Source organism: Leucoraja erinacea, chromosome 1 (assembly GCF_028641065.1).
Source record: "Leucoraja erinacea ecotype New England chromosome 1, Leri_hhj_1, whole genome shotgun sequence".
NCBI lineage: Eukaryota > Metazoa > Chordata > Chondrichthyes > Rajiformes > Rajidae > Leucoraja > Leucoraja erinaceus.
In genome coordinates, this window is record NC_073377.1 from 40,657,481 (window position 1) to 41,234,196 (window position 576,716).

At 42.1% G+C, this 576,716-nt stretch overlaps 1 protein-coding gene across 2 annotated transcripts; it reads left to right on the top strand.

The window, feature by feature from the left end:
- Positions 1 to 171,287: 171,287 nt before the first annotated feature.
- Positions 171,288 to 431,437, top strand: setbp1 (SET binding protein 1). Of its 2 annotated transcripts, none has more exons than XM_055633329.1 (5): positions 171,288 to 171,856; positions 172,720 to 173,279; positions 368,112 to 371,658; positions 419,454 to 419,615; positions 428,876 to 431,437. In XM_055633329.1, exons 2-5 carry the CDS (start codon positions 172,830 to 172,832, stop codon positions 429,442 to 429,444), a joined length of 4,728 nt encoding a protein of 1,575 aa, XP_055489304.1. In that variant the 5' UTR covers positions 171,288 to 171,856; positions 172,720 to 172,829; the 3' UTR covers positions 429,445 to 431,437. The 2 variants fall into 2 exon arrangements, with proteins under 2 accessions (XP_055489304.1, XP_055489296.1); XM_055633321.1 differs by having other exon boundaries at positions 171,289 to 172,219.
- Positions 431,438 to 576,716: the final 145,279 nt, after the last annotated feature.

A 576,716-nucleotide genomic window follows, 5' to 3' on the forward strand; every position in this document is an offset into this window, starting at 1 on the left:
CCCTTTTGCAGAGCCCAGTCAATTTTTCAGATTAGGGAACCTTCTTCAGACATGTCACCACTTCTAGGATGCCTGATTAATTAGCACCAAAGCTCTAAACCAGCATTCTCATTATTCACAAATTAATTGGGAAGGTAACTATTCCCAAAGTGCTGAAACAACAGGGCTCTGCTACCTATTTTCAAGATGTTATTTATTTATAATATTTATATCAATGAAAATGCCACCACAAATAATACCGGTTAGAAAAAGAGGGGATTTGTAATATACAGAGAGTATTGGTGTTTAGATTAAGGGGAAGATTACACCTGTGATAAAAGCAGGCCAACATTACATCCAATAAACTATCAATTACAGTTAACAGAAATGATTGTCTTAGAATCTCCCTCTCAGAAAATTCATGGTGAAATACATAATCCAGTTGCACGTATTCTTCAATGGTGTTGGCCGTGTTTATTTGACATCATCACTCTGCTACTTTTGTTTAAAATATACTTTTAATCAATTAGTTTGATTATGATTTGAAGTGACCCAGAAACAAAAGAAGGGACAGAGGTTTTGGGGTAGAAATACTAGCTCTATCTTCCTTAGAGCAGTCGAAGGAAAATAAATCATAGACACTGTAAGAAATTGTAAAAGCAAATTCTCTACTGATTGGAATGATATTGATATGATTATAATAAAAAACGCTATTGAAGAAATTGCCGAAACATTAACTCATACCAGTAACTTGTCTTTTCAATCTGATACATTTCCGAACAAAATGAAAATAGCAAAAGTAATACCATTATATAAAACTGGCGCTAGACACCATTTCACGACTTACAGGCCTGTTTCTTTACTCTCCCAATTCTCCAAGATCCTTGAAAAACTTTTTACAGAAAGACTTGACAATTTCATTAAAAAACATAAGCTTTTGGTCGACAGTCAATATGGATTCCCAACAGACAGATCAACATCTATGGCACTAATGGAACTAATCAAGGAAATCACAAATTGCATAGATAATAAAAAGCTTGCAGGGGGAATATTCATAGACTTAAAAAAACATTTGATACTGTAAATAACGACATTTACTCATGAAACTTGATAGGTATGGCATCAGAGGGGTTGGATTGGATTGGGTGAGAAGCTATTTAAGAAACAGGCAACAATTTGTAGAAATAGGCGAAAATAAATCAACTTACATGAACATAACTTGTGGAGTACCTCAAGGGTCTGTGTTAGGTCCAAAGCTTTTCATAATATACATTAACGACATATGCAAAGTATCAAATATGCTGAAATTGATTATATTTGCCGATGATACGAATATTTTTTGTTCCGGTGACAATTTGAAGCAGCTTTTGGAGGTCATCACATTAGAAATGAATAAATTAAAACAGTGGTTTGATGTTAACAAATTGTCTAAATTTAAGCAAAACAAAGATTATGCTATTTGGAAAACATAAAACAAACCCTCAAGTACAATTGATAATAGATAACATAAGTATAGAAAGAGTATATGAAAATACATTTCTTGGTGTGATTTTAGACCCCAAAATCTGCTGGAAAACACATATAGACCACGTCAAAGCAAAACTGGCAGTCTATAGCAATATTGGGAAAATCAAGACATATTCTGGACCACAAATTATTACATACTCTGTACAATACACACATATTGCCATATCTGAGTTACTGTGTGGAGATATGGGGTAACGCCTACAAAAGCAACCTACAGCCGTTGTGCACATTACAAAAAGAGCAATAAGAATTATCAATAACGTTGGATATCTTGAACATACCAATTTATTATTCTTAAAATCACATACACTGAAGTTCACCGATCTGGTTAAATTTAAGACTGCACAAATCATGTACAAAGCAAGAAATAATTTACTTCCGGGAAATATATAAAAACTGTTAATGGAAAGACAGGGCGGGTATAATTTGAGCCTGCACCGCCATTCAATAAAATCAATGGCGGATCACAACTCTTAAAAGTATGTGCATAACAATCTGTGGGGTGAATTTGTGGAGTGGTTTGGAACAGGAGATAAAATTTAGCACAAACATAATTCAGTTTAAAATATAGCCAATGAACTGGCCTCAACTACCCTCTGTGGCAGAGAGTTCCAGAGATTCACCACTCTCTGAGTGGGAAAGTTCTTCTCATCTCGGTTTTAAAGGATTTCCCCTTTATCCTTAAGCTGTTACCCCTTGTCCTGGACTTCCCTAACATCGGGAACAATCTTCCTTCATCTAGCCTGTCCAACCCCTTATGAATTTTGTAAGTTTCTATAAGATCCCCTCTCAATCTTCTAAATTCTAGAGAGTATAAACCAAGTCTATCCAGTCTTTCTTCATTTGACAGTCCTGACATCCCAGGAATCAGTCTGGTGAACCGTCTCTGCACTCCCTCTATGGCAATAATGTCCTTCCTATTTTGGAGACCAAAACTGTACGCTTTATACTCCAGGTGTGGTCTCACCAAGACCCTGTTTGTGTGCAGTAGAATCTCTGCTCCTTTTCAAATCCTTTTGCAATGAAAAATAAATACCATTATATTATTATTAATTTACTTCCGGGTAATATAGTAAAAAGTGTTAATAGGAAAGTAGGGCGGGTATAATTTGAGAGGGGAACTTACTTTAAAATTCAAATTCAGAACAGACTCTCCAAAGTATGTGCATAACTGGGTCTGCGGGGGGTGAATTTGAATCAGATAAATTTTTAGCACAACATAATTCAGTTTAAAAAGATGTACAAAGGGGGTTGGCCAAAAGGATATGGGATGAGGACAACACTTTTTGAGTGGGGTATCTGTTATACTGATTGTATTGGGACTGGGTGTTATAGGGTGACTCCTATTAAAAATATGACTGAGAGATACTGTAGAGTGCAATATGGTAGGGGTTTCCCTTTTTTCTTTTTCTCTCTTTTTTTGTATGGCTTTGCAAATATTTGATTAGTGTATAAATGTAAATAATTTGCTGTAAATATGGAAATAGGTGTTTATAGCTGCTAAATTTGTATAAGATAATTATAAGCAGGGGTGGGAATTAATAAGCTTTGGCTTCTTCCTGCTCCTTTTCGGACACATACGATTCATTTATTTATAAATATTGTTTATGACACTTTATAAATATTCTTGTTTTGTCTGTTTTTTGTGTGCTATTTCATACATGCTTTTATTTTTTAGTCTGTTTGATATAAAGGATTTATTATTATTATTATTATTATTATTATTATTATTATTATTATTATTATTATTATTATTATTATTTGTAATTATGTTCCTTTGCATTGGTTGCCATACTAGTTTATGATTCAAATTTGCAGATTGGTCCAGTTTATTTTCTCTTACTGGGTGATGCCGGGTAAGTGGTGAATCAGATGAATTTTTAGCTGAGCAAGCTGGTGACTGCAATGACAGAGAGAAAGGGGGTTGGCCACAATATATCCTAATTACAAGAACACTTTTATAAATCTGGTAATTTACTACTGCATATTTTTACTGATGGTGTGAAATGTTTCACTCCTATTGTGGAAAATGGGCTGACAGCAAACCAATAGCCAATATGGCACCATCCCTGGTTTTCTTTTTAAACGGGAAGATAATCATTTGCAGCATGAGATAGATTGCAGCTATTCTAATGGACTGGTTTGGCACTTTTGGCATTGACCTGCTTCATCCCCAATGTATTATTCTGCTGAAAACATGGACCTGCCCCATTTAAGATGATTAGGCATATTTTTTATATTTTTACAATCAATACTTAGGTCAGTTTGAGGTCACTCTTTCTTTCTTGTGATTTTTCTGAGTGTAATTGCTAAGGTCAAACCACAGACCAGGCACAATTTAATTGCTTTTAGACTAGAAAGCTTTGAAAATTAAATATCCTCTTGGTCTTGCATTCCAATTTTGCGAGTATCCAACTTATGATTGAAGTGCTCCGATCGCTGGCCCGCGGACTATAAAATCTTGAAGCCGCAGTCTGCGGAGCTTCTAGCCGCGGGTGCGTTGTGGACTTTCCATCGCGGAGTCTGGGGATCACCGGAGAACAGCTCCGATCGCCGGCCTGCGGCCTATTACATTGTGAAGCCGCGGTCTCCGGCAGGAAGCGGATGATTCTGGACCTCCAAGCCGTGGTGTGTCCGTCTGTCCTGACATCGGAGTTTCGAGCATCCCGACTTCAGGGCCTGTACATTGGGCCATCCGTAGCGGTGACTGCGGAGGGTTCATGGCCCTGACCACGAATGAACATAGGAGGAGGACTGACTGAACGTTATTGCCTTCCACCACAGTGAAGTATGTTGATTCCACTGTGGTGGATGTTCATGTTGTATCCTATTGTGTATTGTTATATTCTATTATGTATTTTTATTGATTGTGTGGCTGTATGGTAAATCAAATTCCACTGTACCTCAATTGGTGCATGTGGCAATAAATGTGAACTTGTTGAAATTTCTTCGGCGACAGTGGCGCTAATTTTTGCTGTCATAGGTTGTCGCCAGCGGTCGTAGGTGAATTCCATTAAAACTTGGCCCTGGCAGTCGCCTAAAGAGTCGCCTAAATGGGACAGGCCCTCACTTCCTTTCTAAAAGAGCACCCGTTAATTCTGAGGCTTTGACCTCTTGCCCTAGACTCTCCCACTAGAATGGAATCCCCATGAAATTGCTCCTTCTGGTTGGCCTGATGAAACTGCCCTGGGGGTCTGTGAGTGGAGGTAAGGAACCCAATCGGGACCTGCCATTGTGTGTTCTCCCCCAACCTCCAACATTCACCCCATGAACCACCAACAATCAAACCCATCATAATCAATGTTGACACTCAAAATGGCCACAATGTATGCAGTTTTTAGCCACCCACGAATGACTGCAGCTGAACAGGGTGCATTCCTCTGTGCTACATTCGCAGTCCAATATATAGCATGGGTGGCAACTGATATAAGTTACCTGATGTGAACTGGGCTTAACCCAACATCCCTCAGAAAAGTCAGGAGCAGAAAATAATGACACCCACTCTACAAACATATTTTTTTTAGAACTGGTCTCACAGAGTTTTAAAGTAGGATATAAGAATAAAAAGATAGGCCATCTGCTTTTGATTTTCAAAACCAAGCCTTTTTACTATATTCACTTTTGGTGGTCAGTGGAAAGTCATTTTCTCTGGGGTAATGCAGCTTGAAAGAAAGAGACAATCTTGCAGTTCAGTGGTGCTTTCACAGCCTGTGCCTCCTTAATTAAAAAACATAGTCAAGATTTGTGTGCTCACAAATTGACATGCAGGCAAAGTAAAGTAAAGTAACTGCATTATTCTTGAGACGGCAAGCATTTTACAGAGTGCTTTGTTTGCTGCTTCACATTCAGAGGCACACCCAAGAGCTCTTGGGACATTGGAAACAAACAAACTCCTGGTGAGCTCACTGACCACTGCAATATTATTTACTTAGTTAGGTCATAGATTTCTGTACACTTAGAACATTGCAAAGAACTTTGCATGTAATAAAGTCACTGTGGTAATCTGGAAAACAACAAAAATGTGCACGGTGTACCACAAACAACATTATGATGGCAGGCTACTTCAGTGATTCTAAATGGGAAATCAATAGTGTGGAGTACAAGAGAGTAATTCTGAGGGGAAAGAGCCACCTGCTATTCGTTTATGAAGTTTCTGAACAAGTTCCAGGCTGGCTTTTCTGTGAGTATGGAGGGAGCATAATATTTTTGGAGATGCTTTTTGAATATGATGTTAAAATCGGAGCCCATGAAAAAGAGTTGTAGAAAATCCCTTATCAGAATATCAAGCTACTTACCACAGCCATTGCCTGATTTGTTAGTAGGAAAGAACTGCAGATGCTGGTTTAAACTGAAAATAGACACAAAAAGCTGGAGTAACTCAGCAGGACAGAAACATAGAAACATAGAAAAATAGGTGCAGGAGTAGGCCATTCGGCCCTTCGAGCCTGCACCGCCATTCAATATGATCATGGCTGATCATCCAACTCAGTATCCTGTACCTGCCTTCTCTCCATACCCCCTGATCCCTTTAGCCACAAGGGCCACATCTAACTCCCTCTAAAATATAGCCAATGAACTGGCCTCAACTACCTTCTGTGGCAGAGAATTCCACAGATTCACCACTCTCTGTGTAAAAAATGATTTTCTCATCTCGGTCCTAAAAGACTTCCCCCTTATCCTTAAACTGTGACCCCTTGTTCTGGACTTCCCCAACATCGGGAATAATCTTCCTGCATCTAGCCTGTCCAACCCCTTAAGAATTTTGTAAGTAACTATAAGATCCCCCCTCAATCTTCTAAATTCTAGCGAGTACAAACCGAGTCTATCCAATCTTTCTTCATATGAAAGTCCTGCCATCCCAGGAATCAGTCTGGTGAACCTTCTCTTGAGATGGCAAGCATTTTACAGAGTGCTTTGTTTGTTGCTTCACATTCAGAGGCATTCGACAGGCGGCATCTCTGGAGAGAAGGAATGGGTGATGTTTCGGGTCGAGACCCTTCTTCTGATTTGTGGGTGTCTTCTACTCTGTTCAGCCATCAACAGCCACTGAAGAATGGTTGATTTTTGAAGTTTCCAAAGTTGACAGGCTGACTCCTAAACATCTGCTGATTTTCATTTAGATAATCTAGTTTACATTATTATACAAGTAATTTATTAATAGAACGTGTATTATAGAAATAAGTTTCTCACTGGTGAATTGATTCATCATTGGTAATGAATTTACATTGGTAATAAATACCCTCCAATGGTTTCTGGTTTGTGGTAAAAGTAAGTAATTACAACACATATTTATCAAAAAAAAAACATTGTGGCTCCAATAAGAAAAATATTGACACATTTTGAAACATATATTAACCCAGTCCAATGTTGATATCATATTTCCACACTGCAGGGTGGTTGGCCGCTCAATGAGAAGTGTAATGAACAGATATATTTGTAATGTATCATGTATCGGATTAAGCGTTAAAGAAAGCAGACTGTAAGCACTATGTCATAAAAAAAAACTATTAAAAATAATGCAGTTTGACTTTCTTTATTTTGGATGAAATAGTTATACAAAAGATATAAAGCAGCCTTTCTTTTCTCGTCAGTTCCCTCCTTTTCTCCTGTTAACATCTCTTGTGCCATTCCAGCCAATGTATTATCTAAATAGTATATTTTCAGGGTGGAATTAAACATAGGATCTATCATCATGCTTGTTGAATGTTGAACCCATTGCAGTCTAAACAAATCTCGAATTTACAAATCCATATGAATTTTCATATTTATTTCTGAAACAGAACTATGCAATTACAAAACAAGTGTACAAAATCATGAGAGAAATAGATCGGGTAAATGCACAGAGTCTTTTGCCCAGTGTGGGGGAAACGAGGACCAGAGGTCATAGGTTCAAGGTGAAGGGGAAAAAATTTTAATAGGAATCCGAGGGGTAACCATTTCACACAAAGGGTGGTGGGTGTATGGAACAAGCTGCCAGAGGAGGTAGTTGAGGCTGGGACAATCTCATCGTTAAAGAAAAAGTTAGACAGGTACATGGATAGGACAGGTTTGGAGGAATATGGACCAAGCACAGGCAAGTGGGACGAGTGTAGCTGGAACATTGTTGGCCAGTGTGGGCAAGTTGGGCAGAAGGGCCTGTTTCCACACTGTATCATTCTATGACTATGATTCTAAGATGTAAAATACCATTGCTTCGATTTAATTGTTATATCCTTTAAGAACTGCTCCTGAAGTCCTCTCAAGATGAATATTAAAATGTTTTTCTAGCAGCATTTAAAGACTATTTGGATAATGATAGCTGGAAATATTTGCTATTACTTTGAATCTAGTGATGGGTAGCAGTTGAAGTGAGTTAATACCTAGCACAGTGGGTGATGTTTGAGATTTTAAAAAAGGCAGCTAATTTAACATCAAACAGTTTTGTTGTAGTCATATTTCAAGTCTAGAATATTTATGTTTTATTGGTAGATAACATTTACAGCTGCAGTATTTCATTTGGGTATAAAATGCATCTCTTTTTCTGTAAAAGATGAGTTAAGATCAACATGCAATCAACTATGTGTGTGAGTGTAAGCCTATTAATCAAATCACTTCTTGAAAGGACAATTTGTTATCATTAAACTGAAATGAAATATTTCATGCGTATCTAGCCTATTTAGTACCAGTAATATTGATTCATGGTTTATCAGTAAGGACATTTTAGGACTTTTCTTGTCCTGCATGGCTCATAATAAAACTGAAAATGGCCAGACGTAAAGCCATTACTGTTGATTAACCCATGAAACATGATATTGTTGCTATCCCGGAGACATAGTTGGAAGATGGGCAGGACTGACAACTCAGCATTCCAGGAAAAAGTATCCCAGCATTTCAGGTGAGTAGGAGTCAATTAACAGAGGAGGCAACATTGCAAATCGTTCAAGGTATCATTGGTATCATTTAAAAATAAATTGGATAGGCATATGGATGAGAAGGGAATGGAGGGTTATGGTATGAGTGCAGGCAGGTGGGACTAAGGCAAAAAAAGTTGTGTCGGTACGGACTTGTAGGGCCGAGATGGCCTGTTTCCGTGCTGTAATTGTTATTTGGTTGTATGGTTATAAGGTGTTCATTTCTGCAATAAGGAGGTAGATATCCTGGAGACATGAGCAACTACAGATGCTGGAATCTTGAACAAAGTGCAGGAGGAGCTTGGCAGGTCAGGCAGCACTCTGTGGAGGGAATGAATGGTTGACATTCCAGGTCGCTTCTCCAGACTGGTTGGTTAGATATTCCATATAACCATATAACCATATCACAATTACAGCACGGAAACAGGCCATCTCGGCCCTACAAGTCCGTGCCAAACAATTATTTTTCCCTAGTCCCATCTACCTGCACTCAGACCATAACCCTCCATTCCTTTCCCATCCATATACCTATCCAATTTATTTTTAAATGATAAAATCGAACCTGCCTCCACCACTTCCACTGGAAGCTCATTCCACACAGCTACCACTCTCTGAGTAAAGAAGTTCCCCCTCATGTTACCCCTAAACTTCTGTCCCTTCCAGGAGGTTATGCCACAACGGTGAAAACTAAAGTAAAAAATTCCCATTAATCCTGGGCCTCAAGGAACATTGAGGGATTGATAAAGATATAGGTTGCATCAGTGAATTGAAAACAGGCGTGGAATTGTGTAAGAGGATACATGGAAAAGTAATTAAGAAGCTGAAGAAGAGGCAGGAAATGAAAGGTTTATCTGCCGTTGTCTACCCATCTGCCAATCAAACCACGCTCACCTGCATCCACCCATCATCATCGGCTTGGCTTTGTCCCACCCGCACCTCCTTCAAGCGTTGTCCCCCCGCTCTCCCCTCACTACAATCAGTCTGAAGAAGAGAGCCGACACAAAATCTCACCCATCCATTCCTTCCACAGATGCAGCCTGACTCATTGCGTTATTCCAGCACTTTGTGTTTTTGGACAAACTTGGAGGTTATTATTTATCAAGTCAACAAGTCATGTAGTATTTACCAGTATTTACAAGTATGGTGAGGTATGGGCATAATGTGAAATCTTCCTCATAGCAAAATCATGGAGATGTAGACTCAGATAAACACATAAAAACAAATAATACATCAATTACACTTCAAATTTCTAAAAGAAAGAAGAACACACAAAAATAAACCCTGGAATTAGTGCAAACACATGATTGGAAAAAATACTATTAAGCCCAGGTTACTGCATTGTTCCATAGTTGAGGTGGAATTAGATTGTGCAGGTTTTCAAGAGCCTGATGATTTTAGAAAAGTAGCCTTTTTCCAAATCTGGTGTTGTGGGACTTCAGTTTTCTGTACCTCCAGTCTGATGGTAGTAGTTAGAAGAGAGCATGGTCCAGATAGTGGGGATCCTTGATGATAGATGCCATCTTCTTGAGGCTATGCCTGTGATAGATGGCATTGAGTCCACCAAGCTCAGCAGCCTCTTGCATTCCTATGTGCTGGAATTGCCATATTAAGCCATAATGCAACGTCAGGATACATTCGACAGAATATCTGTAAAAAATTGTTAAAACATTTAATGACATACTGAATCTCTTTAAACTTCTAAGAAAGTAGAGGCACAGGCACACCTTCAACTCGAGGATCTCAATCTCCAGATTACTCCCAGTGCCTTGTGCAAGTGAAGGCAAGAACAGGACAGGTGCATGCATGGCTCAGGAGTTGGTGCAGGAATTATTCGACTTGTAATAACCATCTTGCAAGGGCTTGTTCTACCCCGCAGGAAGAAATGGGTGGCCAGACAATGCATCATACCAGGAAGACGTAGGGAAACAAAGTGAAGTATATCCCAAATGAATACAGGACTGCATCCTCATCTGGATTTCCAGCGCCAGGTTCAAATAACTACCCTCTCTCTCCACTCGCTGAGCCATCTTGAAGTCTGCTGTTATGTTTCAATCAGCACACCAGTTTGAGCATAGTGCATATATTTGTCCTTGAAGATTGCACTTAATTACTGCAGGAGTTCATTTCAGCAACCTCGGGCAACCTCAAATTAGGACAATTGGTACTTTTAGGACCAAAATTCCAATATCTCGTTTAGTGTCTACTTTGACTCTTTGTTCCAAATAACTCTCTTTCTGTCTAAAAGCCTGATTTTGGCTGTATCTAAAGATTCTGAAGATGATATACTTCAAAGGCAGTATTATGATATCTTGCAATGGATGCCTCTGCTCACTGCACACTGCCACTGTCATGGATATCACATAATCTAAAAGAAACAAGGAAGTCGTAGATGGCTTCTTTACTTAAGTTCCAGCGTAGCAAAGTACTTTTCAATACAAATTTGATTAATATCAAGTTCAATTGCCTCGCTGCACGAAAAGTAAGATATATGATAAGGCTAATTGCCAGTACATTATTGGTTGCAATTTTTAATGAGTCCAAAGCACTTGTTAACCCACAGGATGTCACTCACATCCTGTGTAACTTTCCTGTCATTAATAATTTTATTTTTGATTAAGAATGGTCATGGTCAATTGAAGATAACTTTATAAGTTTTTGTTTTAAACAATGAATTTATTGACAGAAGTTGGAAATCTGGAACTCCACGACACCTAGCAAAAATTCAAATTGAAGCTCATGAAAGAAAAATAATCTGTGCTGCAGAATGTGAAATTTGTGAGAGAAATCAAAATGGGCGGTGTTTCTTTCTTGTGAGCTCATGTTTTTCTCTTCCGCTCATCACACGGGTTTTTATGTGCTTGTTGATTATAGCGACTTTTCTTTTGCATTACATTGCATAAGGAATGTATAATACATTGAACGTCTGTTATATGGTATCCCCATTCACTGATCAACTAGGAGAAACCAATCTCCAGAGTACAACTGCAGCATGCATCTTCATTACATACAGGCACCTGCTTTTGTGATATAGGCCTCCAAAATCCCTGAGTATTGGCACAGTGTCACAGCACATTTACTTTGCCATAATGTTACCAAAATGCAAGCACAGAAGGTTCAACTGGAAACATATGCTCAGCATAGCAAGTAGCAATCAGTCAGTGTGCACATGCTTAGCTATATAACGTATAATGTTTCAAAGATAATTTGGTTGAAGGACTTTCAAATTCACACAATTGAATATATTTGCATTTCATCTTTATGACACACAGCATAACCCCAGCAAAGCAGGAGCATTTCATAACAACAAGACATCACACAAGATCCACCATGAGAATGGCTTACCTGTATGATTGATTTTACTGTGAAGGATTCAGTACTGCTGTCTGTCGAAATAACAATGTTAATGTCTTTTCTTATTATTCATATGTCCTTAATTTCTCTTTTTTTTTGGAACAAAACACAAAGTGTGGAGTAATTCAGCAGGTTAGGTTCTGCATCTGTGGAGGGAATAGTTAGGTGACGTTTTGGGTCGGACTGAATGTAGTAGAGGGGAGAAAGATGGAAAAGAGGCAGGGGTGGAACAAAGTCTGGCAAGTGATAGGTAGATTCAACTAAGGGGAGTTTGATTAGCAGATGGGTGGAGAAAGTGACAAAGGCTGGAGGTGAAAAGACGATAAAAGGGTGTTGGTTAAGGAGACAAGATGAGAAATGTAAAGCCAGAGTGAGGGATTTAGGTGTGGTAGGAGTGGGGGGGAAGAGGGGCAGGATAGTGGGAAAAATGGGTGCAGACCAGAGGGGGAGACAAAAAAGAGAGAGACATCAATGTCCATACCATTGACTTTACAATATAACTGAACAGATATTAACATTTATCATGAGTATCAACTTCATTTTGGTTATTACATGCTTTTTTTCTGTAATAACAATGCAATGCAAGCAACTGTCAAATATATTAATTTCTCTGCATCTTATGATACTTGGATAATTGAAATGCAAACAATACAAATATAGTTCTGATGAAAGGTTATCAATCACAGGTGTTTGATCAGTTTCTCTCTCCACAAAAGCTGCCTGACCTGCTGAATATTTCTAGTATTTGCCCTTTTTTATTCACAATTCACCAGTGCCTCATCCCTGGCTGCCTTCACTGAGAAGTTCATGTCGTAGGAGCAGACTTAGTTCATTTGGCACATCAATACTCCACCATTCAATCATGGATGATCTATCTCTCACTCCTAACCCCATTCTCCTGCCTACTTCCCATAATCCCTGACACCCATACTAATCAGGACCCGTACTATCTCTGCCTTAAAATTATCCATTGACTCCACAACCTCCACAGCCTTCTGTGGCAATGAATTCCACAGATTCACCACCCTCTGACTAAAGAAATTCCTCCTCATCTCCTTCCTATAGGAACATCCTTTAATTCTGAGGCTCTGACCTCAGTTCCTAGACTCTCCCACTAATGGAAACAACCTCTCTGCATCCACTCTATCCACTCCTCTCTGTGCAACCTGAGCAGGCTAAAGCTTGCAATGAAGAATGTTGTTTGGCAGACTATTCCTGCTCCTGCAGATAAAAAATGTAGCCCATGGTCACGTATCTGCACCTGCAAGGTCACGGGACTTGCTAGCGCCCGCCGGGGGCTTTGACTTTGACTTTGACATCGGGAGAAGAATGGAGAGCAGGGGAGAGACAAGACTTTGCCTTCCATCACAGTGAGGAGGAGATTCACTGTGATGGATGTTTGTGTAAATTGTGTTGGTGTGTGTCTTGGTTCTCTTCTTGTATGACGGCAGAAACCAAATTTTGTTTGAACTTCATGTGAGGTTCAAATGACAAATAAACGATATTGTGTTGTAAGGAGGTAATTTGCTCGTGGTTGACAATTCTCTGTCCATGCAGGGGAGCAATCTGCTGATGTGCAACGTCTCTCTTCTCATGGAGAACAGTTGGTTACTCCTGTGTATTATCTCTGGCTTCCTGTTGGACCACAGGTAGAAATCGGCGCGCGTTTAGAATTTCAGTGCTCAATGAGGATTGAGCAGAGGTCAGAGCTTCAGTGGGATCACCGTGGAGTTGCATAGCAACAAAAGGACGTTGCACAGCTATTTGCCTCCACAATTTTCGTCACAAAAACAGAGGATGCGGCCTGATAGGATTGTCGTCGATCCCCAGGAAAATGCATGCAATCTCCAGAGTGAAGCTCATGATCTTCCTACTTTGCACTACTCTGAGTAAGGCCGGCCAACTTTGGGGGCAGCTTAGTGGGGCAGCGGGAGAGTTGCTGCCAAACAGTGCCAGAGACCCCGGCTCGATCCTGGCTATGGGTGCTGCCTGTGCAGAGTTTGTACCTTCTCCCTGTGACCACGTGGGTTTTCTCCAGTTTCCTCCCATATGCCAAAGACAGGTTTGCATGTTAATTGGCTTCAATAACATTGTTCAATTGTCCCTAGTGTGGAGGATAGTGTTAGTGTACTGCGGGATTGCTGATCAGTGCAGACACGGTGGACCGAACTGTATCTCCATAGTCTATAGTCTAACTTACTAGTCTGTAGCAATGTTACAAAATTTTGAGATTTAAAAAATCAAGTCTTTAATTTATCCCATCAGATAAAGCATAAAAAGAAGTTTAATTTGACTTGTGGGACAGGCCTTTAAGTGTTTTGCAATGTTGCTTCATCATATGGGACTCTAACTCTAGTAGGAAACCTTTTCAAGCCGTCTTCTACTTGGGTCTTCTGTTAGTGGCCCTGTCAGTTCTCCTGTTGCCTTAGCTCAGAAGACCTCCCTCCATATAAATGTTTCATAACTAGGACTCCTGACGTGCAGTAAATGTCTCCCTCATCAGCCTCTTGCTGCCCCTTTTTTTCCTATGGCAGACAGATAATGTGTTGTTTTTGTCTGATTGCATTTGAGGACAGAATCTTCAGGCATTGGCATCTTTCTCCTACTGCTGTTCAATAAATTGGCGGTGACGGCACAGACATTGCTAGGCACGCGGGTACTATTATAGCTTACGTTCCTTGTGTACAGCACTTAAAAATTTATTTCGCCATGCCATTATATTTGACTGGGAAGTTAAATGGGTGCCAGTGCAAAATCAAATGATGGGTTAGTAAATCAACCTTGGCTGAAACCATTTTGAAGCAGTAACTTCATTAGATCGTCAATCGCTGCAAAAGCAAAAAAAAAGTAATTGGAAGCTAAAGGATTCCTTTGGAGGTTCAATCAGAATTGTTGCATTAGCCCTGCTGTGACTCTGATTAAACCTTTCTCTGCATATCCCCACCCCCTATCTGAGACTATACTTTCAGCAATGCCAACTACATCCAGATCTTCCTGAGCTTTTGAGTGCATCCTGACAAGAGAATATAATTAGGATCACTGCTACCGTTCCCATCAGCACTTGAGTTGGGTGGCACAGAGACACAGCTGATAGAGCCGTTGCCTCACAGCAGCCAGACCCAGGTTTGATCCTGACCTAGGGTGCTGTCTGTGTGGGGTTTGCACATTCTAAGTGTAGCATCTAAGTAACTGCCTCTCACCACTACAGACCATGGTTCAATCCTGACCTCAGATGCTGTCTATGTGGAGTGTGCACGTTCTCCCTGTGACCACATGAGTTTCCTCCGGGTGCTCGGATTTCCTCCCATATCCTAAAGACGTGCAGTTTGTAGGTTAATTGGCTCAGAACATTGCTCCTATTGTGTGGGGAGTGGATGCGCAAGTGTGATAACATATAACTAGTGTGAACGGGTGATCGCTGGTCGATATGGACACGTTAGGCAGAAGGGCCTGTTTCAATGCTATATGTTTCAATTCAATTCAAAGTATTTTCATTGTTTTATTATGGGCCCAAGATCCAAGTAGAAGTCACTACTATGACCACTGTTCAGAAGCTTGTTTCGCCTGGTCTGACTGTTTCTTTGCTGCCAGTTTTACACCAGGTCACAGTGATAAGCAAATTTCTAGCCATCACAGCACCACCAGCTCCTGTAATCACAATCCCATTGCCAGATTTTAAAAGGCAATTAAACATACACTTTTAGATACCTCAGATGCCTAATGAAACATTCCCAAGGCTTGGCTTATCTGAGACCTTATCCAATTAGCCCTTTCCAGCACCAGAAGTCTGAGCTTTTCAATACCTCTGTTCATTTCATTGCTTAGCTGGAAAAAATCATTTGAAACAGCAGATCATTTGAAACAGTGATGCTATAATTATGTTGGAGAATTTAAAAATAAGCCTTAATGTCATAGCATTGCTATGGTTTGTTAGTAAGAGCTCTCAACTGCTCTGATGAGTAGCCAGTCGACTCGTTAGGCCAAAGGGCCTGTTTCCATGCTGTATCTCTAAACTAATGTGACAGTTCCACAGGCCCAAAAGCCACATAGAATATCCAAAGTGGCTCACATAATTGGATTATCGCTGGCAGTTAATGTGCTTAATTGGTGTTTCCCATCCAATTTGTTCTGTCACCTATTTCTGGTGTCAGTAACTGGTGATGGAAACTTTTAACCTTGCCTTCCACAGAACATTTCCAATTTTCACATCCATCTCACATAAATGTCAGTATGAAATAATTTACCCTGGGGGTGTCATCCAATACTTTCCTCAACTTAACAGCAACGATGGAAAGTTCTGTGCAGAGGCCACAAAATCAAAATATTAGCTCAGACAATGGCAAAATTGTCATGAAATAATTCTCATTACCTTTATGTAAACACAGACTCTATCTTGTTGGTGGAACTGTTGACAGGCTTGACCCAAACATAATCAACCACTCCACTGTTCACTCCTCTCTATAAAATCTGTAGGTTATCTGCTTTAACATAAGCAGAAAACCTCAAATAAAATGAAACCAGATAGTTTAAAAAGCAATATCCAAGCCAAGCAAAGTATATTAAAAATCGATTATTGCTGACCTGATGTCATCGATACACAATAAAATCAACTCTAGTTGAGGAGACATATTCGCACAACTAGATCTATTCACATAACTTTCTGTCATTTTAAATAATTGTTCATTAAATCTGGTTCCTTTTGAACCCTGCTTGATTGACAGCTGGTATGGTTAGCAAATTCTGAAGTGTCATTATCTTCCACTGAATTCAATACAAATCTAAAGTAATTAAATATCCAGAAAAATATCAGTTGTATCTAATTGAGCAAATTATAATAGATGGGCCTGAGGTTACAATAGTAACAGATAAAACACATTCTCCAATTAAAGCAATTATGTCTGCAAATTTCATCATGCGTTTGATATTTGTTATTCATTTGTTCATTCATTTGCATTTATTGATATAAAATTTATATGATGTTTATGTCAGTACAATACTCTGATGTTCCATGTGCATTTAAATTAAGCAACATATTTTTCATATTTTTTATTGCAGCAATGTAATAACTTGAATTGCAATCCGTCTGGAAATAGCATCACGGACAATTGTTTATTGGATGAGCAAAGAATACACTAAAATATGTTTATCAGTATACACTTCCAGTAGTTACACATTCACCAGCACACTTACCAAAGATTATATTTTCGTTTGAAATTATGCTTGAATGTTCTAAAGCTCACTTTATAGATGGTGGCTTTCTCAGAAATGGCACCAATTTGTGCCCATGCTCTCAAGAATAAATTATATTATTGTAGTGTCATTATTTTGGTTAATCTCCCGTTATAGCCATGTGTCAACATCATCAAGAAAGCTAATGCTTATATCACAAATTATAACTTGAATCAGGAGTACAATCCTAATTCTCCAATCTCTATTCGATCGGAATGATGCAAGTGATTTCCACTTCCTTCAATGCTTATGGCATAAAAACATGAGAACTTAGAAACATGAATAAGCATAAATCTTTAGGTTTAGGTTGAGGTTGATTATTATTGCCCCAAGCACTGCAGTAAAGTGAAAAGCTTCGTTTTGCATGCTATTTAAACAAATCAGATATACTATACATAAATACAATCAAGAACATTAAGTACCTTAAGTACATTAAGTACATTAAATAGATCAAAGGGGAAGATAAAGAATGCAAAATATAGTTCTTAGTTTTGTAACGCGTGTGCGGACGTGGCATCGAAGGACGAAAAGTTGAAGCAAAGAAGTGGAAGCCAAATAATTAAATGGAAACAAAGCCGAAACGCCAACTAACAGAAAGGGTGGGGCGCCTAAATGCAAACTTAATGAAAAAGCGGAACGCCTAAAAGCCAACTAACCGAAAGGCTGCTCAGCCGAAAAGTCAAATAACAGACATTACGTCACTGGTGGTGGGGGGGGGGGGGGGGTGCAGGACTTGTCAGCGATTGGTCCAGACCCCCTCGTCCATCACATCACTGGCCAATGGAGACAGGAGGGTGGGGGTAATTTTCCCACACAAGCCATAGGTGACTGTATAGTGGCCATTTAGCTTATTTTGTCTGTCATTAATTATGGCATGTGTCTTTAAATTTTAGGCTGCCCGTTATTATGTGGGCGGGATTTATTACGTATTCTAGCGTGTGTTTGGCGCAAGGTTTCTTGCGCAGAAGCTTAGTTTTTAGTTTAGTTTTGAACTTACATGGGGAAGGTTTACTCTTCGACCATGTGACATTTAACCGAGACACAAGGAGTTTTCTAATGTTTAAGCGATATGCTGGAGTTTGACGAAGAATAAAGTGCACGAGTCGGAGTATAATGTTGGATGGACCGTATTAATTTTTTTCAACAATTAAGAAACTATTGATCTAAAGACTGTGTTATGAAGATTTATCTGTGGAGAAGCTTTGATGGTCTCACGGAGAGCCCACATGCGTATTAAGACATTCTCCTTTAACCATGTAATTTCCTTAGTGGCTAGAGGGCGTAATCTCTTGAACGATATAAAAATCTGCCGTGACATAAAGTCGAAGAATACATCTGACAGGAGGTGAGAGCACGTCACAGAGAGTGGGACAGAAGAAAGGCAAGGATCTTGAAAGAGGTTTTAGCCAGAAGACCGGTTCCAGCTGGGAACTGAAGACAATAGATCTCGGCCAGAGATGGCCTAGAAGTTCATCGACAGCGACATGACTTATCTGAAGTTCTGAAGACATTATCAAGATATCGTGAGTAGATATCGGCTATTATTTCTTTGAATTTTGAAGCTGCAAAGCTTTAATTTTAAATGGCATCAGTAAAGGAGAGCCAGATAAATGAATGCGAGCCACTTGCTTGGAAGATAGCCAAGAGAGTGTTTTTCCACTGTCTGGAGAAATCCAGCCAGTCCGACCTTGGATTGTTTTGAAGTTGGTTGTTTTAGATGCTCGGGACAAACCAATAGCGGGCCATGTTTTTCCGAGGCCTGGTCACAGGTTCGAGCAGGCCATTTTGAGTCATAGTGGCCTGCCTATCATCCGTTGGAGCCAAGCCAAGATGTACAGGATGGATTATTGGCTTTGGTAAATAGGCAAGCTGAATTCAACCAGATCATAGCTCGACAAAATACCTCTCTCACTCCAGCAGAAATTCCTACATACAATGGAGATCCTTTGCAGTATGATGCTTTTATAATGGCATTAGAAGAAGTATTAGAAACAAAAATAATGGATGAAAAGGAGCGCATACAATTTCTGGTGAAGTACACGTGGAAGTGTTAAGGTACTTGTCGACAGTGGTCAGAATGAGCCTGACAGCCAAGGCTATAAAGAGGCAAGAAGGTTACTTAAAGAACGTTATGGTAATGAACAGAGGATTGCTAATGCATACATGGAGAAGGCCCATGCTTGGAAAGATATCAAGCCAGAAGATGTGGATGCATTGAGTAATTATTCAGTATTTCTTAGAGGTTGTTGCAGCTCGATGAAAAATCTCGGCTACATGGAGGAAATGAATCTTGCAAATAATACTAGAGTCATCATTAGCAAGTTGCCCAGAAGACTGAGAGAAAGGTGGAGATATGAAACAGGCGGAATATTGGATGAGAGGAAGCAAGTAGCGGTGTCTAATTTGAGCATTCTAGCTGTTCTTTTGTTACCTCATCTGCTCCATCGATGGAGCTGGAAGCCTCCTGGGATTATCGTGAACCCCACCGCGGGGCGTGGACTTAACATCGGAGCTGATCCCTTGCCTGGGATCACTCCCACCACGACCACCGTAGACTTACCATCAAGGGCTCGCAGTCTTCTGGAGAGGCTAGTCGGGAAGCTCCAACGTCACGTAAGGTTCAACCAGCCCCGACGCGAGATTCGATCGCCCAGCGCGGGGGAGCTGACATTCCCCCCGATGCAGGAGCAGATCACCTCGACGCGGAGGGCCCTAACGCCGCCGACTACCGAAGTGAAGATTGCTGCATCAACGGGGGCTCGAGGCCCACGACCGCGGAAGAACTAGGGGAAGGATCTGAACTTTATTTCGCCTTCCATCACAGTGAGGAATGTGTAGAAGTCACGGTGGTGGATGTTCATGTTAAAATGTGTTTTTGAGTCTGTTACTTTTAATTGTATGACTGACCTGGACAATGAAATTCCTCGTATGTTACAAAACATACTTGGCGAATAAAGTGTGATTCTGTTTCTGATTCTGATTCTGAAAAATGCTTTCTCTAAATTTAGAGTGTCTGATATTAGATATATGATTGAAACAGGGTGGCAAAGACCTTCTGGTGGTTTAAGAAGGAAATATTCTTTAATGTTTTGCTGCAGTGGAGATTATGTCAGTGTTATGGCTATTGAATTTTACAGTCAATGCAGAGAGATGTGGATAATATGGCTATTTCTATAGTCTCCACCAGACTGCTAATGATAAATTGGGTCCATTTGCACCCTGCATTTTTATATCAGTATAAGACCCACAGATCAGCTGCGCCATAAATCGTCACATGACCTCACCATGGAAGAAGATGTGACAATCTTGGTATATTCATGGAAATAAGTTCCAAACTAGTTGATTTCCTGGTGCACTCCATCCAGATGTATGATGATTCCAGGATGGCCAAGGGCTTCGAAATTATTTTGCATAGTTAAAAAAAATGTACTCAAAATCTCATGAGTAAAATATGATCAGTTATTATCTATACATATCCCATCAATGTCACGGTGGCGCAGCGGTAGAGTTGCTGCCTTACAGCGAATGCAGCGCCAGGAACCCAGGTTCGATCCCGATTACGGATGCTGTCTGCACAGAGTTTGTACGTTCTCCCCGTGACCTGCGTGGGTTTTCTCCGCAAACTTCACTTTCCTCCCACATTCCAAAGACGTACAGGTTTGTAGGTTAATTTGCTTGGTAAATGTAAAAATTGTCCCTAGTGGGTGTAGGATAGTGTTAATGTGCGGGGATCATTGTTCGGTGCGGACCCGGTGGGCCGAAAGGCCTGTTGCCGTGCTGTATCTCTAAACTTTAAATGTGCTTCTGCAACCTTTGAACATTTGCTTAAACATGGAAGATCATGAATATGTGCAATGACTTCAAGCAACATCCATGCATATTTTGACGAGTCTTTCAGAAAATACATTTGTATCTGCAAGGTGAGGATTTTTTATCTTAATTTATAATGACATAGAAGGATGCCATTCATCCCATCAAGACCATGCCAGCTTCTGTAAGAGCAATCCAACTATTCCTCTTCTCCTTATTTTTTCTGTATCCCTGTAAATTAGATTAGATTAGATTAGATTCCTTTATTTGTCATTAAGACCTATCGGTCTGAATGAAATTTCGTTGCCTACAGTCATACATATAATAATAAATAACATAGCACACAATAAACACAAATTAACATCCACCGCAGTGAGTTCACCAGGCACCTCCTCACTGTGATGGAGGCAAAAGTATTAAAGTCACTGTCTCTTCCCCTCCTTATTCTCCCTCTGCGCTGAGGCGATCCCGGCCTCCGATGTTGTTACCCCACCGGGCGATGGTAAGTCAGTCCCGCGGCTCACCGAGCTCCGCGAACGGGCCGGTTCAAGCTCCGCGGCCCGGAGTGGCCGAAGCTGCCGAAGCTGCCGCCCTCCAGTCCAATTTATTCTCTTACACACATGCACATTGATTGTCTTTTGAATTATGCAATATAAAAGTTCTTAACCTGCTGCCTCACAGCACCAGGGACCCAGGTTCGATCCTAACCTCGGGATTAGGAGGTGCTGGCTGTGTGGAGTTACCGCATGGGTTTTCTCCGGTTGCTCCTGTTTCCTTATGCCCCTGTCCCACTTAGGAAACCTGAATGTAAACCTCTGGAGACTTTGCACCCCACCCAAGGTTTCCGTGCGGTTCCCGGAGATTGCAGGTGGTTGCCGGAGGTTGCAGGTAGTGGAAGCAGGTAGGGAGACTAACAAAAACCTCCAGGAACCTACGGGAACCGCACGGAATCTTTGGGTGGGGTGCAAAGTCTCCAGAGGTTTACGTTCAGGTTTCCTAAGTGGAACAGGGGCATTAGTCCCAAAGGTGCAGATTTGTAGGTTAATTAGCCTCTGTAAATTGCCCCGTTTGTTGGGAGTGGAAGCAGAAGTGAGATACCATAGAACTAGTGTGAACAGGTGATCAATGGTCAGCATGGTCGCGATAGGCTGAAAGGCCTGTTTCAATGCTGTATCTTTAAAAGAATTCAATGTCTTAACATAAAAAAAGTTTTAAAAAGAAATGAAATAAAACATTCTCACATTTATGCTATTGTAATCCACAAGCTTGTTAACCTTTAATTTCCACTATTTGACACAAGAAGAATTTCCTCATTGAGGGTAATTAATGATAGGCTGAAAGGTCATGCCTTCACCAGTGTGATGACCATCTGACAACCAGTCATGAAGCCTCGCATGATCAGATCAACTGGCAAGTATTCTAACATTTCTGTCACTCTGATGATCAATGGTATATTTTAAATAAATCATAGCCAACAATTGAGCTCCATTCTTCATCTGATTCATAAGAAAAGCTGGTTGCATTTGTTCAGAAGATGAATTTTCATTTAAACATGGATAACCTTGTATAAATTTGTGGATTTGGTAAGTATTAGGGGGGAAATTTCAAATTATTCCTCATGGCAGGAATGCAGCCATCAATTAGATGAAATTGAATGTTGTGCCCCTTTCCTTCCCCAATCCCATTCAACCCTTTGGAGACACAAGGAACTGCAGATACCGAAATGTTTAGTAAAACGCAGAGTGTTGGATTAACTCAGCAGGTCAGGCAACATCTGTGGAGGAAATAAATAGGCGATGTTTCAGGTTGGGTCCTTTCTTCAGACTGGTTGGACTGATTCCACAGGTTACGCATATTAACACCATCATAGAAATTACAGTGGTACTTAGTCAAGGCATCATATGTTAATGTTAATTGGGTCTTACAGGTCATGTTGGGGGGAGTTCCCACCGCCACGGGTACCATGTCATTCCGTGCTACCTGCTCCATTGTCGGATAGTCAGCAACTAAACCATCTCCCCCACCTGGTTTTCCAGATGAGTAAGGTGCTGCGGACCCCCAGCAGGACCAATAACGAGACCTGTCAAAGGGTGGATGAGCTCCTAGCGAGCCAACGTCCATCCGCACTTCAGTAGAAGTTGCGATCACTGTCATACATAGCTTTGTAAGGCACCGTGCCTGTTAATGTTTTCACCAATGATGATGATGTAACATCAATATTATGCTGAGGATGTGTTAACTTTGTTCTAGAAAAGGGGAAGACACGGCTGTGGGTCGCCAGAAGGGAGTGCTCCGATCACTGGCCCGCGGCAGCCTAAAGCCGCGGACTGCGGCGCTTCTTGCCGCGGGCATGGACTGCGAAGCTTCCAGCTGGTGTGGCGTCCGGAGCCTGGGATCCCTCACCGGGACCTCGGAAGAGAAGAGCTCCGACAGCCGGCCCGCGGCCTACAACAACTTGAAGCTGCGGTCTGCGTTGCTTCTTGCCACGGGCGCGGCGGGGACTTACTTACTTACCATCCGGAGTGGGATCCCTCACTGGGAATCCCTGGATAAGAGCTCCGACCGGCGGCCTGCAGCCTACGTCATCTTCAAGCCGTGGTCTCCGGTAGGGAAGCAGCGATTCGGGACTTACCTTGCCTGTACATCTTGCCGCCCGCAGCGGCGACGTCAGAGGTTTATTGTCCCGACCATGGAGAAAAATGTAGAATGCCTGAACTTTGTGCCTTCCACCACAGTGATGAATGCTGTGGCGGATGTTTTGTGTTCAATTTTTATTGTGTATTGTGTATTGTGTGTTCTTTTTATATTGTACCGCTGCTGGCAAGTTCATTTCATTTCAGTTCAATGTGTATGTGACGAATAAATCTGACTATTAACTATTGATGTTTGTCACCTGTTTGTGCAAAAGATTACCAGCAACAAGTGGATTTGGTTTGAAAATTACATATCCTTGCCCTGAAATTTATCCCAAGTTCAACTCACACTCTGTTCTATTCAAAACATCACTCAGAACGAAAACCTTTCTCCTTGCTTTAACAAAATAGCGCACAAATATTTTTTCCATAATTAATAATCCATCAGCAAAATTTAATTTGCAAGTGGAATGCTTTCAAAACCATATCAGAGAGAACATGCAAACTAGACACAGGCAGTACCAGAGTCTAGGTTTAAACCCAGTTGCAAGAAACAAACATGCATTTTCTCAATTTTTACCTAGAGGATTGGTTCCTAATGGGCCTGCCCCACTTGCGCGATTTTTTCTACAACTGCCGGTACCCGTCATAGGTCATTGCAGGTCGCCGAAAATGTTCAACATGTTGAAAATCCAGTAGCGACCAGAAAGATGCTATGACTCTTTGGGCGACTGAGGAGACTGCTCACGACCATACAGGCGATACCCCGGTTACATGTCACAGGATGGAGCCTGTGTAATTATGCTCGTAAAGCTTACCCCCCTTAGTCTAGTTCAGTAAAACACTGAGTCAAGTACTGGGCCAGAAAACTTTATTTTATAAAACAGCAACAAACTCCCAATACAATGCCTAACCACCGCGGGCGTGATTCTTGTCTCTGCTCATTCAAGCCCTTCAGCCTCGTGCAAGCAGACACCTCCAAAAGGTTATGCAGTCCCAAGCACCCTTCCAACGAAGCTCAGCAAGGGGATCACCTTTTATAGGTCATCGGACCCTGTGGGGCAGAACTACATTGGGGTGGCAACCCCTACAAGCCAATCACACATATCCATCACATTATACTGTTAGTGACAGTTCCCCAATCCAATTACAATGTTTCTACAGAAGCTTCTGGAAATAAGTCAGTAAATAACTAAGTAATGCAACATTTCCCCTGGCAGTATAAACAATTCAACCAAGGCATCACCCTTCAGCCAATCATCAAACAGCAGTACAAACACCTTGCAACATTATTAACAGTATTTACAACCCTTCTGCAGCTGGCCAATCCTGATTATGCATCTGCAACACTTCTGAGCTTCCCTGCTGTGTCTTCAGACATTTTAACAATGGAGTGGACATCTGGACCTCACCTGTTAAAGAGGGAACTGCAGATGCTGGAGAATCGAAGGTTACACAGAAAAGCTGGAGAAACTCAGCGGGTGCAGCAGCATCTATGGAGCGAAGGAAATAGGCAACGTTTCGGGCCGAAACCCTTCTCCTTCTCCCTAAAATCCACAAACCAGATTGTCCCGGAAGACCCATTGTCTCCGCCTGTTCGTGCCCCACCGAACTCATTTCCAAATACCTTGACTCCATCCTATCACCCTTGGTTAAATCCCTCCCTACCTATGTCCAAGACACCTCAGACACTCTCCGTCGTCTCCGCGCATTCAATTCTCTAGGCCCTCACCCCCTCATCTTCACCATGGACGTCCAATCACTATACACCTCCATCCCCCACCACGATGGTCTCACAGCCCTCCGGTTCTTCCTCGACCAGAGAAGCAACCCATACCCAGCCACTGACACTCTCCTCCGCCTAGCGGAGCTGGTCCTTACCCTCAATAACTTCGAGTTCGACTCCTCCCACTTCCTCCAAATACAAGGCGTAGCTATGGGCACACGCATGGGCCCCAGCTATGCCTGCCTATTTGTAGGTTACGTCGAACAATCCTTGTTCCATACATACCAGGGCCCCATCCCCAACCTCTACCTCCGCTACATCGACGACTGCTTTGGTGCCACCTCCTGCACCCGCACACAACTGACTGACTTCATCCACTTCACCACTAATTTCCACCCGGCACTGAAATACACCTGGACCATCTCCGACACTTCCCTACCATTCCTTGACCTCACTATCTCCATTGCAGGTGATAGACTTCTAACCGACATACACTATAAACCCACTGACTCCCATGGCTATCTGGACTACACTTCTTCCCACCCTGCTTCCTGTAAGGACTCCATCCCCTACTCCCAATTCCTCCGTCTACGCCGTATCTGCTCCACGGATGAGGCGTTCCACACCAGGACATCTGAAATGTCCTCACTATTCAGGGAACGGGGGTTCCCCTCCTCCACCATAAATGAGGCTCGCACCAGGGTCTCTTCCATACCCCGCAACACTGCTCTCTCTCCCCATCCCCGCACTCGCAACAAGGGCCGAGTCCCCCTAGTCCTCACCTTTCACCCCACCAGCCATCACATACAAAAAATAATCCTCCGTCAGTTTCGCCACCTCCAACGTGACCCCACTACTGGCCACATCTTCCCATCTCCCCCCATATCTGCCTTCCGCAAAGACCGCTCCCTCCATAACTCCCTTGTCAATTCTTCCCTTCCCTCTCGGTCCACCCCCTCCCCGGGCACTTTCCCTTGCGGCCGCAGCAGATGCAACACTTGTCCCTTTACCTCCCCCCTCAACTCCTTTCAGGGACCCAAGCAATCGTTCCAGGTGCGACAGAGGTTTACCTGCATCTCTTCCAACCTCATCTATTGCGTCCGCTGCTCTAGATGTCAGCAGATCTATATCGGTGAGACCAAGCGGAGGTTGGGCGATCGTTTCGCCGAACACCTCCGCTCGGTCCGCAATAACCTAGCTGACCTCCCGGTGGCTCAGCACTTCAACTCCCCCTCCCACTCCGTCTCCGACCTCTCTGTCCTGGGTCTCCTCCATGGCCACAGCGAGCAGCACCGGAAATTGGAGGAACAGCACCTCACCTCATATTCCGTTTGGGGAGTCTGCACCCCGGGGGCATGAACATCGACTTCTCCCAATTCTGTTAGTCCTTGCTGTCTCCTCCCCTTCCTCAGCTCCCCTGCTGTCTCCTCCCACCCTCCAGCCTTCCGGCTACTCCTCCTTTTCCCTTTCTTGTCCCCACCCACCCCCACCCCTGATCAGTCTGAAGAAGGGTTTCGGCCCGAAACGTTGCCTATTTCCTTCGCTCCATAGATGCTGCTGCACCCGCTGAGTTTCTCCAGCTTTTCTGTGTAACCTCTGGACCTCACCTTATCTGACATATCAATTTAGGACCTAGACTTCCTGGCACTGGCTTGCAGCTTGTAGCTTTACACAGAAAAAGACCAAGCAGGCCTTGCAAATGCATAGATCCTCCATTTTGTAATAACTATAATTTGGCCAGTATTAACACTTGTATGGTCGTGAGTAGTCACCCAAAGAGTCGTACCTTGTTCTGGTCGCTGCTGGATTTTCACCATGTTGAACATTTTCGGCAACCTGCAATGACCTATGACGGGTGCCGGCATAGCCGAAAAAGTCGCATAAGAGGGACAGGCCCATAGCTCTCCTTTCAAAGAAGACGAGAGGCCATGGTATCAGGGATAAGATACTAGCATAGATAGTAGGTTGGCTGGATGGCAGAAGGGAGTGAGTGGCAATAAAGGGGGCTTTGTCTGATTAGCTGCCAGTAACTAGTGGAGTTTTGCTGGAGTCGGTGCCCGTGCTGGGGCCACTATGCTTCACGGTGTACATAAATGATAGGTGTATATAAATGAATTGGATGAGGGAATTGAAGGCTTAGTGGCCAAGTTTGCAGATGATACGAAGATATGTGGAGGGGCAGGTAGTGCAGAGAAACCAAGGATTGCAAAAGGACTTGGACAGGTTGGGAGAGTGGGCTGAGAAATGGCAGATGGAATATAAAAGTGTGGAGCCATGCATTTTGTGGTATGAAAAGTATGACAAGAGAGACAGAGTTCAGGCTGATGATCTGTTATCTTGCCTGCCTTCTTACTTCCCTTTATTTTCCTCTCTGCTCATTTACTAATCATCAGTGTAAAATCTCTCATGATAACACAGTTGGCTAGGTTATAAAATATTCATTTTTGCTTAAAGTAATATTTACTGGTGTATTTAAAAATGAAAATTTAGTGAAATTTGATGAATACAGTTAAACAACGGATTTAACATAAAAAAATAATATTTTAAATATCAACATCAACTATCTTTAGACTATCCGCGGATAGATCTACATCTCTGAATACAGATTTGAAAAATTCTCTTTTAAGGGGCTTTCTCTTCTATTTCTACTTTCCACTTTTTCTTTTTCTTTTTTATATACACCCTTCATGTTTTTCTACTCTCTACCATCTATTTTTCCACTTTTTCCTCTTTCTATTGTTTTCTTTTTCTTGTCTTGCTTACTTCCTTCTCATAACATAAAACTAGAGGTTGTACATAGAATGGATTACGGTATTACATAGTTGGCACCTAAAATTAGGTTCCACTGTACTGTTTTGTACTGTATTAACTTCTAATAAAATAAACAAAACAAAAAAAAAAACTATCTTTAGACTGTAGGTAAAACCATTATCACAGAATCCGTCGAACATGAGAGAAGGCCTACAGCCCATTAAGACCACATGTGGCTGAAGTAGGGTCTCGACCCAAAACGTCGCCCATACCTTCTCTCCAGAGATGCTGCCTGTCCCGCTGAATTACTCCAGCATCTTGTATCTATTGAAACTATATCCATTCTATGCAAGAGCAAACCGACTCTCCCCGTAGACATGCATTGTTTTGCATTTCAAATACTTCTCCAGTGTCTTTTGAATTAATCGTTCTCAGCTCATATCCTGGTGGTGCATCGTAGACACTAACCATTTGCTATGTAAAAAAATATATTTTCCTTGTATATGTTTAAGAAGGATGCTGGAAAATCGAAGGTACACAAAAACGCTGGAGAAACTAAGCGGGTGCAGCAGCATCTATGGAGCAAAGGAAATAGGCAAGGTTTCGGGCCAAAACCCTTCTTCAGACTGAGCTTCATACACTTTCATTGTATGTCCACTGGTTCATGGTCTTTCTGCTAATTGGAATAGCTTCCTCTATTTAATCAGCCTCTATCAGATTTCTTTTCATAAAGCTTTATAGAACTTCCTTCATCCTGTCTGCTCTGGCTCCATGTTTAAATCCCAGGATATTTATTTCACATTGTTTTCAATCTGCCCTGCCACTTTCAATGAACTATGCACAAATACCTCAAGATCGTCATGCTTTACTACTTGTCCAAGTTTTATGTCATCTTCAAATCTAGAGATTGTAACCTGTATACCCACCTCCATATCATGAATATATATGAAGAGAAGCAGAACCTAGTACTGATCCCAGAGGACACCACTGTATGTTTCACTCCAATCTGAAAAACAACATTTTACTATTGCTGTCTGCTTTGCGTTACTTTAATTGATTGTCTATCTTCCTTTGACCCTTTTGTTCCTTGCCCTTCAATTTTTATGACAAGCTATTATATGGTATTTTATCATATGCCATTTGGAAGTCTATGTGTACAGGAACTAAATTTCCCTCATCAAACCTCCTTGTAATTCTGTCAAGAAAAATCAATGCTAGCTTTCAGTCATCATCAAAGAGAGATGAGGGAATGCTGTGTGCTCTGTATCACAGAGACCTGGCTCTCCAGGCTCAGCCCCCGGCTCTCCAGTCTCAGCCCGAAAGTTTCTCCATTCATCGCATGGGATAAATGGAGGTATCAAGGAAAGGGAAAAACAGTGGGGTGGGTTCATGGTGCTAAGACGTTGCAATCCTGTCCAACTCCTGCTCACCACACCAGCAACACCTGGCAGTGAAGTGCTGTCTCTTCAACCTTCTGAGGGAATTCACCTCCATCCTTATGACTCTGGTATACATCCTTCCCCAGGTAGATGTTCACCTTGCACTGGGGGAGCTGCATGCCATGGTCAACAAACACCATACGGCGTAACCCAACACTTCCGATCATAGCCAGGGAGTTCAACAAGGCCAGTTTGAAGACGTCACTGCCAACCTACACCAGCATGTGTCCTGCAGTACCAGCGGATCAAAGAAACCTCGACAACTGCTATTCCACTATCAAAGATTCAGATTCACATTCACATTCACATTTATTGTCACATGCACCAATTAAGGTACAGTGATATTTGAGTTACCATGCAGCCATACAATTAAAAGAACACAACACAATTAAAAAGAACGATAGAACTTAACATAAACATCCACCACAGTGATCACTGTGATGGAAGGCAATAAAGTTCAGTCAGTCTTCCTCCTTTTGTTCACCCGTGTTTGGGGCCTTGACCCTCCACAGTTGCCACTACAGACAGCCCGATTGTACAAGCCCTCTCATCGGGATGATCGAAGCTCTGACTTCGGGACAGATGGAACAGACTTCGCGGCTTGGTGTGCCCGAATCAGCACTTTCTTACCAGAGACCGCTGCTTCTCGATGTTATAGGCCGCAGCCAGGTCAGTGGTCGGAGCTCTTCTCCACCGATCCCCAACAAGGGATCTTTGGCTCCGGGATGGTAAAGTCCACTCCACGCCTGCTGCTAGAAGCTCTGCAGACCGCGGTTTCACGATGTTAAAGTTAGAAAGCCGGCGGTCGGACCCTTTCTTCTGGCTCCGTGATGGAAGTCCACTCCGTGCCTGCTGCTGAAGCTCTGGGCCGTCTCTGGGAAAAGGCCGCTCCAATCCAAGTTGTTAGGTCGCGGAGGAGGGCGAAAATGTGACTAGGAGAAAGGTCGTGTCTCTGCTGAGGCAAGTGGCTGGAAACGGTTTCCCCCTCCCCCCCACCACCCCCACTTAAAAACATACCTGGAGCCATACATTTAAACATACTAAAAAAAAATAAAAAGTCAAAATGACAGACAAACTGCTGGCGAGGCTGCCATGCGCGGCACCACCCGACGACGGTGATTCATCCCTCACCCTAACTTTGATGAAATCAGACAACATGGCTGTGCTCCTACCACCTGCATGTAGGTAGTGACTGAAGAGCACATTCCCAGCAATGAGGACTGCACAGAGCTGGTCTGGGAGGCAGTGAAATGACTCGCCAGTTGAATCAGTAGTGAAATTAGTAGTCTGGGGTTCTGGAAGTTAATTCCCTCAGGGTCCTCTGATGTTCAAAGACTCGGCAACAAACCTGAACAAATACACACCGGTTGTTACTGATTTCATAAGGAAATATGTTCCCACCAAAACAATCCAAGTGTTCCCCAACCAGAAGCCTTGGATGAAAGAGGATGAACAAGGTCCATAATCTTCTGAAGACCAGATCTTGGGCATTCAAGTCTGATGATGCAATTTTGTATAAGCAGTTTAGATAAGACCTCGATAAGGCCATCAAGAAGGCTAAAAAACTTTTGTTCTAAATTGGAGGATGAGATGGACATTCAGCAGCTGTGGCAGGGCCTGCATGTCATCCCTTCCTACAAGGCCAAACCAAGTAGCAGCTAAAGAGACAGCGAGGCATCACTCCTGAATGAGTTCAATGCGTCTACGCACATCTCGCTAGGGATAACACCGATGTGCCTTTTTGCACCCCCATAGTCCCTAATGATATTGTAATCTCAGTCACTGAGGCTGGCATCAGATGGTCCTTCATGAGGGTAAACCCGTGGAAAGCATCTGAACCTGATGGTGTACCTGGTTACATTCTCAATATGGACCAACTGGCTGGAGGTTTCTGTAGACATCTTCACTAACATCCATGGTAATAAAGCACATTGGCATACTGTATATAAGCATAAGGTGTAAAACTATTTTTTCAAAATTCAGGATTGGGATGTGGCGCACAGCTTCTTCAGTGAATTTTGGAAACTCGATCAATACCATTCAAGAAGCACTTACTGCCTCCGTTGTACCTTATAAACTCAGCAGTGAGCACAATTACAGAAATTCATAATTTTAATTATTTCTTTTAGGAGGGATTACCAGTTCAATTAATGAGATCATCATCAAGCACATGATTATTGAAACTAGCTGAAAAGATCACAGAGATTCAATTTGGACTCAATGGGATTTGTGTCTAAAATCACAAATAATATCGTGGATTGTAATCAGGTCTTTAGCAATTAATTTTATACGGTCCAATCATTAAAATATCCAGAAACATAAAATATTCTTACCAATATTTACTGTTAATTTAGAATGAATGTCTATACGAACTCTTAGTCTATTGCCAGCCCAATCGCTTTAGTGTCGTCTTGCAGTCATTTATCAACGTTGAGATGGATTTGCCTTCATAACTGGAAACCCCATGCATTATATATTCTGTCTTGGAAGGTAGTCTGGAAGGAAGTTGATCCATGATTGTTGTCAAGCTCTTCTCCTCTACACCTGAAAGGAACAGTCCATTTAGTGGCACCGCAAGTTGCAGAGGAATAACCGATGAAGTGGATGAGAGTAGAAGCTGCTTTTAAACGGCACCCAAGACAATAATTTGCCTGAGAGGTTTTAATGGGATTAGAGACCCAACAACCATCAAACTTGGACTCACTTTTTAAAAGACTAAGAAATTGACGGCACAGCACAAATTCTTCTTAGCTTTTAATGATGCTTCATAAAGCAATGATTTTGTTTATGTGCTTCTGCCGTGTGTGGCGTGCCATGTAATGTAGCATTGATATAATCCGTGGATTAACAAATTCGATGTGATCAAAACGAAACTGTGATCAAAAAGAAAAATGGCTGAGGCTACAATGATGGTCCTTGGCAACACCAATTGAATTAATTAACATTGAATTGCACACTAACGGCTATTGTCATCAATTGATGATCAATTTGTCATTAGCTCCTTTGGCTACATATTTCTGTAAAGTTAGCTTTTTCCTGAATGACAAAAAAAAAATACAATAAACTCCACTCATTTGAATTTGTTACATGCGTCCAAAAAGGTTTCCTGAAACAGTATGTGGATGTTCCGACTTGGGGAGGGACCATACAGGATCGTTGTATTGGGAAAAAAGCCTGGCCAAGCGACTGTTGGTGTGGTCGAAGAACAATTTGGGGATAGTGATTACAACTCCAAAATTTTTGAAAAGGGACACATGGGATGTTGGGGGAATGTACTTAATTGGGGCAGGGCAAATTACAATGTCATTAGGTAGGAGCTAAAATTGTGATCAGTTGTTAATGGATGTCCACAGAGGACATGTGGGAGTTGTTTAGAGGCAAGTTGATCAAAGTGCACAATCAGCATATTCCAGTAAGGAGGTGGGATAAGGACGCAAGGTAATGGAACCATGGATGACTAAGCAGGTTGTAAACTTGACCAGGCAGTAAAAGGTGGATGACACGTTTAAGAAGTTGGCATCAGACGGGGTTTATGAGGAATATACAGCGAGTTGGAAAGAATTCAAACAGGCAAAAAGAAGGGCCAGAAGGGGTAATAAAATGTCATTGGCAAGGAACAAGAAACAAGATATATTTATTGTCACATGCACCAATTGGTACAGTGAAATTTGTGGTCACCCATACAGCCATTAAAATAAAGAACACAGAATACGATAGTCTATGACATAAACATCCCCACACAGCAGTATCAAAGTTTCCCACGGTGAGGGAAGGCACCAAAGTTCAGTCATTCTCCTCTTTGATGTTCTTTGATGTTCTTTGATGTTCACCCGTGGTCGGGGCCTTCCGAGCCCGCAGTCACCGCTACGGGCAGCCCGATGTTCAGGCCCTCTCGCCGGGATGATGGAACTCCAATGTTGGAACTGAAGAACATCCTCAGCGACTTGGACTTCCGAATAGGCCACTTCCCACCGGAGACCGCAGCTCCCGAAGTCCGCAGGCCTAGCAGGGTGGAGATTCAACGCTGGCGACCCCCGGCAAAGGATCCCAAGACTCTACGATGTTGGTCAGCGCCGGCAGCTCTGGAACCACAGCTCCGCGATGTTGAAGCAGCAGGCCCAACACTCCGGAGCTTCAAAAGACAATCCCAGGTAAGGCATCGCCCGCTTCGCGATGTATCCAGCGCTACGCCGCTGCTGAAGCTCTGGTCCTGCCCCCAGCAGGAAAGGCCGTGCCATTCCAGTTGGTAGGCCAAGAGGAGGGGGCGAGGACGCGACTCGGAGAATAGTCGCATCTTTGCCAGGAAATGACTGGGAAACAGTTTCCCCCTTACCCTACCCCACTCCCCACATAGAAATACCAAAATAAATCCTCCAAAACATACTTTTAAACAAACTAAAAATAAAAAAAAATAGAAAAACAGACAGACTGTAGGCAGAGGCTGCCATCAAGTGGCGCCCCTAGTGGACAAGTCGGATTAAGGAAAATCCCAAGGATTTTCATACATACGTTAAAAATAAGAGGTGGTACCAGGGAGAAGATAGGACCATGCAAAGATAAAGAAGGGAATCTATGATTGGAGTAGAAGGATCTAGGTGAAGTATTAACTGAGTACTTTATTCACCGAGGTCAGTATGGAGAATACAAATATGCTAAGGCAGTTTGAGATCGAGAAGGAGGTCTCTTCAAGAACATTAAGGTGGATGAGTCCCCAGGGCCTGATGAGATCTATCCCAGGTTATTGAGGGAGATGAGAGGAGATTGTGGGAGCCTTGATGAGGATCTTTATTTGTTCTCTAGCCACAGGCAAAGTTCGGGAGGACTGGAAAATAACCGATGTTATTCCATTATTTAAGAAAGGAAGTAGAGAGAATCCGGGGAACTATGTGCCGATGAGCCTCATGTCAGTGGTAGGGAAACTATTGGAGAGAATTCTTTGTGATAGGATTTTGGGAAGATAATAATTGTTTAATTATGGATAGCCAGTATGGCTTTGGATGCGGCAGGTCATGTCTTACTAATTTGATTGCATTTTTTGAGGAGGTGTGAAAGGAGATTGGTGTACATAGGGTGGTGTATGTTATACTGATGCATTTTAGTTTGGCTTTATGGAGTAATCCAGAAGGTTAAGGTACATGGGATTTACGATGATTTGGACGTATGGATTCAGAACTATCTTATTCATAGAAGACACGGGGTTGTGCTGGAAGGTAGCTGGAATATCTAAATCTAAGTATAGATGGGTTGGTGAGTAGGTTTGATGACTACACCAAAATTGGAAGAGTTGGAAGGCTGTCAGAAGGTACAGTGGGATATAGACCAGCTGCAGAAATGGGTGGAGAAATGGTAGTTGGAGTTTAACCTGAGCAAGTGTGACGTATTGTACTTTGGGAGGTTGAATGTAAGGAGAGAGTATGCAGTTAATGGCAAGACTCTTAGCAACATTGATGTGCAGAGAGATCTTGGAATCCAAGTTCATAGCTCACTAAAGGTGGCAACACAAATAGATCAGGTGGTAAAGAAGGCATATGATATGCTTGCCTTCATTGCTAGGGGCATTGAATACAAGAGTCAGAAATTCATGATGTAGCTCTTTAGGACTTTGGTTAGGCCACCTTTGGAATGTTGCATGCAGTTCTTGTCGCCCCATTGCAGGAGAGATGTGGACGTTTTGGAGAGGGTGCAGGGAATGTTTATCGGAATGCTGCCTGTAATAGTGGGTTTCAGCTACAGGGGGACTTGGATTGATTTCTCGGGAACATCAGAGGTTGAGGAGAGATGATGGAAGTACATTGAATTATGCGAGGCATAGATAGCGTGCACAGTCCAAACCTTTGTCCCAGGGTGGAAATGTCCAACACTAGAGAGCTTAGCTGCAAAGTGAGATGGGGATAGTTTAATGGAGATGTGCGGGGCAAGTTTTTTTCGCAGAGGGTAGTGGAGGCCTGGAATGCATTGCCAGGGATGGTGGTGGAGGAAGATATGATAATGGCATATGAGGGTTTTGGATAGGCACATGAAAGTGAATAGAGAGATATGGATCATGTGCCGGAAAATGAGATCAGTTCAGCTGATAACTGATGTAATCCAGATACAATCAAGTCAATCTCCAGTACAATAGGTAAAGCAAAGGGGAAGATACAGTTCAGAATATAGTTCTCAGCATTGTGGTGCATCAGTTTCATAGTCAAAGTCCTAGGTCTGTAATGGGGTGAATCAGACAGTGCCCTAGCTTATGGAAGGACCATTCAGAAGCCTGATAACAGAGGGGAAGAAGCTGTTCCTGAGTCTGGTGTTGTGTGCTTTCAAGCTTCTATACCTTCTGCTGAATAGCAGGGAGATGAAGGAATAAAACCGAGAAGTAAGAATTTAACAGCAAGTATTGTTCCATTACTGGTATCTATCTATCTATCTATCTATCTATCTATCTATCTATCTATCTATCTATCTATCTATCTATCTATCTATCTATCTATCTATCTATCTATCTATCTCTCTGATCTTGTGCTCTTCCGGTTTGCGTGGTTTTTCTATTTGCACAAAAATGGTACATGATAGCGCTATTATTTTTCACCAGTTTACTCGCCGTTTCTCCTGTGCTGCAAGTGCAATAAGTTTCGTTCCGATCGATAGTATATTGTAAAAGTTATTAAGGTTTAATAATCATAAAAACCACGCATGCGCAGATTACTGTGAGTCACCGCAACGCAGATTGTTCTCCTCTCATGTCAGTCAGGAAAGGGCGTCGCAGGGACGGTACATGGGCTCCAGTCCAGTGCAGCAGCATCGCCGCACTGATTGGATGCGTCCACTGTCAATCGGCTGGAAGTCGCCATGGTGAAGGACTGGCGCCGCCGCCGCACAATACCTGGTGGGGAGGGTAGTGCCACGGGCTGAGCCCGGGGACTGGGCCTGGGCTGGAACCAAGGACGAGACTGGATCCGGGGTCAGGGACGAGCCCAGAGATGAAGTCGGGGCCTGGATTGGAGCCCAGGTGGTGGCCGAGCTGAGGGCTGGAGTCGTGCCCAAGCCTGTGGCCTGGGGCCTGGGGCCTGGGGCCTGGGTCAAGATGTGCCAGCGCCTCGGGGACCGCCCGACGGCCCAGCCACTGCCATCCTGCTGCACAGCCTCCACTTCCTGCTCTGTGGGCGGCTCTGGCTTGGTCACCTGCCACCCTCACCCCGCCACCAACACAGCGATCCTAGCTCTGTCAAAGCCCAAGTCCATGAGTGCTTCAGCCGCATACAGGCAGGGCCGGGCCGAGTGCAAGAACCAGGCCAAGTTCCAGGCCCTGTCACTGCTCTACAACCTGTGTAGGTGCTGGGGCATGGAATGGGGAGGGAGGGGAGGAGGATGAGGGAAATGGGAAGGAGGTAGATGGGGTGGTAGAGGGAGATGGGGGGGGGGGGGGCAGCGATGAGCCCCGCTGTCTACCCACTGGCGAGGGACACTGCGGGTCCCGGGACAGGCAGTACTGCAGCGGCTCCTGCTTGCGGGCGTGGACACCGGGAGCAGCCCTAACGCACCATTCCGTTACGCGGAGAGAGGGAACACTGCAGCCTACAGCACAGGGGGGGGGGGGGGGGTGAGAGAAGCTGGGGGGAGGGTGGAGGGAGTGAGGAGGGAGAGGAAGGAGAGGGATGAGGAAGGAGTGGGATGAGCTGAGGGAGGGAGGGAGGGGGGAGAGGGGGATGGGGGGGAGGGGGATGAGGGAGAGAGGGATGAGGGAGGAGGGGGAGAGAGGGGATGAGGGGGATGAGGGATGAGGGAGAGAGGGAGGGAGGGAGGGGGGGGGAGTGAGTGGGATGAGAGAGGGAGGGAGGGTGTGAGAGGGGGAGGGAGGGAGGAGGAGAGAGGGCGGAAGGGGAGGGGAAAGAGAGGGAGGGGAGTGGGGTAGAGGGGGTGGGTGGAGTGCAGGGGGGGAAGAAGGAGGAGGAGGGTGATGGGCAATATGGGATAGAGGGGGGAGTAGAGAGAGAGGGGGACAGGGACGGGTGGATTTGATGGGAAGGGGATAGGCGTGAGTAGCGGAATATTGCATTGGGGGATGAGTTGCGTTGAGGGACCAGGCCTCCCGTTTGACAGGGACCCAACGGGTCCCACTTAGTCTAGTGACAATTAATCTCTCTTGACTCTTGAACCAAGTCTTTGGAGCATGACAGCTTGCGCTGATAGCAAAGCTCTCTGGTCCCAACAACTTTGGAAAGTACACCTCCTCAACTCTTTCTTCAAAAATTCCTTTGCAATATTGCTAAATCTTGGCATCTGCTTTCACTCACGCTGTGCCATTATTTCCCATGCAAAATTACTTCCTCATTGACTTCTACCATATACCATATAATGCACGTTTTGTTTAAGAGTCACAAGAGGGCTTTAGGTAACTCAGACTAGTTTTAAGTGTTGCTTGTCACTTACAATAATAGCCTCATGCTGAGGCGTGCAACCAATTAACAGGATGGTTCACAAGGTTGGTGTCTTGCTGCTTTGAATGCAACAAGCCAGTGTTTAGCATGTGATAGTCCTCATGCCTCTTTTCAGGTCTACATGCCTATGTCTTATGAATTCTTGGTGCATATGTTTTTGAGACATAATGGTTTTGCAATACCTTTATCAAAATTGGGTTGAAGTTGTACTGTGCAGCTATTGTAATTGAACAATATCTTTGTTAAGAAAATGGACAACTGAATTAACAAGAACCAATGAGTACCTTTATGGATAATAATTTGCAATGCAAGTTGTCGTTTGGTAAAAATAAATTATTCAAACATAATGTTTATTTTATTGTCAATGTATCGCAATATGGGGTTTATGGGATTGGTTCAGTCCTTCAACATGGTTTATCTAGTGCTTCAATGAATTTCATAACTATATTCAATTGTGATTAATATGTTTCAATGAAGTATTAAAATTTAAATGAGATGTTTGCTTTTGGCTTTAAGCTTTTGTATAGACATAGTTCAGATCTGTCTGTTCTGTAACACTGCTCCTTGAATATCTGTAGAAATTAAGCTCTAAGCACATACAGTGGCTTAAGGGTGAACATTTATTTAAATCTGAATGCCCTATTCAATCACCTGTCACTATGTCTCAGGCATCCATCCATTTGATTGGCAAACGGGAAAGCTTACATTGCAGTTCATACCGTGCATGTCAATACCTCAAACAAAGGGGAAATAATGAAAAGAAAATGTGCAACTCTTTGCAAAGAAAACATGCTCTGAGCCCTTAAGAAAAACAACCAATTGTAAATAAACGGCATTACTTTAAAAAAAAAAGAAACAGGAAAACAAAAATCAATCAAGCAAACCCTGAGAACACTCAGCTAACAATTAATTTTATTTATCAGACAACAACTGAGCATAAATCATAAATTTATGTGAAGAAACATGGTGGCAAGTGTACATAGAATAATTGTATTGAAGGTCAGCATTAGGCAAACTTTCCTTCAAAGCAAAACAACGAAATTGCTGCCTGTACATAGTGAACTTGTTCATTCAAACATGCTCATAAAAATAAAGATTAATGGTACTGGAAATGCAGTAATTCTTTAAATAACAAGCACACATGAATTGTTCTTGCTTTGTGAATATTAGGATATATTTTATAATTCCATTTGGCTGGTGCAAAACTTTGCAAGAGAGGAATAGAAACTGAAATGCTGAAATAATTCCATTGATCAGGCAGCATTTGTAGAACAAGAAGCAGAATTAATATTTCTGCCTGCACAATGGCATAAGGGGCAGCACAATGACACAGCTAGTACAGCTACTACTTCACAATGCTAGAGACCAGATCCTGACCTCTGGTTCCAGCAATGTAGAGTTTGCATAGTCTCTCAGCAACTGTGTGGGTTTCCTCTGGGTGCTCTGGTTTTCCCCCATATCCCAAATAAGTGGGGGTTGGCAGGTTAGTGGGCCCCTTGTGTATAGATGAGAGGTAGAATTTGGGGGAATTAAAGACAATATGGAGGGAATAAACTTGGATTTGATCAGTGTTGGATTGGTGTAAATGGTTGGTTGATCCTCAGCATCAACCAACCTGGGCCAAAGGGCCTGTTTCCATGCTGGATCTCTCTATTTTAGATTAAAGTTCAACTCTAGATTAAAGTTTTGTTTTCCACAGATGCTGCATAACTTTAGAGTGTTCCCAAAAGTTTCTGGTTTGATTTATTTTGGATTTGTAAAATCTCAATTCTTGATGTTTAGTTGCTTGAATGGAACCCATATCCGAATGCCAGGGACTGGGACCTGCAAACCCAAATAGATATTCCTTCTCATTATAGACGGGAACATTTTTGGGTTGGCTGAACTCCATGCCTACCATCCTGATCTACATTCCCATCACTTGAAGAACCCAATAGAAAGAAATACATCATGGTGTACTTCTTACAAAATCTGATTTACTGTAATTTATATGTGTTGGTCTCTCTCTTGCCATATCTGGTTTGGTTCATGAACACGAGATCTCTCTCTTTTTGGCTCCGTGTCAACTCTGACTCACTCTCGCTTCTGAGCCAGAAGGTTGTGAAATTGCATTTTATGCTCACATACATAAGCATAAAATTCGAGGTTGCATTCCTGTTAAGATGATGACCTTTTGATTAGATGCTAAATCAAGGCTCTGCCTTTCCTTTGAATTGGATGTAGAAGATTCCTATCGGCCATTAAAAAGTCAAGCAGTGTTATGTCTAATATCATGGCCAATATTAAATGTCACTAATACAGATTAACTGGCCACTACTAAGCTGCTGTACATGGGACTGGTTGCCACATGCCCTACTTGAGAACAGAGAACACACTCAAAAAACTACCTCGGGATGTAGACATAAGGAAATGCAGATGAAGAATCTTGAGCTAAAAAGCACAAAGTGCTGGAGTAAATCAGTGAGTCAGCATCTCCGGAGCATGAATAGATGACGTTTCAGCTTGGGTCTCTACTCCAGCTTGATAGTAGTGGGGGGAGAAAACTAGAAGAAAGGTGGGGGCAAAACAAAACCAGGTAAGTGACAGGTGATTACATGTTGGTGAGGAGAGGGGGAGGGGGGATGAAGAAAAGAGTCTCTGTGTCCATCCATCTGCCAATCAACTCCCCTCAACTGTATCCACCTATCCATTGCCTGGTTTGTGCTGCCCCCACTTATTTAACTCCGGCTACTGTATATTATCCCCACCACAATCAGTTTGAAGAAGTGTAAAGGCCTGAAATGTCACCTATCCATGTTCTCCAGAGATGCTGCCTGCCACTGAGCTATTCCAGCATTTGGGTTTTTTTGTTCAAATACTTCAGGATGACTGGGTTCATTAAAAAAAAAAACATGTAAATAAGATTTTCCTTCTTTGGTTGATGAAAAACAAATCAAACCTACGGTCAAAATCAAATAATTTACCCACACTCATTTCACTTGGAGACAAAATAAACTGCAGATGCTGAGATCTTGAGCATGATACAAACAAATGGAATAACTCAGCGGGTCTGGTACCATCCATGCATGGAAATGGGCAGATGATGTCTTGGATCTGGGCCCTTCTACAGACCAAAGAAAGGCCATGACCCAAAATACCTTCACTCCATTTCTCTCATTTTATTTGTTTAATCTGGTTCATATCACACAGCAATGCATGAATTAACAAATCAATAGACAATAGACAATAGACAATAGGTGCAGGAGTAGACCATTCGGTCCTTTGAGCCAGCACCGCCATTCAATATGATCATGGCTGATCATCCCCAATCAGGACCCCATTCCTGTCTTCTCGCCATACCGCCTGAGAGCTATATTTAAGAGCCCTATCAAACTCTCTCTTGAAAGCATCCAGAGAATTGGCCTCCTCTGCCTTCTGAGGCATAGAATTCCACAGATTCACAACTCTCTGGGTGAAATCTTTCCTCATCTCCTTTCTAAATGGCCAAACCCTAATTCTTAAACTGTGGCCGCCTAGTTATGGATTCCCCCAACATCGGGAACATATTTTGTGCCTCTAGCATATCCAATCCCTGAAAAATCTGATATGTGTCAATAAGATCCACTCATCCTTCTAAATTCCAGAGTATACAAGCCCAGCTGCTCCATTCTATCAACATATGACAGTCCCACCTTCACAGAATTTAACCTTGAAAACCTATGCTGCACTCCCTCAATAGCAAGAATGTCCTTCCTCAAAGACCAAAACTGCACACAATACTCCAGGTGTGGTCTCACTAGGGCCCTGTACAACTGCAGAAGGACCTCTTTGCTCCTATATTCAACTTTGTTATGAAGGCTAACATTGCATTAGCTTCCTTCACTGCCTGCTGTACCTGCATGCTTACTTTCAGTGACTGATGAACAAGGACCCCCAGATCTCTTTGTACTTCCCCTTCTCCCAAATCTCACATTTATCCACATTAAACTTCATCTGCCATGCATCTGCCCATTCACCCAACCTGTCCAAGTCACCCTGCATCCTCATAGCATCCTCCTCACAGTTCACACTGCCACCCAGCTTTGTGTCATCTGCAAATTTGCTAACGTTACTTTTAATCCCTTCATCTAAATCATTAATGTATATTGTAAATAGCGGTGGTCCCAGCAATGAGCCTTGCGGTACCCCACTAGTCACTGCCTGCCATTCTGATAGGGACCCATTAATCCCTACTCTGCCATCCAATTTTCTATCCATGTCAGTACCCTAGCCCCAATACCATGTGCTCTAATTTTGCCACTAATCTCCAATGTGGGACCTCATCAAATGCTTTCTGAAAGTCCAGGTACACTACATCCACTTGTTCATTTTCCTAGTTGTTCATTTTCCTCTCTTGTTCATTTTCCTAGTTACGTCCTCAAAAAATTCCAGAAGCTTAGTCAAGCTTGATATCCCCTTCGTAAATCCATGCAGACTCGGACCGATCCTGTTAAGGGGCTGTCCCACTTTGGCGACCTAATCCGTTTAGAAGAGTTTGCTCTGGACTCAAACTCGCAGCATGGTCGACACGAGGTCCTAGGTGGTCCTATGCAGTCGCTGGAACTCTCCTTCATGCTCGAGGGAAGTTCCCGCCTACTCGTGGCCTCAGGAAGGTCGCAGAATTTTTTTTTAGGATATTGAAAAAATTTTTGCGAGTAAAATTTGGTCATCATGGGTCTTTTTAACTCGTAGTGCAGTGTAGTGGGCTCTCTATGTACCTACAGGCAGTCGAGGGCAGCCGTAGGCATCTCCTTCGCTGAACAGGCATTTTGATTAGCTCATTGGAGTTTTCAGGATCTAGGAAGACCTACCGGTAGGTAAAATGCCCGCTAAACTTTATTAAACTTCTTAAAAATGTCTCCATTCCTTCTCTCCCACCCACCTTTCTTCTTCCCCCCCCCCCCCCCCTTCTTCCCCCCCCCTTCTCCCCCCCTTCTTCCTCCCCCATCTTCTTTCTTTCCCCCCCCCCTTCTCTTCCCTCCCCTTCTTCCCTTCCCCCCTTTCTTCTCCCCCCCCCTTCTTCTCCCCCCCCCCTCTCCCCCCCCCCCCCCCTTCTTCCCCCCCCCCTCTTCTTCCCCCTCCTTCTTCCCCCCCCCCCCTTCTTCCCCCCCCCCTTCTTCCCCCCCCCCCCCCCCCTTCTTCCCCCCCCTTCTCCCCCCTTCTTTCCAACTTTGACCAGCTCCTCCCTCATGCCACCATTGTCCACTTTGCTCAATTGTAATACTGACACTTCCAATTTTCCTCTCTCCCTCTCAAACTGTGATTTTGTTTTCAAAACAGCTATAAGGTTGTTTTTGGCAGCTTTTGCAACAGAACTGTATGTTTAAAATAATGAGATGCCCTCTATATTAGACAGTAAGGAAGCTTATCCAAGTTTACTACAAGATCCAGAGCAATTAGGAAGGTGGGCTTGTGAATGGCAAATGGAATTTAACACTGATAAGTGTGAGGTGCTGTGTTATGGTATGTCAAACCGGAACAGGACTCAACGAGTAAATGTAGACGTTTGTTACATTGATACTCCAATGTAGTAGAGCACTGAGGAGTGTTGCAGAACATTGAGTTCTGGGAGTACAGGTGCATGGTTCACTAAAAATGGCGAATCAGGGTGACAGTGTGGTGAAGAAGGCATTTGGCATGCTTGCCTTCATATGGAAAGGTAGTGAGTGCAAATGCTGGGACATTATGATGCAGCTGTATAAGTCATTGGTGAGACCGCACTTAGAGCACTGTGTTCAGTTCTGGGTGCTCGGCTACAGGAAGGATGTCATTAAGCTGGAAAGGGTGTAAAATAGATTCACCAAGCTATTACCCGAGTCTGTGGCTTGTTAAAGGGAGAGGTTGAATAAAATGGGATTTTATCTTTTGCAATTCTGAGGGGTGACCTTAGTGAGCCGTACCAGATAAAGAATGCCATGGTCAAGATGAACAGTCACCAAATGGGAAGGCACTTGGCCAATATGCCAACTTGGTTGGTATGGACAATGTTGTCAGAAGGGCCTGTTTCCATGCTGTACAGCTCGATGACTATTATTTTGTTTTTGAACAGGTTTTCAGTTATCATTAGCTGGAAACCAAACCATCCAGCGGGATTCACATTTGCCAACAAGTAATGACGAGGAATTTTACATCTACAGGTGAAAATGTTATTACATCAACATTGCAATTGGGGTGAAAACTGACTCAAACGTTTAAGGTGATCTCAAGAAAAGCTTTTTTGTATTAGTTACATAAAGGAGAATAGAAGGAAATGGTCTATTGAACTGTGAAAATATTAATAGCAGAGGACATTGAATAGACAAGCAATGATGTAATTAATTTAGAATTGAATATAGAATATATGTTGATGCAAAAAAAAATATATAATACAATGAATGCAGAAAATGGAGGATCAATTAAATACTTTTCATGTCCTGAAAATATGGCAACTTAACTGTTCCAACATCTCGGTTCCTTGCAACAAGGCAGATATGATTATGACATAATAAATTCTAGATACACACAAACATACAGTGACAAGACCATATTGTATATCCTAATGCAATTTGGCCAGGCACAATTAGCACAGCAGGTTGTCTTTCTGGTCAATCTGCTCCCTGCATTATATCAAGCCCAGCAGGCTTATTTATCACAGCTTCAGAATATTGATGCTTAGTGGGGGCATGAGGCCAGGCCAGGCTGTAAAGCCCATGTATTGACATAGACAGTTGATTTGCCACCTATGTTGTTATTTACTTTTGTAAGCAGGCTCGGGTATGTGGAATAAATATGTGAATTTTGATTCATTCTAAGAAATTCTACATGCAGTTATACAATGAATGCAGCTCCAAACCTGTGCATTCCTACTTTCTTGGCATTGCCGTTAGCTAATGAACTTGCAAATTATGGAAGAACAAATATTTGAAACATGGAATTAGCCAAGTAAGCAGACAAAGAATTATCTTTCATGCACTCACAACTTAACACCCAAATCATGAACATATCTCGAAGTAGAGTACATCTTGCTTAAAATGTCTAGCTTTGTGAATAACTAATACAAAGAAAGCTCTACTTGAGATTTGTTTGCCCAAAATGGTTGATTCATTTCCCACCATTTGCAGTCCCAGCTGCAATAACTTATTTTATCTGCATATTTTTTAAGGATATTTATTATTTTATTTATAACAATGACGGATATTAGCTCATTAGTGAGAATTAAAACTATATTAATCTTTGAAGTGACAGATTTTCATATCGTTCAAGGAATGTTTCCTCTAGCCACTATGATTGAAGACAGAGGTTTAGGAGATGAATCAATATGCATTTACGAGCTCTCCATGAGACATTCAATGCCGTCCAAAGATAAAATGAAAAAATACAGTCTCTTGATTAATAGTTTCTTTATTGTCGTAGTAAAAAGAGTAAGATATTCATCCAAACATCTTCTTGTTTAAGTACAATCCACGTGCCGTCATTAATACTTGTTCAAAACATAATTACATTTACTGAGGAATGTAGATCGATGCATTGCTGACACATTGAGAATTTCTTAAAACTCACCATCATGATTGAGGGCTTCTTCTTGGTAACCTTTTTGGTCTGCAGCAGGTTAGTCATTCAATTTACCTACCAACCCACGTTGTGTCTCTCGGTCTTTCGCTCTCCCTCCCTCTCTCTCTCTCTCTCTCTCTCTCTCTCTCTCCCACTCCCCATCTCGTCTCTCTCCAGCTCTCTCGGCATTCCCGTAATAAGTGACGTTTTGCGGTAGACAAAAATGCTGGAGAAACTCAGCGGGTGAGGCAGCATCTATGGAGCAAAGGAAATGGGCAACGTTTAACCCTTCTTCAGACCCGGCCTGAAAGGTTGGCTATTTCCTTCACTCCATAGATGCTGCCTCACCCGCTGAGTTTCTCGAGCATTTTTGTCTACCTTCGATTTTCCAGCATCTGCAGTTCCTTCTTAGACGTTTTGCAGTGATGGCTGCATCTGCGGTTCCTATCTGTTGGGGGGGGGGGGGGAGAGTCCTGGCCCGTGGCAGCTCCTGATAAGTAATATGTTCCCTCCGCGAGTGCTGCCTTGCCCGCTGAGTTCCTCCAGCACTCTGTGTTTTTTGTTTGACAATCACCGACGAGAGTTCAGTTTGGTCTGAAGAAGGGTCTTCTCTCTAGAGTCGCTGCGCTGCCTGTCCTGCTGAGCTACTCCAGCTTGTGTCTATCTTCAATTTTCAGAGTTAGATAAAATTTCTCATGGGGGGCTTATAGCATCTACCCCCTCCCCCCCCCCACCCCTTCCTTCCCAACCTCAGCCTCACGGATCTTAGCGTACCCCTAGTTCCTAAAACCCATTTCCATCACTGATTGCAATATATATGTAACACCACATTGCAGGTTGTACAGATATTTTGATTATATTGAATGGATGTTTCTAGATTAATTTATGGGAATTAAACATTAAATTCCTTCCATCTGGCATATAAGTTCATGACAGTGAGATTTAAAAATCATGTTATATTGTGAATTCTTGTGTGAATGGGATTAGTTTGTAATTTGGATACTTAGGCTATTTTTAAAAATTATCCTTTTCGTAAGAAATGGAATCCACAGGACATTCTTAATGGGAAAGTAGTGGGCAGAAAGGCATGTCATGCGTAGTTTGAAGAGCAAAAACTTGTAGTTTACAATGCCAAAATTGAAAAGTTGAGGAAGTGAAAAGTGGATGCAGGTGTGTGTGGGGGGTTTGATAGGTAGATCGGTGGACTAAGGCCAGAGATAAAATGACAAAAAGTGTGAGATCAGCATTAGCATTTCTTGCAGGAGAGACAGGTTTACGCTCAAGATACAAGATACAAGATACATTTATTTGTCACATGTGCCAAATGGCACAGTGAAATGTGATCACCATACAGCCATACAGTAGAAATAAAGAACACAACACACGATAGAATTCAACATAAAAACATCCCCACACAGCAGAATCAAAGTTTCCCACTGTGAGGGAAGGCACCAAAGTCAGTCTCTTCCTCTAATGTTCCCCAAAGTTCACCCATGGTCGGGGCCTCCCCGATCCCTCCGCAGTCGCCACTACGGGCGGCCCGATGTTCAGGCCCGCTCGCCGGGGTGATGTAAGTCCGACGTCGGGGCTGGAGGACATCCTCAGTGGCCTGGACATCAGAGTCAGCCCCTTCTTACCGGAGTCTGCGGCTCCCAAAGTCCGCAGGCCGCGCTGGGCGGAGATGCAACACTAGCGGCCCTCGGCAAAGGGACCTAGGACTCCACAAAGTTGTTCAGCGCCGCCCACGTTGGAAGCTCCGTGAACCACAGCTCAGTGATGTTGGAGCAGCGGCCCAACGCTCCAGAGCTCCAAACGGCGATCCAGGTAGGCATCGCCCGCTCCGTGGTGAATCCAGCACTACGCCGCCGCTGTTGCAGCTCTGGTCCGATTCCCAGTCCCTGGCAGGAAAGGCCGCTCTGATCCAGGTCGTAGGCCGCGAGGAGGGGGGGCAAGGTCGCGACTCGGAGAAACAGTCGCCTCCGCGCCAAGAAGCAACTGGGAAACAGTTTCCCCCTTATCGTTCCCCCACATAGACAAGTTAAAGTTTCCCCCAAAAACAGACTTTGAACTAACTAAATATTTTTTAAAAGATTGAAAGGCCAAACAGGCTGTAGGCAGAGGCTGCCGTCAGTACAGCGCCCCTGTCCCTAACCATGCCTACTGCATTAGGTGTTCCCCATGTGGCCTCCTTTACTTCGGCGAGACCAAGCATAGACTAGCCGACTATTTCACTGAACACTTGTGCTCAGTCGCCAAGGCCTGCTGGATCTCTCAGTTGCTAACAATTTTAACTCCTCTCCCCATTCCCATACTGATCCTTCTGTCCTGGGCCTCCTCCATTGCCAGAGTGAAACCGTGCAAAATCTAGGGACAGAACCTCATATTCCACAATTATTTAAACTTTAACTACTTAGCCAAGTTGCCTTTACATTACAACTTCAGTACTACTCATGAATAAAAGAACAAAATAGATTTATTCTCTCTGCAGAGAAGTTAGCCAATCAAACAATAAAGGGTTAACAACAGTCCCTTGTCGGCATGTGTTCAGAAGTATTTGCCATTGTTGTCAAGGCACCCTCTACTCAACAACTGACTGGTCTGCCATCTGTATTTGCATTCAAAAGGGATGAAGGAAGTAGTTTGCTGGTGGAGCATGATCTGTGGTGTGTGATTAATGGGAATGGTTATTGAAGATTTGGAGAGAACATTTTATTTATAAAATTGGCAGTTTTTTAATGACTTTTGCTTCCGCAGAATTAGAATTAACAATGATTAAGGAGGTTACGCTATCTCACGCTTGAAATTTTTCCTCAATCAAGTCATGCCAAGTCAAGATTATTGTCATATGCACAAGTAAGGTGAAGTACAGATAAAATCCATTGCAACATCACAGGCCCATAGACTCAGACAACATGCAAAAATATACATTGGATGTAAATTACATGTACATTCTACAACAGTGAAAAGAAAATGGTCTTGGAAAATGGTGGACAGTGTGCATTAGTGCAAAATACAAGTTCATGATGGTGTAAGAGGTGATCCACGGTGTTCTGTTTGTTGAGGTAGGATTAGGGTTGTCAGGTCAGTTCAAGAAACTGATTGTTGTAGGAAAGTGTCTGTTCCTGAACCTGGTGGTATGAATTTCAGGCTTCAATATATTCAGCCCGCTGCGCTGTGGGAAAACGGCATGGCCTGATGGTGGGAATGCTTGTTGATAGAACTTTCAATGGTGGGGAGGGCTGTGGTCACAATGGGTTTTGCTGTCTAACACTCGCTGCAGCCCAAAGGCCCTGTCCCACTTTCCTGAGTTACTCACGAACTCTCCCGAGTTTTCCCCTTGATTCGAACTCGGGGAATGTCGGGTAATGTCAAAGCAGGTCCGTAGGAGCCCGTAGGAGTCCATAGATATTTTGTAGCGGCTCGTAATGTCAGCTGTAGGAACTCGGGGCATCAGGTAAGTCGGACATGTTGAAAAATGTCCACAAGATAAACGAGGAACAGCTTCTTCCCGGCGACTGTCACTCTACTCAACAACGTACCTCGGTGACTGCCAATCACCACCCACCCCCGGACACTTATTATTATTTATTCAAATCATTTGCTATGTCGCTCTTCCAGGGAGATGCTAAATGCATTTCGTTGTCTCTGTACTGTACACTGACAATGACAATTAAAATTGAATCTGAATCTGAATCTGAATCTGAAAATAGCCCTGAGTACCTACGAACGGCTATTACAGTAATTCTCCGAGTTTGAATCCAGGGGAAAACTCGGGAGAGTTCGTGAGTAACTCGGGAAAGTGGGACAGGGCCTTTAAGTTTGTGTGTATTAGAATTACCACATCATCCCATGATGTAACCAGTCAGAATATTTTCTGCATAACACATTGTAATTTCTGAAAATATTTGGTGACACGCCAAACGTCTTTAAATTAAAGAAAGTAGAGGCACTAGCATGCCTTCTTCATGATTACAACGATGTGCTTGCCTCACGGTAGAGGGCTGTCCCACTGCGGGGACCTAATTCGCGAGTTTAGAAGAGTTTGCCCTCAACTCATACTCGCAGCATGGTCGACACGAGGTCCTGGGAGGTCTTTGTAACTCTCCTTCTTGCTCAAGAGTAGTCCCCGCGTACACGAGGCCTCAGCTAGGTCGCTGCGTTTTTTTCAACATGCTGAAAAATGCCCGCGAGTAAAAAAAGGTCACCGTGGAAAAAAAATCGATATTTCTTTACTCGTAGGTTTAGTCGAGGTAGGTCGTAGTAGGTTATAATGTTATTGTAGGTAGTCGAAGGCAATCAAAGGTAATCAAAGGTAGTCAAAGGTAAAGCTCGTTGAGAAAAATAAGGTATGTAAATTGACCAGTAATGTTAAATGCCCGCTAACCTTTATTAAAAGTTGTCTGGCTTCTTAAAAGTGTCTCTGCTCCTCTCCCCCCTTCTCTCACCTTCTCTCCCCTTCTCACCCCTTCTCTCCTCCTCTCTCTCCTTCTCTCTCCCTTCTCTCCCCTCTCTCCCCCCCCCCCCCTCCCCCCCCCCCCCTCCCCCCCCCCCCCCCCCCCCCCGGCTCTCTCGAAAGGACTTATCGTAACTGTGCCAGCCATCTTTTACCTTTCTCTTCATCGTGGGTGTGACTTTCAGACAGTGCTCCCACACTTTCCCTGGCCCCCGCCTTTGCGATGTGTTTGTGTGTGTGCAGTCGGTCGATCCGGCTCGCGGTTTCATTGCTGACGTTCGATCCAGCTGGAGGTTTTTCAGGCGAGTGCCCTCGAGCTTGAAGGTCGAAGACAGTCGCTGAAAAGTCACGTTAGGTCATCAGAAATGTTAACACCTAGGGATTTGAAGTTGCTAATTCCCTACTCAGCCACTTTGTTAATCTCTGTAAATCTTATTTTATCATTTTTACTGCTTTTCTATGTCAACTTTTCTCATGCATACCAAGTTTTTTTGATTGAAAATAGGATGACACTGGATGTTAAGCTGTGGTGCATTCTTTCGCAAGATTAGGACAAAGGACAAAGGACATTTGTTGCCACATACACCATTTCTGGTGGAGTGAAATTTGAGTTGCCATTTGCAGCACATCAATAAAAGTAAGGTACCACATTAAAAAAGACTTGACCATAAAACATAAAAATATCCCCCTACAATGGTTCCCACTGTGAGGGAAGGTACAAAGTCCAGACCTCTTCCCCTTGTTCACCCATGGTCGGGCCTATTGAGGCCTCCGCAGTCGCCGCAACGGCGGCCTGATGTTCAGGCCCTCTCGCTGGATGATGGGGCTTCGGCGTTGGGACAACACTTCAGCGGCTTGGAACGTCTGGAACGGCCGCTTGCTGCCAGAGACCGCAGCTCCCGAAGTCCACAGGCCGCGCTGGTCGGAGCTCCGACACTGGCTAATCTTGGCAAGAGATTCCAAGCTCCGCGCTGTTCAAAGTCAGCGCCGCCGCGGCTGGAAGCTCCGCAACGACAGCTCCGTGATGTTGGGAGTCGACGGTCTCAGCACTCCGGAGCTTACCACACGGCGACCCGGGCAAGGCATCTGCCGCTCCGCAATGGCGCCCCAGCGCTGCGCCCCCGCCGAAGCCGAAGTTTTGGCCGGTCCCAGCGGGAAACGCCGCTCCAGTCCCGGTGGTAGGCCGCGAGGAAGGGGCAAAGATACGGCCCGGAGAAAAGCCGCATCTCCGACCGGTAGGGACTGAGAAAAATAGTTTCCCCCTTTCCCCACCCCACTCCACCCCCCACATAAAAAGGATTAGACCTCCACACAAACTCCTAACATACTAAAAGATTAAAAAAGGGTGAAAGGATGGACAGCTGCAGGCTGAGCAGCCATACTCGATGACGCCCCCTCCCTCGTTTATCAGTGTGTCTGCCATTTGCAAACACATTTTACTGACCATTTTGCTTATAAATATGGTGCTTCAATAATGAACCTGTTTAATATTATTTAAAAATCTGGCAATAATGTTAGGGGCTTTAAAAAATATATATAAGCATGGGAATGAAGGTCCAAAAGCCTATTTCAGATTTAGTTAGATCAGCTAGTCTTGGCCAGAATCCAAAGAATCTGAATAACAAACCTCAGTCAGTTAACTTGTCCTCAGCAGTAACAGTATTTATAGTTCGCTCTGAGGAGAATGGAAAATTCCAATCCCGTATTATTGTTGGACAAGTTGCAAACATGATCCTGCAGTCTTCAAAGAACTGCATTACAATATCCAGCAGATTATAACTTGTTATGTTTGTCATTACATTGTGGGAGATAAATAAGTCTAGGTGGAGAGGCAGAAAGATAAAACAAATATCAGTTTTAGAATTAAAAAAAAAACATATGAAAAGGCTTTCTCCTGATGCCACGCAAAGTTTAAATTGAATCGTTGCTTGAATCTTTGTAAAACTCATGCTGAAAATGATGATAATTCTCCTTCCTTTTTTCCTATACGCATGAAGAATCATGTCCTGTGGGTGTTGAATGTTTTTGTGATCTCAGAATCCAAGCACAAGATCTCTTCAGCTGATAACTCACAACAGTCATTTATCCACGGGAAGGAGAATGATGAAGATGAATACTGTGTGATTACAGTACTCCATTTTATTCCCATTTTAACTTCAAACTACTCTGCTAATTCCATTTTAGTTCCACACAGTTTACCAATTATTAAGTTATGCAGGTAGTCGCACATTGTTTAAATTCAGTTATTTTGCCATCTAAGGATCCTCCAAATAATAACCAAAGATACATGACAAGTTGGTTTGGCAGATATCTTCCATTTGAAACAAAATATGTATACACCTCCCAAAGCCAGGAGGCTCCATAAACACAGATCCTGCGTCTCTTCAGTGATCAGATACATGTGCATTACTGACGTGCCTCCTGAAATTAGAAACAGTTTAATGAGGTATGTAAACAGCAAGAACAGCATGTAATAGACTAAGCTAAGCAATCCCACAGATCAAAATTCTGCAATCCTGCCACGTGTACCTGTGAAGTAAACAGATACTGAGACTAGGTTGTTCAATGAATAATCCCATCCTCAACAATAGCTGAAGCATTTGCAACCGTTCAGCCATAAGTGAGTTTTGAAATCCTCCAGAAATGTTCCAGAGATCCTACCTTCACAGAAACTGTTCATCAGTCAGTTCAATTCATTCCTTGATGAGAGCACTGAATACAGCAAAGCTGTAGTACAGAAGACCTGCAAACCCTGATACCCCTAATATTGACATCAACCCTCAAAATAGGGGAAAGGCCAGGTATTTTCTATCCACAAAACACATGACAAATGCAATTTGGCTAATTATTGTTCAGGTAGCCTAATTCCAATGATCACATAAGTAAGATGGAAGAAGTTCTTCACTGACCTTTCCAGTGGCCTCTGATATCTGGTCACTGAAGCTCAACTTGCCTTTCACCAGGACCATTCAATTCTAGACCTCTTCATGCCCACATTGAAGCAGATGAAGTAAAACTACTCTTGACATCAAGACAACATTTGAACAAGTGACACATCATGAAACTCTGGTAGAAATGAAGCTAAAAGGACATAAATACAATGGCTACCGCAGCAAATCAGAACCTTATATCGCTCCATAACCAACATTTCCTAACACCATGAAGAATTTAGGAACGTAATGAATTTATATGCTTGGAAAAATAAAGTTTTAATGATTTTAAAGAAGCGATATATCCAGGAGGGAGTAGCATGCCACCCACCACCATAAACATTAATTCTATCCACCAGAGCAATGGGTCTGCATTCTGTTTCATCTACAAAGTACATTACCATCATTCACCAAGGCTCCCAAACAGCTTCTCCCAAACACACTGTTTCTAACGCCGAGAACAAGGGTAGCAGGTGTATGAATCATCACCGCCTGCAATTTCCCCTCCAGGTCACATGTCACATTGATTTTTATGTTACTGCTCCTGCAATGCTGCTGATTTAAAGCCTATAACCCACACCCTTCAGCTCTGTAAAAGCACATTCATCAAAGTTTGAGGAGAGCCATTCATAACCACAATTTCATGGGCAATTAGGGATATTTTACAAAAAGTATTGCCAATGATATCCACATCCTGTAAAAGACTTACTATGATCTAGGTTCTCTGACACTGTTAATTGAAATCCCATCATGGAAGTCACAAAACTGAATTCAAAAGCAATTAACAAAGCAGTTTGATTTTTATAAAAGCTTAACCTTTTATCAATGAAAAGATCAGGCACCTCTGCTTTGTGCATGCCACATGCAAGTTCCAGCCATTTCCACATATGTACTTGACCATTATAGAAATTGGAAATGGCCAATTGAATTAAATGTAACCATATACATCTCAGGCACAAATAATGAAACAAAGGTTAATGTTAATTGCTATTCTTTCAAAATTTGCAGTAATTTGGCCTTCTAGGATTCATACTAGATTATCAGATGGCATCACTAAATATTAATGATAATAACGGATAGAATGCTTCACCATAGATACAGGTAAGTGTAAATGAATCACTTAGTTTAGTTTCCCACAAAATCATTTTGGCTATTGCAGTTACTTATTGCCACAAATAATTGATGCACAGGTTTGCACTCATGGATTGAAAAAGGACAGTGGACATGTGAATAACGAGTCTGCCTGGTACTGAAGTAGATGTCTAAATGGAGTATTAGTGGAGTGCCATACCTGAAATTATATTTTAATTATTAAGTTTTGCAGTCAAATCCAAATACAAATTATAGATATAAAATCAAATACAAGTTTTTGAGCTCAAAATGGGATAGTTATTTCTTCTTGCTTACACTTCTTAAAGAGAAAATAATGACATGTGTCTTCGTAGCAAAAATACTATTCCATAAGTTAGTGCACCATACACCGTGATTAACATCAGAAGTCAATGGGGAATCTTGGTTTGTTTGCCCACCAACTCCCCATGATTATAATTCCTGATTTTAATTTACTACTGCTAGGGAGAAAAGAAATCATGTTGTATTTGTTTTTTTCTGATTTCAAGCTGTTTTCATCGAGGTAAAATTTCACTTGTGGCTCACCACTGAGTACTTGTAAATAGAGGCCTGATGTAAATCAGAGTGGTGTTCAGGGAACACAAGGCTGATACAGCCAGCCAGCCAGTGAGTCAGCTGCAGAATGCACTCTTGGCTCTCACTGCGACTGACAGCAGCTTTGTGTTTATAACTTCTGCAAGCCAGACATCCAGTTAAGAAATGTTTGAAATCAGTTCAAGCTGAAAAAATACATTCAAATCTCAAAATCAAGCAAAGCAATTTTAATTAAAAACTTATTTTCCACAGAAGAGCGGAGCACTTAACAAGTCAAGCTGCAACAAAACACATAAGTGCAAGCTGAAGCTCACATTGGAAAAGTCAATCATACACATATCTTCATAAAAAGTCCTGGCTTTGTGCATGTGGTATTATTTAGGGAATGGCTTGTTTTTTTCCCAAGCCAGCTAATGATGCTAACCAATAAACAAACAGTAAAACAAAATTGCATTAAACAACATAGTTTATATTTTGGTGGAACAGTTTGGGTTTACAGGCATGGAAAGGGACAAGGCACTGCACCAAGCCATCAGTGGAATGCAAGTGCAGTGTGACTACACCGGAGAAGGGACCCCAGTGAAATCTGCTGCTCTCAGAAGAACAAACAGGCCTCTTCTGAAGGTAAAATTCCCACTGGAATCAATTACCTTTCCCCAATAAAGTTCAGGGGTCTTTTCTTTGCTGCACTCAGTTGGACTCATGCCAGTATTCAGCAAATTATGAATAATAACAACTGTCTCTTTGCACACAAATGTCAAAACCACCAGGCCTACATATCTACATGAAGTGTGGGAAAGCATACATTTCTTTGGAGTGGCTTGTTACAACCAAGGCTGTTAAAGAGAACATGCATTAAATAACCATTTTTTTGGAGTAAAACATTTTACACCAAGTTACATTATGATATATTAAGTCTGAAAAGGGTAAGTCTTAAAAATGTTCCACAGGGGTGGAGGGAGCCAGAGAAGATTTTGAAGACATTTCCAAAATTTAGGGCCTCCACACATGGTGGTGCCAATGGTGATGGATATTTCTCTTATTTCTTAAAGTCACTGTGTTGGTTTGCTTTTGAGGGAACCAGAGGGGATATTAGCAGCTTGGCCTATGTGGAAGCTGCAGAGAAAACTGATCAAACAACCTCAGCTCAGTTACAAAGGAGTCCATGAGCTCTTTGCACTTGTTGGTAGTGAAGATAGAGGGGGAAAGGAAGCAGGATGTAAGAAACTAGTTTGTAACAGGAAAACATAATTTTTGCATCAGTAATGAGAAATGTTGGTAATTGGTACAAGGGCCTAATATGTTTTATTGGATGGAAAATGTACACAGCTGGGGATAGGTCACTTGCGGATATGATTTAACCATCCATCTACCAGGTATCCGACAGGCCACATTGTTGGTGCATCATCCCCAAGGAGCTAATGGATCGCAAATCTTTATAACTCAACAGATTTACTCATGACATCCACACTGTCAGCATTGGGAGGACGAGTTAAAAGGCAAGAACATTGGCAAGATTAACCCTCAGTGTCTATGTGTCATGTTATAATAATAATAATAATAATAATAATAATAATAATGTTATAATAATAATAATAATAATAAACTTTATTACAGACTCGAGGTCCAGACAAGGGGCAACATTACATTAAAATGCATTGCATATTAAAAATATATCATAAAGTACATATAAAATGTTAGTATATCACATAAAAGCATCATAAATTATATTTTAAAAAACACATGAGTTAAAACTCCAGTTAAAAGAATGATCAATGTCCTACAATGAAACAACGATACCTGTGTCTCCACAGCTGGGATTCGTAGCGTGTGGTGCTAACACTTATGTTTGACAAGGCCACAATAATTACATTTTTAGAGTCATTTATCCTGCAAATGAATTTATACATGTGATTTCTTAGGATAGCTTCTAAAGTACTGACTCCTGCAGCCACAAACATATTACTGGCACTATGCCATCTATGTTTCCTTAGCAGTGTTCTCATGGCATCATTATATGCTACCTTTAGTCTCTGCAAACTTATCCTTCCATTGTTCGACCACAGGTGCGCAGTGTAGAGTGGTGTGCAGTATGCTCTAAATAGCGACATCTTCACCACATCTGTACACGCACCAAATTTACGCAAGAGAATATTCGCCTGTACATAAAGCATGCGTCGTTGCCTATAAATATCCTCATCATCTGTCATTTGTTCTGTATTAAAATGCCCTAGATATTTTACCTTATTACAGACACTAAGATTATTATCAGACAATTTAAAATCAGGAAATTTTACACATTTATCCTCTGGTTCTACAGGTCATAACAGAAGAGTAAAATGGAGCAATTGGATTTGTATAGAGTTTCTTAAGCATTTCAAACGATGTCAAGGGAGGCACTGAAAAAAGGTGTGGGCTTATCTCAGAGATAAAATGATCTGGGATGATGGTGTAAGAGTAGATGGGTAAGAAATACCGAATGGATAGCTGGGCACATAGAGACATCGGCACCCAAAGGGGAAAATTGAAAAGAAGAAGAAAAACAAATTAAAATAAAAAGATTAGTGGAATAAAATTGATGTAAATTGGGTTGAAAGCACAAGCAGCATTATACTTCATTAGTTTAGAGTTAGATTTAGAATTGAGTGAAGTGCACAGATTCAGAGTGAGCATGGGTTTTAATCCTAAACAATTGTTAAGACTCAGAAAGAATGAGCTCAGAGAAAACATCGGCCTGATTTTACACACACACACACGTATGGATAGTGACTAAAAAATAAGGGACATCACATTGAAAGAAAAGGTGGACAATGCTGTGAAACTTAGCGACAGGTAACAAGAATAGCATATTTATAGAAGACAAAGGATGACAAAAAAAATTGGAGAAGTAGACTTTAGGAGGAAGTTAGGAAATTACATTAAAACAAACAAAAAGAGAATCTATAAATATAAGAGAGTAAGTAAAGGTTACATAGATACATGGATATATAGACAATAGGTGCAGGAGTAGGCCATTCGGCACTTTGAGCCAGTGTGATCATGGCTGATCATCCACAATCCTGCCTTCTCCCCATATCCCTTGATTCTGCTCGCCCTAAGAGCTCTATCTAACTCTCTCTTGAAAACATTCAGTGAATCGGCCTCCACTGCCTTATGAGGCAGAGAATTCCACATATTCACAACTCTCTGTGTGAAATTGTTTTTCCTCAGCTCAGTTCTAAATAGCCTTATTCTTAAAACTGTGGCCCCTGATTCTGAACTGCCTCAACATCGGGAACATGTTTCCTGCATCTAGCATGTCCAAACTATTAATAATTTTATATGTTTCTTTAAGATCCGCTCTCATCCTTCTAAATTCCAGTGAACACAAGCCCAGTCGCTCCATTCTTTCATCATATGACAGTGCCGCCATCCCGGGAATTAACCTTGTGAACCTACACTGCACTCCCTCAATAGCAAGAATGTCCTTTCTCGAATTAGGAGACCAAAACTGCACACAATACTCCCGGTATGGTCTCACCAGGGCCCTGTACAACTGCAGAAGGACTTATTTGCTCCTAGACTCAATTCCTATCTTTATGAAGGCCAACATGCTATTAGCTTTCTTCATTGCCTGTTGTACCTGTATGCTTACTTTCAGTGACTGATGTACTAGGACACCCAGGCCTCGTTGTACTACCCCTTTTCCTAACCTGACACCACTGAGATAATCTGCCTTTCCGTTTTACCTCACATTTATCCACAGTATATTTATTATACTGCATCTGCCGTGCATCTGCCCACTCATCCAAACTGTCAGTCACTCTGCATTCTCATAGCATCTTCTTCATAATTCACACAGTTCTTTGTTTCCTGTCTGCCAACCAATTTTCAAACCATGTCAATACCCTACCACCAATACCATGTGCTCTAATTTTGCCACCAATCTCCTGTGTGGGACCTTATCAAAGGCTTTCTGAAAGTCCAGGTACATTACATCCACTGGCTCTCCCTTGTCCATTTTACTTGTTACATCCTCAAAAAATTCCAGAAGATTTGTCAGGCATGATTTCCCATTCGTAAATCCATGCTGACTTGGACTGATCCTGTTACTGCTAATCCTGTTAATCCCTAACAGGCACACTCATGGTAACCACCAAAATTCCCAAGATTTTGGGGAGGTCTCAGAGAACTGAGAAACTATGAATTTAATACCATTCAAGGACAGGAAGACAGAAAGGACAAATCTGTAGACCAATAGAATAACATCCGTCATGGGAAAAATGCTTGAATCCATTATTAAGGTGATAATTAAGATGAGAACCATGACAGACAAGCAGAGTTTATACATTTTACGAAGGATCAACTGTGTTTGACAAATCTGTGCATGTATTTATCAGGGTGATTAAAGCAGAACTGCTATTTGGAATTCTATTTGATAAAGTGTCACAGAAAATGTCAAGAACACATAGGTTTCGAGGATGTAACTAGTAGCGTGGATAGGGGAGAACCAGTGGATGTGGTGTATCTGGACTTCCAGAAGGCTTTCGACAAGGTCCCACATAAGAGATTACTATACAAACTTAAAGCACACGGCATTGGGGGTTCAGTATTGATGTGGATAGAGAACTGGCTGGCAAACAGGAAGCAAAGAGTAGGAGTAAACGGGTCCTTTTCACAATGGCAGGCAGTGACTAGTGGGGCACCGCAAGGCTCAGTGCTGGGACCCCAGCTATTTACAATATATATTAATGATCTGGATGAGGGAATTGAAGGCAATATCTCCAAGTTTGCGGATGACACTAAGCTGGGGGGCAGTGTTAGGTGTGAGGAGGATGCTAGGAGACTGCAAGGTGACTTGGGTAGGCTGGGTGAGTGGGCAAATATTTGGTAGATGCAGTATAATGTGGATAAATGTGAGGTTATCCATTTTGGTGGCAAAAACGGGAAAGCAGACTATTATCTAAATGGTGGCCGATTGGGAAAGGGGGAGATGCAGCGAGACCTGGGTGTCATGGTACACCAGTCATTGAAGGTAGGCATGCAGGTGCAGCAGGCAGTAAAGAAAGCAAATTAGCTTTCATTGCAAAAGGATTTGAGTATAGGAGCAGGGAGGTTCTGCTGCAGTTGTACAGGGTCTTGGTGAGACCACACCTGGAGTATTGCGTACAGTTTTGGTCTCCAAATCTGAGGAAGGACATTATTGCCATAGAGGGAGTGCAGAGACGGTTCACCAGACTGATTCCTGGGATGTCAGGACTGTCTTATGAAGAAAGACTGGATAGACTTGGTTTATACTCTCTAGAATTTAGGAGATTGAGAGGGGATCTTATAGAAACTTACAAAATTCTTAAGGGGTTGGACAGGCTAGATGCAGGAAGATTGTTCCCGATGTTAGGGAAGTCCAGGACAAGGGGTCACAGCTTAAGGATAAGGGGGAAATCCTTTAAAACCGAGATGAGAAGAAACTTTTTTCACACAGAGAGTGGTGAATCTCTGGAACTCTCTGCCACAGAGGGTAGTTGAGGCCAGTTCATTGGCTATATTTAAGAGGGAGTTAGATGTGGCCCTTGTGGCTAAGGGGATCAGGGGGTATGGAGAGAAGGCAGGTACGGGATACTGAGTTGGATGATCAGCCATGATCATATTGAATGGCGGTGCAGGCTCGAAGGGCCGAATGGCCTACTCCTGCACCTAATTTCTATGCTTCTATGTTTCTATGTTTGGTGTAATATACAGGTGTGGATATGGGAGAGGCTACTGAACAAACAGATAGTCGCAACATTGAAACATTTCAGATTCTGAGGGTAATAGACACCAGGTGCGGGAGCAGGCCAATTCGGCCCTTCTCTTAATAATCTTATATGTTTCAATAAAATCCCCTCTCACTCTTCTAAATTCCAGAGCATACAAGCCCAGCGGATACATTCTGTCAACATATAACAGTCCCGCCATCCCGTGAATTAACCTCCTGAACTTACACTGCACTCCCTCAATAGCAAGAATGTCCTTCCTCAATTTGGAGACCAAAATTGCACACAATACTACAGGTGTGGTCTCACTAGGGTCCTGTACAACTGCAGAAGGACCACTTTGCTCCTATACTCAACTCCTCTTGTTATGAAGGCCAACGTGCCATTCGCTTTCTTCACTGCCTGCTGTACCTGCCTCATTGATGAATGCTAGAAGGATATTTTCTCCAGGAAGATTTCTAGAAAGAGGGAGCACAGTGTAAGAATAAGGGGTGATTGATTTAGATTTAGTGAGTGGGGAAATGGTGTTGAGGTCAAGAATGGATCAGCCAGGTAGACACAAAATGCCGGAGTAACTCAGTGGATGAGGCAGCATCCATGGCGAGAAGCCCATTCCTTCTCTCCATAGATGCTGCCTCAACCGCTGAGTTACTCCAGCATTTTGTGTCTACCTTCGATTTTACCAGCATCTGCAGTTCTTTCTTACACACTGGATCAGCCACAATCTTATTGAATGGAAGAGCAGGCACTACCTGACCCACATCTATCTGCCCCTGCATCTGTGATTGTTGTATATCTTCCAATGTTGAAGGAAGTGCCAAATTTAAGTCCAACAGTTTCAACACAATTTTTCACAGGAAATAGGTTTGGCAGGTAAGTGGAACCCTGAGCTTTTTATAATTCATGGCATCAAAGGGCAAGCTGATGGAGGCCATGAATTGTGCATGAAGCAAAGGCAAATTTAGAGATTACCAGAAGATTCAGACCATGGCAGGCACTTTGTTAACCTTCCCTGCTGTGTGAGACTTTATTTGCCATATTGCTCAAGCCATTTTTACTGTTTTTCCCCACTGTTACAATATGTGAGAAATGCATTTAAAATCAGAAAAGAATCATTAGATGTCCAGTCGCATGGTGCTGCTATTTAGTACCTGTTTTCTTCAGTCGTACTGAGATATAAAATAAGTGAAGACCACTATACTTGAAAGTATGGATGTTTCTCTCACAAGGTAAATGAGTAACATGTGTGCTTCCGACACTGGAGTCAAAATGGTAATTCAGAACAGCAATAGAAAATCGTTCTTAGATTCTCTATTCTGATTGATGCAACACTCAAAGTGAAGGAAAAATACAGCATGTCTGGATTATAGCCCAGCAGGGGTGGAATCGTGTCCAATCTATTTCTCTCAACATCACCAGGTGATATGGATTTTCATAATTTGGCAGCATTTAAATATCTTGTGAATAGGCATTCATTAATTTAGTTTTATAATGCTGGACTTACAAAACCAAATTAATGAATTTTTGAGACTTTGAAAGAGTTGAGAATCTGGCAAAGTGATTAGAAACATCATTAGGTCTCATCAATAGAACAATCTGAGGAGTTTTGTTTTATCCAAACTAAGCAGCTCATCTTTCACATTTGGTTTATTTCAAGCATTTGAAAGACTGGAGAGGACGGAGGTTGTTCCATGTCATCTGCTCACTTTGGCTTTAAAGAGATTTTTTTTTCTTGGATGACTTGGAAGGCCAAATGTCCTTACAAAGTGGAATTACTCACTGAATTACAATCTATAAACATTCAAAATATCTGAAGATGGCTTTAGAAATTCCCTTAATGTTTGAAGGGGAGGTTTAGAACAATGATAATCAAATGTTTATGTGATATGTTCAGAACATGTTATAATCATTCAGATACTTTGCTGGCATTTGGTAAATTTAGTTTAGTTTAGTTTAGCTTAGTTTAGAGATACAGCATGGAAATCAACCTACCGAGTCTGTGCCAACCATACTCACTTGCACACTAGTTCTATCCCTAGGAATAAGTTCACACACTAGGAATAATTTACAGAAGCTAATTAACCTACAAACCTGCATGTCTTTGAAATGTGGGAGGAAACCCTCACAGTGACAGGAATAATGTACAAACTCCGTACAGATAGCACCCATAGTCAGGATCTCTGGTACTGCAAGGTGGTAAATCTATCACTGCGCTACTGTGCTGCCCACTTACAAATATTGACACATTCCAGAAAAAGGATGTAAATATTGAACACACTATTAACAATCTCTTAAGAATGCAATATCATGACTGGTACTGACTTATCTACATTTATCTTGCAATAAAGACATTCCATTAGCATTCCTAATGATTTGCTGTACTTGCATGCTAACACGTTGTGCTTCACATACACTCACAGATCTCCTTCTAGTGCAACATCTGTAGTCTTTCTATTTAAATTATATTTTGTTTTAATTTTCATTTTTCCATTTAAGGGGGACAACCTCACATTTTTCTGCATTTCACTGCCTACTACTTGCCAACTCAGCTAACCTATCTCTATCCCTTTGCAGGATTTTTGCCTTCTCCTAACAGCTTGCTAACTTACTTGCTCTATAATATCAGCAAATCTAGAAACAAAATGCTTAGTTCCATTATTCCATCATTAGATTATAAATAGCCAAGGCTCCAGCATTGATCATTGTGACATCCCACTAGTTATTGCTTATTAATCTAAAGATATAATATTTTTCCCAACTCTATAAATTCTGTTAATTTGCCACTCACCTACCTTTGCCAATATGGGTGTCAGAGGTTATGGGGAGAAGGCAGGAGAATGGGGTTAGGAGAAATAGATGATTGAATGATTTACTGGCGGAGTAGACTTGATGGGCCGAATGAGCTCATTTTACTCCTATCACTTATGATCTTATGATATAGTAACTCCAACTCCACATGGTCCTATCTAGTGCAGTGATAGGGCACCTTTCAACTACTTTGTGGAAATCCAAATACACTACATCTACTAGTTTTCCCTCATCCACCCCGTTTGTTGCCGTGTGTGGACAGGACGTCGAAGGAAGAGAGGCCGAAGCGACGAGGTGGAAGCCAAGATACCGAATGGAAACAACGCCGGAAAGCCAAATAACCGAACGGATACGACGCCTCAAAGCCAAATAACTGACAGGGCACAACGCCTAAAGGCCAAGCAACCGAAAGGGCACGATGCCGAAAGGATAAAAACCAAATGGATTCCATGCCGAAAGGACAATATGTAGAACAGACATGACGCCGAAAAGCTGCCGAACGTCTCCGGGGACGGTATTTGTCCAAGATCTTGTCAGCGATTGGTCCAGACCCCCGCGTCCATCTCATCACTGGCCGGGGGAGATGGGAGGTTGGGCGGGATTTTTAATTTTCCTTCGCCGCTTATGGACTTTCCTGAAACTCAGCCGGACAGGCAGCGACTGAAGAGAAGGAATGGGTGATGTTTCGGCCTCCCACGTCCACAGTGAAAGTGGCGATGCCGGATCACAACGCCCGGAATGGCCCCTCGTAAACTCTGCAAAGGCGAGTGTTGGGCATCCCTGCGGATAAAGACATAGGCACTTTTTGCAAAACCGCCAGCACATGCACCGCAGGTGAACCATTCCGGGAAGTGGGAACGGAGACCAATGTGCTCACCCGCTCCTGGAGGCTCGCCAGCAATGCCGGGGCTGAACCTGCCTGGCCGCGGGCGGTGGGGAGAAAATCCCTGAGCACCCGCTGGGCTGAACCGTACACCAGCTCGGCGGAGGAAGCAGCCAAATCTTCCTTCGGGGCGGTGCAGATGCCGAGGAGGACCGACGGCAGCTGGTCCACCCAGTCCGGGCCCGTGAGCCGAGCATTCAGCGTCGATTTGAGGTGCCGATGGAAACGTTCGACCAGCCCGTTAGCCTGCGGGTGGTGGGCAGTTGTCTGATGCAACCGGGTGCCGTAGAGCTGGGCCAGGGAAGACCACAAGGTAGAGGTGAACTGGGCCCCCCGGTCGGTGGAAATGTCAGCCGGCACCTCGAACCAGGCAAACCAGTCGGTTGCAAAGGCCCGGGTGCAAGCCGCGGCGGAGGTATCTGCGAGCGGGATCCACTCCAGCTACTGTGTAAAACGGTCCACTATGGTGAGCAGGTGCTCGCGGTGGCGTTGGAACCGTGTCCGAAGGTGAGCAACGTGCTCGTCCTGCGAGGGGCTGGCGACCAGGATGTTGTCCAGATAAATAAAACACAAAAGGCAGGCCCCGCCCGACCTGGTCCATAAGCCGCTGGAATGCCTGCGCGGCATTTTTTTTAACCCGATAGGCATACTGAGCCACTCAAACAGGCCGAACGGGGTGATTATCGCGGTTTTCGGGACGTCGTCAGGGTGCACGGGGATCTGGTTGTAATCCCAGATGAGGTTGACTTTCGAAAAGAAAGCGGTGCCCTCGAGATGTGCGGAGAAGTCCTGAATATGGGGCACCGGGTAGCGGTCTGCCGTGGTCATGACGTTCAGATGCCGGTAATCCCCACAAGGTCTCCCCCCCCCAGATGCTTTTGGGACCATATGTAGTGGGGAGACCCACGGACTGTCCGACCGCAGGATGATCCCCATGTCCTCCATTAGTTGAAACTCGTCCCGCGTGACGTGCAGCTTGTCTGGCGGGAGACAGCGCGACCGGGCATGTACTGGAGGGCCCACTGTGGGGATGTGGTGAACGACCCCATGTTTAGCTGAAACGGGGTGTGAGGAGCTCAGGAACATCAGAGAGCAGGGAAGCATATGGACCATCGACCTCGGCGATGACGCTGAGCTGTGTGTCTGGAGGGGGCGGGGGCTGCAGAGCGGTGGAGCCGATAGCCGGTCGCGGAGTCATGCGCCTGCCCCGTACATCCCTGAAGAGGGAAAACGCATGCAAGAAATCAGCCCCCAAGAGCGGGTGAGCGACGTCCGCCACGATGAACGTCCACTCGTATGGGCGGGAGTCGAAGGTGAGTGAGAGGGGCCTTGTACCGTAAGTGCAGATGGCGCTCCCATTGACGGCTGTGAGCACAGGACCCCGTTAACCAGCATGAGTGTCGCACCCGGTCGACGGGAGGATGCTGACAATGGCACCGGAGTCTACGAGAAAGCGTCAGCCAGAGTGGCGGCCGCGGACGTAGAGGCGGTTGTTTGGGCCGATCGTGATCACCTCTACAGATGATTGGCAGAGGCATTTCCCTGAAACGTACAGGGTTGCCGGCAGCGTCGGGCCTCAGCGCGCCATCGGAGGTGATAAAAACACCATCGGTGCCTACTGCGGGTCCCGGATCACTGCAGCGGCGCCGCGTTGGAACTTGTGGGCGGGGCTTCATTATGGTCACTCTGGGGCAAAGGGCGTGCTGGCGCTGACACATGATTAATGGCTCCGCCATCTTGGTGCATCGCCAGCCAAAGTTCTTCGGCCTGTTCGGCGAGTGGCAGAGGGTCGGCGAAATCGGCACCCACGAGCATGAGGAGGACGTCGTCCGGCATCTGTTCTAAAAGGCTTGCTCGAAAAGCAGGCGTGGACAGTGGCCATCCATGAGAGCAAACATCTCGGCCATGAGCAAGGATGGCTTGCGATCGCCCAAACTGTCCATGTGCAGAAGGAGGGCAGCGCGATCCCAGCGGCTGAGCCCGAAAGTGTGCAGGGGGAGGGCCTTGAGGCCATCGTACTGGACGGTTGCGAGCGGGTTCTGCAGGAAAGGCAGCTATCAGGAAGTTATCTCCTGCGTAAGTGCCCCTATGACGTGAAAGTACTTAGTCTCATCCACCACTGTATGGCGCTGATGGAACTGTGCTTCCACGTGTGCGAACCACACTTGAGACTGTTCGGGCCAGAACACCGGCAGCTTGAGGCTGACGGTGCACTGATGAGCATCGGGAATGGCGTCGGGAACTGCGGCATCCTGCATGTCAGCGTCCAATATCAATTGGGCGCGTCGGGGTCACCAGTTTAGCGGAGTTGGGCAGGGATTACGAAAGTTAAACGAAAACGATGGTGGTCTTAAGACAGCTAAATAACAGTGTCGCTACCACAACGGTGGTGAACAGAAACAATGGGTTTGCCTAGAAAAGCGCGCGAAAACCCCTCCCCGCGGTCACGTGTCTGAGGTAGCCAACCAAAGGGTTTGACTACCCCAAGGCACCAGCAGGTGCCGCTACAATGCTTTCTTTTGCCCTCTGGTAATCTACAGCAAACGAAATCCCGGAAATTAATTACATCATAATCATAATCACAATCATACTCTATTGCTTTAATCTGATTTCCAACATTAAAATATTAATAATTTTATTTCTTTCATTTTTCTCAATAGGTTAATTACATTTCAATTTCATAACTTGGCTAATTTAAAACATTATGGGGAGATTTTGAAAGTTTCTGAATGTCAGGAAAATTCATAGGCATCCACAGAGTGATACAGTGTGGAAACAGGCCCTTTGGCCCAACTTGCCCACACCGGCCAACATGTCGCAGCTACAATAGTACCACCTGCCTGTGCTTGGTCCATATCCCTCCAAACTTGTCCTATCCATGTACTTGTCTATCTGTTTCTTAAATGTTGGGTTAGTCCCAGCCTCAACTACCTCTTCTGGCATCTTGTTCCATACACCCACCACCCTTTGTGCAAAAAAGTTGCCCCTCAGATTCCTATTAAATCTTTTCCCCTTCACCTTGAACCTATGTCCTCTGGTCCTCAATTCTCCTACTCTGGGCTAGAGATTCTGTGCATCTACCCAATCTATTCCTCTCATGATTTTATACACCTCTATAAGATCACACCTCATCCTCATGCGCTCCATGGAATAGAGACCCAGCCTACTCAACCTCTCCTTATACCTCAGACCCTCTAGTCCTGCCAATATCCTCTTAAATCTTCCCTGAACCCTTTCAAGCTTGACAACATATTTCCTATAACTTGGTGCCCAGAACTGAACACAATTTGCTAAATGTGGCCTCACCAATGTCTTATACATCTGCAACATGACCTCCCAATGTCTATACTCAATACTTTGACTGAAGAAGGCCTATGTGCCAAAAGCCTTTTTGACCACTTTATTTACCTGCGACTTGACTTTCACGGAACCATGCACCTGCACTCCAAGTTCCCTCTGCACTACAACACTCCCCAGAGGCTTACAATTCACTGTGTAGTTCCTGCCCTTGTTAGACGTCCCAAAATGCAACACCTCACACCTCCTACTGCAATTGTATAGGGCCCTGGTGAAACCACAGCTGTAGTATTGTGTGCAGTTTTGGTCTCCTAATTTGAGGAAGAACATTTTTGCTTTTGAGGGATTGCAGCATAGGTTCACCAGGTTAATACCAGGGATGGCGGGACTGACATATGATGAAAGAATAGGTTGACGGGGCTTGTATTCACTAGAATTTAGAAGGATGAGAGGTATCTTATAGAAACATATAAAATTCTTAAGGGATTGGACAGGCGAGACGCAGGGAAAATGTTCCCGATGTTGAGGGAGTCCAGAACCAGGGATCACAGTTTAAGTATAAGGGAAAGGCCATTTAGGACTGAGATGAGGGAAAAAAATGTCACCCAGAAAGTTGTGAATCTGTGGAATTCTCTGCCACAGAAGGCAGTGGAGGCCGATTCACTGGAGGTTTTCAAGAGAGTTAAATATAGGTCTTTGGGCTAATGGAATCAAGGGATATGAGGAAAAAGCAGAATGGGGTACTAATTTTGGATTATCAACCATGATCATATTGAATGGCAGTGCTGGCTCGAAGGGCAGAATGGCCTTCTCCTGCACCTATTTTCTATGTTTCTACTCAGGATGGAGCCATTTAGTTTCCACAGGTCGTTGTTGAGCAAAGGAATCTCCGTTACTGCTGGACCAGTGACACATTCCATGAAGTTGGTGCAGTTATTGAAGTAAGCCAAGGGCCTGAAGTACACACGGTCACACTCCAGAGACCCTTTACAGACATTGACTCATTCCATTTACCTGCTGCCGTGACACATTAAAATGTAGCAGGGATGTAATGATTTCACAGACACACACCACTATCCTGTTATGTGCATTCATACACTCCATTTATTTAATATATGCATTGACACAGACCAGGGTCCCGATGCAAACATTGGAAAATCAAATTAACTGAAGCACACATAGACTTAGCTCAGCTATCTGGAGCATTTATTGACACACTCCAATTACCTAAGGATATTAGTTCATAAACATAAGTTAACTGGGATATATACTGCACAAACTAATTGCCTGAACCATGTGCAGCCACATTTGGATTATCCAAGATAGTTTCAATACAGATATTACAAATACCGGAAATATGCATTACCACATTTTAAGAATTTTAAGCATCGACAGGCACAGTTCAGTTATCTGAAGGATGCATTCACATGGTCTCAAGACGTATCGACACTTTCCATTTTGCTGAAACATGCATTGACCTGAAGCAGTTCAATGAGGCATAAATGGACACACTCAGATTCCTTGAGGCACGTATAGACAAACTGCAGTTATCTGAAGCATGTATTGACAGATTGTGCCAAATGAAGCATGCATGAAATCAGTTCAGTTATCTGAGGCATACATTGTGATGCTCCAGTTTCATGTAGAATATACTGACATTCCAATTACCTGAAACATATATTGCCACATACTAAATACACGAAGCACATACTGCCACACTTCAGTGACCTGAAGCAGGCTTTGACTAACGTAGCACCTGAAGCATAAATTTCCATGCTCCATTTATCTGAAACATATACACAACATTTTTTTTTTTGCCCTAAAGCATGTATCATCACAGCCAGTAGCTTGATACATGTATTGCAGTTACCTGAAGTATGCAATGACACACTCCAGAAATCTTAAGCCAATATTGTTAAATGTCAATCAGATGAACTATTTATAATCACATTCAGGTTACCCAAAGCTACTATTGACATAATACAGTGGAGCAATACATGCACATAGCACTCCTGTTGCAGCATAGCTCTATGCTCCAGTTACCCCTGATATATTTATTTAACATTCAGGTTACAAGCATTGACATACTCTGGCTATTTAAAGGAGCCATTGACAAACAAACAAGCATATATAAGTGAGTTTGGTATTCCGACTGCGCATGCCCAGGTCAAAGGTCACTATGCATAAGCATTGCTGGAAACCAGTGGAGCTGTGTACAAAGAGACCTTAATTTCTTCCGTTTTTTCAGCTTTGATTCTTCTAGGTAAGAAAATACTGCTTTCAAACTATGATTTAGTTGTATTTATTGTTCCTTTGTTAAAAGCTAACCTAAGATTATTTTGTAGTCGGGCCGAGGTTTCCGAGGTTTCCGGCACTGCGGGCGCTTTGGGTTTGACTACCCCAAGGCACCAGTCCGGGGGCAGGGCAGGGACCGTCGACTGCGCCTCTCACCTTGTTCAGTGGCTGTCATTTGGCCCCCTCGGTGTCGGCAAGGGCCGAGTGCAGGTCATCGGCGGGGATGCACACGGGGTGATATGGTGGCTTGGCGGGCCAGGCTTAGTTGACCTGGGTTTGGCACTTCTTCTCCACTCCAGCTGTGGACCTGGGGCCACTGTTGTTGTCGGTCCGGGGCTGTCGGTTGGCCCAGCGCGGCAGGCGGAGAAGTGGAGTTGGCGCTTCTTCTCCGCGCTGGCTGTGGGCCTGGGGCCGCTGTGGTCGTCAGTCCAGGGTCGCCCCCCCCGGGCGGGTATGGGACACTCAGGGGGGACGGGGGACAGAGTGGTACAGTGGTGGTTCGGCAACACTTGCGATGCCGGGGATCCGGGTTCGATCCTGGCTGCGGATGAGGCGTGGGTCTGTGTGCGGGCTCTCCCCTGTCTCCCACATTGCATCTGCCCCCTATCTCTCACTGTAACACCCTGCTCTCCCACTACCTGTTCCTTTGAGGGGATGAGGAGTTGACCATTTATGGGAGTCTCTCTGCAATTGAGAATTTCATTGCTAATTCATATTCATAGATGAGGCTGAATAATTCCATTGCCTTGAAATTTGCAGAATGGTGAAATTTGACTCAGAAACTATCATCGTTGTGTTCAAGGCTGGAATACATAAATTTTCCCATAATGTAACCCCATGGCACCCCTGTTCCTCAGATTAAATATATTTTTACACATAAATTATGAATAAAGATAAGAATTTATACACAGTTACTTCAGCCACCGTTTTGTTCGCTTTTTCTTTATGGTGAATGACCTTTTACAAATCCCATGATTCCTTGGGGAAAGGGGGAAAAGTGGAAAAGGGGAAAAGGGGAAGTATAACGGGATCTGGGGGTCCTTGTACATCAGTCTATGAAAGTAAGCATGCAGCTACAGCAGGCAATGAAGAAAGCAAATGGCATGTTGACCTTTATAACAAGAGGAATCGAATATAGGAGCAAAGAGGTCCTTCTGCAGTTGTACAGAGCCCTAGTGAGACCACACCTGGAGTATTGTATGCAGTTTTGGTCCCCTAATTTGAGGAAGGACATTCTTACTATTGAGGGAGTGCAGCGTAGGTTCACAAGGTTAATTCCCGGGATGGCAGGACTATCATATGCTGAGAGAACGGAGCAGCTGGGCTTGTGTACTCTGGAGGATGAGAGGATATCTCATTGAAACATATAAGATTGTTAAGGGCTTGGACACGCTAGAGGCAGGAAACATGTTTCTGATGTTAGGGGAGTCCAGAACCAGAGTCCACAGTTTAAGAATAAAGAGTAAGCCATTTAGAACTGTGATGAGGAAACACTTTTTCTCACAGAGAGTAGTGAGTCTGCGGAATTCGCTGCCTCAGAGGGCGGTGGAGGCAGGTTCTCTGGATGCTTTCAAGAAAGAGCTAGACAGGGCTCTTAAAAATAGCGGAGTCAAGGGATATGGGGAGAAGGCAGGAACGGGGTACTGATAGGTGATGATCAGCCATGATCACATTGAATGGCAGTGCTGGCTCGAAGGTCCGAATGGCCTACTCCTGCACCTATTGTCTATTGTCCATTATCTATTGTCTATTGTCTTGCGTTTTTCGGAATAACAAATTTGCTTTTTGCCACACTGCAGTTACCCAAAATATTGATTGATATTGCAATTACCCGAGACATCCAATGATATTATAAAGTTACTTGTTAATTCTATGGAGACAGTTAAAGTGCCTGTCTCAGTTAGGCTATTTTTAGGTGATTGCAGGCGACTGCCATAGTCGTAGCAGGTTGCTGAAAAACCGGCAAATGGACCCCCTTTGACATAAAATTTGAAATAGAATCATTAGTTTAACAACAAATAAACCGAAGTCAGCACCGGGCGACAATCTACGTTAACCTGGCGACAACTACGACAGCACCTAGGTCAGGAGAAGCCAAGCTACGCTCCTTGGCGTCAAACCCACTGTCACCGACTGGCTCCATAAATCTTTCAACATGTTGAAATTCCAGCGGCGACCAGAAAAACGCTACAACTCTTTGGGCGACTGAGGAGACGACTCACGACCATACAGGCGACACCCCGGTGACCATGTGGTGACAGCCTAGTCGCCTGTAGTTGCCTAAGTGGGACAAGTGATTATATATAAGATAAAGGGAATAACATTTAGTGCAAGATAAAGTCCTGCTAAGTCCGATTGAAGATAGAATTAACACACTGGAGTTATCACACTGGAGTTAGCATTGATTAATATACTCAAGAGACCTGAAGTGTGCATTGCCACATTCCTGATACCAATAGCATGCATTGACACACTCCAAGAACCTGATCTATATATTGGGTTTATTTACGTATTTATCCAGTTACGTGAACCTTACATTGACATATTCCAGTCTGCTGAAGATCACATTGTCACGCTGTGATTACCTGAAATATTTATAATAACACACTCTTGGGACTGCTGCCACACTGACACATTTCAGTTATCAGAAAGCAGACATTGAAACACTTCAATAATCTAGTGCATGTATTAGCAAACTCCAGGGACCTGCTGCAATGTTGACACACTCAGTTAGCTAAAGTAGGTATTGACATATACCCGGGATCTCTGCAAGCACAGATAGTATTGGCGACCATATCCATCTGACTTATTTCTGTCCCTTTATTGAAGCTGTTTTAATTCATGTGATCACGTGCAGTAACTGTTCCTTGCACAAAATTTAAATATTTACTGCACAGCTGCTGATTCGTGAAACAACCACCAACCCCATCCACACTCTCTCCCTCTCCCCACCCTCAGGCCTGGTGCAGGCTGAGGACTGGCCTACATGAACAAATTATATAGAGAAAGCAGCAGCTACTATCATTGTGCAACACTGGACATATTCAGAGTTGACTTTTTAGTTTAGTTTAGAGATACAGCGTGAAAACAGGCCGTCGGCACACCGAGTCCTCACCGACCAGCGATCCCCGCTGATTACAGGGCTGCCAACTCTCACGCTTTGAGTGTGAGACTCACGCCCTCAAGCAAACTCTCACGCCCTCACGCTGATCAGAAATTTCTCACGCTCAGTGGTGAGAAATTTTGTGATCAACGAAAATTTCAAAACTCGGATAAACTGCATGGTCCGCGGGTGTTGGAGAGCCGGGGCTGCGGGAGGGATGGGAGCAGAACCAGCGGCGGGAACAGATGCTGGGAACCGGGACTTGCGAGTATTTGTGGCGCTGTCGAGTGTTTGCGGGGCTGACGCTGCAGCTCCGGCCATGGAGCACTCCGGACAGTGCAAGTGTCCCGGGCAGTGGAGCCGCCGGAAACGTCGCTGACGCGAGAGTCTCTGTGCTGAAGGGACAGACTCTCAAAGGGAGGTGGAGAGAGAGAGAGAGAGAGAGGGGAAGGAGACAGTGAGAGTGGGGAGAGACAGAGGGAGCGTGAATGGAGAGAGAGAAGGGAGAGGGGGGGAGAGAGGTGGGGGGGGGGAGAGTGAGGTGGGAGAGGGGGGAAGAGAGAGAGGGATGAGAGGGTAGTAAGAGGGAAGATAGAGGGGGTGGAGAGGGAGGAGAGGGTAGGAGAGAATGGGAGAGAGATTGGGAAGGGAGAGGGGTGGTAAAAGAGAGAGGGAGAGAGGGGGAGAGAGAGAGAGAGGGGGGAGAGTGAGGGGGATAGAGAGGCAGGGCTGCCAACTCCCATGCATTGAGCGTGAGAATCACGCATTTCACCAAATTCTCACGCTGATCACAAATTTCTCTCGCTCTGTTGTGAGAAATTCTGTGATCAACGAAAATTTCAAAACTCATATAAACTGCATGGGCCGTGGATGTTGGAAGCGGAAGCAGCGGCGGGAACAGATGCGGACAGGGAGCGGGGCTGGCGACTTCCGGGCTGGCAAGTCGCTCACTACAGCTCCGGCCATGGAGCAGCCTCAGTGCAAGAGTCCCGGGCCGTCGGAGGCGTCGAAGCGTTGTGCCGCTGCCGTGAGAGTCTCTGTGCTGAATTCACCCAGGTGACCGGCATGGATCAGGCTGCGGCTCGGTGCATCCTGGAGTTCAACCAGTGGCTGCTGGAAGTCAGTACCAAGCACTGGGTAGATACGGTGGAAGATAGTGGACTTCAAATGGGGGTGGTTGGTGAAAGCATCCTGCTTGCCTGCTAGATGTTCACTTACTGTAACTGCAGGAAAAATGTTCCCGATGTTGGGGGCGTTCAGAACCATGGGTCACAGTTTAAGAATAAAGGGGGGGGGGGGGGGGCCAGTTAGGACTGAGATGAGAACAAACTTTCTTCACGCAGAGAGTTGTGAATCTGTGGAATTCTCTGCCATAGAAGGCAGTGCAGGCCAATTCACTGGATGTTTTCAAGAGAGAGTTACATTTAGTTCTTGGGGCTAACAACATCAAGAGATATGGGGAAAAAACAGGAAAGAGGTACATATGGTCGCTCACTACAGCATCAAGAGTATATGACAATAACTCGATCACTTGATTTTGAAGCATTCATGCATGGTGGAGGTATAATGTAGTCATAGAGTGATACAGTGTGAAAACAGGCTCTTCGGCGCAACTTGCCCGCACCCACCAACATGTCCCAGCTACGTCACCTGCTTTTGGTCCATATCTCCAAACCTGTCCTATCCATGTATCAGTCTAACTTTTTCTTAAATGTTGGGATGGTCCTTGCATCAACTACCTCCTGTGGCAGCTTGTTCCATACACCCATCACCCTTTGTTTGGATAAAGTTACCCCTTAAAAAGTTACCTCTTAAAAATACTTCATACAAAAAACATTGAAATCATACTTCTACAGTGCACTAAAACATGATTTTAATACTTCAAATTTGAAATAGTTCCTACCCTGGGAGGGGGGACCCCCTTTTTCTACACCCTCTCCCCACTCGGTTGCTCCACTCCCTCACCAGGTACCCCCAAGGCCAGTGATCAGTGATTGCACAGCCTCCCCCCTTTCAAAAACGCTCCAATCCAATTTAAAGCATATATATTGCATTCAAGTGTAAGTTAAAAGACTTGCTACAGTATGCACCATATTGCACAATTTCAAGCTGAAAAATGCAAACGTTCCGTAATAATGGGAAGGGAACACCCCCCTCTCCCCCCCCCCCCCCCCCCCCCCCCCGGTCGCTATGCTCCCTCGGGCTTGGTCTCTCGCAATTTCTCACTCCCAACTCTCACCCAATGTTGGCAGCCCTGTGATTAAATAGCCCTACACACTAGGAACTTTTTTTTAATTTATACCAAGCCAATTAACCTACAAACCTGTATATCTTTGGAGTGTAGGAGGAAACCGGAGATCCTGGAGACAACCCACGCAGGTCACGGGAAAAACGTACAAACTCTGTACAGACAGCACCCGTAGTCGGGATCAATCCCTGGCGCTGTGCCACCATGCCGCTCTAGATGCCTACAAGAGTTGCACACTCAAAGTTATTTGCACCAGTCTTTCAATAATTGATTAAATTGATCAACTCTACTTCAGCAATGCAGTACTATGGACCACCTTATGCGCTGCCACAGAGTTGTTCACAAATTGGGTTTTTGCAGTGTTAATTCAATGCACTTTGCCTCAAAGTAAGTGGCTTGCATTTTTGCAGTCTACCTTTCACTGCCTTGGACAACCTTCGTGTAATTTATATTTATGTGTGTTTGTCTGAGTCCATGTACTCCAATGCAACCGCATTGCATTTATCGCGGTACCTCACCGTAGTTGTGCATTTAACAATAAATCATTGCCTTGAACTTGATGTGATTCTAATGCATGAAAGAATAATAGAACGAGGTCAAGTTTTACTTTGGTATTTTATTTGGAAGGTAACATTTTATACTTTATTATATGATTGAAAGAAAACTTTCAAGGTCATAATTTCATCAGACCCAGAGCAATTATTTGTTGGTCATTCACAGATAGAAAATAGAATGTTGAACAGTGTACAATGAAACCTTTTTTTGTAAAGAGTACAGTGAAAGGATTTGTTATCATATTATCCAATCTGATCAGACAATAATATACATAAATCCAATCAAGCCAAATTCAAGTACAATAGGTAAAGCAAAGGGGAACATACAGGGTGCAAAATATAGTTCTCAGCATTGTAATGTATGGGTTCCATAGACAAAAGCTAATGTCTGCAATGGGATAGAGGTGACTCAGACAGCTTATGGAAAAGCATTTCAGAAGCTTGTTAACAGTGGTTCAATGGTTCAATAATGCTTTTATTGTCACATGTGCAAAACGCTAACACAATGAAATTATCTTTCTTACAGGCAGTAGTGGCCATTTGGCCTGTTTTGCATGTCATTGAGGATGGCATGTGCCTTTAAATTTTAGTCTGCCCGTTACAGAGACACGAGGAGATTTCTAATGTCTAAAGTAATAAGCTGGAGTTTGGAGAAGATTGTAATAACGAGTCAGTAGAAATTTGGATGTATCTTACTGTTTTCCACAATAAAACCCGATTTGGATGGGTTATCTATGGTTCCTTGAAAAGGAACCACAAAATCAGAAATCAGAAGAACTGTCCTTCCATTGCTGTTAATCAAATGTCTACTGATGAATTAGAAAAGCCGGTGATGAAGCCATACAATCATAACTCTAATGAAAGTACCAGCAAGGAATCTGAAGAGATGTTGAATGAAGAGTTGAAGTTCATGGATATTATGAACTACTCAGTGGAAACTGACAGACACTATTGTGGGGACTTACCTTTCAACCAAGAAAGTGTTAATCTGCCAAATAATCATAGTATGGCAGAGCAACGTACCCAGACTTTGAAACGCAAGTTTGGCGAGAAGAGTAAATTTCATGAATTAAGAATCTCTTTGAAGAATAATTTCTATGATTGCTTAAAATCTATGTCTACTGAGCAGGAAACAATTTTACCAGTAAAACATCTGACTTCTCTTTGCAATAAGGGAGGATTTATACTTTCGAAGTGGACAATTGTCAGCGACAATTGTGAAAGCATTCCACTAGATGACAGAGCCAAAGAAACCAGAGAGTTGGATTTGGACAGAGACGATCTGCCAATGGAAAGAGCATTGGGAGTTACTATTGTGGTGCAATTGAAGTATGCTAACACGGAAGAAAATTCTGTGAATGAAGTTTCCAGAGAACTGTCAGTGAACCGCTTCTTAGGCGAGAAGAAATGGATCAATGAACTAAAATCTCTCTGCAAGCCAGACAGAGAATGGCCAAAACTTGAGCTGGGAATTGAAATCTCTGCTAATGACTCGGACATTAAATCAAAACTTAACGGTGAACTTTATTGTTAAAGATCCTGTTATTCTTTTGAAGGATTTTCATACTTCAACATTGCTGTTACAACACATCCATGGGTTGATCGGACATAGAGAAAGAAGTCTCATGCTGTCAAAGCTTTGGACTATTATCTTTTGGACTATATACTGAGTATTGTGCCTGTTATTAAGGGTTTGGTATGCTTGATACGACTTTGAATTAAACCACTGTTGTAATAAGATTAATAACCAAGTTGGGCTTGCTTCTAGAAGGCGAAAGTGAAGATGGAAGAATCAATGAAAAATTGTGATGGCAGATATATAGTGCATGCTATTTTTTCCTCGTTAGTATAGTGGTTTAGTATCCCTGCCTGTCACGCAGTAGAGCGGGATTTAATTTCTCGACGAGGAGCCACAGGGTTTTATTCACTGACCTTTTGCTTTTGATATATGTTAAGCCTTTATGGACACTTTTTTAATATTTATTTGTAATTGCCTCATTATATACTCGGAACAATTAGGGGACGGTATGTAGTGGCCATTTGGCCTGTTTTGCATGTCATTGATGATGGCATGTGCCTTTAAATTTTAGGCTGCCCGTTATATTCTGGGTGGGATTTATGACATGTTTTTGGGCATCTTTGGAGCTTAGATGCTTGCGCAGAAGTTTAGTTTTTATTAGTTTGGAGAGACGATGGGGAAGGTTAACCCTTCTACCATGTGGGATCATGCGGGCCATGCGGGCCACATGCGAGATCTTGCCAGTGTTACGGAGACACGAGGAGTTTTCTAATGTCTAAAGTAATTAGCTGGAGTTCAAAGAAGATTGCAGTAACAAGTCGGAAGAAATTTGGATGTATCTTACTGTTTTCTATCCACAATAAAACATTTATTCATCAAAAGACTGTGTATTGAAGCCATATCTCAGAAGAAGCTCTGAAGGTCTCTGTGAGTGAGCTCGCATGCGTTTAGAAGACACCCGCTTCAACCATTCTCATCCAAATAGCGGCTAGGGTGCTAATTACCTGAAAGATATGAAAACGTGCCGCTACACAGACTACTAGAGAATTGCCATAGCCCCCAAACCTCAATTTGTAGCCGTACAGAAATAGTCTACTGAGCCTGCATGTTCTGTCTCCATTTTCAAAGTCCACATTACACTTCTTATGAGCGGTGCCTGTTCCAGGCAAGTCCAGGCTGATGCGGGCCTCACACTATCTCCCCCCCCCTGGACGCCAACAGACAGGAAGAAGCCATTTCTGAGACTGGTGATATACTATTCTGCCATTAAGGAGCAGGAAAAAGAACCCATGCTTGGGGTGGGACAAGTTTTTGATTAAGTTGGCTGCTTTTCGAGGTATTATGAAGTGCAGATGAAGTCAACGGTAGGAAGTCTGGTCTGTCTGATGGACTGGGTTACATCTACAACTCTCTTCAATTTCCTACTGTTTTGGGCAGAGCTGTTCCCAAACCAAGCTGTGATGCCACCCAACTATGCTTTTTTATGGTGCATCTGTAGAAGTTTGTCAGGGTCATTGGAGACATGCCAAATGTTCTCATTCTCCTCTGGAAGCAGTCATTGGCTGTTGGCTGTTGCACATCGATGTGATTGGTTTCAGATTTACGATGAGAGGAGAGAGATTTAAAAGGATCCTGAGGATTTGGTATGTGGAATGAGCTGTGGAATGCAGAAGGTGTAGACATGGGTACAATTGCACCATTTAAAAGACATTTGGATGGGTACATGAATAGAAAAGGTTCAGAGGGATACGGGCCAATTGCAAGCAATTAGGACAAGTTCAAATGGACATGTTGGTTGACATGGATAAGTTGAGCCAAAAGGCCTGTTTCCATTCTTTATGTCATGATTAAAAATTTATAAAAAAGGGAAATAGAGAGCTGTTTGTTCAGATTTGCAGATGACATGAATTGGGCAGGGAAAGTGAGTGATGGAAGTAGGACGTTGCAAAGTAACACATTTTGATTACGAGGGTAAAACAATGTAAACTGAGTCTGATGTTTAACAGAATGGGGTCATTCACTTCAGAAATAAGAAATCAAAATATGTTTGGAATAAAGTGCAGCAAGTATGAGGAAGTAAACAGCAAAGAGCAAGTCACTAAAGCCTACTAACAGCAGAAGATATTGGAATACTGCCCTGTACTTCACAACAATGAAATATAATGAAGATCTAGCTCAGTTGTTTGGAGCTGATATCGTTTGGACACAGCAGCTCAATACAATATGGACCATCTCTGATGGTTGCCACCTTGTTGTGGTAGAGAAGCTTGCATGTGCCCATGACACTGAGACCTAAACCATCTGGAGCTAAGCTTCTGGCAGGCTCACCCATGGTGGGCAAAGCAAGAGGGAAGAGAATGTCAAAGCTTGGCCCAAGAGTAAGAACACAATGGTGAAACAAGCAACCAATGGTAGATGGCCAGTAGATCGAGCACCACAACAACTGAGAAGGTGGAAGACGGCTGCAGCAGAGAGAGACTTCCAACTGTCCCAACCATCATTGAGTCTATTTACTTGGACCCAGGTCTGTCTGTGTCAAAGATGTCGTGCACAGAAGTCCACCACGAGGTGTTTACCATCTGCACATCCCTGAGTCTGTGGACCCAAGATTGGCCACTTCAGCCATCTCAAGACTGACCAAATGGGCAATCATCCTCAACTTCGTGATCGCCAATGATGATGTTAATGTGAATGAATCAGAGGACACCAGGGATTAAAGGAGAATTTTCATACATTACAAGGATGCATTTCACAAAGTTGGGTTGCATCCCTTTGGTGTTTAAAGATTAAAAGACTGATCTAATTGGGTTTCAAATGATGAAAGAATCGCAATTGCGTAGTCAGAGATATAAATAGCCATAAATTCAGACCACCCTAAAGTAAGGCCTGAGGTGAAGACGACTATTTGATTATTGTCCCAGTGAACCCTAATTGGTTTGGTGTCCAGGCCCAATGTTCAATTGGCAAATAAACAGGTTGCATATTTTTGTTTACCTCCTAGTCCTCCTCTTGCTAGGCCAGGCTCTGCAATCAGCCATGACCTTGGGTATATGCACCAGCATCAGCAGCTCTGCATCTTTCTGGGGAGTGGGCCGACATACCAAGACTGTGTGGGACAAGACAGGGAAAATCTCACCAACATCTGGGAGATAGGGAGCTGAGATATGCCCAACATTTGGGGAATTGGGAATTTACTGAGATCAGAAGAGCTTGCAGAGGTACTGGAAGAGGGAGTCTGAGGAAAGTCTGCACCGTGGTGATAGGGGGGGGGAGGGGGGGGGGGGAGAATGGGGACAGGTGCAACATCAAGAAATCAGTGGAGGTGTGTCAGGTGACGGCAATGGAAAATGATCACCAATGCATTCACAATCTTTAGAGCCACTTCCTTAAGTATCCTTGGGATGCAGACCATCAGGCCCTGTGGGTTTATCAGCCTTCAGTCCCATCAGTCTACCCAACACCATTTCCTGCCTATAGTGGATTTCCTTTAGTTCCACCATCACCCCAGATCCTCTAGCCACAACTATATCAGGAATATTGTTTGTGTCCTCTTTAGTGAAGATGGATCCAAAGTACGTGTCCATTTTCCTGCTTGAGCCCAGCAAAGGTTAACTGTGCTGAATCAATTTTCAAGGACATGGCATTGAAAAATACCATGTTCTGTAATCCAGTTTCCTGGCAATTATCGGAATGCAACAGAATCAAGAACCTTTTACAGCAATTATTCCAAGACAATGATACCCAAACAAATTGCTTCATGTTTGATATCTGCTAATAACCTGATAACACAGAAAATCCTACAATTCAAGAACTAATGAACTATCTGGGTCATAAAACATAGAATATAGAACAGTGCAACACAGGAACAGGCCCTACAGCCCACAATATCTGTATAGCACATGATGCCAAGCGCACATCTCTTTTAAATGGTGCCCCCTCACCTTGAAGCTATGCCCTCTGGTATTTGATATTTACATCCTGGGAAAATGGTTCTGATTGTTAATGCTATCTATGCCTTTCCTCTATTTTACTAAAAGTCTGACCTTGACCACTTCCTGTTTTTCTGTTTCATGATTTTAGGAAAAAAACCCTGCCACTATTGGTTGTGATTTTTGGCCATCTTACTCAGAGTCCCCCTCTGCTACACAGGACAAGAGGATTTTTCCCATCAATGAAAAATAAAAGAGTTATTAATGTTTTAAAAATGTTGAGATTCTCTCTGCTGCCCCTGCTGGTGGGGGGAGGGGGGGGGACTATAAAACCCAGACGTGTTGTGCCTCAGTCAGTCTCCGCAAGTTGGGGGAAGTGAGAAGGGTCATGTCTCTCAGTCTGAGCTGTGAATAACACTGAACACATGTCTACCAAACTGTGAGTGTGGTTTTACTAACCTTGAGTGCCCTTAATGTGGTTTGAAAATGAAAATGTGGTTGGGTTGAAGTAAAAGCACTGCAAATGGTTGGTGGGGGTTTGGGTTGAAGTAAAAGTACTGCAAATGGTTGGTGGGGGTTTGGGTTGAAGTAAACGCACTGCAAATGGTTGGTGGGGGTTTGGGTTGAAGTAAAATGATTGGAAGTCTAAACTTGACAACTTCTTGTTTGCACTGTATATTGATTTTAGATAAAATGCTACCACTTACAGCTGTGATTTTTATCCATCTCACTCAGTCCCCCTCCGCTCATCATGTGCAGAGAATTCTTCCCATCAATGAAAAATAAAAGTGTTATTTGGGTTTAAAAAATGTTGAGAATCTCTCTCATGTCAATCACGCCATGAAGGCCACACCTTTTCCGGTGGGAGGGGGGAGGGATTATAAAACCTGGAAGTGTTGGTGTGGCTCAGCCTCTGCATGATGGGGGAGGGAGAGGTCATGACTCTGTCTGAGCTGTGAATCAACTGAACACACTGAATGTCTACTGAACTGTGAGTGTGGTGTTTTGGTGGTTTTATGGTGCTTTTATGGTGGTTTCACCCTGCTTGAAATGGTATGAAACTGCATTTGAATGTGGTGGCCTTGCACCCTGCTGGAAGTGGTATGAAACTGCACACTTGAATTTGGTGACCTTGCACTCTGCTTGAAGTGTATGAAACTGCATGAGTTTGGTGGACTTGGATTCTGCTTGAAGTGGTATGAAACTGCACTTGAATTTGGTGGCCTTGCACCCTGCTTGAAATGGAATTTCAAGGAATAGCCGTGAGTCAACTGTCAGCCCACCAGCACATCAGGCTTGAGGGACTGAGCTGCCACCCCAAGAATCCATTTGGCCCACAATGTCCATACTAGCCCTCTGGAGACCAGTCCCTTCAGCCCACAACACCCATACCAGTGTTCCAGAACCCCCCCCCCCCCACCTCACTGGCCACCAATATTGTAATTGGTGGAGAGGTGGAATATTGTGTTTAGGGACCAGCCCTCCCATGTATATATCTATCAGCCTAGTCTCTCATCAATCTCTGTAATTCCAAGGAAAACATTCTAAGTCTGTCCAATCTCTCATTGGAGCTTATACCTCCTATTCCAGGTATTATTCTGGTAAACCTCCTCTGGAACATTTCCAATGTCTCCACATTCTTTCTGTAGAGGGGTGACCAGAACTGCATGCAAAACTTCAAATACAGCGTAACCAAAGTCCTATAATGCCATATCACAACTCAACTATACTTCGGTACACATCACAATAAACTAAACTAAACTGAACTATATTCAATGCCCCAATCAATGCTTGTCTATCTGCAAACCTTCTAACCATCTAGGTTTACAGCAAAGCCATTTATATATATCAAAGATATCAGAGGTCACAACACAGATTCATGCAGAATTCCACTGGTCAGAGACCTCCAGCCTACATATTATCCTTCCACCACTGCCCTCTGTGTTCTATCAGTAAGCCAGTTAAAAATCCATTTGATCAAGTCACTATTAATCCCATGTATCTTACTCTTCTGAATCACCCTACCATAGGGGACTTTATCAAAAGCCTTACTCAAATTCATACGGACAAATTCCACTGCTCTACCCTTATCGATCACCATAAAATAAAATCATGAAAGGATTAGATCGGGAAGGCGCAGTATCTTGGGGGAATCGAGAACCAGAGGGCATAGGTTAAAGGTGAAGGGCAACAGATTTTATAGAAATCTGAGTGGTAACTTTTTCACGCAATGTTGGTGGGTGCATGGAATGAGCTGCCAGAGGAGATAGTTGAGGCAGGGACCATCACAACATTTAAGAAGAAATTAGACAGTTAGCCCCACCCAAGGTTTCCGTGCGGTTCCCGGAAGTTCCCGGAGGTTTTTGTCAGTCTCCCTAATGGTCAAAAGTGGTTTCCGCTTCTTCTATGTTCCGACAATTATTTCAAAAAATTCAAAACCGGCCTGACTAAAAATAGGTTGCCGTTTTTAAATTCGTTAATTTTTTAGTCGAAGCCAGTTGCGATGCTAGTTGAAGGTGGTTGCCGGAGGTTGCAGGTAGTGGAAGGTAAGACCTTCCACTACCTGCAACCTAAGGCAACCACCTTGAAGATACTCCATCTACGCCGCATCTGCACCCAAGATGTGTTCCATACCAGGACATCCGATATGTCCTCGTTCTTTAGGGAACGGGGGTTCCCCTCTCCCATCATAGATGAGACTCTCACTCATGTCTCCTCGGTACCCCGCAGTTCTGCCCATGCAGTTCTCTCCCTAGTCACAACAGAGACATAGTCCCATACCTTCCACCGCATCAGCCGTGGCATACAACACATAATCCTCCAAAATCTTTGCCACCTCCAACGGGATCCCAAAACTAGTTGCATCTTCGCGTCTCCAGCCCTTTCCGCCTTCCGCAGAGACCGTTCCCTCTGCAACTCCCTGATTGACTCATACCAACCTACCCCCTCCTCACGTACTTCCCCTGCAACTGCAGAAGGTGCAACACCTGTCCCTATACCTCCTCCCTGTCCAGGTGAGGCAGAGGTTCACTTGTACCTCCTCCAATCTCATCTACTGTATCCGTTGTTCAAGATGTGGACTCACATACATCGGCGAGATCAAACGTAGACTGGGGGATCGTTTCGCTGAACACCTTCGCTCAGTCCGCCTGACCCTACCTGATCTCTCAGTTGCTGGACACTTTAATTCTCCTTCCCATTCCCACACTGACCTTTCTGTCACAGGTCTCCTCCAATATCAGAGTGAGGCTAAGCGCAAATTGGAGGAATAGCATCTCATATTCCGCTTGGGCAGCTTACAGCCCAGTGATATCAATATTGATTTATCTAACTTCAAGTAACCCCAGCATTCTCTATCTCTCTATACCCTCCCCAACCCAAGTCACACCAGCTTCTCAATTTCACCCAACAAACAGCTAACAATGGCCTGGTTCCTTTATCATAGTACCAGGAGATGCTGCCAGGTACTGTTAACAATACCTTGTTCAGTTATTCCATTATTGGATTTTAAATCTGTTGTACTACTCAGATTTTGCACTGCCATTTTAGATCATTCACCTGTTTTACACTTGTTGTTATATTTATATTTATATTCATCATTACTGTATGTATACTATTTTCTCTGCAAGCTTCATGTGAACAAGGATTTTAGTTGCACCCTGGTGTATATGACAACAGATTCATCTAATGTAATCAACAGGAGTCTGTTAATACTTGGGGGCATTAGGTACTAGCATAAAGGATAAAAAATAAGGAAGCAGCAGAAAACAACATAGACCCTTATTATGAACCCTATAACTGCAAAAACAGAACTAAATGTATCAGTAAACAATGTTGGTCTAATACTTTACCATTCTTTATATATTAATCCTCCATGAGCAAAAAAGAAAAATATAATTGTGTGTCAATATCATCTTAAAGATTACAGACCAGTTTCAGCAAAATAATTTTATTCAAAAAATCAAATAGCAACCATAGAATTTCCAGGCACACACAATTGAATAACTGGAATAATCTAGTCTATGCTTTCATTTTTTAAACAGTTAAATATTTATTTATTTAGCAATATCAGAATTAATTTACATTTCAAAAGTAGCTCAATGTCTAAGGTGGAATTTCTATAACGTTTGAAATGTAGACTGCTCTGTGTGTGCAAAATTTAACTTAACATAAGAACTCCGTTAAAGGTTAAACTCGACAAGTCATGCTAGATTTCCACATTGTATCCATGTCTATAGAAATAAAAAAATCTAAAGAAACTGAATGTGGCAAAGACATTTAAGGGTTGGCAAGGTTATGGGAAAGGAATCTTATTGAACTGGGATGCCAACAACAATGAGGACCCAGCACAATGGAAGACTTTCTAAGTTGTGCAACTTCAATAGGTTTCCGCAGCCAAAATAGTGGTTCATGTGTTTTAGCTGATGCTGCTGCACCCTTATTAGGCACTGACCACATTGTTGCAATAGCAGTCCAGCAATTAGTGAAGGTTGCTGGCCTAGACGCAAGGAAATTACAATAGTTTTTTTTATGTTAATATTTCAGGTTCAAAATAAAAATAGAAAATGCAGACAGCATTTTTGCAGCGAGAACATTGATGCTTTCATCCTAACGGGCTCATCTCCTAATGCCTAACCTATGCCCCCTCCAGAAAATTGGAGACTGCATAGTGGAGCAAGAGCTAAGGCTGAGTCTGGACAGAATTCCCATTTAATGCCCAGAAACAACATTTTGAAGCTCCTAAGCTATGATCGTTTACTAGAATAACTATCATCTTTTTAATTTTCTAACAATTCACTAACGCAGCCCAATTGATAACACCATTATCTCTTAGTCAGAAGTTTGTGGCTTCATATGCCATGATAAATCTGAGCAAATATCCTGGCAATACAAGTCAATGCAGGACCGATGAAGTGGCTGACTTTCAGGTGATAATACTTAAGGAAACCTTGAGTTCTGAAAATGCTAGACATATTATTCAGAGTAAAGAGTAAGAATCATTCAAGGGTTAAAACTTGGCTTCACTTACCCATGGAAAGAGTATATCTTCTATCCGGATAATTATGCCTGCAGTAGAATTCCGTTCATAATGTACTTGTTGTTCCAAAGATTGCATTGAAAGGTTAGTAAGTCAAAATAGCATCGCCTGCTTATTAACACAAAAGCTATCTGGATCTTGAACCAAGTAGATTCAATAAAAAACTAAAAATATATTTTGTGATTAGACAGCTTGGAAAGCCAACAGATGTTACAAATAGAGTAAAATGTATTTAACCTCTTTGAATGATCAATTTACCATTATACACAGCAGTTTCTTTACATAGATAAATATAGGTTTGATGTACTTTTCAAATGAAAGCAATACAAAATAAAGTGAAAGTCTTTTATTCTGAATTTGCTTTCATTTCTTTCATAGTCTTTTCCAGAACATTCTTGTAAAAACTACAGTTTCCTCCATTTGTTGATCCTAAATTTAGTAAATTTGCTGAAATAAATGTCATATTCAGCGACTAAATGTATTTTAAGTCAAAAGTGCAATTGTTAATATTCCTCTTGTAAATATGAACTCCCATAATCTTTTAATGTAACCCTTCTCATGGTGTATGTTTTTGTATCAAAAACAAAGCAGCTTTTATGATAGTTGTGCAAGAACAGATATGAATCTCTTTTATTAGTAAGCTATGCACTGAGTACTTTGGCAATTCATCAAGAATGTTTATTGATTAATACACATGATTCTAACAATTATAATAGAATTGTGAATTTATTAGGCTGGCTGAATGTTGCATTTTTTACTGGTAGCTTAATTTAAATATTCAACAATTAAAAAAAAGGAAATGTAATGGAATAAGATCCAGTACAGGTGCAATAAATATTAATGTATTTAATGCAAGTTAGTCTGGCATGAACTATGATACTAATATGCATTGATGGGGAAAAAAAGGGGGCAACATAAATTACAAAGAAATAAACATGCAGCTCACATGCAGCTGTGCGTATTCTAGAATAATGTGTGTTGCCACGTACTCTTGCTTCTAGAGTCATAGAGTCATACATCGGCCCAACTTGCCCCACCGACCGATCTGCACTGGTCCCCCTGCCTGCATTTAGCCCATATCCCTCTAAACCAATCCTATCCATGTACCAGTCTAAATGTTTCTTAAACGTTGATATAGTACCTGCCCCAACTACCTCCTCCGGCAACTGATCCCATATATCTACCTCCCTTTGTATAGAGTATCCTAATTCTACCTCATTTGCTTATATGATTATTGCACTTTAATATTTTTTGCATTGTTGTATTAATTGTTGTGTCTATCACTGTAATGTACAGTGTTCATTCTATGAGCTTCATGCGAACTAGGAATTTCATTGCGCCCTGGTGTATTTTCAGAACCTTGTTCATTGGTATCTTTTCTGTTGGATTTGAGCTCTGCTTGACTAAGTTTTAATAATGATTTGACATATGCACCAGGAATATTTTGGCCTTGTAACAACATGGGGTGAGGTACTATCATTTCCTTTCAATAAAAGCTATTTTGTAAAGTAAATTCACAAACCACTCCAAAATTCTAAACTGAATTCAGGCTTCACAGTGCAAAATGGAATTTCATTGGCATTCTAGAGCAAAGAATTGGAGGGAAATGTGTTTTCAGTCACAAGAACCACGAGTACCAGCTGGCAGTTCTTTCCACCTCTTCATATCCGGATCCATCAACTCTGAATGTGTGGAAGTGACTACAACGGATGGCTAACACTTTCATCTTTATTAAGCAAACTTGGACTGAAATAAATGACTCCCCAGAATTACAAGCACACAGAAAATAAGTCTTAATGTCACAAAGGATCTTATGTTGTATTCCCAGTATTGGTTGAAATCAATATAGTACCCTCCATAATGTTTGGGACAAAGACCCATTGTTTATTTACTAGCCTCTGTACTCCACAATTTGAGATTTGTAATAGGAAAAATCACATGTGGCTAAAGTGCAGATTGTCAAATTTTAATAAAGGCCATTTTTATACATTTTGGTTTCAACATGTAGAAATTACAGCAGCGTTTATACATAGTTTTCACCATTTCAGGGCACCATAATGTTTGGGACACAGCAATGTAATGTAAATGAAAGTATTTATGTTTAGTATTTTATTGCATATCCTTTGCATGCAATGACTGCTTGAAGTCTGTGATTTTTGGACGTCACCAGTTGCTGGGTGTTTTTTTCTGGTGAAGCTCTGCAAGGCCTGTATTGCAGCCATCTTTAGCTTATGCTTGTTATGGGGGCTAGTCCCCTTCAGTTTTCTCTTCAGCATATAAAAGGCATGCTCAATTGGGTTCAGATCGAGTGATTGGCTTAGCCATTCAAGAATTGACAATTTTTTAGCTTTGAAAAACTCCTTTGTTGCTTTAGCAGTATGTTTGGGATCATTGTCTTGCTCTAGAATGAACCGCCAGCCAATGAGTTTTGAGGCATTTGTTTGAACTTGAGAAGATATGATGTGTCCGTACACTTCAGAATTCATTATGCTATTACCATCAGCAGTTGTATCATCAACGAAGATAAGTAAGCCAGTACCTTCAGCAGCCATACATGCCCAGGCCATAACACCCCCACCACAGTGTTTCACAGATGAGGTGGTATGTTTTGGATCTTGGGCTGTTCCTCTCTCCTCCATATTTTGCTCTTGCCATCACTCTGATATAAGTTAATCTTCATCACATCTGTCCACAAGACCTATTTCCAGAACTGTGGTTGCTCTTTTATGTACTTCTTGGCAAACTGTAACCTGGCCATCCTATTTTTGCGGCTAACCAGTGGTTTGCATCTTGCAGTGTCGCCTCTGTATTTCTGTTCATGAAGTCTTCTACAGACAGTGGTCATTGACAAATCCACACCTGACTCCTTTAGAGTGTTTCTGATCTGTCGGGCAGGTGTTTGGGGATTGTTCTTTATTAGAGAGCATTCTTCTGTCATCAGCTGTGGAGGTCTTCCTTGGCCTGCCAGTCGCTTTGCGATTAGTAAGCTCACCAGTGCCCTCTTTTTTCGTAATGATGTTCCAAACAGTTGATTTTGATAAGCCTGAGGTTCAGCTGATGTCTCTTAACAGTTTTATTCTTCTTTGACTTTCATTGGCACAACTTTGGTCCTCATATTGATAAACAGCAATAAAAGTTTCCAAAGGTGATGGAAAGACTGGGTGCTGAGAGCTCTCTTATACCTGCATTAAGGAGGCATTAAACACACCTGAGCAATTACAAACACCTGCGAAGCCATGTGTCCCAAACATTATGGTGCCCTGTAATGGGGGGACTATGTACAAACACAGCTGTAATTTCTACATGGTGAAATCAAAATGTATAAAAATGGCCTTTAATAACCTGACAATGTGCATTTTAACCACGTCTTTTTTTTCTATACAAATCACAAATTGTGGAGTACAGAGGCAAATAAATAAATGATGGGTCTTTGTCCCAAACATTATGGAGGGCACTGTATGTTGTTAAAACATGTTTAATGCGTTATAGAAATGCATGTTGTCTCATCCTGGCACATACTATTTCAATATCTTTGTTGAGGTGGGCATTTGCAACATTAACAAAACTGGCATTTATTACTCATCACCTTCTAGCCCGAGTAAAAAAGGAAGAAATTGGCATTTTATTTGACCAACAGATTGACAAATGTGTGGTTTGCTGAGCACTGCAAGTTGGTATGCAACTGGTGCACATTTTAGCTAAAACAGGTTTGGTTTATTTCTTTCAGGAATCGTACTGAAGTAGTTGGGTTTATGAATCATTAATACCTTTACTGATTAGCAGATTTTATCTTCAACATTTTAAACGATACAAATTTGCATAAGATTCTGACCTTGTATTCTCTTTGCTATTAATACAATTCCTAGTTCTGTAACTTAGCCACATCGTATGTATTCAATCTCTTATACATGAAAATAAATGATTAACATTTAAACATGATAATAGACATGACATAGACATGATTGACATGATATAACAACATTTTAAAGACATTTGGACAAGTATATGGGTGGGAAAATTTTAGAGGGATATGGGCCAAATGCAGGCAGTTGGAACTAATGTAGATGGGGCATCTTGGTCAGCAAGTTGAGCTGAAGGGCCAGTTTCCATGCTGTATGCCTCTAGGACCTTATGACTGTCAAAGAAAACAGAAAATGTTGGAAACACTCAGCAAATTGGGCTGCATGTATAATAATGGTAAATTATTTTTTTTTTATGATTGAAGTCCCTATCAGAAATAATAAAGTAGGAAAAAAAATGTCCTCTCCCAGTAAAGTTGAATGCGTGAACAAGGAGCTGATGCATGGAGGGGGTGGGGTCTTCAGGCACATGGGTTATTGGGCTCTCTTCCAGGACAGAAAGAATCTGTACAAGGACAGGTTGCAACAAAACTGGAGCACCAATATTCTTGCAGGAATGTCTGCTATTGCTACTCAGGATGCATTAAATGGCAGTGGTGTGTGAAACAGAGTAGTAGATCAGCAAGTGGTGGTGTTGGGGAAGGTTTGGGGGGCATTGAGGGGAAAGGAGAGATTAGGTCAAGTAAGTCTGAACAGAATGATCAGGTGAGGCGGTGGTGTATATATTCATGCTGGAGGAAATCATCGCTTTGGGCTTCTCCAGAGAACACGAAGAGGTGACTTTTCAGGTCGGGATCCTTCTTCAGACTGGCAACTGTGAGCTAAGCAGCACACGACCTGTGCTTAAGGCAATGCTTCCCCCCTAACGCTAAGGTCTCCTCCAGAAACAGGTAGCAACAAACCCCACACTTCCATGGCATATAATATAACCATATAACAATTACAGCACAGAAACAGGCCATCTCGACCCTTCTAGTCCGTGCCGAACACGTATTCTCCCCTAGTCCCATACACCTGCGTTCAGACCATAACCCTCCATTCCTTTCCCGTCCTTATAACTATCCAATTGATTTTGAAATGATAAAAACGAACCGGCCTCCACCACCTTCACTGGAAGCTCATTCCACACAGCCACCACTCTCTGAGTAAAGAAGTTCCCCCTCATGTTACCCCTAAACTTCTGTCCCTTAATTCTCAAGTCATGTCCCCTTGTTTGAATCTTCCCTACTCTCAGTGGGAAAAGCTTATCCATGTCAACTCTGTCTATCCCTCTCATCAATTTAAAGACCTCTATCAAGTCCCCCCTTAACCTTCTGCGCTCCAAAGAATAAAGCCCTAACTTGTTCAACCTTTCTCTGTAACTTAGCTGCTGAAACCCAGGCAACATTCTAGTAAATCTCCTCTGTACTCTCTCTATTTTGTTGACTAACTCTCTCTATTTTGTTGACATTAAATGTGTTTAGGACAAATATCCTAATTTATACTGATTCCTCAAAAAATAAATAAACCTAGAAGCAGTGTGTTTCATAAACTTTTTGGATGATGAGCGTGATTTAACGTTTTACTCAAATGGATTCCAATCACATGCACCATTGTTAATGGCAAATAATCCATAATTCGCAGCATCTGAAATTAAGTTCTTGCCTAGAATTCCACTTTAAATGTGAACACACCTTTCTCTTTCAGCTGCCACTTGGTTAAATCATCTGCAAATGGGAACTCATGCTCAGCTCTGGCCTCTCCACCACCTCTGTCAAACCCAACACTGCCTATGTTCTGCCTCATCGCTTTGTAGATACTTGTTGTCAATCCTGATGTGATGGGGGGACATTTAATGTCAGGGGTATCTTCTTTTGAATGACATGCTAAACCAAGGTCTTAGGTGAACATAAAGGATCCTTTGGTAACTACTGGGAAATAAAATAGGGTAACTATCCTTGAGATCTGGGCTAATATAAATAACAACAGCTAACTGAGAAGAGAAAACACAAAGTGATGGAGTAACTCAATGGGTCGGGCAGCATCTCTGGAGGACATGGATAGGTGGCGTTCAGGTCAGAACCCTTCTTCAGTCATGACCCAAACCATCACCTATCCATAGAAACATAGAAACATAGAAATTAGGTGCAGGAGTAGGCCATTCGGCCCTTCGAGTCTGCACCGCCATTCAATATGATCATGGCTGATCATCCAACTCAGTATCCCGTACCTGCCTTCTCTCCATACCCCGTGATCCCCTTAGCCACAAGGGCCACATCTAACTCCCTCTTAAACATATCCATGTTCGCCAGAGATGCTTCCTGACCAACTAAGTTACTCCAGTACATTGTGTCTGTTTTTGAAAACCTGTATCTGCAGTTTCTTGTAACTAGCAGCTAACCTGTGACTACCTGTACCAACTTATAGCTAATGAACGCTAGTTTTGCAAAATTGCTCCATTTGTTTAGATGACAATAGTGCATATGGTTCAGAAGAAATTCTGCTTTACAACCATTGTTTTATCTCTCCCTCCAAATTCTTTTTTCATCTGACTCTATTGTTAGTTGCGCCATCACTCCCCGAGTCCAATATAGTGCATTCAGGAGTCCAAATATCATGCATAGAATTCTATTTTGCTTATAACATATTTTTCCAAATTCTTAATTAAAAATGTCAGTTTTAAGGATACTTTCGGTCACCTAATCAAGGAACTATTACTTTAGCTCATCCTTCATTATTTTTGTGTATACTTCTGCAATAAACTCAGAATCATTTTAGTTTTAAGTTATTCCACAATTGCAAGTTGCTGCTACAACCTCATGGGATAAATGGTCCATGCACACAATGACTTTATAATAAAATTCAGCCGAATCATAATCAATGAAATACAATTACACTCAGTAACACTGAGTACCATGTTTACATATATGTTGTGCTGCCGTAAGTAAGAATTTCATTGTTCCGTTTCCGGACATAGAAACATAGAAATTAGGTGCAGGAGTAGGCCATTCGGCCCTTCGAGCCTGCACCGCCATTCAATATGATCATGGCTGATCATCCAACTCAGTATCCCGTACCTGCCTTCTCTCCATACCCCCTGATCCCCTTAGCCACAAGGGCCACATCTAACTCCCTCTTAAATATAGCCAATGAACTGGCCTCAACTACACTCTGTGGCAGAGAGTTCCAGAGATTCACCACTCTCTGCGTGAAAAAAGTTCTTCTCATCTCGGTTTTAAAGGATTTCCCCTTTATCCTTAAGCTGACCCCTTGTCCTGGACTTCCCTAACATCGGGAACAATCTTCCTGCATCTAGCCTGTCCAACCCCTTAAGAATTCTGTACGTTTCTATAAGATCCCCTCTCAATCTTCTAAATTCTAGAGAGTATAAAAAGTCTATCCAGTCTTTCTTCATAAGACAGTCCTGACAATCCAGGAATCAGTCTGGTGAACCGTCTCTGCACTCCCTCTATGGCAATAATGTCCTTCCTCAGATTTGGAGACCAAAACTGTACGCAATACTCCAGGTGTGGTCTCACCAAGACCCTGTACAACTGCAGTAGAACCTCTCTGCTCCTATACTCAAATCCTTTTGCAATGAAAGCTAACATACCATTCGCTTTCTTTACTGCCTGCTGCACCTGCATGCCTACCTTCAATGACTGGTGTACCATGACACCCAAGTCTCGCTGCATCTCCCCCTTTCCCAATCGGCCACCACATATGACAATAAAACACTCTTGACGCTTGAACCAAGAATTTATTAGATAAAAACAATAATAGCAGCCCCTTTTTGAGCAACTAAAACTACAATAACCACTGTCTGAAATAAAAATGGAATTTGCGTTTATTGTCTAAAATTGTTGAACTCAGTATTGAATCCAAGTGTTTTAGTTGCTTGAAATGGTGCTGTTGCTTGAAATCATATTGTTAGTTATTGGAACAGTGTAGAATAGAAAGGTTAGAGTAGGTGAGGACAAAGAGGTAAAGTAACCTGTAAAAGTACTAGCAATTTGCTTTTATATCTTTTCTGGCAATGAATGTATTGTGTGAAAAAGGAAGGGGTACTGATGGAAACTGAAGAATAGGCCAAGGTGTTGAAAAAGCACTGGTCTCTTAAGAATGCTGAAAGTGATCAACGGGGAATGGAGGGTGGAGAGATCATATATTTTGGTTATGGCATCGAAAAGGCATCAAAAATAGCAGAAGCTGCCTCAGTTGTGAGATCATTCTCATTCTATGAGTTCTATCATTGCTAATTTGCCTTGCCCACACATATTTCGTACCATTCAAGGGGTGGAGAAAGAATTCGACCATGGCAGAAGTGAATTAGAGGAGTAACAAGATAAAGTGGCAGATCTCCCCATCGACAGGTGACGGGTCATGTCTTAAAGAGCACGGGGTTAAAGGCTGGAGGTTGTATTCAATGGCCCTAGGTGAGCCAGCAGACCACTGACTGAATAATTCGAAAACCTGTTAGAAAGAAGGTATGTCCAGCAGTGAGAGTCATCCAATGAACATTTGGCAGAGGGCCGGATGGTGGTAAAGGGAGTGAGTCAAGTTTGGAAGGATATGGACTAAGCGCAGGCAATGGGACTAGTGTAGCTGAGACATGTTGGCCGTTGTGGGCAAGTTGGGATGAAGGGCCTGTTTCCACACTGTATCACTCTGTGAGTATAGGACTCTAAATCAGAAATGGATCAGGCATGCTCAAGGACCTTGTCAAATGCATTGGAAGGGAATATGTGTTTAAGGAAAAGGAAAAATATACAGTATTTGTTCTTCTAATTACAAGAAGGTGGCATCATCTAAATAAATGTGCTAGAGATGTATAACATTTATTATGTTAATACTGGGATGAATTATCAGTCAATATTCATAAGGATTGCTTCCTACCATCACTCTAATATAAACTTGAATACTTGGAAAATAAACTATAACAGTTTAAGAGGCAACAGAAGCAAATTGAACTTGTCAGAGAATCAATACAAATCCACGTAATATTGCTTTGTGGTTAAAATAAATAGCTTGCTGATAGAGTAACATATTTTTCATGAGCATTTCAGAAGAAGGTGTATCTTGTTTCATGATGCCATGTCTACAGGTGTATAAAAGGATTTGAGGACCTCGGTTCATTCATTCAGAGCAAAAATGGCAAGTGTTTCTAGGAATAATACAGAAGGTGCAGGATCAGTTCATTCCTAGGAGGAAGAAAGAATCCAAGGGGAGAAAGGGACGACCATGGCTGACAAGGGACGTCAGGGACAGTATAAAAATTAAAGCGAAGAAGTACAATGTAGCAAAGATGAGCGGGAAGCAAGAGGATTGGGTAATGTTTAAAGAACAACAGAAGATAACTAAAAAGACAATACGGGAAGAAAATATGAGGTACGAAGGTAAGCTAGCCAAGAATATAAAGCAGGATAGTAAAAGCGTCTTTAGGTATGTGAAGAGGAAAAATTAGTTAAGACCAAAGTTGGACCCTTGAATACCGAATAAGGTGAATTTATTATGGGGAACAAGGAAATGGCAGCTGAGTTGAACAGGTACTTTGGATCTGTCTTCACTAAGGAGGACACAAACAATCTTCCTGATATAGTAGTTGCCAGAGGATCTGGGGTGATGGAGGAACTGAAGGAAATCCACATTAGGCATGAAATGGTGATGGATAGACTGATGGGACTGAAGGCTGATAAATCCCCAGGGCCTGATGGTCTGCATCCCAGGGTACTTAAGGAAGTGGCTCTAGAAATCGTGGATGCATTGGTGATAATTTCCCAATGTTCTATAGACTCAGGATCCATTCCTATGGATTGGAGGGGAGCTAATGTTATCCCACATTTTAAGAAAGGCGGGAGAGAGAAAACAGGAAATTATAGACCAGAGGCAGGAAACATGTTCCCGATGTTGGGGGAGTCCAGAACCAAGGGCCACAGTTTAAGAATAAGGAGTAAGCCATTTAGAACGGAGACAACGAAAACACTTTTTCTCACAGAGAGTGGTGAGTCTGTGGAATTCTCTGCCTCAGGTGGAGGCAGGTTCTCTGGATGCTTTCAAGAGAGAGCTAGATAGGGCTCTAAAAAATAGCGGAGTCAGGGGATATGGGGAGAAGGCAAGAACGGGGTACTGATTGGGGATGATCAGCCATGATCACATTGAATGGCGGTGCTGGCTCGAAGGGCCAAATGGCCTACTCCTGCACCTATTGTCTATTGTCTACAGTCTAACAGACTGAAAATCGAACATAGCCCTGGACTTGACAGTATGTGACCCTTTACAGTCATTTGTCATTGCAGGAGGATATTTTTCTTTATTATAAGTCTTACAAGACAATCCCAACTCCAATCTAATAATGACGTTCTGATCAATACAGTATTATCAGCCTACAGGTATTTCCCAATGGTTTCCGACTGAGCTTAATATTCACATCATTTTTTAAGGTCACATAACTCATGGAATCAAATGGGACAATACATCTAGTGCATCACCCTTTTTATTTTAATTATTAACGCTACATCTAAACATAGGCTGATGTTCATAAAAATATGCTTTATCGGTTTAGGTCTTAGGAGTAATTCCCAGAAATATGGTTTGAGAAACAGGTCAGTTATATTTCTTGAGGGTGACATTTATTTGTTCACTTGCCAAGGGTTTTCTTAACTCACCCATCAGCCAAGATGAATGTTATTGTTGGATTCAGATCAAAACATGTTTTCACGTATGGTCTGCTCTATTGAAGTTAAACTAAATGGTATTTTCTTTGGTATCTTTGAGGTTCCTTCCATAGATTCACTGAAATATTGCCCTCATGGGGATTTTGCTGCGATATTCAGTGTAGCGACATAATTACTGTAAAATTTAATCTGGATTTATTTTAACATGCGTGAAGCAAACTGAGTGAGATTCAAATGGTTGTGAATAAATGCTTTTAAATAGTATTAACATTCATATTAGTTATTCTAATTATTCTAGTTATTATTCACTTTGAATCAAATTTCAGTTTCTACTGTGTGGATTAACACAGTGATGAAACACACTTAACTCATGGTAAGCAGAGTTGAAGCTTAGGTCTGAATCTTCAATGATGTTCAGAGCAGGGAATCCAGCTTTAGGGGATGTTTCAATCAAAAACTGTTCTGTGCAACTACTAGAAAGTTGAATTCATGGAGAGAATTATCACAAGAAATATTGATTTCTCATACCAAGGCATAATATTAAAGAGACATTGTGTTTGAGAAGAAAAATGTTTGACAATTCATTTCCTATGTATGCGGAGAGCAGACAAATGGCAGCTGTTATGGTGCACTCTTTCCTGAATTCAGTGTGGGTGGAAAGTGTCCACTTCAAATAGCTCCCACACCAGAAAGGTTATAACCATGAAGGAGATATTCGCAGGCCAGGGTCTTCCTCATCCTCAGTTATTGTCCGCATTATAATAGATATACCAGGCCAGTATTCCATGAACCATTTGGGATCCAAAACTGAGTTGAGATTTAACTTCCTGAATATAAAATATTTTTAATTTTATGTTTTGTGTGTTTCAGTGGAGGGAAAGCACCAAAAGCTTCCTAAATAGAGGTATCTCCACCAGGACTCCTTGCCTCCATCAATTGGAGTCAACTTATTCTGGGGTCAAAGGCCATGTTCCAGAGAGAAAGGGAAAATATAATTGCATATTTTTGGCATAACATTTTTTTTTTTAAATATGGAGTGGATTTTTCTTTGACAAACCAACTTCCATTCCATTTACTCCATTTACACCTCATGCTGCCATGGCAAGGCCAGCAGCATCATCAAGTACAAGTTGCACACTGGCCTCTCCTTCTTTTCCTCTCTCCCATTGGCCAAAATTCAGGGACAGTTTCTTTCCAGCTGTTATCAGGCAACTGAACCATCCTACCAACAACTAGAGAGCAGTTCTGAACTAATATTCACCTCATTGGAGACCCTCGGACACGCTTTGATCGGACTTTACTGGCTTTATCTTGCACTAAAAGTTATTCATGTTATTCCCTTTATCAAATATCTGAAAACTGAGGATGGCACGACTGTAATCATGTATTGTCTTTCCACTGACTGGTTAGCACGCAACAAAATCTTTTCATTTTACCTTGTGACAATGAGCTAAACTAAAAAAAAATAAACTGACAGCAACACCACTACATTTTCTTCAAGTAATTTGGTAATCAAGTCAGGTACTTGTACTTCCGGTGGCGCTGGTGCCAGCAGCCTCCACCTACAGCCCGGTATCTTTTTGTTTTTTTGTTTATTTAGTTATGTTAAAGTGTATTTTTTTGTGTTTTTTTGGTGTTTTTTATGTGGGGGAAGAGGGCACGGTGCGGGGGATACCGTACTTCAGCCGCTTCCTGGTGAGGACGCGACTATTATTCGAGTCGCGTCTCCCCCCCCCCCCCCACAGCGGCCTACCTACCTGGATTGGCGCGGCCTTTCCTGCCAGGATCGACCGGAGCTCCAGCAGCGGCGGGACAGCGCTGAAACATCGCGGGGCTGGCGATGCCTTACCGGGGGTCGCCGTCTGGAGCCCGGAGTGCCGGACCTGCTGCCGACATCATGGAGCTGCGGTTTGCAGAGCTCCCAACGCGGGCGGCGCTGACTAACAACGCGGGGTCCTGTGACTCTGCCCGGCTCGACCTGTGGACTCAGGAGCTGCAGACTCCGGCAGCGGGAGGCGGCTGATCAGGAGGTCCGGGCCGCTGAGGAGGAGGCTGCTCACCGTCGGGGTTCGGCGTCGGCGTTCCACCAGCCCGGCGTGAGGGCCTGAACATCGGGCCACCCGGGGCGGCGACTGCGGGTGCTCGGAAGGCCCCGACCACGGATGAACACGGAGGGGAGGCTGGCTGGACTATGGTGCCTTCCTCACCTGGGTGCCATTTATGTTATGTTGTGGACTTTATGTGTTTGTGCTTTTTTTAAATTTTTAATTCAATTTCAATTTTATTTTTAATATGTTTTATTATTTATTTATTATTTATTTTTATTATTTTTCTTGTGATTTTTTTTAACGATACTGCCTGTAAGGGAAATTCATTTTGTTGTCTCAAATTGAGACAATGACAATAAATTTGAATACAATACAATACAAAAGTCAATGCTGGAGTGGCAGCCTCGGAGCCCAGTGTTAGCCTCCCTTTCTTTGAACAAAACTGATGTGAATAGTGTTCTATTTATGAATTTAGTACAGCATTAGGGTGGGGCAAAGCACAGCTTCAGGTACCACTCTACCAGAGGAAAAGCTCAAGAAGCGAAGTCTTAATTTATCCAACGTAAATATTGACAGTACTCTGTTCATCCTGTAGGATTGAGGTGCATTTTTTGAGACCTCTGGATTTCATTGACGGTGTCTTGGAATTAATCAGTGGGACTGCATCTCCTGAGTACAGCAAGGCTATTTCTGCAGGAAAATACAGTCTTTGAGGGTTAATCGCATCATATAACTTGTGAGTAAAATCAATCCCAGTGCATTACAGCAGTGTTTTAATGGGCAACATCATCTAACCATCTCCATCTGGTCATGTTATTGGGAGCCAGGAAATGCTGTCTAGAGCACCAGGAAATCATCTTGAGTTGTTGCTGACATGAAAATTTAAATCTGATGCCTGGAAAACCCAATGTCAAGAGTCAAGAGTCAAGTCAAGAGTGTTTTACTGTCATATGTCTCAGATAGAACAATGAAATGCTTACTTGCTGCAGCACAACAGAATACTGTAAACAATATGATAAATGAGAGAGAAAAACAAGATCAATGTGGATATATACATACACTCACAAGTACACACATGTATGTGTACATATATATATATATATATATATACACATATATCTACATACACACACACATATGTACACACAAAAAACACACAATAGTATGCAAAAATAACAATAATAATGATAATAGTCTATAATAGTCACCAACCTGGACACACTGCAGCAGAGCCACTGTCGTGCCGCTGCTGATCGGAATGCCTGTTGATGTTTAGTAGAGTGTTAATTTGTTCATGATATATGTATTTTTATTTCTATTTATTTTTAATGCACACTGAATGGACACTGGTTGAGCAACGTTTTTTTGTTTCCTCTGGGTATGTGAATACTCAGGAAATGACAATAAAGATATACAATACAATACAATATTCTAGTTCAGAGCTTATTTGAGGTTGTAGTACTTAATAGCCTGATGGCTGTGGGGAAGAAGCTGTTCATGAACCTGCACGTTACAGTTTTCAGGCTCCTGTACCTTCTTCCTGATGGCAGGAGTGAAATGAATGTGTGGCCAGGATGGTGTGGGCCTCTGATGATGCTGGCTGGCTTTTTGAGGCAGCGATTCCGATAAATCCCTTTGATGGTGCGGAGGTCAGAGCCGGTGATGGACTGGCCAGTGTTCACAGCATTTTGCAGTCTTTTTCGCTCCTGGGCGTTCAAGATGTCAAACCAGGCCACGATGCAACCTTTCAATATGCTCTCTACTATGCACCTGGAGAAGTTCAAGAGAATCATCTCTGACGTATCGAATCTCCGTAATTTTCTCAGGAAAGAGACGTTGATGTGCTTTACTTATAATTGCATCAGTGGACTTGGTCCAGGAAAGATCTTTGGAAATACGCACGCCCCGGAATTTGAAGTTTTTGATTCTCTCCACCATCGTCCCATTGATATAAATAGAATTGTTGGTCCTCATCCTTCCTCTTCCAAAGTCCACAATCAGTTCATTGGTTTTACTGATATTGAGAGCCAGGCTGTTGTGCTGGCACCATTTGGTCAATCAGTCGATCTCACTTCTATCACATTCTGTAATTCGTCCAACAACATTGTTGGCAAACTTGAAGATGGAGTTCACACTATGTACAGCCTACACAGTCGTGAGTAAAGAGTGAGTAGAGCAGGGAGCTGAACACGCAGCCTTGAGGTGCTCCCGTACTGATTATTAATGAGGAAAAGGGTTTCTGCCAATTCGAACAGACTGTTCTGTGGATGAGGGAGTTGAGGATCCAATTGTAAGGGATGCCCAGAGACCCAGTTCCGTGAGCATCGCTCTGCAATTTTAATGAACAATTTACAGAAAACACACCCAAAAATACAAACAGAACTGAGCATTCCCTCAGCTCCCTTTGATAAAGCAGCCTTGACCTCCACTTTACTTTCCAATAAGAATCCTACTAGCCAATGTTGTCGCTATCAAACCATGGGGGGACACAATTTCTTGGTGGCCACGTGGCACCGACAGACGAGAAGCCGAAGCAAAGAAGTGGAAGCCAAATAACCGAATGGAAACAAAGCCGAAACGCCAAATAACCAAATGGAAACTAAACCAAAATGCCAGCTAACCTAAAGGGTGGGACACCTAAATGCAAACTAACCGAAAGGGCGGGATGCCTAAAAGCCAATTAACCGACAGACTGCGTCACCTAAAAGCAAACTCACCGAATGACCGCTCTGCCGAAACGCCACCTACCCAAAAGGCGGCATCGCCTACAAGTCAACGAACCGAATGCCACTCAACAGAAAAGTCAAACAACGGGCATGACGTTGCCAGGAAGCGGGACGTCAGTGATTGGTCCAGTCCCCCCACGTCCATCACATCACTGTGGAAGGATGAACATTGTCCCACACCTCTGCTCCACCCGACCCACAGCCTGCAGAGGGTGACCGTGGGAGAGTGGGGGCTGTCCTGAGGGATGCGCACCATGGCCGCCCTCCGCCTCATCTCCCCCATGCGGCCGCACTGTGACGGGCAGTGGGTCGGGTGGAGCAGAGGTGTGGGACAGGCTGGTCCCTCCGCCCACCCAGAGTCACTGACCGTGATGCACTGCCATCGGACCCCAACCACCACACCAGGGCGATTTCCCCCCCCAATCCCCGGACTCTGACACCCACACCAGGTGATTCACCCCCACCCCGGCCACAGGGGCAGATGGCTCGGGGCATAGTAAATCTCTTTTAAAACATGGGGGGGGGACACATTCCCCGGCGAGCCGATGACAAGTGTGCATGACTACGAACAATTTTATCTCCTCCCCCCCCCCCCAGGGGTTGCACTCCTTCGACTGCATTCAACTTGGTGCTTGGGTTCAGATTGCCCAGTCACCTATGGCTATAGTTTGCATTTAGGCGTCCCACCCTTTCGGTTAGTTGGCGTTTCGGCTTTGTTTCCATTCGGTTATTTGGCGTTTTGGCTTCCACTTCTTTGCTTTGGCTTTGGCTACTCATCCGTTGCCGTCACGTCCGGGTACCGTGCGTACACACACACACAACCGAGGCTTAGGAGGCTTCGGCAGTGGGCCCTGTGGACGGTAGCATTGGGAGCTGACCTGGTTGGTGACCGACTCCGAGCTCCAGCCGCAGCAGGTGTGTCCGCCCCAAATCATGGGGCTCGAATCGGGCCGTTTGTAGGGCTTTTCATTGCTCGCCACTGCTTAAAATCAGCCGCGGGATCTTCCATTGCCCGGAGGGGTCTTCAACATCGGGAGCCTCGATTCCCTCGACGCAGCTGTTTGACTGTCTGACCGCGCGGGGGGATGGAAGATCCTGTGGCTGATTTTAAGCTGCACCGGGCAATAAAAGGCCCCACAAACGGGCATTCATCCCTTAGAAACCGTCTGATACCCGCTTGAATCTTTCAAAAGCTACAAGGTGATAAATAACACTTAAACAAATATAACTGAAGCAAATAAAGGCAAACGGAAGAACCAACCTTGGAGGGGGTAGAGCGAGAGAGGGAGAGATGAGAAAAAAATCTAAATAATGTGAGTGAACGTGAATGAGGGACTGACCTGCAAGCCAGCCAGGAAACCCGTTCAACCGGGGCCCTTAATAACCTGACCCGTTTAAATCCGATACCCGTTTAAATCTTCCCATCCACCAATACAGCCAATTAGTTCAAATGGTAATTGTACCCGCATCAGACAGTTTTATGAAATTCTCCATTCTCCATCTTCAGTAATACTTGAAGGTCAAAACACAATTGGTGACACATCATGTTAATACGATGTTAATAGTTACATTCAACAAGCGTTTAAAAGTGACACCCCCACTGTCTCATGGAAAGTGGAGATTTTAATAGATTTTTTTCCACCGAATTACAAAATCTGGATTACAAAACATGGGAGGGAATGCTCTACCCCCTACCCCCCCCCCCCCCCCCCCCCCCCCCCCCCCCCCCGGATTTCTGCCCATGAGATGGCAGGGGGAGGTGGTCATAGTCCCCTGCACTTCAGCCTGAAGTGTTGGCCTGTCCGCCGGCCACGTTTCTGGACACCATGGAGGCCTCCCCGGTGTTTCCAGGTACAGTACTTACTGTTCCTGCGATCCTCCGCCAGGTCGGGGATTTCCCTGCAATCGGGAATTACCTTACAGTCGGCAGATCTGTTGCTGCCAGTTGATCACAATAGTGTTAATGCGTTTAAATGCATTAGCAGCTGGTCAGTTACAGTTCTGGTTTCTGCTGTTTCTTTTATACAGGAAAGATGAGAACCACTATTTTTGATGATTATCAGTTGTGCTGCTGGCAACATGTTGCCACAGACAGGCTCCATCTTGGACACAGCCGGGCTACCCAGTAATTAATCCATTAGCAACTATCTGGCTGGCCCATGGCTTACTGACCCCATGCTCAGGGCCCAATAAAAGAGATTGACCAACCCAATGAAACTACTGTTCATTCATCTGGCTCGTGGAATGCCACCAGTGGTTCTAAAAACATTGTTATCTGAGTGGTTATAGATTGGGAAAAGGTAAGGTGGAAAGAGCCCTGGGTGTCCAGTCCATGTACATAGGGTTGCCAACTGTCCCATATTAGCCGGGACATCCGTATATTGGGCTAGATTGGTTTGTCCCTTACGGGACCGCTCTTGTCCCGTATTTGACTGCTACTAGCAGGTGCTCCTCAACATATGATGGGGTTGCGTTCCGATAAACCTATCGTAAAATGAAAATATCGTAAGTCGAAAATGCATTTAATACACCTTATTGCCTACAGGCCAAAGGACCGACTGTCGTTCAACAGAAACGTCCAATAACAGACTTGACGTTGCTGGGGGGGCGGGACTTGTCAGCGATTTCTCCAGACCCCCGCATCCATCACATCACTGTGAAGGCATGAACATTGTCCCAAACCTCCGCTCCACCCGACCCGCAGCCCGCGGAGCGTGGCCGTGGGAGAGTGGCACCTGTCCCGAGCGATGCACACCTTTGGCCACTTTCAACTTGGTGCTTGGGTTCAGATTGCCCAGTCACCTATGGCTTGTGTGGGAAAATGAACCCCACGCTCCAGTCTCCCCCTTCCCTCCTCTCTCTCTCTCTCTCCTCTCCTTCTCTCTCCTCTCTCTCCCTTCTCTCTCTCCCTTCTCTCTCTCTCTCTCTTCTCTCTCTCCCTTCTCTCTCTCTCCTTCTCTCTCCCCCTCTCTCTCCCCTCTCTCTCCTTTCCCTCTCCTCTCTCTCCCCCTCCCCTCCCCCCCTCCTCTCTCTCCCCCCCCCTCTCTCTCCCCCCCCCTCCCCCCCCACGCCCCTCTCTCTATCCCCTTCTCTCTCTCTCCTCTCTCTCTCCCCTCCTTCCCTCTCTCTCTCCCCTTCTCTCTCTCCTTCGTCTCCACCTGCAGGAGCGTCCCACAGTCACTGACCACGATGCACCACCATCGGACACCAACTTCCACACAAGGGTGATTCCCCCCTCCGACCCCCAGACTTTGACACCCACACCGGGTGATTCACCCCGGCCGCGGGGACAGATGTTTTATTTATTACCGTCTCGGTGCTTGCGGAATGCACCCAAGCTCCCACACACAAAACTGGCAGCATTTCTGCAGTGAAAGAATGGGTGACGTTTCGTGCCGAGACCATTCTTCAGAGTGTGTTTGAAAGGTCTCGACCCGAAACGCCACCCATTCCTTCTCTCCAGAGATGCTGCCCGGTGAGGCTGCTGTCACACAGTGACCCAGCCGGTGAGACCGCTATCACAGTGACCCAACCGGTGAGATCGCTGTCACACAGTGACCCAACCAGTGAGAGCGCTGTTACACAGTGACCCAACCATTGAGGCTGCTGTCACACAGTGACCCAGCCATTGAGGCTGCTGTCACACAGTGACCCAACCGGTGAGAGCGCTGTCACACAGTGACCCAGCCAGTGGGACAATGTTCATGCCTTTACAGTGATGTGATGGACCTGGGGGTCTGGACCAATCGCTGACAAGTCCCGCCCCCCGGCAACGTCATGTCCGTTATTGGACGTTTCTGTTGAGCAGCAGTCAGTCCTTTGGCCTGTAGGCCACGCCGCCTTTCGGGTAGGTGGCATTTCAACAGAGCGGCTTTTAGGCGTCCCGCCCTTTCGGTTAGTTTGCACTTAGGCATCCCATCCTTTCGGTTAGTTGCCGTTTTGCCTTCGGACTCTTTCTGTTTATTGCCGTTTTGGCCTTGTTTCCATTCAGTTCTTTTGCTTCGGCTTCTTTGCTTCGGCTTCTTGTCTGTCGGGGCCACGTCCGGGTACCTGGGATTTTTCCTCTTTAATCTGCCATTCTGCTCTCTGTTTCTGTCACAAACAAAAAAGAATTATGGGCATTTAAGATTAATCTACACATCGATCAAGCATACAGAAGAAGATCATAATGAAAACGATGCTAATGCAAGAGGAAAGTTCCTCAACGTACCTTTCGGATGTATGCTCTGTTTTTACACTAAGGTGGGGAAGCCATGTCTGATAATTGGCAAAGTGCACTCCCATTGACCATGTCAGATCACCTACTAAACACTCTGCAAGTGCAAATCCCAAGTGAAAGAGGGTTAAACTGATGGGAACAAAGTGGAAATGCTAATAGTTCATCTCTTCTCCGAAGGTGTGCCTTAAAATGATCCAAGCGACCTTTGAATGCCTCAGAATGAGAGATTTGACTTTGTTGTCACTCTACCTATGTGCATGTGACAATAATGTACCATTGAACTATTGACCATTGAATTACAAAGTTTAGGTCTGATGTTAGATGGACAGATGTGCTGCTCAGTAATGCCAACTTTTAGGCCACAGGAATACATAAAGAGCTGCTAGTTCATCAGTGTTATATTCTGGACAGTAGAATGAACAATAACTTGCACGCAGGCTGGCTGGATCACAAGAGAGTTTTATTACCTAACATTCCCTACTTATATACAAGATCAACTCATTAGCATATAATGAATATGCATGAATACATTACACTGCTCTCCTTTTTTAAGTATTAAATCTACGTACACAGTTACAATTTTCTTGTTATGATACTTGATTTAAACCAGTTTTCATTCAATTTTAAATGATAACACAATATATTTATTTTACATATTTACACATTTTCATTCTACCTAGACAGTGAGTTACTTAACTTAAAAACCTAATCTGACTACTGGTTTACGGATCCTGCCTGATCGTCTAACAGTGTAACAGGTTTAGGTGTTGACTCAATTGCCGACTTGTTTGGCTCTGTTTTAGTACTCTGACTTTGACCAGAGGAATCTGTTTCTTTGTCTGTACTAACTGAACCTTGTGTTTCAATCACAGTTGGCTCTTCCAACTCACTTTCTGATAAAGACTCAGGGATTAGGACTTCATGTTCAGTTTTTGGTTCATCTTTGGCTGGAATCATTTGATCAACATGAACACTTTTGATCCTATCTCCAACTTCAACTAAGTATCTTTTTGTTCCACACACTTCCACTATTTTCCCAATGTCCCATTTGTCTCTACTGGACTTGTTGGGAGGACTGAGAACACGAACCTGCTCATCTGGCTTGAAGTACCTCTCCTTTTTGTGGGAGTCGAAGTGACGTTTTTGACTTAATTGTTTTTGTTCAACTCTCAAAGCCAAATTGGGTTGAACTAGACTTAGGCGTATTCTTAGCCTTCTCTTCATCAACAGTTCTGCAGGTGAGTAACCTGTTGTTGTGTGTGGTGTGGTTCTGTACTTCAGCAAGAAACTAGCCAAACGATGTTTCATGCTGAGCTTTGAACTACCCTGCAAAACCTGTTTCTTTAGAGCGTCTTTGACAACTCTAACAGACCTTTCCGCCACCCCGTTAGAGGCTGGACGGTATGGGGGAACAAGTGTGTGTTTTACACCATTCCGCTGCATGAACTCTTTGAACTGTTCTGAACGAAACTGAGGCCCGTTGTCAGAAACAAGTTCTTCAGGTAAACCATGGCATGCAAAAATTGATCTCAACTCATCTATGGTACGCTCAGTAGTAGTGCTTGACCTCATATGTTTAACCTCAATCCATTTGGAATGACTATCTACCAGCACCAGAAAGTGATCATCACCCTTTTCGCAAAAATCTAAATGAACTCTCTGAAAAGGTCTACTTGGCCATGACCAGGGTTGCAGTGGTGTTTTTGGTGGTTTACTCCGGCAATTTTGGCAGACGCTACATTTGCTCACCAGTGACTCAATGTCACTGTCAATACCAGGCCAATACACAAAACTTCTGGCAATTGATTTCATGCTTACTATGCCAGGATGTTCGGCATGAAGTTCGTTCATAATTTTGTTTCTCAAAGACTCTGGTACAACCACTCTGTAACCCCATTTAACGCATCCCTGCTCACATGATAATTCATGGCGTCGATTATGGAAAGGCTTCAGCTCTGAGTTCAGAACTGAGTTCAATCCACTATCGATTTCAGTCCAACCATTCAATGTCTGTTCATAAACCCACTTCAGCACATTGTCTTTCTTTGTTTCTGCTGCAATTTCTGTTGCAGTCACTGGAAAGTCTTCATCTACCACTTGCATTGTGTAGATTGAGTTCTCGCTTCCCACGTCAGAGTTCTCATGGGGCAACCGGGACAACGCATCTGCAACTGCGTTGCACTTGGAGCTCCTGTACTCCACCTTGTAGTCATACTGGGACAGCAAAATTGCCCAGCGCTGCATCCTTGATGCCGCCATGGAAGGTATAGCTGACTTGGGACCCAGTATCACTAATAGTGGCTTGTGATCAGTCACCAGGGTGAATGGTCTGCCGAGAAGAAACTGATGGAATTTCTTGATTCCGAACACGATGCTGAGTGCTTCCTTTTCTATCTGCGCATAGTTGCGTTCACTCGATGACAGGGTGCGGGATGCAAAAGCAATAGGCTTTTCCTGTCCGTCATTCATTACGTGGGAGATCACTGCACCTACACCATAACTTGAAGCATCACAAGCAAGTTTCATCTCACGTGTCGTATCATAGTGAACAAGAAGTTTGTCACTTGTCAAGTTTTCCTTGCAGATGTCAAATGCATGTTGCTGTTCCTTTCCCCACGTCCATTTCACGTCTTTTTGTAGCAGATGATGTAGTGGCTTTAGCACAGTTGCTAAATCTGGAAGGAATCGTGCATAGAACTGCACCATCCCAAGGAATGATCGTAGCTCTGACACATTGTTGGGTTTTGGAGCATTCACTATTGCTTCAACTTTCGCTTTCACTGGGCGAAGTCCGTTGGCGTCTACCTTGAGTCCAAGGTAGACCACCTCTGACTGCAAATGCACATTTACTTTGTCGCAGTTTGACATTGTGGCAGTTCAGTCTTATGAGAATTTGCTCTAGGATTTCCAGATGTTCTACCATGCCTTCCGTGAATATCAATAGGTCATCCTGGTTGCACACACAGTGCGGAATGCCTTGTAATATTTGATCCATGACAGACTGAAAAATGTTTGGGGATGATTTCACACCATAGGGCAGCTTTGTATATGAATACAAGCCCTTACGTGTGTTGATAGTCAAGTACTGCTGACTTTCCTTGTCAACATTGAGTTGGGCGTAAGCGTGAGACAAATCCAGTTTAGTGAAGACTCTTGCTCCGCTAGGTTCTGCGTACAGATCTTGTGAAGTTGGTAACGGATATTGTTCGTCATCAACGGCTTGGTTGATTGTGACTTTGTAATCACCACATAGTCGAACAGTTTTATCAGCCTTGGGTACGGCCACAATTGGTGTTGCCCAGTTACTCTGGTCTGTCTTCACGAGTACTCCATTCCGTTCTAATCTGTCAAGTTCTTCCTCCACTTGTTGCTTTAGTGCATATGGTACAGGTCTTGGTCGACAATACACAGGCCTCACATCTTCCTTAAGTCGAATGTGTGCAGAGTACCCTGTTATTCCCGTGTCACTGTCAGCAAAAATGTTTGCATGTTTGCTTATGACTTTTTCAAGATGTGATTTGGACAAATTGACGCTGAAAATGTTCTACCAGTCTAATTCTATTCTACTCAGCCAATCCTTTCCAAGGAGGGTTGGTTTATTTCTGTAACTGGCCACTATGATGGGCAGTGTTACTGACTGACCATTATGCTGAACTTTACAGTTCATTTGTCCACAAGTCTCCAAAACTTCGCCCGAGTAGGTTCTCAGCTTGACCTTACTCTCAAACAATGGTATCTCTGGGAACTTTGTTTCGTACAGGTCTTTGCTCATGACCGAACAATCTGCTGCCGTGTCAATACACATATCGATTAACTGTTTATTAATCAATAGTTTAGTTCGAAAGTCCTTGCCTTGGCTGGTTGTAGGCTTATCGATGTTGGTTGCATAAATGGTGTACAACCCAAGTTCATTTCCATCTGGGTTCACCTCCAAGTTGTGAACTCCTCTTCGGTGTTGTTGCTTGATTCCCGCAGATTGTTGGTTTCCTGTTTTATGCTTGGCCCGACATGCTGAGGCGATATGGCCTTTCTTCTGGCAGTTATAGCACTTGGCCATTTTGAACTGACAAAATTGGGATGAGTGATTACCGTTGCAACGATAACAACTGGCTAAACTTGGCTCCCCGCCATACTTTGGTTTTGGTTTAGCGCCTCTTGGTTTGGCCATAGGCACTGCCTTGTGACTGTAAACGGCCACTGCAGTCCGTGGTGGACGAAACTCCCGAGCATTCTTTGATGCCATCTCTATTGTGGTAGCAATCTTGCATGCTTTCTCGAATGTGAGATCTGGAGTGTTCATCAGTTTGGACTGAATTCGTTCATCCACTAGACCACAAACAAATCTGTCTCGTAGTGCTCGTCCAAGAAATGTTCCAAAGTTACAGTGTAAACTTAAGTTTTTCAAGGCAACAATGTACTCATTGATTGACTCCTTCTGCTTCTGGTTTCTAGTGCCAAATTTATAGCTTTCTGCAATTTCCAGAGGCTTTGGGTTGAAGTGCTCCTCCAACCTATTTATAATGTCATTGAATGGCACGTCTTTTGCCTTTAAGGGTGCAAGGAGATTCACGAGTGTGCCGTACACTTCAGGACCGATCTCCGTGAGCAGAATTGCTTTCATGCGTTCGCAAACGGCCTTATTTGTTTCAGTCACTATCTCTCCTTCACCACTAATCTCTAATATATTGTTTGCCGTGAAAAACATGTTTGCTCTCTCCATATAGGAGCTAAATGGCTCTCTACATTTGTCAAAGGTTCCAAGGTTCCCAATGTAGTCTGTGGACGCTGCCATCGTGTCGTTCTCCTTTTTTTTTAAATTAAATAAAAGGGTAATAGCAACCTTATGGTTAAACAATGCTAAAATACACAGTTATAAACTCTAAGAATAGAATGCACAGCAGCATTGTGATAAACTGGATATAACCATATAACCATATAACAATTACAGCACGGAAACAGGCCATCTCGACCCTTCTAGTCCATGCCGAACACATAATCTCCCCTAGTCCCATATACCTGCGCTCAGACCATAACCCTCCATTCCCTTCCCGGCCATATAACTATCCAATTTATTTTTAAATGATAAAAACGAACCTGCCTCCACCACCTTCACTGGAAGCTCATTCCACACAGCTACCACTCTCTGAGATACTAGGCTTCCCAAGCTAGGATAAACCTTTCCACAAGGCCCGTCAGATATTGGATCACTGACCCCATGATGGGTTTGCCAAAGAACACATATTGATGTCAAAAACAGTCTGAAGAAATGTCTCGACCAAAAACGTCACCTTTTCCTTCGCTCCAGATGCTGCCTCACCTGCTGAGCTTCTCCAGCATTTTTATCTAACTTTGATTTTTCCAACATCTGCAGTTCCTTCTTAAACATATTGATGTGTATTTCTTTGGTGAGGGTTATATACAGTTTGGTGCATTGATAGAATAATAGCACCTGCCCATGAGTCTATAGTTATCCCAAGGCTTTCACAGATTTTCCTGAAAATTGCCTTTCAACGAGTGAGATTGGGAGCAGTGGTGATGACAAACAAAATTCGCATTAGTTCTTTCTGCTGTTCATGCTTGTTTGTTTACACACGTCTTTTTTTTCTCATTAAAATTAACATCCAGAAAAAAAATAGCTCCTCAATGGTAAGGAAACACATTAGGATGAAATTGTTGATGATAGATTATTGCAGCAAATGGGGAAACTCACATTACTGAGGAAGCAATCCAACTAGTGACAGCAATGTAATGTAAGAACAAGTGATGGCAAAAATATACATAGAAAGTATGTGCAGGAGGAGGCCATTCGGCCCTTCGAGCCAGCACCGCCATTCATTGTGATCATGGCTGATCGTCCCCCTATTAATATCGTGACTGCCTTCTCCCCATATCCCTTAACTCCACTAGCCCCTAGAGCTCTATCTAACTCTCTCTTAAATCCATCCAGTGACTTGGCCTCCACTGCCCTCTGTGGCAGGGAATTCCATAAATTCACAACTCTCTGGGTGAAAACGTTTTTTCTTAAATGACCTCCCCTTTATTCTAAGACTGTGGCCCCTGGTTCTGGTCTCGCCCAACATTGGGAACATTTTTCCTGCATCTAGCTTGTCCAGTCCTTTTATGTGAGGTTATGTGCTGTACCTGGAAGCCAACTTTCAGTGAACAGTGTACAAGGACGCCCAGGTCTCGCTGTACCTCCCCCTTACCTGACCTAACCCCATTGAGATAATAATCTGCCCCCTTGTTTTTGCCGCCAAAGTGGATAACCTCACATTTACAGTATCTATATTATACTGCATCTGCCACGCATATGCCATACAGTGGATCTTCCTTTACCTGTCTTGAATATTTAAGTCAATTCAACTCAAGTGGATTTATTATTATATGCACAAGGACAGCCAGGTTTGAGTACAAGGAATATCTTGCTTGCAGCAGCATCAAAGACACATAACTCAGACAAACAAAGAAAAACGAATTATGCATAAACTATGTATGTATTACAGATAATAATCCTAAATGAAATAAGACTGTGCAAAAAACAAGACATCAATGCAAAATAAGTTCATAGTTGTGCAATAGATGAACTGTGGTGTACCATTGTGAGGTACATTTAGGGTTTTGCAGGTCGGTTCAAGAAGTTGATAGTTTTAGGAAAGTTAATTATGTATATTATTTTATATATTATTTCATTGATAGAGACACAAGGAACTGCAGATGCTGGTTTCCCAAAAGGTCACGTCTCTGGAGAATATTGGGACCTTTTGGGTTGGGACCCTTCTTCAGACTGATTGGGGTGAAGGGGGGGGAAGGGGGGGGGGGGGGGGGGGGGGGGGGGGGGACAAAGCTGCAATAGAGGTGAGGGCAGGATAAAGTCATTGTCAAAGAGCAGGAAAGCAGCAGGAATCACAGACGGCGAGCAGTGAGAGAGGGTGTTGCAGAACTCCTATCAGGGAGAAGATAAGTTCTTCAAAGAAGGTACACCTTGAGGAAATGTTGCAGTGGAGCAGTAAAAAGAAGGAAAAGAACACAAGGAACTGCAGATGCTGGATTTCCAAAAAAGACACAAAGTGGTGGAGTAACTCAACAGATCGGGTAGCATTTCCGGAGAACATGGATAACGTACTGAGTCGGGATCCTTCTTTAGACTGAGTGGGGATGTACAATAGATGAACTGGGAGGAGGGGGAGCAACAGGGCCAAATTTTCAAATGCCTGCCAGTTTTTTCAATGTCCATTAGATTCTCATTGATGTCTCAGAAGCAGTCTAACCTTATACTATACAAGATCAGGGCAATATTTTTACATCATCTAAACAATATTACAATTGCAGTTAGCTACTCTTAACATTTAATGTCACTACTGTTGTTCAATCCTCACTTTCTAAGGAGCTCCCGTGATCAGAAACTTAACTATTCATTACCGTGAGTAAATAAGTGCTCTAGAAAAGTGTATATTCCCAAATAGAAGAAGGCATTGAAGAATGGTCTTGATCCAAAATATCATCTATCCATATTGTCCAGAGGTTCTGTCTGACAGATGCTGAGTTACTCCAGCATTTGTGTCCTTATGTTCACAGCAAATAAACAACTTCCAAGGACCAAGGAGCTCATTGTAGACTTCAGGAAGTCCAGAGGCGGCACGCATACCCCCATCCACATTAACGGGACGGAGGTGGAACGTGTTTCTAGCTTCAGGTTCCTGGGAGTCAACATCTCCGATGACCTCTCTTGGACCCACATACCTCTACTCTGATCAAGAAGGCTCATCAGCGTCTCTTCTTCCTGAGGAGACTGAAGAAGATCCATCTGTCTCCTCAGATCCTGGTGAACTTCTACCGCTGCACCATCGAGAGCATCCTTACCAACTGCATCACAGTATGGTATGGCAACTGCTCTGTCTCCGACCGGAAGGCATTGCAGAGGGTGGTGAAAATTGCCCAACGCATCACTGGTTCCACGCTCCCCTCCATTGAGTCTGTCCAAAGCAAGCGCTGTCTGTGGAAGGCGCTCAGCATCGCCAAGGACTGCTCTCACCCCAACCATGGACTGTTTACCCTCCTACCATCTGGGAGGCGCTACAGGTCTCTCCGTTGCCGAACCAGCAGGTCGAGGAACAGCTTCTTTCCGGCGGCTGTCACTCTACTAAACAACGTACCTCGGTGACTGCCCCCCCCCCCCCCCCCCCCCCCCCCCCCCCCCCCCCCCCCCCCCCCCCCCCCCCCCCCCCCCCCCCCCCCCCCCCCCCCCCCCCCCCCCCCCCCCCCCCCCCCCCCCCCCCCCCCCCCCCCCCCCCCGGACACTTATTTTTTTTTTTAAATTCAATTCGTTTGCTATGTCGCTCTTCAAGGGAGATGCTAAATGCATTTCGTTGTCTCTGTACTGTACACTGACAATGACAATTAAATTGAATCTGAATCTGAATCTGAATCTGAATCTGGATTCATTATTACCCACCATCAAGAAAGGCAAGAATAGTAATTCTGTATGAACTGCAAACGCTTTATCATTGTAACTTTGATGTATTCTATCATTCAAGTCAAGTCGTCACATTTATTTATATAGCACATTTAAAAAACAACTCTCGTTGGCCAAAGTGCTTTACATTTGTTATAGGAATAGCACAACAAAACAAACTACATACATATATACATGTAGCCCTCACTCAGAGGACGTCAGGAAAGGCTTGGGAGTATAGATAAGTCTTTAGTCTTGACTTAAAAGAGTCGATGGAGGGGGCAGTTCTGATGGGAAAGGGGATGCTGTTCCACAGTCTAGGGGTTGCAAACGCAAAGGCGCGGTCGCCCCTGAGCTTATGCCTAGACCGTGGGATATTCAGCAACCCCAAGTCGGCCGATCTGAGGGGCCTGGAGGTGGAGTGGGTGGGTGAGAAGACTTTTTATGTAGGTGTGTAGCAAGCCCATTGATGGCTTTGTAGATATGGAGGAGAATCTTGAAGTTTATACGGAACCGCACAGGGAGCCAATGGAGAGAGGCCAGGATCGGGGTGATGTGGTCCCTTTTTCGGGTGCCCGTCAGGAGTCTCGCTGCGGCGTTTTGGACCAGTTGCAGGCGGGACAGGGAAGATTGGCTGATGCCAGTGTAAAGGGAGTTGCAGTAATCTAGGCGGGAGGAGATAAATGTGTGGATGATCTTTTCCAGGTCATCAAACTGGAGGAATTGTTTTATTTTAGCTATCGTCCGAAGCTGAAAGAAGCTAGCTTTTACCACGGCATTGACTTGTTTGTCAAATTTCAGTGCTGAGTCAAATATCACGCCAAGGTTTTTGACGTGAGGTTTGAGTAGTGGGGTAAGGCTTCCAAGGCTGCCTGCTATCATTTTGATTGAGTCCGAGGGGCCGAGAAGGATGACCTCAGACTTACTCTCGTTTAGTTGGAGGAAGTTCTGGGCCATCCAACACTTTATATCCTCGAGGCAGTGGGTAAGGTTAAACAGATTTGATTGGTTTTTGGGCTTCAGGGGGAGATAGAGTTGGGTATCGTCTGCGTAGCAATGGAAGGAAATGCTGTGCCTTTCAATGACTTGGCCTAAGGGGAGCATATACAGGGAGAAGAGAATGGGGCCAAGGATGGAACCTTGTGGAACCCCACAGCAGAGATTAGCTGGGGAGGAGAATGAGTTGCCTATGTTAGTCGAGAAACTCCTACCTTTGAGGTAGGAGATGAACCAGCTCAAGGCAGTGCCATCAATACCAACCCCGTACCGGAGACGGTCAATTAGGATGATGTGGTCGACAGTGTCAAATGCTGCACTGAGGTCAAGAAGGAGCAGAATTGCACAGTCGCTGGAGTCAACGGTGAGCAGTAGGTCATTATGTACCTTCAACAAGGCAATCTCTGTGCTGTGGTGAGCCCTGAAACCTGATTGGAAAGTTTCCAAGATAGTGTTTTGGTGAAGGTAAGGTATAAGTTGACTTAAAATTACCTTTTCAAGGGCTTTTGAGAGGAAAGGCAGGTTAGGAATGGGTCTGTAGTTGCCTGGCAAGGCGGGGTCGAGGTTAGGTTTTTTCAGGAGTGGTTGGACCACCGCATGCTTGAAGCAGGTAGGTACAGTGCCAGTGGCCAGAGAGCTGTTGAAGATGGCGAGGATGCTGGGACCAGCTGTTGTAATGACGTCCTTTAGGAGGGCAGTGGGGACAGTGTCGAGGGGGCAGGTAGTAGGTTTCATGGTGGTGATCAGTTTTACAAGGGAGGGTAAAGTAACGGGTTGGAAACATTCACAATTATTCACAATCACCTGCATTTGCTACCTAATACCATCTTGGAGCACTATCACCTGAAGAGCTGGAAGGAAAGTTTCCACAATTTTCTTATCATGGTAAATAGGAATGTGCAGCAGATGTTGTCTTACCAGCACCTCTCACCCCAACATAATAGTTAACACATTTTATATAAAATATTGCAACATTCAGTACCCTGTTCCTGCTTTTTCCTCATATCCCTTAATTTCTTTAGCCCTAAGAGCTAAATCTAACTCTCTCTTGAACACATCCAGTGAATTGGCCTGCACTGCCTTCTGTGGCAGAGAATTCCACAGATTCACAACTCTCTGGGTGAAGAAGCTTTTCCTCATCTCTGTCCTAAATGGCCTACCCCTTATTCTTAAATTGTGACCACTGGTTCTGGATTCCCCTAACATCGGGAATTTTTTTCCTGCGTCTAGCCTGTCCAACCCTTTAAGAATTTTATACGTTTCTATTAGATTCCCTCTCATCCCTCTAAATTCCAGTGAATACAAGCCCAGTCGACACATTCATTCATCTTGGCTTCTTGATTTAAGCTTGCAAGAGGATAAGCCTAACACAGAATGCACTCAAGAAATAAGTATTTTACTAACCTGCCTCCATTATACAACTAAACCCTCTGAAAAGAAGTCCTCAGGTAACATACAACATTTCCCAAATCTCAGAAGCCACCCTTCAATGATCCCAGACAATGATTATGAATTTCATTATTTCATATTTCACTATTGCTCTGAAGGCATTAGCATTTCTTCAACTGAATGAAGAAAATGTATTTAAGGATGAAGACCTCAAACCCAACCCTTGGTCTATTGGGCAGCAGTAATATCCAGCCTCTTACAAACCTCAGCCTTGAACTACTAACTTTTGTAAATTTTCGTCGTTGTATGTATTTTGAACGCAACATTGGGACTTGGATATTCAATCACTGAAACCCAACAAATGGCAACATGGCACATGAACAGTTTGAGCTACGTAAAGCATCATGGATTGCAATCACATTACTGATACTGAATAGAATCTCTAACAACCCACTACTGGAAATATCGGAACAGACTTTTGGTGAGCACTGGACTACACCTTTACTTCTAGAAAACACCTTCGAAGACCGGGTGAGTTTGTTCCAATTTGTTATTCTGTCATCTTGTAGGTCTACAGCAATGGAAGGGAGAATCCTGACTAAAATTAATTTAAGACCAATGACTTGTACTTTTGTAATTAACATGCTTGCTGGAGACGTAGCATTAAACCCGGCCCTTACCAAGCCAAATGCACGTGGATGGTGTGCAGCAAAGCAGCAAAGTATGGTCAACAAACAATAAAATGTGACTCATGGTTTCACAGAAACTGTATTGGCATGAATGAACACATTTATAACGTACTTGTCGAGCATCCGTCGTACTCATGGGTGTGCTGCAACTGTGGACTCCCCAATTTTGATTTTTCATTTTTTAGCCACGCAAACATTAAGTTGGCAAACAGCTTAGAATATCTCAACATATCTGAAGACTCTGACATCGTACCTCGTCTTGACTCAGCTTCACCTATCTCTAGGACATCTAGTCTGATAGTAGGTTGTGATCAGCACAAGTCTGAGAAAAGCAAAAAGTATGGTAATATAAACTCCGGGGCCAAGTCAAAGCCTAAGAGGATGAGTTTGGTCATAGTAAACAAGAAACTTTAAAAATTCTTAATCTCAATTGCCAGAGCATTAGAGCAAAGAAGCCAGAATTCCAGGCTCTTATAAACCAGGAAAACTCAGATATAACAATTGGTACAGAATCTTGGTTGAACAAAGACATTTCCACAGGTGAAAATTTTCCAACATTCTACCAGGTGTTTAGAAAAGACAGGGAAAGGGACTCTCATGGGGATGTATTCATCGCTATTAGGAACTTGTATATTGTTACTCAAGAAAAAGATCTTGATGCAAACTGCAAGGTGCTGTGCATTAGCATTCAAGTAAAGGGGCTAAAGCCTACATACATCAGGGCATTTTACCGCCCACCATCATCAGGACAGGAACATTTAACTTGTCAGCCATCCCTCCTCTGTAGAAAGTTGTGATGTGACATCAGGCATAAGCGACCATGATGCTGTTATTGTCCAAGCCAAGATGACAGCCAAAGCAGTTAGACCAATGAGAAGGAAGGTTTTCCTCTACAAAAAGGCAGATTTCTCTTCCATAGATGAAATCATATCAGAATTTAATGAGAAATTAACAGGAGATCATGTGGCAGCAACAGACATAAACACGCTGCGGTTAAATTTTAAACAAATTCCTGTTTTATTCCATCAAAAATGGGTTCCACCAGATATAACTTACCATGGGTAAATTCATCAATTAGGCGTGCAATTAGGAAAAAACAAAGGCTTTATAACAGAGCAAGAAAATCTGGGTCAACCTCCGCATGGATAGATTTTAAGAAATGTTGGCGGACAATTGACAGACAAATCAAGAAAGCGCATCAAGAACACATCCATGATGTGATAGGGGAAAGTTTAAAATCAGAAGATACAAAGCTTTTCTGGAATTACATCAAGAAAATGAGCCAGGAAGTATTTGGAATCTCAAGCCTTAAGGGGCTGTCCCACTGCGGCGACCTAATTGGTGAGTTTAGAAGAGTTTGCCCTCGACTCATACTCGCAGCGTGGTCGACACGAGGTTCTAGGAGGTCTTTGTAACTCTCCTTCATGCTCGACAGTAGTCCCCGCGTACACGAGGCCTCAGCTAGGTCGTGGCATATTTTTCAACATGCTGAAAAATGCCCGCGAGTAAAAAAAGGTCGCAATGGAAAAAAAATCGATATTTATTTTACTCGTAGGTTTAGTCAAAGTAGGCCGTAGTAGATCGGCATGTTATTCGTAGGTAATCGAGGGTAGTTAAAGGTAAGCGAAGGTAGTCGAATAGACGGCAACCTCTTAAAATGGATTGAGATATTTTTGACAAGGAGACACCAGTGAGTTCTCGTGGAGGGAGAGACGTCTATTGAAACTTCTGTGACATCAGGTGTGCCACAGGGGACTGTTGTGGGTCCATTGCTCTTCCTACTGTATATCAATGACATTCCAAATGTAGTTTCGTCCAGAGTTCGACTCTTCGCAGATGATGCCATAATTTACAGAGCGATTAAAATACCAGAAGACAGCTTGTCCTTACAGAAGGATCTGGATGCTCTCTGTGAGTGGGGAAAAACCTGGCAGTTGTCATTCAATACAACCAAATGTCATACCATGCATGTCTCACACACGATTAAACCGCTTTTATCAGAATACAACGGGTAGTCAAACATTGCTTGCTGTCGGCCATCACCCACATCTAGGAGTTGAATTGAGGCAAGATTTAAGTTGGGAGACGCATATTAGTCAAGTGTCCAACAAAGCAATTAGAACTCTCGGCCTACTCAAAAGAAATGTTCATGCATGTAGTACATCCGTCAAAGAGAATGCCTACAAGTCCTTGGTCAGGCCCAAATAGGAGTATTGTGGAGCCGTATGGGATCCTTTCACAGCAACAACAAGATCACCCTGGAGAAAGTACAACGCCGAGCAGCCCGCTTTGTATGTAATGACTACAAGCGCAAATCAAACGTGAATAATATGCTGGCTTTTCTCGGATGGGATAGCCTAGAGCTCCGCAGAATCAGGCTAAGACTTATTGCAATTTACAAGGAGATTCGCCAAATCATGCCGTCAAATCTCCCGTCATCCCAGAGCACCAACTGTCATGAAATGAGACAAAATAACATTCCCTACATCATCAACTCGCTAAATTTCAATAAACTTTGCAACCAATATTTCCTTTACCCAAGGATGATAAGGGAATGGAAAAGGTTCCCACCCAACACACGTGCTGCTCCCATTGTTAAGTCATTTAAAAGGGGGATTGAGCAACTAGATCTCCTCAACTTGGTCAAAAAGGCCCACTTCAAAATGTAATCACTACTCTACTCACTTCGACCTGCGCGAGATAACCACTGATGAGGTGTTTGCACAGTAATCAACCAGAACCAGAACCAGAACTATAGCAGGCACTTCTAGACACTTCAGCAAAATTCTTCAAATCTAGGAGTTGAAGACAGACCAATGACTGCACCCTTTCCCAGGCTAAGGTTCACGGCATCAAGACACTCATTACATGGTCAGCTCCATAGAGCATGCCTGGCAATGCAAACAAACACACTATCCTGAGCTCTAACACATGAATAAATTGGCACAGTAGTATTGTAGATGCCAATAAAAACCTTTAATCTATGTAACTGGAGCACAAGGAAGCCCAGAGTAAACAAGAAAATACCACATCCACTCACCAATCACCCATGCTCTGGGGCTGTCAGACATCTCTTACCCTATATGCGCCAGACCTTGAAGACCCTGCATTGGCCTTATTGCTTACCTCAGTAACCAACAATGGAAAAAGTTACCACAAAGAGCAACTTAAGAGGGGCAGAGTAGACTAAAACAAAGCTATAATAGTCATTGTAATTGCATCTAATCGCTATTCCACTAGTTTAGCAATGCAGTTTCATATTATAGAGGATCCAAGGATATCTTCCCTGTTTTCTCTGTTCTTCAAAATTCTCATGGAGTCTTTTATAATTTATCGAAAATGACAAAGCTTTGGTTCAATGTCTCACTCTAAAGATAGCATCTCTGACAGCAGAGCACTCGAGTGGGACTTGAACTCACTTGAGTGCAAAGAGTATCCCCCAAAAAATTAAGAATGATTACATTTATATTCATCTGCAAATAATGTGCATGTAGATGTCAACTTCATGTACGTTTTTTGGTAGAATGATGAGTCTAAAAGCAATATTTTTAGAATGTCTGAAGAAGGGTTTCGGCCCGAAACGTTGCCTATTTCCTTCGCTCCATAGATGCTGCTGCACCCGCTGAGTTTCTCCAGCTTTTTTGTGTACCTTCGATTCTCCAGCATCTGCAGTTCCTTCTTAAACAATATTTTTAGAATGATTGTTAACATTTTAAATCCTTTCCTAACAATATATACAGAAATTGCACGGTGGTGCAGTGGTAGAGTTGCTGCCTTACAATGCTTGTAGAGCCCGATTACGGGTGCTGACTGTACGGAGTTTGTACATTCTCTCTGTGACCACGTGGGTTTTCTCCAAGATCTTCGATTTCCTCCCACATTCCAAAGATGTACAGGTATGTAGGTTAATTGGCTTGGTGTATGGGTGAATTGTCCCTAGTGTGTGTAGAAGAGTGTTAATGGGGGTGATCGATGGTCGGCACGGACTCGGTGGGCCGCAGGGCCTGTTTCCACACTGTATCTAAACTAAACTAAACTAAATTAAGCATAGTCCATTTACCTTTATTTGAAAATGTTTCCTCCTAAAATTTGTGCATGAGTACACTGTCCATACATACATGTGGCTAATCAACAATTTCCATAGACAACCGTGAAATATTGAATTTCTTGACATTTCTTGAATGAATAGTTTCCTTTCTGTTGCACAATGTCCAGAACACCACAGAATCATTTTTATCTTACCAACATGTTATTTTTAAATTGTGTTAAATTTGTCAAAGATTCTACAATAGCCGACATTGATTTTTTTCCTGTGACTGCTTGATCTTGCTTCTGTTAGGAACCCATCCAGACATCTGCTACTGTCAATCCTTTACACTTGTGACAAGTGCTAGTTGGTGAAATGGGCTTCTAATGTTTGGCATGAATCCATTTTTCACAAAAGCTGCTGACTTTGTAATCAATATTTAAACTGTTTAAAGGGCTTATTACGTTCTTCCAAAATGTTAGTAGTTCATTGTTGCAGGTGCATGCATTTACTGTGAGTCATAAATTTCCACAAAACAATCATCTTTGCTGTTTTCCCTCGAGGAAAACTGTACCCAGCCTTTATTCTTTAAATCTCTCTTTTTGTTTGGAATAAATATGATGTGAACAAATTCATCAATAAGATCAAAGAAATACATCAATACAGCGGAACATACAGTCGTTTGATGGAATATTATAATTAAACAAAGGTTGTCTATAAGTGATGGTCCGACATTCCTCTTGCTCCAGAAATCAGTTAGACCTTGTTAGCTGAACTCAGCAAGGGTGCATGATTGAAAGTAGCAGCTCACTCGAATAATGAAGCTGGTAGAGCTGCTGCCACATAGCTTCAGAGAGCCAGGTTTGATCCTGACCTCTGGAGCTGTCTGTGTGGGGTTTGTGACCGCTCGGGTTTCCTCTGGGTGCTCTGATTTCCTCCCACAATCCAAGACGCGTAGGTTTGTAAGTTAATTAACCTCTGTAAATTGTTCTTTGTGTGCAGGGAATGGATGCAAACGCGGGATAACAGATAACTAATGTGAACGGGTGATCAATGGTCAGCATGGACTCAATGGGCAGAAGGGCCTGTTTCCATGTTGTATCTCTAACTTAACCTAAATGAAAAAGAGTTGGAGGATGAAATTCTGATGTCCTTTGGGCCATTCCATTGCTGCTTGCCTTTGGTGCATGCTGCTGGATTGCACCTGATTTCAAACATTAATGAATTTGGATCCTAGCTATTTTAGTCCATGTCCTCAGGTGAAAGAGTTAAGACAGGTAGAAGCTGTTTCATTTCATGCACTATTTTACAATAGTTTATTTGTGTTCTTCTTTTCATGTTGCTCTTCTCATTAAGCAAATGGGAAGGATATTAAGGACTAGGGCGTTTCTAAAATAAATTCCTACAAAAAAGCTCCTACAAAATCTGCAACTGGCAGAAAAACAAAATGGAATATGCACCCACTGAGGGCCAGGTGATCTAACCAATACCTTCAATTTTGAAATCTCTCTTTTCCATCTACAAATACTTAATATTTAGATGTGTAGTAAGTAACTCCAATAACACTGGGATAAGTGATGTGGAACATTCAGCTGCACATTACCTGCTGTTAGTTATAATATGTTTCTAAAGTCCCATCTATTTCAGATAAAAGCTTTCGAGCCACGCTGCCAATCCCAGCTGTAAATTCACCAGTGCAAACATTGGACAGGGTTCAGGTTAGAATGACCTTTACTGTAGTGTTCTATTATATTTCATCTGCAACCAGTCTCAAAATATCCTGATTAAGTTAGTGCCTTTCTGGAATAAAATATATGCTTGACCGATAAAGTATTTTTTTGCCTGAACAAACCAAAAATATTTGTACAGATTATTTTCTGACCAATACTAAGTAGCATTAGCTACCAGTGAGTGACAGAACACCTTGTTCTGCTTCTTTCTCAGCATGTGATTACCTTGCCCTTTACTTTACAAAGACTGCATTGTTCTTGCATGAACCTTTAGTGACACATCCTGTTACATGTACCTGTTCTTTACTCAAGTTTCATCAGGTTCCTTTCTCTAAGAATGGAATAAATATGTAAATACCAGCAACTGACCTTTCACACTACACAAAAATGTAATGCCTTGATTAAAAGTCTCTTTTAAAATAATTCTTAAAGAGGAAGTGCTGAAGCCTCTTTTCACTATATTGTGAACTTTTCTGATCTTTTAAAAAATAATTATTTCTTTGCAATTCCTTGCACATGCCAAGTGTGATTGTATACTTGCAAATTAAGAAGCAGCTGACTGCTACAACTAGAGGTCTGCCAAATAAACAATCTTGTCTTCAGTGGCAAGAGTCGTTCCCTTAAAGGGAGCTTGCAAACCTTGAATTCACTGATTTTAGGTAACTTACCTACAAACAATCCCCCCATACACCCTTCTATTTCCCACCTATTTTCCCGATGCCCCACTTGAATTTGCACCAATTTTCCCCTCCCCCCTCCACCTATAGTCCTTCCTCTGGCTTCACAATTTGTACCTCTTCTATCCTTACCTCATACTTTTTGTCTTTTCCCCTCTGGCCTTTATCCAACCATCTGCCAATCAAACCCCTCTCCCCCCCCCCCCCCCCCCCCCCCCCCCCCCCCCCCACCAACCACCCCCCCCCCCCCCCCCCCCCCCCCAACCCCCTCATGCACTCACCTATGTCCACTTATCACTTGCCAGATTTTGTCCTACTCCCACCTCACTTCCAGCTTTCTGCATCCCACCACATTCAGTCTGACAAAGAGTCCCAAACCAAAATATCACTCATCCATGTTCGTCAGAGATGCTCTCCAACACACTGAGTTACCCCAGCATTTTATTCTCTCTGCATAGGTTTTAATAAAAGCTTTGTGGTTCACCTAATACTTTATCATGGTTTGATTATAAAACAATGTCCTCTTTTGTAAACCAGAATATGCAGTTTCTTGTGTCAACATTCCCAGAAGTAGTCTGAGCATCTAAATTATCATGGGATGATTCACACTTCCCCATGTCTCTTTGCAGTGAAGCAAACAAGGAACTTGCCATCAGCATTGGAGATCTGTATCTCTTCCAGAATCCCCTTCAGCCCCTTCCAAACAGGCGTTTGGTGTCATGAGGCTTGCAAGAAATCATGAGGCTGCATTATTTGAATAAGCAGAGGACTAGAACACCTACGGTGATCCAATTCACTTCAGCCATTGGAACAAATTTGGGTCAATGTTAACCCACCCATCTTTAGAAAACGGGGTTGGCTTCTGAGCTTTCCAAAGCAGGCAACACTGTCAAGACAAAAATATTACTCTATTTCATTTTGACCACATTCTTACTTAGCACTGCATCACAGTGACTTAGCAGGTAGGTGGCGCGACTCTCGTCAGCAGCGGCCTCTGCAGCCCGTCCGCGTTTTTATTATTTTTTGTCTATGTTTATATGTAGTTTTTGTTATTTTTTGTTGGGGTGTGTGTGTGTGGGGGGGGGGGGGTGGTGGTTCCTCCAGGGGGGGGGCAACTTTTAAATCTCTCCCTGCACAGGAGACCTGACCTTTTCTTGTCGGGTCTCCGTTGTCGTTGGGGCTGCAACGAGGAGCGGCCTCCAACAGGAAGAGACCGGGGACTCTGGTGCCGACGCAACTCACCTCACCGTCGCGGGGCTGGCCGAGTCCGGAGCGGGTGGAGCGGTGGAGGAGCGCTGCTGCTGCTGCTGCTGCTGCTGCTGCTGCTGATGCGGAGGCTGCAACTGCGGGTCTGCGGACGGCAGCACCGGGAGCCCGCGGGTCCCTGGTGGGAGACCGCTTTTCAGGGCTCCTGCAACGGCGACTTCTCCCGCCCGAGCTGCGGGGTCGAAGAGCTCCTGGAGCGGGGCCTAACATCACCGCCCCGCGCGGCTTGGAATGGCCGTGGGACTCTGCGAGCGCACGCCGGGGGCTCTAACACCAAGAAGACCTCGCACCACCCGGCGTGGCTTTAATGGCCGCGGGACAATCGCCATCGCCAGCCGGGGGCTTTGACTTTGAATCTGACATCGGGGGGGGGGGAGAGTGCAGTGGAGAGATAAGTTTTTTTTGGCCTTCCATCACAGCAATGTGATGGATGTTTATGTAAAATGTAAATTATGTTGTGTCTGGGGTCTATTTGTTTGTAATGTATGGCTGCAGAAACGGCATTTCGTTTGGACCTCAAGGGGTCCAAATGACAATTAAATTGACTCTTGACTCTTGACTCTTGAGCAGGTGGTGTAGTGCCTCAGCTCGTACAACTGCCTTACATTTCCTGAGACCCAGTTTCAATCCTAACTTTAGGTGCTGTGTGCGAGTGTGGGGGGTAGGATAAATGGGAGTGGGAGCTTGTGAGTTCCTCCAGTGATCACATGGACTTTCTCTAGGTTCCTTGGGTTTCCTTCACACCCTAAAGACGTGCAGTATGATGGGTTATAACCATATAACCATATAACAATTATAGCACGGAAACAGGCCATCTCGACCCTTCTAGTCCGTGCCGAACACGTATTCGCCCCTAGTCCCATACACCTGCGCTCAGAAAATTTGTTAATTTGGTTAAATTGTCATTGTATATTACTGCTAGTGTGCAGATGTGTGGTAGAATCTTGGTCGTGGGGGGGGGGGGGGGTAATCTGATTAGAATGTGGGGAAAAAAATGGGATTTTAGTAGGTTTAGTGTAAGTCAGTAAGTGTCCTCCAAAGGTCAGTTTCCGTGTTGCATGACTGCGACTAAGCGCACACTCTAAGCCAGTCACAGAAGTTGCATTGCGATTAAAATAAGAAAATTATGGAAAAGGAGCACCAGGCGGCAGCTGGAACACAAAATTGTGATAATTAATGCAGAGTCACTGAGAATGCAAAACAATTCAGGAAATCACACAGAGAATGGGAAAAGTCTGGAAACCACAAATACAGTTTAGGAAATATATGTGGCCTTCTTAGAAAAGGAATGAAGGAGAAGGAAAGTTTTGGAAGCCAGCCTGTCAGTCCATGGTCAACATTCAAGGTAAATGATAAAAGCAACTGTCAATGTACTGGGAAATAAATTAGTGCACATGACGCATGAAGAAGGAGTTACTCACTTCCTGAAAAAAAAAAAAAAAACCTTCACCTGAGCCATGCTGAGACGACCTGTTTTTCATGATAATGTTTGACTTTATGCTATATATTTGAACTATAAACCAGATGTGCATTCCCCATTATAATGCACCATTGTGGTCTGCAACCACTTCAATTTTCATTACCATCCTCTATTACTCTATATCCAGACCTTCCTCCTGAAATGTGCATCTGCTCTGAATTATTGAAGAACTAAATTTCCCAACGCAGTAATAATGATGTGAAAGTACCACACAGATACTTGGTGTAATGTAAAATTTGAGAGAAGAACCATATGGAAATGCACTAAATATAACATAGGTCTGAAGACCTGCATCTCCTGTAGAGTTAATGATACTCAATGGTATATCCTTATATCCTTTACGTATTCTGTATATACAATATGCAAGAAAACAAAATGGTGTTTAACTATACAGTCTTGGTGTGATCTTAAAAACATCTTGACATTTTTATGTGGATAAAATAAAGCACTTGTAACTTAGGACTGACATATGGAGTTTGGCTGCAGCATGTAGAACTTGAAAAAAAAATTGGAATACATCCAAAGAACAAGCATACAAAGGTGAAGATGAAGTAATGTGTCTAATGTTTACTTACTTGCCTGTTTGTCCAGTGTGTACTCAGCTATTTGACAGATAAGGGCTCCTTTAACTTACGTTGGATACATTTTGTCCTCAAACTGAGGGAAATAGAGGAGCACAGAAAAGAATCATAGCATATTCCTAGCATTTTTTAGAGACAAGTTTGAGAATTATTATATCATATCTACAAACGATATTCTAAGATATATTATTCATGGTCTTTTTTTACTGTGGTCTGAGCCTATCATAACTTTCCAGAATGTTTTAACCAAGAACCAATACCTTCAACTGAGACATGTAAAATAAGACAAGCTCAAGGAACAACAGCTTATTGACAATCTATGCATTCTGCATCCTTTGGAGATCAGTGCCAGTTCAGTAATTTTAGTCTCCCAGCCTTTCCACTTTGTGTCAGAACTGGCAGTTCGGGTGTAAGCAGGGATTTCCAGGGTAGTTTAGCATATCAGGTGACATCTGTGGTGAAGAAGTTAGGTTCGTTTCTCAGGTCAATGACCAATCATGTTAGGAAGTTGTCAATCTGGCAGTGAGCCCTGTTTCTCTCTCCATGGGTGATACTTGGTCTGCTAAACAGTTCCAAAATTTCTGTTTCTGATCCAGATTTCAAGCATTTGCAGCTGTTCTCTTTCTGTTTCAGGCCAATACTGATCACTCTCTCACAGTTGCTGTCTGACTTGTTGGGTTTACCCGCTATCCCCCTTCATTTCATATTTCCAGTAACTGTGGTGCGTTATATATCACAGTTCCAACATTTCATATTATTACTCTCTATCCATCTACATGAGACATTGCCACAAGACGGCAGCATCTATCATCAGGTATTCCCCACCATCCACTCCATGCCTCCATCTCATTGCTATTGTTGAGCAGGATATACAGACACCTGAAGGCCCACAACACCAGAGACTGCAGATGCTGGAATCTAAAGCAGAAATAGGGGAGCTGCTGGACAAACACAGTAGGTCCGGCAACATCTGTGGAGGGAAATAAACAATCAATATCAATCATTGTCCATTTCCCTCTATTGATGCTGCTTAACCAGCTGTGTTCCTTTAGCAGATCTATTGTAAAGTATTAGCTATGAGGGTAGATTGGATACATTTGGATTGGCTTGGCTGGAGTGTCGGACGCTGAGGGTCGACCTCATAGATGTATATCAAGTTATGAGAGTGAAGAAGCAGATGTGATGGCAATGTTGAAATGACATTCTGGCAGGTGGGGAATGGAGGGACATCGACCATGTGCAGGCATCTGAAATTATCATGATGTTTGTTTGAAATGTGTGGGCCGAAGGGCCTGTTCCTCTACTATGTTCTAATGGCAGGACCTGGAAAATGGCAAAGGCTAATCAGAAGCACAAGTCCTTTCTTCATAGATGTATAGGCAATAGCCATTTCCAAATTTGCCTCCAATTCCATTGGCCATTGCTTCAGCTGACAATCTCCTATGAAGTACTTTAGCAAGTGGTTCTGGAATGCTATCCTCTGCCCACCACTTCAATCGTCTTTTCAAAATAATTAATCGGGCATGTCCCACCCTTTGGAAATTCATGCCAGCTTTTTCTGATCTGAAAATATTCAAGATGTTTAGTTATTTATGATGCAAATAATTTTAATCAAAAATCAAACAAAGTATGTTTACTAAAAAATCCTCAAAAGAGTAGACAACATCATTGTGGAAAGCAACAGCTTCATGATGATATCTTTCCATTGGCACCGTGGTAGAACTGCTGCCTCATAGCACCAGAGTCCCAGGTCCGCTTTCGATCTTGGGCACTGTCTGTGTGGAGTTTGCACATTCTCCATGTGACCATAGTGCTCCGGTTTTCTCTCATATCATAAAAAGACATGCAGTTTTGTAGGTATATTTGGCCTCTGTTAATGTCGAATGTGGATGAGATAGTGAGATAACATAGAACTAATGTGACCAGATAATTGATGGTCAGCATGGACCTGGTGGGCTCAGGGGCCTGTTTTCATGCTGTATCATTAAACTAAACTAAACTTTCCATTTGATTTTTTAATTGTGATTAATTATGAGGTTTATCTTAACTTAAATTTTTCTAATTGTATTAGAGAATGAGTTGAAGGCAGAGATGAGACAGGCTGGTAGAAAATGATACATTTTACCAGAATTGTTTGATAAATGTAATTTAGATATTGAAATAATATTTTTAAAAGGCACAGCCAATTAAGAGAAAAAAAGTTTTTTCAGGAATATATTAAGATAAAGATGGATTGCTTAAATGCATCAGAATGTAGGACCCATGCGACTGGCTGAGAAGTTTTGTTCTCCATATGACTGCATTGATTTGTCGATTATGAGTCAACTCGTGAGCTTTTCCTAGTGCATATGTAACAAATCTCTTTTTATGTTAAAGATAAGACACAAAATGCTGGTCAGGCCTCATCCCTGGAGAACATTTCAGGTGACATCTCAGGTCGGAACCCTTCTTCGGACTGACCCACAAATTTTCTCCAGCATTTTGTGTTTATCTTTGGTATAAACCAGCATCTGCAGTTCCGTGTTAATTGCTCTATTTATGTTTCTTTATAATCATCCATTAAAATGTGCAATTTCTTTTTGGTATTTCATGATCATCATTGTTCAAGATACTTTGAAAATCTTTGATCGTATAGACATTCGTTTGTGCTTTCTAAACCCGAGTAGAAATGTACAAAATATTCCAGATGTCAAATGGAAACTCTCTCAAGGTATTTGTTCCACACTGAAGAATAATCGTTACAGCTGACAGTGAACTGAAGGCTTCCAAAATTATTTTGCAAACCTCCACATAAAAGGCCCAAGAGTTATAATATATGTCCAAAGAATATTGCATAAACTGTTGAATAATACAACAATGAGTCAATCTAACTTCGAGTAATCTCACATGAGATTACTCATGTTCATTAGACTTACTCAATCAATCATATTGGTGCTTTACTTGTTTTGATTGGCATTGTTTGTGACACATACTAATTATTTTTATTACTTGAGTAGACCAATCAATGGCCTGTGGGTCCTGTTTATACCATACATATAATTATATTCATAATTAATCATAAGAATTAGAAGCAGGAATAGGTCACTCAGTCCTTCAAGCATGTTCTACCATTATAAAGGATCAAGACTGATCCCAAATCAATATTCACATTTACTGAAGAATATTTTGTACCTTTTTTTATCCAGGATCTATCTATTTCTATCTTTAAAATATTCATGGACACTGCTTCCACTGTTTTTTTGTGAAAGAGAGTTCCAAAATCTCAGTTGTCAGAGAAACAACTTTATCTCATCCCTTCCTCCATGGGTGACCTCTTTTGTTGAAAGTGACGGTCATGAGATTCTCCTACAAGAGGAAACATCCTCTCCACATCCTTGCTGTTATGATCAGTCATGTTTCAATACAGTCCCCTCTCACTCTTCTCAACTCCAGGAGCTGTAATCATAACCTCTCTAACCTTTCCTCATAGGACAGCCATGAATTAGTTCACCAAAACATCTTTGAACTGTTTCCAGTGCAGAAACTTCCTTCTTTAAATAAGGGGACCAAAACTTTGCACAGTACTCCAGACGTGACCTTGCCAATACCCCATAAAACTGATACATAATTCCCTACTTATATTCTCAGTTCCCCAAGCAATAACCATTTGCTAGCTTTCCGAATTCCTTTCTGTACCTGCACACAAGCTTTTTGTGAGTTGGACAGTAGGATACCCAGATCCCTCTCTAACCCGGAGTGCTCGTTTCCCACCATTTAGATAATGTGCTATTTTTCTTCATGTTCCTGTTAGAAGTGATGCTATACCCCAATTTCCAGATCTTTGCCTATTGACTTCACCTATTTATATCTATTTGTAACCATCTTAGGTCCTCTTTACTGCTTGCCTTCCTTTCAATTTCTGTGTGGTTCTCATATTTTTGCTGCCTTTCTCCTAATCATTGCAATAGATTGTAAAAGGTTGGGATCCTATTACCAATCCCTGTAAGACACCACTCAATACGTCCTACAAACCGGCAAGAATAAAAACGTTATATCTATTTATTTACTGTTGTCCACCCAATCTTCTATCCAGATACTTTCCCTTTCCCTACACCTCCTCCCTCAGTTCCATCCAGGGTCCCTAGCATCCCTTACAAGTGGGACAGAGGTTCACATACACCTCATCTAGCCTAATCTACTGCATTCAGTGCTGCCAATGTGACCTCCTTTACATCGGCGAGATCAGGAGTAGACCAGAGTGACCATTGTTACTCCAGCCCTTTGTGTTCTACACAACCTATCCATGTCATATAATGCCTCCTGCATGATGAGTTTTATTTTGCACAATGACTTAATACAGCACCTTACCTACTATTTTCGAGAAATGTTACTACAGTCCCCTCCTTTATTGGTAACACATTACATCATCAAGCAATTCCAATAAATTGAATAAACATGATTCCCCTCTCACAAAATCATGGGACATAAACCATTTTCCCTACTGTGTCTTCATAATTGTATATATTATGTGAGTCACTCTGACACTCGAAAAAAAACAATCCAGTTTTGTCCGACCTCCTCGTACAGCTAATACTCACACTGTCTAATCCAGTCAACATCCTTGTGAACATCTTCTGCACCCTTTCCAAAGCCCCTACATCTTTCCAGTAATGCAGCGATCAGAAATGCATGCTATATCCCAAACGCGGCCTAACTAAAGTTTTATTCAGCTGCAACATGACTTTCTAACTTTTATACTCAATACACTGTCCAGGAACACCACTGGGATTGCCAAACGGGCCCATCAGCAACTGCACTTCCTGAGGAAACTCAAACAGGCCTCACTCCCCACCAACATCCTCAGGACTTTCTACAGGGGCACGGTGGAGTCTGTACTCACGTACTGCATAAACACGTGGTACTCCAACTGCAACAGCTCAGACAGGAAGGCTCTGCAGAGGGTAGTGAGGGGAGCAGAGAGGATCATTGGCGTCTCCCTACCCTCGGTACAAGAACTGTTCCAGAGCTGCTGTCTGAAAAAAGCTCTGAGAATAGCTAAGGACAAACTGCACCCCCTCCACACACACCTGGATCTCCTGCCATCAGGCAAGAGATACCGATGCATCAAAGCCCGGACTACCAGACTGCTAAACAGCTTCCTGTCAGGCTGTGAGGCTGCTAAACGCAGGTCTGAGTGCAGGTATATGGGACTAGGGGAGAATATGTGTTTGGCACGGACTAGAAGGGTCGAGATGGCCTGTTTCCGTGCTGTAAATTGTTATATGGTTATTTGTTATAAACAGTCACTCTGTACTCAGTCACCTGATTCTGCGGCTTTGCACTGACATTTTAATAACTCTGGCACTGGCCACTCAAATCAGCTGCCCTGGACATTTTAATGATTGTTTTTACTGTATTTTAATGTTGCTTGTTTTACCTGCTTTTAACTAATTATACTGTTTCATCAGGGACTGGAGTGTTTTTACTGTTATTATGTGTGAAATGTTTTAAATTTCATGTGCGATGCTCCGGTATTCCCTGGGAAACGTCTTCTCATTTTGCACTGTACAACTGTTGCTTTGCAAGATGACAATAAAGGTTGATTGATTGACCGACCAATACACTGACCAAGCATACTGTATACCCTGTCTACTTTGTGCCACCACGTTCAATGTTCTATAGGCTTGCACCCCAAGATCCCTCCATATATCAACGCTCCCAAGGGTTCTACCATTTATTGTATAAATCAGCTTGCAGTTGTTCTCCCAAAGTACAAATCCTCACATTTGTTCAGATGAAACTCCTTCCGCGATTTCTTTGCTCACATTTCCATTTGATATATATCCTAATGAATCCTTTGTCAGCCTTCCACATTATCCAGAACTCCATCATTTTTGTTGTCATCTGCAAAATCACTAAACAGCCCACCAATATTTTCATCCAAATAAATCACACCAACTTCACCTGATTACCTTGAAATTTTCTGAGTGCCTTTCTACAATGCCTAGAACAATAGCATTTCCCTAAGACAAAATGTTTAGCTAACTGGCTTATAGATTCCAGCTTTGGCTCCTTCCCTTTCTGAACTAAGCAGCTACATTTTCAATCTTCCAATCTACTGGTAGACAAAAAGGCTGGAGAAACTCAGCGGGTGAGGCAGCATCTATGTAGCGAAGGAATAGGTGACTTTTCGGGTTGAGACCCTTCTTCAGAGTGATGTGGAGGTGGGGGGGTGCGGGAAGAAGAAATGAAGAGGCGGAGACAGTGGGCTGTGGGAGAGATGGGAAGGGGAGGGGACGGAAGGAGAAAGCAAGGACTACCTGAAATTGGGGAAGTCAATGGTCATACCGCTGGGGTGTGAACTGCCGAAGTGAAATATGAGGTGCTGCTCCTTCAATTTGCAGGGGGACTCACTCTAGCCATGGAGGAGGCCCAGGACAGAAAGGTCATAGAAACATAGAAACATAGAAATTAGGTGCAGGAGTAGGCCATTCGGCACTTCGAGCCTGCACCGCCATTCAATATGATCATGGCTGATCATCCAAGTTGGGGCGGCCCGGTCCGGGGGGAGAAGCGACGCCCAAGTCGGGGCGGCCCGGTCCGGGGGAGATTCGGCGCCCAAGTCGGGGCGGCCCAGCCCGAGACTGAAGACGGCACAGTACTCACGTGAGGGTGGCTGGGACGGTGTTCTGGCGGCGGTGGCCTGAGTCTGGGGTTCGGCCAGCAGCTGCTTCTGCAGGACTGGTGGGCGGCAGATTCAACCACCCCGGGCCGCGGTGTTTGAGCCGCGGGACTGTTCTTAACATCGGGGGGGGGGGGGGGGGGGGGGTATCGCCCCAGCGCAGAGGGATAAGAGGAGGGAAGAGACTGCGACCTAAGACTTTTGCCTCCATCACAGTGAGGAGATGCTGGGTGAACTCACTGTGGTGGATGTTAATATGTGTTTATTGTTTTAATGTATGGTATTATATGTATGACTGCTGCAATTTCGTTCAGACTTCGGTCTGAATGACAATAAAAGGCTATCTATCTATCTATCTATCTAACTCAGTATCCCATACCTGCCTTCTCTCCATACCCTCTGATCCCCTTAGCCACAAGAGCCACATCTAACTCCCTCTTAAATATAGCCAATGAACTGGCCTCGACTACCCTCTGTGGCAGAGAGTTCCAGAGATTCACCACTCTCTGTGTGAAAAAAAGTTCTTCTCATCTCGGTTTTAAAGGATTTCCCCCTTATCCTTAAGCTGTGACCCCTTGTCCTGGACTTCCCCAACATCGGGAGCAATCTTCCTGCATCTAGCCTGTCCAAACCCCTTAAGAATTTTGTAAGTTTCTATCAGATCCCCTCTCAATCTCCTAAATTCTAGAGTATAAACCAAGTCTATCCAGTCTTTCCTCATAAGACAGTCCTGACATCCCAGGAATCAGTCTGGTGAACCTTCTCTGCACTCCCTCTATGGCAATAATGTCCTTCCTCAGATTTGGAGACCAAAACTGTACGCAATACTCCAGGTGTGGTCTCACCAAGACTCTGTACAACTGCAGTAGAACCTCCTTGCTCCTATACTCAAATCCTTTTGCTATGAAAGCTAACATACCATTCGCTTTCTTCACTGCCTGCTGCACCTGCATGCCTACTTTCAATGACTGGTGTACCATGACACCCAGGTCTCGCTGCATCTCCCCTTTTCCTAGTTGGCCACCATTTAGATAATAGTCTGCTTTCCTGTTTTTGCCACCAAAATGGATAACCTCACATTTATCCACATTATACTGCATCTGCCAAACATTTGCCCACTCACCCAGCCTATCCAAGTCACCTTGCAGTCTCCTAGCATCCTCCTCACAGCTAACATTGCCCCCCAGCTTAGTGTCATCCGCAAACTTGGATTTGGAATGGGAGGGGAGGGGGATTTGCAGGGCTGGGCCACCGGGACATCAGGTTGGTTAGTGCGAAGCGAGCAGAGGTGTTTGGCGAAGCGATCGCCAAGCCCGACGCTTGGTCTCACCGATGTAGAGCAGCTGACACCTAGAGCAGCGGATGCAATAGATGAGGTTGAAGGAGGTGAACCTCTGCCTCACCTGGAAAGACTGCTTGGTTCCTTGGATGGAGTCAAGGGGGGAGGTAATGCAACAAGTATAGCATTTCCTGTGGTTGCAAGTGAAAGTACCAGGGCAGGGGATGGTTTGGGTGGGAAGGGACGATTTGACCAGGGAGTTACTGAGGGAGCAGTCTCTGCGCAAAGCTGAAAGGGGAGAAGATGTGGCCAGTGGTGGGATCCCGTTGGAGGTGGCAAAACTGTCGGAGGATTATCTGTTGTATGTGACGGCTGGTGGGGTTGAAGGTGAGGACAAGGGGAACTCTGTGCTTGTTACAAGTGGGGGGATGGGGAGTGAGAGCGGAGCTATGGGATATGGAGGAGACCCTAGTGAGAGCCTCATCTATAGTCGAAGAGGGGAACCCCCGTTCCCTAAAGAATGAGGACATCTCTGATGCCCTGGTTTGGAACATCTCATCCTGAGTGCAAATGCGGCGTTGATGGATGAATTGGGAGTAGGGGATAGAGCAGGGTGGGACCCATGCCTATCTGGACTACACTTCTTCCCACCCTGCTTCCTGTAAGGACTCTATCCCCTACTCCCAATTCATCCGTCTACGCTGCATCTGCACTGAGGATGATGTGTTCCAAACCAGGGCATCGGAGATGTCCTCATTCTTTAGGGAACGGGGTTCCCCTCTTCAAATATAAATGAGGCTCTCACCAGGGTCTCCTCTATATACCATAGCTACGCTCGCACTCCCCATCCCCCCCCTCGTTTATGATTGATCCACAACAACACACCTAGTGAAAGATCAGTCTTTATTCCATAAGCAAACAGGAACATTTAACCTGCCAGCCATTCTCATCCAGCTAGGCGTGGCTTGTGAAAATGCAGGCTGACCTTGCTAGTGTAAAGCTGTGTAGTACCGTAATACCATGTAAAGGGTGGCATGCACATATGTGCAGTGGAGATTATAAATGGCATGGATTAATAATGTTAATCTACACTGGTCAATTCGTCCCTTTCCACCAAAACCACCCCCTTCCCTAGTACTTTCACTTGCAGCCGCAGGAAATGCTACACTTGTCGCTTTACCAACACCCTTGACTCCATCCAAGGACCCAAGCAGTCTTTACAGGTGTGGCAGAGGTTCATCTGCGCCTCCTCCAACCTCATCTATTGCATCCGCTGCTCTAGGTGTCAACTACTCTACATCAGTGAGACCAAGCGTAGGCTTGGCGATCGCACTAACCAACCTGATCTCCGGTGGCCCAGCACTTCAACTCCTCCTCCCATTCCGAATCTGTCCTTTCTCTCCTGGGCCTCCTCCATGGCCAGAGTGAGTCCCACTGCAAATAGGAGGAGCAGCACCTCATATTTCGCTTTGGTAGTTTACACCCCAGTGGTATGAACACTGTCATCTCCAATTTCAGGTTGTCCCGGCTTTCTCCCTCCGTCCCAGCTCTCCAACAGTCTACTGTCCCCGCCTCTTCCTTTCTTCTTCCCACTGAAGAAGGGTCTCGACCCAAAACCCGCTGAGTTTCGCCAGCATTTTTGTCTACCTTTGATTTTTCCAGCATTCTTAAACATTCCAATCTACTGGAACCTTTTTTCAAATATGGAGAATGATGGAAAACTAACAATTACACTTCAATTATCTCTCTCACTACTTCCTTTCGACTATAGGAGGAAGTCTTTAACGACCAGAAACTTGTCAACCCAAAGTTCCAACTATTGTTCAGTACCAATGACCTGGTGGTTGTAATTTTTTTGAGTTCTTTCTTCCCTCCCAAGTTCAGATTTACTACCATTAAATAAACAAAAAATGTTTTATGACGGTTGCTTTTAAATCATTTTGAAATTGGATCAACTTCAAAAACTAAGTCTGTTTAAAATAACATGTCGGTGATGGCAAATTTGCCAAGATTTCAGTCAGTTGTGAAAATAAAATGGATTTGCAGAAGAAAACTAATTTGAAAGTTTTGCAGTTTTCAAGACTCTTTTCTTTAAAACCAAGCCAAGAACATTTCAGAGAGGGCGATAAAGCAACAAAAAGACTGGAACAAGGTCTTAGATTGAGATTCTTCCACATTGTGTCAGAAATGTTTTGCTGAAATAATGAAATTTGTATTCTTTGCTTGAATCAAAATACAATCACTGATTGTGATCCTTCTCAAATAAGTTAATACATGGTACGTACTGAGAGTCCATGAGTTCTGTGATATAATTGAACAAGTACATGATGGAACAAATAGAATATTGGAACATATGAACAAGTGCAGCTAATTCAAACATTTGTACTGTTAGAACAGTCAACTAGATTGTGAGTGATCGATTTCCAAGTACCCTTTACCTGCCTTTGCTCAACAGCACCTAATCCAAATTTTATCCAAATATGATCTGAGTTTTGAAAACTTCATTTGCAGCAGCATCCCTGACCTTTTGGGGAGGGTTCATGATGCTGATACTTTGTGATATTATTCCTGATTTCATTTCTAAGTGGTTAAATTCTAAATGTAAGATTGTGCCTCCATAATCTGCATTCCCCTGCAATTTTCCATTAACTACCATAGTAAATTATATTTTAACCTTCAATCAGATCTCTTACAAAATATTCTGTACTCAAAAGAATGAAACAATTTAAAGCAAAATATCTCCATAATTTAACAATTTTGCTCCCATTTTCATTCTATGGATCTGCTCCAAGACTAATATTTTTTCCTTGTTAAATGATGCCCAAACTCACCGCAGTTCTACCAATGGGTCTGCCTGAAGTTCTTTTCAGGTGTTAAGTGTGTTTGTGTTCCAGTCTTCTAAGTACATTGGCCAACAATTAGGCCTTTTTAATTACTTTTTATATCCCATCCATATTTTCTAGTTTCCAATCATTAATAAAATACTCTAGTTTGACTCCTTCAGGTACAGAATTAATGATTTCACACTTCCCCACAATCAATTTGCATTGGTCTACAATGAACATGTAGTACAATTGCAATCAGATTTATTTAATTGTACATGGGATTGCAATTAGTTGCTGAGTATATTAATCTGAGTGATACAACCCTCTTTTTGAAGGCTGAATATTTAGACTTCCAATACCCAACCTCCACATTATTCACAATATTTAGCACTATGAGTAAATAAATGCTTTATTTACTATGAGTAAATAAAGGCTGCACCAGTCACATAAATAACATAGTTGCAGCAGCAGGTCTGAAGTTAGATATACTTCAGTGAAATTTCCTCTTCTTCAGATTTTTAATTGTCTCAAAAAACATCAATATTGCCACATTGATGCAGGAAATGAAAGTGAGCAATGCTCGTGGACTTTTGTCAAAAATACAATGGAATACTCCATTCTTTTGCCTGTAAGGAAAAACGTTCAGTAGAAATCCCCCAACACAGGAATTGCCTCTGGAAGTTTGAAATTATCTCAGCATGGCAAAAACTTTGAACAGTCCGTTGCAGCGGTGGAAGGGGAGATTTTATTTGCTCTGGAGTTGCACCTCCTGTTGATAGTTCCTAAGTGGATTTCAGGCAGGAGAGCCTTCTTGCTTTGTACCAGGACTAAGCATGCTCCACTCCCGCTGCGTAGAGGGTCAAGCATCTGAATGTGTTGAATTAGTTGCATTGAATTGAATTGTACTGTGGTTCACAATGGTTCTATATTGTCTCATTTTTGCTTCTGCATCGTAAATCTGCAATTTACAGCGGCCAATTAACAAACCTGCATATCTTTGGGATGTGGGTACACAAAAATGCTGGAGAAACTCAGCGGGTGCAGCAGCATCTATGGAGCGAAGGAAATAGGCGACATTTCGGGCCGAAACCCTTCTTCAAACTGATTGGGGGTGGGGGGGAGAAGGAAGGAAAAAGAGAGGAGGAGGAGCCCGAGGGCGGGGGGATGGGAGGAGACAGCTCGAGGGTTAAGGAAAGGGAGGAGACAGCAAGGGCTAGCAAAACTGGGAGAATTCAACGTTCATGCCAACCGGACGCAAACAACCCAGGCGGAATATGAGGTGCTGTTCCTCCAATTTCAGGTGTTGCTCACTCTGGCAATGGAGGAGACCCAGGACAGAGAGGTCGGATTGGGAATGGGAGGGGGAGTTGAAGTGCTGAGCCACCGGGAGTTCAGGTAGGTTATTGCGGACTGAGCGGAGGTGTTCGGCGAAACGATCGCCCAACCTCCGCTTAGTCTCCCCGATGTAAATCAGCTGACATCTAGAGCAGCGGATGCAGTAGATGAGGTTTGGAGGAGATACAGGTGAACCTTTGTCACACCTGGAACGACTGCTTGGGTCCTTGAATGGAGTCGAGGGGGGAGGTGAAGGGACAGGTGTTGCATTTCTTGCGGTTGCAACGGAAGAAATGGGATGTGGTTGGAAACCGGAGCACCCAGAGGAAACACACACGGTCACAGGGAAAATGGGGAGATTTTGCCAACTCAACACAGACAGCACCCAAAGTCAGGATCAAAACTGGCTGGGTCTCTGGTGCTTTTGGGCAGCAGCTCTACTATTTGTGCCTCTGTGCCACCCAGTAAGATCGATTACTCATCGGCAACATGGCGATATGCATAGTTTTCTTGCTTTTGCCATTTTCAATGTACTCATGAGCCATTTCAGAACTCAGCAGAATTGAGACTGCACAACCCGCCATCGCCGTTACTGATGGGCCATCAACACTGTTGCTGCATCAGCCTATTTTGGGAAAGAGTAAAGAGGAAGAGGCCATGTGCCTGTTGTCATTTGACCACAATGCTTTTGAAGCAGGAGGAGCACCCTAATGGGCCTGTCCCACGGGCGATTTTTTCAGCAACTGCCGACGACTGTCATAGTCGTAGCAGGCCACCGAAAAACAGCGACTGGACCCCCCCCCATGGCAATGTCTTCGACAATATCCACAACAACCGACCCCCTAGTTGATGTCAAGCTACGGCAAGCTACGGACAACCAGCGACCCATTAGGACATCCACCTGCGACCACACCTACGACAACCTACGTCTACCCGCGATAGCAATGGCAAGGTAAGACAATGCAGTCACTGGTACCTGGCGCCGGTTGACGTAGGTCGACGTAGGTAGTCGCCAATGAATTTCACCAAAGTCAGCACTGGCGACAACCTACGTCATCCTGGTGACCGCACCTACATCAGGCTACGATCGTTGGTGTCAAGCCCACGGGCGGGACTGTCGCCAAAAAGTTTTTGTACATTTCAAAATCCAGAAACAAGGTACAACTCTTTGGGCGACTGAGGCGACACATACAGGCGACACGCCGGCGACCATGTGGCGACAGCCTAGTCGCTTGTAGTCGCCTAAATATTCACCAAAGTGGGACAGGGGCATTACTTCTCCCAGTTCCATAAAAAAGGAAATTGAACTGATTTTCTTTCTACTTTTGTTTGAGTCCCAGGCAATTTCTTACCACTTAACAAATCTGGAGGCCCAGAAATAGGTGCCAAACTCTTCATTAGAACATACAAAAGTGAAGTGAGGTAAATTTCTATTCCACCCTTACCATGGTGAGACTAAATTAATAAAACAAGCATAAAAAAAGAGGCATAGGTATGGATAATGAAAGAAGAATTTAAGAGTGAATTTCAGTAAAAATCTATACTCAGCAGAAGCCTTCACTGCAGGGATTGCATGTAAAAACAATAGAACCATAGAAACAACATAGAAGAAGCACATTTGGTCCATGGTATTTGCAGCAGCTGTTCTCGAGAGCAACCAAAACTAATCTCACTTGATACATAAAATCAAGTCACTTTACTTTGTTCATGTACTGCTCAAAGGCATACTGTCTGTTACATAGCATAACAGTGTTATCAACGCAGAATAGTCAGTGTCACCAAGAGAAATTTCACTTAAAGTCAGCTGGTGCAAGTTAATATTTTGTTGATTAAACAACAACTTGTTAAAAATCAAAGGTACACAAAAATGCTGGAGAAACTCAGCGGGTGAATATCACTTTGATTTTTAAAAAGCATACTTGTTTCTTAAAAAAAAAATCCAAATTATTTTAATCAGCTACTGTGATTTCATAAATATTTTAGCCATTCCACGTCCTTTACTGAGAAGACATGCAAGGTAAACATGTAGCATGAAGAATCCGCATGTCAAGTCTGATCGAGATCATCATCATACGTCATCGTCAAATTGTTGTGGATCCAGGTCCTTGCTAAAGGAGGAGTTGGTAAGATAGAGGCCAGAATGAAAATCGTCCTTGCAGTAGCAACGTAGACACACAAACCCAGACAACACAATACACAGACAACACAGAAAACCCTGATGCCCTGTTAACCTTTGCTAGTGACTTCAATCAAGCAAATTTTGGGAAAGTACTCTCCAAATAGCATCAGAATGTCACTTGCCCCACAGGGTATTCATACTCCAGACCACTGCTATGCCATCATCAAGCTGTCAAAGTGGTCCAGTATAGAATGGAAAGCTAGTGAGATTGCATCCTCTGTTGTTCTATTGGGGCGGCAGGCAAATTGTAGTGGATCCAGGTCCTTGCTAATGTAGGAGTTAGTCTGCGTCATAATGAATCTCTCAAAGCACCTCATCACCAAGGACGTTAGTGTCACCAGTCAGTAGTCATTAAGGCATGTCACCTTACACTTCAGTAAACTGGGATTATTTATGTCATTTAAACCAGGTGGGAACCTCTGACCTTAGTAATGAATGGTTGAAGATGATTTTCAGTGAAAGGAAGATAATCCCATCATAATTATTTGGGCAGGAAGCTGTGCCAGCAAGGTTATCAGTTATCTAATGAATCTAACTATAACTGTGCAAGTGACAATCCCTTTCCCCGTATACCAGTGCAGACCTTGATATCGATTGAAAAAAACTTCAGGAGGTGAAAAGCTACATATTTTCCTCAATCTGCAGCTGAAAATTCAGACAGAGCTTTGAAGAAGTTAATTAAATTATATCACTGAGAGAAATCAGAAAAACCTACAGAGGGTCTCCTTAGGTTTTCTTTATTGTGATCCATATTTGGCCATGCTCAATGGTTCAATTTACCGATTAACTATCTCAACTGTGAATTTCAAAGTGCAATTCTTGAAGAGCTTCTCATTGTGGATTCTTCTAACCCTGATGTGCTTTTGATGTGTACGTAGCTGCAGCAGTGTAAATTTACAAATATCAGTACACTTGAAAATTATGCTCTATCATTTATTTTCACAAGCTTAGATTTAAGGTTGCTGTTTCCATCAAATATTGTGAAGCAATAATTCTGGAATGGTTTTGATTTAAAATATTATCACTACTACAATAAATAGTTAGTGCCATAATGTTGCTAATGAAATGTATTGTAGAGAAGGCTGCTGAATAATAGATGCCACTTTTAGGTAGTTTGCTTCTCCAACTGCTCTTCCTCCCACCGGCAGTTAAACTGGAAGCAGATAAAGAATATCCTAAGAATTTCCAAATTTAAATCATTAATATGAATCCAATGCTTACCAAATACCAGCCTGTTCCTTGGAAAGGCAATTCTTTGATAAACAGATGGAAATACAACCATTTTACAGACGTCAAAGATGCTCTCAATTATGGTCCCACTGAAATAGAGTCAAGGAATCATACAGTGTGGAAATAAGCCCTTCAGCCCAACTTGTCCACACCGACCAACATGTCCCATCTACACACTTCCTACTTGCCTGCATTTGGCCCATATCCCTCTAACTCTGTACTATCCATGTACCTGTCTAAATGTTTCATAAATGTTGAGATAAACCCTGTCTCAACTACCACATTCGGCAGCTCGTTTCATACAACCACCACCCTTTGTATGAAAAGGTTATCACTCAAATTCTGATAAAATCTTTCCCCCTTCACTGGCTGAACTATGTTGCCTTCCACCACAGTGAAGAATGCTGTGGTGGATGTTTGTGTTAAATTTTTATTGTGTATTGTGTGTTTTTTTTAAGTGTATCGCCAGTGGCAAATTCATTTCACTGCATGTGATGCGCATGTGATGAATAAAATTGACTTTGACTTTGACTTTAAACCACGTCCTCTGGTCCTCGATTCCTCTACTCTGGACAATAGATTATGGGCATCTATATAACCATATAACCATATGATAATCACAGCACGGAAACAGGCCATCTCGGCCCTTCTAGTCCGTGCCGAACACTTACTCTCACCTAGTCCCATCTACCTGCACTCAGACCATAACCCTCCATTCCATTCCCATCCATATACCTATCCAATTTATTTTTAAATGATAAAAACTAACCTGCCTCCACCACTTCCACTGGAAGCTTATTCCACACAGTTACCACTTTCTGAGTAAAGAAGTTCCCCCTCATGTTGCCCCTAAACTTTTGTCCCTTAATTCTCAAATCATGTCCTCTTGTATGAATCTTCCCTACTCTCAATGGAAAAAACATCAACTCTGTCTATCCCTCGCATAATTTTAAAGACCTCCATCAAGTCCCCCCTTAACCTTCGGTGCTCCAAAGAATAAAGATCTATCTTGTTCAACCTTTCTCTGTAACTTAGGTGCTGAAACCCAGGCAACCCAGTAAATCTCCTCTGTACTCTCTCTATTTTGTTGACATCTTTCCTATAATTTGACGACCAGAATTGTACACCATATTCCAGAATTGGCCTCACCAATGACATGTACAATTTTAACATTACATCCCAACTTCTATACTCAATGCTCTGATTTATAAAGAATCAAGACCTATCTTGTTCAACCTTTCTCTGTAACTTAGGTGCTGAAACCCAGGCAACATTCTAGTAAATCTCCTCTGTACTCTCTCTATTTTGTTGACATCTTTCCTTTAATTTGGCTTAACTGGAACTATTCCAGTGATGAATAAATAGAAATCTATTTTGTAGAGTATGCAATGTTATGATTCTACGTACAGGTATATTTCCACGTATATGTCACACAAAGTGCAGGAGTAACTCCACGGGTTAGGCAGCATCTGTGGAAGGAATGGATAGGTGGCATTTCTGGTTAAAACCCTCCCAAGTCGATTTACTCCACCACTTTCTGATTTGCTCAGGATGCTGGCATTTGCAGTTCCTTGTGTTTACATAATCATATATAAGTCTGATTTTACTTCGGAGTCACATGAGTGACTACGTGAAGAAGGGCCGTTCGTCTGCGTGCGCGTCATTACGTCTGAACGCAACGCGCGACGGACTGGCAGAGGCACTGCGTCCTCCCAGGCTGTTAGGATGGCAGGTAAGGAAAGTTGAATCACTTACCTGCATTCTTACCTGCATCTACGTCGGCAGCAAGAGCTATAGACGTGCCCCTTGACGACATCCTAGTGGCTGCAGGATGGACGAATGAAATAACGGTCCACCGGTTTTATAACAAACCCATAACCGGACTGGGGGTGTTTGCACGTACCATTTTAAGTTCTGTCCCTTAGTTTCCCCCCCAAGGTTGGGAGGGGTAACTTTTTAAAAAACTTTTCTTTCATTTAAAGCATCAGTTTCTTTACTTAACTACGAAATGTCTGAATTCTTTAATGATTACACGCATCCATGGTCAATCCATTCAGTGTGTGACGCCTGGATTCGTAACCGGCGTAAAATCACAGAGCTTTGAAATCTTCACGTAGTCACTCACGTGACTCCGAAGTAAAATAGTAAGATTAAACGAGCTTACCAGTTTGAAGTTTGATCTTGATTTTATGAGGAGTTACGATGAACGATTACGTGCCCTCCACACCCACCCTCATACTATCAAGTTCATATGGAAGTTCTAGTTTCTTCACAATCTTACTATTCTCAGGTCTTCTTTTTATCTGTGATTTAACACCGCTGCTTTGAAGATTGACGCGCACGCAGACGGACGGCCCTTCTTCACGTAATCACTCATCGTAACTCCTCATAATATCAAGATCAAACTTCAAACTCATACTTACTTCAATTCACAGATACTTCAATTGTGGACGATTCTTTGTGCTTGTTCTTGTCAATCTCATAATTTAACATTTTCCTACATGGATTTAATTATTATTATTGCAGATGAACATTAAATCCTATTCCACTAATAAATGGATATTATGAATGATTTAGAGGCCATAAATTGAGTTGTTACGCACATTGCTTAAATTAACACCTGGTAATAAATTTGTGAGTGTATGTTTGTTGAAACCGTTTAAAATGGATCAGCAAGAATTTGTAAATCGTACATTGTCACAATATTTGTAAATAAGTAAATAATAATGCCAACCCAAATAAATGGTAGATTTTTTTACCGTGCACATTAATATACAGCTCAGAAAAATAAAATATACTTATAGTACAGGAACTATCCTATGCTGAATTCTATGATATCTGCCAATATTGCAATTTGACACAGCTCCTTGTGTTTGAAAAAAACATGTACTAAAATCAATCCGATTGTTTGCACATTTCTATTTTAAGGTAATTTGTTGTAACCTCTGCACAGCAATGTGAAAATGCTGAAATGTCACAATCTAATGGATGCAGAACATTGCAGGAAACATTTCTCCATATCAGAGGTAGGTAAAAGTAGAAAGCATAGGTTTAGGATAAGGAGGGAAGAAGTCCAGTGGATATATTAGGGGTCAGTCTCCACCAGTGAGTGGTAAGTATTTGGCATTCATTGGCTGAGAGTCTAGTTGAATTGTGTCGCTGACAGAATATAAGGAGTGTCCAGACAAAGTTGGATGTTACCTTAGCAGCAACAGAGAGAGCAATCTCAGTTATAAGAATGAAGGACCTGCCTCAGTGCTGTGTCTTTCGCACCTGCAGTGCAATGTTGTGGTCGGACTGATCAACAAATTCAACCAAATTTATTAACAACACTGTATTTCACTTAATCCAGTGAGCAAAATGCCGGGGGTTCATAATCATAGAACAATAGTGAAAGCTAGAAAGCAATATAGAATCCCAAATGCATGTGTGACACTGAGGCAATAACTATTCTAATAGAAGTGTATCCCAATTTTAAAATGGCAAAGTACTTTAAATGTCAGAAAAATACTTGGCATATAAGTATAGCCATGGCATGTGTTGTGAGGCAAATGAAACTTTTACACTACTCGTAATGTACTTAAACTTTATTTAAGCTTTAAGCAACTTATTTCTGTAATACATAACTTCAAAACGTCTGGAAAATATCGCTGATTCCGCAGGCCTCGCCACCCGAGACCCCGCACATGCGCACACTCTGGAAAAGCCCCGCACATGCGCACACTTCATTCTCCCCACCTATTTATGTTGAGACGGTCAGGAGGTTTAGTATGTCCTGACAACCGTCGCTCCACTGGAGCATCAGGAGATAATGGTGTTTCAATAGCTGGTGGTACATACATTGCTTGGTCATCAACTTCACTCATATTGTTATTTACATTTTCAATTTTAGAATTACTTATAGAAGTTTTCATAGGGGATGATGGGAGTATTGGAGGAAGTTCTCGATTAATGTTATCAAGGAGTGCTGATGGAGAAGACGGACATGATGCAAGGTCACGAAGTGAGACAGTTGACTGACGTCCATCCTGATACTTGATAGTTGCATAAGAAGGGTTGACATCAGTCAGTTCAAATTCATCAACAAAAGGCTCATTCTTATTTGATCGGACATAACGACGAAGCAACACAGGCCCAGGGCTAGTCAACCATGATGGCAGAGAAGTACCACTAGAAGAATGCTGTTTGAAGTTAAAGAACCACTCATGTGGAATAGTATTGGTAGCAGTTGACAGTAGAGATCTGATGGAGTGTAATGCATCCGGTAGAACACATTCCCAATGCTGATCTGGTATGTCATTTGACTTTAAAGCCAGTTTCACTGCTTTCCAAATGATTCCATTATACCTCTCAACCTGACCATTTCCAATAGGATGATATGGTGTTGTTTTACTTGTAGCAATTCCTCTATTTGAAAGGTAGTCTTTTAAATATTTTGACATGAACGAGGTGCCCCTATCAGAATGTATGTAACTTGGAAATCCACAGAATGATAACAGTTGATCTAAACATTTGATAACCGTAGCAGCTGACATATTTGGACAAGGAAAGGCAAATGGAAACCTTGAATATTCGTCAACTATGGTAAGTATATAAACATTTCGAGAGGAGGATGGTAAAGGCCCTTTGAAGTCAATACTCAAACGTTCCACAGATTGAGTAGCTTTGATCAATCTTCCTTCTTTAGGTCAGAAGAACCTTGGTTTTAATTCAGCACAGATTCTACATGAAGCACACGTCATCTTCACATCTTCTGTAGAGAAAGGTAAGTTTTTGGAACGAACATAGTGTAACATACAAGTGACTCCAGGATGACACAGCCACTTTGAAGAGCAGTGAATACAGAAGAATGAACAGAAGCACAAAATGCTCGAGTTAATGTATCCGGAGCAATATTATCCTTACCAGGGCGGTACTCAATTGAATGACTATATGCAGATAATTCAATCCTCCATTCATGAATGTTACTGTTTTTAATCTTCGTTCGTTTCCGATTATCCAGCATAAAAGCTACTGAACGCTGATCTGTTAATAAAGTGAAGTGCTGGCGAGCAAGGAAATGACTCAATTTTCTCACTGCTTCAATAATTGCTGTAGCTTCCATTTCGACGGGTCGGTAGTGCAATTCACTACCTTGGAGAGTATGAGACATGTAAGCTACTGGTCGTTCTCCTTGATTTAAAGTTGCTGATACTGCTAAATCAGAGGCATCACATTCAACAACAAAGGGGAGATCCTCATCAATGGCGTGTAATGTTGCAGATTCTAATTGTTTCTTTAAATAAGTAAAGGCACCAATTGCTGTAGAGTTAAGAGGGAAAGATTTTGCTCTAATCAAAGATTGAATTTTGCAGGAAAATGTGGTATCCATTTAGCATAATATGCAAACATACCAACAACCCTTCGTAGAGAGTTTAATGTAGCTGGAACATGTATCTCTTGGAGTGGGCAGAGTCTTTTTGGATCAGAGGTACACAAAAATGCTGGAGAAACTCAGCGGGTGCAAGAGCATCTATGGAGCGAAGGAAATAGGCAACGTTTCGGGCCAAAACCCTTCTTCAGACCTTCTTCAGTCTGAAGAAGGGTTTCGGCCCGAAATGTTGCCTATTTCCTTCGCTCCACAGATGATGCTGCACCCGCTGAGTTTCTCCAGCATTTTTGTGTACCTTCGATTTTCCAGCATCTGCAGTTCCTTCTTGAACTATTTTTGGATCAGGCGTGATTATATCATTTCCAACCCAATAACCAAGAATATTAATTGATGACACTGATGTTATTGGCTCAGCCTCATTTTGTTAATTTTTTAGAATGTGCAACTTCGAAAAACCGTTGTACATTTTCGGCATGTTCAGCTTGGTCTTTTCCTTCAATACTTATATTATCAAGATAAGGGAAAGTATCTTTAAGGTTTTCCAGTTCAACAAGTTTGTCCATCTCTCTGAAAAACAGCCACACCATTAGTTACACCAAAAGGAACTGCAGTAGTGATATAATTTCCCATTTGCTTCAAATGCAGTGTATCTCTTCTCTGATTATTTCAAAGGAATTTGGTAGAAAGCACTTTTTAGGTCAAAAGTAGAGAATATCTTATACTTAGCTAATGTATTGATAGTATCTTCTATATGAAGTAATGGATATGCATCAAGCTCCGTGAACTGGTTTATAGTTTGAGAGTAATCAATGCAGAGTCTCTTTCTATGTCTCTCAAAGGGGTCCTTAACCATGACAACTTGTGCCCTCCAAGGGGAAGAGCTGGGTTAGTTACGTCTGTGTTGATAACGTTTCTGTCATCTTCACTAAAATGTCTTGATTTTGTAGCAATTTGGTTTGCACTTAGAGGATAAATTAGTGAATAATTAAGGACATTCAAATATGCAGCAGAAAAACCACACAATACTGGTGGCTTTGACAATACAAGATCAGGCATAGTTCCTTCATACATTATTTGAAGTGATCTGTGCTGTTTCTGAAAATCCTGACCTAGAATTATATCGCTACACAAACTTTTCAAAGTACCAAGACATAAAGATTTATAACGAGTTTTGTTCAGAATAAAGTCTACAGTACAAGACCCAATAATTTGAGTATTGAGAGTTGTCAGAGCCATCGAGATTTCTCTATTTGATATATAAAGAAGGCATATACATGCCAAATTCAGTAGTTGCTTTGGACTTGCATATTCTAGAATAATGTCCCTTCTTGCCACAACTATTACAAGTTGCCTCTCGAGCAGCGCATCTCTCTATTATGAATATTACCCCCGCAAAAGTAACATTTCCCTTTTGAATAAGTATATGCTGCAGCCAGGGCACATTTATCAGTAGAAATTGTTTCAGCTTGCTCCATATTAGTACTTGGGTGAGATTATTTTGTAGTGGTTGCAGCAGAATACACATTAGATGAGCTATTAGCATCTGAATTTTTCTGAGCCAAGTCTAATGAGTAAGCTCGATTGTAAGCTGACTGTAAATCCAAGGTTTTGTTTTCTAATATTCTCTGTCGTATTAAAGGCGATGCCAAACCATTGATGAAAGAGTTTCGCATAAGTTCCTGTCGATATTGATCAGCCGTAACTGCTTTGAAGGCACAGTCTTTACTAAGTATTTGAAGTTCTTGTAAAAATTCATCAAGTGACTCACCAGGATTTTGTTTACGAGTAGCAAGGAAGTGTCGAACAAATATTACGTTGGGTGTCTTAACGAAGAGTCTGCTTAGTATATCAATAGCAGAATCATAAGTTGTACATTCCTCTATGTAATCATATACATCATAAGAGACAGAGCTTATTAATGTCCTGAATCTGTCTGGTGCATTGTCGCCACACTCATCAAAGAGGTTATTTAGTGTATGAAGCCAGTGCTTTCATTCCTTTGCAGCAGTAGGTGAGTTGGGATCCAGATCCAAGCGTTGTGGTTTCAATAGTTTCTCCATCTTGATGCCACACTGCTTAACTTCTGAGATTGAGTTGCTTAAATTGCTGTGAGACAAATGAAACTTTTACGCTACTCATAATTTACTTAAACTTTATTTAAGCTTTAAGCAACTTATTTCACTAATACATAACATCAAAGCATCTGAAAAATATCGCTGATTCACAGGCCTCGCTGGCCCGAGACCCCGCACACTCTGGAAAAGCCCCGCACATGCGCACACTTCAGCATGCATGACAAAGGTAGCTAATGAAGCAATAACAGTAGCGTTAGCAGGGAAGTTTTTATACCAAAGAGCCACAAATGCTCCTCACAGAACAGAAGCCAGTGACACCAATTAAGAATTTGGCTGATATAGCACTTACGCTACGAGCGATAATGGCAAAAAGCAGCATGAGTTCCAAACAAAAGAAAGGTTACATAGTTATGTATTAATACAAGCATCTACACCAAGAGTCAAGAATATTTAATTGTTACATGCGCCAAGAACGGAATAAAAACATTCTTACTGGAGTTTTCTAGGAACGTAAACACAATAAATAAACATGCAATAGACAATAATACAATAAATGATCACAATAAATTATCAAGTTACACCTGGTAACCATTTCCAGGTATGTGCATGCCCATGAATTTGAAGTAATTTACTCTTTTCACCATATCCCATGATGAAGACAAGTTCATGAACTCTTGGCTTTACTTTCCTGAAGTCAACTATCAACCCACACTGGCTAGCACAAACATCCACTGCTTCTCCAACCCTCATCACCTTTCCGGCCGATACCAGGCCCGGACCACCAAATTCGCCGCTGCCATTGACTCTCACCATCTTCCCAGGGCCACTGCCGCTGCCCCCGACCTTTGCCTCCTCCCTGGCTGTCTGCTGACCATGGCCACTGACGCTTTGCCCACCGACCCATACCTTTACTCTGGCCCCCCGTGGGCCTCCACCAGTGTCTCCGCCAACCCTTGCCTCTCCGCCGCCCACCAGCGGGAAAAAGCCATCACCTCAAGTGAGTTCCAAGCTCAGCACTAGGCCCACAGGGCCTCCTACACCACGGGGTCTGGCTCTCCTGTGTTCCACTGCTCCACCCTCCTACAGGTAATCTCAGTGGTGGCCCCACTGGGTCATCCCCTTCCCCCTCTTTTAACCAGGTGGCCCCAGCTACTCCCCACCCATGCACTAGTCCTCATGCCCCCCACCTCGCTGTACCCTCACCATCTCCCCACTAGACCTCGCCTCGGCCTCCGTCCACTCACCTGCCCTCCTCTGGCACCAACCCTCACCCTTGTCATGTCTTCACCATCCCCCTGACCTCCCCCTTTCCATAACAGAATGGTCTGTCCTCAACAGAGGCCTCACCTTTGTTCCCCTCCGCCCCCACCTGAACGAGTTCCGGGACCGTCACGACATAGAGCTTTTGTTCTGTCGCCTCCACCTCTGTGTCTTTTTCTTTGGGAAAGAATTCTCACCAGCCAGTGATGATCCCTTTTCCCGTCCCCCCCCCCCCCCCCCCCCCCCCCCCCCCCTTCCCCACCACCACCACCCTCCTCAGAGTCCCCCGGAAGGCCTTCTACCCTCTTTCCCTCTTTAGACCTTTTTATTTCTAATTGCCAGCGTGACATCAAATGTCTCAACTGTTCCACTCCCTTTAACTACTCTAACCTCTCCCCCTCAGAATGTACAGCCTTCCCCTCACTCTCACTTATTGAGTGCAGAATGCGCAGAGGGAACTGCAAAAATCTCTGCTTTTTATCTTGGATAAAATCACTCTGAATTTAAATACAAATATAATTGTGCATATAAGGCACAGTATTCCCACTTACCTAAATGCCATTATATGACTGCAAATAACCTACCACACCTCATATGTACAAAAGGCCACTTGGGCAGGGTACCAAGAGGGTAGATGATAACTGCAAACCTGAAAGGCAGCATTTTCAGGAAGGATGTGATCATTTAATTTCAAATTACTTTTTCTTCTTTCAGTGTGTTCAATTAGAGATCTGATTGCTTAGAATTGTACCAGCCTTCTAGAAATAGATTTGATGTTTGAGCACCTTTACAGCTAACACATGAAAAAATCATGAATGAAGAATGCTCATCAGCATCTTTCTGGAAGTAATCCAGCATTTTGAGTTCCATTTGCACTGTAAGGGAGCTGCAAATAGTAAAATGGGTGTGGGGCAACTTGGGAGATCTGCAAGTAAGACAAGTAGCACACCTGAGATTTCATGAATCCGATAAAAGGCAAAAGTAATTACAAGTTTAGATATAGGTTATCTGAATCTGGGGGGGGGGGGGGGGGGGGGGGGGGGTGGGGGGTGGAAGTTTTAACATTAAACATGGAATGTGTGTCAGGGATCAATTTTTAAAGAATATAATTGCTGGTAAAAAATGTACCCCCTTTCCACTGCATTGTAAGTGAACATTTTAAATCTTACAGGTATTTGTCAAGATTAAGTCCATTGGCAAACAACATTTATGGTTTGTGCAATTTCTCAGAAGCAGCTTAGATTATTTACAAAATTCATTAAGGATGCCAGCAGTTAATACTATATGAAATATTGGTGAAATCCATTTAGATTATTATCCAATAAGATATACAAGGATACCAATACCCCACTGACTCCAAAAAGGTAGAAGAAAAATGAAACATTATACTGGTTCAGGATTAGTTATAATCCTCCGGCAAGTTAAAAATTGAAGGGAAGATTTTCAATAATAATCGTTTTTTACACCTTTGAGCTATCCAGAATATTTTCATGTGAAAGCATACTGAAACCAAAATTGATGCACTTTCTGGAGGGTATAATGTTAAAGTGAATGACCCATGAACAGAACCCACAACCTTCTTTTGACATAGTTATAAAGAACATTAGGCGATATTGTAAGCTATGGGTTACACCATTGAACTAATGAGGTTAGGGACACTATTTGGGTGGATAGTCAGAGGACTGTGTGCTTAAATCCCACTATCTTGGGTCCAAGGATCTAGACTACCATCGCAGAAAGGAGATCATATTTGGAGGCACTATCATTTAAAATAAAAATTAAAGTGAAGCCATTTTTTCTACTCTCATAAGTGGAAATAAAGATCACAAGGAACTGTTAAGGGCCAGTCCCACTGTGCGAGGTAATTCAAGAGTTCTCCCAAGTTTTCCCCTGATTCGAACTCAGAGAATGTCCGAAGTGGGTCTGTAGGAGTTTGTGGGTGTCTCGGAGCGGCTTGTACGAGTAACGGTAGGTACTCGGGAAATCCGGTAAACTCGTGACGTTTTATCAACACTGTGAAAAATGTCCACGAGTAAAAAAATACTCGTGATGAAAAAAATGGTTACCTTTTACTCGTACGAGCCGCTACGAGACATCCACGAACTCCTACAGACCCGCTATGGACATTCTCCGAGTTCGAATCAGGGGAAAACTCAGGAGAACTCTTGAATTACCTCGTACAGTGGGACAGGCCCATTAGTTGTACAAGGCATTGGTGAGGCCACATTTAGACTATAGTGTTCAGTTTTGGTCACCCTGTTATAGGAAAGATGTTGTTAAGCTGGAATGGTGCAGAAAAGTATTTTGCCAGGAGTTGAGTGCCTGAGCTATAGGGAGAAGCTGAGCAGGCTAGGACTTTCTTCCTTGGAGTGCAGGAGGATGAGGGGTGATCTTATAGATCTGTACAAGATCATGAGAGGAATAGATGCTCAGAGTCTTTTACCCAAAGTAGGGGAATCGAGAACCAGAAGACCTAGGTTTAAGGTAAGGGGTGAAAGTTTTAATAGGAACCTGAAGGGAAACATTTTTACACGAAGGGTGATAGGTGTATGGAACGAGCTGCCAGAGGAGGTAGTTAAGGAGGTACTATCACAATGTATAAGAAACACTTAGACAGGTACGTGTATAGGATAGGTTTGGAAGAATAAGGGCCGAACGCAGGCAGATGCGTTTCGCATAAATGAAGCATGTGGGTCGCTGTGGGCAAGTTGGGCCAAAGGACCCGTTTCCATGCTGTAAAGCTCTATGACTATAGGAAGTGGAGCTGAGTGACCTGTTATTTGGCCATCGTCACATTTATGTTTTTGGAATGGGTGCAGAAAAGTATTTTGCCAGGAGTTGAGTGCCTGAGCTATAGGGAGATGCAATATTTCTTCATTACAAAACCAATTACAGTTATTAAGTTTTAATTGATTGCAATGTACTTTGAAACATCCAGACATCATAAAATTTGCATCAGAAAATCCATTTTTATAACATATCGGTTAATATTATTTGCTTTATAATTAACATTTAGAAATCAAGGACTGGTATTTTTTAAATAAAGTAAAAAATTATATAAAGATTTACCCACACTGCCCTTAATATGCCTAAGGTCAATACAAGTGGAACCCATGTACAGTATACATAAAGTCTACATTATGTCCACGCAGTATTTATGATTCTTGACATGACATGATTCTTTTGGTCATAAAGTTCCAGACGATTCATAAAAGGATAACATTTTATTGCTCACTCCTCATTCCTATTTAATGGTATTGTCCACATAAAACATGAAGGTCTGCTGCACCAGTAAAACATGCTCAAATGAGTAGGATGACAGGAAGAGTCAAGAGTCAAGTGTGGTTTATTGTCTTATACCTACACCTCCTAAATCTTATTCCTGATGGCAGGAGTGAGATGAGAGTGTGGCCAGGGTGGTGCATGTCTCTGATGATGCCATCTGCCTTTTTGAGGCAGCGACTCCTGTAGATCCCTTCGATAGTGGGGAAGTCAATACCTGTGATGTACTGGGCAGTGTTCATCACTTTTTGCAATCATCTTCATTCCCGGGTGATCGAGTTGCTGAACCAGGCTGTAATGCAATGCTCCCTACTGTACACCTGCAGAGGTTCAAGAGACTATTCGTTGACATACTGAACCTCCTTAATGTTCTAAGGAAGTAGAGGTGTTGATGTGAAACCTGGTGAGGAATAACATGTTAAATTATTTCAATCTAACTTTCAGAAGATTTTTTTAAATAATACAGAAATATTTTCTTGTGATTTAATTTTTTTTTTGCCTGATAATACTTGGTTAAAAATTTCATTAAAACATTGGTGAAGAGAAGGCAGAGCAGATTGTAGGTGGGGTGCATCAGATAGCACCACTTTTGCAGACTTCCACAGACAGCCACAGTTACAGACTTCAATCCTGACCTCCGGTTATGCTTATGAGGAGTTTGAGTGTAATACCTGTGATGGTCTTACCCAGGTGCTCTGGTTTCCTTCCATATCCTATAGAAGTGCTAGATAGCAGGATAATTGGTCATTGAAACATTCCCTTAGTCTAAATGGGTGGGAGGAGAAGCAGAGGGGAACTAATTTGCATCTGAGAGAGAATATATAACAGTAAAACACATGTGGAAGTATGATTGGTGGGATTTCTTTCAGAATTTGAATATACTCAGTGGTCTGATTGAACACCTTTTAGAAGGAAAAAAGAGAAATAGCACAAAATGGCTTGAATTACAGGAACCATCAGCTAAAGAAAATAACACTTAATTGTTGAAACATAGAAGTGCAGATGCTGGCTTATCCCAAAGTTATACACAGTGCTTTAGAAACTCAGCAGGTTAGGTAGCATCTCTGGAGAAAAAGTATGGGTGACGTTTTGGGTCAGGACTATGGGTCTGAAGAAGGGTCCTGACCCAAATCACCGCCCTTCTTTTACTCCAGACATGCATCCTGATCTGCTGAATTACTCTAGCACTTCGAGTCTACCTAACATTTAATTGTTCTTTGTTTCAAACTATTCATCAGCAGCAATGTCAAGTATCTCACTGAGCACATGCTACTGAATAAATGAGGATATTTTTCTGCTGATGAGACGTTTTCTACAATTGCAAACACAGCAAAAAAATCAATGTACCTTTTGGCATTTCTGTAGTTTGTTAACAGGTTGAGAAGTGTGAGAGCATTATAATTACAGGGAGTAATTGGTTGCTATTATTTTAACACTAATAAAATGTTGTTTTCAGCAAATGAAGGATTAAAAAAAAAATTAATAGTTCATTCAGAACAAAATATCCATTCATAATTTTTTTGTGGAAAATGTAGGAATTTGAACCTCAATAAAATTGTGACATGATCCACTAAAGACTTCATTTCATAGGCCACATTCCAATAGTATCCAGTAATAGAAATATTTTAAGGAATAATTCATGTCGATTCCTAATGCTTGAGGCAATGTGAGTAGAGGTAAAAAATAATGGAGAGTGTGCCACTAAAACTTGCACTTGGTCAGAAAGTATTAACAGAGAAACATAGAAACATAAAAAATAGGTGCAGGAGGAGGCCATTCGGCCCTTCGAGCCAGCACCGCCATTCAGTGTGATCGTGGCTGATCGTCCCAAATCAATAACCCATAACTGCCTTCTCCCCATATCCCTTGATTCCACTCGCCCCTAAAGCTCTATCTAACTCTCTCTTAAATCCATCCAGTGATTTGGCCTCCACTGCCCTCTGTGGCAGGGAATTCCACAAATGTTTAGATTTCCAGTATTTGCAGTACTTTACTGCATGAGTGAATTTTTGTTAGGTTGGTGGTTGTTTTTATGTAGACCTGATAGAAGCGTAAAAAAATAATGAGTCATAGATAGGGTAGACAGTCAGAACCCGTGGGAGAGACTAGAACCAAAGTCAACAGCCTCAGAATAAAAGGAAGTATCTTTAGAAAGGAGATGAGGAAGACTTTCTTTGGTCAGAGGGTGATGAATCTGTGGAATTCATTGCCACATAAGGCTATGGAGGCTATCATTTGGTATTTTTAAAGCAGAGATTGACAGTTTCTTGACTAGAAAAAGTCTCAAAGGTTACAGGGGGAAGACAGAAGAATGGGATTGAGCAAGAAAGATAGATCAGCCTTCTTCTTCTTGTGTATGGCGTGCACAACCTAAAGTTGTAGGACAACTTGTTCTATTTGATCTTATTTGATTGTGCACACCGGTTTGATTGCATTCGTCGAAACAGGGCGGACCACGCAAAGGTTGCAATCTCCCACCCCAGATCAGCCCTGATTGAATGGCGGTGATGGGCCGAATGGTTTAATTGCGCTCCTATGACATATGAACTCATCAACCTTTATTCCAGGATGGAAAGATGAAATACTAGAGAGCATAGGTTTGAGATGTGATGAAGATGTGTTTAAAGGAGATGTGTGGGGCAAGTTTCTTCCAGAGAGGGTGGTGAGAGCCTGGAACATGCAGCTGGTCATGGTGGTTGAGGCAGATATGATAGAGGTATTTAAGCGATTTTTGGATAGGCATAAAATGTGCAGGAAATGAAGGGATATGGAGTACGTACAGGTAGATAAGCGATGATCTTGGCATCATGTTCGGAACGGACATTGTGGGTGGCAGGGCATGTTCTTGTGCTGTATTGATTTATGTTCTATGTTCTAATGTTTTAGTTTTTAGTTTTAGTTTTAGAGATACAGAGCCGAAACAGCCCCTTCGGCCCACCAAGTCTGCACCGACCAGTGATCCCTGCACACTAACAATATCGTACACACACTAGGGACAATTTACACATACACCAAGCCAATTAACCTACAAACCTGTACGTCATTGGAGTGTGGGAGGAAATCAAAAATCTCAGAGAAAACCCATGCAGTCATGGATAGAATGTACAAACTCCGTACAGACAGCACCTGTAGTCGGGATTGAACCGGGGTCACAGGCGCTGCAAGTGCCGTAAGGCAGCAACTCTACTGCTGCGCCACCGTGCCACCCTATACTGTTCTTCACAAAAGTTAGATCCACATCACAGCTTGATATGTTAAGTGCATTTGGAGTCTTTAATCTTTAACCTTTGGATATGTAAATAGAGATTACATTTAATCCCATATTCAACCATCTAACAAATAAAAATGGGCATGTTGAGTCTATTAATCTTTTCATGAAAAATTAATCTGCTTTTGTTCATGGAAAATGCTTCTGCTATTATAAAGATTCTTGCAAAGCAATAAACAAATTTCTGAATGAATGTGCTTGGGAAGCGATTGGGGTGCATTCATAATACACACAGTTAGGATTAATGCAAAGCCTTAACTGCTTCACATTAGTATTGGTTAGGTTCTCTCCTAAATGAGGGGTGTAAATGGTTTAATGAATAAAAAGGCCTAACATGCAGCAAAACAAAAAAGATTGAAATTCAGCTTTCATTTGTCTTCATTCTAGTAATCGATCAGGCACGAGATTGGTCTTAGACAGAACAACCAGATGCAGATTTAACCAAGAAGCAGCACTGGGAAGAAATGTGAATAAATGAAATGAATTGGGTTCAGAGAGCTAGACTTAGTCTTCTGGGTAAGAACATTCTGGAATAGATCCACCTCCCAAGGCAGCTGCCTGCACTATCTGCCCACCTTCGCTAACCTGCTCCAAATACAAAGGACAGTTCTCAGTGTTTGAGAGGTGAACAGTGAGAAGGTACAGGCTTTACACTGTGAGCAAGGTTTGGGCATCAGCTTCTGAGGCCCTGCTCCCAAAATGTCATAGAAACTATCTGTTGGCATTTGACAGTTCGCTGCTTTTGAAAGATTTTTGAACAGTTTTTAAATGATGCTGCTAATTAAATGTCCATGAATAACACAAACGTTTAAACACTATTCAAGCCTATATAAATATATCAGACTGTGGGACCCGTTGGGTCCCATGTTCACGCGGGAGGGCTGGATCCCCCTTGCAATATTCCATCTCTCCACCAATTCCAATATTGGTGGCCGGTGGGAGGGGTAGTATGGACATTGTGGGCCAAACGGATTATTGGGGTGGCAGCTCAGTCACTCAAGCCTGATGTGCTGGCAACTCACTCACGGCTGGTGGGCAGGCAGTTGAATCACGGTTATTACTTGAAATTCCATTTCAAGCAGGGTGCAAGACCACCAAATTCAAGTGCTGTTTTTTACCACTTCAAGCAGGATGCAAGTCCACCAAACTCAAGTGTAGTTTCATACCATTTCAAGCAGGGTGCAAGGCCACCAAATTCATGTGCAGTTTCATACGATTTCATCAGGGTGGAAGGCCACCAAATTCAAATGCAGTTTCATACCACTTCAAGCAAGGTACAAGGCCTCCAAATTCAAGTGCAGTTTCATACCATTTCAAGCAAGGTGCAAGGCCACCAAATTCACCAAATTCAAGTGCAGGCCACCAAATTCAAATGCATACCTCTTCAAGCAGGGTGCAAGGCCACCAAATTCAAGTGCAGTTTCTGACCACTTCAAGCAGGGTGCAGGGCCACCAAATTCAAATGCAGTTTCATACCATTTCATGCAGGGTGCAAGGCCACCACATTCAAATGCAGTTTCATACCATTTCAAGTAGGGCGAAACCACCATAAAACCACACAAAACACCACATAAACCCACACTCACAGTTCAGTAGACATTCAGTGTGTTCCGTTGATTCACAGCTCAGACCGATTCGTGACTCCCTCCCTATCATGCAGAGACTGAGCTGCACCCACACTTCCGGGTTTTATAATCCCTCCCCTCCCGCCGGAAGGGTCATGGCCTTCATTGCGTGATTGACAGGTGAGAGATTCTCAACATTTTTTAATCACTAATAACACTTTTATTTGTCATTCATGGGAAGAATCCTCTGCACCCAATGAGCGGAGGGGGACTGAGTAAGATGGCCAAAAATCACAGCCGTATGTGGTAGCGTTTTGTCTAAAATCAATATACAGTGCAAACAGGAAGTTGTCAAGTTTAGATTTTTACTCGTGCTTTGGTTCAAACCAACCACCACCAATCATATGCTGTGCTTTAGTTTAAACCAACCACCACCAACCATTTGCTGTGCTTTAATTCAAACCAACCACCACCAACAACAGCCATTTACAGTGCTTTACCAAACCCACCACATTTTCATTTCAAACCACATTAAGGGCACTCAAGGTCAGTAAAACCACACTCACAGTTTAGTTCAGTGTTATTCACAGCTCAGACTGAGAGACGTGATCCTCTCACTTTCCCCCATCTGGCAGAGACTGACTGAGGCACTCAACACTTCTGGGTTTTATAGTCCCTCCAGAAGGGGTGTGGTCTTCAGGAGAGAGAATCTCAACATTTTTTAAACACTAATAACTCTTTCATTTTTCATCGGTGTGAAAAATCCTCTTGTCCTGCGCAGCCGAAGGGGACTGAGTAAGATAGCCAAAAATCACAGCCATGAGTGGCAGCGTTTTTTCTAAAATCAATATACAGAACAATAGGAAGTAGTCAAGATCAGACTTTTAGTAATATAGATTATTTAAAAAATCATAAAATAAAGAAAAATGTATTTAAAACACTTTGTAGGTAAAGAATAATTTAAAGTATTGATTGAAAAGAGTCAAATCTTTGGAAAGGTTCAAAAACTTCAAATTCCTGGGCGTGCATATATCCGAAGATCTTTCCTGGTCCCAGCACTGATGCAATTATAAAGAAGGCACATCAACGCCTCTACTTCCTGCGAAGATTATGGATAGTTGGTATGTCAAGGAGGACTCTCTCAAACTTCTACAGGTGCATAGTAAAAAACATACTGACTGGTTGCATCGTGGCCTGGTACGGCAACTTGAACGTCCAGGAGCGGAAAAGACTGCAGAAAATTGTGAAACTGCCCAATCCATCACCGGCTCTGACCTCCCCACCATCGAAGGAATCTATCGCAGTCGCTGCCTCAAAAAGGCTCCCAACATCATCAAAGACCCACACCATCCTGGTCACACACTATTCTCACCGTTGCCATTGGGAAAAAGGTACAGGAGCCTGAAATCTGTACCATCCAGGTACAGGAACAGGTTTTTCCCCACAGCCATCAGGCTATTAAACACATCATCAAATAAGCTCTGAACAATAACGGTCTATTATTACTATTGCACTATATCTGTTTATTTATTGTGTACTGTATGTATGGTCTTTGGTCTATAGATACACTGAACTTTTTTATTTTCCATTTTGTCTTATGTTTACATATTCTGCTGTGCTGCAGCAAGTAAGAATTTCATTGTCCTATCTGGCACACATGACAATAAAACTATCTTGACACTTGAAATAAGATAAGTAAACCATATACCTTTGCTGATCCTTTTACAGAGGATCGGTGTCGCCATTTAAATGTGTGAAGTCCGAGTTTGCATGCCATCTAGCCTTGGAATAAAGCTGAGATGAAGGATACAAAATGCACCCAGCATCTCTGCCCAGCAGTTATGTGACCATAACTCATGTGATAGGTGCAGAATTGGGCTATTCAGCCCATCAAGTCTACTGCGTCATTCAATCATGGCTGATCGATCTCTCCTTCCTAACCCCATTCTCCTACCTTCTCCCCATAACCCCTGACAACTGTACAAATCAGGAAACTTTCTATCTCTGCCTTAAAAATATCCATTGCCATGGCCTCCATAGCCCTCTATGGCAAGGAATTCCACAGGTTCACCACCCTCTGACCAAAGAAATTCCTCCGCATCTCCTTCCTAAAGGTACATCCTTTAATTCTGAGGCTATGACCACTGGCCCTAGACTCTCCCACGAGTGGAAACATCCTCTTCATATCTGTTCTATCCATGTCTTTCACTATTTGGTAAGTTTTAATGCGGTCTCCCGTCAACCGGATTCCAGCGAGTACAGTGCCATCAAACGCTGATCCGCCGGAAAATACAATGGCAGATTGGGAGGTCAGATGAGCTGGCATCTGACTTCCAGTTTCTCTTAGGCATTTGACTAGGACAGCAAATGCTAGCTGGACCATGAAGTGCAGATAGCAGGAACCATAGGTACAGGTAAGCTCATATGTTAGAAAACATGTGGATGAATTGCAGCTCTACCTGAAAGAAAATTATCTTCTGTTTCTTTACATGGTCAGAAACTAGATATTTCAGGTTATGAGGACTGTAGAAATGGTTCTCAAACTTCTGTGGCCAAACCCACTGCAGAGAGAAATACTTGTAACTCAACGGGTCAGGCAGCATCTCTGGCGAAGTCTACTTTAGATTTAAACAAGCATCTGCAGTTCTAACCATTCAAATAATCTTCCTTCCTGTTTTTGCTACTCACATAACCTCACATTTATCCACATTAAACTGCATCTGCCATGCATCTGCCCACTCACCCAACCTGTCCAAGTCACCCTGCATTCTCATAGCATTCTCCTCACAGTTCACACTGCCACCCAGTTTTGTGTCATCTGCAAATTTGTTAATGTTACTTGTAATCCCTTCATCTAAATCATTAATCTATATTGTAAATAGCTGCAGTCTCAGCACCGAGTCACTGCCTGCCATCCTGAAAGGGACCCGTTAATCCCTACTCTTTGTTTCCTGTCTGCCAACCAATTTCTATCCATGTCAGCACTCTATCATGTGCCCAAATTTTGCCCACTAATCTCCTATGCAGGACCTTATCAAATGCTTTCTGAAAGTCCAGGTACACTACATCCCCTGGCTCTCCATTTTCCTAGTTACATCCTCAAAATATTCAAGCAGATTAGTCAAGCATTTCCCCTTCGTAAATCCATGCTGACTCGGACCGATCCTATTACTGCCATCCAAATGTGACGCTATTTCATCTTTTATAATTGACTCCAGCATCTTGCCCACCACCGTCAGGCTAACTGGTCTGTAATTCCCCGTTTTCTCTCTCCCGCCTTTCTTATAAAGTGGGACAACATTAGCTACCCTCCAATCCACAGGAACTGATCCTGAATCTATAGAACATTGGAAAATGATCACCAATGTGTCCACGATTTCTAGAGCCACTTCCTTAAGTACCCTGGGATGCAGTCCATCTGGCCCTGGGGATTTATCAGCCTTCAGTCCCATCAGGGTACCCAACACCATTTCCTGCTTAATGTGGATTTCCTTCAGTTCCTCCGTCACCCCAGATCCTTTAGCTAGTACATCAGGAAGATTGTTTGTGTCCTCCTTAGTGAAGACAGATCCAAAGTACCTGTTCAACTCATTCCATTTCCTTGTTCCCCATAATAAATTCACCCTTTTCATTCTTCAAGGGTCCCCTTACATTCAGTTCCCCCATATATTTGATATTCCCCGATACGTCCCACAACAGTGGTGTCGTCAGCGAACTTGATGATGGAGTTCGCACTGTGACTGGCTATGCAGTCATAAGTATAGAGTGAATACAGCAGGGGGCTGAGCACGCAGCCTTGAGGTGTTCCCATGCTGATTGTTATTGAGGCTGACACATTTCCACCAATACGAACAGACTGTGGTCTGTGAGTGAGGAAGTCGAGGATCCAATTGTAGAGGGATGCGCAGAGACCCAGTTCTATGCATTGAATCTCCATCACATTTTTAACCTTAGTTATGAAATAAAGTTGTTTCTTCTCGGCCATTCTTTGAAAAGGCCTGTTTATTTGCTGGAGGAGGGGGGCAGAGTAATAGTAGAAAGGAGACACAAATACAAATAAATACAAATAGTTTTTATTTAATGTTTAATTAATGATGGGGATGAGTCAGAGTATAGAAGAGAGATCGAGCAACTGTGCATATGGTGCCAGCACAATAACCTGGCCCTCAACACCAGCAAAACCAAGGAACTGATTGTGGACTTTGGAAGGAGGACGAGGGGAACCCATAGCCCCATTTATATCAACGGGTCGATGGTTGAAAGGGTCAAGAGCTTCAAATTCCTGGGCGTGCACATCTCTGAAAATCTTTCCTGGTCCGAGAACACTAACACAATTATCAAGAAAGCTTATCAGCGCCTCTACTTCCTGAGAAGATTACGGAGAGTCAGTTTGTCAAGGAAGACTCTCTCTAACTTCTACAAGTGCACAGTAGAGAGCATGCTGACCGGTTGCATCGTGGCTTGGTTTGGCAATTTGAGCGCCCTGGAGAGGAAAAGACTACAAAAAGTAATAAATACTGCCCAGTCCATCATCGGCTTGACCTTCCTTCAATCGAGGGGATTTATCGCAGTCGCTGCCTCAAAAAGGCTGGCAGTATCATCAAAGACCCACACCATCCTGGCCACACACTCATCTCCCTGCTGCCTCCAGGTAGAAGGTACAGGAGCCTGAAGACTGCAACAACCAGGTTCAGGAATAGCTACTTCCCCACAGCCATCAGGCTATTAAACCTGGCTCGGACAAAACTCTGATTATTATGAACCCATTTTCTGTTATTTGCACTTTATCAGTTTATTCATGTGTGTATATATTTATATTATGGTATATGGACACACTTATCTGTGTTGTAGTAAATGCCTACTATGTTCTTTGCGCTTAAGCAAAGCAAGAATTTCATTGTCCTATACAGGGACACATAAATTTTAAAAATAAACTATTGTTATTTATGCATGGCTGCCTGTAAGTAACTTTACTTTGGTAGAATGTATAAATAGTGGAGAATAGACAAGAGTTTTGAACTATGATTCTGCTGAGTATTTGGAATATTGGAGGCTTTTATCCCAGATTTTCAGCAACTGCAGTACGTTGCTTTTCATTGTACAGACTACTATTGTATTTTCTTGGTTTTAGAAGATTACAGACATGGTTTAATCATCAGTTTCAACATATTTTGGGAGCTCATTCACTCACTAGAGATAAACTATATCCATTGGTACTCAAACATAAAAGCTAGCGTTGATGTTGTGCCTTACATGAGAGGTCTTCATTAGTGTTCAGAGGTGATTGATAGATTTTTGTTGAAAATAGTTTTAAAAGGATATTAGGAAATCCCAGGTTTATATATAGCTTTGCTATAGTTGCACCAGTTGACAGAAATCACCACATGATTTATATTGGTTTCGGATTAATTTGATAAGATGCTTCATGACATTATTGGGCAATAAGGTTTTATACAGAGCCAGTAGATGAAGGGCGCTTTTATTTCAGAAAACAAGTATCATTTTACTATTATGGTTATGATGATTATGATTTACCATGTATCTTTCATATCTATTTATATTTCAATTATTAGATTTTGCTATTCCATGTGATGTTAGTCAGTTTCCTTCACCAGGCACAGATGGTCACCCCAGATTTCCAGGATCATTTTCTCAAGGTTTTTTTTTTAACATTATGGCAAATTTACAAAGCTCATCATGTTGGAGAATGGAGACCTAACCCGTTATGCATTGTGACCATCACTCTACAAAGATCTTCACTTCACAACTATTGAATTTTAGATCACCTCATGCGAGTAATAATCAAACTATTTTATGCAGCAGATACAATCATATAATTTCCCAGATCACGAGGAGGCCAGTCTCTATGCTGGCTCTCTCAAATAAGTTATTCGCAGTGGCATTTCTGTGTCTGCCCAGAGTTCTTTAACATTTCTGCCATATTTAATGAGATTTCAACACATATCTTCCCCTTTCCTTTCCTTTCAGTATTTCAGTGACTATTCCCTTCATGAATCTCTGATCCACTCTTCTACCTTCACTCCCCCGTACTTTCCTACATAATCACAGATCCCTTTACCACTTTCCTTCCCACAATTCAGGGACCCGAGCAGTTCATTCAGGTGAAAAGCAATTCATTTTCGTGTCTTCCAATTTGACATCCTGCATTCAGTGCTTATAATAGGGACTCCTTTACAATGGAGAAACCAAATAAAGATTGGTTGATGATTTTGTAGAAACTTGAGTTCACTTGACAGAGGTATCTTGAGCTTAGATTTGTCTGAGATTTTAAATTATCTATCCGATCCCTGTTGTGACCTTTTAGTCTCCTGCACAAAAATATAATTTTTAGGAATAATACCTCATCTTCTCTGGGCATATTGTTGTCTTCCAGACAATATTGAATTCCATAATTGCAGATAAAGTGATTTATCTGGTAGCATCAGAACTGGCCATTTCAACTGTAGATTTTCAATATATAACCATGACTCTGTTTTTCTGTCTCCACTCATCTGCCTGATCTGTATTTCACAGCCTTTACATGTTTGATTCATCCCCATCTCTGTTTATGTCCCCTCATTAACTTAATAATAATGACTTTAGTGCCTTGACCCAGGCCTTACCCGATCAGAGAGATTCCCTTTAACCTGTCAATGTAGAAATTAAAACTAACTTATTTTTCTCTTTCCCATGCCAGATGAAGAACCAAGAGTAAAGAGTATTTTATTGTCATATGTCACGAAACGAAACTGTGAAAATCTTATTTGCTGCAGCACAGTAAATATGTAAACATAGTAACCATGTACCCAAGTCTATATAATTCAGAGCCATTTGCTGGTTGTAGTGTTTAATAGCCGAATGGTTGTTGGGGAGAAGCTGCTCTTGAATCTGGACATTACAGTTTTCAGGCTCCTATAACTTATTCCCGACGGAAGAAGTGAATTGAGAGTCTGATCATAGTGGTGTAGGTAATGGATGACTCTGCAAAACCTGGCAGTGATGCAATCAGTCAATAGGTACCGGGACGTGGCGTCGAAGGACGAGAAGCTGATGCAAAGAAGTGGAAGTCAAATAACCGAATGGAAAAGAAGCCGAAACGCCAAATAACCGAAAGTATACGAATCCGAAACTTCAACAAAAGCGAAAGGGTGGGACGCCTAAGTGCAAACTAATCGAAAGGGTGGGATGCCTGAAAGCCAACTAACCGAAAGGCTGCGTGACCTAAAAGCAAACTCACCAAATGGCCACTCTGCCAAAACGCCACCTAACCGAAAGGCTGCGTCGCCTACAGGCCAACTAACCGAATGCCGTTCGGCTGAAAAGTCAAATATCGGACATGACGTCACGGGGGGGGGCGGGACTTGTCAGTGATTGGTCCAGAGCCCCGCGTCCAACACATCACTGGCCGGTGAAGACGGGAGGGTGGAGGTCATTTTCCCACACAAACCATTGGTGACTGGGCACTCTGAACCCGAGCACCAAGTTGTAAGCGGCTGAAGGAGCGCATCCCTCGGGACAGCCCCCACTCTCCCACAGCCATGGCCACAGCCACCCTCCGCCTCATCTCCCCCATGTGGCTGCATTGTGACGGGCTGTGGGTCGGGTGGAACATAGGTCTGGGACAGGTCCCTCCACCCACCCAGAGTCACTGACCGCGATGCACCGCCATCGAACCCCAACCCCCACACCAGGCCGGTTCCCTCCTAACCCCCGGACCCTGACACTGACACCCACACCGGGTGATTCACCCCCACCCCGGCCGCAGGGACAGACTGCTCGGGACATTGGCAGCCATAGTAAATCGCTTTTAAAACATGGGGGGGGGGGGGGGGGGTGGGGGGACACACACAAATTCCCTGGCGGGCCGATGACAAGTGTGCATGACACGAACAATTTTATCTCCTCCCACTCACCCCCCCCCCCCTTTGACAACAAGAAGCACGTTTTATTTTTTAACGTCTGGTTGCCTATGTAGCGCAAACAATCTCCCACGCACGTGAATTTGCTTTTAGGCGATGCAGCCTTTCGGTTAGTTGGCTTTTAGGCGCCCCACCCTTTCAGTTTGTTGGCGTTTCAGCTTTGTATACTTTCGGTTATTTGGTGTTTCGGCTTTGTTTCCTTTCGGTTATTTGGTGTTTCGGCTTTGTTTCCTTTCGGTTATTTCGGGCTTCCACTTCTTTACATGTATATACATATATGTGGGGGGCGGGGGAAACTGTTTAAAATCTCTTCCCTGTCCGGGAGACTTGACCTTTTCTCTGTCGGGTCTCCGTTGTCGTTGGGGCCTAGCACCGTGGAGCGGCCTCCAGCCGGAACGACCTGGGGGCTCGGGAGACTGTGGAGCTACGAACTACTCACCATCGTGGGGCTGGCCGGCCTCATCGTGTGGGGAGCAGTGGTGACTCGCTGCTGCGACTCGACTCCTGGGGCTCGGAGGCTCCAGCAACGCAACCGCAGGTCCGGTGGACTAGAACACCGGGAGCTCGCGGGTCCGGGGGGGCAGACAGCTTCCCGGAGCTCCCGCAATGCGACTTCTCCAGCCCGTGTCGCGGAGTTGGAACGACCCGGAGCGGGGGACTTCATGGCCGTGGGACATTCCAGCGCCCGCCGGGGGCTCCAACTTTGTGATTTTTAGACCGTAAATCGCCTGGCACAGCCTAAAATGGCCGTGGGACTTTTGTGTGAATTCATTTTTGTGTATGTCTGTAGGAAATTGTCTTTGTTTGTATGGCTGTGGAAACGGAATTTCATTTGAGCCTCACTGAGGCTCAAATGACAATAAATGGTATTGTATTGTATTGCATACCCCCTGATCCCTTTAGCCACAAGGGCCACATCTAACTCCCTCTTAAATATAGCCAATGAACTGGCCTCAACTACCTTCTGTGGCAGAGAATTCCACAGAAAATGATTTTCTCATCTCGGTCCTAAAATACTTCCCTCGTATCCTTAAACTGTGACCCCTAGTTCTGGACTTCCCCAACATCGGGAATAATCTTCCTGCATCTAGCCTGTCCAACCCCTTAAGAATTTTGAAAGTTTCTATAAGATCCCCCCTCAATCTTCTGAATTCTAGCATGTACAAGCTGAAAAGACACATTAATTCCTACTCTTTGCTTCCTGTCTGCCAACCAGTTCTCTATCCATGTCAATACCCTACCGCCAATACCATGTGCTCTAATTTTGCACACTAATTTTTTGTGTGGGTTTTTGGAAGTCCAGATACACCGCATCCACTGGCTCTCTCTTACCCATTCTACTAGTTACATCCTCAAAAAATTCCAAAAGATTAGCCAAGCAAGATTTCCCCATTATAAATCCATGCTGACTTTGACCGATCCCATCACTGCTTTCCAAATGCGCTGTTATAACATCTTTAACATTCAACTCCAGTATCTTCCCCACTACCGATGTAAGGCTAACTGGTCTATAAATGCAAACTCATCTCCAAACTCCTGGACCTCGGAATCAGTTTCCCCCTCTGCCACAGGGGCACTGATTTTCTCACCCAGTCATCAATCAATGAATGTGTAGGATGGAACTGCGGGTGCTGGTTTAAACCGAAGATAGACACAAAAAGTTAGAATAACTCAGTGGGCCAGGCAACATCCCTGAAGAAAAGGAATAGGTAATGTTTCGAGTTAAGACCCTTCTTCAGACTGAGAGTCAAGGGAAAGGGAAACGAGAGACATAGATGGTGATATAGAAAGATGTAGAATAAATGAATGAAAGATATGTAAAAAAGTAATGATGATCAAGGAAACAGTCCATTGTTGGCTGTGGGCTAGGTGAATACGAGTTATATAGCAAATGAAACTCACCAGGATGACAGTGAAGCTAGTACAATGACTAGGGTGGGAGAGGGATAACAGAGAGAGAGTGGATGCAAGGGTTACGAAGTTAGAGAAATCGTAGGAAGGAACTGCAGATGTTTTCAATCAATGAAGATGAATGACAACAATTCCTACACAATAATTATCAACACTTGTACCCCACAAGGATGTATTCTCAGTTCCGTTCTATACTTCTTATACACTCATGACTGTATGGCCAAATTTGGCTAATTTCATCTATAACTTTGCATTTGACACCACTATGGTGAGGTAAATCACACACAATGTCAAGACGGAGTACAGGAAGTAGATAGAAACAGTGACATGGTGTCAGGACAACAATCTCTCCCTCAATGTCAGGAAGATGAAGGAGCTAGTCTATTGACTTCGGAAGACACAGTGTATATACCCAACCTACATTAATGATGCTTAAGTGGGAATGGTTGACGGTTTCTTGGCTTTAATATTACCAATGATTTGTCCTGGAGCAACTACACTGACAGCCAAGAAGGTGCACCATCGTCTCTATTTCCTGATGAGACTGAGAAAATTTAGCATGTCTCCAGTGACTCTTATAAACCTCTACACCTGCAGCATAGAAAGCATACTGTTAAGTTGCATCACAGCTTGGTTTAGGGACAACCCTGCCAGTGACTAGCGGGAGTGTTCACGGACATCTTCATGAAGTGCTTTGAGAAGTTGATTAAAGCATTAAATCTAATCTACCAATAAATCTTGACCCACTGCAGTTCGCTACCGCCACAACAGATCCATGGCTGATGCCATCTCTCTGGCCATACACTCATACCTGGAACACCTGGATAAGAGAGACACCCATGTCAGACTTCACTTCATAAACTACAGCTCTGCTTTCAATACCATTCAATACCATGCAAGCTCATCTCAAATCTCGTGGAACTTGGAGTTAACACTCATCTCTACAACATGGGCCATGATTTCCTGAGCACAGACCACAATCAGTGATGATAGGTGACAAATCATCCTCTACAATAATCCTTAACATTGGATGTATTCCCAGCCTCCTTTTTACTCCGTATACACCCACGACTATACAGTCAAATACTTATTCAATTAAATTTACAAATTTGCAGACACCACCGTAGTGGGCCTGATATCAAATAATGACAAAGCAGATTACAAGAAGGAGATTGAGAACCTCATAACCTAGTGCCAAGGCAACAACCTTCCCCTCAATGTCAACAAGACAAAGGAGATTGTGATCGACTACAGGAAGTGAAGTGCTACACATACCCGGTATGCACCGACGGCGCTGAAGTGGAGATGGTGAACGCTTCAAGTTCCTGGGAGTAAATATCACCAGAAAATTGTCCTGGACCACCATATCAAAGCAATGTTCAAGAACACACGCCGCTGCCTCTACTTCCTTACAAGGCTTAGGAAGATCGGCATGTGCCCAACATCTCTCACCAACTTCTACAGATACGCCGTAAGAAAGCATTTTATCGGGATGCATCACAGCATGATTTGGGAACAGCACCATCCAAGACTGCAAGAAGTTGCAGAGAATTGTGGACACAGACCAGACCATTATGCAAACCAACTCCTGTTGGTATTGCTGCCTCAGCAAGGTCACCAGTATAATCAAGGATGAGTCTCACCCTTGACACTCCCTATTCTCCCCTATCCCATCAGGCAAGAGGTACCGAAGTGTGAAAATGCATACCTCTAGATTCAAGGACAATTTCTTCCCAGCTGTTATCAGACAACTGAGCCATCCTATCACCAACTAGAAAGCGGTCCTGACCTCCCATCTACTCTATTGGGGACCCTTGGACTATCTTTAATCAGACCACTGCTCTTTAACTTGCACTAAACGTTATTCCCTTTACCCTCCATCTGTACGTTGTGAATGGCTTGATTGTAATTTTACAAACGCCGACATTTCTTAAAATTTGTCCATGCGGAAGTTGACCCAGATGTTCTTGCTCTGTTATAAAGCCTTTGTTTTTTCCTAATTGCACGCTTAATGGGGTACTCTGTTCATCCTTCGATCACATTTCACCCCATATATATATATATATATATTTAAATAAACGAAGTATATAAACGCTGCCTGATTTTGCAACTCTTGCGTTTGAAAAAAGGGGGTGCAGATGGCAAACATGTATTTTGTCAAAAAAAACACCCGCCAAACTCGTCACTCCGGCGCGGCCGAGTGTGTGGAGCAAAGTGGAGCTCGTCTAGGGGGTGACGTCACGGGCACGAGGGAGGGGGGGACGTTCCCGGGCAACCGTGGCCGGGACACGCTGGTCACGCGCGGCAGGATGACAGCAGCAGCGGAGAATAAATGTAGAATTGGTTAAAACAAATGCAAGTGCCGGGGTAATCCCGCACACCCACCCACCCACACACGAGTCTGAAGAAGGGTCTCGACCCGATACGTCAACAAACCCTTTTCTCCAGATATGCTGTCTGACCCGCTGAGTTACTCCAGCTTTTTTGTGTCGATCTTCGGTTTAAAACCAGAGTCTGCAGATCTTTCCGACACGCACACACACACACACACACACACACACACGCGTACTGAATGTTCAATATGAATGCCATACGTGATTGCAAGGGCCAGGTTAATTGTGAGTGCAGCTCACCCTCATCCCCCTCCCCCATGTGGCAACAGGCAGGTAACGAGCAGGGGAAAGCGCTGTGCGGTGTGAGAAGCACAGGCTCCTCCAGCTCGGCTCGGAATTAGCATTGTAGGAGGCCCGTTTGCTGTAACAATCACTGCCGTGCGCTGTTGGCTCGTCCCTTCCCCCTCCCTCATTGCAAACTGCGGAGCTTCGTTCGCAACAGCAGCAGCAGCAGCAAAGACCAACGAGCCGCTCGCATCGACAAGTGCTTTCATCCCAGGAACACCCCTTCCAAAACAAGGCGATTGATCGGGGAGTCCGGCTTATTTGCAGATCGAATATTCTTAAGACCAACAGCTCAGAGCATCGGAGGCGCCATTTTCCTCCCTCTGCGGCTCGGAGCCGAGACCGGGCTGCTCGCCTCCCGTTTGCTGCTTGAGTTGACAGATCAGAGCATGCCATTTTCAGGACCCCGGGAGCTTTGGGACTAGTTAAGATTGCAGGTTATCGGCACTGGACATGGGTTAGTTAGTAAGTGGCAATTGGTGATTTTTCTTACGACTGATTTCAATTATTGTCTAAGAACAAAAAATGTGTACGTGTTCAGTGAGAAGGAGTCGATGGTGCAATTCGGTTGTTTGAAAAAAAAAGTCCGTCTTTTTGGTCGGATTGGAGTGGAGCTAGAGAGCCTCTAGCATCGGATTCCAGCAGCTGCAGTTCTCAGCCTCAACTCATTGTATCTCAGCGCTTTTACGGAGGGTGCAGAGTACTTGGACGCTGCAGAAAAAAAATATATAACATACAACCAACTCCAACATGACAGATCTGACATGGTCGACTTTTAAAGGCAACTGGATTACCGGAGGCGGATTTGACAAAATAATGAAGTAAACGGTACGCTGGCGGTAGAAGTGCTTGACAGGAGCGCGTAACGTGGCTGTTGGAGTGGTTCGAAGGGACATGAAGCAAATTTTTGTATGCTTTTTTTTGGTGGTGGCGAGGGACGGTGGGGTGGGGGGTGAGTAACGTGTAACTTTTTGGGATGTAGTTGGCTTGAAAATGGAGCCGAGTGTTTTTATGATAAATAAAAACGCATAGAACGAAATACAAAATACGCCCGTTATTTTAATAGTCTTATGTGCTTGCTGAAATTTCACTGGATTGTGGTGTGTGGCTGTGTGTTGGGGGTGGGGAATGGTGCTGGATTCCTATTAAGCAGCTAAGGTTTTTTGTTGCATTATTTGGACAACTTGATCTTGTTTAATAACTGCCTTATTTTATTTACGTTCATCGTGAATAATTCAAAGTGATTGATATTTCCAGTCAATACGATTGTAGTATCTTTTCTTAATGTTTACTGTTAAGATCTACTTTGTATCTTTTTCGTTCTGCAGATTGTAGTTTGTGTTTTATTTGGGAGATCGGATTACTTTGGAGTGACGGGGGACACTGAAAAGTGCTGAATTCCTGCTCTCCGCAATCCCTGTGCCTTCGCACTGCTGGGATGGAGCAGAGGGAGGCGGCGTTGGGCTGCAGGCAGATACCGGCTGATGGGGACTTCAGGTCGGCCGGCAGCAGTACCAAGTCCGCAGTCTCTCCTGGAGCTTTGATGCAGTCGTCTGGGAGCCAGATGAACGGGGGAAGGCTGGATCAGGACGACGAGGAGAGTGCCTGTGGTAGTCAGGACTCCAACTCCATCACAGACAGCGATAAATCAATGCAGGGAGACGGCCTGGAGGAACACGAGTTTTCCATCAAGGAGGCGAACTTCACTGAAGGCAGCCTGAAACTAAAGATCCAGACCACCAAACGGCCCAAGAAACCTCCCAAGAACCTGGAGAATTACATCTGCCCTCCGGAGATCAAGATCACCATCAGGCAGCCAGGGGACCAGAGAAGCTGCAGGCCGAGCAATAGTAAAAAGACGTCAAAGGGAGATGAAAAGAAAAAAAAGGTAAGAGGTTCACAACTACTCAACTTCCTTTTGTGTTTACACTCCGCCCTGGCTTGTATTTTGATAGGCGATAAACATGTTTTTACAAGATGGTTGATGCCCCCTGTTATGAGTGCAGAGGAGAGAAGCGGTGGGAATCAAGTGGCTGTGCTCGCTTTTATATTTACACCTACTTATTTTGCTTTAAAAAACAACTGAGATAAACATATTTACAGAACACTCATTTTGTTAGCTTTTTGTGATGGTATTTATTATTGGTTTCGATATATACAGTTTTTTTGTGAAGACAACTAATGTGAGTTGATATTGGAGTTATCCTTGTAATGTGAAAGAAATGGGTGATTACTATGCACATAAATGTATTCTGTGCAGATATTATTTTCCCTTTATCAAGTGGACCCGGGTGTTAGCTCATTCAAATGTTGTACTTTAAAATTTCAAAAGTATCTCTGAGTTAGAAATAGAGCTTGGAACACGATGTTTAAATGTTAATTTGTAAACATGGATGTTACTGAAATTGACTGATATAGAGCCTGAAGTATGGGAAGAGAATGGGTCCTGACACAACTTGTTTTCCCCTTCTGCCACCAATCGTTTGGAAAACTTACAGTGCCCTCCATAATGTTTGGGACAAAGACACACCATTTATTTATTGCCTCTGTACTCCACAATTTGAGATTTGTAATAGAAAAAAAATCACATGTGGTTAAAGTGCACATTGTCAGATTTTATTAAAGGCCATTTTTATACATTTTGGTTTCACCATGTAGAAATTACAGCTGTGTTTATCCATAGTCCCCCCATTTCAGGGCACCATAATGCTTGGGACACATGGCTTCACAGGCGCTTGGAATTGCTCAGGTGTGTTTAATTGCCTCCTAAATGCAGGTATAAGAGAGCTCTCAGTACCTAGTCTTTCCTCCTTTCCATCACCTTTGGAAACTTTTATTGCCATTTATCAACATGAGGACCAAAGTTGTGGCAATGAAAGTCAAATAAGTCATTATGAGACTGAGAAACAAGAATAAAACTGTTAAGAGACATCAGACAAACCTTAGGCTTACCAAAATCAACTGGTGGGAACATCATTAAGAAGAAAGAGAGCATTGGTGAACTTACTAATCGCAAAGGGATGGGCAGGCCAAGGAAGACCTCCACAGCTGATGACAGAAGAATTCTCTCTATAATAAAGAAGAAAACCTGTCCGACAGATCAGAAGCACTCTTCAGGAGTCTGGTGTGGATTTGTCAATGATCACTGTCTGCAGAAGACTTTATGAATATAAATACAGAGGTTACACATCAAGATGCAAACCGCAGGTTAACTGCAAAAATAGGATGGCCAGGTTGCAGTTTGCCAAGAAATAGTTAAAAGAGCAACCACAGTTCTGGAAAAAAGGTCTTGTGGACTGATGAGAAGAAGATTTTCTTATATCAGTGTGATGGCAAGAGGAAAGTATGGTGGAGAGAAAGAACTGCCCAAGATCCAAAGCATCACCTCATCTGTGAAACACGGTGGTGGGGGTGTTGTGGCCTGGGCATGTATGGCTGCTGAAAGTACTGGCTCACTTATCTTCATTGATGATACAACTGCTGATGGTAGTAGCATAATGAATTCTGATGTGTATGGACACATGCTATCTGCTCAAGTTCAAACGAATGCCTCAAAACTCAATGGCCCGCGGTTCATTCTACAGCAAGCCAATGATCACAAACGTACTACTAAAGTAAGAAAGGAGTTTTTCAAAGCTAAAATATGGTCAATTCTTGAGTGGCCAAGTTAATCACCCAATCTGAACCCAATTGAGCTTGACTTTTATATGTTGAAGAGGAAACTGAAGGGTACTAGCCCCCAAAAGAAGCACAACCTAAAGATGGTTGCAATACAGGCCTGGCAGAACATCACCAAAGAAGACGCCCAGTGACTGGTGATGTCCAAGAATCGTAGACTTCAAGCAGTCATTGCATGCAAAGGATATGCAACAAAATACTGAACATGACTACTTTCATTTACATTATATTGCTGTGTCCCAAACATTATGGTGCCCCGAGATGGGGGAACTATGCATAAACACTGCTGTACTTTCTACATGGTGAAACTAAAATATATAAAAATGGCCTTTATTAAAATCTGACAATGCGCACTTTAACCACATGTGATTTTTTTTTCTATTAGAACATTTCAAATTGTAGAGTACAGTAGTAAATAAATAAATGATGGGTCTTTGTCCCAAACATTATGGAGGGCACTGTACATTGAGTGTTGAACTGAAAACTGTATTTTGTTTTGTTCTGTACATATTTCTCCTCTGCTTTGTTATTTTCCAGTTCTGATAATGTTAGGAACTCATGTAGAAATTGGCACTCTTCCCAATTTGATGCATTGGTTTCAGTAACACCTGGGTTAACTAAATTTAGGGGTGCTTTATAAAATTAATATTTGCACCATTTTCCAATGTGACTATGAATTTTACTTTTATGTTGAATTTAATGTGCAGCTGCTCTGGAAATGCACACTTGGAAAAAAAAATCATTTTTATGAGGCACAAGACAGATCTGTGCTCAGACTATGTTTGTACCTTCAAAAAGTTTGTTATGACACAGCAAAATAAGCTGTCCATAAAATGGCATCAGTTAAGCCTGACATTACCTCTCTAGCATCTGCCCATCACTGTTCTGTTATCAGTGATCAAAGATGCCTGCTGTGTATATAGTGTAAACAGGCAAACTCTGTTGATTATCTTGGTAGTACCTGGAGTGAGCATACCACAGTCATCCTGGAAACTTATGAATTTACCTTTGAAATGTTCTTTCATTTACTGTGATATCACTCTATTGCCATTCAACTATTATTCCACAGAACAAATAAATCTTGGAATATTGGTATGTCAATCCATGTGATTACATACAGTTTTGTAGATATTTCATTTGCTTTTCTAGTTTTTCTGTTTATTTTTTAGGGGAGAGAACTATCTCTTATGATGTACAGAGATAGACTTTAAAATCTTCAGAAGACACCGGGGGAATTAGAATTTGAATAATGTTGTTCTTTATAGACTGGAAGTGGTTTCCTGTATTACTCAGCAGAAAACAACACTGGCCCTCCTTTAAAGAGTCTATTCTTGGTTGAAATACATTTGTGGCGGGATGCTTAAAAATTATAGTTTCCAACTGAGACACCTTGCATGATCTTTTTCAGATCTTTTCACAGGCGACTTGTCAAATTAGAAACAGCTTCCTACCCCACCCCCTCACCAATGCTGAATGTTTTACTATCAAGATTGTGTCCTGACTCATAGTGCAATGGAAGTAATTGGAACCAGTTTGTGCTGGTCAGGGCAGATTGTAAAATTCCATTTTTGTGGCATGTTGGGGAAATGGTATATAATTTACTCAATTGTATAAGATTTAAGTTAAAATGAAAGTAACTTCTTTAGAAAAGCAAACTTAACAAAAAGAGAGGTTTGAAATAAAATATTGCATTGTTTTGACACTCATTGAATTTTTTTTAATGACGATCCGAGGAACGCTCAGAAGAATGGATTTTAATTTCATTGTATCAGTTTCACGCAGTTCATTAGCTTATAAAAGAAGAAACTTAATTGCGATTAATTTATTCATTAGGTTTCAAATTGCTACCTCTTGTATCAAGGCATATATGTCTTTTATCATGTACTTTGCATTGTATGCTCAGAAGCAATGGTACTGTGTGGAAATAGAATGGTAAGATTTTGATTACAGATACTGTATTTTTATGTCGCCCTGAAAAATAAATTCTGAAAAACAATCTTCTTGATAGGAAGACTAAACATTCATCTTATGTAGGTGATTAGCTTACGCAATGGACATCAGAGCACTCTTTTGTCACTTTAGGAGGTCTATTTCACTCTGAATGGCATTGGAAATTGGATGATGAGCATTCTTGAAGGAACAATTATTTGAGACTGGGAAAATAAATTAGATATCTTCTCCTTTTCTTGCCAATAACGCCCGAGATAACTTGCTGATGTGCACAAAAGATATTTAATAATTGTATGTTGGTGTTCTTTAAAGAAATATATATATATATATATATATTAACCTCCAATAATTAATAATCTTGCTTAAAGACCATGTTGCTATAGAGAGTTCGATAATTTTGCATGTGGTGTTCCTAACTTAAGGTATTATCGTGAAAGAGTGACATTGGCATTTGAATCTAAATCTAAATTTGTATTGTATTGTATTGTATTGTATTGAATATTGTTTTGCACTTGTTGTAGGAAGGAACTGCAGATGTTGGTTTAAATCGAAGATAGATACAAAATGCTGGAGTAACTCAGCGAGACAGGCAGCCCCTCTGGATAGAAGGAATGGGTGACGTTACTGGTCGAGTCCCTTCAGTTTGAAGAAGGGTCTCTACCTGAAACGGCACCCATTTCTTCGATCCAGAGATGCTGCCTGGCCCGCTGAGTTACTCCAGCATTTTGTGTCTATCTATTATTTTGCACTTAATTGCCACCTACGAAGGACCATGTTCTGCACCGGTATTGTGGGCTCAAAGGTTTGTTCTTGAGCTGTACTGTTCTGTGTTCGACATGAAATATATATTTTAAATTATGCGTTGACGAAGTAGCTTAAATTCTTCTAAAAGTTAAAAGTTCAGAAAACTGGTGTGGTTTGCTTTCTGATTGGAATGAGGATGAGGTGTTTTTAGATGTCCAGTTATAACATTTCTATCCCTTGGCCATGGTTCAGATGTACTAAAAATAGCCTGGTCTGAACATTTGGGTTTCACTTATTTTTGCTCTTAATCTTCATTTGGGGGGTCACCAAAAATTGCAGAATTGGGATATAATTGGTAACTTTTCTTTTAGAAAGTTTAAAACTGGACCAATGTAATAAAGCAGACATGTATCATGATGTTTATGCTCGTAGAGAATACATCAACACTATTCGAGAGCTCTCTTCTTGCCAACCAATAGTCACTCCCTCCATCACATGGAACAGGTTGACCACAACCCATGCGAACAAACACACTACTGGAGGAACTCAGTGTGTTAGGTGGCAACTTTGGAGGGAAATGAAAAAAATATGTTTTGGGTCAGGAATGGCTCCAGGTGCAAATTGAGGCCTCTGTGAATTGAAAATGTCAATGTACAGTTACTTCAGTATATGTATTGAAAAAAAATATTCTAAGTGTGACAGTAATTCAGCGGATCAGGCAACATCCCTGTAGGACATGGATAGGTGATGTTTTGGGTTGGGACAATGGATATTTCTAAGGCAGAGATAGATAGATTGTTGATTAGTGTGGGCATTAGGGGTTATGGGGAGAAGAAAGGAGAATGGGTTTAAGAGGGAAAGATATAAGGCTTCATGGAAGGAAGCAGAGAGTGATGGTGAAAGGTTGTTCTTGGACCGGATACCTGTGACTAGTGATGTGCCTCGGGGTTCAGTGCTGGGCCCGTTTGTCATTAATATCAACGATTTGGATGAGAACATACATGGGAAGATGAGCAAATTTGCAGATGATACAAAAGTGGGTGGTTTTGCAGATAGTGAAGATGGTTGTGAAAAATTGCAGTAGGATCTTGATCGATTGGTCAAGTGGGCTGTGTTACATTTGTGGGGTGTTCGAATTCAAAAATGTAACATGGGCATGACCTACACAGTGAATGATAGGGCTCTGGGTAGCGTCATAGAGCAGAGGGAACTAGGAGTGCAGGTGCATCGTTACATGAAGGTGGTCGCATGTAGATCAGGTGGTCAAGGCTTTTGGCACTAGAGGGTCTATAGGCAGACTCTATTCCTTGGAGCGCAGGAGGATGAAGGGTGATCTTTATAGAGGTGCATTAGATCATGAGTGGAATAGATCGGGTAGATGCACAGAGTCTCTTGCTCAGAGCAGGTGAATCGTGGACCAGAGGACATTGGTTTAAGGTAAAGGGGAAAAGATTTAATAGGAATCTGAGGGGTAACTTTTTCACACAAAGGGTGGTCAAGCCGTCAGAGGAGATAGTTGAGGTAGGGACTATCCCAACATTTAAGAAGCAGACCAGCACATGGATAGGACAGGTTTGGAGAGATATGGACCAAATGGTGGCAGGCAGGTTGGACTAGTGCAGCTGGGACATGTTGGCCAGTGTGAGCAAGTTGGGATGAAGGGCCTGTTTCCGCACTGTATTACTCTATGACTATTGATCAGCCATGATTGAATGGCAGAGTAGACTTGATGAGCTGAATGGCCTAATTCTGCTCTCATCATTTATGAACTTGTGACCTTTTAAGGGTAAGTACAATTTACAGAAGCCAAGTAACCTCCAAACCTGTATGTCTTTTGGAGTGTGGGAGGAAACTGGAGCACCCAGAGAAAATCCACGCATTCATAGGGAGAAAATACTCCGTACAGGCAGCACACAGTGTAATCAGGATCGAACCCTCAACTTTCCCCTTCTTAAGTTAACAATCAGCTCCATGTTTTTGCTGACAATGAGAACAAGATTGTTGTTCTGGCACCATTCAATCAGACTTTTTCCTTCCTATACAGTTATTCATCCAACAACAGTGGTGTTGCAGTGAATTTACAGATTTTTACAGCCACACATTCATGGCTATAAAGCAGGGGATTGAGTACACAACCCCGAGGTGCTCAAGTGCTGATGGCTATCCAGGAAAAAGTGTTGTTGCCACTTAATACTGATATTCGGTCTTAATACTGATATTCGGTGAAGTTGAGGATCCAGTTACATAGAGATGAGATCCAGTTGCCTGCGTTTGATAAGATAAGAGCCTTGGTGTTGCAAACATTGTACATTAAATTTATCAGGTAATAAGGCTTTGTTAAATATATATTGGCTTCCCACTGACCAATAGTTAAGGTGGAGGGGAGGCAGTTGAGGAAGCAGGTTGTTTGCAGAAGGACTATCTTACTGTGCAAAGATTCCCCTGCAAAGCTGTATAAAAGAAACAAACTTGAACCCAAGTTTGATCAGAGGTGCTTCATGGTGGACATGAGCGAACTGGGCAATGTCATTTTAGTAGTTCCCTGGCATTTTAACCTCCATTCACAAAACAGTTATGATCTGTGGCTAGGAAGTGACCCATGTTCAGCATGTGGCTCTTGGTGATGTTCATGTGCTGATTGGAGATTCAGCCTGAAATGACTACCGTCACTACATTATCTTCATCTGAAATACATTGTTATGTGGATATTGTTTATATATTGTTTGCCTCATTGGGGAAAACTGTCAGAGCAGTTATTACACAAGATTGAAATTTACCAGCACCTCTGATTGGGTTTGGGCTCAAGTGCATCTATTTTATAGTGTTGCAGATTGGAATTTTTATATCAAATCTTTTCTATTGCTTGTTTTATGTATGCTTCCTTTTTGAGGTGAATGTGAAATCCTCTTATTGGGGCCAGCCATGCTACATTTATATTTGTCATGTTGGCTCTAAAGAGTAGCACTGGACAAATTGTACTTCCACATACGAGTGTTCACGAGGGGTCACAAAGGATTAAATTCTTGTTTCTCTCTATCCTTAAAGAAGCTCCTTCAGATCTAACTCGGTGACCAAGCTTTTGATTAAATACTCACTATCTTGTTAAATAGTTAAGTGTCATCTTTTAATTTGGTAATATTGCCCCTGTGAAGCCCCACTGCTAAGTTTTTCTTTGAATTATGGTTGAAATTACAGTCGGGTTGCAACATCAGTTCTGATATTAGGTTTATTAGAAAACATTTAATATGCAGACTTTTAAAAGGCAGAATCACTGTCATCTAGTTGGATTCCAAATCAATATGTGTAATGACAAGTTTATGAAGTTCTTGGTGGATATGAAATGGCTACCTGCTGCATATCGAAGAGCAATATATCTCCCTTTCGCAAAGTTGTGGAGTTGTTCTCTTAATGGATTTGTGTGGAAGTTTATGTTCTTTGTAAATTTGCAATGTCTGGGTGAACTTAATTGGGAGAGTGGTCACATGAGAAAGTCACTGGATGAAACACTGAATGACATTGAGAGACGGATAGCAGAATTAATAACACTATTCAAATACATGGCTTATAAAGAGCATGGACAAAGGACATTTGATTAGGATGATTTTTGTGTTAAACGCAAAAAATAAATAAGATAGTGGAAGTTGTTTAGAGGCTAGTTGATCAAAGTTCAGTGGCTGGCATAGTTCAGTACGGAGGAGGGATAAGGATGGTAAAGTAAGGGAAACTTGGATAACTGAAGAGATTGTAAATTTGGTCAAAGAGAGAAAGGAAGCGCATGCAAGATTTAAGAAGATTAAATCAGGCAGGGCCTTTGGGCAATATATAAAACAAGGAGGAAAGAACTAAAGCAGGTGATTAGAATGGCTAAAAAGAGCCACAAAATGGCTTTGATGAGGCGGATAAAGGAAAATACCAAGACGTTTTATACCTACACTAAAAACAAAAGGTCAACCAGGGAGAAGGTACGACCACGAGGGTAAAGGAGGGAATTTGTGCTTCAAGTCGGGGGATGTAGATGTGGTACGAAACATTATTTTACATCTGTTTTCGGAGACGGAGACGGAGGATAGTGAGATCGGTGTAGAGACTGCTAATATGCAAGAGCAGTTTGAGATTAAGGAGGAGGTGTTGAGGTTCTTGAACACCATTAAGATGGATAAATTCCACTTTAGGGCCTGATGGGATTTATCCCAGGTTATTGTGAGCAGCAAGAGGAGATTCCAGGAACCATGACAAAGATCTTTGCTTCTTTAGCTGCAGGCAAGGTGCCTGAGTACTGGAGAGCAACTAATATTGTTCCTTTGGTTAAGAAGGGAAGTAGAAAGAATCCAGGGAATTATAGACCAGTGAGCCTCATGTCAGTGTAAGGAGGATATTGGAGAGGATTCTTTGGGATAGGATTTATTCCCATTGGGATGAGAATTTTTATACTGACGAATTGTAATGTTTATGTTGGCCTAAAATAGGACACCTTGATAGTGTCCTCTGTGATGTTCAAAGGAAAGACTCAGAACTCTTGAACTTTTCTAGTCTTTTGAGTAGGTGACAAAAGTGATCGATAAGGTTCAGGTAATGGATGTTATCTACATGGATTTTAGTAAGACATTTGATAATGATCTCCATGATAGGTTGATCTAGTATGGATTCAGAAGTGTCTTACCAATAGAAGACAGATGATCATGATGGAAATATGGTATTCAGGGTGGGGGTCTGTGACCAGTGAAGTTCCACAGGGATCTGTGCCAGAACCATTGTTTGTGATATATGTTAATGACTTGGACATAAAGGTAGATAAGTTGGTTAGAAAACTCGCAGATGACTCCAAGATTGGTGGAGACGTGGACTGTGATGAAGACTGTCAAAGTGCACAATAAGATAGTATACAGTATATAGGCAGAGAAATAGCAGATGCCATTTAATTTGAGCAATTGTGAGGTGTTTCATTTTGATGTCAAATGTAACGTACACGGCATTGGGGGTTAAGTATTGTTGTGGATAGAGAACTGGCTGGCAAACAGGAAGCAAAGAGTAGGAGTAAACGGGTCCTTTTCACAATGGCAGGCAGTGACTAGTGGGGTACCGCAAGGCTCAGTGCTGGGACCCCAGCTATTTACAATATATATTAATGATCTGGATGAGGGAATTGAAGGCAATATCTCCAAGTTTGCGGATGACACTAAGCTGGGGGGCAGTGTTAGCTGTGAGGAGGATGCTAGGAGACTGCAAGGTGACTTGGATAGGCTGGGTCAGTGGGCAAATGTTTGGCAGATGCAGTATAATGTGGATAAATGTGAGGTTATCCATTTTGTTGGCAAAAACAGGAAAGCAGACTATTATCTAAATGGTGGCCGACTAGGAAAAGGGGAGATGCAGCGAGACCTGGGTGTCATGGTACACCAGTCATTGAAAGTAGGCATGCAGGTGCAGCAGGCAGTGAAGAAAGCGAATGGTATGTTAGCTTTCATAGCAAAAGGATTTGAGTATAGGAGCAGGGAGGTTCTACTGCAGTTGTACAGGGTCTTGGTGAGACCACACCTGGAGTATTGCGTACAGTTTTGGCCTCCAAATCTGAGGACGGACATTATTGCCATAGAGGGAGTGTAGAGAAGGTTCACCAGACTGATTCCTGGGATGTCAGGACTATCTTATGAAGAAAGACTGGATAGACTTGGTTTATACTCTCTAGAATTTAGGAGATTGAGAGGGGATCTTATAGAAACTTACAAAATTCTTAAGGGGTTGGACAGGCTAGATGCAGGAAGATTTCTCCCGATGTTGGGGAAGTCCAGGACAAGGGGTCACAGCTTAAGGATAAGGGGGAAATCCTTTAAAACCGAGATGAGAAGAACTTTTTTCACACAGAGAGTGGTGAATCTCTGGAACTCTTTGCTGCAGAGGGTAGTCGAGGCCAGTTCATTGGCTATATTTAAGAGGGAGTTAGATGTGGCCCTTGTGGCTAAGGGGATCAGAGGGTATGGAGAGAAGGCAGGTACGGGATATTGAGTTGGATGATCAGCCATGATCATATTGAATGGCGGTGCAGGCTCGAAGGGCCGAATGGCCTACTCCTGCACCTAATTTCTATGTTTCTATGTAAGGGGAAAATATACAATTAATGGCTTAACCGTTAACAGCATTGATGTACAGAGTGATCTTATGGGTCTAAGTCCATAACTCCCTTAAAGTGGCAACACAAGTAGATGGAGTGGTAAAGAAGGATATGGTACATTTGACTTCATTGGTTGGAGCATTGAGTATAAGAGTCAGGATGTCATAATACAGTTTTATCTGACTTGGGTTGGTTGCAATTGGATTTTTGCCTGTAGCTCTGATCGCCCCAATACCTGAATTTTGTAGAGGCTTTAGAATGGATGCAGAGGGAGTTTATCAGACTGATGATGACCCAAAACTTCTGCCTATCTATGTTCTGCAAAGTTACTGTCTGACCTGCTGAGTTATTCCAGCACTTTTTGTGTCCTTTTATCAGATATTTGCCTGGATTAGGGGATATTGGCTGCGTAGAGAGGTTGGATAGACTTGGATTGCTTTCTCCACAGTCAGAGGTTGCGGGAGATGTGATAGAAGTGTATAAAATTACAAGAGGCATAGATTGGATAGACAGTCAACCTTTTTCCAACTATGGCAATATTAAGTACCAGAGAGTATAATTTTAAGGTGAGAGGAGCAAGATTTAATGGAGACCTGTGGGATGACTTTTTTTTACACAGTGGATGGTGAGTGCCTGGAATGCTCTTGGTGGTGGCAGAGGTAGATCAGTTAGCGGAATTTAAGCAACGTTTGGATAGATGCTGTAGGCTGAAGGGCCTGTTCCTGTGCTGTATGGTTCTATGTTACTAAACTCAGTTTCTGAGTTTATAAATACCAACAATATTACTCTGGGATAACTTAATTTTATTTTCTTCATGTTCTGGGGTACATTTTTGGTGGAATAACATGAATATTTGTGAAGACATTGTATTGATAATAGTTGACAGGATTCTGGAAGAGCTCTCAAGCGAAACTGATTGCTTAAATCTAGGGAATTACTGTTGCTTCTGTAACCTGTTGCATGTTAATGTAATTGAACGTTAATATGTTATTGATCTCTCATGCCAGAAATGTAACTAACTCAACCGCACATCATTCTGAACAAACACTCTCTTTTGGCTAGTTGCTCTCCATCGATTCAGGACATGAGTAAAAATGCTTTCTTGACGACTATTCTTTTACTGAAATGTTTTGTGTGTTTATGGCTATTTATTGGTCATAAATGTTTATTGTATTCACAGTGCTAAGTAATTTACATTAGAGCAGCTACCTAATTCTCGCAAAGCTCTCCTAACTAACATCACACTTGTGATTGCTGCAAAACTGTTGACCTGCATTGATACTCTGATCGTAAAAAATGGCCTAAGGGAAAATCTTAATGTATCTACCCCTGAATGGGATCAGCAGATTGCAAAGGATACCCAACAACTTTACAAAAGGTTTGTAACACAAATGGGAACTAATATAAAATTAATTTGCTGAGATTAGCAACACCAACATAACAGCAGAGTTATGTATTATGTGGGTGCCTACTGCCATAGCAGACCAACGACGGATGCAACCTCGCTAGCTCTCCACTCTGCACTGGCCAACTTGGACAATAAGTGCACATACGTCAGACTTGTTCATCGACTACAACTTGCCGTTCAACACTGTCATATTCCTCTAAACTTATCATCAAAACGAAGAAGTAGGTCTCCGCTCATCCCTATGTAATTGGATCCTTGACTTCCTCATCGGCAGACCACAAACCAGTATGACTTGGCAACACTTCCTCCTCAATAACTATCAATGCAGGAGCACCGCAGGGTTCTGCACTCAGTCCTTTGCTCTAATCTCTCTATACCCATGACTGTGTAGCCAGACACAGTTGCAAAACCATCTTTAAATTTGCCAATACTAGTTGGATGAATAACATAATTATGAGTTGGAGTACAGAAGTGAGATTCAAAATTTGAATGGATCATGCAAGAACAACAATTTTGCTCTCAATATTAGCAGGACCAAAGAGCTGACTGTTTAGGAGGGGAAAACAAAGGTGCATGACCAATCTTCATTGACCAAACGACGGTGGAGAGAGTGAACAGGTTCAAGTACTTGGGCGTGCATATCTCTGCAGATATGTCAAAGGCCCAACACATTGATGCAATCACAAAGAATACACCTCTATTTCCTTAGAAGATTAAGGAGATTTGAGATGTCAATAAAATACTCAATTGAACTTCTGCCATGGTACATTGGACCATGCCCTGGTTTGGCAAATTGAATGCCCAGGAAAGAAGTAGAATACAGAGGGCAGTAGACGCATCTCCATCATAGATTTATAGGAGGTGCTGCCTTAAACAGGCAGTCACTATCATCAAAGATCCACACTACTCTGGCCTCGCTCTCATTTCATGACAACCATGAGAAAGAAAATACAGGAGCAGGAAAAACATGACTACTGGTTTCAAGAACAGCTTCTTCCTAGCAACCATCTCTCCTCAACACTAACATCAGCAACTATGATCTTCTATGGAATGTCTTTGATTGCACTGCAGGTTACCAAGAAGGCACACCAGTGCCTTTACTTCCTTTAGGAGTCTGAGGGAATTTGGCAAGTCTCCAATGACTCTTACAAGCTATTACAGATACACCATACAAAGCATATTGTTGGTTTGCATCAAAACTTGGTTTGGGAACAACTCTGTGTCAGACTGTTGCAAATTGTAAAGAGTTGTGGACGTAGTCCATTCCATCATGCAGACTAAAATCCCCACCCTTGAGTCCATCTATACTTCACAATGTATTACAAAAGCAGTGAATATCATTCACCTTTTCCACCTTGACCGTTCCTCTTCCTTCTGTTTCTATCAGACAGAAGGTACAGAAGCTTGAAAGCATGGAACACCACCAGGAACAACTTCTTCCCCTCTGTTATCAAGTTAGGGTTCTGCCCGATTTAAACCTCTAACCAATTGCAGACATTGGATTTTGTCAATGGAACTGGTGCACTACAGTGCTGAGAACTATATTTTGCAATCTGTAATTTAACCTTTATTCCACATATTTAAGTTGTTTGAATAACATGCAAAACAAAGCTTTTCACTATACTTTGGTCCACATGACAATAAGAAACCTAAACCTAACTTAATTTTATATACTTATGATGACCTGTTATTAAGGTTATTAATTTGTTGCATTTTGGTTGTAATATATTATCTGTTGGTTAGTGCATTTATGGCACTGTTAAGCTGCAGCAAGTACGAAACCTCATTGCTCTGTTGTCAGTACTTGTGACAATTAAACACTCCTGAATTTTTACTCGATTTCAGAATAGGTTTAAGTAAGGATGTACTGGAAATGGCAATGTTCAATTCTGTGATCAAAACATTTATGGAGGGGCTTAATTTTTTATTAATATTGGGTATTTATAATCACTTCTTATATTGGCCTTTGTAGTGGGGGTCGTATTTTCTGGTTATTTGCTGAGATATAAAACAGCGATTTTGCAAGAAACAAAATTATGTTCTGGAACAAACCAGGCTATTTTTGTAATTGTTCTACACGTCTTTTAGAGTTCAAAGGTAATGGCATAACATACATCAAGTTACAATGTCTTTTTCTTGGCTTGCATTGGATATATGTTTTAATATAACTAAATCTCTGTCATATGGTAAAATAAATATTGGAAGAATTGTTGGCAAACCTTCATGGAATATTAGAAAAAAGTGACCAAATCGTTCGAACTGCTCAAGCTCTGCTGCACATACTTTTGTTTTGAAATGTTTTAATTTTTTTAAGTTCTTTTCTGGTATGAAAGATTACTTAATGGGTTTGGGATCAGAGAAATATTCACACACATCACTGCATTCAGTTCTCAGTTCTGAAGTTTTGGTGACTATTTTTGATGATTGGAATTTTGAAGTCTTGTAAACCAACAACCATAATCTCTAACCTTTGTGACTGTTTATGAAGTCTGCAAAACATGAATCTTACTTTGAAAGTTTTCCTTAGATTTGTTTCATAGTTTTTTCGATGGAGAGGTTAACAATAATGAGATTTTTTTTTTCTCATGGCACATTTGTATCTTTGGAACTATCGTTTGCAAAGGGCAGGGTGTGGTGGATCTTTTGAATTTTCTTTAATGCCGAGGAAGATAGGTTTTTCATAATATGAGGATGGCGGAGGTTGCGGATGTTGGTGTATTAATACATACCAGTAGCATTTAAGCATTTATTTTTATTCATTCATAAAATATGTACATTGCCAGCATGTGGTGGCCTCCTTCTCACATCACTGTAGCCCACGTGGTGATGGAGTACTGAAAATGATCTAAGATTTTGAACAAATGCTGATGAAGAACAACTATCATGTTTCAAAATTAGGTTATAAAAGTAATTATGCATTCTAAAATGCCTATTCCATTTATCATTCAAGAATGTAGATTATGGAGGTGCTGTTGACCTAACCTTGTAGCAATACTTCCAGAAGATAATGCTCACAATGAAGATATATTGCAGAATTGGTGAAATAATATTTAAGATGACAAAATCAATGCCAGTCAAGCAATTTCTTCCATCCTGTTAGAAATGAGCTGCAAAAGTAATGTAGGAGCATCACTCATTCATATGTGGAGACTATTATGTCACATGCGAGTCATATAGATAGCAAAACTTTGGGGGAAATTTGGAGAAAGGTCACTTGCTACGGAATGCACTGCCCCAACTTAGCTTTCGGTTTCTATCAGTTTGGTCCATTTAAATTTCTGCTTTGCAGAATGTTGATGATGTGAAATTCTGAAATTATAAGCCACTACATATTAAGTGGAGGTGGTTGGATTTAATCCATGTTGTTGGAGATGGACAGTGAGAACAGTAACGCATAAATGTTGTTTGCCAGCTTGGCTTAGACTTATGGGCCTGGCCCACTTAGGCGAAATTTCAGGCGACTGCTGGCGACTGAAAAACAGGTGACTGGAACGGCGACTGTCAGAGTCACACACACACACACTCACACACTTTTGTCTAGATTTAGTTGTATTTGGACACAAACTGCTTGTTTAAGAATTTCGAAATGAAATTAAACTGAATGTCAAAATTATCAGCAAATATCTCCATCACTGACTAAAAAAGGTCATTGATAAACAAAAGAAGAAAATTGGGCGATGGTCATAATGCAAAAGAAAGTGCAGTGATGTAGTATGTAAAGCTGAGGAAAATGTACCAAATGAAGACCAAATAAAGAATAGGCAGTGTTGAATATGAATACATGTACAGTAAACCCTCCTTTTAATGGACCTCTTTATAACAGATTTTAGTTATAGCAGACAGATTTTAGTTATAGCAGACAACTGCTGAAGCTACTCCCAGCTTGCACCACCTCCCCGACCACTTGTTTCAGCCCAAGCCACTGCCAGCACCCACTCCCTCTTTGGTCACTTCCAAGCCGAGCCTGCCACCTACCCTTACCTGCACTCCGGTCGTACGTGGGCCACGTCATTGACTACACCGATCCTCACCTCTTCTCCCCCGTCCTCCAATACGCCGGGGTTGTTAACTCACCAGGACCAGTTCTGGACCGAGAGTCTCAAGAAGAGAGTCTTGACCTGAAATGTAAACTAATCTCCATGTTCTCTGGAGATGCTATCGGATCTGCTGAGTTATTCCAGTACTCTGTGTCGTTATAACGGACAATTGACAATAATGGACGCCATTTCCTCCTCCTTCCCCCCCCCTCCCATTCTCCTTTCATCTGCCTGTTTTAAGTGGGAATAATTATGTAACTTTTGATGTGAGGAATGTTGGGTTTATTTTAAAAGGAATTGACAATGTGGGAATAATTGTGAGTAATGACTTAAGTCAAATGTGCAACTGTACATATGATGGGTGTACAGTGCATTCGGAAAGTATTCAGACCTTTTCACTTTTTCCACATTTTGTTACATTAAAGCCTTATTCTAAAATGGATTAAATTCATTTTTTTAAAATCATCAATCCACACACAATACCCCATAATAAAAAAGCGAAAACAGGTGTGTAAAAATTTTTGCAAAGTAATTAAAAAGAAATAACGGAAATATCACATTTACGTAAGCATTCAGACCCTTTACTCAGTACTTTGTTGAGGCACCTTTGGCAGCGATTACAGCCTCAAGTCTTCTTGGGTACAAGCTTGGCACATCTGTAGATGGGTAATTTCCCCCATTCCTCTCTGCAGATCCTCTCGAGCTCTGTCAGGTTGGATGAGGAGCGTTGATTTAAACCTCCAGTTTAAATTCCATTTGGAATATTTTGGAGGACCAAGAACCAAGATGCACAGGTGTTTTCAGTTCCCTCCAAAGATAATTGATCGGGTTCAAGTCCGGGCTCTGGCTGGGCTACTCAAGGACATTCACAGACTTGTCATGAAGCCACTCCTGCATTTTCCTGGCTGTGTGCTTAGGGTCGTTATCCTGTTGGAAGGTGAATCTCTGCCCCAGTCTGAGGTCCTGAGCGCTTTGGAGCAGGTTTTCATCAAGGATCTCTCTGTACTTCACTCCGTTCATCTTTCCCTCGATCCTGACTAGTCTCCCAGTTCCTGCCGCTGAAAAATAACCCCACAGCATGATGGTGCCACCACCATGCTTCACCGTAGGTATGGTATTGGCCATGTGATGAGCGGTGCCTGGTTTCCTCCAGACGTGACACTTGGTATTCAGGCCAAAGAGTTCAATCTTGATTTCATCAAACCAGAGAATCTTGTTTCTCATGCCTTTTGGCAAACTTCAAGTGGGCTGTCATGTGCTTTTTACTGAGGAGTGGCTTCCGGCTGGCCACTCCACCATAAAGGCCATGATTGGTGGAGTGCTGCAGATATAGTTGTCCTTCTGGAAGTTTCTCCCATCTCCACAGAGGATCTCTGGAGCTCTGTCAGAGTGACCATCGGGTTCTTGGTCACCTCCCTGACCAAGGCCCTTCTCCCCCGATTGCCCAGTTTGGCCGGGCGGCCAGCTCTATGAAGAGTCCTGGTGGTTTCAAAGTTCTTCCATTTAAGAATGACAGAGGCCACTGTGCTCTTCGGGGCCTGCAATACTGCAGAAATTGTTTTATACCCTTCCCCAGATCAGTGTCTCAACACAATCCCGTCTCGGAGGTCTATGGACAATTCCTTTGTCTTCATGGCTTGGTTTTTGCTCTGACATGCACTGTCAACTGCGGGACCTTATATAGACAGGTGTGCGCCTTTCCAAATCATGTCCAATCAATTTAATTTACCACTGGTGGACTCCAATCAAGTTGTAGAAACATCTCAAGGATAATCAATGGAAACAGGATGAACCCAAGCTCAATTTTGAGTGTCATAGCAAAGGGTCTGAATACTTTTGTAAATGTGATATTTCTGTTATTTCTTTTTAATGACTTTGCAAATATTTTTAAACACCTGTTTTCACTTTTTTATTATGTGGTATTGTGTAAAAATTGATGATAACATTAAAAAAAAAAAATCCATTTTAGAATAAGGCTGTAACGTAACAAAATGTGGAAAAAGTGAAGGGGTCTGAATACTTTCTGAGGGTACTGTACATGTGCATGCCTGGTCCAGCTGATGAATCTGATATAAGTATCAGTTGTTAATCTTCTCCTAATAATATCCTTCTGCTGTTGGAGTCATGCAATGAAGATCCCATCTGGAGGAGCATTTATAATATTTGCACATTTCAATGTGAGGCCTTTAGACAATAGGATGGCCGTGATATCTTTTTCACATTTGAGTCTTGTGAGTTGATGGAATCTTGGGAATGCGTGTAATGATGCAGTAGGTTGTTACAGTTTAGTTGTAACCAGTTCTCACCCATGATCCTCATGTGGAAACTTGCAACCAGATCATTGGCAGATGTGTGGGAACAGTAGCCCTGCCTTGGTGAATAATTTCTCCTTTCACCTCACCATCAACCCAAGGGTATTGTGGCTAATTGTATTGTCCGTGCCACATTCAAATGTGAGCAATGTTTGTTCAGTCCTGTGGATTAGTTTTCTCACCTTTCACCTTGGACTGTCCAAATCGTATGTTAAGCTACTGAACCACTGAGGAGTTCAGCATGTGATCTAGTCCCAGATGTGGCTGATGAAACCACTTTAAGGAAAAAATCATTTCTCGATAATTCACCAGAGAATTAAATTTAACAATGAATTCTGTACTGCCTGGCCTGGGAACAGTAATTTAGATCAAAGTAAATGTTCTGTTTTTCAATATCGCCCCCAGATTCTATTCCTCAGGAATTGGATAGGCACTTCCCTCATTGTTCTCTGGGGAGTTAATTTCAACTGTCTCCCTACAGTTTCTCAGTAAGGTCTTTTATTTGCTCTCCAAGTTATTACACTTCTCAACGCATCCTTTTTGCATCCATTTTCAATTTTATAATTTAACAATTTGTTAAGAAATTAGAGTCTAATGCAAAAATAGTTTAAAAAAAAAACTTTGCAAAACTCCTGCCCTTCCATCAAATACTTAATTGTGTTACTAAGTATTTGTTTTTGCCAACCTTGCCCTTAAAATATGTGGAATAACGTGAAGACTTGCATTACCTTACATACCTGAACAATGTGAAAATTTCAAGTGCATCCACAAGACTGAAAATGATAATGTTTTGAGCTGCTGAGAAAGAATAGGAGGACAATGTCATCAATCTTGATTCATATGCATCACATAACAAGAGAGAAGATGTGCCCCTTAAATGCGCAGGAGAAATGAAAGAAAACATGCAATTACTGTGATATGCGTTTGCCTGCTGTATATTGTGATGCTTATTACAGATTTTCCTAGTATATGGCATTCATTGTTAAAGGAAGATAGAAAAATATAGGCCTTGGACCAAAGGCCAAATATAAGCCTGCACAAAAAACAGGACCTCCTCACAGGTTCTCTACCATTTCAACAATTTCCAATTCCTTGGCCCCCAGTGTCGTCCTTTGTACCTGTGGTTGTTTTGATGCACATATCTACTGTACAGAATACCTTGAAACTTGGAAAACCTATAAAGCTTATTTTTTACATTTTCCAATTTTAGAATTGTGAACTCCTCGGTAAATTTGCAAGGTTGTGTACAAAGTGTGGTAAATTGCGGGAAATCATATTTTCCAATTGATTTTCTTGTTTTTAGATTGATTCCGAAATGGAAAACATAGAGCAAAGAGTTGAACTGTGAATTGGCTTTGTTCTGATAATCAATTGTTATTTGAATAATTGGAAACTGAACAAAGCCTTTCTTCAGAGAGAAAGTATGTGTGATTACAAATTGTTTACATTCTGTTTTGAACTTCTGTTCAATCTAACTGTGCCCATAATTATGTTTTTAGCATTGCATTGTTATCATATTAATTCTCTGCAATGAACTTGTTAATGAGAATAATATGAGGACAAGTGTTATCTCCTAGACTGGAATGTGCTAAATTATTCATGCCTCATGAACAGCAGGCCTAATAAGCAGTTTTGCACACAGATTCTTTTAAGTAGTGTCGGCTTATAATGTACGTGTTGTTGACATATGTTGTATTACATGTGTCAAAGTTGGGAATTAAAAGTGTAAGCACCGAAATAAGCAACAAAATAGTTGTGTCTAATATGCCTGTAAAGCTGTATGTAAAAATGTCATGGTTCTGGCTAATATACGGTACATATGATAAATAAACACACTTAAATTTTGTTATGCTCACAGAATTCATAATATGCTATACCTATACACGCTTATAAAGTGCGAGTTAATATAGTTCCTGCTGATTACTCCTTCTTCCTTGCAAGATGTTGCATGGGTCACCGCTGAATATGCACTTGCTCATTGCCTGTTTCCCACTCCATCTTAATATGTTTCATGCGCACAGTTAAAAAATTTCATTACAATACCCATATCTGTGTATCTCAAGCTGTGACCGACAAAATAATTGTTTTTTATAACTATTTAGCCTATGCTTGTACCTACATGTGTAAAGTACCTGACATTGGATCTGTCAGTCCAAGTCCCAAGGCTGTATTTTAGATCTAAACTCTGGTTTAGATTTTACTGAATATATACATTTCACGAGAGATAATGTACCATCTGGGGCTAGGCTGGGTCTGGGGAAGATGGAATATCAAAGTGGATTGCAATCGTCTTTGAATTGGGAGGTTTTATCAGATCTATAATTGGCGAATAGATGCTGGGGTATGGTTGATAATGAAGTGAGTGGCAAATTAGATGGGGATTTAATGGAGCTTTGCAATGCTGGGTAGGGCACCTGCATCATTGGAATTGTGAGTAAATGGTTGGGCACGGTTGATGGACCACTACTTGTGATGATTGGGAGCTTGGAAAGAGTTAAGTTGGAGAAGATGTTGGAGCTTAAACTGATTAGTGGGGCTGCTTAAGGTAAGGATAATTGAGAAAGGTCAAGGGCTGGTCTGGCATCTGAACAGATTGTGCTTCAGGGTTTGAGCCAACTGGGTTCTCGAACAATCTGGAGGGACAAGAAAATAAATTGATGGGTATCACTATCTAGTCAGACTGTTCTATGAAGAGATGATTCCTCTGTGATTGCCTGACAATGGTCTTTCTTGGTCTTTTAACTCGTTCTTCCTAAGATGGATTCTTCCATGTTTGTAACATTTCCCACTCTATCCTGGTAATCTCCAATTCATATAATTGTTATCTCCAGATTTAAGATATCAACTGTTCAACTGCCCATCAATTGCTCCAGCATTCACAATTCTAATGACAAAATGCTTAATGCCCCCTTATCTTTACTTGCACAAGGTTTCCCCATTACGGAAGTACATTTTTCTTGAATGAATTTTTTAATACTTATTGATCCCTGAAAGTAATTTGTCCACATGTACTCTTTGCCTGTAATATTAGATGATTGCTTATTTGAGCACTCTTGCTTCTCGTTCAGAATGTTGACATTCCAAGCAGCACTCCAGGAATTGTGCACATAATATTGGCTGACACTTTACAGTAGAACTGAGGCACTGCAATGTCAAAAGTGATGTATTTCATACATGATTGACTTGAAGCATATCACTTCAAGATGGGATTTTTTTTAAACAATCTGATTTTTTGTCATAAACTTGAATATCAATCCAGTATCATTGTGGACTGTAGGTTAATGATTTTAGTTATGGAAAATCAGAAATTCAATGGTGTAGATGACCTATGAATTTTGTAGAAAGCAAGTTTTATAAAACATGATTTTGAAATAGTTAGAACCCTTTGATGTGTGATCTGGAGGCTACAAGACTGCAAAGTAAGGTTTAAGATGATGTCCTCACTTCTTGAGAGTTTCCTTCTGATCGATTTAAAGATCACAGTTCATTGACCGAGTTAATGTTATTTTTATTACATAAAAAGAAACACACAGATTATAAACAGATTATAAACAATCTGTTATCTGTTTATAACAGATTATAAACAAATGGATTTTTGGTGATTTTTTTTCATATACAGGTGCACAACCTTTTATCCGAAGATCCAAATAACGAAAACCTCCGAATAGCGACATTTTTTCGGTCCTTGAAGAAAGGTCCTTGAAAACGTTCACCGAGGGCGGCCTGCAGAGGTGACAGCGCTACCTCCGGTCGGTCCTCGAAGAAAGGGGAACTAAATCCCCATTCATAAAAGAGAAGGTGAGGGTATATTGCGCGGGAGGGTTAATAATTGACAATATGCTGCTACCTGCCAGCTGAGTTAAAATGTTCCCACAGTAGACTCACGATACACAGTGTATCGTGAGTCTTGCGTGGGCACTTTTTAACTCAGCGTGCAGGCAGCAGTAGATTGTTGCTCCCTTCAGTTCACCCCACCTACACCCCTCTGCTTCCCGGCCATGTGTGTGACCCCTTCCCTCCCCTCTCCAGCTCCCCGCGCATTGCACCGGCGCGGGGGCTTTGTACTGTCTTCACGTCGCGATGCTAGCAGCACAGTCCCAGTCACCGGAGACGTCAGGACCAACGGAACACCGACCCCCAGGCCCACTGCAAGCACGGAGATCCCAGATCAGCAACTCCAGCCCAGCCCCGCTCCAACTCCAGAGGAACACGCAGTGTATGGGCAGAAGCTGATGGTGTGCAAGGGGTACGTCTTGTTCTTGGGGTCGCGTAGCTCGGGCTGTGGACGAACTGCCACTTGTCGCCGTAGCGGCCCATCGGGGAGCGGATTCCTCTGGAGTTGGAGGGGGAGGGGGGTATTGTGCTGTTTGATCGCCCCCTACTATTCCAGGGACGGGGAGACAGGACGTTCACCGAGGGCGGCCCGCAGAGGTGACAGCGGAACCTCCGGTCGGTCCTCGAAGAAAGGGGAACTAAATCCCCATTCATAAAAGAGAAGGTGATGGTATATTGCGCAGCAGGGTTAATAATTGACAATATGCTGCTACCTGCCCGCTGAGTTAAAAAGTTCCCACGGTAGACACGATACACAGTGTATCGTGAGTCTTGCGTGGGAACTTTTTAACTCAGCAGGCAGGCAGCAGCAGATTGTCGCTCCCTTCAGTTTCACCCCACCTACACCCCTCTGCTTCCCGGCCATGTGTGTGACCCCTTCCCTCCCCTCTCCAGCTCCCCGCTCATTGCACTGGCGCGATGGCTTTGTACTGTCTTCACGTCGGCGATGGCAGCAGTGCAGCAGTGCAGCCAGTGCAGTCACCGGAGACGTCGGGACCAATTGGACGTCGACCACCAGGCCCACCGCAAGCACGGAGATCCCAGAGACCCACAGCCAGCAGCAGCCCAGCCCAGCCCCGCTCCAACTACAGAGGAACCTGGGTTGCGGATTACGGGGCGCAGCTCGGGGCGTCGTAGGGGCCCATCGGGGAGCGGGTTCCTGTTGGTCCTGACGTCTCCGGCCACCTGCTATCCTCCGGGAACTGTACCGCCCTTGCAGGAGAGTGGGGTTGTTTGCAGTTGCAGAGGGAGGGGGCAAGGGCGGTACAGTTCCCAGTCTCAGCTCCAGTCCAGGGGGGGTGGCCGGAGACGTCAGGACCAACGGGACAGCGACCCCCAGGCCCACTGCAAGCACGGAGATCCCAGAGACCCACAGCCAGCAGCAACTCCAGCCCAGCCCCGCTCCAACTCCAGAGGAACACGTAGGGGCAGAAGCGGATGGTGTGCAAGGTGTTCTTGGGGTGGCGCAGCTCGGGCTGTGGGCAAACTGCCACTTGTCGCCGTAGCGGCCCATCGGGGAGCGGATTCCTCTGGAGTTGGAGGGGGAGGGGGGTATTGTGCTGTTTGATCGCCTCCTGCTATCCCAGGGACAGGGAGACACAGCGGCTTTTTAGACTGGTGGGCAATCACTTCCAAAGTTCTGCCCACACAGTCAGTACACCTCTCCTACACTGCATTTCATACAAACATTTATTCTGCAAGAAAAAACGACATTGAAGACTCAAACTCGCGACCGAGTAACTGCCGGGATCAAGGCGCAAACTCGCGACCTTGCGGATATGAGCCGAGCACTCTACCACTGAGCCAGCCATTAAAATCTACGCAAAAAAATTTCCATTCCGAAGACCGACAAATTCTGAATTACGAAAAGTGTCTGGTCCTGGGGGAGGAGGAGGCTGTGTGTCACAACTCCATGTCTGCACCTGATCCTTGTACTCTTTATTTCCCTGAAATTTTCCCTGGTCTTTGAATCTGTGGCTTATCAGTGTAGACAATTCCAAAGATTCACAACTCCCCGAGCCAAGACATCCCTCTTTATTTCAATCTTAATAGGTCTTTCCATTATTCTGAGACTTCTCTTAGTTATGGATTCTCACACATTCTTGGTTATTTTGGTTTGTTTATTGTGCTATTTGCTCCGACATCAAAAATAAAAATATTTGTGATGTGCAGTTATCGTAAGGACTGGTATCAAGCACTTAAGACTAAGGTACATACAACAGATCACACACTTAGCTGAATCTTACCACCAGGAGTTGAAAGTTACAATTCTTTAAACAAACATGGCATTTATATTGTCCTGATGCTTTCAATTTTGTTTATACTGTATTTCCTGAGATCCAGAAAACCCTTGAATTATAGAACCAAGTGTACTGGAAGTGTGTCTGAACTGACTATTGCAAAATTAAATGTTTATGCCCTTGGTTCAGAAGGAGTCGAACTCAACTGCTGGCAACTAGCCAGAATGGCTAAAGTCAGTATTTGGAATGATATGTCCCTGTAAGGAAAGATTTTAAATTAAAAAAAGTTCTGTGTGTATTTTTTGCTCACCAGGTTGGGAAAACCTGGCAGATTTACTTTGGTGTTGCAACGAATCACATGAGAACGTCTTTCGGGACAATCACAAATCAGCAATATCGAAGCAACTGAAGAATGCCAAATGACTGACTTTTTATTTATTTCTCTTATGAAGTAGAATGGGGGAACCACTAAGATTTCCCCAATGTGTGATTTGTAACTACTGAATAGAATGATGAGATCTTCTATTTAAAAAAAGGGCCTTCTGAATAGAGTGGTGAATGGATGTATGGATTGTTACAAATAATCACTGTTTTTTTATAATATATATATATATATTCCTCCTGCCTTGAACATACAGGAATTAGACATTGTGCCCTGCATATTATTTCTCTATTGCTCGCATTCTGTTGGAGAAAGGTTGGTTTTTATCATATCGCCTAAACCCTTGGAGGAAGATTGGTTTTATTGTCTTTTTTGAGCTTTGCCAGCTTGCTAAGGTGTCAGAGGTAGCAGCTGTTTTAGCAGCTGCAAAGGGGTGGCTTTGCTCAATTGAAACTCATGTGCCAGACTTCCAGTCTCCAAAAACCTTAGGAGCTTGCTAATGATGTGGAGATATAACTTTGTCACATCTACCACAGAATAGCATCTGGTCAAAACACACTGCTAATTTTTTTTTCTTTGTAATTCTATTGACACAGATTAATTTCAGTCAAGACCTGATATAGCATTGTATGGCAGTTTTTAAATAAGTTTATAAAAATGTGAACTAATTGAGCGTGGTTACAGTTCATTGACACTTTTTGTAATTTTATTGTTAATTTGGACACAAAGTGTAAAGGTTAATTGCATGTATGTGGCTTTTTTTCTGGTAGTGTATTCTTTAGATACCATTTTTACTTATTTGAAATTGCAGCTTTTCTCTACTTTGCTTAATGAAAGCACTCATGCTATGCTACAATTCAACAGATGCTTTCCAGCACTTTAGGTCTTTGTCATTCATTTTTCATCTTTGATAATGATTTGCAGTGGACTAATCAACAGTGACTACTGTTAACGTCCTTTCAAAGTACGTTCAAACTTGAATATCTGGAGAATTGGAAGCTATGATTGGGTGAGCTCTTTTTCATTGAGGAAAATTGTTGAAATTTGTAGGAACAATTGATAACATTTACTTCCAGATTCGGAGACAGTTTCTTCCCAGCTGTTATCAGGCAACAGAACCATCCTGTCTCCAATTAGACAGCGGGCCTGACCAACCATCAACCTCATTGGATTCTCGGTCTATCTTTTATCGGACTTAATCGTGTATTAGACATCCCTTAATCCTGTATCTGCACACTGTGAACAGCTTGGTTGTAGTGATGTTAAAGTCTGTTTAAGAAGGATGCTGGAAAATCGAAGGTAGACAAAAATGCTGGAGAAACTCAGCGGGTGAGGCAGCATCTATGGAGCGAAGGAAATGGGCAACGTTCCGGGTCGAAACCCTTCTTCAGAATAGTCTTGTGTATAGTCTTCATGTATAGCCATTTTGCTGACTGGGTAACATGCAACAAAGCTTTTCATTGCACCTCAGTACATGTGACGTATCAAACCATTCTGCTAGATATCTGCTGCTCTGTGCTTCTGTTCTATTTAACTGCATTTACTCCATATCACCTGGTATCTTTATTTGGGATACGATGTGTAGGAAAGAACTGCAGATGCTGGTTTAAATCAAAAGTAGACACAAAATGCTGGACAGGCAGCATCTCTGGAGAGAAGGAATGGGTGATGTTTCGGGTCAAGGCTCTTCTGCAGACTGGTCCAATGTTCAGATATAATGTGTTGTTCTGTGTCTAGAGGGTAATTCTGTGTGACCAAATATATGAAAAATTGTGGAATACATCTCTTCTAATTCTGAAAGCATTACAGGTATATCGTTTTGTACAGTATATGATTCATTTTTTTTATCGTGACATTTTTATATGTTATGCTGACAATGTTTGTTTAGCAGAATGCAGGGCTGATGCAGTTGCTGATCAAAGTAAAGATTTGTGTTTCACCAAGAAAGTGCTTTGAGAAATAATTTTGTGCAGAAGTTTAATGCATGTGCTTGTATTTATGTTATTGTTCATCTCATACAATATGTATACACTGGATTTGGAGACATTAATTATTATAAAAGTAGTTAACCTGCTTAATTAACCTGCCCACTCTACATGTATTTCACAAATGCATCATTTACAACTACCTTGCATGAGATTGAAATCAGTATGTATGTAACTACTTCCTCAATGTTTGTTTAAAAATACATGTGTACATGTTTGCGTATAAGACAAGCAACAACATACTTTTTGTATGCGGAGGTACTTATAAGAGGAAAAAGATGAATGTATACAGACAACATGGGAACTAAAACAAGTTAAAGACATTTTCATGAACTCAATGCTGAGTGTTTTAAGCAGCATATCCAAAGCAAACGTTGAAAATTCATGTCAAACTCGGTATGAAAGTCACATTTTCTTTCTTGTTATGAATAAACTTTGCAACAATGTTTCTTCTTTGTCTTTATTTCCAGTTTCAGAGACTCACTCTTTACAATGTCAGTAAAAATCATGAACAGCAATAACCAAAGATAGTTATGTCTTGTTTAGTACCTGGTATGGGTCGGTCTTAGTCGCGAGCGACAAAAAATATGGATTGCTTTCACACACGTGACCATAAATGTCGCACACGTGTGTGTGACCAATTAATTAGTTCTTTGTTAATTAAAAATGACAGTTTAGTGAGTACACATTTGGTGAAAAGCAAGGCAAAATAAAGCTAGCTTTTGACATGAAAAAATAATATTATCAAAGCTGTGGTTTTCAGATGGCATAAACTTTTCATGGGTTTTTGTCATTTTTTCATGTGTGACATTTAAAGTTAATTAAGCTTCGTTAATTATTTCATTATAATTGATTGAAAGCTATTTAAGTGAAATATTTTAAAATGGACGTGGACAAGCACATCATAACATTAAAATACAGAAAGGAAGATATTAGATACAATTTTACAGTTGTCTAATAAAGGGGGAAAATACATGTCATTTTCATTGTAATATACACCTATGTAAATTCATGCAAATGAGCACAAATGGAGTCTTCATTTGAAAAAATCAATATCATTCACGTAACTGGACAATGCTCTTTATCAATGTTCAACTAAAAAATTAAAAGAAAAATATTTTTTTTTCAAATTTGGTTCACTTTCCAAAGAATGGCCCTAGAGAATTGTATCTCGCCCTGTAACTGCAACAATGGCAAAGGTCCCCACATTTCTGCCAATAATTGTGTGAAATAATACTCCTGATTTCACTTCTGCATAGCTACGCTTTACACTGCTGCTCTACTTATCACTGCCCCTGAAAGCACTCTGGTATCATCACTCATTTTGGAGATTGAATGCTCACATGTATATATCACATCGTTCTTCAAAAGAGTTATCAACTCAGGCATACATCCTAACAGTTGTGGGAAGCCGATGCCAAGGGAACAGAGACCTCACCACACGCTCGTCAGTGTGGTGTGAACCCTGAGGCAATATGCAGTGGTTGCCCATGGGGGCAGATGGTGGGTGAGTGATGCAGGCACTCAGTATTGAGATGCAGGGCTATGACCAGCATGGTGAGTATGAACTATTGCTGTGGAGGTGTTGATAGAGCTCTTGGATTCAACAGTCTCCCTCGGAGGACTCTGCTGGCTTTACCTTGCACTAAACGTTAATCCCTTATCATATGCTCCTTATCATGATTGTATTGTCTTTCCTTTTACTGGATAGCACGTAACAAGCTTTTCACTGTACCTCGTTACACATGGCAATAAACTAAACAGCTCCTGTTAGTGGTGACCAAAGTGGCCGTCCTCCCCTACTTTGTTTGGTTTCCTGGTTTTCGCAAACTTGGAGATTTCTTTGCAGTAGCAACCTCAGCAGAGTAGCTGTGCAGTGGAGCAAAGACACAGGGAGACATCAGATTTCAACACATCCAGCTGGACGTAGTGGGCCCAATACATCTGTCCTGTATTTCAACACATGCCACAGCCACTGCTGGACTCCAGCCCTGGGCCACACTCACCGTGGCAACCAGGTTACTTCCTTGAGCCGAGAGTTTCAGTACTGACGGGCTGTGTGGTGCTGAGATCACTTCATCTGCTTCGATGATAAACGCAAAATGCTGCAGTAACTCAGCGGGCTAGGCTAGGTGACATTTTGGTCGTGAACTTTCTTTAGTCTCGACCTGAAATGTCACCTTTTCCTTTTCTCCAGAGATGCTGCCTGATCCGCTGTGTTACTCCAGCATTTTGTGTCTATCTTCGGTGTAGCTTCCTACATGCTTCAGCTGCTTAATTGTTTAAAAAGTACCAGTAAAGGCCAGAGCCCACAACCACATTCCTAGCACAAAAGCAGGGAAAAAGGTACAATGCCATATTTCTGGCATGGCAGTGCTATTAGTTTCACATTGGAGTACATTTAAAATGCTATAAAATGCATTGATTCCAGTAATGCTATCATTCCGAGGAATCCTATGTAATGCCCCAGTATATTTTTAATACCATCAAAAAAAATAACTTCTACCTATTTGCCCTTTTAACTGTCAAGAGAAGTTCTCCAGATGGTGAATGGCAACAGTTTATTCATTCAAAGTAATCCACCTGTTAAGATGAAGTGAAGTGGTCAAATAGTAGTCCAAGTGAGTTCAGCTATCTCGGTGTAGTTTGTGATTGAATCATCTTGCTCTGCAACTTGCTGGACAGTCCATGTGTAACTGCTGTGAATGTTTGGAGATATCCTGTGTAAATGCAAAGAAGATTAAGTAAAATATATAATGGTAAGAAACTTGTTCGTGGACTCTGAATTCATGAAGGATTGAGAGTGGATCTTTTGGAAAAGTATTGATTTCTGAGGTTGATCAGTACTAAATTTGTTTTTCTATTCAAGAACAATAAAACAGCTTCTAAGCATGTTATGCCACTCTCTGAATGACTTTGAGTGATGATTTTTATAGCATGAATGCAGATTAACAATGTAAGCACTCACTTATATGAGCATTGAAGCGTAACTGACATTTCTGCTATGAATTGTTCTGTTGACAGAATTGTGGTTGAGACATCAGGAGAGTCTAATATAGTATTAACATTTGACAAATTATTCCTCAGTTCTATTTTTGTGTTGGGGTAAATGTGTGCACTGCCTGTCATACCTTATTCATTTGTACAGCTCTGTTGGCAGGGATAGTGTCATGATATAAACAAGAAAATTGCATGCTGGTTTTTCACTCTGCTTCAGCAGGCAGAGCGTTGTTGGTGACAATTGCAAATGGCTGTCACAACATTTCTTTGCCAAATTTTATTTCACTTGCAAATGGGTTGAACATGTATGCATGGCCCACATTTCTAGATTGCATGAAATTCCTTTACAATTGCTAAGGTTACAAAGTCAGAATAGGATAGTTATAAATGTTATTTTGCAGGAACTGTTCAGTATTCCTGCATTCACCATACATTAAATTCGGAACAACGGGAAACACCGCAGACCTTATTTCTTCTCAGTGATTCTGCAAAAGTTTCTCGTGGCAGGTTTTACTGTTGTGATGCTTTTGTGATGGCTCTTTCTAATTTGATGTATTATAAACTATTTGATGTGGGATTTCAACATTGGGATTAAAAGCAAGATGGTAAGGTGTATGGGAGCAAAATGGTGTCCATTGACTTAAAAGTTCCATTGAAATGAACTTGAAAAGCAGTGATTTACAATAATGACGAGCAGGTGCACTAATTTGCCAGTCATGGTCTTGAACTTTTCTATTACACAATGATCTTAGATTCAGCACTGATGTCACAGTTATTAGACCCAAGCTGGAGGCTGCTGTTAAATGTTGTATGTACACGGTGATTGACAGATTCAAACAGCCTAGACTCAAGGGGAAATGCACAGCTGGTTTATGTGGGTGCAGTGTAGTTACAAAAAGGGGAGCTAGCGTTTTATGGCCCTGTTGAACTATATCTTGAGCGTGCTGAATTATATTTCTCTCTCTCCCCCCACACCACCCCACTTTCCCAACTTTAAACATGAAATCTGATGTAAACAGATTTTCTTTCCCCAGTTAGCATTGAAGTTACATAAAGTAATTAATTATCATCCAAAAGTACATTTTGAAATTTACTTGAATATACAGTATTGTACAAATTTGTATTACTTTATTGTTTTCCTTTAATTCATATCATCATGCATTTGTTATTTTAAAAACACCATTATATTTTCTCTGACTGTAACATCTACTTTAGATTACAATATTCCATCACCCACAACTTTTTCTAAACTACTATGTTTTATATTTGCATGAATGATTATGAAAAAATTGAAGAATAACACATTCCCTCTGAATTTTCTTCAAAGATTTCCATTTACAATGTGTCAGTTTTAAAAAGTCTTAAAATGATTAAAAGAGAATTATTTTGGTACTTTAATGAAAGAGGAGAATTAGCATTTCAAAATTTAAATGTAATCTGTAAGCTAACTTTCTTTTAACTCGATAACATAGTAGAATATAATCATTTGATTAACAAAATTTCACCTACTCATCCATAGGGATAATGCTATCCAGACCACAAAGAACAGAGTATACATAACAGCAATGTAGAGCTGACTGACTTGTACCAGAGTTTGGAAACCATTTTGCTCTTATCTTCAGGTGATCTTTCTCACTTTGGAAATTCAGTCCAGTGACATTTTTAACTTTGAATGTTGACAATTTTTTTTTGTGACTAGCCTATATAATTTTGCTTAAAACTTGCTTTCAAAATTCATCTGAACTGACTTGAAAAATCTCCAAACTCCTTTCACAGTAGATCCGTTAATGTTGAAGGGTTTAGACAAAATAAAGTGTTCAAAGAAACTTGTTTTTCTTTTTCCAAAGTGAAGCCCTTACCAATCTGCGGCTGGTGGGAACTATTTTAAGAATTGATTAGTAATGGCAAATCTTGTTAGAACCTATTGTAAACGAAGCTAAGCCATATGGGAGTGTTGAAATGCCTTCTTGTTTGCATAGACTCAAACAGAAGCAAATCATTGTGATTTTGCAAAATTAGCATATTGACTGTTACGGCCAACTGCTTACGTAGCTGATATGTAATTCACAGTGACACGTAATGTCTGGCTGATCAGATTTTGGCGAGTCTTTATTTTTAACAAATTCAAAGGAGATTGAGGCAGATGGTGGGGAGATGCCTTTGTGTATTTAAAAGATGTAGCTATATGCTTTTTTCAGTGGGTGATTATTTTTAATTCTGGAGTTGCTGGTGAAAGAAGCAGGTGTGACATTGCATGACCTCAGTTGGGTAGATGGGACAGAAGTTGTATTTTGCCTAGTTGTGTTTCCATGCAGTCTCTACTATCGTACTTAGTTATGCATGCATTGGATTACTGTCATTTGTTTTTTTGTGTAGTTACTTTATAAATAAAGCTTTAAACCAAGTAATGATTTTATCCCCAATATTAAAAAAAAAAACTGATTTAGGCTCCAAATAGTTATTAATGTACATAGTAACTTCATAATTAACCAGTGTTATTTAGGAATAAAATACAGAATTTATGGACATTTTCCATAAAGCCACTTGCACTAATTAATTGTTTGCCACTCTCCTTCTGTAGTGATACTGAAATGTCCATAATCCATTGTGTTCAATCTTTTATCATTTATTAAATTTTATTTAACAGAATATTTTCCAGGAACCCATCCTTTTGCAAATAATATATTCGCTGCATACTCTTTTGGAACTAAATTCACAACTCTGTACAGCGTTGGCATTGTCACAGGATAGGCATAGATACCTTGGTACAGACCCAGTCTAGGTAAGTTACACTATGGGTGATGTCTCATATTTATCTTACTGCTACATAGCCTCATAGAGCTATACAGCACGAAGCAGCTTCTTCGGCCTAACTCATCCATGCCAATTAAGTTTTCTAACTGAGCCTGGCCATGTCCATTCAAAACTTTCCTATCCATATGCAGCCCCAAGTGTCTTTTAAATGACATAATTCAATGACAATCATATAGGATCTTGAACTAACTGGCAAAACTTCAATCGTAACTCAACAATAGATTACTACGAACCACCTCTTGCACTACTATGGTGTAAGTTATGGATAATTTACGTGCAAAGCTCTTGAATAAAACATTCATAGATCTACCACGCTGAAGGCTATTTTGATTATAGAGAGTATTTAGGTTTATAACTTGCTGTTCAACAGCCGGGACTTGACATTTGTCCTCTGTCCTATGTACAAAATGTGCAATATATATGCAGATCTATAGCCTGGCAAGTATCAACTGGCCTGGAATCTATAGACCAGTGAGTCTAACATCTGTAGCAGGCAAGATACTGGAGAGTATTCCGAATAAGATAGAGTGCAGAGAAGGTTTACAAAGATGTTGCCAGGTCTTGAGGGATTGACTTATAGGAAGAGATTGGGGAGGCTAGGAGTTTTTTTTTCTCTTTGGAACACAGGAAGTTGGGGGTGATCTTAGAGGTGTATAAAATCATGAGGTGAATAGATGGCGTAGATGCATAATCTTTTACCCAGCGTATGGAAGCAAGAACCAGGGCACCTAGGTTTAAGGTGCGAGGGAAAAGATTTAATAGCAATCTGAGGGGCAACCTTTTCCACACTGCGTGGTCCACATGTGGAACAAACTGCCAGTTGCGGCAGGTACTATAACAACATACAAAATACATTATGCAAGTACATGGACAGGAAAGGTTTTGAGGGATAGAGGCAAATATGGGCAGATGGAACTACTGTAGATTGGGCATCTTGGTTGGTATAGGCAAGTTGGGTTGAAGGGCTGTTTCCCTGCTGTATGGCTCTAATATAGTAAGAAATGTGTATTGGACTGAAATTTGGTTACATTATCATTTCATTTTTAGATGTCATGGTGTAGCTGGTTTCTCACTGTTCAACAAAGCAGTTTTACCAATGTGGAGTTATATAGAGTATGCTAAATTACCCATTTTTAACTGTTACCTTTTGGAGGTCTACTCATGCTAGTTATTTCTTTAAACAAGTACTCTTCCCAAAACTGACATCTGGTAGAATCTTTAGTATGGGATTACACTGTCTTTCTGAAACTTCGGTTAGTTTTAGTTATGCAGCACATTTGATCCCATGAGGCTGAAATGTAGCAGATGGAAACTTATGGTGTTTCACACCTTGTGCTATCCATTCTGTCCAGATCTTATCACATTAGCAAATTCTAAGGTATTTGGAAAGAAACTAGCATTGCCAGAGCCTGCAGCTGTAATCTTAAGGGCCTGTCCCACTTAGCCATCATTTGCGCGCCATTTACGTGACCTGGTAGAGTGTGGGTAGCGTGGGACGGTCGCATGGAGTGGCGTGGAGGAGTGTGGAGTTGCGAGCGGTATTGCGCAGCGCTCCAGGATTTCGTTCTGCATTAAATCTTCGCGCGCCACTGGCCTGTCGCGTAAATCACGGACAAGTGGGACACCCTGGCGCGGCGCAACGTCTCACCTCCAACAGCAGCAGAAGCAGGCAAGCGCTCGGCATGGGGCTCACGGCCGTTGCGGATCCGGATCCTCTCCTACTCCCAGAGCAGGGCCAAGACGATTGGAGATAGACACAAAATGCCGGAGTAACTCAGCGGGACCGGCAGCATCTCTGGAGAGAAGCAATGGGTGACGTTTCGGGTCGAGACTGAAGAAGAGTCTCGACCCGAAACATCATCCATTCCTTCTCTGCAGAGATGCTGCCGGTTCCACTGAGTGACTTCTGCATTTTGTGCCTATCTTCAAATGACGTCACGCGCTCCAGGCGGCTGTGTGGACGCATGATGACGCGCGTGACCGTCACGCGTCAGTCACTACCGGCCTGCCGCGTAAATGACGGCCAAGTGGGACAGGCCCATAACCTTTTAAGAGATTTGGTTATTTGTATGATAGTTCTCAATGAAATTTGATTTGAAGATACAATAAAGCAATTCATATTGAGTCGTTTGGACACGCCACAAGTGTGCTAATAGTGGTAAGACAATCAAATTTAAACCATTAGATTTAATATATTTTGTATATAATTAGAGGTTGAAATTCAATACTATTATAGGTTCTGTGGATTGATAGTGCCATCAGATTTTGTACTTGCATTTGAGTTAAGGCAAGTACTCGATGTTAAGGTTTTTCAGGTAACTTGACTGAGCTTTACCTCTGGTAAGGTGAACTATGATCCAATTAAATTTTAGCAGAATTATTACATTGACTTGCATACACATGTATATTAGTTACAGCTGTCAAGATACTGACATGCAAGGAAATAATATTTATTTCCCTGCCAACCTCAGATATAGTATACTTTTTGTGACTTTTTCTCTCCAGCTTGAACTTGTAGCATAAAATAAAATAATCCTATCTTCAATATTGTTTACTCCTGAGCTATAAAAAGAAATATATCTCTCAGCCCCTGTCTGATTCAAGAACAGACAGTGAAGTATACCTCTTTCAAAACTGTTGCCGAGAAAGGGCTTTAGAAAACTTTGATCATTAAGTCATCATTATGTCTTGATCATTGCACAGTGAGTGATGACTAAATATACCATATGATATTTGACAAAAGGGTTTGGACACACTAGAGGCAGGAAACATGTTCCCGATGTTGGGGGAGTCCAGAACCAGAGGCCACAGTTTAAGAATACGGAGTAAGCCATTTAGAACGGAGATGAGGAAACACTTTTTCTCACAGAGAGTTGTGAGTGTGGAATTCTCTGCCTCGGCAGTGGAGGCCGGTTCTCTGGATACTTTCAAGAGAGAGCTAGATAGGGATCTTAAAGATAGCGGAGTCAGGGGATATGGGGAGAAGGCAGGAATGGGGTACTGATTGGGGATGATCAGCCATGATCACATTGAATGTAGGTGCCGGCTCGAAGGGCCGAATGGCCTACTCATGCACCGATTGTCTATTGTCTATTGACATGCAGCATCTAGAACATGAATGATGCTGCTACATTGCTAGTCGTGTTTGATTCACATGACATGAGGCAATAGCCATTAGAAGACATTATCTAGATGCCTACAAGCCAAATGTTTTCATTCATTTAACATTATCTGCTTGGTGAGATAGTTTAGATATTATTGCTGAAACTCTGAACCTCCATTTGTTCTGTATACTCAATGAATTTCAGAAGGAGGATGGTAATATTTGCATACTTGATGTTTAAGCTAGCCTCTGTGCTGCTCCTGCGATGTTGCTCTAATGCATGCATTCTCCATTTATGATAAGGTTAGCAACCTCTGAATTTTTGTTATGAGCCCGTGACTGTTTATTTGAGAGTGATATCTGGAGCCCCAATGAGGCTGAGTCAACCTTTAAAAGCACTTATTTGTTTTGGAAAGTGAGCAGATCCTCTGCAGACCTGGATGAATGGCCAAAACGGTTGCCTCGGGTGAGAAAGGACGACAAGGGAGGTTGTGATTCTCTCTAATGTCCATGTATTTTGGGTGGCTAGTGTTGCTAAAGCAGCAGGAAACAGTTCTGTTCTTTGTCCCGATTAAGCAGCACACACAGATGATGGGCATTGACCATAAGCCACGAGTCTTGCTAACCTATGGCTAAATTACTTGAAGTTAGCTGTGTCTTATCGTACTTTCCATATCAAATGAGCAGACAATTCAAATCCCTCATTAATTAGAGAAACAAGGTGCTGCTGGTGCTGGAGCAATCCAGTGGGTTAGGCAGCATTTCTGCAGAACATGGATAGGTGACGTTTAAGGTTGAGACCTTCTTCAGACAGATGTTCCAACCTTAAATGTTACCTATATATGTTCTCTAGAGATGCTGTCTAACCTGCTGAGTTACTCCAGCACTTTGTGTCTTTTTTTTTCGCTCATTGATTAGTTTTGGTGAAACTAAATATTCAATATGCTGATGGGATTTTTTGACTGCCCAGTGTCTCATTTCTTATTTCCTCTTTTTCTTTAATCTTGTAAATGTAAATTGAAATTTTTGAACTATTTTTAAAGGCCTCTATATCAGAGAGATCTATAAATAGCTCAATGAACATCAACAGTGGCAAACTCTGCAGCAAGGCTGGGAGAAATGAGTTAATTTGGACCCACAGAGACACAAAAGGTCATTGTGGCCATGGGAATAGCCAGGGGAGGGGCGGGTGCTACTGGGGTGAGTGGGTGGGTGTAATTGTGAGATTTGGGCCAGATTGTGCCCGATCTGGCCTATTTACATTTATATTTTAAACACAACTCCCCTCAACAAAAAAATAGATATTGAAGAACTCTTCAATGAGCAGACCAAGACAGAATTTTTTTTTTGGTTGAAGTTTCAGCTTAAATAATGTTCAAAAATGTATTTCAAAAGGGATCAGGGAAATTATTCCAGAAAGTATTTTTATTATGTGTCTGGATAAATTATAAGTGATTGCACCAAATCTTGTCAGGAATTTCAGTAGAAATGAATTTAAAGATTGTAGTCATCAGGCAGACCACCAGGGTGGCAACTCAGTAAGTCATATTCCGTTTTTGGAGATGCCTCATCTGGGTATCAGAAGCTTAAGGAGCTGTCCCACTTGGGCGACCTAATTGGCGAGTTTAGAAGAGTTTGGAAAAAATGACACGTTGAAGACCTCCTTCGACTATGTAGAAGACCTCCTTCGGCCTCCTTCGATTATGTTGAAGACCAGCTTCGACTAGCTACGACTAACTTCGGGGAAAATTGGACACCGAATAGTGGAGAGTGAATAGTGAAGACGACCTCCTTCGACCCCCCTTCAACCTTCCTTCGACTATGATGAAGACTATCTACGACTACCTTCAACTACCCTTGATTACCTACGACTAACATGCCGACCTACTACGATCTACGAATAAACCTACAAGTAAAAAAAGTCGATTTATTTTGCATGACTACCTGTATTTACCCACGGGCATTTTTTTAACATATTGAAAAAAACGCCGCGACCTAGCTGTGGCCTCGAGTGAGTGGACACTACTCTCGAGCATGAAGGAGAGTTATGATGACCTCCTACGACCTCCTGTCGACCATGCTTGCGAGTATGACTCGAGGGCAAGCTCGCCAGAACTCGTGGATTAGGTTGCCCAAATGGGACAGGCCCTTTAGGTGGAATACGATCTTCGTTGGGGAATCTTGGAGCAAATCGTGTATGCACTGCAATGACATTGTCAGTGGGCTGTTAATTCATGATTCAAGTTATCTTGACCATAGTCAGCACTAAATAGATGAATCAGTGAAGAAAAATGTTCAAAAAAACATTCATCTTATTTATTGATCAAATACTTGCCTTTTCATGTGACTTTAAACTAAAGTTGACATGATTATCTTACTTAATATATTGCCACGACATTAAGGAGCAACTGTCACAAACAATTACAGAACATTATAATTGAAGATTATATCATTTTTAGTTGTGTTAAGGTTCAGGATAAGAGCATTAGGGGCATTGGGTAATGGCATGTGATGTCAAATCAGTGCTTTTAAATAAGATTACATACTTCATCATAAGATAGAACACAGATATTGTAACTTTTTGTGAGAGAACATTAACCTATGGTTATTAAAGCTCAGATGATTCATTTTGAATTTAATGTTCTTCATTATATTACTGCACATTTAAGTTTTTTTTCTCAGTGTTACATTACTTTTGTAGGCTAATGACACAAGGAACTGGAGCTGCTGGTCTAGAAAAAAGACAAAAAGTACTGGGGTAACTCATCTCTCGAGAACATAAATAAATTGCGTTTTTGGCTGAGACGCTTCAGACTCATTCTGAAGAACGGTCCCGACCCGAAGCGTGGGCTATCCATGTTCTCCAAAAATGCTGTCTGACCCGCTGAGTTACTCCAGCATTTTGTGTCTTGTTTTTGTGAAGTAGAGGTTTACTACTCCACCAAATTAGAATACGCTTTGCCGACCTTTTGGTAGTTCACATGGAAAACACCTACATCCCAGCCAAAAGCAGGAATCTAATTGAATTTCTCTATTAGCATAATGATTCAACTGAGATATGACCAGAGAAGTTGATTAATGCTAAGAAACCAACATTATGGAAATTTTCTTAGCACGTGTGCAGTCAAAATACCAAATGTGACTCGCAGAGTTGATTCAAAACACAATGCAGTTCAAGAACATCATCGTTTATTACAGTCTTGTGCACCGACACATAGTGAGAAACTTTCTTTTGTGTACTTTGCAGCCTAATACCACACATGAATAAAAATCAAACTACATAAATAACAGGTAGTGCAAAGACAAAAATAGTGTGAAGAATATGGTGTTACGGCTACAAAGAAAGTGCAGATTTAAAAAAAAACGCTGAAGGATCACACGTGGTAAATTGGGAGATTAGGACCTCACCTCTGTTTATGAGAGGTCCATTTAATATTCTGATAATGGTAGGGTGGAAGCTCTTCCTGAATCTGGTGGTACGTGCCTTCAAGCTTTTGTATATTTTGTCTGACGGGAAAGGGAAGAGGGAATGATCAAGGGATGTGGTCCTTGATTATGTTAGAATGAAGTGTATATGGTATCGATTAGGGGGAGGTGAATAGGCGTGATGTACTGGACCTCAGCTCTCTTAATTTATTGCAGCAGAGCAGTTACCATATTGTTGCATCCCAATAGGATGTTTTCTATGGTGCATCAGTAAGAGTCATTGAAGCTGAATTTGGAATCTGATTTTGATCCGCTAATGGACCAAAAGTAGGGGAATCTGGGGAATGCCCAGAGTAGGGGAATCGAGAACCAGAGTACAAAGGTTCAAGGTGAAGGGGAAACTATTTAATAGGAATCTGAGGGGTAACAAAGGATAGTGGGTGCATGAAACAAGCTGCCAGAGGAAGTCGTTGAGGCTGGGACTATCCCAACATTTAAGAAACAGTTAGACAGGTACTTGGGTAGGACAAGTTTGGAGGGATATGGACCAAGCGCACGCAGGTGGGACTAGTGTAGCTGTGACATGTTGGCCAGTGGGGGCAAGTTTCCACACTGTATGACTGGACCACAGATTGAACTTAAAATTGGACCATGATTTCAGTTAAATGCATTAAATTGTGTCAAAATCTGCAGCAGAGGGAACAATATCCGCAGGTGCTGATTTTGCTTTCACTGCAATACTCTGAAGCGGATAAAACGTCATGTACCGTTGACTTTAATTGGATCCTGAGCTCCTTGTAAGAAATAGAGTGAAATCCACTTAATTCATGCACTCCTCTCCAGCAGCCAGTCACTATGCTGAAGAACAGTAAGGAGGTTGCTTCATATTTTTCTGTGTCACATAACATCCATTTCAGCTCAGATGTAAATTCTTTAACCTGTGAGCTAATATTTCATGTTTTTCTTTCTACGTAAATACATACATCATTCAATCGTATTCATTTCTGTCAACAAATCTTCATATTCCTGTTGTTATGCCTTTGTACTGTCATGTAATTGGATTTATATTTATGCTGTTGTTTACTATATTGGATTGGTTACTGCCACAAAAGTGAGAAATGATGATGGAATTCAGTGACGTAATATGAAGGAATAATTTGACAATGTAGAATTGAGCCAACTAGCCCACGGTAATAGAAAAACGTATTCATGAGACTAGACTATTGTAAAATGTCAGATCATGTCATAATGTTAGTTGCTACTGAATTTGTACAAAGGTAATTATCTGAAAGATCTGAAGCAATTGATGGGATAGCAGAGACCCACGTGGTAAGGAGGGTATACCTTTCATTCGCCACTTAAATGAAAGGGAAGCAAAATCTTGAGAATTGTTGAATTGAGAATCTTTTTGGCTAGTTGTTACTATCTAAATTAACACTCCATTGACTTAAGTTTCAAATTCTGTTACTGAACGCAATTAATATATTTGTTTTTGAAACTGTGATGAAAAGGAGTTTTGCTACTGATTTTATGTTTGTGCAACAGGATTACATTCTCAGACTGCCATTGCTTAATGTCTCTTTCCATCTTCTCTGCGCACATTTTTAATTATCAGCTGAGTCGCTTGCTTTCACACCATTGTAGAACACCTAGGCAGGAAGGTGTTAATATCTTTTGTACAATGGACCAGTCTTGCATCTGGACTAATTTCGGTTTTCTTTTAATGTAAGGAAAAACAGTGTAGGAGTGTCAAAAGTAATTAGGCATCATTGAATGCTAGACCTCATTAAGAGATACATGAATATATCCATTCCCTAAGCATTAAGTGTGACAAAGAAACGCTGGCATTGTTAATGATCTGAAGTGCTCTTGATCCTATCTTGGATGCAAAATGAGCCATAAATAAGATTTAAAAGTGATCCAGATTAGGATAGAATTTTTTTTATGTTTAATGGTTAGTCACTAATGACTATTTGTGATATTTTATCAGTTTCTATTGGTTAAGTAACTGACTAGCCAATGTGAAATGTATCATTGGCTGAAAAAGCCAGTCTTTTGTATGAATGTATTTTAACTATGGCTTATTTTCAAAATGTTTCAGATTTTATTAGAATTTGTCTGAAAATTAATAACATGAAATCTCTCATTTAGTAACGTGTAGTGTATCATTTTACTTTGCAAGCCAACTGATCTGGCGATTATGGTTAAAATGTCGTTGTAGATTCTAAGATGTAGGAGGGAAAATCATTAGTTCATAAAATTAATTGAGAATTGGATAATCATATTAAATATGCCTTGTGCAGTGCAATGAGTTCTACTATTCTGTTGCATTGGTGGTTATTTAAAAACTGGGAAAAGACAGCAATTATGTCAAGGAAAACATTCAAATTCCGTGGTATGACAAACAAATCAATGTCAGTATCTTCTACCTATTCCTTTTCTTCAGAGATGCTGTCTGACCCGCTGAGTGACTCCAGCTTTTTATGTTTAAGAAAGAACTGCAGATGCTGGAAAAATCGAAGGTGGACAAAAATGCTGGAGAAACTTAGCGGGTGAGGCAGCATCTATGGAGCTAAGGAATAGGTGATGTTTTGGGTTGAGACCCTTCCTCAGACTCAGTCTGAGTCTGGGAAATGGTGCAGTTTTTCCAAGGAAGCTTTGTGCACATTGTTGAATCTTTTCCTATCTGCCTGCTAATTCCCTCCCATTACATTGTTCAGAATGGTGTGTCTGTTTCAGGAATCTGGTGTTAGGCATTCAAATTCCTCAGACTCAGTCTGAGGAAGTGTCTCGACCCGAAAAGTCACCCAGCTTTTTGTGTCTATCTTTGGTTTCCTTCCTACATATCCCTGATATTGAGCACACTGTTGTATACAGTACATTATGTTAAACAGGTCATGCTATTTGAAGAAGGATTTCGGCCTGAAACGTTGCCTATTTCCTTGGCTCCATAGATGCTGTCGTACCCGCTGAGTTTCTTCAGCATTTTTGTGTACCCATGCTATTTGAATGCCTAACACCAGGAGGGTTGGTTGGCAGATGACAGGACAAAGGGATGAAAGTGACAAAAGAGTCAGAGAAGGAGAGAAGAGCAGTCAAATGTGAATCCAGAGGGAGGGATATATTTGGAAGGGGACATGAAGGAAAGCATCATACAGGCCATTGAGGAAGCTTTGACATTGCTGAGCTCTAAGCATATGCATGACCACATGACAGGCTTTGCCGTGAGCCCATTCACTGCTACATCATTAAATGACTCAATACTTATGGATGAATGGTGATCGTTTATTTGGCAATGTTGACACACCGTGAGCAATTGGAATCATTGGCTCTGGATTTTTAGTGTTTTACAGCTATGCTTGAGATTCAAAATATTGTGTTTTCATGTTTTTATTGTCACTCATGCTGGACAGCACATTTATTAGCATGATATAAACATGAGCAGAGAGCAAACAACTCAACTGGAAGCCATCTTTATTGCCAACTTTATGATAAGCAACTTAGAATCACAAGCATGGAGGAGAAAGAAGAAGCCAGGGGGAGAATTAGACAGCCCTTTACTGCCTGCGTGAACATGTCTAACTCATCTGAGTTCACCATCGATTGCCACAACCCGCATTCCCCACTTAACAACAGTTCTACACATCACCATTTCCTCACCAGCTCGGGTTTTATTAGCATAAAACTGACATTTCAAAGCATATCTATAACTGAAATGAATAGGCGTCAATTATATACTCGAATGATTTCCTGTACACTGCTCCTTATCTGTGTGTTTATCTAAATATTCTCCTGTTTGATGCTGCTCCTGTGGTTGCAGCTTGCCTGGTGAAAGGTTGCTGACTTTCAGTGGGGAAGATTGCAGAAGACTTTGGAGAATAGTTTTGGAACTGGAGCTCCAAGCTGCTATTCCTGAACCTGAACTATTCCACGTATAACACAGATTTTATAAATTGTTGCCCCACTACTTACTACATTGTCTTCTTCTATGGCTTTTATTGCGGCATCAGAAAGCTTTGGAGACCACCGTTTTCCATGTTATGCCTTTCAGATTCTTAGGCATTTTTCCTTTAGGGCTATCCTAAGATGAGGAGATGAATGTTATCAGATGTGAGGTACTCACGGTGTTGACCTGCTGAAGCTGGTGTGTTGCTGATAGTGCAACTAACAGTATGCATGTTACAAAATGTTGACATTTTAAAAATCAAGCCTGTAATGTATCCCATCAAATAAAGCATAAAAATAACTTTAATTTGATACCTAATTCACTTTCGTCTCTTCAGTATTAAAAAAAGTTATGGTCATTTTCATACAATTGAAATTAACATCTTGTTCCCTATTGCTTTTCCATTGACTTAACACAAAAGCTGTGATCAAGGACAGTCAATTGACATAAAAGGCCATATCTTTCTTAACAATTAAGAGAACTGAATGGAATTTTCAGTTATTATAGATTGAAGCATTCTAAAACAAATATGAAACATCTTACTTGGTTGACCTGAAATTAAAGCATATAATTAGTTAGTTACCTAATTACCGAAAGAAAACTGGCAGGGAACATAAAAACTGACTGCAAAAGTTTTTATAGATATGTGAAAAGAAAGAGATTAGTTAAAACAAATGTAGGTCCCTTGCAGTCAGAAACAGGTGATTTGATCATGGGGAACAAGGATATGGCGGACCAATTGAATAACTACTTTGGTTCCGTCTTCACTAAGGAAGACATAAATAATTTGCCGGAAATAGCAGGGGCCCGCGGGTCAAAGGAGTTGGAGGAATTGAGTGAAATCCAGGTTAGCCGGGAAGTGGTGTTGGGTAAATTGAATGGATTAAAGGCCGATAAATCCCCAGGGCCAGATAGGCTGCATCCCAGAGTACTTAAGGAAGTAGCTCCCGAAATAGTGGATGCATTAGTAATAATCTTTCAAAACTCTTTAGATTCTGGAGTAGTTCCTGAAGATTGGCGGGTAGCAAACGTAACCCCACTTTTTAAGAAGGGAGGGAGAGAGAAAATGGGGAATTACAGACCAGTTAGTCTAACATCGGTGGTGGGGAAACTGCTAGAGTCAGTTATTAAAGATGGTATAGCAGCACATTTGGAAAGTGGTGAAATCATTGGACAAAGTCAGCATGGATTTACGAAAGGTAAATCATGTCTGACGAATCTTATAGAATTTTTCGAGGATGTAACTAGTAGCGTGCATAGGGGAGAACCAGTGGATGTGGTGTATCTGGACTTCCAGAAGGCTTTCGACAAGGTCCCACATAAGAGATTAGTATACAAACTTAAAGCACAAGGCATTGGGTGTTCAGTATTGATGTGGATAGAGAACTGGCTGGCAAACAGGAAGCAAAGGGTAGGAGTAAACGGGTCCTTTTCACAATGGCAGGCAGTGACTAGTGGGGTACCCCAAGGCTCAGTGCTGGGACCCCAGCTATTTACAATATATATTAATGATCTGGATGAGGGAATTGAAGGCAATATCTCCAAGTTTGCGGACGACACTAAGCTGGGGGGCAGTGTTAGCTGTGAGGAGGATGCTAGGAGACTGCAGGGTGACTTGGATAGGCTGGGCGAGTGGGCAAATGTTTGGCAGATGCAGTATAATGTGGATAAATGTGAGGTTATCCATTTTGGTGGCAAAAACAGGAAAGCAGACTATTATCTAAATGGTGGCCGATTGGGAAAGGGGGAGATGCAGCGAGACCTGGGTGTCATGGTACACCAGTCATTGAAGGTAGGCATGCAGGTGCAGCAGGCAGTAAAGAAAGCGAATGGTATGTTAGCTTTCATTGCAAAAGGATTTGAGTATAGGAGCAGAGAGGTTCTACTGCAGTTGTACAGGGTCTTGGTGAGACCACACCTGGAGTATTGCGTACAAATCTGAGGAAGGACATTATTGCCATAGAGGGAGTGCAGAGACGGTTCACCAGACTGATTCCTGGGATGTCAGGACTGTCTTATGAAGAAAGACTGGATAGACTTGGTTTATACTCTCTAGAATTTAGAAGATTGAGAGGGGATCTTATAGAAACTTACAAAATTCTTAAGGGGTTGGACAGGCTAGATGCAGGAAGATTGTTCCCGATGTTAGGGAAGTCCAGGACAAGGGGTCACAGCTTAAGGATAAAGGGGAAATCCTTTAAAACCGAGATGAGAAGAACTTTTTTCACAGAGAGTGGTGAATCTCTGGAATTCTCTGCCACAGAGGGTAGTTGAGGCCAGTTCATTGGCTATATTTAAGAGGGAGTTAGATGTGGCCCTTGTGGCTAAGGGGATCAGGGGGTATGGAGAGAAGGCAGGTACGGGATACTGAGTTGGATGATCAGCCATGATCATATTGAATGGCGGTGCAGGCTCGAAGGGCCGAATGGCCTATTCCTGCACCTAATTTCTATTTCTATGTTTCTATGTTTCTATGTAGCTAATTACAAAATTGACCGTTGTGACGGAAATAGTAATATACAACGAGACTGTCTTGAAAATTAAAAAATGTGATATTCTCAAGATCAGAACTTTAATATTATTGTATTTTATGCTGTAAGTCCATAACGGATAGGTATAGAAATTACAATTTCTAGCAAAATTACAAATTTCTAGCAAGTCCTTATGGAGAAGATCAGCTGGTACATTGGCATATCATAATCAGTAGCATCATCATACTCTTCAGATTACAACCAATAAGCAACTCTGTACACCTTGTTTTTTCTCAACTTTTCAATTTTGGCATTGTAAACTACAAGTTTTTGCTCTTCAAACCACACATGACATGCCTTTCTGCCCACTACTTTCCCATTAAGAATGTCCTGTAGATCATTACATTTGGAATAGTCAAAATTCAGATAATCTCTGTGAATGCTGTTTAAATCAGTCTCTTCCAATTTTCTTTCCTATTTTTTTTCTTCTCTTTCGTGTCCCGAGCATGCTCCTTGTCTTTCTGTCGCTTAATGATTTCTGTTCTCAATTCCTTCTGGGGTTTTTTTCCGCCTGTTCCTCTGCACTCTCCCCCATGTCACTGCCTTACAGAGCACCTCCTCCCTATGTTGCTCCTCGAGCTTACCAAGGAAGTTGACTGTTCTATTCTTGCAGGCCCGCATTCTACATGACCAATAACACATGGTGGCTTTGGGAGATTTCTGTTTCGATGAGCTAAACATCCCCAGTATCTCCTCCACATCAATGTTATGTTATCTTGCTGATGCAGTCTCCTCCTTCAGTTTCTCAGTTACATCAAATTAAAAGTATTTACTTTGCTGCCTTTCCAACACAGTGATGACAGCTTGAAGACAGCTCCTCATCTTTGAACTGAACTGTGGATGTACTGGTAGCTCCCGAAGTTTTGCCAACATGGAATCAAGAAGCACCTCCTCACTGAAGAAGTCTTCCCTTGCCAATATCAAGTTCTCTGGATTTTCTGTGGCTTTGGAGCAGCAATCACCTCTTTAACCACTTTGATGCCATCAACATGGTTGATCTGATTCTGGCTTGAAGTGTAGAAGCGCTTCTCAAACCCCCACAGGATGTTCCGCTATTCAGCAGGCCAACAAAGTCATCATAATGTTCTATGAGCTTGCCACTAATATGGAAAAGTATATATAATCTGTTGCCACGGTACTGTGGGAGGACAACTCGGGGGATGTTCCTTTCATCCAAAAATGCAAAGAATCCTTTTGGGTTCCCTTTTCCATTCTTGTACCGAAGTTTGTTCATCTGCAGTATGACATTTCCTGCTGGACAGTCTTTCCCAAACCAGAATTTTCCTCTGGATTGTTTGTGCATTTTGAGGGCTGAGAGAACTGATGTTGCAATGGATTCAAGAGGATGTAAGTGGCAGTAGAGCTCATTCAAAGATTTACCCCACTCGCTGTTTACAATCCTAATAGCAGCATGATTAGCTGCACACCTGTCACTCAGTGTATTTGTAATGTTGTATATTATCTTTTGCCTGGTGTCTTGGAAATCCGCTTGCTCATTGAAATAAGTGTTACTTTTACACAAATTGTCAACAGTATTGCAAATATGTTGTGCATAGTCTTCAGCAGTCCCACCAGGCAATTCATCAACTGCTGCAGAAAGGCATTCATTTGTGGTGGTGAAGAGTACACTGTTAATATGGGTCTCTTCTTGGGTGGTTGCATCAAAACCAACAGTAAAATCCTTTGTTGCTAGGATCATCTCTGCTGTCTGTAACTCAGCAATAGCTCCCAATTCTCGGGCCATAACTTCAACTGCACTGCATCAAGGAACACAATTGATTAAGTCAACTCCGTTTGTAGAACTGGCTTATCAGGATTGGAATGTTTGCTGTAGGAGTTTTGTTTACAATACAGTCAAACACATGCATCCTTGTTGTTGAGGAATAAGTCTTCTGGTCCACCTTTGACTTGACAATACTGGCAGCCTCCAGAGTTTCGATTGTTTCTTTGGACAAGATTGTCAAATTCAAGGCGTCCCGCATCCTCTTCCCTGTCCTTTAGTTTTTCCATAAACTTTTCTGTACTGGTGAATTGAAACAGTTTTCCTCTTTTTCTTACTGCCACAAAACTTGAGCAATTCTCTGTGTGCTTTTTTAAGTCTCAAATATTCTACCTTGGTTTCAGCAAGCTCTCGTGCCAAAGTATTCCCACGTAATTTGGTTGTGAGTTCCTGAATCTTTCTGTCCTTTAAATCTATTCAGTTTTGCTTTCTCTTGAAGGCTTGATTAACTACACATTTGGGAGTTTTCAACTGTGCCCTAAGTTCACCGATCTTTGTGCGATACTTTAGTGCAAGAGTGACCTTAGATTTGGACAGAAAGTTTAGACTTTTCTTCATTTTCTCTTTCATTGGTGCAAGACTTAGAAGTTCTCTGCTACATCTTGTTGAAACAACTAGATGTTGATGGCATTGGTTCAGGAGAGGCAGCAGCTGTTGCTGGCGTTGCTAGATTCAGTGGATGCAGACTATGACTGCCCATGACCTCAGTTTCTTGAAATATGGGCACTTGGCTTTCGGCTGATGTCAAGGATTCAGGATCTTGAGCAACAAGCGGTGGAATGTCATCTAAAGAAATGTGTTGACTCCCTTCTGGAAGTTTAAAAGTTTAATCACAAATTTTCATAAATGTTCCAAGTTCCTTCGGATTGCTGAGTTTTTTAAACTTAAGCAAAGTCCGGTTAACGAGTCCTCACCCTTGAGTTAACAGCAGCAAATGAATAGCCTTCTGCATCCGACGAAGATAAATGTGAACTCAGCCGTCACTCAGTTTCAGACAGACTTTTTGCAACAAGGTATACAAGTACAAGATGCATCCATTTTTAAGATCTCTCTTAGACTCGGGCATGACAGAGAAATTCACTTCAAGATGAGCTCTAGCTATGCCACGCTGAGCATTTGTATTAACAACTTTGCATTTCTTCTTCAGAGACATCTGTTCAAAATGTAAAGGAAAAACACACTGAACAGCATTAACAGAAACAAATTATTATTTGCCGTTTTAGAAAAAAAAAGTTGAAATGATTTTGTTCAACAAAATGCCGAACACAAGTTAAACGTTAAAACAAATAGTAAATACCCAACAAAAAAATCATATTCATCAGTATCATCAAATCATCTAAATTCAATTACGAGATCTAAACATCTATCCCATTCTTAAGAAAAGGCTAAAAATATTTTTTTAAATAGCCAAAGTATCCAAATACCAAACTGATCCCATTCACACAAGAATTCACAATATGACATGATTTTTAAATCTCACTTTGTCATGAATTTCTGTAAAATGGAAGGAATTTAATGTTTAATTCCCATTAATTTTACTCCGATGGGTCATTTTACACAGACATTTGTTCAAAATCCAGAAACATTCACTCTCAAGATAATGAAAATCATTATTTTTTTGCACAATCATGTCATAAGAACATCTAAATTATCTATATTGTGTGTAATTTATCCATGATCAATATTTTCATACTATACATCTGACTAAAACTGTACTGTGGATATTTAGGATGAAAATATTGATCATGTATGGACAATAACACAAAATATAGATGCTGCAGATGTTATGACATGATTGTGCAAAGAAAATAATTAATTTGATTATCTTGAGAGTGGATGTTTCTGGATTGTTATAGATTGGAATGTGGGTGCTGCCATGATTTAAGCCCCTATCGGCAGGCAAGACACGGCCGATATCGTATTGGGGCCTAAATAACACTTTTTGCATCATCAGATTAAAATGAAACCACACCAAAAAGTAAGATAATATGTTAAATATATGACATACCTTTTGTTTTCACCTGCACTTGCGATTCGTGATGTTGAAGACGTTAGGTCGCGTTTAACTTCAATCCAGCGATGCAATCGACCAGCAACTTTTAAATTAAAAAAAACGGGAACTGAAGCTCAGAACAAATTTTCTTCATCAGCTAGCAGTCCGAGCAATTCCCTCTCTGACAACCAATACAAGCCTGCATTTTAATCCCACCCTCCACCACCCCCCCCCCCCAAAATAGCCTCCGGAATCGTACGCACAGGCAGTGGGCAGATCTGGAGCGCCACTGATGGTAGGGTTTTGTAACATCGCTACTAACATGCGTGAATTAATTATGCATTGTGATCTGTGCACCCATTTAGCAGAGAAGGGGATTGTTATCATCTTATGCCCCAAAGCACTAATATTCCACCTTGTATTATTTTTGATGATGTTAGATTTATTGTGTGGTTATTATTTTTTCTATTTCAATTTTCAGCATTTTTCCTCATTATCTTGTACGCATACGCACATTTTGCATGCAAAATGTTACCCGACAGTTATAAAGGTTGAGATGCAAAAATAGAGGCTTTGTATATATCTCTAAGAATATTACATAACTGCAATTTTTGTATCAACAACGATGTCCAATTGTGAAAGTGACATTTACTAGCAGGGTTATCTTTATGATGCAATGCACAATAAGAACCAGTTTTAAAAGAGGTCATGCATAGAGCAGATCTGCAGTTCCTGATCTTGCGCGAAAAAATAGAAGATTGGGTAGCAGGTCATTTTTATCACCCAGATGATCCCCTTCGTGAAGGCCGGAGTGCAGCTGCCAAGAACCACAGCAGCCAGGAATCAGTCAGGAATCCTGGCGACTGCGCAGGACTGGCAGCTTTCCATAGACCTGGTGAAACCAGATATCTTCCTGGTCTCAGAGGCGACCAAAAACATCGTCTTGTTGGAACTGACAGTTCTGTGGGAGGACCGTTTGGAGGAGGCCCACAAGAGGAAGATGGCCAAGTATGAAGAGCTGGTCATATACTGCCATAAGCAGGGCTGGAAGGCAAGGTGTATGCCCATTGAGGTTGGCTGCAGAGGTTTTGCAGGGCAATCGCTCTACAAAACCTTGAATGCACTGGGCATCAACGGAGTGGCAAGAGAAGGGCCATCAAGAATACCACAGAGGCAGCGGAGAAGGCATCAAGATGGCTCTAGATCAGGAGAGGAGGTCCATGGGGAGGAGCGAATGCCACCTGAACACGAGTCATGGTCTGATCAACCACGGCTTGGTCGCCTGGGTGAGGGTGTCTGATGTTGAAAGACCCGAAACACCCAATGACCCTAGGTTACATCACTGATGATGTGTTCAGGAGCATCTATCGATGTATTTGTATCAATTATCTGTTGTCACTGCATTTGCAACTTTGCAACAAGAAAAAAACCAGGGAGTGATTTGAAGATATCCAGGAACATATTAATCACACAATGTATTTTTGCAACGGAAACTCCATTATGCCTCATGGGAGAAAAAATTCCAGATCGATGGGCACCTGAAAGCCAATGTCCAATAGAAAACATATATGGCCTGAAGAATAGACACAAAATGCTGGAGTAACTTAATGGGTCAGGCAGAATCTCTAGAGAAAAGGAATAGGTGACGTTTCGGGTTGAGACCCTTCTTCAGACATAGCTGGTTGATGGACAGAGCAAAGGAATTCCAGCAGTCATCGATAACGATACGATATGGTACAATAGAGGGCAATTGATCTGCAAAACGCAAAATGCATGCAACATGAAATTAAAGTGACGTGGAAAGGTTTGGGGATGTGCAAAGATTGGGGTGGAGGGCAAAGGGTAATCGGTCTCAGTCTATCCCACAACAGAAATGGGATGAGTTGTACAGTTTGATAGCCGCAGGGATGAAGGATCTCCTGTGGCGTTCTGTTCTGCATCTTGGTGGAACCAATCTGTTGCTGAAGGCACTCCTCTGGTTGAGCAGTGTGTCATGGAAGGGGTGAGCCTGATTGTCCAGGATGCTCCGCAGTTTGAGGAGCATCCTCCCCTCCAAGTCTACTTCCCATGAATCCAACCGCCCCCAGGACGGAGCCAGCCTTCCTGCAGTGACATCTGCAGCCCGCATACAATTACCAGACCCGCTGAGAGACAAGAACCGAGACTCGCTTTTTGAGGTCCCAGAGACAGTCCATCCCTACAGCAAGGAACATCTTGGCATCCCGCACTCCTTTCCAGTCTGGTCTTGCTGTTACCTCTGACATGCCAAATGCACAAGGTCTCTGGAGCTGATGGCATCCCAGATGACGTTCTAAAACTTAGCAAATAGAAGCATTTGGTATGAATTCACACTCCTATCCTTCATTGGGGGGGAAAGGAGAGCATGGCAGGGGATTGAGGAGCTGTCATCTTGATAATCTGCAAGAAAAGAGACAATTCTAGTTGTGGAAACCATACAGGTATCCATATGCTGTTTGTCTTAGGCAAAGTCATTGCAAGTGTTCTCCTCAGCTGCTACCTCCAATTGCTCAAGATCTTACGGAGTTGCAATGCTGATTCTATATGTCGAAAGAGGCAGAATGGACGTTTTTTGTTGTGCTATAAGTAGTGGCATCAGCCATTATGCATGGCTTTTTCATTCTCATAAATGCCTTTGATTCTATTATCTGGGAGATACTCATGCATGATGATGTACAAACGGTGACTCTAACCAATGGGTCTATCGGGGGGTCCGGTTGCAAGATTCTGTCATTGCTCCAACTCGCTTCTCAGCTTTGCATTATTATATCTCGCCTCAAGCAAGCTTCTCACTGGAGTCTTCAGAGTGAATGGAAAACTCCTTTACTTTGGCACTCCAATCTAACCAAGGTCATTCCAACCCCAGTTGCTAAGCTACAGCATGTAGACTATTCTTGTGTATGAACACATTTGGAGGCTGAGCCCCAAATTATTGTTCATGTGTACACTGAAGCATAAAGCAAAATGAGCCTCACTCTAACACCATTAAGTAGGGTCCTTGAAAGTCATGGAATTTGAAACTCTGTTTTTCAAGGCCTTATTTGTCATAGGTCTTTGAAAGTCTTTGAAAAGTTTTAATTCATGCAGAGTATTGTGGTGTTTTTTCATTGTTTATAATGAGTATTTTTATTAAAAGTCGGGAAACATTGTTAAATATGTTTGCTAACGACGTTCCGTGTAGGAGGGAGGGGAGGAACACTAGGACACAGCATAGTCAGACCATGTGCTGTCTGCATCATGGAGGTTGTGGGCCTGGTGCCTGGAACTCTGTTGAGGTGATAGCTCTGGGCGCTGGTGGCCGGTGGAGAGGCGAGGGTATAATAATAATAATAAATAATTTTATTTATAGAGCACTTTTAAAAACAAAATATGTTTGCTAACGACGTTCACACCGTAACAATCAAAAGGTAGGGAAAAGACATGTAAAATAAAGAAAACACCACAAACAGAAGCAAAGCCTCAGGCATGGTCAAAAGCCAGGGAGTACAAATGTGTTTTAACACTGGATTTGAAGATGGACAGTGAGGGGGCCTGTCTGATGTGCAACGGAAGGGTGTTCCAGAGTGCCGGAGCAGCAACAGAGAACTCCCCTGAGTTGAGGACTGACCTGGTACCTCCAGGAGCGCTGACCAGCTGACCTGAGGGCAGGAGCGGTGGAGCAGCTCAGAAGGCGCAGGGCGAGCCCATTCAGAGATTTAAAAACAAATAACAGTATCTTAAAATGAAGGTATGTGTGTGTGAGGGTGGGCGTGGGTGTGTGTGAAGGCCCAGAGCTGCGGGATAATCAGGGCGAGTTGGTGCCGGGCCGGCATCTCTGTAAAAATACATTATCACTGTCTTTTTCTTTACTTGCTTGATAATTATAGCACTGCAACACTGGGTATAGCGCAGGAATTTGCACATCAGTTTGCCATAGGCTATCAGGTTGAGAGTTTAAATGAAATTTTGAAATCAAAAAAGCAGTTCCATCCCTCCCATTAATGTGGTTGCATAAAGCTTTATGATTTTGTTGGCTAACCTTGATTGATGGCTACATGTTTTGTATTGAATTTCTTCCATTTGTTTTACTTCAGTTCTTTTTTGAGTTCATTACATTTATAAAACTGACATTTTTTCATTTTTTCCTACGGCCCACAAAAATGTGCTAAATATATAATGTGGCCCTCGTGCTGAAAAGTTTGGAGGCCCCTGTTATAAGGTATAATTTAACAAAATTACAGTATAAATTACGGGTAAACAAGCATGGAAATGGTGTCATATCAAGGTCTAATTATCAACAATGTCCTGTGTAAAGGATACCTCTCTAACTAGAGTAAACAAGCAAGGAACAGGTATCATGTTACAAGTAGGTGTAGGTGTAATTTAAAATATTTTCAAATTAAGTGTAAACAAGCAACCAGTTGGGGTAATTTTTAAGGTATGATTATCGCATTATTTTGTGTAAATTAAGAAGTGACAAGCAAGTAAAATGTTTAAGAAATAACTGCAGATGCTAGAAGTGACAAGCAAATAAAATGTGTGATTTTAAAGTCCAAAAAAATGAAATTATAGTATAAATTAAGGGTAAACAAGCAAGAAAATTGTGTCAATTCAAGGTACAATTATCAAAAAATGTACCTCTCTTCCTCTTTTTCATTCTTTTTCCTGTCTCATGCCTGATGACTACAAAGGTCAGTGTGACAGGCCTGTAGTCATTAAGTCCAGTAATCCTTGACTTTTTGGGTACAGGGACAATAGTGGAGACTTTGAAACAGGCAGGGACAGTACAGGTTTGCAGGGACTGGTTAAAAGCAAAGTTTTCCATTATCATGGTTTCAGATTGAACAACCAAGAGATGAGAAAATGGACCATCAGTGCTCCATTGAAGTATGAATATAGATAAGTTAACCATGTTATGTGTAATTATTATGTAGTTTCCTGTTGTTCTGTGCCACCTGGACTAATGGATTGACTGATCACCTTCTTAGATTTCCCTGGAAATCAGTGTCTGTACATCAGAGCATACAAGTGGGTGGGCAGCGCGACTCATGTCGCAGCGGCCTCTGCAGTCCGTTTGTCTTTTTTTAATTTCTTGTCTCGTTTAATGTAGTTTATAGTGGGTTTTTTAAACTGGGTATGTGTGTGGGGGGTGGGGGACCTTTTAAAATATTTTCCCTGTACGGAGGACCCGACCTTTTCCCTGTCGGGTCTCCGTTGTCATTGGGGCCTAGCACCGTGGAGCTGCCTCCAACCGGAACGACCTGGGGCTTCAATCGCGGAGCCTGCAGAGCTGCGGACTACTTACCATCGCGGAGCTGCCCGAGTTCGGAGTGGGAGGAGCTGTGGTGGCGCGCTGCTGCGGCCCAACCCCCGTGATTCGGAGGCTCCTGGTGGGAGACTGCTTTTCGGGGCTTCCGCAACGGCGAGTTCTCCCGCCCGAGTTGCGGGGTTGAAAATTACCTGGAACGGGGCCTTGCTTTAATGGCCGCGGACTTACTTACCATCTTCCGCCGGGGGTTTTGACTTTGACATCGGGAGGAGAATGGGGAGTGCAGGGGAGAGATAAGACTTTGCCTTCCATCACAGTGAGGAGGAGATTCGCTGTGATGGATGTTTGTGTAAATTGTGTTGTGTCTTGGTTCTTTTCTTGCAGAAACCAAATTTCGTTTGAACCTCAATGAGGTTCAAATGACAACAAATACATTGTAATTGTAAGTAACACAACAGAAAGCAAGGTCTCAACTCCAAATTCCAATAGGCATTTGGCAATAATTCGAGTCATATCAATGGTTCATAACAATACAATACAATTTATTTGTCGTTTGGACCCCGTTGAGGTCCAAACGAAATGTCGTTTCTGCAGTCATACATACAAAACGAAAAAAACCCCAAGACACAACACAATTTACACAAACATCCTTCACAGCGCATCTTCTCCTCGCTGTGAAGGAAGGCAAAAAAAAACGTATCTCTCCCCTGCACTCCCCTCTCCCCCCCATGTCAGAGTCAAAGCCCCCAGCGGGCGATGTTAAATGTCCCGCAGCCATTAAAGCCACGCCGGGTGATGCAAGGCCAAGCACCCGGTCTTGGTGTTGGAGCCCTGGCGGGCGCTCACAAAGTCCCGTGGCAATTCCAAGCCGCGCAGGGCAGGGATGTAAGGCCCCGCTCCAGGTAATCTTCAACCCCGCAACTCGGGTGGGAGAAGTCGCCATTGCGGAAGCCCCGAAAAGCGGTCTCCAACCAGGGACCCGCGGGCTCCCGGTATTTCAGTCCACAGACCTGCGGTAGGAGCTTCCGAAACTCCGGGGGTCGGGCCACAGCAGCGCTCCACCACAGCTCCACCCGCTCCGGACTCGGCCAGCTCCGTGAAGGTGAGTCGTCCGCAGCTCCGCGACTGGATCCGCAGGTCGTTCCTGCTGGAGGCCGCTCCACGTAGCAGCCCCAACGACAACGGAGACCCGACAAGGAAAAGGTCGGGTCTCCCGTGCAGGGGAAAGAAAAGGTTGGGTCTCCCGTGCAGGGGAAAGAACTTCGAGAGGAAATTTGAATAGAAAGTTGATTTTTCTGGTGTGTTCTTTGTGCCAGAGGTGTGCAAAACATGATTTTTAATCCTGAGATGGTGACCAGATAAACCTTCTTACTTTTTAGCTGGTACAGAATCAAATCATCCAATACCAAGCAATTTATATACGTCTCCAATAAATCACCAATGTTTGCTGGATTTTGGTCCTTGAAAATAGGATTTTTGGACCTTGAAAGTCCTTGAATTTATAGCTGTTCCAAATGTATGAAGCCTGATTAAGGCAAGGTCTTCAAAAGATGTGCACAGCATTGCCCCCCCCCCCCCCCCCCCCCCCCCCCCCCCCCCCCCCCCCCCCCCTGTTAATAAAGGCATTAGATATATCACAGGTAGATAGGGTGATCAACATGCTTTTGGGTACATTGGTGTCCATTATTAAGGATATTGAGTATACAAGTTGGGATGCTATGTTACAGTTGTACAAGGCATTGGTGAGGTCATATTTGGAGTATTGTGCTCTGGTTTGGGCACGCTGGTTTATATTTTAAGAACAAATGTTCAATTGATACTTTGCACTGATGAATGTTATTATAAGAAATACCTTGGCAAAAAAATATTTTCTGTGTTTTATTTAATTTTCTCCATAAATGAGCCTTGAAGCAAAACCAAGACAATCCCTTTTGACAATGTTTGTCTGTATTTCCCAATGAGAGGGAAATGGGCAAAAAGAAATCAAATTTCATACTCCCATCATTGCTTTTTTTGCCTACATTAGGTACTGTAAGGAACAATACTAGAGAGAATGGTTGTTGATGAATGTAATATAAATTACCTGTTCAGTCAAGAAACACGATTTAGAAGAGTATTGTACACCTAAGATCAGGTAAATCACATAAATGCAGTTAAAACCTATTTGTTCTATAGCCTCAATTGCAAAACAAATAGTTGAAATTGCCTAATTTTTATTTCATCAAATTCTTTGCGGGAGATTTTGGATGAATTAAAGAGTGCCAGAAATGTGAATTATCATGTAGTATTTTTAATGTCTTAACTTTTATTTGACAATTTTGTTTTTATAGGCTGCTATAAACTACCATAGTGACAGCCAACTGTGTGAAAGCTGATCTGAATTAACAGGTTAAATACATTTTGCAGTGTTGGGGTTAAGCATTGCTGTCTGTCCGGTAAGGTTGAGGATTCTGCTGTGAGCAGATGGGGGCAGACAACATCAGTGGCTCTTATGTCATTGTGTCTGGATTTTAGGCTGAACAAATATGCCAGATGGTAGTAAGGAAAGGACAACAAGTGAGGCATGGCATATGGGTGGCCTGTTTAATTTCAGCTCCTGCTGAGGGTTCGAGTTGCAGCAGAAAAATACAACAAGGTTGGGGGGAAATTAGATGCAATATGGCATTTTAGGGGCCAGTGAAAGCCTGTTCACATAGGTTAATGCTACAAAGACCTGAAGATGTGAGGGAATAGAGTGATCCTGTACTGTATCTTATAGAAAGGTGATGTAGGTGGGCTTTCTGCTCTAACATATCAAAGAAGAGTTTTAACTAACCCTGAAAATAACAAAAATTCTAAAACAGTGAAAGCATCATGTGCTTAAAAATTCAAATAGTGAAAACAGTCATAGAGTGTGACAGTAATATATGTTTCAGATAGACCGTTACAACCTGTAATGTTTAATAATTAGTTATAAAATTATAGCCTTTGGAATATTGAGGCTGGGGGGGGGAGGGGGGGGAGAGTGTATTTGTGTATTTTCCTCTCCAGGTCTATGATTGTAATAATCAATGTAGTAATGTCAGGCTAGTGTGCTAAAACTTTAGGTGATAGTAACGTAACATGTACGTTCTAGTTAATAAATATTCATGTGCCACGTTTCTGCCGTGTCTTTGTTCCAAAAGGGCAGGAGAATTTGCGTATAGGAAATCTGCTCAACTCTAGCATTAGTCGTGATGGGCCATTGTCTGAGGTTTGCTGTGGTATTTTTTTTCAGGGCTGCACAGCTCCAGATTCTGAATGAAGCCATCATTTATGTCGCTGGCTGACTCCAAACCGTGCCTCCTTTTGTTGTTCTCCCCATTCAGTCGGGGAAGAGTCTTGTTTCAGGGTGATTTACCACCACCCAAACACCAGCTGTCAGTCCACTTGGTCACCGCTGTGAGAGAGTGAAGCCAGTATAAAGAGCTTAGATGGTTTTTCAAAAGGGTGAAGGTATAGGAGATGAGAATAGGCAAATTAATGCAACCCTTGTTTTCACTTTTTAAATCTCTCTGAAATTTGAGACAAGAACACATTCCATTGTCTTTTTGAAATATATACTCACTACATTAGTGACGTATTATAATTATTAAAATTGGCAGATGCATACACTTTCATATCATTAACAATTTAATCTCACTCAAATTATATCACTAAAAGGACTGAATATATCAATTTCTAGTAAAGCATATCAACCAATTACAAGTATTTATGTGTGCAGGCAAGAAGGTGAGATTTCATCTTTTTGTTTTGCCCAGATGCATTTTCTTCTTTAGAAAAAGTTGTTTTTTCCAGTGCCGCAAACAGCTGGGGTTGTATTAATTGCAGGCATACTAGTGTTGTCCTACCAGTTCTGAAAATCAGTACATGACATCATATTGCCACCAGAAGCATTTGTCCTTTGCCTTGTAGATAAATGGCCCCTGTCATCTTGAGATGTGCTTTTTTGCTTAGATGACACTCTTGATGATGTCTTGCCCCCTCAGGAGAGCACTAGCAATGGGACTCTCAGCTGTTGTATTGAATCTGAGTTGAGTCACACTATGTAGGCCGCTAATAGCTGTGGCTGACCAGTTCCTGTCAGCTCCTGCTAGGATTATAGTAATTGCTTCCTGAGTCTTTACCATTGAGTAGGGCAATGAAGAGCACAGTGACTATGCCTCCTGTTTGTCATTAGCCTTCCAGGAATCTCACTGCAGTCCCTAGTTTGATTCTGAATAATAACTGCAATTTCCTTTAATTGGCTCGGGTTTGGGTTTCCGTTTTCTTCCCTGCTAAGCTGATTAACCTTCTTCCATTTTGCCACCTCTTCCAGTGCAAGGGTTGTTTCTTAAGAAAATAAATTGTGCAGGATTGGGGCAACTAGTGAATGAAATAAATGGCAATTTTTATCTGAATAGCAGAAAGATTTTTAACAGTACCTGAATATAGTTGTCTTTTTGTCTGTATGATATACTATGAAGAGAGATTATTGGAAGTTTGCTTTTGTGTGTTAATACAATTCCTCTTCTGTAATTTCCTTTTCCTTCCCCAGTTTTGTTTCCATATTTGGCCTTTTTGCAGATTCGTCATAATTAGTAACAGGGCAGAAATTATTAAGTTGCAATAACAATTCTTACAGCTTTCCTTGATACAGATGTCATGAAATTGTGCAATAGGATATACTTGTATTTATTTTCTATTTTAATTTCAAATAACTTGCTTCAATGTTATGGAGATGAATCAAAATGTAATACATGATTTGCTGCCATGTGATCCAATAATTGCATCAATCCATTTTAACCAAATTCTCTCTATAAGTACCACTCGGGTAAGTATTTCAATTTTAGAATAATGCTTGGACAATCTCTTGTGCATGTGTTGTAGGTTTTAGACAATTGGCTTTGGTGTTACACATTATTGAAACAAAGGGCCATCACAGAGAGTTAAGTGCTATCATGCATCCTCTCTCATAGATGCCATCATTTTTATATTTACATGTCCTTTTCTAACTGTACCTTCCTTATACAGTGCCCTCCACAATGTTTGGGACAAAGACCCATCATTTATTTATTTGCCTCTGTACTCCACAATTTGAGATATGCAGTAGAAATAAAAATCACATGGCTTGTATTCACTGGAGTTCAGAAGGATGGGGGGGTATCTTATAGAAATTATAAAAGGACTGGACAAGCTAGATGCAGGAAAATGTTCCCAATGTTGGGCGAGTCCAGAACCAGGGGCCAGAGTCTTAGAATAAAGGAGAGGTCATTTAAGACTGAGAGAGAGTTGTGAATTTATGGAATTCCCTGCCACAGAGGGCAGTGGAGGCCAAATCACTGGATGGATTTAAGAGATAGTTAGATAGAGCTCTAGGGGCTAGTGGAGTCAAGGAATATGGGGAGAAGGCAGGCACGGGTTATTGATAGGGGATGATCAGCCATGATCACAATGAATGGCGGTGCTGGCTTGAAGGGCCGAATGGCCTCCTGCACCTATTTTCTATGTTTCTATGTGGTTAAAGTGCACATTGTCAGATTTTAATAAAGGCCATATATATATATTTTGGTTTCACCATGTAGAAATTACAGCAGTGTTTACATGACATTGCTGTGTCCCAAACATTATGGTGCCCTGAAATGGGGGGACTATGTATAAAGGAATAGTTGATGTTTTGGGTCGTGACCCTTCTCCTGCCCTCGTTTCCTTTTCCCCGACTCCCCGTTTGCAGAAAGGTCTCGGCCCAAAATGTCACCTGTTCTTTTTCTCCAGTGATGCTGTCTGATCCGCTGAGTTACTCCAGATTTTTGTGTCTATCTTCAACAATCGTAGTTAATATGTGAATCACTGACTAAGCAAGAGCCAATTTCACATTACTTCCAAATGTAATGATAGTCAAAACAGTGATATGATTGAAAAATCACAAGATACAGTTGATTATGCAAAATGAATTTTTGCACCATCTGTATCACCCTTACTGTTGATCATGAGTAGGTCCTGGTGGATTAATATTGTCAAATTTCTCTCTTCTCCAACAAGGACCTGCAAAAATACTTACTTAAGTGCTTACAGAATCATTTTGGTCCATGTGAATAACTGCTTGACAGACCCAATATGTCAAGAGCTTTTTATTCGTTTTAAATTAACTTCAATACTGAGAAATTTACTCCATTGCTGTAGTTCATTATGTCTGTATTAGATTCTGATCTTTACGTAATTTGCTTAAGTTACAAACAGATTTACAATCCACTTAAATTATTCTACAAATTTTAGATTAGCTACTCCTAGCATTTTGATTAGAGTCATAGAGTGATAGTGTGGAAACGGGCCCTTCAGCCAACTTGCTCACACCGCCAACATGTCCCAGCTACACTCGTCCCACCTGCCTGCGTTTGGTCTATATCCCTCCAAACTTGTCTTCTTCATGTACCTGTCTAACTGTTCCTTAAACGTTGGGATAAATAAATTTCAGTAAATGATCGCAGTAAATTTAATCAACATGAATTCAATTAAAGATAAATAACAGTGCACCAAATTAATTAAAATAACAGTAAAATAACTTGATTATTAGAAATATAAAATTTAAGCAGCGGCAGTTTCTAACCTGTGGCCAGCAAGGATTTTGGTGTTGTTAATTCTAGGGACATTATGGCTAGATTATGAATTTCTTCATCCTAATTTTATTTTACCCTCTCTTAAAGCAGTATATATAGTTATATTGCAGCCAGATTCCCTTAGGCATTCTATACAAATTGTCTTTTGGTTACACAAAAAAGCTGGAGAAACTCAGCGGGTGCAGCAGCATCTATGGAGCGAAGGAAATAGGCAACGTTTCGGGCCGAAACCCTTCTTCAGACTGATCGGGGGCGGGGGTGGGTGGGGACAAGAAAGGGAAAAGGAGGAGTAGCCAGAAGGCTGGGGGATGGGAGGAGACAGCAGGGGGGCTGAGGAAGGGGAGGAGACAGCAAGGACTAACAAAATTGGGAGAATTCGATGTTCATGCCCCCGGGGTGCAGACTCCCCAAACGGAATATGAGGTGCTGTTCCTCCAATTTCCGGTGCTGCTCGCTGTGGCCATGGAGGAGACCCAGGACAGAGAGGTCGGAAGCGGAGTGGGAGGGGGAGTTGAAGTGCTGAGTCACCGGGAGGTCAGCTTGGTTATTGCGGACCGAGCGGAGGTGTTCGGCGAAACGATCGCCCAACCTCCGCTTGGTCTCACCGAAATAGATCTGCTGACATCTAGAGCAGCGGACGCAATAGATGAGGTTGGAAGAGATACAGGTAAACCTCTGTCGCACCTGGAACGATTGCTTGGGTCCTTGAACGGAGTCGAGGGGGGAGGTAAAGGGACAAGTGTTGCATCTCTTGCGGTTGCAAGGGAAAGTGCCCGGGGAGGGGGTGGACCGAGAGGGAAGGGAAGAATTGACAAGGGAGTTATGGAGGGAGCGGTCTTTGCGGACATTCTGTATACCAAGTACAATATCTGCAGGCCATTCACCAAGGAAGTCTTTGTAGCCTAGTCAAATTCTGTCCTAAGTACATTATCCAGCAATACTCATTTGATGATGTGCTTGTTTTTCTCTTTTCATCATCAATGAGCACTGGTATCTATTGTAATATCTTTCTCCTTTCTGACTGTGAACAGCACAACACAAAATGGAACTTCCTTCCGACTTAGAACATCACAGGCCAATGTTTTATCGACAGAATCATCAAGCAAAAAGGTTGCGCATGTTTTCACAACTGCACACCAGAAAAATAATGACATTTGAAATCAAAACAGCTGGAAATACTAAGCAGGCGAGGCAGCATCTGTGGAGTGAACGTTAAAGTGTCAGATCAGTGACCTTTCAGCACAGTTGCTTACATCTCCACAAATGCCACCTGATCAGCAGTGTACACTTTGCTTGTTTTGCTGAAGACATCGAAAGAATAAGTTGATGAAAAAATTAATGACACAATGCTGTTTTTTTACGAGCTATATCTGACTTTGAGTGGAATAAATCACACCATTTTGTGCATTGTTTGCCATGAATTTAACGGTTTGGAACTTAATACTCCCAAATCTGACAATTCCCGTGTTTATAACACCAAGAAAACCACACACGCTCCCTGCTTCTTGATTGACCAATTATACCTGACCTTTCTTTAACTTTGCTGTTTGCTCAGATGTTGCCAGTTTCTTTGCTCAGATGTTGCCACCTGTGTTTTTGTTTAACATTGAGAATTGACATTAGTCGTTTTTTGAATGCATATTGTCTTAGCAGGAAACTAGATGCAACAACAAAACAAAGCACAATAAATTACCAGTTATTTTAAGCAAATGAGTCCATTTGATAAAAACAGTTGTGAGCAATATCAAGAAGTCCATAGTAGTTTCACACGGTAGATTATGGTGTTTAGGGTGGTTGTCTGGAGGGAGCTGTAAATGCACTGGCTGTTTGGCTCCTATATATGAAACAAGAATTGAATAACTGAATTCTTATTGTCATTGCTACGGTCTGAACGAAATTTTTCAGATACATTAGATGCAATAATAACAACAATAAAAACAAATTAACTTCCACCACAATCCAAAAACTGTTGGAGGCAAAAACCTTAGGGTTAGTCTCTCCCTCTGCTCCCTCTTAAGCAAAATGAGCTCCATGACGGGTATGAAAACTGCGGCCCGGGGTGGTCGAAGCCGCCGCACCTATAGCTTGTCAGAGCAACCACAAGTGGTGCAAAGTCCATAGTAGTTTGATGCCACACGGGAGTGCCGTAGGATGGGCCACTCCAGCGGGAGTGCCGTTCCTCCCTCGGGTTAGCGGGAGTGGTTGTGCACTCCGACGGGTGGTTCCTTCAAGAACCATGCTGCTCTCACAGGAGCACCGTTCCATCCCGGGCTGGGCTGGAGGGAGCTGTCAGCTGCCTCCAGAGTCCTGAACCTGGCAGTACTGGCTGTTTGGCTCCTGTACCTTCTTCCCAATAGAAGGAGCAAGAAGATAGTGTAGTCAGGGTGGTGTGGGTATTCAATGATATTAGCTGGATTATTAAGGCACCGCTTCCTGTTGATATCTTTGATGGTGGGGAGATCAGGTGGGGATGGGCCCATGATGGACCAGGTAATGTCCAAAACCTACTGCAGCCTTCTTCGCTCTTGAGCATTCAAATTTCTGAACTAGGCCATGAAGCCACCAGTTAGCATGCTGTCTACTGTCAACCAGCAGAAGTTAATTAAGTATTTATTGACATGCTGAATCTCCTCAAAAGTCTGAGGAAGTAGTGGCATTGGTGAATCCATCAATGTGCTGAGCCCAGGAGAAGTATCAGAAATGTGTACACCCAGGAACTTGAAGCTGGTGACTCTCTTCACTGTAGTCTCACCAATGACATTGGTTGCATGGACCCTCAGCTTTCCCTGCCTGAAGTCAACAATCAGCATTTTGGACTCACCAAGAATGTGAATTAGGGAGGACGGAAATGTCAAATATGGATCTTTAGAACAAAATTAAAATAGCCCAGTAAAGTAGCAGCACAGTAAGATCTGCTCAACCCAGTAAGATAAAATGAAAATTAGGGAATGGGAGATGGGGACCAAGATAAAAAGATTAATGTAACCGGCACAAACCCGTTTCTTCAGTGAGTGGATTTTGAACTTCATACACAAGCTTTGTTTAAACAGTCCAGAGGCTGATCATGTATTTCTAGCATTATTTTCCAAAAATCAAGTCAAAACGTGTCATGATTATAAAACAAATTACTTCAAAAGATTAAAGAGGTTTTTCCAAAAAAGTTAGATGCTACATATATCTTGAAGGCAAAGGTAGTTTTACAGAAGTGCCTAAGGTAAGGAAGGAATTATGTCAGTCCTAAGGCAGCAGCACAACAGCCCGCATTCCAGCAAGAACTTTACTGCAGCAATCAATCACAATAATCACCAGATGTAACTTATTATCCAAGATACACAATCGAACTGAATGTGTTTTAAATACAACATAATATCCTTCACACACTTAGTGCAATTAATCTTTCTGGATTCCAAACAACATTTCTGAAACATGCAAAAAATGTAACATATAATTTGAATATATATTTACATAAAGATAAATAAATGAAGGAATTGGAAGCCTGTTGTCTCATATTAAATACCAATCGAATTCAAGACATTGTTTTAAAAAAAAACTAATTTAAATATGTTTTCAGGCTTACATGCAAGAACATATAATTATGTATGACTGAGATCATGGCATTCATAATACCCCACACAGATGAACTAAACAAGATAATAAGTTCAAGTATAGGGTGATTTCACCAAAGGTCAAATGAGCGTAGATCCCCCCTCGCGTGACCGAAACATTTAACTGGAAGACATATGTCACTTTCGGTACATGTTAGTGAATGGGGAAAAACGCACTTACGCAATAATGCCTTACTTTTGATGAAATTCAGCGAGCAAACGCGATAATTCCCGATATTTTGGATCTTTAAATCTCCACGGCAAATGTCTGCTAAGCACTTCCGCTGTTTTTTCACCTTCAGTTCCCTCTTGTAATTACCTTACTTTCTATCTTTTTTTTGCCTGAAAATTTAGGTCACTGTGCTTCACGGTCACCCCGACTAGCACAGAAAATTTCAGCTCAAATATCGGCCGTTTTCCATGTTTTTAACGGGTGTGAAAGTGCGTGTTTCCCCATTCACTAACATGTACCGGAAGTGACATATGTCCTCCAGTTAAATTTTTCGGTCACGTGAGGGGGGATCTACGCTCATTCGACCTTTGGTGAAATTACCCTAAAGCTAAGTTGGTAGTGCAAAGCCAACTTCTCTTTAATATTTCATTAGTGATAGGAAGAAAATCACCCGAATCCAGAGAAAATATGTGCATAGATAAATAAGCAATTATACTGTGCCCTACATAATGTTTGGGACAATGACCCATCATTTATTTATTTGCCTCTGTACTCCACAATTTGAGACTTGTAACAGAAAAAAAAAATCACATGTGGCTAAAGCGCACATTATCAGATGTTATTTAAGGGTATTTTTATACATTTTGGTTTCACCATGTAGAAATCACAGCTGTGTTTATACATAGCTCCCCCATTTCAGGGCACCATAATGTTTGGGATACATCAATGTCATGTAAATGAAAGTACCGTATTTCCCGGCAATGAAGATGCACCTACGTCGAAGACGCACCCAACCACCTTCACAGATTGCGCCTGTGCCGAAGGACACCATGGCTGGCTGGCGGGCCGGATGGCAGAAGGCGCTGAGGTGGCGGCCGGTTCCGCTGTCCAGTCCCGGCGTCTGCTCGTAGCCACCTGAGCTCCTTCCCTCGCACAATGCGGTGGCTCCGCGGCGGCAGTGAGTGAGTTGGCATGATCTCCGACCCCCTCCTTTTCAACGCTCCTGCCCTCCCCTTAACTTTACCCCTGGCAGCCCAGCCAAGTTTACTACTTTGTGCAGCCCAGACCATGCTGACCCAGGCCAGACTCCCCACACGCTGTGGAAAGGAACTTTCCCCCCAGTGGCGCTGTCCTTTTACAGCCGCTTCCCACTTCACACAGTTCCAAGGTCGTAGGCGTGGCAGGTTATGTGGAGCAGTCGCTACGAGAGTGGCATTGCTAGGCCTAACCTTCGGCCTCCAAGACGCAGGTAAATTTCCGGGCCTTATTTTAGACTAAAAAATAGCGTCTTGGACGCCGGGAAATACGGTAGTCATGTTTAGTATTTTGTTGCATATCCTTTGCATGAAGTCAGCAATTCATGGACATCACCAGTTGTTGGGTTTAAGAAGGAACTGCAGATGCTGGAGAATCAAAGGTACACAAAAAAGCTGGAGAAACTCAGCGGGTGCAGCAGCATCTATGGAGTGAAGGAAATAGGCAACGTTTCGGGCCGAAACCCTTCTTCAGGCTGATCGGGGGCGGGGGTGGGCGCGGACAAGAAAGGAAAAAGGAGGAGGAGCCCGAAGGCTGGGGGATGGGAGGAGACAGCAGGGGGACTGAGGAAGGGGAGGAGACAGCAAGGACTAACAAAATTGGGAGAATTCGATGTTCATGCCCCCAGGATGCAGACTCCCCAAACACCAGTTGTTGGGTATCTTCTCTGGTGATGCTCTGCCAGGCCTGTATTGCAGCTATCTTTTGCTTATTCTTATTTTGGGAGCTAGTACCCTTTAGCTTTCTCTTCAACATATAAAAGTCATGCTCAATTGGGTTCAGATCAGGTGATTGACTTGGCCACTCAAGAGTTTACCATTTTTTAGCTTTGAAAAACTCCTTTGTTGCTTTAGTAGTATGGTTGAGATAATTGTCTTGCTGTAGAATGAACCGCGAGCCAATGAGTTTTGAGGCATTTGTTTGAACTTGAGCAGATAGGATGTGTCCATACACTGCAGAATCCATTATGCCACCACCATCAGCAGTTGTATCATCAATGGAGATAAGTGAGCCAGTACCTTCAGCAGCCATACATGCCCAGGCCATAACACTCCCACCAGCTGTGGTTGCTCTTTTAAGTACTTCTTGGGGAACTGTAACCTGGCCATCCTATTTTTGTGGCTAACCAGTGGTTTGCATCTTGCAGTGTAGCCTCAGTATTTCTGTTCATGAAGTCTTCTGTGGACAGTGGTCATTGACAAATCCACACCTGACTCCTGAAGAGTGTTTCTGATCTGTCGGGCAGGGCTTTTGGGGATTTTTTCTTTATTATAGAGAGAATTCTTCTGTCATCAGCTGTGGAGGTCTTCCTTGGCCTGCCAGTCCCTTTGCTCACCAGTGCTCTCTTTCTTCTTAATGATGTTCCAAACAGTTGATTGTGGTAAGCCTAAGGTTTAGCTGATGTCTCTACCAGTTTTATTCTTGTTTCTCAGTCTCATACTTGCTTCTTTGACTTTCATTGGCACAACCTTTGGTCCTCATGTTGATAAACAGCAATAAAGGTTTCCAAAGGTGATGGAAAGGCTGGAGCAAAGATTAGGTGCTGAGAGCTCTCTTATATCTGCATTAAGGAGGTATTTAAATACACCTGAGCAATTACAAACACCTATGAAGCCATGTGTCCCAAACATGATGGTGCCCTGAAATGGGGGGACTATGTTGTCTGTTCCGCTGAGTTACTCCAGCTTATTCTGTCTTATGTTCAATTTAAACCAGCATCTGCAGTTCCTTCCTTAACTACACTTGTCTCTCTACTTCCCAACACCCAATTACAATGGAGAATTCTGCAACATTAAATCCTGTTGGGGATCTCTGAATCACTCCCAAGCTGTTCACGTGAGGAAAACATAAAGTTGGTGCCAATCTCAGTGTCGTTGCTGTCTAGGTCATAGCCTTGAGAAATGTATTAATCAAACTTTGAGTAGAATTTTGTCACAGACAAGTTCTTATCTGCTGTTATAATCAGACTGTATAAATATGGAGTTGAGGACAGTTCAACGACGACTTTCAAAAGGGAATGGTATATACTTGGCAAAGAAAAATGTCAAAGGGTGTTGTGAAAGAGCAGGGGAGTCAGACTCGTACCTGGAATAGCACAGCACAGTAACAGGGCCTTTAAGATCTGAGAAAAAGACTGACTATTTAGCTGGTCAATGCTTAACATAATTTTATATACTATTAGTTCATCCTGATGCTTCAATAAAAACACTGTAAGTTTGTCCAACCATTCCTTATAGCTAATACTCCGTAATCCAGGTAACATCTTGGTGAAACTCTTATCACCCATTCCTAATCCTCCACATTCTTCCTTAAATGAGATGACCAGAACAGCACACAAGCATTGTCCGATTAAAATATCATACCCTATGCAACCCGACTTCTTGACATTGTACTAATTGACCTGACCAATGAAGGTAAGCATGCGTTCTTTACCATCCTTTCCACGTGGTGCCACCCCCAGGGAGCTATGGACTTGCATTCCACGATCTCTCAAAACATCTATGGATACCAAAGGGTCCCGGCGTTTACTGTGTCCCAATTGGACATGTTCTTCCAAAACATATTGTGCCATTCTGCGGCTTTATTTTTTATAATCTTCTGCTGCAATTTGCATCAGTTATCCCATGATTTCTGCATTCAGAAAACGTTCTGCCGAAGGACACTCATGCTGTAGTTACATATGCTGGTCAACTGCAACTTGCTTATTTCTCAAGTCATTTGACTTTAAGACATTTACAAGTTAATATCTCAAACATGAACTTGAATTTTAAATATGTTTCACGAATGCTCCAGGAGATAAACAGTGCATTCAGAAAGTATTCAGATCCCTTCACTTTTTCCAAATTTTGTTACATCTTATTCTCAAATTCTCAGGCCTTATTCTCAAATTGATTACATTCTTTATTTTTAATCATCAATCTACTACACACAATACCCCATAATAAAAAAGTGAAAACGTGTGTTTAGAAATGTTTGCAAAGTAATTGAAAAGAAATAACTGAAATATCACATTTACATAATATTCAGACCCTTTACTCAGTACTTTGAGGCACCTTTGGCAGTGATTACAGCCTCAAGTCTACTTGTGTATGGCGCTACAAGCTTTGCACACCTGTATTTGGGTAATTTCTCCCATTCTTCTCTGCAGATCTTCTCAAGCTCTGACAGGTTGGATGGGGAGCGTCGATGCACGGCTATTTTCAGGCCCCTCCAGAGATGTTTGGTTGGGTTCAAGTCCGGGTTCTGGCTGGGCCACTAAAGGACATTGGCAGACTTGTCACGAAGCAACTCCTGTGTTGTCTTGGCTGTGTGCTTAGGGTCGTTGTCTTGATGGAAGTTTCATCTTTCCCTCGATCCTGACGAGTCTCCCAGTTCCTGCCGCTGAAAAACATCCCCACAGCATGATGCTGCCACCACCATGCTTCACTGTAGGTGTGGTATTGGCCAGGTGATGAGCGATGCCTGGTTTCCTCCAGATGTGACGCTTGGCATTCAGGCCAAAGAGTTCAATTTTGGTTTCATCAGACCAGAAGATCTTGTTTCTCATGCCTTTTGGCAAACTCCAAGCGGGCTGTCATGTGCCTTTTGCTGAGGATTGGCTATTGTCTGGCAACTCTACCATAAAGGCCTGATTGGTGGAGTGCTGCAGATATAGTTGTCCTTCTGGAAGGTTCTCCCATCTCCACAGAGGATCTCTGGAGCTCTGTCAGAGTGTCCATCGGGTTCTTGGTTACCTCCCTGACCAAGGCCCTTCTCCCCGATTGCTAAGTTTGGCCAGGCGGTCAGCTCTATGAAGAGTCCTGGTGGTTCCAAAGTTCTTCCATTTAAGAATGACAGAAGCCACTGTGCTCTCTAGGACCTGCTATGCTGCAGAAATTGTTTTATACCTTTCCACAGATCAGTGTCTCAACACAATCCTGTCTCGGAGGTCCACGGACAATTCCTTCGTGTTCATTGCTTGGTTTTTGCTCTGACATGCGCTGTCAACTGCGGGACATTATATAGACAGGTGTGCGCCTTTTCAAATCATGACCAATCAATTAAATTTTCTCTAATGGACTCTAATCAAGTTGTAGAAGCATCTCAAGGATACTCAATGGAAACAAGATGAACCCAAGCTCAATTTTGAGTGTCATAACAAAGGGTCTGAATACTTATGTAAATGTGATATTTTGGTTATTTCTTTTTGATTACTTTGCAAAATTTTCTAAACATCTGTTTTCGCTTCTTCATTGTTGGGCATTGTGTGTCGATTGTCGATAAAAAAAATAATAATAATTTCATCCATTTTTAAATGAGGATCTAACAAAATGTGGAAAAAGTGAAGTAGTCTGAATACTTTTTGAATGTGGGATCTAATGTGCATCTTTTTACTGTCTTCCCTCAGGCTCATTTCCTTTCTCATTGGTCAGTTGTCTTTTTCACTCGTATTAAGTGTTGCCATAGGTATACACAAAATGCTGGAGTAACTCAGCCGGTGAGTCAGCATCTTTGGAGAGAAGGAATGTGCGACGTTTTAGGTCGAGACCATTCTTAATACTGAAGAAGGGTCTCGACCCGAAACGTCGCCCATTCCTTCTCTCCAGAGATGCTGCCTCACCTGCTGAGTTACTCCAGCATTTTGTGTCTACCTTCGATTTAAACCCGCATCTGCAGTTCTTTCCTACACTTAACTTTTTCCATGACAGATTCTAGAGGCCTTTCTTCTCAGGATCAGGCTCTGTATCGCATGAATTTCATTTTTGAAGACCTTCCATTGCTTTTCTGTGATCTTAACCACTTATGGATTTGTACATTTTTACATGGATTTTCCCTGAGTCATTGTGTGGTGTTCTGACTGACACAAATCTACAGGCTTTATGGATAGTCAGATAGGCACGACCAAGCAGATTATTATCTCAATGGTGTCAGATTAGGAAAAGGGAAGTGCAACGAGATCTGGGTGTCCTAGTGAAAATGAGAGGGTATGAGTATAAGAGTAAAGAGGTCCTTCTACAGTTGTACAGGGCTCTGGTGAGACCACATCTGGTTTATTGTGTGCAGTTTTGGTCTCCTAATTTGAGGAAGGACATCCTAGCTATTGAAAAAGTACAAGAGACGAGGTTAATCCCCGGGATGCTAGGGGGGGGGGGGGGGGGGGGGGGGAGGGGGTCAGAACCAGGGGCTACAGTCTAAGAATAAAGGGATGGCCATTTAAACTGAGACGAGAAACTTTTTCACCCAGAGAGTTGTGACTGTGTGGCATTCTCTGCCACAGAAGGCAGTAGAGTTCAATTTACTGGATGAATTTAAAAGAGAGTTAAATTAGGCCACTTAGGCGATTTTTTTTCCAAAAAATAGGCTGTCACCACATGGTCGCGGGGTGGTCATGAGCGGTCTCCTCAAGTGTCGTTATATATTTCTTGTCACTGCTGGATTTTGAAATGTTCAAAACCTCTCGGCGACAGTGGGCTTGACGTTGCCTGATGCTGCTCGTCTTCACCTGTCGTCGTAGGTGCTATTGTAGGTTGTCGTAGGTTTTCACCAGGTGACGTTAGTTGCCACCGGGTCATAATCTCGGTGAATTCCATTGGCAACAACCTACGTCAGCCGGTGACAGTTCCGGCTTCAAGAGAGGTATTCAGTTTCTTCATTTGTCGCCGACAGGGTCGTAGCTTGTCGTAGCTTCTCGCTGGTGAAGGTAGGTTGACTTCGGGTGTCGTAGGTGGGCGTCCCGAGTCGCGAGGAATTGTTTCTCCGGTTGACTAATTGTGTTGTGGCTTTACATCGACTCGGTGGTAGCTTGTCATGGACATTATCGTGGGGTGGGTGCATTTCCGGCATCACGCCGCGACAGTGACTGTCGCCACAGTTGCCGAAACACCGCCTAAGTGGGACAGGTCCTTTAGATAGAGCTCTAGGGGCTAACGGAATCAAGGGAGAAGGTAGGCATGGGTTACTGATTGTGGATGATCAGCCATGATCACAATGAATGGCGGTGCAGGCTCGAAGGGCCAAATAGCCTCCTCCTGTACCTATTTTCTATATTTCTAAGGTTATGGTTGTAATCGTCTCTCCATGATATTTCTCATTTGTGTAAATTGAAATAAAGAACATTGGACAATCCAAAGAATCTCACAATACAACAGAACATGATGGAAATATGTAAATGTAAAATCCATTGCTTTATTGTATGAATGATTAATTCTTACAGAGGGTTTATGCAGGTCGTGGTAAAAGTTAATTTGCTGCTAAAATAGCTTGAGCAAATTTCAAGCAGTTTCTCTGAACTGAAGGGTGTTGGATTGCTGTGGTAACCTCTTGCCCCATGCAATTCCCCATCTACTAGAGGTGATAAAGAAGAGTGCAATCATGGCAAAAATTACAGCATGGATGTAGAAACCTCTTGAAAGGGCTGAGGTGAGCAAGTATACTGACTCGGGTGGATGCAATCTATGATGCTGCCATCACCCTCATCACCACCATCAGCTTAGAATCACAATGTAATTATATCATTGGGATAGACAAGCATCCAAGACCCAAAATTTGACAATGGGCAGCTCTCAGAAAATTGAGGTTCAGGGACTTAAAGACTGATATCAGTCAGGCTCACAGTTTAAACTTTTGTCAGCCATCATATGTCCGTGCTGTAAATGTTATATGGTTGTTATATGGTTATCATATGTCACTAAAGCCAAATGAATGCACATGTTCTGCACACTTGGCACAATTTTCTGATTCTACCATTAGTACATCAGGATGTTGTTTAGTTGTCAGCTACAGTGATTCATCAGTCTTTATAGTGTGGCTTGATTAGGTGAGCTAGCCGGAAATGATTAGTCAAACTTATTTTGATCCTTTTTTGCTGTTGATGCCAACCAAACCACAGCAGAATATAAAGTATCACCTTGAACAGGTTTTTTTTAATGAGGAAGCAATTGCAAATTTGCACTTGTGAGACTTGTGATGTGTCACAGACGTTTCCATTCCTCCCAATGGGCGGGGAATTCATAGCTTGCTGGTTGTGTGACATATCTAAGTATGGCTTGGTTGCAATCTTTACACTTACAAGGCATTACCACACCACATAAAGCAGCAAATGAGCTGTATCTCAGTTGATGCACACAGTGAAGTGCAGTGACCTCAAGCCAGGGGTACACCCATGCTATTGAATACTGTTAAGAGGGAATCTGTTCCCAGTAGTTATTACTAAAATTAAAGCTGCTAAGTGAACTCACCCACAGATGGCAACTTATCTTGCTTCAAACTGTCTCAAGCATTGATTTATTCTGACCTGAAAAAATGTTCTGAAAATGTATTTCATACTGTGATGTTGTAGGGATGGGAACCTTTGGAGTGGGGCTGACATGTCTTTGTTTATCTAAAGTCCCAAGCAAAATGTAGCCACGGCACATGAATTTAGTGCTCAGGCACAGCCTGCAAGTATTAGTGCTATTTCAAATATTCTTAGCCATTTTTTTTTTAAAATGATGACTGATGTTAGAACTGTTTGTTTTTCTAAGTAGACAGTTTGCTAAATGTGTTAAAATCAGTCAAACCCGGCTTCAGTTATTTGTGGCATATATATATCGATATGTGTTAAAAATCCAGATCTCTCTCTCTCTCTCTCTTTTTTTTAATATATAGCTATTGAATTGTGCTAGTAAATGTGGCTTTTAAGCTATTAGGTGGATTTTTTGGTTATGTCAGCGATTATTTTCTGCGATAAAATATCTCCAGATCGTGTTAATTGCACAAAATTCATCAGTAGTGTAAACTTACTGGTCAGAAAAATGGCAGTGTTTATTTACTTGCAGAACAACCAACGTACTAACTCTGTTTCCCTTAAACCTGATAATTAAAAGGCCAACACTCAAATTGCACTCTGACCTAACAAAGGACTGTTTTGGCCATGGAATTCAGGGTTATGGTCATTCTCAGTTTCCTAGCCTTGAGATTATTCCAGGCTGCTGTTGCCACATATCACTCATTGTTCACAGCTTCGTTAGGGTGGTCCATACTTCAGGAGAGAATCTTTTACTTTTCCTTCAATTCACAGGAATAAGTCTAACATGCACAGGCACTTAGTTGTATTGCAGGGTTGTTTTAAGTCCAAACTTGAACAGACTGCACACATGTCCTTACAGAGACCTCCCTTGAATGCTTTTAACTGTTATGCTTGATGGTCTTTATGACACACAATGCTCTCTTAATGTGTTTAAAAAGTAGTAAAGCCATTTCTAGCCTTATTTTACCTAGCCTTTTTTTAAATTCCTTGTATCTGTATTCAAATGCATTTGATCAAAAATGTTCCACTGCATGAAAGGCAATTAAATAAACTGGAAAAGTATTAAAAGCATCATCCATTGCATCATATACTCCATGGAGGAGAGAGTATTGGAAAGGAAATGTGGCTGTGGTTAATTTATATTAAATTAATCAAAATTAATTATTTCTGTACGTATGAAGGTTAAGCGGCATCATTGAGTCTTATGCAGTTCATGATTCAGATATTTAAATGCCTATTAAGTGTAACATGTATAATGACTTCTTTCGTCAAAGACCTTCCCCACATACAAACCAACCCTTTCAATTGGAATTTTTGTGAGCGATAAGTTCAGATGAAACATTTTTTTTAATTAATTGATTTAATAACATGCGCTGTACTGGAATATCAAGCACTCCGGTTTTAGAATGCAACTTTCATTGACTAACAATACTTTGCGACATATCTATTTGAAACAAAAATATACTTTTGGAAGGCGGGCCATGGGTTAAATTTGTCCATGTTTAAAGATGTTAATTTGTATTTTGCGAATTTTTGAAAAAGATAAATTTGTGTCAAACCTAGTGGTTATTAGATACTAATTTTAATTATCTTGTCCAGTAGCTAGAGTCTGGATACAGATGTTGCAAAGCAGCCATATAGAAATCTGGAACATAACCAAGTGGTTCCATGTCCCTTACTATCACATTGGAAGAACTAAAAATGAAAATTTCAAGCAATCCTGCCGCACAATTCTCAACAATAAAGTACTCCATAGCGGCTCCAAAATTGAAATACTTTTGGAATGTGGATATTGTTATGGTGGGGGCATATAAATGTTTTATAAATAATCCTTTAAATAATCAGGCAGCATTTGTTGGGAGATAAAGGCTGGTCAGGACATTGTGAAAACATGTATATTTCTTCGAACAGCACCATGGATTATTTTTGCATCTACTCAAATATTGTATACTGGAAATATACCATTCTGTCCATTGTATCTGTCCATCCCATATGCAGATGTTGTCTGACTCACTGAGTTCCTCCAGCACTTTGTTTTGGTCAAACTTTTAGCACCTAGCATCTTGTCTCCAATGGACCATTCCTGATTGATATTCACATTTGTTATGCTACATGGCAATGTTAGGATTAAATTGATATTCCCATGGCTCAAAGACTGAGCCTGAGTAAACCGTGGAGGAGTAGCATGCAAATATAAAGTTATTATAGGGAGAATGAGCTGAACCCTACAAGCAAGGCATTGAGGACTTTTATGTGCGGGACGAGTGTGGCAGAATGTTTTATACTCCTTTGGATGTTCTGAAGCACACTGAATTTTGATTCGTGTGGTTACATTGTAGAATGGGGGATTATCAGACGTACTCTTAGGTTACATTGCAAAAAGACTTCAGTTCATGTGTGCCTGTCTTTATTCTGCTGAGTATAGGAGATAATATCACTTTACAAACTTTATGAAGGTACCACAAAGGATTTACATATCCATTTACCAGAAACCTTTTTTCATGATGTTTAGGAATTAATGATTGGCAACAGTTGTGAGAAAGTCACTATATCATGACATTTTACAGAGTGCTTTGATATCCTGTGAGGTTGTGCAATGTTGCAGATTAGATTATTGGTTCATTGCACAAAATTAACTGAATTTGATCATCACTAAAAATGAATGCTTACAGTATATCGGGTAAAACTCTAATTTTTAAAGGTGCATTAGATTTGCTTGCGAGTTAATGAAGGTTGTATTTTCTTTGTTGGTCTTAAACACGTTGACTTGTTTACACAATCTTCTGGAGGTACAGAAACAAGATGATGACATTTACAGGTTGTGAATTGCTGCTCAAGATGTAATTTTGCCTGTAACGTATTTATGCAAGATGATGTTAATGAACAGATGTTAATGAGTAGCATGCAATGACATATTCATTACCTAAGCTCGTAATATTTTGCAATAACAATTGCTTTAATGAATAACAACCATCTTGCTATACATTGCACTGAGAGTTGATGGAAGTTGACAGGCAGTGTATTGACTTTCACTACCTTACATTGGTATTGAGTTTGGCAACGAAACCCGATAGGGTCAATCAGCTATGACACTGAGCTGCCCTTGTTGCTGTCTTTGTTATATTAAAGCTCTAGATCAGTTTCAGATAAGCTTTCCTTCAGTACACAAAATGAAAGGACTTTGATAATTAATAGCTTTGTGTATGTGTAGGTTTCCACAGACCTGTTCCCCTCCAACACAGGGATTTGGTTATAACATAGACCCAATGGTTATATAAAATCTGTACCTGGAATGATGGCATTCAATAAAGTAGAAATCTGCAGTGCTATTCTTGATTATCAAATATTTCTATTCTCAATCATAGGTTACATATGTGAGATGCATTAGATAATTGAATCGGATATATGCTGACTTCTGAATTGGATACATCCAAAATAAATAGCCAACTCTTGGTGACAAGCATGTATTCCCCTCTTCATTCACCTTTGCCTCTACTGCTTTTTATTTCAACTGTTTATGGTATAAAGAGCAAAAGCATTTTTTTCAACTTATTAGTCATGCTGAACATTCGCTTGCTGTGGCACCAAGTTACCAGAATCCACAACCTCACTAAATATATAAATGTCAAGTCATTGTAACACAACAAATATCGTATCATTGACATGATGAAAATTCCTGCTAGATGACTCAATACGTTTGTTCTTAACCAAGGAACTTGTGATATTTATAGTGTTGCCTGGTATTTAAAGCAGCACATTTTTGATGGGGGGGAAAAAACATTTACAAGCTATTTTGTAAACATATGATTGAAGAAAAGCAGCAAATTATCTCTTATGATGGGTTATTTTACTGGAAATAAAACACAGCTGATATGGTTCATTTCTCTTCAGTAATTTAAAGATGGCTTGTCAAATATTTAGACAGTAGGCCTTTAACAATGATAGGCCTTTTTAAAGGAATAGCACTGATCGCAGGATGTTTGTAAATGTGTGACCATAACATATTGTTTTTTAAAATGTAATTTCAAATCTAATGATAAATTGTCTAATTTAGAAACAATTTTATTTATTTAAAATAGCCTGAAAATGTATGCATTACCCGAATCAATCCTGTGGCTCCGTGAATTAAAATTGTTGCCACAAGTATAAAGGTAATTATTGTAAATGAATTACCACTTGCATTAAAATAAACTTCATCAGATAATTTAGCCTGATGCACAGTTAAGAGAGTTTAAGAAATAGCTTGTGTTGGTATGCATTTCCTCAAGACATTTCAGGATAATTTAGCCAATAAAATACATTTTATACGAAGTGTGGTTACTATTGCATTATGGGAAAATGTGGTTGTAAATTTGCCAGCAGCAACGTTTTGCAAACAGCAGAGAGATAAATCAAAAGATAATTTGTTTTTGGTGATTCAAGCTGAGGGAATAGCCAGAAGATGTGCATTTTTATTGGTCAATTAAAACCATGTAGAGGCATGGCAGGAGATTTCAAAAGTTTACCAGATTGATTTCTGAGTTGTAGGTTTGCCAATGTGAGGTGAGATTTTGAGTTTCAAAGAACAAGAGGGTGATCTCATTAAAACATTAAAAAACAAATTGTACAGGGCAAGACAAGATGTTTGTTTGTCTGGCTTGAGGCACTTGAAACCAAGATTCTGTGTCTCAGAAAAATACCATAGTGCTTTATCACCGAGACCGAAGACATTTCTTCAATGAATTCTTGGAATTCTTTGCCAAGGGAGTCGTCAAGAATCAAGAGTGTTTAATTATCATATGCATTGGGAATGCAACAATGATATTCTTACTTGCTACAGCATTACAGCGACATTAACATGACCACACAATAAATAAATATACATTGATCAATAATACATTATATCAGTGATACTTGTTAACCAGATCAAAATAGTGCAAATCAAATTATGGTGTTTAACTGAAACAAAGATCAACATAGATCGTTACTGAGGTAGTGTTGTGGATAGGGATGTGCAGGGTGGTTCAAGAGCCTGATGCTGATAGGAAAACCTGATCTTAAAACTGGAGGATGTGGTTCTCGTGCTTCTGTAACACCTTCCCAATGGTAGCAGCAAGATGAGGGTGTGGTCAGGGTCATAGAGTAATACAGTGTGGAAATGGGCCCTTTGGCCCAACTTGCTCACACCAGCCAACATGTCCCAGCTACACTCGCCCCACCTGCCTGTGCCTGGTACATATTCCACCTATCCATGTACCTGTCTAACTGCTTCTTATACGTTGGGATAATCCCAGTCTCAACGACCTCCTCTGGCAGCTTGTCCATACACCCAAAAGGTCACCCGACTGATTCCTATTAAATCTTTTCCCCTTCACCTTGAACCTATGTCCTCTGGTCCTCGATTCACATACTCTAGGCAAGAAATTCTGTGCAGCTACCCGATCTATTCCTCTCATGATTTTGTACACCTCTATAAGATCACCCCCTCATCCTCCTGCGCTCCAAGGAATAGAAACCCAGCCTACTCAACCTCTCCCTTTTGGTCACACCCTCCCTCCTGGCAACATCCTCGTAAATCTCCTCTGAACCCTTTCAAGCTTGACAATAACTTTCCAATATCTGTCCTTTGGTGTATTCAAGATACAAGTTGCTGGATTTATTTTGTTAATTATGGGAAGCAAAGATTATGGGGCTTGTGCAGGACAGTAGTGCTGAGGTGAAGTACAAGATATTTTCTCTTTAAATTGTGGATTAGAAATATGAAGCCAAATGGCCTACTCTCATGGTCTTGCAATGTAGGATATGATCTTGTTTTTCCTCTTTTGGTAGCGTGATAGAGTGGAGATTCACCAGGATATTGTTGGGGGTGGAGCATTTCATCTATGAGCGGAGGCGTGATTTGTTAGATTTGTTTTTCTCCGACAGAAGGAGCCTAAGAGGGGGTCGAATGATGGTGTACACTATTATAATTACATAGATACATAGAAAATAGACAATAGGTGATGGAGTAGGTCATTTGGCCCTTCGAGCCAGCACCCCATTCAATGTGATCATGGCTGATCATCCCCAATCAGTACCCCGTTCCTGCCTTCTCCCCATATTCCCTGACTGAGCTATCTTTAAGAGCCTTATCTAGCTCTCCCTTGAAAGTATCCAGAGAACTGGCCAGACTGGCAGAGAATTCCCCAGACTCACAACTCGCTGTGTGAAAAAGAGTTTCTTCATCTTCGTTCTAAATGGCTTAGCCCTTATTCTTAAACAGTAGCCCCCCCCCCCCTCCCCCCCACCCAACATCGGGAACATGTTTCCTGCCTCTAGAGTGTCCAAACACTTATTAATCTTATATGTTTCAATAAGAACACCTCTCATCCTTCTAAACTCCAGAGTGCACAAGCCCAGCTGCTCCATTCTCTCAGCATATGACAGTCCCGCCATCCCAGGAATTAACCTTGTAAACCAACGCTGCACTCCTTCAATGTCCTTCCTCAAATTAGGGACCAAAACTGCACACAATACTCCAGGTGTGGTCTCACTAGGGCCCCATGCAACTGCAGGACCTCTTTGCTCCTATACTCAACTCCTCTTGTTATGAAAGCCAACATGCCATTCGTTTTCTTCACTGCTTGCTGTACCTGCATGCTTACTCTCATTGACTGATGAACAAGGACTCCCCAGATCCCGTTGTACTTCCCCTTTTCCCAACTTGACACCATTTAGATAATAATCTGCCTTATCATTTTTGCTAACAAAGTGGATAACCTCACATTTAGTCACAAGGGGTGCAGGAGTAGGCCATTCAGCCCTTCTAGCCATTCAATGTAATCATGGCTGATCAGTACCCAGTTCCTGCCTTCTCCCCATATCCCTTGATTCCGCTAGCCCTAAGAGCTCTATCTAAGTCTCTTTTGAGTGCATCCAGTGAATCGACCTTCACTGTCTTCTGAGGCAGAGAATTCCGCAAATTCACAACTCTCTGGGTGACCAATGTCAGGGAACATGTTTCCTGAATTTAGCTTGTCTAAACCTTTATTAATTTTATATGTTTCTATAAAATCCCCTCTCATTCTTCTAAATTCCTGTGAATACAAACCCAATGGTTCCATTCTTTCATCATATGCCAGTCCCTCCATCCTGGGAATTAACCTCGTGAACCTCTGCTTCATTCCCTCAATAGCAAGAATGTCCTTGCTCAAATTAGGAGACCATAACTGCACACAATACTACAGGTGTGGTCTCATCAGTACCCTGTACAACTGCAGAAGGATCTCTTTGCTCCTATACTCAAATCCTCTCGTTGTGGCCAGCATGCCATTAGCTTTCTTCAATGCCTGCTGTACCTGCATGCTTACTTTCAGAGACTGATGTCAATGACATCCAGGTCTCGTTGTACTTCCCCTATTCCTAATCTGACAGTGTTCAGATAATAATCTACCTTTTTATTCTTGCCACCAAAGTGGATAACCTCATATTTATCCACATTATACTGCATCTACCATGCATCTGCCCTCTCACCCAACTTGTCCAAGTCACCCTGAATCCTCATAGCATCCTCTTCACAGTTCAAACTGCCACCCAGCTTTGTGTTATCTGCAGATTTGCTAATGTTACTTTTAATTCCTACATCTAAATCATTAGTATATATTGTAAATGGCTGCAGTCCCAACACCGAGCCTTGCGGCACCCCACTAGTCACTGCCTGCCATTCTGAAAGGGACCCGTTAATCCCTATTCTTTGTTTCCTGTCTGCTAACCAATTTTCTATCCATGTCAATACCCTGTACTCTAATTTTGTCCACTAATCTCCTGTGTGGGATCTTATCAAAGGCTTTCTGACCTTGGGGGCTGGCAGCTCAGTCACTCAAGTCTGGTGGGCTGGCAGCTCAGGAGAGAGAGAGAGATGGACTGGCGGCTCAGAAGAGAGAGAGATAGGCTGGAATGGAGGGAGAGAGGGAGGGAGAGAGAGAGAGAGAGAGAGAGAGATCTCTGAGCGAATTCTCAGTGAAAGGCACTTTTTCTGGGCTTTTCCTCGAGTGGCACGAGCCTTTTGGACCAATATGCTCTTCCTGGGCTAATACGGGCATTTTGGGCAAAAGGGACTGGTTTCTCGGCTAACAGGGGACGTGGGCCAAAATGAGTGGTTTCAGTCATGCCAAACAACTAATTTAATTTAATTTCCATTGCCATTTCAGTTTCAAGCACAGGGCAGGCCAAACGGCTCATTTTATTTTCATTAAGGGCTAACAAATCATTTTTTTGCATGTACATTGCTGACTCACAATTCAGTAGACTCACAGTTCAGTAGACTCACAGTTCAGTTGACTCACAGTTGTGGTCTCTCCCATACGATCTTCCGGAGTGAGTGACTCATGTCCAGGCATCCGGGGTTTTATAGTCCTGACCCCCCCCACCAGAAAGGGCATTACCTTCATCGTGTTGATTGACAGGCGAGAGGACCAATCAGCTGAGCTCAAGATTTTTTTAACATTCATAATGTTTTTATCTTGCATAGTTCGGAAAAATCCTCGGGGCTGCCTCAGCGGAGGAGGACTGTGAGTACGATGGCCAAAAATCATAGCGATATTTGTAGCGTTTTTTCTAAAATCAATATACAACGCAGACAGGAAGTGGTCAAGGTGAGTCTTTTAGTTATATAGATATCAAAGAACATTAAGGGACCAATATTTACTGGGGCAGGTTTTCTGTAGGGACAACCTTATTCCATATAACCTTGAACATGGTTTAACTCCCAAGAATATATATATTACTGTGTTTGTTGGAGTAAGGTTCTCCCTACTGACTTGGAAAACATGTCTCAATAAATATTGCTCTCATAATGTTCTTTGAAGTACAATATGTGTACTTAAGTGGATAGCCTGTGGGGTAAACAAACACCCTGTAGTGATGACTAGATTAAGCAGTAAATGTGGCTTTGCTCATAACGTGGCAAGTAATAATAATAATTGGAAGTGAATAGGTGTGCATCGATCAATAAAGATAGATGATTATTATGCTCATTGACTTTTTATTACTCAGAACTGTTATTGCGGTCTTTCCTCACACCAGGTTCATGTAACTGAAGGTGGTATAGAGGTCATTTTTAACAAATGATAAAATTCTGGCACTTGAGTTATCTGGCTTTTAGTGTTTGATTGAGTAAAATTGTTTTTCGTTTTGTTCGGAAGAGAAGGATTTGCTCTCGACCCAAGTTTGGTGAGCAGCTCTCACATGACATGGGATGCATCGCCTTATATTCATTATATAGTGATACGAATGTATAATGTGATTGACATTCAACAACGTTGTACTGTTTCTTGGGAGAGAATTAGAGGTATTCATTGATCAACCAGCAACGTTTCTGCATGAAGACATAAGACACTTCAGCTGCTGGTCAGGGACGCGCCAGATATTTCTGCATAATTATTACCTCCACGCATGTCACTGGGTTATCAATATTCAGTTATTCTTGAACAACTTCTACAATCAAAAGATAAATCCCTTTGGCTCCTTTACAACACATGCGTCAATATACCTGACAATGTAATTGAGGTTTAATTTTTTTATTATTGTATTAAATGCTGAAAGTTGGCAAGAAATTCTCGCTTGAATTTGAGCTGCGTCTATTGAGCATTATTGATAAAGTAATGTGCATTATATTCTTTGGAGGAGTGATTTGCATTCGTGCTTTAGAGCCCTGGAAAACATCTCATTAAACAAAATGTTGTGAATCAAAGAGGTAGGGTAACATGTATTGTGTTATTTTAATAGTGTATTCTGATGTGGAAGGAGGTGCAAAGTATCAGTGGCATTGTAGGAACAATTCTCAAGTTGAACATTGATAAGACAAGGAATCCCTGTAGAAGTATTCCTTTTATTCAATAATTTTAAAGTAATTTGTAACTTCGAGAGCAAAAAAAGAGAGACTGAAGAGACCTGTCCCTGTCATCAGTCCATTTCCCTCCACAGTTGCTGCCTGACCCACTGAAACCTCCAGTAGTTTAATATTTCTCAAGATTCCAGCATTTGCAGTATCTTGTGTCTCCATGTTACTTGGAGAGGTTTATTTCTCTCTGGTCAAGAAGGCTCACCAGCGTCTCTTCTTCCTGAGAAGACTAAAGAAGGTCCATCTGTCTCCTCAGATTCTGGTGAAATTCTACCCCTGCACCATCGAGAGCATCCGTATCAACTGTATCACAGTATGATATGGCAACTGCTCTGTCTCCGACCGGAAAGCACTGCAGAGGGTGGTGAAAATTGCCCAACACTTCACCGGTTCCTCATTCCCCTCCATTGAGTCTGTCCAAAGCAACCGTTGTCTGCGAAGGGCGCTCAGCATCGGCAAGGACTGCTCTCACCCCAACTACAGACTGTTTACCCTCCTACAATCCGGGAGGTGCTACAGGTCTCTCCGTTGCCGGACCAGCAGGTCCAGGAACAGCTTCTTCCCTGCGGCTGTTACACTACTCAACACTGTACCTCGGTGATTGCCAATCACCCCCCCGCCCGGGATACTCCTCCCACCAGGAAAAAAAAAAATTGCACTACTATGACTGCACGTAAATATATTTATTTATTGCTCATATTCTATGTCGCTCTTCTAGGGAGATGCTAACTGCATTTCGTTGTCTCTACTGTACACTGCACAATGACAATAAAGTTTGAATCTGAATCCGAATCCGATTTCTAATCAAATTTTCCTGGAATATTGTGGACTTTTAGACGTGTTGGTAAGATTACAATGTGTTTAAGAATTTGCACTTTTTAACATTGATACTGCCTACTCTGGATCAGGGATAATTAAATGAGCTTTCACCTATATTAGGGTGTGACAATGAATACCTATTGTAACTATTCACTGCACCTGGTGAAATTCCAGAGGGCAAGTACATATTTACCAAAGGTACACAGAAATGCTGGAGAAGCTCAGCGGGTGCAGCAGCATCTATGGAGCAAAGGAAATAGGCAACGTTTCGGGCCGAAACCCTTCTTCAGACTGACAGATTTTTCAGCATCTGCAGTTCCTTCTTAAATACATATTTACCATATAACCATATAACAATTACAGCACGGAAACAGGCCATCTCGACCCTTCTAGTCCGTGCCGAACGCGTATTCTCCCCTAGTCCCATATACCTGCGCTCAGACCATAACCCTCCATTCCTTTCCCGTCCATATAACTATCCAATTTATTTTTAAATGATAAAAACGAACCTGCCTCCACCACCTTCACTGGAAGCTCATTCCACACAGCCACCACTCTCTGAGTAAAGAAGTTCCCCCTCATGTTACCTCTAAACTTCTGTCCCTTAATTCTCAAGTCATGTCCCCTTGTTTGAATCTTCCCTACTCTCAGTGGGAAAAGCTTATCCACGTCAACTCTGTCTATCCCTCTCATCATTTTAAAGACCTCTATCAAGTCCCCCCTTAACCTTCTGCGCTCCAAAGAATAAAGCCCTAACTTGTTCAACCTTTCTCTGTAACTTAGTTGCTGAAACCCAGGCAACATTTTAGTAAATCTCCTCTGTACTCTCTCTATTTTGTGGACATCCTTCCTATAATTAGGCGACCAAAATTGTACACCATACTCCAGAATTGGCCTCGCCAATGCCTTGTACAATTTTAACATTACATCCCAACTTCTATACTTCTATTTACCAATCCTTATATTCTAGTAATTATTTGGTTTCATCTTTTTCAATATTTTCTAAACTCAAGCACAGGTCTAATCAGCTTAATCTTTCCACACATGACAAACCCACAATTTGGGAATCTATCTGGTAGAAACTTTGGAATGCTAAAATAATGTTAATCAGATGGAAAATTACACTCACATGACTAGGGTTAATTTAAGTCTGATCACAGATTGAGTTAATGGTTAACAGGTTAAGATTACTTTCCTGCTGCAAAAATAAGAGATTCGTATCAGTAATGAATGTCTCCTTTCTGTTGCGATGTCTCTCTGAATCCTTTGGGGAGGGACTGAGTTTACTTGTGGCATGGTGATGTGTTAGAAAATGCAGTTTTTCCCCCCCCCCCTCCTCCACCTAAACCACTTTTTAAAAGTATAATTTTTGGCATGTGATTTCCAGCAAAGTCGATACATTTACAATTCATGTCATTGCATCTTTGCACACCTGGAAGCTGATTTTGCTGCACATTTAGTCAGAGTTCATATTTGAAACAGGCAATTTTGTGTTTGGTATTCAATTATAATTGCTCCATCCTGAGCAACATCATGATGGATCTCCTCTGTCCCCCTTCTAGCACTTTCACATCTTTCTAATAGTGTTGGGTCTAGAACTGCATGCAGTACTCCATTGAGATTTTAACCTCATGGTCAGATTCCAAGAAGGCCTCTGCTATCTGCACGGGAATTCACGGAATGGGCATGTAAAACCAATCTAGCCTGATATGGGAATATTCCTGAACCGACGACCCTTCTAGTTTTTGGAAAGATAATTTTATATCCTATTTTTTTTTTTTTTTAAATGAATTAGTTAAAGATAAGATTTGTGATATGTTGGTGGAGTATTCAATTTCTTATTTCTCATTTTCTGGACATACACATGGAACATCCCTCTGAAGATCCATTCATATCATCAATCGTCCTTTCTGCATCCTTCTTCCACATTTAGATCATTCACATAGCAAACAGCCCATCGGTCCTCGCAAAAAATAATCCTACTCTGTCACCTAACATACCGATTTTCAACTTGCTCTGAATCACATGGGCCTTAATCTTTTACACCATCCGATAACTTCCCCATTACTGATGTTAGGCGCACAGGTCTATTATTGGGCTTTTTCTTCCCCCCCCCCCCCTGACTCTGGTCAGCCCACTCCAGAAATCTAGAATAATTTAGAGCAAAGTCCATTTCCTAATATGAAGAAAATTTATTACTGTGTACTTTGTACAGGATGTGGGTGCCTTGGCCCTTAATAACATAAGACACACTGCCGAGATATTTTGTGAAGCTCACTTCTTGCACATTTTAGTCTCTTGTTGGGGACAACATGCAAACTATCCTTGATATCCTTGGGTTCTTACTTGTTAATGCTTTCGCTCAAGGCTGAATGGGGTGTCCAGGCGGGATGTTTGAGGGGAGGGGGGACATTTACAGTCTTATATCAGCATGGTAAAGATCATTCAATCCCTGTATGCACTGTAAATATTTTTGTCCTAATTTACACAGGGTGAGGACCCCATCTGCAAATCAATCTCACTTTCTAGCGTGGCTGCTAATCTGTGCAAGCACTTTAGAAATACATAGAGATAACCTTCTACACATTCCCACGCAGGCAGAAAGGTGGGTGAAGTGTACGGCCTTGACCCCAAGGACACATTCACACAACACAGGCATATGGGTACTCCAAGCACTCCAAGTGGGATTCGAACCGGCTACCTTCCGGTCTCCAGCCGAACACTTAGCCCATTGCGCCATCTGTCGGCCCTGATAGTGCAAAACAGGCCCTTCGGCCCACCGAGTCAATGTCAACCAACGATACTTGCACACTAACACTATCCTACACACTAGAGATAATTTGCAATTATACCAAGCCAATTACCCTACACACGCTAAGGACAATTTTACATTTATACCAAGTCAATTAACCTACAAACCTGAATGTCATTGGAGCGTGGGAGGAAAGAGGAGAGATCTTATAGAAAATCTATGCAGGTCACGGGGAGAATGATCAAACTCCGTACAGGCAAGCACCCATAGTCAGGATTGAACCCGGGTCTCTGGTGCTGTAAGACAGCAACTCTACTGGTGTGCCATCGGGCTGCCTAATGGCAAGAGATTTTCTTTGTCTAAATCTTCTTTCCAAAATAATTTCTTCTTGATATACTTGCTGCAGAGAGAACAATCCCATCATCTCCATCCTAAGACATAGTTACCTTGGAGCGGCAAAGTCCATTTCCACACTGTATTTCTAAAGTCTAACCATGATGCCAGAACTGCTTATTTTTTAACTCTTCTGATAAATCCACTGCTCCTTTTCCAAGAACGTTCATAATCCTTTCATAACCAGAACTGTATGCTGTAATTGTGACTCAAACAGAGCTTTATAAAGATTTTGCATCATTTTCCTACCTTTTTCTCAGGTCAATTATACAGCCCATGATCCCTTATACATAACAAACTACCCTCTTAATATGTCCTACCACCTTCAAAGATCTATGCACATGGACTCCCAGGACCATCTGTACCTGACCATGCTTTGATTCTGTGCCATTAAGCTTAAATTGTCTCTTTCCATCACCTCTATTAAAATACACTGGAACACACTTATCTGTAATAAATTACCCCTCCCACTTATTTACCCTGTGCGACCGTAACTGTCTTATTGCAGTGATTAGTAGCATGCTCACGGGTTTCTACATCAGCAAATTATGAAACTTTACTCTTTTCCTACAACCCAGACATGATGATGTGCTAGTAAAAGCGGGGGTCCTGGCACTTATCCCTGGGAACATTTAAGCCACTATCCTCCACTCTGAAAAATAACCATTTACCATGACTGATTTTGGTTTTCGATCCTTTTAAGGCAGCTTTCTTAAAAATGTAATCTGACACTCAGCCATTTATTCCATGAGCATCAGTTTTGTTAATCAACCTTTTATGTGGTACTTTCTTAAAATTCATATCGACAATATTTACTGCATTCCTTTGATCAACCTTCTCTGTTACTGAAAGGGAAAAAAATCAATTAGGTAAGTCAAACATGATCTGCCGTTTACAAATCTGTGCTGGCTCTACTTAAACTCAAACCACTTTTAAATGCCTGTGTTTTTCCACTTCCAAGATTAATCTGGACTAGTTTCAGTTTAGTTTAATGTCACATGTATTGAGGTACAGTGAAAAGCTTTTTGTTGCATGCTAACCAGTCAATAGAAAAACAATACATATAACAATCAATTTATTTACAGTGTATAGAAACATAATAAGGAATAACATTTAGTGTAAATCCAGCAAAGTCCGACCCAATTAAGACTCCATATTTTTAAGAAGTTTAAAACTTAGTCAAGGATGGTCCGAGGGATATCAAAGAGGTAGATAGTAGTTCAGCACTGCTCTCTGGTTGTGGTAGGATGATTCAGTTGCCTGATAATAGCTGGGAAGAAACTGCCCCTGAATCTGATGGTGTGCATTTCATACTTCTATACATTTTGCCTGATGGAAGTGGGACTAGTATAGTTTCCTGGAATGGATTATTAATCATTACTTGTAAAAATGTGTCACATTTTGAAATTGGGGACCATCCTGAAATTTCAAAAAGACCAAAATGTCAATACCACTTTTTCTTAACAATCTGTGATGCAAGCAATCTAGTCCAGGTTCAAGTCAAGTTTATTTGTCACATACACATACGAGATGTGCAGTGAAATGAAAGTGGCAATGCTCGCGGACTTTTGTGCAAAAGACAAACAAAACAACCAAACAAATTATAAACACAATCATAACACACATATTCTTTTACATAATAAATAATAGAAGGAAAAAACGTTCTGTAGAGTTAGTCCCTGGTGAGATGGGCGTTTACAGTCCGAATTGCCTCTGGGAAGAAACTCCTTCTCAACCTCTCCGTTCTCACTGCATGGCAACAGAGGCGTTTGCCTGACCGTAACGGCTGGAACAGTCCGTTGCAGGGGTGGAAGAGGTCTCTCATGATTTTGTTTGCTCTGGAGTTGCACCTCCTGTTGTATAGTTCCTGCAGTGGGGTGAGTGAAGTTCCCATAGTGCGTTCGGCCGAACGCACTACTCTCTGCAGAGCCTTCTTGTCCTTGGCAGAGCAATTCCCAAACCCGATGGTAATGTTCCCGGACAAGATGCTTTCCACCGCCGCTGCGTAGAAGCACTGGAGGATCCTCGGAGACACTCTGAATTTCCTCAATTGCCTGAGGTGGTAAAGGCGCTGCCTTGCCTTACTCACCAGTGCTGAGGCGTGTGATGACCATGTCATATCCTAAGAGATGTAGACTCCCAGATATTTAAACAGTTCATAAAGTATACTCAATAGTGTACGTCTTCGGATGATTGCTAAAGTCCATGTTTTTTGATGTTGTTCTCCTGGCACCAGAGTGCTAGATTCACCTCCCCGGTAGGCCTTCTCGTCATTGTCTGAGATCAGGCCCACCACCACAGTCTATCAGCCTTATTGAATTGGAGCTTAGCCACTGTTCTTAGTACAATAGGGGGCTGAGGACGCAACCCTGGGGCGATCCAGTCCTCAGGGTTAGGGACTTCGATGTATTCCCTCCCATCTTTACTATCCCGGTGAGAAACAGGACTCAGGCAAGGGATTCCCGGCTCCGGCAGTTTGGGGACTATCGTGTTGAAGGCTGAACTGTAGTCTATGAACAGGTAGCCCCCCTTTTTTTTTGTGTCCGGACGGTGCAAACTATATGTTAGCTATTATCCTATTCTCATAGCACTATTTAACCGAATAGGTTCCACCTGCAAGTTCCGAGGGAGGAAGGCGCAGATGTGATTCTTCACCAGCCTCTCAAAGCATTTCATGACTACCGAGGTAAGGGCCACCGGACGGTAGTCATTCAGGCAGGCTGGGGAGGCATTTTTTGGTACCGGTACAATGATGGATTTTTTGAAGCAGGCAGGGACCACGGACTTGTCCAGGGAGAGGTTGAATATTGTAGTGAGCACTGGAGCTAGCTGCGTAGCACAGGACTTGAGTCAAGTTCAAGTCAAGTCAAGAGAGTTTATTGTCATGTGTTCCAGATAGGACACTGAAATTCTTGCTTGCTGCAGCACAACAGAATATAGTAAGCATAAATACGTAACAGTTCATTGTGTCTATATAGCATAGACCATATAAATAAACAGATAAAGTACAATAGGCATTGCCAGTGTATCTCTATTAGTTTTTCACCCCATTTATATTTAGAGTGATCCCACCTCTAAATTGGCGTTTTGCTCGTTTGACTTGGAAGAGCATACTATTATCCTATTTGGATTTCATCCCTCTTTTTTCTGAACTCTCGATTTACTTCATGCTCAAGCATACTATTATTATTGGATCATATTTTCTACTCTCGATCTGCTGTATTATCCAAGAACCCCTGACTTTGGTTCCCTCACTTTTCCATCTTGTGGGACGTTAGGATCCCAGAGCTGAAACACTTCATCCTTGAAGATCATTTCTTGTTCCATGACAGTTTTTCCTGTTACTCTTTGTACGGCTTTGTACGGGTTATGTCACGTAAAGCTTTTAACAAGTACCTCATGGTAGGCAATGTCTGCAACCGCGACCCAGTGCTGCCACCACGACAACAGGCCTTTTAAGACCAAGTTAAGACTCTAAATTTTTAAGAAGAGCCGAAAATGTCTTGGTGACCACCAGGGGCACTGCACAATTGGCAGCCTCGCCAACAGTCTGTCTGTTTTTCCGTCTTTTTTGTTATTTTTATTGTGTTTTAAAAGTATGTGTTAATGTTCTCTGTTTTGTTTTATGTGAGGGAAGGGGAAGGGGTTGGGGGAAACTTTTCTTTTACCCTGCCGGAGATGTGATTGTTTTCTGGGTCGTATCTCCAGTCACTCTGCGGACTAACATCGTGGAGCTTGAGGCCTCGCTCGGGACTGACTTTGAGCCTCACCGCGGGGCGTGGACTTGCCATCGGAGCTGATCCCTTGCCTGGAATAGCGCCAACCACGGCCTGTGGACTTTACCATCGAGAGCTCGCAGTCTCGGGTAGAGACCGTAGATGTTGGGTGCTCCAATGACGTAGAAGGTTCGACAAGCCCCGACCCGGGGTCAGATCGCTCAGCGTGGGGAGCTGAGATTCCCCTGACGCGGAGGGCGCGACTGCCAGCCACAGGAGTCAAGATCGTCCCGTCAACGGAAGGCTCGAGGCCCCTGACCGCGGGAGAACAAAGAAGGGAAGAGATCGAACTTTTTTCGACTTCCATCACAGTGAGGAATGTGGAGGAGTCACTGTGGTGGATGTTAATGTTAAAATGCATTTTGTTGTTCTGCTTTTTATTTGTATGACTGAGTTGACAAATGAAATTCCACATATGTTGCAAAACATACTTGGCTAAAAAAGTATTATTGTATTGTATATTGTATTGCATTGTAAATTGGGGTGACTCTTGTGTACCGCCTCAGTGTAATCTAGTCTTCTTACACTCTTATACTTGGATATGATTGGGTATGATTGTGCTTTAAATATGTTAGGTTTTTATGGAATTGTGTGGAAGACCTTACCTAGGATATGACAATAAAGTACCATTGAGAAACACTGGTTGAAAGAGAATATTCAGCCACATAAAATCCATGGAGACTTGGTAGATTGGATTCAAAATTGGTTTGGCCATAGAAGAGAGAGGGTAGCGGTAGACAGGCATTATTTTGACTCGATGTCTGTGACTAGTGATGTTCCACAAGGATCAATGTTGGGTCTTCTATTGTTTATAATATAGATCAATGATTTGGATGAAAATATTATTGGGCTGTTGGGTAAGTTTGCAGATGAGAAAAAGACTGGAAAAAAAGTTGTGAATAGTGAGAAAGGTTGCCAAAAGATTCAGAAGGATAATGACCAATTGGAAATGTGGCTAAAGAAATGGCAGATAACTGGATATAATCTGGATAACTGCATGGTAATGCACTTTGTCGAATGACTCTATGAAACTCTATCCATAAAGTGACTACCACCTACTTGTAGACTGCTCTGCTAATGCCTGCCTTCCTCTTGAATCTGAGAGTAGTCATTCCTGAATGGCTGCTCTCTGACAGCTTGACTGGTCCTGACTTTGTACACTCTTCTCCTTCTCTCCAGAGATGCTGTTGTGTCTGTCTAAAGTGCTGAAGTAACATGGATAGTAGATGTTTCAGGGTGGGACCCTTCTTCAGACTCGGTCTCTTCTGAAATGAGATTGGAGGGTGGCTCTTTGATTGTCAACTTTCACTGGGATATTTGAAGCTGGGAATATTGGCGATGCACTGAATTACATTATCAGGTTGCTCTCACCCAGTGTCAGCAAAGGTCTGTCTGCACATGTTCATTAACGTGTCAATGTTATTTAATTTCAATGTTAGGAAAGAGCCAGATGGAATTTGAGCTTTCTATTAATATTAAAAATAATCTAAATTCAGGTCGTAATATTAACCTAACCTGTTTTGTCCCAGTTTTACTTTTGTACCACTTCTGACATGTCGGTAGTAAAACAAAATAATAATTGATGAGTAGGAAAGAACTGTAGATGCTGGTTTACACCGAAGATAGACACAAGATGCAGGACAGACAACATCGCTGGAAAAGTCACCCATTCCTTCTCCCCAGAAATGCTGCCTGTCCCATTTAATTACTCCAGCATTTGTGTCTATAATCATTGAATGACATGGCTTATAATGCCTGACCTGCTGAGTTCCTCCAGCACTATTTTTTCCTTGCTCGGGATTTTAACATCTGCAGTCTCGTGTGCCTTCAGAATGCTGCCTCTCAGCTCACCAAGTCCCTGCTAGTTCTGTGGTAAAGCTACCTAATAAACCGGTTCCCCTACTCTTTTCCTATAGTCCTGTGATCTTTTCCTTCAAGTATTTATGCAGCTCACATCTAAAAGTTATCATTACATGTTTCCACCAGGAAGTGCATTCCAGATCGAACAACCTATTTGTATTTTTTTTAAGTTTCCTCGTGTTGCCTTTGGCTCATTTGCTAATCACCCCAAATCTTTGTTCTCTGGTTACCAACCCATGCTTTTATTAACTGTTTAAATGTAGATTGTAATTTGCTTTGGTGGGAAACTACCGGTTTATATTAGTCACCTGGAACAACACAGCTGATTTTACTTTCTATCCACAACGAATGGAAAATAAAATAATTTGTAGCATCAAACAGACTTTCAGTCCGAGCCCTTAAGTTTACACTTTCAGGCAGTAGTTACACCACTACAGCTTTTGCAGCCAAAGCAAGTCAAGTGGTATTAAACTAACTTCTAGGGGTGGCCTTCAAACTTCCTATTTTAAATGGATTTTTCTGTTTATCAGCATTTGTGCTGTTTCAGAGAGCATGTAACAGGCTAGAGACTAAACCTGGGATTCTACAGGTATGTGCTGTTCCTTCTGTGAGGCAGGTTTTACACTAAGCAATTTGAAGACAGTTAGTGAAACACCTTACTGTAGTTTTTCACAACAGGTAGCATGTCTGTAGCTTTGGAAAGCAATTATTGTGATTCTTTCATTTATGTTGTAATTGTTATTTAACACTATGTTGTTAATCTAGATTTCTAATTTTGCATTGAACTCTCTCCCCGGGGTTTTCTTTCACAGTTCTGAGTGACTTTCTATTGGTGTGGTCTAATCTTTGCCTGCATAGTCATGCAGCAAGCTCAGTGTGTGGCAGATATTTTAGCCACACCATTTTGGCCTGTTTATCAATTCAATGCCAGAATGGCACTGTGGAATTGCTCATTGTGCTCAAATGGATGCAGGTTGCAAACTTGACATGCTGAAGATTCTGCAGGTTTTAGGGTCCAGACCTAAGTAGTAAATTTGACCTCTATCTTCAGTTCATATTTACACTCCAGATTTCGAGCAGCAAAGTTTTGAATTCCCCAAATGATGCAGCCTGTATATGAGCATTACTGCTAAGGATTCCTTAAAGTAACAGATGTATGTGGTGAAGAGCAGACATAAAGAATATATTTTTTCTTTGAAAACGGTTTGAACAAAAGAGTCCTTATGAGAAGACCATGTTAGGTTGGGAGTAAATGCCTTTTGCTTAAGACAATGAGTATGGTTTATGGCCTTTCAGGGGTCTGTTATTTGGCTCACAATGAAAACAGACACCCTGTGTTGATGGGGCTGAAGTTGTAAAGCTTTTCTCATTGTACCATTGAAGTGCCACTTACTTCCTTTTTATGGGCTAAGAAACTGGTCTGTGGCTGGTTTTGCTACACTACACCTTTGTCTGATTACATCATTTCAAGGCGAAAGCGTCCTTCCTTCCACAAATCAAGCTTTGCTATTGTGTTGAACTGCTCAACCTTTTTAGAAGTAAGTTTCTTCTGATGTTATGCATAACTTTAAACACTATGTCTACTGAGGTGTCCATTTTTTTGTATGTATGAAAGATCAAAATTCAGTTAATTTCATTTTGAAGTGAATAAAAGAAGCAAACAAAAATTATACAGTGGACTCTGTTTAGAAATTTAGTGCTGTAAGGTAAAATGGCACAGAGCAAATGTGGTATATTGTTTACGAAATGCCTTTTTCCTTGTTTATTTCCAGGAGGTACTCTTTCCAAGTGAGGTGGTGGCTGATGTTTGATTTTTTTAAATGATGCCGTGTTGAAATATCCTCACAGTTGCTTAAAATGTTTATATTCCGTTTGATGCAGTCAATAATGACAACGCAATGTACCATATTGCATAATCATATTTTATGAACTACATGTATTAGTGGAAAAAAATCTGTGGTATAGGAGTTTTGGTTTTTTTCTGGGACAAAACACTTATTAAATGTATGAAGCATTGGAATAGTTATATTTTCTTTCACTTAAAGAATCTGTTTCTAACAAACATGTTTGATAAAAGACTTCTTAATGTGTCTGAATGATCTGTTGGGAAAGTGTTGAAACGCTTACAAGATGGCCTTTTGTAAGGAAGCTGATGAATGCAATTAGACCCCCTTTCTGTGAGAAGTAGGGAATGATGTGACGAGTCTGCTGAATCCCGTGTGAGTCCCAATCCTGTCTTTTCCTGCTGGCTATCTGCAACCTGTGAATGGCCAAAAGAAATATCTGTTCGTATGCATTTGTTTGTTTGCTTTGGACCTGTCGGGCCTGCTTTTGAATGGCTGGAGTAGGGTTCTGTTTCAAAAGAACCAAAGAGGTCTCATGGCTTGTGTCTGCGGTGTTTGTTTCCCACAGAGGATAGATCCCCAATCGATGGGTTTTAAGCAAAGGGACTGAGGGGACATTATCAATCATTCAGGGTGTTCAAAAAGGGCAGCATTGATGTGGAGAAATTGTGTTGTCAATGGAAGTGAGATTTGGACATCTGTCCAGAACTATACTGAGGTAAAGAGAGTGTCTAAATTCAGAAGAATGAAAACTAATGGAAACTAAGGGGGAAGGGGAGAGGGTGGGGGGGGGGGGGGGGGAAGGGGGGGGGGGGGAGGGGGGGGGGGGGGGAGGGGGGGGGGGGAGGGGCAGGGAGGATGAGGAGGGGAGGAGGGGGAGCAGGGGGGGGGGGGGGGGGGGGGGGGGGGGGGGGGGGGGGGGTGAGGGAATTAAATCAACAAAAAGAGTAGATATAAACCAGAAACGATAGATATGAATGGTTATAAACACCATAACTGTAGGATTTGTTTTTGGTACTGCCAAAAGAACGTTCTAGCATAAAAATCAAGGCTTTAACTTTAATGTATTTATTTATTATATAGGTTTAAATTCAACAATCATAAATCAAGAAGTAAATTAGTGGTTGCAATAGTTTCTGGCAGTAAAATAATGATTATCACTAGGTAGTTTGTTTTAACATAGGGATAAGTTAAAACGAATGCTCATTTTATCAAGTTCTACTATAATTAAAATAAGCCTAATGAGGTTAATAATATCACACATAACGTCAATATTTAATCCATACTTTAGCTTTGATTTTAGTTTAATTTGGAGGTACAGCATGGAAACAGGCCCTTCAGCCTGTTACTTGGAATGATCCTGTTTTAGTCTAGTTTAGTTTAGAGATACAGTGGGGAAACAAGCCCTTTGGCCCACCGAGTCCGCGGCGACCAGTGATCCCCGCACATTAACATTACCCTACATATACTGGGGACAATTTTTTCATTTACCAAGCCAATTTACCTACATACCTGTACGTCTTTGGAGTGTGGGAGGAAACCAAAAATCTCGGAGAAAACCCACGCGGTTACGGGGAGAACGTACAAACACCGTACACATAGCACCCATGGTCAGGATCTCCAGCGCTGAAAGAACTGTAAGGCAGCAGCACTATCACTGCACCACCGCATCATGTAGTTCAAAATAAGTTTTAAGAAACCAGTTTTCCACTTGAAGCTAATATAAGTATTGATGATTTCTGGGTTATGTTGTTTCTGTAAGTTATGCACATCATTTTGCTAATTGTGATGGTGCTAATTTTAATGTGTTCTGCTGGTTGCATAAAACTTTGCATAACCTACAAGAAAAAATAAATAGCTTTCGAAAAAAGAAGGCACAGGAGCTGAGCTGCCTCACCTCCAGTGACCCAAGTGCTTCATGTGTGGAGCTTACATGATTTCGCAGTAATTGTACATTTTCACTGTGTGCTCTGTTTTCCTGAGAAACATGATTTATAAAAAAAAAGAACAGTAAAACAGTCTAAAGTGCAAATATGTCTGTGCCGGGTCGATGTGCGCGAATACAGTTCATGGGGGGGGGGGGGGGGGGGGGGGGGGGGGGGTTGGGGGGACTCAGCAGGGCCGGTTCAGAGCAGCTATAGCTCTGGGGATGAAGCTGTTCCTGAGTCTGGTGCGGGCTTAGAAGGCCTTGTATCGTCTGCCGGAAGGTAGGAGTTCGAACAGACTATTACAAGGGTGTGAGGAGTCTTTGTGGATGCTGACGGCCTTCCTGAGGCGCTGTGTATAGTAGATGTCCTCCAAGGCTGGTAGCTGTGTCCCAATAATCTTCTGCGCTCTGTGGACGACACGCTGAAGAGCTCTCCTCTCCGCCTCCGTGCAGCTGAGATACCACACAGAGATGCCATGTGTTAATATGCTCTCTGTGGTGCAGCGGTAGAACGTTGTCAGCAGCTGTTGGGGCAGACCAGTCTTTTTCAATGTTCTTAGGAAGAACAGTAGTTGTTGTGCCTTCTTGACCAGCGCAGCGGTGTTGGTGGACCATGTGAGGTCCTCCGAAATGTGGGTGCCCAGAAACCTAAATCTGGACACTCTCTCCACACTTTCCCCGTATATGGAGATTGGGGCGTGTTCCCCATTATGGGACCACCTGAAGTCAATAATCAGCTCCTTGGTCTTGGAGGTGTTTAGGGACAAGTTGCTACGGGACCAGTCCGCCAGGTTCTGCACCTCCGCTCTGTAGTTTGTTTAATCACCGTTGGTGGTCAGCCCGATCACCGTTGTGTCGTCTGCGAACTTGACGATGGTGTTGGTTCGAATACAGGAACACAGTCGTGAGTGAAGAGGGAGTAGAGCATGGGGCTCAGTAGTCAGCCCTGTGGTGTGCCGGTGCTCAGGGTGATAGTGGAGGACAGGTGCTGGCCCAGTCTCACTGCCTGCGGTCGCTCCGTCAGGAAATTCAGGATCCAATCGCATATCGGCGAGCTGAGGCCTAGTTGGTGAAGTTTGGTGGTGAGCTTGGTGGGGGTGACCGTGTTGAATGCAGAGCTATAGTCAATGAAGAGCATCCTCACGTACGTGCCTTGTTTGTCCAGGTGAGTCAGGACAGTGTGAAGAGCCAGAGAGATGGCATCCTCTATGGATCGATTTGCCCTGTATGCAAATTGATGTGAGTCCAGTGAGGCAGGGATGCTGGATTTGATGTGAGATAGGACCAGCCTTTCAATGCACTTCATGGGTATTGGAGTTAAGGCAACCAGACGGTAGTCATTCAGGTTCGTGACTTTTGACTTTTTCAGCACCGGCACTATATAGCTGTCTTCAGGCACTTGGGGACTGTTGCCAGAGATCCAGTCAGCCTTGGTAGATCGAGTACAAGTGTTCAACAAAGTGGTCGCCAAGTCTACACTTTGTTTCACCGATGTACAGGAGGTCACATTGAGTACACTGAATGCAGTAGATGTGGTTAGACGGGGTGCATGTGAACATCTGTCTCATCTGGACGACTGTTGAGGTCCGTGGATAGAGGGGAGAGAGGACATATAGGAGTGTTACATCCCTGCAATTGCAGAGGAAAGTTCCTGCGGAGAGGGTGGTTTGAGTGAGAACGGATGAGGGAATCCAAGAATTTTGATGGAGCAGTCTCCGCAGAAGGTGGAAAGGTATGGAGAATGGAAGATGTGACTGGTGGTGGGATCACATTGGTGAACACTGATGGTCAGCAAATCATCCTCCTTCATTTCCGCCGCCTCCAACGTTGGAGGTGACGGAAATGAAGAAGGATGATGATCTGTTACTTCCAACGTGATCCACATTTCCTGCAATGTGATCCCATCACCATCATCATCCTTTGTCATTTCCATCCCCTCTCCCTGGACTTTCATGCTGAGGCATGTTTGACAACCAGATTCAGTGGACCACAAAGAGGAATCCAATTGGGGATTATGATGCTTTGGACAGCACAGAAATCCTATAGTTTCATTCATTCATAGTTTATTTTTCATAAAATATTGATGGTGTCATGCACAGAAGTGTAGGCCTGAACAGCTGAGCAGATCCCGGATTTTCAGGCTTTTTAACATTTCTGCTCCATTTATTTGCCAAAGAGAAAGATTTGATACAGAAACTCCTGGATTATTTGTTTATTGAATTGTGCACTCAAGTACGTGTTCCATGACAAGAAAATGGAGAACGACTCGCTATTCAGTTCAGGTGTTTGTGGTTCATTTGTAGCACTGCCACCCTGCTATTTGAAGGATGTTATTAAGCTGGAAAGTTACCTAGACTCAGCTCCAAAATAGTTGAGCAATACCCTTAATGTAAACTGATTCCAGTGGAATCAGTACGTCAAATAAAATCCTGGAGCTCTGGTAAATAAATAAAATCTCAGATGTACTCAAGAGTAATCAAGAGTGTTTGTTTGCACTTGAATCTTGAAATTGGTTCTACAACGTGAGAGATTTTCATACTTTTTTGATGTTGTAATACAAGTCGAGAATCACAAGAATAATTACTAGTTCAAATTAATCTGCTGATGTTAACATGAATTTGCACAGATCCAAGGTAAAAGGATCTTGACCCGATAAGTCGCCAATTCATAGGTACACAAAATTGCTGGAGAAACTCAGCGGGTGCAGCAGCATCTATGGAGCGAAGGAAATAGGCAACGTTTCGGGCCGAAACCCTTCTTCAGACTGATGGTGTCACCAATTCATGCTCTCCAGAGATGCTGCCTGCGCATTGTCCAGCACTTTGTGTCCTTTGCCAAAATATCACATGTCCATTCCCTCCCCAGATGCTGCCTAACCAATTTAGCATTTTGTTTTGCTCAAGATTTCAGCATCTGCATTGTCCTGTCTCACATCCTCCCATTATACTTTCTGTTATACATTTCTATTCTTGCATCAATATTGGATTGAATATTTGCAAATTAATTTTAATTCCTGCAATCGATGCATTGAATCATGTAATTGAATATGCCAGCAAACAAGCTATGTAATTAGTTGTACTGCAGCGGCCAGGAAGCGAGCGGGTAAGATCATCTCTGACCCCTCTCACCCTGGTCACAAACTCTTTGAATCACTTCCCTCTAGAAGGCGACTCCAGATTGTCAAAGCTGCCACAGCCAGACATAAAAACTGCTTTTTTTCCATGGAGTAGTAGCTCTACTCAATGACCAAAAAATCTGTAGCCTCCTTTTGCTCTGGAATTTTACTTAATTCACATGTTTAATCAATAATGTTTTATTGTTAATGTTTAATGTTTTATGTGTTATTCCTAACTGTCACTGTATGTCGTTGTCACTTGTGGGCGGAGCACCATGGCAAATTCCTTGTATGTGAATACTTGGCCAATAAACTTCATTCTTCATAATGTGTATAATGTAATATCTTCATCATTTTGCAAGGAATATCTTGAGTCATTCGATGGTCTCATTGATTTTGTCAGATGAAGCACAATCTCTAGTTCTACTATAATTAAAATAAGCCTAATGATGTTAATAATATCACACATAACGTCAATATTTAATCCATACTTTAGCTTTGATTTTAGTTTAATTTGGAGGTACAGCATGGAAACAGGCCCTTCAGCCTGTTACTTGGAATGATCCTGTTTTAGTCTAGTTTAGTTTAGAGATACAGTGGGGAAACAAGCCCTTTGGCCCACCGAGTCCGCGGCGACCAGTGATCCCCGCACATTAACATTACCCTACATATACTGGGGACAATTTTTTCATTTACCAAGCCAATTTACCTACATACCTGTACGTCTTTGGAGTGTGGGAGGAAACCAAAAATCTCGGAGAAAACCCACGCGGTTACGGGGAGAACGTACAAACACCGTACACATAGCACCCATGGTCAGGATCTCCGGCGCTGAAAGAACTGTAAGGCAGCAGCACTATCACTGCACCACCGCATCATGTAGTTCAAAATAAGTTTTAAGAAACCAGTTTTCCACTTGAAGCTAATATAAGTATTGATGATTTCTGGGTTATGTTGTTTCTGTAAGTTATGCACATCATTTTGCTAATTGTGATGGTGCTAATTTTAATGTGTTCTGCTGGTTGCATAAAACTTTGCATAACCTACAAGAAAAAATAAATAGCTTTCGAAAAAAGAAGGCACAGGAGCTGAGCTGCCTCACCTCCAGTGACCCAAGTGCTTCATGTGTGGAGCTTACATGATTTCGCAGTAATTGTACATTTTCACTGTGTGCTCTGTTTTCCTGAGAAACATGATTTATAAAAAAAAAGAGACAGTAAAACAGTCTAAAGTGCAAATATGTCTGTGCCGGGTCGATGTGCGTGAATACAGTTCATGGGGGTGGGGGGCACTCAGCAGGGCCGGTTCAGAGCAGCGATAGCTCTGGGGATGAAGCTGTTCCTGAGTCTGGAGGTGTGGGCGTAGAAGGCCTTGTAACGTCTGCCGGAAGGTAGGAGTTCGAACAGACTATTACAAGGGTGTGAGGAGTCTTTATGGATGCTGACGGCCTTCCAGAGGCACCGTGTGTGGTAGATGCCCTCCAAGGCTGGTAGCTGTGTCCCAATAATCTTCTGCGCTCTGTGGACGATGCGCTGAAGAGCTCTCCTCTCCGCCTCCGTGCAGCTGAGATACCACACAGAGATGCCATGTGTTAGTATGCTCTCTGTGGTGCAGCGGTAGAACGTTGTCAGCAGCTGTTGGGGCAGACCAGTCTTTTTCAATGTTCTTAGGAAGAACAGTAGTTGTTGTGCCTTCTTGACCAGCGCAGCGGTGTTGGTGGACCATGTGAGGTCCTCCGAAATGTGGATGCCCAGAAACCTAAAGCTGGACACTCTCTCCACACTTTCCCCGTATATGGAGATTGGGGCGTGTTCCCCATTATGGGATCACCTGAAGTCAATAATCAGCTCCTTGGTCTTGGAGGTGTTTAGGGACAAGTTGCTACGGGACCAGTCCGCCAGGTTCTGCACCTCTGCTCTGTAGTTTGTTTAATCACCGTTGGTGATCAGCCCGATCACCGTTGTGTCGTCTGCAAACTTCACGATGGTGTTGGTTCGAATACAGGAACACAGTCGTGTGTGAAGAGGGAGTAGAGCATGGGGCTCAGTACACAGCCCTGTGGTGTGCCGGTGCTCAGAGTGATAGTGGAGGACAGGTGCTGGCCCAGTCTCACTGCCTGCGGTCGCTCCGTCAGGAAATTCAGGATCCAGTCGCATATCGGCGAGCTGAGGCCTAGTTGGTGAAGTTTGGTGGTGAGCTTGGTGGGGGTGACCGTGTTGAATGCAGAGCTATAGTCAATGAAGAGCATCCTCACGTACGTGCCTTGTTTGTCCAGGTGAGTCAGGACAGTGTGAAGAGCCAGAGAGATGGCATCCTCTATGGATCGATTTGCCCTGTATGCAAATTGATGTGAGTCCAGTGAGGCAGGGATGCTGGATTTGATGTGAGATAGGACCAGCCTTTCAATGCACTTCATGGGTATTGGAGTTAAGGCAACCAGACGGTAGTCATTCAGGTTCGTGACTTTTGACTTTTTCAGCACCGGCACTATATAGCTGTCTTCAGGCACTTGGGGACTGTTGCCAGAGATCCAGTCAGCCTTGGTAGATCGAGTACAAGTGTTCAACAAAGTGGTCGCCAAGTCTACACTTTGTTTCACCGATGTACAGGAGGTCACATTGAGTACACTGAATGCAGTAGATGTGGTTAGACGGGGTGCATGTGAACATCTGTCTCATCTGGACGACTGTTGAGGTCCGTGGATAGAGGGGAGAGAGGACATATAGGAGTGTTACATCCCTGCAATTGCAGAGGAAAGTTCCTGCGGAGAGGGTGGTTTGAGTGAGAACGGATGAGGGAATCCAAGAATTTTGATGGAGCAGTCTCCGCAGAAGGTGGAAAGGTATGGAGAATGGAAGATGTGACTGGTGGTGGGATCACATTGGTGAACACTGATGGTCAGCAAATCATCCTCCTTCATTTCCGCCGCCTCCAACGTTGGAGGTGACGGAAATGAAGAAGGATGATGATCTGTTACTTCCAACGTGATCCACATTTCCTGCAATGTGATCCCATCACCATCATCATCCTTTGTCATTTCCATCCCCTCTCCCTGGACTTTCATGCTGAGGCATGTTTGACAACCAGATTCAGTGGACCACAAAGAGGAATCCAATTGGGGATTATGATGCTTTGGACAGCACAGAAATCCTATAGTTTCATTCATTCATAGTTTATTTTTCATAAAATATTGATGGTGTCATGCACAGAAGTGTAGGCCTGAACAGCTGAGCAGATCCCGGATTTTCAGGCTTTTTAACATTTCTGCTCCATTTATTTGCCAAAGAGAAAGATTTGATACAGAAACTCCTGGATTATTTGTTTATTGAATTGTGCACTCAAGTACGTGTTCCATGACAAGAAAATGGAGAACGACTCGCTATTCAGTTCAGGTGTTTGTGGTTCATTTGTAGCACTGTCGCCCTGCTATTTGAAGGATGTTATTAAGCTGGAAAGTTACCTAGACTCAGCTCCAAAATAGTTGAGCAATACCCTTAATGTAAACTGATTCCAGTGGAATCAGTACGTCAAATAAAATCCTGGAGCTCTGGTAAATAAATAAAATCTCAGATGTACTCAAGAGTAATCAAGAGTGTTTGTTTGCACTTGAATCTTGAAATTGGTTCTACAACGTGAGAGATTTTCATACTTTTTTGATGTTGTAATACAAGTCGAGAATCACAAGAATAATTACTAGTTCAAATTAATCTGCTGATGTTAACATGAATTTGCACAGATCCAAGGTAAAAGGATCTTGACCCGATAAGTCGCCAATTCATAGGTACACAAAATTGCTGGAGAAACTCAGCGGGTGCAGCAGCATCTATGGAGCGAAGGAAATAGGCAACGTTTCGGGCCGAAACCCTTCTTCAGACTGATGGTGTCACCAATTCATGCTCTCCAGAGATGCTGCCTGCGCATTGTCCAGCACTTTGTGTCCTTTGCCAAAATATCACATGTCCATTCCCTCCCCAGATGCTGCCTAACCAATTTAGCATTTTGTTTTGCTCAAGATTTCAGCATCTGCATTGTCCTGTCTCACATCCTCCCATTATACTTTCTGTTATACATTTCTATTCTTGCATCAATATTGGATTGAATATTTGCAAATTAATTTTAATTCCTGCAATCGATGCATTGAATCATGTAATTGAATATGCCAGCAAACAAGCTATGTAATTAGTTGTACTGCAGCGGCCAGGAAGCGAGCGGGTAAGATCATCTCTGACCCCTCTCACCCTGGTCACAAACTCTTTGAATCACTTCCCTCTAGAAGGCGACTCCAGATTGTCAAAGCTGCCACAGCCAGACATAAAAACTGCTTTTTTTCCATGGAGTAGTAGCTCTACTCAATGACCAAAAAATCTGTAGCCTCCTTTTGCTCTGGAATTTTACTTAATTCACATGTTTAATCAATAATGTTTTATTGTTAATGTTTAATGTTTTATGTGTTATTCCTAACTGTCACTGTATGTCGTTGTCACTTGTGGGCGGAGCACCATGGCAAATTCCTTGTATGTGAATACTTGGCCAATAAACTTCATTCTTCATAATGTGTATAATGTAATATCTTCATCATTTTGCAAGGAATATCTTGAGTCATTCGATGGTCTCATTGATTTTGTCAGATGAAGCACAATCTTTATCTCACTATTCATTTTACTGTACAAGATAAAAGGATCTGTTTCAAATGGTTATTGATTTCCTGGTGACATTGCTCACAGAAGTCTATGTTTAAGAACTTAGTCATGTCAGTGATTCATTTTTAAAAATCTTCACTGTTGCTGCAATTTCACACGCCTCACCTGAATGTTGTCCATATTTCGCAGTCTCATCCTCCATTACATATCTTCTCTAGTCACAGGCGAGGTACCAGAGGAGAGTAACGAATGTTCTTCCTTTATTAAAGAAGGGATGTAGAGAGAATCCAGGAAGTAGCTGTTCCTGAATATCAATTTTTACCCTGAACACATTAAATGATTTGGCCTCCTTAACTCCCTTAGGTAGCAAATGACTAGGAATCAGTATTTTTCCTTATCTCCATCTGAACAGGTGATTCTGAAATTGTATCTGAGTTCTTGCTGCCTCTTGGGGAATAGTCACTGTTAAATTATAGAATTTTACATTGATTATGGAAGTGATGTAGTTGAATACAAAAATCTCAGGCAGAAGAGGAGAGTTGGATATGGTTGCTTGGGAGTTTGTGTTGAAAAGGTGTGATGATGGGACGTAATGATTAACATTTTTTAATTAAAAAAAAATCTTTTTATTAGGTTTTTTTCAAAAGCAAAAACAAAAGAACAAAAAAGTATGTGGGGGAGGGTGGGGGAGGCGGTAAAGGGGTTGGGGAAGGGGGGTAGTCACAGCAGATGCAGCTCGCACACACTCTGCTTTCCCCGCACCTTCAGCTTTCGGCCTCATGCAGCAGATCTCGGTCACACTCCGGCTTCACTCAGAGGCTTCCGGCTGGTCGTGCTGGTCGCCACAGAAGCAGCCCGCGGGCTGCTCATTCTCCGCGGGCTGCTCACTCTCACTCTCCGCGGGCTGCACACTCTCTGCAAGCTGCTCAACACACTCCGCTCCTTCAGCTTTTTATATTCCTCGCTGCCATGATTGACAGCGGGTTCCGGAAGGGGCATTTTTTACGATTTTTAAACCTTCATAACTTTTGTACTATTTCTCCGATCGGAACAAAACTTATTTGACTTGCAGCAGAGGAGAATGGCGAGTAAGGTGGCGAAAAATCGTAGCGCTATGGTGGATAGTTTTGCGCAAATTTAAAAATAATGCAAACCGGAAGTGGTGAAGATGAGAGTTTCAGTCATAGTATAGATGTTAAAGTTGCCAAAGAAATATTCCTTCAAGGTACGTGATCCTATAAAGAAAAGTGATTAATCTGTGCTAACCAGCGAAATTAAAGATGGCAATAAATCAGAGAAATAGTTTTACAAGTTGCCAGGAATAGCAAGAAATTTGATGATTGAGAGAATATTCGAACTGGAAAATGAGGGTCAAGAAATTGATTTAGAAAACCACAGTACAATGTGAGAGTGGACTGACTCAAAACATGAAACTGGACTGAAAAGCTTTTGCAGGTATATGATAAAAAAAAAGACTAGAGAATAAAGAATAGCAAATAAGGATATGGCAATGCAATTCCACAATTAGTTTATGTCTAACTTAATAAAATTTGAACCTTGTCATAGCTATCAGAGTTAAGAATCTGGCAATGAGAGAACACAAGGAAAGTCGGTGAGCTTGAAGGATGATAAATCCCAAGGATCTGATGGATAAATCCCATACTTCATATAAAAGGATTGGACAGACCAGGTGCAGGGGTTGGGAGAGTCCAGATCCAGGGGTCACAGTTTAAGAATAATGGGTAGGCCATTTAGGACTGAGATGAGGAAAAACTTTTTCACCCAGAGATTTGCGAATCTGTGGAATTCTCTGCCACTGAAGACAGTGCAGGTCAATTCACTGGATGTTTTCATGAGATAGTTAGATTTAGCTCTTCGGGCTAACGGAATCATGGGATATGGGAAAAAGCAGGAATGGGGTACTAATTTTGGATGATCACCCATGATCATATTGAATAACGGTGCTGGCTTGAAGGGCCGAATGGCCTACTCCTGCACCTGTTTTCTATGTTACTTTTTAGCAACAAAGCTGCAGAACTGTTGCATTTGAATTGTTGAATGAAACTGTTGAATGCTTGCTATTATCCATGATTCGATAGATTCTGAAATTATTCCAGTGGATTGGAGAGGAGCAAATGTGATATTGCAGAATTTTGTGTTAATCTTATAAAATGTGTGTGTATTTCTTGAAGAACGTATGTCATTTATGTATAATGTATGCATCGTTTATGTTTTCCATTGGTCAATGGTGCTTTATTGTGATGTGCAAATGCACAGTGAAATTCTTTTTTTGCCTATAGTTCAATAAAATATTGCCAAAACCAAGCACAATTTTAATTAGCAAAGTATATAGAAATAGTCCACTGAGACCGCATGCAAGAGCGGTCAAATGTTTGCGTGATTTTCAAAAGTCCAGTCCACGCTGTACGTCTCATACGGTGCCCGATCCAGGCACGCCTCGGACTGCTGCAGGACTTCCAACCATCGCCTTCCTCAGACGTCTGGATCGTCCAGCGAACCGATGTCCCTCTCCTCTCCTGTCCAACTTTGTTCCCCGAGTGTGCCTCCCACAGCTGACCTTGGGGACACAGAAGGCCAGACCCTAGTTCACACTCCTACCGGCCTTGCCACTCTTGTCCGTCGTCACCAGGTCCCTTCTTTCCGGTCTCAGGTCTGCGGGGAATGAGCAGGTGCCCGGATTAGTCGCTTCCCTCATACAGCCCACCGACCGGTTCTTTGTGTGTGCACTGTGATCACATACCATCATATTGCAAAATTTTGCAGCTTAATTCCATTTAAATTTGCTTATTAGGTCATCTAACAAAAGTCGATAATTTCACATTTGCCATATTATTATCCATCTACCAGCTTTCTGCCCATTTCTTAACCATCCGTTTTTGTGCAGGTTTTTTTGTGTCCTCCTAACTACCTGTTAACTCACATATATTTACAGCATAAGCAAATTTGATAAGGGTAAACTTATCCAAGTCCCTTCATCCAAGTCATTAATACAGATTATTGATCAAGTACTGATCTCTGCAACAGTGCATTAGTTACTGATTGCCAACCATAAAATGACCCATCTAAACCAAAAGAAAACATTCTGTTTTCTTTTACTTAGCCTATTCATTATTTTTGGCAATATTTTCCCTCAATACAATGTGCTCTTAGAGTTGTATATCATCGAAACAAGCACTTCAGCCCATGGTGACCCGATTTACACAAATTCCTTTTTCCAGTTACTGGTCTGTAGCATTACAGGTGCACAACCTTTTATCCGGAGTTCCGGAATCCAAAAAGCTCCGAAAACCGGACATTTTTTCCAGGATGTCGTCTGCATACCAAAGCTCGCGTTTGGCGCCAAACTTGACCCGAAACGACCACGGCCAACCCAGGTCTGTACTACTGTAGCGGCTGCCTCCTCCCCGGAGACTGGGGAGACACTTAAACATCTGTAAATCATTGCTTAAATGTTAGTCAGTTAATTTGTGTGTCACATCACAGAGTTGATGTGGACAAGCTTTTCCCTTTGAGAATAGGGAAGATTCCAACAAGAGGACATTACTTCAGAATTAAGGGACAGAAGTTTAGGGGGAATATGAGGGGGAACTTCTTTACTCAGAGAGTGGTAGCGGTGTGGAATGAGCTTCCAGTGGAGGCAGGTTCATTGGTATCATTTAAAAATAAATTGGATAGGCATATGGATGAGAAGGGAATGGAGGGTTATGGTATGAGTGCAGGCAGGTGGGACTAAGGGGAAAAAAAGTTGTAGGGCCGAGATGGCCTGTTTCCGTGCTGTAATTGTTATTATGGTTATATGGTTATAATTTGGAGGGCTTTTATGTGAAGGGGGGGTTGTAGCTTCGGCCCCAGCAACTCTACCTCTGGCTGCACGGCGCTCCAAATCCAGCGCGGCCCGCGGCCCCAGCTCCGCGATGTTGTGTGTCGGCGGCCACAGCGCTCCGGAGCTTACCGCACGGTGACCCGGTAAGGCATTGCCCGCTCCCCGCTGGTATCCCAGCGCTGCGACGCCGCTGACTCCCAACATCGCGGAGCTGGGGCTGCGGCCATCCGGCCGCGGGCGGCGCTGGATTTGGAGTGCCGTGCAGCCAGGGCTAGAGTTGCCGGGGTCGGAGCTCTATTGCCCGCTCCCCGCCTCTCCGACCAGGTAGGGCACTAAGAATTAAAGTTTCCCTCTTCACCCCCCCCACCACATTAAAATCCCTCCAAACTAACTGACTAACATTTAAGCAATGATTTACAATGATTCCCCGGTCTCCGGGGAGGAGGCAGCCGCTCCAGACTTTTCAAACCGCCCGCGCTACCTACCTAATCTACGCTAAAAATCTTCCATTCGGAAATCCGAAAAATTCCGAAATTCGAGAAGTGGCTGGTCCCAAGGCTTTTGGATAAAAGGTTGTGCACCTGTATATGTTTTAAAGTTTCAAAGGCTTATCTAAATGTTTGTTAAATATAGTGAGAGTATTTGACTCAACTGCTCTACAGATTCCAATCATGGTTTAGCTGAAAACCTTCTTCTTCTTGACTTGTGTACCCATTTATTATTCTCGATGCATTATCTTATTAAATTGTTTCATTTATCAGGACAGTATGTAATATTTTAAGATGGTATAAGTAAACTTTACCTTAACTATTTTCTCAGTGAATACGTTCTCTTTATGATTGGAATGACCCCATCAGGTTGACAGTATTCTGATTCTGTGTAAACTTTTCACTGAGAGCACACCTACTCAAGAGGTCTATAAACAAGGCTTTATATTTGCTGGAGCACTTTTAACAAAGTGTCTATAAACCGGTAGTTATAGTGCCTTTACTACCTTCACCATCTTGCCCTCAGTGGGAATGGAATTTTAAGTCCAGAATACTGCTGCTAACAGATCACCAAACTGCTGAAGTTGTATGCTGATTTTGTTTAAAATGTTGTAATTGTTTCGGGTGTAACTGGTTTTTCTCCCCTTTGAATTTCCTGATGCTTTTATATACGAGGTGTTTCCAAACACTGGGGTAAGGTTGACATTAATCTTCACATAATTAATCTCTACTTTTTTCCTACTTTCTCTCTTTCCGTTTCTTGTATTTTATTTTCTCATTCCTCTGCAAAGTGTTTGAGCACATTGGGATAACCTCAGTGTGGAAAGGAATAATGATCCCAGTCTGCACTGCTTCCTACTCCTCTCTATTGGTTCTTTGATCCTGAGTGGCCTTGACAAATTAAGGATTCTCTTGCTTTAAGTAACATCAGGCTGTTTATTTATCCTAAAAGCCATGGACAAGGTTGTAACTTCTCGACATATTAATATCAATTAATGTGCAAACAATAACATATTTGCTTATTGGTTTTGCACGACATCATTAAATAGCAGTTTCATTTTTTTAAAGGGTTCAGATTCAGATTCAGATTCATTTTTAATTGTCATTGTTGTAAGCAGAGACAACGAAATGCATTTGCATGCGAAATTCAGTTAAATATGTTTGTAAGCATGTGACACATTTCTGTTTCATTATCAAAGGATTTGAATCAGAATTTCCGAAATGAGAAGAAAATCTAATCTCTTAAATGGACGAGGAATACAGATCTCTACTGGCAAATCTGTGACATGCAACAACGCATATGAGATAAAATAAGTAAACCAACTGTTCATACATGAATGTGATATATATGTTCGCCAAAATATCAGTTGGCTGAGCACATAATCCAGACTGGATTGGTGACTTTTTTCCAAAAAAAAGTTATTTTTTGCAAGAAAGTTATGTATTTTTCATTCAGTGTTTCATTATTTGAATTACAATCTTCCGGGTTTCTCAGTAAGTCTTTGTGCTGTGCGTACTACACGCCGTGATTTATTTTTCTGCACATTTTAAGGGCATTTATGGGAAACTGCAGGTACTTTTTTGAAAATTTGGGGGAGGACATCATGATTGAGTCAGAAAATTAAAAAGCAATTAATACTGATGAATGTGATAGGCTCATAAACAATGTGGAGAGATGATTGATTGTAGTGATTTGATGTGATGTATATTGACATAAACTTATTTAGTGATGCCAGATAACTGCAGTTTTACCCGTTCTTCATTTCAGAAGAGTGTTTGGCTTCATCTCCCATAAGATGTCTTAATGTGGTTTAATCTGCACCAGTATTTCTGAAATTGATAAATCCAATTGGTTCTTCAGCATAATAAACAATGTTGTTCATTTCCAGCAATTGAAATGCTCTGTCATTTTCTGTGTTGGACTTCAACTGTTAAAGTTAGATGTGAAATTATTGATCTGACCCTAAGGAGGGTTTGGGACTTGCCTTTAGCAGGATGTTCAAGTTGTGGCACAGTGAAATTATCAAGTTTATCCTGGCTTTGTTGAGGAAACATGACATCAGGGAGGCTCAACTTATTTGCAGATGCTGGATATGTGATAGGACCAAGAGACAATTGGCAGGAGGTGGTCTCAGTTTGCTTGGCACGATATGCATTGCAATGTTGAGTTGTGGGTCAAAAACTTTAGTATGACTGCTGTGAATGATTATCAGTGTAACCATTCTGCTGTGAAGTTCACAGCAGAGATGAGTTATTTGATGTAAGTGGATCTTGAGGTTAGAGGATTAATTTGTAATGCTTGGTAAAGGAGAGCAGAGGGGATACAGACCATTCCCAGGTTGCAAACACTGACTTATGGACATCTTTACATATGAATGAGCTCCCATAATATTATTAAATCCAAACATTTGATGTACATATATTCCTTTGTACCTACGGGGTGTCGACAGCAGTGAGGCCTCGGCGGTGGTGAAGCTGCGGCAGCGGTGCAGCCTCGCGATGATGGGGCTTCGGCGGTGGTGAAGACTCGTGGCAGCGGCGATGCCTCGTGGGCAGATCCGCAGTCGATGAGAGCGTGGAGGACCACCGTGAGGGAGATGCGGAAGAATAATGGAGGTCCGGGCTTGGGGGGATTCACCTTGAGGGGGGAGATGGAGAACAATGGACAATGGGGGGGGGGGGACAAAGGACAATGGGGACCCGGCGTTGGGGAACTGTTGGTGGGGGTGGGGGACCAAAGGGGGAGCTGGCGTGCTTTGTATCTTTGTCAGCGCCGTTGATGGCTGCTATTTGTAAACATTCTGTATGCAGGCAAAGAATGTCACTGTGCCTAGTCACATGACAATAAAGTATTCATACTCATGTGGCAGGAATAGTTTCCCCTATCTCTGTTTTAAGTCATTATTATTTATTATCAATTGTGGGCATTTTTGATGCTATTCAGAGCAATATTATGAAGGTATGGTTGAGTAATTTTTGTTTATTTTCCACCCAAGTGAACAATGTCGACTTAAGGGCTGCTCTGTAAAAGCGGAACCTGCCCATTACCTGGGGGTGGGTGTACTGCAGTGAGCCTACACTCTGGAATGACAACAGTGCAGAACATTAAGAGAAATAAAATTGGGCGTCCACGGATACATCGCTTGCAGCGCCGGAGACCTGCGTTCAATCACGACTATGGTCGGTGTGGACTCGGTGGGGCCGTAGGGCCTGTTTCCGCGCTGTATCTCTAAACTAAACTAAAACCGTGGTAAAAAAAACTAAAATCATTCTTTAAAATTATTAAAGAATGTGACAGAATTCAAAAATGATAAAAAATAACTTAAGTCTATCAATGGGAAAATAGAAATTGAACCACAACACCAAAAGTACTTAATTCCACAGAGTGTGGGAAGAACATGGAGCTCCTTGCATATGGATATGATAATATAGTTGGATAAGGAAAGGTGGGGGGGAAACATAAATAGAATATTAATTATGGTGTAGACTAATAAACCCAAATAATTTATTTCTGTGCTGCATATTGTCTGTGATTTGTTATGCCAACTGTACTTATTTTGTAGTCTTTCCAAACTGTAACGGTTACCATATATGTATAGCACTAAAATTATTGACTACAAATTCAAGACCAGAAAATTCTGGAAATATTCAGCAGATCTTGCAGCATCTATGGGAAGAGAAATAGAGTAAATGTTTCTGGTCAGTAACCCTTTGACAGAACTGAAAAAGAGAAAATAAAGCTTGCAAAGCAACAGTGGAGGAGGAGGAAGGGGGTAGGTAGGAAGGAGTGATGGTCTTTGAGTAAAACCAGAGTAACTCGGGGGATAAGCTGTAAACTATGTAATCTGGTCATTAAGTGACTGGGAGCAATTAAAAGGCAAGAACATGGACAAAATGAATTAGGGCAAAGAAAAATGCAGAGCAGGGTAATCGGCCCAGTTGGTCAAGTTGGTCACGCCCAAAGATAACCAAAAGGAAAGGAAGGGAAACAAATTGAGCAAATATTGCAGATGGATGAGTGATATAGATTGAGAAATCAAATTACTTGTTGTTGTACAATTCAATATCGAATCCAGAAGCGGCAATGTGTCCAGACAAAGATGATATGCTGTTCCTCCAGCTTGGGCTCATCCTCACTGTAACAGTACAGGAGGCCACAGGCTGATTGAACAGGGTTGGAATGAGATGAGGAATTGATGTTGAGTTTAGCAAACTCCGCCGACAAAGTCACCTGTATACCCAGTGCAGAACTACTTTCCTTCAGTATGTAGGCATTCACAAAAATGACCACTTGATGACTTTTGTTTTTGGGTGATATTTTGTGTGCAATATTGTACATGTTGTGATGGCACTGTGGATGCAAGTAGTTGGGTTTTTATCATTGCAGGAAGGAGAAGGTAATCAGAGGGGATACTCTTCATAATGCCAGAGAGGGTTCCACTCTCTCATGCTAAGACCACACTAATACTGGGTTACAGCTGAGGAAATAGAGCAAAACATTGTTTCAATACCAACAGGCTTCTTTGGCTGTGACATGTTTAGTTTAGTTTAGTTTGGTTTAGTTTAGAGATGTTATCTGAGCAAACGCTCCCATTTTCTGTAAGCAAGTTTTAACAGCAAATAGTAGTTGGTGTAATAGTAGTTATTACTGTTGGTATCCAGGTATGTTATAATAGTACTAAAAATAGAAGAATGGCTGGAGTTTTTACAGACATTTTCCACGTCTCTCTACTGAGATCTGAGGTCCCCACCAGCTAAAAAAGTTCATCCATAAAACAGATGCCCAAGAACAGTAAGGTGACATGCCCCAATGACTATTGACTAGTGGCATGACCATTCATGGTGTTGAAGTGTTTGAGAGGTTGATTATCTTGCATATCAACTCCTACCTTAGAGAGAACCTGAGCCCTCTGCAAAAAAATGTGTCTACCATTGTAATCGATCAACGAGGGATGCAAACTCACTGGTTCTCCATTCTGCACTTGGCCACTTGGACATGTACAGCAGGCTGTTGTTAATTGACATATAATTTGGCATGCAACACTATCATCCCCTCAAAACTTGTCATAAAAATCAAAGAACTGGGTCTCTGCTCATCCCTTTACAATTAGGTCCTTGACTTCCTCAGTTACAGACCAGAATCAGCATGAATTGGCAACATCAGTTCCTCTTCGATAGCTATCAACATAGGTGCACCTCATGGTTGTGTACTCAGTATCCTGCTCTACACTCTCTATGCCCATGGATGCAGCTCTAACACCATCTTTAAATTTGCTGACCATACCACTGTTGATGGACGGATAACAGGTAACGATGAGTCAGAGTACAGGATGGAGATCGATAATCTGATTGAATGGTGCCATAACAACAATCTTGGTCTTAACATTAGTCTTAACTTGGTCTTAACATGGATTCCTAATCAAAATTAGGAATCCATAGACATCTCTGCATCAACGCGACTTCGGGGGAGAGAGTCAATAACTTCCGATTTCTGGGCATGCATATTTCTGAAGATCTGTCCTGAGCCCAGCATATTGATGTAATCACAAAGAAAGCTCATCAATGCTTCTACTTACTTAGTAGAATGAGGTGGTTTGGCTTGTTGCCAAATATGCTAACAAAGTTCTAGGGATGTATGCTAGTGAGCATACCAACTAATTATACAGTGCCCTCCATAATGTTTGGGACAAAGACCCATCATTTATTTATTTGCCTCTGTACTCCACAATTTGCGATTTGTAATAGAAAAAAATCACATGTGGTTAAAGTGCACATTGTCAGATTTTAATAAAGGCCATTTATATACATTTTGGTTTCACCATGTAGAAATTACAGATGTGTTTATACATGTCCCCCAATGCTGGAGAAACTGAGCAGGTGAAGCAGCATCTATGGAGCGAAGGAAATAGGCAACGTTTCGGGTTGAGACCCTTCTTCTGAAGATGCTGCCTCACCCGCTGAGTTTCGCCAGCATTTTTGTCTACCTTTGCCCGTTAAATTGGTAACTTCTAGCCTTCTGGAATTACTGCTCTTTGGGATAGGCAAAACAGGTCATTTAATGCTGCTACTCTTTGCTTTCTTAATATCCTTAATGTTTTGCTTTTGTTTGCATTGCATCCTTAATAATGAAAAATAATAATCCCTGAAGGGTTATGTTGAGCTCTGAAGGATGTGAACATTATGAAAAATATGAAATCTGCAATACCCAACTGCTATTGCCCCTTAAGGCTAGTTGAAGATAATGTTAAACAATTTGTTTTTATGGCAGTTTCTGGTTGATTTAGTAGCGCGTGTTACCATTTCTTTGACCTTGCCTTGAAAAAGCTGTTTGAAGCTATTTACACTTGGTCACATTCCAGCTTTTCCATTTGCTTCAAACTGAGAGGCAGATTACATTAGCTATTTTACTGAACATGCAGACTTACTGAAGTACCTAGATCGTGAGAAATTAAGACCCTATTCAGTTAACTCTTTGCCCCGGGCAGCCAAAGATGAGATCTAGCCAAGTTATGCTAATTTGACACTTGCCCTACAAGGCAAATGCACAAGTCCCTGCTGTGTGATAGAAGCTCGGAAGATGATTAATTGAACTGTGGAAAATGTAGAAAGGCATACACATTTTGCGAGGAATGTACTTCCTGTTATATTTACTGCATTATTTGCCTGAATATTTGATTTAAAATAGTCGCACAGGCTGCAAAATAAAAATTCTACATATTTCAGAAATGCAGAACATGGATTACATTAAACAATAATATGTTAAGTTCAGGTTGAATTTCGATTTCACATACTGCTCATTGAATTGTTCCATTCCTAGAAATTAAGGACAGATAAATAGCCCTGATAAAGACATAAAGGTTCTACAAAATGTCTGCCTTATTGATGCAATGCTCCATACTGATACATTAAACCTATTTTAGAATCATTTATATTAGTTATCTTGATCAATATTATATAATTTGATCAATCCAATATACCTATTTAAATTGGTGCAGGATAAATAAACATTATGACTGACCTACATTGTATGTTTACATCTAGTCAAATGCTCAACATTATTGGCAGAAATGGTTTCCTCGAACACATTTTTGTACTGTTTTGCACGAGATGCTAAGAGCGGTGATTTTTTAGCTTAAAGACTAAAATACACTTTCACGTATTTGGAAAGGCATTACTTTCAATGAAATGTGCCTTTGATGTTCTGTTGATGTTAGGTAAAATATTTATGAGGCTATAGTTCTCGTATGTTTTGTCAAAGAGCAGATTGAGCTGTGGGTGAAAGTCATCATTTCTTTGAGAAAATTTGCTTTGTAAACTTGAGGTCATCAGTTCAGGTCACAGGGCAGCCTAACATTCTATTTCGATGAGATCCTTTGGATATCATATGAACTAATAGATGCAGCATCTCATATCGACAAAGCGGATGGAGGAAGTGAGGAGGAGTGCAAAAGATGTTGCTAGTTTGATCTCATTCCAGGTCATGATTGCTAACATTTACAGCAGAAAAGAAGATGTCCTGAAGATTCCTATCCCAAGTTAAAAGATAATTCTACTTGCCAACTGCTTTTCAACATTACTTCCAGTTGATCATACTTCATGTTCATGTATATTTCTAGAAGAATATTATTCAGGCAGAGGAAATTATATTAAACTTAAATGTCGGATATATAAAATAGTCACTAATAAATCCAATAAGGAATTCAATAATTACTTGGCGACCGGTAAAAATATGTATATTGTACAGAATGGAATAAATAAGGCAAATAATAAAAAAAATAAGGGAAGTTAGTTATGTGATAGAGGAAAAATAAATATTTGGAAAGGTTATGATGGTAAAATGAGAGAAGGCTCATACGGAGCATTAACAGCATGATTGATGGATTGGGCCGATACCACTTTATTTGACAGCATATGTGCATTCATGGTAATGTCAGAATTTATTGTCCATTCCTAATTGTGCATAAGAAGGTGGTGGTGAGTCACTTTCATTACTTCCTGAGAGCTTTATGGTGGAGATGCTCCATAGTATTATTTGATGGGGATTTCCAGGATTTATACACAGATGATGAAGCAATAGTGTCTGAAGAAGGGTCTCGACCCGAAACGTTGCCTTTTTCCTTCGCTCCATAGATGCTGCCTCACCCGCTGAGTTTCTCTAGCATTTGTGTCGCCCTATATATAATGCGATGTGAGGTGGTGAACCCACACATCATTTTAAACACAGAAAGTGTTTGGGAGGGTTAGGAGGTGTTTTTGAAGAAACCAGGCAAGTAACTGGAGGATAGACACAAAAAGCTGGAGTAACTCAGTGGGACAGGCAGAATTTCTGGAGCGAAGGAATGGGTGACATTTCGGGTCGAGACCCTTCCTCAGACCATCTTCTTGCTGATCCCCATGGCAATTGTGGCACTCTGAATTTTTGGGAATACTTGTTACCAACCCTGGCATTGATGCATCCCAATAAGGTGATTTCTACATACATCTTTAGAGGTTGGTAAGAATCGTTGAAGACATGCTGAACCACCTTTGTCTTCTGAGGAAGAAAAAGCTGTGCTTTCTGAACTGCGGCTTCAATGTGGTTGGTCCCTCTGATGTGATTGGTGATGATGGGGGCTTAATGCTGGCATTGAAAATCAAGAGTCAATGGTGAGACTCTTACTGGAATGGTCATTTCCTGGCACTATTACAGTGCAATGTTACTTGCTATTTGTCAATCCTTGCCTGAATGGTATTTATGAATTCAGAAGCTGCTGATAGAATTGAATGTTATGCAAATACAGCCAAGCTTCTCCCTTGTGTCTTTAAGTTGGAAGGAAAGTCATGTGTAAAGTACATGAAGACAATTGCAAAGGGACTATCCTGAGGAACTACTGCAATGGGTGAAACAATCAACCTATAATTGCAAAACTTTCTTTTTTTGTGTGAGGTATTTCTGCCATACAGAGGAGATTTACTAGAATGTTGCCTGGGTTTCAGCAACTAAGTTACAGAGAAAGGTTGAACAAGTTAGGGCTTTATTCTTTGGAGCGCAGAAGGTTAAGGGGGGACTTGATAGAGGTTTTTAAAATGATGAGAGGGATAGACAGAGTTGACGTGAAAAAAAATCTTTTCCCACTGAGAGTAGGGAAGATTCAAACAAGGGGACATGACTTGAGAATTAAGGGACTGAAGTTTAGGGGTAACATGAGGGGGAACTTCTTTACTCAGAGAGTGGTAGCTGTGTGGAATGAGCTTCCAGTGAAGGTGGTGGAGGCAGGTTCGTTTTTATCATTTAAAAATAAATTGGATAGTTATATGGATGGGAAGGGAATGGAGGGTTATGGTCTGAGCGCAGGTATATGGGACTAGGGGAGATTATGTGTTCGGCATGGACTAGAAGGGTCAAGATGGCCTGTTTCCGTGCTGTAATTGTTATATGGTTATATTATATTAGGTAATTTTTCACAGATTACCAATACTCTTTGATCCAATATGCAGGCCAGCTTTACTCTTTTTGTGATATAAACACAATGGAATCCATCCTACAGAAAACTATGTGGGCCAACTCTGCTATAACTCAAGTATCATCAAGTAGTCAAGATGCCATACCCCTACTTCAAAATAATAATGCTTTAACTACTTACTCCCCCACTGTTAGTCCTGGCACAGTGTCAGCACCTAGGGAGGGAATTGACAGATGTCATTTTGGGTTGGGATCCTTCTTCAGAGTGAAAGAGTGTCAAGTCAAGTCAATTTTATTTCTATAGCACATTTAAAAAAATAACTCTTGTTGACCATTGGTGGAGTTACTAACGTTATACAACAGTGGTTCATAGATTAAGTACATACATAAATATGTCCGTCCATTCTCTCCACAGATGCTGCCTGACTCATTGTGTTCCTCCAGCATCAGTTTTTGTTTAAAACGTCATGTGCAAATTGGATTTGCTCCATTATGGCACATGAGAGATGACACTAACAAATGGGTCTGCGCAGATTTGATCGTGAAAAATAGTGGTGTCACAACAGGTTGTGGCATTTCCCACACACGTGTCAATTGTTCTCACCTCAATGTCCTACATTGTGTCCAACAAACTTCCCATGGAAGTGTAACTAAACGTTGCAACTAATGGGAAACTGTTCACACTACAGATAGAACACCTGAACCTCAGTTGTTGTAGTACACAGAAATTCCCTGCAATTTTTGCATTCTTGAGATGAGTTGATTCATTCACTAAAATATTTGAGATAATGGACTTTACATACCAGTGTCATCTGCCTTCTGCTCCTATTGCATCACTGCCCTCTGACCATAAAGATGCACAATGTGACCCTGGAAAATGTTGATCACTTCCCACATCTTGGGACACATCCCTCAACAAAGACATTTCACAACCATCTTCAATGCATCAAATGGCGTTTGGCAAGTGAGGAAACTGGTATTTGAAAATCAATACCTCTGTCCCAGAACAAAACTCATGTTCTATTTTGCAGCTGCGCTCCCTTCCATTCCCATGTGGTTCTGAGAACTGGGCTACCTACACAAATCACCTCAAGACTCTCGGGGAAATTACGGCAGACACGAGATTCCAAACGCTTCAAGCTATTTCAAGCTATGTCACCTTTGGAGATTGCAGGGGGACAGAGAAAATGATTCAAGGATATTTCGAAGCTCCCTTGAAGAACTGTACATTTCCACTGACATCTGAAACCTCTGATCATCGACTGTTCAAAATGGAGAATGAGCATTCAGAGTGGCAATGCATCAAGAGTAAAAGGCATGAACCACCTTACAAATTACCTACTCGAAGCCATCAGATATTCCTCATCCGCAGAATAGTCCGGGATTCACACTTTGACCTCATTTGAAACCTCAGAACCTACAAGATAGACTGGAAGCAAGTCATCCTTGATTCTAGGGAACTACCGAAAAAACAAAACACTGGTCAAATGATGCCTTGTTGTTTAATGTTGCTGAATATTTTATGGAATATGCTGCCACACAATAACTCAGTGCTGTTCCTGCTGAACGTGATGCCAAATTAAACTAATCTCCTCTGCCTGCACATAGAACATAGAAAATAGGTGCAGGAGTAGGCCATTCGGCCCTTCGAGCCTGCACCGCCATTCAATATGATCATGGCTGATCATCCAACTCAGTATCCCGTACCTGCCTTCTCTCCACATGATCCATATCTCTCCATGCCTTGCATATCCATGTGCTTATCTAAAAGCTGTGAAAGTGCCACTATCATACCTGCCTCCGCCATCAATTCTGGCAGCTCATTCCAGGCACCAACTGCTCTGTGGGGGACAAAAATGGGTGCCTGGGGTGACCAAATGGTGCCAGCACAACAACCTGGCTCTCAACATCAGTAAGACCAAGGAACTGATTTTGGACTTTGGTAGGAGAGGAATGAGGACCTATAATCCTGTTCACATCACTGGGACGATGGTGGAGAGGGTCAAATACTTCAAATTCCTCGGCGTGCATATTTCCGAAGATCTTTCTTGGACCCAGCACACTGGTGCAATTGTAAAGAAAGCACATCAGCGACTCTACTTCCTGAGAAGATTACGGAGATTCGGCATGTTGAAGAGGATTCTCCTAAACTTCTACAGGTGCACGACAGAGAGCATTCTGACTGGCTGCATCACGGCCTGGTTCGGCAACCTGATTGTCCAGGAGCGGAAAAGACTATAAAAAGTTGAGACCACTGCCCAGTCCATCACCGGTTTTGATCTCCCCACCGTCGAAGCGATCTATCGTGGTCGCTGCCTGAAAAAGGCAACCAAAATCATCAAAGACTCACACCCTCCTGGCCACACACTCATTTGACCATTGCCATCGGGAACTAACGTCCACGTTCAGGAACAGCTTCTTGCCTACAGCCACTAAACACAACAACAAATAAGCTCTGAGCTCTGAACTGCAAAAGACTATATTATTACTGCACTATATTTGTCATTTATTGAACTTTTTTTCTCTTCCCCCATTATGTACTATGTTTACATAATTCACATATTCTGTTGTGCTGCAGCAAGTAAGAATTTCATTGTCCCATCGGGAACATATTACAATAAAACACTCTTGACATCTCCCTTAAACTTTCCCCTCTCACCTTAAAGCAATAGTGACTTTTCCATGCTGAGATAAATGTTCTGAATGCCTACCTTGATCATATTTTTATACACTTCTAACAGGTCTCCCCTTCGTAGAAATCTTTTCAAGTAGAAAGCAAGGCATTCCCTTGTGCAGTGAACCTGGTGAATGCCCATGAAAATACTTGGTCAACTAATTAATGTCTATTTAATGTTTGATTAATCTTTCTATCACTAAATCTTGTCCTACAGATCTTCGGCAGTATTGTAGCTTTTCTAGAATGGAAACCATTCAATGCCAATGATGTTTAATGTCTTTCTTCGTTAGCCTCATCAATAAGTGGCTGTTGTTTACACTGAGGAAGCTAGTTGGTGCTCAAATGTATATAATAATTTCCTCTAAGCAAGAGCTCCATTGATCTACTAGTTTAAACAAATTCAAGTGAAAATAAATTCTTCACTGTAGATGTAGATACAGTAGTGGAAGAAATAAAATGGTGGCCGATTGGGAAAGGGTGAGATGCAGCGAGACCTGGGTGTCATGGTACACCAGTCATTGAAGGTAGGCATGCAGGTGCAGCAGGCAGTAAAGAAAGCAAATGGTATGTTAGCTTTCATTGCAAAAGGATTTGAGTATAGGAGCAGGGAGGTTCTACTGCAGTTGTACAGGGTCTTGGTGAGACCACACCTGGAGTTGTGCGTACAGTTTTGGTCTCCAAATCTGAGGAAGGACATTATTGCCATAGAGGGAGTGCAGAGACGGTTCACCAGACTGATTCCTGGGATGTCAGGACTGTCTTATGAAGAAAGACTGGATAGACTTGGTTTATACTCTCTAGAATTTAGGAGATTGAGAGGGGATCTTATAGAAACTTACAAAATTCTTAAGGGGTTGGACAGGCTAGATGCAGGAAGATTGTTCCCGATGTTAGGGGAAGTCCAGGACAAGGGGTCACAGCTTAAGGATAAGGGGGAAATCCTTTAAAACCGAGATGAGAAGAACTTTTTTCACACAGAGAGTGGTGAATCTCTGGAACTCTCTGCCACAGAGGGTAGTTGAGGCCAGTTCATTGGCTATATTTAAGAGGGAGTTAGATGTGGTTCTTGTGGCTAAGGGGATCAGGGGGTATGGAGAGGAGGCAGGTACGGGATACTGAGTTGGATGATCAGCCATGATCATATTGAATGGCGGTGCAGGCTCGAAGGGCCGAATGGCCTACTCCTGCACCTAATTTCTATGTTTCTATGTTTCTAAAAGGTGAAAATATTTAGTTGTTCCTTTCACCAAAGTAAAAACCTATTAAAATGTGCCAAATGTCAATTTTCTATGATGTGGATTTTGACGGAGCAGGTTACTGTAATATAATGGATGGCAGGCTCTTCTGCAGCAGCCCAGGTAAGGTCGTGCTCCTTTAATTAACATTAAAGCAGCCCTCCGCAGTCCTCTTGTCAAGGCCTGTTTAAGGAATAGAGTGGGCTTTTTATGTGCTAAACAAACAGCAACTTGACTTTTATTGGGAGAGGCAGCAAAAGGTTATGGTTACTTCAGCACTTGCCTTCATATAAAGAGCAGCTGACAACTTACTGTGTGGAAGGAGTGTGAAGAGGGCACTGACCACTTGCCAACTGCAGTTATATGCAGAAGAGGGAATTTCAAGCTGGCTTTGAAGATAAGTAGTGAGTCTGTGACAAGTGCGGTAAAACATTTTGTCTAGAGCCCACAACACTGTTTCTGCTGTTCCACATGGAAACTTGTAGTCTTATTTAAAAGGCCAGTTTAATTCTTGAAACCAACTGCATAACTGTCTGCCAGAGTAGTTTTTCATCTTGGATCCTGGCTGAAACATTTGATGCAATGATTGAAAGTTCTTGGATGTTAATCAGAGACAGAGCCATATAGCATGGAAACAGGCCATTCAGCCCACCATGTCCATGCCAACTAGTGGTCTCCCATCTGTATTCAAACAGTTTCCAGCACTTGGCCTTGGTGATTCGGGTGTTTGTCTAGACATTTCCTAAATGCTGTCAGCGACTGCTTCCACCACTCTCTCCAGCAGTGTAATCCAGGTACTTACTGTTCTCTGGCTGATAAAAATCCCCCTCGGATCCCTTCTCAAACACATATGATATGATTTGCCTGGCAAACAGTCAAAATAAAGTATTCCACTCATCTCTACATGTGACAATAATAAAACCAACCCCTCCATAAAATAAACATCTCTTCCCTGTTACCCTAAATCCATGTCTTACAGTTTTAACCCTGGTCCTGAGTTGATGAAAATTCATAGGATAATGATTTGTATTTGAAATTGCAAGTTAGTAATGTTCTGGCTGAAATCCGAGCAAGTGAATAACCTTATTTCAGCTGCCTCTCACTTTAGTTTCGAATGGCCAAGGTTATCTAGAACCAGTGGTATGAAAAATGAGAATATTTAATTCCTCTTTGGCTGGGATATCACTCATGTAGAAGAGCTTCCCACATAATAACAATTTTGGGATTGGAAAATGTAAAATGTTGTGAGAGGTAGGTCTCAAATTTTTCATCCATGTCAATGATTTTGATGAGAATCTACTGAGCATGATTAGTTAGTTTGCAGATGACACTAAAGTAGGTGGTATAGTAGATGGTGGGATCTTGATCGGCTGGCAAGTAGGCCAAGGAATGGCTAATGGAGTTTAATTTGGATAAGTGTGAGATGCAGGATTGTAGTCAAACCAGGGCCCTGGGGAATGTTGGAGAGCAGAGGGATCTCTGAGTACAGATACATAGTTCCCTGAAAGTTGTGTCATAGGTAGGTAGGGTGAAAGAAGGCTTTTTGCACATTAGCCTTCATCTGTTTGGGTATTGAATATAGAAGTTATGTTACAATTGTGCAAGATGTTCGTGAGGCCACAATTGGAGTTTTGTGATCTGTTTTGGTCACCCTGCTATAAAAAAAATACCATTAAGCTGGAAACAGTGAAGAGAAGATTTATAAGGATGTTGCCAGGACCTGTGGGCCTGAGCTATAGGGGGACCTTGGCAGGCTAGGACTGTTCCTTGGAGCACAGGAGGATGAGAGGTGATCTTATAGAAGTGTATAAAATTGTAAGGAGAACACATGGGGTGATTGCTCAGAGTATTTTCCTTGGGAAGAAGAATTGCAAACTAAATGGCTTAGGTTTAATGTGAGAGGGAAAATATTTAATAAGATGAACCTGAGGGGGGACATTTTCACCCAGAGAGTGGTGGATATATGGGATGAGGTTCCAGAATAAAAAGTTGGGAGGTGCAATAGCAACATTTCAAAGATAATTGGACAGGTATGCACACAGGACATTTTTAGAGGCGTATTGTCCAAACACGGGCAAATGGGTCTAACTTAGATGGGACTGCATGGACAAGTTGGGACGAATAGCTTGTTTATGTGCTCTATGACTCCATGAATTTGTGTAAACAGTCCTGCAATTATGCCGTTCCTTCCACAATGCTCGTTAGCCTGGGATAGAACAACGCGTGCAAATTGCTCATTGCACACAAAGCCTTTCACCAACGAGCTTTCACCATTGCCGTTGGATCGTTGCAGTTGGAGCTCACAGGAGGAGTATTTGGAGAATGCATCAGGGGGAGAGGGAATTGCATCCGTGTGAGCAGGAAATGTTTGCGGGAATTGCGTTTGAGTTCAACTGCATTGGGCAGAAACTATTGCCTAGAGAAGAGAATGGCATGGGTGCATTGGACAAGAAGAAGGTTGTGTCAACGTGAGGAGGTCAGTGAATGAGCGTTTTGGCACAGTCATGGCAAAAACTATCAAAATGAGCGTACCTGCAATGTAATAGATGGTGAGCTCTTCAACAGCTTCCAGGTGTGCATGGGCTTTTTTAATTGATTTGATTCTTCCACTCATGGCCTTTTCAAGCAATAGCAAGGGATTTGTGTGCCCAATACAGCATTCAAAAGTGTCGTGAGATTGAGCACTACCTGTTGTTTGATTTTGCATAATAAATTGCTGCTGCTTCAGAAAACAATTTATACATCGATCTGGAAGACATATCTGAAAGTGATCTGCAGATGCTCGAAATTCCCCGTCATGAGAACATAATGTCAGATTCAGATTCAAAGATTCAGATTCAGATTCAATTTTAATTGTCATTGTCAGTGTACAGTTCAGAGACAACGAAATGCATTTAGCAATGTAATGTAAGAACCATAAGCAGGAATAAACCATTTTGCCCTTCTACTTGGTTCACTCAGATATCATGTCTGATCTTGTACAACAATGTTGCTTTCTTGTACCCACAGAATTTCCTTTGGCTCCTTTGATATCTAAAATTCATTACTTAAATGTAGTCAGTGACTGAGTCTCCCCAGCTCTCTTACGAATAAAATTCCAAAGATTCATCACTCTCTGGGTAAAGAAATTCCTTCTTACCTTGGTTGTGAATAGCCATCCTCTCATTGGGAGACTGTGACTCTTAATTCTAGACGAACCAAATAACATTCAACTGCATCCATTGGAAGCTCTTAAGACTATTAGTCTTTGATTTTATTATGAATTGGGTTAGAATTGGCCATGTTCTTGTTAATGTGCCAATCTATAAAATAATATTCAATTGTTTTTGTCTTACACCCCCAAAATTTGAGACTTTTAAAAAGATGGCAGCCCATTTTTCAACAATGCCAACTTGTATAATAATACTTAGTAAATTAGCATAACATGTGTTGAGGAAAACAATAAAAAAAATCTATTGATTTAAGAGCCATATAGAAAATTGCAAATCGGATAGCTTTTCATTTGGATTGAATAAACTGAGTTGCATTTAGTATTTTCTTCAAATATTTAATTCACCGGAGACCAAATGTTGTCATGGCAACTGAAGTGGTTGTTGGGTAGAGTCCTGTCATGCAGAAGAAGAGGAGAATGTGTGAATAAGTCTGCTTTGCTGCCAACATGTCATTCACTAACACTCTGCATGCCAGTGAGTGGGTGAGAGTTTTAATACTCAGCGTGGGGGTTGCCTTGCCTTCAGAAAATAAAAGTGCAATGTTGAAGGATTAACCATAGAGGTTTTTGAAATTCTGTTTTTAAAACTATTTTCTGAATTGCATGTAGAGTTTCTTATCACTGGAAATTAAGGACATCATTTAGTGGGTCTATTCCATCTTGAACTAGAGCAATACATTTTGTTTAAAAACATTTTGGTTAATTTTGATTCTGTTTCCCTGACACTTTCTAAGTGGATTTTTTCTTCCCTCTGACTACCCTGTACCAGTTGACATTGATGCAAAGATTTATATCTTGACTGACTGGGAAAAATCTGACTGCGTGGTTCAGAATGAATGTATTATGCTAACTACCTAACACTTAGGCATTAAGTGTTAGGAAAAGGGGGGAGAATCAAAGAATTTAAAGGCGCGGCTTTAAATGGCCGCGGAATTGCTAACGGCCGCCGGGGGCTTTGACTTTGACTTTGACATCGGGAGAAGAATGGAGAGCAGGGGAGAGATAAGACTTTGCCTTCCATCACAGTGAGGAGGAGATTCACTGTGATGGATGTTTGTGTAAATTGTGTTGGTGTGTGTCTTGGTTCTTTTCTTGTATGACTGCAGAAACCAAATTTGAGGTTCAAATGACAAATAAATGGTTTTGTATTGGTATTGTATGTATTGGTATGGGAATCCTATTTGCCACCATGCAAACTTGATTAAATTGCAAACTTGATAAAATTGCACCAAAGGGAAAGTTACAAATTTGAAAATCACAAAAATGTGATTATCGAATTGGACTTCACATTGTTATCTTATATAGTAATACAGTATGGAGACCAGTTCTTCGGCCCAATTTGATTATACCAACCAATAAGCCCCATCTAAGCTAGTCCCATTGGCCAGCATTTGGCCCATACCTCTAAAGCTTTCCAATTTATGTACCTGCCCAAGTGACTTTGAAATGCTGTTATAGTACCTCTCAACTACCTCTTCTGGCAGCTCATTCCATATACTCACCACCCTCTGACTGAAAAAGTTGCCTCTCAGGTGCCCATTAAATCTTGCCCTTCTTCCCTTAAAGCTGTGATTCTTGATTATCTTACCCTGAGTAAAATACTCCATGCATTCACCCTACCTATTCCCCCCCCCCCATGAATGTATGCACCTCAAAAGAACACCCCACAGCCTTCTGGACTCAAAATAATAATGGCGCATACTGAAATCAAGATAAAGTCCACAAGAATTCCTATGAAAAACCAAATAGGGATGATGAGCCATTTGGTCCCTCAAGCTTGGTCTGTCATTCAGTAAAATCAGGGCTGATTGGATTGTTATCCCAGCATCTACCCACAGATGAATCAATGTCTCTGCCTTAATTACATTCAAATATTGCGCTGCTATTGCACTTTTGAGGAAGGAAGTTCCAGACTCTTGACTTTCTGAGAAACAGAAAAAAAATCACCTCGTCTATCTTCACTGGGTGAACCTTTCTTTTTTTAATAATGATCTCGTGTTCTAGTTTCTCTCAAAAGAAGACATATTCACTGTGCATGCATCCTGTCAAGATCTGTCAGGATTGTGATGTATGATTTTGGGTGATTATATGTTCTTGACGGGTGCCACACGTTTGATGGGAGAACGAGGAATATGAAAGCATTGAGCTTCCAGGTGATGCGGAATACAATCCTGCCACTAATGGCTCAAAGCTCCTCAAGGATGTGTGGTTTTGAACTACAGTTTTCATTTATCTGTTATCCTACTTTGCTCTGTGGTTATGCAAATAACTAGTTGTCAGACTGTCCTGACTCTGAAGTTGGGCTTCTGCCCTAAGAGGTTGCTGATCACATCTGTCAGGGATGGAAATTTTCCCAGAGGATGACTTCAAGTCATTGTATCTCCTGTGTTGGTTCTCCATCAAGCTATGTTCTTCAAGATAAAATATGGAGGAAAAATTGGAAGACAATACAATATTTGGCCATAGAGAAAAACTGAGCGCTGCGTAGCCGTGCTGGAGCGGATCTGGCAGCCAGCACGGAGCCGACCAGGTCCGGGCTCGTCTACCGGAGCAGAGCCAACTAGGACCAGGCTTAGCCACCGGCCGAGTGAGAGGGATGTCCGTGAGTGAGTGTGGAGGGACGTCAGTGAGTCAGAAAGATGACGGCGAGCGAGTGGATGGACATCCCTCATGAGAGTGGAGGGCTATTGGAGAGCCGTCGCCCATGTGAGTCCAGCGGTTGGTTGAGGAGCGTCGCTGAGAACAATGAGGGACTCAGTGGGGCGGGGGGAGGCACTGAAAACAAAGAGGGACCCAATGTAGGGTGGGGGAGGCCGTTGATGGGGGAGGGCGTAAAAGAAGATTTTCTGTTATGACAGACAATAACGTTTTCTGAATCTGAATCTGAATCTGATAATAAAGAGGGACTGGGCATGGGGGAAGGAAGAGGGACTATTTTTAATATTTTTGTAACTTTTTCATCAGATCATAAGCGATTGGATCAGAATTAGGTCAGTCAACCCATCAAGTATACTCCGCCATCAATCATGGCTGATCTATCTCTCCCTCATTCTCCCTCCCTGATCTATCTCTCCCTCTTAACCCCATTCTCCCGCCTTTTTCCCATAACCTCTGACACCCGTACTAATCAAGAATCTATCTTCTCTGCTTTAAAGATATCCACTGACCTGGCCACCACAGCCTTCTGTGGCCAATAATTCCACACATTCACCACTGTTGTCGGTGCCCTTTACGTGGCAACTCTTTGCATTTTTATGTACTATGTGCAAAACAAAGAATTTCAATGCACCATGTACACGTGACAATAAAGATTCAGTCAATCTTTTCCAGGCTTACAATGTTCTATCTCTAAGTAATAAAGTGATGAAATGGAAGCTCAGGAGTTTTAATAGAAGCTTCTTGCAATCAATAGAAATGCCCAACATTAATAACCGCAGATGATCAATGATAATGGCGCACGTCCAGGGAGATAAATTCTAGCCAGTTTTCAGGATATAGGGAGGGTGGAAATGGGTGTTGGAAATGAGAGAAATGAAGGAGAGAACAAAGGAAATAAACAAATGCATTTAGTGGGGAAACAATAGATAATAGACAATAGGTGCAGGAGGAGGCCATTTGGCCCCGAGCCAGCACTGCCTTTCGATGTGATCATGGCTGATTATCCACAATCAGTACCCCTTTCCTGCCTTCTCCCCATAACCCCTTTAAGAGCTCTTGTTTAAGAACAAGAAGATGGGGTCATGGTAGAGGGGTAAAAGGCAGGAGAGAAGCAGATTAAGTGGAACAGTAGCTTAAAGGAAACAAATGAGAGTAAATGTAACATGAACAACTTTACAGAAAAAAAGATAATACATTGGGTAATTAAGTAAAGATGCAATATGCTGGGGCATGTGGAATGATAAGAAATTGAAGAAGGTCGACAGCTTGAGAGAAGCCAGGTGGCATGCAGAGGGATTAGGAAAGGTGTCACATTTAACTGACATCCCTTGTGCTGATATAATATGCAGACATTGATCGTCAAGTTGAGTTTATTGTCTTATGCACAAGTATGGTGAGGTACAGGAACAATGAAAATCTTGCTTGCAGCAACATCATGGGCACCATAAACACAGACAGCACAGAAAATAAATTATACAAGATATTGAAAAGAAAACAACTGCAAAAACAAGGCAATTTTGCAAAACACATTTGGAAAATGATTCCTTGGTAGTGCAAGAAATATTCCGTACCTGTGATAGTATTAGGGTTGTGCAGGTCAGTTCAATAATCCGATGCTGCAAAAAAGTAGTTATTCCTGAATCTGCCTGTGTGTGACTTAAAGTGTCTGCATCTTCTGTCCAATGGTAGCAGCGAGAAGATGGCCTTACTAGATAATGGGGGTCCTTGACGATAGATGTTACCTTCCAGAGGCAGCAGCTCTTGCAGATGCTTTCAATGGTGTGAGGGATCCCTACCCATGATGGTATGGGCTGAGTCCACTACTCTCTGCAGCCTCGTAATTCTGCTGTCCATTTTCCTACCATCCCGAGAACTGAGGCAGAATGGAAAGAAAGACAATGACCAAGACAATTTGACATTAAGGGAATCAGAAGGAAAGAAACTAAGTTTTCTGACATATCATATCCAAGGTCATAGAATATGGACCAGACCTTTGATTATTTGTGCACATTTAAAAAGAACGTTATAGTTTTGTGGCGAATATGTTGTTTGGCTGATAAAATAGTTAGCTGACCCTATTAAAAACAAGTTGAGATAGTGTGAAAGAGTGAAGATGCCAACATTTTGCAGGATTAAACTGAAATTTAAGCAAATAGCATCCTCGTTGATGTGGCATAAGTGGCATATGTGGCATAAGTGGCATCAATCGAGATCAGCAAAAATAGTCACAACAACCGTTCTGTTTCACCAATTAAGGCACCATAAAGGAAAGGTAAGTAGGCTACACCTTCTCGCAAAATTTTATTCAACAAATTGTTTTTTATATCTTTCTGCATTCCACAATGAGGAGAATACTTGTTTTAAAAATATGACCACTGCTTTTAATTGGCTTTGTAAAGACTTATAGAATGATGACTATCTGACAGGCCGCATGATGCATTTTCATACTCACACCATTCAAATGCATTGTATGTGCCCCATCTCTCTGCAAAGTGGCAAAATTCCAGATTTGCATAAATAAGAATGTATTTATGCAGCGATTTTCTTTGCATCCATTTGCTCTCATAGTATAATTCCTGTGACATAACTTCTTGAGCAAATATATGAAAAATAGCACCAGGGTACCCTTTTTAAAAGAAAATGTCTTCTGAGTATTTGATATGTGTGTGACTATTACAAGTCAATGCTGCGGTAAGTTATTATTTCTCTTGTTTTGTGATCATTCATTTGTGTAAGCAGTGGTCCAATACAAGTCTAAAAACATGTTAAAAATTGAACAGTTTTGGATTTCTAATGTGATTAAAATTATGTCCCTCAGCTGTTACTCATGAAAGCTAGACTTGGCATATACAGGCATATAACAATGGTTTTTGGGTAAAGGTCATGTTTTGCAGTGATGTTTTTTGCTTGCCACTACCAGTATTGCTTCTTGTAAAGTGGCTGTCCCACTGTACGAGTTAATTCTAGACTTCTCCCAAGTTTCCCCTGATTCGAACTCGTAGAATTACGGTAATAGCCGCTCGTAGTCACTCGGGGCTCTCGTGGACATTTTTCAACTTTGAAAAATCTTCACGAGTCTTCACGAGCTTACCTCGTTTCCCCGAGTACCTGCCGTTAGCGTTACGAGCCGCTATGAGACGTCCCGAGCTCCGACGAACCCGCTACTTACATTCTACATGCTTAACACGAGTTTGATTTTTTTTTAATACTCGGGAGAGCTCTTGAATTACCTCGTACAGTGGGACAGGCCCTTAAGTCTCTCGAAATGTAGGTTGGCATACCTGTTCTGCTTGTTTAAGTGGGGATTAAATATTAATTAAGAGGTTATGTTGATATTTGCAAATGAAGCTTGTGGAATATAGCAAGTGTCCTGGCATATTTGTATTTATTGTATCATTGAAAGTGAGACTATGCACCATGACAGTGGTTGCAGTGCTAACTTGTCATTTTCACTTTCTGATTAACTGGGCTGGTGGAAAAAAGGCCGATTTGAGAAGTATTGACAGTAATGAAAATACAAAGTAGGGGATAATCTTAAGGTTTTTGTTTTGTGTTGCAAAATGGTTTTGTTCTTTGTTTCATTCGTACATGCTAAGTTCATATATTGAAACTATAATTATACATACCCATGTGCACACCTTTACTTCAGTCATTCGTAAATAAGGAAAGTGCATAATTTCAAATGTTGGTTTGACTGTTAACCCAAGTGAGAAATTAAGCTCCATGCTTGATCAAATCTCAAATTATTTTAAGTACTGCGGAGTTGTGCATCTTCTCTCCTCTCAAATCACAGCTCAGCTACAAATGCAAAAATAAAGCTCAGCCCACAACAGATCTGGGAGAAAGATTGATGAGGAAAAGGAATAAGAAAGACAGGGAAAACCTGAACTGGTGCCAACAAGAGCTGCAGTGACACGAAAGTGGAATCTCTATCCACAAAAACATTTCCAGTTTCAACAGCTTCTGTTAAAGGGTGAAAATGCACTGTGCTAGAAGCTGTTTGTAATTATGTTGAAGGATATCAGGCATAAGTATGGTAGCAGCTGTGATGATATATTACCATTTGCTTGGGTTAATTCAAAAAGCCTAAAAAAACTAGATTTCCAATCCAGATTCCTCACAAACACATCTGCTGATCCATTAACAGCAGGTGGAATGCAATATATTGGTTAATCAAGACTCAGCAAGATGCTATTGATAGCAAGCTGCACCAGGTCTATAGCTAAAACTGTCCCATCTTAATCAGGGTACAGTTTCCCGAAGCAGCTTGTGTCAGCATTACGCACGTAGAAATGAATAATGAATTATGTAGTCGGAAAGACAGGATGTTCAAATAAGTTGCTGTGCATGATTATATAGAAATAAATTCAGCATCTGCTGCAAAGTTTTAACAGATAATCTGTGGAAAGGTGTCATTTTGCCTTTATATATAGCATAATTATTGCTTTCTCCTATTTCCTTCTGCAGTGTGTACCAATAGTGAGTTAGATGGTATCCCTTTTGATAAGTAAATAATAAGTTTGCATGACCATTTCTGAAAGTAACAGTGGTTGAGTATAACATGGCATCACCTCTCCCAGAGGTGTAACCATGTTCTTTTACTCTTCACTGTACTTCATTGGATTATTCCTTTATTGTAGTTTAGTGGAATGTATTTGCATTACTTGAGATTGCCTTGAAGTCTTGATTCATTCTTTTCATTACACCCACTGACTCCACACCATCCAGCGATCAACCTACACTAGTTCTAACCTACACACTAGGGATCATTAACAGAAGCCAATTAACCTACAACCATGTACGTCTTTGGAATGTGGGAGGAAAGCGGAGCATCCGGAGAAAAGCCATGCGGTCACGGAGAGAACGTACAAACTCCACACGGACAGCACCCGTAGTCAGGAGCGAAGCCAGGTCTCTAGCGCTGAAGGGCAGCAGCTCTACCGCCATGGTGAACAAGGAATTTTATTGTCGTCAAGTTTATTCGTCACATACACATAGGAGGTGAAATGAAAATTGGCAATGCTCGCAGAAAACAAACAAACAAACTACAAACTGAATGGAACAGAATCACATATTCTTTTACATATTACATATTGTGGGAGGAAGGAAAAAGAAAAAAAAACAGAATCACATATTCTTTTACATATTACATATTGTGGGAGGAAGGAAAATGGAAAAAAGTAAAGTTAGTCCCTGGTGAGGCAGGAGTTTACAGTCCTCTGGGAATTGTACCCTGATGTATATGACTAGAAACTAACCAGAAGAATGAAACCACATTTTTAGGAATAACTAGACCAAGTGCAGACCCGTTGGGTCTGTTCCCCCAACGTGCGGTTGTGGTGGGGGGGGGGGGGGGGGGGGGGGGAGGCGGCATGCAGCGTCACACACTAACTACCCCCCCCCCCCTCCCCCCTGCACTCACGCAAGGGGGGGGGGAGGGAGGGGGGAGGGGGAGGGGCGGGGGGAGGGAGAGGGAGTGCTGAGGGGGGGTGAGATGAGGGGCGGGGGAGGGTGGGAGAGGTGGGGAGCAGGGAGGGGGGGAGGGTAGAGGAAAGGGGGAGGAGGGGGGTGTGTGGAGGGGAGGGACGGGGGGGGGAGTGGAGGAGGGGGAGAAAGGGGGGAAAAGGGGGGAGGGGAGGAGGGGGAGAAAAAGAGCGAGAGGAGAGGGAGGAGAGGGGGTGGGAGAGGGGGGGGAGGGGGGAGGAGGAGGAGGGGTGGGGAGGGGGAGGAGGAAAAGGAGGGGGGAGGGGAGGGAGGAGGAGGCGGGGGGGGGAGGAGGAGGAGAGGGGGAGAGAGAGGAGGAGAGGGGGGGGAGTGGAGGAGTGAGGGGGGGTTGTGGGCGAGGGGGCGAGAAGGGGGGGGGGGGGGGGGGGAAAGAGAGTGCCTTTTTACTTCAACCCAAACCCAAACAACCATTTGCAGGCAGTGCTTTTTTACCTCTAACCATATTTTCATTTTCAAACCAAATTAAGGGTACTCACAGTGCTGTAGACATTTGTCAGTGTCATTCAGAGCTCTGATTGAGGCACACCACTTGCAGAGACTGATTGGGGCACACCACTTCCTGGTTTTATAGTCCCTCCCCTCCCTCCAGCAGGGGCAGCAGAGAGAATGGGGAATTTTGTAAAAACATTAATATCTCTGTCAATTTTCATCGACGGGAAAAGTCCTCGGCACACATGCGGCGGAGGGGGGCTCTGAGCGAGGTGGCCAAAAATGACGGCCGTAGGTGGCGGCGTACTCTTGGAAATCGCAGCACAGAAAGCCAAAACTGGTCAAGAACAGACTTTTAGTAATATAGATAGATGTGTTCTTTTTTGTAAAATAGCTTCTATGACCTCGTTTCTATATGTTAAGAGTAACAATATTCCCAATCCATCATCTTTATTCCTCAATGGTATATACCACACTGCTGTAATTGATAGGATATTAATTCCATGTCCTGCACTTCTGCTTTCATCATCGTCCAGGATAGGATTCCCCTTGTCCTAATTTTTTACCTTGACAAATGCTAATCTGCCATTTCCACCAGATAACCTGCCACCACCAGATATATCCCTAAACAGGGAGACCTTGAAGTCGCTTGTGGCATTTAACTGATTCACCATCCTATCGGCGGCCTTTGCTCCTCACATCCAACGTCTCCACCTCCCGGTTCCGCCAACCAACGAGTCTTCGGCCGGGTCCCGCTGGGCCGAGACAATCCTTTGGGCGGGTTCCCGATCCCCCTGAGCCTTCAGTGGGCCCTGCCAAGCCCTTGGACGGGTCCCCGGTTACGCCAAGCATTCAAATGAGCTACACCGGCTAACGAGTCTTTGAGTGGGCCCAGATGAGCCTTCGGGTTGGTTCCCAGTCCCGTCGATCGCCGAGCCGTCAGGCAAGGTCCCCCCAACCGACGAACCTTCCAGGCGGGCCTCATGTCCACTGACCTCTGGTGCAGTGCAGAAATGCTAAAACCATTATTCTGAATATTTGCTTTCTTCCATGCATTTCAAAGTGGTACTTGAGAATGTCAGTCCCGAATGGGTACACTGAGGAAAATAACATTATGTCACACTTTCATAATTAAATTAAAAAAACATTTTTGTGCAACCAATTGCTGGTAGAACCTGAAATCCTGATGAGATTGGTGTATGAATATATTCTACAGCAATTACAAATAGAACAATATACACAGAATTTATTTTTTATTCTGGTGAAATGATCAGATGAGACCAATCCAGCAGACCACTAAAACTAGGGAATGAAAATTCCTATATACAATTTCAAATGAAGTCATAATCTGCATTTCATGATTTTCCTCATTAACGGATGTCATTAGTACCAAATTGTGGAACAAATATGTACTCTTGGGACAGAACGTACAATAACAGAGAAATTATGGTGAACCGCAATAAAACATTTGTCCCATGGCAGTTAAGGTCTTGTGCATTGGTTCACACATTGCACCATTTGATTGATATCTAGGTCCTGGGGAAGTTTTTTTTAAAGATTTAGCAGAATGGTCCAGGGGACGTTGAATGTGCATGGACTGTAGAAGCTGGAAAAATTTATCCTCGAAGCGGATAAGATTGAGATTTCTTTGAAGAAAGTGTTTTTACATCTTGGCTGAGTGAATAATGAGAAGCTATTCCTATTGATGGCAAGGTCAAGAACCACAGCTAAAGGCGCAAAGAGAAAAGGGCGATCCGATTTAAAAAGTCTGTTCATTTCATGAGTGGTCATGATTTGGAAATCATTACCTGAATGGATGAAAGCAACATGTTCAATTCTCACATTCAAAAGGGAGTTGAATAGGTACTTTAGGGAGAAAATAATTGGGGAATGTGATTGACTGGAGTGGTCATGCAGATTGCTGGCATGGCCTCCATTGGTCTTCATAATATTTGTTTTGTTGAGCTGCAAGATGCTTCTATTTAAACGGGTGTAATTTTAGCACGTGTGTCTTTGCTGCTGAGGAGTAAACAGTTGGAGATCAGGACAACAATATTGTCATTTTGGATAGTTGATGTTTTTATTTCCTGTCTTAAGATAATACATTGAACACTAATAAAATATAAATGCTGCATCTTTAACCATTTCATAGGCCCAATATAAATGCATTTTGTAAGAAGAGAACTTGATGCTCTAATAATGTGGTAATGTTCAGACATTTAAAAAATCAGTGTTAAATATGGTTTCTTAGCAATTCAAGTAGTTCAAAAGCTTGTAATGATTGGCAACAGGTAAACACTCCAAAAGACCCTTCCCCATTCATTGCGCAGGTTTTTCTTGCTGTTGGACAGAGTACTCCACACCTGTTCCATCTAAATTCAGCATTTATGGAGAGGTTTGTCATTGGATTCTCAGCTGGAGGCTCATGGCTAAAGCTTATGCAGGAAGAGCACTGCTGGAGATTTAAATGAAAAAAGTTTTAAATGCTGGAAAAGCAGAGGCATGATCTATAAAGAGAAGAAATAGATGCACTAATGTTTCTGGGATGGACTCTTTGTCAGACACAGTGAAGGATCAACACCAAGCTGCCAGCATTTTTGAAGAATAAAGGTAAATTGACTGTTCTCTACATATTCAGTGCTGTGGGGAAGGTCAGCTGTCATAGCTTTAATTGACATGTACTCATTAAACATGATTTTGATCTTGAGAACTAAAACCAAATGAGGTGATGGTACCTGTTCATACATATTAGAATTACAGAACTGAAGGAACCAGTAATCTAGGAGAAATAAAATAAAAGCAATGGAACCAGGAACAGAGGAAATTAAAACCGAGCTCATAGTTGGCTGGTCAGCACCTGAGAACAGGCAGAAGCATCGTTTTTGCATTAAGCCCTGAAGAGATCTTGCTCTTTCATAAGAAATAGTAGAATTAGGCCATTCGGCCATCCATTCTACTCCGTACTTTCCTCACGTTCCTTTTGCCACAGTTAAAAGGTCAGGATGAAAGAAGCAAACAACACAAAATAATTATAATCATAGTCATAATCATAATTTTTTATCCAAGTAGGTTTTGCAGCATACGAGGAATTTGGTTTATTATACAGTCGTACCAACAAATCAACACGACACAACTACATAAAAAGTTAAACTGCCACCACAGCGGTTCCTCCACATTCCCCACTGTGATGGAAGGCAATAAAGTCTTATCTTCTTTCCTCCTGCGGTCGGGGGAGTCGAATCATCCACAGCCGGCGATCGAGCTCCCACGTTGGGGCGGTCTAAGCTCCCGCATCGTGGCAGTCGAAACTCCTGCAGCTGGGAGTCCCCGAAGTCGGTCCCTAACCAGGGACCGCGAGCTTCACGATGTTAAAGTCCACAGTTCCTGCAGGTTGGTGCACAAAAGGCCGACCCCTGGCAAAGGGATCGACCACTCCAAGATATTAAAATCCACAGGCTATGCGGTTTTGGAGCTCTAGAAGTTTTGGAGCTCTAGAAGTCCTAAACCAATTACATCCAGATAAGCGTGAGAGAAACATAGACAATTGGTGCAGAAGCAGGCCATTCGGCCCTTCGAGCCAGCACCGCTATTCAATATGGTCATGGCTGATCATCCAAAATCAGTACCCTGTTCCGGCTTTTTCCCCCATAACCCTTGATTATCTTAGCAGTAAAGGGCCTATCCCACTTAGGCGACTGCAGGAGACTCTTCGGTTGCTACATGTTCGCGGGTTGTTGCTGGGGAGACGCCTTCATGGTCGTGAGGAGTTCCCACATTCTGGAAACTAGTTGCGGCCTCATTATGGCGGCGACCAGAATGAAGCCGCCATGGAGAGTAACGAGAATTCTCCGGCATAGGTGGGTCAGCAGGAAAATCACCTGTGGGACAGGCCTATAAGAGCTAAATCGAACTCTCTTGAAAACATCCAGTGAATTGGCTTCCATTGCCTTATAACCATATAACAATTACAGCACGGAAACAGGCCATCTCGACCCTTCTAGTCCGTGCCGAACACGTATTCTCTCCTAGTCCCATATACCTGCGCTCAGACCATAACCCTCCATTCCTTTCCCGTCCATATAACTATCCAATTTATTTTTAAATGATAAAAACGAACCTGCCTCCACCACCTGATTACAAGATGGCGGCGCTTTACAAGATGGCGGCGCTGGCTTTACAGCTGCGGCCCACCTGCAGTCCGTCTGTTTTTTTTCTTTTGTTTTGTTCTTTGCCATGTTTTAGTTAATTTTGTTTTATTAAGTTGTGTATGTGGGTGGGGTGGGAGAAACATGCTTTGGCCTCTTCCTTCGGGGGATGCGACTTTTTCTTCGGTCGTATCCCCCGTCTCCGTCTGCGCCGAGGCCTAATGGCGGAGCTGGCGGCAACGGCGGCAGCAGCGGCGGAGCTGTAGCGGCGGCAGCAGCGGCGGAGACCGGACACGGCACCGAAGCTGTAGCGGAGGCAGTGGCAGCGGAGACCCGACTCGGCCTCTGAGCTGTGGCGAGGCAGCGACCACCCGCGGAGTTTGAACCGTCGCCTCGGCGCAGAGGGAGAACAAAGAGGGAAGAGCCAGAGACTTTAAGATTTTGCCTTCCACCACAGTGAGGAGGTGTTTGGTGAACTCACTGTGGTGGATGTTAAATTTGTGTTGACTATGTGTTTTGTCATTTTTTTAAAATTATATGTATGACTGCAGGGAAACAGAATTTCGTTCAGACCGAAAGGTCTGAATGAAAATAAACAAATCTAATCTAATCTAATCTAATCTAATCTTCACTGGAAGCTCATTCCACACAGCCACCACACTCTGAGTAAAGAAGTTCCCCCTCGTGTTACCCCTAAACTTCAGTCCCTTAATTCTCAAGTCATGTCCCCTTGTTTGAATCTTCCCTACTCTCAGTGGGAAAAGCTTATCCACGTCAACTCTGTCTATCCCTCTCATCATTTTAATCATCTCTATCAAGTCCCCCCCTTAACTTTCTGCGCTTCAAAGAATAAAGACCTAACTTGTTCAACCTTTCTCTGTAACTTAGTTGCTGAAACCCAGGCAACATTCTAGTAAATCTCCTCTGTACTCTCTCTATTTTGTTGACATCCTTCCTATAATTAGGCGACCAAAATTGTACACCATACTCCAAAATTGGCCTCACCAATGCCTTGTACAATTTTAACATTACCTCCCAACTTCTATACTCAATGCTCTGATTTATAAAGGCCAGCACACCAAAAGCTTTCTTTACCACCCTATCTACATGAGATTACACTTTCAGGGAACTGTGCACAGTTATTCCCAGATCCCTCTGTTCACCTGCATTCTTCAATTCCCTACCATTTACCATGTACGTCCTATTTTGATTTGTCCTGCCAAGATGTAGCACCTCACACTTATCAGCATTAAACTCCATCTGCCATCTTTCAGCCCATTCTTCCAACTGGCATAAATCTTTCTGTAGACTTTGAAAATCTACTTCATTATCCACAACACCACCTATCTTAGTATCATCTGCATACTTACTAATCCAATTTACCACACCATCATCCAGATCATTGATGTACATGACAAACGACAGTGGACTCAACACAGATCCCTGTGGCACCCCACTAGTCACTGGCCTCCAACCTGACAAACAACCATCCACCATTACTCTCTGGCATCTCCCATTCAGCAACTGTTGAATCCATCTTGCTACTCCACCATTAATACCCAACCATTGAACCTTCTTAACCAACCTTCCATGAGGAACCTTGTCAAAGGCCTTACTGAAGTCCATATATACAACATCCACTGCTTTACCCTCATCAATTTCCCGAGTAACCTCTTCAAAAAATTCAAGAAGATTAGTCAAACATGACCTTCCAGGCACAAATCCATGTTGACGGTTCCTAATCAGACCCTGTTTATCCAGATGCATATATATTATCTCTAAGTATCCTTTCCATTAATTTGCCCACCATTGACGTCAAACTAACAGGTCTATAATTGCTAGGTTTACTCTTAGACCCCTTTTTAAACAATGGAACAACATGCGCAGTACGCCAATCCTCCGGTACTATTCCCGTTTCTAATGACATTTGAAATATTTCTGTCATAGCCCCTGCTATTTCTACACTAACTTCCCTCAATGTCCTAGGGAATATCCTGTCCGGACCTGGAGACTTATCCACTTTTATATTTCTCAAAAGTGTCAGTACTTCCTCTTCTTTGAATCTCATAGTTTCCATAGCTACTCTACTTGTTTCCCTTACCTCACATAATTCAATATCCTTCTCCTTGGTGAATACCGAAGAAAAGAAATTGTTCAATATCTCCCCCATCTCTTTTGGCTCTGCAGATAGCTGTCCACTCTGACTCTCTAATGGACCAATTTTATCCCTCGTTATCCTTTTTGCTATTAATATAGCTGTAGAAACCCTTTGGATTTACTTTCACCTTACTTGCCAAAGCAACCTCATATCTTCTTTTAGCTTTTCTAATTTCTTTCTTAAGATTCTTTTTACATTCTTTATACTCCTCAAGCACCTCATTTACTCCGTGCTGCCTATAATTATTGTAGATCTCTCTCTTTTTCCGAACCAAGCGTCCAATTTCCCTTGAAAACCAGGGCTCTTTTTACTATTTCCTTTCAACCGAACAGGGACATAAAGATTCTGTACTCTTAAAATTTCACCTTTAAATGTACTCCATTTCTCTTCCACATCTTTCCCATAAAACAAACTGTCCCAATTTACTCCATTTAAATCCTTTCGCATCTCCTCAAAGTTAGCCTTTTTCCAACCAAAAATCTCAACCCTAGGTCCAGTTCTGACCCTCTCCATAATTATATTGAAGCTAATGGTATTGTGATCACTGGTCCCGAACTGTTCCCCAACGCATACCTCTGCCACCTGACCCGTCTCATTTCCTAACAGGAGGTCCAGCACTGCCCCTTCTCTAGTAGGTACTTCTATGTATTGCTGCAAAAAAACTATCCTGCACACATTTTACAAACTCCAACCCATCCAGCCCATTTACAGAATGTGTTTCCCAGTCTATGTGTGGAAAATTGAAATCTCCCACAATCACTACCTTGTGCTTACTACTAATATCTGCGATCTCCTTACATATTTGCTCTTCCAATTCTCGCTCCCCATTTGGCGGTCTATAATACACCCCTATAAGTGTTGCTACCCCTTTCCCATTTCTCAGTTCCACCCAAATAGCCTCCCTAGACGAGCCCTGTAATCTATCCTGCCAAAGCACTGCTGTAATATCTTCCCTGATAAGCAATGCAACACCTCCACCTCTTGCCCCTCCAATTCTATCACACCTGAAGCAACGAAATCCTGGAATATTTAGTTTCCAATCACAGCCCTCCTGCAACCATGTTTCACTGATCGCCACAACATCATACTTCCAGGTGTCAATCCAGGCTCTAAGTTCATCCACCTTTCTTACAATGCTCCTAGCATTAAAATATACACATTTAAGAAACCCACCCTCTCTTATTCTCTGTTTATTGTCTTTTTCTTCTCTCTTCCCTACATTTTGGGTCAGATTTTGGCTCTGCCTCCTGCCTCACATACTGACTGCTAGCTTTCCCAATTTGAGTCCCTCCCCCCAACCATACTCGTTTAAAGTCTCCCCAGTAGCCTTTGCAAATCTCCCCGCCAGGATATTGGTCCCCCTCGAGTTCAAGTGCAACCCGTCCTTTCTGTACAGGTCGCACCTTCCCCAAAAGAGGCCCCAATAATCCAGAAACTTGAATCCATACCCACTGCACCAGTCCCTCACCCACTGATTTATCCTCCACCTCGCTCCATTCCTACTCTCACTGTCGCGTGGCACAGGCAGTAATCCTGAGATTGTTACCTTTATAGTCCTTCTCCTTAACTCTCTACCTAACTCCCTAAATTCTTCTTTCAGGACCTCTTCTCTTTTTTTACCTATGTCGTTGGTACCTATATGTACCACAACCTCAGACCACATGTGGCAGAGAATTCCATAGATTCACAACTCTCTAGGTGAAATGAACACTTTTTCAGTTTGAATGGATTATTTTGTACTTCATGAGAGAATACAGCATGTAACATAACATACAACAACATTATTGTAATTCTCATTCAATTTTGTTCCAAATCATTACCCATATTTTAGAACATGTATCTGCTTTAATTTTGCACAAATTGGATGGCATAAGCAAGGATATTCAGAAAAATGATCAAATGGTCACAAAATATAGGCACAGGAGAGCTCTTCTAAAATACAGTGCAATTAGACAAGCAGAGTTAGTGAAGGGACAGAGGAAGAAACGCTGTTTCCACACATTAGAAAATCCTTAGAGAGAATTGTTTAAAAATCAGAGCCAGACCTTACAAGTGTGAATTTCAAAATTACCACATGTAAGGGGGTGTAGAAATGTGGAATTTTCTTCTGCAAACAATAGGTAATCAGTTCAAATTGAGATTAATAGGTTTTTGATAAGTAATGGTGTTAGTGTTACATAGCTTTGGGAACAGTTTGGTCATTGGGGGATTCATTAGTAAGCACAAAGATTGCACTGGAAAAGAAATTTGAGGAGGATTCTGTTTATTTAACTATGATTACTTTGTAATTTGCGTCTAGTCGACCATAAAGAAGGCATTGTTGAAGTTAGACATAAATGGAGCATGAAAAAATGTAATTGCTGATGGGGCTGGTGTCAAGGTGAGGGAAGAAGGAAGCAGTTTAATGTAGTTAACCCAGAAAACTCCATTGGGATTGCTTCTAATCCACAGTTTTCACTTTCACTCGTGCTCTATTCCAAGGATGCATTTGCTTATTTTTAAACTAGGCAGATTAGCCTAACGTATCTAGAAACTTTTGTAAATTCCTATCTGAACAAATGCTAATGTTCCTCGATAGGGATGTCAAAAGATATAGCCACACCAAAATGGAAATAAATACCGATAGATTTTCATACATATCATGAAGTACAAGCTAAGTAACCAAGTATCTATGGATAATATATCAAGTACACTTTATCTCCCTCAGGCAACCACTTTGACTATGTGTAGTGAAACTCTTCTTTTGCATTTCCTCTGGGAATAGTACTTGAAAGTTGATACGGGCTTGTGGTATCATGTATAGAAACATAGAATGGTTACCTTGACTATACCTCCTCCTCCTCCCTGCCTCTTGCAAGAACACCATCCTTTATTCGCAATTTTTGCCTCACCTGAACCCAAATAAGGCTTTCCAATCCAGGACATCCATGATGTCCTCTTCATTCAGTAAAAGCTCCCCCCAGCTGTTATGAATGGAGCCCTCACTCGTGTCTCCTGTGTCCTGATCTTGTTCACCCTCCCACCTGATGGAACAAGTATAAAGTAACCCTGGTCATCACCTTTCACCCCATCATCTTCTGCATCCAACTCATCATTCTCTGCCTTTTCCACCACCTTCAACATGACCTGATAGATGGCGGGATCATGTTGGACATGACGGAAATGTCGAAGGATGATGTTTTGTCCGTTACCTCCAACAAGATCCCACTTTCACTCATTATCCTCCGACTTTCCATCATCTCCAACGTGATCCCACCATCAATCACATCTTCCAGTCCCCAATCCTTGGGTCACTCATCCGTTCCCACCCAACCCCTGCAACCTCAGGAGATGTAACACCTGTCATAAGTGTTATGAATAAATTAGGCCATTCGGCCCATCAAGTCTACTCCGCCATTCAATCAAGGCTGATCTATCTCTCCCTCCTAACCCCATTCTCCTGCCTTCTCCCCATAACTGATACCCGTACTAATCCAAAACCTGTTCCTACTCTGCCATCTGCCCTTCCAGCTGAAACAGAGGTTCACATATAAATAGTTCCTTACAAAGTTGAACAGTTTTTTATTGATGATTTGAAAGTAGTATTATGGCACAAGGGAAAAAAAATATTATCTAAGTCATTGCATATTCATCAGAGTTTGAGCTCATTCAAACAATGACCGGAAACATAATAGAAAAGTCATTCCTATGTAACTCAGGAAGGATTAAATCATGGGTTTTCTTCAGCTAAGTGTTCAGCGATCTGTGTAACTTGATTGAAGTCTCCAAAACAGAAGAGCTGATGTCAATATAACTGATGGTACCGTAATTTTCTTCTGATCAATTGAAGTTTATCTGTAATGGTGTCAGCAAAAGTAATGAATACAATAACAAGCAAAGATCAAATTGCTGGAGAAACTCAGCGTTGATCAATACCTGCATGGCAAAATCAGGAATTGTTGGCAATTTGGATCAAGATGTTGGTCATGGATAAATATTCTTGATTTTATTCAATATCCTGGAATTTTTGTAATTTAACCAATTTATAAGTTAAAATGCAAAAAAAATGGATACGTTGAAATCTGTGCTGCATTAGAATGCAATTGGCGGGTGGGAAATAAATCTTTCATTTTATAATTTGAATAACACTCCTTAATTAAACAAAATATTATTTTCACTATGCAAGGTTATTAAGAAGCTTCTCTTTTTTCAGATACTCAAATTCTAACCTCAAACTCTTTGTATACTTTCTTCCTTAGAATTCTTGCAATAGTTTTTTTAGTGAGATCTGTGTTACTATTTATTTTTTTTAAATCAATAAATTGTGTATTATCTAGATACCTTGCTGCACAATCCGAGTCAGATTATTTTAAGGGAATGATCATTATACTGTGACTTATAAACTTCCTTAAAGAACCGTTACAAGATTCTAAGGATATCAAGTATTCCCCATTGATCGGACTATGGTAATCCCAATCATATTTTGTGAGGATTTAGGTTTGGTATTTTGTGGCATATTGATGAGGGCCTACATATCACAAACTGCTTTAAGTACAAAAGAGAAAGGTAATATATTAGTAATAAAATCTTTTTGAAATATTGAAGTTATTAGTCTAGTGACCTCGAAGCATGAATACAAAGAGAAAATGTGAAAATGCACAACGGAACAGGCGTGAAAAATAAACAGACTGTCTTTTAATGTCCATGACATCTTATCAAAAAAAATTGTCCTTTTTTTCATGAAAAAAATCTTGTGGTTGTTTCAAGAATTGAAGCCAAATCAATTGAAATATCTCATATCTCATAATGATTGCAGAATTAACCTGTGTAAGATGAACTCAAAGAAAAATACATAATATTGACTTTTTACATCTATTATATTTGATGCATTCATTGAATATATTTACCTACACTATTAGGCATAACATATTGTAAACTGGTAAGAATGTTTATGCTTTAGTATACTAAGCCTTCGTGGGTCAACGAAGAAGCATGATGTCATGCTTTGTTCATATAAACATCATAACTGGAAAAGAACTGTTGGTCCTAGATAGAACAGCCTGTACACTCTTCTGAGTATTCATAATTCTGCTGCCAGATCATAGACATAGACATAGAAAATAGGTGCAGGAGTAGGCCATTCGGCCCTTCGAGCCTGCACCGCCATTCAATATGATCATGGCTGATCATCCAACTCAGTATCCTGTCCCTGCCTTCTCTCCACCCCTTTAGCCACAAGGGCCACATCTAACTCCCTCTTAAATATAGCCAATGAACTGGCCTCAACTACATTCTGTGGCAGACAATTCCAGAGATTCACCACTCTCTGTGTAAAAAATGTTCTTCTCATCTCAGTCTTAAAATATTTCCCCATTATCCTTAAACTGTGACCCCTTGTTCTGATCAGTTGTAGGTTCTTTGCAAGCTCTATATAAGATTACTTCTAGGCCATCTAATTAGTAGGAATTCAAAAGAACCAATGTTAAGAGAAATCTGCCAATTTACTAGCAATCTTTTGTGAAGTCTTTTAATGTTTGCACGTTTCACAGGATCTTTTTTTGTTCCAATGACACTTAGAGTGAAGGAGTCATACAACGTGGAATCGGGCCCTTCAGCCCAACTCGTCCACGCCGAACAAGATGCCCCAAGCTAATCTCATGAGTGCACATTTGATCCATATCTAAAACTTTCATATACACGTACCTATATGAGTATAGAATTTGGGAGGTCATGTTGCAGTTGTATAAGACGTTGGTGAGACCGCATTAAGAATATTGTGTTCAATTCTGGGCACCATGTTATAGGAAAGATATTGTCAAGCTTGAAAGGGTTCAGAAAAGATTTGCAACTATGTTGCCAGGACTAGAGGGTGTGAACTATAGGGAGAGGTTGAGTAAATAATAATAATATAATAATAATAAATGTTATTTGTTGGGCGCCTTTCAGACATCTCAAAGACACCTTACATAGATTAACAGGAATATAAACATATAATCAGAGTAAAATAAATAATAAAGACATCACAGAGACGCAAACTAAAAACAGAATTCAGTCCAAAAACAGAAAATCTAAAACACAATGTGAAGAGAGAGCAGCGGCAGCCAAAGCGTGCCAGCGTCCACTCTCCCTTCACGGCAGCCATCTTGGACAAAGACAAAGGTCTCTATTCCATGGAGCGCAGGAGGATGAGGGGGAATCTTATAGAGGTGTCAACATCATGAGAGAAATAGATCGGGTAGATGCACAGAGTTAGGGGAATCGAGGACCAGAGGACATAGGTTCATGGTGAAGGGGAAAAGATTTAATAGGAATCTGAGGGGTAACTTTTTCACACAAAGGGTGGTGGATGTATGGAACAAGCTGCCAGAGGAGGTAGTTGAATTAGTTAGACAGGATAGTACAGGTTTGGAGGGATATGGACCAAGCGCAGGCAAGTGGGACTAGTGTAGCTGGGCAAGTTGGGCCGATGGGCTTGTTTCCACACTGTATCACTCCATGACTCTATCTGTTAAATTTCTTGTAAATATTGTTATTATACATGCCTCAACTACTTCATCTGGCAGTTTGTTCCATGTACCAACTTATTATTTATTCCTAATATAAATAGGTTCTTATTAAATCTTTCCCTTTTCACCTTAAACCTATGTTCTCTAGTCCTTCATTTGCCTACTCTGTGGAAAAAAGACTCTGCGCATTCATCCTATCTGTTTCTAATATAGATTGAGTTGAATGTGGAAATGGAGAGAATGAAATAAAAAGATTAAACGAGAACTTACAGAGGTTGCTATGCAAGGCTCCCTACCAATGTCTCTGCATCAACCTGATCTATCCCGAGACAGTGAAAAGTACTAGACAGCCCATGCTGCCAGAATCCAAACTTGGGCGACAGATGCTCCATTTCGCAGTTTACGGCGGTTAATAAAGAGACCTTACCTGCCAGTGTTTCTGAGCCCAGGTCGACCTGCTTGTTGGAGCATCCGCGAAGTTCCATTGCAGACTCATCTGACCACATTTTCAGTCCCACGTTTGCCAAACAGCTCGTTTCCAGAGCTCAAGGCGATTACTTCTCGACTACTTCTGCTCCATCGGAGCCTTAGCGGACACAGGTCATGCCTGCCATAATTCCGAGCCTGCCTCGAAAGCCAACTCCGGCCATAATTCTGAGCCTGCCTCGAAAGGCAACTCCTGGAGCCTTCCGCCTTTATTGGTGCCTTTGCTGGAGTTGACTGTGCAGATCAAGCTGCCAGCTTTTCCCCGCCTGGATCAACAGGCTGCTCCTTTGGCCAGCTGCTCCTACGGAGCCTCAGCGGGGCTCACTGGACAGGTTACGCCTGCCATACTGCAAGCTTGGTCCAACAAGCTGTTCTTGCGAGGCCAGCTAGTGACTCCCGACTGCTCCTTTCCAGGGCTTCAACGACGCTTCCTGCTCCTATGAATACAGGGAGAAAACCCGCCGGAATATTGGAGCTTAGCTTACCCACATCTGGATTGGTCACTCTACCCCCCTGAAGCTAGCCGCTGGCCCTGTAAAAAAACAGCCTGCAAGTCTTCACATTTTGCTACATAAGTCCCCCAACTATTCAGAGAAGACAGCTTTCTGATCCTAGAGATAGACCCAGGCTTGCACATAATACTCCAGAGCCCTGCTAAAAAAAATGAACCATTATCACTGGGATATATATATCATGGCAAAAAGTCTGGCAGTTTAAGTTAAAGCATTTTGCTAAAGGCAACAGCCCCAAACTGGTGTATTGACAAGAGATCATCGTAAATCATTCCCAGATATCTGTAATATTCCCATAATCTGAGTCATCTCTGTAATATTCTACAATACCCCCCTCATCAGAGTGGGAGGAATACTGCAACCCTGAGCCAGGTGTTGCCACAGGCATATGGCTGGAGCCGCCTGTTAATGCCTCCAGTGCACGGAGCATATTTTGTTCACATGATGAAAATTAAGCATATCCCCCATAAGTTCAGGGATTCGATTTCTTTATCGATGTCCACATAGTTGGAGTCACTTATGTAAGAATCTCCAACACTCCCCTCTACTGAGCGGAAAATATCATGAAGCAACCCTGAACCAGGTGCTGCTTCCACAGGTGTCTAACACACACAGCTTGTAAATGCTTCCTAAGCCAGGAGCTCCTTGCTCCCTACTGGAGCTTCAACGGAGTTTCTTAGGGGAGGAAATAGAATGCAACCCTAAACCAGGTGTTGCCTCCTCAGGCCTCTGGCTGACTCCCTTTTGGAGCATCAACCTGTACAGGCATTGCCCGTCAGATGCTCTCAACAACCGCCTGCTCCAGTGGAGCCCCATTCTGCCACAATGGTCACAGACGTGGCCGTGCGGCAACCGCTATTATAAACCGCCAGCTCTATTTATAGCCGCCAGTGTTTGCTGCTCTACAGCGTATGCTGAACCGACCTCAGCCGCCTGCTGCTATTTTTAAAATGCTAGCTGCTGCTGAGCTTCCATGGTGGTCGCTGTCCTGGCCGCGGCTTATTTTTAAAACCCCCAGCTGCTGCTGATCCTTCGCAGCGGTCGCTGACCTGGTCGCGCCGGCAGCCGCAACCATCCCGCCAGCTCCGTACGGAGCCTCCATGGTGGCCTCTCCAAATCCGGCCGCCTGCTCCTGTTCGGAGCTCCAACGGCGGCAGTTACACAGGCTGCACCCGTCAGCTGCTCCGGGCCCGTTGCACCTCAGCGGCCCGTTCCTGAAAACCAAAATTGGCTTACCTGCCGGAGCAGTTTCGATCTGCTCCATGCGTCGACGTATATTGACGTGCATGCGGGCTGGCGGGATCTTCACGTAGTCATTCACGTGACTTCGAAATAAAATTAAAATGTGCCTATTACATGCCACATTTTGTCCCGCCCTTCTCCCTTCCTGCTCTCCCCCCCCTCCAAATCAGTCTGAAAAAGGATTCCAACCTGAAATGTTGTCTATCCATGTTTTCCAGAGATGCTGCCTGACCCATTGAGTTACTTTGTGTCTTTCTTTAGATTGAGTTAGATGTGCACTATTAATGTTTCACAAAGCTGATTAGTATTTTCAATTAAAATCGGTATTAAGTGGCTTAAATATCTGTGTTCTGTCATTTTCTTATCAGTTTTCACAATGGTAATCCATCTATCTGAAACACTAATTAATTTTTCGCTTTAAGTTTAAAAATATCTCTGATGTTTCTGCCCCTAAGAATGAGGACAAAAGAGTACCATGAAAAACATGAAAGCTTATTTTAAATTGACTTTATTATTCTTGTGGTATATGATTATGCCCTTGTGATACTTAATGAATTCTAGGGCTTTGTACATAGAAATAAAGGCAGGTTTGTGTATACGGACCTCCATTCCTTTATATTGCTGGGGAAAGTGTGTTGATGGATGAGGAAAGGGTACCAAACTGAAGCAGAACTGGTGCCTCAAGGCTCAATGGAAGATTCTTGAAAGGATCATAGGATTAGATGACAGGTGAATCAGTTTGGCAGCAAAATAAATAGGACAGGATAGAAATACAATGAAACTCTCCAGTAATTGCTCAATGCAGTGATTATTTAGGCACACAGGTTGAAACATTTTAGATGACTCGATAGATAGGTGAATAAAATATCCTTATACAAATAATGTATTCAGTAAAAAGATATTTAAAAAGAATTCCTACCCTTTTTCTGAAGAAGGTAACTCTTGTTCTGACTGTTTCACAAGTAACTCTCAGGTACTTATCTTAAGTGGCTGCTCTTCAAATGTAAGCCTGCAGTGAATGTTGCTTAATTATTCATTTGACCCAATCTCCTCATGAGCACATTTTCTCATTAAATAGTATTGGTAAGCAGTCTTAGTACACCTGCAACGTCAAAACTCACTGTACTGGCCTGAGTGATGCATTATAACATTTCGTAGTGAATTTATCTTCCAGGAGCTCTTTGAAGATTTTCCTTGGCTTTTAATCTGAGGTAACTATTTTTAAAGCTGCTTAGATGTTATTATATATTCCAGAGCAGCATAAGTCCAATATGACGATTTTATATCGCTAGTGCCAGTGCAGTTGTTTATCTGCCATAATTTGCACACAAATTTAAAACCAGATTTTCCTCCACGTTAATATTAAAATTTTACAAGTGAACACGCAGCCTTAGAAGCTGTAACAGATTATTTGGCTGACTGAACTCAGGCTCTGATTTATGCTCCTTTCTTGAAGTAAGCTGCATGATGCAATTAGGGCAGTAGAGTTTTCTGTCCATGTCTTCTGTGTAAGAACTGCAGTTGAGTATCAGGCACTTAAACTCAGTTCTTTATTTGTGGCACCTCTAACTAAAGTGAATGAATGATAGAGGTAAACTTCACCAAGTTTCCTTACTGAGTTTATATTCATGCTAGTGTATGCTCCATTCTGATCAATGGTGCTGAAATGGAGATGATAGGGAGCTTCAAGTTCCTATGTGTAATATCATCAACAATTTGTCCTGGTCCAATCGCATTGATGCTATGACCAAGGAAACACACCAACTCCTCTACCTCCTCAGTAAAGTAAAGAAATTCTGCATTTGTCAATGACTCTTACCGATTTCTACAGATTCCAATAGAACGTAATTGCTAACTGCTCTGTCCATCCCAAAGAAATCGCAAAGTTGAGGATGCAGTCCACTCTATCCCCGACCCTCCTCTGCCGCCCACCGCAATCAGTCTGAAGATGGGTCTCAACCCAAAATGTCACCTGCTCATTTGCTCCAGAGAAGCTGTCTGGTCACCTGAGTTATTCCTGCATTTTGAGTTTTTTTAATACAAAAATATTTTTTCGCTAGGTAATGCCAATAAAAATGGCATCAAAAAATCTTTTCACAGTACCTCAGTACATGTGACAATAATAAATAAAACTAAATTAAGCTAGGTGAGTGGCAGGAGGGGCTATTGCCCATAAATCTACCCAGAAGTCCCCCTGAAAATATGGCCCCTAGGCCGGGTGAACTGCCGATTTCGACCTTATCGGCACTTCCACGGCCGATCAGTGGTTTGATTTGTCCCGTGCGGCCGAGAGCTCTGGATCGACCGGAGCTAGCCCGGAATTCTGGCTCGACCAGAGCCGTTAGTTCTGCTCCCTTTGCCAACTTTGATTGGTGAGTCAAATTTTCCCTCTGCGGCCAGGGCTATGGAACTCTGTTTCCATAACCGACTTTTAAGGCCATCTTTGCGGGCCAGTATCTCAGTCCCACGGCGGGCGGCCTGGGCAGACCGTTCTGGTACCGATCAACTCCTCTCGGAGGCTTTGACTTTGACTGTTGAGCCAGCAAATGGATAATCCAAAAGGGCTCTGGGAGCGTGGGTGTTGGAAAATCAGTGGTGGACTTGTAGATAAATTGGATAATGGCAGAAAAATTTGTTCAAAAGGAATTGATAGGCGTATGAGTGAATTGAGGTTATACAGAAATAAGTGAGGCATTGGGATTGTTCTTAGAGCTAGCATGGGTGTGATGGGCAAGACACTTCACCTACCTTTGCCTGGGACTAGAGACGGAAATTAGCTACTGATTGGCTACAATCTTGCATATTTACATGCAAATGTTAATTAATATGCACTGTCCCTATAAACAAAAACATATATATATGGACTGAATGGCGTAAGTCGTAAGCAAATGTAACAGGCCACGTATTCACACTCTCTGATTTCCGTCCTTGAAGAAATCATTTATCCATGTTTATAATGGTACGTTTGATTCTGTACATCCTTTTGTAATAATATTTTGTGAAGTGTCTTCACGTATTTTGCAAGTTTAAATAAATTACATTACTGGTTCTCTTTTATCTATCCTGCTTGATATATCCTCAAAAATGATTACCTTGTCCCTTCATAAAAGCTTGCTGACTTTGCCTAACCTTAATTTAATAATAAATTCCAGCATTTTGCTGGTGATGTGATGTCAGGATAACGAGCCAGTAATTTTCTATATTTTTCTTACTCCTTTCATATTTCCAGAAGTAGTTCAGCAGATAGGCTGTATTTTGAAAGTTTGAACAAACTACGGATGTATTGTGAGAAAATCAGATTATGTGAAGCACATTCAGGTGTGGAGTCTAAATATGAAACCATGTCTGCCATGACACATCCATTTTAAAATAAACACAATACATTTTAGCCTATGTGAAAGGATTTTATAATACAAAACAATAACTTTAATACTTTGTAAAATGTCAGAAGACTCTTCACATGAGTTGGGAGGTCATGTTAAAGTTATACAAGCGTTGGTGAGACTGCATTTAGAGTATTGTGTTCAGTTCTGGGCACCATGTTATAGGAACGATATTGTCAAGCTTGAAAGATACAGAGAAGACTTACTAGGATGTTGCCAGGACTAGAGGCTGTGAGCTATAGGGAGAGGTTGAGCAGGCTGGGTCTCTATTCCTTGGAACACAGGAGGATGAGGGGTGATCATATAGGGTTGTATAAGATCATGAGAGGAATAGATCGGGTAGATGCACAGAATCTCTTGCCCAGAATAGGGAATCGAGGACAGACGACATACGTTCAAGGTGAAGAGGAAAGAATTTATAGGAATCTGAGCAGTAGCTTCTTCACACAAAGGATGGTGGGTGTACGGAACAAGTTGCCAGAGGAGGTAGTTGAGGCTGGGACAATCCCCACGTTGAAGAAACAGTTTGACAGGTAAATGGATAGGACAGGTTTGGAGGGATATGAGCCAAGCACAGGCAAGTGGGGCTAGTATAGCTGGTGTGGGCACGTTGGGCAGAAGGGCCTGTTTTCACACTGTATCACTCTATGATTCTTTGGGTACTATCAAACAAGATTTTGGCAGTGCGCCATGTTACGAGATGTTAGAGCAGATAACCAATTGCTTCATCATGAGAGAGATTATAAGGCGTCTCTTAAAGGAAGATGGAAAATTGGAGAAGTAGAAAGATTTTTGACAAGTTAAAGTAGAGCCAAAAATGGTGGCATATTTGGAATCACGAGTGCACAAGAAACTAAAGTTAGAGGAGAATATAAATCCTGGAGGACTGTTGGGTTGCTGGAGTTTGGGAAGGTTTTAGGCAAGATTGCAGTAAGATTTTAAAACCAGGATGAGAATCTCTAAATTAAAGTATTTTGGGCAGTGATGTGACAAGCACAATGGAGATGGGGAAAAAAGGAATAAAATATGGATAGTTGCATTGGGTGAGTTTATGTTTGTGTAACGTGGGGGACTACCAGGTAAGCATTATAATAGTCATCTTTGGAAGTAACTTATGATTGGATGGTGATTTCAATGATCAGTGAACTGAGGCAAATCCTAGTGATTTTAGAGGTGAAAATGGAGAATTAAATGTGAAATAGAGCAATAATGGAATTTTATCCAATTATCTTTTTAATAGTGCTTTCCTTAATTAAGGGACAATTTCCTTTGAGGCAGTTAGCAAACACATGCAGCTGTTGCTTCCTTTAATTATAACTTTAAGTTTGTTTGCAATTAAATAAATAAAGTAAAAGCATGGTGCATGCATACAGGTGTTTTTGATTAACAAATATATTTCACTGGACTGTAAGGAGAATATAGTCTGTTTAACAGTCTATGGCTCCACACTGTCGTGATGGACTTTAATTCACTTTCATGTTAACAATACATTGACATGTTGAGGATGTGATTATTTCTTATGTATTTTTTTCACCACTGCCAAGTTTAAAGCTGCTGTTATTTTTGGTGACAACATTAAAACCACATCAAACTCTTTGCATGGGCTTTTAAAATTGGTATTGTTCTGCATGACATTTGTCCTGGTGTCAACCAGATGTGCATTCAGTCGCTACAAATGCTGAAAGATAATTATATGGATATTAATATACTTCTCACCAAAGATTATAGAGGAGCTTCTCACCATGAGGGCAACAGTTAGACATTTGCAACAATGTACCTGAAAATAGTATCAAATTATGAATTGAAATTTTGCTGCTACAGAAAATAAATTTGCCTGAAATTAAACTATTTGAGAGATGTTGACTGCCATACAAAACATTGTATGTTATTTAACCAAAAATGTAGCACTGACTAAATAGAATACAGGAATTTCATTTTGCACTGTTCAGATCAGGCACTTGCTGAGGTTGCAACATTGGATGGTCTGTGAAGAACTTTACCGAGGTCTTCTCTTATTTTCACTGAACGTGGCTGACATTGGTGAACTTGTGAGCTGAAACTGAAATGAGGAAATCATCCACGTCTGCACTAGCTCTGTTGGTGATATACTTTATTGAGATTGATTAATATAATTGCTTAACAGCTCCATTATTAGTGTATCAGTCGACAGCTCTGATGGTGGAAGATGAATTGATGAACATTGGTCTTGCTCATCTCTCATTTCTGATGATTCAAATTTTGATTTATTTATATGTTGTAAATATAGAATAATAATTCAGAAAATGCCTATTGCATCCCTTACAGGGTGCAGAGTTGGGCGAAGGAGTGAATGCAGAGGTGAATTTGGGTTGGATTCATCTGCAAAATCATCAGGGACAACAGGTGTAAAATAACCTACTCTCCTGAAAACATCTGTGACAATTAATTAATAGTGCTTTTGGAAGCTTGGGGTTAGAAAGGGAAGGTCTGTTTTTAACCATGCCAACAAAATACTTACCAATCTTAAAATAAGATTGACATTTTAAAACAGAAACACAAGGATATGCAGATGGTGGAATCTTGAGCAAACACAAAGTGTTGAAGTAACTCAGCGAGTCTGACACATGAAGAATGGTCCTGACCTGAAACGTCGACTCTCTATTCCCTTTACAGATGCTGCCCAAACCGCTGAGATGCTCCCTCACTTTGTGATTCTGTGACAGACTCTATGATTCTATCTCTGATCCTTTCCATACAAGAGATATGGGGAAAATGCTGGAACGGGGTACTGATTTTGGACGATCAGCCATGATCATATTGAATGGCGGTGCTGGCTCAAAGGGCCAAATTGTCTAATCCTGCACCTATTTTCTATTTTTCTATGTTTCTATGTGATTGGCATTTTCTAAACTGTGGTCTTCTTATTCTCGCATCCTCCCACTGCAATTGTACAGACAACTTTCAGATGTTCAAGTCACTTTTGCCATTCCACTAAGGTGTTCTTAAGGATTTATTTTTAATAATATAATTACTGTAAGAGGATAAAAAAAATGATGTTATCTTTTGCTGCCAATTTCTGGAGTATTATGTTGGGGCTTAGAAGAGTTTGATTCCTCTTTCATGCTCTCCTGGCAAAGGAGAGAAAAAAAGATTTAAATGAAAGAGGGAGAAACATAAAAGCCATTCTAGATTCAGAGATTCCAATGCAGTAAGGTGAAATGTATAGTTCGTCAAGCACTATTGCACAAAAAAGTAGTGAGATGAACATTATATTAAGTCAACGGAAGTGCGGAGAGTAGGAAACATATTAAGAAATAGATTATGTGATCCACATTTCTATTAAGTTGACCACACCAATGCAATAAAATCACATGGCTGTGGGTAAAACTTACGTATGTTGGACCGTAAGTGGATAAACCCTCACTATATATAAGACCTATTAATACACTGTGGCCTGCAAAGTGAACTGGACTCTGGAGGTTATAGATATTGTTTATCTATTGACAGTTATACCTGCAATTTCCAGTGTAATTGTACCTAGAGGATTTGTTATCAAATACTTGGCCAAGTAGATGGTAGAGGTTCAGGCAAGTGTGAGTTGCACCTGTGGTACAATGGTATCAATAGCTTTGTTTGAGTAACTTGTTCTCAATAATGTTCCCATCCACAAGTTATAAAATTGTGTACTGAAACTGAAATTGCTTGTAGGCTATCTTTAAATTATGTCCAGATTTTGTATTTTGTTCTATTGACATTTTTAACCCTTAACAAATTATCCTTGTTGAAACTTACATTTGCATTTCTGTTTCTTCAAATATACATTTATAGCTTAAGTATGTCATTATAAAGGTTATAAAAGCTAACCTTGTGGAGGTTGTTAAAATGCCATGCCAGATGTGCACAGAAAATGTGTGTGATTATTGGGTAAATCTCTTTCAAAAAGATTCCATGGCACAGTGTTTATGAAGATGTAACAGATTTATTCAGCCTTTTGGACAATGGATATGTGTATTATTTTAAATTCACCGTTTCAAATTAGATTAGATGTTTTTCACTACTGTGTTACTTTTTCTGAGCCGTATTGGCTTAATAATATGCTTGTAGGAATTATTTATTGGCTGCTGCACATTCCTTTCTTGCACTAACTGCGGACATTTGAGGTGCACTGATAATGTGTCAGAATGGTTATTTTCTCTTAGTGGCGCTTACAATTCCAGGCGCTGTATTCTGTGATATTTTTCAACATCGAGACCATAAATGTGAGAATGTGCAAATCTAATCATGCATCTTATGCACAATGTTTTTCCACAGAGGTGTAAAATCTATAAATTCTTTTGAAACTTCCTGACATGCAATTTTGAACAGTGCGGCTTTCAGAAGTGTTTGCGTACATGACACACCCACCCATAAAACACGAGAATTGTGCATGGTTGATGTCGCTTGCTTTGAAGCACTTAATGGCAACTCTCTATTAAATTAATTTAGCAATAGGTGATAAGTATCCATTATAAATCTTGTGTAGGAGAGCGGATCTTAAAAGTTTGTAAAGTTAAATTAGAAAGTGTTGGAAGAGCTCAGCAGGTCAGGCCACACCTAAGGAGAAAGATTGTAACAGTCTGCTCTTTAATGTGATCAGCAATTATTCCAGGTTTACTGGAGATTTAAAGCCCTGTCCCACGGTACGAGTTCATTCCAAGAGCTCTCCCGAGTTTGCCCTGATTCAAACTCGGAGATTTACGGTGATGGCCACTCGTCGGTACTCGGGGCTCTCGTGTACATTTTTCAACATGTTGAAAAATCTTCTTGAGTCTTCCCGTGCTTACCTGCCATTAGTGAGTCTTCCCGAGTGCCTGCCGTTAGCGTAGTGCGAGCCGTTAAGAGACGTCCCCGAGCTCTGAAGTACCCGCTACGTTCATTCTCCGTGCTTACCACGAGTTTGATTTTTTTTTAACTCGGGAGAGCTCTTGGAATAAACTCGTACTGTGGGACAGAGCTTTTAGTTGGAGGAGAGCCGACATCATTCCATGCTGTTGAAGACTGCATGTTCAAGTTATCTTACAAGTCTGAGTGAATGCCAAGTCATATTAGCATATTATTGCTGCTTGAATCAGACCCAAGGCCTCCAGCATGGTCAGGAATAAAATGAGATGAGGCCAATACCAGAAGACCTTGAGCTAAGTGAGACCATCTTCCACATGTCTTACCGGAGTCATTACCTGACTTCCAACAGCCCAAGAAGAAATCTATCTGGATGCTAAATTTTCGAAGTGAAACCTTTTGTCACAGAATTCCCATCAGGACTTTATGCCCAGAAAATAAATATCTTGAACTCTAACGTTCAATGCCTTTAGATCAATCAGTGCAGAGGCAACCATTATGTGCTACACTTCCAGATTTACTTTCTTAGATACATAGATAGGTGCAGGAGTAGGCCATTTGGCCATTCAATGTGTTCATGGCTGATCATACACAATCAGTACCCCGTTCCTGTCTTCTCCCCATACCCCTTGATTCCACTAGCCCTAAGAGCTCTGTCTAACTCTTTTGAATGCATTCAGTGAATCTGTCTCCACTGCCTTCTGATGCAGAGAATGCCACAAATTCACAACTCTCTGTGTGAAAAGATTTTCCCTCATCTCAGTTCTAAATGGCCTCCCCCTTATTCTTAAACTGTGGCCCCTGGTTCAGGACTCCCGCAAAATCGGGAACATGTTTCCTGCATGTAGTGTGTCCAATCCCTTAATAATCCCACGAGTAGTAGCTCTACTCAATAACCAAATATCTGTAGCCTCCTTTTGCTTTAGTATTTTATGTTTAGTATTTCACATTTTTAATCAATAATGTTTTATTATTAATGTTTAATGTTTTATGTGTCATTCCTAACTATCACTGTATGTCAACTTGTCACTTGCGGGTGGAGCACCAAGGCAAATTCCTTGTATGTGAATACTTGGCCAATAAACCTATTCATTCATTCATTTTATATGTTTCTATAAGATATCCTCTCATCCTAAATTCCAGTGAATACAAGCCCAGTCGCTCCATTCTTTCATTAAATGACAGTCCCGCCATCCCGAGAATTAACCTTGTGAACCTACGCTTCACTCCCTCATTAGCAAGAATGTCCTTCCTTAAATTAGGAGACCAAAACTGCATGCAATACTCCAGGTGTGGTCGCACTGAGGCCCTGTGCAACTGCAGAAGGACCTCTTTGCTCCTATACTCAACTCATCTCTTTATGAAGGCCAACATGTCATTAGCTTTCTTCACTGCCTGTTCAGTGACTGATGTACTAGGACAACCAGGTCTTGTTGTACTTCCCCTTTTCCTAACTTGACACCATTCAGATAATAATCTGCCTTCCCATTCTTGCCTCCAAAGTGGACAAACTCATATTTATCCACATTATACTGCATCTGCCATGCATCTGCCCACTCACCCAACCTGTCCGTCACTCTGCATTTTCATAGCATTCTCTTCACAGTTCAAACAGCTACCCAGCTTTGTGTCATCTGCAAATTTACTAATGTTACTTTTAATTCCTTCATCTAAATCATTAATGTATATTGTAAATCCAACTGAGCCTCAAGCTCATCCATTTTATTTCTTATACTTTGCACATTCATATATAATACTTTTAATTTGGTATTCACCTTCCCTCTCACATCGGTTCCTACTTCATCTGACCTTACTCTCTTATCCCTTCTTGAACTTTCCGTCCCATTAATTAGGGTGTCCTTCGTAACTGTTCCTGTACTCTCTTCCCCTTTAACTCCATCCTTATACTCCCAATTTGTCAACTCTTCCCCGCTATTTAGTTTAAACCCACCCATGTAGCACTGCTTTAGAGACCATTATGTCTTCTCTTTGATTAGAACCCACCACACACACATGAGCATGTGAATTTGTGAGGATTGCAGGCTTAAAGAAGACTTCATCTTTCAACACTCACGGTACTCTGTGCTGCACATATGACCTGCCAGAATGGTCGGTTCCAGATGTAATGTGGTATGTTACCATCAGCTGAGAAACCTGATAGTGATATGCATTCAATTCTTTGATCTATGATCTCCTCTATTACTTAATCTCTTGTTTCATTAAAGAAACTTGGGAAGGTGATGGAGCAACTCAATATTGGTCAAAAGGAGGAATTCAGTGCGGAATATATAGGTCATCTTACCTTAAATGCTATTGCTTTTCTGCGTTAAACAAAATTATTAAATGTAAAATCTTAAAGAAAGCCATTAGTGAGGTGACAACAAATGCAAGATCTATTTGTAACTAGACACAAAATACTGGAGTAACTCAGCGAGTGAGGCAGCATCTCTGGAGAGAAGGAATGGGTGACGTTTCGGGTCGAGACCCTTCTTCAGACTCGCTGAGTTACTCCAGCATTTTGTGTTTACCTTCGATTTAAACCAGCATCTGCAGTTCTTTCTTACACATCTATTTATAACTGCTCTTTTTATTCCAAAAAGGAAACTTATCTCATCTAAACTATCAAAACAAATGTAATAGTGATATCTTTGCACAGAAAATGTTTAGAAAGTCATATAATTTTCTCACTTACTTTGGGGGCGCTGAAAATCAGCCACATAAACAATATGAAAAACCTGCTTGCTGAATCAGAATGTACAATATCTGTTTGGCTGTATCCTCATACCTAAGGTCAATTTACTCCAGTCCTACGCAATGCATCCGATAAACAATGAGAATGCAGGGGGCAAAGTAACCATTAATTCTTCTAAACACTGATATGAAATAGCAAAATTGACAAAGTTATGGTCTCTTCCCTACCAATGTAAAAATGTACCCAGTAGCAACCAGGCAGATGAAGCAGTTGCCTTGTGAAATTCAGTATTAGAAGAATGAAAGATTGCATCCTTCCATGTGCATTTATACACTGTTCCTGGGAAATCATAATTGAACTGTAATCATGGCAGTGCAAGATTTAATTTTTCGGTTCAGGGACAAATGGAACATTCCTATCTCAATTGCCTTTTCATATTTTTAAAGTTACCTGCAGGTTTGCCAATATGGAGATGTTTTCATTTACCTGAACTCAACTAGCCGCTAGAAATTTGTGTGATTCTCAGCAAGTTGGGAGTGTTAAAAGTATCTGCTGAAGCAATCATCAGAGCATGGTGCTTATGAATAATAGAATGCCATCAATCCCAAGAGTATGCTTTGCTATTGTACTTGCTTACAGTTAATCTACATCTCTAATCACATTTACTCATGTCTTTTTAAGAACTTTGAAATCTACTTCATAAAAATGTATTGAACATTTTAATTGATTCTATATCTGCAGCGTTTTGGGAGTCCACACAACGGGTCTCGCCACTCTTTAGATAAAAATATTTCCTGATATTCTGAAAAATCTAATTCAAAATTCAAAGGAAAGATGTCAACTCCTCCTGTATACTCTTTTATTTGAAATAATGAATCAATGTAATTCTACCTAATCCTGTCCATCAACTTGGATCACCTCGTGGCCACATGTTCAGGAGAATGTTTAGTCAACCTATCCTCGCATTTGTTATTAAATGTACTCAAGATGTGACCCTTTAAACCTTTGAATCATTCTGGTGAGTGTGCACTGCACCTAAATTCCAATAATATTTTCCGATATTCATTAAATGAAAACAGGGTTCCAAATTAATTCCTCACCTTTGAATTATGATTTTGCTGTAGAAAAAGTGAATTCCATTCGTTTTCTCGAGTAATCTTACTCCTTGTATAGTAGACTTTGGCACATCGTGTGTATGACCATTTAAATCCCATTGCTCATTCACATTCCTGGCTGTCTTTCCATTAAGCACATTTTCTCATTTGTCTTCCTTGTGTCCAAAGTCGATGACCATGCTTTCCCCATCATTGAATTCCACCTGGTGTATTTTGTTTATCTCCTTTTGTAAATTTATGTTCTCAGGCATATGACTTAGGCACATAGTTCCCAACAGAGTCAAGTGAAAACTTGGATGTGCAGCTCTCTGTTTCCTTGTCGAAGCCATTCATCTAAGTGATGAAACGCAGTGATCCTCATGTGGATCCCTGGGGAACTTCATGTCTGTGAGAGTTCTCTTTATTCTAACTTGCTTACCTCCCAAACAATTACCAATCCATGCCACAAGGTTACCTCCAATTCTATGCCCTTTAATTTTTTAATAAATCACTTGGGTGGAATCCTATCAAAACCCCCAGAAGGGTGACATTTATAGACACTCCCCTGCCCAGTATGCTGATGACTTCTTCTGTTGGATTAATCAGATATGACTTATCATTAACAGAGTGTTAAAATACAAATTAAAACGGTTGTCATTCCCATCAGAATGATGGCATCATGGTGGAGTTATAATGAAAAGCAATGAAATGATAAAATATTCTTTCTACCCAAATTTTATTCTGCTGCATCTATGTTTAGTGAAGTCAATGAAAAGGTGACAAATTGGTTATTGTTCAGTGTAAATAGATTCATCCAAAGTACTTGCTCCTAGACCACATATTTTGAGTTGCAGAACAAATTTATGATGCTGCACTAATTTACTCAGATATTTTTAGATGTGCTTTAGGCTTTAAAACTTGATTTCTGTATATAGACGATAGAGGATTATGAACAGCAATCATTTCGTGTCAAGGAGATAGCGCAGTGTTCACTAAAATAATTGTATAACTCTATCTTAAAGAATCGAAGAATTAAAATAAAATTAAGTGTAATTTATTTTATGCACTTGGGCACTCCCAGAACTTCCTCAGCTTCCATTCTTTAATCCATTGCATGAAACACTGGTGATATCAACAGCTTTTACTTCGTAGCATTATATGTATAACATAACTTATTTTATCAAAAGTGCAGAATTCAGGAGATCTATTCAAGAAATACTGAGGTGGCTAGGCAAATGATGAAGCAACAAAACATTATCTGACATGGCCAAATGGTTTTAATCCCGTTGCACCTTCCATTACAACGTGTATGAAGGAAGAAAACAAGATTTGTACGGACTGTAGGCATCTTTCATGGTCTCAGGATGCTCTATCCTCTATACTGATGGCCTTCTTTCAATGTATATACTACGTGATAAAGATGAACCTTTAAATACTTTATATGAAGATTGGTGAATGGGCTTACTTGGAAACAAAGAAAAGATATGATGAGGCCACTAGGACTAGTTGGAGAGGATTAGCATCACTAAAGAAATTGAATTGAATCTTTATCATGGCCAGGAGAGGTTGCTTCAGGTTGTATCCTTCCGATTTCCCTGTGGCCCAGATCACCAATCACCATCTTCACTTATGTGAGCACTGCATTTCCTAGCCCACAGTCTACTGATCTCAGCTCTTATGCATATTGAGAATACCTCCTCCATTACTTGATGCTTTTAATGTTCAGTTGCACCAGAGGTCCATTGTATAATTTAGAAGCATTTCTAATATACCCGTTTGGGTGCACAATAACTTCTGGACCATGATGTTTTTTTATTGAGGCTCAGCAACGCATGGCTTTCAGCAAGCATGTAGTATTGTTGAGGGGAAAGGGTGTGAATCACAGACCATTATGTTCTTAGTTAAAACAGAGACCAGATGGATGGCAAAAGGAACAAATAATCTTCAACATGATAAACATTAGCTTGGCTCCAGTGTGAACGTATTTCCTGAAGATTGAAGAGACATCAGATTGTATGTGTTGATTATTTCACATGTGAGTTTCATACCAAGAATAGAGTGTTATGATTGCTCGATCCAGAAGATCCCTGTGACAACTGACAGCACTGGTAACACGTGAATTAATGTAATGGGCATCTAGTTGAGTCGGACACAGTTAGTCCAGTTAGAAATTCAGCTTTGTGTTTTGCCAACATGCTACTTAGTTTTGATGGTGAGAGAATGATATTTTGCAACAACTTCCTGCATATATATTGTTGAAACTGACTTCCTTATTGTGATGATAGAATCAGAGATGGTATCTATGAAAGTGTGCATTTGTAATTTTACTTGTGTTAACACATCCCCTCCTGAGATTTAGACAATAGTAACACCCACCTTAAAATAACATGCTTTATAACTTGAAAAGAAAGCAAAAAAATTGTAGCTTTGATTATTGAAAGGACAGCGTGTAATCTGCAAAATCATCTTTCACATTTTAAATTGAATACTGGGTTATTTGGGTTAATTCAAAATGGGTTATTTGATGTTGAGCCCTTTCTGAGAATTATCTGCTTCCTCATTTACACCTTCGCACTTTCACATTTATTTGAAATTGTCGGGTGTTGCTTGCCACAAATCCAAGCTAAGTATTAGTTCACACTTGAAACACTGCACTTTCCCATAGAGAAAGAACAAATAACTCCTGCAACAAAAACAAATGTTGTCACCGCATTTTCAGAAATTTATCTGACCTTTTTAAGTGCTTATTTTTCTCATTTATACAAGTGCATAGAATTACTATAGTTCAGCAATTACAGTTTGTGATCAACGCAAAACAGTGGTTCAGAGTCGAGTCTTCATGTTTTCCTTCTTTCCATTTTAGAACACGACTTTTGTAACTTGCTTCTATTTTGAACTGTGTGCCCCCTGCACTTCTGTCACAACTGACCAGGTTTTGGCAACAGCAGTAATCACCAGTTGTGTGCTAATTAAAAAGGAAAGGAGGGACAGTGGATGCTATGAGGACTATCCCTTTAATAGTTAACATTGTTGTTTTCTCAGCATGCTACCTGGTCCATATTAGTTGACCCCAAAGAGAATATGTACAAAGGTTGCATAAGAGGGTCGTTGGGCCTTTCAAGTCCTTTGATGACTAGAAACATAATAATGGTCTTAGTATATAATTTCCTCCCAGACACATAGAGGGAAAGATGACCAAAAATGGAAGCTTGTATCAGAACTCAAATGCTTACTGCTGTAGAAAGTGAAATGTCTAGAATCTAATGGGGTGAAATTAAACAGGAATTTTGGAAAGTCATTATGGATATGCAGGGTTATTATTATTGGTTTATTATTTTACAGTGGAAAGGTTTGTTTGCATGCAATCCAGTCAAATTATACCATACTTGAGAATAATCAAGTCTTACATAAGTACAACATGTAGTACAAAGAGACCTGATAAATTTAAACTTGGAATAGAACTTGGAATAGAAAATACAGATGGGACAAAATTTGGAATTTAATTGACGTAAAAGGAGAAGCTTCAGACTGAAAGATGATGCAGATGGTCTGGGCCATTTGGCAAAACACATGGCGAGTGGAATTCCACTCAGAGAAGCCAGAGTATGCATTTGGGGAGGGTGAAAGAGCTGAGGGAATACTCAAATAAATGGGAGGTAACTGAAAGTCATAAGCTTTTCAGCATAGAACCTAACTTATCCATGCCGAGCAAGTTGCCTCAATAAATTAGTCCCGTTTGCCTCCAACTGACCCATATCGCTCCAAACCCTTTTATATCCATGTACCTGTCTAAGTGTCTTTTAAATGTTGTAATTGTATTTACTACTTACTCTGGCAGCACTCTGTATGGGGAAAATCTGCCCCTCATGTCCCTTTTAGATTCTGTCCATTCTCACTTTATGACCTTTAGTTTTACACTACCCGATCGTGGGGAAAAGACTGCTTATTCACCTTTTCTTCGGCCCTTTTGATTTTGCATACTTTTGTAACATCACCCCTCAGCCTCCTACACTCTGGAGGGAAAAAACACCCAGACTCTTCTTACAACCATAATACTCCAGACCCAGTTTCATCATTATGAATCTTTTTGCGCCCTTTCCAGTTTAATAACATTCTTCCTACAGCAGGGTGGCCAACTGCAGACACTGGTTTAAACCGAAGATAGACACAAAAAGCTGGAGTAACTCAGCGGGACAGGCAGAGGAGATGCTACCTATCCCGCTGATTTACTCCAGCTTTTTGTGTCCATCCTGCAGTCAATTCCCTGATCAATGAAAACAAGCATGCCAAACCTCTTCACACCACCCTGTCTACGTGTGTTGCCACCATAATGGAAATGGGTTTCTCCATTCTACAACACTCACAGGGCCTCTATTTTTACTATCTAAGTTCTGTCCTGGTTTGCCCTGTCAAATTGCAACACCTCTCATTTATATGAATTAAACTGCTTCTGATGAATGATCTGGATGTCTGAAGAAGGATTTCGACCCGCTGATGTTATTCCAGCACTTTGTGTCTTCTGTAGTTTAGTTTTTACATTCTGAACTCCATCTGTATCCCCTGCTCACATACAAAAAATAATTAATATGAATAACAACAGTGGATCCAGAATCAATCCCTGTCAATCACTTGTACAGGTCTTCACCCTGCAAAACAAACCGTTGCCCCCACACTGTTTCCTGGAATATATTGCCACAGACCCTCCTAGGAACCAGGACAGGTCAATATTTCCTTTGAGGCCTAGACTGTAAGAGAGGGAGAGTGAGAGATGCTGAGAGAGAGGCACGCGCGTGCAGACACAGACAGAATGAGACACACACACACACACACATGCACACACACACAAACACACACACACAGGGACAGGCACACATACCCACACACTCACACAGGGAGTCGGAGAGAGAGAGAGAAAGAGAGGCACAGACAGACACACACAGATGGACGCACACACGCACGGACACAAACATACACGGATGGATACGCATGGACGGGGTCACACATATGGAAGGAAGAACACATATACACATGGATGGACACACACATTGATAGATTCTTGATTAGTACAGGTGTCGGGTTATGGGAAGAAGGCAGGAGAATAGGGTTAGGAGGAAGAGATAGATCAGCCATGATTGAATGTTGGAGTAGACTTGATGGGCCGAATGGCCTAATTCTGCTCCTATCACTTATGATCTTATGAGCATACACGGATGGGCATACGCACACACAATGATGGACACGGACGGACGAACGGCCACACACACTGGGACCGACGGGTCACACAAACCTACCTACTCTTTATCTATTTTGGATTATTTTATCTGTGCTGGCTTGGTAAAAGTAGTGCTACATTTGGCTTTAAGATTCCTCAGCAAGGGAAAGGAAAATATATCTGATTTCTGGAATGTGTATGATATATATGCTATATGATATATATAATATATGATTAGTTCATCATATATGCAGTATTCTACTCACTGCATGCATGCATCCGAGCAACAAATTAAGAAGGTACAGTCTCACTGGCTTCACGAAAAATTGGAAGCAGTAATCTGCTGATAATAGATGTAAATTAGACTAAGTGGGACCCGTTGGGTCCCATATTCACACGGAGGGCAAGTCCCCCGACGCAATATTCCACCTCTCCACCAATTCCAATATTGGTGGCCAGTGGGGGGGCTTTCTGGAGTGCTGGTTCTTGGGGTGGCAGCTCAGTCCCTCAAGCCTGATCTGCTGGCAGCTCACTCATGGCTGGTGGGCTGGCAGTTGACTCATGATTATTCCTTGAAATTCGATTTCAAGCAGGGTGCAAGATTCAAATCCATGTTCAAATCCATGTTCCTACCATTTCACCAAATTCAAATCCATGTTCCTACCATTTCAAGCAGGGAGCAAGGCCACCAAATTCAAGTGCAGTTTCTTACCACTATGAGCAGGGTGCAAGGCCACCGAATTCAAGTGCAGTTTCCAACCACTTCAAGCAGGGTGCAAGGCCACCAAATTCAAGTGCAGTTTCCAACCACTTCAAGCTGGATCCAAGGCCACCAAATTCAAGTGCAGTTTCATACCACTTTCAGCAGGGTGCAAGGCCACCAAATTCAGTGCAGTTTCATACCACTTCAAGCAGGATGCAAGGCCGCCAAATTCAAGTGCAGTTTCATACCACTTCAAGCAGGATGCAAGGCCACCAAATTCAAATGCAGCTTCATACCATTTCATGCAGGGTGAAACCAGCATAAAACCACACAAAACACCAAACACAATTCAGTAGACATTCAATGTGTTCAGTTGATTCACAGCTCAGACAGAGTCATGACCTCTCCCTCCCCCATCATGCAGAGACTGAGCCACACCCACACTTCTGGGTTTTATAACCCCTCCCCCTCCCACCGGAAATGGTGTGGCTTTCAGGGCGTGATTGACAGGAGAGAGATTCTCAACATGTATTAAACACTAATAACACTTTTATTTTTCATTGATGGGAAGAATTCTCTGCATCTGCTCAGCGGACGGGGACTGAGTAAGATGGCCAAAAATCACAGCCGTAAGTGGTAGCATTTTATCTAAAATCAATATACAGTGCAAACAGGAAGTAAGTGCATTTAAGTGCCTTTTAACTTCAAGCCAGCCGCCATTTGCAGTAAGTAGTGCATATCAACTTCAAGCCATATCACCCAAGCCACCATTTGCAGTAAATAGTACCTTTCAACTTCATGCCACCAACATTTGCAGTAAGTAGCGCCTTTCAACTTCAAGCCAATGCAACCACAGCACCATTTGCAGTAAGTAGTGCCTTTCAACTTCAAGCCAAAGCACCCAAGTAACCATTTGCAGTAAGTAGTGCAACTTCAAGCCAAAGCACCGAAGCCACTATATTAAGTAAGCAGTGCCTTTCAAATTATAGCCAAAGCACCCAAGCCACCATTTGCAGTAAGTAATGCCTTTCAACTTGATGCCACCATTTGTAGTAAGTAGTGCCTTTCAACTTCAAGCCAAAGAACCCAAGCCACCATTTGCAGTAAGAAGTGCCTTTCAACTTCAAGCCAAAGCACCCAAGCCACCATTTGCAGTAAGTAGTGCCTTTCAACTTCAAGCCAAATCATCCGCCACCATTTGCAGAAAGTAGTGCCTTTCAACTTCCAAGCCAAAGTGCCCAAACAACCATTTGCAGGCAGTGCCTTTTCACTTCAAATAAACCATATTTTCATTTTCAAACCACATTAAGGGTACACACAGTTGTGTAGATATTTGTTCAGTGTTATTCAGAGCTCAGAGAGACGTGACCCTTGGCTTCATCCATCTTGCAGAGACTGAGTGAGGCATACCACTTCCTGGTTTTATAGCCCCTCCCCCTCCCTCCAGCAGGAGCAGCAGAGAGAATGGTGAATTATTTTAAAACATTAATATCTCTCTGATTTGGCATCGATGGGAAAAATCCTCCGCACCCATAAGGCGGAGGGGGGCTCTGAGCGAGGTGGCCAAAAATGACGGCCGTAGGTGGCGGTGTTCTGTCGGAAATCGCAGCACAGTGGGCCAAATGCGGTCAAGATCAGAGATTTAGGAATATAGAAGATAGATACAGGAGAAAGTTTTAGAGTCCCATTATAGCTGGTTGGGCTGAAGACAATTTCAGCAGCCAACTATTCTACAATATTTTACATGGTTGTTTTCTTCAAGGTATTTTTGACACCTTTCAGGTTGCCCAACATGTGCTTATAATGCCTTCAGGTTTTACATTGTTATAATTCCAGTGTTGTACAACAATCCTGCTGGTGTCATAAGGACAAAGGAAACTCCAAAAAGCTGTCATTTAGAAAATGTTCCTGTCAAAGCTGCCAAAGCATATACTTACGTACGTGGTAACCAATATGAAAATGCAGGGAAGATATTAATTACTATTTTATTCAGCGACTATCAGAGAATTGAACCACGTGTTATTGTTTGATTTTTCTGCCTGCAACCCCACAAAGTAATTGTGAAACCAGATCTTGTTTAAACCAGTATGCTTGCCTTGACTTTGGGCTTTACATCCTTTTTTATAGTATGTAAAGATAAAATGAATTTTTGCAGCATCTTCACCTTTCCTTTCCCATATTCAGTATGCTTGGAGTTTACAAAAAAAAAAGCAAGTGTAACAAGCCTATTAAATCATAGGTACATGAAACAGACTGACCATGGCAGGTACCTGACACCTCAGTCCAGGTTAAAGAATTGAAGAATATTAACCTGTAATATTACATGATCTTATAAAACCTTTCTTAAACAATATAACACACACATGCCATCATTTCTATCACATGTTAATAAGAATTTGTTCCCATGAAATTACATAACTCTCGTCCTTTTCTCTTACCAGGGCATAAGAGTGATGAAAATAGAAACATAGAAAATAGGTGCAGGAGTAGGCCATTCGGCCCTTCGAGCCTGCACTGCCATTCAATATGATCATGGCTGATCATCCAACTCAGTATCCTGTACCTGCCTTCTCTCCATACCCCCTGATCCCTTTAGCCACCAGGGCCACATCTAACTCCCTCTTAAATATAGCCAATGAACTGGCCTGAACTACCTTCTGTGGCAGAGAATTCCCGAGATTCACCACTCTCTGTGTGTGAAAAATGTTTTTCTCATCTCGGTCCTAAAAGATTTCCCCCTTAAACTGTGACCCCTTGTTCTGGACTTCCCCAATATAGGGAACAATCTTCCTGCATCTAGCCTGTCCAATCCCTTAAGAATTTTGTAAGTTTCTATAAGATCCCCCCTCAATCTTCTAAATTCTAGCGAGTACAAACCCAGTCTATCCAGTTTTTCTTCATATGAAAGTCCTGACATCCCAGGAATCAGTCTGGTGAACCTTCTCTGTACTCCCTCTATGGCAAGAATGTCTTTCCTCAGATTAGGAGACCAAATCTGTATGCAATACTCCAGGTGTGGTCTCACCAAGACCCTGTACAACTGCAGTAAAACCTCCCTGCTCCTATACTCAAATCCTTTTGCTATGAATGCTAACATACCATTCGCCTTCTTCACTGCCTGCTGCACCTGCATGCATACTTTTAATGACTGGTGTACCATGACACCCAGGTATCGTTGCATCTCCCCCTTTCCTAATCGGCCACCATTCAGATAATAGTCTACTTTCCTGTTTTTGCCACCAAAGTGGATAACCTCACATTTATCCACATTATACTGCATCTGCCATGCATTTGCCCACTCACCCAGCCTATCCAAGTCACCTTGCAGCCTCCTAGCATCCTCCACACAGCTAACACTGCCCCCCAGCTTCGTGTCATCCGCAAACTTGGAGATGTTGCATTCAATTCCCTCGTCCAAATCATTAATATATATCGTAAATAGCTGGGGTCCCAGCACTGAGCCTTGCGGTACCTCACTAGTCACTGCCTGCCATTGTGAAAAGGACCTGTTTACTCCTACTCTTTGCTTCCTGTCTGCCAGCCAGTTCTCTATCCACATCAATACTGAACCCCCAATACCGTGTGCTTTAAGTTTGTATACTAATGTCTTATGTGGGACCTTGTCGAATGCCTTCTGAAAGTCCAGATATAACACATCCACTGGTTCTCCCTTATCCACTCTACTAGTTACATCCTCGAAAAATTCTATAAGATTCGTCAGACATGATTTACCTTTCATAAATCCATGCTGACTGTCCAATGATTTCACCACTTTCCAAATGTGCTGCTATCCCATCTTTAATAACTGATTCTAGCAATTTCCCCACTACCGACGTTAGACTAACTGGTCTGTAATTCCCCGTTTTCTCTCTCCCTCACTTTTTAAAAAGTTGGGTTGCATTAGCCACCATCCAATCCTCCGGAACTACTCCAGAATCTAAAGAGTTTTGAAAAATTATCACTAATTTCTGGGGCTACCTCCTTAAGTACTCTGGGATGCAGCCTATCTGGCCCTGGGGATTATCGGCCTTTAATCCATTCAATTTACCTAACACCACTTCCCGGCTAACCTGGATTTCACTCAGTTCCTCCATCTCATTTGACCCCCGGTATGAAAATGATACACGCTCTGCCTCTGATCTAGTGTCTTTGGAAGGGCCATATTTAATTTAGCTTAGTTTAGTTTAGAGATACAGAATGGAAACTGGCCCTTCAGCCCCCAGGTCTGCGCCGACCAGTAATCACCCAAACACTGGTTCTATCCTACACACCAGGGACAATGTCCAGAAGCCAATTAACCTACAAACCTACATATCTTTGGAGTCTGGGAGGAAACCGGTGTACCAAGAGACTCCGTACAGACAGCACCCGTAGTCAGGATTGAACTCGGTTTTCTGGTACAGTAAGGCAACAACTCTATCACTGTGCCACCGTGCTATGGAATGTGCGGAACAGTGGAATGCCAGGTAATGAAGATTAGAGAAACCATTAACGGAGACTGGTCTTGCTGCAATGATGGAACAGGTTGTGATTTGAATGGTGGCAGTGAGAACTATGAGCACGTAGCTATCTGATCATTCAGTTACATCATTTCCATCCTCAACCTGGTCTTGTGATCTGTTCCCCATTATTTCATCTGACCCCTGACTCTCAGTCTGAAGAAGGGTCTCGTCCCGAAACGTCAACCATTCCTTCTCTCCAGAGATGCTGCCTGTCCCACTGAGTTACTCCAGCTTTGTGTGTCTTTAACTGCAAGTGGAATTGCTTGGAATTCACAAAGCACAATCCAAATGAGCCAACATTTGTTTATAGAACACCTGTCAACAGCTGCTGATAACAAATGGTAGGGATATCAGACTGCCTTAGAGATAACATCATATTTTATATATTTCTTCCATGTTTCCATTTAAGGATGATTAAGGATGCTAATCAGGTGCAAAACCAGCAGTTTTTAGAAATCCGGTAGTTTCTCAGCATGCAAGATTATATTTAACTTTGATATTTTACAGTGAAATAGCTTTGAGTAAATTAGTCACAGATGTTTTGAACTGGTAAAATCAAAGGCATGCAGTGATAGCTAACTGTTTGATCAGTTTCAATCACCCAGCGGTAGGTTCCAAACTGTAGAGTTGTTTTTCTCAGTGCTCATGTGGATCTAAAACTAATTTTTACAGTAATATTTTAAAGGAATTTATTTTTTGGCTACTCTGCAATGATAGATGAAACTGAGATATACCATCGATTTTCTTTTATGCAAATAATATTTTAGAATACCTCAGGTTCAAACCATCCCTCGTATACAAAGCTGTAAATGCGCAAAAGAAGCATCATTGTGGGTGCCATCTATATCCCTTCATCACAAATAATTGAATTTATAATATGTTTCTCAACCACCTAAACTCTATGGGCAAGACGTTCTGGCTACTGTGCACAACAATAGCTCAGCGTGAAATGGAAACATGCCACTTTTTGACAGGGCTATAAGATGCACATATGAGTCATGCCCTTTCATGTGATTACTGTTGGTATTGGGAACTGTCACTATAAATAGCAGGCTATAAGTGGATGACCTTTTACTGGGAATGGCAGGGTGGCGTGGGAGCAAACACCCTGCCTCCCTGATAGTTGATTTGATGTAAGAAAATAGGAAATAGAAGTTGGTCATATTCACCGTCTTGTTTTTCTCTAGACGTGTGCACTGGTCTCTGATTTGAGTATTTAAATAAAGTCCTTTTTCTCTATGCCTACAATTTTTGAAGACTGCCACAAATCCATTTGATTCTGTTATTGAAAAGGACTTGATATTGGCAGTGACCCATGTGAAGCCTATTGTTTTCGAACTGTAACTCTTAAAGCTTTAATAAGGAAATGAGTTTATAATGTTGATCTTTTTCTTATTATAAAAGGTTGGGAGAAGGAAGAAGAGGTCTGGTAATGGATTATTCAAAGTATCGCTGTGACACATGACCCATCCAAACTACTCCTCCCACCTGAGCAATTTAAAAGGAAATGAAGCAGTTCCATTTTTTTTTAACCAATATTAAACTTTTGTCATCTTTCATAAATATTTATGATATGTTGTACATTTAATCTAAAATACCTCATTAAAATTACAGCATTCCCTTGTTTGGCTGTTCTCATTTTAAAACCTCATTGTTTACATGATAAACAGGCACATGGAGCAGGCATGTCAGCTGTAAAATCTGTTTATAATACAACATATTTGTACTTTTGTTTCAATGTAAGCAGAAATATTGTAAAAAAAGCAATGAATGGGGAAATTAAGATTTTATTTGGTTGAATTTAACCTCTGTTATCTGAACCATGTTCGAGATTCAATTTTTTGTTTCCTACTACAGCTTGGGGAAGTAAAAGATTTAATTTTACATAATAGTTGGCTAGTGAAATAAATGAAGTTCTCAGTTGTAAATGATATGAATTACACATTGCAATGCGTAATTGACTTTAATAAATCTGTCTTTAAAAAAAGTCTATTGCTTTTATAAGGTTTACGATTGGGTTACCATGCAATAACTTAATGTCCAGATACGCTATTTAACTGTTGTACTCAGTGGGTGGTCAGTGAATGTGCTTATAAGTGGACGGCAACACAATGAGTTCATATGGATTTTGTCACATGCTAGCAATTAATACCACTCAGCTCTGTGTGTAAAAAAAGAAAGTTGTGTTCAGTGATAGATTAGTAATTTGTCACGATGAATTGGTCAGTTTATTTCACTCTTTCTAACCTTTACTGTTCTTGACCTCCTTGATTTCTCCACAACATTTACAGTGGTTGGCCACAACTTCCTCTTTCTAGTCTTTGTGACTGTTACCCAATATCTTTCCTCCCAGCCCCCCCCCCACTTGCATTTCAGCCCTGAGAAAAACCCCATGCTCCATCTGTGAACAACACTCCCGCAGCAACAGAGTGAGTCAGGGTGCAAGTGGGTCGATGCTGGTGTTCAAGTGTTGGGGAGCATTGGGACGGGTCACACGGGACTGCTGGCCGAGGGTGATGGGCCAGTAAAGGAAGGATTAGCCAAGGGCAGGGAGGGCCTGCCTCCCCTTATTTTATCCTCTTTCCTCTTAGAATTGTTCCTCATCCTTCACATGGCCGGTTGGAAGTTGGTTAGAAAGGCCTTTCTGTGAATGAGAGTTCTGATGTCTACATGACTTTCACCATGACTGTGACGTTGATTACTGCCTAATCTGCTCTGCTCTTATCCTCATCCCCATAACAATGATGGCAACGGAAACATTGCTGCAGTAAATTTTACGTTGGAAGTCACAAAGATCCCATGAAGAAAACCCCTTTGTGATAACACCTAACAGGGGAGATTATGTGTTCGGCACGGACTAGAAGGGTCGAGATGGCCTGTTTCCGTGCTGTAATTGTTATATGGTTATATTATATGGTTATAGTTAATTTGATGACCGCCATAATTTGCACCTCTGAATAAACTATTAAGGGGCCTGTCCCACTTACGCATCCTTGGCTCGCAATTTCGCGACCTCGTGGTCGCTTGAGGCATACGGGCACCCTATGGCCGCGCAGGGCTGGTCCCACTTAGAAGCGCGAAGGGGTATGGAGTTGAGCGAGGCCGGTCCCGACATCGCGCGGGGCTCCGAAATTCTTGCAGTGAACAAAATCTTCGGGCGCCAACGGCCTGCCGCGGAACTGATGGCCAAAGTGCGACAGGCCCAAGACCCTGGCGTGACGCAACGTCTCACCTCCAACAGCAGCAGAAGCAGGCAAACGATCGCCGAACTCGGCCTGGGGCTCACGGCCGTTGCGGTCCGGATCCGCCCCCACTTCTACTCCCAGAGCAGGGCCAAGAACATTGAAGATAGTGTGGTGCGTGGGTCTCAAAAGGAAGCGCGAAGTCCAGTGTTTTGAGAGGCACCTTTAATTATGTTCCTCCCGGTTGTAGGGAAGACCAAACAAGAGAAAGATGGCACCCAAAGCCCTGCCTTTAAACCCTTTGGCTAAGGGCCGCCTCCGGACTGAACCACTCACGTGCCGAGGGGTTCGACAGTATGATGGCACGACCCTTGGGAGCCGCCACAATAGACAAAAAATGCAGGAGTAACTCGGCGGGACCGGCAGCATCTCTGGAGAGAAGCAATGGGTGACGTTCAGGTCAAGACCCTTCTTTTCAGACTGAAGAAGAGTCTCGATACGAAACGTCTTCTGTTCCTTCTCTCCAGAGATGCTGCCGGTCCCGCTGAGTTACTCCAGCTTTGTGTCCATCTTCAAATGACGTCACGCGCTCCAGACGGCTATGCGTAGGCATGCAATCGCGCCCGACCTTCGCTCGACCATCTCGGCTCAACGCGACCACAAAATCGCATAATTTGCGTGGCAAGGACACGTAAGTGGGACAGGCCCTTTAGCCCCAACAACAGAATACACCTGGACATTTTTTGCATTATTGATTTATTATTGCCACATATGCCGAGAAACTGTGAAAAACTTTGTTTGCATGCTGTCTAGTGCATTTATACTACAATTAACTATATCAAGGTATATCATGAGAGAAAAGGAAACATAATGTTTCACAGGGAGGTAAATTGGGTATTAAGTTTATCCTTGGTGTACGAGAGGTCCGTTCAAGAGAAGAGAAAATAACCTGGGTATGAATGATCCTTGGAGTCATAGGAGAAATGCCAAATTTCCTTAGCTTTTTGAGAAAATAGAGACGTCAGTTTAGGCCGTAGCATTAATGTAGTTGGACTGGGACAAATTGTTGGTGATATTACAGCCAGGAACTTGAAGCTCTCGATCATTTACACTGCAACGCTGTTGAATCAGATGGGTGTGAACGGCACCCAACTTCCTGAAGTCAATGACCAACTCATTCAATCTTGCTGATGTTGAGGGCGAGGCTATTGTTGTGACAACATGCTACTGATCTCTTTATTTCCTTCAAGTACTCTCTCTCATTTTCAAATCTGTTGTTTGAGATCTGGCCCAATAAGTGGTGTCACCTGCCATTGTAAGTGGAGTTTAAGCAAGACTTGGCCAAATGGTTATGAGTGCAGTAAGGATCCGAGTACACAGTCTTTTGGGACACTGGTGCTGAGAACTGTTGTGGAAGAGATGCTGTTTCCTATTCTTACCTCCCCGAGGATGCGTGTGGTCAATGCTGTGAATTGAGAAGCTCTCAGGTGGTATGGCACAGTCAGATGAAACAGGATGAGCTATATCTCGATAAGGCAGAGCATACACAAGTCTCGGTTTTCTGAGGTGGGTGAATCTAACTAAGTTTATCTAGTTTGTTTTCACTACCTTGGAGGTTCGCAAGGCGAATGCTGGGGAGGAAACGTTGCCTATTTTCTTCGCTCCATAGATGCTGCCCCACTCGCTGAGTTTCCCCAGCATTTTTGTCTACCTTCGATTTTCCAGCATCTGCAGTTCCTTCTTAAACAATACACATTGGAGATGGATTGAATGGAAGGAAGTGACGAACCTGCGATGGACTAGGTTGTGTCTCTGCAGGTTCAGCTGTGCCTTCTACTCAGCGGCGGTGGAAAGCATCTTGTCCGGAAATGTTACAATCTGGTTTGGGAATTGCTCTGCCCAGGACAAGAAGGCTCTGCAGAGAGTAGTGCGTTCGGCCAAACGCACTATGGGAACTACACTCACCCTCCTGCAGGAACTATACATCAGGAGGTGCAACTCCAGAGCATGCCCGAACGCACTATGGGAAACTTCACTCGGAGATCATGGGAGACCCCTTCCCCCCCCTGCAACAGACTGTTCCAGCTGCTACGGTCAGGCAAACGCCTCCGCTGCCATGCTGTGAGAACGGAGAGGTTGAGAAGAAGCTTCTTCCCAGAGGCCATTAGGACTGTAAACTCCTATCTCACCAGGGACTAAATTTACTGTACCACTCTACTGCTTTTTCTTAAAATTGCTGGGTTTTTTCCCTTTTTCCTTCTGCCCACAATATTTAATATGAAAAAGAATATGTGATTCTGTTACATTCTGTTTGTAGTTTGTTTGGTTGTTTGTTTGTTTGTCTTTTTGCACAAAGTCCGCGAGCATTGCCTCATTTCATTTCACTGCACATCTCATATGTGTATGTGACGAAAAAACTTGACTTGACTTGACTTGACTTGGCTTGAGGTGATCAATAGCACGGCAGTCACCATACCAGGCTGAGACACATCCTGTCAGAGTACCATCTAAAGAAAATCTGTAGAAGTTCAAGAGAATCCTTCTGGACATGCTGAATCTTTTTAAACACCTAAGAATTAGAATATGCTGCTGCACTTTCGTGATCACCGTATCAGTGTGAAGGGGCCAGTTTAGGTGGTTGGTGATAGGGAAATTTGGGGATTTAAAGGTGTCAATCGTCGTTTAAGCAGCTCTGTTGATGATGACAGGGTTGTGTGCATCCACTTCTTTCCTTGGATCAATAACGAAAGCTGTCTAGTTGATGTCAAGGGTTAGGTTGGTGTTCTGACACCATGACCCAAGGCACCCGATCACTTTACTGACCTCCGATTCATCGTTGTTATTGATACAGCTGACCACAGTGGTATCATCAGCCTTGAAGATCGTTAGTGCTGTACATGTCCTCATAGCTTTGGGTATATAGGGAGTTGAACAGCACAAAAACACCTTTGAGGAATACCTATGTCGATGGTCAGAGTGGGGGAAATGTTGTGACCAATTCCATCCGAATGCTATTTCGTGAGTCAGTGGAGCCATTTGCAGATGGAAGCCCTAGCCTCGGACCAGATATTAGAGATTAGCTTATTTGGTAGAATTGCATTGTAGCCAGGGCTCTCGCTTAACTTTTTTTCCCTGTTGCCAGCCGGGCAACCTAGGCAGCTTTTTAGGTTGCCAAATGACAATTTAGGTCGTCATTTAAGACGGCTTGCATGACACGTGCGATAATGTGCTCGGACGAAGTGCGTAGTTACCAGTCAGAATTATGGTCAATGAAGCATTCACATATTATTTCTGCTTCAAATAAAGTTACAAACTAAACATATTCACCAATCAAGACATGATATATACCACAATGACATGCAGCAAAATTACAATACAGTATCTCATCTCCTTTTACACGTTGCAATGAATGCAATTTCTATTATTTCTTTCCACTTTCAAACAAAATTCTGGTTGGATTATTCAGCGTATGATCAACCTCGGTGAGACCAAGTGCAGGCTTGGCGATCGCTTCGCACAGCACCTACACTCAGTTCGCAATAACCAAACTGATCTCCCGGTGGCTCAGCACTTCAACTCCCCTTCCCATTCCGAATCTGACCTTTCTGTCCTGGGCCTCCTCCATGGCCAGAGTGAGGCCCACCGTAAATTGGAGGAGCAGCACCTCATATTTTGCTTGGGCAGTTTACACCCCAGCGGTATGAAAATTGACCTCCAATTTCAGGTAGTCCCTGCTTTCTCCTCCGCTTCCCAGCTCTCCCTCAGCCCACTGTCTCCGCCTCTTCCTTTCTTCTTCCCACCCCCTGCACCCTCACATCAGTTTGAAGAAGGGTCTCGACCCAAAACGTCGCCTATTTCCTTCGCTCAATAGATGCCGCCTCACCCGCTGAGTTTCTCCAGCAATTTTGTCTCAAATTCGCAAGTTCGATTCTCCCACTTTCCTCACCCACTCCCTACACATTAGGGGCAATTTTAACCTATGCATTAAGCCAATGCATCTTTGGGATGTGGGAGGAAACCCACATGCTTGCAGGGAGAATGTGCAATTCAACACAGACAGTGCCCGAGGACAGAATCGAACACTAACTCCGGGAGTGTGAGGCGTTCAAGTCCACCAGCTGTGCCTCTATATTTTATTTTCCAACACACAAAAAATTATACGTTGATTACTTTGGTTACTAAAAAAAAAGAAATGATCCATTTTCAGTCTTAAATCTCTAAGTGATGCTATGTCCCCCTTTACAGCTACTGTATGTTTTAATTCAGTTCAAGGCTATGGGGCAGTACATTGCCCATAAAGTTGCTGCGTAAAATTGCCAGAGACCCAGAATTGATCCTGAATGCGGGTGCTGTCTGTATGGAGTTTGCTCCTTTTCCCTTTGATCGCATGGGTTTTCTCCGGGTGCTCTTGTTTCCTTCCACATTCCAAAGGTGTGCAGGAACCTTTTTCAGACCCAACCCAAAACGGAATATTTTCCTTTTGTCCAGGGATTCTATCTGACCTGTTGAGTTACTCCAGCTTTTTGTGTCTTATCTTCAGTTGAAACCAGCATCTGCAGTTCTTTCCTACACACACGATACTATACGATAGAACTTTATTAATCCCAGGAGGGAAATTGTGTGTGTGTGTGTGTGTGTGTGTGTGTGTATAGTTATATATTCATATATAAATATACACTGTTTTGTTTTCTCGTTTATAACATTGTTTACAGAGTACTATGTTTACATATTCTGTTGTGCTGCTGCAAGTAAGGATTTCCATGAGACATGGGAGAATAAAACACTCTTGACGCTTGACATACGTCGCTAATATGTGGGATAGAACTAGTGTACGGGTGATCGGTGGTCGGCGTGGACTCGGTGGGCCGAAGGGCCTGTTTCCACGTTGTATCTTTAAATTAAACTAAAACACTAAAACCAATGGAAATCTAAAGAAGGGTCTCTACCTGAAACGTCACTCAATTTCTTCTGTCCAGAGATGTTGACTGCTCCATGGAGTTCCCCCGCACAATTAAAGCATGGAATAGTCTTCACCCTACTATAGGTACCCAACCAGAAGCAATTAAATTTAAGGTAGCTCTTTTTTCCCCCCAAGAACCCTTTTTTGTTTAAGTCCAAGTTAATAGAGTTTTATTGTTATGTGTCCCAGATAGGGCAATGACATTTTTGCTTGCTGCAGCACAACAGAATATGTAAACATAATACAGAACAGGAGATAAAAGTTCACTGTGTCTATATACCATAGACCATATATATATATATATATATATATATATATATATACACAATAAATAAACAGATAAAATGCAATAGGCTGTTATTTTTCAGTTTGGTGGTGTTTAAATTCTATTTAAATAGCATTTGGAATATTTTTGGAGGACCAGGAAACCAAGAAGCAAGAGTTACTCCAGGGAGTTACTTCAGTTCGAACGAGTGATTCTGCGTTGGTTTTCAGCGGTCGCGGCGAGTGGACAGCAATGGCGGCCAGATCTCCCACCATGCAAAGGGAGGGAGAAAGTGGCCGACGCCGACCAGTTGCAGTGGCAGTGCGCGTGTGCAGAGCGGCACATACGCACAACCACGGCCGATGATGTGCTGGCCAAAGATCCTCGCTATAGGATCTTTGGTGCTGTCCGTGGTTGTGCGCATGTGTAAGGCGGCCGGATGTGCCGACGGACGAGGAGCGGGCGGAGACCCAAGTCACGGACAGCGGGCGGAGACGGAGAGAGAGAGAAAGATAGAGAAAGAGAGAGAGAAAGATAGAGAGGGGACCAGCTCAGGTGCTTGCCAAGCCGGGCAAAATGGCAGGGCTTTTAAGTTGCCCGGTGGGACTGTGGGTTGCCATTGGCAACCGGGTAACCGCTAATTTCGAGCCCCGGTAGCAATTGAATAGCATCCTGACATAGGTGTTCTTATTGTCAAGGTCATGCAAAGAAGAATGGAGTGCAAGGGAGATGTCATCCTCCACAGGCCTGTTATTCCTGTATGCAAATTACAGGAGGTCGAGGTTGTCCTGGACATTGGTGCAGATCTATTCCATTACCAATCTTTCAAAGCACTTCAATATGTTCGAGCTACTGGGCAGTTGTCATCGAGGCAGGTCATTTTACTTTTCATAAAGATTGGAATGATAGAGATTTCATTGAAGCTGACGGGAATTGTAGACTACTGAAATTAGAGGTTGAAGATGTCAGCGATGGATTGTGTGTGTCAATTAAGACGGTTAGTACATGGTTCTTAAGGGGTTGGACAGGCTAGATGCTGGAAGATTGTTCCCGATGTTGGGGAAGTCCAGAACAAGGGGTCATAGTTTAAGGATAAGGGGGAAATCTTTTAGGACCGAGATGAAGAAAACTTTTTTCACACAGAGAGTGGTGAATCTCTGGAATTCTCTGCCGCAGAAGGTAGTTGAGGCCAGTTCATTGGCAACACCCGCCCGAGTTGTGGGGTTGAAGATTACCTGGAGCGGGGCCTTACATCATCGCCCCGCGCGGCTTGGGGGACTTTGCTAGCACCCGCCGGGGGCTCCAACAACAAGACCTGGAGCACGGCCTTGCATCACCGGGCGCGGCGTAAATGGCCGCGGGACAATTACCAACCCCCGCCGGGGGCTTTGACTCTGACATCGGGAGGGGAATGCGGAGTGCAGGGGAAAGATAAGTCTTTGCCTTCCATCACAGCGAGGAGGAGATGCGCTGTGATGGATGTTTGTGTAAATTGTGTTGTGTCTTGGTTCTTTCTTGTGTGTATGACTGCAGAAACAACATTTCGTTTGAACCTCAATGGGGTTCAAATGACAAGTAAATTGTATTGTATTGTATTGTATTGTATATTTAAGAGGGAGCTAGATGTGGCCCTTGTGGCTAAAGGGATCAGGGGGTATGGAGAGAAGGCATGAACAGGATACTGAGTTGGATGATCAGCCATGATCATATTGAATGGCGGTGCAGGCTCGAAGGGCCGATTGGCCTACTCCTGCACCTATTTTCTATGTTTCTATGTTCCAGAGCCCGTCCAGGAACTTCATCTGGACTGGCTGCTTTCTGAAAGTTTATCTTCATGAAAGCAGATCTGACGTCTGCCACTGAGATGTATGGGGCAGAGCAAGCAAGGAATGTGAAGACGTGCCTTGGCGGAGCTTTGTTTCTTCTTTGGCATAAAAGCCATTAAACTCGTCCAATAGTGATGCATCATTGACTGATTTTGGCTTGTAGCTCTTGCTGGTATTCAGGGCCTGCCACAGTAATTAGGAATCTGCTTGAGTAAATTGAGCTTTAGCATATTTTGGAAATGTCTGTGGACATCCCTGATAACCTGACAGAGATCATACTTGGCCTTCTTGTACAGTCTGTGGCATCTTTCTTGAAAGCCTCAGATCTGGACTTTAGTAGAGAGTGAATCTCCCTGTTCATCTAAAGTTTCTGGTTAGGATAGACCCAGGATGTTTTTGTCAGCCATCAACACATTTAGGTTTACATTGATTATTGTCATGTGTACAATAAAGCTTTGTTTTGCATGCTATCCAAACAAACCAGGTATATCGTACATAGATACAATCAGTTAAAACTCAAGTACAATAGATAGAGCAAAGGGAATGATACAGAGTGCAGAATATAGATCTCATTAGTAGCCCATCAGTTCCTTGGATAAACTCCAATGTCTCCAATGAGATGAGGATGAATCAATAGTACGTGGCTGATGGAAGGATCATTTAGAAGCCTGATAATGGAAGGGAAAAAGTTGTCCCTGAGTGATGGTGCGCGTTTTCAAACATCCATACCTTCGGGAGCAGGGAGAAGAAAGGATGATCAGGGTAGGACAATTGTTTGATTATGTTGGCAGCCTTTCCGACACAGGGTGGGGATGGTTGGATGTCTAGTTTGTGTAATGGACTGGGCTACATCTACAACTCTGCAATTTATTTCAGTCTTCTTTAGTTTATGTTTAGAGATACAGCATGGAAACATTTGTTTCCAAACTAAGTTGTGATGCAACCACTCGGCCCGTCGATCATGGCTGATCCATTTTTCCCCTCTCAACCCCTTTCTCCTGCCATAGTCTAGTACTTAGCATGTGTAAGTACTTAAACACATTGAAGGTTACTGCTCTTATCCTATTTTTAGGCAGTCTATTTCAGGTTCCCATCACTGCATGAAAAATATTCTCATCATTTGACCGCCAAACCTTTTACCCATTGTTTCAAACCTAGCTATTGACATCTTTACCTGGGAAAATATGAATTCTTTATTGATCAATTTAATCTTTATGGAACTAACTTCTTCATATCTTTATCCATTTAATTTAATTAATAAATGTATTGAATTAAATCTATCCAAAGAACACAAATCCATACCTCTTCATGAAATGTTTCTTGTTTTTTACACTCTCCAGTACAATTACATCCTCAACTTAATGGTCTGCATCAATGAGCCTTAAAGAGAAGGTGGATACTTTGGTCATAATCTACCAAGTTCACAAAGCTAACGCCATTAAAGAAAACAGAAAGCAGGAAACTGTTTTCTAGCTGATCTAATCAAATCTGTTTGACCTTACCCACTGCTTCGAGGATATAAAATGTTGGATGGCCCAGAACTTCCTCCAACTAAACGAGAGTAAGTCTGAGGTCATCCTTCTCGGCCCCTCGGACTCAATCAAAATGATAGCAGGCAGCCTTGGAAGCCTTACGCCACTACTCAAACCTCACGTCAAAAACCTTGGTGTGATATTTGACTCAGCACTGAAATTTGACAAACAAGTCAATGCCGCGGTAAAAGCTAGCTTCTTTCAGCTTCGGACGATAGCTAAAATAAAAAAATTCCTCCAGTTTGATGACCTGGAAAAGATCATCCACACATTCATCTCCTCCCGCCTAGATTACTGCAACTCCCTTTACACTGGCATCAGCCAATCTTCCCTGTCCCACCTGCAACTGGTCCAAAACGCCGCAGCGAGACTCCTGACGGGCACCCGAAAAAGGGACCACATCACCCCGATCCTGGCCTCTCTCCATTGGCTCCCTGTGCGGTTCCGTATAAACTTCAAGATTCTCCTCCATGTCTACAAAGCCCTCAATGGGCTTGCCCCCTCCTACATAAAAAGTCTTTTCACCCACCACTCCACCTCCAGGCCCCTCAGATCGGCCGACTTGGGGTTGCTGAATATCCCACGGTCTAGGCATAAGCTCAGGGGCGACCGCGCCTTTGCGGTTGCAGCTCCTAGACTGTGGAACAGCATCCCCTTTCCCATCAGAACTGCCCCCTCCATCGACTCTTTTAAGTCAAGACTAAAGACTTATCTATACTCCCAAGCCTTTCCTGACGTCCTCTGAGTGAGGGCTACATGTATATATGTATGTAGTCTGTTTTGTTGTGCTATTCTTATAACAAATGTAAAGCACTTTGGCCAACGAGAGTTGTTTTTTAAATGTGCTATATAAATAAATGTGACTTGACTTGACTTGATCTAATATTTGTCATTGAGATAATGCTGGAATCTATTATTAAGGAGGTAATAGGAGGACTTTTAGAAAATTGTAACACAATCAAGCATAGTCAACGTGTATTTATGAAGGTGAAATTATTTCTGACTCATTTGTACTTTACGGATGCTTATATTAGGAAACCCGCAGATGTTTTTTAGATTTTCAGCAAGGATTTGATTAGATGCCATGTAAATCGTTACTGAAAAGAGCACATATATTATCATAGACAGAGTGTTTGGCAGTCTGTAACTAGTGGGTCAATGTGTTGGATTTTACAAAAGAATCCAAGCAGCCTTCCGATCATAAAGCATCTGTTTTCTGCAACAGAACCAAATTTGAAATCAGATTACCACTTTCCCTTGGATCAAAAGTGGGATGTCAAAAGATTTACTGAAATTCATGTGGCCAACATTAAGTATTCTACCAGCATGGTAGATACGATATTCTACCAGTATTCTACCTATGACTAGTGGTGTGCCTCAGGATTCGGTGCTGGGCCTGTCACAGTTTGTCATCTACATCATTGATTTGGATGAGAACATACAGGGCAAGATTAGCAAGTTTGCTGATGATACAAAGGTGGGTGGTTTTGCAGATAGTGAAGATGGTTGTGAAAATTTGCAGCAGGATCTTGATGGATTGGCCAGGTGGGCTGATGATTGGTTGATGGAATTTAATACAGCAAAAGGTGAGTTGTTGCATTTTTAGAAGTCTAACTTGGGCAGGACCTACACAGTGAATGGCAGGGCTCTGGGGAGTGTTGTAGAGCAGAGGGATCTAGCAGTGCAGGATTATGGTTCCTTTAAGGTCGAGTCTCAGGTGGATAAGGTGGTCAAAAAGCTTGTGGTACATTGGCCTTCATCAGTCAGAGTATTGATTATGGATGCTGGGAGGTCATGTTGCAGTTGTATAAGACGTCGTTGAGACCACATTTAGACTATTGTGTTCAGTTCTGGGCACCATGTTATAGGAAAGATGGTGTCAAGCTGGAAAGGGCAGAGAGAAAATTTCCCAGGTTGTTGCCAGGACTAGAGGGTGTGAGCTATAGGGAGAGGTTGAGTCGGCTGGGTCTCTATTCCATGGATTGCAGGAGGATGAGGGGTGATCTTATAGAGGTGTATAAAATCATGAGAGGAATAGATCGGGTAGATGCACATAGTCTCTTGCCCTGAGTAGGGGATTCAAGGACTAGAGGACATAGGTTCAATGTGAAGGAGAAACGATATAATAGGAATTCTTAAGGTAACTTTTTCACTCAAAGGGTGGTGGGTGTATGGAACAAGCTGCCATAGAAGGTTGTTGAGGCTGAGACTATCCCAACGTTTAAGAAACAGTTAGATAGGTTGATGGATAGGATAAGTTTGGAGGGATATGAACCAAGCGCAGGCAGATGGGACGAGTGTAGCTGGGACATGTTGGGCCGAAAGGTCTGTTTCCACACTGTTTCACCCAATGACTTTATGACGCTAGCATCAATCTACTTCCCACTTCAAAAATTCAATCAATTCAATCAAACACATTAATTTAGTTTAGAGATACAGTGCGGAAACAGGCCCTTTTGGCCCGCCGGTTCCACGACGACCAGCTATCCCCGCACATTAGCACTATCCTTTACCCACAAGGGACAATTATTACATTTACCAAGCCAATTAACCTACATACCTGTACATCTTTGGAGTGTGGGAGAAAACCGAAGTGGGAGAAAACCGAAGATCTAGGAGTAAACCCACGGGGAGAACTTACAAACTCCATACAGACATCACCCTTAGTCAGGATCGAACCCGGGTCTCTGGCGCTGCATTAAGGCAACAGCTGTAAGGCAGCAACTCTACCGCTGCGCCACCCTTTTAATATTCTTTTAATAAATTTATGCTTACCATTTTTGATCAGTCTGTGCTGTTCTAAATGATATTCAAATGCACCCTATAGAAATTTCAATGGAATTGATGGGCCTAAAATACTGGTCTGCCCCCTTTCTCAATTGAAAATTACGATTAGGTTCTCTAATTTCGTACTTTGTTTTTTAAAAAGTTGTTGAAACATTATTATACAAATTTTATTAAGTGAACCAGAAAACCAATTGCAGTTAAATTGTAGAGCAAAATTTTCTAGCATCTGAAAATTATCATACTTTTTGCCTTCCACAATTGGACGGTTAAATATTAATAGCCTATTGCTTCATACGCATTTGTCATAAGGTCACACACACAAACGCTGCTGGAAGCATTGACAATCATTGTATTTTTAATGCCTGACTGTAAAACAACATGGGCTGGATCTCACTGCCTATTTACTGCGAGAACTTCTCAACAGAACTGCAGTTATTTAGCTATTTAGACAATAGTCAACCCTGGACTTCCAATGATTCATGCTGTCAAACATGGAAGTCCGGGACTTAACTGACATCTTCTATAGGCTGAGTCTGTACCTTCGTTCTGTTGTCGGGACTCCAATTGAAGTCAAAAGTTGGACCACAGTCGTGGAAATATTTTCCAACAATATACAGGTAATTGGTCAATCTGTTCCCTAACCACAGCGAGCGATTTCAATGGGGTGTGTAAATTTGGATTTATGGTAAAAAGGGGAAGGTAAGTTGTTTTTTTAGGTTTTTTTATTTATCGTAGAGCCATACAGCATGGAAACAGCCTCTTCGGCCAACTAGTCCATGCCGACCAAGATGCCCCATCTACGCTAGTCCCACCTACCCACGATTGGCCCATATCCCTTTAAACCTTTCCCATCCATGTACCAGTCCAAATATTGTTATAGTCCTTGCCTCAACTACCTCCTCTGGTAACTCATTTCCTATAACCACCACCTTCTGTGTGAATTATATTATTTATAGTTATTTTCAGGAGTTTTCATGTTTTGTTAGCTTAAAATTTAAACAATTTTTTAATAATTTTTTTGTTCAGTTTTAATACTGTTTGCGGCAGGCTCTCCTCATTGTACTACTGGAGACATTGCTACCACTTGGCCACACTTGATGGACTCCACGAAAGTTTGGGATGGGGACATTATCACTTTTATCTGGACCAACTAAGGAGGAACATGAAGGTTCAGTGATTCAGCAATCGATTCACCCAGTCAAAATTTGGCATCTTAGATTTTCTGACTCGAAAGAGCCACCTGGATGAAATATGTTTTGGGCTACTGTGTATTTATGCTGGTAATTTTGTATAAGGTAGAGAGCTCTGTGTAGTCCGTGTATCTCCCTTTGAAGTTCATTGGCATATAAAATGACTTAGATAGCAGCTTGTTGACGCTCAAGTCTCACTGACTTCTTTCAACCCACGGGTCCCAGTGTGGAGATGAGCAGTCAAGCATCATTTATATCTCTGACAACAAAATAAAGTCTGCATTATTTTCAACATGAAATGGTAAAATAGAAAGAATATTGTAGCTCCAGCTCGATAGTGGAGGATTGTCTTCCTGATATTCAGTGTGCCTATTTTCTCAGTTTGCAGATATACAAGTGATGGTTGCATATCGCAATTCAATGACTGAGGCAGGAACGACCTTGGTTCTGTACAGAAGGCAACAAAGGTTGAATAACTTCCTTTTAATCCTGAAAATCAACTCTATTTCAGCACGAGGTTTGTTGAAGGTGAAGGACTGAAAGGTGGATTGGTGTGATGACACCAGCTTCATACCTGTGTATAGCACCACTTGATTTGTGATGAGTCCATTGGCTAATATTATTTGCACGCATCCTATAGGGTGATTTCACTAAAGGTCACTGGAGCGTAGATCCGCACCCACGTGACCAAAATTCTCAAGTGGAGGACACTCGAGGGTTCGGTACATGTTAGTGGATGGGAAAAAACGCATTTTCCCACCCGTTAAAAACATAGAAAACGGCGAGGTTGTGAGCTGCAATTTACTGTGCCAGTCGGGGTGACCGTGAGGCACAGCTACCTAGATTTACAGGGGGAAAAAAAGATAGCAAGTAAGGTAAATTCAAGAGGGAACTGAAGGTGCCAAACCGGCGGAAATGAACAGCCGACATTTGCCGTGGATATTTACAGGTCCAAAATATCGGGAATTATCGCGTTTGCTCGCTGAATTTCATCAAAAGTAAGGCATTATTAACTTACTTTTGATAAATTCAGCGAGCAAACGCGATAATTCCCGATATTTTGGACCTGTAAATATCCACGGCAAATGTCGGCTGTTCATTTCCGCCGGTTTGGCACCTTCAGTTCCCTCTTGAATTTACCTTACTTGCTATCTTTTTTTTTCCCTGTAAATCTAGGTAGCTGTGCCTCACGGTCACCCCGACTGGCACAGTAAATTGCAGCTCACAACCTCGCCGTTTTCTATGTTTTTAACGGGTGGGAAAATGCGTTTTTTCCCATCCACTAACATGTACCGAACCCTCGAGTGTCCTCCACTTGAGAATTTTGGTCACGTGGGTGCGGATCTACGCTCCAGTGACCTTTAGTGAAATCACCCTATATAAAAGACTAACAGATTTCTTAGGACCATCAAATTTTGGACAACTGAGGTAATTTGAGGTAGATTGACAGAAAGCACAAAATGATTTTGTGCCAGTCTAATTATAATGTCACGGAGTCATACAGTATGGAAACATCACCTTTGCCTAACCTTCTACGCCGACCAAGGTACCCCCCATCTACACTAGTCCCATTTGTCAATGTTTGGCCCATAATCCCTCTAAACCTTTCCTATCCATGTATCTGTTCTTGAAAGTGTATTTTAAATCTTATCATAATACCTATTATTTTAATGTCTTTGCATCAATGTCAAAAATGAGAGAGTGCAATATGTTGCAATCCTTTCTGCTTAGTTAAAACAAAGCAGGGTTGAATGCAAGCTGCTGGCTATTCACCCTGCTGGAGAGCTGTACTGCACTTACAATTCATATTAAAACTAAGACAGCAATGTAAAACAGTGAATATGTCTACACATTAACTAGATAGTTATATCTAATTTAAACTTGTTGATTGGAAAAGGTGGCCAGCATTAAGGTTTCAAATATCATTTTTAATCATTTTTCGGTGTACTTTCACATCCTGACCAACCTGATATCATTCAATGTCCTACAGTAAATAGAATGTAAATCATACAACTGCATCACAGTGACCCTTATGAGTTTGCAGGGATTCTTCTTGGCCCTGTTTCAGCTTTTGTGGCATGTGCTGCATGCTAAGCATAAGAGTAAAGTGGTGGGGGTGGTGGTGGAAGAGGAGAAGGGGAACCAGAATGCCACAGGAGTTTGTCATATTGAGGAATAATGCAACCGCTGGAAGATGACTGACTGTTTTTGTAATAAATCTGCTTTTCTAAGTGTCTCAGTGTGATTTTGTCAGATTAAGAGCTCTGCAGATTTGCAGGAACCGCGACTGGTTTTTGTTCTGTGTTTACTTTCTGAACCAAACCCAAGGTGAGTGAGTGGCTTGAGCCTAATCACTTGTTTTTTATTACGCAATCCTTCCCATCCCCCTGCCTGACGGGGGACCATTTAAGATGTACTGCCGTTGCACATTGTTTCCAAATCAATTCATGATACTTGCAGCTGTTTCTGTAGTTTGAGATGCCTAAATGATACCTCAAGGGAGAACACACCATAAAAACAGCCATGGCTGAATTGGTGAACAGCAGTTCACTTTGCATGTTGGTTGGCTCAATATTATAACTACGCGTCTTGAAATCAGTAAATGGTTAGACGTTCAAAATATCTTGATTAATGTTTAATACAGAATCCACCAAAAGACAGGCGTTCATTAAGTAGTAGTTATAATTTTAATTGCTAAAGACTAGTAATTACAATTATTTACATACAAACAGGGAAATATGTTTAAAACTTATTTTTTTTTAAATATCAATTCAATATGGGGTTTTTTTATAGATAGGTGCCTGAACTGAATTTGTGGAATGGAATAATGATAAAAATGTTTTGAATATTTATGGAATTGCTGCAAAACTGGAATATAACAGAAAATCTGTAAATCTGTAAATGCTCAATAGAACAAAAGCATCTGAAAAGACTGCAGCAGATTTCAAATGGCATTCGGTTAACAGAACATAAGAAATAGATGCACAAGATTAATAGTGACTTGGTTAAATGGATTCAGAACGGGCTTACTGATAGAAGACAGAGGGTTGTGGTGGAAGGACAATAATCAGGCTGGAGGTCTGTGACCAGTGGGATTCCACTGGGGTCTGAGCTGTGACTGCTGCTGTTTGTGATATATAAATGACTTGGACATAAAGTAGATGGGTTGGTTAGTGGGTTTGCAGATGACACCATGATTACTGGGGTCACGGACTGTGAGGAAAGCTGTCAGAAGTATACAGCGGGATATAGATCAGCTATCAGGGTGTATAAATAGCAGATTTAGTTTAATCTGAGCAAGAATGAGGTATTGCATTTAGTGAGGTCAAATGCAAGGAGAAAATGTACAATTAGTAGCATGACTCCTACCAGCATTAATGTACAGTGCGATCTTGGAGTCCATAACTCCCTGAAAATGGCAACACAAGTAGATAGAGTGGCAAATAAGGCAAATGGCACGCTTGCTTTTATAGGTGAGCATAAGAATTGCTTTTATATTGAGCATAAGAATTAGAAGATCCTTTATAGGACTTTGGGTAAGGTGAATTTGGAGTATTGTGTGCAGTTCTGGAGTGTACCCATTGCAGGTAATGTGTGGAGGCTTTAGAAAGAGTGCAATGCTCTTTTCATTTTTATATATCTATTGTATAGCAGCTTTTTACAATATTTTTACTTAAATTATTTGACATAGCATTTTCAATTAGGATTCGATTTTTACATGTGACTAGAAAAGTGATCTACGATCTGTATTTTAGGGGAAGATGGTGCTCTATGCAGGGCATTCCCTCGAGATGATTTGAACGTTTTGCTGCGGTCCTGGCCATAGACATTAATGTTATTAATTTGAAAAAAAAACAAATTCACTGATGGAAAGCTTTGAACATTTAACTGCTTTCAATTTGGCTCCACATGGAGAGCATGTTGTAATTAACCTAGAAGAACAATTAGCAGTGTATGTTGTTTTAAGTTTTGAATTTATTAATATATGCAAATGAATAGAACAATGGTTCAGATGTTTGAGAATCGCAGCAGGAAGCAATTAAAGAGGCGCTAACCAGCTGCTTATCTCAATACACGCGGCCCCTTAATAAAGGATTCCGCTTCAAACGTAAATTACTCAGATGGAAGAGTGGCTTCACAAAACATGCCATTTTTTTCAAATATCTCTTATGTGTTAACAGGAGTCAAATCTACCACAATGGTTAATCCTGGTGCAATTGCAATTTTTTAATCTGGCCACCCATTAATAACACCTGACCAGTTTTGCTCCAATTATTCTTGAGGGATCATTTGCAATGAAAGCAACAGCCATCACAGAGTGCCACCTGATGTGCTACCATACTACAAGTCTGGTCAAGCATGTCCTGTGTTTAGATTCTATCGGTGTTTCTGAAACTTCAACCACTTGCTCCCACTACCCACGGATTGCCAACCCTGCAACCACACTCCCCTGCCCCACACTTTCCAATCTTCTCCTGGTGAAGGAAAATCATCTGCAGAAACTGAATCTACTGGAAATGAACCATAGTGGAAAAGAGAATTTTATGGATATATTGTGTAAATTGAACAGTGCTCAATTGGGACATCATCTGGGTTTTCCAATCTTGCCGGATATTGTCATCAAGCTTTAACACTAAGATGTATGCAGCAAACCGGAGGAAGAGATTAAATGGCACCGAGATTCAGCAAGTTTGCAACCTGCACAGTGGCTTAATCAATACCGCTGCCACCTCACAGTCCAGTGATCCTTGTCTAATCTTGACTACCAGTGCTGGCTGCATGGAGTTTGCACATTCTCCCTGTGACTGGAATGGTTTTTCTCTGACTGCTCAGATTTCCTCCCACATCCCAATGGTGTGCTGGTTGGGAGATTAAAGGTCACTGTAAATTATCCCTAGTGTGTAGTTATGTGGTAAAATCTGTGAGGATTTAATGCAAGTGTGGAGAGAATAAAATGGGTGAGAAAAGATTAGTATGAAATCAGTGAGCTGAAGGACTGTTTCCATGCTTAACTCTGACTCAATACTTCTACGAATCAGTGACTGAATTATTTGTCTTTGTTCCAAATGTAGTAAGATAAGGGATGAATTTTGAGTTCAGGTGGAAAACTATGTAACTAAGTCTATTAAGGAAAGAAATTATGGGATGTAGTCCAAATATCTTTATTCTAACGTTTGCTCATGTTAATAGGAATAGCTTGATACTTGATATTGTGGAAAATGTCACTGGTGTTAGCATTTTCTTCTCCCCATAATGGCAAAACGCTGCTGGCGCTGAATTCTGTTTCCGATTTGGAATTGTTTTAATACCTCTAACAGCTTCCTGACCTGTACATAGCTTTTGGATTCATATGACTCTGAAATATGAAACTCCACACATTTTGTATTTCAGCAGAATTCCGTCAGTTTTGTTGTAATTCAAAGGAAAGTATAATGGATGTTTCAACACAAGGTGTATTTTGCCCAGCATGAGTTTGAACAATATTCTTATAGCAGTTCCAAGAACATGATGCTGGATACTCCATGTTTTGGCAATCTTCTGTATTCTTTTAAAGAGCACTTTTTGAAACTGTTACTAAAGCATACTCATTGAATTGAGGATGGATGGTGGGTTGCTCAACAACTTTGGCGAAACGTTTCTACACTTACTCTTTAGGCTTTATACTTGTTTATTATTTCATTTTTTTAATGTGGGTACTGCTACTGTTTTTTTTTCACTTTTTATTGGATACTGCTCGTGGTGACGACCCACTTTCTTAAACTATTGCAGTTCTTCAAGTGGAGATGACTTGCTCAGTGTTTTTGGATAAGGGATACTGGGATCAAGACCAAGCAAGGATGAGAAATAGCTAAATAGGGTTTTATGGGCAATTGCATCACCTTTTGGAGTAGCGAGAGGCCAATCATCCAACCTTTGCTATTGTTTGCTCTTGTTTAGAGCATAATGTCAGAAATGTGGAACCATGGAGGATATGGCATGGCTAAAAATGGATTAAAGCTTAATTCATTTCCGAACTCTTGGACCACAGCCAGGCATGTGTTTCTATGCAACATCGGAGGTTGAGGGAAGGCTTGAGAGAAGTATATACAATTATGACAGGCATAGATAGGGTAGACAGTCAGAATCTTTATCACAGGGTGAAAATGTCCAATACTAAAGGGCATAGCTATCAGGTGAGCGGGGGAAAGTAACAGAGATGTGTGTGGCAAGTTTTTTTTCCACAGAGATTGGTGGTGGCCTGAAACACGCTGCCAGATGTAGTGATGGAGGCAGATACAATAGAGGCATTTTAGAAGCTTTTTGGTTGGCATATGGAAATGCAGGGAATAGAGGGATATGGATCATGCATGGGCAGATGACTTGCCATCATGTTCGACACAAACATTGTGTGCCAAACGGCCTGTTCCAGTGCTGTACTGTTCAGTGTTAGGACTCCTTAACTGCTCATCGCTGTAGACTTGAAATGGAATGAGGATATCTGCCTGCACTGCCTGTATTGAGATCTAGACGGCTTCACACTCATTTAATAAGTACATGGTATGGAGTAACTATTATGAAAAATATTTTTTCTTGTAATAAGTTATATTTCCATCACTTTTATACATGGTATAGTTGTTCAAATAATTAGACATCACATAAAATGATCAATGCATTTGTTTAATTTTATTTGTACTTCAAGTAATAAAAATGTAATTACATCAAACAATATCATATTAATCATATTTGTCGCATATTTTAAGCAGCAAATGGCTAACCTAATAGAAAATTCAGCGGGGCATTTATGTCAAGGACACGTAACTTTATACATGGAAATTGTTAAATGGTTCAAAATTATCTCATGATGTCATATTATACAACAAAAATTGATGGAGTGGTACCAATTCTTACTAAAGGTACAGTTCTGGGTTTGAATTATGAAGTGATTTTTTTAAATTCCCTGCCAACACCTGATGGCAGAGATTATATTAAGTGCAGGTACACAAACTTAATTAAGTGCAGTTAGTCATGGAATTAGAGTAAGTCTGATCGGAGGGCTAGGTGTAACCCGATGTCAGTATCGTATGCATACTTGTCTACTGCCTGGTTATACACTGCTGGCTGATAATATGGGCCCACTGTAGAAATGTCAAAGATGTTTGCACCATATTTAAATGGGACCCCTGCATCAGAATTTTTTTTTTCTGCATGCCAGCAATCAGTATTACGCACAATTTTACAATATTTAGGAGATAGTTTGGAAACATAATGCACCGCATTTCTGTTGTGTTATTTACTATCTTTCTCTTATGGGTATTTCCCTGTTCATTGGCCAATTACAACCAAGGGCGTTCACTGCAGATCTGTCCCAGACCACTATGAATGCCAATTCAGGGATTTTGCATTTAGAAACATGATAAACTAATTATTGATGACCTATTCTTTAATTTGCCCTTGCCTCTTGGTGTGTAAGTGTCAGCTGTCTCTCGAGATAATTAAAACAATTCTACTCTGGGGGATGACCAATGCTAACTGTACACCACTCAGCAATGTTGAGTCTGCCTGTTGTGTTGCATCTTGCCACAATGGTTACATTATTAATTAAATATAAGTGTGCATTGTAAAAAATGACCAACACCAGAAGGTGAATATAAGGTTAAAATCCATGCAGCCTGGATGATGTAAGCTTCAGAAATGTTGGTCTTTTGGTGATGCCTGAGTTTTAAACTTATCCTGCACTCAATCCCAGTGTGCCATTATAATTCTATGTAATTCATCTCAAGCATGGGTGAAATTTACTGAAAGATTGTTTTTACTTCCAACAGGGTCAACCAAGGTCTCACAAGCAACCAGAAGTGCGATTCAGTGAAATTCCCTCAAGGGTGCAACATGACTTCATTGCTGACGGTGTGAAACCAAAGTACCAGGAGAGACTTAATCAGGTCCAGCTTGAATGGTCGTCATCTTCTGGAATCTCCCCTACTTTTCAGAGTAATATAACAGATGTTGATGCTGAAAGGGAAGTAGCAAGCACTGTTAATACAAGTTCCATTTCAGATCAATTTTGTGACCTTTCAAATGCACAAATGAACAAACGTATTACTGGCTGTACTTGGAATCAGTTCATAAAGGGCAATGCTGGGCTGTCCATTGTTAATGCTAACCGGCTGGTGAGTCCTAAATTATCCACTAGTCACCAAGAGCCCACGGTTACGCATACTAAATCAGTGGACAAAAACAAAGAGTCCACCGAGCAAAAACGTGGGAGTGGGTCAGGAAAATCCAGCAAAAGAGACACCAGATGCTCTAAAAACCAGCCAGTAGACGGCTCTGTTGAATGGGACAAAAATAGCCAGAAAGGACCAGAGTTAGAATTTCATGGGACAGCAAAAGGTAAGAAGGACATTTTAGCAGGTCATGTTGCAAACACCGAGCCACCATCAAGAGCATCTCCCACCAGGCCCAATGCAGTGAGCATTCAAGAAAAGGATTCAGCTTCTGTAATGATTAGAATCCCGCTAAAGACACAGGCAGCACTGTTTGCTCGCAGCAGAACAAGAAAAGGAAGGTTATCAAAAACAATCTTGGATAATAGACTTCAGCCAGAACCCATATTTGCTGAATCAAATATTAAAACTGCTATAGGTAGCAATTTCCCCAATGGTGTAGACACTATAAGTAACAGCAGGAGCCAGTTCAGTAGCAAGATCATTAAGCAGCAAAATAGGAGTGCAGAGATTGAACTGAGTCAAACCAATCTACCAGTGGGAAGAGCCTGTGAATTAACTGACCTCTCAAACAGTGGCAGTAGGGTGAGAAAGCCGACTGCAATATTGGCATCACCCGTTTTCATCGATCCCACCAAAAGCAGAAGAGGGCCCACCGAGATGAAACATTCAAAATATGCAACTAAAACCAGCACTATTTCTGCCAAATGTAAAACTTTGAGTCTTCTGAAGGAAAACTGTGTCTTGCATGAAAAAAGCACAGTAATGGAGCCTCCGTCGGCCTATCCTATAACCCCAGCTAGTCCGTTGTATTCTAACACAGATAGTCTCACAGTCATTACTCCAGTGAAGAAGAAAAGGGGAAGACCAAAGAAGCAGCCTTTACTTACAGTGGAGACAATACACGAAGGAACTGCCACAAGTCCAGTAAGCCCCATCTGTTGTGAATCTCCCAATGGCAGTAAGAAAAAGAAAAAAAGAAAAAGCCCTGGTAAACTGATACCAATAGATGCTGTCACCTTAGAGTCTAATCAAATGTCATTTCCCAAAAAGGATGGGAAAATAAATGTCCTGGATAAGAAAACAATCAAAACTATCAATAAAATGAAAACGATGAAGCGGAAGACTATTTTGAATCAAATTCTGTCTTATTCTAATAATACAGTAGTGAAAAAGAAAGTACCGTCCTGTAGTACTGCTTCAGCAATCTCATCTGCCCTAGAGACCAAGTTAGGAAAACAGATCAATGTTAGCAAGAGAGGGACTATTTATATCGGCAAAAAAAGAGGAAGAAAACCAAAAGCCATGGGACAACCGCAGCAAATTGGAAACAAAAGTGCTGAGAAATATTCAAAGCCGATTTCTGCCCATTCAGAAACTCCAACCGTGCCTTTTGGTTCACAGCTGTCTAGAGCAATGTCACCAACCGCTGCACAACCATCACCTCCCCAGGCAGTAGGGCCTGTAGGAAACCTCAGCCCGGTCAGCAGTGAAACCAACTTATCTGAGTCAAAGGCAATGCCAAACCTTCAGCCAATTAGTGCACTTCCTACAAAAATCCCCAAAAGCTTGCATGCTAGCACTTGGAAATTGTCTCCACCAAGGCTTCTGGCAAATTCTCCTTCTCATTTATATGAGGCAGCTTCTTTGAAGGAGGTTACGCTGTCACCTATCAGCGAATCTCACAGTGAGGAAACAATACCTAGTGATAGTGGAATTGGAACAGATAATAACAGCACTTCTGACCAAGCAGAGAAGAGTTCAGAATCACGCCGCAAATACTCCTTTGACTTTTGTACACTTGATCCCTCGGAAGGTGCAATTGTAGATCCTGGTGCAAAAGGAAAACACAGTCACAGACAGAAACACTTGCTTGTAGATGATTATCACATTCATGAAAGCATGAAGAAGCAGAAACATAGACGGAAGAGAAAAAGCTTGCAGATGCACAGCAGAGATGATCTGCAATTCATAGCGGACCTGGAAGAACTAACTGCAAAGTTCCAAGTATTTCGTATCTCTCACAGAAGCTACACCTTGTATCCTGATAATCCATATCCCAGTATTTTCAGGGTCAATTTTGATCACTATTATCCTGTGCCATATATTCATTATGATCCATTACACTATCTACGCCGGACAGCTGATCTTAAGTCTAAGAAAAGACGTGGCAGACCTCCCAAAGCCCAAGAGACTATGACAAAGGTGCCTTTCTTACAGGGTTTTGGTTACCCATTACCCAGCGGGAGTTACTATGCACCCTATGGCATGCCTTATACGTCGATGCCTATTGCGACAGGTATGATGAACCTTGGGTATTATGGGCAATATTCAGCTCCTTTTTACTTGTCTCATGCACTTGGGTCATCAGCTCCCTTCATGAGGCCAACAATGCCTCCACCCCAGTATCATGCCAGCTCCCACTTAAAAATGCCAGCCACTGCCAAACATAAGGTAAAACATGCCATGCATTTGCAGCCTTCACTAGGGTTGGATTTAAACACCATGCAGCCTTCTTTAACATCACAAAGAGGTGATGGTGGTGGTGCAGGAATGCCCAGCAGCCGAATTCATAAACGCAAGCATAAGCACAAGCATAAACATCGAGATGACCGGCTCATGGGGTCACGGGAAGACTTGGGTGAGATTTTTGGGCACAAGTCAGATTTTGCTAAAGCTTTAGTCCATCAGAACCTAGAAAGCTGTGACAAAGATCTTTCACTGGGTGCTGACAAAGGAAAACATAAAGAGAAACTGAGACAGCAGCTTGTTGAACCAATGCACACAGGACAAAAAGTTTCAAAAAACATCTTTGATATAGATACATCTTCAAAATTAGCATTTTCTGATTTACCACAATGGACAAGGACTACAGAAAAAAATGATTCCATCACTGAGTCTATTGACGCCTGTGTAAGAAGGTACACAAGCACTGAGACTCGAACAAGGCGGGATATCTCCATGGATCTTTATGGGGATCTGCACTCTGCAAGCAGTCTGGCTGAAAAGCGGGAAAGCGAATCAAATGGGAATAGAAAAAGGCACTTTGAGGGTTATGGATCTTATCGGGAGAAGAATGGACCTGTGCTAAGGACTAACAGAAAAGACTGGGGGCAAACTCTGTGCAGTACCCCTACAGCACCAGGTAAGGATATGGTTTATTAAAGTGTATAACACCTCTAAAGTAATATGTGATTAGAATTGTACCCTAACAAGCTCATATAGATTGGCTATATATTCAATCATATTTCTGTTAATCTCGACAATACGATAGAACTTTATTTGTCCCAGGAGGGAAATTGGTCTGCCAACAGTCATAAAAACACAAAATATATAAAGCATGAAATTAAAGTGATGAGTAGAAAGGATTTGGGATGTGCAAAATTGGGGGGGGGGGGGGGGGGGGGGGTCAGTCTATCTCACGACAGAAGCGGGAAGAGGTGTCGGGAGGAGTTTGATAGCCACAGGGGAGAAGGATCTCCTGTGGTCTGTCCTTCATCTTGGATTACTGTATAGTCTGCTGTGCTGTGCTGTGCAAATTGCAACCTAAGGTTCGGAATTATGTTGTCTTTCTTCTCCACATTTAATCAGGGTTTCCTTTGCCATTACAATTAATTTAGTAATATTTGAGTTGAGCTTTAATAATTAACCAGACCAAGTGCAAAACCCGTTGGGTCTGCTCCCCCAACGCACCCGTTCCCTACCTGTAGCCCCCACAGGAGGAGTGGTCCTCTAACTCATACCGTTTCCAAACAGTGCTCTTTAAAAAAAATTCCAATTGCACTTGTCCTGCGTGTTTCAATAGCAATTCTACCTCCCCCTACTAGTCGAGCCATTGTGACGTCATCAGTTGAAGCTGGTCGGTTTGAAATTCAAGGTATTTGGATTTTTTGAAACTTTAATCAGTAATAAGTCGAGAAATAAAGCATAAAATGTTCAGTGAAAGTGGTCTCTGCCTAGAGGGGAAAAATGTGAATCAGAAAATGTAAAAACCCTTGTGAAAGTTGGCATTTTTAAAGTTTTAATCGCGAATAACATGTCAAATATAGGATGAAATCTTCACTGAGGCTGATCACTGCTAGCAGAGCTATTGAGACGTCATCAGTTGAAGCTGGTGGTTTTAATTTCAAAGTCTTTTGATTTTTTTAGGCATTTAATCAGTAATGAGTCGAGAAATAAAGCATAAAATGTTCAGATAAGGTGATCCCGGCCACGACGGGAAAAATGTCAATCGGAATATGTAAAAATGTTATCGTCACCGCGTAGTGTTTTTGCGAAGATGTAAAGACAACCACATATACACACACATATATACACGTACAAGATCAGACTTTTAATAAGTATATGATGGCAAAATTGCTACCCTATCACAGCTAACTTCACCAGTCAATGTCATGTCCAATGGTTTGGGTCACTTTTCTTATGCTTCAGTGTAAACATTGAAAAAATGAGATTTTTAGGGCAGGCAATAAATTTGCAGGAATGGTGTAAGATGTGCCTGAACCTTTCAGTAAGATGCAAGTTGCTCACATGTGGTATTTGAAATATGATGTAGATCTGTTATACGTAGTTTTGTAGCTTGGCAGAGCAATGAAGCCTTCTCAACGCTGCACACTCAAACATCATAAGTGCCGCAAGTTTACTTCATGCGTTACAGGATGTAGGAACTTGGAGTATGTTGATTGAGAGGAATTCTACTGAATTCCATAAGGAGAAAAATTGTTTTATGGTCAATATTATGTTGTAAATCACTATATTTCATAACTCCTTTGAGAGGTTTATGTATGCGGCTTCAGAGGTGCAAAACAGTCTGAACAAAGCTTGCAGAAAATTAGCCACATTTTCTGCAGTAATTCCAAACCCCATAAAATTTGGATTTTGTAAGACTTTTCAATGAAATGTAAAGGAACACATGAATTCTTAATCATTAATAAATATTTCAACTGGAGTGTTTGTTGTATTTGAAAACACATTTGACACATTTAAAAATTTATAATTTTTAATAAGCTTATCAGCTATTCAATTTTAATCTGTGGCAGGTTGTTAATTGCTTTCCTGAGGGTAAAGGAACAGGAAAACATGATATTTCAGGAAAATAATAATAAATTAAGGACTGGAAATGCACTGAAGTTTAAAATATTAGTGGAAACATAGGCACCAAATATTGTTAATAGTTAGGATTAATAGTTTCTCAATCATTTCTGCTCGGGATCATATAGCTATGGTTTCCCAAACATCTTAAGGCAGGATCTGTCCTTAGAGATGGGAAATTTATAAAAAATATGTAAGAAAGATGGGAGACTGAAACAAGAACATTTAAAATCATTTGCTTCAATATCTGTTGAGGAAAATTATTTAAATTTGTAGTGAATGGTAACATGTGGAGAAATATGAACTGATTAGAAACCTCTTTTTTCAGTCCAACCATGTGCACCAATTCTAATATGGAGAGTGGGCAGTATCCAAACCAAACATTGAAATAATTGTGAGTTCATTCATTATTTATGTCCAGGTGTGGTTTAGTGGGATAGGGGTCAAATGTGGGTAAATGGGATTCGCCCACAATGCCAACTTAGTCGGTATGGACAAGGGGGGCTGAAAGGCCTGTTCCTATGCTGTGTGGCTCTATTTTTTCTGCATTATATTGCATTGTCCATGCTTGCTCACTTAACCATATAACCATATAACAATTACAGCACGGAAACAGGCCATCTTGACCCTTCTAGTCCATGCCAAACACGTATTCTCCCCTAGTCCCATGTACCTACGCTCAGACCATAACCCTCCATTCCTTTCCCGTCCATATAACTATCCAATTTATTTTTAAATGATAAAAACGAACGTGCCTCCACCACCTTCACTGGAAGCTCATTCCACACAGCCACCACTCTCGGAGTAAAGAAGTTCCCCCTCATGTTACCCCTAAACTTCAGTCCCTTCATTCTCAAGTCATGTCCCCTTGTTTGAATCTTCCCTACTCTCAGTGGGAAAAGCTTATCCACGTCAACTCTGTTGCATATGATTGTGACATCTTTGTGCTTTCCCTGCCTGGCATTGGATACATTACACACAACTCCAACATTCAATTCAATCGTCTGATTCATAAATAGTTGAGGTAAAGCACTAATCCTTGCAGTTGCCCAGTGGTTAAAGCCCATTAACCCAAACAGAATTGATATTTCGGGCCTGTGTGATGGGTAATATACAATCATGAAATAATTGGCTATTGCACTTTAATCATTGGCAATTTAAATCCATCAAGACTGTTCTCCACTGAAAGGCCTCATGTCGAGTCTTGACAGAATAGAGGGGGAGATGTCCTGGCCACTGTCACTCGTTTGGTCCTGGATTTACAGCAGGCTCAGCTATGCCTAAGATTCACCTCAGTGTGAATGGCTGAATATCCTCGGTTGGAATTTTAATTCAGTCACAGCCAGCAATACTTTGATACTGTAAACTGCGTGTATGCATTCTATTGATTCTCTCAAGTGTTTGCTCAGTTAAATTTATTGTCAATCTTTGGCTGAAATTCTGCAATTCCAATCCACAGGTTAGAGGAAGAAGCTTACCATGTTACCATTCTTCCCAGCAACGTGTTCAATCTCTTCCACTAACCTTGCGTTGCCTTTAACATTTATTCTTTTAGTCACAGTCTTCTTATGTTTTTCTTCCTTTAGTAGATGCATAATTATTGCAAATAATAGATTGTCACTTCAAATGTTAGCCATTGCTTATTTATCATCATATTTGTTAATATATCCAATCCATTTTAGCCTATTCAAGTACCAAGCCCTGAGTTTGTTTTGTTCAGGTTCAAAATCCTATGATAAATTTTCCACAGAAGATTCATAATCAAAATGATTTAACTCTCTCTCTCGCTGCACAATTCCAATATTACGATAGGGCAGCATAGTTGCCTCGCGATTAACGCTGCTGCCTCGCAGCTCCAGCAACCCAGGTTCCATCCTGATCCTGGATGCAGTCGGTATTGAGTTTGCATGTTCTCCCTGTGGGTTTCGTATGGGTTTCTTCACAAACCCTGGTTTCCTGTTAGCTGATGTGCTATTTGATACCTTATAATAGACCATTGGCCCCTAGATTTAGTGGGTGTCAAGAGAAAGGATGGAAATAGCAGCAACCGTACATAGTGTATGTGGAGGGGGATAATTCAGCATTGGTGTGCTTAGATTGAATGGCTACCTGCCCTCCAAATACTGGCTTCAAGCAAACTGCACGTGAGGCAATAGCACCAGCACCAAGACCTGTGGCATTTATTGTCCATCAGGTTGTATATCCACCTGGATCTGACCCCTCATCCATCATATCAAGCTGAAGATGAATCTGGTTCATCACATAATGATTCAAGTATATCAAAAAGGATTAGTTAGAAGGCAAGGAACTATCAAATCTTGACCAGATCTGGGTTTGTCTTTATGTGCTTCTGGCTACTCATCCCAAGAGTTCTGCTCCTTGACCCATGCAGAGCTTTTTTTTTGCCAAACTGAAACTTCATATCTCCATTTCTCTTCATTGATGCTGACTGTTCTTCCAGCAGTTTGTTTTTGTTCAAGACTCCAGCATCTGCAGCCTCTTGTGTTTCCTTCTCCCTTCTCCCCTCTCTTCTCAGGCTGCTCTTCAGCTCCTCCCTGTATTCACCTTGCTCTTTGCTTTTGTAGCATCAGTGTTAGTGTTGCCATCAGTGCTTCCAAAGCTTTGACAGTGGAACGCTCAGTTGCCAGTTACGAAGGAAAAGGAAAGTGATGATGCTTAATATGAATTCATGAAGCTGGAATTGCAGCAGTGCAGATATTAAGCATCATAATTACTGGAGAAAATAAGCGATATGGATGGAGCAATGCATAGAGATTGGACTCACTGGGAATTATAAATTATATCTCTAAAAATTACTTAGGCAAAGCAGTCTTCATTGGACCATTCATAAATTATAGCATGCTACTGTAGTTTAATAGTTCAATTAAATCTGTGATTAACTTTGATGCATTTTTTAAATTTATGATTAATGGTAATTCATTTTTTAATTTTCTGACAGCCCTTAGCATGATAGAGAATGTGCAAAGAGAGTTTCAGTATGTTCCAGCATGTGATTTAGTGTATGATTAAACACTATTATTATATGATCACTCGTGTGATTGATAGTACAGCTAAAAGGGAGAGAAAACCAGGAGGAACTGTAAGGCTGAAAAAACATTTGGGGATAGAATTGTGTAAAATCATAGATGGATTTAGAGACAGGTGCAGAATTTTGAAATAGATTTCCTGGCATTTGGGACTCAGTTAATGTCAAGAACTAGATGAAGTGAGCAAGAGATATGGGATAACAATGACATTCTTGATAAGTTAGTGTTGGTGTAATGCGGAAGGAAGTTAATTTCACTAATTGCACATCCTTTCTTCAATTTGGCTCTTTTAAATAAACCATCAGAGAAGTTGGAGTTATATAATTTTATTTGTTTCTTACAACTCCCAAATTGTTGACACTTACTGGAAAGGAAAACTAAAAATTTAAAGATGAAAAACAGTTTATTGGTCTGGTGGCTCAAGCATCTCTCCAACCACATTACTATTCGCTTGGACATGGTTGTTACATAGTAACATTTTCCTGTCATCAAATTGTTACCACTGTTGACATTCAAAAATGAAATCTGCCACAGTTTGGAAAACCCTTCAAAACTCAGGAGTGATACAACGGCAACTAACAGTTAATGACCACTTAATGGCCACTTGATAACTGTCTGTGTCATCCCCAGACAATGAATATCAGAGTTTGTAAGGGAAAAGAATTGTTAGCTTGTGAAAGAGTTGAGCCGTCAACACTGGTGTTTTTCTTAGAAGATTAATCTCGTCCACCTTGTCATAGGATTATCAGTGTGATAAGCAGGTGATCTCTGACACCTATAGTAATTAAACTAATTGGTTTGATCAAATAGCAGACAGGGTGGCACAGTGGTAGAATTGCTGCCTTACAGCGCTTGCAGCACCGGAGACCTAGATTCGATTCCGACTAAGGGCGCTGTCTGTACGGAGTTTATACTTTCTCCCCTTGACCGCGTTGGTTTTCTCCGAGATCTTCGGTTTACTCACACATTCCAAAGACGTACAGGTTTGTAGATTAATTGGCTTGGTATGAATGTAAATTGTCCCTAGTGTGTGTAGGACAGTGTTTATGTGCTAGATCGCTGGTAGGTGCGGACTCGGAAGAGCCTGTTTCAGCGCTGTATCTCTAAACTAAACTAAACAGAACATGTTAGTACATGTCACTTTGCAGTCAACATTCAATGAAAGCAGACGATCAAGTTCACTGAAAGACTTGTAATATTTGCTTATACATATATAATGCAATCAAGATGCAAGGCTAGTGCTACAATTTCCAATAGAAACAACAAAAATAAAGGAAGTTTTTTGCAACTGAAATGTGAAGAAGGTCAGAATTTTAACATCATATTCATTGAGCAACTTCCATTCGGAACAGTTTTGCTCATAATTTTGTGACCTCTCTCATGCCTCAGGATTATACTGATTTTGTGTCAGCAAATCTGGGTATATGGCTCTCTATCCTATCATCTAAGTATTTTGTAAATATGCTGATCAAGTACAATAGACAATAGGTGCAGGAGTAGGCCATTTGGCCCTTCGAGTCAGCACCGCCATTCAATGTGATCATGGCTGATCATCCACAATCAGTACCCCAATCCTGCCTTCTCCCTATATCCCCTGACTCCATTATTTTTAAGAGCCCTATCTAGCTCTCTCTTGAAAGCATCCAGAGAACCTGCCTCCACTACCCTCTGGTGCAGAGAATTCCACAGATTCACCACTCTCTGTGAGAAAAAGTGTTTCATCGTCTCCGTTCTAAATGGCTTACTTCTTATTCTTAAACTGTGGCCCCTGGTTCTGGACTCGCCCAACATCGGGAACATGTTTCCTGCCTCTAGTGTGTCCAAGCCATAACAATCTTATATGTTTCAATGAGAACCCTTTCATTCTTCTAAACTCCAAAGTGTACAAGCCCAACTGCTCCATTCTCTCAGCATATGACAGTCCCACCATCCCGGGAATTAACCTTGTAAACCTATGCAGCACTCCCTCAATAGCAAGAATGTCCTTCCTCAAATTAGGGGACCAAAACTGCACACATAGTGTGGCCTCAATATGGCTCTGTACAACTGCAGAAGGGCCTCTTTGCTCCTATATTCGATTCCTCTTGTTATAAAGGCCAACGTGCCATTCGCTTTTTTCACTGTCTGCTGTACCTGCATGCTTACTTACATAGACTGATGCACACGGACCCCCAGATCCCGCTGTCCATTAATTGTATTAATTAAGATGTATTAAATTGGCATGAATATATTCTGCCAATTTGTGTATTTGCCTAAAATGCTTACTCAACCAGGTTTTTACCAGGCATGGCCCACACAAATCCCAACTGAATATTTTGTTGAGTCTGAAAATCTGCAATAAAACAGAAAATGCGGGTTAGCCTTTGCCAGTTAGGCAGCATATGTGAAAAATGAAACAGAATTAGCATTTCAGGTCAATGACCTATCATCAGAAGAAATACACTCTGGTCAATAATAATTTCAAGATCTTCAAATATGTTGCAATATTTTATGTCATGCATGAAAATGCCATTAAACTTAATAGAGGTGCATAAATAGTAAGAGATTGCAATTTATAACGGGGCAAATGAAGTCCTGTAGCTTCTAATTCCCCTATCCTGTCAATCACTTCTATTTGTGTGGTTCTGTGCCCTTTGTGCATGGAAAGGAAATCAGAGCAAAATTGCCAATCATAAATTCTTCATTTGTAGATGATGGTTTTGACCAATTTCCTAGCCAGCCATATAAAACTGTCATGAATGTAGACAGCACCACAGAGTCCATTTCCTGGTCCTTGCAATGCCACCTTAATTCATGGCACATTACTCAAATAGATGAGGAAAAGTTCAAAATCATCAATTACATTTGAGGCTTTTATATATTTTTGCTGTAATAGACTTTAGCCTTTGGTTCAAAAGGATAGTAATGTGCACAGAATATGTTCTTGCTGTGTAATTCTGATTCAGAAATCTGTTTTATTTTCCTTCAAACCAATTGTCAATATATTCAGCTTTGATCATAGGTAACCTCCAAACATATTCTGTTGAGAAAACGCAGCCATAGTTCTCCATATTGAGTTCATCATTGCAACTAGTCAATGTCATAATGTCCTTTTCAAAAAAGCTCCTTCGGGGTCATCATTCATTGCAAATTTGCTTTAAAATCTATTTACAAAAAAGACCCAGTTGATTGATTTATGTGTCAGCAATGTTACCTCCAGCAAAAATAAACTATTAATTAGAAGGGAAGATTAATAAAATTGGGTTTATTGTCATTGAGGGAATGTGAATCCTTGTAGCAATTTGGCTTACTCCGTTTGCAGTTTTGACCATGCAATTTGTTTTATTATGGCAAAGAATTTAAACATCAAAGGGCATAAAAACAAGAACAAAATTGTTTATCATTAACATTGTTTTTGCCTTGGAGTAAAATACAGGACCTATTACAGGTCATTTTGCAGAAATCTGACTGAGCATTTCATGAGCATTTCCTGGCAAATTTGCAATTACATTATTTCATGTGCAATTTTTTGCATTGGAGTTAGACCACATTGTCCCATGAGATACTGCAGGATTTTATAATCTAGTTGGTACCCCACTAAATCCAATGTGAATAATTTATGGAAATATTTAGAAACACTACATGTTTTTATTCATGTAGCTGTAATACTGTATTTTGTAAAGGGCCGTCCCACTTTCATGATCTAATTCACAACCTTTTTTACTCGTGAACATTTTTCATCAGGCTAGAAAAAACGCCCCGACCTACTTGATGCCACAAGTACCTACGACGAGCATCACGGCCTGATACGACCTACCTACAACCTCGTGACGACCATGCTGCGAGTATGAGTCAAGGGCAAACTCGGCAGAGGTCGTAAAAGTGGGACAGGCCCTTAAGTCACCTAGTGTAATAATGTAACAATGAGCATCAGTTACCAGAAGAAGACAAATAATTGTTAAGAATTTTGACTGAATTTCAATCTCAATGAAATCCATCCACCATGAGCCTTCAAATTGGCTATTGTTACACGAAACACCCATCAATTACAATATCAATTTAACATATAGTTAGTCCGAATTGGTATCCATGTGTTGCAAAAATAAAATGTTATCCTAATATTTAGAAAAACGTACAACAACAATTTAACTTAATCTTATTTAACTTCCACCACTGGAAATCTTATTAATGATATTCAGTGATTGGTTTGAGCTGAACGTCAACAGGAGTATTAATCACTTTTGTTACCCCTAATGAGCCTTCACAAAATGTATCAGAGACTAATTAGAGTTAATGAATACTGACAGGGTAGGAAACTCATTTTTAAAGATAGCTGCATCCCATGAGGTTACCAATTCTTCATGTTTTCGTTAATTAACCTTCTTCATTAAATCTTTACATATTACGATCGTAATTAAAAGTTTTCAGCACTTTTATAAATTGTTCATTAAAGTGATTATTGTAGGGGTTTAAAGTTAGAAAATACATTGAGTTTTGAGAGAGGGCCTCAACAAAACCTTTTACTTTTTCTCCTACAGTTGAAGATCATATTTTAACATTATGTTAAGTGCTGACGATTGACTTAATGCTACCCGTGTAACTTATTGATGAATGTACAATACCAGAAAATCTTGTTCCTATCAGATATTGTCACCAAATAGATGTTGCTTTAGTGATTTTTGATAGCATTTTATATCTCATACAATACGTCGCAAAATATCCTTCAAGTTGAACATTTAATCCAATACCTCTGCCGACATCGAGGAACTATAGCATTTTTATTAAAAAAGCATTCCTGGGACCATAACATTCCATCCTAATCCCACTGATCTCTCCTGTATTTACAAATGTCACTGGATTGGTGACTTTTGTCCATGGGATTGTTCTTATTGGAAAGCACGCAATTGTGATAATTTTGACATTTATGTATCTCTGCGCAAATTTCCATTGCTCTTATGAAAGGTAAACACAAAGACAAATTGATCAGATTAAATAAACTGTTTCCATGTTTTAACTTCTATACCGTATATTACCATGAAGCTGAATAATACAACTTCACATTCCTCAGGCAGTCCTTCATATTAGTACATCCTTACACTACACAGTTTCTGAGAGAATCTGTCTTGGTCTAATATCCTCAACACATTTCTGCTGTGTGAAATTGATGGGACAGTAAGATATATATAAAATGTTAAATACATTCAAGGTGAAACTAAGGTCTAGAGAATATGATCTTGTATTTTTAATACACTGTTTAATACACCGTTGAATACACCTTGGAGAGCATTTTGCAGTCAATATTTTCTTTGCAGACTGAGCCCAATTTTTCAATTCAATCCAAACTGAATTATTTGCCCAACACATTCCACAAATTTTTTTTAGGGTTTCACCTTTGCTAATTTCCTTCCCAAGTTGCTCCTACGAGCATGTTAAAAAAAACATGCTTCATGTCCCATGTGTTTCAGTTACAAGAATGTTGCGCAGCCTGGGTGGTCACATATATCATTCCATTACCTCAAGTCTTTATGTGGCCTTGACGTTCATTTCACCTAATCTCAGTCACAGAAAGAAAGCAAATGTTAGGTGTTTGATTGTTTGAGGGCAATGATTAAGTGTAAATTAAATCAGTTTTGAAGGCTGTCAACTTGTTATGCCTATCATATCGAGACAAAGATTGGAGGAATTTATACTTGCGAAGGATGCACAGTGCCCTCCATAATGTTTGGGACAAAGACCCATCATTTATTTATTTGCCTCTGTACTCCACAATTTGAGATATGTAATAGAAAAAATTGCATGTAATTAAAGTAAGACAGTGTAAGATTTTATTACAGGGTATTTTTTATCTATTTTGGTTTCGCCATGTATAAATTACAGGTTTATACATAGTTCCCCCATTTCCAGGGTAACGTTTGGGATACATGGCTTCACAGGTTGTAATTGCTCAAGTCTGTTGCCTCCATAATGCAGGTATAAGAGAGCTCTCGTCACCTAGTCTTTTCTCCATCACCTTTGGATACTTTTATTGCTGTTTATCAACATGAGGACCAAAGTTGTGCCAATGAAAGCCAAATAAGCCATTATGAGACTGAGCAACAATAATAACAGTGTTACATACATCAACTGTTTGGAACAACATTAAGAAAAAAGAGAGCACTAGTGAGCTTACTAATCGCAAAGGGACTGGCAGGCCAAGGCAGACCTTCACAGCTGATGACAGAAGAATTCTGTCTATAATAAAGAAAACTCCCCAAACACCTGTCCGACAGATCAGAAACAATCTTCAGGTGTGGATTTATCAATTACCACTGTCCGCAGAAGACTTCATGAACAGAAATACAGAGGCTTCACTGCAAGGTGCAAACCATTGGTTAGCTGCAAAAATAGGATGGCCAGGTTACAGTTTGCCAAGAAGTACTTAAAAGAGCAACCACAATTCTGGAAAAAGGTCTTGTGGACAGATGAGACAAAGATTAACTTATATCAGAGTGATGGCAAGAGCAAAGCATGGAGGAGAGAAGGAACTGCCCAAGATCCAAAGCATACCACTTGATTTGTGAAACACGGTGGTGGGGGTGCTATGGCCTGGGCATGTATGGCTGCTGAATGTACTGACTCACCGATCTTCATTGATGATACAACTGCTGATGGTAGTAGCATAATGAATTCTGAAGTGTATAGACACGTCCTATCTGCTCAAGTTAAAACAAATGCCTCAAAACTCATTGGCCGACGGTTCATTCTACAGCAAGACAATGATCACAAACATACTGCTAAAGCAACATCGTAGTTTTTCAAATCTAAAAAATGGTCAATTTTTGAGTGGCCAAGTCAATCACCCGATCTGAACCCAATTGAGCATGACCTTTATATGCTGAAGAGAAAACTGAAGGGGACTAGCCCCCAAAACAAGCACAAGCTAAAGATGACTGCAATATAGGCCTAGCAGAGCATCACCAGAGAAGATACCCAGCATCTGGTGATGCCCATGAATCGCAGACTTCAAGCAGTCATACATAGCATGCAAAGGATATGCAACAAAATACTAAACATGACTACTTTTATTTACATGACATTGCTGTGTCCCAAACATTAGCGTGCACTGAAATGGGAGGACCATGTATAAACACTGCTGCAATTTCTACATGGTGAAAACAAAATGTATAAAAATGGCCTTTCTTAAAATCTGCCAATATTGCACTTTAACCACATGTGATTTTTTTTCTATTACAAATGTCAAATTGTGGAGTACAGAGGCAAATAAATAAATGAAGGGTCTTTGTCCCAACCATTATGGGCACTGTATGTGTGTATGCGTATATATTCACTTTTTTCACTTTTTGTTACATTGAAGCCTTATTCTAAAATTGATTAATTATTATTTTTTTAACATCAATCTACACACAATAACCCATAATAATAAAGTGAAAAACAGGTGTTTAGAAATTAAAAATAAATAACTGAAATATCACATTTACATTCAACCCTTTTCCTCAATACTTTGTTGAGGCAGCTTTGGCAGCAATTACAGCCTCAAGTTTTCTTGGATATGACGCTACAAGCTTGGCACACCTGTATTTGGGTAATTTCTCCCATTCTTCTCTGCAGATCTTCTCAAGCTCTGTCAGGTTGGATCGGGAACGTCGATGTACAGCTATTTTCAGGTCCCTCCAACGATGTTCGACCGGGTTCAAGTCCGGGCTCCGGCTGGGCCACTCAAGGACATTCACAGACTGGTCACAAAGCCACTCCTGCGTTGTCTTGGCTGTGTGCTTAGGGTCGTTGTCCTGTTGGAAGGTGAACCTCCGCCCCAGTCTGAGGTCCTGCATGCTCTGGAGCAGGTTTTCATCATGGATCTCGCTGTACTTTGCTCCGTTCATCTTTCCCTTGATCCTGACTAGTCTCCCAGTTCCTGCCGCTGAAAAACATCCCCACAGCATGATCCTGCCACCACCATGCTTCACCATGATGAACGGTGTCTGGTTTTCTCCAGATGTGACATTTGGCATGCAGGCTAAAGAGTTCAATCTTGGTTTCATCAGACCAGAGAATCTTGTTTCTCATGGACTGAGAGTCCTTTAGGTGCCTTTTGGCAAATTCCCTGCAGGATGTCATGTGCCTTTTACTGAGGAGTGGCTTCCATCTGGCCACTCTACCATAAAAGCCTGATTGGTGGAGTGTTGCAGATATAGTTGTCCTTCAGGAAGGTTCTCCCATCTCCACAGAGGAACTCTGGAGCTCTGTCAGAGTGACCATCGGGTTCTTGGTCACCTCCTTGACCAAGGCCCTTCTCCCCCGATTGCTCAGTTTGGTCGGGCGGCCAGCTCTATGAAGGGTCCTGGATGGCTCTAAATTTCTTCCACTTAAGAATGACGGAGGCCAATGTGAACTTCGGGATCTGCAATGCTGCAGAAATTGTTTTATACCCTTCCCCAGATCTGTTTCTCGACACAATCCTATCTCGGAGGTCTACAGACAATTCCTTTGTCTTCATGGCTTGGTTTTTGCTCTGACATGCACTGTCAACTGTGGGACCTTATATAGACAGGTGTGTTCCTTTCCAAATCATGTCAGTTCAATTTACCACTGTTGGACTCCAATCAAGTTGCAGAAACATCTTAAAGATAATCAATGGAAACAGGATGAACCTAAGCTCAATTTTGAGTGCCAAGGCAAAGGGTCTGAATACTTATGTAAATGTGATATTTCAGTTATTTATTTTTAATTACTTTGCAAAAAATTCTAAACACCTCTTATAGCTTCTTCATTGGGGTATTGTGTGTAGATTGATGATAAAAAAATGAATTTAATCCATTTTAAAATAAGGCTGTAATGTAACAAAATGTGAAAAAAGTGAAGGGGTCTGAATACTTTCTGAATGCACTATGCACATTTTTTTTTCTCTCTCGTTTATCATATTGTTTACAGTGTACTATGTGTACTTATTCTGTTGTGCTGCAGCAAGTAAGAATGTCATTGTTCTAACTGGGACATATGACAAAAAAACACTCCTGGCTCTTGACTAGTGAATGTTTGGAATTCCCTACCCCCAGAGAGCAGAAGAAGCTGAATACATGTCTGAAATAGAGTTTTAGGGGATTCGAGGATGAAGGGGAACAGGCAGGAAAGTGGAGAGAGACACAAAATGATGGAGTAACTGAGCGGGTCAGTCCCTTTACACTCATGATTAATAGGTCAGTTTGGGAATGGGAAGGAGAACGCCTCAGCATATCGGGCGCAAGTGTTCAGAAAAACAATAGCTGAATCTACACTTGGTCTTGCCAATGTACAAGAGGCCAAATCGAGTACACTGGATACAGTAGATGATGTTAGATGAGGTGCAAGTGAACCTCTGCTTCACCTGGAAGCACTGCTGGGGTCCCTAGATAAAGGCAAGGGTGGAGGTAAAGGGGCAGGTAATACGTGCCCTGCGTTTGCAATGGAGGGTATCTGGGGAGGGGGTGGTTTGGCTGGAAAGGGATGAGTGAACCAAGGAATTGCGAAGGGAGCAGTCTCTGCAGAAAGCAGAAAGGGGTGGAGATGGAAAGATGTGACTATGGTGGGATCACGTTAGAGGTGACGGAAATGTCAGAGTATGATGTGTTGGATGCAAAGGCTGGTGGTGTCAAAGGTAAGAATCAGCGAACTCGATCATTGTTCCATCTGGGGTGAGGGGAAGCAAGAGCAGAACTACACGACACCGTGGAGACACAGGTGAAAGATCCAATTATGACAGAAGGGGAAAACTATGTTTACCAAAGAAAGAGCACACCCTGGAGTGGAAAGTCTCAACTTGGGACTAGATGCAGTGGAGACAGAGGAATTGAGAGAAAGAATAGCATCTTTGCAAGAGGCAAGAGTGGGAGGAAGTGTAGTCCAGATAACAGTGGGGTCAGTAGGTTTATAATAAGCATCAGTCAATAGTCTGTCCCTTGTGATGGAGACGGAGAGATCAAGAGAGGGAAGAGAGGAAGATTTACTTAAGAAGGAAATCAGGAGGGCAAAGAGGGGCAGGAAATAGCTCTGACAGATATAATTAAGGAGAATCCAGAGGTTTATAATGCATTAAGGTAAAGAGGTTAACTAGAGCGAGAATAAAGACCATCATAATCCAAACCAGTCATTTCTGTATGGAGCCGCAGAATACAGGCAAGACCCTCTGAGTATTTCTCCCCTGTTTTTACTGTGGATAGATATATGAAGACCGGGGAACTCGGGGCAGCTAATGGAGATGTCTTGAGGACAGTCTGTATTAAGATGAAAGAGGTGCTGGACATCCTACGGCATATGAAGTTAGATAAATCTCCTCTGCCTGTTAAGATCTATCTGAGGATACTATGTGAAGCTAGAGAAGAAACTGCAGAAGCCCTGGCTGAGACATATGAATCATCATTAGACACGGGCAAGGTGCCGGAAGACTAGGGGTGACTAATGTTGTGCCTCTATTTAAGAAGGGCTGCAAGGAAAAGCCTGTGAACTATAAACCAATGAGCCAAACATCTGTGGTAGGCAAGTTACTGGAGAGGATTCTGACGGACAAGATTTATGTATATGTATAGACGAGCCGGGTAGGTATAGTTAGCATTGTTTTGTACATTGGAGATTGTGCCTTACGAATCTGATTTAGTTTTTTGACAGAGCAATTAAAATGGTTGCCGAGGGCAAAGCCATAGACGTTATCGATATGGACTTTAGCAAGGCCTTTTGATAAGTTTTTAGATGGTACGTTGCTCTGGATGGTTAGATCGCATATGATCCGGGGTGAGCTAGTCAACTCGATAGAGAATTGACCATGGAAGAAAGCAGAGGGTGATGGTGGAAGGTTGTTTTAAAAGATTAATTATATAGATTAAATTATGGCAGTTTGATTTCTGTTACAGAATTACAGTATGTGGGAAATTATGGAGAGTATAATCAGTGAAGGTGAATAGATAAAAGCTTCCATCTCTGGCTCAGAGTCATTCATCTGGAGTGCAGATTAAATACTGTCACATCAGGGATGCCAAGGATCTGCAGAAACAAATTTAGTGCACCAAGTACAATTGTAGTGATCTAAAATGAACGGTATAAAGATTGTTCATAAGGATATCCAAAATGTTTATCCTTCGCACAAACCTGGAAGCTCTCTACAGGGGTGGAGGTGGAGGGAAGAGTAATGTTGGGGGATTCCTTAATTAAGGGGCAGTTATCATCCATTGTAAGCAGGATTGAGTGCTCCATATGTTACATTGCGCCCCTGATGCTAAGGGGAGGAATTCTCAAGCAGTTTGAAAAGATATTGGCTGAATGGCAGGGGACAAAGGATAATGGGCAGGTAATCAAGTTGACAGACTGTGAATAGGGATCTCTCGTGAGGGTCTGTGTTAGGGCCACAACTGTTCTTCCTGTTATATTTGTCTAAGATGATGGGATAGAAAGCCACATTTCCACGTTTGCATATAAAAAATACAGAAAGAGTTGCTAGGGGTACAAATGAAATCATTACATTACAAACAAATATTAATATGACCAAAATCAGTAAAAGTGGATTTCAATGTAGGCACCTGTGTTATCTTCTACTTTGGACCTAAAAGGATGCAATAGGGTTTTTTTTTTGTTGCAAAGCGAAAAAAAATATAGACATGAAGATCCATTCATGGTCGGGCACACAAAATGATCGTGAAAGTGAAAGGAATTCTGATCTTTATAGCTTAAAAACAAAAGAATAAGGGGATATAAGTTATGCTCCCATTAAACAAAGGCCGAGTCAAACAATATCTGCATTCCTGTGGGTCGCACTGAGGACTGCACCTTAGAAACAATAAGGTGTAGTACTGTAAGTACAGCACAAATTTACAGAATAATATCTGGATTCAAATCATTCCCAAAGTGGGATGACAGAAACTCGATTATATTTTGAATTAGAAATTGATTTAACATTTAGTTGTAAGACTGTGAGTTCATGCACATTAAGACCATATGAGAGATAGAGATTTGTCAGTTGGTTGGAAATACTGAGTACATTTTAAAGACAGACCTTTCAAGAATAATGTCACAAAACATTTCTACAGATAAAGTTTAGTAGAAACTTATAACTCTCTTCGGCACATGCTGCCAGCCAATTGTTCAGTTTTAATCTGTGACTGTGATATTTCTAATAATTAGAAACATGAAGGAATACAGATACAATGCATGTGAATGGAGAAAACTCTGATCAATTAATTATTTGAATGCCAGAACATGCCCAAGGAGCAGAAAGGCCTGTTTTTATTCAGTTCTGTTGAGTTTTCTAATATTCAGATAGAGCTGTCAAAACCTTGTGGAATAAAGTGAATAGTTGTCATATTACTTTAAGCTGGTATTGTTTAAAAAATCAGGCTTTTGCTAAAAAACAAGGTGTAGTGTCTAGTTTTTGATATCCATGATCTTAGTTTAATTTTGTTTAGAGATACAGCATGGGAAGACGTTTCCTTAACTACGTCCTGATAATGGCAAAAAAACGTATACTTAAATTTTGGAAAAATGTATCCACCCCAACGCTTAAAACGTGGATCACAAGCATGTCTGAGACGCTACATCTGGAAGATATGAGACTCGTCTTAGCTGGAAAATCAGAGCAATTTTTAAAGACACGGTCTCCTTTTATTGATTAATTACAAGTATAGTATGGTGCAACACAACTCTGGAATTAAACTGATTCACGAACTGGGTGATGGGTGTGGTGATATATGAAGCAGGTATATCCACACATAAGGGTCCATTTTTTTCTTTTCTCTTTTTTCTTCTTTCTTTTTTTATAATTTTATGTGTTTTTGTCTTTATTTTTCTATAGGCTGTCACTTGTTCACCCCTGGACTGCACATCTGGTAGTCTAGGGGTTTACACATCACTACTTCCTTCACTCTTTCTTTTTCTTGCTCTTTCTCTCTTGTTTTACCTCTTTCTTGTTAAATTTTAAATGGAATTTGTACACGAAACGTATTTTGTCATATGCCGCGGTTTATACTACTGTACACTGCTTCTAATAAAAATACAAATTAAAAATACAGCGTGGAAACAGGCCCTTCAACCCACTGAGTCCGCATCGACCAGAGATCCCCGCACACTAACATTATCCCACACGCACTAGGGACAATTTATGTTCATAACCGAAGCCAATGAGCAGTTGCTACAAACCTGTACATCTTTGGAGTATGGGAGAAGACGCACGCGGTCACAGGGAGAAGTACAAATTCCGTACAGATAGCACTTGATTTTGGGATCGAACCTGGGTCTCTAGCGCTGCAAGCCCTGTAAGACAGCAACTCCACCACTGCGCCACCGTGCTGCCCGATCACAGTGAAATAGTGCATGGAATTAGATCACACATCAACAAATATCTAAACAATTTGAAAAGAAAACTGTAGATGCTGGAAATATGCATTTGTTCAGGTGGCATCTGTGGAAAGATAAGTATAAAAGAGAAATTAACATTTCATGTACGAGACTTTTCATTGTATATGAGAAAGACAGAAATCAGTTTTACATTGCAGAGAGGGAGGAAGGACAAATTGAATATCTTGACACCATGGCAATCCTGACCCCTCCCTATCAGAGATCCTTCTCTTGTCCGATCCATTCCTGCCCGCACCTCAACTTAAAATTAACTTGCCGTCTCACTTTGCCTCACTTGCTGAGTGTTCCAAGCATTTTTTTATTTCAATTAACATCTAATTGAATGGCAGAACATGCCCACAATCTAGGTGACAACACCTGTTTTTATTCAGATTCAGATTCAGATTCAGATTCAATTTTAATTGTCATTGTCAGTGTACAGTACAGAGACAACGAAATGCATTTAGCATCTCCCTTGAAGAGCGACATAGCAAACGATTTGAATAATAAAAAAAAATAAATAATAATTCGGGGGGGGGGGGGGGGGTGATGGCAGTCACCGAGGTACTTCGCAAGTTCGGAAAAATGTCGACCTGCTGGTTCGGCAACGGAGAGACCTATAGCGCCTCCCTGTAGGAGGGTAAACATGTGAGAGCAGTCCTTGGCTTCAGCGCTTGCTTTTCAATGGAGGGGGATGGAACCGGTTGTTGGGCATTTTTTCACCACCCTCTGCAATGCCTTTTAGACAGAGCTGCATACCATACTGTGATGCAGTTGTAAGGATGCTCTCGAAAGCGGTAGAAGTTTTCAGATTTCATGGACCTTCTTCAGTTTCAGGAAGAAGAGACGCTGAAGTGATCAGAGTAAGGTTTTGGGTCCAAGAGAGGTCTCGGCTTTCCCAGGAACCTGAAGCTAGAAACACGTTCCACCTCGTCCCATGTGGATGGGGGTGTGCTGCCGCCTCTGTCCTGAAGTCACAATGTGCCAGAGGGATTCCAGCATCTGTAGTGCTGGACCTCTTGTGTCCTCCTCTCGTCATCTATACCTTGGTGTGTCCATGTACAGGTTGTCATTTTAAGCACTTTAGGGTACGATTATAAACCCCTCATCCCTACCTTGATTCCTGCCCTTCGTATTCAAAATGTACGGATATATCCTGAAATGATTGGCTTCATCAGGAGATAAATTGTTCTGAAGATCGCTCTTTTTTTTTGATTTCATTTATTTGTGGAGCAAACATCTGTAGTCACAAGGTGCCAGAGGATTCCAGCATCTGTAGTCTCTTGTGTCCTCCTCTCGTCATCTATACCTTTGTGTCCGCTTGTCATTTTAAGCACTTTAAGTACATAAACCCTCATCCCTTTGAACTGCCCTGACTACATGAAAGATATCAGGAGAGCAAGATCGTTTTTTTCTATGTGGAGAACAGTGAATGAGTAGCTGCTACAAAGTTGTGTTTTTTTCCCTTTGTGATTCAGACTGGAATCATTGTCTAACAACATATTAACATATTGGTGGCATAGATGGCAATTGTTTGATGAGACTGCACAGTGATGTGCATTGGAAGTAACAGTAGCCATAAAGATTAGGATGCATGCTGTAGCGTAGATTGCAAGGCTTGTCATTTATTAAATATAATTGCAGTAGAGCATCCTAGTTTGTAGAATTCTCAAGGAAATAAAGTCCATATGGCATACGACAGTGCTTTATAAAAAAAATTAATGGATGCCCAAATACATCAAAAAAGACATTATTCCCCAAATAATGATTAACTACAGTTGGAGAACAAATTAAAGTTAAAACGGTCACTTTGCAGTGCTTGTCAGAATAACGTGAAGAAAGTAGGCCAAAAACTTCAGTTCTCCTAGTGTTTTCAGCAACTATACATGGCAACTGAGTGCATTGTTCCTGGTGGTCTGGCACCCAACACCTGCTTTCTTGGAAAAAAAAATGACTGTAAACACAGGCTTAAGGAAAGCCTTGGGCTTTGAGAAAAGGCTTTGTTGGGTTGACAACAAACAGCTTCTGTCAATCCATCAAATGATTCAAGCGTGAAGTCTATAGGATTTGTTTCCAGGTGCTTGAAAACAAAAGCACTCTGTAACCTCAGATAGCAACTAAGGTCACTTACAAGCCCCAATCAGCAGGAACCTGTCAGTCTATATTAATAGCATGATCAACATTTTCAATTGAAAGTGCACATTTGCAACTTGTATAATGGAAAGCAGTTTCACTTTGGTATGTGTTGTGTAAATTTGAAAAGGTTTATTTATATTGGAACTCGATATTATAAATTGCATTTTCAGTTTTAGTCTCCCCTGTTTTTTTTGTTGCTCCAAAGCTCCACGACTATACCTGGAAAGGAAGTTTCATGTTGGTAGAAAAAGGAGTAGAGTTGATTGCGTGCGTGTGGCAGCATCAATGAGGAGTTTTGAGAAATAGTGGCCATAAACACTATGTGTAGACAGATGCCGGCCTGGCCATGTCATGGCAATTTCTTTACAGAATGAGTCAGGAAGCAGAACTTTCAAACTGTAGGAACAGTTGGTTGAATGCCATGATATTTAAAATCATTAAAAAATCAGCAAAAGGCTAACCTGTATTTGAACCACCTTTGATACATGCAACAACCATGAAGAGTTTAGAGCAATATATCAATCTTGGGTTTCATCCTATTTCAGGGATTATGCAGTGAGATTTGCCATGAACGTTTGGCAGAGAATATTGGGTACTGATTGGATTGTTGTCTATTTAATTTCTTTCAGCTTGTTTCAATATACATATAGATAGCAATGTTTTCAACGGTAACCAAGTTATTGGTCCATCTTTAAATTAGATGTAATGCAACCATCAGGATTTGATTGCTCACTCGATTGTAACGTAATGGTAATAGACAGACCCCAAAGTAGAATTGTACTTTACAAATCAGAATTTTAAGCTTGATAACACAATGACCAAAATCATCCATTTTGTAGGATGCTCGGTGAATGCCCATCCTCTCCATTACCATCTGCCGCAAATTTGATTATAACTCAAAATAGCTTGTTGCCTTAATCAAACTATAACTTGTTAGGATAGGAAAAAATACCATCAGGCATCTCATTAAAATGCATTATTAAAATTTTGAAATAAAGATTTATATTTTGATTCAGCTTGTGTGCATCAAATAAAGTGCAGTATTAGCAGTTTTTTGGATCAAATACCAGTTCTTCTGATGTCCAATATCTAAAATAGAGGGGAAATGAAAATAAGCTGATACTGTGGAGTTCATGGCTACGACTGATCCGATACAATAGGAACCACTTGACCAAGGTAACACAGTATGGCAGAGTTGTGATAACTGATATGGTATAGTCGGTATAGTTAATTCAATACATTTGACAATTATTTATGGTACATTTTACAACAATAGCGAAACACATTACTGGTACTTTTCTACAATTGAACTAATACTTAGAAACATAGAAACATAGAAATTAGGTGCAGGAGTAGGCCATTCGGCCCTTCGAGCCTGCACCGCCATTTAATATGATCATGGCTGATCATCCAACTCAGTATCCCGTACCTGCCTTTTCTCCATACCCTCTGATCCCCTTGGCCACAAGGGCCACATCTAACTCCCTCTTAAATATAGCCAATGAACTGGCCTCCTATTCTTCTATTGATGTCCACTGGTGGTGCAGTTTATAACTTATGTTTGTCATACCTAACACGTGTATAATTTCACTAACCTTCTGGAAATAAAATGTTACCTTTTTGTAGCAAATGGAGACAGATGCTGGAATCTGGACCAAAAAGCAAACTGCTGGAGGAAATTGGGCGGTTGAGCAGCATCTGTGGAGGCAGAAGGATAGTTGATGATCCTGACAGGGTCTCAACCTGAATTGTCAACTATTTCTTTGCCTCTGCACATGCTGTTTGACCCACTGAGTTCTTCCAGCAGTTTATTTGTAATGCTTTTAGTGATAGGAGTAGAATTAGGCCATTCGGTCCATTATAATTAGAAATTACATGGTATTCCAATGACCTTTACAGGGCAAATAAATACTTCTTCTATTCATTGATTAAAATTGGAATATTTGAGCATATTTCAACAGATACGCTTTAAATTGATGCAAAATAATTTTGCACAAAGGGGTACCGATAAGAGAACACAGCTGTAATTTCTACATGGTGAAACCAAAATGTATAAAAATGGTCTTTAATAAAATCTGACGTGATTTTTTTCTATTACAAATCTCAAATTGTGGATTACAGAGGCAAATAAATAAATGATGGATCTTTGTCCCAAAGATTATTGAGGGCACTGTATATGTTCTCTCTGTGACTGTACAAGTTTCCTTCTGATGCTCTGGTTTCCTTCTGCCTCCCAAAGACTTGCTAGTTGGAAGAGTATTTTATTTATTGTAAATCTCCCTTCATGTAAGTGCACGGTGAAGAACCAGAGTGGGGTGTCGAGCAAAAAGGTTTACAGGGATATAAGTGGCTGGATGACAAGCTTTAGAACTGGCGCCGACATATAAAGCCAAATGACTTCCTTTGTAAGGAAATTTGGTAAAGAATAATGGCAAGAGTCCCACTGTTTTTTAGAACAAATTTTATCTTTAATTTCAAGCACCACATGCAGATTCAATGCCAATAAAATAATCCTAAATTGAATCTAACATTTATTCATGTGTTCAAATTCCAATCCAAATGCCTAAAGAAACAAGTTTCAATTTCAGGTTGATTCAAAAGATCCCATTGCAATGTTGAAAGATATTCTGTGAATTGTTTTAATAACCTGACAAAGAACATTATTAACAACAGTTTACATGCCTAATTTTCTCACTCTTGTTTCTGGGACGTTCATGAATTAGCTCCCACATTGGCTACATCGCAAGAAAGCTTTCCGAGACTGCACAGGTTTTGGTCCAGAGTGGACACTATAACTAAATGGTGTTGTGGCCAAAATGAGCTGTGAATTTGGGATGTCCAGGAATTTGTTCCACAACAACATACTTTCTTCTTACTCTCCTGTAGATGGAACTGTTGGAGGCGAGGGGTAGATCAAAATTCATTCAGCATGTTTTCAAAATGGCCAGACGGATAATGTGATGGCTTGTTCTGGGGAACTCCAAGAACTGTTTACTAAAGTCAGTAAATCAAAAATAGCTAGAATATTCAGTTGTTGGCACTGAGCCACTAATACCTACTCTGATGCACTTTACAGGCTGTGCAGAGAACAGTCGGTGTTGTAAGTGCTTCAAACATAATCTGATCAAGTATTGAGCTTGTCGTGAAAACTTAAGGCAAAACTGAAATTAAAAAAATATATAACTTTCTCTAAGGAGATTATTTTCAAGGGAAAATATACAGCTACAATTTATATTTTGAGCCTGAAGTAGCTGGATTTAGTCCCAATCAGATAGAGCACAGCTGTAGATCCAGTTAATGTGGTTGGAAAACTCTTGGGAAGATGGGCAGGAAAAGAACGTGGTTAATCCAAGAAGTAAAAATCAAAATAGTTTAATAACATTTTATGGAAGCAAATTAAAGACTAGAAGATAAATGCTAGTTATTGAAAGTCTGAATATACAAAGACTGCACTTATTTATGGACGTAAAGTCTGATCATTCAGGTAGTTAGAACATAGGCAGCACAAGAACAGGCCTTTCAGCCCACAATGTTTGTGCCGAACATGATGCCTAGTTAAACTGATCTAATCTGCTAGTACATGATCCCAGTCTGCAAAGACTGAACCCTTCTATACCCACTCATCCCCAATTACCACTTCACACCTACTTAAAGCAAGACTCCAGTCTGAAAAGACTGGACCCTTTCCCACCCACCCTCTCCAATCACCATTTAACATCCAATTACCCACCCCCTCCGTGCTGCACAACATCACTTGTCCATCATCAACAATAAAAATAGAGGAGGCGGAGAGGCTGTTCAGAAGACAGAAAAGCCGGAAATCTCCAAGACCGGACAATGTTTCCCCCTCTACCCTCAAGCTCTGTCGAACATCTATGCAAACATTTTCAACCAGTCCCTGCATACCTGTACTTTCCCTGCCTGCTTCAAAGTCTCCACTATTGTCCCTGTGCCCAAAAATGCAAGGATTGCTGGTGTTAATGACTACAGGCCTGTCGCACTGACCTCTGTAGTCATGAAAACCCTTGAAAGGCTTGTGTTGGCCAGGCTGAAAAATATCACGATCCCTGGACCCTCTGCAGTCGCAGTTGCATTTGCATTTCGGGCCAATAGATCAGTGGATGATGCAGTTAACCTGGGCTTGCACTTCATCCTCCAGCACCTAGACCGCCTGGGGACCTATGCGAGGATTTTGGTTGTTGATTTTAGCTCTGCATTGAACACCATTGCGCCAGAGCTACCACACTCCAAACTTTCCGAGTTGACTGTGCCTGAACCCCTTATCGGTAGATCACCAGCTTCCTGACAGACAGGAAGCAGCATGTGAGGTTGGGAAATCACATCTCGGATCCGTAGTCCCTCAGCATAGGAGCACCGCAAGGCTGCATACTCTCCCCTCTCCTCTACTCTCTCCACACCAATGACTGCACCTCCACTGACTCCTCTGTCAAGCTTCTCAAGTTTGCGGATGATACAACCCTGATTGGACTGATCCAGGATGGGGAGGAATCTGCCTACAGACAGGAAGTGACACAGCTGGCATCCTGGTGCCACCGTAACAACCTGGAGCTCAATGCTCTTAAGACAGTGGAATTTATTGTAGACTTTAGGAGAGCTCCCCATCCTACTCACCATCAACAACACCACAGTCACATCTGTGGAGTCTTTTAAATTCCTGGGAACCATCATCTCCAAGGACCTTAAATGGAGAGCCATCATTGACTCCACAGTCAAAAATGCACAACAGAGGATGTAATTCCTGCGGCAGCTGAGGAAGCACAATCTGCCACAGGCAATGATGGTCTAATTCTATATAGCCATCATAGAGTCTGTCCTCACCTTCTCCATCATCATCTGGTTTGGCTCAGCCACCAAGCACGACACCTGGAGGCTGCAGCGAATCGTCCGATCAGCAGAGAAGGTTATTGGCTGCAACCTTCCCTCCATTGATGAACTGTACACTGCAAGGGCCAGGAAGCGAGCGGGCAAGATCATCTCTGACCCCTCTCACCCTGGCCACAAACTCTTTGAATCACTTCCTTCTGGAAGGCGACTCCGGAATGTCAAAGCTGCCACAGCCAGACATAAAACCGTTTTTTTCCACGTGTAGTAGCTACTCAATAACCAAAAATCTGTAGCCTCCTTTTGCTCTGGTATTTATTTAATTTACAAGTTTAATCGATAATGTTTTATTATTAATGTTTAATGTTTTATGTGTCACTGTATGTCATGTTGTCACTTGTGGGCGGAGCACCAAGGCAAATGACTTGTATGTGAATACTTGGCCAATAAACTTATTCGTTCAGGGTTTCGGCCCAAAATGTTGCCTATTTCCTTCGCTCCATAGTTGCTGCTGCACCCGCTGAGTTTCTCCAGCATTTTTGTGTACCTTCGATTTTCCAGCATCTGCAGTTCCTTCTTAAAAACGTATTCGTTCATTCATTCATCCATATCCCTCTCTTCTCTGCACTTCCATGTGCTTATCTAAAAGCCTCTTAAAAGCCACTATTGAATCTGCCTCCACCACCACTCCTGGCAATGTGTTCCAGGCCCTCTCCACTCTTCGTTTCAATGTGATTGCTGTGTTTCAAAGACACCTTGTGTTATTAAAAAAAAAGTTTTATAAAGCAAATTCAAGTCAATGGGGGAAAAGGGGGTTAGAGGTTAGAGTGTTTCAGACTTGCAATAACAAAAATGTTTATTTAAAAATAAAGATCTTTTCAATACCTAGATATTTACTTTTGTTACTTCAAATTAAAAATACTAAATGATGTATGTTAATTGTTTAATAAAGTATCATTCGATGGGTCAAGTTGAGACAAGTTTATTCTCATATGCACAAGTATGGTGAGGTATAAATACATTGAAAATCCTGCTTGGAGCAGCATCACAGGCACATAGACACAGATGACGCACACAAACATAAATTACATGGGAATCGCATACAAATTCTACCAGATAGTGTAAAGAAAAAGTCTGGAAAAATAAAACAAAACATTAGTGCATAAATCCATGGTAGCAAGAGGTAGTCTATAGTATGCTGTTGCCAAGATGGAGTAAGATTGTACAGGTTGATTTAAGAACATTATAGTTGTAGGAATGTAGGTGGTGTGGAACAGGCTTCTGTGCCTCCTGCTCAACGATAGCTGTGAGAGGAAGGCCTTATCAGGATGGTGGAGATCCTTGATAATAGATGCTGCTTTCTTAATGTAGATTTCTTGTGTGGGTCCTATTGATGATGGGGAGAACTGTGCCCTGATGGACGGGTCTGAGTCCACCACTCCCTGCAGCCTTTTGCATTCCTGTGCAGTGGAATTGCCACATGATGCAACCAGTCAAATATTTTCTACATCTGCATTCAGTGGCTTGCCAAATCGCCATAAACTTCCAAGATAATAGAAGTGCTGGCACGTTTTCTTCATGTTTACAAGTTTGTATTGGGCCCAGTTCATCCAAGATGCTAACGCTCAAGAATTTGAAGCTGCTAACTCTCTCCATTAGCAAACCTCTAATGAAAACTGGTGTGTGGTCTCCTGACGTCTTCAGAAATAAGTCAATAATTAGTTCCTTCGTTTTGTTGACCTTGAGCTAAATATTGTTGTACCAGAACCACTTAACCAAGTGTAGCTCTCTCCTGCGTACTGACTCATCACTGCCCATGATTCGGCCAACAATTGTGTTGTTGTTGGCAAATTTATAATTGGCATTGAAGCCGTGCTTAACCACACAGTCACTGGTACAAAGGCAGTAGAGGGAGATAAGCATGCAACCTTGAGGTGCGCTTGTGTTGATAGTCATTGCGGAGATGTTACCAATCCACACTGAAAGATGGTCCAAACACAGGCAAATAGGACTCAATTAGATGGGGCATCTTGGTTGGGAAGATCCAGCATCATGGTGGGCATGGACAAGTTGGGCCAGAGGGCCTGCTTCTGCACTGTTTGACTCTGTGACTTAATGATTGAGGCCTGTCAATGAGGAAGTTGAGGATCCAGTTGCAAAATGTCAAGAAAAGCAATTGCTTCAATGCTTATCAATTTCAATGGCCACCTACTGACAGACTGCGTTCCTGAGACAGTGGTGTCTGATTACTCAGGGGAGGATACATCAAAATTGTTTTTTTCCTCTAAATTGTTTTTTTCTACGCGTCAATTTTCGAAGTACCTTCAAAGTTGTTCTCGTTCTCAATCAAAATCACGTAATAACCAATGTGGCCCGTGTAATACAAATCATAGTCATGCAGCCCAGAAACAGGCCTTTTGGCTCAACTTGCCCATGCTGTCCAAGATGCTCCATCTATACTAGTTCTTTAATTTACCAATTGCATTATATCCAATTCCTGTTATGGGAACATATGTCATAGCAGAACTACCTTTTCATAAATGTACCAAAGAATAAAGAATGAATATAAAATAGCATTTAGTATTTTGTATTTGCACCATTTTTTAGTCATAGAGTGATACAGTGTGGAAACAGGTCATTTGGCCCAATTTGCCCACACCGAGCAGCTACACTGGCCCCACCTGCCTGTGTTTGGTCCATATCCCTCCAAACCTGTCCAATCCATGTACCTGTCTAACTGTTTTTTAAACGTTGGGATAGTCCCAGCCTCAACTACATCCTCTGGCAGCTAGTTCCATACACCCACCACCGTTTGTTTTTGAAAATGGTACCCCTCAGAATCCTAGTAAATCTTTTCCCCTTCACATTGAACCTATGTCCTCTGGTCCTAGATTCTGTGCATCTATCAGATCTATTTCTCTCATAATTTTATACACCTCTATAAGATCCCTCCTAATCCTCCTGCGCTCCAAGGAATAAAGACCCAGCCTACTCAACCTCTCTCTGTATAGCTCAGACACTCTAGTCCTGGCAACATCTTCGTAAATCTTCGCTGAACCCTTTCAAGCTTGACAATATCTTTCCAATAACATGGTGCCCAGAACCAAACACAATACTCTAAATGCAGTCTCACCAACATCTTATTCAACTGCAATATGACCTCCCAACTTCTATACTCATATTTTCTTTCTGTATGAAGAGAATAACATTTGATATATCACAAAATGGTTTATGAACTGCCTCTTGCCCTAGTTTCTTTCCTTTATGGTCATTTAGCATAGAACCCCTTCATAAACACAGGTAATGTTTTCTGTTTTCATACTCGGCCTTCCAAATATTAACTAGGCTGAGATACTGAGTAAAAATACTCCGATTATCCCGATGTGTTTCTGTTACAGTGCACAGCTGATTATCTGAATGCTTTTCCAACCACAAAATAAATATCTTCAAACAATTATATTTCAAAGATGTAATTCATCAGAACAGTAGACCTTTGACATTAGCCAAAAGTGTACAGTTTAATAGAACATTTTTTTTTAAAACGCTGTCCATCATAATTTGGCATATTAAAATTGATTGTTCACTATTATTTGTGAATATTTCACTTCTTTCTAGAATGCTTGAACTAAAATAAAATTGGATATAATTTGGTTTGACCTGTAGATGTTTGTCGCAGAATATTCTTCTACACTGGAAGCAATTTGACCTGTTGTTCCAAATCAATCTTTGAATCCAGAAGGTTGCAATGTGCCCAGAAAGAACATGAAGTATTGTTTATTATGTTTGCGTTGGGCCTCATTGTAACAGTGCAGGAGACGAGAGATAGAAAGGTTGGAATGGGATGCAGGCAAACGAAAGCTCAATCCCCCCCCCCCCCCCCAGACTGAATCAGGTACTCCACATATAAAACACAAGGTGCTGGAGTAATTTTGGAGTTACACTCTGGAGCACAGTGGTGTAGCGTTAGAAACCTGAGTTTGATACTGACTATGGATGCTGTCTGTATGGAGTTTGTATGTTATCCATGTGACCTTGTGGGGTTTTTCTCTGGATGTTCCAGTTTCCTCTCACATTCCAAAGACGTGCAGGTTTGTAGGCCTCTGTAAATTGCCCCTACTGTGTTGGATGCGAAACTGAGATAAGCATAGAACTAATGTACGGGAGATCAATGGTTAGCACAGACTTTAGTGCGCTAATCTGTAAACTAAAACTGGATGTATCTCCCAACTAAATTAAACTCGGCAGGTCAAGCAGCATCCCTGGAGAAAATGGATAGATGACATTTTAGGTTGGGACTTCCTCAGATTACATTGTCTTGTCATCAGTGTAAATCATAATGACATAAGAACACAAGGAATAGGAGCAGGACTAGTCCTTCAGGTTATTTGTGCCTGCACTGATATTCACTCTGAAGAAGGGTTTCGGCCCGAAACGTTATCTATCTCCTTCGCTCCATAGATGCTGCTGCACCCGCTGAGTTTCTCCAGCATTTTTGTGTACCTCTGATATTCACCAAGGCTGTTTGCCCTCAGCATAATTTTCCAGATCTATTTCCATATCCTTTAATTTGATGAATATCCAGAAATGTATTGATTAAACTTTTGAATGAACTTAAAAACTAAGCTGACACACCTGGAGATGGTCCGGTGTCAGAGGGGGAAGCTGTGAAATAGGAAGATGGTTAGTCTGTATCTACAGAACCACCACCATTCATTGTGGTAGGAATCAGGAGAGAAAATGATGTCCTGGAGAGTTGATTTGCAGAGTGCCAGCCCTGTGAATATTGATACCCAGCACTATGATCACAGCAAACTGAGTTGGAATGTTTCTATTGCAATACACATACTTTATCTGATCTTCTTATGCTATAATGGGCAGCAAGACCTCACAATTAAAGGCTGCACTGCATTCAAGTCCACCAGTGCTGGTCACTACTCGCAATGGGAAAGGATTTTAAGCTACGAGCAAAGGTGTGTAAGGTTGGGATTGGATTTTCCCTGTGCATCTGGCCAGAGCTTGGATGATACCCCAAGCATATTGATCTGCACATGTATTAATTAACTGGGTTTGCCCAAGCCATTTTTATTTTTGACGCATGTTTCAGTGATTTTATGTACGTTGTGATTCGGCATTGGAAGCTATCAATGATGTACTTTAATGCAGTCAGTACCTCCCAAAATTGCAAAGTTTTAGAGGAGATACCCGAGGGTAGTAGAGGGTGAGGCACCCATAGAGCAAAACGCAGGGATGGAATAAAGAGAGTGGAATTAGTGCATTTTGGATAAACAATCTCGTAAATGTAATTTTAGGCTAAATGAGTATAGTGTAGGTTTTAGTTTTAGTCTGAAGAAGGGTCCCAACCGAAATGTCGCCTATCCATGTTCTCCAGAGACGCTACCTGACCCATTGAGTTACTCCAGCACTTTAAGCCCCAATTTGTAAACCAGTATCTGCTGTTCTTTGTTTCTTGATTCCTGATTTACAACTTGTTTGATTTTACATTCCAGAAGTAATTGAGTGGTTGTCTGAAGCCGCCATTCCCCCAGGAAGGTTTGTTTAGATTGAAGCCACACTCATTGCAGAGCGGATTCATGAATCTTGGGTATATATCTGGAATTTGATCTGTTACTTTTGTCAGTGTGCCCATCAAGCACTCTCTAAGGCAAGACATTCCAGATTCTTAAGACTCTCTGGCATTAATCAAGGCATTTGACAAGGTTCTGCATAGTAGGCTGCTCTGGAAGGTTCAATCACATGGAATCCAAGGAGAGATAGCCGACTGGATAGAAAATTGGCTTCTTGTTAGGAAGCAGTGAAAGGTTGTTTTACGGACTGGAGGACTGTGACTAGTGATGTGCCTCAGGGTTTGGTGCTGGGTCCATTGCTGTTTGTCATCTATTTCAATGATTTGGATGAGAATGTACAAAGCATGATAAGTAAGTTTGATAAACACTAAAGTGGGTGGGAATATAGGTAGTGAAGAAGGTTCTCAAAAATTGCTACAGGATCTTAATTGTGTGGGTAGATGGGCTGAGGAATGGTTAATGGAGTTTAATACCGATAGTGTGAGGTGTTGCATTTTGGGAAATCCAAAGGACAGGATCTACACAATGAATGGCAGAGCTCTGGGATGTGTTGTTGAGCAGAGAGATCTAGGAATGCAGGTACATGGTTCCTTGAAAGTGGCGTCACAGGTTGACATAATAGTCAAGAAGCCTTTCAGTACATTGGCCTCCATTAGAGTATTGAGTATAGATGTGGGAATATTATGTCACAGTTGTACAAGACTTTGGTGAGGCCACATTTACCTGGAGTCATGTGTTCCATGATAGGAAAGGTGTTGTTAAGCTGGGAAAGATACAGAGAGATGTACAAGGATATTGCCAGGACTTGAGGGCCTGAGTTATAGGAAGAGATCAGACAGGAGATGAGGGGGTGATTTTATAAGATCATGAGAGGAATAGATAGAGCAAATGCCCACACTTTGCCCTGATTACGGGAATAAAGAACCAGAGGAAATAGGTTTAAGGTGAGAGGTTGCGAAAGATTTAATAGGATTCCAAGAGGTAACTATTTTCACACAAATGGTGATAGGTATCTGGAACAAGCTACCAGAGGAGGTAGTTGGGGCAGGTATCAACACAACATTTATACATAAAGTGCTGGAGTAACTGAGCGGATCAGGGAGCATCTCTGGAGAACATGGATAGGTGATGTTTCGGTCAGGACCCTTCTTCAGACTAAACATTTGGACAGATACATGGTGTGATGTATATGTAATATAAATGCCAGTGCCCCTTTAATATAAATGCCTGTGCCTCGTGATTGGTCAGGTGACCTTCGAGAAGTTTCCATGGGTTGTTCAGATTAAATCTTACTTACAAGATGTCGGACATGTTATCTTTGTGCTAGTCACAACAGGGCCTTACTTGGTCTCAAACATTACACATGGATAGAATTGGTTTAGAGGGATATGGGCCACACACAGATAAGTGGGAGCAATGTAGATGGGGCATGTTGGTCGGAGTGGGCAAGGGGCTAAAGGGCCTGTTTCCACAATGTATAACTATCACGGATAGATAGGGTGGTAAAGTTGGGATGGTATGTTTACAATTTTAAAAGGCCTTGGACAGGCCACATTTGGAGTATTGTGTTCAGTTTTGGGTACCCTGCTATAGGAAATATGTCATTAAACTGGAAAAAATGCTTATAGAGGTGTCTAAAATCTTGACAGGAATTGATAGGATGAATGCACAGTGTAGGGGAAATCAACAAAACAGTGGACACATGGTTAAAGTGAGAGGGGAAAGATTTAATAGGGATCTGAGGGGCAACTGATTCACTCCGAGGGTAATGGGTATATGGAACTAGCTACCATAGTTGAGGCTGGTACTATATCAGCATCTAAAAAACACTTGGACAGGTACAAAAGAAAGGTTTAGTGGGAAATGGGCCAAATGGGGCATTGTGGTTAGCACGGACGAGTTGGGCCAAAGGGCCAGTTTCTATGTTGTATGACTGGGTGAAGAAGATCTCCTCATATCCCCTCTGAATCTCTTCACCCAAACTCTAGGTCCTACTGCAGTTGTCCAGGGCCCTGGTGAGACCAAACCTGGAGTATTGTGTGCAGTTTTTGGTCTCCTAATTTGAGGAAGGACATTCTTGCTATTGAGAGAGTGCAGCATAAGTTCACCAGGTTAATTCCCGGGATGGTGGGACTGACATATGAAGAAAGAATGGAATGACTGGGCTTATATTCGCTGGAATTTAGAAGGATGAGAAGATATCTTATAGAAAATTCTTAAGGGATTGGACAGGCTAGATGCAGGAAAAATGTTGGCGGAGTCCAGAACTAGGGGTCACAGTTTAAGAATAAGGAACCATTTAGGACTGAGATGAGGAAAAACGTTTTCACACAGAGAGTTGTGAATCTGTGGAATTCTCTGCCACAGAAAGCAGTGGAGGCCAATTCACTGGGTGTTTTCAAGAGAGAGTTAGATATAGCTCTTAGGGTTAACAGAATCAAGGGATATGGGGAGAAAGCAGGAACGGGGTACTGATTGTGGATGATCAGCCATGGTCATATTGAATGGCGGTGCTGGCTCGATGAGCCAAATGGCCTCCTCTTGCACCAATTTTCTATGTTTCCATGTCCTGTAGTATTATCTACCTATGATATGGGAATGGCCAAGATGCAGCGTTGCTGATCATTTGACACATTAGACGCTGATGATCAAATGATCTGAGGCGTAAGCAGTACCAAGTAATTGAAAGGGTGCTGTTTACAATGTGTGCATATAGAGCTAGTCGCTGAAGTCTCATCTGTGGTGCTAACTACAAGAACTTGGAAGTTAGCATGGATCAGTAATGGATTAGTTGAGTGGTATTGCATAAAGATTGGCAGTGCATGGCTTTACACTACCAGAACTATTTTGGAAACTGCAAACGAAGCTTGTGATCGTTATGGGACCTCTAAATATAGCCGAAGGGTGATACACAATACTGTTCCCAGACCATTAAAAGGTAGTAAAGATATTCGTAGGCCAGTTTGTTCTGTACTGCATCTGCTGTAACCTATGAAAAGAAGTCTGATGATAAGAAGTTACATTTGTAAACTGCAGCAGAAACACCTCTGTGGTGATGCAACAGCACAGATGGTAAAGAGGATGTTTACCGCTGATCGAATGAAAAGAGATGGAATGATTGCAATGAAATGTTGCAGGGAAGCATTTGTGGCAGATTGTGCATGGCTTTTGATCGTGTGCTAGTTAGGAGCTCAGAGGCATGTCTGCCAATGTTACACACCCCAGTCGCCTCTATTTTGGATGAGACCATGTAGGTGACCTTTATCTGTATTTAAAGAGGGAAGATAAATGTTGATTAACCTATTTATTAGCATTCTTTAGAAAGCCTGACCTGTGTGGAGCGAATTAAACATCATTGGTAGGGCGAGGGTGAGTGGGGATTGAGGGGTATAGATGGAATCACTATTGGAATGGTTCATTGTGGCTGTGCTTGCATAGGTGTGTGTTGAGGTGGGCGTGTATGTGACTGTAAATGTTAGAATTAAGCAGCTCACCTAAACATTTGTTTTGAGAAGATTTTATTTTGTTTTGGCAATGAGGCAGGGTTTCAAGTTTCTGGACAAAATTCCAAACCCTGGCGGATCTCCTGGGTCTCCAGTCACCTCCCAGTCACTTTATCATTGCACAGGACTTTGATGTCGCCTTGAATGATGCTTGGCGCTCTCCCCTTGGTGCTCGGCCCTGCAGCCTCTCCTTCCTCCATGGCAACCATAATATGCATTGCTGGAGTATAACTGCTGTGAGGAATGTGCCCTTCAGTGTTGATGGCCTTCTCTCTGCTGTGAAGCAAAATGCTTCCAGCTTCTCAAAATTGGCTGAACTTCCAAGAGGAACTGCACGTCCTGCTTAACCATTTTTCTGAGTGCAAACCATCAAAATGCAGTTTCTACTGAATCTTTTGCATTTTCACTGTTTTGGCAGGGCATCCAGTTATACATAATTATCTTGTTATACATAATTATTTTTAGTACACAAAGAATGGTCCAATTTCCAGACTGCTTTTGCATGAAAATATTATGATATGTTTTCCTTAAGTAAGAAATTTTCTAATTTATAAGTTAATGTAAACAAATATTTTTTTCTCAATGGAGGTCCAGTGCTGAGAAAAAGAACTGCAATCTGTATGATAATGCAGAGCTGCCAAGTTTTACGGATTTTACGTATTTTGTACGAAAATGCTATCAGAATATGGATGTACGAATTTGCTTTGCTTAAATTAACCCAACTACCTGTTTCCTGAAGAAGGGTTTCGGCCAAAACGTTGCCTATTTCCTTCGCTCCATAGATGCTGCCTCACTCGCTGAGTTTCTCCAGCATTTTTATCTACCTCCTGTTTCATCTTGCTGCTTAAAAAATGCAAGGATATAAACAGTTATACAATACCTCTAAAAATTATAGCAGATTAAATCTATTAGTATTTTAAATTTCAAGATCTGCATGATTATTTTTGTAAGCTTTGATCTGGCTGTCCCGTTCCAGGTTTAAGGTGTGGGAATTTAAACGAACAGCGCCATGGGTTCTAAAAATTGCGCTCCCAGCTGTGGCCACAGTGCTGTGGATCACAGACTGTTAGGGGAGGAAGAGAGGTAGAAGGAGAGAGGGAGTGGGAGGGAGGGAGGGAATAAGAGAGGGCGGGAGAAAAAAAGGAAGGAGAGAGGGAGGGTAGGAGGGAAAGAGGGAGGGAGAGAGAGGGATGGGAAGGGAAAGAGGGGAAGGAGGGAGAGAGAGCAAGGGAGGGATAGGGAGGCTTCAAAATGGCTTCCACATCATCATCTGGTGTTAAAAGCAGGAAGCAGCCATTCAAACAGCAGTATACAAAGAGATGGCAATGAATGCATTGTCAAGTAAAGTGCGTAGAAGACGTGTCAATTGAATCAGAATCAGAATCACACTTTATTCGCCAAGTATGCTTTGCAACATACGAGTAAATTAATTGGCCAAGTAGTACGGATTTTACGTAATTGGTAGCAAAGTTATGCATTCTTGTACTCTTACATGGGTACGACCACAAATAAAATATAATACTTTTTTCAGCAAAATGGCACCGTGTAAAAATACTGATTTCCTCAGCAAAATACTGATTTTCAGGTATTAGAATACTGAAATGCTCTGACAAAACTTGGCAGCTCTGATAATGGTACATTCACTTTCCTTGGCAGCATAAATTAGGATATTACCAGGAGATACTGTCCAAGCACACCCAACGATATTACCTTCAAATCATATGGACTTTGAACAAAAGCTTGGTGGGCAGTCAGCACATCCTGCCCGCTGCCAAAATGACTGATCGGATTTGGAAGCAGTTGGGTACTGGAGAATCGTTCTGTCCGAAACAGTTTATGTAAAGATAAATTGTTTCCATTTGGCGGATTGTGCGTAGCGCTCAACAACACAATCTTACCACCAGTGATGCCAAATTCAAGCGAAAGGCGCTTTTCATTTATTATTTTAAGGTAGATTCAGAACAAAATAATTTGCTTGATAATTGTCATTCTGAGTCTCTAAGTAGATTATCAGACTCCATGAATCAGAAAGGTAAATCTGTTCTGCTCACTGACTGCTCTGCCATTGCTACTATTGTTTTTCTCCAATGAACCCAAACCAGCTTTGCTACTTGTAGTACTTGCATTCCAGAAATTTGAATTGTGTGTATAAATTACAGAGTTGGATGCTTAACCAGGTCATTCAGCTATTCATTGCTGCAGGTTTGATTCTGTGGCTGAAAACTAACTTCAGTGGCAGTCTGTTAGTATAATATGGCTTTGCACCAGTGAGCAGTGTGCATAACCTCTGGTAATTACATTTCCAGCTCGCATTGCTGTCTGCCTATTGTTCATATTGGATCAGATTTTTGCACCACATTTATGATCCTGAACAGTTTAACTTCAGCTTAGAAATTGTAGATGTGCCAATCACGCTCTGATTCGGGTAAGATTCTACTAAGAACATCAAGCAGAAGGAAGACAATACCACCTTTCACGCTCCCATTAATAAATTTTGAAGACTACTGATTGTTCGTGTCTGGGGTTGCGGAACCTTGGGTGAGCCGTCTGTGACTGTTGTACAGCCTGGCCAGCGAGCTCAGGTAGCTTCTGATGAGAATCCATAAGGGATAATGATTCCCACCATTTAGAGAAGGTTGGGATATGAACATCTGTCACTGTCTATTTGGTGAGTGGAGGAGGGGGGGGGGGGGGGTATTCTGTTACAGTCAAGTCATCTGCACTCTTGGTTTATTTATAGAGGACACATTGCCTTATGCTTGGAGCAGGTTAAGATCAGAGTCAGAGAGATCAGAGCCGTCGAGTGATTGGCCTTATTTTAATTGCCCTCCTACCAGTTTCCACCTGAGTTAATGTGCAATGATGCACTTTGAAATGATCTCATTTATTTACTGGTGTGAATCTGACAGTGCCCCAACCATCTAGTAACCTCATGCTGTGATGCACATTCAGCGTGTAATTACCTGGATAAAATGGACTACATGTACTGAGTGATCCAGTTGAGTTACTTTTGGAAGATGGTTAGTGTTTTAATTCATTAATGATTTTGGTTTTAGTTTAGTTTAGAGATACAGTGTAGAAACAGGACCATCGGTCCACCGAGTCCATGCCGACTAGCCATCGCCCGCACACCAGTTCTATCCTACACACTAAGGACAATTTACAGAAACCAATCAAACTACAAACCTGCACGTCTTTGGAGTGTGGGAGGAAACCGGAGCACACAGTGAAAACCCACGCGGTCACATGGAAAACATACAAACTCAGTCAGATAGCACCCATAGCCAGGATCGAACCCTGGTCTCTGGCGGCAAGTCTACCATTGTGCTACTGTGTCATGCCCACAAAGAACCTGCGTCCGGATGTCAGCTGGATTCATTTCCCAACACTAATATCTTTATTTTTATTTCAATATATCATGATTATGAATTTATCAATTACAAAGCCAATTTGTATCCTGATCTCTTGTTCACTGTAAATGTAATTGATTGGCCCAGCCTTCTTTTCCCTCCTTCAAGAAAAAACACTCACTCCAAAAGTGAACACAAAGGTAAACTCCAGGGATAAGGTCACAGTGACTGCCGTTGATATCAAAGCAGTATTTTACCAAGTGCAACACCACGGATTTCTATTAAACCATCAGTATAATATGTCACTGCAAGAATTCCTTTGGGCAGTGTCCTATACCTAACTACTGATGACATAAAATGGAGGAGTAGTATATAGCAAAGCAGGTTGTGATATAGAGAGACATAAATCAGTTGGAATTTTGGGTGTAGTAACAGGTGGAACATAATCCAAATCAGGTCTGAAGTAGGGTCTCGCTCTGAAACATCACCTATTGAGTCTGAAGAAGGGTCCCGTCACCCATTCCTTCTCTCCCGAGATGCTGCCTGTCCCGCTGAGTTACTCCAGCTTTTTTGTGTCTATCTTCGGTTTAAACCAGCATCTGCAGCTCCTTCTTACACATAATCCAGATTAGTGTGAGTTAATACATTATGCGATATCAAATACTAACAAGATAGAAAAGTAAATAGTAGAGAGTTCAAGAATATTGATGTACAGTGGAACCATGGAGTGCAGGTCCATCCGAAGATTGCATAGTGGTTAGTTCAAATCACAATTTCTTACATAATGCGCCTTCCTCATATATATGCATAATGACATAACCAACATTTGGGCATGACTTGATAGTGACAAAATAATTCAGGCTGGACATGTTTCAAATAATGAATACGTGGAACAAGAGGGTTTATAGCCAACATCACGTGGCCATCACCATATCCCCAACTATGTTCCTGGAGCAGTCACCATTGCCCAAAGACTGACTTCTAGTAACTAAATGGTAAGTTGTGCTGCAGATTTTGGTTACTTAATTATTCTTCAACAAATGGCTCATCTCCTGACCCGCTCAATTACATATGAGAGATGTACATGCAGTTCTAGCAGCACTCAAGATGCTTGACAACTTCAGGATAAAGTAACCTACTTGATTTTTACTCCATCCTTAAACATTCACTTCCTCTTTCGTTAACATACAAACATTGTAATATTTACTGTGGTATGCACTGCAGCCACTCACCAAGGCTTCTTTGGCAACCATTTGCAATGCCATGCACACCCAATGTGGCTATGTACTAACAGCATGTGCTCCATCCATTGATCGCACAGTGGCCAGTTCCAGTTGCAATTTCTTTGCCAACCGGAAAGACAAAGGCATCACATGCTTGAGAACCTCATCAACTCTAGATTCCTCCGTAAGTCGCACATCATTTCAGACTTGGAAATATATCACAATTCCTTCATTATCATTTAGTTAAAATCCTTGACATCCCAGCTCGTCATGTCATGCAAGCTCTAACAGCACACGGACTGCAATGGTTCAGGAAGATACTACCCAGACTCTCAGGGGTCAGTAATGCTGTCCTTGTCAGCATCAGCCCTCCCCGGGAACATTTTATTTTAGATCCAGGAACTTCAAATGATATCAACTTACAAATTGTAAATATAAACACAAATAGAACTGGATTTGCTGGGATTTATGGCAGACTACCAGAGTTCATGCTACACAGTTGGACAACCCAAGTCTATGGTATGGATTTGCAAAGACTCACAGTGACAACTAGTGGGGGAAATCAGTAATGCAGCAGTTAACGCATTGTTTAACTGGTTCTCTCAAATAGCGAATGTATTGTTCAATTGGTTCTCATACAGAGGTGAATCAATTTAAGTCATTCAGGTAGGCATAAAGGATAAATGTCAAGAAAGTACATTTAACGCAAAGTTCTCCTTCAAAGTGGATAATATGAAAACGTACAAATAAATCCCCAAGACTCCGGATTAATGAACTAGTAAGAAATATTTGTGGTTTGTCTTAAATTTCTTCTTCTCTAGAGATCCAAATGCTGGGTCATTAGAGAAGAAGAAATTTAAGACAAACCACAAATTTCTTCTTCTCTGGAGACCCACCATTTGGATCTTTGCATACAGCTGGGAGCTGAATCTTGTTGAGTCCTTTGACTGTGCCGAATGGAGCATTTTACAGCTGTATGATGACCTGAAGTGGTAAGTCCCTGAAGGAAAGGAAAAGCAGAACAAAACACAAGCCTTTTGCAACAAGATCTTATTTAAGTATATAAAATTATTAAGGGTTTGGACACGCTAGAGGCAGGGAACATGTTCCCGATGTTGGGGGAGTCCAGAACCAGGGGCCACAGTTTAAGTATAAGGGGTAAGCCATTTTGAACACAGAGAGTTGTGAGTCTGGAATTCTCTGCCACAAAGGATTCCCAACATCGGGAATATTTTTTCTTGCATCAACCCTGTCCAATCCTTTATGAATTTTATATGTCCCCTCTTATCCTAAATTCCAGTGAATACAAGCCCAGTCGACCCATTCTTTCATCATATGTCAGTTCCGCCATCATGGGAATTAACCTGGTGAACCTACGTTGCACTCCCTCAATAGCAATAATGTCCTTCCTCAAATTAGGAGATCAAATTTGCACACAATACTCCAGGTGCGGTCTCACCAGGGCCCTGGACAACTGCAGTAGGACCTCCTTGCTCCTAAACTCAAATCCTCTCACAATGAAGGCCAACATGCCATTAGCTTCCTTCACTGCCTGCTGTACCTGCATGCGTATGTCCAAGCAGCACCTTTCTACAATATTACCCAGCTATGAATGAAATCTAGACATCTTATGAAGCAGCTGAATTGTTTTGTGGGAGTATGAAGACCAAAGCAAGACAGCTATAATTATAATAATACCTGTCCAGTATATTGAATTACCATTACAATGATGTCAGCTTTTGATAGGTTGGCTACCATTATAGTCTGCCCATGATGAAAGCCAATAATATTTGGAAAAGAGAAACGCTATATAAAAATGAGGCATTACATCACTTCATCTTTTAACGATTAAACAAGCCCAATAACTTTTTAATGACACTTTCGTAACTATTCACACTGAACTCATTGAGCTCAGTGTATTTTATCTCAGCAATTTAGACTGATGTGCTGTTTTAAAAACACTTGTTATTGCACATTGAATGCTAAATTAAAGATTACGACTAGTTAACTACCTGGCCTTCAATTCCTTGCATTTTCCACTAGCTTAAGTAAGCATCACAAGACCCTTTTTTAGAAACATAGACATAGAAACATAGAAAATAGGTGCAGGAGGAGGCCATTCGGCCCTTCGAGCCAGCACCACCATTCATTGTGATCATGAACATCTGAAAACCGATCTTCAACCAGAAGCATTGAATCTGCTCCCCTTTCCATGGATGCTGAAGTATAGGTTGGAGGAGGTTTGAATATGACAGGGACCTCCTCACATTGAAACAATTGAAAGCTGACCATTGTGGTCAGGTTATACAATGTTGTTTTTAAAAAAAGGAATATGTATGTTTATGTAAGTACTCAAATAACATGGGTGCTATCCATCAAAATAATATTCAAACTAAAGTTATAACCTGAGATAGACACAAAATGCTGGAGTAACACAGGCAGCATCTCTAGAGAGAAGGAATGGGTGATGTTTCAGGTCAAGACCCTTCTTCAGACTAGAGTCAGGGGAAAGTGAAACAAGAGATATAGATGGTGATGTTATAACATAACATTTTTAACAACCCATTTAATCATCTGATAAGAAATCCGATGAGCAAACCAAGCAAATATATTTAAAAATAAAGGATAACAATTGAGATTGATATTAAGTGTATGGTATTGTTTGATCAAAAGGATACGTATTTTGGATTAATCAAAACAGATTAAAAATTACAGGGTTATAACATATGGGTGTAAAGCATGATATTACAAATGAGCAAGTAATACAATCCACAATCTGAGATTTGTAATAGAAAAAATCACATGTGGTTAAAGTGCACATTGTCAGATTTTAATAAAGGCCATTTTTATACCTTTTGTTTTCATCATGTAGAAATTACAGCCGTGTTTATACATAGTCCCCCCATTTCAGGGCGCCATAATGTTTGGGACACACACCTTCAGTTTTCTTTTCAGCATATAAAAGTCATGCTTAATTGGATTCAGATCAGGTGATTGACTTGGTCACTCAAGAATTGCCCATTTTTTAGCTTTGAAAAACTCCTTTGTTGCTTTAGCAGTATGTTTGGGATCATTGGCTTGCCTCTAGAATGAACCACCGGCTAATGAGTTTTGAGGCATTTGTTTTAACTAGAGCAGATTGGATGTGTCAACACACTTCAGAAAGCATTATGCTACTACCATCAGCAGTTGTATCATCAATTAAGATAAGTGAGCCAGTATCTTCAGCAGCCATACATGCCCAGGCCATAACACCCCCACCACTGTGTTTCACAAATCAAGTGGTATGCTTTGGATCTTGGGCAGTTCCATCTTTCCTCCATACTTTGCTCTTGCCATCACTCTGATATAAGTTAGTCTTCGTCTCATCTGTCCACAAGATCTTTTGCCAGAACTGTGGTTGCTCTTTTAAGTACTTCGTGCAAACTGTAACGTGGCCATCCTATTTTTGCGGATAAACAGTGGTTTGCATCTTGCAGTGTAGCCTCCTTATTTCTGTTCATCAAGTCTTCTGCGGACAGTGGTCATTGACAAATCCACACCTGAAGAGTGTTTCTGATCTGTCAGATAGGTGTTTGGGGATTTTCTTTATTATAGAGAGAATTCTTCTGTCAACTTCTGTGGAGGTCTTCCTTGGTCTGCCAGTTTGCCTAAGGTTTGGCTGAATTCTCTAAAGGGCCTGCCCCACTTTGGTGACTTTTTAGGCAAGTGCAGGAGACTGCGCTTGCCTTATGATCGCCCTATGGTTCCCACATGTTCGCTGCTGGTCTCTGGTGAGTCTCCTTCATGGTTGCGAGGTGTCCCCTCATTATGGGAACTAGTCGCGGCCTCAGTATGGTCGCAGCAAATGTTTCAACATCAACATTGGTCACCATGGAGAAAATCGATAATCCTGTAGTCGTAGGTGCAGTGGTAGTGAGTTCGCCATGTCGTTGTAGGTAGTCGAGGTAGTCGTAGGTAGTTTTAGGTAATCTCCTTTGCTGACCGGGCATTTTCATTGGCTCATTGGGGGAAAAACAACCATAGCACGAGTTTTCAGAACCAAGGAAAACCGACCGGTAATGTTAAATGCCCTCTAAACTTCACAGCTGTGCATCACTGGCTTATTAAAAGTTGTCTGGCTTCTTAAAAAATTCTCCCCCCTTCTCCCCCCCCCCCCCCCCCCTGATTTAAAGGACTTACCGTACACTGCGCTAGCCGTCTTAACCTTCATGTTCATCACGGTGTGTGCCTGTATCACCTTGGCTTTGCACCGTGTGAATTTCAGACAGCGCTCACCCGCTTTCCTTGGCCCCCGCCTTTGCGATGTGTGTGTGTGTGTTCTGCTCTGACGGTCGCCATTCCAGTTAGCGGTTTTTCAGGCGAGTGCCGCGAGGTTCAAGGTCGCAGGCAGTCCGCTGAAAAGTTGCCTAAGTGGGACAGGTCCTTAACAGTTTTATTCTTGTCTCATAATGGCTTATTTGACTTTTATTGGCACAACTTTGGGCCTCATGTTGATAAACAGCAATAAAAGTTTCCAAAGGTGATGGAAAGACTGGAGGAAAGACGAGGTGCTGAGAGCTCTCTTATACCTGCATTAAGGAGTCATTTAAACACACCTGAGCAATTACAAACCCCTTTGAAGCCTTGTGTCCCAAACATCATGGTGCCCTGAAATGGAGGGAGGTGGGGGGGAGGGGGGACGGGTGGACGGGACTGCATATAAGCACTGCTGTAATTTCTAAATGGTGAAAACAAAATGTATAAAAATACCCTTAAATAAAATCTGACAATGTGCACTGTAATCACATGTGATTTTTTTTTCTATTACAAATCTGAAATTGTGGAGTACCGAGGCAAATAAACAAATGATTGGGTCCTTGTCTCAAACATTATGGAGGGCACTGTGGGTATAAACCTGGCTCTGTATTTTGACTACAACCAAATGTGATACAATTTTGCCAAATTACCAACATTAACTGACCAGTCCATTTTAAAAGCATTCCACATCTTCATGTCTACATACAACAAAGACAAAACAGTTCAGTTGTCATTGGTTGAATTGTCATTTTTTTCTCTTGTCAGAACAAAGCTTAGTTCAGAAAAACCCCATCTGTTTTCATTCCAGTATATCTTCCAAACAAAAATATAAACTGCATTATTAATGAAACTGTGGGTTTTATGTAACAGTAATGTGAGCAATGAGAGCTAGATTAAATCCACAAACTCAGGGAAGCCCTATTTTGTATGGCAGGATTACAGGTGGCAATAGCTAAACAGCTGGATGAGAAAATAATTAATTTGCTAGGGGAAGCATTCAAGTGAATGTACATTGTATTATTGCCATTTAGCATTATGAACAAATTGGTGATTACAAATTGCAACATATTATCAGTTACAACTTAAAAAAGTTAGAAGTGTGTTGCCTAGGTCTGCCTATAAATATATTAGATGAGGTGCAAGAGATAGACCTGACTATTTCTTGTCATTGGTTACCATTTGGGCTACACAATATTTAAAAAATTAACAAGCATTTTTAATCCAAGCAGGATTGTCTGTTGTACATGTGTTTCAGCCAATTGTAAATGCATTTTATAGGTATTAATAAAAATGGGAAAAATATGCAGACATTTAGTAGCACAAAACCATGGAACTATCTTCCAACAGGAGTTGTGGGATGCAAAATACAATAGCCTATAAAATACTAAAATGTGTGTTAGATAAGATGGAAATATATCAATTCATGTATCACAGTAAGACAATGAACTAAGCAAGTCTAATGGCCAAAGTATTACTGTATTAATTTATTTGACTTACTTGCATTTACCAAACAAGTAAAGGAATATTATTTGTTTAGTCATTCAAATAATTTCACAATGACAGTAAATTATTACAATGATTGAGCACCCGTATTACTGAACTGTTTACACTTGAATGAAATAGACATTGGATCATAGAAATGTACAACATGCAAAATGAGCAAACATGCTAAATATAATGTAATATTAGAGTTCAACCTCCCATTGTGAACGTTTTATTTCCAACATCGGAACTATCTAAAGCTTGTATCATAATTGAATATTTTTATATTTCTTTCTCTCTCCAGTTTTGTATGTGCTATTTTTGAAAGTACAACCATTTACTGGGATTTATGGTTTTTATTGCGAGGAATGAATTACAGGCTACAAAATGCAACTCCTTGGCTTCCTCTGTCTAGGTGTCACATGCATTGAGCTGGCTCATCACCATGTCCATACATGCCATGCATATTTGGAGTGCAGTTCGTGCAGGCGGCCACATTTGTGCATACCATGCTGATGCCCTTAAGAAATGTGTAGAGTCGACAGATCATAACCTCAATCAGTGTGTACTGCTGACATAACACCAGCACTGCCAGATTAAAGCTCCATGGCCCATTTTAGCCCTCCGTTGACCTTACGCAGCTGAATATGCATTCAGAAGCAAGGCATAACCTGGCTGCCAATCAAAAGGATCATCAGGCCTGGCTGGTCAGTTGCTGATTGATTTCTAACAGTGATTATAGTGAATGTAAAGATCTGGTTATCTCAAGAGCTCTTTATACCTGATAAAGAATACAGTGATCGATAAGCTAAGTGGTGAAGGTGTTGAATTGATTTAAAGATTTTGCACAAGCTAGTTCCACCTGGATGTGGATACATTTGTAGAAATTTGTCTTTGAAAGATTGCATGATTGTGAGAATGAGCAGAGGGCACATAGAACAAGCAAGGTACGCTGCCAGAGGAAGAGGAAATGGGGAAGACTATCACATCCTTGTCCCTTGCAGAAAAAAGGCATTTCCTCCCACAGCCTACATGAATACCTCAACTGCATCATTGGAAATCTATGAATTCCCACTCTTCCTATATTGTGCAGTTCTTGAATATCTCCCAGGTCAGTTTCAATTGTAGAACACTTACCAGTACCTGCTACAGCCACAATTTATTCCCCTTATAAAGTTACAGATGGACTTGAAGTAATGCAAGCAAGTTGTCATTGAATGTGACCACTTACAGAATAGGGTCAGCTGTTTAGACAATCAGATAGTGAATAGAATGGTTCTTGCCAGCTTTTGTGCAAAATTGTTATAACAAGCAGACAGCATAAACTTACAGTTTTCTCAACATTAGAAATTATGAGCATGGGCTAATTGCAAATCGCAGACCAAATCTCTTTCTGGGGTTATTCCATTTATCTTCCTATTGTATTAATCTTGTGATTTTCAGCACATTTTTATGGTGACAGGAACTATGAGTCTGATTCTGTTCTTGGCTGATAGCCATCCATGTCTGCTCTCCAGTACAGGTCACCTGATGATGATGACATGTGGACACCCAGCTGATGTTGCTTTATTCTCCTCCATCTCCTAAGCACAGGGTTCCAAAAACCATTTGAAATAAGATGTTCATTGTCCAAGATGAAACAATTATTTTTGGCATGGTCTAGAACTCAATATGGAATCTTCTCAGTCAGTATGACTCAATTCCAAAACAGACAATAATAACTGAGTATACACCATGGAAGCTGTGTTTTTACCACGGAGAAAGACATGAAGAGTAGGGAACTTGAGAAAATTAAAAGGCGTACCTTGAGTACAGTACAGTCGAGAAGGGGCTGAATGTCCTCAGAGGTATGAAGGTAGATGAATCTACTGAACCTGATCAGATATATCCCAAAACACTGTGGGAAGCTAGAGAATAAATTGCAGGAGCCTTAGTTAAGCTATATAAATCATCGTTAGATATGGGTGAGGTGCTGGAAGACAGTAGGATGGCTAAGTTTGTGCATCTAATTAAGGGCTACAAAGTCAAATTTGGGAACTATATATCTTGATCAGCTAGGTAATTGGATCAAGTAATGGCAAATGTAGTTTAATTCAGATGTGTGAAGTGTTGCATTTGGTAAATTAAGCCTAAGGAAGGACCTTCACAGTAAACGGTAGGGCTCTGAGATGTGTTGTAAAGCAAACGATCTAGGAGTACAAGTACATGGTAACCTGATTGTGGTATCACAGATCGATAGGATGGTGAAGAAAGCTTTTGGCATGCTGGCCTGAATCAGTCAGGGAAATGAGTAATGAAGTTGGGATAGACACAAAAAGCTGGAGTAACTCAGCGGGTCAGACAACATTTCTGGACAAAAGGAATAGGTGACATTTCGGGTTGAGACCCTTCTTCAGAGTTATGTTATCTTACAGTTGTACAAGCTATAAGTGCGACCACACTATGAGTATTGTGTTCAGTTTTGGTCACCCTGCTATAGGGAAAATGCCAATACGCTGGAATGAATGCAGAGAAAACACAAGGATGTTGCCAACTCTCGTAGGCCAAAGCTATAGAGAGAGGTTGAACTGGCTAAGACTTTATTCCTTGGGGTGCAGAAGGTTGAGGAGTGATCTTATAGAGACGTATAAAATCATGAGAGAATTGATAGGGTGAATCCACAGAATTGTTTCCCGTGGTAGGGGGATTCAAGAACTAGAGGGCATGGGTTGTAGGTGATATTTAATAGGAACCTGAGGGATTATTTTTTCATACTGAGGATGGCAAATATATGGAACGAGCTGGCAGAGGACGTAGTTGAGGCAGGTACAATAACAACATTTAAAATACTTTTGTTCAAGAAAAAATTAGTAAAGCTTTGGAGGGCAATGGCCAAACCCAGGCGATTTGGATGTGTAGATGGGGCATCTTGGCCAGCATGGGTGAGTTGGGCTGAAGGTCCTGTTTTCATGCTGTTTAACTCTCATAACCTTTGTCCCTGGTGAGAATGAATTTTGTGCCTGACTTTTCAAATAATGCAGTTTATCATGTCTTTCTTTTCCTACTGTTAGGTTTAATAAGCTCACACTCCAAGCTGGACCAAATGACGTTGCACAAACATGATAGTGGCCTTTCCATTGTAACCAGAAAGAAAGCAATTTCTACTGAAAGTATAACAGGATCAACTCTATCATCATCTCCCTCACCTTCACCATCACCATCGTGTGAATCAGGTTAGTTGGCAATATTAATAACTAGAGCCAGGATTTTGCCATAAATGCCGTGCTTTTTCATGCCTTTTCTGATGATTTCACCAAGATAATGCCTTTTTCTCGATCGAGTGCCTAAATCAGCCTTTTTTTTGCCATTTTGCTAAAAGGTCATGCTATTTTCTCTAGTTGTACGGTGATTACAATGACGTTTTCTATGTTAGCACGTTAATATTAATGTTATTATTAACGTGTTAACATAGTATAAATTGCAAGAAAATTTCCACCACTGGGGCGAAACTGGGGGCACCACCATCGGTCGTTCATCCATTCGTGCCGCTGCTCGCTGGTTCAGTCTTCTCCAAAATCTATTCATTGCTTTCAATTTTGCAAACTTCCCACAAGCTTCATCTTCCCTTGAGATATGTGGCGAAACATTAGCGAATAACTTGTAGGTTTTCAACAAAGTAACTGACGATATTCGTAAAGTTCCTGGCGATGTAGGTAAAGACCTACAAGGAAAATGTGAGAGAGTGATTTTAGCTAACAAAGATCTTGAGGAAATAGAAAAAATAGCTAAAGTTCTCAAAGGTAGTTGTAATGCACAAGATATCAACTTGAATATAGAGTCTGTCTTGTTTTGGGTATGCACCACGTGACCTCAGCTGAGATAGAAAGAAGTTTTTCACAACTAAAGCATATTCTGTCTGACAGACGGCATAGTTTAACACCAGATAATTTGAATAAAATGCTAGTAATTATGTGCAACCAGGCAACTTTGGTCATTTAATGTAGTATAACATTATATTATCATTTTAAAACATATTTATGTGGTGGAAATAAATGCCTTTTTTGTCAATAAATGCCTTTTTAGTGCCTTTTTTGTAATTTTATTGTGCCTTTTTCCTGCCTATTTCAGAGTTTTATAGTGTCTAAATATCCTGGCTCTATTAATAACAATTGAATAGATATACTGAGGTGGTCAGAAACTGACCCTTAAAGCCCATAGAGTGACTGGATTCTCACATTGTGCTTTTGGACATTAAATATTTAAGAAATATGGTATGAGCAGTTGCTAGCATTTAACTAATTAGACACATTCTTTCAACCCATATAAAACCATACTGATTTCAATCCAGCATAACCTTTACAAGAAGCATCTCATAGAACACCTCCCACTCAGTCAGCCTTAGCCTACAGATCTCCCGGTTGCTCAGCTCTTTAATTCCCCCTCCCATTCCCAATCTGATCTTTATGTCCTGGGTCTCCTCCATTGTCAGAGTGAGCCCCTGTGAAAATTGGAGAAACAGCACCTCATAATTTGCTTGAGTAGCTTACCCCCCAACAGTATGAACATTGACTTCTCTAACTTCAAACAGCCCTTGCTTTCCCTCTCTCTCCATCAGTACAACGGGATCTGGGGGTCCTTGTTCATCAGGCAATGAAAGTAAGTATGCAGGTACAGCAGGCAGTGAAGAAAGTGAATGGCATGTTGGCCTCCATAACAAGAGGAGTTGAGTATAGGAGCAAAGAGGTCCTTCTGCAGTTGTACAGGGCCCTAGTGAGACCACACCTGGAGTATTGTGTGCAGTTTTGGTCCCTAATTTGAGGAAGGACATTCTTACTATTGAGCGAGTGCAGCGTAGGTTTACAAGATTAATTCCCAGGATGGCGGGATTGTCATATGCTGAGAGAATGGAGCGGCTGGCCTTGTATACTCTGGAATTTAGAAGGATGAGAGGTGATCTTATTGAAACACATAAGATTGTTAAGGGTTTGTACATGCTAGAGGCAGGAATCATGTTCCCGATGTTGGGGGAGTACAGAACCAGAGGCCACAGTTTATGAATAAAGGGTAAGCCACTTAGAACTGAGACGAGGAAACACTTTTTCACACAGAGAGTTGTGAGTCTGGAATTCTCTGCCTCAGAGCGCTGTGGAGGCCGGTTCTCTGGATACGTTCAAGGGAGAGCTAGATAGGGCTCTTAAAAATAGCAGATTCAGGGGGTATGGGGAGAAGGCAGGAACGGGGTACTGATTGGGAATGATCAGCCATGATCACATTGAATGGCGGCGTGGCTTGAAGGACAGAATGGCCTACTCCTGCACCTATTGTCTATTTCTATTATCTCCTCCCCACTCCCAGTTCTCCCACCAGTCTTACTGTCTCCAACTACATTCTATCTCTGTCCTGCCCATTCCCCTGACATCAGTCTGAAGAAGGGTCTCAACTCGAAACGCCACCCATTCCTTCTCTCCAGAGATGCTTCCTGTCCCGCTGAGTTACTCCAGCATTTTATGCCTATCTTCGATTTAAACCGGCATCTGCAGTTCTTTCATACACATCTCATAGAAATTTACTGTTTAGCCATTTCAATATTCTTTGAGTAGGCTCACTTGCTTTTGGATTTGTTTTTTGCCACCGAGTTTTGATCTGTGTTCTCCATTCGAATGGGCGGCGCGACTCTCGTCAGCAGCGGCCTCTGCAGTCTGTCCGCGTTTTATTATTTTCTGTCTGTGTTTTTATGTAGTTTTTGTTATTTTTTGTTGGGGTGTGTGTGTGGAGGGGTGGGGGTGGGGTGGGAAACTTTTTAAATCTCTCCCTGCACGGGAGACCCGACCTTTTCTCGTCGGGCTTCCGTTATCGTTGGGGCTGCAACGAGGAGCGGCCTCCAACAGGAAGAGACCGGGGACTCTGGTGCCGACGACTCACCGTCGCCGTCGCGGGGCTGGCCGAGTCCGGAGCGGGTGGAGCGGTGGAGGAGCGCTGCTGCTGCTGCTGCGGCCCGACCGGAGAGTCGGAGGCTTCAACGGCAGGTCTGTGGACGGCGGCACCGGGAGCCCGCGGGTCCCTGGAGGGAGACCGCTTTTCGGGGCTCTCGCAACGGCGACTTCCCCCGCCCGAGTTGCGGGGTTGAAGAGCTCCTGGAGCGGGGCCTACATCACCGCCCCGCGCGGTTTGGAATGGCCGCGGGACTCTGCGAGCGCACGCCGGGGGCTCTAACATCAAGAACCCGGTGTGCGACCTCGCACCACCCGGCGTGGCTTTAATGGCCATGGGACAATCGCCATCGCCAGCCGGGGGCTTTGACTTTGACTCTGACATCGGGGGGGGGAGAGTGCAGTGGAGAGTTAAGCTTACTTGGCCTTCCATCACAGCAATGTGATGGATGTTTATGTAAATTATGTTGTGTCTTGGGTCTATGTGTTTGTAATGTATGGCTGCAGAAACGGCATTTCGTTTGGACCTCAAGGGGTCCAAATGACAATTAAATGTATCTCTTGTATCATTTCTCTCCAGTGCTTACTAAAAAGAGTGGCAGTTTATCATGTGTGACCCTTGAAGGTCACTTGATAGTGTTAATGAACAGGAACCTGGCTGCCATTCTCTCTCCAGGTTGTTGATACCTATTGAGCATCTGACGTTTTTACAGTCACTCTAACTACTTGGCTCAGTCAAGCATGATACAACATTTTACCAGCATCACAGTGCTTTCACAAATAGAAATATTTTGAATTTTATTGATTTTACTTTTAGGATGTATTGGGGCAACATTTTGTGAGATAATTTCTTGTGCAACATTTCCCCAACCACACAATTTTCCTATGACTAACAGCCACATAGACTTGAAAGGTTCCAAGTTCACTCTCAAGGCTAGACCAACAACCTGTTTCCCCTTAAATCCCACTGGTTCTACAACTCCAACAGCTACCATGGTACAATGTGGTCCTTGGCACTATTAATGATTTAATTCTGTGCATACATCTATAACTTACATTTTGGTACAGGCGCCTTGTTGAATGACCTAAACGATTGGGATCTAATTGAAAATTATTGGGCAGTTTAGGATCAGCTTGCAAGTCTGGGATACTTAATAATCTGAAGGAAGTAAATAATGCTTCTCAAGTCTCAGTTAAACTAATATTACTGAGCTTGATATAATTTGCACAATTTTAATTTAACAGAATATTTCAGGAATGGTTTAATGATTGATGGAAAAGGATTCTTTTATTAACCAGTGCACTTTTTACGAGTTTTGGACAACTAAGTACTTCTAAGGCAATAGTGTACTTATGGAAGTGCAGGTTGTTATATAAATTTGGAAAACAGTATCCATTTTGTATACAGTTAGATCCATGGAAAATAGCAATAAGATTATGTACCATATGATATGGGGGTATCATTATTAAACAGGAAATCAAAAGATCCACTTTCCTTAGGTTCATGCCAGATTTGTATCTCCTTGTGAGTGCAAATAAAGCCATAGGTTAATGGCTCACCCAAATTGGAACTAGAGAAATTAGACTACCACCTCACCTCAGTTTTCAAAATGGAAAATCAATGTGTGAGAGAGCAGTATTTTTTTTAATGGGAGGGTTGTCAGGGAATATACCCAGATACAAGATTTCTAATGTTAGCAAAAATAAGATATGAACATGGGGAATATGAAATGGGAAGTGAATCATGCATACATATCCTGCTTCAATAAGCGAGTTCGGTATTCCGAAAAACACAAGGAATCATGGGATTTGTCAAAGGTCACACGTGATAAACACTCTCGGCAACCATACCAACGCATACACACAGAATTGCTCCCCATCCGCAGCCAGGATCGAAGTCGGGCCCTGCCGAACCGCCACTGGACCGTTCCCGTCTCCTCCTGAGTGCGTCAGCGGCGCCAGGGCACCGCAAGAGTGGAGGGAGCCCCACGGTGACCGAGCTCCTCATGTTGGTGGCGGGGAAAGCTGGAGATCTCCGGGGCGACCCCGGACCGACAGGAGTCAGACGGGAGCGGCGGTCCAGGCCCACAGCCTGCGCGGAGACGAAGCTCCAACCCCAACTCAACCCTGCCTGTCCCGCCGGGCCAATCGACAGCCCTGGACCGACGGGACATCGGCCTGCCGCAACGGCGGCCCAGGCCCACAGCCAGCGTGGAGAAGAAGACCCAATTCCACTGTTCCGGGACGGTGTTCCGTCCATCCAGGGCCGTTGGTCAACCCAGCGGAACAGGCAGAGTTGCGCTAGGGCCAGCGCTTCCTTTCCGCGCTAGCTGCAAGCCTAGGCTGCCACTTCAACGGACCGGCAACCCGCCAGTCCAGGGCCATCGGTCAACACGGTGGGACAGGCAGAGCTGAGCTGGAGCCAGTGCCCACCCACCCCCTCCCCGCTGGCTGCAAGCCTGGGCCGCCACTCCCGCAAGCCCAGGGCCACCCCGGACAGCCCCGGCCGCCCCCAGACAGGGATAGGACACTCGGGAGGGGGCGTGGATGGCCCAGCAGCACCTCAGCAGCGCCGGAGACCCGAGCCCGACCCGACCACGGACAAAACACAGGTCTACACCCATGCAGCAGCACAGCTGCCGAGAGTGTTTATCGTGAGCGACCCATGAACTGGGCATGAGCAGTCGGAATACCGAACTCGCTTATTACCTGCTATCTTACATCACAGTGCATCTAAAGATTACACTGTCAACTCAACATGCTTAATGCTATTAAGAGATCTTTTTAAAAAATGTTTAAAATAATCAGTGTCCCATGGTTGGCTTGTATATTTGATAATGGATGAAATTCCACAGTGGCAGTTGAAAAGCAAATGTCTTATTTCCAGATTTTAAAAGTTGGCATGAAAGCTCATCTCTTCCCTTAAAAATGATGACACCATCTCCCGAATCAGGAGAACAAGTGTCCTGTAACCTTCAGGTTCCATTTTCATGTTCAGTTTTCTTGCATTCAGATCTTTCTGCTACAACACCACAAAAGATGCTTGGCTTTGGATGACATTAAGTCTGTCTGAACCTCATCTCTGCCCCCCATGTGTCGAAGTAATAAGCAGAAAACATATTGTCTAAATGAGAAAATGGAGAGTTTCTGAGAATTTCCTGTCATTAATTAAAGCTCTTTGAAAGTTCTTGTTTTTAACTTTTTTTTTGAGGGAGGAAAGTGATCTACAAATGGACCCAGCTGTTCAGTGAAACTTGGACTAAGTTGGTGGGAATCTCCAAAGGCATTTAATAATAGCAATTAAGCAGGACTGAAACATGACCTGCTTTGGACTAAAATGACTGCATTCATGCATTTTGAAATGATCCACATGTTGAAAGCAATCCTTATAACCCCTTGAAAATATTATTTAATTGCATTTTCTATGTAAAGAAATTATGCAACAACAATGTTTTCGAATTTTTTTAGAGAAACAAGGATAAAACAATCTCTTTGAAGGCACATGGTGACTCGAAGGTCCACTTGTTTATCACCCACACCTAATGAAGGAGTGTGAATATTATTATGCGGCCCTGATCATAAAAACATGGACATTTTCTATTGGGGAGTACTGGAAACCTTTTAGCAGCATCAGGGAAAGCTGTAATAGTTATTGCTCCAGACTTCCAGTCATAAAAGTACTCTATTACTTTTTAGCTGCCTCTACACAGGTTATGCCAAACATTTGAATTTAAATTCTCAGCACATAGTCTATTTGAATATTAAAGGAACATGGACAAGTAATAGCATTTGGCTTATCAGAATAACAAGTTCCCATTAAGACATCCAACTATATGTTGAATGGCTATAATATTTTGATTATACAATCTCTGGTAAAACATTTATCATAACTTTTACTGACAAATGGTTTATCCTGACCCTGTTCTAAATCTACATTGCATTAATTTAAATATATGTTCTATCTTTTGATTACCTTATCAAAACTATTACTTATCACTTACTTATTGACCACAGAATTTAAGTTTTTGCATTTATGCAGTGTTCTCATGTGAAATAGATCCCCAGGTAAAATAATGCACGATCCTGAAGTTATTTTGATGTGCTGACATGGCAGGGTCTTTCTGGTTGCATAAACCATGCTGTGGAATAGTTCACAAGTTATAGGAGTAGAATTAGGCCATTTGGCCCATCGAGTCTGCTCTGCCATTCAATCCCATTTTCCTGCCTTCTCCCGATAACCCTTGACACCTGTTCTAATCAAGAATTTGGCTATCTCGTCCTTAAAAATATCCACTGACGGCATCCACAGCCCTCAGTGGCAATGAGTTCCACAGATTAACTACCCTCTGACTAAAAGAGGGCCCTTTAATTCTGAGGCTATGACCTCTGGTCCTTGGCTCTCCCACCAGTGGAAACATCCTTTCCACATCCACTCTATAATAATAATAATAATAATAACTTTATTTGTTAAGCACCTTAAAAACAACCAAAGCTGACCAAAGTGCTGTACAGAAAAAAGAAAACAAGCAAGACATCATAAAACAGGCAGAACAACAGAACATAGAACTAACACAAGGCGCATAAATTACATACAAAAATCCAAACAATAAATTAAAAAACATAAAACACGAGTACGAACCACGCAGCAAAACCAAGCAAATAAAGTTAATAAACAATTCAACACCTCACTGGTCGACAAAGGCCATGGAGAATAGATATGTCTTCAGGAGTGACTTAAAAACAGCTAGAGAAGGGACCTGTTTAACGTGCAGAGGCAATTCATTCCACAATCTCGGAGCCGACACAGCACTCTATGACTTTCATTATTCTGTATGTTTCAATGAGGTCCCCCCTCAACCTTCTAAACTCCAGCAAGTAGAGGCCCAGTGCTGTCAAACACTCATCATATGCTAACCCACTCATTCCTGGAATCATTCTTGTAAACCTCCTCTGGACCCTCTCCAGAGCCAGCACATCCTTACTCAGAAATGGGTCCCAAATTTACTCACAGTACTCCAAATGTGGCCTGACCAGTGCCTTACAGAGCCTCTACATTACATCTAGTATAATTTATCCATGATAATCTTATGATTTTATCTTCCCCCTTCATCTTTTTCATTGAGACTGCAAGGTACATTTGGGCATTGTAATGCACTTTAGTGAATGTGTGTAGAGAATCTTTGCTTAGGTATCAGTTGACAAGGGCAGTGTTGTAATACAGGTATCATTCTTCAGGTTTCATTAACTGTGTCATCAGTATCAAGTTCAACAATTACTAGTTTCCAGATGCCGATTAAATTTTAATATTGAATGACAAACCATAGAACATTATTACTGTTAATGAAAATAATAAATTTTCAGAAAATATTAGCCAGATATGTGGCAATTATTGTAATATAACTGAGAATTAATTGATACCTGTTATTGATTATGCAAAATGTGCTGTAGGTGCCTTCACATTTTGATAACACTATATCTTTGCATCAATATACATGTTACTCTGATTCATTATAGTAAAAACTGTGCACTATTATTGACGTTTAATTGATTATAACTCATTCTATAAAATAAATCAAACATATTTTCATAAGGTTGTTTTAATTATTTATTTGATACTAATGAGGAATAAGGCTAATGTGGGATTTCTTAACACCTGATTATAAACACCCTCCTATTCAATGCAATTATTTCAAATCGAATAGAGAGATAATCAATATTTTAACCCCACACCCTTCTTGAAATTGTTTTTCATTAAGACCATTGTTTTTTCTGTTTTTGTTTTGGAGGAGACATTAAAAAATAATGTGAGACAATGGCATTTCAGAGATTAACAAGTAAGACAAGTAAGTTGATGGAAACTGTACTCTATTTCCTGAGCAGGTTGTATGGCTGAGCTTCTACCATGGTCCTTTTGATACTTTAAATAATAAGTTGTCGGTAACTTATAATGCATCATTTATCCATTTTAACACCAGTGTGGCAATGAACAATGTATAATTCACGCTGCTCTAGATGTCAACTGATCTGCATCGGTGAGACTAAGCAGAGGTTGGGCGATCGTTTCGCCGAACACCTCCGCTGGGTCAGCAATAACCTACCTGACCCGGTGGCTCAGCACTTCAACTCCCCCTCCCATTCCCAATCCGACCTCTCTGTCCTGGGTCTCCTCCATTGCCAGAGTGAGCAACACCGGAAATTGGAGGAACAGCACCTTATATTCCGCTTGGGGAGTCTGCATCCTGCGGGCATGAACATTGAATTCTTCCAATTTTGCTAGCCCTTGCTGTCTCCTCCCCTTCCTCAGCCCTTGGGCTGTCTCCTCCCATCCCCCAGCCCTCGGGCTCCTCCTCCTCCTTTTTCCTTCCTTCTCCCCGCCACCCCCTATCAGTCTGAAGAAGGGTTTCGGCCCGAAACGTTACCTATTTCCTTCGCTCCATAGATGCTGCTGCACCCGCTGAGTTTCTCCAGCATTTTTGTGTACCAATGTATAATTCCATACTGGTAATAAAGTGATCATAACCTTTTGGTCATTATAATAATTACTTGTGCTTCTCTCCATTTAGTTAAAAGTCCTACTTCTTCACCGAGAAGAAAGCTGAAGAGAAGGGAAATTGAAGCTATTCAGTGTGAAGTCAGGAAGATGTGCAATTATGACAAAATTCTTGCAACGAAAAAGAACTTGGACCATGTCAACAAGATCCTGAAAGCCAAAAGACTGCAAAGACAGTCAAAGACTGGCAATAATATAGTAAAAAAGAGGAGAGGCCGTCCGAGGAAGCACCCTTTGCCACTGGATGATGATTTAACAGACCAGATGCCAGTATTGGAGAAGTGTGTGGATCTTCCAAGTAAACGAGGCTTGAGATACAATTTAGCTCCTGAAATGCTGGCTACAGCCAGTCAGGACACAGTCATGGACACAATTGAAGCTGTAATATGCATGGTACAGCAACAAAAGCCTAAGTCAGATAAAGGCACCAAGAGAAAGCAGAAAGAGGAAAGTGGACAAAATGTGAAGAGACATAGGAAGTCCAAAGAAACTGAAAAAGAGGCAATCACCACAAATTCTAAAAGGTACAACAGCTTGAATATATCTGCCACCAGCTACCAATCAACAGCCACCAGTCACTGAAACCTTCCTGCACTTTAATATTACTTGGTGAATGAGAAGGGAATGACTAAGATTCAGATGTTGGAAAATTAAAAAATGATAACCATTTTCTCATGCAATCCACCATATAAAAGGGATGGCCTCATTCCAGCATTCACTGCATTCTTTGCAAGTACCAGACACTCCTGTCAATATCTGGTATTTCGACATGTCAATTAAGTTTCACAATTTTGTACAAACATTCCTTCTCCCTGTTAACTGAGCTCTATCCATGGACCCATTATTTGCAAAGTGAGCAACATGTAATGGCGTATAAAAGGGTAAGCTAGTGCAAGTACTTTTGGCAGCCTTTTAGAAGAATGTATTATTGAAATGTTCCTTGGGAAGGCAGGCAGAAATAACATTACGCTTGCAACAGCGTTTCTTATATACTGGATTTATAATCAATATATGCTAGTTGATAAAAGAAGAAAGAAAGAAATTTTAAAATATTCTTGCCGACATTCAGGCAATACTGTACTCACAGAGCCTTAAATGCAAAAGTGTTATCCATGTAAAGCACTTTCTGCTTCAGTTCAACATATGCTCTTGGAAACTCAGCAGAAACAAAAGTCATAAAGGAATTTTCAATCAATAAATGTCCCTGGTTTATTTTATGTATTGAAAATAAATGTTTCCCCCTTGATGGACAACCATGCCAGAAAGTGACATTAATCAGAAATAATGGATCTGAAAGAGTTCCGTAGCACACAATATATTCAGCCTAAACTTCTCAAGGGGTTTGCTGGATTTCCTATTTTCACCTACACTTATCACTGGGCATTTCCTTTGAGAAGCAATATCATGAGAGGCTATAAAAAAAATTGAATCAAAATATTCTTTTAACAGAGAGATTTGCATCAGTTCCCCATCCCCACACTCCAAGAAATAATTAATCTCCAACTCTCGCACTTGTCCCGAAAATCTTTGAGCAATTAAGTTCACAAGTGACTTTCTGTAAAGGTAGGAATTGACGTTGTAATCTAGATCATTTAAAATATAACAATGTGTGCCCTATCGTATGGCCTTACAGTTTTCCAAAGTAAATAGATGTTAACGAAAAAAATTAAATATATATTTTCTGCGATTATCTAAGTTTCACAGCAAGCTTATTCATGCAATATTTATGTGACTGTTCTCCAAAATTATTACATTTACACTATGAGAAATGGCCCAAATTTGTGCACAGTATTACTATGAAATTAGCTCTCACCTCTAAACACATTGAAAATAAACATCTAAAATACTCAAAGATCATATTGAATATTTTCCATTAAAATGTATAACAAATTGTCACCATCCCTTGCTCCAGCGAACACAGTGGAATATACATTGGGACGGTCAGATTATAGAAATTGTCTTATCAAATGGTATACCCTAATCATCAATTGTTATTTCAAAGTCAATCACTGATGAAGAAAACATTCTGCTGCAAAGGGATGTCTTGTTTAACCACGTTCCAGTTCACAGTGTTAGTGGGGTCTCACCTTTTCCCAGACTATTGTATGCAAATAATCAGATACTTAATATCAAAGACTTGGATGTTTTACTTTATCCCCAGAGTAGTGGTTATCTTGTATCCTGGTAATTGTGTTTTTTATTTCCTTTGTGAAAATTCAATGAAAACATGTTACCTTAAGCTTTTGAATTTCTGTATTTAATTTTCCCTTATGCAAAAAGAAATTAAGTGTTCTTATGATGATAATCCAAAACATATTTTCAATTATTTTTAAAAACGAGTAATTGTGACTGCAGTTATATTTAGGCAAAATGTTTATATCATGGCAGCCTTAATTCAGTCCAAAACAGTAACCTGTTGTACATAATGTAATTACACATCTTTGACCTGCATGGGTTCAAACCGTCTGAATCATCTTGTCTGTGTAATTGTCATTTTAACTGTTTTTCAATCAAGTTTAACAAATCATTTTGATGCCAAACAGTTGTTAATGCATCTGGGGTTTGGGAATGGGGCTAATTGAAGTTGGGGGAGGAAGGGGTGGTGGGGTGGGGGGGGTGGGGGAGAGGGCAAAATTCATATATTCTACAATACACAAGTTTAAAAGTAAATGTGTAGGAAAGAACTGCAGATGCTGGTTTAAATTAAAGGTAGACACAAAATGCTGGAGTAACTCAGCAGGTCAGGCAGCATCTCTGGAGAGAAGGAATGGGTGACGTTTCTGGTCGAGACCCTTCTAACTCTTGCCTTTAAAATTTGGTACTTAAGAGTCACAGAAGCAAAACCATTAAAATGACAATTACATAATTGTTTAAAATGGATCACAACATTACGAAATTTAATCAGCATGGAGGTACAGTAATTTTTTGGTCTGATATAGCACAGTATAGTGCTGATGTGAAATAATGTATTGTATCATAACTAGTGAAAAGCCTACTAAGGTTGCAACACTAAAACAATACAAAGACATTGAAAGAACTGCCAAATGTTCTACACGGGTGTCCTAGTCAAATCCCAGTGTTTTGTTTGTACTCTGGTTTTTATTTAGGAAGAAGAGCAATTTTTGCCGAAAATTGATAAGACTACAAATGAAGTTTCAAAAAAATGTACCTTTAAACGTGGGGCACAAGATCCTTTTACATAGTGCTGGCTTATTTTAGTCTGTATTCATAGTGTTTTTAAACCTTTTTTAGAGTGTATTTGCATGTTATTATACTTGACTGTATGTACACATATTTTAGACAAATATTATATTTGTATTCTAATTAAACATAGAGCAAACTTGTACATTGTTGTTTGAAATGTTTTTTGTAACAGTTTTTATTCATGAAGCATTTTTGTACATTGAATAGATATGAACTGCTGTTGATTGGCGCTTATGTATTTGGCATGCTGATTGTCATGCTTCTACATATAGTTGTTGGTTTTTAAAACTTTTTTTCCGAAAGAAGCTCATTGTTTTGCTGCCGAAATCAGGTTAGCAATAGAGCACTTACTGAAAAGTAATCTGTTCATATGTTATTCATTGTGTGAAAATAAAGAAACTTAATCGAAACCAACAACCAGTATTGGAAATGTCATCTTTCTCTAAATGACTTGATCTGCCTTTGCACATTCTGAGAGAGTTCCCGCATCTCTTGAAAGAACCCCGAGGCCAGCTAACTGGTCATCTCTTGCCACAATGCTGTGAAATAAAATGTGATACCTTCAGTGCAATTTCAATAAATGAGAAGTTTTCTGCATCTCACCAATAGCAATTAATATATGAACACCCAACAAATACACTGAGCTGATGTTGTTAGCATTAACCAGATGTTGTTAGCATTAATCCAGATTTTTCTAATCAATTAAGCAAGTTTGTTAAGAAAGGCACATGTTCAAATATTTTTATTTCGCCTATTCACATATTGCAGAGAGTACAGCAAGAAACAGTCCCTTCGACCTACCTTGTTCATGCTGACCAAGTTGGCATGCTGGACAAATACTATTTGCCCACACTTAGTCCATATCCCTCTGATCCCCTCCTATCCATATTTCTGTCTCAATAACTTTCAAAAGTCGAATTGAACCTGCTTCTATAACTTTCCAGCCCATCCAATCTCTCAAGCCCACAAACACAGATATTGCCCTGGGGAATTTATTTTGCATTCTTTCCAACTTAATGACATCCTTTTATAGAGTGCAAATAGAACTGCACATGGTACTCCAAGTGTAGTCTCACCAACAACTTGTACAGCTGCATCATTGACTCAATATTCTTCCCACTGAAGCCAAGTGTAGCAAATGTCATCTTCAGGAGACTGTCCACGTGACACACCACTATTAGGAACCATACACCTGTACTCCCATAACTCCCTGCCCCACAACACTCTCCAGACCTTCACCATTTACTGTATAATTCCTGCCCTGGTTTAACGTACCAAAGCACAACACCTCACACTTGTCAAATTTAAATTCAATTTGCCATTCATTGGTCCACCTTCCCAACTGATCTAGATCTGTTGTAACCTTAAATATCCTTCCCCGCTGTCCAATATATCACCAATTTTGTGCCATCTGCATATTTACTTGCAATGGTAAGTCATCCAAATCACTAATGGAGATGGGAAAACTGTGGACCCAGCACTGACCCCCTACAGCACTCCACTAGGACAGAACCTCAATCCAAAAAACACCCTTTACAACTACCCTTTGACACATTCCAAACAAATTTTCAATCCAATTTGCAAGCTCACCTTAGATTCCTTGCATAATAGCCTACCATGTGAGACCATGTCAAAGACCTGACTAAGTCCATATAGACAAAGTCCACTGCCCTGCCCTGCCCTATTAATCCTCTTGATGACCTTTTCAAGAAATAATATTAGTTTTGTGACATACAATTCCCCACACACATCACCATGCTAACTATTCCTAATCAGTCTGTGCCTATCTAAATGCCGGTCGATCCTGTTCCTAATAATCACCTTCCCAACACTAACATCAGACTCACCAGCCTCTAGTTCCCTGGCTTGTCCGTGCTGCCATTAGACACCCTCCAGTGTACTGAAACTTCACATGTGGCTAAAGATGATGAAAATATCTCTGCAATTCTTCCCTTGCTTCCCACAAGGTCTGACAATGTACTTGGTCAGTCTCTGGGGCTTAATCCACCTTAGTGAGCTTTAAAACTCCCAGTATTTCCTCTTTCTTTATTACAATTTGATCTAAGATATCACAACTCCTATGCTTCAATTCCTTAGCTTCTAAAACTGATGAGAACTATTAATTTAGTATCTGCCCCCCCCCATCTCTCAAAGATGGCCAAGCTGATCTTTAAGGGATCATATTCTATCCCTCGCCACTCTATTATCCCAAATATATCAGTAGCATCTTTCGGGAAACAGCCAGTCTTGCCAGCCAGCTCCATTTCATATCCTTTTGCCCTCCTGAATGCCTGTTTAAGTATACTCCTACACTTCTTGTACTCAAGGAGGGCTTTGTTTTATCCTGACTGCCTAAATCTGATGATGCCTGTTTCCTGACCAAAGTCTCAACATCTCTTATCAATCAGGGTTTCCAAAACTTGCAAGTCCTGCCTTTCACTCTAAAAATGAATATGTTTCCCCTGACGTCTTGCCAACTCACTTTTAAAGCATCCCACTGCTGTTCCCTTACCTGTAAACAAACTCTCCCAACCGACCTCTGCAATTTCCCGACTAATGCTTTCAAAATCGTCCTTACCCCAAATTTTACCGTACCTTGTGCCTCAGTCCTATCTTTTTCCATAGGTTCCTCTGGCAGCTCATTCCTCATACGGAGTACCATCTGAGTGAAGATGTTTAGGCTTAGGTTTATTGTTGTTATGTGTACTGAGGTACAGTGAAAAGGTTTGTCTTGCATGTTATTGAATCAGATCAGATAATACTGTACGTTAAACTCAAGTACAATAAGTAGAGCAAAGAAAAAGATATGGAGCATAATATAGTTCTCAGCATTGCACTGCTTTAGTACGTTAGACAACGTCCGATGTCCACAGGTGAATCAGACACTACGCCAACTATAGAGCTATAGAGAAAAAACACGCAAATTGCTGGAGCAACTCTGCAGGTCAGGAAGCTATAGAGGAAGTGGATACAATTATGACTTTTTAAAAGACATTTGGACAGATATATGGATAGTAGTCCGGAGGGATATGAGCCACATGCAGGCAAATGGAACTAGCACAGCATGTCCACTAGATCAGTGTGAACAGGGTAGGCCAAAGGGCCGGATTCTGTGTTACATAGCTCTTTGATTCTGCAACCATTCCAGCTTTATGTATACTGCCCCCAGCAAATGCCTCTTATTTTTAATCTAGGGTACTATATGGACCGTACATTATAGCAGCCAATTTCCTTTTCTGAACTAATTAGAACCATGGAGATTAGGGAAGAACGAGAGAGATTCAACCAAAATGCATGTGCCAATTTATAACTTGAACAATTCAAAACTAATTCTGATGCCCTGATTAGATCCCAATTGAACTCGTCAATAATCTTCTGACACCTTTGATTCATTGAAATGTTTCCACAAAAAGACAATTGACATCTACGGCTAAAAAATTGTACAAATTACTATGTATTGAACTATATGAGGTTACAAAAGGAAATTAAATTGCTTTTACTTGAATATGTCACTGAATGTTCTAAATAATTAAACTTTATAAGATTGAATAATGGCATTAATATTTGGAATATCATCTCTCTTGTTATAATTGTTATTTATAATATTTTGAAGTTAACAACTGACTAGTCATCAATTCCTGCCCACTGTTGAGAGACTTTCTCTGCAATTACCAGTTATCATTTAAAATAATCTAATACAAGTAAAGTAAATATTACTGAACCAAGGTCCAAAATGAATCAAAAAACATTCACCTTACAACCCAACGTTAAGAATATTGAATTCTCCACTTTTAGGTAACCCCCCCCCCCACACACTCTCCATGCCTCACCTAGACTCCCACCTATTTTACCCCTCCACACAACCCCCCCCCCCCTAGTTTCACTATCTGTAACTCTTCAAACCTGCCTCACACCCACCATCCTTATCTCTGGCCTGTGTTCCAACTGTCTGCCTGTGAAAGCACACCCTCACCTCTATCGACATATTACCTGCTACACATTTTCCTGCCTCCCTAAGGAAGGTGAAGTGTATATGGAATATATTACATGAGAAAGCTATAAAACTGGGTACAATTGCGACATTAAAAAGGCATTTTAACAGGCACATGATAGGAAAGGTTGAAAAGAATGTTGACTAAACTGAGGCAATTGGGACGAGCTGAGTTATAAAACCTGTTCACCATGGTGAATTAGGCCAATGGGCCTGTTTCTGTGCTGTTTGACTATGAGGGTGGAGGACATTGTCTTTGGCAAGGCCATTGACATGGTTCTATCATGGTACCCAGGTCCAAATGATTAGATCACATGGGATTGAGGAAGAATTGAACCCCTGTCTCACGGTACGAGTTGACCCACGAGGTACCCCGAGTTTAAAACAAATTTAACTCGTGGTAATAACGTATGATTAACGTAGCTGTAACGTCGGAACTCATGGACGCAACTTAGGGACTCGTGGCGCTAACGGCAGGTACCCGTGAAACTTGGTAACTCTTGGAAAAATTCAAACATGTTTAAACTTTTCCACAAGTAAAATGTACTGCTGAAGTTAAAAATTGAAACATTTAAACTCGTTTTAAGAACGTAGTGGCCCGTACGTTTACCTTAGTGTCTCGTGAGTCTACCGTGGGAACTCTTTAACTCAGCGGGCAGGCAGCATTAGCGTTCATAGAGCGGGATCTTTTGAAGAATATCTGGGTGTGAGGATTGACCGGATCGGAAGATTTAGCGAGAGCCCAGTGCTTAAGACCAGGCTTAAACCTAATGAGAAAGCTCAGCTTGCTAAAGAGTTTGTGATATATCTATTTTATCCTTTAATCTTGGACGAGGTTTGGCAAAACACGTAGCCAAGTTTGGATGCCGTGTCCAGAAAGTTTGTCAAAGATATATTACATCTTCCAATTAGTGTTGGTGATGGTCTTTTGTCCTGCAGGGCTCGCAATTGGGCCTTGATATCCCTAAATTGTTCATCATTACGACTATTAGAAAGTACTCCAGCACTCATAGTGTGACTTCCCTGTTTCACTCTTACAATACAAAACCGTTTTAAGTTGCGATCGGAATCAGAGGTAAAATGTAATAAAAACTAACTGCTCTCAGTCTAAAGTTCAAATTGAACCAAATGTTTCTCCCTCATGCGTTAGGGTGAGTTTAACTTGAGTATTATCCGTTACAATGTCATTCTTCAAACCAATTTAAGCCTTTATTTGTGTATGACGATTCCCTGTGGGTAAGTTGAAACTTTGTTTTTGTTTATTAATCTGCAGAGTACCCAGTCGCAGATAGACAACATAAGATGGAGTGACTCAGCCGGCTGGGCCAGGCAGCAGCTCTGGAGAGAAGGAATAGGTGATGTTTTGGATCGAGACCCTTCTTGTCCTTTTCTCCAGGGATGCTGTCTGTCCCGCTGAGTTGCTCCGGCTTTTTCTCTCTCCTCATGGGTTTAAACCAGCATCTGCAGTTCCTTCCCACATGCTTCAACACTACATGAGAGCCCGGTGTGGGGACTCGACCCAGTCGAGGGACGGCCGCTTCTTGCTCAGGCTTCAGGAAGCTGATACAATGGAGAGGTACGAGGCTGCCATGGTCCTTGGAGCACTCGGGAATGCCATGGGCTATTATAACGTTACGGGTCACGGATGCAACAAAGCTGGATTCAAGCTGACCAAGTCTGATTTATCAGCAGAGATAGACATAATGGTTTTAAAACCATTTCAGTGGAGGGCTCCATTCGATACGCTCATGCACATGGTGACCGCCGAAGCTTTGGTTTGTGGTGAGTTTTCTATTCTCGAGTCTTATTCTTTATTGTTTATGTATGACTCCAGTTTATCCCATGGTATTGTTATCCATCTTGCTTGCCTTACACACTTCCCGCCCACCAACACGTTTCATTCACACGAATACATGACACACATAATCCTCGCATGTTGTGAACTGTGCTGGCACTAAAGTAGAAATAAACGCTTCGGGTATCACTGCTCTAGTGCTGCCCACCTCTTGCTTCGGGCGACTCTTTAACAACTTGCAGTCTTTAACAAGCGACTTTATCCATCGCATTTTCCGTTTAGTTTCACAAGCTCTCGGGAACGCTCAACATTCATGAAAGCGCCATTACTAAAATGCGCAAGTTTCCCGTTTTAAATCTTGCGGTTGTTATTAAATCGAATTTCGCAACAAATTTGCTGCCCCCTCGGTCCAACTTGTTCATGCCAAGCTAGGTCCTTCCTGGAGGGCTTGGGTTGCACGAAGAAGGTGGATAGGTTTGAGTTTTTTTTTCTTTGCAGTGCAGGAGGCTGAGGGATGACCTCATCTCACATTTGGCCTCTATCCCTCTAAACCTCTCATACCCACCAGGTTTCTGCAGAGTCTACAGTACAGCAAGGCTTGTGTTCCATTCAATATTTCCGCCACCATCTCCCACTACCCTGGTAGTTACTCAAGAGTAACTCGGGAGAGGAACTTAGTAACTCGGGAGACGAACTTGGAACATCGCAGAAAACGGCAAACTTGTCATACCCGTGGGAACTCGGTTAAACTCTTGATCATACACTTGGGATCTCGTACACAACCACGAGTCTTTCACTCGGGATACCTCGTGGGTCAGCTCGCATCGTGAGAGTGCTTTTAGCTATATGGATGTTAAATTGGTTTGGTGGAAGTCATCAGAATATGGAGTGGTTTTTTTTCAGATTCACAAGGCCTGTGATCAGTGGTGTGCCACAGAGATTGATGCTGGGTCTACCATTATTTTTTCATCTATATTAACAATTTGGATGACAATGTCATAAATGTGGTTGGTAACTTTGCAGATGACAACAACATTGGTTGTATAGTGGACAGTGAAGAGGGTGATATAAGATTGCAACAAAGACATCGATCAACTGGAGAAGTGAGCCAAAGAATGGCAAACGGACTTTAACTCAGGTAAGTGTAAGGTGTTGCATGTTGGTAAATTAAACTAAAATAGGACATAACCATAAATGGTATCGCCCTAAAGAGTGTTGTAGAACAAAGAGATCTAGGGCTATATGTGCATTGTTCCCTGAAAGTGGAGACGCAGGTGGGCAGGTTGGAGAAGGCAGCATTTGGCAAACTTGCTTTCATCAGTCAGGCACTGACTATAGGAGTTGGGACGTCATGTTACAACTGTATAAGCCATTGGTGAGATTAATGCCGTTTTGGTTGCCATACTATAGGATGGATGTAAAAGCTGTGGAGAAATTGCAGAATTTCACTAGGATGTTGCTAGAGTGCAAGCATGGAAAGGATGAACAAACTTGAATTATTGTTGTTGGGGCCATGTGATAGTGGTGTGTGTGCTACGGCACTGGGTAGGGCTCTGGAGAATGGTGTAAAACAGAGTGAGCTCTGTAGGGGTGCAGATGCACAGTTGTCTGAAAGTGGTGACAGGTAGAAAGAGTGGTGAAGAGGAAGAGAGGGTGGAGGGAGAGGAGGGTAAAGAGGGGAGGGGGAGCGGGAGCGAGGGAGAGGAGGGGAGAAAGTGGGAGAGGAGGGGAGAAAGTGGGAGAGAGAAAGAAAAAGAAAAAAACCTCTGGCTGTACCTATGGTAGCATTGTTCTCATTCATCAACCACCCCAGAATAGGTAAAGACCCCAAAGGGCTGCTGGAGAAGAATCTGGAGTCCTGCTTCTGTGTGGTTTGCATCAACACTGCCATAGGTTAGATTGGTGATACATGATGGGTTAGGTTGGTGTGTTATTGGGAATAATTGTTCTCTCCTTCCACTGTTTGATCAAAGCTTTCACATGCTCATGGTAGAGATCCTAAATGTTTGGTGCCTTCCTGGTGCTCCACTACTTTGTGTGGTTGTGAATCAGGGATCAAGTACATACGGTGGTAAAGAAGAGAGATGGCATGCTTTCTTTCATTGGCAGTGACATGGAATATAGAAGTTGGGACATTATGTTGCAATTTTACATATCACTTATTGGACTGCATCTGGCATATTATGTGCTGGTCTCATTGTCACACTATAGGTAGGATGTGCTGGTGCCAGAGAAAGTGTCCAGGAGATTCACCAGAATGTTGCCTGGAGTGGAGGAATTTAGTAATGGGGGGAGAGAGATGGATGAGTTTATTTTCCCCGGAGCAAAGGTGACTGAAGGTTCCGTCTCAATGAATGTCTGCCTGGGGTGGGATGTTCAGTCACTAGAAAATAAAGTGGAGAACGTAAGAGCAACGCTGCTTTATCAAAGGGAGACGAGGTGCACTCTGTTTCACAGAGACATGGCTCACCCTCAGCCATCCAGCCCAAAGTTTTCTCCATGCATAAATACCTAGGCATGCATATCTCTGAAGATCTGTCCTGGATCTAGCACATTGATGCAATCATGAGGAAAGCCTATCAAGCCTTTTGAACATTGAGGAGATTCAGTATGTCAACAAACACTCTCTTAAACTTTAACAGGTGTACGGTAGAGAGCATATTGACCTAGTACGACAATTCGAATGTCCAGGAATGAAGATTGCAAAAAGTGGTGAACACTCCCCAGTCCATCACAGGTACTGACCTCCCCATCATCGTAGAGATCTCCAACTGCCTCAAAAAGTCAGCCAGCATCTTTAGAGATCCACACCTCCCTGACCACACTCTAATTTCACTCCTGCCATCAGGAAGAAGGTATGGGAGCCTGAAAAATGTTACAACCAGGTTCAGGAGCAGCTTCTTCCCAACAATCATCAGGCTATTAAACACTACAACCTCAAAATAAACCCTGAACTACATTGATTTGAAGGGCATTGTTTTTGTCTATGCACTATTATTGTTTGCCTGTGGCCCAGTCTGATGAAGGGTCTCGACCCAAAATGTCACCTATTCCTTTTATCCAGAGATGCTGCCTAACCCGTTGAGTTACTACAGCATTTAGTGTCTATTTTCTGAAACGTTATTGGTTGTGAGATAAATGCTGGCCAATACATAAGAATTTAATAGATCCTTTAATAGGATGGATGTGAAAGGTTGATGACATTTATCTTGTTTGGATTAAAAACAAAATACTTAGTCGCTACTGCCAAAGGGACTAATGAAAGCAAACATGCACACTAGTGTAGGCAGCTGTAGTTCCCACATTGCGTCTGGTAAAGAAATGGAATTTTAAATAGTTTTGAAGGAAAATTCTCCATCTATCATTTTTCAAGATGTATTTGCACAAATGAACAGTAATGCGGTTCACAAAAATGTATATTTCAAAGGTATAAGCTATCAGGCCAGAAATACATCTATTTCCTGTCAGAAACCATAAATTGCTCATCTGTCATTGATATAATAGCAGACTGATAACTTGCTCATCCCAAACTGACGGACGCAGAGAGATCTGAATTGGATCTGACAGCCTTGTTGAAAGAAGTCATCCAAAGAATAGAGTCATCATTATAAAGAAAGATACTCATTTTAGAAAGCTTTGGAGCTGAAGCTTGTTCATTGCCCGTCGTCTCTTTAATTGCATATATCTGATGATTGGACAGTTTGCCTGATGCTAACATAAACTACTTGCACATTCAGAAATGTTATCTTTATAATGATCTTGGGGAGTTAAAGTAGGAAAATAAGGTCTCAATGACTCTTAAAATGACAATCTTTGGAATCGGTTTGAGTAATCTGATGCCTGAAGCAACTAATTCAACAAAACTTCAAGCACTGCTGAGAATCAGTCAGCCAGTGTGCCTCACAAATGGAACCTGAAATCTTCAGTACAGAGTCACCCACTTGACCGCTTCATAACATTTCAAATTACTGCTGTAATCCCATCAATAAAAATATGTATCTAATTCCCCACTCTCATGACTGTCTCAATTCATCCTGAGTCCAGCCAATGCAATAGACACAGACCAGCTATCCTATTGCATTTACTCCATGCTTAACACAACATACAACAGTAAGGTTAAGCAGACATCAAAGATCAGGATATTTGAGACAGATTACAACAGTGACTGCACTTCAGAACTACTCATTGGCTATGAGGCCCTTGGCACATTCTAAGTTTCTATTAGAAACATAGAAACATAGAAATTAGGTGCAGGAGTAGGCCATTCAGCCCTTCGAGCCTGCACCGCCATTCAATATGATCATGGCTGATCATCTAACTGAGTATCCCGTACCTGCCTTCTCTCCATACCCCCTGATCCCCTTAGCCACAAGGGCCACATCTAACTCCCTCTTAAATATAGCCAATGAACTGGCCTCAACTACCCTCTGTGGCAGAGAGTTCCAGAGATTCACCACTCTCTGTGTGAAAAAAAGTTCTTCTCATCTCGGTTTTAAAGGATTCCCCCTTATCCTTAAGCTGTGACCCCTTGTCCTGGACTTCCCTAACATCGGGAACAATCTTCCTGCATCTAGCCTGTCCAACCCCTTAAGAATTTTGTAAGTTTCTATAAGATCCCCTCTCAATCTCCTAAATTCTAGAGAGTATAAACCAAGTCTCTTAAACCTCTGTTAATGCAAACCAAGCTTCAAAAAACACTTATAGACTGGAGGCCATTCTTGGACATGAAGCCATTTGGGAAAGAAGCTAAAGATAGACACAAAGTTCTGGAGTAACTCAGCGGGTCAGGCAGCACCTCTCGGGAAAAAGGATAGGTGACGTTTCGGTTCGAGACCCTTCTTCAAGCTGAAAGAAAAGGGTGAGAGGAAGGGGTGAAAACTGGTGGGGAAAAAAGGCCAGGACCCATCAAGGCCAGCAGCAAATGACCTCAGGCAGGGAGGTGCCTTGATCGGCCCATTGTTGGCTAGGGAATGTGTGTGATCTGAAGAGGGATACAAGGTGGTGAACTGTGGAACTGCATAAATGATTAGGGTTGAGGAAGGGGACAAGAGGGGAAGGGCGGGGAGTGTTTTTATATATTACTTAAAATTGGAGAATTTAACATTGATACGACTGGGTTGTAAGCCACCCAAACTAAATATGAGGTGAGAAGAGGCTACTTTGGTTCTGGTATTATGTATTGAGAGAGTGCCCTTCTTCTGACGGAACTCCAACCTTTTGTTTCATGTTGACATAAAAAACCTCTACACTTAGTTTAGTTTAGTTTAGAGATACACTGTGAAAACAGGCCCTGCAGCCCACCAAGTCCACACTGACCAATGACAATGACCGCTGCATATTAGCACCATCCTTCACACACTAGGGACAATTTACACTTATGCCAAACCAACTAACCTCCAAACCTGTACGTCTTAAGGAGGAAACCGGAGATCTCGGAGAAATCCCATGTAGGTCATGAAAAGAGCGTAAAACTCTGTATGGACAGCACCCGTAGTCAGGATCGAACCCGTGTCTCTGCCGCTGTAATGCAGCAACTCTACTGCTGCCTCACCATGCCCCCCTTTATTCGAAGGGAAGCAGGAAGCTATCCCCAGTGGCCCATTCAATATTTATTTTTGCTCTAATATCACAAATGCAGTGTGTTGACTATTTGCCCTATGTGAAACATGATGTGCATAAATTGGCTGGTGTGTTTTCTGTATGTTAATAATGACCATACATTAATAATATCTAATTTACAATAAAGCATTTTGGGCCATCCCATATATAATGACACTATTTAAATTCATAATGATTAACCTGGTTAAGCATAAATCAAAGATGAGTCGCATCCTGTCCACTCCCTCTTCTCCCCTCTTCCATCGGGCAAAAGAACGTACAGACGTTTGAAAATGCACACCTCCAGAATCAGGGACAGTTTCTTCCCAGCTGTTATGAGGTAATTGATCCATCCTACCAACAACTGGAGAGCATTCCTGAACTATTATCTACCTCATTGGAGACCCTTGGACCATCTTTGATAAAAACTTTATTGGCTTTTTCTTGCACTAAACGTTATTCACATTATTCCCATTATCATATATCTGTACATTGTGGATGGCTCGATTGTAGTCATGTATTGTCTTTCTCGTGTCCGCTTAAATTGAACATTAAACCTGATGACCTTCGGCAAGTTTCTTATCTATACACTTCCTGATCTATGTCGGCCACCATTTAGACAAAAACAGGAAAAGCAGACTATTATCTAAATGGTGGCCGACTAGGAAAAGGGGAGATGCAGCGAGACCTGGGTGTCATGGTACACCAGTCATTGAAAGTAGGCATGCAGGTGCAGCAGGCAGTGAAGAAAGCGAATGGTAGGTTAGCTTTCATAGCAAAAGGATTTGAGTATAGGAGCAGGGAGGTTCTACTGCAGTTGTACAGGGTCTTGGTGAGACCACACCTGGAATATTGCGTACAGTTTTGGTCTCCAAATCAGAGGGAGTGCAGAGAAGGTTCACCAGGCTGATTCCTGGGATGTCAGGACTGTCTTATGAAGAAAGACTGGATAGACTTGGTTTATATTCTCTAGAATTTAGGAGATTGAGAGGGGATCTTATAGAAACTTACAAAATTCTTAAGGGGTTGGACAGGCAAGATGCAGGAAGATTGCTCCCGATGTTGGGGAAGTCCAGGACAAGGGGTCACAGCTTAAGGATAAGGGGGAAATTCTTTAAAACCGAGATGAGAAGAACCTTTTTTTTCACACAGAGAGTGGTGAATCTCTAGAACTCTCTGCCGCAGAGGGTAGTCGAGGCCAGTTCATTGGCTATATTTAAGAGGGAGTTAGATGTGGCCCTTGTGGCTAAGGGGATCAGAGGGTATAGAGAGAAGGCAGGTACGGGATACTGAGTTGGATGATCAGCCATGATCATATTGAATGGCTCGAAGGGCCGAATGGCCTACTCCTGCACCTAATTTCTATGTTTCTATGTTTCTATGTACCGCCAACTCCCCTGACATCAGTCTGAAGAAGGGACTTGAACCGAAACGTCACCTATTCCTTCTCTCCTAAGATGCTGCCTGTCCCACTGAGTTACTCCAGCATTTTGTGTCTATCTTCGATTTAAACCAGCATCTGTAGTTCCTTCCTATGACCTTGGGCAAGTGCCTTGCATATACCACTGACTTTAGCCCTATTATTGACCATAGATAAATGTCCAAATACATTGGTACTTCATTCTGTTGTTGATTAAAGTAGTCGCAGAATCAGAGTCATGCAACACCAAATGAGGCCTTTTTGCCCGATAAGGTCCATGTCAATCAATACCGATTGATCTTCCGAAAATTTTTATTTTTAACTTGGCTCTCTGATCACAAACTTTATTTGGGATTATAAAACACATAGAATCCATAAACGTCATCAATGTAAACCCAAAGAAATTGGCGGATTGGCTCTCCCCAATTTTCTATACTATTACTGAGCAACGAATAGTAAAAACGTAATCTATTGGATGGACAACACATGCCAACAGGTAAAATGGTTAACAATGGAGAGAGAAGATTGTTCGCCTTTTAATATAGGCGCGATTCTTCTCTCTCCAATAAATTTGAAGAAAACACTATATGAGAAAAATCCGATTATCCACAGTACCCTACGAATCTGGAAACAAGTGAAGTCAACCCTTAAACTGAGAAATTTATCTCTTCTCTCACCAATTGCCAACAACCCTTTGTTCAAGCCGTCTATTTTAGACAAAACGTTCACACATTGGGAAAGATTAGGAATTAAAAAACTGGGAGATCTTTATGAGATGGGAACTCTTCTCTCATTTCAAGAATTACAGTTGAAATATCATCTGAAAGGTAGCCAATATTTTAGATACCTTTAAATACAAGACTATCTGAAATCATATACCCAAGACTATCAATCTATGTTGCCAGACACACTAGACGAATGTATGAATAGAAAATCGGATTCAAACACATTAATATCATACCTGTATAACACCCTTATAAATATACAAACTCCATCATCAGAAGTAATTAGAAGAGCTTGGGAAGATGAGCTTGGCCAGCTGGGAGGAAAGCCTTCTATACATACACAACTGTTCTCTTTACGTTAGGCATTCGTTAATTCAATTTAAAATACTGCACAGACTATTATTCAAAGTCTGAATAAGATCTTTCAAAATGTATCTCCTATTTGTGATAAATGTCTTCTTCAGGAAGCAACTATAACCCATTCCTTTGGCTCTTGTATAAAGTTACATAATTTCTGGAGAGGAATTTTTGAAATTTTTTCAAAAACACTAAAAATAAAATTGGAGCCCGACACGGAACTGATCACTCTAGGTACGTCAGAAGCCTGTTCTGAGCTATCACTATTTCAAAGACGTTTCCTTAATTATGGCCTGATAACAGCGAAAAAACGAATACTTAAATTTTGGAAACATACATCAGTCCCTACTCTTAAGATGTGGATGATAAGCATGTCTGAGACACTACATCTTGAAAATAGTAGACTTGTCTTGGCAGAAAAAAAATCATTTTTCCAAGACATGGACACCCTTTATTGATTTCTTATAAGGATAGTATGGCGCAACACAACTTTGGATTTAAATTTAATTATGGGTTGGGTGAGGTGGGTGGGGAGGGATGAGAGGCAGGTATACCATCACTTTTCTTTCTCTTTTTCTTTTTGTCCTTTTATTATTTTCTATTCGTCTCTTCTTTCTTTCTCTTACTCACTCTTTGGCTACACTACACTTGTAGTCTAGGGGTTCTATCTTTGCACATCTCACTTTTTCTCTTTCTTGCTTTTTCGCCTTTATTTTCTTCTAATTCAAAGCTAAAAAGTTAAAATTGAAGCTGTACAATAACTATAATTTTATATGCCATTTGTTCTATTCTTGTACATTTGCTTCTAATAAATAAAAATGTAAAAACATTTTAAATATTTTTTTTTTTAAAAGGTCCATGCTGACCACCAAGCACCCACCCATACACACCAATTTCATTTCACTCTCCTGACAGTCCCATCAACTTCCCTCAGATTCGATCTTTCCAGGGGCCATCCACAATGACTAATTTACTACAAACCTGCAGGACCTTGGGAGAAAACTGGAGCACCCAGAGGAAACCCACGTGGTCCAAGAGAAAATGCGCAATCTCCATGCAAGATCAATTGATCATCGCACCGTGGAAGACTAGCTCCACTAACTGAGCCACTGGGTTCCTTCTACCATGACTTTCACTCAACATCATATGAAATGGATGAGGACAATTTCACCTTCTTACACTTGAATGATCATTAGTGCATTTGTATCCATTATAAATATCATTTGAACACGAAATATCAGTTCATGATAAAGAGAGCACTACAGTCCAGGATGAACAATGTTTACCGATAGCTAGTGAGAGGCAGAGTATACTTTCTCCCATTATCCAAACCCAGTTACTGAAGCAGGAAACCAATGATGTTAAATTTGAGATCTGAAATTGTAAACTTGAATCTACTAATGGACTGTGACAATTACATGGGCAATATTCTTATAAAACAACAGTGAAAACAATGTTTCTTCATTAACCCATAGAGAGTCCGTGCCGGACCATATTGGAAAAGGCACTTGAACCCACCATGACGATGTCGACCGTCAAGTCCCCATCTGCAGTTATCCATTTACCACCAATTGGTCCATTCGTTTCTATGCCTTGGAAAGCTTTAAAAGTCATGAAAGTACCTGAATAAAAACATTTTCCATTTAATTTCTATTTAGATCCAATCATACTTCCCAGGATTAATTTGTGTCTTCGATTGATCCAACCAGCTTTCAAGCTGATTAATATTGTTCTGTAGCCTAAGGATCAGCACCACCAATTTTTGTGTAATTTGCAAACTTTCTATTCATACAATCTACATGTACTTCCAAGTATATAATAATGCATGTTAACATTTTTAAAACCTCAATCATCTGATTCACAGCCATGAATGTTGCAGGCTTAAATCGGGTCATATAAGTAAATATACTGTTTGTACATCAGACATATAAAACTATTGTTCTTACTAAATTAATTTAAAAATCAAATTAATTTTGATAGTGATGGTAAGAATGGCTTTCCTCTGCTATCTCTGTCATTGGAACTCTGCAAAGGGCGGAAATCCAACCAACAGGTAGACCATCCAGGTAGTTCAAAGTGTTTTATCCCATAATTATCATAACTGGGAGGTTTTTTGTAAATTAAACTTTCACAGGCCCAGCCACATTCATGACAGACAACAATGTTGGTTTACCAAAGAAGACAGAGTACTGGAGTAACTCATTCAGGCAGCATCTCAGGGGAACATGGATGGGCAACATTTTGGGTCGGGTCGTCACCACTCCATGTTCTCCAGAGATCTTGCTGAGCTAATTAGACACTCTGTGTTTATGTCAATGACCTGGTTGTTTGGCGAGGATGCAAATTTGATCTCACTTCAAGTCTGACAATGATGATATTGTCACAAGTTAAGATAAAGGCCAAAAGCTTTTTTTTATTGTTGTTTGTCAGCAATTTCTAATGAAAAGTACAAACATCAAGAGCACAGTGAAAACATTTGAACAACAATCAAGGTGGCAGTGATGAAGAAATTGAGAATAAAATGAGAATAAAGTAGAAAATTGTAGCTAGAAGACTGTAAAACTAAGGAGAATTAAGATGACAATATAACAAACTCTTTTCCTTCCTTGTGCTGCCAGTTACATTGTGAAGGCATACTGAGTGCGGCTGTGTAATGTGTTTAAATGTCAATTTTGTTGAGATCTTATGCAAATTTTCTTCTACTACACGGTGATCTAACCATAGCCATCAAATGATTTTTAACATCACCGTCTAATGGCCTGTGGAACTGTGATGGTGATCTTATAACAAAGAATAAATCAGTGGAACAGAACCCATTTATTCCCATTAATTTAGTGTTGGGTTGGAGATAGTAAAGAGTGATGAAATAATGATTGAATAATATGCAAGGAGATCCGCTGCAGGGATTTGTGGCTGTCAGTGCGAATGGTTCAAAAATGACAGTGAGAGGAAATGAATATGTAATTGAAGTAAAGGGGGAAAAATTGAAGCAAGTGCCAAGATGAAAATGAAACGTGACAGGAACACAGGAAGAAATAGGATAGAAGAGGTGATAGCAAGATGTGCATTTACATAGAAACATAGAAAAGAGGTTCAGGTAGGCCATTTGGCCCTTCGAGCTAGCACTGCCATTCAATATGATCATGGCTGATCATCCAAAATAAGTACCCTGTTCCTGTTTTTTCCCCATATCCCTTGATTCCGTTGGCCCTAAGAGCTAAATCTAACTCTTTCTTGGAAACTTAGAAACATGTTTCCGTCCCACACAGCTCCATCTCTCTCAATACAAACAACTCAGACCTAGATTTTAATGAGGTTATCTCCAGCCAACGATTTTTCACTTGGGATCTATTGCGACTTAGCTTTTTAAATATTGAATGGCCATGAACGTTACTGTGTGTATTCTGATGTAAACTTTGCTTCGAATTTAGTTAAATGTTATCAGTTTTAGATAAGACACAAATGACCATGCTATTCTTTTGCATTCTGTGGTTTTCCCTGTGTGGAATGTTATTCAGCAAATGTATTTTGACGCAAGATTCAATCGGTGTATCTTAAAATTCCAGTCAGAGTCACCCCAGAAAAGACCAAGAAGAATAAATTCCTGAAGGCTTAGAACCAGCAGACCAGGTCTGATAACAGAGTGCCAGAATTAAAATGTTTCTGGAGCTAACAGACAGTCGTGTTATTATTCTTTCTAGTCTGGGCGATGACCTACAGGGAGCTATAAATGTCAGAGTAACTGTACAGAAAATTTGCAATATGGTTTGTGATGCTGATCATCATTGTAGATGACCTCTACTAAGTATATCCCCATGAATCACTGACAACATAATGCTGGACCTCACTTAGCAGAAACAGCATGTCTCTGTGAGGCTTATGCTGCTCTGCAGACAAATTTACTGCAACAGTTACTGTCATAGCTCTACTGCTGTACCTCAATCATTTTGATAGTTTCTTTCACATATTGGAGATAATGGGATGGAATTTGTATCCAGAGACAGAGGAAATGAGGGAATGAAATAACTGCCCTGCATAAAAGAATGAAGAAAAAAAAAAACGGGCTTGTGTAAGTTATGCTTTGCCCAGATTTGTTCAATCTTTTAGCCCATCAATTTATTGTGCAGCCAGTGAACACATTAGCTCATTATAATGTCCAAATCCGCAGGTTAAAAATGTATTGAAGATTTCCTGCAATTACATGGCTTTCCACATGTTTAAAATCATGCCTGCAGGAAAACAAATTGTGTTTCTGATGTTCTGCAGTGATATTTTAATCCCTCATGAAAACTGCAATGTAATTTCTGTCACCTCCCCTCCCCCACCCCCTCCCATCCATGTTATCAGTGTCACAATAAATATGTAAAAGCTTCTATAATTGCTTTTTCAATAAACAATGTAATGCTCAGAAATGAATTTTCATGAAAACATTAGAATATACAAGCCATGAAATAAGGCTCAGTAACAATAGGCTATTTTTTGCTAGCCCTTGCTGCCTCCTCCCCTTCCTTAACCCTCGAGCTGTCTCCTCCCATCCCCCCGCCCTCGGGCTCCTCCTCCTCCCTTTTTCCTTCCTTCTCACCCCCACAACCCCCATCAGTCTGAAGAAGGGTTTCGGCCCGAAACGTCGCCTATTTCCTTCGCTCCATGGATGCTGCTGCACCCGCTGCGTTTCTCCAGCATTTTTGTGTACCTTCGATCTTCCAGCACCTGCAGTTCCTTCTTGAACAATAGGCTATTGCCTGCTTTGGCCATTCATTTGATTTCCAAATGATATTGCTGGTGCCGTTGCAAACTTGTGTTGAGAGTTCCGTCAGACCCACATTGCAAGAGAAATTAAGATGAACACACAGCCCTCAGGACCTTTGTCTCTCAGTCAACCCCTCAGGACAAACCAATTGGAAAATAAGTTTGAAACACCAATAAGATTTTAAGGCATGCAATTCACACAGCCTGCACATTGAGCATTTTCTGAGAAAATTATAGAACTAATGAACATGTTGGGAAGGGTGGGATTCAAGGTTTGTACGATGCTGTGTGCAGAGTTGGTGGTGGACTCTTCTCCTTGTCATTTTGTGTCTAATCTCCTGGCACACCAATTACTTTGTTGTTCAGACCCAAAAGCCTCCCATTGTTTTCTGTCTCCGCTAATTACCACCTAAGTGCACTGCATCAGAAATGTGGGTATATATAAATGTATATATGTGTGTATATAATAGACACAAAATGTTGGAGTAACTCAGCAGGTCAGGTAGCATCTCTGATGAAAAGGAATAGGTGATATTTCAGGTCGAAACTCTTCTTCAGACTGAGAGTCGGGGAGCAGGAAACTTGAGGTATGAAAAGGTTCAGAACAAATCCTACACATTGGTGAGAAGGCGGGAAAATGGAATTAGGAGGCAGAGATCAGCCATGATTGAATGGCGGGGTAGACTTGATGGGCCAAATGGCCTAATTCTACTCCTATAACGTGTGAACTTTAAGTATGTACTGTATGTTTCTGTGTATGTGTCCCTGTGCACCCTTCCTCTCTAGTCTGGCTGCTTGGTGACACATTGCATTTGGTTACCACCTCTCAATTGAGTACAGTGTCAGTATCCACGCCACGGGAGTGTTAATGTTTAAATATAGAATCATGTCATGCAGCATGCAAACATGCCCTTCATTCCATTGGATCCATACTAATCATTCAAGATCAAGATTCACGATTCAAGATAGATTTAATTGTCACGTGTGCCTGATGGCACAGTGAAATGAATTTCCATACAGCCATACAATAAAAATCACCAGGACACAACACACTATAGGGTTTGACATAAAACATCCCCACACAGCAGAATCAAAGTTCCCCACTGTGTGGGAAGGCACCAAAGTCAGTCTCTTCCTCCACTATTCCCCATGGTCAGGGCCTCCCCAAGCCCTCCGCAGTTGCCGCTACGGGCGGCCCGATGTCCAGGACCGCACGCTGGGGTGTTAAAAGTCCGACGTCGGGGCTGCGGGACGTCCTCAGCGGCGTGGACACAGAGTCTGCCCCTCCTTCCAGAGTCTGCGGCTCCCAAAGTCCGTAGGCCGCGCCGGGTGGAGACTGCTGCTGGAGACCCTCTGCAATGCGCCCCAGGACTCCACAATGCCATTCAGAACCACCCGCGTTGGAAGCTCTCCGCACCAGAGCTCCACGATGTTGGAGCAACGGCCCAACGCTCCGGAGCTCCAAACGGCGACCCAGGTAGGCATCGCCCGCTCCGCGGTGACTCCAGCGCTACGCCGCCGCTGTAGCAGCCCTGGTCTGGTTCCCGGTCCCCGGCAGGAAAGGCCGCTCTGATCCAGCTGGTAGGCCGCGAGGTGGGGGGCGAGGATGCGACTCGGAGAAATAGTCGTGTCCCCGCCAGGAAGAGACTGAGAGACGGTTTCCCCCTTACCCTGCCCCCCTCCCCCACATAGAGAAGTAAAAGTTTCCCCCAACACAACACTTTGGACTAACTAAAAATAATAAAAAAGACAGAAATAACAGACAGGCTGTACGCAGAGGCTGCTGCCAGTGCAGCGTCCCTAGAGACCATCAACACAATTGTCTTCATCTCTTGTTTCTGGCAAATAATCCCACCTCCACCCTGTATTTAATAGGCAGGTTCAATGACCACTATAAAATGTGACCAATTTACAATGGGTTTGGGATGAAACCAGAGCACACAGAAGAATCACAATGTGGATGCACAAACTCAAAGATGGCATCAACGGTCATTTGAGCGCAGGTCATTGGTGCTTTAGAGCTGTGAGGCAGCAGCTCCGCCATCCGTGCCATAGTATTTCAGATTCCAGTGATTTGATTTCATTACTAACTTCATGGTCACATACTGCTCAGCTTGCAGCTGGGTGAAATAAAGCAGAAAGTGTTGTATTATGAGGAGTGGGGTGAAATGTAGCATATATCTTCACCTTCTGAAGCTTGTAATTCAGAGAACGTGTGATATGAAAGAAAACATTAGGTATGGTCCTGATCCTTACCGCTTGAGTGACGTAATCTCCACATCAGTCACTTCAATGAAGGCAAGCAGTATCCCTTCCATGAGGATTCCTCAAGGCACCACCCCCCCTCTGCTTAGATGCTGCAACCTCCAATTATGCTGCAGTTTGAAATATTAGAACAAGGAAAGTGTTCATGAATTGTATTTGGCTGAAAAGATGGCAATTCCTGAGAGTTTCAGGCAATGGGAATGATGCTTGTAGCAGCGATATATGTGCACAGGTGAAACTAACCTATAAATGTTAAGCAAAGCCCTGATTGATAAGCTTATTGATAGGTGTTTCACTTGGGTATGGTGCATTGCTCAATGTTTGGATGAATAATGTAACTGGCAGTATATGGCATTTGAAGGTGTATTCAATGACCTTGACCACTTGTGCGAGGTCCTTGATCCTTTCGTGATAGTGTAACTAAGTCTTGCATCACATGACATTGCTGCCTTGATGCACTATCTTCAGACCACTCCTTGTATCCTCTCTCCATTCTGCACCAATGTCCACTCTGCAGTGACTGAGAAGGTGGAACTTTGAACCAGCCACCATGAAGCAGTACAGCTCCATAGTACAGCACAGTGATGCAGTAGTAGAGCTGCTACCTCACAGTGCCAGAGACCCTGGTTCGATCCTGATAGGGGCACTGTCTGTGCAGAGTTAGCACATTCTCCCTGTGACCACTTGAGTTTTCTCTGCGTGCTGTGGTTTCCTCCAACATTCTAAGGATGTGCAGCTTTGTTGATTAAATTATGTGTGGAAATGCAGGGGATAGAGGGCACGCATATGAGATCGCTTTAACTTGGCCTCATGTTTGGCACAAACATTGCGGGCTGAAGGCCATCGTAGCTGCGCTGTACTGTTCAATGTGTTTCTTTCAGGATGCACATCTGAACAGTTATCATTCTTGATTACCACTGCAGTAAATTAAAAGCCCCCAAAATAATCTTACCAAAAGAAAGAAAATACTCTGCATTGTATTCCTTCCTGAATTCAGATCAAGGGTTTTACTATAAAACAGAAGCATAAATGAAATAAGCTTCATCTGCTGGCTATTTGCCACATTTGGTATTGAAAATATATATATCTCAAATAGACTCCTGTGGAGGTGATCCGTCAAATGAATCCCTCCAGTTAAGGCACTTATTCCCATGACAAGAATAATATTATTTTTCTGTCAAATGTTATTACCTGGAATTGTTCATTCTTACCACAGAAACACTTGAGACCTGGCTTTTATTGATGATGTGTCTATGAAATGATGCGGTGAGCAACATCACCTGCAATATGACCTTAGAGAGGTGGCAATGAAAGCTAATGGAGTGGTAGGCAAGCACTATGCGCTGGGAATCAACCCAGAGGCTTATTTTCCCTGCAGTGATTTACAGTGCTCTCCAAGGAACTGCTGCAGACCAGATTCACTACCTTGAAGTCATTGGGTTGCAATTAAAGTTAGTTGATGAAATAATGAGGACACATAGCATTTTACTCATCTCATCACAGAGAAAGAAGTGTTGCGTTCAAGCACTAATCTGCTTCTCGCGTCAATTTCCTCTCCTCTTGTGGCAGCCTTGATTGGGTACTGTTTCACAGTCACTATCCCAAAGAAGCCTTCTTTAAACAGGAATTTGGATCGTGACAGTTTCTCTTTATTATTTTTTGTGGTAGATTCCAAGCCTAATGTCCACATAAGCAAACTTCTCAGCACAAGTAAAGATTCACAATGATCAAATGAGCCAGTTGAAGGACTCTGACCTGTTATTCAATTGACCCAATTGAAATGACATATGCTATCCGCTGCATCACGATTCCAGGCATTTTGTTCTGCTGTTTTAAGATCAATGCATTCTCATGGGAATCTGCAATCAAGATGAACACAATTGTGAGAAGGAGCAGCAATGCTGAATTGGAAGTAAGAGGCAACCGTGGCTGAGAAGGGAATAAAACTAAATGAAAAAGTGTATAACATAGCAAAGATTAGCAGGAAGCCAGAGGATTGGAAAACTTTCAAAGGGCAACAGAAGGTAACAAAAAGGGTAATACGGGGTGAAAAGATGAAGTACGAGGGTAAGCTGGCTAAGAATATAAACAAGGATAGTAAAAGCTTCTTTAGGTATCTTAAGAGATAAATATTAGTAAAGACAAATGTGGGTCCCTTGAAGGCAGAAACAGGTGAAATTATTATGGGGAACAAGGAAATGGCAGAAGAGTTGAACAGCAGGGCTGCCAACTCTCATGCTTTGAGCGTGAGACTCACGCCCTCAAGCAAACTCTCACGCCCTCACGATCATCAGAAACTTCTCAGCTCAGTGGTGAGAAATTTTGTGATCAACGAAAATGTCAAACCTCGGACAAACTGCATGGTCCGCGGGTGTTGGAGAGCCGGGGCTGCGGGAGGGATGGGAGCAGAACCAGCGGCGGGAACAGATGCGGGGAGCCGGGACGGACGAGTGTTTGCCGGGGCAGGAGTGTCGCTCGCTGCAGCTCTGGCCATGGAGCAGCTCCGGACAGTGCATGTCCCGGGCATCGGAGCCGTCGGAAGCGCCGCTGCCGCTGCCGCTGCCGCGAGAGTCTCTGTGCCGTAGGGACAGAATCTCAAAGGGAGGTGGAGAGAGAGAGAGAGGGGAAGGAGACAGGGAGACAGTGGGGGGAGAGAGAGGATAGACATGGGAGAGACAGGGGGGGAGTGAATGAAGAAGAGAGAGGGAGAGAGAGAGGGGGGAGAGAGGGGGGGGAGAGAGAGGTAGGTGGGAAAAGAAAAGGGAAAGAGAGGGGGTGGAGATAGAGAGAAGAGGAGAAAGAGAGGGTGGGGGGAGAGGGCAGAGGGGGAAAGAGAGAAGATAGTGGGCAAAGAAAAAGAGATAGAGACAGAGGAGAAGAGAGAGGGGAGAGGGAAGGGGAAGAGTGAGGTAGGAGAGATGGGGAAGAGAGGGAGAGAGAGGGGGGAAGAGAGAGAGGTGAGAGGAGAGACAGAGAGAGAGAGGGGAGTGTGTGGAGAAGGAGAGGGAGAGAGGGGGGAGGATAGAGTGGGAGGGAGACAGAGAGAGAGGGGGAAGTGAGGGGGAGAGAGGAGGGGGAGGGAGAGAAGAGGGGGAGAGAGAGAAGAAAGAGAGGGGGGGAGAGAGAGTTAGGGGAAAGAGAGGGGAGAGGGAGAGGGGAGAGAGAGGGATAGGAGAGAGGGGACAAGAGAGGGGGGAAGAGTAAGGTGGAAGGGAGAGAGGGGGGAGAGAGAAGAGAGGGAAGGGGAGAGAGTGAGAGGGGGAGACGGGAGAGAGAGGGGGTGAGAGGAGAGACAGAGGGAGAGAGAGAGAGAGAGAGGGGAAAGAGAGGGGGAGGGAGAGATAGATGGGGGGAGAGGGAGATGGGGTTGAGAGGAGAGAGAGCAGAAGAGAGGGGGGAGAGAGAGAGAGAGTCTCTGCGTCGAATTTGCCCAGGTGACCGGCATGGATCAGGCTGCGGCTCGGTGCATCCTGGAGGACAACCAGTGGCTGCTGGAAGTAAGTACCAAGCACTGGGTAGAAACGGTGGAAGGTAGTGGACTTCAAATGGGGGTGGTTGGTGAAAGCATCCTGCTTGCTTGCTAGATTTTCACTTACTGTAACTGCAGGAAAAATGTTCCCGGTGTTCGGGGAGATCAGAACAAGGGATCCCAGTTTAAGAATAAAGGGTGGGGGGGAGGCAGTTAGGACTGAGACGAGGACAAACTTTCTTCACGTAGAGAGTTGTGAATCTGTGGAATTCTCTGCCACAGAAGGCAGTGCAGGCCAATTCACTGGATGTTTTCAAGAGAGAGTTACATTTAGTTCTTGGGGCTAACGACATCAAGGGATATGGGGAAAAAACAGGAAAGTGGTACTGATTTTAGATGATTAGCCATGATCATATTGAATGGCAGTGCTGGCTCAAAGGGCCAAATGGCCTATTCCTGCACCTATTTTTTATGTTTCTATGCTTGAGTATATGGCAATAAAACTCGATCACTTGATTTTGAAGCATTCATGCATGGTGGAGGTATAATGTAGTCATAGAGTGATACAGTGTGAAAACAGGCCCTTCGGCGCAACTTGCCCACACCCGCCAACATGTCCCAGCTATGCTACCTGCTTTTGGTCCATACCTCCAAACCTGTCCTATCCATGTATCAGTCTAACTTTTTCTTAAATGTTGGGATGGTCCCTGCCTCAACTACCTCCTCTGGCAGCTTGTTCCATACACCCATCACCCTTTGTGTGGATAAAGTTACCCCTTAAAAAGTTACCTCTTAAAAATACTTCATACAAAAAACATTGAAATCATACTTCTACAGGGCATTAAAACATGATTTTAATACATCAAATTTCAAAAAGTTCCTACCCTACCCTTCTTCCACACCCTCTCCCCACTTGGTTGCTCCACTCCCTCACCGGGTACCCCCAAGGCCAGTGATCAGTGATCGCACAGCCTCCCCCCTTTCAAAAACGCTCCAATCCAATTTAAAGCATATATATTGCATTCAAGTGTAAGTTATAAGACTCGCTACAGTATGCACCATATTGCACAATTTCAAGCTGAAAAATGCAAATGTTCCGTACCAATGGGAAGGGCACCCTGTGGATTGGAGAGTCACTAATGTTATCCCACTTTTTTAAAAAGGAGCGAGAGAGAAAACGGGGAATTATAGACCAGTTAGCCTGACGTTGGTGGTGGGGAAGATGCTGGAGTCAATTATTAAAAGCGCATTTGGATAGCTGTAAAGGATTGGTCCAGGTCAACATGGATTTATGAAGTGGAATTCCTGCTTGATTAATCATCTGGAATTTACTGAGGATGTGACAAGTAAAATGGATAAAGGAGAGCCAGTGGATGTAGTGTATCTGGACTTTCAGAAATCCTTTGATAAGGTCTCACACAGAAGATTAATTGGCAAACAGAGAGTAGGAATAAACGGGTCCCTGACAGAATGGCAGGCAGTGGTGAGTGGAATGCCGCAAGGCTCAGTGCTAGGGCCACAACTATTTACAATGTACATTAATGATTTAGATGATGGGATTAAAAGAAACACTGGCAAATTTGCAGATGACACCAAGCCGGGTGGCAGTGTGAACTGCGAAGAGGATGCTCGGAGGTTGCAGGGTGACTTGGATAGGTTGAATGAATGGGCAGATGCGTGGCAGATGCTGTATAATGTAGATTAATGTGAGGTTTTCCACTTTGGCGGCAAGAACAAGAAGGCAGATTATTATCTCAACGGTGTCAGGTTAGGAAAAAAGGAAGTTCAACGAGACCTGGGTGTCCTTGTACACCGGTCCTTGAAAGTAAACATGCAGATACAGCAGGCAGGGAAGAAAGCTAATGGCATGTTGGCCTTCATAATAAGAGGATTTGTGTATAGGAGTAAAGGTGTCCTTCTGCAGTTGTACAGGGCCCTGGTGAGCACAACTTGAGTATTATGTGCAATTTTGGTATCCTAATTTGTGGAAGGACATCCTTGCTATTGAGGGAGTGCAGCTTAGGTTCACATTTTTAATCCCCGGAATGGCGGGACTGTCATACGAGGAAAGATTTGAAAGACTAGGCTTGTATTCACTGGAATTTAGAAGGATGAGAGGATACCTTATAGAAACATTAAAATTATAAAAGGACTGGACAAGCTAGATGCAGGAAAATGTTGGTGGAGTCCAGAACCAGGGGTCACAGTTTAAGAATAAAGGGGAGACCATTTAAAACTGAGATGAGCAAATACTTTTCCACCCAGAGAGTTGTGAATTTGTGGAATTCTCTGCCACAGAAGGGAGTGGAGACCAATTCACTGGATGCATTTAAAAGAGAGTTAGATAGAGCTCTTGGGGCTAGCGGAATCAAAGTCAAAGTATCCTTTATTTTCATTAAGAACTTTTGGTCTGAAAGAAATTTCGTGCCTGCAGTCATACATATAATAAAAATAACAAAAAACACACAATAAACACAAATTTAACATCCACCACAGTGAGTCTACCAGGCACCTCCTCTCTGTGAATCAAGGGGTATGGGGAGAAGGCAGGCATGGGTCACTGATTGTGGATGATCAGCCATGATCATAATAAATGGCAGTGCTGGCTCCAAGGGCCGAATGGCCTACTCCTGCACCTATTTACTATGTTTCTGAGTGTTACTCTCTGCTGGGACTGAAGAGGGGGGGGGGGCTGAACTAACTAGATATTTAAATTAACACATGCAGAAAATCTTTATTTGATACAATTTTTCAGTTGTAAATCTCATTCTCACTTTCAATAGGCAAGAAGAAAATGTGTCTGTTAAATCATTCAGTGTATCTTCACCCTAAATAACTCACAACACCAAAAACTTATAAATATACAAATATATTGTGCTCTTAATATGCTAAAATAAACCAAAGTGGCTCACAGGAACATCAACCAAACTTAGTACTCAAGCCACTTGAAATGTACGAACAGAATAGTTTAGGAGCGATTCCATAGATTCGGGCCTTGGTGGCTAAATTATGTACATCAATGAAGCAAATAATATCAGGGATGTGTGATAGACTAGAATTGATATCATATTGAGTCATAGAGTCATCGAGTGGTACAATGTGGAAACAGGCCCTTGGGTCCAACTTGCCCACACTTGCCAACATGTCCCAGCTACATGAGTCCCACCTGCCAGCATTTGGTCCATATCCCTCCTGATAACTAATATTGGTATCAGTTTTTTTATTGTCAGGCGTACCGAGGTACAGTGAAAGGCACATGGGATGGCATGGGATACAAGGAGAGATATCGGACTAGATGGAATATTGGCTTCATGGTTGGAAGCTGATCCTGGGATCATTCTTGTAAACCTCCTCTGGACCCTCTCCAGAGCCAGCACATCCTTCTTCAGATATGGGGCCCAAATTTGCTCACAGTACTCCAAAGCGGCCTGGCCAGCACGAAGGGCCGAATGGCCTATTCCTGCACCTATTGTCAATTGGCTTATAGAGCCTCAGCATTATATTTCTGTTTTTTATTCCAGTCTTGATATAAATGCTAGCATTGAATTTGCCTTTCTTACTACCGATTCGACTTGCAAATTAACTTTGTGGGTCCTGCACTTGCACTCCCAAGTCCCTTTGCAACTCCGATTTCTCGATTCTCTCTCAATTTAGAAAAATAATCTACGCCTTTATTCTTATTACCAAACCGCATGCCTCCGTACTTTGCTCCACTGAATTTCATCAGGCGGCGGCAGCGAGTGCCTCGGCAGCCACGGGAGCTTCGACAGCGGTGGGGCCTCGATTGGCAACGGGAGCCTCGGGGGCTGGCAGTGGGGGGGGCCTCGCGATTGACCCATGATCAATGGTCGATGAGTGATGATATACCTACTTCATATCTCTCCCCACCCATCACCCAACCCGAGGGGGTGGGGCACTCTAGTTTAGAATCCTCTGCCCAGGGGATAAGTCTGTGTTCATCCGTTTGTTCCGGTTTAGGCGCTGTGCACACGGCAGAAAAAGTCGCTTGCCTTTTTCTTTTTGTTTTCACTTTTAATTTCAAGTTTTCATGTACCTTGTGTGTTGTGACTGTTGGCAGACCAATTTCACTCCGGGGATGAATAAGGTTTTATCGTATCATATCTGCCACTTCTCTGCCCACTCTCCTAACCTTTCCAAGTCACATTTTGGCACTTTGGCCTTCATCAGTTAGAGTATTGAATATAGAAGTTGGGAGGTCATGTTACAGTTGTACAAGACATTGGTGAAGCCACATTTAGAGTATTGTGCTCAGCTTTGGTCACCATGTTATTGGAAAGGTGGTGTTAAGCTGGAAAGGGTGCAGAAAAGATTTACGAAGATGTTGCCGGGACTCAAGGGCCTGAACTATAGGGAGAGATAAAGCAGGCTGGGACTTTATTCCTTGGAGTTCAGGAGGATGAGGGGTGATCTTATAGAGTTGTACAAGATCATGAGAAGAATAGATACGGTAAATGTACAGAGTCTTTTAGCCAGAGTAGAGGAATCAAGAACCAGAGGACATAGGTTTCAGGTGAGGGTGGAAAGATTTAATAGGAACCTAAGGGGCATCTTTTTTACACAAAGGATATAAAGTGTATTGGACAAGCTGCCAGAGGAGGTAATTTAGGCAGGTATATCACAACGTTTAAGAAACATTTAGAAAGGTACATGGTTAGGATAGGTTTCAGGGGATATAGGCCAAATGCAGGCAAGTGGGACTAGTGCAGATGAGGCATTTTGGTTGGTGAAGGGCCTGTTTTCATTCTGTATGACTATGATACAAAGAGCTAGAGTAACAGTGGATCAGATAGCATCTCTGGAGAACATGGATAGGTGATGTTTCACCTCAGGTCCCTTCTTCAGAAAAAAGGTTCCCACCCACAATATCATCTATCCATGTTCTCCTGAGATGTTGCCTGACCCACTGAGTTACGCAAGCATTTTGTGGCTTTATTTTGGTAAAAAAATCCAGCATCAGCAGTTCCTTGTATCTACAGTGAAAGACATTATTTTGCATGCTATCCAACAAACCATACAACACATGGTTACAATCGAACCATATATGAGTATAACATGGAAAGGAAACAGTGAGCAGAATATGATGTTACAGCGCAAATGAAAGTGCAGATTAAAAAAAAATTGCAAGTGTCACAATGAGGCAGTTTGGGAGATCGGTAAAACATTCTTAGCAATGAGTTCAAGAGTTTGATAACAGTATAATAATTGGAATACAGGTATCTGCAGCAGTTAAATTTGGAGACTTAAAGCAGATTACTGTATAATGTAGCAATGTTACAACATTTTGGGATTTTAAAAATCGTCTGCAATTTATCCCATCAGATAAATCATAAAAATAAGTTTAATTTGACACCTAATTCACTTTCATATCTTCAGTATTAAAAAAGTTATGGCCTTTTCATACTGAAATTAGCATCTTGTTCCCTATTGCTTTTCCATTGACTTAACACAAAAGCTGTGATCAAGGACAGTCAAAAGCCCATAGCTTTCTTAAAAATTAAGAGAACTGAATGACATTTTCAGTTATTGTAGATTGAAGCATTTTGAAACAAATATGAAACAATCTTACTTGCATGACCTGAAATTAAAGTATATAATTAGTTAGTTACCCAATTGTAGCTAATTACAAAATTCAATTACTAGATCTAAACATCTATCCATTTTTTAAGAAAAAGTTAACATTTTTAAATAGCCTAAGTGTTCAAATAACATTCACACAATAATTCACAATATAACATGATTTTTAAATCTCATGGTCATGAATTTATAGGCCAAATAGAAGGAATTTAGTGTTTAATTCTTGTACATTAATGGCCATTTAAATCATCTTGCGAGTGGGTTTTTGTGGAACGGGCTGGTTTGGAATGTTGGGGTTGCAGTGAATTTAAACCTCATATTGGCAGGAAAAATACTGCTGGTTGACAAGTGATAGGTGGATACAGACAAGGAGTTTTTGATTAGCAGATGGGTGGAGAAAGTGACAAAGGCCAAAGTTGAAAAGGAGACAAAAAGATGTCAGATATGGAAAGAAGAAGAGGAAATGTACAATTAAAGGAGAGATATTGGAGGAAGGGGGTGGGGAGAAGGGAAACAGATAAAAATATGTGAATTATGATTTGGCAATGAGGGTATGGAGGAGGGGAAAGATCAGGGCAATTGAGGTAGTGAGAGAAATTGTGTGCACGCCATGTGGGGAGGGGAGAGGGGAAGTGAGGGAATTACTTGACATTGGAGAATTCAATATTTATACCATTGAGTTGTAAGCTAATATCAATATCAATATCAGTTTTATTCGTCACTTGTGCAGCATGTGCAAGTGAAATGAATTTGCCAGCAGCGGTACAATGATAAAGAACACACATAAACACAATTAAAAATGTTAACACAAACATCCACCACAGCATTCATCACTGTGGTGGAAGGCACAAAAAATGGCCAGTCCTCCTCCAACCAAGTGGAATATGAGGTTCAGTTCTTCCATATAGCAGGTACATCCCCTCTTTCAGTCTCAATGAAGGGTCTCAGCCTGAATAGTTGACTGTCCATTTCCCTGCACAGATGCTGCCTCATCAGTTGAATTTGCCAGCAGCTCTCCATTTCATTCAGTAACTTTTCCAGCTTTAGATGGCATAATTGATTCTCCCTGCAGTATCATCATTCAAAGTGCCTTCCCGGCGCTAATCACTATGTAAAATAGATTTTTGTGTTGTTAGTGTTGATCATATTGCCAGCTGCCTTCAGTGCACGTTCCCGGGCTCTGTGATTGCACTGATGAATCTGGAGAAGAGATTTGCAACATCATTCCTGGGGCTGAAGAACATTTGCTATGAGGATGGGTAAAATGACTAAAAGCAGCCTTATGTTCAGTCTTTTCTAAGACTGAAGTCAGAATTAATTGAGCTACACAAAATTATTATGAACTTTGGTAAAGTAGATAAGACAATCAATTCCCCCCCTAGTAGTAATGTCAATAACTGAGTGTTGAAGGATCTTAAAGTTCATTTGATAGGGGCAGAATTAGGCCATTCGGCTCACCATTCAATCATGGCTGATCAATCTTACCCTCTCAAACCCATTCTCCTGCCTTCTCCCCATAATCCCTGACACCCGGAATCAAGAACCTACAGCATCTATCTCTGCCTTAAACATATTCATTGACTCGGCTGCCACAGCCTTCTGTGGCAATTAATTCCGCAGATTCACCACCTGATGGGATTTGAAGAGATTTTTTTCATTTGAGAGAAAAGTGGAATTCGCTGTCTGAATGAGTGCTAGAGGCAAATACCACATCATATTTAAAACATACATGAAAATGCCCGCCTGAAGTGCAGTGACCTTGGAGCCTACAAAGCAAGTGCTGGAAAGGGTAATAGTCCCTTTTTCAGTCAATACAAACACAATGGTCTCAATCCCTACCATAACTTTCCAGCCTTAAAATCTATTACACAAGCTTTAAAAAAACAATTACCAGTCTCAATAAAGTAAATGCTAGTGACAAGTACAATCCTGGTATCAGTGGAGTGGATAAAGCTTGCCTTGCCTGCCATGCCGAGCCGAGCCAAGTTGAATTTATTGTCAAATGCACAAGTCAGATAACAATAAACTCAAGTGATGATGCGTTGTTGTAGGAAGGAACTGCAAATGCTGGTTTAAACCGAAGATAGACACAAAATGCTGGAGTAACTCGACGGGCAGGCACCATCTCCGGAGAGAAGGAATAGGTGACATTTACGGATCGAGACCCTTCTTCAGACTGAATCAGGGGAGAGGGAGACACAGGGATAATGAACTGTAAGGTATGAAAATGATGGAGATCAAGAAAAATGTAGAATAGATCATTGTTAACTAGGAGAAGAAAACAACAAAGCAAACAAAGATAAAGTACATGAGGACAGTCAAACGAGTCAGAGAACTGGGAAGGGGGAAGGGATGGAGAGAGAGGGAAGGCAAAGGTTATTTGAAGTTAGAGAATCAATATTCCTACCGATGGTGATGATGAGTCAGCCTACAGGAGAGATGGAGAGTACCTGGATGTCTTATTGCCCATTGTGAACAAAACCAAGGAACATGGTTTACTTCAGAAAGGGGAAGTTGAGAGATTATGTGCCTGTTTCAATGGTGGGTCAACAGAGGAGAGAGTTAGCAGTATCAAATTTCCTTGGCATTAACATCTCAGCTGACCTTTGCTGGGTTTAAAACCTAATTGTAATTAGACCCATGCATGTGCATGTTTAAGCTGCATACACTCTTGCTTCTCATCGAGGCAAGTGAACAGTTGTACCAGTCGGTTATTTATAAATGCTCTTAAATGTGATTTTTTCTGCAAAACGGAGGGATAATTACATGGATAGGACAGGTTTGGAGGGATACGGCCCAAACACGGGCAGGTGGGGCTAGTGTAGCTGGGACATGTTGGCCGGTGTGGGCAAGTTGGGCTGAAGGGCCTGTTTCCACACTGTATCACTATGACTATTATACTATGAGGGCTTACTGTATGGATTACATTCAAGTCTTTTCCTTTTGGTTTTTCCATGTGTCTGGGATTTAAGCATCTGAGCAGTGACAATGACGTCTATTGGCTTTATGCCACTTCCTGAACATCACATCTGTAATTTTCCATCATAATTACACATCCTGTTGCCATTTAAGCACGTCCTTAATTGCAAAGACATGTCCCTAATCTCATCTCTAACCTAATCCCTGCACTGCCTACCCCACAAATATAACCTTGACCTCTGTAAATATTTGCAACTCTGTTTGAAAATCCAACTTGATAATAATAATAATAATAATACATTTTATTTATGGGCACCTTTCAAGAGTCTCAAGGACACCTTACAAAAATTTAGCAGGTAGAGGAAAAACATGTAAGGGGAATTAAATAAATAGTAGAGACATGACTAGTACACAACGTAAAGACAGAATACAATTCAAAACACAATATGAGGCAATTAATGCACAGATGAAAAGGGAGGGGGACGTGGGGCTAAGGATAGGCAGAGGTGAAGAGATGGGTCTTGAGGCGGGACTGGAAGATGGTGAGCCCAACTTGACCCTCACACTCCCTTTTCTCCCACTGGTGGATGTCTTGGCCCTCTTATCCCAGTCGGCCTCACATCACCCAAGACCCAGACTTGCACCTGCAACCTACTTGTTCTTCTTTGCATGCTTCACAATAGCTGAACGTGTAAAGAAAAAGCCTCTCAGCATTCAAAGTTTGCAAGACTCAAACTATAGTACTAGTGACCAGGCAAAACGGAGTTTCTAGACCTTTGTATCTAGTCACATAGCATCAAATCAATTCAGGCACACCTCTTGTGTGTAATAGCATTGAAGACCCAAATTGTTTTGCTGTAGTTATTCCTTTGCATTGCAAATATTTTTGACATAATATTAAATCAGTCTCTGTTCTCTTTAACAAGAGTTGATACATAATGAATATGCAAGTTTAATGCGAGCATGGCTTTTACTAATAAAGTGAATTTCCTCATAGAGTACTTAATGGGTCATACTTACATAGTTAACAACACTTTTGAATATCCACATACTCTGCTTAAAAAGGCAAAATATCCCTAAATAATTCATGGGAACATCAACCAAAATTAGAACCTGAGCCTCTTGAAATGTAAGAACAGAATGGTTTAGGAATTATTGTATGGATCTGAGCTTTGGTTGCTAAAATATGTACATCAACATGAAGCAATTAAAATTGGTTATGTGCGAGATGCCAGGGTTGGCATTGGCATTGTTTTTTATATTGTCAGGTGTACCGAGACACAATGAGATTTTGTTTTGCATGCAAACCAGATAAATCATAGCACACATGAGTATAGCAAATTTGCAGATGACACAAAGCTGGGTGGCAGTGTGAACTGTGAGGAGGATTAAGGATAAAGGGGAAATCCTTTAAATCCGAGATGAGAAGAACTTTTTTCACACAGAGAGTGGTGAATCTCTGGAACTCTCTGCCACAGAGGGTAGTTGAGGCCAGTTCATTGGCTATATTTAAGAGGGAGTTAGATGTGGTCCCTTGTGGCTAAAGGGGATCAGGTTTAAATCTCATTATGGAGAGAAGGCAGGTACGGGATACTGAGTTGGATGATCAGCCATGATCATATTGAATGGCGGTGCAGGCTCGAAGGGCCGAATGGCCTACTCCTGCGCCTAATTTCTCAATGTTTCTATGTTTCTATGATGCTACGAGAATGCAGGGTGACTTGGAGAGGTTGGGTGAGTGAGCAAATGCATGGCAGATGCAGTTTAATGTGGATAAATGTGAGGTTATCTACTTTGATAGCAAAAACAGGAAGGCGGATTATTATCTAAATGGTGTCAAGTTGGGAAAAGGAGAAGTACACCAGGATCTGGGGTACTTGTTCATCAGTCAATGAAAGTAAGCAAGCAGGTACAGCAGGCAGTGAAGAAAGCGAATGGCATGTTGGCCTTCATAATAAGAGGAGTTGAGTATAGGAGCAAAGAGGACCTTCTGCAGTTGTACAGGGCCCTAGTGAGACCACACTTGGAGTATTGTGTGCAGTTTTTGGTCCCCTAATTTGAGGAAGGACATTCTTGCTGTTGAGGGAGTGCAGCATAGGTTTACAAGGTTAATTCCCGGGATGGCGGGACTGTCGTATGCTGAGAGAATGGAGCGGCTGGGCTTGTGTACTCTGGAATTTAGAAGGATGAGAGGGTATCCTATTGAAATGTATAAGATTAAGGGTATGTACATGCTAGAGGCAGAAACATGTTCCCGATGTTGGGGAGACCAGACCAGGGGCCACAGTTTAAGAATAAGGGGTAAGCCATTTAGAATGGAGATGAGGAAACACTTTTCCACACAGAGAGTTGTGAGTGTGGAATTTTCTCTCAGAGAGCGGTCGGTGGAGGCCGGTTCTCTGAATACTTTCAAGAGAGAGCTAGATAGGGCTCTTAAAGATAATGCAGTCAGGGGATATGGGGAGAAGGCAGGAACAGGGTACTGATTAGGGATTATCAGCCATGATCACATTGAATGGCGGTGCTAGCTCGAAGGGCCAAATGGCCTACTCCTGCACCTGTTGTCTATTGTCTATAATCACACCATTCACGAGTATGTACAAATTACTTTATAAATCAACAGTAATGCCCCTGTCCCACTTAGGAAACCTGAATGGAAACCTCCGGAGACTTTGCGCCCCACCCAAGGTTTCTGTGCGGTTCCCGGAGGTTTTTGTCAGTCTCCCTAAAGGTCGAAAGTGGTTTCCGTTTCTTTGATGTTCCGGCGATTATTTAAAAAAATTCAAAAACGGCCGCGACTAAAAATATTTGCCGTTTTAAAAATCGGTAATTTTTTAGTCGAAGTCGGTTGCGATGCTAGTTGAAGGTGGTTGCCGGAGGTTGCAGCTGGTTGCCGGAGGTTGCAGGTAGTGGAAGGTAAGACGTTTCATGCTATCAAAGCTTTGGACTATTATCCTTTGGCCTATATACTGGGTATCATGCCTGATTTTAAGGGATTGGTATGCACGATATGACTTTGAATTAAACCACTGTTGTAATAAGATTAATAACTAAGTTGATAAGTACGGTAAGACCTTCCACTATCTGCAACCTCCGGCAACCTATTTTTAGTTGCGGCCGGTTTTGAATTTTTTGAAATAATCGCCGGAACATAGAAGAAGCAGAAACCACTTTCGACCATTAGGGAGATTGACAAAAACCTTCGGGAACCGCACGGAAAGTGGGTGGGGCGCAAAGTCTCCAGAGGTTTCCGTTCAGGTTTCCTAAGTGGGACAGGAGCATAAGGATGGCAAATGCAATGTCAGCATTTATTTAGAGAGGACGAGAATATAAAAACAAGGATGCAATGCTGAGGCTTTATAAGGCACTGGTCAGGTGGCATTTGGAATATTGTGAGCTGTTTGAGGGCCCAGATCTAAGGAAGGATGTACTGGCATTGGAGAGGGTCCAGAGGAGGTTTACACGAATGATCCTAGGAATGTTTGGGTTAATGTATGATGAGCTTTTGATGGCACTGGGCCTCGACTGGATGTTTAGAAGGATGAGGGGGACCTCATTGAAACTTACCGAATAGTGAAAGGCCTGGATAGAGTGGATGTGGAGAGAATGTTTCCACAAGTGGGAGAGTCTAGGACCAATGGCACAGCCTCAGAATAAGAGGACGTATCATTAGAAAGGAGATGAGGAGGAATTTCTTTAGTCAGTGGGTCGTGAATCTGTGGAATTCTTTGGCACAGATGGCTGTTGAGACCAAGTCCTTGGGTATTTTTAAAGCGGAGATTGACAGATTCTTGATTAGTACAGGTGTCAAAGATTATATGGAGAAGGCAGGAGAGTGGGGTTGAAAGGGAAAGATAGATCAGCCATGATTGAATGGCAGAGTAAACTTGATGGGCCAAATGGCCCAATTCTGTTCCTATGCCTTCTAAACCTATGAACTTTAATTTTACAGATCATGCACATCACAGAGCTGGTAGTAACAAACTATAGTTCTCCAATGTTCATTGATTTTTTTGTATGCCATTTACAATTTTTCCAACTAATGCCCAAATTCTCAAGAAAACTTGGAATTCTGTATATGAAGAAATCTAGGCATAGAAGTTATGCCATAACCAATGCTGCAATTCTGCTCACATAAGTAAATAAGTACATAAATTATATTTATAATCAAAGGGGAAATTTACATTTTTCATTTGTGATTTGAGAATAATTGTTACTCTCCAATTATTCAGCATTACGTGATTCCCTCTGCACCGATGAAGATCAGAATGCAATCCAGAATAAGTTAACATCTGAAGTAATGTTGCAGAATTACACAATAAAGCACATTGAAAATAGCAAAAAAATCCAAATCTGATCTTTTCTACCATTTTAATTTCTGTTTGTTAGACTGTTGCTGGTTTACAGCAATGCAACCCTTGGCTGACATTCTCTGTTAGGTTACCATGAACTAAATATTACAATGAAATAGCCTTTCCAGCACAAGGAGCAAGCCTGCTGTTGTGATGTTAACCACAGCACGTTAAATCAACCAGAGAAAGTGTTCGAAGAACTCAGAGGACCAGGCACCATCTCTCTCGAGAACATGAATAGGTCACATTTGAGTTGTGATGGGGGAGGAGGGGGGAGGGGGGGGGAGACAGGAACAGAATGCTGGAAGAGAGGTGAGGCAGGACAAACCCTTGTGAGTGATAGGTGGTGGAAGAAACTGGAGATGCTGGTTTACTCAAAGATAGATGATATGCTGGAGCAACTCAGCAGGTCAGGCAGCATCACAGGAGAAAAGGAATAGGTGACCATTTCGGGCCGGGCCCTTCTTCAGACTGAGAGTCAGGGCGAGAGGGGAACTAGGTAGATACATGTGAGGGGGGTGTTGATTGGCATGTAGTTGGACAAAGGCTGAGATGAAAAGAGAAATAGCTGTGAGATAAGGAGAGAAATGTAAAACCAGAGGAAGGGATTTAGGAGGGGGGGGGGGGGGGGGGGGGGGGGGGGGGGGGGGGGGACTGGATTGTGGGAGCAATGGGTGCGTAATCAGCTGGGGCAGAGGGCCAACTGGATCTCCCAGTTACTAAACATTTTAACTCCTCTTCCCATTCCCAGATTGGTCTTTCTGTCCATGGCCTCCTCCATTGCCAGAATGAAGCCATATACAAACTGGTTGGCTTATGACCCAACTGTATGAACAATGAATTCTCCAATTTTAGGTAATTAACCAAAAATGCCCACAACCCACACCTCTTCCCTGTGTCCCATCTGGTTGAGTATCCATTTCTCCCACAATCCAGATTTTTGTTCTCCTTCTCCCCCCCCCCCCCCCCCCCCCCCCCCCCCCCCCCCCCCCCTCTCCAATCTCCTTTGTCCTGTAGCCCATCCTCTGGCTGTATTTCATGCCTCTTCTTTCCTTTTCTCACAGCCTCTTGTCTTTTCATCTCTGGCCTTTGTCAATTAAACTCCCTCATTTGTATCCACCTATCACTCACCTGACTATTACTTCTGCCCAACTCTCTTCCATTATTCTCCCCCCCCCCCCCCCCCCCCCCCACTGCCCCACAATCAGTCTGAAGTTAGTTGATGTCTCTTCATGTCCTCTAGAGATGCTGCCTGACCCATTGATATACTCCCGCTCCATGTCTTTACAAAAATATATAGCAGCTTTATTTATTGCATAGAGAGGATAAATATCAAATTATTCAAATTAAATGAGCGTAAAATCCCCTGTGATCCGTGTCTTCATTACTCTCAGTGAAGCAAAACGATCCGATCACAATGAATGGCGGTGCTGGCTCGAAGGGCCGTATGGCCTCCTCCTGCACCTATTTTCTATGTTTCTATGTTTTCTATGATTGTTCAGTATTTGTGATGTTTCTGTACAGCTGCCTGGGGAAATGACTGTGATGCCTAAATATTGCAGTGTTGCTGTTTTATTTTACTTCGGAATCACGTGAGTGATTCCGTGAAGAATCCCGCCAGCCCGCATGCGCGTCAATACGTCTGACGCATGGCGCAGCGACCGGCTGGGAGGTGCATCGCTCCTCCAGCGGTAAGTTTTAAAAATCCTCAGGTACGTGTGAAACTTAGTCGGAGGTTGTTTTCTGCGCTTGATAATTCTTGTTTCAGGAGGCAAGTCCAAGTATGGAGAAAGCGTTGAGAGCAAGGCGAGCCATAGCGAAAGTAGCTAGAGAAGACCGCGGGAGTGCGGGCGGGAGTGCGGGTAGCGGGCGGCCGCCTAGTTCACCTACTGAGTCGCTAGCGATACGACCAGCGACTGCAGACTTGGTGTCTGAGAGCACTGTGGCTGCACCTTTGGGGCGTAAAGCCACTAGAAAGTCTGCATGGCCAGTAGACTCGGACAAGTCGGGCCGGGAGGGTTCCTCTCCGGTATTGGATAACGTATTTGGCCGGTTATCCAGGATGGAGCTGCTAATGGAGAGGATGCTCCACCAAGATACACTCCAGCAGGAGGTGTTGTGTCAGCGCCGGCCTCTTCGAGAGCCCGCACCAGCGGCACCTACTACAGGGCTGCTTAATGTCGCCCTCTTGGAGGAGGAGAGCATAATGGGTCAGTATGATTCTGACGCCGAGTCTGTGGGTTTAGCAGTGGAGGCTACCCCAAGGGATGAAGGGCACGAGTCAGAGGTACCATTCCTGGCAGCAAGATTTGCCATCCCAACAGACTCAGGAGAGCCGCTGGGTGAAGAGTTGGCTGCAAGTATTAGTTACTTGGCCTCACACCAACTTCAAGAGCCGACCATGGATGAAACGGCCAAAAAGTACGACACCCCGGTTAATTGTATCCTTGCTTAAAGTGCCGGCAGTGAACCACACCATGTAAGGTGGGCGTAGGCATCAGGGCTCAGGATATGAGGCTGCAGAGGGTGCTGAAACTACTCGCTTCGGGCATTACGGCGTTCGCCAGGTCGGTGGATGGTGGGCACCTGTCTGATGTACAGCAGGATGCCCTGGCTCTCATGTGCAATGCACACTCCGAGATAAACTGCCTGAGAAAGAGCGCCATCCACCCTACCATCAACCCGAAGTACGCTGCTCTGTGTAAGCCCAGCAATATCCAGCCACTGAATCTGGTGTTTCGTGAAGACCTCGCAAATAGGGTGAAGGAGCAGGACGATTAATTCCCTGTTTTCTCTCTCCATCCTTTCTTTAAAATGTTGGATTAATGTAGCTACCCTCCAGTCCACAGGAACTGATCCAGAGTCGAGAGAACATTGGAAAATGATCACCAATGCATCCACAATTTCTAGGGTCACCTCCTTTAGTACTCTGGGATGCAGTCCATCAGGCCCTGGGAATTTATCTGCCCAGTCCCAAGTCTACATAACACCATTTCCTGACTAATGTGAACTAATGTTCCTCCCTCATGCTAGATCCTAGTATTTCTGGGAGATTGTTTGTGTCTTCCTTCGTGAAGACAGACTAAAGTACTTGTTTAATTGGTGTGCCATTTCTTTGTTTCCCATTATAAATTCACCTTTTTCTGACTGTAAGGGACCTACATTTGTCTTCACTAATTGTTTCAACCACATACCTAAAGAAGCTTTTACAGTCATTTTCTATGCTCTATTTTTCATGATCAATTAATTAATCGTAAAAAATTGACCTCTTTCTCCTCCTGTTGAATTCTAAATTTCTCCCAGTCCTCCGGTTTGCGGCTTCCTCTGGCCAATTTATTTGCCTCTTCCTTAAATTTAACACTATCCCTAATTTCCCTCATTAGCCACAGTTGAGCCACCTTCAACTTTTTATTTTTACATCAGACATGGATGAACAATTGTTGTAATTCATCCATGCGATCTTTAAATCTTTACCCTTGCATCTCCACCGTCAACACCTTTAAGTATAATTTGCGAGTCTCACCTAGCCAATTCCCGTCTCATAACATCAAAGTTTACTTTTTTTTCAAGACCCTCGTCTCTGAATTAACTGTATCACTCTCCATCTTAATGCAGAATTCCACCATATCATGGTCACAAAATACAGATATAGTGTAGAAAGTATCCAGACTGTTTGCATTATGTACTGGAACAGTCATAGGCCTTTTTCACGGGGCGACTTGACGCAAGATGTAGCCAGAGTGAAGTGGTCGTGGTCTAGCATGATATCACACGATATAACAGGGGGGTAGACAAAGAGTTCCCACGGTACTCGGCATTTCTGTTATTTGTGCGAGTGACTTGTCCGTCTCCCGAGCTTTCCCGTTAAATCTTGAATGACATTGTAAACTGTCAAGTGTAATTAAATCATCACGTGGCACAAATGATGTCACTTTTTTTTCACACTCTATAAATATCCTCCCTTGGTTGAATTGGTATATACACACACAAAGCAGAGTTTTACTGTGTATGTGGGAGACACAGATGGAGTGAGCACAGTTACTGAGGCAGAGTCTCTCAGCCTGTGTGAGAGGGAGGGAGGGAGAGAGAGAGAGGCACACACAAGGTGGATGTGAAATCTCACCTGCCTGTTTCAGTGACAGACACCCGCCGCCATTAAATGAAGCCACCCCCATCTGTCTCCCCCTCCTCTCCCTCGACTCCCCCACCTTTCCCTCCCAACTCCAGTCCCGTCCCGACCCCCTGGGAAACTGAAGGGAGCAAAAATTAACTGCTGCCTGCCCGCTGAGTTAGAGTTCCCACGGTAAGACGATGTTAATTGCGCCCAAGTTTAAATTTCCAACGTGTGTTTCAGAGTAAATCAAAAACTGTCTGAATCAGCAAGTTAGACACAAAATGCTGGAGTAACTCAGCGGGCCAAGCAGCATCTCTGGAGAAAAGGAATAGATTCCATTTTTGGTCGGGACCCTTCTTCGGGATGATTGTAGGGGGGAACTGGAAGCAAGAAAAGACCGGGACAAATCAGGGCCAACAACAGATGACCTCAGCAGGGTATTTTGAAGAAGGGTCCCGACCTGAAATGTCGCCTAACCCTTTCCTCCAGAGATGCTGCCTGACCCACTGAGTCACTCCAGCACTTTATGTCTATATTTGGTTCCCTGATAGGCAATTGTTGGCTAGGGATCGTGTGATCCCAAGAGGGAACCAGCGTTGCAAACCTTGGACTGGTTAACCGACATTTACTGCATGGGGGAGGGGGGGGGGGGGGGGGGAGGGAGGGGGAGGGGGGGGGGGGGGGGGGGGGAGAGAGAGAGAGTGTGAGTTACCTAAAATTAAATAATTCAATGTTCATAGTGAACACGGACACAAAATGTTGGTGTAACTCAGCAGGTAAGTCAGATCTGGGAAGAAAAACATTAAAAGCTGGAGTAAGTCAGCGTGTCAGGCAGCATCTCTGGAGAAAAAGTATAGGTGGCGATTCGAATCGGAACCCTTCTTCAGACATCCTAATCGGAATTGAGTCTGAAGATGTGTCTCGTCCCGAAACAGCACCTATTTTTCTCCAGAGATGCTGCTTGACTCGCTGAGTTACTCCAGCTTTTTGTGTCTGTCTTCGTTTTAAACCAGCATGTGCAGTTCACTCCTTTACACGGGTCTCTGGAGAACATTGATTGGTAGCGTTCCGGACCCTGCTTCGGAAAGGCATCGATCGCTGGTCGGCGAGGTCTCCGAGCTGTATCTCTCAAAGAAGTACATGTGAAAAATTTCTCACGGGCCATAAAAATGCGGGACCTTTCAGTAAAGTCCCTTTTAAAGATTATAGTTATTTTCTTGAATCTCATTAACATAACTCATGAATAAGTTGATGTCCATATGCGGATGCAAATCTTTATTTTTTAAATTCAATCCCACAGAAGACAATTTTTACTCACCTTCTGTCCCCTCTGTCCAGCTTCCGGGTTCACCGTTCACAGGAGTTCCCACGGTACACACAAGAGTCAGTACGGATATCGCACTGGCCACTACGTGCATATAATGTTGCAATGTTCAACCACAAGTGTACAAGTCACTCTTGGAGAAATTCAAGCTTGTTTGAATTTTCTCCCGAGTCACCAAGTTACACGAGTACCTGCCGTTAGCGCCACGGTGGTCCACGGTGGTCCACGAATGCCGTACGGTTATCGCAAGAGGTTCCCACGATGTTCAACTCGTGCGTCAAGTCGCCCCGTGAAAAGGGGGTTTAATGCCAACACACAGGAAAGGAAGAGACTGCAGAGTGGTGATTCAGCCTGTACATCACGAGTACAGTACTCCCCACCATTAAATACATCTACTGTATATGAGCCCCTGCTTCATGGCAGTGGCATTTATCATCATGAATCTTCACCATCTAGGCCATGCTTTTGTTCATTACAACCATTCGGCAGGAGGTACAAAAAGCATAATGTACCACATCACCAAGTTCATGAACAGCTATTTCCTTAAACCGACCTGCACAATCCTAATACTATCTTGGCAACCAAACATCATGGACTAATTTCTATTTTCTAAAATGTTCTAATTTTATATTTTTAATTTTGTTCTCTCCCAGCACAAGCAGTCTGAAGAAGGATCCTGACCTGAAAAGGAAGACTCCAGCATCTGCAGCTACTGTTTACATTGTGTTTTGTTTCACCATCTTGTCGAATTCATGTATAATTTCTGTTGCACTCCATCTGAGCCAATGTGTTTGAAGCTGCTGCAAGCAAGATTTCCATTGTACCTGTACTTCACTGTACTTGTGCACATGGCAATAAACTTGACTTCACCTCTATGGACTTGATTCCCAGACTGGGTTTTGCTGGAACCACTCAGGTTATTACATTCAACTCCTTGATACACAATGGTAGTGATATTTCAAGAATCATTAGTCAGAAGTGGTTCCAGATGATTGGAAAATTGCCAATATTACCCCACTGCACAAGAAGGGTGCAAAGCAGAATAGTGGGAACTATAAGCCGGTTAGTCTTACTTTGTTGATTGGTAAGATTTTAGAGTTCATTATAATGGATGAGGTCACGGAATACTTGGAAGTTCACAATAAAATCGTCCAAAGTCAGCATGGCTTTGTGAAGGGGAGGTCTTGCTTGACAAATTTGCTGGAATTCTTTGAAGAAAATAGCAGGACAGACAAAGGAGCGTGAGTAGATGTTCACTTCGATTTTCAGAAAGCCTCTGTTAAGTTGCCACACGAGAGGCTGCTAAGGAAGATGAGAGATGTATCAAAGGACAGATACTAGCGTGGATAGCAGGTTGGCTGGATGGCAGAGGCAAAGAGTGGCAATAAAGGAAGCTTTTTCTGGTTGGCTGCCAGTGACTAGTGGAGTCCCGCAAGGGTCGGTGCTGGGGCCGCTACTCTTCATGTTATATATTAATGATTTGGATGAGGGGATTGAAGGCTTTGTGGCCATGTTTGCAGAAGATACAAAAATAGGTGCAGGGGCAAGTTCAAGTTCAACTTTACATTTATTGTCACAAGCACCAATTGGTACAGTGAAATTTGAGTTACCATACAGCCATACGAATAAAAAGAACACAATACACGATAGAGTTTAACATAAACATCCACCACAGCGGAATCAATGTTTCCCACTGTGATGGAAGGCAATAAAGTTCAGTCATCTTCCTCTTTGTTCACCCGTGGTCAGGGTCTTTGAACCCATCCGCAGTCGCCACTACCGATGTACTGGCCATCTCGCCGGGATGATTGAAACTCCGGCTTTGGAACAGATCGGAACACACTCGTGGATTGGAGTTTCCGAATCGGCCGCTTCTTATCAGAGACAACGGCTTCCGAAGTCCACAGGCTGAGCTGGACGGAGTTCTAACACTGGCGATCCCCAGGAAGAGATCGCCTCATTCCGCATTGTTAAAGTCAGTGCCGCCCATGGCTAGAAGCACCGCAAACCACAGCTCCACGGTGTTAAAGTCAGCAGGCCAAACACTCCGGAGCTCCAACACAGGCGATTCCCGGCAAGGGATTGCCCCGCTCCGCAATGTTAATTCAGCGCTTCTCCCACTGTTGAAGCTCTGGCCGGTCTCTGGTAGGAAAGGCCCGCGCCAATCCAGTTGGTAGGCCGCAAAGGGGTGGGGGGGGGGGGGGGGGGGAACATGTGACACAGAGAAAAGACGCATCTCCATCCAGGTAAGTGACTGAGAAACGGTTTCCCCCTATTCCTCCCCCCTCCCCCACCAACCCCCCACATAACACATACTATGAAACATTTAAAACATACCTATAGACAGACTAAAAATAACAAAAATGGTGAACAGCTGCTGGTGAGGCAGCCACTGCGGTGGTGCCACCCGATGGATTTGTGCAGGTAGTGTAGAGAAAGCAGGGACTGCAGAAGGATTTGGATAGTTTGGGAGAGTGGGCAGAGATGTGGTAGAGGGTAACAATGTGAGGAGTCATGCATTTTGGTAGTATTAATATAGGCGTAGATTATTTTCTAAATGGGGAGAGAATCCAGAAATTGGAGGTGCAATGGGACTTGGGAGTGCTGGTGCAGGATCCCCAAAAAGTTAATCTGCAAGTCGAATCGGTGGTAAAGAAAGCAAACACAATGCTAGCATTTGTTTCGTGAGGGCTGATATACAAAAACAGGGATGGAATGCTGAGGCTCTATAAGGCAATGATCAGACCGCATTTGGAATATTATGAGCAATTTTGGGCGCCATATCTGAGGAAGTATGTACTGGCCCTGGAGAGGGTCCAGAGGAGGTTTACAAGATTGATTCCACGAATGTGTAGGTTAACATATGATGAGCGTTTGACGGCACTGGGCCTCTACTCGCAGGAGTTTAGATGAATGAGGGAGGACCTCATTGAAACTTACAGAGCAATGAAAGACTTGGATAGAGTGGATGTAAAGAGGATGTTTCCACTAGTGGGAGAGTCTCGGGCTAGATGTCATAGCCTCAGAATTAAAGGACGTTCTTTTAAGAAGATGAGGAGGAATTTATATTGTCAAAGGTTGGTGAATCTGTGGAATTCATTGCCGCAGAAGGCTGTGGAGGCAAAGTCAGTGGATATATTTAAGCCAGAGATAGATTCTTGATTAGTACTGGTGTCAGAGGTTATGGGAAGAAGGCAGGGGAACGGAGTTAGGAGGGGGAGATAGATCAGCCATGATTGAATGGCGGAGTATACTTGATGGGCCAAATGGCCTAATTCTGTTCCTATCACTTATGATCTTATGAGAACCACTAAATCTTGGTCCAATGCATATCAAAGAGTTCAATTCCAGAAATAACAAGAGAGGGAATCACTCTTGGGATCAAGGCACTATTTTTGGCATCAAGGCTTTCTGGTAACACTGTAGTCAATGGCCATTAAAAGGGAAAATGCTTCAATGGCCAGAGATATACTTTGTGCAAAAGAAGATGGTTGGAGTTATCAGAGATAAATGATCGTATTCCCCAGGAAGTCACTGCAGGCGTTCCTCAGGGCAGTGTTAGGCCACGCCATCTGTATCTATTTCATCAATGATTTTCAAATCCACATTAAAACATCAAAAAGTGGGCGTGTTCTCTGATGATTACATAATTATGCTCACTTTTGATATTTTAATGTGGATTTGAAAATCATCGGCAGAGAGGTAAAAGAAAGGAGCAGGTGAGGCCCTATTTTCTTAACATCCAGTATTGAACCCTCCCCTCCACCACATCATACACCAACCATAATAAAAATAAAGAAAAAGAACAGACAAAATATGAATTCAGGAAACTGACATTAAGGCAAAAGCACCATAAATACACCAGAGGCAGGCAAGAGAGTAATAATTATGTTCTCTGACAAGTCGCATGCAAGAACCCATCACACATCTCGTCTCTTTAAAGCAGCGTTAAAATGGCAAGACATCATTTAGGGGGAGTATATCAGGAATTGCTGTGCAAAGTTCAAAGCAAGTATGATCGTGTAAATGGGTTGAGAACTAATTCACTTAACCAAACTTTCTTAGGGGTATATCAAGGCACGTTAAGAAGAAAATTTGGTCAAGTGAAATGTACTTTTTCTGAAGGAAATTCTTTCAAAAGAAAAGACATCATTATACTGCATCCTTCAACAGTTCTAAAAATAAAATGAAATTCCCAGATGGGTAACTGAATGCTGCATTGCAGTTTTATAGGCAAGGTATATTTTAGCTGTTCATTTGAAAATAATCTTTTTAAGTTGCTGAATGTTGCATATGCAAAAATCCTTAATGACATATATTGAACATTTTCATTGATTTCTCAACACTTTGCTACTGGCAGCAGTTTAAAAATTACACCGATGATCCATGGAAAAAAATATTGCCTATGGAGAATTAATTGACTCACTGTGGCATGCAGGATTACGGGCGATAAAAATATCACAGGAAGTGTGATCAATGATGTTTGATTTGGAGTGCACAGATCCTTATTAATTAGTGAAGTTTGCTATGGCTTGCAGTGTTATCAAGGTCAATATTCAAGCAGCATACATTTGCTTCTTTCACATTTTCTCCAGCAAAGGGTGATTTGGATTTTACCCAGAAAATTGAGCCATGGAAAAATTACCATGAGACATGGAAATCAGAAAATGATTTATACATTTGTGACTGAAACCACAGTATACTGTTTAATGTGTATTTCTACTACTGGTTTAAATAAATAAAAATAAACAACTGCTTAGTCTCAAGTATAATTATTTTCATTCAAATAAACAAAATGTATATAATTAATTTTGAAATGCTTAAAGCCCTGTCCCACAGTACGAGTTCATTCCAAGAGCTCTCCCGAGTTTGCCCTGTTTCGAACTCGGAGATTTACGGTTATGGCCACTCGTCGGTACTCGGGGCTCTCGTGAACATTTATCAACATATTGAAAAATCTTCACGAGTCTTCCCGTGCTTACCTGCCATTAGCGAGTCTTCCCGAGTACCTGCCGTTAGCGTTACATCCCCGAGCGCCGACGTACCCGCTACGTTAATTCTCCATGCTTACCACGAGTTTGATTTTTTTTAAAACTCGGGAGAGCTCTTGGAATGAACTCGTACCGTGGGACAGGGCTATTATCTGATAAAAAAATATAGACCTAGACCTGTAATTATTCATCTCTTTTCATAAACTCAACAGTGGAGTCCAGCCATACTTTTGCCTGAAATGCTGTTGTTCATCATTTGCATGGTAAACAGGCAAACCTCCTGGGTTATAAAATGGTCTGCCAGCCATTAAAATCCTTTCAAAGTGATAGCTGCCAGATTGGGATAGAGGGACATCTACCCAACTTCTGTTCAGGTATATCATTATTATCTTGAGCATATCCCACAATGATGTAATAACAAAAATTTCCATCTGCGTGGTCAACGTTGCAGTGATTTACCATTTCAGGTAATGCTTACCTCCTGTGTTTAATGAAAGTCCTGTATAGAGTGGACGTGGAGAGGGTGTGTCCACGTGTGAATGCCTCGGACCAGACAGCACAGCCTCAGAATAAAAGGATGTACCTTTAGAAGGGAAATGAAAAGGAATTTCTTTAGCCAGAGGGCGCTGAATTTTTAAAGCGAAGATTAATAGGTTCTTGATTAGTAAGAAAAGCTAGTGTCACAGGTTCCAGGGAGAAGGGGGTTGAGATGGAGAGATGGGTCAGCCATGATTGAATAACAGAGTAGACTCCATGAGCCAAATGGTCTAATTCGTATCTGCCTTATGAACTTCACCTCTTCCCTCCACCTAGCTTTATCTGCCCATCATCCCTCACCGCTCCTTGGTTTACCTATCACCTACTGACCCCTCTCTCATTCCCCTCCCTCTCCTCTTTATACCAGCAATTGTCCCTCTCCACTCTCAGTCTTGGTGCATGGTTTCAACCAAAGCCATTGACAATTTTGTTTCAAGACCATTGGTGATGGTGTGCAAGCTTAGCATCGGCCTGGAGTAGGATGTAGACTGGTGTCAGGAAAGGCAATATGAATTCCCATTGCAGGAAGTATGGACAATACTTCACTGCAAGACATTCCAGTTCTATGGAGTAGGAGCTCGCTAGGACCAACACATCTGAGCACCATGCATTAATTAGAAAGCAGAACCTTCTATCCGATATACCAGAAAGACGTTCATTCTTTTATAATAATTTTGTAAGTGTTCGTGTATTTTCAAATACGACACAAAGTTTAATATTTGTATATTACTATTTGGTTCCTTATTAATTATATTTAAAATAATCAATGCAAAATCAATTCCCAAATTTAATCTTGAATTTGTATATTATAAGTTGATTTCTCGAAAACACAATAAAAATTTAACACAAACATCCACCACAGCATTCATCACTGTGGTGGAAGGCACAAAATTTGGCCAGTTCTCCTCCATTTTACCCCATGGTCAGGACCTCAACCCTCCGCAGCCGCCGCTGCGGGCATCCAGATGAGTGAATGTCAAAGTAAGTCCTGAAACTGTGCCTCTCCCACCGGAGACCGCGGCTTCAGGTCGTGTAGGCCGCAGGCCGGCGGTCGAAGATTTAAAGTTCCCACCGCGCTACAGCCACAAGCACCGCAGACCGCAGGGACAGCGGTCGAAGCTCCCCTCCATGGGTCCCCGGCGTGGGACCCCGCTCCTGATGGTAAGTCGCCGCCGCGCCCGCGGTAGAAGTAGGCCGCCGGCCGGCGGTGGTGGCTTTTTCTTCTCCCGGGTCCCCAACGAGGGATCCCAGGCAGACGACATCATGCCTGCTGGAGCTCTGCAGACCGTGGCTTCAGGCCAGCGAAACGGAGTGCTCCCTTCTGGCGAGCCCCGGCGAGGGCTCGCCCGCTCCCCGCCGAGAGTCCGCGCTGCGCTCCCGCGGCTGAAGCCTCGTGCGCGTCTCCGGGAAAGGCCGCACCGATCCTTGCTGTTCGGCCACGGGGGAGGCGACATGGAAAAAGTCACCTCTCCGTGGAGGAGGCGACCAAAACGGTTTCCCCCTTACCCCCCCACACAAGACACACAAAGAAACATATATTAAAACACACTAAAAGAAAAAGCATATATTAAAACACACTAAAAGAAAAAGTTGAAAAGATTCGGACACGGATATCCCAATGTTTCAGGTTGGGACCTTCTTCAGACTGAAGAAGAGTTCCAACCTGAAACATCACCTATTCATGTACTCCAGAGATGCTGCCGGACTCGCTGAGTTAGTTGGGGTCGGTTTGATAATTGCTCATTTCTAAGCTTCCCTCCAGTCTAGTTTCAGTAAAAACACTGAATCAAACACTTGAAACAACTACATTTTATTTTACCAAAAGCGCGTCACAGATCAAACACTGTACCTATCCCACCGAGGGTTTGATCCTCACGTCTGCCTGTTCAAGCCCTCTAGGCCTCGCTGAGACAGAGATACTCCATAAGTTCACTCAGTCTCGAGCGTTCTTCCAGAAGATCAATGGTGAGCCTCGTGATCACGGACTTTTATATGTACCGGGACCTCGAGGGGCTGAACCACATGGGGGTGGTCTCTCAATAACCCATTTACAGATATCAATTAACCCCATACATAAGAGGCATTCCCCTAACCCAATGATACAACAATTCATACATTGTATAAGAAGGAAGGCTCTCGAAGGAAGCTAACAAGAACAAACATTGAAACATGCCCCGAGATTCAAACAATTTCTCCAAGGTTCACCAGTTCTACCAATCATCAATTAACAGGATGACCATCTTGCAACATTATGTATACTGTTTTATAATGCTTTGGCAGTGAACCAATAGAAATGATGCATTTAAGGTTAGTTTGCAAAACCACTATACATGTTATCATTTTAAGAGAAACATGGAGAATACCTGGACCCCTTAACATCCTGCATATCAGCCTTAGCCTAGACTGGATGGCGCCAATCAAAGCCTGTAAAGTTCAGCTGACAAGGGTTAAGCAATTCTGACAAATGCAGGGATCCTCCATTTTATGGTGTCTTTAATTTAGCCAATATTAACAGGTTGGGGGCGCTGCGAGTCAGCTGCCCCGCCAGCAGCGTGTTCGTTATTTTGACTTTTTTTCGTTATTTTTGGTGTGTCCAAATGTTAGTTTAGGTGTCTCTCGGTATGTCTTGTGGATCACTTGCAGGCAGTTTAATTTAGCATTATGTTCGGCACAGACATTGTGGGCTAAAGACCAATTCCCTTGTTGTGTTTTTCTATGTGTCGAAACAAAAAACTGCAGATGCTGATTTGTACCAAAGATAGAAATTACAGTGTTGGAGTAATTCAACGGGTCAGGCAGCAACTCTGGATAAAAAAGAAAGGTGACATTTCAGGTTGTGACCATTCTTCAGACTTACAGTGAAGGGCTGGAGGTGAGAAGGGTCACAACCGAAATGTTACCTATCCCTTTTCTCCAAAGATGCTGCCTAACTCATTGAGTTACTCCTGTACGTTGTGTCTATCTTCTGTACGGTTCTGTTGTTGTTTGTTACCGTAACTGGAGGCCTTGAGTTATATGAAGAGGCTAAATAGGCTGGAACTGTTTTTCCTGGGGAGAAGGAGACCCAGGAGTTTCTAAAATTAAGAGAATCATACATAAGGTGAATCTTCAATATTTTCCCCATGGTAGAAGAGCCTAAAACTAGAGGGCATAGATTTAAGGTAAGAGGAGAACGATTAAAGGGGACCTCAGAGGTAATTTAATTTACACATAGTGTGATGGATACGTGGAATAAGCTGCCAGAGGAAGTAATAGAGGTGTGTACAATTGCATTTAAAACAACATTTACAACATTTGGACAGGTACACATATGAAAGGTTTAATCTACAGAGAGTGGTGAGGACAGCTGAGAAGATCACCAGATCACCCCAACCAGCAATCCAGGACCTATATCCTTCTCGCTGTCGCAAGAGAGCAAGCAATATTATCAAAGACACCACTCACCCAGCACACAAACTGTTCACCCTCCTACCTTCCGGTAAGCGCTACCACAGCATGCGGAGCAAAACCACCAGATTCAAAAACAGCTTTTACCCTCAGGCCATCAGACTACTCAACACACTTAAGTAAATTCCATGAACAGTACCCAAACAAAGACAACAAACTGTGAAAATAACTTTGGTTCAATGTCTCCAGTATGGAATTTGCACTTTTTTTATATTGCACCTTTCATTGTTGCACCCTGTTTAAAATACCTCAAAGGTTTTGCTAAATTTTGGCACACTGTGAATATTTTAATATTTTAAATAATGTATGTCTATTGTCTATTTTTATTGATATGTTGTCTGTCTGTGTTTTTAATATTACTTGCACATTTGGAGTATGGGGAAACGTAATTTCGATCCTCTGTGTAACTACTGTTGCATAATTGAATTGACAATAAAGTTACTTTGACTTTGACTTTGACTTTACAGGAAGGGGGAGAAGGGGAAGAAGAGGGGAGAAGGGGAAGAAGGGGGGAGAAGGGTGGGAGAAGGAGTGGAGACACTTTTAAGAAGCCAGACAACTTTTAAGAACCCAGAGATACACAGCTGTGAAGTTTGGCGGGCATTTAACATTACCGGTCGGTTTTCCTTCGTTCTGAAAACTCGTGCTTATGTTTTACATTCCCCAATGAGTCAATGAAAATGCCCGGTCAGCAAAAGAGATTAACTAAAACTACTTGTGGCTACCTCGACTACCTACAACTACATGGTGACCCCACTACCACTGCACCTACGACTACAAAAGTATCGATTTTCTCCATGGCGACCAATTTTTGGTTGCAGAAATTTTTTCAAGATGTTGAAATATTTGCTGCGACCATACTGAGGCCGTGACTAGTTCCCAGAATGCGGGAACTCCTCGCGACCATGAAGGAGGCTCACCAGAGACCACCAGAGAACATGTGGCGACCATGTGGCGATCATGAGGTGAGCGCAGAATCTCCTGCACTCGTCTAAAACGTCGCCTAGTGGGACAGGCCATTTAGGCGACAAGATCTGCTTCAAGCACGGTCTTACCAATGTCTTGTACATTTGTATCATGACATCCCTACTCTTGTACTGGTGTGCTGAACATAGCATAAACGCCCACTCAGATTCCAGGCATGAATTAAGCATATTTAAAATTGGAAGCAGCACTATTGAATGATGCACAAGAGTATCAATTAAAATGAAATCAATGTGGTTTTCATCAGAAGCTGTACAAAGAGCTCATGCCTGTCACCTTATTACTCATAGATCACTGTGAATGGTTTTGGTTCTTAAAGAAACATTGCCTAGGAGAGCCTCAGAACAACTGTTTGAAAGGCTACCATGGAGGTGAGGGAAGGTGTGCGGCAATGGTATGGAGCGATCTTTACTTTGTGCGAACACCCCTACCCCCACCCTCCATCCAATCATCTGTCCTGATCGTCAAGTGCCATAATTTGCCCAAAAGCATTTCAGGGCACAAGCTGATTAAGAAGCTAGAGGTCACAGTGTGCAGCTCAGTTGCAATTTGTGCAAATGGCTATTGATGATGATGTTTCCATTATATTGAGCGCTGAAAACGGAGGCTGGCAGCTGCTGCGCACAAGACATCAATGTCACAGCCCAGACCCTTTAATTGATGTCTCATTGCTTCTTGCTTTCATTGTCTTCGTGATATGCTCCTTATTATTTTGTGACAGATCAACGAACCATGTAGATTGGACGCTAAAGCTTCAATTTATGTTAACAATTGGTGAAAGATGCGATGCAGGGAAACTGGTATTATTGCCAGGAAATTGATCGCTCGTGCAATTCATCCCAGATAATCTTGCTATTATGACAGGTTAACACATGCAAAACATATGCAATTAGGTCCAATTTCTAGGTAAAAGTGTCTTAACTTTAAGTCAATAAAACTAAAATGGTGATCCTGGGAGGAAGGAATCCTGGACAGAATTATTTCATTTTGCAAATTGATTTCCATTAGGGAATTCTGCCATTTTAGGAACTCAGTCTTGCCTGCAAGTTCTATGTGCTAATCCAATTTTGGATCATATCGATTGTCTGAAGTAAGGCCTGCTCACTCATCTAAAAATGCTGAACCAACAACTATACATACATACCATACAGACATACTACAAGATAAAATAAAATAGTGACAAGGGAAAACTAAAAGTTAAAGTTTGCTGTTTGCTCTACGAGGCTTCATAGGAACATACTTATATCCCTAAAAACTTGGTCTGTAATCTTCTGAAATCTAACTGTTTAACTAGTTTCTAAAAGGATCAAACAGGAACAGTAGAGTGAAAAAAGAGCTTCAAAAGGCACTGTTTGTGGCAATCTCAAGCCTTTCATAATTTGCTTTTTCATAAATTATTTTCCATCACTTCTTAGAGCACCATTCATGTTTAGTTAGGCTTCCTAAAAACTGGAAGACAATCTTTGCAACAAAACAGTTGTAATAAGAATGGTGACCGGGAGAAATGTCAGTTGTAGAACAATTATAATGTTGGTTTTACCTTTGTACACCTCTACCATGTGCTGCAATCTGTAACAAGTAATTTGCAGAAACCTAGAGAAAATAAATTCTCATTTTCTGCAACTACACTAAAATAGATACTGGAGATTTGTTAAATCAATCCTTGATATTAAAGACATTGAAAAAACATAATACCATGTTATTTATAGTTTAGACACGATTTAACAACGCCTTTGTTTTAATTTGCTCATAGCGCAATAATGTAAATGGCACCAAAGTCTATAATTAGTTTCAACATTCTCTTGATATAATAAGAAAGCTACACTGTTGCAAAGACAATTTCTTTAATTACACATTGAAAATGTCAAAATAAGACGTTGAACTTCAATAAGTGTTCTTCCAAATCCGTTTTAACTAGAATAAATTTCTCGCCAGCGAGTGGTTAATTTTAACAGAGACTCTGGCACCATCTGAGCAGCAGAATAATCATTATACGCCACTTGGTAAAACAAAGTGTATCACTCAGTTTTTAGTGGAATCAGTACCTTATTATAAAGTATATTAATTCAATTACCACAAGTGATCTACACAAAAGCCATAAAAATGATAATCTTTTTACAGATAAACATCTTGACTGCCGGGCAATGGAATAATCCAACTTGGACAATTGCAGTATTTCACTGCCAGATGTTTCAATAGATGCAGTTTCATAGACTGTATTATGGGTAGGAGTGTGTCATTATGGTTTGGTTCTGTACATGTACTTATAAAAATCAAACAAATTTTCCACAGAACTTTGGCCTGGAAATAGTACCCATCAATTCAACTGTGCAGGCCAACATTCTTTTGGAAAATGTTATAGCACAACTATTGAGCCCAAGCTGGCTACAATCATGTCTGGCTTTCAGAGTGCATTTAATAAAGGGGAACTTTAAGGCGAATATGTCAACTCTACATATTGTACTGTCCGAAGCAAGCTGTCGAATGTGAATATGCCAACTTTACACACTGCACTATCCCAGAGGGAGCTGTGGAATCAGATACTGTATGACTTTCAAAAGTAATTTGGACGGAATGGGGAGGATTTAGAAGGATATAGATCGAATACAGGCAAATGGGACTAGCCCAGAATACCAACTTGGTTGGCATTATCAATTTGGGCCAAAGGGACTGTTTCCCTTCTGTATGGTCAAGGAAATATATTACAGCTTATATTAATAATAATGCCAAATGGCTTTAAAGCGACAGTGCATAGCACAAAAACACAACATAGTGTATTAAATGGTGTGATCTTCCAGTTTCCTGTCTTCATAAGACAGCAGATTTGCCAGTCTAGTGTGAGTAAGAACATGTTGGCGTTCTTCATTACCTAATTGCGGGGTGTGAATGGTCTTGAAAAGGTGGTTCCGTTCAACTGCCACCTTGAGCCGCTAAAGATCCTCGGGTAATGGTATTTCCATAAAGCTGTTGTGTAGGGAGATCTAAAATTAGACCCCATGATGGAGGTTCTTTCCTATGTTAGGATGGAATGAGAGGAACCTGTAGCTGCTGACGTTCCTCTGCATCTGCTGTTCCTGGTGGCATAGCTTGTGGGTTTGGAGCGTGTTGTTCGAATAGTCTTGGACAGTAACTGCAATGCACATTCCAAATCCTGCAGCTATGATTTACTGGTGGTGGAGAGAGAGGATGTGGTATATTGCTAAAGAATTTCATTTGACGTTAGTTAATCCTTAAAAATACTAGAGGAAATATTTCTGAATTATTTTCTTAGGTAATCCTGGGGGATCGAGGATGACTTGCTTCCATTCTGGTCTGTGGGTTCTGAGGCTACTCGTGCATGAGTGTTGTGCATTAATCCTGCCTCAGAATCATATCAGTGAGCATACGAGTGTATTCATATCAACCATGACTGCAATCGCTTGCCAATTTCATTTTTGGTTAATACGTTTGAAGCATTTGACCACTTCTGCAGCTTTCCTGCTGTGTTCATCTGGCATTATCAGAAAGTACTGACTGACTTCTCAATCTGCTGCTGTCAAACATAGGCTGGAACATTTCAGTCAGGAACAATAAATATTTGTCTTGGATGCAATGTGAGAAATGTTAGCAATACAGAAATGGACAGGAAGGAACTTGGCTAATAATTCGGAATAACACAAGCTGGATCACAATGGTGTCGGATGCACTGAAATCACATTGTATTTTGCACCAATGCTTGATGGAATTCATTACAAAAATAATACGATTGACCAAAATCCAGATTAAAACAACATTAGGGTGGATTATTATCTGAAGCAAATGTTGAAACAGGACCTGAAACCAAGAAGCAGGAAACAATCAGCGTTTCAGGTCTGGGACCATTCTACATATTTACAATATTAGTTTACTACTAAACCAGGACAGACCTGATTTCCTAAGGGGACTATGCCCATTTTGAACCTCTCCTGATGTTTTGTTGTATGGGATTCAGAGAAGGTTGACTGTTCATATAACATATAACAATTACAGCACGGAAACAGGCCATCTCGGCCCTACAAGTCCATGCCGAACAAATTTTTTTCCCCTTAGTCCCACCTGCCTGCACTCGTACCAGAACCCTCCATTCCCTTCTCATCCATATGCCTATCCAATTTATTTTTAAATTATACCAATGAACCTGCCTCCACCACTTCCACTGGGAGCTCATTCCACACCGCCACCACTCTCTGCGTAAAGAAGTTCCCCCTCATATTACCCCTAAACTTCTGTCCCTTAATTCTGAAGTCATGTCCTCTTGTTTGAATCTTCCCTATTCTAAGGGAAAAGCTTGTCCACATCAACTCTGTCTATCCCTCTCATCATTTTAAAGACCTCTATCAGGTCCCCCCTTAACCTTCTGCGCTCCAGAGAATAAAGACCTAACTTATTCAACCTATCTCTGTAACTTAGTTGTTGAAACCCAGGCAACATTCTAGTAAATCTCCTCTGTACTCTCTCTATTTTGTTGACATCCTTCCTATAATTTGGCGACCAAAATTGTACCCCATACTCCAGATTTGGTCTCACCAATGCCTTGTACAATTTTAACATTACATCCCAGCTTCTATACTCAATGCTCTGATTTATAAAGGCTAGCATACCAAAAGCTTTCTTTACCACCCTATCTATATGAGATTCCACCTTCAAGTAACTATGCACGGTTATACCCAGATCCCTCTGTTCAACTGTATTCTTCAATTCCCTACCATTTAACATGTACGTCCTATTTTGATTTGTCCTGCCAAGGTGTAGCACCTCACATTTATCAGCATTAAACTCCATCTGCCATCTTTCAGCCCATTTCCCAAATGGGCCTAAATCACTCTGTAGACTTTGAAATCACTCTTCATTATCCACAACACCCCCTATCTTGGTATCATCTGCATACTTACTAATCCAATTTACCACACCTTCATCCAGATCATTGATGCACATGACAAACAACAAAGGACCAAACACAGATCCCTGAGGCACCCCACTAGTCACCTGCCTCCAACCCAATAAACAGCCATCCACCATTACCCTCTGGCTTCTCCCATTCAGCCACTGTTGAATCCATCTTGCTATTCCTGCATTTATACCCAACAGTTGAACCTTCTTAACCAACCTTCCATGAGAAACCTTGTCAAAGGCCTTACTAAAGTCCATATAGACAACATCCACTGCTTTACCCTCGTCAATTTCCCTAGTAACCTCTTCAAAAAATTCCTATAGAAAATGTTCCTATAGACATCTACACTGTCCTGCTCACTTTGCTTGGTTGACATCAAGGAGGGTTGGGGGAGGGGGTGGGGGATGAGGCGGGGGGGGGGGGGGGGGGGGGGGGGGGAAATGGGGGAGGGGGGGGGGGGGGGGGGGGGGGCGGGGAAGGTGGGGGAGGTGGGGGGGGGGGGGGGGGGAGGAGGGGAGTTGGCAGCAGCAGAGGAGAGGGATTTCACTCTCATGGTCACTCAACACAAATCATAGACCTGGGATGGGAGGGTGAGGTATATTTGATACTGATACATTGGAACTTAGAATGAGAGGTGATCGTGAAATGTACAAAATTCTTATAGGGATTAACTAGAGACACAAAGGAATTAGGTTTTCTGGGTTTAAGTGTCCAGAACCAGGAGTATAGGGATAGTACAGGAAGATGGGATGGTGATATTTTGAGATAAAATATTTCATGGCAAAGAAAGCTCTAGGGGAAAATTGCTTCTTCTGCTTCCTTCCTCAATGGGTGGTGCAGTGGTAGAGTTGCTGCCTTACAGCGCCAAAGATCTGGGTTTGTTCCTGACCAGGAATGAAGCTCACTAGTCCGATGATAAGAAGTGAGTGGCAGCAGGCAGCTACAATCGTTTACACCCTGAAGGAGAATTGCCGCAGCATGAAGTGATAGTGAAAGGAATGGAGTGGCCCCTACTTTGCTGTGGCAAATCTAGACAACTGTTTACAATTGCAGAATGAAAATCCTGATGGAAAAATACATTTTATGTGGGGATCTGTGTCCTTTAAGTGAAGTGCCACTCAGCAGGAACTACAGAGTTTGTAGTAAGCCATTAAAGAGAACAGGGATTCTTCATTCATTTGTTATATTCAGTGCATACCAATATACAAGGGGATTTATGTGTCACCTCAGCTGTCTGATTATTAGTGGACTATGTCGGTGCTAACCAATGTAGAGCGAAGGAGAGGCAGATGGTCACTTGGTTTGCATTGGAAATTTTAGTTTCCAGGCTGGTTATGAAAACCTACCGAGGTGAAAATTGGACTGTGGGATGTGGCAGAGGTCAACTGCAGCTGTTTGAATGATCCTGCAGTAGGGAGTTTGAGAGCCACTGCAGTCTGATCTCCACAGATAAACCAGGAGAGAGCATAGCTGAAGGTCTCTCTATGCATCTCTGTAGCATCAGACTTCAAAACACATGAGCCCTTGAATACAACAAAAATTTAAAAATGCAGACGATGAAAATCTGAAACAAAGTCTTTTCACTGAATTGTTCACTCTGTTTCTTGCTCCACAGATGTAGCAACTTGCAGAGCAATTCCAATATTTCCTATTTTTGTCTGTGAATAATTATTTCCATCAGAGAGGTCTGGTTACGATGTGGTATCTCTGAAGATTTTCTTGGAGTAGTCTCTTCCGAATCACTGCGTTACTCTGGCAACGTTTCCTTGAGATTACAGCATCTGAGAGCTATCTTTTGTGCCTGACCCTGGGGGAAAAAAACAGACATGCTGATGTGAAAAGTACACAGAAGTGCTCAGCCCAATTTTTTTTTTGACATAATTTCACCTATGGATCTTCTCTAATTAGAAGCAGAGTCGACCCACATAGCACCCGTTTCCTTGGATGATCTGGCTTTCAATTTGTTGGATTGTATGCATTTAAATTTGTTGCATCTTGCAACTAATCAGGTTAGCCCATGGAATGAGAGAGCATTGACTGATCATAAACGTAAAACATATCTGCATTTTGCACTTGAAAAAAATCATTTGTTAGGTTTATTATTTTAGTTTATTTTCAGGTGTACCAAGGAACAGAGAAAAGCCTTTTTTGGTTGCTTGCTATCGGGTCAGCAGACAGACAATACATGGTTACAAAAAAGCACATTGGATAGCCACTAAGTGGTCACAGGAATGGAAGGCAACCTCATCTCCATTACACATCTACACCTCTTCACCAGATAAAAGCTGTCCAGGGTCTGACCTCCCCAGCGGAGCATGGGTGAAGTTCAACAGACTTCGTACTGGAGTTGGGCGTTTCAATGTCAGCGTGTGGAGATGGGGGCTCCGCCAGAGCCCAGCCTGTGAATATGGAGCAGAACAACAGACAGCCAACCATGTCATCTCTGGGTGCCCGCTCTACCACCCACCAAATGGAGCTCAGGGCTGGCAGACATTGATGCAGAGACAACAACCTGGCTGCTCAACACCCGGCTTGAGATCTAACTATTCCTTTGGTTTATGTTTCATTCGCAAGAAGAAGAATTAAGCCGGGAAGAATAGCTGGGAAGAAACTGTCAAATCTAGAGGTATGCCTTTTCACACGTTTGCACCTCTTGCCTGATGGGAGGGGAGAAGACTTGTCCTTGATTATGCTGGTTATCTTGCTGAGACAGCGTGGTGTAGATGGAGTCAATGAAAGGGAGGTTGGTTTGCGTGATGGTGGATGGAGCTGTTCCAAACCATGCTGTGATGCACCCTCATATAATGCTTTTAAAGCTACATCATGACTTCCTGATTTTTATACTCAATGGCCCCAACCAATGAAGGTAAGCATACCAAATGGCTTCTTTATCACCATCAACTCGTGATGCCACTTTCAGAGAGTTATGGTCTTGGACCCAAAGATCCTTCTGTACATCAACTTGTCAACTGTGATTTCCCCCCAACTGTTGAGGTGAACGTGTGCTAACATTGCTGCAACTCTGCATTTGCCAAAACCCTCAATTGCAGCTTCATCTATTTGCAGCTTCATCTATAACTTAAAAAATCCAAAGTGCGAGAGTAACTCAGTGGATGAGGCAGCATCTATGGAGAACATAGATAGGTGATATTTCAGATCTGGACCCTTCTTCAGACTGATTGTGATGGGGGTGGAGTAGGGAGCCAAAGTGGCAAAGTGTGCCAAGTAATAGGTGAGGGGGGTGGGGGAGGGGGTGATTGGTGATTGGCAGATGGTTTGACAAAGGTAGAGGATAAAAAAAACAAAAAGTGTGAGGTAAGGAGATAGGATACAAGAGGCATGGTTTGTGAAGCCAATGAAAAGAATATAGGTGGAAGGGGAGAAATGGGTCCAAATCCAGGTGGGTCACAGGGAAGAGTTGAGAGAAAGGGAGGAGGAGGGTGTTATGTAGGTTAGTTTACTAAAATTGAAGAAGTCAATGTTGATACCATTGGGTTGTAAGCCACCCAAGTGGGATAAGAGGTGCTATTCCTCCAGTTTGGGTGTGGCCTCAGTTTGGCAATGGAGGAGGCCCATGACAGAAAGGTCTGTACGGAACTGGGAAATGGTTAGCTAAAATGATTAGCAACTGGAAAATCCAGCAGGCTTTGGTGTTTACAACTTCTAACCTTAACCATACCAATATGGTCCTGGCTGGCCACAGATCCTGCGGATGATGTAACACTTTGCTCTTCACCCATCACTGAATACAGTGGTTCCATGTTAAACAACACATAAATATTAAAAGTCCGATTCTATTTTCAGATCTCTCCCTGGTCTTGTCACTCGCTAATTGTAATCTCCCCTGGACTTTTAAATGCTTAAGTTCCCCGTGTTCCGCCAGTTCTGACATCTTGCATATCGTTGATTTTAATGAGTGCACTATGGGCTGCCACACATTGCCACATCAAAAGTTTGAAATAAATATAGTGGCTAGTATTTTTGGATCAACTTCAGCCAAAAACTGTCATCTGGTTGAATCAAATAGTTCTGGAAGAATCTGAACTGAGCATTAGCAAGTTCATTGTTAAATAGATACCATTTATCGGCTCTATTGAAATTTCCTTTACTTACTTTTGTGCTTGGGAGGAGATTGCCCCAAATGACCCGTTTAGACTTGGTTTTGTGAATTCAATGGGAATTTTGTATATTTTTACCCAATTGTCAGTGTTGCAGTTATATTGAACAGTTTAGCCAATGTAGCAGCTAATTGTGATGTAAATGGCCCTGGATTAGTACAATCTATTTATCATCATTTCAAGATCAAATACTAAGATCAAATTTCAAGATCAAGACAGTGGAAATAATATTTTAACTTTGCTAATACAATTTTATTTCGTTTATTTCCACAGATGTTTTTCGAGCACTTTATATTTTGCTTCGGGTACATATTTTTGATGTAAATAATTATTTCCCCAAAAATGAACACCATTTTAAATGAGAAATGATAATGCGCACTTGGAGCAATCATTCCTTCTCCATTGCTATTCCTCAAAGCCATTAACTTCCCAACTACTAAAGGATATCAAATAAATAAACCAAATCAAGGTTCTGCTGGTAGGCTCTCTGGAAGGTTAGATGACATGGGATCCAAGGAGAGATAACTCAATCGATAGAAAATTGGCTTCATGGAAGGGTGATGGAAGGTTGCTTCTCAGACTGGAGGCCTGTGACTGGTGGTGTGTCTCAGTGTTCGGGGCTGGGCCCGCTACTGTTTGTCATCTATATCAATGATTTGGATGAGAACATACAAGGAGAAATTAGCAAGTTTCCAGATGATACAAAAGTGGACGGTTTTGCTGATTGTGAAGATGATTGTGAAAAATTGCAGCAGGATCTTGATCAATTGGCCAGGTGGGCTGAGGAATGGTTGGTGGAATTTAAAACAGAGAAACGTGAGGTGTTGCATTTTAGTTAGTCCAGCATGGCAGAATATACACATGGTAGGGCTCTGGGGAATGTTGTAGAGCAGAGGAATCTCGGAGTGCAGGTGCATGGTTCCTTGAAGGTGGAGTCGCAGGTAGATCGGGTCAAAAAAGCATTCGGCACATTGAACTTCATCAGTCAGAGTATTGAGTACAGAAGTTGGGAGGAATAGATCAGGTAGATGCACAGTCTCTTGCCCAGAGTACATGATTCGAGGACCAGAGGACAAAGGGTGAAGGGGAAAAGATAAAAAGAAAAGATAACTGAGCAGTAACTTTTTCAAAACAAGGGGTGGCGGGTCTATAGAACATGCTGTTAGTTGAGGGAGGGACTATCCCACCATTTAAGAAACAGTTGGACTTGGAAAGGATAGATTTGGAGGAATATGGACCAAATGCAGGCAGGTGGAATTAGCATAGCTGGGATATGTTGACTGGTGTGGGCAAGTTGGGCTGAAGGGTCTGTTTCCACGCTGTATTACTCAATTGCTCAAAATAAGAGGAAAATAATCTGGCTTCAATTAATGGAACATTTCCATTCCACAGGTCCAGCAGTTTGAAGCAGTAATCTGAGATGCAGACACAGAATTGATACAATCCCTCCAAAAAGCAGAATGGGAAAATTCATTTGACAGTTATTTCCAAAAGATGATTTATAAATAACACATTTGGTAAAACTCAAATAGCAATTTAATAAATTATTAATATTAATATTATTAGTTTCAATACTGGAGTTTACAGAAAGAAGAGAGGAAACATTTTCAGCATGATAGACTAAAAAAGGTTTTCACTGTCAGGGACAAGTGACATGTTTTACAAGACTGTGCTGTTTTTTCCTTTGAATTTTTTCTGAGCAGTCAAGTGATAATAGACTCCATCTTAATTAAGGCTGTGCTGAACTATGTAGTGAGTGTCTTAATCTATACATTAGATATAATTTAGATTAGATATAATTTATTGCCACACAACTAGGGTCGGTGGAAATTTGGGTTGTCAGCAGCAGTACAATAATAAAGAACACACAACCACAATAAAACTGTAACACAAACATCCACCCGAGCAATCATCACTGTGGTGGAAGGCACAAAATTTGGCCAGTCCTCCTCCATTTCCCCCCCCATTTCCCCCCCGTGGACAGGACCAGAGTCAGTCCAGGATCGGCTCTTCCTCACCGGAGACAGCGGCTTTAAGTTGTCGTAGGCCGCAGGCCAGCGGTTGAGATTTAAATTCTCCGCCGCAGCCAGAAGCACCGTAGACTGCAGGGCCGGCGGTCGAAGCTCCCCTCCAGGGGTGTTGGTAAGTCCATGCCGGACCCGCGGTAGAAGTTGGCCGCGGGCCGGCGGTGGAAGCTCCTTCTTCCCCCGGGTCCTCCACGAGGGATCCCGGGCTGTAGACGCCGCACCAGCTGGAGCTCGGCAGACCGCAACTTCAGGCTGCGACTTCAGGCTGCCGGCTGCCCCGGGCCAGCGAAACGGAGCGCTCCCCTCCAGCGAGCCCCAGCGAGGGCTCAACCGCTCCACAAGGAGAGTCCACGCTGTGCCCGCCGCTGAAGCCATGGGCGCGTCTCCGGGAAAGGCCGCGCCGATCCTTGATGTTAGGCCACGGGTTGAGGCGACCTGAAAAAACTCGCCTCTCCATGGAGGAGGCGACCGAAGCGATTTCCTCCTTACCCCCCCCCCCCTCCCCACCACCCCCCACACAAAACACACACGAAGGAACATTAAATACAAACTTTAAAACATACTAAAAAATTTAAAAAAATGGTTGAAAAACTGACGTGCTGCTGACATGGCTGCTGCCAGGGCAGCGCCCCCTCTAAACCCATAACTAAAACTATGATAGAAGTCTAAAACGGTACACAAGAGCTGTATGATTTTTCGCCACCTTTCTCACCATTCTCCTGTGCTGTGAGTGCAACAAGTTTTGTTCCGATCTATGGTATATTTTAAAAGTTATTAAGGTTAAAAATCTTTAAAATTGCACATTTGCAGATTGGTCTCTTCTCCTGTCAGTCAATGCCACGGCTAGGACGGTGACGCCCCTTCCTGCACCGCAGGCTCTCCCGCCTCACTCATATACTCCTCTCACCCCTCCTCACAGTACAGTCTCCCCACCACTGGCGGCGGCCGCAGGGGGAAAATGAATGGAGGCCCTGGTCCCATTTCTCTCTCCCCATCACTCACCCCTCCCCCCTGTCCACCCTCTGCGGCAATGGCCGTCCCCCTGGGTGAATGGCTGCAACCGTCCGTCTCCTTTGCAGCCGCGGTAACTCACCCTCATGGCCCTCTCGGAAGAGATCTTCTCCAGCAGCTCGTCGAAACTCGTGGTGCTCACCGTGACAAACACCGACCCCATCGCTCGGCAGCGAGCAGGCAGGGTGGAAACGGTCCGATCGATGGCTGAGCCAGAGTGGGCAGAGGGAGAGAGAGTCAGCGCACGCACACACACACGCGCGCTCACACTTCAATGGGATCTAAACCACAGCTAACAATAAATGACCTGCGGAGGAAGGAACTGCATGTGCTGCTTTTTATGGAGGGAGGGAGTGACAGGGTAGAGGAAAGGAGAGGGAGGGAGAGGTGAGGGAGGGATTGGGGGAGGGGAGGAGGAGAGGGAAAAGAACAGGGAGGGTGAAGAGGAGGGGGAGGGAGTGCTGGGGGATGAGGCGAAATGAGCCGTGTCTGCGCCGTTTGGGACTATGCGTGAGTGGTGGAATATTGTGTTGGGGGAACGGGTTGCATTGGGGGAACAGGGGTGAGTGGTGGAATATTGCCTTGGGGGAGCAGACAATTGGGTCTGCACTTAGTCTAGTACATTAATAATGTTAAACCAGGACAAGTCATTGTACTCACAGTTAACTACAATGAATATGTTTTGGTCTTGGAAGTGGAAACTATTGAAATACATGGAATAAAAAAGTTAATTCTCCATTTGGGAGTCAAATTGACAAGCTGTAAGAAATTGGGCAAATCCAACAAGGAACATACAGTATTAATCAGGATCAAGATTTATATTCATGAATAAAATTTGATGCAGAAACCCAGTTACAGGATAAGTGCTGGCATCATATGGTTTCCATTTATTGAATGTACTGAGGCCCTGATATCATGGATGGAATAACAGGGTTGCTGCTCCAAGCACTTTTACTTCAGATGAATGGGGGAAGTGTTTAAAAAAAACAATGACACAACTAATTTAGTAATAAATCTTAAAAATGGTGCTACAAAAAGTGATTGTTAACAATAGTGTAAATTATATAGCATAGTAAATTGATATACTGATGATCTTTGGGTAAAGCTAACATTATCAAATAATTGAAAATGTGCTGATATTTAACTGCAATTGGTTTTCACCCGAAAGTTGTTAACCTTTTACCCAAAAGGTTGCTTTGCAGCTCACTAACTGGTGAGGTAATGAATGGAAAGAAATGTTACATTTGCATTAGGTACCAAACTTGATAGGGCAGACAATTACAAAATGTAAAATTGTCAGGTTTCTTTCTCTAAAAAACATGAAAACTACTCAACATTAGGACAAAATAGGCCACCGACATATTCCATAAATGGTGATGAAGTAACTAAAAATATGATTGTCAAACATTTGTGTAGATTTCTCAGGCATGTCTCTTAAGCACATCCAATCACCACACCAAGAATGATTGTCGAACGATTCAACACAAAATTAACAGAGGACATGATGGAAGAGTTCACGTTAAAATTACTTAATATTTTTGTTAAGCAACTCCAAGTCCAGATCAAGCTCCCGATGGGCCGCCCACCACTGCCATACCCCAGCAGCAGGCCAGACTCGCCCGCTGTGGAACCGGGAATCTGCCTGGAGATGGAAGTCACCAAGCCCGGCTGCTGCTCACCCTAGGACCCCATCACAGTGTTCTGCAAAGCCGATACCTGTAGCCATGAAAGGGAAGGTCAAGAATGGTCTCATGAAGCTGGTTGAACAGGACATCTTGATTAAAATTTAAGAACCAACTAAGTGGTGTAGCAGGCTGGTGGTTACTGAGAAAAAAGACACCCTGTTGAGAGATATCACTGGAAGAGGTTACCATTTGGGAAAGGATGTGACAATATCCATGTGATTTATGTATATGAGCTGTACTGATTCTCGCACATGCTCAGATTCACATAGGACAGCAGTTGGCCTTTCTGCATAAGTGTTGCACCTAGACCTGCCTTGCTTGCATCACATTGTATGGTCAGCTGTTCATCTGGTGTGTCGTACACCAGGATAGGTGCCGTTGTCAACAGCTCCTTGATCAAAAGATCCATCATTGTACCTGTATCAAAGAATGCCTCTCCAGCTTGTTTTAATGATTACCGACCAGTGGCCCGCACCTCGGTGGTCATGAAATGCTTCCAGAGGCTGATAAAGAACCACATCTGTGCCTTCCTCCCTCGCAACATGGACCCACTACAGTTCGCATACTGTCCGAACAGATCCACGGACGATGCTATCTCCCAGGTTCTGCACACCGCTCTCTCTCACCTTGACAGCCAGAAGGGGGGCTATGTGAGGATGCTGTTCATTTACTTCAGTTCGGCATTTAATACGATAGTCCCCACCAGACTTGCTGAGAAGCTGCTGGAACTGGGGCTTAGCACTCCCCTGTGTGCCTGGGTCCTGGACTTTTTCACCGCCAGGCCCCAGGTAGTCAAGATGGGAAGAAATACATCGAACACCCTCGCCCTGAACAAAGGATCCCCCCAGGGTTGTGTCCTCAGCCCCCTACTGTACTCCCTGTACACACATGACTGTGTGGCCAGGTTCAGCTCCAACTCAATAATCAAGTTTGCTGATGACACTGTGGTGGTGGGCCTGATCTCAGACAACGATGAGAAGGCCTACTGGGAGGAGGTAGCTGATTTGGCAATCTGGTGTCAGGACAACAGCCTCCTCCTGAATGTCACAAAAACTAGGAGCTGATTGTGGACTTTACGGGCACAACATCCGAGGACGTACACGCCACTGGAGATAAATGGGTCTACTGTGGATAGGGTGAGCTGCTTTAAATACCTGGGAGCCCACATCACAGAGGATCTGACATGGACAACACACACCGCTGCACTGGTGAGTAAGGCAAGGCAGCGCCTTTACCACCTCAGGCAGCTGAGGAAATTCAGAGTCTCTCTGAGGATCCTTCAGTGCTTCTACTCTGGGGCTGTAGAAAGGATCTTGTCCGGCAACATCTCAAACTGGTTTGGGAATTGCTCTGCCCAGGACAAGAAGGCTCTGCAGAGAGTAGTGCGTTGGGCCAAACGCACTATGAGAACTACACTCAACCCCTGCAGGAACTATACATCAGGAGGTGCAGGTCCAGAGGCAGCAACATTATGGGGGACCCCAACCACCCCAGCAACGGACTATTCCAGCTGCTATGGTCAGGCAAACGCCTCCGCTGTCATGCTGTGAAAACAGAGAGGATCAGACAGAGTTTCTTCCCACAGGCCATTAGGATTGTAAACTCTTATTTCACCAGGGACTAATTTACTGTACCAATTTACTGTTGTGTTGTGTCTTTTTTAAATTGCAGTTTTTTTCCAAATAATGTAAATACTAATTCTGTTCTATTCTGTTCTGTAGGTTTTTGCACAATCCACAGGCATTGCCACTTTCATTTCACAGCTCATCTTGTATGTGTATGAGACAAATAAACTCGACTGGACTTGATCTTTGATATTGCCGTGCCATGTTCTGATGACCATTCCCACTCTGCATCTTTGTGGGTCAATCTCCTCAAAGGCTCGACGACATTGGCAGGAATCTTGCCAAGCAGTTTACACTGCCTTTTAACCTTTGGATTTCTGTTGGATTGGTCTGGTTGGGCATCTCTAGGATAGCTTGGATCTTCTTCAGATCCGGTTTCAGGCCACGATCTGTAACTACATGTCCTAAAAATGTGATACAAGTAGTTTTCACTACCGACTTCTTCCGGTTCAGCTTGATGCCTTTGTATCTGCATCACTGAAGAAGATCTTGCAGTCTTGCATCATGATTCCTTTCTGCGTCTTCTCTGGTGTCCCCTACTCTGAATAGGATGATGTCATCTGCAATACATTGCACTCCCTTTAATCCTTCTAGGGCTTGTTGCAGATTCTTCTGGAAGATCTCTGCACTTAATTTCAGTCCAAATGGTAACCTCTTCCAGCGATATCTCCCAAAGGGGGTGTTCATGGTTGTTAGGAAACTGCTCTCACCTCACCTTCGCAGTGGAGGTATCCTGACTTCAGATCGAATTTGGAGAAAATCTTTGCCTTGGACAGCTCCGGGAGTACATCCTCTATGACTGGTAGTCTGTGGATCTCCCATTTCAGGACTTTGTTGAAGGGGGTAGGATCTATGCAGAAACTCAACTCTGTGCTGTCCCCTTTCTCTGTAACGACCAGCCTGCTGCACCAGCTCAGTCTTTGTAATTTATGGCAGTTGTGGAAGATGATAGCATCATTATATTTGAGAGACAATTCACAATTGCATGAGTATATTGGAAGGTTTCCAAGCGAATCTTATCGTGGAGTCAGTCATGGTGCCACAACATATGCAACAGGGCCTACAGGACATCATAACCAGGCTGAAATCAAGAACCCAGTTACATTAATCCTATGTTACCTCTCTCACCCCCTAGTTCACTTCCTTTTAAAACTCCCAGAAAGCCACAATGACATTGGAAATGCAACTTATTCAGTTTCTGTTCTTGATGTAGACAATTCATCCAAGCTTCACTGCTGTACAGCGATGTGCTCAAGATGCATGCTTTGTGGACAGTTATCTTGGTCTTGATTGAGAGTTTCCTGTTCTTCCGTGCCCACTTGGTTAGCCTCCTGATAGTGGTTGCTGCCTTTCCTTTATGTGAATTAATATCCTCATCCAGTGAGTGGCTATCAGTCACTAAAGATTCCAGATAGGTGAATCTGTTAACAGTTTCCAGCTGAGTGGTATTCAGGGCGATTTCAGAGGGAGGGGTGGAGTACTTGACCCAAGACAACATCAACGCTGATTGTTAGTCCGTATTCACTGCAAGCATGGGACAGTCTGTGCATCAGCTTCTGAAGTCTTTCTTCCGTTGCTGCGATGTGTGCAGCATCATCAGCGTACAGGAGTTCCCTTATATACACAGAAATTCTCTCCTGTATCATAGCACTATTTAAATGTTTAAATTTGTAACCAATGCAGGTAGTAGTCTTATTAGTATTAGAGGTAGAGATTGGGTAGATATACAGAACCTCTTGCCTAGAGTAGGTGAATCGAGGACCAGAAGACATAGGTTTAAGGTGAAGGGGAAAAGATTTACTAGGAATCTGAGGGGGTAACTTTTTCCTCACAAAGGGCGGTGGGTGTATGGAACAAGTCGCCAGAAGAGGTAGTTGAGACAGGGACTATCCTAACATTTAAGAAACAGTTAGACAGGTGGATGGATAAGACAGGTTGGGAGGGATATGGACTAGGTATGTTACAAAACCTACCTGAATCGTGGCTGAGCATCTGCCCTACCCCGTGTGCGCGATTTTGGCGCTGTTTAGAGGGGGCGTGTTTAAAACGCGATTTTTACTAGGCTGTTCCAATCGAAAATGTTCAGCCTAGTAAATCATTAACGGAAAATCGCTGAAAGACCCCGTCGCAAAAGGTATTATTAGTTTTTATGGCCTTGTATAATAGTTATAGTAGTTTAAAAATCACTCTCTCAACCCGCAACCTCTCGCAGCCCCAGGGTTTTATAAAGCAAACAATTAAAGATATGTACCTTATTTTTACATTAAATTGGGCTTCTTAAGAACCCTGTCAATAAAGTTTTCTATAGCGAATAGTTCATTTTGGGCTCTTTATATCCCGCAGTATTTTTCTGGGCATTTGAGGGCACAAATCCAGCGCATGTGAACGTTTTTAAACCAGCGCGCAGGAAATAGAAAGAATTAAAATGGACTTTAATTTACAGCAATTGAACACTAAATTCCTTCCATTTGGCCTATAAATTGATGTAAATGAGATTTAAAAATCTTGTTTTATTGTGAATTATTTGTGAATATTATTTGGACACTTGGGCTATTTAAAAATGTTAATCATTTATTAAGAAATGGATAGATGTTTAGATCTAGTAATTGAAGTTTGAAATTAGCTACAATTGGGTAACTAACTAATTATATGCTTTAATTTCAGGTCATCCAAGTAAGATTATTTTATATTTGTTCCAGAATGCTTCAATCTATGATAACTGAAAATTTCATTCAGTTCTCTTAATTTTTAAGAAGGTTATGAGCTTTTGACAGCACACGATCACAGCTTTTTTGTTATGTCCATAGAAAATCAATAGGGAACAAGATGCTAAATTCCGAGTATGAAAATGGCCATAACTTTTTTATTACTTGAGATATGAAAGTGAATTAGGTGTCAAATTAAACTTATTGTTATGCTTTATCTGATGGGATAAATTGCAGACTTGATTTTTTAAATCTCAAAATTTTGTAACATTGCTATATGGACCAAACGTGAACAGATGGGACTCTAGCTGGGACATGGTGGCCGGTGTGGGCAAGTTGGGCCGGAGGGCCTGTTTCCCCATTGTATCACTCTATGACTCTATATCTATGTCTATTACATTTTTGAAAACTTAGCATGGATCTTACCACATACCACCCTTCTTCGGAAAAGCACATTGTTTTTCACAAAATTAGGTAATGTGAGCATTGCTGGCATGTCCAGTGTTTGTTGCTCCAATATGGTGAGCTACCTCGAACCATTCATTTGCTTGCACTTTTGGTTAAAATATAAAAATACAATTTAAAATCATGTAGTTTGGGCTGTAGGTTGCATTTTTTAGAATTTGTTTTGACCAACTAATTAAAAGAATATCGCTGTTTTTAATGATAGTTATGCTATTCCCTAGTGTGGAGTGGTTGGGCTGGAGGTGGAGGTGGGTGGGGGGTGGGGGGGGCTATGTTGGTGGGAGATTGGCTTCAAATATGTAGAACTCTTAGCTGCAGACTGTGACATCTGGCAATAATATCACGAGCTGAAATAAAATGAGGCTCTTTAATCTGACTGCCAGAGCAGACTAAAAAAAATACTCCAATCATTTAGCAGTGGTACAGAATTCCCCATATGGCTTGCGCCTCAACCCTGCTGTACTAGTTATTTTAGGATGAGCTTTAGGCCCATAAAAAGAGCACAACAATGTTAACAACACTTCATATGGAGACAAGGGACCGGAAATCTGTCTGCTCTTAAAATAGATGTAATAATTCGGCTGTGTTTGCAGTCTACACTTGGTTACCCTAGTGGTGTGGCGTTTTCCACCTCTCATAACATCATGCTAAGATAAAGGCAGTGATGGCAATGTGTTGCCCATTACATTTTCAAAAGCATGTCACCAGTACTTTAGGGGTTCTCATAAGAAGAAACTTTTGTTTTGGCGCCTGAAGCAATAAAGTCCGACGGTGATACAAAAGAAAGTGGTGCACAAAATCACGAGGGGCATAGATAAGGTAGATGTCCTCAATCTTTTTCCCAAGAAAAGAGTAAAAAAATTGAATGTTTAGGTATAAGGTGAGAATAGAAAGATTTAAAGGGCAGTTGAGGGACAAACTTTTCACACTGAGTGTGATGGGTATGTAGAAGCTGTTGAATTGAGTACTTTTACAATGTTCAAAAGATATTTGGATAACTATATAAATAGGAAAGACTTAGAGATCTGGACTACACACAAGTAATGGGATTAGCTGAGATGCATTAATGGGTCAGCATGGTCAATGTTGGCCAAGAGTCTGTCCACATTATACAATTCTGCAACTGTAAGTTAATATCCAGGGCTAGTTTCCATAGTCCTTGAAGGAACAAAGGAAATCCAAATCCACGTTAATTCATGCAAACAGTTAATAATTATTAGTTAATCTGCTTTAAAATCCATCAGATAAATGCAGTGCAGCAATATATATAGGGTATACCTGCATAAATGCACACACATGCTTTACTATCATAGCAACCACATCATAAATCCATAAGTGACAGGAGAAGAATTAGGCCACTCCGCCACCATTCAATCATGGTTGATTTATCTTTCTCTCTGAAGATTGGCTATTGCATGTTAGAATGCTTAGTCATTATAACTCCGGATAATTGTATGATTTATAGTGTAAGAGCTCGCCTGCTGCCTGGCAGTAGCTGCAGTAGACTGAACGTGTGATGTACTGCATATGCAACGATGAACTAGACAATAAAGATGCTTGTGCTTCAACCTGTGTGAGACTAAGGTATTTACATGTTGTCAGAAAATCGGGTTTAGTCCGCCTCTGTTTACCGCGATTTATTTTGTTTATCAGTTTTTATTTGTGAGTGATTTTGATGACATGGCTAACTCTTGTTGAAAGCCAAGCCCGCTTGTGTTTGATTCTGATATAGCCGAGCGCTGGCGAATGTTTGAGCGAGATTATGCTCACTATATCCACATCGTTCACCAAAATGACCCCAATGACCTAAAGGCATCACTACTGTTGAATCTAGCGGGTCCGGAAGCAATGATCCATGCGGACTCCTTTGAATTCGCCGAATTCACCGCGAACGGTCTGGTACTGGTGCCAGCTGAGACTATCGATCCTGCGGTCCTGCTGCGAAGGTTTAGAGAACTGTGCGACCTGCCATCGAATCGTATACTTGAGAGAGCAAGATTTTTTGCCCGACAGCAACAGGCTGACGAGCCTGTGGAACGGTTTATCAGCAATCTAAAACACATCAGCTCATGGTGCCGCTTCGGTGAGTTGACAAATGAGCTTGTGCGAGATAAAATTGTGGGAGGAATGAGCGACCGCAAGCTAAGAGCTGAATTGCTGCGGAACGCTGAACTGACTTGAGCAAGCCGTTCATGAATGTCGAATGGCAGAAACTGTAGCCCCACTAGCTGATTTTGATGCCACCAGTCCTCAACAGCAATATAATGTAAATTTAACTAACTATTCTCCACAGAAATTTTTAAAGTGTCCCGCAAAAGTCCAAATATGCCTGCCACGAGATACCCAAACTGCAACTATTTCCACTCTATTGGGCGCCAATTCTGTGTTGCCCATGGGAAAGTCTGTCACAAGTGCAAGAAACTCAACCATTTTGCTAATTGTTGTCGGTCGCGTGGGAGCTCTGCTTCAAGGACAAATCTGCACCTGATTCAACAAGAGACGTTTTATTCTGATTCCCAAGATCAAGATGATGCTCCCCACGGGGAACAATTCCAATAACACAGACATTGACTCTACCATACTCTCCCTAAACCTGCGCTCCCCAGGCAAACTGATGGATCCTGCGGTGACCATGAAAATCAATAACAAGGTTTTAAATGCCAAAGTCGACACTGGTGCCAGAGTGAACGTAATGTAATAAAGAATTCAACAAGATAAGAACCACTGAACTCATGAAAAAAAACTCCTCCACCCAACATGCTAATGTGGTGGGGGGGGGGGGGAGATGTTCTCCACCCACTGGGTAAAGCTGATTTAAAGTGCACTGTCAATGAGCAGACGAAAAACTGAATCTTCTACAATGTCCAACCGAACTCAGAAACCTTGCTTGGCATCAATGCATGCCATGACCTGGGTCTGGTTTATTTCGGGCCTGCTGTCCACAAACTCTGTTTGACAGAGGAACCAACACAACAGATGCTATCCAACTATAAAGACTTATTTGACGACAAACTTGGCAAATTGCCTACGGTATACAAGATCACTGTAGATCATAGTTTGTGCACCTCACCGCGTCCCCCATGGCATGCGGGAGAGAATACATACCGAACTCAAGCGTATGGTCTACATCGAAGTCATTGTCGAGGTCAGCAAACCCTCGGACTGGATCTCCACTATGGTCGTCAGCACAAAAAAAGATAACAAAGAATTACGCATCTGCATCAACTCTAAAGATTTAACCACAGCAATCCAACGGCAACACTATCTGATGAGAACCACTGAGGACGTAGCGGCACAGATTGGCAATGCAACGGTATTCTCAGTCCTCGATGCCAAAAGCTCTTTTTGGCAAATCCCGTTGGACTGAGCATCATCTGCCCAAACAACGTTTGCCACACCATTCGGTCGCCTTTGGTATCAACTCTGCTAGCGAAGTCTTTCAGCGCGCAATGGAACAACTATTTGCAGAATCTCCATGTGCCATCATTGTTGACGACATCCTAGTATACGGTCGCGATGTGACCGAGTATGATGCCAACCTGAAAAAGATTTTGAATCGTGCCAGAGACATTAATCCGAAACTCAACCCTCTGAAATGCAAGTTGAGAGTCTCCAAAGTTATCTATGTCGGTCATGTGTTCACCAGCAACGGATTAAAACCTGATCTACTAATGACTGCAACCATCAACGAGCTGCCAGTCCCAGCCGACGTCACCAGCTTACAACGTTTCCTTGGCATGGTCAACTGCTTGGGCAAGTTTATTCCTAACCTCAGTGAACTTTCTGCTCCCCTACGACAACTGACCCACAAGGACAATGCATGGTCTTGGTATCGGCAACACCAAAGAGCTTTCAAGACTTTAAAACTACAGCTGGCCAGCGCGCCCACACTGGCATACTTCAATCTCAACCTGCCAGTCACTATCACCTGCGATGCATCCCAGTATGGGTTAGGCGCAGCATTCCTACAAACATCCTTCAACGGCGATGTTATGCCCATCTCTTACGCATCACGCACCCTGACTGAAACTGAACAACGCTATGCTCAGATATAGAAGGAACTGCTCACCGTAGTTTTTCCCTGTTCAAAATTTAAAGACTTTATCTTTGGCAAAACCTTCACGGTCGAAACCGACCACCAGCCACTAGTCACCATCCTGAGGAAGCCTATCCATGCTGCCCCAGCTCGACTACAGCGAATGATGATGCAGTTACAACGGTTTGACTTCCGAATTGTTTACAAAAAAGGTAAAGACATGCAAATCGCAGACACGCTATCCAGAGTCCCGCGCACCACCAGCGAATGACACCCGTTTGAACAGGACAAATTCTCTGTCCTGAAGGTCTCGTTCGTGCCCACTGATCGCCTGCGCCGCCTTGCCGAACACACAGCTGCTGACAAAACCTCACAGCTGCTGACCTCCGTCATAAGAGGCGGTTGGCCAAACAAGCAGTCAAGCACCGCATTTGAAATACGACCCTACTTCCTGGTCTGTGACAAACTGGTGTTACAGGGCGGAATAATTGTCAAGGGTCACAAGGCTGTCATTCCCCCAACCTTGCAATACGAGTACTATGAGGAAATCCGAGGAGGCCACCCTGGCACGGAAGCCACTCTAAAATGAGCCAAGGAAATGATCTGCTGGTTCGGGATGACCAAGTACATACGTGAGAAAACAGAATCGTGTGCGATCTGCAACAGTCAATCACCCCATCAGCAGAATCAGCCACTCCTATCCCAGCCAACTCCCTCTCTACCATGATATCTTCGAATGGCACGGGAAACACTACCTTGTTTTAGTGGACATACTCTAACTGGTTTGAAATTGACTTTCTGCCAACAATCACTTCAGAAATAATGATCCTAAAGCTGAAAATACACCTTTCTGTGCATGGGGTACCCATTCGCCTTCAGACTGACAATGAAAGTCAATTCACCAACCAAAAGTTTAAAGACTTTGTAAAATGGTGGAACTTCCACCATGTCACCAGCAGCCCAGGATACACACCATCCAATGGACTTGCCAAGCATGCTGTTCGGAGCGCAAAACACCTCATGGAGCGTTCCTATCTAGCTAAATCTGATGTCTACCTGGTCCTGCTGAACCTGTGAAACATTAGAAGAGACAACATTCTCTGCTCTCCAGCCCAGCGGCTGATGTCCCGCCAGACACGCCCTCCACTGCCTGACTCCCAGCGACAGCTACGACCAAATGTCTGCCCCCCTGCCGTAATACAGAAGCGTGTACAGTTTAATCGAGACATGCAAATCGCTTTTATGACAAGACCAGCAAACCACAAGCAACTTATACAAGGCCAAGTGGTACGACTGCAAACAGATAAAGGACATACCAAACTGGGACACATTCATGGCCCCTCTAAGGAACCATGCTCCTACATGGTCAGCCGATGGTGTCCTCTATAGATGCAACCGTCAACATCTCCTTCCTGTGAAGGAACGGCGTCCGGCATCCCAGGATCCTGATGCCCCACCGTTCAAGTTTAAACCATCGCCTGTTGCAGCCATTCCAGCACCTGATGCTACCGGGTCCGCCCACTCCCCACATCGGTCTGCCCCTGCGTCCCCTGTTGTAACAGGCACCCCGGGATCCCCGTGACGGTCCACCCCAGGTTCCCATGCGGTCTCCCGCGGATTACCCTACCCCAGCCCTCAACATTTCAGAGGAAAAGGTTGATGAGGCAGCCCCACACTGATCGAAGAGCAGGCGGGTTAGCAGGCCACCTATTAGATATGGCAATTTTGTTTAACCCCATTATTATTTACTCAGTTTATAGTTTGAAATGCCTTAGTTGCTTTATCATTTATACAAGAAGAGATGTAGATCGGCTATTGCATGTTAGCCAATCAGAATGCTTAGTAATTATAACTCCGCCTAATTATATCATTTATAGTGTAAGAACTCACCTGCTGCCTGGCAGTAGCTGCAGTAGACTGAACGGGTGATGTACTGCATATGTAATGATGAACTAGACAACAAAGATGCTTGTGCTTAAACCTGCGTGAGACTAAGGTATTTACACTCTCCCAATCCCTTCTCCCCGTAACACTGACACCCGTACTAATCAAAAATCTATCAAAGATAGACACAGTTAAGACAAATAGTTAAGACAAATGTGGGTCCCTTGAAGACAGAAACAGGAGAATTTATTATGGGAAACAAGGAAATGGCAGACGAGTTGAACAGGTACTTTGGAACTGTCTCCACTAAGGAAGACACAAACAATCTCCCAGATGTACTAGTGGCCAGAGGATCTAGTGTGACGGAGGTACTGGAGAAAATTCACATTAGGCAGGAAATGGTGTTGGGTAGACTGATTGGACTGAATGCTGATAAATCCCCAGGATCACCAATAACCATTTGCCGTGCTTCATTTCGAACCAACCACCACCAACAACCATTTGCTGTGCTTCATTTCGAACAAACCACCACCAACAGCCTTTTGCTGTGCTTTATTTCAAACCAACCACATTTTCATTTTCAAACCACATTAAAGGCACTCAAGGTCAGTAAAACTACACTCACAGTTTAATAGAAATGTGTTCAGTGTTATTCACAGCTGAGACTGAGAGACGTGACCCACTCGTTTCCCCATCTTGCAGAGACTGACTGAGGCACTCAACACCTCTGGGTTTTATAGAACCTCCCGAAGGGGCGTGGCCTTCAGGAGAGAGAATCTCAACATTTTTTAAACACTAATAACTCTTTTATTTTTAATCGATGGGAAAAATCCTCGTCCTGCACAGCGGAGTGGTACTCTGAGTAAGATGGCCAAAAATCGCAGCATTTTTTCAAAAATCAATATACAGAACAACAAAAAGTGGTCAAGATCAGACTTTTAGTAATATAGATAGTAAAAGCTTCTTTAGGTATATTAAGAGAAAAAGATTAGTAAAGTCAAATGTGGGTCCCTTGAAGGCAGAAACAGGTGAAATTATTATGGGGAACAAGGAAATGGCAGATGAGTTGAACAGGTACTATGTCCTCTAGTACATCTCGGGAGACAGAGGAACTGAAAGAAATTTGCATTAGGTGATAAATAGTATTGAGCAGACTGATGGGACTGAAGGCTGATAAATCACCAGGGCCTGATGGTCTGCATCCCAGGGTACTCAAGGAGGTGGCTCTAGAAATCATGGAAGCATTGGTGATCATTTTCCAATGCTCCATAGAATCAGGATCAGTTCCTGTGGATTGGAGGGTAGCTAATGTTATCCCACTTTTCAAGAAAGGAGCAAGAGAGAAAACGGGGAATTATAGACCAGTTAGCCTGACGTCGGTGGTGGGGAAGATGCTGGTGTCAATTATTAAAGAAGTAATAACAGCACATTTGGATAGCAGTAAAAGGATTGGTCCAAGTCAGCATAGATTTATGGGGGGGGGGGGAATGCTGGAATTTTTTGAGGATGTGACATGCATAGAGAATTGGTTGGCAAACAGGAAACAAAGAGTAGGAATAAACGGTTCAATATCAGAATGGCAGGCAGTGGCGAATGGAATGCCGCAAACTCGGTGCTGAGACCACAACTTTTTACACTATATATTAATGATTTAGATGATGGCATTAAAAGTAACACTTGCAAATTTGCAGATGACACAAAGCCGGGGGCAGTGTGACTGCGAAGAGGATGCTAGGAGGTTGCAGGGTGACTTGGACAGGTTGAGTGAATGGGCAGCTGCATGGCAGATGCAGTACAATGCAGATAAATGTGAGGTTATCCACTTTGGTGGCAACGATACCTGGGTGTCCTTGTACGACAGTCACTGAAAGTAAACATGCAGGCACAGCAGGCGAGTGAAGGAAGCTAATGGCATGTTGACCTTCATCATGAGAGGATTTGAGTATAGGAGTAAAGAGGTCCTTTTGCAGTTGTACAGGGCCTCAGTGAGACAACTTCTGGAGTATTGTGTTCAGTTTTGGTCTCGTAATTTGAGGAAGGTCATCCTTGCTGTTCAGGCAGTGCAGCGTAGGTTCATGAGGTTAATCCCCGGGATGGCGGGACTGTCATACGAGGAAAGATTGGAAAGACTGTGCTTGTGTTCACTGGAATTTAGAAGGATGAGAGGAGATCTTATGGAAACGTATAAAATTATAAAAGGACTGGACAAACTAGATGCAGGAAAAATGATCCCAATGTTGGGGGACCAGGGGCCACAGTCAAAGAATAAAGGGAAGGCCATTTAAAACTGAGATAAGAAAAATGTTTTCACCCAGAGAGTTGTGAATTTGTGGTATTCTCTGCCATAGAAGGTAGTAGATGCCAATTCACTGGATGAATTTTAAAAAGAGTTAGATAGAGCTCTAGGAACTTGCGGAATGAAGGGATATGGGTAGAAGGCAGGCACGGGTTGCTGATTGTGGATGATCAGCCATGATCACAATGAATGGCGGTGCTGGCTCGAAGGGCCGAATGGCCTCCTCCGCACCTACCTTTATTTTTTATTTAAGTTTTGAATCTACAACTGTGGGAAATCCAGATAATTAATCTTCCATTATTTCAATATATAGCTCTTCCAGATGCCTTTGAGATACAAAATAAAGGTTTGTAGGTTACTAACCTATACTTCCAGATGTCTCACAGTTATAGATGCATAATCCAACTCCAATGGTGGAGGCTGCCAAAGACCAATTTATGCATAAAATGCAAAGTCCCATTAACTCAATGTGACAGACAGCATCTCTGGAGTATATGGATAGGTTATGTTTCAGTTGGGACCTGTCTTTAATATTGTGTGGATAGGCAATATTTCAGGTTGAGACTCTTCTTCAGACTGAAAGACTAATTAGTTCCTGCTCACAGGTCCCACGCAGCTGTTTTCCAGCAAGGCCTTCTGGACAATAATCATGACCAGGATCGTGAGCTAATTATTTTCCCTCCCTGGCCTCGAGTTCATTAAGGTCCATTGTTGTGCACCTGTGATGAATCTGGCTCTTTCCAGCCATCAGTATCAACACACAGATATATAATGAATTAATGGCTCAGATTTATCTGTGTGCAATAAAGAGACTGACCAATTTGTAAAAAAAAACATGGATGTATTTGATGATGCCTTGTACTTGCAGAATGGATAAAGATGTAGAATGTTTGCATTGCATATACTTAATTAACTTTCAATTCTTCACAGCAGCTCTACATGGGAATAGATTACTGCTGAGTGCTTCTTCTTTAATGCCACCAATTAAATTACTCTATAGTCTGACCTGCCTGTGGTTATTTCTTAATTGAGTTGGAGCTTGCTAATTGATGTGAAGTGTCTTAAAGAGGAACCTTTCCAAAAACGTGTGACGTTCTCCTGAGATGGTAAATATTGCTCCTGAGCACAATTAGTAAATGATAACACTGTTGTGAACATTTAAAGGAAGAATAATTACAATACTTAATATCTATAACAATTTTCTATTTAAATCATTGAAGTACCTCATTTCAATTTTCACTGATGGCAAGTAAGTGTGCAGATTTGTCAAAGTTTTCTTTTCCCCTTGGGACAATGCATTTCTTAACAGTAGAAAGGCAGTTATATCAAGCTTCATGAATAAGAATACTTCACTTCATCTGTCTAAGCACTGTACACCATTTTCTAACAACAATGGCTTTTAACTTCAAGTAAGTTTGATATCCTTGTACATTGTTATCCAAACCTTAGGTCCCAGTTGGTCTAAACTCGCATCTTGTTATCTGCAGGTTTGCGTTGTACCTCTATTTGCGCAAAAACGGTACACAATAAAGCTACGATTTTTGCCCCACCGTACTCATCATTGAAACAAATTTTCTTCAGATTGATGGTATATTTTAAAAGTTATTAACATTAAAAAAAATGTACTTAAAATAGCGTCCCCACCCACGCATGCGCAATTGGGGGAGAGTTCCCTGTACGCGTCTTTACTGGCATCGCTAAGGGCTCCCAACGGGTCCACAATTTGCAGAATTGGGGCCTTTTGCAGAATTGAGATGGCCATCTTTGTTTCACAACGACGCACAGGTAAGATTACGACCATTTTAATTTCTGCTACCCAGGGCCCACGGGGATCCATCTGTGCCGGCGGTGGCTAGCTCCGGGGGTGGGGAGAGGCCACGCCAACGATCCAGGGCCTGGGCGCTGAGGCTGGCTCTGAGGCTGACAGCTGCTGTTGCTGCTCTGGGCCTGCATGGTGGGCTCCAGGTGCGGGGAGAGGCTGCACCGATCCGAGGCCTGGGTGCTGAGCCTGGCTCTGAGGGCAGTGGTGCTGCTGCTCCAGGCGCGAAAGGTGCGGCACCCTCGGGAGGTGAGGAGTGAGAGCGGGGGGATTGAGGGAGAGGAGGGGTAGGGAGGGAGAGGGTGTTAAAGTGGGGAGGTGATGATGGAAAGAGGGGGAATAGAGGGAGAGTAGTGGGGGAAGGTAGGGAGTGTGAAATAGAGGGAGAGGAGGGCTAGTAGGGAGGGATGGGGGAGGTGAGGGGTGGGGGATAGAGAGATAGGAGATGGGTAGTGAGGGGAGAGAGATATGGAGGGAGGGAGTGACTGAGGTCAGGGGAAAGGAGAGGGAGTGAGAGGTGAGGGAGGGATTAGGGGAGGAGAGGAAGAGAGGAGGGTGAAGAGAATGCGTTGGGGAATGGGTTGCATTGGGGGACCATGCCTCCCATGTGACAGGGACCCAAAAGGTCCTACTTAGTCTAGTATATCACTAAAACTCTCATCTTGTTTATTTCTCTGTCTGTCTGTCTGTCTGTGCGGGGTGTGATCCTGAAATTATTCCAAAATCGTACAAGATACTGCTACAATTTTTGGCCCACCTTTACCATTATCCTGGTGTGTGGTGTAACAAGTTTCATTCAGATTGATGGTATATTTTGCAAATTATTTACATTTTAAACGTTACAAATTTGACAAAAATCACTTGAACTTGCACTGGCAGTTAACAGCGTATGACGTCACAATGGGATCTCCTTTACATAAATTGCCCGTCAGCAGTGTTCCACTGGCAGTCAGCAGCGTTTTTCAAAAACACAGCAGCGTTCCATTCAGATTGATGCTATATTTCACGTTATTCACATTTTAAACTTTAAAATATTCACTTTTCTCTTTAAAAAATCAAACTTTTCACTTTAAAACTTGCCCTGCCCGTTGCAGTTAACAAATGACGGGACATCCAGTGCAATGAGAGAGAGGGAGGGCATGGGGGAGGAGAAATGTTATTTAAACATTGTGTTTAGTGGGGTGTGGGATAGGGGAGAGGTGAGGAGTGCGGGAGCAGGGAGATGGAGGGAGAGGAGGGGCATGGGGAGAGGGGTTATGGAGGGAGGGAGAGAGTGACTGAGAGTAGGGGGAAAGGAGGGGAGGTGAGGGGAGGAGGAGAGGGGAAAGAAGAGGGAGAGTGAAGATAAGGGGGTGGAAGTGCTGGGGGATGAGGGGAAATGAGAGGCGCCTGCGCAGTTGGGGGCTATGGGTGTGTGCTGGAATATTGCGCTGGGGAACGGGTTGCGTTGGGGGAACAGGTGAGTGGTGGGATATTGCATTGGGGGAACAGGGCCCAACGGGTCCTACTTGGTCTAGTATAAATATATTATATGATTGATTGAATGGAATAAATATATATTATTTGATTGAATTGAATAAATATATGTATTTAAATTGAAAGTAGACACAATGCTGGAGTAACTCAACGGGTCAGGCAGCATCTCTTGAGAGAAGGAATGGGTGACATTCTGGGTCGAGACACTTCAGACTGATATCTGAGGAGGGGGCGGGACAAGGATTGAATATGTCCTGCTCACTCCCCCGACATCCATCTGAAGAAGAGCCTCGACCCGAAACGTCACCCATTCCTCTCCAGAGATGCTGTCTGTCCCGCTGAGTTACTCCAGCATGTTGTGTCTACCCTATATATAGTACATGATTGAATGGATTATATATGTATTACAATTGAATGGAATATATATTGGATGGAATCTGCTCCCCTACTCAAGATTCCACTGCTCACCCATTCCCCCAACGCTAGCCGTTCCCCAGCGCAATATTCCACCACTCACCCGTAGCCCCCAACTGCGTAGGCACCTCTCATTTCCCCTCATCCCCCAGCACTCCCTCCTCTTCCTCTTCACCCTCCCTCTTCAATCCCTAGAGAACGAGGGGTGGTAGAAAGGGAATGGGTGGAGAGGGAGAGGGAGGGTGTAGAGAGGGAGATGGAGGGGAGGGGAGAGGGTGGGTAGAGGGGGAGGGGTAGAGAGGGAGAGGAGCAGAGAGGGAGGGGGTAGAGAGAGGGAGAGGAGCAGAGAGGGAGGGGGTAGAAAGAGAGGGATGTGGGGAGAGGGAGGGGGGTAGAGAGGGAGGGGAAGGGAGGGGGTAGAGAGGAAGGGGGTAGCGAGGGAGGGGGAAGGGAGGGGCTAGAGAGGGATGGGAAGGGAGAGGGAGGGTTGAGGGAGGGGGAGGCTAGTAGAGAAGGAGAGAGTCAGAGTGGGAGGGGTAGAGAGAGGGAGGGGGGAGAGTGGGAGAGAGGGGAGCGGAGGGGGTAGAGAAGGAGGGGGTTGAGATGGGGGGGTAGAGAATGAGGGACGTAGAGAGGGTGGGAGTGAGGGTAGATAGGGAGGAGGCATCTCCCTCCACTCCTCCACATCTTCCTCCTCCACCCCCTCCATCTCCCTCTCCCTCTACCACCCCATCTCATTTCCCTCATCCTCCTCCCCTCACTCCCATTCCCTGCTCCAGCACCTACCCAGGTCGTAGAGCAGCGCCAGGGCCTGGAACTCGGCCTAGTTCTCGTACCCGTCCACCACCTGGGCCCCGACTTCATCGCCGGGCTCGTCCCTGACTGTGACCTAGGCTTGCCCTTGGTTCAAGTGACGGCTACTTTCTCGGCCCCGGTCATGGCACCATCCCAAACCCCGGTTCTCACTCCAGCTCGAGCACCAGCTCGAGCACCAGGCTTGGCTCCAGCCTGGGCCTGCGGCTCCACCCTTGCCACCAGGTGTCAAGGTTAAAGATATCACAGACTGACTTCAGAACATCCTCGAGAGGGAAGGTGAACAGCCGGCAGCAGTTGTGCACGTGGGCACAAACGACATCGGGAAGAAGAGGAAGGAGGTTCCTCCAATGCGAGTTAGGAAGAAGACTGAAAAGCAGAACTTCTAGAGTGGTTATCTCTGGATTGCTTCCAGTACCTCGTGCTAGTGAGGGCAGGAACAGGGAGATAGGGGACCTGATGGCTGGGGGGCTGGTGCGAGGAGCAACGATTGAGCTTTATAAACCACTGAGATCTCTTCTGGGGTAGGGGTGACCTGTACAATAGGGATGTGTTACACCTTAACTGGAGGGGGACCAACGTTCTGGCAGGCAGGTTTGCTAGGCCAACACGTGTGGGTTTAAACTAAACTGTTTGGGCGGAGGGAGGTGGGGAAGGGGGAGGGGAGGGATTGACAATTGGGAGTATAATGATGGAGTTAAAGGGAAAGAAAGTACAGGAAAAGTTACAAAAGACTCACAAAATAATGGGAAGGAGAGTTTGAGAAGGGATAAGAAAGTAAGGTCATGGTCAATAGTGACCCTTGTGAGAGGGGAAGTGAATACTGAAGTCAAGGTGTTGTTTATGAATGCGCAAAGTATAAGAAATAAAGTGGACTAGCTTGAGGCTCAGTTAGAAATTGGCAAGTATGATGTTGTGGGAATTACAGAGACATGGCTGCAAGAGGGCCAGGGCTGGGAACTGAAAATTCAAGGGTATACGTTCCATCGAAAAGACAGGCAGGTGGACAGAAAAGGTGGGGTAGCTCTGTTGGTGAGGAATTAAATTCAGTCCCTTGAGGGGGGTGACATTGATGCAGGAGATGCAGTGTCAGTATGGATAGAACTGAGGAATTATAAGGGCAAAAATACCCTAATGGGACTTATCTACAGGCCCCCAAACAGATATAGGGTGCAAATTGAATCAAGAGTTAAAATTGGCACGTCGTAAAGGTAATACTGCTGTTGTTATGGTGGATTTTAACATGCAGGTAGACTGTGTAAATCAGGTTGGTACTGGACCCCAAGAGAGGGAGTTTGTGGAGTGCCTCCGTGAAGGATTCTTAGAACAGCTTGTACTGGAGCTGACCAGGGAGAAGGCAATTCTGGATTTAGTGTTGTGTAATGAACCTGATTTGATAAAGGGAACTTGAGGTTAAGGAGCCATTAGGAGGTAGTGACCATAATATGATAAGTTTTAATCTACAATTTGAGAGGGAGAATGGTAAATCAGAGGTGTCAGTGTTACAGTTGAACAAAGGGGACTATGGAGCCATGAGGGAGGAGCTGGCCAAAGTTGACAGGAAAGATACCCTAGTAGGGATGACAGTTGGTGGCTGGTGTTTCTGGGAATAATACAGGTGTTTCTCGGAATAATACAAAAGGTGCAGGATCAGTTCATTCCAAAGAGGAAGAAAGATTCCAAGGGGAGTAAGGGGCGACCGTTGCTGACAAGGGAAGTCAGGGACAGTATAAAGATAAAATAAAAGAAGTATAACATAGTAAATATGAGCGGGAAGCCAGAGGTTTGGATAACGTTTAAAGAGCAACAGAATAGACAATATGTGCAGGAGTAAGGCATTTGGTCCTTCGAGCCAGCAATCAAAGATAACTAAACTTGCTATACGGGGAGAAAAGATGAGGTATGAAGGTAAGCTAGCCAAGAATATAAAGGAGGATAGTAAAAGCTTCTTTAGGTATGCAAAGAGGAAAAAAATAGTTAAGACCAAAGTTGGACCCTTGAAGAATGAAAAAGGCGAATTTATTAGGTGACAAGGAAATGGTAGATGAGTTGAACAGGTACTTTGGATCCATCTTCACTAAGGAGGACACAAATAATCTTCCTGATGTAATAGTGGCCAGAGGATCTGGGGTGACGGAGGAACTGAAGGAAATCCACATTGGGCAGGAAATGGTGTTGGGTAGATTGATGGGATTGAAGGCTGATAAATCCCCAGTAGGGTTCTTTTAGCAGAGACAAGTTTTTTTTTTTCTTACAGTAAAAGCCTCCCAGGTATTTAAAAAATAATAATAATTCTGAACCATGAGAACAGGGAAGGGACAAGTTAGGTGGATGTTACAATAAGTACATCTACAGCTGTCAGCAGCAGCCCTTTTGCTTCATCAGCCTTTCAAGAAAGGCAGGAGGAAAGAACAAGGGTGAAGAGGAAGCAGAAGAAGAGGTGTTAGTGGGTGAAGCCCTTCTTGCAAAGAAGATTGATGCTTGGACAGTATGATAACCTGATGAATGTGCTGCAAGAGGAGGATTTGTCTGCATTAAAAAACTTTCTATGAATAACACCTGAGCTGTTTAATGAGCTGAAGAAAACTGTGGGTCCCCTTCACCCTTGTGCTTCCTCTTCACCCTATGATTGAACACGCCCAGGAGTGACAGAGGTCACATGCTTTTGTTAATATTAGCCTTTTTTTCACCCAGTTTTTATTCCACCAGGAAGGTCTTAACTTCCACTACCTGCAACCTCCAGTAACCACCTTCAACTAACATCGCAACCGGCTTTGACTAAAAAAATCACCAATTTTTAAAATGGCAATCTATTTTTAGTCGAGGCCGGTTTCGAATTTTTTGAAATAATCGCCGGAACATAGACGTTCAACTACGCGGAAACCACTTTTGAACATTAGGGAGAGTGACAAAAACCTCCGGGAACCTCCAGGAACCTCCAGGAACCTCACGGAAACCTTGGGTGGGGCGCAAGGTCTCCAGAGGTTTTCGTTCATGTTTCCTAAGTGGGACAGAGGCTTTTCTGGAGAGTATTCTGATGGATAGAATATACAGGCATTTGGATTGGCAAGAGCTGATTAGGGACAGTCAGCATGGTTTTATACATGGGAGGTCGTCTTTCACAAATCTGATGGATTTTTTTTGAAGACGTGAGCAAAAAGGTTGTCGAAGGCAGAGCTGTAGATGTTGTGCACATGGACTTTAGTAAGGCGTTCGACAAGGTGCCGCATGGTAGGCTGCTCTGGAAGGTTGGATCTTATGGGATCCAAGGAGAGATAGCTGACTGGATAGCAAATTGGCTCCATGGAAGGAAGCAGAGGGTGATGGTGGAAGGTCGCTTCTCAGAATGGAGACCTGTGACTAGTGGTGTACCACAGTGTTCGGTGCTGGGCCCATTACTGTTTGTCATCTACATCAATGATTTGGATGAGAACATACAGGACAAGATTAGCAAGTTTGCTGATGATACAAAAGGTAGTGATTTTACAGATAGTGAAGATGATTGTGAACGATCGCAGCAGGATCTGGATCGATTGGCCAGGTGGGCAGAGGAATGGTTGATGGAATGTAATACAGAGAAGTGTGAGGTATTGCATTTTGGAATGTCGAGCAAGGGCAGGACCTACACAGTAAATGGTAGACCTCTAGGTAGTGTTATAGAGCAAAGGATTGCAAGTGCATGGTTCCATGAAGGTCTAGCCTTCATCAGTCAGAGTAAGTAAGTAAGTAAGTTTATTGGCCAAGTATTCACATACAATGAATTTGCCTTGGTGTTGTGCCCACAATTAACATGACCTACAGTGACAGTTAAGAATGACTCAGAAAACACTAAACATTAATAATAATAAAACATTAATAATAAAACCCCATCAGTCTGAAGAAGGGTTTCAGCCCGAAACGTCACCTATTTCCTTCGCTCCATAGATGCTGCTGCACCTGCTGAGTTTCTCCAGCATTTTTGTGTACCTAATGATAAAACACCATTGATCAAGCATGTGAACCAATAAAATACCAGATCAAAGGAAGGCTACAGATTTTTAGCTGTTGAGTAGAACAACTACTCGTGGATAAAAACAGTTTTTATGTCTGGCTGTGGCAGCTTTGACAATCCAGAGTCGCCTTCCAGAGGGAAGTGATTATTGAGTATAGTTGAGTGTAATTGAGTCTATTGAGTATTGAGTATAGTTGGGAGGTCATGTTGCAGTCGTATAAGACGTTGGTTGGACCGCATTTAGAATATTGTGTTCAGATCTGGGAACCATGTTATTGGAAAGATATTGTCAAGTTTGAAAGGGTTCAGAAAAGATTTACGAGGATGTTGCCAAGACTAGAGGGTGTGAGCTGCAGGGAGAGGTTGAGTAGGCTGGGTCTCTATTCCATAGATCGTAGGAGGATGAGGGGAGATCACATAGAGCTATACAAAATCATGAGAGGAATAGATCGGGTAGATGCACAGAGTCTTTTACCCAGAGTAGGGGAATCGAGGACTAGAGGATGTAGGTTCAAGGTGAAGGGGAACAGATTTAATAGGAATCCGAGGGGTATCTTTTTCACGCGAGGGTGGTGGGTGTATGGAACAAGCTGCCTGAGGATCTAGTTGAGGCTGGTACTATCCCATTGTTTAAAAAACAGTTGGACAGGTACATGGATAGGTCAGGTTTGGGGGGTTATGGACCAAGCGCAGGCAAGTGGGACTAGGGAAGATGGGACATTGTTGGCCGGTGTGGGCGAGTTGGGCCGAAGGGTCTGTTTCCACACTGTGTCACTCTATGAATCTATTACTCTTTGTCCCATCACACTCCCAGGGCAGGCCAGGCCAGGCCAGCATGGGGAGAAGGTGAGAGAGGTTCTCTCTTCACTATCCCGTCACATAATCACCGGGTTGTGACAGTAAGGGTTAATTACAGGATTACGCCCCCTCCACACTCTCCCATTATACAGTGTCAGGCCAGTGGTTAGTGTCATGGGTTACATAATGAGTACAACTGACTCTCTCTCTTCTTTCATGGGTGGCACAGTGTCGCAGTAGTGGAGTTGCTGCCTTGCAAAAACAGAGACCCGGAATCGATCCTGACTGTGGGTGCTGTCTGTACGGAGATTGTGTGTTCTCTCCGTAACTGCGTGGGTTTCCTCTGGGTGCCACGGTTTCCTCCCACATTCCAGGGACATGCAGGATTGTAAGTTTCTTGGTCCTCAGTAAATTGTCCCGTGGGTTGGATACAACTGGTGTGCGGGTGATCGCTTGTCAGCTCGGTGGGCCTAATGGCCTGTTTCTACGCGTATCTCTAAACAAAACTAGATTCAAGCAGTTCATTGCTTCCCAAGCACTTAAATGGGCAAGGCTTGGAAGGTTAAGGACCAAGTAATTGCAAATAAGATTAGAGACATGGATTCATAGCTAAATATAGATTAGTATAGACCAGATAGATAGGCTACTTGTGTGTTGGCATGGAGATGCTAGGCTGAAGGGCCTGTTGCTGGCTGCTGTACTGAATGACCATGACAATGTGGTCACCAAAATATTTCTTCAATATTGTTAAAGTATCTGGCAGCACCATCTGATAGGGTGGAAAAATAAACGTATGGTATGCTTGCCTTCATCGGTCAGGGCATTGACTATAGAGCCAAAACGTGGCACTTCTTGCATGTGAATAGTGAAGAGTTTGAACAGGATTATTTATTGTCATGTGTACCGAGGTACAATGAGAAACTTTTGTTGTGTTCTATCCAGTCAGCGGAAAGACAATACATGATTACAATTATAGACATAAATTGCTGGAGTAACTCAGCAGGACAGGCAGCATCTCTGTAGAGAAGGAATGGGCAACGTTTCAGGTCGAGACCCTTTTTCAGTCTGTCATCCATTCCTTCTTTCCAGAGATGCTGCCTGTCCTGCTGAGTTACTCCAACATTTTGTGTCTATCTTCGATTTAAACCAGCAATTGAGCCATTTACAGTGTATAGATACATGATAAGGTTTTGTGAATGGTAAACCCAGAAAGTCTGATCAAGGATAGTCCTAGGGTCACCAGTGAGGTTGGGGAATTGAGGACCAGCAGACATGGATTTGCTAAAGATTTAACAGAAAGCTGAGGGGTAACATTTTCACACAAAGGGTATGAAATGAGCTACATATTATTTTGACAGATTTAAAAAGGTACATAGATAGGACAGGTTTAGAGGGATATGGGCCAAACGCTGTTCCATGCGGTCTCCATTAATTTCCAGGAAACCGATAAGCAACCTGGAGAAAAATTAAAGCAACATAAAAAAAGTGTTTTACTTTTATTGAGCTGTGTTGAAACAACTCTGAATATTACAGCAATTTAAAAATAATTTGAATAAAGGATATTCTGGCCTGGGACTGCAAGAACCACCACCTGAACCCTGATTACCACACATGACCTGGCCTGCTTTGTCCGGGGGAGTAAAGCCTCAAGGGCAACTGGAACTACAGAACCACCGATGATGTGCAACTAAGGGTAAAGTTTAAGGGTGAGCTCGGGTGAAGAGGCTGGGAAATGTGAGCAGGGTCAAGCATGATCTAGCTTATTATAAATGACACTTGTGGTGGGTGTTCATCTTTGCTTGAGACTGTTGCTTCAGGAATTCCTCTCTCACTCTGGAACTGTGTAGTGGTAGCCATGCATGGCTTAAACATGCGAATGAGCTGAGAGCTTACAATGTCAAACAACGGAGGACCAGCTCAATAATTGCTATAACACTTATTAATTGGTAAATTAAAAAAAAAGTGGATTGCATGTTCTGCGGCTGTGTTCATTAGTGCAAAGAAAAAATTGCTTGCCAGGAAAAAAAAGGAAAAGAAAACGGAACACACAGCCACTGAGACACTTTCAGTGAGTTGCTAAGCAACTGAATATGCAACCAATGTTGTTAAGGTAGCAGGTTTTTAATCATGGAGGTCATTGTATCGAAGTACACCTCAAAGATTTAAAATCGAAATCCTGGTGGTATGGAGGTTGTGTCATTTATAACTGCTTGCAGTTAGATTATCTTTCTTATGGATGTGTGCATATAGAAATACATAATCCAATATTTATAAATTCAAAAATATAATTTCAAAAGCAGCTGGTTGCTGGTGGAGTACAGCATCACCAAATTAATGTTAAACTTATCTTCTGAACCATTAAATGTTATATACTTATTGAGGGAGTACTCACTATATGTTTGTCCACTGTTTACTGTTATGAATTAAGTAAATTATAAAATGATCCACACTGAAATTTACATTGTAATTATAATTAAGTCTAAATTTTACTACATAAAAATTATAAATTGGGACACTGTAATTTGTCTGGCATCAGTCTGAGATGCATATTAAAGTCTAATCTGAAGGTTCAGTATCTCTTTAAATTTAGATAACCTTTAGATGCTAATGTATTCACATTTGAGTTTGAGGCAGCGAACATTCCTGCAGCTATTTTTTAGAATTCTATAGTGCGCAGCAATGCAGCACATCCTTCAGTGTCTATTTCAAGTTAATGTATATTTCATCAGTGTCATTCTGCAAGTTGATTCTGAGATATCATATACTATTTGAACCAATATTCAAATCTCCTGTTAAATTTTCATTCCTTTGGTGATGAATAATGATACTCATTCAAACCAGAGTTGATTAATTTATGGGGCCTATATTTTTACTCGCTCTCATCTCTCTATTTCATATATGATCATCTTTGATCCAGGTAAGGCGCTTGAAAGTAAGTGAATCATAGCTGGTCTGCTTATACACAAGGGGAGTTCTTAAATGTATTGATTTTTGTGATTGGTACCAAATTGGGTGTGATTGGTATTAATGCAATCCTGGCCAGAGATATGGCTATGGTTATGTCTGAGTCGATGTGTCCCTTAAAATAGGGAAACCTAACAAGATATGATTAGATGTTCTTATTCATTTCTCTGTTAAATATATAACATAACAAATCAGCAGCTATCAGATGATTGTCATAAAGATTTATAATAATCATCTACCCTCTGAGACCAAACCAATGTCTAAATACTGGTGATTGCTTGTAAGCAATTGTGACAATGTACATTTTTAATATGCAATCTGCCTTCAACGTGCAAAGGCATTTAAATATTATTGCAGTATTTCGAGTGTTTTCCCCTGGGTGGGGGGGTGATGTGGGACAGACTTTGATGCAAGGAAGAAAAGGTCTAGTCACAAAAGGCATAAAACAAAAGCAGATGTTTAAGGGGATCTATTATGAAAAAGCAATGGATACCCTGGGGATTTGATGAGGGAATTCCTGAAGGGGCTGAAGGCACACAGTATTGGGGTGAACGGGGTGTGTCTGAGAAACTGGAGGCAGAGGAAAAAAGAACTTGGATCATTGATGAGCAGAGTACAGGGAGTACAGGAGCAGTGGTACAGGAAGGAGATAGAGAACTTCGCAAGATGGTGTCAGGATAACCAATATCAGCAAGATGGTGTCAGGATAATCAATGTCAGCAAGTCCAATGAACTAGGTATTATCTTCAGGTAATGTGGTGTACATGCCCCAACCAGCATCGATGATGCTAAAGTGGAAATGGATGGCCAATTCAAGTTCCTTGGCATTAATATTACCAATCATCTGTAATGGGCCAAGTACATTGAAGTGACAGCCAATAAGGCACGCCAATACCTCTATTTCCTCATAAAGCTGAGGAAATTTAACATGTCTTCAATGACTTCCCACCATTTACTTCATCTACATTTCTTACTGCCTCAGAAAAGGAGCCAACATAATCAAAGCCTGGTCCCACCCAGGCCATTCTATCCACTCACTGCAGCTGGGCAGAAGGTACAGAAGCTTGGAAGTGTGCATCACCCAACTCGGGAACAGCTTCATCCCCTCTGTTATCAGGCTTCAGAGGTTCATCCATAAGATTTGGTACTGCCCAAATCTCCTCTAGCCCATTAAAAACATTTGACTTTGTCTATGGAACTGGTGCACTATAATGCTGAGAACTATATTCTGCACTCTGCATCTCCCCATTACTCAACCTATTGTACTTGAGTTTAGCTTGATTGTATTGATGCATAATATTACCTGTGTTATGGATATTATACCAATTAATATTCCGCAAATAGATCGGGTGAACGCAGAGTCTCGTGCCCAGAATAGGGGAATCGAGAAGCAGAGGACATGGCTTTAAGGTGAAGGGGGAAAGGTTTTATTGGAATCTGATGGGTAACTTTTTCACACATAGTGGGTATATGGGACGAGCTGCCAAAGGAGGTAGTTGAGGCAGAGACTATTGCATGTTTAAGAAACAATTAGATAGGTACATGGATAGGACAGGTTTAGAGGGTTATGAGCTAAACTCGGTCAGGTAGGATTAGTGTGGTTGGGACATGTTGTGTGGTGTGGGCAAGTTGGGCTGAAGGGCCTGTTTCCACGCTCTATGACTATTACTCTGATTACACCCGATTTAATTGGATACTACACAAAGCAAATCTTTTTAGTGTACCTCAATACACATGACAATGATAAACCCAAACCTAACATTTGAGAATGTGTGTGCTTAACTGGCAAATTAACTAAATTGAGATAAAGTATGAATTTAAGAGGGAGATCGTGGACTCCTTAAGAAAAAAAAGTCTAAATAGACAATAGGTGCAGGAGTAGGTCATTAGGCCCTTCGAGCCAGCACCGCCAATCATGATCATGGCTGATCATCCCCAATCAGTACCCAGTTCCAGCCTACTCCCCATATCCCCTGACTCCATTATATTTAAGAGCCCTATCTAGCTATAACCTCACATTTATCTATATTATACTGCATCTTCCCACTCACTCAACCTGTCCAGGTCACCCTGTTACCTCCTAACATCCTCTTCACAGCTCACACTGCCTCCCAGCTTTGTGTCATCTGCAAACTTGCTAGTGTTGCTCCTAATTCCCTCTTCCAAATCATTAATATATATGGTAAACAGTTGCGGCCCCAACACCAAGCCTTGCGGCACTCCACTCGACACTGCCTGCAATTCTGAAAAGGACCCGTTCACTCCTACACTTTGCTTCCTGTCTCCCAACCAATTTTCTAATCATGTCAACACCCTACCATACCATGTGCTATAATTTTAGTCACCAGTCTCCCGTGCGGGACCTTTCTGAAAGTCTAGATACACTACATCCCATGGGACCACTTCATCCATTTTACTTGTCACATCCTCAAAAAATTCCAGGATTAGTCAAGCACGATTTCCCTTTCATAAATCCATGTTGACTTGGACTAATCCTTTTACTGCTATCCAAATGCCCCATTATTACCTCTTTAATAATTGACTCCAGCATCTTTCCCACCACTGAAGTCAGGCTAACTGGTCTGTAATTCCCCGTTTTTTCTCTCGCCACTTTCTTGAAAAGTGGGATAACATTAGCTGTCCTCCAATCCACAGGAACTGATCCTGAATCTATTGAACATTGGAAAATGATCACCAATGTGTCCACTATTTCTAGAGCCACCTCCCTGAGGACCCTGGGATGCGCACCATCAGGCCCAAGGGATTTATCATCCTTCAGTCCCATTAGCCTGCCCAATACTATTTCTCGCCGAATGAACATTTATTTCAGTTCCTCTACCCCCTTAGATCCTCTGTCCTCCAGTACATCTGGGAGAATGTTTGTGTCTTCCTTAGTGAATACAGATCCGAAGTACCTATTCAACTCTTCTGCCATTTCCTTGTTCTCCATAATAATTTCACCCATGTCTGCCTTCAAGGGACCCACATTTGACTTTGCTACTCTTTTTCCCTTAACATATCTAAAGAATCTTTTACTGTCCTTCTTTATATTGCTGGCCAGCTTCCCTTCGTACTTCATCTTTTCAGCCTGTTTTGCCCGTTTTGTTTCCTTCTGTTGTCCTATGAAAGTTTCACAATCCTCTGGCTTCCGGCTACTCTTTGCTGTGTTATACAGTGCATTCAAAAAGTATTGAGACCCCTTCACTGTTTCCACATATTGTTACGTTACAGCCTTATTCTAAAATGGATTAAATTATTTTTTTAATCATCAATACACACAATACCTCATAATAAAAAAGCAATCCCAGGTATTTGGAAATTTTTGCTAAGTAATTAAAAATAAATAACTGAAATATCATATTTTCATAGGTATTCAGACCCTTTACTCAGTACTTTGTTGAGGCAGCTTTGGCTGTAATTACAGCCTCAAGTCTTCTTGGGTAAGATGCTACAAGCTTGGCACACCTGTATTTGGGTAATTTCTCCCATTCTTCTCTGCAGATCCTCTCAAGCTCTGTCACGTTGGATGGGGTGCGTCGATGCACAGCTATTTTCAGGTCCCTCCAGAGATGTCCGATTGGGATTAAGTCCGGGCTCTGGCTGGGCCATTCAAGGACATTCACAGACTTGTCATGAAGCCACTCCTGCGTTGTCTTGGCTGTGTGCTTAGGGTCATTGTCCTGTTGGAAGGTGAACCTCTGCCCCAGCCTGAGGTCCAGAATGCTCTGGAGCAGGTTTTCATCAAGGATCTCTTTGTACTTTGCTCCATTTATCTTTCCCTCAATCCTGACTAGTCTCCCAGTTCCTGCCGCTGAAAAACATCCCCACAGCATGATGCTGCCACCACCATGCTTCACTGTAGGTATGGTATTGGCCAGGTGATGCGCGGTGCCTGGTTTCCTCCAGACATGATGCTTGGCATTCAGGCCAAAGAGTTCAATCTTGTTTTCATCAGACCAGAGAATTTTGTATCTCATGCCTTTTGGCAAACTCCAAGTGGGCTGTCATGTGCCTTTAACTGAGGAGTGGTTTCTGTCTGACCACTCTACCATAAAGGCCTGATTGGTGGAGTGCTGCAGATATAGTTGGCTAGTTGTTCTTCTGGAAGGGTCTCCCATCTCCACAGAGGAACTCTGGAGCTCTGTCAGAGTGACCATCGGGTTCTTGGTCACCTCCCTAACCAAGGCCCTTCTCCCCCGATTGCTCAGTTTGGTCAGGCAGCCAGCTCTATGAAGAGTCCTGGTGGTTCCAAAGTTCTTCCATTTAAGAATGACGGAGGCCACTGTGCCCTTTGGGACCTGCAATGCTGCAGAAATTGTTTTATACCCTTCCCCAGATCTGTGTCTCGACACAATCCTATCTCGGAGGTTTACGAACAATTCCTTCGTCTTCATGGCTTGGCTTTTGCTCTGACATGCACTGTCAACTGTGGGACCTTATATAGACAGGTGTGTGCCTATCCAAATCATGTACCACCAATTTAATTTACCACTGGTAGACGCCAATAAAGTTGTAGAAACATCTCAAGGATAATCAATGGAAACAGGATGAACCTATGCTCAATTTTGAGTGTCATAGCAAAGGGTCTGAATCCTTATGTAAATGTGATATTTCAGTTATTTATTTTTGATTACTTTGCAAAGATTTCTCAGCACCTGTTTTTGCTTCTTCATTCTGGAGTATTGTGTGTAGATAGATGATTTAAAAAAATGAATTGAATCAATTTTAAAATAAGGCTGCAACGTAACAAAAAGTGGAAAAAGTGAAGGGGTCTGAATACTTTCTGAATGCATTGTACATCTTTTCTTGTAGTTTTATTCTATCCCTAACTTCTCTTGTCAGCCATGGTTGCCTCCTACTCCCCTTAGAATCTTGCTTCCTTTTTGGAATTAAATGATCCTGCGTCTTCCGGATTATGCCCAGAAATTCCTGCCATTGCAGTTCCACTGTCATTGCTGCTAGGATCCCTTTCCAGTCTGCCTTGGCCAGCTCCTCTCTCATGCCTTCATAGTCCCCTTTGTTCAACTGCATCACTGACACTTCCGATTTAACCTTCTCCTCAAATTGCAGATTAAACCTAATCATATTATGATCACTACCTCCAAGCTGTTCCTTTACCTCGGGTTCTCTTATCAAATCTGGTTCATTGGACAACACTAAACCCAGAATTGCCTTTTCTCTGGTCGGCTCCATTAAAAGTTGCTCTAAGAATCCATCTTGGAGGCACTTTACAAACTCTCTTTCTTGGGGTCCTGAACCAACCTGATTTTCCCAGTCTACCTGCATATTGAAATCCCCCATCACCACAGTGGCATTACCTTTGTTACATGCCAGTTTTAACTCCTGCTACAACTTACACCCTATATCCGGGCTACTATTTGGGGGTCTGTAGACAACACCAATTAGTGTCTTCTTGCTTTTGCAATTCCTCAACTCAATCCACAGTGACTGTTCCTCATCAGTCCCTATGTCTTCCCTCACAAGGGACTGAATTCCCTCCCTCACCAGCCGAGCTACCCCCCCCCCCCCCCCCCCCCCTCTGTCCACCTGCCTGTCCTTTCTATAGGATGTATAACCCTGAATATTAAGTTCCCAGGCCCGATCCTCCTGCAGCCATGTCTCAGTAATCCCCACAATGTCATATCTACCAACCTCTAACTAAGCCTCAAGCTCATCTACTTTACTTCTTATACTTCGCGCATTCATATACAATACTTTTTATTCCTTACGCATCTCACCTTTCACATTGATCCCAATTACACTTGGCCATACTCTCCTATCCCTTTGTGAGCTTTCTTTCCCATTAATTCTGGGGACATTAACTATCCCTTTACTCTCTGCCCCTTTAACTCCGTCCTTGACAATCACATTTGACACATATATGGATAACAGCATGAATTATAATCTGATTTCCATACATGAATATAGTGTGGAATGTAATTCTATGTGGAATGTAATTAGGAATGTAATTTACCTAACCTTATTCATGCATAATCCAATTTAAAGCATAAATGTTGCATTCAAGTGTAGGTTAAAAGACTCGCCACAGTATGCTTAGATTGCACAATTTCAAGCTGAAAAATGCAAAAGATCCCTACATTTTTCACTGTCAACTCTCACCCAATGTTGGCAGCCCTGCAGTGGAAGACATCAGCAACATACGTAAAATTCAAGAAAGTCAGGGGGTGGAGTGGCTACGACTAGGGAGGAGGTGCTTGGGAACCTGAAAGGGCTGAAGGTTGATAAGTCACTCGGGCCAGATGAACTGCACCCTAGGGTTCTTAAAGAGGTGGCTAGAGATTGTGGCGGCATTGGTAGTGATATTTCAGGAATCACTAGTTAGGTAATTGGAAAAATGCCAATATTACCCCGCTGCGCAAAAAAGGCAGCAAGGCAGTTTAGTGGGAACTATAGGCCGGTTAGTCTGACTTTGGTGGTTGGTAAGATTTTAGAGTCCATTATAAAGGATGAGGTTCCGGAGTAGTTAGAGGTTCTTGATAAAATAGTGTGAAGTCAGCATGGCTTTGTAGAGGGGAGGTCTTGCTTGAAAAATTTGCTGGAATTCTTTGAAGCAGTAAATAGCAGGACAGGCAAAGGAGAGTCAGTAGATGTTGTTTACTTAGATTTTCAGAAAGCCTTTGATAAGGTGCAATGCGGTAGGCTGTTTAGGAAGATGAGAGCCCACGGTATCAAAGGGCAGATACTAACGTGGATAGCAGATTGGCAGGGTGGCAGAAGACAAAGAGTGGCAATAAAGGGAGCTTTTTATTGTTGGCTGCCAGTGACTAGTGGTGTTCCGCAAGGTTCGGTGCTGGGGCCGCTACTCTTCATGTTGTATATTGTTGATTTGGATGAGGGGATTGAAGGCTTTGTGACAAGTTTTGTGGATTATATGAAAATAGATGGAGAGGCAGGTAGTGTAGACAAAGCACAGCCTCTGCAGAAGGACTTGCACAGGTTGGGAGAGTAGGCAGATAAGTGGCAGATGGAATGTAGTGTAGCAAAGTGTGGAGTCATGCAATTTGGTAGTAGGAATAAAGGCATAGACTATTTCCTAAATGGGGTGGGAATCCAGAAATTGGAGGTGCAAAGGGACTTGGGAGTGCTGGTGCACAATTCCCAAAAAGTTAATCTGCAAGTCCAATCAGTAGTAAAGAAAGCAAAATCAAAGCTAGCATTTATTTCAGGGCTTCTATACATAAATAGGGATGTAATTTTGAGGCTCTATATGATGCAAGTAAAGGGCCTGTCCCACTTGGGTGACCTAATCTGCGAGTTCTGGCGAGTTTGCCCTCACAGCATGGTCGACACGAGGTTGTAGGAGGTCTTCGTTACTCTCCTTTCTGCTCGAGAGTGGTATCCGCGTATTCGAGGCCTCAGCTAGGTTGCGGCGTTTTTTTCAAAATGTATTAAATTTTTCAAAATTAGAGCACATGTTATTGGGGGTAGGGTGTTGACGTGGTTAGAACATTGGTTGGCAGACCAGAAGCAAAGAGTAGGAATGAAAATGTCCTTTTCAGAATGGCAGGCAGTGGAGAGTGGAGTGCCGCAAGGCTCGGTGTTGGGGCCGCAACTGTTTACCATATATTAATGATTTGGAAGAGGGACTTAGGAGCAACACGAGCAAGTTTGAAGCTGGGTGGCAGTGTGAACTGTGAAGAGGATGTTAGGAGTTTGCAGGGTGACCTGGACAGGTTGAGTGAGTGGGCAGATGCATGGCAGATGCAGTATAATATAGATAAATGTGAGGTTATCCACTTTGGCGGCAAAAACAAGGGGACAGATTATTACCTCAATGGGGTTAGGTTAGGGGGAGGTACAGCGAGACTTGGGTGTCCTTGTACACCGGTCACTGAAAGTTGCCATGCAGGTACAGCAGGCAGTGAAGAAAGCTAATGGAATGCTGGCCTTCATAACAAGAGGATTTCAGTATAGGAGTAAAGAGGTTCTTCTGCAGTTGTATAGGGCTCTGGTGAGACCACATCTGGAGTATTGTGTACAGTTTTGGTCTCCTAATTTGAGGAAGGACATCCTTGTGATTGAGGCACTGCAGCGTAGATTCATGAGATTGATCCCTGGGATGGCGGGACTGTCATATGAGGAAAGATTCAAAAGACTGGGCTTGTATTCACTGTAGTTTATAAGGATGAGGGGGATTCTGATAGAAACATATAAAATTATAAAAGGACTGGACAAGCTAGATGCAGGAAAAATGTTCCCAATGTTGGGCGAGTCCAGAAACAGGGGCCACAGTCTTAGAATAAAGGAGAGGCCATTTAAGAATGAGGTAAAAAAAAAAACGTTTTCACCCAGAGAGTTGTGAATTTATGGAATTCCCTGCCACAGAGGAGCAATGGAGGCCAAATCACTGGATGGATTTAAGAGAGTTAGATAGAGCTCTAGGGGCTAGTTGAATCAAGGGATATGGGGAGAAGGCAGGCACAGGTTATTGATTGGGGATGATCAGCCATGATAGCATTGAATGGTGGTGCTGGCTCGAAGGGCCGAATGGCCTCCTCCTGCACCTATTTTCCATTTTAAAAAAAATGCCCGCGAGTAAAAAAAGGTCGCCATGGAAAAATCGATACTTTTTTTACTCGTGGGTTTAGTCTTAGTAGGTCATAGTACGTCGTAGTTGGTCGGCCTGTTAGTCATAGGTAATCGAAGGTAGTCGAAGATAGTCGTAGATAGTCTTCATCACAGTTGAAGAGAGGTCGAAGGGAGGTCGAAGGAGATGGAAGGAGGTGGTCTTCACACTCCACTATTCGGTGTCCAATTTTCCCAAAGTTAGTTGTAGCTAGTCGTAGCTAGTTGAAGCTGGTCTTTAACATAGTCGAAGGAGGTCGAAGGAGGTCTTCTACATAGTCGAAGGAGGCCTTCTACATAGTCGAAGGAGGTCTTCAACATGTAATTCTTTCAAACTCTTCTAAACTCGCCAATTAGGTCCCACAAGTGGGACAGCCCCTTAAGGCTGCGTTTGAAATATTGTGAGCAATTTTACACAGCAACATAGAAAAAAAGGTGCAGAACTAGGCTATTCGGCCCTTCGAGCCAGCACCGTCATTCAATATAATCATGGCTGATCATCTAAAATCAGCACCCTATTCTTGCTTTTTCCCCCATATCCCTTGATTGCTTTAGCCCCAGAGCTAAATCTAACTCTCTCTTGAAAACATTTAGTGAATTGGCCTCCACTGCATTCTGTGGCAGAGAATTTCACAGATTTGCAACTTTCTGGCTGAATTTCTTTTTCCTTATCTCAGTCGTAAATGGCCTACCCATTATTCTTAAACTGTGACCCTGGTTCTGGACTCCCCCAACATCGGGAACATTTTTCATGCATCTAGTCTGTCCAATCCTTTAAGAATGTTATATATTTCTATAAGATCCCTTCTCATCCTTCCCAATTCCAGTGAATACAAGCCCAGTCGACCCATTCTTTCATCGTATGTCAGTCCTGTCATCTCAGGTATTAATCTGGTGAACCTAAGCTGCACTTCCTCAATAGCAATAATGTCCTTCCTCAAATTAAGAGACCAAAATTACACACAATCCTCCAGGTGCGTTCTCACCAGGGCCCTGCAGACCTCCTTGCTCATATATTCAAATCCTCTTGTAATGAAGGCCAACATGCCATTAGCTTTTTTCACTGCCTGTTGTACCTGCATGCTTACTTTCAGTGACTGATATGCAAGCACACCCAGGTCACGTTGCACCTCCCCTTTTCCTAATCCGACACCATTCAGATAATAATCTGTCTTCATGTTCTTGTCACCAAAGTGGATAACCTCACATTATACTGCAACTGCCATGCATCTGCCCACTCACCCAACCTATCCAAGTCACCCTGCAGCCTTGTAGCATCCACCTTGCAGTGCTGACTATAACCCAGCTTTGTGTCATCCGCAAACTTGGAGATGTCACATTTGATTCCTTTGTCAAAATCGTTATTATATATTGTAAATAACTGGGGTCCCAGCACCGAGCCTTGCGGAACCCCACTAGTCACTGCATGCCATTCTGAAAAGGTCCCGTTAATTCCTACTATTTGCTTCCTGTCTGCCAACCAGTTCTCTATCCATGTAAATACTCTACCCCCAATACCACGTGCTCTAATTTTGCACTCCAATCTCTTGTGTGGGGCCTTGTCAAAGGCTTTTTGAAAGTCCAGATACACCAAATGCACTGGTTCTCCCATTATCCATTCTACTTGTTTCATCCTCAAAAAATTCCATAAGATTAGTCAAACATGATTTCCCCTTCATAAATCCATCCTGACTTTGACCAATCCTGTCACTGCTTTCCAAATGCGCTGCTAGAACATCTTTAATAATCAACTCCAGCATCTTCCTCACTATCGATGTATGGCTAACTGGTCTATAATTCCTCATTTTCTCTCTCCCTCTTGGTAAAAAGTGGAGTTACATTGGCTACCCTCCAATCCGCAGGAACTGATCCAGAGTCAAGAGAACATTAGAAATGATCACCAATGCATCCACGATTTCTAGTGCCACCTCCTTGAGTACATTAGGATGCAAACCATCAGGCCCTGGGGATTTATCTGCCTTCAGTCCCAACTGTTTACCGAACACCATTTCCTGACTAATGTGGATTCCCTTCATTCCATCCTCCCATTAGATCCCCTAGTACTTCTGGGAGATTGTGTTTTCCTTAGTGAAGACACAACCAAAGTACTTGTTTAACTGTTTTGCCATTTCCTTGTTTCCCATTATAAGTTCACCTGTCGCCTTTCTAAGTTCTAGACCTCTAGTCTCTGAATTAACCATGTCATTCTCCAACCTAATGCAGATTTCCACCATATTATGGTCACTGTTGCCCAAGGGGCTCTAAACAACATATCTGAGGAAGGATGTGCTGGCTCTGGAGAGGGTCCAGAGGAAACTTTCAAGAAAGATCCCAGGAGTAAGTAGGTTAACCTATGATGAGACTGTTGGCACTGGACCTGCACTCACTGGAGTTTAGAAGAATGAAGGGTCCCCTAATTAAACCATACAGATTAGTGAAGGCTTGGATAAAGTGGATGTGGAGGGGATATTTCTGCTAGTGGGAGATTCTAACACTAGAGGTCATAGCCTCAGAATTAAAGGACATTATTTTATGAAGGATATGGTGAGAAATGTCTTTAGTCAGAGGGTGGCAAATCTGTGGAATTCTTTGCCACAGAAGGCTGTGGAGGCCATGTCAGTAGATATTGTTGATGCAGAGGTTGATAGATTCTTGATTAGTACAGATGTCAGAGGTTATGAGGAGAAGGCAGGAGAATGGGGTTATGAGGGAGAGATACATCAGCCATGATTGAATGGCGGAGTAGACATGATGGGTCAAATTGCCTAATTCTACTCCTATTCCTTATGACACTGCCTTTTGCTGCAGTAAAATACATTTATGACTGTTTTGATTAAATACCTACAGGCTCATGTTGACAGGAGTCTGCTGCATTAGTTTTTATTCTAATAGTAGATTAATGGGAAATTCATCAGCTCTTGTATACTATTGATCTCTGGAAATTAAGTACAGGATAAGATAGTATGAAATGACAGCAATAATTGCTCAAAGAACTTTTTTGATCATAGTTTTTCTCCTAAATGTCTATTGCGCAAATGCATCCAAGGATGTTTGAGCTAACCATGAGGCCTCTGTTTCGATTTCCAATCTGTACTGTTAGCACTCACATCTGTCCAAAGAAATTGGCCTCAGTATTCCTTGGCTGCAGGAGGGGGGAAAATTGGCCAAAAGTTTTCTTGCGGTTATTTATTTTCAATTATTCTACTGGAAATCATTTGCGTTGATTTCTGTGAGCAAATGGTCTGAAAATACTCCCTGTTCCAAATCACATAGTGGTGATAACCACATGAGGAATATACCTAGATGTTAGTAACGTCTGTGCAACACGCCAGTCTTTGTCAACACCTTCAAGATATGGGGAGCACACAGGATTATTCCAAATCTTTATTTCATATTGCGCACATCATTTCACCTTTCTTTCCATTGATAATTAAGCAGTTGCTCATCACAATTTAGTGGAGCATTTCCTATTATAAATAATTCTACCAGCAGTTTTATCCCGTCCAAATCCAACAGAATGTATTAGAAATCTCAATTACTAAATGTAGGTGTAATACATAAATAGCACTATACATTATGTTGCCATAGAAACATTGACTCATTATAAATGTTCCTTCACCCACTGGGATTCGCTCTGTGAATTCTGTAATTTACTACTTGTGTGTATTATTTGGTTATGTTTGTGCTATGTTCCTGAAGCATTTTATGAATAGAATTACAATTCTGAACTGGAGAAGCTTGTTTTTATTTGTTTACTGAATTTGAGGTGGTATATTTTATTGTAAATTATATTAAGCAGTTAGTGTTAAATATGCACTTGAGTATGAAGCAATGTGTAATATGCACTTGTATTTGCCCTGGGATTATTTGTGCATCTCATGAAATGATTTGTGTGTAGAATCAATGCTGATTGTGTGGTTTGTTGCACTAATGGACAATGATTGGAAACAAGTTCAGGAGGCCCTTGCACTAATATTATTAACCCATTGTAATTAGTCATGTCGCACATCCTAATATGGGGGTGGCAACTGAATACAACCATTGTCAAGTCTACGATGGCTTCCTGGGTGTCCCTATACCCCCACGAATAGAAGATAGACACAAAAAGCTGCAGTAACTCAGTGGGTCAGACAGCATCTCTGGAGAAAAGGAATAGGAGACGCTACGGGTCAAGACACCTTCTTCAGACTAATGGTGGTGGATGAACTGTGGGCTGGTCCTGGGTGAAAATGCTATATTGGGGGAACGCTAATTACAATGATAATAGACAGGAAATGGAAAAAGTAGAAAGGAAATGTTTGCAAGTTCAATACCAGCATGTTCCTATGAGGAGGAAAGGTAAAGATGGCAAGGTTTGGGAGCCTTGGATTACAAGAGATATTGAAAGCTTAGTTAAAAGTTAATGCAAGGTTTGGAAAGCTAAAATCAGGCTTCGAGAAAAGAATCATTGAATCATTGAATTGAATACGAAGGAAGCAGTGAAAAATTAAATGAGGAATCGGGAGGACTAAAGGATGTCCTGAAATATTCTTGGCAACATTAAGGAACATTCCAAAACATGTTATACATGTATTAGGAGGAAGAGGCTAGTTGGAGGTAGGACGGGTCTGCTCAGCACATATGTGGAACTTTATGTGGTGAGCCAGAAGAAATGGGTAAGGTCCTTAATGAGTAATTTGCATCAATATTCACCAAGGTAAAGGACACGGAAAGGCAAAGTGCTGGAGTAACTCAATTGGACAGGCTGCATCAATGACAAACTTGGATAAGTGACTGCTTGGGTCATGACCCCTCTTCAGACTGATTGTTGTATGGGGGAGAAGGCTTGAAGAGAGTTTTGGGCAGGACAAAACCAGACAAATGATAAGTGGATAAAGGCAAGGCAAGGGGAGGGTGGAGGGAGGTGGATTGGCAAATGACAAAGCCCAGAGATAAAATAACAAAAAGTGTGAGATTAGGAGATAATGATAGAAGCGTCATTAAATGTGGTTCGAGGAAGAAGCATAGGTGGAACGGGAGGTGGGAGAGAGGAACGGGAGAAGTGGGTGCACTTATGGTGGAGCACTGGAACAGATAGAGCATATGGAGGTAAGTTGTGAACCTAAAGTTGGCAAATGCAATGTTCATACTGTGAGTTTCAAACTACACAAGTGGAATGTGAGGTGCCGTTCTTCCAATTTGCATGTGGCATCACTCTAGCAACGGAGGAGACCAAGGACAGTAAGCTCAGTATGGGAATGGGTACAGAGTTAAAATGGTTGGCAACCGGAGATCCAGCTGGCCTTGGTGGAACGAGCACAAGTGTTCAGGAAAACAAAAGCATGTAGACATCATTCACTGCCCTACCCTCATCGGTCACCTTCTCAAAGAACTCAAATATTGTTAGTAAGACACCAACCTGCTGTGTACTAATCCATGCTGAATATCCCTAATTAACAGATTCTCTTCTAAATGGGAGTAAATCCTCTCCGATAGCTTCCCTACTACTAACGTGAGGATCACTTGGCCTATAATTCCCTGGATTCTCTTTATTTCCCTTCTTAGATAACGGAAGAGCATTAATCACTCTCGTCCTCTAAGACCTCACCTGTGGCTAGAGAATGCACAGAGAACTTCATCAATGTTGCTGCAATTTCCCCTCTTACTTGGAATAATTCTCACCAGATCCTGGTGATTTATCCACCTTAATTCTTTTCATGAGCCACAACACCACCTCCTCCTTAATCTCAAACTGCTCTTGCATATTAGTATTCTCCTCACTGATCTCACTATCCTCTATGTCCTTCTCTTTGTTGAAAACGGATATAAAGTACTCATTCAGACATAGCTGCAAGAGGACCAGGGCTGGGAACTGAATATTCAAGCATATACATCCTATCGAAAAAACAGACAGATGGGCAGAGAGGGTGGGGTTGCCCTGTTGGTGAGGAATAAAATTCATTCCCTTGCGAGGGGTGACATAAAATCATGAGATGTAGAGTCAGTATGGATAGAACTGAGAAATTGTAAGGGTTAAAAAAAACCTTAATGGGAGTTATCTACAATTATTTACCAAACAATAGCCTGGATTTTGGGTGCAAGTTGAATCAAGATTTAAATTGGCATGTCATGAAGGTAATGCTACGGTTGTTATGGGAGATTTCAACATGCAGGTAGACTAGGAAAATCAGGTTGGTACTGGACCCCAAGAAAGGGAGTTTGTGGAGTGCCTCCGAGATGGATTCTTAGAGCAGCTTGTACTGGAGCCTACCAGGGAGAAGGCAATTCTCGATTTAGTGTCGTGTAATGAACCGGATTTGATAAGGGAAGTCAAGGTAAAGGAGCCATTCGGAGGTAGTGACAGATAATTTTAAATCTACAATTTGAGAGGGAGAAGGATAAATTGGATTTGTCAGTATTTCAGTTGAACAATGGTACCATGATGGAGGAGATGGCCAAAGTTGACTGAAAAGTTACCCTAGCAGGGATGACAATGGAACAACAATAGCAGGTTCTGGTGAATAATACAGAAGGTGCAGGATCAGTTAATTACAAAGAGGAAGAAAGATTGCAAGGGGAGTAAGGGGGCGACCGTGGCTGACAAGGGAAGTCAGGGGCAGTATAAAAATAAAAGAGAACAAGTACAACACAGCAAAGAATAGCTGGAGGATTGGGTAACTTTCAAAGAGCAACAGAAAATAATTAAAAAGGCAATACTTGGAGAAAAGATGAGGTACGAAGATAAGCTAGCCTAGAATATAAAGAAGGATTGTAAAAGCTTCTTTAGGTATGTGAAGAGGATAAAATTAGTTAAGACCAAAATTGGACCCTTGAAGACTGAAAAGGGCGAATTTATTATGGGGAACAAGGAAATGGCAGACGAGTTGAACAGGTATTTTGGATCCATCTTCACCAAGGAGGACACAAACAATCTCCCTGATATACCAGTGGCCAGAGGATCTGGGGTGATGGAGGAACAGAAGGAAATTCACATTAGGCAGGAAATGGTGATGGGTAGACTGATGGGACTGAAGACTGATAAATCCCTAGGGCTTGATGGTCTGCATCCCAGAAGTGGCCCTGGAAATCATGGACGCATTGTTGATAATTTTACAATGTTCTATAGATTCAGGATCAGTTCCTGTGGATTGGAATGTAGCTAATGTTATCCCACTTTTTAAGAAAGATGGGAGAGGGAAAACAGGGAATTATAGACCAGTTAACCTGACATCGGTGGTGAGGAAGATGCTGGAGTAAATTATCAAAGATGAAATAGCGGCACATTTGGATTGGTCCAAGTCAGCTTGGATTTACGAATGGGAAATCATGCTTGACTTCTGGAATTTTTTGAGGATGTAACTAGGAAAATGGACAAGGGAGAGCCAGTGGATGTAGTGTACCTGGACTTTTAGAAAGCATTTGATGAGGTCCCACATCGGAGATTAGTGGGCAAAATTAGAGCACATGGTATTGGGGGTAGAGCGCTGACATGGATAGAAAATTGGTTGGCAGACAGGAAACAAAGAGTAGAGATTAACGGGTCCCTTTCAGAATGGCAGGCAGTGATTAGTGGGGTACCGCAAGAATCGGTGCTGGGACCACAGCTATTTACAATATATATTATTGATGATGATGAAAGGATTAAAAGTAACATTTGCAAATTTGCAGATAACACAAAGCTGGGTGGCAGTGTGAATTGTGAGGAGAATGCTATGAGGATGCAGGGTGACTTCGACAGGTTCGGTGAGTGGGCAGATGCATGACAGATGCAGTTTAATGTGTATAAATGTGAGGTTATCCACTTTTGTGGCAAAGACAGGAATGCAGATTATTATCTAAATGTGTCAAGTTGGGAAAAGGGGAAGTACAATGGGTTCTGGGGGTCCTTGTTCATCAGTCACTGAAAGTAAGCATGCAGGTACAGGAGGCAGTGAAGAAAGCAAATGGCATATTGGCCTTCATAACAAGAGGAATTCAGTATAGGAGCAAAGAGGTCCTTCTGCAGTTGTACAGGGCCCATGTGAGACCACACCTGGAGTATTGTGAGTAGTTTTGGTCTCCAAATTTGAGGAAGGACATTCTTGCTATTGAGGGAGTGCAGCATAGGTTCACAAGGTTAATTCCCGGGATGGTGGGACTGCCATATGTTGACAGAGTGGAGCGGCTGGGCTTGTATACTCTGGAATATAGAAGGATGAGAGGGATCATTGAAACATATCAGATTATTAAGGGTTTGACCCCGCAAGAGGGAGGAATCATGTTCCCGATGTTGGGGGAATCCAGAACCAGGGACCACAGTTTAAGAATAAGGAGTAAGCCATTTAGAACGGAGACGAGGAAACACTTTTTCACACAGAGAGTTGTGAATTTGTGGAATTCTCTGCCTCAGAGGGCGGTGGAGGCAGGTTCTCTGGATGCTTTCAAGAGAGAGCTAGATAGGGCTCTTTAAAAAAAAGTGGAGTCTAACAACATGCTGAATCTCCTCAAACCTCTGAGCAAGTAGAGATGTTGATGAACGTTCTTTGTGATTACATCAATGTGTTTTGTTCAGAACAAATCTTTAGCGATGCACATGACCAGAGGCTTGAATCCATTGAATCTTTCCACTGCCATCCCACCAAAGATGGCAGATTCATGGATCCATGGCCTTCACTTCCTGAAGCCAATCATCACCTCCTTGGTTTTGCTAATATTGAGAAATATTGAATGGTGCCATAAAAAAATATCGATCATTTAAAACTCATTTAGAATGGTGCATGGACAGGACAGGACAGTATAGAATAACATGGCACAAATGCAGGCACATAGGACTAATTTAGACAGACACATTGGTCGGCATGTATCAATTGGGCTGAATGGTCTTGCTGTATGCCTTTAAGTGGAATTATGAGAGGCACAGACAGGGTAACATATGAAGATCTCTTTAAAAAGGTCAAGTGGAAGAAATTTTCATTCTATACAACCATAATGTTCTACTCATTGACCAGGTAGTGTTTGCACAGCTCTTCTGTGGAACAAGTATAAGACGTGTATTGGATAAAGATTGGTGTCATCCCTGCTTGGTTCAGCAGTGTCCATGTGTATTTAATGCCATAGACGAGGCAAGGCTTGCTATACCATTGCATGATTGAAATGCGGTGCATAAATGGCCTCCAGCACACTTAAGGTCATCAGCAGTCATCAAATTTCTGCCTGACACAACTGAAGAATGGAGTATCAAGTAAACATGATCTTGGATTTTACTTTGTAGTCACGTGAGTGACTACGTGAAGACCCCGCCAGTACGCATGCGTGTCATATCGTCTATCGCATTGCGTTACCACTGGCAGGGTGGATGCGATGCTCCTGCCAGCGGCAGACCTGAAGGTAAGTTTAAAAAATACGTTTTCAGGTTTATATCTTCTTGCAGGAACCTCTACTTAGAGGTCCTGCTAAAAGTCCGGGGCAAAGCCGGGATAGAGGGGGGACCCCAGTCACGAACTTCAGGGAATCCCGGGCATGACCTCGGGGAATCCCGCCCATGGACCAAGGCGCTCGGAAGACCGCAGAATGCGGGTAGCGGGCAGCGGTGAATTTGCCTTTCGAGCCGCTGGCGGTGGAGCCAGCGGCTTGATATTGGTGCTGGTGGCACCTGGAGAACCCGCTCGGAAGACTGCGGAATGCGGGGAGCGGGCGGCGGTAATTCGCCTTCCGAGCCGCTGGCAGTGAAACCGGCGGCTTCATATTGGTGCCATTGGCACCTGTACCAGCGGGGATACACCCCGACTATGAATATCACGGCTAACCCTTTTATAGGGATCAGAGGGATATCCCGGCTGCAGTTACTGCGGAGTTACCCAGCTGGGGGGGGGGGGGGGGGGGGAAGCCCAGATGGGGGGGCTATAAGGGACCGCGGAGGGGGGGGGGGGCACAGAGGGAATCCAGGCTGCAACAACTACGACCACGAGACCAGGCTCGGGAGGAGCGTTGCCCCTGCAGCGGAAGGTTTAAAACAGGACATGCAGGTAAATTCTTTGCTCTAAGATTGTTTTGTGCTATTTTTGTGAGAATATGTTACAGGAAAGGAACCATGGACTAAGTCCAAATGGACCGCATCCAGACAGACGGCGGAGGACCGCCTCGGGTGCGGGCAGTCGAGTAGGGGCTGGATCACTAGACTCACTCCGACCGGGAACCTGCACAGTCGGAATCGCACAGATCCGGGAAGGCAAATGTAGTGGTTGATGGAGACTGACGAGTCGGGCTGTGCTGCCCACGACTGTGACATCCCGCATGTAGCTGATGGAGCGCTATGGAGTCGTATGGAGTAATCACCATGGGGTCCTTATTGGGTCCTTATTGAGGGCTGCATAATGCATCTCCCTCGACAGAGGGGAGCATTAGGAGTCACCTCTGGGCTGACGCTGAAGACAGGGGTTTGGCTGAAGATACCACAAGTGTGCTGGGGGTGCAGGAACAACACAACCAGCAGCAGGAGCAGGCTGTGAATGACAACTACCAAATACCCAGCACCAGGGAACTGTGTTCTCTCAGTGTCCCTGCGGTGAACAGCTATCTGGGGGATACTGCCATTTGGGCAACCTGTTGAAACAAGTCAAGAAGCTCGACGAGGGCCGTTGGATTCATGAAGGCCACATCATCACGCAAGACCTCACATTCTCCGGCGACAGCACCCCTACGCTCCCACTAGCAAACCACGACACACTGAAGCTGGTGAAAGCTTGAAGACCAGACAACCAGGACAAAGGTCTTTTTTAGGACACAGCCCAGAACGGCCTTCCTGGTAGATGCGCCAACCCCAAACTCGAGCACCTCTACCTCCCAGGAGCAGAAGTGCAAAAATCATGCACACATGGTTGAGGCAGCTCCTGGGTCGGTTTAACTCGGCACGGATGACTGACACCTTGAAATTCAGTTTTATGGGATTATAACATTAAGTTAAAGTTCCATTTACTGTGCCTGAAGTACCTCCTAATCATTTGGCTGTGGGGAACATAAACAACTCTGTCTGGTCTCACCCTCGGACATCTAGATTATGAAGGGTATCGTCAACTTAAAACCTCCCAGGCCTAGGGACGCAGAGATATGGGTTGTTAACATTGTGCTATGTCACTTCACTGATGGGCACAAGCAACATCCCTGTCCTTGGTCAAACTCACTTACTAGTGGTTATGCCATGGCGCTGAGTACAGCGCTACGGGTCCAGTCATTGCTACACTGGATAGGATGATCATATCTGCGGGCTATAATAACATGTTTTGTTTATGATTAGTCAAGCAGAGTAGACAGGGACATAAGACGAAACTAGATGTTGCATATCCCATGGACCTTGGGTTGCGTGTGATCACGTATCTACACCAGTATGTCAAGATCCCTAAGAACCTTATAGACTCTGACTAGCAATATTGTTAGTTACATGAACCTCGTTAGAAGGTATCACTACAGACCTTCTCCATGGGGTTAAATGGGTCTGGCACATACAGGAGTGAACATTGACATTTTGAGTCTCACTCCACCAGGACCGTTATACCGCAGCAGCAGGGTTATGGGCCACATCCTAGCGGCTGCAGCATGGTCAAACTAACGATCTGTTCAAATATTCAGAATAAACCCATTGCCAGATCGGGGGTATTTGCCAACTTTATGTTAAGTCTGTTTCATACTTCTTCCCGGTTGAGGGAGGTTACTATTGCCATTATTGTTCATTAATAGCATCAACATGTCTATATCTATTTCATGTCTGAATGCATTATTAATGTTCACTCATCATTGGCCTACAGATGCAGTGTTTGACGCCTGGACTAGTTTCCACGGCATGAAATCACAGAGCTTTAAAATCTTTATGTAGTCACTCACGTGACTCCGAAGTAAGATAGTAAGATTAAACGAGAACTTACCAGTTTGAAGTTTGATCTTTATTTTATGAGGAGTAACGTTGAGTGCCCTCCACGCCCACCCTCTGTCATAAAGGTCAACTGGTATTCTAGTTTCTCTTATCTTACTATGTTCAGTTCAATAACTGTTGGCTGTGATTTCACACCGCTGACACGCACGTGTACTGGCGGGGTCTTCACGTAATCCCTCAACGTTACTCCTCATAAAATAAAGATCAAACTTCAAACTGGTAAGTTCGCGTTTAATCTTACTGTTAAACAGGTTGATCTTTTTAAAGCCTCCCAATCATACAGACTGTCAGGAACCCAAAGCTAAGCAATCTCCAGTTGCATTAATCCACAGCACACAACAGCAATAATTTGTTTTTAATTGACACTGGATCAACTATCGCATTCAATAAGTTTGTAACGATATTGGAAGTAGAATGTTTGCGTGGATCTCAAAAGAGGGATTATTTTCATTTGAGTTTTACCAAGAGCAGCTAGTCTCGTCTATTGAATAAACATTCAAAGAAGTAAGTTATTATAGACACCTAACGATCAACCTTGTACAACAAACCCCTCAATTCATATTTATTTAAAATAGATTTGTACTTAAAAATAGCCAAGGCTTAAAGGCCCATCATAGTTACATGAGTATTGCATACCATTGTCTGACATATAAGTTTAACAAGTTCAAATCTATTATATACCATGTTTCTAGATGCAAATTTGAATTCCCACCAAACAATAATTTCAATATAATCCTCTTTTTGCTTTGCCAAACCCATTCCCTATCACCATGGTTATTTTCCAATTTATTTCATGTTCCATTAGCATATTTATAATTTACTATCTCATTAATTACCTTGGAAAATTCATATAGACCCATCCATTGCATTCTTATTTTCCTTTTTTGAAGAGTTCAATCACAGTGAGCATTTCTTTGGAACCCATGTGGTCCAACTCACTGTGTGAGAAAGAACAGCAGATGCTGGTATAAATCGAAAGTAGATACAAAATGCTGGAGTAACTCAACGGGTGAGGCAGCATCACAGGAGAGAAGGGATGGGCGATGTTTTGGGTCGAGACTGAAGAAGGGTCTCGACTCGAAATGTTGCCCATTCCCTCTCTCCTGAGATGCTTCCACACTCGCTGAGTTACTCCAGCACTTTGTGTCTACCTTTGGTCGAAATCATGCTGTTTACCCAAAATTAATATCAGCTGCTCTAGATCTTTAATTATTTATTGCATCATGCCTGATTTGCAACATGTAGGCAAGCAAAAATATTGTCCAGGTCAGTGAGCAAAAGTAAGCAAATATCTACTGGCAATATGGAATTTGCTGTCAACAATCCTGTTAAGCCTTGCCCTTTTGGGGATGACAATAGTTCACTTTTTGTAAATAAATGCCAAGAAGGAAGAATTCTTATTTTAACAGACCAAGGGAAAGCAATACCACGTCAGGCAGAAAGGCTAATACAATATGGGCACTGTGGTTTGACAAATTGTTGAAAGAATAATGATGTATATAGTAGAACAAAAGAGGAGGCCTCTGTCGCACATACAAACTCCTAAACTCCATAATGCACAGAGCATGGCAAGAGATGTCAGATTCTATAAACATGAAGACCTTTGTCTGAAAGGCATGGATGCAGTGTAAGAAAAAAAATATTCAATAAGCTCAGCAGGAGATGAAAAATAAATGTAACATATTAAAACTATTATACTGTTGGGGAGCCTTCTGGTAAAAGTCTGCCTCCACCCACACAGTTATGGTCTCCATCTCATTAAATTCCAAGCAACATCATAGCACTTTAAATGAGCTCCCAAATGACTCCAGACAAGTACTGGCAATGAGAAATTGCAGGCAGCAACATTATCTAACAGCACCTGCAAGTTCTTAGTGTAGCTTTCCCATGCATGGGAAAACCACAGAAAATATGCATGGGTATTGACAACATTCTTTGCTCAATTAAATCAACAGGGTAGAAATGTATTCTTGAGTGCAAATGTTAACATAAAATACAATGATTAATGTGTACATTGTACTTGATTCCACAACAATTCACTTACATTTTCTCCATGAAAAGTGCATAATATGAGCCAAATACCACTTCTATGAAGTCTCGTCAGCTTGAAGAGAGATACACCCAAATGTGTAGCAGAGCTTTGACCAACATGATCATATATATTTGATGAGAGACGCTTGTTTGACACAGTTTCTATTGCCTGTTCTTTCCAATAATAATAACATCCCAATAATAACCACAGTAGAAGCAGATGCCCAAAATGAAAATATGTTCAAATGATTTTTGCATGGTTTTCTTTTAATGTTAATTTCTGAGGCATTTCTAAGCACCACCCTAGGTTGCTATTAACCTATCCTTGCACCCAGCCTTTGCTCACATTTGTCTATATTGTTTAGCATTAATTTTTTATTTGTTTTAGAATTATTTCTTATAAACCTCCGGTGTGTTTACCCCATGAAGAAATGCTGGTTAATTACTGCCTCTATTTTTATCTTCACGGTTTAAAAAACAAGACAAACAGAATATTCTACTCTCTTACAGGAAGAACCATTGGTAAGGGAATCTTAATGACATCCATCAGGGTGATGCAGATATCAAGCATTTTTTTATTTGCCACTACTTGTTCAAGGTCATTTGAGAGCTTGTTTACTATGCTGTGATATTGCTTGCAACTGAATGAAATGAAGATCATAACAATGTAAAGGCATTTCCAGGACTGTGCTACATAGCCTTTCACCAAAGGCTTTGTTGACAGATCTATGTTTTGATATGAATGTTCAGATGTAACACAGAACATAGAACAGTGCAGTACAGCAAGAGGCCATTCAATAGACAATAGACAGTAGGTGCAGGAGTAGGCCATTCGGCCGTTCGAGCCAGCACCGCCATTTAATGTAGTCATGGTTGATCATCCCCAATCAGTACCCCGTTCCTGCCTTCTCCCCATATCCCCTGACTCCGCTATCTTTAAGAGCCCTATCTTACTCTCTCTTGATTGGGGACTCTATAGTTAGGGGGTCGGATAGGCGATTCTGTGGACGCAGTCAGGAGACCCAGATGGTAGTCTGCTTCCCTGGTGCCAGGGTCTGGGATGTGTCTGAACGCTTCCAAGATATCCTGAAATCAGAGGGAGAGGAGCCTGAGGTCGTGGTACATATAGGTACCAATGACATAAGTAGAAAAAGGGACGAGTTCCTGATAGGAGAATTTAGGGAGTTGGGAGGAGAGTTAAGGAGAAGGACCAAAAAAGGACAATCTCAGGATTACTGCTTGTGCCACGCGACAGTGAGATTACGAATGGAGCGAGGTGGAGGATAAATGCGTGGCTGAAGGACTGGTGCAGTGGGCAGGGATTCAAGTTTCTGGATCATTGGGAACTCTTTTGGGGAAGGTGTGACGTGTACAGAAAGGACGGGTTGCACTTGAACCCGAGGGGGACCAATATCCTGGCGGGGAGATTTGCAAAGGCTACTGGGGAGACTTTAAACTAGAACGGTTGGGGGGAGGGACTCAAATAGAGAATGCTAGTAGACAGTGTGTGAGGCAGGAGGCAGAGAATGGAAGCACTCTGACCCAAAATGTAGGGGAGAAAGAGGAAAAATATAATAAACAGAGAATAAGAGGTGGTGGGTTTCTTAAATGTGTATATTTTAATGCTAGGAGCATTGTAAGAAAAATGGATGAGCTTAGAGCCTGGATTGACACCTGGAAGTATGATGTTGTGGCGATCAGTAAAACATGGTTGCAGGAGGGCTGTGATTTGAAACTAAATATTCCAGGATTTTGTTGCTTCAGGTGTGATAGAATTGGAGGGGCAAGACGTGGAGGTGTTGCATTGCTTGTCCGGGAAGATATTACAGCAATGCTTTGGCAGGATAGATTAGAGGGCTCATCTAGGGAGGCTATTTGGGTGGAACTCAGAAGTAGGAAACGTGTAGCAACACCTATAGGGGTGTGTTATAGACCGCCAAATGGGAAGCGAGAATTGGAAGAGCAAATATGTAAGGAGATAGCAGATATTAGTAGTAAGCACAAGGTAGTGATTGTGGGAGATTTCAATTTTCCACACATAGACTGGGAAACACATTCTGTAAATGGGCTGGATGGTTTGTAGTTTGTAAAATGTGTGCAGGATAGTTTTTGCAGCAATACATAGAGGTACCTACTAGAGAAACATAGAAACATAGAAAACAGGTGCACGAGTAGGCCATTCGGCCCTTCGAGCCAGCACTGCCATTCAATATGATCATGGCTGATCATCCAACTTAGTATCCTGTACCTGCCTTCTCTCCATACCCCGTGATCCCTTTAGCCACAAGGGCCACATCTAACTCCCTCTTAAATATAGCCAATGAACTGGCCTCAACTAACTTCTGTGGCAGAGAATTCCAGAGAATCACCACTCTCTGTGTGAAAAATGTTTTCCTCATCTCAGTCCTAAAAGATTTCCCCCTTATCCTTAAACTGTGACCCCTTGTTCTAGACTTCCCCAACATCGGGAACAATCCTCCTGCATCTAGCCTGTCCAACCCCTTAAGAATTTTGTAAGTTTCTATAAGATCCCCCCTCAATCTTCTAAATTCTAGCGAGTACAAACCGAGTCTATCCAGTCTTTCTTCATATGAAAGTCCTGACATCCCAGGAATCAGTCTGGTGAACCTTCTCTGTACTCCCTCTATGGCAAGAATGTCTTTCCTCAGATTAGGAGACCTAAACTGTACGCAATACTCCAGGTGTGGTCTCACCAAGACCCTGTACAACTGCAGTAGAACCTCCCTGCTCCTATACTCAAATAATTTTGCTATGAAATGCTAACATACCATTCGGTTTCTTCACTGCCTGCTGCACCTGCGTGCCTACTTTTAATGACTGGTGTAACATGACACCCAGGACTCGTTCCATCTCCCCTTTCCCTAATCGGCCACCATTCAGATAATAGTCTACTTTCCTGTTTTTGCCACCAAAGTGGATAACCTCACATTTATCCACATTATACTGCATCTGCCATGCATTTGCTCACTCACCCAGCCTATCCAAGTCACCTTGCAGCCTCCTAGCATCCTCCTCACAGCTAACACTGCCCCCCAGCTTTGTGTCATCCGCAAATTTGGAGATGTTGCATTCAATTCCCTCGTCTAAATCATTAATATATATTGTAAATAGATGGGGTCCCAGCACTGAGCCTTGCGGTACCCCATTAGTCACTGCCTGCCATTGTGAAAAGGACCCGTTTACTCCTACTCTTTGCTTCCTGTCTGCCAGCCAGTTCTCTATCCACATCAATACTGAACCCCCAATACCGTGTGCTTTAAGATTGCATACTAATCTCTTATGTGGGACCTTGTCAAAAGCCTTCTGAAAGTCCAGATATAACACATCCACTGGTTCTCCCTTATCCACTCTACTAGTTACATCTCGAAAAATTCTATAAGATTCGTCAGACATGATTTACCTTTCATAAATCCATGCTGACTTTGTCCAATGATTTCACCAATTTCCAAATGTGCTGCTATCCCATCTTTAATAACTGATTCTAGCAGTTTCCCCACTACAGATGTTAGACTAACTGGTCTGTAATTCCCTGTTTTCTCTCTCCCTCCCTTTTTAAAAAGTGGGGTTACATTAGCTACCTTCCACTACTCAGGAACTACTCCAGAATCTAAAGAGTTTTGAAAAATTATCACTAATGCATCCACTATTTCTGGGGCTACTTCCTTAAGTACTCTGGGATGCAGCCTATCTGGCCCTGGGGATTTATCGGCCTCTAATCCGTTCAATTTTCCTAACACCACTTCCCGGCTAACCGGGATTTCACACGATTCCTCCATCTCATTTGACCACAGGTCCCCTGCTATTTCCTGCAGATTATTTATGTCTTCCTTAGTGAAGACAGAACCAAAGTAGTTATTCAATTGGTCTTCCATGTCCTTGTTCCCCATGATCAATTCACCTGTTTCTGACTGGAAGGGACCTACATTTGTTTTAACTAATCTTTTTCTCTTCACATATCTATAAAAAACTTTTGCAGTCAGTTTTTATGTTCCCTGCCAGTTTTCTTTCATAATCTATTTTCCCTTTCCTAATTAAGGCCTCCACTGCTGGACTGAATTTCTCCCAATCCTCTGGTAGGCTGCCTTTTCTGGCTAATATGTATGCTTCATCTTTTGTTTTGATACTATCCCTGATTTCCCTTGTTATCCATGGATGAATTACCTTCCCCGATTTATTCTTTTGCCAAACTGGGATGAACAATTGTTGTAGTTCATCCATGCAGTCTTTAATTTCCTTCCATTGCATATCCACCATCAACCCTTTAAGAAGGGACAGTGCTGGACCCCCTGTTAGGAAATGAGACAGGTCAGGTGGCGGAGGTATGCGTTGGGGAGCACTACGGGTCCAGTGATCACAATACCATTAGTTTCAATATAATTATGGAGAGGGTCAGATCAGGACCTAGGGTTGAGATTTTTGATTGGAGAAAGGCTACAGAATCTTTATGTCCCTGTTTGGTTGAAAGGAAATAGTAAAAATTGGAAAGAGCCATGGTTTTCAAGGGAAATTGGACATCTTGTTCGGAAAAAGAGAGATCTACAATAATTATAGGCAGCATGGAGTAAATGAGGTGCTTGAGGAGTATAAATAATGTAAAAAGAATCTTAAGAAATAAATTAGAAAAGCTAAAAGAAGATATGAGGTTGCTTTGGCAAGTAAGGTGAAAGTAAATCCAAAGGGTTTCTACATCTATATTAATAGCAAAAGGATAACAAAGGATAAAATTGGTCCATTAGAGGGACAAAGTGGACAGCTATCTGCAGAGCCAAAAGAGACGGGGGAGATATTGAACAATTTCTTTTCTTCGGTATTCACCAAGGAGAAGGATATTGAATTATGTGAGGTGTGGGAAACAAGTAGAGTAGCTATGGAAACTATGAGAATCAAAGAAGAAGAAGTACTGACACTTTTGAGAAATATAAAAGTGGATAAGTCTCCAGGTCCTGACAGGATATTCCCTAGGACATTGAGGGAAGTTAGTGTAGAAATAGCAGGTGCTATGTCAGAAATATTTCAAATGTCATTAGAAACGGGAATAGTGCCGGAGGAATGGCGTACTGCACATGTTGTTCCATTGTTTAAAAATGGCTCTAAGTGTAAACCTAGCAATTATAGACCTGTTATTTTGAGGTCAGTGGTGGGCAAATTAATGGAAAGGATACTTAGAGATAATATATATAAGCATCTGGATAAACAGGGTCTGATTAGGAACAGTCAACATGGATTTGTGCCTGGAAGGTCATGATTGACTAATTTTCTTGAATTTTTTGAAGAGGTTACTAGGGAAATTGATGAGGGTAAAGCAGTTGATGTTGTCTATATGGACTTTAGTAAGGCCTTCGACAAGGTTCCTCATGGAAGGTTGGTTAAGAAGGTTCAATTGTTGGGTATTAATGGTGGAGTAGCAGGATGGATTCAACAGTGGCGGAATGGGAGATGCCAGAGAGCAATGGTGGATGGCTGTTTGTCAGGTTGGAGGCCGGTGACTATTGGGGTGCCACAGGGATCTGTGTTGGGTCCACTGTTGTTTGTCATGTACATCAATGATCTGGATGATGGTGTGGTAAATTGGATTAGTAAGTATGCAGATGATACTAAGATAGGTGGTGTTGTGGATAATAAAGTAGATTTCCAAAGTCTACAGAGAGATTTAGGCCATTTGGAAGAGTGGGCTGAAAGATGGCAAATGGAGTTTAATGCTGATAAGTGTGAGGTGCTACATTTTGGCAGGACAAATCAAAATTGGACGTACCTGGCAAATGGTAGCGAATTGAGGAATGCAGTTGAACAGAGGGATCTAGGAATAACTGCGCATAGTTCCCTGAAGGTGGAATCTCATGTAGATAGAGTGGTAAAGAAAGCTTTTGGTGTGCTAGCCTTTATAAATCAGAGCATTGAGTATAGAAGTTGGGATGTAATGTTAAAATTGTTCAAGGCATTGGTGAGACCAATTCTGGAGTATTGTGTACAATTTTGGTTGCCCAATTATAGGAAGGATGTCAACAAAATAGAGATAGTACAGAGGAGATTTACTAGAATGTTGCCTGGGTTTCAGCATCTAAGTTACAGAGAAAGGTTGAACAAGTTAGGTCTTTATTCTTTGGAGCGCAGAAGGTTAAGGGGGACTTGATAGAGGTCTTTAAAATGATGAGAGGGATAGACAGAGTTGACGTGGATAAGCTTTTCCCATTGAGAGTAGGGAAGATTCAAACAAGAGGACATGATTTCAGAATTAAGGGACAGACGTTTAGGGGTAACATGAGGGGGAACTTCTTTACCCAGAGAGTGGTAGCTGTGTGGAATGAGCTTCCAGTGGAAGTGGTGGAGGCAGGTTCGATTTTATCATTTAAAAATATACTGGATAGGTATATGGATGGGAAAGGAATGGAGGGTTATGGTCTGAGTGCAGGTAGATGGGACTGGGGGAAAATAAGTGTTCGGCACGGACTTGTAGGGCCGAGATGGCCTGTTTCCTTGCTGTAATTGTTATTTGGTTATATGGTTATATGGTTGAAAGCATCCAGAGAACCTGCCTCCACCACCTTCTTAGGCAGAGAATTCCACACTCACAACTCTCTGTGAGAAAAAATGTTTCCTCGTCTCCGTTCTAAATGGCTTAGTGCTTATTCTTAAACTATGGCCCCTGGTTCTGGATGATGAACCAGTGGATGATGGTTCTGGTTCAACCCATGATGTCTGTGCCAAACATGATGCCAAGTTAAACTAATTTCTTCAACCTGGACATTATCCACGTCTGTTAATACACCACACATGTATGGGCCTATCTGAAAGAATCCTAAACGCCACCATCATATATGCTTCCATAACCATCCTTTGCAGTGTGTTCCAAGCACCCACCACTCACTCTATGTAAAAATTAAATAAACATGGCCCACAGATCTCCTTCAAACATGTCCCCTCTCTGACCATAAAGCTATGTCCTCCAGTCTCCAAAATAAAATTCCAACTACCTTATCTATGCCTCTCATAATTATATAAACTTTATTTAAACTATGAATGGCTATGGGAGTAGGAGAAATGGGAATTCACCATGGTTGAAGGTCATGGCAAAGAAGGAAGAGGCTATTACATGACATTGGAGAATTCAATGTTCATAACATTGGGTTGTAAGCTATTTAAATGGAATATCCGTCAGTTTGCATTTGGCCACATTCTGGCAATTGAGGAGGCCAAGAACCAAAAGGTTGGTATAGGAATGTGAAGGGGGGTTAAAATGGTTAGCAGCTGAGACATCTTGCAGGCCTTGGCGGACAAAGCACAAGTGTTTGGCAAAACTATCGCATAGTCTACGCTTGGCCTTGTTGCTGTAAAAGAGGCCACATAGGGAGCACTGCACTGAAAGTAGTAGATTAGGTTAGAAGCAGTGCTTGTGAACCCTTGACTCGCGTGGAAAGGCTGCTGGGTCTCTAGATGTAAGTGAGAGAGGAAGTGGACAGGTAATGCATTTCCTGTAGTTTAGACTTTTGAGGTACAGTGTGAAAACAGGCCCTTTGGCCCACCGAGTCGGTACCAACCAGCAATCACCCTGTAGACTTGCATTATCCTACACATAAGAGATAATTTTTACTGAAGTCAATTAACCTATAAATCCATATGTCTTTGGAGTGTGAAAGAAAACCGGAGCACCCGGAGAAAACCCATGCAGTCACAGGGAGAACATACAAACTTTGTACAGACATCACCCATTGTCAGGATTAAACCCGGATCTCTGGCTCTGTAAGGCAACAACTCTACCGCTGGGCCACAGTGCCGCCCGTTACAGGGGAATGAACCTGGGCTGGGGTGGATTGAGGGAAGAGTGAACCAATGAATTGTGGTGGGAGCGGTATCTAGGGAAAGTGGAAAGGGATGGGAACGAGAAGTTGTGACTGGTGGTGGAATCATGTTGACAGTGTATGAACCTATGGATGGACCTAAACTCTTGTCATACAGCAGGTATCAGGAGCATCTCTTTGTTGCATTTTGTTAAGTTAAATTAACCCAGAAATCAAATTGACTCGCGCATAATTGAGCATTGAGCAATAATTCTACTACTTGGAGTTTGGAGACCTAACTGACATTTACTTCCCTCATTGTATTTCAGGGACAATTAGCATTTTGTGTCTAACTATAAGCTACTATAAGTATCCTAAATGGGCTACACTTGTTTCACCTGGTTTTCAAAGAATGCTCTTCAGGACGTCAATCTGTGTCCTTGATTCCTTATGGATTTTATTTGCTGGAAATCTGCCTCCAATAGCTGTCAATTAACCACATTCACCATTGTTTCTACCTGTGCCTCTCACAGTTTTCCTGTATGTAGAAAAAATCCTCTCCTGTTAACGTTCCTTCATTGTAAGACATATTATGAGTTTTGGTGTACGTGTTGAAACACTGAATTACAATGGGCTGTGGGCTCATTGCAGTGAGTTGGTACTTTGATGTGTAGGATATTTTTGTAGCCTAAGTACGAATTGGTTGCACCTTGTCAACAATTAAATACATTTGGCCAAGGGATAGTTTGACTATGGTTGCATTAAAAACAGAAATGCTGTAATTGAACAAAATACAGATGAAACTACTTATGAAAGAAAGGAAAACTCTGGACAGGAATTGCAGAAAACTTCTTACTAATTTATCATGTATATTTACGAACCAAGACTGATGTAAGTAATACTTTCAGTAAATGTAGGAAACTTTGAAATCATTTTTTACATATGTTAATTTAGACATCCGAGAAATAAGTAAAATGCCCAGAACTTGTTCGGGATTGAATTTGCAGGAAATTATTTTTGGGAGAGCGCCTGGAAAGTGAATATAAAATCTTGTCGGTTATTGTGAGGAATTTTTATTTAAAAGCCAGGAAGTCTGGTAAGTTAATTAAACCAACAAGTCTACTTATTTTGCTTCTCACAGCCATTCCACACAATGATGCTATCATTTCCTAGCTCTGTAAACTTCTATAGCTACACAATCTGCAATTTGTTTGGACAACCAATATTTCTGGTTCTCAGTCAAGGGTAGTGCCAACGTCCACCACTTCCAAGATTGTTGAAATTGTCTCATCATTACCAGTCATCTGGTATTTAGTCTGAAGGATGGAAACTTTACCATTGCTGCAGTATTTGAAAGACCAACAAAAGAGTTCTGTTTGCAGAGCATTTTGTTCAATCCACAAAGGGAAGCTTCCAGCTGCCCGTCACCTTAATTGTCCACCCAACTCCTATTCTGCTCTCGCTGTTTTTGGCCTCCTACACTGACCCAGCAGAACCAAGCATAAGCTCAAGGAACAGCATCTTGCCTTCCAATTTGGCACAGTACAGCCTTCAGGACTCAATGTTGAATCTGACAAATTCAGACAATCAGCTGCCGCCTCTCCCCCTGCCAGTCTTGCTTCTTATATTACAGCCGTCAGCTTTTCATCCAGGATTTAAATTTTCATTTCTTCTCCTCTTCTCACCTCCCAATATTTTGTTATTAACTAGACTACATCACAATCTTTCAGCTGATGCCACCATTGCTTGAGCCACTCAAAACACTTATGGTCTCCTCCTGTTCTCCATTTTTTCCTCCAATTTTAAACTCGGTTGACAGCTAAACTTTTTCTATTTCCAATAAATGATCATTGTTTTGCCCTCCATAGATGCTGTCTGATCGGTTGAGAAAAATGTTAGTCAGAAGAAAAGAATGTTGCACCGGGGCACCCAATCGAGATGAAGGGTCTCGAACCAAAATTTTGATCGTCCATTTCCATCCATAGATACTGCCTGACCTGCCAGGTTATTCCAGCTTCTCTCTTTTGCAAAGGATTGTTGCTGCTTCCCTTAAAAAATAAAAATCTTGCAACATAGGTTTCTTACCCTTGAAAAACACATAACTTCACCACCGAGCCACCTGTTTCATGAGTTTCAGGTTTAACATTCTCATCCTTGAATTCAAGTCACTTTGTGGTTTTATCTCCCTAAAATTCATCAATTGTACAACCATCAAAATACTTTACTAACTCCTATTTTGTGTTCAGAACTTACTTTTGTCTCATTGGTGGCCACATACAGCGTTCTTCTTTTTGTGAAGAAACTGCAAGAAAACTATAATTTCTGCATCCACATTTGAAGAAACTGTGGAGGAAAGAACTGCAGCTGCCGGCTTAAATCGAAGGTAGACACAAAATGCTGAAGTAACTCAGCGGGACAGGCAGCATCTCTGAAGAGAAGGAATGGGTGATGTTTCGGTCGAGACCCTTCTGTGGATTGTTTTCTTCAGTTATGAAGCTCCAACATCTCTGGTAAAGATTTCAGCCAATGTCCGGTCTTTTTTTATCAATGCAATTTTTTTCTGATAATTTGAATGGATGTTATATGTTTTATAAAAATTGCAACTGTCCTCTTATGTATGGGTAGTTTCTTTAAAATAAACTAATATTTGCCTGGTACACAAAAATGCTGGAGAAACGCAGCGGGTGCAGCAGCATCTATGGAGGGAAGGAAATAGGTGACGTTTCGTGCCGAAACCCTTCTATTTGCCTGACTGGCTAACTTAATTCGTTGGGTGGCAACATGTTACTGTCTGCAGTTACAATTCTTTGCATTGGATTATTTGAAAATAAGACTCCCCATTGGCAGATTGTATTGTTAAAATAACGTCTGGATCATGATTAATGGGAAATATTACTGTGGGTCCAAATATCACTTAAGCCTCCACTCTCAATTTCACTGATTTGAACCAGAGTTACTGTTCTGAAGTCGGCATGATCAGGCAATCTATAATACATTCATAAATGGTATTAAAAATATATGTCAATTAAAGTCATTATGAACACACCACTCTCTGTTAATCTAGGTATTAACACACAAGAGTGCATTTTGGTGTTCAAATTTGCATCATGTTAAAACAATCCCTGGTGTGCTAAACCTCAAGATGAATGTGGCCTTCGTGTTCATTATTCCTTAATTATAGAAGGTTTTGCTAAATCCTCAGACTGCTCAATCAATGATTTGATTAAATCATCAGACTGAGTAGATTTATATTAAAATTATGGTCATTACCTTCAGTTGCCTCTGATTATACCACATGTATTCATTTCCAGCATTGATTTAAATTGCGATTGGTGGTTGATGGGTCTTGTTAGAGATAATTCTGAGTGTTACTGTTCCTGCTGCAGCTATCTCCCACCTGTCCATCAATATTTGAGTAATTCAGCTGTCTCATTGACTTCCTTTTATCATGTACACGCGTCTCCTTTATTGCTGCCCCTCTTTCTTCATTTATTCCAAGCCATTTATGTTCATCATCTTCATTGCTTTCTTCTCACAAGCTTTCAAAATCAATACGGTTGAGAGATAACCAGATGCAAACATTTTTATTTGGTTATTATCATTTTAAAAGTAATTCTTTAAATGTATTTAACTTTCTCTTACTCTATCACTCATTCTATTGAATATTTCATTCAATGCTGGAAAGCTACTGCAAACATAAATTAACTTTTAAGGACAGATTTATTTTCCCTGACATCTGCCTCTTTACTATAATAAAAACTGAAAACGCTCAAGATATTCAAATCTTCAATCAGTGCCCATGGAGAGAGAAACAGAGTTATAATTTCTTGGCCTGTATTGAAATTAGTTTATATTCTAATGCAAAATATATTGGAATCTATTCAGAAATTGTACCAGATTGCAAACTATTAGACAATAGGTGCAGGAGTAGGCCATTCAGTCCTTCGAGCTAGCATCGCCATTCAATGTGATCATGGCTGATCATCCCTAATCAGTACCCCATTTCCGCCTTCTCCCCATATCTCCTGAGTCAGCTATTTTTAAGAGCCCTATCCAGCTCTCTATTAACCTTGTGAACCTATGCTACACTCCCTCAATAGCAAGAATATTCTTCCTCAAATTTGGAGACCAAAACTGCTCACAATACTGCAGGTGTGGTCTCACTGGGGCCCTATACAACTGCAGAAGGACATTTTTGCTCCTATACTCAACTCCTCTTGTTATCAAGGCCTACACCCCATTCGCTTTCTTCGCTGCCTGCTGTACTTGCATGCTTACTTTCATTAACTGATGAACAAGGAACCCCAGATCCTGTTGTACTTCCACTTTTCGCAATTTGACACCATTTAGATAATAATCTGCCTTCCTGTGTTTGCTACCAAATTGGATAACCTCACATTTATCCACTTTAAACTGCATCTGCCATGCATCTGCGCACTCACCCAACCTGTCCAAGTAACCCTGCATTCTCATAGCATCCTCCTCACAGTTCACACTGCCACCCAGCTTTGTGTCATCTGCAAATTTGCTAAAGTTACTTTTAATCCCCTCATCTAAACCATTGATATATATTGTAAACAGCTGCGGTCCCAGCACCGAGCCTTGCGGTACCCCACTAGTCACTGCCTCCATTCTGAAAAGGACCCGTTAATCCCTACTCTTTGATTCCTGTCTGCCAAACATTTTCTATCCATCACAGCACTCTACCCCCAATACCATGTGCCCTAATTTTGCCCACTAATCTCCTATGTGGGACCTTATCAAATGCTTTCTGAAAGTCCAGGTACACTACATCCACTGACTCTCCCTTGTCCATTTTCCTAGTTACATCCTCAAAAAGTTCCAGAAGATTAGTCAAGCATGATTTCCCCTTCATAAATCCATGCTGAACTGGACCGATCCTGTTACTGCTATCCAAATGTGCCGCTATTTCATCTTTTATGATTGACTCCAGCATCTTCCCCACGACCGATGTCAGGCAAGTTGGTCTATAATTCCCTATTTTCTCTCTCCCGACTTTCTTAAAAAGTGGGATAACATTAGCTACCCTCCAATTCACAGGAACTGATTCTGAATCTATAGAACACTAGACTAAGTGGGACCCGTTGGGTCCCATGTTCACACTGGAGGGCTCATCCCCCGACGCAATATTCCACCTCTCCACCAATTCCAATATTGGTGGCCAGTGGGGGGGGGAGGGGGGCGGGCTTTCTGGACTGCTGGCATGGGTTCTTGGAGTGGCAGCTCAGTCCCTCAAGCCTGATCTGCTGGCAGCTCACTCACGGCTGGTGGGCTGGCAGTTGACTCATGACTATTCCTTGAAATTCCATTTCAAGCAGGTTGCAAGGCCACCAAATTAAAATCCATGTTCCTACCATTTCAAGCAGGGTGCAAGGCCACCAATTTTAAGTGCAGTTTCCAACCACTTCAAGCAGGGTGCAAGGCCACCAAATTCAAGTGCAGTTTCATACCACTTCAAGCTGGATCCAAGGCCACCAAATTCAAGTGCAGTTTCATACTACTTCAAGCTGGATCGAAGGCCACCAAATTCAAGTGCAGTTTTATACCACTTTCAGCAGGGTGCAAGGCCACCAAATTCAAGTGCAGTTTTATACCACTTCAAGCAGGGTGCAAGGCCACCAAATTCAAATGCAGCTTCATACCATTTCATGCAAGGTGAAACCACCATAAAACCACACAAAACACCAAACTCACAATTCAGTAGACATTCAGTGTGTTCAGTTGATTCACAGCTCAGACAGAGTCGTGACCTCTCCCTCCCCCATCCTGCAGACTGAGCCACACCCACACTTCTGGGTTTTATAACCCCTCCCCCTCCCACCAGAAAAGGTGTGGCTTTCATGGCATGATTGACAGAAGAGAGATTCTCAACATTTTTTTAACACTAATAACACTTTTATTTGTCATTGATGGGAAGAATTCTCTGCACCTGCTCAGCGGAGGTGGACTGGGTAAGATGGCCAAAACTTACAGTCATAAGTGGTAGCATTTTATCTAAAATCAATATACAGTGCAAACAGGAAGTAAGTGCATTTGCAATAGTGCCTTTTAACTTCAAGCGAAAGCACCCAAGCCGCCATTTGCAGTAAGTAGTGCCTTTCAACTTCATGCCACCATTTGCAGTAAGTAGTTCCTTTCACCTTCAAGCCAAAGTACCCAAACCATCATTTGCAGTAAGTAGTGCCTTTCAACTTCAAGCCAAATCACCCAAGCCACCATTTGCAGTTAGTCCCTTTCAACTTCAAGCCAAAACACCCAAGCCACCATTTGCAGTAAGTAGTGCCTTTCAACTTCAAGCCAAAGCACCCAAGCCACCATTTGCAGTAAGTAGTGCCTTTTAATTTAAAGCCACAGTACCCAAGCCACCATTTGCAGTAAGTAGTGCCTTTCAAATTAAAGCCAAAGTACCCAAGCCACCATTTGCAGTAAGTTGTGCCTTTCAACGTCAAGCCAAAGCACCCAAGCCAACATTTGCAGTAAGTAGTGCCTTTCAACTTCAAGCCAAGGCACTCAAGCCAAGGCACCCAAACCGCCATTTGCAGTAAGTCGTGCCTTTCAACTTCAAGCCAAGGCACTGAAGCTGCCATTTGCAGTAAATAGTGCCTTTCAACTTCAAGCCAAAGCACCCAAGCCATCATCTGCAGTAAGTAGTGCCTTTCAACTTCTTGCCACCATTTGCAGTAAGTAGTGCCTTTCAACTTCAAGCCAATGCACCCACATCACCATTTGCAGTAAGTAGTGCCTTTCAACTTCAAGCAAAGCACCTAAGCCACCATTTGCAGTAACTAGTGCCTTTCAACTTCAAGCCAAAGCTCCCAAGCCACCATTTGCAGTAAGTAGTGCCTTTCAACTTTCACCACCATTTGCAGTAAGTAGTGCCTTTCAACTTCAAGCTCCCAAGCCACCATTTGCAGTAAGTAGTGCCTTTCAACTTCCAGCCAAAGCACCCAAACAACCATTTGCAGGTTGTGCCTTTTTACTCAAACAAACCACATTTTCATTTTCAAACCACATTAAGGGGACTCACAGTTGTGTAGACATTTGTTCAGTGTTGCTCAGAGAAACATGATCCTTGGCTTCATCCATCTTGCAGAGACTGAGTGAGGCACACCACTTCCTGGTTTTTATAGTCCCTCCCCCTCCCTCCAGCAGGGGCAGCAGAGAGAATGGTGAATTAAAAAAAAACATTAGTATCTCTCTGATTTTCATCGATGGGAAAAATCCACTGCACCCGTAAGGCGGAGGGGGGCTCTGAGCGAGGTGGCCAAAAATGATGGCCGTAGGTGGCGGCGTTCTGTCGCAAATCGCAGCACAGTTGGCCAAAAGCGGTCAAGATCAGAGTTTTAATAATATAGATTGGAAAATGATCATCAATGCATCAACAATTTCTAGAGCCACTTCCTTAAGTACCCTGGGATGCAGATCATCAGGACCTGAGGATTTATCAGCCTTCGGTCCCATCAGTCTACACAACACCATTTCCTACCTAAGTTGGATTTCCTTCAGTTACTCCGTCACCCCAGATCCACTGTTCCCGTGTACACCAGGAGGATTGTTTGTGTCCTCCTTACTGAAGACGGATCCAAAGTACCTGTTCAACTCATCTGCCATTTCCTTATTCCCCATAATGAATTCACCTTTTTCAGTCTTCAAGAGTCCAACTTTGGTCTTAACTCCTCTTCACATACCTAAAGAAGCTTTTACTATCTTCCTTTATATTCTTGGCTAGCTTAAAGCCCTGTCCCACGGTACGAGTTCATTCCAAGAGCTCTCCCGAGTTTGCGCTGATTCGAACTCGGAGATTTATGGTAATGGCCACTCGTCGGTATTCGGGGCTCTCGTGGACATTTTTCAACATGTTGAAAAATCTTCACGAGTCTTCCCATGCTTATCTGCTGTTAGCGAGTCTTCCCGAGTACCTGCCGTTAGCGGTACAAGCCGCTAAGAGACGTCCCCGAGCTCCGACATACCCGCTACGTTCATTCTCCATGCTTACCACGAGTTTGATTTTTTTTTAAACTCGGGAGAGCTCTTGGAATGAACACGTACCATGGGACAGGGCTATTACCTTTGTACCTCATCTTTTCTACCCGTATTGCCTTTTTAGTTATCTTCTGTTGCTCTTTAAACATTACCCAATCCTCTTGCTTCCCGCTCATCTTTGCTACGTTGTACTTCTCTTTTATTTTTATACTGTCCCTGACGTCCCTCGTCAGCCACGGTCGCCCATTACTCCCCTTGGAATCTTTCATCCTCTTTGGAATTAACTGATCCTGCACCTATATTATTCCCAGAAATACCTGCCATTGTTGTTCCACTGTCATCCCTGAAGGGTATCTTTCAAGTCAACATTGGCCAGCTTCTCCCACATGGCTCCATATTCCCCTTTATTCAACTGTAACACTGACACCTCCAATTCACCCTTCTCCCTCTCCAATTGTAGATTTTACTTCGGAGTCACGCGAGTGATTCCGTGAAGAAGTCCCGCCTGTGCGCATGTGCGTCTTTACGTCTGATGCATTGGTGCACGGACCAGCAGGAGGACACAGCTCCTCCAGCGGTAAATACTTTAAAACCCAGTTCAGTTGGAAAAACTTAGCTGGAGGCTGTAGTCATTTGCTGTGGTGCCGTGCTCTTTTTTGTTTTTCTAGGAAGAACCATGGAGAAAATTATCAAGGGGAGGAGGCGAGCCGCAGGTAAATCTATGGAGAGCCGCTGTGAGCGGCTGACTGGTACCCCTGCACAGTCGTCGGCCTGGAGTGGGGCGACTGCAGACTTGGTGCTGGAAAGCACAGAGCCAACGCCAGTCGGGCGTAAGGCCACGGAGAAGTCTGCGAGACCCTCGGACTCAACTGAATTGGGCCGGGAGCAGTCCCTTATGGGGAGGGATACCGTTGCTGAACGGTTATCCCAAATGGAGCACCTCATTCAAAGGTTGCTCCAGCAAGGCACACTCCAGGGGGAGGAGTTGTGTGGGCGCCAGGCTGCAAAAAATGCCGCGCCAGCAGCACCTAGTAGAGGGCTGCTAGATAGCACCCTCATGGAAGAGGTGAGTGCAGAGGGTCAGCAGAGTTCTAACCCCGACTCTGACAGTGAGTTCGACCCTAGCGAAGAACGGCCGTTGTCAGAGGTCCCATTTCTGGCAGCACGATTTGCTGTCCCGTCAGAGTCTGGAGAGCCACTGGGAGACGAGCTGGCCTCCACGATTAACTATTTGGTCTCCCATCAGCTGCAGGAGCTCACTATAGATGAGACCACAAAAAGGCCCCGGTGAACTGCGGGCTGCTGAAGGTACCAGCAGTGAACAGGGTAATATGGGGTCAGATGGGCGTGGGCATGCGTGCCCAGGAGATGAAGCTGCAGCGGATCCTGAAACTCTTTGGCTCGGGAATCACGGGAATGGTGGATGGAGAGCATCTGTCGGATACGCAGCACGAGGTGCTAGGGTTGCTTTGTAACGCCCATTTTGAGCTAAATTGTCTCAGAAAAAGTGCCATTCGGCCAACTATCAATCCGAAGTTTGCCACCCTCTGCCATCCCAGCAACATACAGCCGGCCAATCTACTATTCGGAGAGGACCTCGTCAAGCGTATCAAGGAGATGGATGATGAGGCAAAGACTGTGGGCTTGATCAAGCAACCGGTGGTCGGCAAGTTCACAAAGAGGAAGCACCCCTACAAAAGAGGGACAGATTTTGGGTCTGGACCAGGGACAAGTCGGCAGTCAATGCAGATGCGCAGTTGGCGTTCTGCAGCGGGAACATGGTCAAACGTGGGGCTTCCCGCCAGGGCCCAGGTACAACGGGATCCACCAGGTACCAAGGATGTAGGTGGGCCTGGTTCTCATGTGTACATGTCAAATGTGACACAACTGAGAGTTGGGGGTAGATTATATTTGTTCCTGGAGGAATGGAAGCAAATTACCTCAGATCTGTTTATACTGAGTGTTATTGAAGGGTTTTGAATTGAGTTTAATCAAAATTGTGATTTGCCCATCCAGCATGTTCCTGGGAGAACTTTTGTTTTCATTAACAGAACAGATGGAGGTTCAGGCTGAGCTTGAAAGCTTATGTGATAAAGGTATAATTGAAAAGTCGGTTCACCAACTCCATCAAATTGTGTCTAATATTTTTCCCAGGCCAAAAAAGGATGGGGGATGTAGAATTATTCTGGATCTGACAAGTCTTAACCCTTTTGTACAGTATAGACATTTCAAGATGGAAACGTTTGTCACTGCCAAGTAGCTGGTTTCCAGAGGATGCTATATGGCAACTATAGATCTTAAAGATGCGTATTACTCACTGGCTGTTCATTTGCAGGTTAGAAGATATTTGAAATTCACCTGGATGGATCTACGATGGCAATACAAGGCACTGCCTAATGGTTTATCTTCAGCTCCTAGAGTATTTTCAAAGTTGTTAAAACCTATACTAGGCATGCTGAGAGGCCAAGGTCACATGCTTATGGCTTATCTTGATATCTTGATTGCTGGGCAATCCAAGAAGACAGCTGAAGCATCGGTGGCAGCTGTTCAATCCATTTTTGAAAGATTGGGCTTTATTATCCATCCAGAGAAATCCCAATTGAAACCCGTTCCAATAATTATCTATTTGCGGTTCACAATTGATTCAATTAACATGGTACCGACTCTGCTGAGGGAGAAAAGGGTGCAGCTGGTTGACAGCTGTATCAAGCTAATTGACGAGCAGCAGCCTTCAATTAGTCAGGTGGCAAGTCTGCTTGGAAAATTAGTGGCAGCATTTCCGGCAGTCCAATATGGGCCTTTGCACTACCAACAGTTACAGAGGGCAAAGGAACAGGCACTCAGAATCCATTCAGGTCATTATAGTAGACCCATGCAGTTATCAGCAGAGGCTGTTGCTGATTTGCAATGGTGGATTCAGCATGTGTCATGTAGTTCGAGCAAAGTAGTGCTTGCGCAGCCTTCCATGATCTTGCAGACGGATGTCAGTGCACTCGGCTGGGGTGCCACAGATACGAGTTCCAGCTGTGGAGGCCGATGGACTGAGCAAGAGACATCGCTTCTGCAGACATGGGGAATTAACGACTTAGAGCTTTTAGGAGCTTTTTATGGACTTAAGGCTTATTGCTCTAACAAAAGTAACCTGCATGTTCAGCTTCAGATTGATAACACTACGGCAGTGGTGTATATTAATCACATGGAATCAAGTCGGCATCCTGTGACAAATTGACTAATCAAATTTGGGCCTGGTGTATTGATAAAGATATTTGGCTTTCAGCTATTTATCTACCAGGTAGATTCAACGTTGTAGAAGACGCCAGGTCACGGAAGTTCCAGGACAACACAGAATGGATGTTGAACCAGGAGGTGTTCAATCATATAGTAGTTACATATGGAATGCCAGATATCGATTTGTTTGCATCCAGGCTTAACCACCAGCTGCCTAAATATGTTTCATGGGAACCAGACCTGGGCGCAGTTGCAGTTGATGTTTTCTCGCTACATTGGGGTGGTATGTTTTTATATGCTTTCCCACCATTCTGCCTCATAGGTCGGTGTCTGCAAAAAATCAAGCAGGATGCCACATCTGGGGTGCAGTTAGTGATCAAACCTCCTTTGGTGGTTCCCAAGTGAAGGAATCTACTGGTGCAACCGGTAACAGGGGAAAGTCATCCGTTATGTGACCGTATTGATTTGTTAATTTGCAAGTTTTAAGAAGGCCATACCTGGGGTGAGGACTGTCTGGGCGAACTGTGGACATGCTCACTGCAGCCTGGAGAAAGAGTACTCAAAAGTAGTATATTACTTATGTAAAAAAAATGGGAGTAATATTGTGTACTAAATAATATTGACTATTGTACGGCAGGTATTGTGGATGTTTTAGAGTTCCGGTCACCACTCTACTATGATGAGGGGTTCAGTTATAGTGCCATTAATACAGCTAGAAGTGCTTTGTCCTCGTATCTTTTTGTCGGGCCAGGGAACGATCCTATTAGTTCTCATCCTCTCATAGCTCGATTGATGACAGGAATCTTCAACTCCAAACCTAAACCCAGGTATATGGCGATCTGGGATGTAAGTGTAGTCCTCAAGATGCTTCGACACTGGGTTCCTGTTACGTCTCTGACCTTGACCAAACTCACCATGAAGTTGGTCATGCTCATGGCATTGATATCAGCACAGAAAGTGCAGACTTTGCAAAAGCTTCAGCTAGACAGGATGGAAGTGGCTGAAGAAAATGTTATGTTCTATATTTACGATCTGCCCAAACAGAGCAGGCCAGGTGTAACAGGTTTCAAAATTGTGTTTTCAGCGTATCCTACTGATCCATGTTTATGTGTAAGGACACATCTATTACATTATATTGAAGCTACAAGGGCCTTAAGAAATGTGGAAACAAGGTTGTTTATCAGTTACAAGGAACCACACAAGAGAGTGTCAGTGCAGACTATCTCAAGGTGGTTAAGGCAATTGTTGATTCAGGCAGGTATCAACACTGACGTGTTTACATCTCATTCCACTAGGGCAACAGCAACGTCGGCGGCCAGGGCGATGGACGTTCCCATTGACCATATTCTTGCAGCCGCCGATGGTCAAATGAATTTTGTTTTTAACATTTTTACCATTGGCCGATTGCCGATCGGGGGCTGTTTGCTAATTCTATATTAAGTTCTGTTTAAGTTTCCCCCTGGGATAGAGGGGTTACTGTTTGTTTCTGATTATTCAAATAAATTGTTATTGCATTATATTCAATTTTATGCTTACCGCATTGTTGATATTTCTCATCTGGAGTCAATCCATGCAGTGAGAAGCCGGGATTTGGACCTGCGGCAAGAAATCCCAGAGCTTTGAACTCTTCACGGAATCACTCACGTGACTCCGAAGTAAAATAGTAAGATTAAACGAGAACTTACCAGTTTGAAGTTTGATCTTTATTTTATGAGGAGTTAATTTGGTGATTATGTGCCCACCACGCCCAACCCTCTCTCACATAAAGATCATATGGTAGTTCTCATGTTGCTGATCTTACTATGTTACTTCCCATATTTTGTTATCTGTGATTTCATACCGCTGCTTTGAAGATTGACGCACATGCGCACAGGCAGGACTTCTTCACGTAATCACCAACGTAACTCCTCATAAAATAAAGATCAAACTTCAAACTGGTAAGTTCTCATTTAATCTTACTATTAAACCTGACCATATTATGGTCACTATCTCCTAATGGCTCCTTAACCTCAAGTTCCTTTAGCAAATCCGGTTAATTACATAACACTAAATCCAGAATTGCCTTCTCCCTGGTAGGCTCCAATACAAGCTGCTGCAAGAATCCATCATGGATGCACTCCACAAACCCCCTTTCTTGGGGTCCAGTACCAACCTGATTTTCCCTGTCTCGTTCATCAGCATTTCGAAAGTGTGAAGTTTGAATAGAAGTTAGGACCAGTAAGTGTTGAAGGAAGGATAGACAGGGATGGGCTAAAGTGTGTTTATTTCAATGCAAGGACTGTTGTGGGGAAAACAGATGAACTTTGAACCTAGGCTGGTGCTTGGGTTGGTGATGTTGTGGCCATTGCGGAAACATAGTTGCACGAGGGAAATGACTGGCAGTTCATCATTCTGGGGTTTTGATAAGCTAAAACGTGGTAGAAAAGGGGTGAATAGAGATGAAGGTATATGACTCCGACTACAACAGCAGAAGAACCTGTGAGCTCTTTTTGTAAACTGCTGCTTCTCCAGCAATTTATTTAAGATGGATATACTGTAGATAAAGAGGTTCCAGTGTGATGTATGATGTTCCTGTTCTTTGAAGCATTGTCAATCTATGTTGCTTGCAATGATTAGAGCCAGATGCCAATCGGACTTTGTTTTCCATTCCTTATACCAATCTACTGTCTCTCAACATCCAAATTTACTATTTTCCAATTGCTTTATTATTCAGCCTTGCTACATGATCTTTATTTCACACCTCGGTTTAATCCAGATTCTGCCATTTTATAAAAATATATCACAACCTTATGACTAGAATAATTCAGTCATATTGTTGTACAATACAGAAATAGGTCGAAAAGATTTTCAAAGAGTAAAAAATCAGAATGAACACTTTTTTTTTGAAGTGTAATGTTGGAAAATCTTTTGGAAGAAGATGTTTACTAAAAATGGGATGTTCCTGAAAAAAATCTTTACTTTATCTGTGATGGTTCATTAATCCAAATTAAAATGTGAAAAAAAAGTAATGTTGCATAGTTGATTTTGTCATATTCAACGGTAGACCTAATATTAAGGCATTGTAAAATTCAAATAATCTTCATTCAACTAATTTAAGGGCAATTAACTCATGGAAGATGTGTTAGTGCAAGTTAAATGATTCAGTGGAAAAATATGCAGCTGTGTTGGGTACCAAAAGCGTTTAATGAAATTTATGTTGTTATGAGCAACCTTCAGCCATTGTCATGTAATCTAAGAAAAAATTCCCATGCATTTCTTATATATGCACATGTTCATCTAAAGTTGCATCATCAAATTACAATAGTTTAACTACACAGAATGTTCTTGTGGTATTTTCAGACAGCACGCACTTTTGATTAAAGCAACAAGAATACATGCAGAAAATTGTGGATTTTAAATACTTCTAAACATAAACATGAAATGAAAATATTAATGCCAAAGATGGTCATCCAGATAATGATCTGCATTGCATTTTGCAAAACTCATTGGCAATTACATAACAGCTGCCTCATTTATAAACTGCTGATCAGAACTCACAATTATCATGCTAATAGCCATTTCTGAATTATTTTATCTAAGTGAATGAGTCTGCCATTTGATTATCCTGGGAATTGTAATATATGCATTAAAAGCGTGAGAAACATAACGAGTGTGCAAGTTGAGGCAGAAATATGGTAACATCACGTAGTTGTCTTGTGCAATAGCTTACAGTTAGAACACAATACATTCTGTACTGCTCCCTCTACCCCCACCTCATCCAAACCCTGTGGAGCCTGTAATACCAGCTTCCTTATGCTTTTCTCAAATTAGATATGCTGCTGTTGAAAAAAATACTGGCAATGCAGCTGGATTTGAAGTACTGTACTAGCCAAGAATGCTGTAAACCAGAATGGTTATCAGAATGTAGGAGTTTCTTCATTGGAAATTACCACAATAAAAAGGTTTAACATAATATTTAAAATGTGAGCAATCACTTGGAATGTCATATTTTCATGCTATGTGGTGGAAATTATGGGCAATGTAATATCTTGCGGCATAAATTACTGAAGTAAAAGACAATGTAAAGACGGACACAAGATAGCTGATTAGGCATACAAGTGGGAGATGAAATTTAATATAGGGAAAGATGAAGCGATACCCTTTGGCAAAACAATATAGACTAAAAGGCATGGTTGCAAAGGATGTACCAGAATGGAGGGGCTTAGATTTACATGTGCACGCTTCCTTGGAAGTGGAAGGTACACAGGGGAAACATTTATAAAGCTTACGGAATAAATGGATTTCTAAATAGAAATTTAGAGTTATGTTAAAACTGTGTAAAAAAAAAAAAACCCAAAGTAGGTCACAACTGGTGTTCGCAATTGATTCCAGACACTCCATTTTGGAAATTATATAGGTTCTAGTGAGGGTATAGTATATATTTGCTGGTATGATGCTACAGTTGAGGTATTTCAGCTAGAAGGCAAGACTGAAAAGCTGTTATTGTTCTCCTTGGAGCAAGTAAGGTGAGGAAACTGTTGATAAATGTGCAACTGGATATACATGTGCACTAGAGTCATTTAATCACCCAGCACAGAAATGGGCACGTCAGTCCAACATGTTTATGCCAACAGTTTGGTTCATCTATATTACTCTCATTTGTCCATATCAGGGCTGCATCCTTCTAAAATCTGCATTTTCAACTGCCTGTATAAATTTATTTTCAGTGTCATGATTACATCTGAGTCCACTCCTTCCTATGACAGCATGTTCCAGAGATCAATGTCATATATGTTAAAAAAAACGTAATCTCTCCTTAAACCTATGACATCTTGCTTTAGAGTTATCATAAAAACCCATTCTCTTGGTGGAATACGAGTCCAGATGACTGGTTTGCATTTTGGGGTGAAAGATATAAGCATATATGAGGAAAAATGTTCTTAAATCGTATGAATAAATATGACGAGAAATCTATTGCCTGCTGAAAATGAATGGAGATGAATAATTGTCAGGGCAACTAAAAATGGGGAAATGGACTGTTGGGATTCCTTCAGTAAGAGCAGACAAACCAAATAAGTTTCTTATTCATCATAACTATTTTATGATTATCTGATGGAATCCAACAATCCATATTAAGTTCATAAGTGATAGGAGCAGAATTAGACCATTAGGTCCATCAAGGAGGGGGTTCGACATTCTGGCAGGCAGGTTTATTAGTGCTGCATGGGTTAAACTAAACAGTGGGGGGGGGGGGGGGGGTAGAGTCAACAACGCAGACGCGGTGCGTGCAGTTAACAGGAATGAGCATGTAGGACAGGCCAGGCGGATGGGAACCAATGCCAGGAAACAAAGAACCATAAAAGGAGGACAGAAGCAAAAGGTAGAAGGGAGACCTTCCTTCTAAAATTCCTTGTAAAATTCCTCACATTACTGACAAGATTTTATATTCGTTTTCCAGGCACTCTACCAAAAATTATTTCCTGCAAATTCAAACCCTAACTGGTTTTGGGCATTTTACTTATTTCTCAACTGTCTAAATTAACATATGTAAAAAATGATTTCAAAGTTTCCTACATTTCTTACGCAATCTTGGTTCATAAATATACATGATAAATTAGTAAGAGATTTTCTGCAATTTCTGTCAAGAGTTTTCTTTTTTTTCATCTGTAGTTTCATCTGTATTTTTGATCAATGGCAACACTTGTGTTTTTAATGCAACCATAGTAAAACTATCCCTTAACCAAATGTATTAATTGTTGACAAGGTGCAACCAATTCGTACTTAGGCTACAAAATTCTCCTACACATCAAAGTACCAACTCACTGCAATGAGCCCACAGCCCATTGTAATTCAGTATTTCAACATGTGCACCAAAACTCATAATGTATCTTACAATGAAGGAACATTAACAGGAGAGAGAGGACTTTTTCCTACATACAGGAAAACTGTGTGAGGCACAGCTAGAAACAATGGTGAATGTGCTTAATTCATAGCTATTCGAGGCAGATTTCCAGCAAATAAAATTTCATGAGGAATCATGGACACGGAGTGACAGCCTGAAAAGCATTCCTTGAAAACATAGTGAAACAAGTGCAGCCCATTTAGGATACATAAAGTAGCTGCTAGTTAGAAACAAAATGCTTGAGTAACTCAGCGGGACAGGCAGCATCCCTGGATAGAAGTGTTGATTCTAGACCTAATACTATCCCCCTTGTCTGGTTCTGTCAATTACTGAAACGAACACTGGAATCCAAACTATTCTTTATTTGTAAACAGTATCGCGGGGCCGGACTCGGATCCACTCACTTGAGCCCTCACCAGCCTTGTGCAAACAGAACAGAAGAAAGAGACAACTGGCAAGCCGCAACTGAAAGATCACCCTTTTATACCCCTATATCTAACGGTGTGAAAATACAGGGGGAGGGCAACACCTACAAACCCAATCACCGATACTGGAGAGAAGATACATGGACTGACAACTCCTTCGCCCAATCATATAACAGTACCTGCAAACATCTTCATGCATAGCAACAAAGTAGAAACATCTTAGTACATAGAGAAACATACCATTGAAGGCAACCAATCACAGGTGACAGTGGGGAGACACAGAAACAAAGTGGAAACATCTTTAGGGCAATAAGAAACTTCCAGGTGGAGGGCTCCCTTCTGGACCAATCACAAGCATGCATTAAGCATCTGAAGCTTCTGCAAATTTCCAGACTTAGTGGAGCCTGGTCCAGCAGCTTGCAAAGTGATGTCAGCAGCTCATTTTCACAGACACCCACTTGCCATTTCTCAAGTACCCAAATCCCTGCATATTCACATTTTCCCCCCCTTTTTATCATTCCATGACAACCAACTTTTCCATAAGGAATTCCAGTACATGATCTTTACATGCAGGGTAAAATGACATCCATATTTAAAAAGTCTAACAGTAATGATGATGATGTTTCCGTAAGTCTCTGCTTCCCGACGTTGCTTGGTGCAGGATTCTCGAAGGGACCAAGAGGGCCTCCCGACTCTGCATGAGCACCTCATGTGCCCTCATGTTTCATACTGTTCCTCATGACCAGCAACAGGGTAACTAAAAATATCTCTAGTTACAACTTAGTCTTACTAAATATTTTTGCCATGATGAAGGTGGACCCACACAATCTACCTTGGTGGGTGCCGGGGTTCTGAGGAGGACTGATACGGTCCTTCCCACCTAGCATCCATACCCTTTCCTATCCAGCTCTTTATCATTACAAAACACCAGACTCAACTCTAGATGAAGAGTTTCGGCCCGAAACGTTGCCTATTTCAAATGTCATTAGAAACAGGAAAGTGCCGGAGGATTGGCGTACTGCGCATCTTTAAAAAAGCTTCTAAAGTAAACCTAGCAATTATAGACCTGTTAGTTTGACGTCAGTGGTGGGAAAATTAATGGAAAGAATACTTAGAGATAATATATATAAGCATCTGGATAAACAGGGTCTGATTAGGAACAGTCAACATGGATTTGTGCCTGGAAGGTCATGTTTAACTAATCTTCTTGAATTTTTTGAAGATGTTACTTGGGAAATTGATGAGGGTAAAGCAGTGGATGTTGTGTATATGGACTTCAGTAAGGCCTTTGACAAGGTTCCTCACGGAATGTTGGTTAAGAAGGTTCAATGGTTGGGTATTAATGGTGGAGTAGCAAGATGGATTCAACAGTGGCTGAATGGGAGATGCCAGGGAGTAATGGTGGATGGTTGTTTGTCAGGTTGGAGGCCAGTGACGAGTGGGGTGCCACAGGGATCTGTGTTGGGTCCACTGTTGTTTGTCATGTACATCAATGATCTGGATGATGATGTGGTAAATTGGATTAGTAAGTATGCAGATGATACTAAGATAGGTGGGGTTGCGGGTAATGAAGTAGAGTTTCAAAGTCTACAGAGAGATTTATGCCAGTTGGAAGAGTGGGCTGAAAGATGGCAGATGGAGTTTAATGCTGATGTGTGAGGTGCTACATCTTGGCCAAATCAAAATAGGTCGTACTGGTTGGTAGGGACTTGAAGCTTAGGTGAACAGAGGGCGCAGTACACATTCCCTGAAAGGAATCAGACCTAGAAAGCTTTTGGTGTGCTGGCCTTTATAAATCAGAGCATTGAGTATAGAAGTTGGGATGTAATGTAAAAATGTACAAGGCATTGGTGAGGCCAATTCTGGTGTATGGGGTACAATTTTGGTCGCCTAATTATAGGAAGGATGTCAACAGAGAGGTACAGAAGATTTAAAAGATATGGGTTTTTCTAAACAGAAGGTTAGTTAGGGCTTTATTCTTAAGTCTCACTATTAGAGGTTTTTTGCAATGATGAAGGTTGACCCAAACATTTCTCTGAGAGTAGGGAAGATTCCGTGGCATGCAGTCGGGGTTCTAAGGAGGGGGACTGACTAAGGTCTGTGTTCCCACCAGTGCATCCATACCCTTTCCTTATCATCCAGCTAAATTGGATCATTACAAAATCACCAGCGCTCAACTCTAGGGAGATTAGTTTCGGCCCGAAGGGTCGAGATGGCCTGTTTCCGTTGTAATTGTTATATGGTTATATGGTTATTTCCTTCGCAGTCTGAAGAAGGGTTTCGGCCCGAAACGTTTTGTATTTCCTTCGCTCCATAGATGCTGCTGCACCCGCTGAGTTTCTCTAGCTTTTTTGTGTACCTTCAACTCTAGATGAGGTAGTTAAAGGTGGTAATTCAATATACACTGCTCGTACCCTGGAATCTCTTAATACTTTAGTTGAGGATAGAACATAATCAGTTATTTCTGTGGCCATATGATGGAAATGAACAACCTTTGGGGTACTCTGGTTCCATGGGGTTCTGAGTGGACAACCATACATAATCTCTGCTGGACTCAATCGTGCTCCTCCTGCTGATATAGTGTGCATCTGGAATAATGCTACAGGAAGTAATTTGAACCAGTTAATTCCCATTTCAGCTCTAAATTTAGCTAATTTCGTTTTTAATGTCTGGTTAGCTCATTCAACAAGTCCAGCAGCCTGTGGTCGATAGGTGCAATGTAACTGCTGCTGGATGCCCATTTGTTCACAGAATTTTCTATTTACTTGTCCTATAAAATCCCAATACAAATTGGAAATCGGTATCTCGGAATAATCTCTCTCATGAGTACTTTAATTACTGTGGAAGCTTTGTTGTCCACTGTAGGGTAAGCCTCTATCCACTTACTAAACACGTCTACGATTACTAGCACATACTTATATCCCTGACATCTCTCCAACTCAATGTAGTCTATCTGGAGTGTTTCAAAGGGACCTTCTATGGGTAAGGGAGTTTTCCCACTTCCAAAGTGTATGCCTTTCCTGGGATCATATTTCTGACAGATCAAGCAATGGCTACTAATCCTCTGAGCCAGAGTCTGCAACCTCGGATGCCACCACGTAGCTAATAGTGTATCACCGGTTGCTCGGCGATACAATTAGTTCCAAAGTGTACACACTCAATAACCCATGCATGTAACGGGTATAGCCTGGACCCAATAGCAGCACAGAATCAGGCAGGTATAATTGGTAATGAACCTTATTACGATAGTGTAACAGAGTAGTAACACAGGAATGGGTACACCGTACTCGCACAGAGGCTCAGGATTGAGCGAGGGTTCCGAAGAGGAGCAGGCAGGAGATGTAGTTGGGGTAGCGGAAGGTCCAGTAACCAGGAGATCCAACACACGATGCAAACAAACCAGCGAGGGACAGACGAAAGGAGAGTCGAAGCCAGGCAGGTAGTCGAGGAGCCGTTGCAGGGATACACCAAACAGCCCAGGATAGAGGCAGACAGAAACCAGGAGGTCGGGGACAGAAGGCTGAGGTGCTATCCGGGAAGACGACAGAACGGAATGGTCAGGGGCAAGCAGGTTCGAATCCGTGTAGGCAGTCGGGAAATCGCTGGAGAGTCTTGCATGAATGCTGAGAACAATCTGGCACTGTGTGAACGGTGAGGAGAGTCTATATACCGGGTTAATAGGTGATCAGAGGCAACTGAGTGCAACAGGTGAGGAGAGTTAGGCTGATGAGAGGGGAGTGGCAGGCAGGCAGGTGAGGAGAAGGAGGGACCGGTGGAAAAGTACTGGGAGATGAAGTGGATGAGAATGAGGAGAGGGCAGACTGTGACAATGCAGTTAGTTCGTCAAACATACAAGTTTGTCCTGTCGGGTGTAGATTAACCCTTATTAATCCATGCCATTTATAATCATGTAATGGGTGGCATGCATATATATGTAGTGGAGTATAAATCATGCCCTGATTCTGTTCTACCGGTGGTTTATCGAGAAAGGATACTTGGTTGATGTTAGTGTAATATTTCAACTGTAATTTGGGATTATTTTTTAACAAGTATATTTCAAACTTATTCTGGCCCGCCATGGTGAGGTGTTGAGTCTGCTGCCATCCCAGCAAGGTAGGAACTGAGTTAGAACTGTATACTGTTATATCTTGTTGTAAAGTCAAAATAGCAGCTGACTGCAAGATGTTGTCGACCACAGTCAAGATCTGTGTGCAGACGGGATGTCCTTGTGCCATAGGATCAATCTTGAAGGGATAGTAAACTACTGATCGATGTTTGTCCTGGAGTATAGTGTCAATTCTTTAGTGTCCAGAGCAATATTGGGTATCCACTGTTGCAATAGTTTACCATGCCAAGCCACTATCTCATTTGCTTTGCCTCCTGTGGTGCAGGGAATTCACAGATTGGCTCGACTCGGCTGTTCTCCAAACTCCGCTCTGTTGCTGATAGTATCACACCCAGGTACCTAACCTTCTGCTGGGCCATTAACACTTTTGATTGGGAGACTACATATCCCAATGCTGATAGATGATTCAATAATTGAGTTGTATCTTCGCGGTTGCTTTGTTTATCGGGCTGGCGACAAGTAAATCATCCACATACTAAACTAGGGTGGAGCCACATTGAAAGCTTAAGGTTTGCAGCTGTTCCTGCAGATACATAGAAAATAATGTTGGAGAATTCAAAAATTCCTGAGGCAGAGTTCATGTGTACTGTTGTCTGTTGTGGATGAAGGCGAAGAGGTACTGGCTGAGCTGGTGCAGAGGTAGTGAGAAGAAGGCATGTTGTAAGTCCACAATTGAAAAGATCTGTGCCTGTGCTGGAACTTGGGCTAAGATGTGAGCTGGATTAGGCACCAATGCATGAAGCGGTTCTACTGTGGCATTAATGGACCAGAAATCCTGAACCAATCTGTACTGTCCCGTTTCCCTGCTTTGAATGAATGAATGATGAATGAATGAATGAATGTATGGATGGATGAATGAATGAATGAATAAGTTTATTGGCCAAGTATTCACATACAAGGAATTTGCCTTGGTGTGCCCCCCACAAGTGACAACATGACATACAGTGACAGTTAAGAATGACACAGAAAACACTAAACATTAATAATAAAACACCATTGATCAAACATGTGAACCAAACAC

Excerpts from the sequence above, each read along its gene's own strand:
- setbp1 (XM_055633329.1), top strand. The coding sequence starts at position 172,830 with ATGGAGCAGAGGGAGGCGGCGTTGGGCTGCAGGCAGATACCGGCTGAT. Across the intron at positions 173,280-368,111 it reads GAGATGAAAAGAAAAAAAAG|GGTCAACCAAGGTCTCACAA; the intron begins GTAAGAGGTTCA and ends TACTTCCAACAG. Across the intron at positions 371,659-419,453 it reads CAGTACCCCTACAGCACCAG|GTTTAATAAGCTCACACTCC; the intron begins GTAAGGATATGG and ends TCCTACTGTTAG.